The 465,709-nt window shown below is 42.4% G+C and overlaps 29 protein-coding genes and 2 long non-coding RNA genes across 45 annotated transcripts; 16 read left to right on the top strand and 15 right to left on the bottom strand.

Moving 5' to 3' along the window:
- Window positions 1-22,309: 22,309 nt before the first annotated feature.
- On the bottom strand, window positions 22,310-24,562 carry LOC131104823 (uncharacterized). The gene is made up of 3 exons (XR_009119830.2): window positions 24,497-24,562; window positions 23,641-23,753; window positions 22,310-23,401 (listed from the first exon to the last, which is right to left on the bottom strand). It is a non-coding gene; the product is annotated as an uncharacterized LOC131104823 (long non-coding RNA).
- A 1,327-nt stretch (window positions 24,563-25,889) lies between these two features.
- Window positions 25,890-29,690, top strand: igfbp6b (insulin-like growth factor binding protein 6b). The gene is made up of 4 exons (XM_078796718.1): window positions 25,890-26,802; window positions 27,399-27,433; window positions 27,953-28,072; window positions 28,314-29,690. The coding sequence occupies exons 1-4, from the start codon at window positions 26,466-26,468 to the stop codon at window positions 28,425-28,427; spliced, it is 606 nt and encodes a 201-aa protein (XP_078652844.1). The 5' UTR covers window positions 25,890-26,465; the 3' UTR covers window positions 28,428-29,690.
- A 1,621-nt stretch (window positions 29,691-31,311) lies between these two features.
- On the top strand, window positions 31,312-39,388 carry pip4k2ca (phosphatidylinositol-5-phosphate 4-kinase, type II, gamma a). Of its 2 annotated transcripts, XR_013629832.1 has the most exons (11): window positions 31,312-31,786; window positions 32,195-32,292; window positions 33,130-33,226; window positions 33,742-33,891; window positions 34,951-35,097; window positions 35,199-35,237; window positions 35,458-35,571; window positions 35,845-36,109; window positions 37,089-37,192; window positions 37,271-37,658; window positions 39,022-39,388. XR_013629832.1 is itself a non-coding variant. In XM_058051860.2 (10 exons), exons 1-10 carry the CDS (start codon window positions 31,628-31,630, stop codon window positions 37,349-37,351), a joined length of 1,254 nt encoding a protein of 417 aa, XP_057907843.2. In that variant the 5' UTR covers window positions 31,312-31,627; the 3' UTR covers window positions 37,352-37,954. The 2 variants fall into 2 exon arrangements, 1 of the variants encoding a protein (XP_057907843.2); XM_058051860.2 differs by lacking the exon at window positions 39,022-39,388 and having other exon boundaries at window positions 37,271-37,954.
- Window positions 39,389-40,144: 756 nt separating this feature from the next.
- On the top strand, window positions 40,145-43,436 carry ackr5 (atypical chemokine receptor 5). Its single transcript, XM_058051859.2, has 2 exons — window positions 40,145-41,317; window positions 41,384-43,436. The coding sequence occupies exons 1-2, from the start codon at window positions 41,057-41,059 to the stop codon at window positions 42,500-42,502; spliced, it is 1,380 nt and encodes a 459-aa protein (XP_057907842.2). The 5' UTR covers window positions 40,145-41,056; the 3' UTR covers window positions 42,503-43,436.
- Window positions 43,437-43,786: 350 nt separating this feature from the next.
- On the bottom strand, window positions 43,787-50,001 carry zbtb39 (zinc finger and BTB domain containing 39). The gene is made up of 6 exons (XM_078796773.1): window positions 49,898-50,001; window positions 48,377-49,264; window positions 48,211-48,310; window positions 46,905-47,002; window positions 46,474-46,830; window positions 43,787-45,063 (listed from the first exon to the last, which is right to left on the bottom strand). Exons 2-6 carry the CDS (start codon window positions 49,241-49,243, stop codon window positions 44,110-44,112), a joined length of 2,376 nt encoding a protein of 791 aa, XP_078652899.1. The 5' UTR covers window positions 49,244-49,264; window positions 49,898-50,001; the 3' UTR covers window positions 43,787-44,109.
- A 1,536-nt stretch (window positions 50,002-51,537) lies between these two features.
- Window positions 51,538-79,169, bottom strand: agap2 (ArfGAP with GTPase domain, ankyrin repeat and PH domain 2). 5 transcript variants are annotated; one of them, XM_058052088.2, is made up of 19 exons: window positions 78,958-79,169; window positions 66,536-66,594; window positions 63,698-63,785; window positions 63,506-63,591; window positions 63,270-63,405; window positions 61,956-62,090; window positions 61,764-61,882; window positions 61,439-61,585; window positions 61,247-61,321; window positions 58,896-59,000; window positions 58,600-58,774; window positions 58,341-58,466; window positions 57,851-57,985; window positions 56,300-56,359; window positions 55,886-56,037; window positions 55,065-55,155; window positions 54,749-54,971; window positions 53,271-53,538; window positions 51,538-52,195 (listed from the first exon to the last, which is right to left on the bottom strand). In XM_058052088.2, the coding sequence occupies exons 1-19, from the start codon at window positions 79,118-79,120 to the stop codon at window positions 51,992-51,994; spliced, it is 2,547 nt and encodes an 848-aa protein (XP_057908071.2). In that variant the 5' UTR covers window positions 79,121-79,169; the 3' UTR covers window positions 51,538-51,991. The 5 variants fall into 5 exon arrangements, with proteins under 5 accessions (XP_057908071.2, XP_057908066.2, XP_057908072.2 ...); XM_058052083.2 differs by lacking the exon at window positions 78,958-79,169 and adding an exon at window positions 72,459-74,497; XM_058052089.2 differs by lacking the exon at window positions 56,300-56,359.
- Window positions 79,170-80,660: 1,491 nt separating this feature from the next.
- On the top strand, window positions 80,661-86,564 carry tspan31 (tetraspanin 31). Of its 2 annotated transcripts, XM_078796697.1 has the most exons (7): window positions 80,666-80,815; window positions 82,195-82,299; window positions 83,206-83,373; window positions 83,447-83,527; window positions 83,682-83,795; window positions 84,961-85,071; window positions 85,166-86,564. In XM_078796697.1, exons 3-7 carry the CDS (start codon window positions 83,362-83,364, stop codon window positions 85,238-85,240), a joined length of 393 nt encoding a protein of 130 aa, XP_078652823.1. In that variant the 5' UTR covers window positions 80,666-80,815; window positions 82,195-82,299; window positions 83,206-83,361; the 3' UTR covers window positions 85,241-86,564. The 2 variants fall into 2 exon arrangements, with proteins under 2 accessions (XP_057907183.1, XP_078652823.1); XM_058051200.2 differs by lacking the exon at window positions 82,195-82,299 and having other exon boundaries at window positions 80,661-80,815.
- Window positions 86,565-92,485: 5,921 nt separating this feature from the next.
- On the top strand, window positions 92,486-111,074 carry marchf9 (membrane-associated ring finger (C3HC4) 9). Its single transcript, XM_058052203.2, has 4 exons — window positions 92,486-93,743; window positions 103,814-103,969; window positions 106,658-106,850; window positions 109,799-111,074. Exons 1-4 carry the CDS (start codon window positions 93,417-93,419, stop codon window positions 110,128-110,130), a joined length of 1,008 nt encoding a protein of 335 aa, XP_057908186.1. The 5' UTR covers window positions 92,486-93,416; the 3' UTR covers window positions 110,131-111,074.
- Window positions 111,075-116,783: 5,709 nt separating this feature from the next.
- ctdsp2 (CTD (carboxy-terminal domain, RNA polymerase II, polypeptide A) small phosphatase 2) lies at window positions 116,784-123,428 on the top strand. Its single transcript, XM_058050661.2, has 7 exons — window positions 116,784-117,438; window positions 119,104-119,267; window positions 120,120-120,221; window positions 120,481-120,537; window positions 121,062-121,154; window positions 121,382-121,567; window positions 121,889-123,428. The coding sequence occupies exons 1-7, from the start codon at window positions 117,378-117,380 to the stop codon at window positions 122,012-122,014; spliced, it is 789 nt and encodes a 262-aa protein (XP_057906644.2). The 5' UTR covers window positions 116,784-117,377; the 3' UTR covers window positions 122,015-123,428.
- A 726-nt stretch (window positions 123,429-124,154) lies between these two features.
- Window positions 124,155-130,438, top strand: tmbim6 (transmembrane BAX inhibitor motif containing 6). The gene is made up of 10 exons (XM_058050662.2): window positions 124,155-124,483; window positions 125,224-125,300; window positions 125,385-125,493; window positions 127,222-127,342; window positions 127,428-127,476; window positions 128,186-128,283; window positions 129,173-129,252; window positions 129,334-129,434; window positions 129,503-129,578; window positions 129,701-130,438. Exons 2-10 carry the CDS (start codon window positions 125,245-125,247, stop codon window positions 129,722-129,724), a joined length of 714 nt encoding a protein of 237 aa, XP_057906645.2. The 5' UTR covers window positions 124,155-124,483; window positions 125,224-125,244; the 3' UTR covers window positions 129,725-130,438.
- A 567-nt stretch (window positions 130,439-131,005) lies between these two features.
- nckap5l (NCK-associated protein 5-like) lies at window positions 131,006-161,133 on the bottom strand. 2 transcript variants are annotated; one of them, XM_078796771.1, is made up of 13 exons: window positions 160,880-161,133; window positions 147,188-147,273; window positions 141,529-141,669; window positions 140,263-140,331; window positions 140,156-140,194; window positions 139,959-140,078; window positions 138,534-138,626; window positions 135,606-138,370; window positions 135,394-135,523; window positions 135,227-135,299; window positions 132,488-132,760; window positions 132,183-132,334; window positions 131,006-131,989 (listed from the first exon to the last, which is right to left on the bottom strand). In XM_078796771.1, the coding sequence occupies exons 3-13, from the start codon at window positions 141,667-141,669 to the stop codon at window positions 131,729-131,731; spliced, it is 4,116 nt and encodes a 1,371-aa protein (XP_078652897.1). In that variant the 5' UTR covers window positions 147,188-147,273; window positions 160,880-161,133; the 3' UTR covers window positions 131,006-131,728. The 2 variants fall into 2 exon arrangements, with proteins under 2 accessions (XP_078652897.1, XP_078652898.1); XM_078796772.1 differs by lacking the exon at window positions 160,880-161,133 and adding an exon at window positions 148,823-148,953.
- A 238-nt stretch (window positions 161,134-161,371) lies between these two features.
- Window positions 161,372-169,448, bottom strand: kansl2 (KAT8 regulatory NSL complex subunit 2). The gene is made up of 10 exons (XM_058050660.2): window positions 169,336-169,448; window positions 167,564-167,824; window positions 167,181-167,353; window positions 164,745-164,859; window positions 163,304-163,467; window positions 163,056-163,219; window positions 162,815-162,911; window positions 161,969-162,222; window positions 161,684-161,890; window positions 161,372-161,608 (listed from the first exon to the last, which is right to left on the bottom strand). The coding sequence occupies exons 2-10, from the start codon at window positions 167,815-167,817 to the stop codon at window positions 161,549-161,551; spliced, it is 1,488 nt and encodes a 495-aa protein (XP_057906643.2). The 5' UTR covers window positions 167,818-167,824; window positions 169,336-169,448; the 3' UTR covers window positions 161,372-161,548.
- A 1,279-nt stretch (window positions 169,449-170,727) lies between these two features.
- Window positions 170,728-175,333, bottom strand: ccnt1 (cyclin T1). Of its 3 annotated transcripts, none has more exons than XM_058050659.2 (9): window positions 175,121-175,333; window positions 174,382-174,463; window positions 174,167-174,295; window positions 173,627-173,687; window positions 173,019-173,081; window positions 172,887-172,932; window positions 172,568-172,731; window positions 172,384-172,454; window positions 170,728-172,294 (listed from the first exon to the last, which is right to left on the bottom strand). In XM_058050659.2, the coding sequence occupies exons 1-9, from the start codon at window positions 175,291-175,293 to the stop codon at window positions 171,047-171,049; spliced, it is 2,037 nt and encodes a 678-aa protein (XP_057906642.2). In that variant the 5' UTR covers window positions 175,294-175,333; the 3' UTR covers window positions 170,728-171,046. The 3 variants fall into 3 exon arrangements, with proteins under 3 accessions (XP_057906642.2, XP_057906639.2, XP_057906641.2); XM_058050656.2 differs by having other exon boundaries at window positions 172,887-172,942; window positions 173,020-173,081; XM_058050658.2 differs by having other exon boundaries at window positions 172,887-172,939; window positions 173,020-173,081.
- A 753-nt stretch (window positions 175,334-176,086) lies between these two features.
- Window positions 176,087-181,263, bottom strand: sarnp (SAP domain containing ribonucleoprotein). The gene is made up of 11 exons (XM_058051464.2): window positions 181,128-181,263; window positions 179,869-179,968; window positions 179,637-179,680; window positions 179,474-179,544; window positions 179,115-179,166; window positions 178,407-178,480; window positions 177,910-177,947; window positions 177,805-177,830; window positions 177,072-177,140; window positions 176,913-176,999; window positions 176,087-176,833 (listed from the first exon to the last, which is right to left on the bottom strand). Exons 1-11 carry the CDS (start codon window positions 181,158-181,160, stop codon window positions 176,792-176,794), a joined length of 636 nt encoding a protein of 211 aa, XP_057907447.2. The 5' UTR covers window positions 181,161-181,263; the 3' UTR covers window positions 176,087-176,791.
- A 366-nt stretch (window positions 181,264-181,629) lies between these two features.
- Window positions 181,630-184,918, bottom strand: hsd17b10 (hydroxysteroid (17-beta) dehydrogenase 10). The gene is made up of 6 exons (XM_058051469.2): window positions 184,573-184,918; window positions 184,002-184,166; window positions 183,581-183,745; window positions 183,384-183,512; window positions 182,599-182,707; window positions 181,630-182,031 (listed from the first exon to the last, which is right to left on the bottom strand). The coding sequence occupies exons 1-6, from the start codon at window positions 184,594-184,596 to the stop codon at window positions 181,841-181,843; spliced, it is 783 nt and encodes a 260-aa protein (XP_057907452.2). The 5' UTR covers window positions 184,597-184,918; the 3' UTR covers window positions 181,630-181,840.
- A 748-nt stretch (window positions 184,919-185,666) lies between these two features.
- Window positions 185,667-187,537, bottom strand: LOC144901770 (uncharacterized). The gene is made up of 3 exons (XR_013629854.1): window positions 187,406-187,537; window positions 186,630-186,754; window positions 185,667-186,553 (listed from the first exon to the last, which is right to left on the bottom strand). It is a non-coding gene; the product is annotated as an uncharacterized LOC144901770 (long non-coding RNA).
- Window positions 187,538-191,051: 3,514 nt separating this feature from the next.
- On the bottom strand, window positions 191,052-206,002 carry fam120c (family with sequence similarity 120 member C). The gene is made up of 17 exons (XM_058051468.2): window positions 204,466-206,002; window positions 200,930-201,176; window positions 200,696-200,778; window positions 200,296-200,424; window positions 199,869-199,971; window positions 199,212-199,285; window positions 198,702-198,976; window positions 197,497-197,641; window positions 197,341-197,424; window positions 197,085-197,256; window positions 196,752-197,001; window positions 196,511-196,625; window positions 196,227-196,436; window positions 195,069-195,306; window positions 194,321-194,456; window positions 194,144-194,207; window positions 191,052-194,049 (listed from the first exon to the last, which is right to left on the bottom strand). Exons 1-17 carry the CDS (start codon window positions 204,979-204,981, stop codon window positions 193,798-193,800), a joined length of 3,093 nt encoding a protein of 1,030 aa, XP_057907451.1. The 5' UTR covers window positions 204,982-206,002; the 3' UTR covers window positions 191,052-193,797.
- Window positions 206,003-207,222: 1,220 nt separating this feature from the next.
- On the top strand, window positions 207,223-213,290 carry LOC131104834 (isocitrate dehydrogenase [NAD] subunit gamma, mitochondrial-like). The gene is made up of 12 exons (XM_058052391.2): window positions 207,223-207,364; window positions 208,790-208,837; window positions 209,030-209,044; window positions 209,133-209,230; window positions 209,649-209,764; window positions 210,452-210,512; window positions 210,686-210,818; window positions 210,889-211,022; window positions 211,091-211,193; window positions 211,259-211,405; window positions 212,612-212,767; window positions 212,859-213,290. Exons 1-12 carry the CDS (start codon window positions 207,296-207,298, stop codon window positions 212,958-212,960), a joined length of 1,182 nt encoding a protein of 393 aa, XP_057908374.2. The 5' UTR covers window positions 207,223-207,295; the 3' UTR covers window positions 212,961-213,290.
- Window positions 213,291-216,310: 3,020 nt separating this feature from the next.
- LOC131104168 (vasopressin V2 receptor) lies at window positions 216,311-220,217 on the top strand. Its single transcript, XM_078796460.1, is given in 7 exon segments — window positions 216,311-216,717; window positions 217,562-217,807; window positions 217,874-217,890; window positions 217,892-218,018; window positions 218,734-218,950; window positions 219,019-219,243; window positions 219,319-220,217. Coding segments are annotated over 7 exon segments (1,296 nt in total). The 5' UTR covers window positions 216,311-216,438; the 3' UTR covers window positions 219,504-220,217.
- Window positions 220,218-223,360: 3,143 nt separating this feature from the next.
- On the bottom strand, window positions 223,361-238,813 carry LOC131104169 (monocarboxylate transporter 1-like). Its single transcript, XM_058051057.2, has 5 exons — window positions 238,630-238,813; window positions 230,440-230,762; window positions 225,230-225,373; window positions 224,341-225,150; window positions 223,361-224,261 (listed from the first exon to the last, which is right to left on the bottom strand). Exons 2-5 carry the CDS (start codon window positions 230,654-230,656, stop codon window positions 223,987-223,989), a joined length of 1,446 nt encoding a protein of 481 aa, XP_057907040.2. The 5' UTR covers window positions 230,657-230,762; window positions 238,630-238,813; the 3' UTR covers window positions 223,361-223,986.
- Window positions 238,814-246,680: 7,867 nt separating this feature from the next.
- On the bottom strand, window positions 246,681-265,796 carry cables2b (Cdk5 and Abl enzyme substrate 2b). The gene is made up of 10 exons (XM_058052182.2): window positions 265,131-265,796; window positions 256,884-256,979; window positions 254,802-254,879; window positions 253,152-253,254; window positions 252,893-253,061; window positions 250,830-250,927; window positions 249,094-249,200; window positions 248,860-248,979; window positions 247,102-247,186; window positions 246,681-247,012 (listed from the first exon to the last, which is right to left on the bottom strand). The coding sequence occupies exons 1-10, from the start codon at window positions 265,781-265,783 to the stop codon at window positions 246,866-246,868; spliced, it is 1,656 nt and encodes a 551-aa protein (XP_057908165.2). The 5' UTR covers window positions 265,784-265,796; the 3' UTR covers window positions 246,681-246,865.
- A 2,261-nt stretch (window positions 265,797-268,057) lies between these two features.
- Window positions 268,058-277,445, bottom strand: ccm2l (CCM2 like scaffold protein). Of its 2 annotated transcripts, XM_078796723.1 has the most exons (12): window positions 277,225-277,445; window positions 276,192-276,359; window positions 276,014-276,097; window positions 274,088-274,271; window positions 273,474-274,024; window positions 273,276-273,405; window positions 271,565-271,628; window positions 270,867-271,023; window positions 270,606-270,744; window positions 270,324-270,471; window positions 268,837-268,972; window positions 268,058-268,763 (listed from the first exon to the last, which is right to left on the bottom strand). In XM_078796723.1, the coding sequence occupies exons 1-11, from the start codon at window positions 277,252-277,254 to the stop codon at window positions 268,837-268,839; spliced, it is 1,791 nt and encodes a 596-aa protein (XP_078652849.1). In that variant the 5' UTR covers window positions 277,255-277,445; the 3' UTR covers window positions 268,058-268,763. The 2 variants fall into 2 exon arrangements, with proteins under 2 accessions (XP_078652849.1, XP_057907261.2); XM_058051278.2 differs by having other exon boundaries at window positions 268,058-268,969.
- Window positions 277,446-289,474: 12,029 nt separating this feature from the next.
- Window positions 289,475-318,788, top strand: LOC131104556 (serine/threonine-protein kinase WNK2). Of its 2 annotated transcripts, XM_058051865.2 has the most exons (30): window positions 289,475-289,931; window positions 290,169-290,922; window positions 298,479-298,651; window positions 298,737-298,957; window positions 299,400-299,557; window positions 300,282-300,370; window positions 300,955-301,174; window positions 301,267-301,525; window positions 301,725-301,840; window positions 303,206-304,201; window positions 304,401-304,595; window positions 305,202-305,609; window positions 305,816-305,974; window positions 306,285-306,328; window positions 306,537-306,696; window positions 306,780-306,896; window positions 306,976-307,143; window positions 307,228-307,279; window positions 308,012-308,107; window positions 309,021-309,760; window positions 309,841-309,898; window positions 309,975-310,042; window positions 310,143-310,280; window positions 310,386-310,786; window positions 310,923-311,161; window positions 311,300-311,518; window positions 314,437-314,535; window positions 315,869-315,913; window positions 316,302-316,570; window positions 316,645-318,788. In XM_058051865.2, the coding sequence occupies exons 2-30, from the start codon at window positions 290,347-290,349 to the stop codon at window positions 316,918-316,920; spliced, it is 6,759 nt and encodes a 2,252-aa protein (XP_057907848.2). In that variant the 5' UTR covers window positions 289,475-289,931; window positions 290,169-290,346; the 3' UTR covers window positions 316,921-318,788. The 2 variants fall into 2 exon arrangements, with proteins under 2 accessions (XP_057907848.2, XP_057907846.2); XM_058051863.2 differs by having other exon boundaries at window positions 289,476-289,931; window positions 303,206-304,189; window positions 310,143-310,786.
- On the top strand, window positions 302,055-303,055 carry LOC144901745 (uncharacterized; the record flags this gene model as incomplete). Its single annotated transcript, XM_078796587.1, has 1 exon — window positions 302,055-303,055. A coding segment is annotated over one exon (804 nt), but the record flags the coding sequence as incomplete, so codon positions are not given.
- A 320-nt stretch (window positions 318,789-319,108) lies between the features above and the next one.
- Window positions 319,109-331,653, top strand: brpf1 (bromodomain and PHD finger containing, 1). 2 transcript variants are annotated; one of them, XM_058052010.2, is made up of 16 exons: window positions 319,109-319,347; window positions 320,348-321,132; window positions 321,307-321,496; window positions 322,685-322,972; window positions 323,420-323,937; window positions 324,030-324,219; window positions 324,312-324,443; window positions 324,526-324,654; window positions 325,482-325,845; window positions 325,969-326,259; window positions 326,380-326,625; window positions 327,650-327,797; window positions 328,017-328,150; window positions 328,244-328,359; window positions 328,435-328,589; window positions 330,528-331,653. In XM_058052010.2, exons 2-16 carry the CDS (start codon window positions 320,393-320,395, stop codon window positions 330,709-330,711), a joined length of 3,825 nt encoding a protein of 1,274 aa, XP_057907993.2. In that variant the 5' UTR covers window positions 319,109-319,347; window positions 320,348-320,392; the 3' UTR covers window positions 330,712-331,653. The 2 variants fall into 2 exon arrangements, with proteins under 2 accessions (XP_057907993.2, XP_057907989.2); XM_058052006.2 differs by having other exon boundaries at window positions 326,353-326,625.
- Window positions 331,654-331,937: 284 nt separating this feature from the next.
- On the top strand, window positions 331,938-341,235 carry LOC131104616 (interleukin-17 receptor C). Its single transcript, XM_078796963.1, has 17 exons — window positions 331,938-332,251; window positions 334,133-334,148; window positions 334,266-334,355; window positions 334,449-334,528; window positions 334,618-334,707; window positions 334,933-335,035; window positions 335,276-335,424; window positions 335,484-335,552; window positions 335,638-335,704; window positions 336,294-336,475; window positions 336,554-336,601; window positions 336,693-336,738; window positions 336,815-336,966; window positions 337,824-337,889; window positions 337,961-338,012; window positions 338,104-338,211; window positions 338,669-341,235. The coding sequence occupies exons 1-17, from the start codon at window positions 332,150-332,152 to the stop codon at window positions 339,544-339,546; spliced, it is 2,298 nt and encodes a 765-aa protein (XP_078653089.1). The 5' UTR covers window positions 331,938-332,149; the 3' UTR covers window positions 339,547-341,235.
- On the top strand, window positions 340,785-347,472 carry creld1b (CRELD disulfide isomerase 1b). 2 transcript variants are annotated; one of them, XR_009119807.2, is made up of 12 exons: window positions 340,785-340,930; window positions 341,686-341,817; window positions 342,681-342,763; window positions 342,937-343,047; window positions 343,237-343,328; window positions 343,982-344,161; window positions 344,248-344,343; window positions 344,424-344,507; window positions 344,598-344,693; window positions 345,473-345,613; window positions 345,697-346,929; window positions 347,006-347,471. XR_009119807.2 is itself a non-coding variant. In XM_058051979.2 (11 exons), the coding sequence occupies exons 2-11, from the start codon at window positions 341,698-341,700 to the stop codon at window positions 345,915-345,917; spliced, it is 1,224 nt and encodes a 407-aa protein (XP_057907962.2). In that variant the 5' UTR covers window positions 340,785-340,930; window positions 341,686-341,697; the 3' UTR covers window positions 345,918-347,472. The 2 variants fall into 2 exon arrangements, 1 of the variants encoding a protein (XP_057907962.2); XM_058051979.2 differs by having other exon boundaries at window positions 345,697-347,472.
- mbd4 (methyl-CpG binding domain protein 4) lies at window positions 345,059-351,172 on the bottom strand. Its single transcript, XM_078796959.1, has 13 exons — window positions 351,107-351,172; window positions 350,747-350,850; window positions 350,057-350,661; window positions 349,912-349,977; window positions 349,236-349,370; window positions 349,025-349,174; window positions 348,844-348,947; window positions 348,023-348,719; window positions 347,808-347,935; window positions 347,332-347,459; window positions 347,194-347,253; window positions 346,934-347,123; window positions 345,059-346,862 (listed from the first exon to the last, which is right to left on the bottom strand). Exons 2-8 carry the CDS (start codon window positions 350,845-350,847, stop codon window positions 348,645-348,647), a joined length of 1,236 nt encoding a protein of 411 aa, XP_078653085.1. The 5' UTR covers window positions 350,848-350,850; window positions 351,107-351,172; the 3' UTR covers window positions 345,059-346,862; window positions 346,934-347,123; window positions 347,194-347,253; window positions 347,332-347,459; window positions 347,808-347,935; window positions 348,023-348,644.
- Window positions 351,173-351,232: 60 nt separating this feature from the next.
- ift122 (intraflagellar transport 122 homolog (Chlamydomonas)) lies at window positions 351,233-373,221 on the top strand. 2 transcript variants are annotated; one of them, XM_078796956.1, is made up of 29 exons: window positions 351,233-351,597; window positions 352,107-352,173; window positions 352,248-352,332; window positions 352,416-352,494; window positions 352,585-352,661; window positions 352,755-352,821; window positions 352,910-353,056; window positions 354,930-355,005; window positions 355,766-355,957; window positions 356,268-356,406; window positions 358,284-358,486; window positions 359,150-359,287; window positions 359,392-359,556; window positions 359,660-359,857; window positions 360,807-360,947; window positions 361,106-361,159; window positions 361,406-361,567; window positions 362,094-362,260; window positions 363,647-363,818; window positions 365,222-365,324; window positions 367,165-367,305; window positions 367,410-367,507; window positions 368,959-369,062; window positions 370,157-370,322; window positions 370,484-370,598; window positions 370,669-370,794; window positions 372,268-372,344; window positions 372,476-372,637; window positions 372,739-373,221. In XM_078796956.1, the coding sequence occupies exons 1-29, from the start codon at window positions 351,554-351,556 to the stop codon at window positions 372,823-372,825; spliced, it is 3,552 nt and encodes a 1,183-aa protein (XP_078653082.1). In that variant the 5' UTR covers window positions 351,233-351,553; the 3' UTR covers window positions 372,826-373,221. The 2 variants fall into 2 exon arrangements, with proteins under 2 accessions (XP_078653082.1, XP_057908611.2); XM_058052628.2 differs by having other exon boundaries at window positions 351,235-351,597; window positions 372,473-372,637; window positions 372,739-373,219.
- Window positions 373,222-373,394: 173 nt separating this feature from the next.
- exorh (extra-ocular rhodopsin) lies at window positions 373,395-376,453 on the top strand. Its single transcript, XM_058052639.2, has 5 exons — window positions 373,395-374,038; window positions 374,122-374,290; window positions 375,239-375,404; window positions 375,826-376,065; window positions 376,139-376,453. Exons 1-5 carry the CDS (start codon window positions 373,678-373,680, stop codon window positions 376,268-376,270), a joined length of 1,068 nt encoding a protein of 355 aa, XP_057908622.2. The 5' UTR covers window positions 373,395-373,677; the 3' UTR covers window positions 376,271-376,453.
- A 2,682-nt stretch (window positions 376,454-379,135) lies between these two features.
- plxnd1 (plexin D1) lies at window positions 379,136-464,123 on the bottom strand. Its single transcript, XM_058052627.2, has 36 exons — window positions 462,668-464,123; window positions 458,045-458,221; window positions 451,754-451,885; window positions 451,082-451,182; window positions 443,154-443,283; window positions 441,273-441,450; window positions 439,598-439,706; window positions 431,932-432,031; window positions 429,705-429,803; window positions 427,727-427,816; window positions 427,450-427,549; window positions 425,453-425,610; window positions 419,819-419,964; window positions 414,764-414,869; window positions 412,114-412,253; window positions 410,989-411,168; window positions 410,750-410,834; window positions 410,389-410,658; window positions 405,013-405,159; window positions 400,827-400,941; window positions 399,480-399,587; window positions 396,773-396,885; window positions 395,123-395,227; window positions 394,158-394,288; window positions 392,628-392,826; window positions 392,416-392,562; window positions 390,875-391,031; window positions 390,403-390,506; window positions 388,843-388,906; window positions 386,348-386,382; window positions 385,773-385,877; window positions 385,513-385,676; window positions 385,281-385,428; window positions 382,164-382,304; window positions 382,021-382,095; window positions 379,136-380,454 (listed from the first exon to the last, which is right to left on the bottom strand). The coding sequence occupies exons 1-36, from the start codon at window positions 463,874-463,876 to the stop codon at window positions 380,338-380,340; spliced, it is 5,685 nt and encodes a 1,894-aa protein (XP_057908610.2). The 5' UTR covers window positions 463,877-464,123; the 3' UTR covers window positions 379,136-380,337.
- Window positions 464,124-465,709: the final 1,586 nt, after the last annotated feature.

The raw sequence follows: 465,709 nt of genomic DNA, 5'->3' as shown, positions 1-465,709 counted from the left end.
CCCTCGGCTATCTCTGTGTTCTCCCCGTGCATGCGTGGGTTTTCTCCGGGTACTCCGGTTTCCTCCCACATTCCAAAAACATGCTAGGTTAATTGGCGACTCCAAATTGTCCTATATGTGCCCTGTGATTGGCTGGCGACCAGTCCAGGGTGTATCCAAATGTGGCCCGCAGGACACTAGTTTGAGGCCCCCGCCTTGATATGAAAGTTTAACGTTAGTGCGGCCCCGCGCAAGTTTGATATGGATGCTGTATGGTATCATGTACCCAGAAAAAATGATTACGTTTGATTCATGTTCATGTTAAAGGTTAAATAACTGTTAATAGTTATCCTCCCTATCCGTGTGGAAGTGGTAAGTTTTTGGCTATTTAAGTTTAAAGAAAATAACTTGAAGGCTACCGTTTAGGTCGCTAGCTCTCTAGTTTGCGAGTTAGCATGTGTCTCAAGACCCTGCAGTTGCGCAATATGTTGTAAATAAAAAGAGTATAAATGTGACTATAGTCGTGTTTTGTCATGTCTACAGGGCTCTAATAATGCTTTGTTCATTTTAATCTGAAAAAAATTATTTGTCTACCCACCAACTATATGTGCTTTCTTAAGTTTTTATTATTTGTCGTTTTATTATTATATTTATTTTTTTTTTATTACTGATTGATTGATTTTCTTTATTCTTGATTTGTTTATTTATTTTTCATCTTATTTTGTGTAGAAAAATAAAAAGTAAGATATTTGAGAACAGTGGAATGTTTTATCAGAGCTTTTCTTGTAGAAAATCGGAACCAAAGCACTAAAAAAGTTTGTATTTTTTTCTGTTTTTAATAAATGCAGTTTTTTTTGGACAGTGTGGGAAAGGGAATTACCGACTAGAAGACATCACTTTGGGCATTATGATCTTATTGAATTATTAATACAATGAAGATCCAGAAATTACGACCTTCGGTAGAAAATGAGTGAATGAATGAATCTTGACCACTTTTATCTTCTTTATCTTCTTTTATAGAGCGAGATCACCACCCCTACATGTCAAAGATAAGCTTTTCTAAATCTATTAAGATGTTTTTCTGTGCTTTAAGTGTGAAAACGTTGGCGGTTGCTAAGGTAATTCCGTAACGCTGATGCTAACCTTCTCATTGCGATGACATGGAAGGTGAAAAAACAAAACATTGACCCCTCCGGGAATGAAGCCTCCAACCTCATTCTGTACAGGATGAGCGGCCTCAAGCCACTCGGCCCGCTTCTGTCAGCCACATCAGCACCGGCGGGACCCGCAATGTGCTTTCTGATCTGACCCGCTTCTACAAGACCTGCTTTGTGGATGAACTTCCCAATTCAGCAGTTATTCTGGTACGCGGTCTTACTCGTGCACCTTCAAATCTGCTTATCCATCACACAGGGTTAACTTTTATTTAGCTATGTGACTTTGACATGTATACTATAACTCACAATGTGTAGGAATAAAATCTAAAACCGGTCGTAGAAACTGTTGCACATTAACATTCCAATAATCATCACATTCCAGACGTTCTGTATGATGAAGTATGATGAGTGAAAACACTCATCAGGGAAGACAACCTCCAAATATCCAAAGTAATCCCACACTGTATTTGTATCTGACACAACAATGTAAATAAGCAGACAAAAAAAAAAACATTGCCGCAGACAAGTGCTTCTCAAGAAAGCGTGCGGCTTTTGCGAGTAAATATTTACGGAGTTGTCATGGGACCCGTCCCCGGCATAAAGTACTGTTTAAACAATCTCCGTGAGGAGGTAGACAGAGACACTGTATCATTGTGGCCCTCATGCGGGGCCCCTGTCACACCACAATATCTTCTAACAGAGGAACAGGCGCAGCACTGCTAAAAATAGTAGCGTAGTCACAATGTCTTTTAGTGGAGGTGAGCAGCGGTGGAAGTCAAGGTTTGTGCAAAGTTGGGAAGACCTTCTCATTTCTGGAACAACTGGGTATTGAAAAAAAAATCAGATCAATGATAGTGGGGCAAAATATTAATATTGCAACTCGAATTTCTATTATTGGGATTCAAATTTGACTGACATAATTATCTAAAGCTGCACGGTGTAACAGTGGTTAGCACACAGGCCTCACAGCTAGGAGACCCGAGTTCAATTCCTCAATTCTCTGTGTGGAGTTTGCATGTTCTCCCCGTGCATGCGTGGGTTTTCTCCGGGTACTCCGGTTTCCTCCCACATTCCAAAAACATGCTAGGTTAATTAGCGACTCCAAATTGTCCATAGGTATGAATGTGAGTGTGAATGGTTGTTTGTCTATATGTGCCCTGTGATTGGCTGGCCACCAGTCCAGGGTGTACCCCGCCTCTCGCCCGAAGACAGCTGGGATAGGCTCCAGCACCCCCTGCGACCCTTGTTAGGAAAAGTGGTAGAAAATGAATGAATGAATGTTATCATGGGCTGCACGGCGGTCGAGTGGTTAGCGCGCAGACATCACAGCTAGGAGGCCAGGATTCAATTCCACCCTCGGCCATCTCTGTGTGGAGTTTGCGTGTTGTCCCTGTGCATGCGTGGGTTTTCTCCGGGTACTCCGGTTTCCTCCCACATTCCAAAAACATGCTAGGTTAATCGGCGACTCCAAATTGTCCATAGGTATGAATGTGAGTGTGAATGGTTGTTTGTCTATATGTGCCCTGTGATTGGCTGGCCACCAGTCCAGGGTGTACCCTGCCTCTCGCACCCCTGCAACCCTCGTGAGGATGAGCGGTAGAAAATGAATGAATGAATGTTATCATGGGCTGCACGGCGATCAAGTGGTTAGCACGCAGGCCTCATAGCTAGGAGACCCGAGTTCAATTCCACCCTCGGCCATCTCTGTGTGGAGTTTTCGTGTTCTCCCCGTGCATGTGTGGGTTTTCTCCGGGTACTCCGGTTTCCTCCCACATTCCAAAAACATGCTAGGTTAATTGGCCACTCTAAATTGTCCATAGGTATGAATGTGAGTGTGAATGGTTGTTTGTCTATATGTGCCCTGTGATTGGCCGGCCACCAGTCCAGGGTGTACCCAGAATTTCCAGCTTTAGAAATGAGGCGTGAACACTGAAGCTCCCCATCCGTTTTGAATCCATTAAGTAAGAAAATGATTTCATCCCGTGACAACATGTTTCGATTAAATAAACGTTTTGGCAGAACCTGATCTGGAATCAGATTAGGCCCTGCCATCGGAGTAAATAACTGACCTTATTATCCTTGGTGAAGGATGGATTGTGGCGCTGGGGTACAACGTTCAGCTGCGGGTGTTGAGTCATCGCATGTGTGACTCGTTGTTGAGGGGATCGGAGAGGGCGACAGGGTTAACGTGGCTTGCTGAGGAGCACTCGGCTGGTCGGAGGGCTGCTTGTTTCTGATTGGGCCACGTGAGGAACACATGACCCACCGTAGAGCTAAACCAAGCCAACATGCACACTAGGCTGGTTCCCAATAAAAGTACTCATAGTAAGGCCAGGGGACTATAAAACTACAAACTTTACAAAACGGACTAGCCAGATGACTGGCAGGCAAGTCAATGATCTACATGACATGTGATCCGGGGCGACAGTGGATATGGCCTGCATGAAATGTGCTATTAATTAGACGGAACCAGAGCTAGAAAACTGATGAATATCACACTAGATTGCCAAGTATGAAAGTCCTAAAAGTCACTGGATCAGAAACCCAACATTTAAATATCATAGACTCCAGCAGTTGACTACACAAACTAACAGGATATGGTGACACAACTTAATATTAAAATATCATAGACTCCAGCAGTTGACTACACAAACTAACAGGATATGGTGACACAACCCAAAATTAAAATATCATAGACTCCAGCGGTTGACTACACAAACTAACAGGATATGGTGACACAACCCAAAATTAAAATATCATAGACTCCAGCAGTTGACTACACAAACTAACAGGATATGGTGACACAACCCAAAATTAAAATATCATAGACTCCAGCGGTTGACTACACAAACTAACAGGATATGGTGACACAACTTAATATTAAAATATCATAGACTCCAGCGGTTGACTACACAAACTAAGAGGATATGGTGACACAACCCAAAATTAAAATATCATAGACTCCAGCAGTTGACTACACAAACTAAGAGGATATGGTGACACAACCCAAAATTAAAATATCATAGACTCCAGCAGTTGACTACACAAACTAAGAGGATATGGTGACACAACTTAATATTAAAATATCATAGACTCCAGCAGTTGACTACACAAACTAACAGGATATGGTGACACTACTTAATATTAAAATATCATAGACTCCAGCGGTTGCCTACACAAACTAACAGCATATGGTGACACACCCCAGAATTTAAATATCATAGACTCCAGCGGTTGACTACACAAACTAACAGGATATGGTGAAAACGTGTGTTTCAACTGTTTAAAATAAGTAAAAACCCTGCCGATGAGGACTCGGATATATATATGTACAGTGGTATGAAAACGTTTGGGCACCTCTGATTCTGCATTATTTTTAAAAATGTATTATACAAGTATTGAATGGGGACTCAGTATCGGACGATACTCAAAATCAAATAAACAAATAAACCTGATCGGGACATCCGTAGAAGGAATGATTTAAATATCTGGACGAGAGCCTGCCCATTAACCCAATCATGACAAAGCCAATCTCACAAACCCAGAGTGTAAAAACCACATACACCATTTTAGTCTCTAACAAAGAAGATTAATGGGAGTTATGCCGGGGTGTGCACATTTTTGTGGTGTCCGGCACACGGCTGCCAAACCAGACAGACCGCAGCACCAGACCTCTGGGAAAAGGCTGGTGAGAACCGTCCATCACTCAGCAGCAGTCTCATCCACAGACCCTGGTGAGGCTCGCACCTCTGACTGTTTATAGTAATACTAATGTAGTAATGTAATACTAAGTCGAAGTGAGATCTGCAAAGGCGTAGTGGGACATTCCACCCTCGGCCATCTCTGTGTGGAGTTTGCATGTTCACGCATTTTCCATGCGTGGGTTTTCTCCCACATTCCGAAAACATGCTAGGTTAATTGCCGACAAGTTGTCCATAGGTATGAATGTGAGTGTGAATGGTTGTTTGTCTATATGTGCCCTATGATTGGCTGGCCACCAGTCCAGGGTGTAGTCCACCTCTTGCCCGAAAACAGCTGGGATAGGCTCCAGCACCCCTGCGGACATGAATGAATGAATAATTAAAAAATATATATTTCTGATTGTTTAAAGCAGGGGTCGCAAACTCAATTTACCTGGGGGCCACTGGAGCTAGGGTCTGGGCAAGGCTGGGCCGCATCAGGTTTTCAAAAAAAAAACAAACACATTTATTAAAAACAGAAAAGTATACAAACTTTTTCAGTGCTTTGGTTCCGATTTTCTACAATAAAAGCTCTGATAAAACATTCCACTGTTCTCAAATATCTTAATTTTTATTTTTCTACACAAAATAAGATGAAAAATAAATAAACAAATCAAGAATAAAGAAAATCAATCAATCAGTAATAAATAAATAAATATAATAATAATAATAAAAACTTAAGAAACCACATATAGTTAGTGGGTAGACAAATGATTTTTTTCAGATTAAAATGAACAAAGCATTATTAGAGCCCTGTAGACATGACAAAACACGACTATAGTCACATTTATACTCTTTTTATTTACAACATATTGCGCAACTGCAGGGTCTTGAGACACATGCTAACTCACAAACTAGAGAGCTAGCGACCTAAACGGTAGCCTTCAAGTTATTTCCTTTAAACTTAAATAGCCAAAAACGTACCACTTCCACACGGATAGGGAGGATAACTATTAACAGTTATTTAACCTTTAACATGAACATTAATCAAACGTAATATTTTTTTCTGGGTACATGATACCATACAGCATCCATATCAAACTTGCGCGGGCCGCACTAACATTAAACTTTCATATCAAGGCGGGGGCCTCAAACTAGTGTCCTGCGGGCCACATTTGGCCCGCGGGCCGCGAGTTTGAGACCACTGCTCTACAGCGTCTTCCTGTCATTGTCATATCTGGCCCAAAATCTTCTCTGAGCAGCTCCCACGTGGGGTTAACACAAACCTAATCACAGACGTCACTTGGCATTAAGAAGAGTCTCCAAAAGCACATTGAACATGCTGTCCATAAAAAAAATAAGTTTGGTGCACTTTGAGTGGGTGTGCTGCAAATCCCAGCAAATATTCACTGCTACAAGAGGAGAAATGATGGCAACTATAAACAATACTGACAAATGATCCTGTTTTCCAGTAATATGCACTGTAAAGTCCAAAAAAAGCAGTCACTTGACTATCCAGACACAGGATGAAACCCAATGTTACAGATGGCTCCTAAAAAGATACTGTGGCAGTGGATGACGTGGAAATAAGAGTGGGCGATGGTGTAATAACTACCTCCTCATTAGCTGCTGCTTCTGTTCTCACATCAGGCAGTAGTTGATAGCTTATCTCCTAGCGCTGATAATTCAGGCGCTGATGCCTACAATTGAAGGCTGTGGGAGTTTTGTAAATGAGCAGATAAAGTTGGCAGATCTGTCGTCACATTTTCTATCACAATGACGGCAGTTGTAGTTGCTAATTTTTATGTTAATATGCTCTTATAATAGCAAAGCATATATACAATAGCATAGCATAGCATAGTAAAATACAATTGCTGCAGCTTCTGCTTGGACATGAACATGGCAGCAGCTGTTGAACTCCAAGCGAGTGATGCTGGGAACACTGACAAAGGTTGGATTGCAAGGTTTATAGTGTGTGTATATATTTTTAAGTTTATAGTTTATAGTGCATTCCTGCGTCACACACTGCTACTTCAATATCCATCCATCCGTTTTCTATGCCGCTTATCGTCAACAGGGTCGGGGGTGTGCTGGAGCCTATCCCAGCTGCACCTACACCCTGGACTGGTGGCCAGCCAATCACAGGGCACATATAGACAAACAACCATTCACACTCACATTCATACCTATGGACAATTTGGAGTCGCCAATTAACCTAGCATGTTTTTGGAATGTGGGAGGAAACCGGAGTACTCGGAAAACCCATGCATGCACGAGGGAGAGCATGCAAACTCCAAACACAGATGCCAAGCAGAGAATCTAACCCAAGTCTTCCCGATTTCTTGACTGTGTGGCCTACGTGCGAACCACTCAGTATTTCAATATTAAGTGTTTTATCATTCACAGATTGATTGGTCTGGTTTGTGGCGACCCTGCTTGTCTTTAAATAAGAAATATTGTCATGTTTTGCTCTTGCAAGATCTTGTGACCCCCCCTAGTCTATTCCCTATGGAGCATCTTTGTGAGAAGTCCTTTGTCAGTTCTTACTGGCCAGCATTCAGAAAGCTACCATTACAAACAGCCATCCTTTCTCCTGGAGGGTGTACCATAGTTTGGGAATCCTTGACCCCTATAGAATAATCATGCGTCAATCACAGCATGATCAATAAGAAGCATTTCTGTGTGACCCGTGGACTTTTTGTGTGTTTTCCTCTCTGTTTTGGATATCCTGCTATTTGTCTCTCACTTAGTCTGTCACTTTGTCTCCAGGCGCCAACAGAAATAACGAGTGGCACAACTTTTAGACAAGATCACAGCATGACTCAGTGCTAATTGCCAGAGATTGTATCTGTCTTCAAGGCTGAACCTCCATTAGCGGAGAAGCACACAACAGAAAAAGATAGGAGGGATCCAATGATAGTGTCCTGCTGTACAACCCTCTGGATCAGGGGTCTCAAACTCAATTTACTTGGGGACCACTGGAGCTCGGGTCTGGGTGAGACTGGGCAGCATCAGGTTTTCAAAAAAAAAAAAAAAACGCATTTATTAAAAACAAAAATTTTTTTTAAACTTCGCTTTGGTTCCAATTTTCTACAAGAAAAGCTCTGATAAAACATTCCACTGTTCTCAAATATCTTACTTTCTACACAAAATAAGATGAAAAATAAATAAACAAATCAAGAATAAAGAAAATCAATCAATCAGTAATAAATAAATATAATAATAATAAAACGGCAAATAATAAAAACTTAAGAAAGCACATATAGTTGGTGGGTAGACAAATTATTTTTTCAGATTAAAATGAACAAAGCATTATTAGAGCCCTGTAGACATGACAAAACACGACTATAGTCACATTTATACTCTTTTTATTTACAACATATTGCGCAACTGCGGGGTCTCGAGACACATGCTAACTCGCAAACTAGAGAGCTAGCGACCTAAACGGTAGCCTTCAAGTTATTTCCTTTCAACTTAAATAGCCAAAAACTTACCCCTTCCACACGGATAGGGAGGATAACTATTAACAGTTATTTAACCTTTAACATGAACATTAATCAAACGTAATAATTTTTTCTGGGTACATGATACCATACAGCATCCATATCACATTTGGCCACATAGCCACATTTGGCCCGCGGGCCGCATGTTTGAGACCGCTGCTCTGGATGCTTTATTCCTCCCATTGCCTCTGATAATACACTCCTTTCATATACTTCTAAATTAATTTCAAAAAGAAAATGACCTTTAAATGACATTAAAAGCCCATACATTCTTGACGCAGAGATTTGAGTATAGAATTCCTCTAAAACAAAGTAAACCACATTAACCCAGCACCTATGTGGAGAAGTGTAATGAAAAATTGGGTCATTGCTTCCAGACAGCGTGCAACATTTGGGGCAAGAACATCAGGGAAACATTATCAGCTCCATTTCACGAGCCCACTGGGGAAAAGGAAATGGAGATGGATGGAGCGAAAGCAAGAGGCGGATAAGGACAGATTGAGACATCAGCAGAGGAAGACGTGGAGACATCCAAGAATGCAGCTACCGCTCCAAGCCTGAAACCTGTTGAGGCGCCAAATGTGCTTCTTTCTTTTCATCTGACCGCAAAGCCTGACCATTCATCAGACTGACTGACATCTGAGCTTCAAAAGGTGGGGGGGGGGGGGGGGGGGTTGTGTGCTGCCCAATTGATGACCCTCTTTTGCAGATGACATGCTACAGGCCATAATGTTCTGATTTGACCCGCACACTTACTTGTGATTAATGGATCTTACTACCAAACATCAGTTTCATAGATGTCTGCAAGAGCTCTAAACACTAAAAGGTCTCATCCGTGTGATTTATCGAATATAATATCTTCAGCTTAGTCATGGAACTGAATGAGAGAGTCGGTTGCTCAACAGCTTTGACATTAGATTAGACTTGACGCTACATCAAAAGATAAACGACAAAATGTGTTTTAGGCTTATTATCTTGTCCAGGAAAGTAGCTGGTGTGGAGTGAGTGATGGTAGTAATAGTTTTGGTGTGTATGCGGAACTGGTTGTCAAAGGAGTGGGACTGAAGTCTACCATGGCGGATGAAAAAAGGGGACCAATATATGCACCTTTGGGGGACCTCATGGTGATTTTGAGTTGTTGTGATAGATCAGCGTTTCAACAAGGTCATCGGCGGCGGTGTGTGCTGTCATTTGTTAGGCTTGAGACACCTCTGAAATTTTCCGTCACTTTTCCAGGTCTGGAGAAGGTAGAGCAAGTGGTATCTACACCGGATCGTCGCCTTCGGAAGTTTTCCTGGAAAACTCGACAAACTTTGTGGGACAAATTTTTCCATACTGCCACGCAGTTGGCAGTATCTTTCCAGTCTTTCTTGCAGTAAGTAAATCCATATTTTATTACAAAATCTATTATTGGAATCTTAGAATAATAGTATAGGGTTTCATTCCATGGCTTTTTTACCGCTTATCCTCACGAGGGAGCCTATCCCAGCTGTCTTCAGGCAAGAAGCGGGGTACACCGTGGACTGGTCGCCAGCCAATCACAGGGCACATATAGACAAACAACCATTCACACTCACATTTATAACTATGGACAATTTGGAGTTGCCAATTAACCTAGCATGTTTTTGGAATGTGGGAGGAAATTGGAGTACACGGGGAGAACATGCAAACTCCACACAGGGTGGAATTGAACTCGGGTCTACTGTACCATTCCATCTACTCTACTATACATAATTCATTCATTTATTTTCTACCGCTTTTTCCGCACGAGGGTCGCGGGGGTGCTGGAGCCCATACCAGCTGTCTTCGGGCGAGAGGCGGGGTACACCCTGGACTGGTGGCCAGCCAATCAGCCAATCATATAGACAAACAACCATTCACACTCACATTCATACCTATGGACAATTTGGAGTGGCCAATTAACCTAGCATGTTTTTGGAATGTGGGAGGAAACCGGAGTACCCGGAGAAAACCCACGCATGCAAACTCCACACAGAGATGGCCGAGGGTGGAATTGAACCCTGGTCTCCTAGCTGTGAGGTCTGCACGCTAACCACTTGACCGTCGTGCCGCCTAATAGTATAGTTGTTTCAAAACTTTTTCTGATGTCAAGACTGTGAAGGTTAACTGTAAAGGTTTGCTATCAATCAAATCATCCATAGAGTCTGCGTTGCCTTCATTAGGTTCTCAGAGCAGATGACAATCTCCCACTTTGAACAATGCAGTCATCTCCACACTTGCTGAAGTGCTTTCTGACCAGCTGTGCACTGAGACAGAAGCAGGCAAAAAAAAAACACACGCTCATTTGGCCATAAGTGTACGTCTTCTCTAAAGGCCTTAGTTTATGGAGCAAAGAATGACATCTCCCTGTCCAAAAAAAAAAAAAAAAATGTTGTCTTGCCAATTTGTTGAATGATGATTGGCTTGTCAAGTTGTTGTCTCTGGCAGTCGTCCTGTCATCTGAAACTGTTTCCCAAAATTGAAAACATGTTCTCATTTTGCAAAAGTCCCTGAAATCTGACTTGAACAGTCCATCTATATGAAGCGTACACACCCCCGATAATATGGAAATCTTTTCCACAAAGTAAATTACACGTTATACACACCTGACAAATCTTAAGACCAGTTGAAAAATACAGTAAAGTCTCGTTATATCGATATTCTCGGGAGTCGGAAAAAATACCGATATAACCGGACTATCCATATATCCGATCCTGCGCCGAACTGCATTAAAAGTGGGCGGATCTTTGATATGGCATGTAATTTTCTCCTTAAGTTCATGGATTGCGTATCTAGCATGCTTTTGTACTACAATAAATTTTGTACTACAGTAAATAAAAATAAACTTACGCTGTAGTGATTACCGGTTACCCGGAACTATCGATAGGGAAGGTGTTGCCACCCGGAGGGGTAGGCGCGAGGGACGGGTGTTTTCCACTGTGTGTGCTGCGCTCTGGTGGTGGAAGTGTGAAAAATAAAGACCAAATTGGCTGGCGGGAGATGAAAAGGGCATCCTAGTAACCGGATTATCATAATAACCGTGTATCGTACTAACGGAGCTAATTATATCATAAAAGACTAGAAATTTGCCGGGAAATGAAAAGAGTATCGTAATAAGTAGTAATTCGTTTTAACCGATATCGATATAACGAGACTTTACTGTAGCTCAAATTTGCCTTTTGCATATTTGGATTTTGGTCCAGTGGTTAGCGTGAAGACCTCACAGCTAGGAGACCCGAGTTCAATCACACCCTCGGCCATCTCTGTGTGGAGTTTGCGTGTTCTCCCCGTGCATGCGTGGGTTTTCTCCGGGTACTCCGGTTTCCTCCCACATTCCAAAAACATGCTAGGTTAATTGGTTTGGATTTGAATGAGCACCAAAAGTAGTTTTTGCACTATTGAACGTAAACAATAGTATGTTATAAAAGCCAATCAGGAAAGAATTGTTTTTTTTTTTTTTTTTTTTATATCTGGTTTCGTATGTTCATTTTGTACTTCCCACATTCCAAAAACATGCTAGGTTAATTGGCGACTCCAAATTGTCCATGGGTATGAATGTGAGTGGGAATGGTTGTTTGTCTATATGTGCCCTGTGATTGGCTGGCCACCAGTCGAGGGTGTACACCGCCTCTCGCCCGAAGACAGCTGGGATAGGCTCCAGCATACCTGCAACCTTATAATAATAATAATAATAATACATTTTATTTGTATAGCGCTTTTCAAAATACAGTTGAATAAAAGCAAGTAAACAGAGTAAAATATACATTAAAATACAACATTCATTCGTTAATACACATTTAAAACATGAGTAAAAGCGGGGTGGGGCACAGCATGTAAATCCTGAACACTAGTAAGGATAAGCGACATATAGAACATGGCTGGATGAATAAAGATAGTTATGCCAAAAAGGAAGGAATCATCAGTAATGTTATATTTGAGTCCTATTCTCATGATGGTAAAGAAGAGGTGTCACAGGAAAGTGGCACAGCCACTCTCTGGATGGTACTTGTATTTGTCTCTCTGGCAGCAGCCCAGCAAAACAAGACTTGCACACTATCATCACCATTCTCACCCTTGTGATTTATCGGAGCGAGGGAAGAGAGACTAGGATTTGTCAGCTGTCTCTGTGAGACATGGTTTGCTCAAGGCTATGTCTCCATCCGCTTGCATTACTCAGCAGCAAAAAAGGAAAAATAGGTGTGACTGCCCATCAAACTGTTCCCAACAGAGCACAGGCTGTCAATTTAGCTGGCATGAAGCCGTGGTTTATCATAGCGGTTCCAAATATTGTCTGGGTTTTAAATGAGCTACCTTGCTTTTTCTAGACATTATTTTTTTCTATAGTGAGATGCAGGAATTGTAGAACTTTTCTACCCAGATCGAACTTTGGAAATGTTGTCACTGAATAGTAAAATAGATTGTTTATATTATTTAATGTGGTTGAATTGTTTTTGTAATTGTGACATGTAACGTTGCATCAACTGTAACTGCAGAGGACTATAAGTTACATTTATTGTTAAATGATCAAGATCAGCTCCTCGCATGGAACCTATTGGCACATTGCATTTCTGATTTGTTTTCCATTTGTCACTAAGCAACACAGAATAACAGACTTGAAAATAATATCTTATTTGAGGCGCGTGTAATTTTTTTCTGGACTGATGGAAAAGTGGCTGGCTTGTGAAAGCTCGCACACCCAGGTGGGGTTACACACACACACACACACACACACTCGTGCGAGTGTGTGCAAACAAAAGTCACATTCAAGAGGTAATTTTGTCCACCCCCACACTGTCTTGTCATTTTGGACTTTCACACTGAGTTTGTATTGTTAATTATGATCTTACTTGCTCAATCACAGGCATGCAATCACACAACACAGAAATGTTCTCAGCTCTATGACTTGTGGTTGCTTAGCTGACTATGTATCCACCAATAGCATCTCAGTTTCATATGTTTTGATGATAAAGCTTAATGTAGATCTGAAAAGGATTACATAATCATTATCGTTGTGGTTGTTCATACTTGTAGGATATTCATTGAGCCACATAGGTATGAATGTGCCGAAGCCATCTTCACCACTTGGAGCAATGTTCCCAATAGCATCCTGGGAATACTCTCATCAAGCATGCCTAAACCAATTTTTGAAGTGGTTAACGAGAATATTGGTTGTGCTACTCATTACTGAGTCCTACTGAGGTTTTTCTTTTGTTCTGGATTGGAGATTTTGTTTGCAATTTTGATGCGATGGTGTTAAAGTTTTGATCAGCTGATGAACAGCCTATTTGTTTTTGGCTTTTGCATATTGTACCTCTACTTAAAACCTCATTAAGATCCAAATATTCAGTCATTTTCTACCGCTTACCACACCATGGACTAGTCGCCAGCCAATCACAGGGCACATATAGACAAACAACCATTCACACTCACATTCATACCTATGGACAATTTGGAGTCGCTAATTAACCTAGCATGTTTTTGGAATGTGGGAGGAAACCGGAGTACCCGGAGAAAACCCACGCATGCACAGGGAGAACATGCAAACTCCACACAGAGATGGCCGAGGGTGGAATTGAACCCTTGTCTCCTTGCTGTGAGATCTGCGCGCTAACCACTTGACAGCCTATTGGTTTTTGTCACACTCCCTATGGACTACCTATGGACAATTTGGAGTCGCTAATTATGGCCGAGGGTGTGATTGAACTCGGGTCTCCTAGCTGTGAGGTCTTCACGCTAACCACTTGACCAAAATCCAAATATGCAAAAGGTAAATTTGAGCTATTTGTCAACTGGTCTTAAGATTTGTCAGTCCCCGGAGAAAACCTACTCATGCACGGGGAGAACATGCAAACTCCACACGGAGATGCCATCGCCATGACAATACAGAAAAATCAGAGGATGAATTAGAGCATTACACCAGATTGATATGTCCCTCGGTACGCCTGACAGCCACATTGCCTGCACCTATAAATGTACTACGAGTCAACGCCATGCTGAATTTGATCTGCCAGCGATCAATTGTCACCTAGTGTGATAACATTTACACCTACCATTCATTTCACAATTCAATAAGCAGACGCTTTGCAGGCGTCATCAGTCAATCGTTGCTCTTAAGTTGCTTTTTTCGAGTCAAGAAAACGTTCTGCGTTTCACTGGCACCTCATCACTCACCGGACACATGTGGTTGTTCATCACCCTTTCAGTGTAGTTCATTATATCAGCATTAGCACTGCTGAGGAGACGATGCCCAAATCAACATTCACTTCTAAAGCCACCACCCACTGCCAGATGAAAACTAAACATGAATGATGAGCACGTTCTTCACTCCCTTAATTCACTTGAACATGGTCATTCGAAGTAACTAATGCCAACTTTTAAGTGTAGCCATTTTTCATTGTGTGCATGGTATTAAATAGTCGCCATAGCGTTGAGTCTGTGTAACCAGTATTACGCCCACAGAAGTTGACGACGACATAGGCGACATACACAGCTGGGTCTTTACTATACAAGCAACCTCATGAATTTGTATATCGTAAAAAATCACTATTTAGCTGCACAGTACCCGAGTGGTTAGCGTTCAGGCCACACAGTTAGGAGACCGGATTTTGATTTCGACTCCACCCTCGGCCATCTCTGTGTGGAGTTTGCATGTTCTCCCCGTGCATGCGTGGGTTTTCTCCGGGTACTCCGGTTTCCTCCCACATTCCAAAAACATGCTAGCCTGCAACCCTCGTGAGGATAAGTTGTAGAAAGTGAATGAATGAATGCCATTAATGGCGCCAGTGCCATTATGGTACACAGCTGTGGTGTGCATCCCTGCAGAGGGCAATTCAATTCCATAGAGATTGCAGATGGACAAAAATGAAGCATTTTACTATACCTTCTACCTGCCATCTTGTATGAGTTGCTGTAACGAAAAAGAATATTGCAATGTAGAAGAATCATTCATTCATTCATTTTCTACCGCTTTTTCCTCACGAGGGTCGCGGGGGTGCTGGAGCCTATCACAGCTGTCTTTGGGCGAAAGACAGACTGGTCGCCAGCCAATCACAGGGCACATATAGACAAACAACCATTCACACTCACATTCATACCTATGGACAATTTGGAGTCGCTAATTAACCTAGCATGTTTTTGGAATGTGGGAGGAAACCAGAGTACCCGGAGAAAACCCACGCATGCACGGGGAGAACATGCAAACTCCACACAGAGATGGCCGAGGGTGGAATTGAACCCTGGTCTCCTAGCTGTGAGATCTGCGCGCTAACCACTCGACCGCCGTGCCACCCCAAATTGAAAAGAAAAATGGGAAAGTTATAACGTCTGGTCCTTTGGTTGATATGTAATAATTAATGTCATTTTTTAAATCTCACTGACTTTCAAGCAGTCGTGGTTCAATGTCTGCAGACTGTGACATGAAAAATATACTTGGAGGATTAAATATGAAATTCCCAGTGCAGATAATAAATTCTGTACATAAATAAGACTCAGACTCATTCCCTTCAGTGTTTCGGCAATTTGTCTTATTACTAATCCTAATGTCAGCAGTACGAGAACATTCCCACACTGAACTGCAAAAAACACCGTAAATGTGACCCCAATCCAAAACCGGCAAGATCAGACACAGACATCATTTAAAGTGAAACGTCGAGCTATGCCCAGACTTTCGAGAGTATTAAGCACCGTTGTCAACAACGGCAAATTGGCAAAAGGAACGATAGTTGAAGTATTTTATTAAGTACAAAACAAACAGCGAGCTGGCAGAAACCATGAACAAGCCTCAAGAAGCCACATGGTGATCTCTCTCTGTCAAAAGACACAATGTATATACGGTGTGCAATGTGTAGTTGCTATGTTTTAAAAGGCATCGCTCCACTCAAGGAACACAAAAAAACTGCTGATGTTTATTTAAGTATATAGATTTACTGCTATGAAGGCTTGGGCTATATGGACCAAACACTCCTGATATATTTAGGTTGATATATGACAGCCCTACTTGTATGCGAGGCCATTATTTCAGACTCAGATCAAGGGATGACGTCTATCGTCTATCATCTACTGTTGCCTGCTTGTTAAACCCTTTGACGCTCTTTTGTGATTAAGGGCTATATACAGTGAAGAAAATAAGTATTTGAACACCCTGCTATTTTGCTATTTCTCCCACTTAGAAATCATGGAGGGGTCTGAAATTTTCATCGTAGGTGCATGTCCACTGTGAGAGAGATAAACTAAAAAGAAAAATCCAGAAATCACAATGCATGATTTTTTAACAATTTATTTGTGTGATACAGCTGCTAATAAGTATTTGAACACCTGAGAAAATGAATGTTAATATTTGGTACAGTAGCCTTTGTTTGCTATTACAGAGGTCAAACGTTTCCTGTAGTTTTTCACCAGGTTTGCACACACTGCAGGAGGGATCTTGGCCCACTCCTCCACACAGATCTTCTCTAGATCAGTCAGGTTTCTGGGCTGTCGCTGAGAAACACGGAGTTTGAGCTCCCTCCAAAGATTTTCGATTGGGTTCAGGTCTGGAGACTGGCTGGGCCATGCTAGAACCTTGATATGCTTCTTACGGAGCCACTCCTTGGTTTTCCTGGCTGTGTGCTTCGGGTCGTTGTCGTGTTGGAAGACCCAGCCACGACCCATCTTCAATGCTCTGACAGAGGGAAGGAGGTTGTTCCCCAAAATCTCACAATACACGGCCCCAGTCATCCTCTCTTTAATGCAGTGCACTCGTCCTGTCCCATGTGCAGAAAAACACCCCCAAAGCATGATGCTACCACCCCCATGCTTCACAGTAGGGATGGTGTTCTTCGGATTGTACTCTTCATTCTTCTTCCTCCAAACACGCTTATTGGAATTATGACCAAAAAGTTCTATTTTGGTCTCATCTGACCATAAAACTTTCTCCCATGACTCCTCTGTATCATCCAAATGGTCATATGCAAACTTAAGACGGGCCTTGACATGTGCTGGTTTAAGCAGGGGAACCTTTCGTGCCATGCATGATTTCACATCATGACGTCTTAGTGTATTACCTACAGTAACCTTGGAAACGGTGGTCCCAGCTCTTTTCAGGTCATTGACCAAGTCCTGTCGTGTAGTTCTGGGCTGATTCCTCACCTTTCTTAGAATCATTGAGACCCCACGAGGTGATATCTTGCATGGGGCTCCACTCCGATTGAGATTGACCGTCATGTTTAGCTTCTTCCATTTTCTAATGATAGCTCCAACAGTGGACCTTTTTTCACCAAGCTGCTTGGTAATTGCTCCGTAGCCCTTTCCAGCCTTGTGGAGGTGTACAATTTTGTCTCTGGTGTCTTTGGACAGCTCTTTGGTCTTCGCCATGTTACAAGTTAAAGTCTTACTGATTGTATGGGGTGGACAGGTGTCTTTATGCAGCTAACGACCTCAAACAGGTGCATCTGATTCAGGATGATACATGGAGTGCAGGTGGACTTCTAATGGGCAGACTAACAGGTCTTTCAGGGTCAGAATTCTAGATGATACACAGGTGTTCAAATACTTATTTGCAGCTGTATCACACAAATAAATTGTTAAAAAATCATGCATTGTGATTTCTGGATTTTTCTTTTTAGTTTATCTCTCTCACAGTGGACATGCACCTACGATGAAAATTTCAGACCCCTCCATGATTTCTAAGTGGGAGAAATAGCAAAATAGCAGGGTGTTCAAATACTTATTTTCTTCACTGTAAATAAACTTGACTTGACTTAACTTGACTTGACAGACTCACCTGTGCACAGTCAGCTATGAGATGAAATCAGTTAATAATACAAATACCGTATTATCCATGTTGAACACGGTTTAATATTTGCTTTGTTCCGAAAGCAGAAAAAAAACCAACATTGGATTGTTGCTTTAAAAATAATGCAGCAAAAGTCATTCGCCTGCGTCTTACCCTGACGTCATAAAGTCGACCCCAGTCGTCATCGTGGCTGTCCACCATCGTTATAGTGTCATCCTCCGCCTGCAAGCCCACTTTGACTTCTTCTCCCATGGAGTACATCCCTACCGCAGGGAAAGGCCCTTCTGCCATGAAAAGATTATCCATTGACTCCACCTGGGAAGGTAAAAGCACATTTAGCATTAGAAATAGAATATCCTACACCTACTTCTTTGTCATTTTTGGTGAAAAAGTCGCTTTTGAAACCTGCTTCAATAGTTTAGTGGTAAATTCCACAGCCAATGCGGTCACCACGGGTGGTAGGGTACACAGTATGGTAGCTAGCCCGGTTGTAGAATCATGCAGCCCGAGCCGGAAATTAATTTTTAACATCTAATTAATTAATGAATCTCTAAAGTAATTGGACGATTAATCAGATATGAAATTAATCACATTAGTTTCAGCCCTAATCTGATTCATAGTTCAACAGAGATGAGATGTATAGTGATAAAACTATCAAGAGGAAACGTGTTTTTAGTTAGGTCCTGTAGTTTTGCCATTTTCACATTATCATGGTCATAGTCACACTCTGTGAACTAGTCCCTTGTGGGGAAAAGTGTTTCTCCCTCTCTTGGAAGCAAATGAATATTTAGTTCAGAACAGCGGTGAGCAATACAGATCCAAAACTATCAAGTTATTTTGGCAGTTTCTTGTTATAACCGCTGCATATGGGGCAAAAATAGCACTGAACTCCAGCTGCCCCGAAGTTACTTATTTTAAAAAATCCTGAGACATAAGTCAATCCTAAAAAAATATTCACAGAGACCATTTTGCACATTAAAGAGTCAGTGAAACTCTAGTGTAGCCACAAGCCCCATGGCTGCATGTGGTCGCCTGGGCCTAACCCTTTCCATGGTGAGGAGAAACCCCTTCACAACACCCAACCCAAGTTAGAAACACTCCAGATAGGAGGTGTCTCACTGCACAAGTCTATCATCAAGAGCGAATACAAAGGGTTCACTGCATGGTACAAGCCACTCGTATGCCTCCAGAATAGAAACACCACATTTGATCTTGCTTTAAAAAATATCTAAAAATGCAAGCACAGTTCTGGATGAACATTCTTTGGACAGACAAAACCAAACCTCCATCGGAAAGAAGGCAAGAAAAAAGTATGGCGAAAGCGTGATCCAAAGCATACCATGTGTCGTGTAAAATATGACGGAGGTAGTGTGATGCTTGGCACTGAGTCACTGGAGTTTATTGATGATGTGACACGGGACACAACCAGGCAGATGAATTCTGAGGTCTTCAGAGGCAAACTGTCCCAAATTTCTTAACGGATTAGGCGGCGTTTCATGCTACAGATGGACAATGACCCTAAACATATTGTCAGAGCAACACAGTACTTTATGAAAAGAAAGAAGCGGAATATTCTTCAATGACCAAGTCAGTCACCTGATCTCTTCAATCTCTCCAATTGAGCATACATTTCACCTGTTAAAGACTAAGGCTGAATCCCAATTCTATCCCCTATCCCTTGTCTTGCCCCTCCTGTGGTGTTCCAATTCTCCTTACACCAGGGGTCTCAAACATGCGGCCCGCGGGCCAGATGTGGCCCGCAGGACACTAGTTTGAGGCCCCCGCCTTGATATGAAAGTTTAATGTTAGTGCGCAAGTTTGATATGGATGCTGTATGGTATCATGTACCCAGAAAAAATTATTACGTTTGATTAATGTTCATGTTAAAGGTTAAATAACTGTTAATAGTTATCCTCCCTATCCGTGTGGAAGTGGTAAGTTTTTGGCCATTTAAGTTTAAAGGAAATAACTTGAAAGCTACCGTTTAGGTCGCTAGCTCTCTAGTTTGCGAGTTAGCATGTGTCTCAAGACCCTGCAGTTGCGCAATATGTTGTAAATAAAAAGAGTATAAATGTGACTATAGTCGTGTTTTGTCATGTCTACAGGGCTCTAATAATGCTTTGTTCATTTTAATCTGAAAAAAATAATTTGTCTACCCACCAACTATATGTGGTTTCTTAAGTTTTTATTATTTGCCGTTTTATTATTATTATTATATTTATTTATTACTGATTGATTGATTTTCTTTATTCTTGATTTGTTTATTATTTTTCATCTTATTTTGTGTAGAAAAATAAAAAGTAAGATAGAGAACAGAGAACAGTGGAATGTTTTATCAGAGCTTTTCTTGTAGAAAATTGGAACCAAAGCGAAGTTTAAAAATCTTTTTTGTTTTTAATAAATGCGTTTTTTTTTTTTTTTAAACCTGATGCGGCCCAGTCTCACCCAGACCCGAGCTCCAGTGGCCCCCAAGTAAATTGAGTTTGAGACCCCTGCCTTTCACCAAGGGTTAAGGAGTGCTAAGGGCTAAACACCACTTCATAGCAAGTCTGCTCGGGGAACACCCTCGAAATGAAGGGGAAGGCGGAGCTACTACACTCGTAGACTACAATACGGAAGTGCGGAGGGGTTAGAATTGGGATTCAGCCTAAATTTCAGAAAGAAATGCCCACAAACCGACCGCTTCTGAGCAGACCTGGCAGACTATTCATTGAGACTTCATTGATAGCAAAAGGTTTACAACCAAGTATTAGAAATGGACAAAAACCAAAAAAAAATTTTAACCAATGGTTGCTCATGTTAGTTTTTTAATTCCTGATGGTTTTGATCGCCAGGCTTGAAAACTGAAGAATAAATACCGTACCTACTTTTTCTCTACAAGGACAGGAAAGTACCCAGTGAAGAGCCTTTAGTTAGAAGCATTGACATATGTTCTACTAAAAAAAATCATGTCAGATAAGTGGAATGCTGCAGATGTTTGAAGAAGACATCAGTACCGAGAAGAGCGAAACTGAGTCTATGTGAAAGCACAGCCAGGAGAAACACCAAGAAAGCAAAGATGCATACTTTGACAGCAGGGTGACCTTTAGCAGAAGAAAATCTCACAAATGTTTGAGATAACTGGACAAGCGTGTGCGTCACAGCTGGAGAATTTCATCGTGTAAAATGTAATGGTTGCATTGAAGTCTATTTCTTTAAATGTCAGAAGGACATATCGAGCTCGGAATCTGATGTCTCATTTAAATACAAACATTGTTATCTTGAAAACTTTCATGCGAGCGAGAGAAGATACCGGGGTCAGACGTTGCATTTTTAAATAAATGTCAAAAGTGACACAAGTCAGATGCGCCTTTTAGTCACAATCAATGAGGTCCAAGTCCTGAGTCAGCATGTCTATGTTACTAAAACCAAACTAAAAGGCCTCACAGTGTGTTATTTCCAATAACATTATATGAAAGTCTAATACTGACAGTTTTGAGGTACAGGGTTTTGTCGTAGTGAACACTTAATATGAAGCTTAGAAACGTGTCAGTAATGGGAATCCATTTGGTATTTGTATGATTCAGTTTTCAAAATGTTTTCTTCGTTCCCATAATCAAATGAGAATGTTACACATACGAGTCCTTTTATCCTGTACGGCAGTGGTCTCAAACACGCGGCCCGCGGGCCAAATGTGGCCCGCAGGACACTAGTTTGAGGCCCCCGCCTTGATATGAAAGTTTAATGTTAGTGCGGCCCGCGCAAATTTGATATGGATGCTGTATGGTATCATGTACCCAGAAAAAATGATTACGTTTGATTAATGTTCATGTTAAAGGTTAAATAACTGTTAATAGTTATCCTCCCTATCCGTGTGGAAGTGGTAAGTTTTTGGCTATTTAAGTTTAAAGGAAATAACTTGAAGGCTACCGTTTAGGTCGCTAGCTCTCTAGTTTGCGAGTTAGCATGTGTCTCAAGACCGTGCAATAATATGTCTACCCACCAACTATATGTGGTTTCTTAAGTTTTTATTATTTGCCGTTTTATTATTATTATTATATTTATTTATTACTGATTGATTGATTGATTTTCTTTTTTCTTGATTTGTTTATTTATTTTTCCTCTTGTTTTGTGTAGAAAAATAAAAAGTAAGATATTTGAGAACAGTGGAATGTTTTATCAGAGCTTTTCTTGTAGAAAATCGGAACCAAAGCAAAGTTTATTCATTTTTCTGTTTTTAATAAATGCGGGGGTTTTTTTTGTTTTTTTTTTGGAAAAACCTGATGTGGCCCAGTCTCACCCAGACCCTAGCTCCAGTAGCCTCCAGGTAAATTTAGTTTGAGACCCCTGGTGTAGATCTCATATCGGCCACTTGTGCCCGTCGTCTTGTCCTTTTGGTCACTACCCAAAGCTCATGACCATAGGTGAGGAGAGGAACGTGGATAACCTCACCTCCCTCTTCACCACCATGGACCGATGCAGAGTCCGCATCACTGTAGATGCCGCACCAATCTGCCTGTCGATCTTGTGTCCCATCATTCCCTCACTTGTGGACAAGACCTGGAGATACGATACTTAACTTCCTCCAATTGAGGCAGAATCTTATCCCCAACCCGGAGATGGCACTGCATCCTTTTCCGGGCGAGAACTATGAACTCAGACTTGGAGGTGCTGATTCTCATCCTCTCTGCTTCACACTCAGCAGCAAAACAACAAAGGAGATCCTGGAGAGTCAACAATGAAGGTAAAAGTTATGTTGAATATTATTTTGTCCATTATTCATTTATTCAATTATTTTGCGTTGTTTTCTGGATGTAAAAATAGAATTATTCTTTATTCTTTATTCAATATGTGTGAAATGGATTAATTGGATTTACATTATTTCCTATGGAACAAACTGCCCCGGATTTCGTAAGTTTCATTTTTTTTTCTTTTTCTTGTAAATTCAGCAGAAATGCCCCAAAACTGGCAGTATTGAGCTCTCTTCTCTGAAAATGGCTGGCATTGAAGTACAAAATGAGGTCAGTTTGGACTGACCTCGCCATTTAATCACGTACAAATGTGCACAATAAATGGTATATCTCACTGAATTACCACAATGCTGGACATTCACTTTCACCGAGCACTGTCACTGGAAGCGTCACCTCAAAGTAGCAATTTCCCTTTGATAAAGGGCGGCCATCCACATAGCAACCCACTTCTTCTGAGTTCCCTTGGTAACTACAGAGAGTAAACTGCAGGTTAACACTGAGGGTGTGTATGTGTGTGTGCAATCACAAACACACCTTTTGAAAGAACTGCCTCAACATCCTTGAGTCAAATAGTATCAACCTACATGGAAGTACACACACACAGATATTATTATTTATGAGGTATAGTTGGATAAAGTAATTTTATTATCTAATTCATTAATCATGATTAATCACGATGTGTCATTATGTCTGAAATATGCCCATTTTTATGGGGCATTATTATATGTATTGGCAGGATTATGTATATTTGTATGTATTAACAGCGCCAACATCTACATCAAATTAAGATAACCCACACACGTCTGAAAATGTACTTACCTAACACTGCTTTATTTAATTCCGGCCTGAAGTCAGCTGGGATAGGCTCCAGCATACCCCCACGAGCCCCACGTGAGGATACACAGCACAGAAGCTGGATGGATGGATGGTTCCTTTAATATCAGATTATTTGAATCAGACTTGAACTGTTTTATTGTGAGAAATGAGGAGATGATTTAAGATGAATTCACATGTTTTGAGTGCATTTTATGGGATTTCCCAGCATCATTAAATGCAGTAAAATGTACTGAGCATTATGGGTAATTTGCCTCATCTACCCTATTGCAATGCTTATAAAGCTAACAGTTAGCAAGACCTGATTTAGACCACACACCACGGGGGAGGAGAGCCTGCATAACGGGAATGAACAGTGAAAAAGACGGCATAAAGGTTGCTGCATAAAGACAGTATTAACTATGTTTATCATTTGTCATAATGGGGAACGTGAGATGGAAGAGCTAACGGTTAGACTACCTTGAGTGCAGCATGATTGTATTGAAGACTTTACATAATATTTAACTTTTTCTAGGCCTGGGCGATATATATAGGTTTTTACAATATCGATATTTAATTTAAGCACAATATCAAAACAACCATATCGTTGATATCGATATAGAGTGAATTTGCGTTGTATCTCCCTCATGCCTGCATGCAGGATGGACTAAGGGGAGGGAAGCTCCAAATAAATTCGTAGCCCAGGAACTATCGTTAGCATTAGCGGCTAATGGCGGTGCTAATGTGCTTGAATGTTCGTCGCGGAGGTCTTTAGAAAAGCGAAGTGGAAACGGTTGTTTGCGTGATTAAAGTAATGCAAGTAATTTAATACCAATCTCGAACTATAAATGGGAAAACTCACTTTTTTTCCATCAGCTAGCCATGACTCCACATCAAACTTTGGAAACGTCGGCGCTTTTTAGTGACGTCACCATAGACATGCGTATCTGATGAAGGACTATCACCGTCAAAACTTACTGTACATTCTGTACATTGTTGCGCTGGGCTACAGGATATCACGGTGAGTTATACATCTGCTGACTGGTGTAAAAAAAAGATTGTAGGGTTTGCTTTTAAGAAATGTACATTTTCGTCATCAAGCGGTCGATTTAGAATAGAGCTAGCATAGAGCTAGCAGCCAGTGCGCCTGCGCGGCGCTGTGTTGACACCGGTTCCCATGTTAACAGAGCCGCTGAGCCGAGCTGGAAGGGAGGATGAGTGGCGGTCAAAATGCCGGAGTACAAAAAAAAACAGTCCAATGAAATGTGGAAAATGAGAGCCCCACTTGGTCTGGCTCATGTCTTGGAATGTTCTCCAAATATGCCAGATATGTGGACTAATGCTGAAGTTTGCAAGCTGATGCGAACTTGTGGCAGCAGGTGATTTTAGCTGGCTTTGCCAAGATTAATAAGACCAGCAGGCTGCAGATAGCGGTGTCATTTTTGGCCTTGTGTTGCCCAGAATTCCAGGAGACCAGTGGGGATATCTGCTCTGCCATGCCTGTTCATTTACTGTGTGCATGAACATCATTCCCATTAGGCCAGTGGTGTCCAAAGTGCGGCCCAGGGGCCACTTTTGGCACACGGGTTGGCCTGCAACACGTGAACTAAAATTGTACACAAAAAAACCCAGTAAAAGTAGCAAAAAGGAAAAATGTAAATAGAGAAAGTTCAAATGTTGATACTAATAACTAATAATAGAATTAGTGTTAACAGGTTAAAGTATAATATCAAGTATCAGATGGAAAAATGTCACAATTTTACAACTCACTTACATTTAGTTCTATATTCAAACAGTGCATTTTTTAATTTTAAATATACATCACTCTTGTCCATGTGTGAGGAGGACAACACTTTAATTGTTAAACTTCCAGGTGGTTTAAATGATAATATAATAATGATGCCACTAGTACTATTAATAATGAGTAATGGATATATTTACTTGACAGCGTTATTATGTATGACCACAAATATCACATTGTGACATCATCCCAAAGCGTAATGAAGTGAGCAGCATTTTTGGTGCGTTGAGGAGAAAGCTGAAGATGTCAGTTATGTCCACTTATGACAAAAGCGGGGCAGTGGCTTTTGTTATTTTTAGACGCAAGATGGCCACGGAGCTTTCCTCTAGATGTGGGAACTGCCCCCCAAGAATTCAGATGATTACTCCTCAGGTTCAAATGCTAATGTGTATGCAAGTCTATTGAAAATGGAAGTATCAGCAGCAGCTGGTGGATTACACATTTACACAGCAAATGTCTCCCACGGAGAGCTGTGGTTTGATTACAAAAGGCATTGCAGTGGCAATGGTATTTATGGAGGTGTGTTTGTATTTGTTGCCATGACAAATATTCTAGAAAGGTGCCTGATGCTGTTAATGCTGGAATAGGACTTCTACTTAGCATGCAAGCAGAATGAGATGAATGGCGAATGTGCCGGTATTTTGATAATTTCTGAAAGGGGACAAAATCCACCCCCCACTTCCTCTGTCCCTCCCTGCCACCTCCTTCTCTTTCTCTCCCTCTCTTTCTCTCTCTCTCTTTCTGAGTCCCAGCCCCTGAAGGTGTCATAACTGTGCTTGCTCTCCCTCTCTCACTCACTCTCTATCACCGCCTTTCACATCTTTAAAAGCTGCTGCTTCTGCTGTGGCTTTCTCGATCTCCGTTTGTCTCCTCTGGCACTGCAGGGAACTCAACTGGCAAAGCACCAAGGAGAGCTACTGTATAGAAGCGGGTGGGAGAGAAAGAAGGAAAGAAAGAGAGAGAGAGAGATAACAGAAATAGCATCAACCACATTTACCTGTCAGTGTGTGAGTGTGGAGAATTTGGAGAAATGCATTTGCTTTGTAACTTAACTAGCGTTGTTTTATTGCTAATTGTTCACTGTGGATGGCGGACAGGGGCCAGTCGTTTGGGCCCCTACAAGGTTTGTCCCAGCTGCAGGGATCCACTCGGTGCTGGGAGGTCCCCCAGGGAGCACAATGTGGCAGGCAGCACAACGGTGTTGGCCCAGGGAGAGCCCTGTGGCGTGTACACCCTGAGCTGTGCCAAGGGGCTCCGCTGTGTTCCCCCGCCAAGGGAGCACAGCCCCCTTCAGGCTCTGTTGCAGGGCAGGGGCATTTGTGCCAAGCACAGCAGGACAAGTCCCACTGAGAGGCCCCACCCCACAGGTAAGATCATGTCAATGTAGATTGATTTCATTATTGGATCCCGTGCATGGGATCACATGTGCAAACATCCACACGTTTGTACATTTAATTTAATTGCATGTGACAAAAGGAAAGGTCAATTAGTGAATGCATTTAAAACCTGCATGCATTTCTTGCCCAGCGCTGCTCTGCAGTACCTCACCGCGGATAACAATGTCATTTGTCATTTTGAAGTAGAAATGTCGCTTCATTGCTGAAACATACGGTCACAACGTAGGAATAATGAATTGGCCTGCATTTGCATGACTTGCACTATGTCCAAACTGTTACTTACATCCTTATCAAAGTGCTTTTTATTGCAGTGGTCTCCATCTACTGTTTAAACGGAGACACTGCTATGTGGAAAAAAAAATGCATTGATGGAAATGATTTTTTTTTTTCACCACCGTTGACCACCAATATTTAATTGATATTATCTCAGAGACTATGAATTGTTTTGTGCAAACAGATGTAAAGATACACCAAGAATGTGGAACGCAGGCATCCTGCTGTTTGATGTTAATGAATCAGATCCTTTCATCACCATCTGATATGTTGGTGTGTCATTTCCTCTGCAGGTCCTCATCCTTCACACAGCGGTGACATTGAAAAAGTAAGTTGTGTCATTTTCTTGTAATCTGTGATAAGTGAAGGTGACTGGCGAGGCTGCATTGATAAATAGGTGATGGATGAGAATTATTACCCTGCTTTTCCATTTTGGGTGTTGCAGTGGCATGTACACACACGGCGATATGGTGCATGATGTGTGTGCTGCTATGCGGCAGAAGTAATTTAGCATGATGACAATCAGGAAACTTTCAAGCCGACGCACAATATGTACATTATTAGTGTGTAGTGTGCTGTATTATAGTTTATTGATGACTTAGTCTGATGCCACAGTGTTAAAGAACCCTTTTAATCTCTTCAGTGACCTGAAAAATGAAAGCATTGTATAATAAAGTGGTTATATAATGTTACACAATATGTGACATCTAAACATACATGGCTGCTCTCTTTGTGATTTACATTAACATGTGACTAAAGTGATGCCAGCACCATCACCTGAGGGAATGAAGCGGCTCTCTCTAGCTTTGCTTCAAATCACGTTTGGAGTCTGCCTTTCTGTTCTCAGGCACCGTGCCGCAAAATGCTCAACAGTGTCCTGAGAGGTTTGGAGCTGACAATCATCCAGTCTGACCGTGACATCTATATACCCAACTGTGACACCCGCGGGTTCTACAGAAAAAAGCAGGTACATGTTGGAACTTAGTTGTGCATTTGCTGCAGCATCTTTGCGCCACCGTTTGTGCGTCGTGGGATTTGTCAGCTGTGAATGAACTGACACGTTTCTCTCGGAGCTTCTGTGGGCTCAGACAAACCGGTACTGCGCTATGATGACATGCCATTTTCTGTTTCTCTCTCTCTCTCTTTCTCTCTCTCTCTCGCTTGCTTGCTTCCACTCAATCTCTGCTGTCCTCTTATCTTTTGCACAGTGCCGCTCCTCCAAAGGTATGCAGCGTGGCCACTGCTGGTGTGTGGATGAGCTCGGCACTCCAGTGCCCTCACGTGCCAGAGAAGATGGTGTTTTACCATGCGATGGAGAGTGAGAGATGAGCATGTGCTATTGTCAAAACGCCTGCAGGAAGAGGAAGAGGAGGTGGAGAAGGGAGCACAGGGAGAGGGGAAGCTTTATCATGGGCTAGACACTGCCTGGACAGGAGGTAGCAGCCACTCCCGCTGGGAAACACACACTTCATGTCCTCTTTTGAAGAATGACAATACAGCCACCTGAATGTCCAACTGTTACAGCAATGTTCTCTGCGTTGCCATCTCGATACACAGCATGATAACGGTCCATGAACTTCCTCAATGATCCAAGCCGTATTACTGCAAAGAATCTCCCTATTCCCTGCCTCTTGTTCCGGCTTTCTAGTTCGACTTCTAATTTCCTTTTTTTTTTCAATTTAGGATAGCTGACACTGCCTGTGTTTGTTCTGACCTCAGTGGGCTGAAATACTGTTACGCAGGTGATGTGACACCAACGTGTGTCAGCCTCGCCATCCTCTCTCCCTCTCTCCAAAGATACACTGATATCAATGTCTCTTAGAATAATTTATTTGGGGGGTCTGTTTTCCATTAATTACTGCTTTAAGCTTACAATACCTTATATATTTGTGTGTGTCGTGTCTGAAAAGAAAGTAAAATGAAAATTATACAGGATGCTTCTGTTGGTTTTATTTGTCAAATTGGTGTGGTGACTGCTTATCAGTTGATTGTTTGTACATTTGTTGGACTTTTGTGATTGACTGTGTGTTCTGAAGTAGCAAACAAAAAGCGTACGGCTGTTATCCTTTTCAAAAAAAAAAATGTAAGGCATATTTTTATACTCGTCAATATATTTTATATATGAATTATTGGTTTATTTAATGAACTACAGTATATTGCCATGTATTTTTATATTGCCAGCTATTTGTTATTTAAAGACAGAGATTATTTTGTTTCATGTAGGGGAAGTGCAGTGCTTTCAGGGCACCTTTATGGCTAAACTAATCAAAGATCAATTCAACTACTGTACAACATTTGGTTATATCTCATGGTTTTATTTCCTTATTTGTGTTTTTTTTTTTTCATTTTAAAACTGAGAATGTCTATTATACTATTGTGTTTACTCATACTACTTCTGATTTCAATATGTAACAAAAAAAAATGTTTCCCAAGTCTTGCCAAAGCCATGTCGATTGTGTGCTAAGTGTGATTAGAATTGATTCCATTTCTGACCAATCTTGTTGTGCCAATGTGTTAACCGTGATGGATTGTCTGCGCAAAAAGGACATTAAACATAACGATGATAAATACAGACACGAATAAATAAAGCATATATTAATACAAGTACAAGCATTTGAGCGAGTTCTTGCCTTTTCGTTCGTTTCACAGCCCGGCTATGCAACAGTGACACAAATTACACATTACAGCACATTAGCCCCGTGGTGTTTTTGAGCTAATACTCGGCACATGAAGGATCATTTGCTCCTGCTTCTCCACAGGGCCTTGAAACATGCCTGTTTCCAAGGTAACAGCAGGGAATATCCAATGTGTCCACGGATAATGGAATGAAGGCCCTGCAGATAATAAAGGAGGAAGCATGATCAGAATTAACTCCCACCACTGAATCTTTTCTCGGTTGCTTTCCTCTGCTGTTCTTGGCAATTCCTCTGCTCCCATCCAGCATAAGATTAAACAGAATCATATTTGCCAAGCGTGAAATATGAACCTATATTTTTGTATCATGATTCAATTTGACTTTTCTTACAAACTTACACATATCACAATCTATTTTTTTTACAATACCTGTGTTGTCAATTGAAAATGAAAACATTCTTGGTCATATGCCTGATCAATAAATTTGATATAATTTCAAAATCTATGCATATTAGAATCAAGTGCTGTATTTAAGCCAGGGATTTTCAAACATATTCGGTTCATTAGAAACCTTAGAGTCCATAGGTGTATATGAGAGTATGAATGGTTGGTTTTGTTTATGTGTCATGTGATTGACTGGCAACCACTTCTTGCCCAAAGTCAGCTTGAATAGGCTCCAGCTGACCCACCAACCTAATGGGGGACAAGTGGTAGGCCTGTTCAAAACATAATTCTAAGAATCATAGAACCAAGTGCTCTATTTAGGCCAAATGGTTAAACTAGAGCAGGGATTAAGGCAGGCATCCACTGGGAGGCGCCAAAAGACATTCGGGAACAGGGATGCCGTGTGGGTGGGAAAAGTTCGAACAATTCCAACAAGGACCCCCAAAAATAGAGATGTGGTGACTGTCCAAACGCCTGTCTAGAAACGATAAGTATTTTCGTTTGGAAAAAAAAGGTTACAGTGAGCAGAAAATTCCACAAAAGTCTGTTTTTCGGCTAGTTCCACAGGCCCCAACAGTATTATATCCTCTGAGGGGAAGCTCACCGTGCCACTTTAAACCCCTGAGCTAGCATATTTACAATGTGATACACAAAGAAGCATCTAGTGGCTTACTGCAAGTTTTTGACATCGTAGAATCGAATTTACATGCTTCTTAGTTAAAAGTTTTTTTTTTATAATATATAGTATGTATACATTTTAATATATTCAACCCACTGGAGTAAATCTATCAAGCGACTCACCACGTCCACAAAATGCACTTCCCTGTGATACGCTGTTGCTTTTCGACACACAAAAGACGCTATTTTATAATTTTAAACATAGCTTTTATACATTGTAAATTGTATACATTTGATTTGACAAAAATATTTTGCTATTATACGAGCTGTAATTTTTGCTAGAGTATTTTTTACTCGTCATATTGTTTTATTTTTTCCCCCATGACCCCTCCGGGGCACCGTAGTAATTCCTGTTCTCAACGACAGACAAACGTACAGTGTATCTATGGTTGCAGCTACCCCATTTGTTTCGCCCACTTTTGGATCGTTTTCTTTGGTCGCTGCTCTTGTCAATCAAAAAGTCACCACGTGGTTGATAATAACATCGCTGGGCTGGAGGGGGCGGTGATGGGCTGTCAACCATTATCATTTCGATGTCTTGAGAAGCACTGTTCAAGTTGACGAACGAGTTAGCCATGTAGTATAAATTGTGCTTTAAAATACATTGTAACACAATTTCGGAGGTCAAAGTGTGACCTTTGGTTGTATCGGGAAGATTAGCCCCGGTTAGCTGAGTAACAGTTAGCCTTCATTCAGGAAGACGTTGTTAGCAGCAGCAGCAGCAGCTCTCGCGACGCTGACGCAGACAAGCACGTCCGTGGTGGCCATGGCTTCGCTTGGTAACTCGGCGGCCACCTCTAGTCCTATGGTAGTCCTGGCGCCCAAAACGAAGACGAAAAAGAAACACTTCGTTCAGCAGAAGTTGAAAGTGCTTCGAGCCAGCGACCCTGTTCCTAGCGTCTTTATGTGGGGAGTTAATCACTCGGTGAGTCGGCGGAAGCTATCGTGCTAACGTTGTGTACTAGTGTTTTCTGCCATGCCATGACAGTTAGCATGATTAGCTGCACCGTTAGCAAGGTAGCCACACTAAGGTAGGTCAGGGTTTCGCCACATAGTCAAAGATGCCGGTTGCTAGTTTGTTTATCGTAAATATATGTACAACATGTTGATTAAAAAGCCCACTGTAAATAAGTGTGATGGCCTTCATTTTGAAAGCTGTAGGCGACAGTTGTTGAATTCACATACACTATTAGTATAAGCGACTTATCTTCAGGAAAAAAATGCTATTAGGGCGTTGAAGTTTAGTGTTGGCAAAAACACCAAACCTGCTCCAGTTTATTGTCATGTAACTGACCGGTTTGTCTAATAACAGAGGTGCCTTATCTTTCTACAGATTAACGACCTCAACCAGGTGCCAGTTCCTGTCATGTTGCTCCCTGATGACTTTAAGGCCAACACTAAGATCAAAGTTAACAACCACCTCTTTAACAAGTAAGTATTGGGTTGTCTAAAATTAAAATAAATTAAAAGTTATAATCGTCAGTTTACTGAAGGTGTAGTGGTTGACTTGCCTGACGTCCGTGCAGAAAGTGGGGTTCAGTGATAGTCCCCATTTAGTGACGTATGAATGGCTCTCTATTACCGCTTTTCCACTGCAGTGAACGTTGGTGCTGATGCAGATTTAGTTCAGAGCTGGAATTGAACCAGTGTTGGCCGTCAACAGGCTCTACACCAGATTCATTTTCTATTGTCCTGGGCAGCCAATCAGGAAATAACAAAAGGCACATCAGTGTGAGTAACACAATTTAAATGTTTATTTTGTCAGACGTCCAGATGAAAAGCAAGGAGTTGCTTAGTGCTTACTCGTTACTCATATTCCGTCAGAATTTGACACACTACTAGGCAATCACTAATTTAACAAATACTTCTAGTAAAGAATAACTTAGGACTACAGTATTCATTCTTGAACGTTGTCCCTTTAACTAGATTAAAGTCTGCTCTCGCGCACAAAAAAAAAATTAGACAATAAAGTTGAAACAGTCGGTAACAGTCTGGTGTTTGCTTGTGGTAACACCTCCACCATCAAGATTTTGAACTAAAAATACAGCACCAGTTCAGCACCCTAGTGGAACCACGATAGCGGTAAACCAAAGCCCCGAAAACCTACTCTGAACCAGCTCTGAACTCTGAAAAAGTGTTTATATGTGCTGCCTTTCGCCCAATGTCAAATGTTATCGACTCAAGCACCCCACCACCTCGATCAGAATAAGCAGTAGAAAATCAAAGGATGGTTGGACAGTTGTTTACTTTTTTTCTCCTTTTGTACAGAGAAAATCTTCCTGGACATTTTAAGTTCAAGGAATACTGTCCTCAGGTCTTCAGAAATCTAAGGGAGCGATTTGGTATTGAAGATCTGGACTATCAGGTATGTGATGGGCAAGATAATACTATTATCTGATGTGAAGTACGTGTTCAGTGAAAGTTACTTATTACACTGTTTTTTTTAAAAAGTCACAACTCTGCCGATTGTATGCTAATGGTTTAATTTATTTTGAACATGCATACAGGTTACATTGGAAAACATCACATCGTACAATAGTAGATTATATTATATTTGATAATATTATATATATATATATAATATTATATTATCCTCAACAAAAAATTGTCAAGGTGCACCCTGACACCCATCTGAGTAAGTCTGCACCGCTTTCAGGTCACAGGGGGGCCAGTGTTAGAAAGAACTCTCTGAAGGGGGTGGGTTTAAAACTTCATTAGCGTTGTCAAGTTGGCCAATTTGGAAATCTGTATTGTTATTGGTGACATCGTCCTTATTGTCAACTGTTCAAATGCAGACCAACACAAGAGAATTATCTGTTAAATGAATGTTATGTTTGAACACAAAGGGCAAACTCGTACTCTTTATTTCAAACCCCTCAGGTGTCATTGACTCGCAGCCCTCCGACAAGGACCATTGATGACCGAGGAGAGGGTCTGCTCCTTAACTCCTATGACCGCACGTTGATCATCAAGCAAATCTCCAGTGAGGATGTAGCAGATATGCACAGCATCCTGTCAGAGTATCACCAGGTGAGCTTTGGCCTCTCCTTCCGGTCTGAGTGCCCATCCTTCAAAGTAAGAGAATTCAAATCCGTGCAATTTCGTAAATGCATAAAATGATGTTCATGTGCAGGCTTCTTGTGCAGTATATTTTAAAAGGCAGACAATTCCCAGCTTTAATACAAAAACGATGTTTAAGGTGCTGCCTACTTTTTACGATACCTTTTTCTGAGTTTATAGTCCAAAGGGGAATAAGTAGGAGTACTCTGATCGATTGGCCACAGATCGGTATCGGCTGATATCAGTGGAAAAAGGACGGATGTTGTGGTAAAACAAGCATATTGGCTTTGTTTGGCTTAAACTAAGCTATGAAAATACGTAAATGTTGCAAAAGTCTCTTGGCTATTTTCATTTTGTAGAAGTAGCTCTCACAAGAAAAAACCTTGGTGACGCCTAAAATAGCCAGTAGTACATTCAAACATTTACACTGCATGTGTGTGGTCGTTATTGGTATCCGCAGCATAAAATCCTGGTTGGGATATCCCGAGATATACAAGACTGCTGAATAAAAATGTTATATTGTTTTATATCGTTGTATCTTGATACATCCAAAAAATATTGTGATACTATATGCTAAGGTCCATATCGCCCAACCCGGTGTGTGTATAATTTCAGTAAGGATGGAAATTGTCAAAAGACCAAAAGATTTTCCATCCCTCCATTTTATCCACATATAGACAAACAACCATTCACACTCACATTCATACCTATGGACAATTTGGAGTCACCAATTAACCTAGCATGTTTTTGGAATGGGGGACGAAACCAGAGAACCCATAGAAAACCCCCACACACATGAGGAGAACATGCAAACTTCACACAGAGATGTCCAAGCAGAGATCCGAACCCAGGGCTTCCCGATCTCCCAACTTGTGTGGCCAACATGCTAACCACTCGCCAAACGATTTTCTTACATTGAACTGTGAGGATGTTTCCAACAAGGGTTGTGAGGCTAACCATAACTTTAGGATATAAAGTGCCCCAAAATGGACAGCCAAAGTTATATCTTTTTGTTTCCATCTCTCACAGCACATAGTCAAGTGTCACGGGAGCACCCTGCTGCCTCAGTTCCTGGGAATGTACCGTGTCAGCGTAGAGAGTGAGGAGACCTACCTGATCGTGATGAGGAACATGTTCAGCCACAGACTGGTTGTACACAGGAAGTATGACCTGAAGGTGAGGGAAACTATCCTCATCACTTGCTATCACTTCTCTACGATGTGGTTATTAATTGTGGTATTTTTTGTTTGTTTGTTGTTTATTTTTTTGTTGTGCAGGGTTCTCTGGTGGATCGTGAAGCAAGCGACAAAGAACGCGTAAAAGACACTAGTGTCCCTCTAAACCCTCTATGTGGCACTTTACTTCATTATATCGCATTGCCACTTCCTGTATCTATTATTGCACATTTTAAACCAAAGCAGTTGGGAACAGCCTACTGTTTAAAAATGGCCGTCAGTTTTGGCAGATCATCACTGACCTTTTTACCACCAAAAACTGTATTTTGACTGCGCTTCAATTGTGGATTGCACAAAACAGGGTAAGGAACTTCCCACCTTCAAGGACATGGACTTCAGGAACAACATGCAGAAGGTGTACGTCACAGAGGAGCAGAAAGAAAAGTTCATGGAGAAACTAAACCGGGATGTGGAGGTTGGTCATGTGACTTGCCTTGCTGTTTTTTGCCTTGCTCACCTCCACCACACAGTGGCAGCTCACACGTTTGGTGTCTTACAAGTCTAGGAGAGGAAGTTTTTCCGTTAAAGCTTATCAAATATCTAAATAATATGTCCTATTAAAGAGGACAACGTCTTTGTGATGCGGAAAACGAGTATTTCATAGGAAATTTATCAAATATTTAATACTTAAACAAGTGTTCTTTTGAGTACATTTTCCAGAGCTCCTCTTTTTTTTGTTCCCGCGCAGTTCCTGGTGAAGCTGAAGATCATGGACTACAGCCTGCTGCTTGGTATCCACGATATAGGCCGAGCTGAGAGAGATGAGGAGGAAGGTGAGGAGGTTTCCAACGAGGAAGACCTGGAGGCAGAGAACGGCTTGGCACCAGGCCCAACTGTGGGATCTTACGGCACCTCTCCAGAGGGAATAGCTGGTTACATGTCGTCCTGCAAACCTCTTGGACCCGGGGAGTTTGACCCTTACGTGGACGTGTACGCTCTCAGCAGCTGCCCAGGTGATCATATTTGGATGAACCCTCGTGAAATCGTAAGGCCATGCTTTGGCCTTGGATTTAATGACTCGCTCCTGCTTGAGCGATGGAAAAGCTGACATGGTTGTCTGTAGAAACCCAAAGATGAAAAATATGAGGCTGTAAAAGCAACATCATCTGCCTCTCGTGGGAATATCACACTGTTACAATTAGAGGAGTGAAAAGATGAACTGTCAATGACAATAAGCTTTAATGGTTAATGGTAGTGGCTATTCCGGGTGTAACAATCTATTTTAATAATGATTGGATTTGTATCATGATCCATGGTTGCCGATACTATTCAAGGATGATAATGATTGATAGGATACCATCCAAAATGATTCAGTATCATTAAATCGATTCAGTATCTTTTTTGCCAAAAATTCAACCCGTGACCTGGGTTCCATTCTCCACTTAGGCATCTCTGTGTGGAGTTTGCATGTTGTCCCCTTGTGTGCGTGGGTTTTCTCTGGTTTCCTCCCACATTCCAAAAACATGCTAGGTTAATTGGTGACTCCAAATTGTCCATAGGTATGAATGTGAGTGTGAATGGTTGTTTGTCTATATGTGCCCTGTGATTGGCTGGCCACCAGTCCAGGGTGTACCCCGCCTCTTGCTCAAAGACAGCTGGGATAGGCTCTGGCATACCCGCGATTTTAATGATAAGCGGCATAGAAAATGGATGGATGTAAAATTTTGACATTTTCCATCCTAGATTCCCTTTGTAAAGGAATCGGGCAAATGTATTCATGTTTTAATTGAATTAAGTTTGAGTAAAGTGCAACTTCAGGTTGAAGGTGTAGGCGTACCCTGCCTCTCGCCCAAAGACAGCTGTGATAGGCTCCAGCATAGAAAATGGATGGATGGACATTCATGTAGTAGATGAATCGAAACACCCCATAACGTCTATTGATGTAAAATCTACATGAAAATGGCGTCCTGATTGTCTGCCTTTCTGTTCCAGGAGCCCCTCAGAGGGAGGTCTATTTCATGGGTCTGATTGATGTGTTGACTCAGTATGACACCAAAAAGAAAGCAGCTCACGCAGCCAAAACCGTCAAACACGGGGTGAGTAAGAAGACTAGTGTTGCATGGCTTATTTGCACGTATTGCTTGATGCCGACATTGTCTCTTTCTGTTCCACAGGCGGGGGCCGAAATCTCCACCGTACACCCAGAGCAATATGCCAAACGATTCCGTGACTTCATCTCGAACATTTTTGCATAAAATCCAACTGCAAACGCAACACTCGGAGCCTCTTACCATTGACCAAAAATAATGTGGAAATATTTTTAAAGTGTTGATATGAGGAAAGACTACTTCCAATGTGTAGATATATAGTCAACTTCATATTCATATGTTTATTTTTAAGATTTCGTATAGATATTAAGCACTCTTGAAAAGGTAAATCTTCAGCTATAAGTGACGTTGATCAGTGTTCAGTGTATTAGAACACATCACAACTGATTTTTCCCTTTGCTGTTCTGTTGATTTTTGGAATTTTTGGAATCAGAAAATGGCGGCATTTTCCAAGGTAAATTGATACTTTGTACCTATTTACCTATTTAATAAGAATGCACAAAAGGTTGCCCTTCTTTACTTTTCCATTTACAACACTAGAGGTCGCTTTTGCTTAATTTCATTCAAATTGGCATTGGCATTTGTCTCTAAATGACACTAACATAGGTGAACACCACCGGCTAACATGTGTTACCAATAGTGGTTTAAAAGAACACATTGAACAAATATGTCTAAATTTATCACTATTTGAAATTCAACATTTTTTTGCTCATGCAGAATAAAACTATTGGCGTTCATGGCTTCCGCTCACCACTGTCTGGCGTACACGTACACGTACATGTCCATGGCGCGTGCACATACGACGGACGATTGGGACTCACAAGTCTTAATTAAGAGTCTTGCAGCTCAATGATGAAGACATATCTTAGCTTGCATCGAAATGACCGTTTACAAACCAACCCATCCCAGGTAGCCATATCAAATGAAATGACACAGCAGACATGAAGGTATTCATATGTACTTTGTAACTGTCAACAAGAAAGTTAATATCACAGAAGTTAATTTCTCGTCTTAAAAGGGGGTAGGTATCAAATACAGTTCAGCGAGTGCCAAATGTGTGTGAATGAAAGCAGAATTGACACTTTGTGCAATTAATTAATGTGAGAATAGCGCAAAAGGAACCTACCCTTTGAAAGGATCACACTACAATTCAAGGGCATAGCGAAGCGTTGGGATTCATTGGACAAATTCAGTTCATATCAGTAGGTCTGTGAACACAGTCGCCAGCCTGCATGTCTTTTGCTGCTACAAGGCAAGCGAACCTATTAAGTCCTGCCTTCACAAATCATTTTGGCTCCGTGTGATGCAGAATTCCATATGAGAAGAAACGAGTCTACCGACTAACTTTTGACTCGTTGAAGATGGAATGCGTTGTAGGAAAAACATCTAGCAATAGAACTGTCGTCTGTGTATTGTAACTTTTCAGATTTGGTGACTGATGTGTCATTTCTCAGTGCGGTAGCTTCAATCGGTGGGCCTTAACACAATGCAGCATTCCAAAAAAAGTGTCATGGCGGTGTACATTATACATGCCGTGTGAGGCCTCGTTCTCAATGATTCATTGCACATGTTGTATTTTTGCAAATCAGCATTTTGACCAAAATATATTTTACAAAAAAAAAAATGCCTGCGAAGTCTTTATTATACTTTGTGCGTGGTATCCCTTTAAGAGCAGTAAAAGGTAACCATGCAGGACAGGTGTGCTGTAGGTGTTGTGTGAAGTTTGTGATCATACCGTGGAGGAGGTCAGGGACCATTATTTGTCTCACTTGTGTCAGAAGATAGAATTGTGCTGACTGCTTTCCTTCCTGTCATAGGAGAGAAGACAGAACATGCTGACTGGTAGAACTCTATCATCACCGGCCCACACAATAGGTTGGAGACAGGATGAGTGGCCTGGTTGAAGGGTCACTAAGTCGCAAAATGCTGACAATTTCGGAGAAGCAATAGGAGCAGTGTCCCTTAATCAGCGTGGGGTCTGGCCAACATAAATGTTTGTTTTTGCTTGGGAAGCCGTGACCTTTACTGTCGGCCAAGCTGGTAGGACCACGGTGAGGTATAGAACGTCAAATCCAGTCCTCTTTACAATGGAAACATTTTCTCCCAAAATGATGCATAAGTAAACTGGGGACAATGCTGGTTTGCACATCATTAGAGTAATAATTCAAGTTCCCTTTTATGACAGCAATTAGTCTCTCTGGGTATGAAGGAGTTTGCAGGGCATGTTGACTCTTTCATGTGTACACCCCCTTCTTCAGGTAACCATAGATTTTCAATGGTCTTGGCCATTCCAAAACGTCCTTTTTTTTTTTTTTAAACAGATGATTCAAAACCAACAGACATTGCGAATTCAGAAAATTCAGAAGTTAAGCTAACGGTTTGAAAAGGTGCGAAAATCGAAATTTTTTAATGAACACAGGAGTCGTTCGGAAGCTGAAGCTTGACTGAAATGCTGTGGAAATATGCTAAAATGTAGAATGGAAGTAAATCGAGTAAATCAGGAATCAAATCAACCATCGTTGGGTCTGGAACCAAGCACTCTACTAGCTGTGCTGTGCAACCTTTACAAATTTGCCCAAATTGGAGTAGCAGCAGAATATACCAAATAAGTCTAGTGCCGTTTCCCATCATGCTATGTGGCATTGCTCTTTAAATAGTTATTAATATTATGTGTTTATTGTTGTTTATTAGATTTTTTTTGTCATTCCGTGGTAATTTATTTAGTATATTTTGTCATTCTCTGTACATAAGTATATAGAATATAATAGCAACTCCAAATTGTCCATAGGTATGAATGTGAGTGTGAATGGTTGTTTGTCTATACGTGCCTTGCCGTTGGCAACGCCGCACCAATCAAAGCTTTTCAAAGCGCCACCCGGTGAGACAGTTTTAAGGCACGTTTTTTCAGGGTGCAGAACTTTTATCACTCACACGGCAGACATGCTTGTTCTGGATGCTGCAGTGGGGGCGGAGCCAAAGCAAGTATCAGCCGATGTCGTTACCGTCCTTCTTCACTGATATCGACCAATACCGATCGATTTGGAGCACTCCTAGCTTAAACATATTCTAATGAGGATAAGCGGCCTCGAAAATGGATGGTAATGGTTTTATTTCATTTGAACATGCATCAGATTACAATTGAATGCACCCCATAATCAGTTCCCAGTTCCACATGTCCAAAAGGAGTAGGAAGAAGCAAAGCTTATTAAATCCTACCCGTCCATCTGGTACTTTTACAATCAGTAACTGTTACATTTGTTCACTTCCTGCTTTCTAATACAGTTTAATTTTTTTTTTTTAATAATGTACCTCGTACCGAAGTACTGGGTGATATGAGCATCCAATGCCATAATGGGTACCATAGTGCGTGTCAATATAGTGATATATATAGCACATCATGACTGGTTCAAGACTCTTCATCCTTGTATTTAGCAAACATCAACTGCTTGTATTGTTTCTTGAATTGGCTCATCGTTGTGCATTGTTTGATTTCCTTACTCAATCCATTCCATAGTTTGATTCCACATACTGAAAAGCTATGGCTTTTTAACCTAGTCCTAGCATAGAAGTGTTTCAAATTTAGTTCTTCCCTGAGATAGGTGGGTGTACAATATTTGCACAAAACATAAATTTTTTGTTATTTTACATCAGGCCGCTAAGTCGCGTCTCGACACCTGGAAGTGTTTGTGAGCATCGACGTTAAAGATCCTCCTTCCTCTTCTCTCCACTTACTACCTTCCACTTCCATTTCCTGACATTGTTCCATTCAAGACAGAATGCCTGTTTGTATCTGTTCGAAATTCCTACTGCGGTGTAATTCGCACCCAAAAAACAACAAGCATTCCAAAACAGATGCTATTGAGAGCGCTAAGCCCTTTTAGTGTCCCACTAGTGTGCCACACCAACAGAGGATGTCCTGTTAAATGTGTGTGTGTGTGTGTGTGTGTCGGAATGGGAGGGAAGACGTTCCCAACAGCTCGACAGCTCAGTTATCCGCCAACGTCCGAGCACAAAAGGTGTCACCGAGTATCTGCAGACTCCCGGGTTCCGAAGACCACAAAATCAAGGAGGCATCAGGAGGGATTTGTCCTCCGTCATTCATCATTTGACGAGGTACCATGACATGTTTGGCGTGTGTTTAGCGTGTAGTGCTAATCAACGTTGATCTCCTAACTATAGATAATGGGTAGCGACGAGCTCAACCACTCGCTGTTTTCAAACGTCACGCCGTGGTTTGTCTACGAGTGCACCCTGGAGCTGGATGCAGAGTACCGCCGCGTCTGCCTCTTCCTGCTCTACCTCTTCATCTTCGTAGTGGGCCTGCTGGAGAACTTGCTGGTGGTCTGGGTCAACTGGCGCCGCCGCCACTCCGCCAACGGGGTCCTCTTTTGCATCCTCAACGTGAGCCTGTCGGACCTGATGGTGATCACGGTGCTGCCCTTCTTCATGATGGAGGTGACCGTCAACAGGGTTTGGCTGTGGGGCCGTTTGCTCTGCAAGCTCACCAACCTCATCTACGGGATCAATTTCTACAGCAGCTCCTTCTTTCTGGCCCTCATGACCTTGGAGCGCTACCTGTCGCTAACCAGGCCTTCGTTCCCAGCCTTGTTCCCGGTGGCGGGCCGGCGCCGCTGGGCCGTCTGCGGAGGCGTGTGGCTGCTCTCTTTGTTCCTGGCGCTGCTGGAAAACATCCACGTGGATCTCCTGGAGTGGGATGAGCCGGGCTGCTACATGCTCCCCGAGAACAACTACACCCAGTGGTTTGTCTCGGTGGCGTTCCTGTGCCTGATCTTCCAGTTCCTGTGCCCCGCCACGGTTATCATCACTTGTAACGTGCTGATCGCTCGCGCCATTCGAACGGCGCCGGACGTGCAAGGACGGCGAGACGTGTGGCTGGTGCACGTCTACTCTCTGGTGTTTGTCGTGTGCTGGCTGCCCTACCACTTGATCATGTCGCTCATGATCATCGATGACCTTCACCCCATCCTCTTCAGCTGCAACATGGTGGAGGTCATCTATTTCTCCTTCAGCGTGGTGCAAACCCTCTCGCTTTTTCACTGCGTGGCCAATCCCATCCTCTACAACTTTCTTAGCAAGAGTTTCCGTGACAACCTCATCAACACCGTGGTCAGCCACATACCCAGAGAGAGCCCGACAGACAAGGCGACGGCGACGGTGGCGGCGGCGGCGGCGGCGGCGGAGACACAACCAAACGCAGCAAACGGAGGAAGGGGCGATAAGGGGAAGCAGCGCAAATTAAGTAACGCCAGCACCAGTCAGTCTGATGTTGGGTCATGATCAATAAAAAAAAAAAAAACTGCATCAAAGGTGGCAAACGCAGGGTTCAAAGGTGCCTGAAACCTCTATTGACTGATGAGAGAAGTTATACTGCTATATTGATTTATCGTTTTCTTTTGTACAGCTCAAGGTTAATTTTGTCAATCAATGTTAATACGTAGAGACTTGCTGATATGACCGTGGTGATCAATAGCAATCAATCACAAACGTTGAAACGCCTGCTTCACACACAAACGAATTCTAAGTCTAATAGAGTCGCGCCCTAGCGGCCAATTTAAAGAATGCACTTCCGGCTTTAAAGTAAGCGTGAAACAATAATTAAATGATTTAAAAACTCTAAACTGAAAATTGGGCGTATTTTCAGAAAATATAAACACATAACATTGACAACCGTGATCATTTCGGTCACAAGAATTACGACATAAGACGGTATTGACACTACTTTTGTACAAGCTTCATGCTAAATCATGCTAATCATAATGCTAACCTGTTTTCAGTTAGAGCCAACCTTGCATCCGCTGTAGCTCCCGCCCTCTCTTCCAAATATGGTAGCGACCAACCAGGAGACCTCAAGTCACGTGACACACAACCACTCCCAAGTATATCTACCGCTCAAAAATTAAAGGGACCACGAAAACAACACATACCGGAAATACAGTTTGATGTCGTGTCCTCCATGTTTGATTTCACAGAAATATGACTGACTTGTATTGTTTAATTGTGCCCTGATCATTTTTAAATCTAATCGTATAAATTATGAAGTAAATCCAGTACCAAAAACAGTATTGTAAGCAAGCCTGTGTCCACTGCTCTCAATGCCTAAATAGTAACCTTATGTCTAACCAACTAAACATTCCATAGTCAGGTGACTGTTATTGATAATACTTATGTAGTCTGCTGTTGCAACTTTCTAAAATATTAAATAAAACTCCTGAAGTTGGAAAACCTGTGTAGGATGTTGTTTTCTAATGGAGGGGAAGGGGGGGGGGGGTCATATAGTATTTTATCAATGCTTGAGTTGTTCTTTGTTTACATCCAAACGTGGAATGTGCCACACTCGACAGTTTTCATGATTAGAAGGTGGAGGGAAAGGAAGCAGTGGTGCTCGTCCCCCCCGGATTGTACAATAGCAGGAAGAGACCGCAAGGCTTTAAAAGAGGTCAGAGGTCGTAGCCTGCTGGCAGCGGAGGCCCCGCCTTACTGGGGTAGAAATGTCATCACTGGCCTTTTATTGTGTGCAGCATCAGACAGGATCAATGACGGACTTCTTTGGTGCATCTGGTTCCTTGATGATTTTTTTTTTTTTTTAATAAAAGGCATTGCGGGACAGTGTTACAAAATGAGAGTGAAATGTATAAAGGCATTAAAAAAATCATAAATAAGTGTCACAGTACCATAAATATGAGGTCAGACAAATCTACAAAAGTCAATCAAGTTGTGTTACATTCTTCAAAAAGCATGCTTTTAATTGCTTCATGTGTGAAAATAGGAACTGTAGGAAAATAATCTTTATGCTCCGATGAAGACGTTTGAATCATTTTCACTTTCACATTCAAATCAATCCTCATTTGATGCTAAATGCTACTCTACCCTACCGGAGGTCGGAATCAGGTCTCCATGGAGGACAGCGGTTCTTTCGAGTGGTCATTGTACATGAAAGTCTGCTCAATGTTAAAGTGGGCCGGCAGTTGGTCCTTGTGGAGCTCCAGGTGAGACGACATCATCTTCAGCGTGGAGAAGAAGAGGCCGCACACGGTGCAGCGGTACATGAGTGCGCCGGCGTGGGTCTTGAGGTGGCAGATCATGGTCGAGCGCCCCCTGAAGAAGCGCAGGCACACCTTGCACTGGTAGGGCTTCTCTCCCGTGTGGATGCGCAGGTGATACGTGAACTCGCCTGAGTGTGCAAAACGTTTCCCGCAGTAGCGACACCGGTACCATTTCCCGCGGACGCCGACGGCACCAGTGGCGCCGTCCTGTGTCGGGCACCCATTGGTCAGGGACGCAGACGTCAAGCCGTGTAACGGCCCGTGATAATACTTCTCTGCTACGCCGAGGCTCCGGTTGCTCATCTTTACGAGACCGCCGCTCTCTCGTGGAGAGGAGGAGGAGCAAGACGACTGCGGACACTCGGGTGGCTGGTCAGCTTTACGCTTGCCGGACCAGCCGTGACCTGCGACGCGTCCTCCGCCGCTCCCTGGGATCTCAGGGGCGTGCTGGCTGAGGTGGCACAGGAAGGCGGATGAGGTAGGGAATGTCTGAGGGCACAGGAAGCAATTCAGCTCCTCCGCTCCCGAAACGCTTTCTCCCGCTCCGCCAACTGTTACGACTCTGTAGCCCTCCTGCTCCAGGGCGGCCGACTCTTCGGCGTGTGCGGTCAGATGTGCTTCCAGGACGGGGCGCTCCGCAAAGCAGCGGGCACAGTGCGGGCAGGTGAAGACGGGCACCGACAGGTGGGTGAGGGCGTGCCACAGCAGCGAGCACAGGGAGAGCTGGGGGAGCTGGCAAACGCCGCAGCTCAGGCTTTGGGGGCACACGTGGCTCAGGATGTGGTCTCTCACCGCCTGAGGAGAAAATCCATGAAACAAACAAGGGTACCAATCAGGAGATGTGGAATGGATTTCCATATCGGATAACATCGGAATTAGTTCATGTTCAGGGGCTTGATGTTATTTGTGGATGTGGCGTTATTAGATTACGTGTAGGAAGTCAAAATTCATACTTCCTGGGATAATGCCATCATGATAACTCATCAGAATTCCCCTTTTAAGTTGACGAAGAAACTACTGGCCAGCCAATCACAGGGCACATGTAGACAAACAACCATTCACACTCACATTCATACCTATGGACAATTTGGAGTCGCCAATTAACCTAGCATGTTTTTGGAATGTGGGAGGAAACCGGAGTACCCGGAGAGAACATGTAAACTCCACACAGACATGCCCCGAGGGTGGAATTGAACTCGGGTCTCCTAGCTGTGAGGTCTGTGCGCTAACCGCTCATCCACTGTGCAGCCCATGTTTGATATTCATTCATTCTCTACCGCTTTTCCTCACAAGGGTCGCGGAGGGGTGCTGGAGCCTATCCCAGCTGTCTTGCATGTATTAACTGCATTCAAGTATTAACAATATGTATATTTATGTGTTGGGTGCTGGAGCCTATCCCAGCACCATTCACACTCACATTCATACCTATGAATAATTTGGAGTCGCCAATTAACCTAGCATGTTTTTGGAATGTGGGAGGAAACCGGAGTACCCGGAGAAAACCCACGCATGCACGGGGAGAACATGCAAACCCCACACAGACATGGCCGAGGGTGGAATCGAACTCGGGTCTCCTAGCTGTGAGGTCTGTGCGCTAACCGCTCATCCACCGTGCAGCCCATGTTTGATATTTATTCATTCATTCATTCATTCATTCTCTACCACTTTTCCTCACCAGGGTCGCGGGGGTGCTGGAGCCTATCCCAGCTGTCTTGCATGTATTGGCTGCATTCAAGTATTAACAATATGTCTATTTATATGTGTTGGGTGCTGGAGCCTATCCCAGCTGTCTTGCATGTATTAACTGCATTCAAGTATTAACAATATGTATATTTATATGTGTTGGGTGCTGGAGCCTATCCCGGCACCATTCAACCATTCACACTCACATTCATACCTATGAACAATTTGGAGTCGCTAATTAACCTAGCATGTTTTTGGAATGTGGGAGGAAACCGGAGTACCCGGAGAAAACCCACGCATGCACGGGGAGAACATGCAAACCCCACACAGAGATGGCCGAGGGTGGAATCGAACTCGGGTGAGGCCCGCGTGCTGACCACTCGCCCTACTGAAATTTCAAGTCGATCCAATTTATAGAATCAAACTTGAAGATTGAACACCAGCGCCACCAAGTGGTGTATTTATGTTTATGTATTATATTTATGTGTGCAGCGGGTTGCCATTTTGTTTTCGTTCACCCACCTGGAAGTCCTTGCTGAGGTTTTTTGTGCACACGCCACACTGCACCTCCGAGCCCTGGCTGCCGGCGGTGGGGGCCTGTGGCGGCGGTATGGTGTAAGGGGCCGCACTCTGCCGCTGGTGACGCAACAGTTTGTTTTGGCTGCAGAACTCCAGGTGACACATGTCACAGGTGAAGAGCTGCACCCCGACATGAGTGAGGGAGTGGGACACCCCGGCTGCGTGGTCAGCAAATGACGCGTCACACAGCCGGCACTGGCCCGGCTCGGTCACGTGGGTCTCGGCGTGTCGTCTGATGGCGGCCGCGACCGCCGGGAGGGGGGCCGCACAGGCTTTACATGACAGTGTCTCCTCTGGGCCCTGCAATGGACAAATATGTCATGTTTAGTGACTTCATGCGTGTATAAAACACTCTTCATCAAGGTCGATAATACCTGGAGGCTTGACTTTGTCTCGCCATTTTCCAAACACACAAGGTCGTCTTCGTCATCCTCGATAAAGTTGTCATCATCGCTCAGTTCAATGATATCTCCTGCAAAAAGGAGCATGGACATGCCCCAAGGGTGGAATTGAACTCGGGTCTCCTAGCTGTGAGGCCTGTGCGCCAACCGCTCCTCCGCTGTTCAGCCCATGTTTGATATTCATTCATTCATTCATTCTCTACCGCTTTTCCTCACGAGGGTCGCGGGGGGTGCTGGAGCCTATCCCAGCTGTCTTGCATGTATTGGCTGCATTCAAGTATTAACAATATGTATATGTGTTGGGTGCTGGAACCTATCCCAGCTGTTTTCGGGCGATAGTTGTTTTTAGCCAGCCAATCACAGGGCACATACAGACAAACAACCATTCACACTCACATTCATACCTATGGACAATTTGGAGTCGCTAATTAACCTAGCATGTTTTTGGAATGTGGGAGGAAACCGGAGTACCCGGAGAAAACCCACGCATGCACGGGGAGAACATGCAAACTCCACACAGAGATGGCCGAGGGTGGGATTGAACTCGGGTCTCCAAGCTGTGGGGCAATACACTTTTTACACACAATTGAAAATTTCTAGGCTTGTGCTATTGTGCTATTTAGTATACTAAACCTTTACTATTTATTTACCATTTAGTATACTAAACCTTTACTATTTACCATTTAGTATACCAAACCTTTACTATTTACCATTTAGTATACTAAACCTTTACTATTTACCATTTAGTATACTAAACCTTTACTATTTACCATTTAGTATACTAAACCTTTACTATTTACCATTTAGTATACTAAACCTTTACTATTTACCATTTAGTATACTAAACCTTTACTATTTACCATTTAGTATACTAAACCTTTACTATTTACCATTTAGTATACTAAACCTTTACTATTTACCATTTAGTATACTAAACCTTTACTATTTACCATTTAGTATACTAAACCTTTACTATTTACCATTTAGTATACCAAACCTTTACTATTTACCATTTAGTATACTAAACCTTTACTATTTACCATTTAGTATACTAAACCTTTACTATTTACCATTTAGTATACTAAACCTTTACTATTTACCATTTAGTATACTAAACCTTTACTATTTACCATTTAGTATACTAAACCTTTACTATTTACCATTTAGTATACTAAACCTTTACTATTTACCATTTAGTATACTAAACCTTTACTATTTACCATTTAGTATACTAAACCTTTACTATTTACCATTTAGTATACCAAACCTTTACTATTACCTGCCAGTTGCCTCCACTGTTCCGCCTCCTCGGTTGTGCTGTTGCATTGAAGGGTCTGCGTCTCCTCGTTTCCTTCTTCGTACAACAACTGGCTGTCCCCCTCAGTGTCAGCCACGTCACTCCCCACCACCCCCACCACCCCCGCCTGCAGGCTGCCAACGGGCACCCCCGAGGAGGATGGTTGCACCAAAGAGTCTGGGAAAGAGCACAAAGCGGACGGCGCCATATTGCCACTTGTCACCGTGTCGCCTTCACTTTTCTCCACGTCCTCCAGTCTCTGCTCGCTCTTCAGCACGGACCCCAGAGGCAGCATGTCACTGCATCCGCTGGCTGAAGGACACTGTCCTGGTACCTCTGCAGACATTTGCCCGTATCCTATATGAGACTGGATGTCTTCTACCTTGAAGTCCAAAGACAGAGCCCCAGCGGTGGTTTCATGTCCCGCCCTTTCGATCTTAGCTTGAATGTGAGGCGAGGAGGCGGTGGCAGGAGTTTGGGCTGAAGGCGATGATATAGACGAGCAGGAGGCAGCAGAGGAACACACAGGGGAAGCGGAAACTGAAGCTGTACTGATGTTGGCCCCCGAGGAGCCTGCTACAACCACAGGAGCATCCGGGACCTCTCCTGGACTACTCGCTTTGGTATTTGAAGACACGGAGCCCCGCAGGTCTGGGAAGGTAGCGTGACATGCCCTCACCAGCTCGCTGACACCCAACCTTTCAGCCAGCTCATAAATAACCCCGACAGATATCAGATCTGTCAAGATCTCGCCAGTGTACACGAACGTCAGCAGTTTCTCAAAGTTGGCGGGGGAAATAAACTCCAACGAGATGGCGGCGGTGGACTTGGATGGAGAGCGGGTGAACAGGTTGTTGAAGTACGTCCCAGCGCAGGCCAGCACGGCGCGGTGTGCCGCAAAAGTGCGGTTGCCAACTTGTAGGAACACATCACAATAGCGGCGGGATTGGCGGCAACGGTTCAGCTCGGCGAGGAGGCCGGCAGCATGGCCCGGACCCTCGAGACGGATCCTCATCCCTGACGCTTTTCTACAGCCCTAATGAAGGAGGACATGCATCAGTCAAATTACCATTTACTCGGGATAATTCTACCATTTAATCATCTTGTTTGTGTTGCTTTTTTAAATGAGCCTATGTACAGTGTCATTGGGTTTCTTCAACGAATAAATAATAAAATGCATTACTAATATTATTATTAAAAACAGAAATAAGGAGTTGTAATATGTGCTGATAAATGTAACAGGTTCTCAAATACTTTAGGCCACCAATCCATCTGGAATTCTTGTATAGTATAACGACTATATACAGTAGGTCCCACAGGCCACTATGCTATTATGCTATTATGCTGTAGTAAAAAAATATCTATTGAACATTAAGTAACAGTATGAATTATTTGAGTAATGTCGTTTTAATACCATTAACAATACAAATACAACGACAGCATTCTTCCAGAAAAATGGTACAATAATGTCAAATTACATCGTTGTTTTGACGCCTCATGTTTCACGTTGAATGTGTGTCTAACACACCTATTGGTACTAGCTATGGTACGTTTGTGTAGTTAGATACAAATCCGTTAAGTTAAATAAGGACCAAATCGTTACAAAAATCATTTTAAGAAATCCAGTTCTTCATTTAAAGGCAATTTTTTTGCTATGATTCAACCTTACCCATTAAGTTGGTGGTGATTTTGAATGCTCCTTGGTGATGTTTACAGGGGTGTCAAGCGGCCGTTACGTAGAAAAAAACACTCGTCGTCGCAATATGTGTCGCGCGGTGATGACGTCAGGGAGTAAATCCAACATGGGTTTCGCGCCCTCCTGAGGAAGAACCAAGAATGCAGTTAAAAATGCTAATGGCAACATTTTACAAATGCTGATTAGAAATTCAATATGTAGCGTTAAAATGTGGACTCCTAAATAATTATGCATGTAATTTGTATTTTAATTTGTATTGTATTGTATTTTTAATTTTTAATCCAAATATCAGAACTATTAAACGTCATTGAGGATAGGAGGATTTAGCGCCCTCCTAAGGAAGAACCAAGAATGCAGTTAAAAATGCTAATGGCAACATTTTACAAACGCTGATTAGAAATTCAATATGTAGCGTTAAAATGTGGACTCCTAAATAATTATGCATGTAATTTGTATTTTAATTTGTATTGTATTTTTAATTTTTAATCCAAATATCAGAACTATTAAACGTCATTGAGGATAGGAGGATTTAGCGCCCTCCTAAGGAAGAACCAAGAATGCAGTTAAAAATGCTAATGGGAACATTTTACAAACGCTGATTAGAAATTCAATATGTAGCGTTAAAATGTGGACTCCTAGATAATTATACATGTAATTTGTATTTTAATTTGTATTGTATTTTTTATTTTTAATCCAAATATCAGAACTATTAAACGTTATTGAGGATAGGAGGATTTAGCGCCCTCCTAAGGAAGAACCAATAATGCAGTTACAAATGCTAATAGAAACATTTTACAAACGCTGATTAGAAATTCAATATGTGGCGTTAAAACGTGGACTCCTAAATAATTATACATGTAATTTGTATTTTAATTTGTATTGTATTTTTAATTTTTAATCCAAATATCAGAACTATTAAACGTCATTAATTGAGGATAAGAGGAAATGGTGGACCTCTATTACAAAAACACATGGTCACATTACCAGTGTGATTTAATTATCCAAAAATGATATATGACAAAAAGTGGTATATAGACAAAAAAAATCACCCAAACAGTGGTAATTAAAAAAAGTTTATTTAATACTGTTAACCATTTGTTGAAGCTCACAAGGGATCCGCACGACGCACAAAGTGTCCAAAATAACAATGCTTCATTCATCACAGTAAACTCATAGACCAGACCTTATACACAACAGTAATAGGATAGCAATCATGAAATCTTCAGTCATTTTTGGTTATCCCAAATGACACACTGCCACATTTTATGACATAACAGCATTTGCTCATTGGTGTATGTTGTCCTAACACATAGGAGAATAAGAAAATGATGAAAAGACAATAACAAAACTAATTAAAAAAAATGCCTTTTAAGAAGTTATTGACAAAAAGTTTTCAATGTGTTTTGTTCCGGGGTTGATCATTGTGAATGTCTTATCGGTTCACTTACAGTATATTAAAGCGCCATATCTTTGCCCGGAAACAAACATCAACAAACATTTCATGATCCTAACTTATGCCATCTTCTCGGCTTATGAGAACGACCTTCCCGGCTGACTCTTTGATTGAAAACATCTTCCAAAGCCCAAAGAGACTTTTATAGTGAGGCAACAGGCACACACACATGATGATTTATTGTAGCTTTACAGTATGTCTTATCCGTTAAGACAAAAAGACTATTTTGGTCCGATTTCAACCAACGCCAACAGAGGTGTCACCTTCTCATTTCATCGATTCGCACCATTTTATTGCACTTGTTGTGTAGAAAAGCCAAAACACAAGTAGATGAACGGCTACGAAGGTTCTACTTACGTCGTTGGGGAATGAGGTCGAGAACAACACGACGGTTCAGCAATATATCTGTCATCAACAAATGGAATGAATATTGCTTTAAGTGGCTTGATATGTTGCTCAGTCTTCTGAGACACATTTTATATTTCAATTTACTGTATACTGGATTTTCTCCGACAACCCCCACAACCGAGGTGTCTTGTTTTGGAAGGTTTCAGAATAACTTCCTGTGGTCATAATGACAAGGACGTAAATACAGTAAGCGTCCTTGTCCCACGCTATGACACATGTTTCCTGGAGCTGGTCCGGCCCAAGCTGGCGGTGCTGGAGCGACGGGAGAGCACCGGTGTGGCAGTGGCAGGAGAGGTCTCGGAGCAGCCGTGTTGGAGTAAAATATCAATGCAGCCTTTGCTGCCAGTTTTTCTTGCCATCATCATAGCCGTCTGGCCCTGGTTATCTCTCGCTTTCACGTCGATTCCGTACTGCAGGGTGACAAAGCGAGCAGTGATTAATACGGATGGAAACCGTCAAGGTTGCAGGTTATTAACAATCAATCAAAACTGAGCCTTGAAAGACGTTTGGGATGGCTCTGAACGCTCGATTTCAGACAGTTTTTTTCAACACTGGCTCTCTGTGACATCACAGAGTGTGGTTGTCCCTTATATGGGAATGCGCTACCAGCAAAAGCCTGACTGACTCACACTGGACTGTTTTGTAAACGCGGGCCAGTATGCAGCTGGACTAGCCGACAAACTTGCTTCCAACATTACTTGGTTGTGTCGAAGAGTCAGTGTCCGAACTGTGTTTACTCTGTGAAAGTAATGGAACAAAAACGGTTGCCTGTGTAGCATTATAGAGTGTGCATAAAGGAAATGGGTGCAAATTATAAGTCGGGAGTTGCTAATAGCCATTTCTCACCACAATTTGCGGGTCTGCCAGCGTTTTCAAAAACTCGGGTAGAACGTACAACAAAAAAAATGTCTAACGACCACATTACACGTTGAAGAAAACTTAAGGCTAAAATGCTAAAGCTAAAGCCACCATTGATAAATCACCATTTACTATCAACTATGCTTATCAACTTATGCTTACCAACTATCCTATACTGCTTATCAATTCCTATAAAGTTGGGTTCGGCAGCTATCCGTAAGTCCTCGTGAGCACTCGGGAGTGTGAGCAACCACAGCCTGGGGGTAGGCAGTGGTTGGAATAAATTAAAACAGACCGTTTTCAAGGGAAGCACAAAATCCAAAGACGTTCAGCTGGAATAGGTGCAGATTCTGGAAGATCTAGAAAGTTTTCTGTGCTGGTTATTGTGTGTGGCTGCTCTATAGGAGTTCATAACTCAATACAAAGAAACAAAAAATGAGCACTCAATGGCAGGGGACAGTATACTATCTACATTGCTATACGATTACTATTGTATATACTACTACATATATGTACTATATGGTATACAATTTATACACTGACTACTCTGTTATATCCCAGTTTTAATTCTAGTATAGTTTTCCATCAAAACACAGCCAAGTGGAGCAGTGAAACAAGGAAACCCACCCAGATGAGCAGTTGGGTCATGACGACATCGCCCAGCTGACAGGCTGAGTGCAGGGCTGTGCCAGATGTGCCCGACCGGGCGTTGATTAGCTCCTTGGTGCTGTGGGCCAGCAAGAGCAGGAGCCTGGGCAGGTCTCTCTCGGTCACAGCAGACAGCAGCCATGCGGGCATGCAGTCATCTGTTAGCGGGATCTCGGGGACCGACTGCAAGGCTGGCACAAACGCCCGCTGTTCATACTTGGCACGAATCCACGACTCTCTTTCCTCGCTGTTTTGAAACACACAAGAAGGAACATAAGAACCTCTGTAAGAAGGATGGACACGTTTTGTCATAGGCTCCTGCTGTGATTTTTATATTAGTGTTGTTGCATTTATGAGTTATAGGAAGACACAAACAGAAAAAAAATATTTATTCAAAATTATTCAAATGTATTTATTAAATTATTATTAATTTATTATTATTAATTATTAATTAAAATATTAATTATTAAAATTGATTTAAATTGTTTGTGCAATTTACTGTACATTGTTGTTCATATTTGATGTCATCTATTTATTCTCCACATTATTATTATTGTTTATTACTAAATTTTATTTTTTAAAATTATGAATTATTAATTATTATTAATAATTTATTATTAATATAATTTATTAAAAACATTTAAATTGTTTGTGCAATTTACTGTTTATGCTGTACATTGTTGTTCATATTTGATGTAATCTATTATCCACATTATTATTATTATTATTTATTATTAAAACGTATTTGTTAAATTATTAATTATTATTAATTAAAATATTAATTTATTAAATTTTTTTAAAATTGTTTGTGCAACTTACTGTTTACACTGTACATTGTTGTTCATATTTTATGTCATCTATTTATTCTCCACATTATTATTATTATTTATTATTAAAATGTATTATTTAATTATTAATTAAAATATTAATTTATTAAAATATTTAAATTGTTTGTGCAATTTACTGTTTACGCTGTACATTGTTGTTCATATTTGATGTCATCTATTTATCACCACATTATTATTATTATTTATTATTAAAATATATTATGTAATTATTAATTATTATTAATTATTAATTAAAATATTAATTTATTAAAAATATTTAAATTGTTGGTGCAATTTACTGTTTACGCTGTATTGTATTGTTGTTCATATTTGATGTCATCTATTTATTCTCCACATAATTATTATTATTATTTATTATTATTCGGGAGCCAGGCAAGGACATTTTGTTGGCAATTTCACTACTGTGTTATTGTGCAATGACAAAGGAATAAATATAAATAATATACAGGGATAAAGGAATCCATCCATCCATCCATCCATCCATCCATCCATCCATCCATCCATCCATCCATCCATATCTTCCAAGGGCACACTGTGGTAAAATTAGTGTTCCTTTTAAATGTCCTTAGCTGTTCTACAGAATCGATATCAGGTGATAAGATCACCCACCGTGAAGCTTTGGGTGTGGGCTTGGCTCGCCCCTGAGTGCGACCCTCCCAGATGCTATTGGCCATGTGGTTCCCGATGGCAGACAGGACTTGCGTGAGCTCTCCGGGCCAGTCGTCCAGGTCCAGGGAGCGTACCCGAGACAGGTGAGTGCCCAGGTTTCTGTGGATTCCCGAGCATTCGATACAGATCAGTGCGCCCAGGTTCAGGCTGGCCCAGGTGGGGTCTTCAGGGAGACGATAGAAGCACATTAGAGGACTAATGGACTGAGTGAGGTTGGAGTCATCCTTCACAATAAAAGCGGAGGGGAAGAACTCACTTGGTGCGTCGCAGTCCACGCACAGATTGTTGCCTTTGGTGTTACGGATTGCCTGCAGTGCCACAGCCTCGCTCTGGCTGCTCCGTCGGGCCTACATGGAGTACATATTATAGGTTAAAAAAACACATCATCCTAAATTGATTAATTAATTGATCGTTAGTGACCTTTACACTCGTAGCACCCAATATAGTAGGCAATAAATTACTATAAATAAGCAATTTAAAACATATATAAGACTTGTGCTCGTGTGTGTGGCCATAAATGTGTGTGGCGGACGGACAGGAAGTGGCTTCAGATTTGAGTTTTAGCTCACAGCAGAGGAATTATTGTGTCCGTTGTAAGAAACCTGCAATTGTGTGTTAATTGTGTGTTTCTCCGAACTTTACAGTAACATTACCGCCACCTAGTGGCTAGTGTAGAATACTACATAACATCTTTCAATGCGTCTTTTGTATTTGAGTTCATTTAGCTAACATTGTAGCGTTTTTTCTTGACAGCTGACATTGTTTTGAACACTGTTAGTCGTTTAAGTTAAGTATTTCTAAAGAATCAGAATCAGAAAAGGTTTCAGAATCAGAATCAGAAAAGGTTTATTGCCAGGTATGATCAACACATACTAGGAATTTGTTTTGGTGAGGTAGGTGCAGACACATGTATTAAAAAAAAGAATGAAAAATACAAAATATACAGAATACACAGTATAAATATATGTACACAGTCTGTTTTTTGTTTGTTAATCCGGAAGTGCAGTCTGATTGTTTTTCCTAAGAGTCCAAACTGGGCGTTAATGTAACGCATATAGTGAAAGTATACAAGCATACCTTGTTCCGGCCACTCTCACAGGACTGCAGGCTTGCCAAAATTTGACTCTCAATAGCCAACACCCAAGAGTCCCTTTCCTCCAGACTCTGAGCCTCAAAGTGCCATGTCTGCCCGGTAAACGACACAATGATAAAGTCTGCATTTTCTTCATCTGAAAGAAAAAAAAACAAAGACAATTATTGGTTCACGCTATTTATAGCCATTATAGACATTATAGGTCATAGTCATGCACTATAACACACACATCCAAATCTATCCAAATGAAGACAAGTAACCAAAATCATTGCAACACAAACACAAACAAAATGACGAAATCAGACTCTGGCATGAAACAAGATGTCAGTCAGTCATGAACGAGACAATGGCAGTGCTGAATGCAAAAACGAGACACTCCCTCACCCGACCAATGTTACCTGTCTTATTAATGTTTCTCAAGCTACCAAAGCTCTTTAACTTCCACATTTTGCGTTTGGCTGCAGAGCAAAAGATGAGCGCAGAGGAAAGAGAGAGAGCCAAACAAAGAAAGACAAGAGGAGGTGTTAAAAATAGACACTAGAGAAAACACAATCAGAGAAAGGTCTTTGCCGTATCGTATTGACAGAGAGTCACACAGGAGTTGAAAAAAAGGATATTTTTAGTACATTTCCATGTGAGGACAACGCATTAAAACCTTCATATTACAGTATTCATTCATTCATTCATTTTCTACCGCTTATCCTCACGAGGGTCGCATGGGATGCTGGAGCCTATCCCAGCTGTCTTCGGGCGATAGGGGCGACACCCTGGACTGGTGGCCAGCCAATCACAGGGCACATATAGACAAACAACCATTCACACTCACATTCATACCTATGGACAATTTGGAGTGGCCGATTAACCTAGCATGTTTTTGGAATGTGGGAGGAAACCGGAGTACCCGGAGTAAACCCACGCATGCACGGGGAGGAAAACCAAGGGTGGAATTGAACCCCCGATCTCCCCTGAGTCCCATGTGTAGCACATTGTTACATGACTTTATCATTTTCTTATGCATTTTACAGGAAACCAACAAAGACTACATTTGGAATACAGGAAGTGAACAAATGTTTTGCCATTGATGTGAAATGGCAAATATATTACTTGATGTTTTCCAATGTAACTTGTATACATGTTGAAGTAAATCACCCCCTTATAAAAAGGGGTAATACCTCTAAAATATATATTAAGGAGTGTCATCAGTGAAGCTTTTCAACATTAAAAAAATATAATATAAATAATATATATTATATATATATAATATTATATATATATATAATATTATATATATATACATATAATTTATATTTAGTGAAGCTTTTCAACATTAAAAAAATATAATATAAATAATATATATTATATATATAATATTATATATATAATATTATATATATAATATTATATATATATATACATATAATTTATATTTAGATTACATTTTTTTAATGTTGAAAAGCTTCACTGTCATCAGCTTTTCACAGTGAAGCTTTTCAACATAAAAAATATAATATAAATAATATATATATATAACTATATAATATATATATAATATTATATATATTTATATATAAAATATTATATATTATATAAATATATATAATTTTATTTTTATATATATATATATAATTTATATTTAGATTATATTTTTTTATGTTGAAATGCTTCACTGATGACACTCTATATTTTATATATTATAAAATTATATTTTATATTTAAAAATATAATCTAAATATAAATAATATATATATAATATAATATATATATAATTTATATTTAGATTATATTTTTATGTGGAAAAGCTTCACTGATATAATTATATAATATATATAATATAATATATATATATATATAATAAAAAATAAATAATAATAAATATATATATATATATTGAAATAAAGATTTAGTTAAATATATGTGCATTTATTGAGATATGCATCCATAAACGTTACCTTCAGCCTGGCCGACAGCCGCATCTCCTTTTTGATTCATGCTCTTCTTCCTCCTGTTCTTCTTGCGGTCCGTCATGGGAGAGGACTGGCCGACATCTTTTCCAGAAAATGGACTGGACGCCCCCTCGAGGGCATCTGACATTTTGGTTCAAAGATACATTATCTTTATGAGAGCCATGTAAAGCTTAGTAACCACATCGTGTAATGTGTATACTATATGCATATGAATGCCTGATATATGTATGTATTATTATTTATTTTTATTACTTTTTACCATGACCTATTTATCATGTATTTACTGTACTTGCAGGCTTTCTTCTCCCTCCAATTTTGGTATTTAATGACTGCAAGCGGTATATTGTGTATGTGTATTGTGTACATGCATTGATGCTCTGCACAAATGAAGTTTCTAACAAATAAATAAAGTAACTTCATGAGTATCATATACTTTGTTTTGCAGCCTCAGCGCGGCTTTGGTATCATTTCATACCGACACTTTGTGCTTTCGCGGACAAAGACGAGGAGCAACGCTGAAGGCTTCGGTCTCCTCCTTGCGGCGACAAACCACCAGAGCGGTCATCAATCACAGAGAGGGTGGATGGACACAACTGAGGGACTGCCAAAAAAATATGATATGGGTGAGACCCATTAAAGTACTTGACTTGAATTTTTTAGTAAACAGTACAATAAGTAACAGAACGCTGTACAATACAATCCATGTACTTATAACCCACAGCATGTATAAGTACCTGTACTGGAGTTCTCAGAAGCTGCTGGTTCCTTACTCAGCCCGTTGACTCCAGAGGCGGGGGGGACAGGTGAGGGACCGGCGGGTGCAACGGCTCTGGGAGGACGTTTACCAGGAACCTTCACTGTGACACGCAGCAGGTCAATTTCCTTCCCGTGGATGTTCTGCATATAGTCCTGAAAGACAAAAAACTGCAAATAATTGTGTCCAAAACTCTCCAAGGTCCTGATTGTGTGTGGATGCAACATTGTGTTGTATGTGGAGTACGAATCGATCAGTGCGGCGGTGTCTTCTTACACTGGAGCTAGAGTGGTAGGACAGTGTGCCATTTTTGGACAGGGTGACATATTTCTTCTTCCACTCTTTGTTCAGAGAGCTTCCACTTCTCTTCCAAAGGATGCTCTACGGAAACAACAGCCACCGTTACCACACACGAAACGAGGTAATGTCTCCATTGAGAGCGTCGTTCCACAGCAACAGTACACTATTAATAGAAAGCCACCATCAAACAGAAGATATTTTGCGCTGTTTCTGTTTGATGAGATAACATTGACGGCAGAGTTGTCGCTGAAGATGAAGGAATAAATGATGCTAAAGCATGTAGAGATACGCTTCTTTTTCTTTGCAGGGCTCTAAGCAGTTTTGTACGGTGATCAGCTTCATTATGAGCGGATGCTGCAAGTTCCACGTCCATATCCAGAGACCACAATTTGGCACCAACCTGTTTAGTTTAGAGTCTAGTTTAGAGTCTAGTTTAGAGTCTAGTTTAGAGTCTAGTTTAGAGTCTAGTTTAGAGTCTAGTTTAGAGTCTAGTTTAGAGTCTAGTTTAGAGTCTCGTCTCGTCTAGTTTAGAGTCTAGTTTAGAGTCTAGTTTAGAGTCTAGTTTAGAGTCTAGTTTAGAGTCTAGTTTAGAGTCTAGTTTAGAGTCTAGTTTAGAGCCTAGTTTAGAGTCTAGTTTAGAGTCTCGTCTCGTCTAGTTTAGAGTCTAGTTTAGAGTCTAGTTTACAGTCTACTTTAGAGTCTAGTTTAGAGTCTAGTTTAGAGTCTAGTTTAGAGTCTAGTTTAGAGTCTCGTCTCGTCTAGGTTAGAGTCTAGTTTAGAGTCTAGTTTAGAGTCTAGTTTAGAGTCTAGTTTAGAGTCTAATTTAGAGTCTAGTTTAGAGTCTCGTCTCGTCTAGTTTAGAGTCTAGTTTAGAGTCTAGTTTAGAGTCTAGTTTAGAATCTAGTTTAGAGTCTACTTTAGAGTCTAGTTTAGAGTCTAGTTTAGAGTCTCGTCTCGTCTAGTTTAGAGTCTAGTCTAGTCTCGCCTAGTTTAGAGTCTAGTCTCGTCTAGTTTAGAGTCTAGTCTCGTCTCGCCTAGTTTAGAGTCTCGTCTCGTCTCGCCTAGTTTAGAGTCTTGTTTCGTCTAGTTTAGAGTCTCATCTCGTCTCGCCTAGTTTAGAGTCTCGTCTCGCCTAGTTTAGAGTCTCATCTCGTCTCGCCTAGTTTAGAGTCTCGTCTCGCCTAGTTTAGAGTCTAGTCTCGTCTCGCCTAGTTTAGAGTCTCGTCTCGCCTAGTTTAGAGTCTCATCTCGTCTCGCCTAGTTTAGAGTCTCGTCTCGCCTAGTTTAGAGTCTAGTCTCGTCTCGCCTAGTTTAGAGTCTCGTCTCGCCTAGTTTAGAGTCTAGTCTCGTCTCGCCTAGTTTAGAGTCTCGTCTCGCCTAGTTTAGAGTCTCGTCTCGCCTAGTTTAGAGTCTCATCTCGTCTCGCCTAGTTTAGAGTCTCGTCTCGCCTAGTTTAGAGTCTAGTCTCGTCTCGCCTAGTTTAGAGTCTCGTCTCGCCTAGTTTAGAGTCTCGTCTCGCCTAGTTTAGAGTCTCGTCTCTTCTCGCCTAGTTTAGAGTCTCGTCTAGTTTAGAGTCTCGTCTCGTCTCGTCTCGCCTAGTTTAGAGTCTCGTCTCGCCTAGTTTAGAGTCTCGTCTCGTCTCGCCTAGTTTAGTCTAGTCTAGTCTAGTCTAGTCTAGTCTAGTCTAGTCTAGTATAGTCTAGTCTAGTCTAGTATAGTCTAGTCTAGTCTCGTTTCGTTTAATTTCGGTTTGTTTTATTTTATTTTCGTTTATTTTAGTTTATTTTAGGGTGTCCCGTCCAGCCATTGGGCCAGATAGTATTGTTGATCTAAATGCTAATGTTGATTACATGCTAAACACATTTGCTCTGTGTCAGGAAAGGTGTAAACTTCAACTTCCCTGTACTATGAAATTTTATTTGCCGTTATTCGGTAATGGTAATGGTAATGGTAATGGTAATGGTAATGGTAATGGTAATGGTAATGGTAATGGTTTTATTTCATTTGAACATGCATCAGATTACAATTGAATGCATCCCATAATCAGTTCCCAGTTCCACATGTCCAAAAGGAGTAGGAAGAAGCAAAGCTTATTAAATCCTACCCCTCCATCTGGTACTTTTACAATCAGTAACTGTTACATTTGTTCACTTCCTGCTTTCCATAATACAGTTTAAGGTTTGTAGTTTTTTTCCGTAGAGAGAGAGAGTGAGAGAGAGAGACAAAAACAGCAGCAACAACAATTCCCATAACAACAACAGTGCCAAACAGGACTGCATCAGTGTCATGTCAACAATGGAGACGATATCATCAAAAGGAAAACCAACCTGTTTGATTGGAATACCACGAGTGTTGCTTGAGTCTCCTTTGGGGTCGCCGCCTCTTTTATCCAAGTCTCGGTTCTGAAACAAACCCAACAGCTGAAGTAAGCACAAGAAGGACTCACGGAGTCCAAGTTGGGTGTTGATGTTGACAGAGATGAGACGGGTGACATGGCGGCGACTGACGTCATGACTGACCTTGAAGAGGGAAGGTCGTCGGGGGATGCTCTTCAGGGAACGTGAGCTGCCGCCCCCTTCCCCGTGAGCCACCCTCAGCTCTCTGTGACTGACCACGGGGGTAGAGGGGAGGGAGCAGGCATAGCCGCCGCTCAGACCATTACTGAACTGAGAGGCGGGGTCAGGAGGTCAGGATACAAGAGGAGATGAGAATGAAGGGAAAGGATGGAGATGGTGAGAATGGCTTGTAAAACGACATGACGACTGATGGATGAATGTAGCGGCAGCGTATGGCTCATGTTGTGTGCACCATGATCTGCCAAGTACTATAAGCACAAGGTCCTACCTGGCCAGGGAACGAGGCCGATCCGGGTGTGGAACCTCCAGAGTGACTAGGCGAGTTAGGAAGAGACTTGCATGCCTGCAGCGCCGCCTGCTTCTTTTGGTTGACGATCTTCTGGGCAGCTGGAAAACACAACCGTGGAACTAAATATTGCAGGCCGCCGCCGCCGCAGCGTATCGGTAGTATTCTTCTCACCTTCTGCAAACACCCTATCAACGTTGAAGCCGTAGGTGGCGCAGGTCTCGTAGAAGAGCGAGTGACGCACGTCAATACACAGCTGTCGTGCTCGTTGATCCTCAATCACACGTGGGTTGCTGCTGCTGATTTTATCTGAATGAGAAGATGTTGACGTTGGGAAAAACGTGTTTTTCATAGCAATGTAGCTAATAACGTAATGTTTCTTACATATAGGACTACTACGTTCATAAATGTGTGACATTTTTCCACCATTTGTATTGAGTTGTGGCCTCCTATAGAGCAGCTACACACAATAACCAAGAGAGAAAGTTAGAACTTCCAGAATCTGCACCTATTCAAGCTGTATTTCCTTGGATTTGAGCTTCCCGCCAAAACTGTCTGTTTTCATTTATTCCATCCACAGCCTGCCTCCGGGTTTTCTCCGGGGACTCCGGTTTCCTCCCACATTCCAAAAACATGCTAGGTTAATTAGCAACTCCAAATTGTCCATAGGTATGAATGTGAGTGTGAATGGTTGTTTGTTTATATGTGCCCTGTGATTGGCTGGCCACCAGTCCAGGGTGTACCCCGCCTCTCACCCGAAGACAGCTGGGATAGACTCCAGCATCCCTGCGACCCTCATGAAAATAAGCGGTACAAAATGAATGAATGAATGAATGATCCCCCAGGCTGCACGGCTGCCTAGTGGTTAGCATGCAGGCGTCACAGCTCGGAAACCTGAGTTCAATTCCACCCTCACCATCTCTGTGTGTAGTTTGCATGTTCTCCCCGTGCATGTGGAGGTTTTCTCCGGGTACTCCGGTTTCCTCCCACATTCCAAAAACATGCTAGGTTAATTAGCGACTCCAAATTGTCCATAGGTATGAATGTGAGTGTGAATGGTTGTTTGTCTATATGTGCCCTGTGATTGGCTGGCCACCAGTCCAGGGTGTACCCCGCCTCTCGCCCGAAGACAGCTGGGATAGACTCCAGCATCCCCTGTGCGGATAAGCGGTAGAAAAAGAATGAATCCTACAGAAAATTGTCATCCCGCATTAAAAAATGAGCCCTTGAGTGATCATGCTTACACACAGAAAAACCTGCTCCAGATGTAACAGCAGTGAAAAACCTCCATAGCGTCATATTGTCACATCCGTGGGATAATAAATCACCAGATCAGCAACAGTTCAAGGATTCACCGATCCGTCAGGAAACACCCATGAATAAAGATACCCTTCATGCTAAGGCGATCTAGCACCAATAGACTGAACACGATAACCATGTTAGACCGGTACGTGTAAATATTTTTACGACGAGAACTCATCCTCTGACCTTGAGTGCCAACGACGATGATAGGAACATCTGTGCGCTGCGAGTCGAGCTGGCTGTACAGCTGGTAGAGCTCCTGGAAGCTGCCTTCATTTTCCAGACTGAATACCAGAATGACCGCATCCACCCAGCTGCTGAACTACAGGAGGAAGAACAAGGAGGAGGCAGATCATCAATACAGGAGCTATCACGAGCCATGCATATCAGTGTGCATCCTTTTCACACACAAACACACACACCTGTGCATCAGGTGGCCCGGATTCCTCTCGGATCAGTAATAAATAACTCTGTCCGTCCACCAGCACTTCCTTTTTATACCTTCCACCTGACAAGAACAATGACAGACATGCTATTAATTAGCACGCTTTCCACGCTGCAATGATTCATTCGCTTTACACCGAGACGTTAAGACCACAAAATCTTTCTCTGACCTTCAGGCTTCTCAATGGAAACATAACTTCCTGTGATGTATTTGGTCACCAGGGCTGACTTGCCACTTTTAAGGCTTCCCAGAATGCCCTGCACAAAGAAGGAGACAATTCAACACAATCACAATCACTGACTGGAATTGTTTTGCTTTCAACATGCAAATACGGCACACGGTCACGTACTGTACATTCCAGATGGAGTTGTATTCCAATTCATGAACTTAAAGGCTTTTTAATCTTTTTTTGTGTGTGCAGATTTTGTCTTTTCTGTTGTTGGTCAAATCAGCCAATACGCTGATTGCATCCAACCCAACTACAGTGAAGAAAATAAGTATTTGAACACCCTGCTATTTTGCTATTTCTCCCACTTAGAAATCATGGAGGGGTCTGAAATTTTCATCGTAGGTGCATGTCCACTGTGAGAGAGATAAACTAAAAAGAAAAATCCAGAAATCACAATGCATGATTTTTTAACAATTTATTTGTGTGATACAGCTGCAAATAAGTATTTGAACACCTGTGTATCATCTAGAATTCTGACCCTGAAAGACCTGTTAGTCTGCCCATTAGAAGTCCACCTGCACTCCATGTATCATCCTGAATCAGATGCACCTGTTTGAGGTCGTTAGCTGCATAAAGACACCTGTCCACCCCATACAATCAGTAAGACTTTAACTTGTAACATGGCGAAGACCAAAGAGCTGTCCAAAGACACCAGAGACAAAATTGTACACCTCCACAAGGCTGGAAAGGGCTACGGAGCAATTACCAAGCAGCTTGGTGAAAAAAGGTCCACTGTTGGAGCTATCATTAGAAAATGGAAGAAGCTAAACATGACGGTCAATCTCAATCGGAGTGGAGCCCCATGCAAGATATCACCTCGTGGGGTCTCAATGATTCTAAGAAAGGTGAGGAATCAGCCCAGAACTACACGACAGGACTTGGTCAATGACCTGAAAAGAGCTGGGACCACCGTTTCCAAGGTTACTGTAGGTAATACACTAAGACGTCATGATGTGAAATCATGCATGGCACGAAAGGTTCCCCTGCTTAAACCAGCACATGTCAAGGCCCGTCTTAAGTTTGCATATGACCATTTGGATGATACAGAGGAGTCATGGGAGAAAGTTTTATGGTCAGATGAGACCAAAATAGAACTTTTTGGTCATAATTCCAATAAGCGTGTTTGGAGGAAGAAGAATGAAGAGTACAATCCGAAGAACACCATCCCTACTGTGAAGCATGGGGGTGGTAGCATCATGCTTTGGGGGTGTTTTTCTGCACATGGGACAGGACGAGTGCACTGCATTAAAGAGAGGATGACTGGGGCCGTGTATTGTGAGATTTTGGGGAACAACCTCCTTCCCTCTGTCAGAGCATTGAAGATGGGTCGTGGCTGGGTCTTCCAACACGACAACGACCCGAAGCACACAGCCAGGAAAACCAAGGAGTGGCTCCGTAAGAAGCATATCAAGGTTCTAGCATGGCCCAGCCAGTCTCCAGACCTGAACCCAATCGAAAATCTTTGGAGGGAGCTCAAACTCCGTGTTTCTCAGCGACAGCCCAGAAACCTGACTGATCTAGAGAAGATCTGTGTGGAGGAGTGGGCCAAGATCCCTCCTGCAGTGTGTGCAAACCTGGTGAAAAACTACAGGAAACGTTTGACCTCTGTAATAGCAAACAAAGGCTACTGTACCAAATATTAACATTCATTTTCTCAGGTGTTCAAATACTTATTAGCAGCTGTATCACACAAATAAATTGTTAAAAAATCATGCATTGTGATTTCTGGATTTTTCTTTTTAGTTTATCTCTCTCACAGTGGACATGCACCTACGATGAAAATTTCAGACCCCTCCATGATTTCTAAGTGGGAGAAATAGCAAAATAGCAGGGTGTTCAAATACTTATTTTCTTCACTGTATGAGTCCATTGTCTTGAATGTAATTTATAATAATAATAATCATCATTATTATTAATATATACAATTAATATAATAATTAAATAATAATTTTATTTAATTATTATTATTATTATATAAAATTATTATAATATTATATAATAATAGTGATAATAAATTATTATATATAATAATAATACATTATTATTATTATTATTTTAATTAGAATATTATAATTACAATAAAGTAATTAAATAATACATAATTCAATAAATAATAATAGAAATTATAATAAATTATAATTATAATAAAATAATAATTTTATTATTATTATTATACATTTTATTTGTGTAGTGCTTTTCAGAGTACTCAAAGACGCTTTACAGTGAAGACAAAAGAAATAAAAAATAGAGTTGAGTAAAAAAACAGAGTAAAATATGCATTAAAATCCAATATCCATACATTCATTCAGAGCTAAAAACAAGGCTAAAAGCAGGGCGGGGCACAGCAGTCAGGTATAAAAAATTAGACATTAAAAACTGATTTAAATATGTTTTTTTGAAGGTGGGAAGGTCGGGGCAAGCACGTATCATCTTGTTAGTTTCTATAGGCATTTGTTCTACGCTTGACCTGAATTTAAACCACACAGCAAGAAACTGTTAACTCACTTAACTGCTTTGCTTACTGTATTTTCTAGAATTGACATTGACTATTTAAAATATGTAACATAATTATTTATTGCCATGATTGTGAGGAAAAGAGTGCTTTGTGTTCTGTTACAAATTTTCACAAGGTTCATCAATGAAATTACAATGCATGATGATCTTTCTGCTAATTAATTAAATTCTTCTAACAATACATTTGTGTGAAACAAATTATGTTATAATTGTCAATATCTTGAATGCATGCAGGTTTGTGTTTCAGGTGGGCGGAAGTCTTACTAGTCTCAGCTCAGGGATGGATCTGCTCAGGCTCCACTCCTGACTGTTGGCAATGTTTACTGCGGAGAGAAAGACAGAGACAGTCAATGAGGCAGCGCCACGGGTGCTTCATTTGTTTTTTTAATGTGAACAAGTTAGTAAGCTGCACGGTGCCGGAGTGGTTAGGACGCAGGCCTCACAGCTAGGAGACCTGAGTTCAATTCCACCCTTGGCCATCTCTGTGTGGAGTTTGCATGTTCTCCCCGTTCATGCGTGGGTTTTCTCCGGGTACTCCGGATTCCAAAAACATGCTAGGTTAATTAACGACTCCAAATTGTCCATAGGTATGAATGTGAGTGTGAATGGTTGTTTGTCTATATGTGCCCTGTGATTGGCTGGCCACCAGTCCAGGGTGTTCCCCGCTTCTCGTCTCTTGCTCCAGCACCCCACATGACCCTTGTGAGGATAAGCAGTAGAAAATGAATGAATGTAAAGAATGGTTACATCAATGGCCTTCATGAAGCAAATTGGCTTATGAGCACTAAAAAAGCGCATGTCAACACCTCAGTTGGACTCACACAGTGTATTGTCTTTTACATTTGTATGTGTTTTCTGTATAAAAGGCCATTCCATGGCATTTACTGCACAGTTCTGGTTAGAGAGCACTGCTTATTGTTGAAGCTGAGAAACACAAATACAATTACAAAGCTCCACCGAGACTACTGAGTGCAATCCGAGTTCATTTTCGGTTTTCAGTCGCAGAGTGCAGTATGCGCTAGCTTTGATGCATTCACAAAATACAATTCCTCCCCGGGCTTAGTCTGTCGGCTCTTGCTGAAAGGCCACGCAGTCATTCACAGTATGAGTGAAGCAAAGTGGATTACAAACAGTGTGGCTGCAGCATGGTGGACCCCCTGTCGTGACATAAAGGTTATATTCATTAATGCAATAGGCCAAGTCATACGTGCTTATGACCACCGGTAAGGCAGTCGCTCTTCAGCTTCTTTATTTTTACTGTCGTATCAAAAGTGTTATTTTAAACCCATTCCATGTTTCATGTTTGGGAGGATAAGCGGTAGGAAATGGATGTACGGATAACACCATGGTGGCGATATCAGGTTAAAGAGACATGGAACAATTAAAATTCAGGAGTGACTCGGGATGTTCCCATCAGGATTTTATGCTGCCGATACCGATCCGGCTAATCCATGAGTGTAGTGCCGTGTAAATGTTTAAATTTCCATCCATTCCATCTATTTTCCTCCGCGGGGGCAGCAGTCTCAGTAGGGAAGCTCAGACTTCCCGGCCCCCGGCCACCTCCTCCAGCTCCACCTGGAGGACACCAAGGCGTTCCCAGGCCAGCTGTGAGACATTTAAATATACTACTGGCTGTATTAGGAGTCACCAAGGTTTGAAGCTCAGATGCAACCAACTCTCGTTGAACTGGACGCATCTGGACGCAGCCCCGCACACAACCAAAGTTCCTCCTGCACTAAAAGTGCTCCCAAATCCTTACTGAGGTGGTATGCAAAATTTTGCCCACATTTTAATCCTTTATTGCCGCTGCCTGACGGATGATCTCATCGCGAACCTCAAACTCACCACGTGGGGCCACCAAGTGTTGGGCCCCAAAATGCTAAAGCTTTTTGAGACAGTCCCGTACATGTTAGACATGCTTGTTCTGGATGCTGCAGCAGGGGGGTAGCTGATCTGTGAAGTGGATCAATGTCGATACCGTCCTTTTTCACTGATATCAGCCGATACCGATCCGTGGCCGATTGATCGGAGCACCCCAAATCTTCCTTGATTTGTATAATTTTTGAACTTTTAGTATCTACTATCTATAGAAAATATCATGAGACTGGAGATTTGACTGCTCCATTATTAAAAAAAAAAACACTTCCATGTACAAAAGTGATTATGAAACATGTTAGCATGGATAAGTTGTCCCTGCTGACATGAACACAGCCGGTTGCCACGCTAATAGCATGCAGAGAGTGTTTGCGCTACATGAGAATATGAAATTGCATCCTGAGGCGTGAACAAATGTAAGCTATAAAAACATATCATACTTCCGAAGAAGGAATGTTTTCAGTTGAGCCGGTTACGGAACTGGTTTCACATAGCAAAGGCTACCGGAGCGCTGCATATTTCCGACATGCGTCAAAGAGAATGTACCCAACAATGACCGAGAAAGTGTTGCCAAGGATGATACGTGATCTTTAGAAATATATAAGAAAAAATAGTCTAAAAAAATGTATGGTTGCATCTTTGACCAAAATAGGAATGAGATGCATGTGCTGACACGCCTTAAATCGATTTGATTAGGACTGTAGCTGACTTAGGTGAGAGGTGGGGTATAATCTGGACTGATCACCTGATCAAGCATGCAGATGGCTAAATTAAGTAAAATACAAATATAAGGTATTCAGAAGATGCATTCAAAAACGTGATGCCATACTCATTCATTTATTTTCTACGAGGGTAGCGAGGGGGTGCTGGAGCCTATCCCAGCTGTCTTCGGGCGAGAGGCGGGGTCCAGCCAATCACAGGACACATATAGACAAACAACCATTCACACTCACATTCATACCTATAGACAATTAATAGTCGCCAATTAACCTCCGTCCATCCATTTTCTACCGCTTATCCTCACAAGGGTCACGGGTATGCTGGAGCCTATCCCAGCTGTCTTCGGGCAAGAGGCGGGGTCCAGCCAATCACAGGGCACATATAGACAAACAACCATTCACACTCACATTTATATAGATGGACAATTCGTCCATCCATTTTCTACCGCTTATCTCACAAGGGTCACGGGTATGCTGGAGCCTATCCCAGCTGTCCCAAGCATGCAGATGGCTAAATTAAGTAAAACACAAATATAAGGCATTCAGAAGATGCATTCAAAAACGTGATGCTATGCCATACTCATTCATTTATTTTCTACGAGGGTAGCGAGGGGGTGCTGGAGCCTATCCCAGCTGTCTTCGGGCGAGAGGCGCGGTCCAGCCAATCACAGGGCACATATAGACAAACAACCATTCACACTCACATTTATACCTATGGACAATTTGGAGTGGCCAATTAACCTAGCATGTTTTTGGAATGTGGGAGGAAACCGGAGTACCCGGAGAAAACCCACGCATGCACGGGGAGAACATGCAAACTCCACACAGAGATGGCCGAGGGTGAGAACCGCCGTGCAGCAACACAGTATTCAATAAAGCTAATTATATACATGGAAGAAGAATACTTCAGTACATGAACAGAATATGCAACAACCGTTCCAAAAGCATAGAACTACTACATAGTACTATGCTGCCTTAAGTGTTCAAATAAAATGACAGATTTGTGTGTGTACTCCTCCCAGCTCTGCCGTATCGGCGGCCACAAGTAGACACAGTCCTACTGATAATGTGCTTCAGACGCCAGTAAACACATTCACGGACTTTCTTTGTCTCTCTTTCAGAGCCAAAACTGATCAGGCATTGTGAACCTTCAGCTGCTGCGCCACCCAGATTTCCACAGAAAGCCAATTATCCACGCTCTCGACTCCAAGCAGTCGCGTTGGATGCACTTAACACCCGCACGTATCTTCCAGTAGACTTTAAAAAACCATCAATCCCATCATTTCATTGTTTTTTTTTTTGTTTTTTTTTGGTGGGGAATTTAGTGTCAAAGCTGTCACACAGACCAACACGTTCTCCTCCTCCACCCTTCTGTTTCATCAGGCTCTGCCTCTGTAGCAGCAGCAGCAGTAGGCCTACCGGTTGCCAAGGCAACACTTCCTCCTGCCATGGGTGCGTATGCATGTGTGTGTGTAGTCGGCGGCGCTAGTCTGAGTGAAGTGAATCTACGATGTGCTTCAGTAACATGAATACACAATGAGTGAAACGAATAGATAAAACACACACACATAGTTCCAGCCAATTACAAAAATGTTCAATTCCACTGCAAAAAACACGTTTTAATTGATATATGCATATGGAACAGTGATATGTCGTGGGTGGAATTAGAAATGTTCTTTTGACGGGCATATTGCATCCTGCCCTTCCAAACATTTCAGCTTTACAAGCTAAAAATCGCCCCCCCGGCACCATGACCCATCTGTGCCACCAGCGTCCCCCCCCACACACACACACACGGATTCATTATACGATTTAAAGCCATGCTGGGAACGATGGCGATGTGTGTGTGAGCGAATGTGCAGATTATCCCTCCAGCGGCGTAAAATCAGCCTGAGCGCTGAAGGGAATTAGATTAAGACTGTCCAAGACTATTGTATATTATATATCGTACGGTCTCACATGAAAGAAGTTCATCTGTCATCGCTTTGAATTTGAACGTGTCTACAAGAGCATGTTTCGGGGACACCATTATAGGGTGATAAACCGATTCAGTGTAGGCTTCATCTGCATGCCTCAACCCCACCCTGGTAAAGGGTTGAATCTGCACAGAGGGAGGGTCTAGACCAGGGGTCTCAAATTTGCGGCCCGTGGGCCAAATGCGGCCCGTGAGACGCTAATTTGAGGCCCCCACCTTGATACCAAAGTTTCATGTTGAAATGACAGCTTAAAGCTGTGTGTACACCGGACACAATTAACATGATTTTGCCCCGCCCATACTGTTACCCTATTCCTGTTACCCCGCCCTGTTTTGCTTTGGATTAGCAATGAAGCTAAAGGCTTATGACGCTAGGTACAAATAAATGCAGGAAATGATTTGGAATAAAACGGAAAATACACGTCAAGATAAAGCATCTCATCAAACATGTTGTTAAAGTTACGACGCTGGGTACGATGCTAACTTGCTAATTGGGTCAAATTATTGTGTTTCATTAATGTTCATGTTAAAGGTTAAATAACTGTTAATATCGTACATTTGAATCTGAAAAAAATAATTTCTCTACCAACTGTTTGCGGTTTCTTAAGTTTTTCTTATTTGCTGTTTTATTGTTATTTTACTTATTTATTACTGATTGATTGATTTATTTTATTTTTTGTTCATCTTATTTTGTGTATAGAAAAATAAAAATTAAGATATTTGAGAACAGTGGAATGTTTTATCAGATATTTTGGTGTGGAAAACCGGAACCAAAGTACTGAAAAAGTGTAGGGCATCGGTCTCAAACATATTAAACAATGTGGCCCGCAGGAGACTAATTTGTGGCCCCCGCCTTGATATGAAAGTTTAATGTTAGTGCGGCCCGCGTAAGTTTGATATGGATGCTGTATGGTATCATGTACCCAGAAAAAATTATTACGTTTGATTAATGTTCATGTTAAAGGTTAAATAGTTATCCTCCTTATCCGTGTGGAAGTGGTACGTTTTTGGCTTTTTAAGTTTAAAGGAAATAACTTGAAGGCTACCGTTTAGGTCGCTAGCTCTCTAGTTTGCGAGTTAGCATGTGTCTCAAGACCCTGCAGTTGCGCAATATGTTGTAAATAAAAAGAGTATAAATGTGACTATAGTCGTGTTTTGTCATGTCTACAGGGCTCTAATAATGCTTTGTTCATTTTAATCTGAAAAAATGATTTGTCTACCCACCAACTATATGTGCTTTCTTAAGTTTTTATTATTATTATTATATTTATTTATTTATTACTGATTGATTGATTTTCTTTATTCTTGATTTTTTTATTTCTTTTTCATCTTATTTTGTGCAGAAAAATAAAAATTTGGATATTTGAGAACAGTGGAATGTTTTATCAGAGCTTTTCTTGTAGAAAATCGGAACCAAAGCAAAGTTTATTCATTTTTCTGTTTTTAATAAATGCGTTTTTTTTTTTTTTTTTTGGAAAACCTGATGCGGTCGAGCCTCGCCCAGACCTTAGCTCCAGTGGCCCCCAGGTAAATTGAGATTGAGACCCCTGGTCTAGACCCTCAACATGAAAGGTGGATTTGGAGTGATGTGGGAGTGTGTTTGGGTGTGACATCATACCTTCCTCCTCGCTGGAGTCTCTCTGTATAAAGATAGGAGCAGCTGACGACGACGTCGACCCGGCAACCCCTGAACTGCTCTTTGTGAAAATGCCACTGATGAATTTCAGCATTTTCCTGTCTTTGGAGGCGCCTCGTTGGCCCTGCTGGGCCTCCCTGGTCAGTGCAAGGTCTTCGGAGAGGCTGTTCAGGTCGCTATTATCCAGTGTACGGCTTTTCCCCTTGCGCGGTGGTTTGGTCACCTGTGTTGCTGGTGCAGGTAGCGAAGTCGAACCTGATTTAAATCTGTCCTTCCGAGGAATGTCTCTCAGCATTGCAGCCGTGCCACCTCCAATTTCCAGCTGTATTCCGGCTTGGACGTCGTCTCCAATGTCCCGCCATACTTCCGTCCTGCTTGTCTCAGCCCACGAGGCCCTGCAGGGCCCGGGCGAGCGTGTGGGCATTCGGCAGTCCTTACGGTCAAGACTCTGGGCGGAAGTCGGACTGCGCTCTCTACCTTCCCGAGAGTCCCGACCGCGGGTGGCAACGCTGCTGTGAGACTTGAGTAGACTCACAGGTCGCTGTCCGACAGGCCGAATAGGGAGACTGGTTCTGGTCGGAGTACGAACAGGTTCAAGCACCTCTGTTGGGGGCATAGACTTGGTTTGCTTCGCCTCAAGGGTACCAAGTGTTTTCTCTGCCTGAGTTAAGTCTTTCTCTGGGGACTTGGCTCGAACGTTTGCACTGGGGATCGAACGTTTGCACTGTGATTTCTCACCGCCATCAACAATGCAGGAGAGTTTATCTCTCAAGGGGCTACGGGGTCTTCTGCTTTCATCTTTGAGTTCAAAGGGTTCTCCCCCTTTCACAAAAACAGGACCCTCGGCCCCCAGTAGTTGGCCCCCAAACGCTCCACCTTCGGTCTCCGCCTTCACCCCGGCTTCTTCTCCCACGCTATCCCCCGACCGGTTCCCCAATCCCGCTGGGGTCTCCCTTTTCGGGATGCTGCTCTCCGTCTCCCCTCCATTCTCCTCCACTGCCTCTACCTTGACCAAGGTTAGGGAGATGAGGTAGGTGGTGCGTTGCTGCAGGGAGCCGCCTCCACTCATGGGGTCAGGCTTCAGTCGACACGCACGGTAGATGAATGAAAGCAGACACGGTGACGTGAACTACTGACACTTTGCCAGCGTGTCGGGATGTGGAAGAATCTGTCTGTGGAACTGAGACAAAAAAACTCACATGGCGGGAGATCGGGTTTCTCCTTGGAAGATACGTCAGCAGCAAGAGAGGGACTGTTGGATTCATCCATCCCCCAAATGTCCCTTTTTTTTTTTTTATGATTGTTGTTCTGCAAGTGACATTGCTTTAGAACACCGTCACTGCAGCCCGAGCGGCTCTTTTGTTCCTGGAAAACCCGCAATTAAAACCTCTCGGCCGCATACAGATACTGAGGTTAATAAATCTTCATTAATATGTGCAACGCCTTATTCCTGTTGTACCTCGATTGTCCTTATTTTGTAGTACCTTCCATATATGTTGCTTATCTTCTTGGCTTTTCTTCTTCTTTTGGTTTATAAAAACTGCCCAACGTCACCAAATATGTAAAGTCTTGAAATAGAAGAGTCACCTTAACGCAGCATGGTGCAGCCAGGGATCCGGATCATGAGCTCTCATTGGCATTCCTTAAGACTCACATGTGTGTTGACAGCAGCGTCTATTCAGAGAGCTCAGCGGCCGGAAAACCAACAGGAAGGACATTGACGAGTGCTGAGGTGGATGAGCAGTAGAAGCCGACAGAATTCCCGGTGGATATCTGGGGGGGGTTGTGTGAGATGGAGCCATCACGCCCTTCTCGCCGTCTTCCAGGTCGCCCGAGTCTTCAGAGCACATGAGGCGTTGAGCATGACAACACGTAGACGCTGCTCAAAGCGACAAAGACGGCGTCACACAGGTTGGACGAGTCCACGGTAGCTTGTCTCTCGAGCGCACTGCGAGGAATCTCCCCCGTGTCCCTCCCTCTGTATGCCCCTCCTTGTTGCAATCGGCAGTCCGTACAATCCTGCTCCCTCTGTGCTTCCTCTCTCATGCTCTCTGCTCTTTATTGCTCATCACTCACATTCCCTCCTCCCTTGCATCTTTATGCCGGCGTGCTACCGAAGCGGGGGTGGGGTGTCCATGGGGGGGTGCATAACGACTGGCGGTAAATGGGTGGAGACAGCGGAAAATATCAGTGTCGGTGTAGTGAAAGAAGGAGGATAAAAGGTGAAGGGATGGAGTTTTTTTTTTCCCTAGAAATCATTTTATCAGTTGTTGTATGTTTGTATGCATAAATGTGTGTATACAAATATGTGTGTGTGTGTGTGTGTGTGTGTGTGGGTGTGGACTCAAGCTAGCTCCTCCTCAATGGGAGGTTTGGCTTGTTTGTTGCTAAGGTGTTGCAATCTTCCCGGAGCTGGTGGCACAATCTTGTGTTCCAAAAAAAAAAACCTGTCTCCATACTAACTGTATCCATCTGTATCCGTGTGTGTGTGTGTGTGTTTTCCTTTGAGTGTATTGATCTGTAGCCTATGCCTCCTATGGTACGAGTTCATTAAACAGAAGTGGGAAAGCTCTGGTCTCAGCAGGAGGGTGAGAACATATTGGACATCAATAGCTAGGTCTGTGGCCAAACACTTACTTAGATTTTGTGTTTTTGTGTGTAAGTCATTGAAAAACAAAAGAGGGGTGTTTTCATTCATTTTTGAGTTACTTGTAAACAGGTTGTGGAATAATTATTCTTTTTAGGTTCCTTAATTAATCAAATACAATACTGTACACCAGGGGTACATCTGGGCCGAATCAGGTTTTCCAAAAAAAAAACAAAAAAAAACGCATTTATTAAAAACAAAAAAATTAAAAAAACTTCGCTTTGCTTCCAATTTTCTACAAGAAAAGCTCTGATAAAACATTCCACTGTTCTCAAATATCTTACTTTTTATTTTTCTACACAAAATAAGATGAAAAAGAAATAAACAAATCAAGAATAAAGAAAATCAATCAATCAGTAATAAATAAATAAATAAATAAATATAATAATAATAAAACGGCAAATAATAAAAACTTAAGAAACCACATATAGTTGGTGGGTAGACAAATTATTTTTTTCAATTTAAAATGAACAAAGCATTATTAGAGCTCTGTAGACATGACAAAACACGACTATAGTCACATTTATACTCTTTTTTATTTACAACATATTGCGCAACTGCAGGGTCTTGAGACACATGCTAACTAGAGAGCTAGCGACCTAAACGGTAGCCTTCAAGTTATTTCCTTTAAACTTAAATAGCCAAAAACTTACCACTTCCACACGGATAGGGAGGATAACTATTAACAGTTATTTAACCTTTAACATGAACATGAATCAAACGTAATAATTTTTTCTGGGTACATGATACCATACAGCATCCATATCAAACTTGCGCGGGCCGCACTAACATTAAACTTTCATATCAAGGCGGGGGCCTCAAACTAGTGTCATGCGGGCCACATTTGGCCCGCGGGCCACGTGTTTGAGACCCCTGCTGTACTCTATTGTGTGATGATTTTACAGCATAAGAAGATAAGAAGACTGAGACAAAAATAGAATTCTTTTTTTGTTGTTGTTGCTGGAAACGGTGGAAGGGTGTGGCATGCACTAAAAAAAGAATCAATTCCATTGTGGGGCAGATTAGTCTAAAATATCAGCATTTATCCTTTCTCCAAGTCATATACAACATTGAATAGTACTAGTACTAGTACTAGTACATCTTTAGCAATCACATCCGATGTTGAAATGTTGTCTCTGCACTAAATCAATGCAACAATGTAATGAGGTCTGTCTGTTTTTATAAACCAATACCTACAGTGCCGCAAATTACAAATGTGGTTAACCCAGAACTGCAGTGTTTTTTCTTCTAGACTTTGAAAATGAATGAGTAACAAAAATTTGATAATGAGCAAAGCAGCTGTTGCAATTACATTGTGTACAACAACAACAAGGAACACCATTAGACAGTCACTTCTCAGATTATCGCTGCACATTAATTCCGTGTTAATTACTCTCTGAGTAAAAATGATAATCTTGTGGCGTGAAATCAGAGGATACGTCTCCCCATAGTGCATCCTCCCACCGACATCCCATAATACACAATCAGACCGTCCACCTGCTCTTCCGAGATGCCCCTCCTTCCTGCAGTCTGTCCGACCAGTAACGACTCACATTGAATACAAAAGACCTGACAAATGCCTTTGACTCAAGGCGAGAGACGCGACATTTAAAGGATTGACAGAACAATGTTCTAATATTTGATTATAAACCATCATGTCTGGTCAGTGCAATATTAAATTGCAAACCTACCAAGCACAATATATAAGCATATATAATAATGCATAAGGCTAAAATAACCAATTAGCTAAAAATGTCAGTGCGATAACTGTGTTTATTTTGTGTAAGTCATGGAACAAAAGCAATTGCCTGCGGAGCATTATAGAGCGCGCATACAGGGAGCAGTGAACCCTAATTTTTTCCTTCAACTTTCTTGCATCTATTTTTCCATCTCACCTCCCTCTACCACCAGTCTCGTGCTCAATTAAATGCCTTCATTTCACTCTCTGGAGAAAACACATCTTCCAGTCCGTGTTCTTCAGCCAGAGCGGTGACTCTTTTTTTAGCGCCAGTGAACTCTAAACTCACACATTCAAGCCCCGCTGAGGATACGCAAGCTTTGATCCTCACTCCAGAGTCGACACCACAGCCTAATTATACAAAAATTAGCTTGAATGTTGTGATAGGTTGGGAGGATTTGTTAAGATGTGCCTAAAAGACCTCAAAGCTCAGTCAAACCCACAAGGAGGGTAATTGGCATTCCAACAAATACAAAAACGTCCTGTGGCGAATTAAAATCAGGGAGTCGTTTCTTCCTGATAATTATGGGCAATCAGAGGTAAATCCTTAAGACACCGACTGACTTGCATTTTTTCAAACAGCAACTGTACCTTTTTCTTCTCTTTTTTTGTCTTTGAATGAAATTCATGAGATGGCAGAAGTCGAGTATATACTCCGTATCGGATGCCGGGGCTGTTTGTGGTTTAATGTGAACTCATTGCTCTGACATCAGATGTGAAGGGACAATTAATATAGCTACAAAGTGTTATGCTTGTTCAGACAGTTACATTAAACACTGGTCACTGTGATTGTTTGTTACATTGAAATGTGCCTGATACTCTGAAAAAACCTGCCTGTGAGGGTTTTGGCGACGTGTCTAGAATAGACTAGGTCGGTGCCAGCAAGATTTCAGTGCAGACTGTTTGGTCACGAAATTGTCACTGGGCCAAGCTGAATCTGTGGACACCTCCCGCCGTGCGAAATTACCACTGCGCGGGGTGCGCCACCTTGCACTGCGCAATGAAATTAGAGCCCACGGTGTGAATGAATTATCAATAATATAGTAGATCTGGAGAAGGGGTAGGATCTGCTTCTACCGAACCCTTTTCGGATATGCTGAAATTTGCAAGTGTAAACATGTAATGTTCCTCAATGTAACTTGTTATGGCTGGGATGTCTGAAACAAATAAATCATGATGAACATGTCCATGGTTAGAAGGCAATGTTAGAAAATAAAATAAATAATTTCATATATGGGCGGCACGGCGTTCTAGTGGTTAGCATGCAGACAACACAGCTAGGAGACCAGGGTTCAATTCCACCCTCGGCCATCTCTGTGTGGAGTTTGCATGTTCTCCCTGGGTTTTCTCCGGGTACTCCGGTTTCCTCCCACATTCCAAAAACATGCTAGGTTAATTAGCCACTCCAAATTGTCCATAGGTATGAATGTGAGTGTGAATGGTTGTTGTTGTTGTTGAATATGTGCCCTGTGATTGGCTGGCGACCAGTCCAGGGTGTACCCCGCCTCTCGCCCAAAGATAGCTGGGATAGGCTCCAGCACCCCCCGCGACCCTTGTGAGGAAAAAGCGGTAGAAAATGAATGAATGAATTTCATATATACCGATAATTAGCTAGAATACTTTCATTTTTTTAAGATTAAATTTAGGGTGCTGAGGGGGTGCAGCCCTATGTATGGGCATCACCGAAGAAAATGCAAGAAGGGCCATAAACATATAAACATCGTTAGCAGAAGTGATGAGAAGTGAAGGAGGCGAGGAAATAAGGTACAACTAATCACATTCGAATGAAAAGGCCCTGTTTGTGTGAAAGGAAGTGGCTTTGAGAGCAGTTGCAAATTAGCAGACAGGAAGTAGGCCGCACAGCAGGTTTTCTTCCTGCTACTATGACAATGGCTGCTGTGGGATGTTCGAGTTGCCATGCCCGTTATACGTACCACTAGATATTACTACTGTTTAGTCAATTAAGGAAACATCAGGGTGGGAACTCCTTGAGAAGACACAGTGTTCCATACAAGAAATGCACTATTATTGAACATTGAAATGAGCCACCAGACAGACATGCATGTTAACTCCGAAGTGCAAAAAAGAGTTCTTACCTTCAATATTGCGGATATAAACTTTAAGGCCAGCGCGTAGCTGTGGATCTGTAACCCGTTCCAACTGCTTGGAAAGTCTGTTGATGCCGCTGTAGAGCGATTCGAATCTCTTGATCTCTGCTTTTATCGCCACTGAGTTTTGCGATTTGCTCTTGCTGCTCATGGTGTTCACGTGGTGCAAATGGAAGCAACGTACACGCCGGCTTCAGCCCATCTGAACACCTTTCTCCACATGAGCTCTAGTGACAGAGGCAGCAGGAAAAGAAGCAGCAGATCACAGTGTCTAGTTCTCTCTTCAGACCGCAAAAACCAGCTCATGACGGTGCTTGTCAAACGTTCCGGCAAATTTGGGCTGAAGTGAACTCACTTCCTTTTCTCAAACCTGCGGTCAAACTCTCAGAGGACACAATCTTGACTTACTTAACATGATGTTGTGTTGTAAACTTGACTAGGATTTTTTTTTTTACATTAAGCCCACTTTGTACCTATAATTCAGATGCCAGATAGGTCATTTACTGTTGTAATGTGTCATAGTAATGGTAATGGTAATGGTTTGATTCCATTTGAACATGCATCAGATTACAATTGAGTGCATCCCATAATCAGTTCCCAGTTCCACATGTCCAAAAGGAGTAGGAAGAAGCAAAGCTTATTAAATCCTACCCCTCCATCTGGTACTTTTACAATCAGTAACTGTTTGTTCACTTCCTGCTTTCCTAATATAGTTTAAGGTTTTTTTTTAATTCAAAAATGTTTGTGTATTTTTTGCCACGTATCGAAGTACGAGGTGATATGACCATACAATGACATAATGGGTACCATAGAAACTGTCAATATAGTGATATATATATAGCACATCATGACTCTTCATCCTTGTATTTAGCAAACATCAACTTTTTTATTTTATTTTTATTTGTCATTATTTTTTTATGTTTTATTTTTTATTTTTTATTTTTTTCAATTTTTAAATAAAAAAAAATTATGTTTAATTTTTTTAATAATTTTATCATATCATATCCTATTTTATTAAATCCTACCCCTCCATCTGGTACTCTTACAATCAGTAACTGTTACATTTGTTCACTTCCTGCTTTCCATAATACAGTATAAGGTTTTTTGTTTTTTTAATTTTTTGTCCCATACCGAAGCACGAGGTGATATGACCATACAATGACATAATGGGTACCATAATAACTGTCAATATAGTGATATATATAGCATATCATGACTGGTTCAAGACTCTTCATCCTTGTATTTAGCAAACTTCAACTGCTTGTATTGTTTCTTGAATTGGCTCATCGTGCATTGTTTGATTTCCTTACTCAATCCATTCCATAGTTTGACTCCACATACTGAAATGCTATGGTTTTTTAAAGTAGTCCTAGCATATAAGTGTTTCAAATGTAGTTCTTGTTTGTCTATCAAAAGGGAAAGTATCTATCATCAAAAGTCTAGTTAAGCAACAATGCATGGTATCATAAATATTACCGGTAGATGTTTGTTGAATCCAAAATTAGTATTAATGCTAATGTCGAATTATATCACGTGTGTCATTTTCAGTTAGCAACTACAGAAATATATACAAATTTTAAGCTTTTCCAGTACTAATTTGTGTAATGGTTCCTGGACCGGAAGAGGAAGCTGCATATGGCAACACGTTAAAGTCACGCGTGGTGCCTACGTCATCAGATACGCCCTCTGCGGGGACCAAAAACATTTGTCACCGAGACGTCAGTGAGTCAAGCTAACAGCATTCATTCGTAGCCTGCATTAGCTAATAAAGCCGCCAACGAATATGGTCTGCGGGGGGTTTACGTGTTCAAAAAATGCTCTGTGTTCTTTGAACGTGGTATATATGGTGAGTTTATTATTTTTTTTAATGAATCACGGTGTAGTTTTAGCTAGCCACATTAGCATTTAGCGTTAGCTTCTGAATGAAGTAGCCTAGCCTCGGCTACCAGTGTAACCACAGCGCAGAACAATTGCTTATGAATGTGCTTTTTGTTTTGACTTGACTCCATTTTTCAGGTCAACACGGGTATGTGCGTGATTCCGATAATGATAGTCTTAAATTAGAAATGTTTTTTTCTTGTTTGAAATATAGACAGTAGTTGATTGTAACCCTTTAGCCCTTGGCTTTGCTAACTATCGCCATTATACAGTGATTGTGTGGACACTACCCTAGCTATGGAGGCCACTTGAGCTCATGTAAAATAAACACACTCATAGTGACAGTCATGGTTGGTCATTTAAACATGATTTTAAGCAGCTCTGTGAAGTTTGAACTCTATATATTTAAAAATATATATATATTTTTTTATTTCAAACAATATTTTACCTTTTTGGAATTTTGCCCATCATCCATAATCCTGATACAAGACATGAACACACATCTTTCTCTTTTCTGTGCGTTCTAAAAATGGATTCACCTAGTTCAACTATGTCCCTCCTTTAAAAAAAAAAAAAATTAAGGTTTCATTTACAAGTTGTGACTTTGTAATAATTGGCATGTTCATGACAACATATATATATATTAAAAAAGCAATTGTTTAAGCTATTTTTGTGTCTTTATCATGTAGAACTAGTGGTAAGTGTCTCATTGACAACATAATAACATAACATGTGAGTGTCACTACGCCAGTAAAGCAGTGCTTCCGTGTTAGCTCCTACAATAATGTCATTGTAGCTTGGTTATTATACAGGTCATGTTATTTAAATGGAACGATGTTGGTGTTTTTTTTAGGGCTTTATAGTCTAAATAGGTGAATCCATCAGCGGTTTTTCTATCGTTAGAACACACAGAAAATGGAAAGATGTGTGTGTGTGCATATCTCACATAAAGGCAACGGATGATGGGCAAAATTAAAAAATAAATGTGCAGTTTTTCCTTTTAAAGGGGACCTATTATACTTTTTCCACTTTTCTGACCTATAAATGTAGTTAGAATGTTGTATTCTCATGTTAAACGATGCCAAACTTTCAGATAATGTGGTTTGCGCATTTGGAAGTGAGTGTTGAAAGACGGTTGGGATGGCTCACAATGCTCGCTTTCAAAAGTCATGCCCCTAAGATATAAAGTCTCTATCCTCCCCAATCGCCGCTCTGCTGTTTATTTGCTAGCAATGCCTCGAAGAGGGAACGTCACATTTGTTTACAATTCTTAAAGACTCCACCATCAGGCACAATTGGTTCCTGATTCCCTACCAGCAAAAGAAATGCACTTTAATCTGTCAACAGCATTGAACATGGGTCAGTATGCTGCTGGACTAGCCGACAAACTTGCTGAAGCCCTACACCTTTCCAACGTTACTTGGTCATGTGGAAGAGCCAGAAGGGCAAGCAGTAAGTAACGGTGTCAGTCATGGAGCAAAAGCGCTTGTCTGTGTAGCATTATAGCATAGAGGATAGCATAGAGGAAGCTAGGTTGCTAATAGACTTTTCCCACCTTAATTAGTGGCTCTACCCAAGTTTTTTTCTACACAATGGTAGTCCCGCAAAACACATTACACATAAAATGCTAAAGCTACTTACCATTGAGCGACGTCTTGAAGTAACCTATTTTCTTGAGAGACTTTGGACTGTCCGGACTTCCGGATCGGATTCAAGATCCATCACATATGGCTGTATGTTTAAAAGCGGACATCGGCGTTTATTATCAACTCAACTCAACTCCTATAAAGGTGGCGGCACAAACCGGAATTTTTTTTATGCACTCGGGAGTGTGACCAATCGCAGCAGAGTGGGCGAAATTGCCGTTTATTATCAACTCTTATATCGTTTTTCAACTCCTTACAGTTAGCAGCATAAACTCAAACACTTTTCATGCACACATCTGCAGTTGGTATGTTCCTCTTTTATTTGTGCGGTATTATCAATGCACAAATCAGGGTTCCCTGAGGTACCCTGGGATTCCCAGCCCAAGTACTCAGCAACTCCTATCCCGATCCTGATCCCGAAGATCAGATCAGGAAAGCTCTACTTGAAATACTTTAAAAAGTACTTTTTTCCCCACATATATTGGACGTTTTCTGCTCAAACGGGATTGACCTACAAAACAAACTTGACATTATTCAAAGCACAAGGAAATAATTATAAATTACAACCCATCCAGCAGTGTACCAACCTTTCATCCCAAATACTAGATCCTCTGTGCCCCTTCTTAGGTAAACACCTAATCACTGCGACCCATAAAGACCTAAATAATGTTTAGAAAGCTGTTGCTAACTTCCTGCCCCTCCTGATGCTCAGCTGGTCGGCCTGCTGCTGATCGGTGTGGCAGCATGGGGGAAAGGCTTTGGCCTGGTGTCGAGCATTCACATCATCGGCGGCGTGATTGCGGTGGGCGTCTTCCTCCTGCTCATCGCCATCGTGGGCCTCATCGGAGCGATACACCACCACCAAGTCATGCTCTTCTTTGTATCCTTTACCCACGTTGATCAGATTCAAACGATGAAATATTGCTGGGCTTTCTTTAACTTCTGTCTCACAGTACATGGTCATTCTTTTCATTGTCTTCCTCTTTCAATTTGGAGTCTCCTGTTCCTGTCTTGCGATGAACCGCGGTCAGCAGGTGGGTAAAAAACTTGAATTCCAGCCTTCAAGGGGACTGGTTTAGAACTTCCATCTGTATTTGGAAATGTTGAGTCATAGCTTCATTCTTAAGGCGGACTAAATATACATCCGATTGACAAAATTCCATTTTGTGCTTATTTTATCTTTTACAGGAGGTATTTCTGAACTCTGCGTGGGAAATTTTGGAAAATAAGACCAAAGCCGACTTGGAGAGTCAGCTGAACTGCTGCGGGCTGTTTGAGCAGGATCTACAAAACTGTCCCGCTGTAAGTATCAAATGTCTTACTTTTCATCAGGTGAAAAACTCAATTCTCCCACAACCCTACACAGGGCTCGACAATAACCATGTACCGATGGCCCGGGGCAAGTTAAAACAAAATTGGGGCAAGTAAATCCAATCAGTGATATTCCCGTCGGGAAAGTGTACTTTGGCACTTTTTAAAGCGGTTCTTGTTGGGTGTTGGTAAAACACAAACTGCGTAATTCCGGTGGTAATTTGCAAACCAATCCTTGCAAATCTTGAAATGGACCAATCAGAATTGTTTATTTCGACCGCAGTCCGCGTTTTACCCACACCCGTTCTTGTTCGCGATCAACCAATCAGCGATGGTTTGACTAGGAAAACATCTATCACGGCGTCCCTGCCAACATGGTCTAATTCTTCAACAACTTGTGAAGGAAAACAGCAAAAAGTGATGAACCAGTGCCTCCTAAACAAGTATTTTATTAGCGGCAGCAAATCAAATGATAGCACAGGTGAGTGAATCACATTGCTGTGACAATTTGAAGTGGTCAAGTGCTGATTTTGCACAAGCTACAAAATCTAGCACTTCCATTTCTGTGTATTTTTCTCACTTTTGCTTCACAAATTATTGTTTGACCATTGAGCATTTTTTTTTTCTGTATTCAAAACACTTTACTAGTACACAAATGTGTCTATTCAATAATGTTTCATTGTGGTGCACAACTTCTAAAAGTGCCTAGAATTCTCTTGACAATCCAGATTTCCATGCAACGTCATGATCTATGCATGGAAACAACCACAAGAAATGATAATCATTTCATCTTTATTTGAGATTCTCATGTGATGCCACAAAAATTAGATGATATCATTATGGCAGTCTTTTCATTTTACATGGGGCAAGTAGTTCTCACCTTAAGGATTCCTCAATGGGCAAGTCATTTTTGTTTTTAATGTAGAGCCCTGCTACAACCTCCATTTGTGAATGACTTTAGCTGATAATTATTCTTGTGCGCGGGATTGAAAAAAACAGTTGCATAACAAGAATATATTCAGGTGTTTAGTTACACAGTTTGTCCCAAAGGCTGTCGGAGACTAAGTAGGCCACGTTCTAGCTCAGCTGACAGCCGTGGATTCGCACTGCAGCAGACCATAGGTCTGAATTGCTATTTTTGTGTTTTTGACTACAGTCATGCAAGAACACTACTCCTTGTTTCACCTGCGGGGATATGATGCTCAATCACGCCAGTGAAGCTCTCAAGATCCTCGGAGGTGTTGGACTCTTCTTCAGCTTCACGGAGGTATGCTGCTGATATCTTGCTAATGGTATCAGAATCAAGTCTGTGTTCTATTTTGGTTCCTGGAAAATTCGGCTGACTTTCGATCCTCCTCCAGATTTTGGGTGTTTGGCTCGCAGTGCGCTACCGGAACCAGAAGGATCCACGAGCGAACCCAAGTGCTTTCCTATAGACTGTCCCCGCACGTAGGTGCCACAGTGGTGCACATGCCCTTACTGACACTGGTACACAACACAGAACGGACAAGCACACGCAGCACCTGACCTGACAGCGAGAACACACAACCTTCACTCGCGACTGAGCAGCTCCTGGATACTCATGCATGACAGGATGACTTGTAATACCAGTTGTAATACCAGTAAGGCTGACTTGCTGGTATTGTGACCCAACCTCGATTTGAGTGCCCAAATCCAACCGAGCACCCCTTGCACAGTCAAGCCGCGCCCGGCCCGGCGTCTGACATCTGAGGGGCATCTCACAACTTGGCCCATACGCACCTTCAAATGTTCTCGTGTACAAGAAACCGTGTGTAGATTCCACCTGCATAATGAGGGCAGAAGCAGATTCAGACTGGACATGTGCAGCAGTGTAGCTTTTTGACGTAAATGTCACACACAGCTCTCGGAATACATTTTAGACAATTAGTTCCTAGTCAATCAGGTTAAAGTATCTACGAACTGTACTGAGCCAGATGTCACAGACGCTCGAATGCCAACGGACTGCGCATCTCATGTTGTACATACTGTATGTTTCAATACCGTCGTCCATGTAGATCTTCCATTTCTAGTCTTGGTTTGTCTGCACATTTCACCTTTCTTCCTTTTGTGTTGCACAGTGATGTCCATTAGAACATCATGTCATGTCATATCCCCGCCTCCTGGTTATCTGGAAGAGATCACGATAATATATCAATATTTTTTATGTTTGGGTAAATCCGGCCAACTGTGCATCATGTAATCAACGTCGCTTTTTAATTGCTTGTTGTAAAATGCTTGTTCATTGTGGATCAGTCTTAGTTGTAAACCTTTTTTTTTTAATCTTGATACTTTGTTGGCTCAATTGTTAATAATTGCCATTACATTCATCAGTGTTAAACGCTTTGTAAAAAAAATGTGTTTAAATTTGTTTTTGAGATCTATTTCAAGTCACGCTTGATGCACAAGTTGTGTTGTAGATTTTGGTGTTTGATATTCCCTGCTCATTAATTATTTTAAGATGCTTCTGATTAGATTTAGCTTTTAACTTAAAGACCAGCGTAGCATTTATTTCCGTCTTACTTCAACTTGTTCACTGAGATGCTATGCACATTTGCTGCTACTGGTGAGACTTTTACTTAGCGTGTATAGATTTGTTGCTACCGCTTCTGTTTATTGATCTGCTCAGTATTTACCACACATATTTTAATTTGTGTGCACTTGCGGTTGAAATGTGTTTTTCCCTTTTGTTTTTAATTTGGGGATTTTAATTTTACAAATATTAAAATCTCAAACTGGAAAGTATTTGAGTCTTAATTGATTGCTATTAAAACTGTTATTGTTGATTTACTAGATGAGGCAATCTTACTACAGTAATCAATATAAATTGACAGCAACAGTTAAAGAGATACCTAGAGGGCACTGACCCTCAAATGGGATGCAGTATAGCAGGGGTCTGAAACATGCGACCCACAGGCCAAATGTGGCCCGCAGGACACTAGTTTGAGGCCCCGCCTTGATATGAAAGTTTAATGTTTGATATGGATGCTGTATGGTATCATGTACCCAGAAAAAATTATTACGTTTGATTAATGTTCATGTTAAAGGTTAAATAACTGTTAATAGTTATCCTCCCTATCCGTGTGGAAGTGGTAAGTTTTTGGCTATTTAAGTTGAAAGGAAATAACTTGAAGGCTACCGTTGAGGTCGCTAGCTCTCTAGTTTGCGAGTTAGCATATGTCTCAAGACCCTGCAGTTGCGTAATATGTTGTAAATAAAAAGAGTATAAATGTGACTATAGTCGTGTTTTGTCATGTCTACAGGGCTCTAATAATGCTTTGTTCATTTTAATCTGAAAAAAATCATTTGTCTACCCACCAACTATAAGTTCTTATGATTTGCTGTTTTATTATTATTATATTTATTTATTACTGATTGATTGATTTTCTTCATTCTTGATTTGTTTATTTATTTTTAATCTTATTTTGTGCAGAAAAATAAAAATTAAGATATTTGAGAACAGTGGAATGTTTTATCAGAGCTTTTATTGTCGAAAATCAGAACCAAAGCACTGAAAAAAATTGTATATTTTTCTGTTTTTAATAAATGCTTTTTTTGGGGGGGGGGAACCTGATGCGGCCCAGCCTTGCCCATACCCTAGCTCCAGTGGCCCCCAGGTAAATTGAGTTTGAGACCCCTGCAGTATAGCTTTTCATTGCTGTGTGAATTACTTCCACCTTCCACCACATGGGGGCAGTAAAGCGAGCACCGGTACTGGTGTTTATACAGCCTAACTAGAAGAGGAAAAAAACAAGGAAAATATTTAGCACACTATAGAAGTAGAGAAATCATGAGGATGGAGTTTAAAAAAAAAACACTGGATTCTTTTTTTGTTTTCCTTGATCCCCATATTCCTTCAGATGGATTTTAATCCTCTCACCTGGATGGGCTCCAGCCATGTGGGGGTAGCAGAAGGAGATCTTACACAATCTGATAGAGAAGCAGAGATTAAATTAAAAAAAGGTGGTCTTCATACTTCCACCAGCGTCGCTCTCAGTGAGGTTACTTCATCGTGGAAGTTGTGACCTAATCATTGGCCCTGAACACACCACCTGCAGGCTCAATTTCCTTAGAACTATATATATATATAAGAACATTTATGTAAGAACTACATGCACGCTAAGGTTTTTGGGTTCCAAAAGTATCCGGTAGCACTGCTTTGGTAAGCGTAGTCCCCCTATCCTGTCAGCGTGCTCTCTGAGGGCCCCATGCCAGTCCACACCCTGTGATGCGAGCCCATATGCCGAGTGTATTAGCTCGGAGAAGCTGTGGAGAATTGCACCAGTAGAGACTGCCATCTGTCCTCTCACGGATATAGAACTCGCTCTCCCTGCAAGCACACGGAGGGGAGGATTTTTAAAACATTTGGTCTGTCATGGCGCCGCAGTGGAGGACTCCAAACAACTAAGCACGAGAGGCGTGTGGCGGGGTCGCATCAGTGGGGCCGTCGTCACATGTTAATGGTTATAATGGTTATAGTCAAGCAGGTCAATTGCTGCTGATTCATGGAATATGTGCGTTTTCTACAATGTGGCTTACTGGAGCGTCATCAAATCGAGCGGCCACCCCCAGCCACCCCCAACCCACAAGTATGTGTGATACCTCGGCGGACCAACATCTTTGTACTGTCGTTCGACAGTCCTCTTCATCGTGTCTTCAACGTCATACCCGATATCCAACCATCGCTCCAACCATTCTCCCAGAAGAATCACCCACCAAGCCTGGGCACCACAGGAGCGTTGAAGCCCCCAGAAGCCCAGGGCGGGGCAGGCCTCCCGCCCATCCCAGAATTCCACCAACATGCCCAACATCACCACCCCTCATGTTATGTACCATATAAATCAGAGGTCTCAAACATGTGGCCCGTGGGCCAAATGTGGCCCGCAGGACACTAGTTTGAGGCCCCCGCCTTGATATGAAAATTTAATGTTAGTGCGCCCCGCGCAAGTTTGATATGGATGCTGTATGGTATCATGTACCCAGAAAAAATTTTTAAGTTTGATTAATGTTCATGTTAAAGGTTAAATAACTGGTAATAGTTATCCTCCCTATCCGTGTGGAAGTGGTAAGTTTTTGGCTATTTAAGTTTAAAAGGAAATAACTTGAAGGCTACCGTTTAGGTCGCTAGCTCTCTAGTTTGCGAGTTAGCATGTGTCTCAAGACCCTGCAGTTGTGCAATATGTTGAAAATAAAAAGAGTATAAATGTGACTATAGTCGTGTTTTGTCATGTCTACAGGGCTCTAATAATGCTTTGTTCATTTTAATCTGAAAAAAATAATTTGTCTACCCACCAACTATATGTGCTTTCTTAAGTTTTTATTATTATTATTATATTTATTTATTTATTACTGATTGATTGATTTTCTTTATTCTTAATTTGTTTATTTATTTTTCATCTTATTTTGTGTAGAAAAATAAAAATTAAGATATTTGAGAACAGTGGAATGTTTTATCAGAGCTTTTATTGTAGAAAATCGGAACCAAAGCGCTGAAAAAAAATATATTTTCATGAAATGTGTACTACTCTCATCTGACTTTATTACCACAAAACCAGAGGCTGAGTATTAATGTCATATGTGCAAACGACACAAGACGGGTGATGCAATCATGTTGCAGTACACCCGAGCATGGGGGGGGTTTGCATCACAGAGAATCAATGCAGTGTGCTTTTTTTTTTTTTTTTGGTTATAGAGCCAGATTCTTCTCACAGCAAAGCGAGGACAAACAGGAAGGCAAATCATTCTCTTCAGTGAGAAGAGACAAACAGGTCAATATAGCCTATCAATAATGAAACAGAGCAGGAATGCTGCTTGCACAGCAGAGAGACGGCACAAAGTAAATATATATATATATATATATTGTATTTAAATATATTCTCCCGAGTTCAATTCCACCCTCGGCCATCTCTGTGTGGAGTTTGCATGTTCTCCCCGTGCATGCGTGGGTTTTTTTCCGGGTACTCCGGTTTCCTCCCACATTCCAAAAACATGCTAGGTTAATTGGGCTGTCAAAAGATGTAAAAAAATTTTATCAGATTAATCACAGTTTTTAAATTAACTAATCATGATTAATCACCTTTGTGACTCCAAATTGTCCATAGGTATGAATGTGAGTGTGAATGGTTGTTTGTCTATATGTGTCCTGTGATTGGCTGGACCCCGCCTCTCGCCCGAAGACAGCTGGGATAGGCTCCAGCACCCCCCGCCACCCTGGCAGAAAATAAATGAATGAGTATGGCATCACATCACGTTTTTTAATGCATCTTCTGAATGCCTTATATTTGTATTTGACTTAATTTAGTCATCTGCATGCTTGAAAATGTTTAATTTGGGCAAAATAAATGTGTGAATATTAACATAAATATGCAAATTTTTGGACTAGAAATAGGCCGTATTCAACCACAAACCTGCATGATTTATTCATGAATATATTTCTTAAAAAACATTCATCCAGTTTGTTGTATATCGGTTGCAACTGCATTGTTCTGGTCTTCATCAGGTCATGCTTACTTACTAGGTAGGACAGCTCTCGTCTGACGGGTCCGTGCTGGAACCCGCCTCTTGCCCAAAGACAGCTGGGATAGGCTCCAGCATACCGACAACCCTTGTGAAATATATTGTATATGTTAATATCTGTGCGCGAATGTAAATATGATGTTCTTGAATGTAACATTTATCTTTGTGTCCTCACTGAAGCTACAGTATACCCGTGTCATCTGTCTCTGTCTACACTATAGCTTTATCTGCCTTCATGAAAAAAAATGCACGTGGCATTGAAAGGTTTTGTCCATATTTGCAACTAGCTGAGTGTGAAAAATCCATCATGATCAATGTGTAGGGTATTTTCAATGTTCAAGAGGCGGTGTGGCAGCCTCTTCTTTGTAAACTGCAGATTAAAGTGACCTCTGCACTCGTGCCTCTGATGATTTCCTAATTAACTTGTCTCGCCAGCCTGATAAATGACACGCCGACACTTTCTCCCCCTATTGCATGGAATTCACTGTAGCTGCACAATTCTTAGCGGAATGACGTCACTGTATCTTTGGAAGGTGCATAAATACAAAAGACAACAACAAACACACATGCCAATGATGATGCAGTATTACGCTTCACATTCAGTTGAATGAATTATTACTACCATTGGATGGTCATATGCATTATTAAAAAAAAAAAAAACCTTAAACTGTATTATGGAAAGCAGGAAGTGAACAAATGTAACAGTTAGTGATTGTAAAAGTACCAGATGGAGGGGTAGGATTTAATAAGCTTTGCTTCTTCCTACTCCTTTTGGACATGTGGAACTGGGAACTGATTATGGGATGCATTCAATTGTAATCTGATGCATGTTCAAATGAAATAAAACCATTACCATTACCATCACCATTACCATCACCATTACCATCACCATTACCATTACCATTACCATTTTTAGGATATACAGATGCATCTCAATACATTTGAATATCATGCAAAAGTTATTCAATTCAGACTAACAGACCAATTAACTACTGAGGAAGTTTGTTGCTCTTTTGACTGGTAGTTTACAATATTGAACTTTTTTGACAAAGTGTATAAGATACTCAATTGGGGGTCTGTAAGCCATAACCATGAAAAATGTTAAGAAATGAAGAAATACATTGTTTGAAATATTTCACACTGTATGTAGTGAATCTATGGCAAGGGGTGGGGAAACTACGACCCGGGGGCCACATGCGGCCCACCAAATGTTTGAATCCGGCCCACAAGTATTTCAAATTTTTAACATACAAGCTGGCAACATGACTTGCAAGTTTGATGTCTTATTTAGTAAAAAAAACCAAACTGTAAAATGAAGTGACATAGTTTGATGTGGTGAGTGGCACGGCGGTCTAGTGGTTAGGGCACAGACCTCACAGCGAGGAGACCAGGGTTCAATTCCACCTTCGGCCATCTCTGTGTGGAGTTTGCATGTTCTCCCCGTGCATGCGTGGGTTTTCTCCGGGTACTCCCATTTCCTCCCACATTCCAAAAACATGCTAGGTTAATTAGCGACTCCAAATTGTCCATAGGTATGAATGTGAGTGTGAATGGTTGTTTGTCTATATGTGCCCTGTGATTGGCTGGCCACCAGGGTGTACAGGGTGTACCCCGCCCCTCGCCCAAAGACAGCTGGGATAGGCTCCAGCACCCCCCCATGACCCTCGTGTGGAAAAGCGGTAGAAAATGAATGAGTTTGATGTGGTCTGATGTTTAAAGTGAAAAAAGAACATACAGCTGATAGTATAAAACAAAAATTAGACATATAATTCAAGAAAAAATATAAGCATAAAATAGTGTGTGTATCTGTGTGTGTGTTAAATATATGTTCTATTTTATTAACTCAACGCGGCCAATACAAGTCTAAATATTTGCCATCCGATCTAATACTTTGCTTTTATTTACAATAACAAAATATTTATAATAAAAAATATTTATAATAAAAAAAATATTGAAACACACTTGTGTATGGCACAGCTTCAAGGACCCTAAGAGCTGTGACCCACATCAGAGAAAAGAGGAAGGAAGCCAGGCCCTGTTTTGTAATTGGCGGGCATCCGGTTCCCTCATGCACGTCAGCCACGTCAGCAGAGGGGCGATCAGCACCGCGGACAGCGCATGGTCAACAAGCCAACGGCCCCCAGCTTCGTCCCGGATCAGTCGGCGAGGCTTTTCACCTCGGCACTCCACGGGAAAAAAATAAGCTTCTTTCTTACAGGATGGCAGCTCCGTTGTTCCGGAAGTAGCTGCACAAGCCGACCATTTCGAGGAGGGGGGGTTCCGAGCAAGAAGCAGCAGCAGCAGAAGATGATGAGGATCTACGTGGTCCGATAATCGATGCCATCGTTGGTGTTTTATTGCTGTCGGATGCAGAGACATATTTCCATTTTTATTTGGACTCTGACTTGAACAAAAAAAATCAAATCGCTGGGTGCCTTTTTTTTTTTTTATCCATTCTTCCGCCTTCCACCTTTTTGATGGCGGGGATGGCAGACTCGGAGTATTCGGTTGTTTTTGTGTCCCGCTTGGCTGCTGAAAAATGCAAATGATTGTTTTTGGCCAACGGCACTGGATTCTTTGGACGACATGGTCTGACGCTTAGACAAAGCCTTTCTAAACACACCTAAAGCAATCTTACACTTTGTTTTTTTTTGTATTTTTTTATGGATTATGATTGTTGCGAAGAGTCCCAGATGTGAGTGTGTGGATGGCATGTCAGCCCGTCTTGAGTCCCCCGCCTCGGCTTTGCTCTCTCGTCCCCTCGCGGTCTTCTGCTATGGGTAGCAAAACATGTAGGTTCTTCTTTCTTTTATGCTGCCAGCCAAACAATGCAAATGAAGAAAAGCTGTCTTTTTTAGCAGCAGCACGGCAGAATGGACCGAGCCGAACACGAATAATATTATCTATTGACTATTCGTTGGCTTGAGGAATGAATACAAGGAGGGGGGTCTTTCATCCGTATCGTTTTTGACACAAACAGTGGATGATTAGGTCCTATGTAATTAATAATTGGCCGTGTGGACATAAGAAGGAACACAAATATTCAATTAGTTCCCGTCTATATGTAGCCAACCAAACATGTTCAAGTATCGGATCCGCATGTTTTTCAACGAACTGAAAGTGCTGGTGTTTATGCGATCCGAATCGAGACAGTCCGACCCGGAGAGACGTTCCACAGCCATGCGAGGTTTAGGGATGGGCGGCTGCGGCTGGCCCCCTTTCGTGGACTGCCATTCCCGGGACGACGACGAGGAGTACTACGGCAGCGACCCGCGGCCCCGGAGCCTGGCCTTCGAGGACAAGGAGCCCAAGCTCCAAGTGGGCCTGGACGCAGTGTCCCTGGCCAGCACGGCCAGCAGCCTGCGAACCCCACAGTGCCGGATCTGCTTCCAGGGCCCTGAGCAGGTGCGGTGGAATCATCTCAACATATTGATTCACTTCATTTATGCAAAAGTGTGTGTGTGTGTGGGGGGGGGGGGTTGTTGTATTACTTTTATTGTTCCTGCGGTCACATGACTTACTACAGGCATCTACATTGAAGCCTCCTTTGTGTCAACACCTCATTGTTGTTTTCACTAGTTCCCACACATGTGAAATCCCGCCAGCATAGCAACAAAGAAAGTTAGCCAATAAGGTCTGAGGGATGACAAATAGACTGAAAGGGACTGGATATGCATGAGTCACAATCATTGAACAATCGGACCCAATCGGTCCACATGTGTCGCCGCTATTGACTGTCATCACAAAAACTGTGCTCATTGCTTTGTTTTGTTTTTTTAATCCAGACTCAAAACAAAAAAGTGTAAGAAGTACACATGTTTTGGCCTTTGTCCAACCAGATGTGCTAAAAAAAAACAACCTCTGCTGCCTCATGCTGAGCAGATCAAGGAAGCCCTGATCATTAGAAATGCTGTACATCCTGTAGGAGCACAGATGGACATTACCATTGAGTCACTTCTCCGAGACACGCGTTATTGCAGCCCATTTGCTAATTTATGACATCTGCCTCGGAGTTTCTATTGTGAGACGTAGTAAATGTCGTTTGGACGACACGTTTGGATAAGAGGCACCCACTCTTGCCCTCTCAATTGTCTTTAAAAAGTAAGGTGGGGGGGATATATTTTTGGCCAAGGTGAGTCATCGTGCAATGTGGCCCTGGGCTGCTTGCTTTTTAGCTACAGACAAAGACTATACCGCTATGCTAGTATCGCTCATACGCGGATATAAGCGTAATATCCCGGTGCGGCCCGGCAGCACATGTTTGCCATTTTATTCATTCATTCATTTTCTACTGCTTTTTCCTCACAAGGGTCGCGGGGGAGGGTGCTGGAGCCTATCCCAGCTGTCTTCAGGCGAGACAGTACACCCTGGACTGGTGGCCAGCCAATCACAGGGCACATATAGACAAACAACCATTCACACTCACATTCATACCTATGGACAATTTGTAGTCGCTAATTAACCTAGCATGTTTTTGGAATGTGGGAAGGAAACCGGAGTACCCGGAGAAAACCCACGCATGCACGGGGAGAACATGCAAACTCCACACAGAGATGGAATTGAACTCGGGTTTCTTAGCAGTGAGGCCTGCGTGCTAACCACTAGGTCATCGTGCAAACCTGGGGGATCATCCATTCATTCATTCATTTTCTACCGCTTATCTTCACGAGGGTCGCGGGGGGGGGGGGTGGAGCCTATCCCAGCTGTCTTCGGGCGAGAGGCGGGGTACACCCTGGACTGGTGGCCAGCCAATCACAGGGCACATATAGACAAACAACCATTCACACTCACATTCATACCTATGGACAATTTGGAGTCGCCAATTAACCTAGCATGTTTTTGGAATGTGGGAGGAAACCGGAGTACCCGCAGAAAACCCGGGAAGAACATGCAAACTCCACACAGAGATGGCCGAGGGTGGAATTGAACCCTGGTCTCTTAGCTGTGAGGTCTGCCCGCTAACCACTCTTATTGTCATTTCATAATTTAAGAGGTCACACCAGGGGGGCTCCAGTGTCAGTTACCTGCAGGCTCAATCCCTTCCCACTGTGGGCCGTGTCAACGTTCTCGCTGCCTGTCAAAAGTGTGCCGACGTCTCACGTTGGGACGCGTACTCATGGAAGAGAGATGGGGATGAGGCGCCCGCCTGCCCTTTTGGCCTGAAGTACCACTTCCCACAAGGAGGTCACGAGGACTCTTCAGATATGTAATAGAAGGTTACAATAATGATGTAACCTCGTGCTTTGACTGGATCCTACTGAGCTACGATGGATTTATAGTCAAGTCGTCACGGCGCAGGTCACAGTTTTATTTGTTCTCGTTTTGCATAATAGCACTTGAGCATAGCACCACAGGGGGGGGGTGTCAAAGGGTAGATAAAATCCTGTCCACTAGGTACTGGAATTACATTGGAACCTTGTAAGTCAAACATCTATTCCAGAAGAAAATTACTTTTCCTTATAATAAATTGTGGAAATAGCATAAAGAGCTTTTAGTATCCCTTTTAAATACTATAACATGTTTGTAATGATGAAATGGCATGTAAGTACTGTACAAAAATATGTTATACAAGGAAATGATATTAATAGTACAGTAGAACCTCGGTTTTCATCATGAATCCGATCCAAAAAAACAAGATAACTATGTCTCAACCATGTGTTTTGGTGTCATGAGGATTCCCTGGCCAGAATCTGTCTATAGTGCCCTGTGATTGGCTGGCGACCAGTCCAGGGTGTACCCCGCCTCTCGCCCAAAGACAGCTGGGATAGGCTCCAGCACCCCCTGCAACCCTCGTGAGGAAAAGCGATAGAAAATGAATGAATGAATGAATGAATGAATCTGTCTATAGTGTCCCAACTCTGGATTGAGTCACCAATGCTTTGTTTGGGCACTCAATTCTGCGGACTAGTTTGTTAGGTGAACTTTTGACGTATGATAAAAATAACAAAATGAAACCTTACATAAGCAATGCTTTTTTCCCTTTTGTTGTTTTCAGTCTATTTGCTTGGGCTGAGCTAAGGCTGAAGGTGAGTGGGGGGGTTAACAATCATCATCATGTACCATGTTTTTTTGGTGTCATGAGGATTCCATGGCCAGAATCTGTCTATAGTGTACCAACTCTAAAATAGGTATTAACCATTATTCACAGAGATTGAGTCACCAACATGCGGATGCTGTATTTGGGCACTAAATTCTGCTGACTAGTTTGTTAGGTGCACTTTTTTTGACATATGATAACTGAGACACTGTTGGAAAAGCAAGACGTATGAAAACCAAGGTTCCAATGTAAACATAAAGAAAATCTTACAAATGGAATGCTTTTGACACATTTTCCTCTTTATTATATATGTATATATACTTTTTTTTCCGATTTGAGACTACCACTACCATGTTTTTTTTGTGTCATGAGGATTCCATGGCCAGAATCTGTCTATAGTGTCCCAACTCTAAAATGGGTACTAACCATTATTCACAGAGATTGAATCACCAACATGCAAATGCTGTTCTCCTAACTAGTTTTTTAGGTGCACTTTTTGACGTATGATAACTGAGACGTATGAGCAAGACGTATGAAAACCAAGGTTCCAATGTAAACATAAAGAAAATCTTACATATGGAATGCTTTCGACACATTTTCTTTACTTTATAATACTGTATATATTTTTTTCCGATTTGAGACTACCACACCATGTTTTTTGGTGTCATGAGGAGTCCATGGCCAGAATCTGTCTATAGTGTCCCAACTCTAAAATGGGTACTAACCCATAATTCACAGAGATTGAATCACCAACATGCAAATGCTGTTCTACTAACTAGTTTTTAGGTGCACTTTTTGACGTATGATAACTAAGACACTGTTGGAAAAGCAAGACGTATGAAAACCATGGTTCCAATGTAAACATGAAGAAAATCTTACATATGGAATGCTTTCGGCACATTTTCCTCTTTATAATATATGTATATATACTTTTTTTTCCCGATTTGAGACTACCACTACCATGTTTTTTTGGTGTCATGAGGATTCCATGGCCAGAATCTGTCTATAGTGTCCCAACTCTTTTAGGTGCACTTTTTGACGTATGATAACTGAGACGTATGAGCAAGACGTATGAAAACCAAGGTTCCATCTTACAAATGGAATGCTTTCGGCACATTTTCCTCTTTATAATACTGTATATATATTTTTTTTTAATGTAACATACCAAGTAGCAGATGGCTGAAATCACATATAGATTTTTATCACAACACTGAATTTTTTCCCCAGCTGTTGTTTTCAGGCTATTTGCTCGGTCTGAGCTAAGGCTGAAGGTGGGTGGGAGGGTTAACAATCGCATCAGTCAACTCCCTTCCTTATTTCCCAGAGACCAATGAAAGTTATGACTCACTCTTGATACATTCAGAAAGGTCTTGTTAACCTAAAATAACGCCCCGGGGGCGTAGCCGGTCCAGGCGGCAAATGGGACTGACAGAACGTGGTGATAGTTATTATCTCTGTCACCAAAATGTGCAGGCGCGGAGCTCCGCTCTTTCTCCACAACTATGAAACATTTGGAGCCATGTTGGGGAACATGCTGCGTTGTTTGGATGACGGTGGTGTTTGGTGCGTAGCCGTCCATCCTGCACCTGCGTTGAGTTAATATTAATCCACAGCTTTTTACGCCTTTTGGAGTTGTGTTTGCTACATGCCCATCTGTTACAGCAAATTATTCTGCATTAAAAAAGAAGGCTTATTTTTATGAGCGTGAGGACAGACTTGACCTTTATATCGCAACCTTTCCTCTGCATATTGACTCCCAAATGAGCAAACGTGCAGAAGGAAGACTTTCAATGATTTTGTTTCTACAACGAAGATCAATGAAATCATATATACAGTATATATATACAGTATATACAGTATGCAGCATAAAGTCTTTTATTCCACTGTTTACTGTGTATCTTCTCAAGGGATAATACTACAGAAAGGAAACTTAGAGTAGTCAGTGTACAGCTTGTATAGCATGCTGATAAGGAACCCAAACACACGTCCAAGATCACACCTACAAGTTCCTTGCCGAGGAAGATGAAGGTGATGGAGTGGCCATGTGTGTCTTCTCCAAGCCTGAACCCAATTGATCACCAAACAGAAGGTAAAAGACCACAAGGTCTCCAACATGGATCATCTCCACCAGTGATTTCATCATGGAGGAGTGGAAGCATGATTCCAATAACAACCTGTACCAACGCTAGTGAATTCCACGCCCAAGAGGATTAAGGCAGCATAGGAAGTGTGGAGGGGTACTTGGGGGTGAACTCAGCAGGCACCGATTCCTTTGTTCATAATCAGATACTCATATTTTTGTTATTATCGGACCGATATCCAATGTAAATATTGGATCGAACGCCCCTCGTTTTACATGTGGAATTGTGAAATAATTATAAATGACAAATGAGTGGAATTTATTGTTGATGTGTATTTTCCAGTAATCCTTTGGCCCCGTGGTGGATTGTTTTGCAGTCAGACTGAATACAAATGCAAGGACAGTGAGTTAGCAATGTGTAGGGTGCTTTGTTTGGGCGCTTTGGGATTTCGTGACTTGCAATATTGTCCGAAAACTAGTTGACTTCGAGCGAGAGGCGGGATACACCCTGGACTGTTCTCCAGCCAATCACAGGCCACATATAGACAAACAACCATTCACACTCACATTCATACCTATGGACAATTTGGAGTCGCTAATTAACCTAGCATGTTTTTGGAATGTGGGAGGAAACCGGAGCACCCGGGGAAAACCCACGCATGCACGGGGAGAACATGTAAACTCTACACAGAGATAGAGAATCGAACCCGGGTTCGAACTGTGTGGCCAACATGCAAACCACTCATCCATCGTGTGGCCATTTTGGAAATGTTTACTTTCATTTTGTTTTTATTTAATCCTCGTGTTCCTCTGACCGTTTTTCTCTTCCTAATGTCAGCAGGCAAGTTATTTTTATGTTTATTAGTGCCATGCGGCTCGTCTACCGGCGCTTTTATACATCAGGACACTTGAGGCCTTTCATTATAAGTGGGAAGGTCAAACGAGCCAGATGGGTGTGACAATTACTGTATGAAGAAATGTGTGTGTGTCAGTGCGGCGTATTTTTAGGCGAATCAACACATTAGAGATTAAACTAAACATTAGACAAGTTTTACTTTTACTAACTTTCTATTGTTTCCATTATGTTGAGGTACTTGTTGAGTTGTTATTCTAAGATAACACAATCTCTCTAGATAGATTCAATTTCATGTTTTCAGTAATTTCCCAAGATGATATAAAAACTAGCAATTATTTTGTGTTAGAATCTCCGTGAGGTATTTGGTTATCTGTATATATCTGTATATATTTATAGTTGGTGTCATTATTTGTGAATTTTGGGTACATTGATTGACATGTAATTACTTTTTTTCACGCTTTGGCTGGTCCTACAACTTATACTCTGGAGCGACTTATGTAGTGTATGTTTTTCCCAATGACATCCACAGGAGGGCGCTCTAGGTCTATGTGACAGTATCAGCCAATCCTAGCACTCCTGCGCCACTGTTTTAATGTATTCCAAACACGGCCCGCCTCCAGACACGCCCACTGCGCTGTGGTTGGTCACACTCCCGCGTCCATACAAACACTTCCGGTTTCTGTCACTAAACGGTATAGGAGTTCATAATAAACAGCGATTTATCTTTTTAAAATGTCGGCTTTTAGCATGCAGCAATGTGTGTTGGATCCGGAATCGAATTCAAAAAGAGCTTACTTCAAGACGTCTCAAAATGGTAAGTAGCTTTAGCATTTTAGTGTTTAGGTTTTCTACAGCATCGTAACCGAATGTGGCCGCTAATTGTGGTGGGAAACGGCTATTAGCAACCCCGCTCCCTGTATGCTAGCACTTTTGCTCCATGACTTACACAAAATAAACACAGTTAGGACACTGATAAATTGTTACTTACTGCTTGCTCAGTCCACACAACAAAGTGACGTCTGCTAGTCCAGCTGCATACTGGCCCATGTTCACAAAATAGTCCAGTGTGAAATGCCCTTGACAGATTAAAATGCATTTCTTTTGCTGGTATTGAATCAGGAACTCCAACCACTTGTGCCTGATGGTGGCGTCTTTAGGAATTGTAAACAAAGTGGCTTTGCTAGCAAGTAAATAGAGGAGCAGAGCTTGGGGGGGAGGGCAGAGCGCGTATCTGCTTAAAGACATGCCCATATAAGGAAGTACACCCCTCTGTGACATCACAAAGGGGAACTTTTACCACGCCTTTTGAAACCCAGCGTTTTGAGCCATCCCAAACTTCTTTCAGGGCTCACTTCCAAATGTGCAAACCTCATTATCTGAAACTTAAGCATCGTTTCACTTAAGATTACAACATTCTAACTACATTCATAGGTCAGAAAAGTGGAAAAAGCATAAAAGGGCCCCATTAGCATATACCACCAGTTCATGTTACATTAACAGACTTTTATTTACTTTATTTTCTGTTAAGCACAATATCAAAACCAAGCATATAGTTCATATCTATAGACCGAAAGTCTCATGTTTCAAGATGGCGCCGGACAAGACTATTCCAACATGACTCAAACAGCAAAAAGAGAAAAAAAAATTTCTCCAACAAAAGTTTTTTTTAAAAATGTGTAGTTCAGTATTTGCTTTTATCTGTACTGACATGAAGTATTACATGAACAGAACTCACAACCATTTGACTTGTGGGGAGGAGGGAATGGATCTATCTTGACGTAAATGAAGACATGAGTGAAATTCCTCTGTGCCACCAATGATATTAAACACAGGAAGTGAACAAATTATTAGTAATTGCTGTGACACCAAGAAGGGTTTGGATTAAATCAGCTGTCATTGTGAGTTGTGTAAATGTAAACATGTCATATTTATCAACATAACCTGGTTATGCATGTTTGAAGTACACTAATCCATGACTAACAAATGATGATGAAAAACTATACGTCTTGCCTTTTGGGGCATTTGTGCACGGGTCAGGTAAAAAGATGAAAATTGGCGGCTGATGTGTTTTGTGTGAAGTGCCAGATCTCCTGACATGTAAGAGGCAGTGAGTGGAGTGTGCTGTCAAAGGAAAGATTCCATCTTAGGAGAAATGTAACACTCAGCATTCAGAGAGCCAGAGTTATTAACCTACAGCAGAGTGGTTCACTGCTGTGGTGCTGCAAACAAGCAGGTTGTTTGGCAATCATGTGTGACTATGCATACTATGTGAGAATATTCCTCTTCTATGTTTCTTTTCCTCACAGTCGGTGTAGATGCTTGAAATCTTATCTCCCTGGTTGCTTGATATCACCAAAGTTGTGTGGTTTCATTGTGGTTTCAACATGGTGATTACATCAAGATGCATGCAGTCATTGATCCTATTGATCTTGCACATTTTAGGGAAAGTGCGAAAAATGTCCTACATGTGATGCAAGACCCCTGGCCAGAATGCGAGCCAGAGAAGCTGACAAAAGAGATGTGTGATGTTGAAAAGGCCTGACAGACGGCCACCGGGCTTCAGGTTTTGCTGCAGCTCCATAGATTTGCTCTCAGGCACTCTGTGAAATTACTGAGGGAGGACATTTTTATTTTTGGTCAACTTATGATTTCTTTCAGATAGCATGGGGACTATTTTTACCTCGTAAGTTTTGTCACATATAAAATAAATCCCAATAGTGACAGAGCAAAAAAAAAAATGTGGCTTCCATGTGTACCCCCCTGCGGCGAAAATATACAATTATTTTATGTTAGTTTTAAATTATATATTTCTGAGTCATAAGGAGCTGAGCTGCTGTTGATTCCTGATTGCCGTACGCGGTTTATCTTTGATAAGCACAGCTTCAGTCATAAAATACAGTGGTTACTATTTCCTGTTAAATATTGTCACGTATAATACTTGCATGCAGTGTCACGCTGAGTATTTTGGTACTTGGGCCTTCAGTGGGGACTTCAGCAGCCTAATTCACCTCTTAATATCACCACTAGCTCAGCGATTATACAAACCATTAATAATCCACAAATACATAACATAACAATGCATGGCATGACAGAATTGTTAATGAATACCGTTATTAAGAAAGTGACACCCCAGTTAACCCTTCATCTTCAAATACATGTAATTAAGAATCAATATTCAGAATCACGTATGTGGCAAAAGCATGAATAATAATAAATAAATCAAGTGCTGCAGTTCATGTAATGATGCATTGAAGCGCACTGGTAACTTTGAGTGTTAGGAAGTAGGACTTTCAGACCAATCAGAGGATGGAAAAAAATGTTGACATCATTGTGGAAAGCTGCTCTGATTGGCCTCATTAGTTACTAGTGTATATGTGACATGGGCCAGCGCTACTGATTCTGAAGGCCCGAGGCAGATTGCATTGACATTGCAACCGATTAGGACCACAAAACAAAATACAACGAATGCGCTTCAATTTATTTAGATCAATTAATTTGAAAATAGTTTTTTCCTAAGTTGTTCTTAAATTACTTTTTTTCATGAATTAAACGCTTAAGTGTAATTAACGCATACGCATCATGGCGAGCCACACCTCTCTCTACGTCCCCATACACGTACGTACCTGAACACATCAACAGCAGTACAATTCCAACACCTTACATGTTTCCCTGACTCACAAACACTATAGTCTCTCTATAGCCGCGGATTGACACTTCCTCACTGTAAGTGTCAGTCGCGAGGTTCATTCCGTATTGCTCATAATAACGCAGGTTAACGTGTGATTCAGATGTTCTGATATGAGTAAAATAAACTGGTTTACGTGTTCAGATCATTTGGAGATATTAATGGATATAAATATGTATATAAACTGTAGTTGTGTCCTGTCATTTATCTTTCTTTTCATAAAAATATAATAAAAAATAGCATATTTCACAGAGCTGCCAGGGTGGTGATTAATCATGATTAATTAATCACCGAGCAAAATTAATTAATCACAATCGCACATCTTTTGTGTGATTAATATGATTAATTAATCACATGGTTGAATTAATCATGATTAATCACCCATTGCAACTGTGAAATATACTTATTTAAAACATTTTGATCAGTTGACATCCCTAATTCAACACTCATTTTCTACCGCTTATCCTCACAAGGGTAGTGGGGGGGTGCTGGAGCCTATCCCAGCTGTCTTCGGGCGAGAGGCGGGGTACACAGGGCACATATAGACAAACAACCATTCACACTCACATTCATACCTATGGACAATTTGGAGTCGCTAATTAACCTAGCATGTTTTTGGAATGTGGGAGGAAACCGGAGTACCCGGAGAAAACCCCACGCATGCACGGGGAGAACATGCAAACTCCACATTGATTGGGATTGAGCTTGGGTCTCCTAGCTGTGAGGTCTGCGCACTAACCACTCGCCCGCCGTGCAGCCATCCCTAATCATAATATTGTTTTTCCTGACTTCCTGTATTTGTGTTTTTATTCTGCAGGGCGAGCTGCTGAGTCCCTGTCGGTGTGATGGTTCTGTGCGCTGCACCCATCAGCCCTGCCTAATCCGTTGGATCAGCGAGAGGGGCTCCTGGAGCTGTGAGCTCTGCTACTTCAAGTACCAGGTTTTGGCCATCAGCACTAAAAACCCACTGCAGGTAAGTCTCCCTTACTCTCACAATGTCCATAAATGGCAAATCATTTTGAAATTACACTTTTGCTTGTTTGTGGCTCTTACTGCCTTTGCTTTTGTAAATAAGTAAACAACATTCTGGATTAGCTTGAATTTAGCTTCCTGACTTGGCCGATGAAGAATATTTCCATTTCTTTGCCTTCAAGTTGTGCTTCTACTCCCAGTAAGACAGCCAATGTGGATGATCAGATAATCCGCAACATCAAGAGACATCAAGAATACTCTGTAGAAGCTAAGCTTATCATTGTTTAAAGGGGAACTGCACTTTTGGGGGAATTTTGCCCATCATTCACAATCCTTATGTGAAACATGAACACATATTTATTTCCCTTTTCTGTGCATTCTAGCATGAGAAAATTAAAAAAAACAAATTTATATTAGTAAGTTAGCAATGGGCATCATGGGAAATATCGATTTTGACGATAAAGCCCTCACAAAAAAACACTAACAGTGTTCCGTTTACATAACTGACTTGTATATTAACCAAGCTATATTAGCAATATTATTATTGTAGCAGCTCACGTCATTTTTATCTCACGGACTAACAGCGGATTGCACTTTGTCATAAAATATCCTACATCCAAATTTTGACAACCAACGTTATATTAATCTTTGTTTTGCTGCGTCTTTGCTCATTTGCATACATTTGCCATCTGGGCTGTGAAAACACACGCAGGCCGGCCACCGAGATGAGAGATGAGTGGCGCTGTCATGTGTGTCAGTTTTAACTTCAAAAATGTCTATTTCGGGGGGACAAACCATTTATTTTGGGCGGCGTAGCCCTAGCGTAGAGCCGGTCACGATCTTTATTCTTAACATGATGTGAAAAAAATGGAGTACATGCAAGGAGGATGAGGAGGACATCCCGAGAATATGCTATCAAAGGTTCTCCTATTTGGTGATGACAGAGCAGGAATGCAAGTGGATCACAAGCATGATGCCTGGATTAGCCTGCTGCTGTGTTTAATGGGACTGTCGGGAACAGAAGTGGTGCGAATTTAAAAGGCAATGAGAGGCGTTCATTTGATTGGTTAAGATTACACTCGGCTGTGTTAAACCCTCTGAAGCCTTCTCTCCTCCCTCTTTGCCACTTGTGACGGTGGGAGGTACGGAGGCGTGGGTGCGCTGCGCTACACCTGGTCTATGAAAATGGAGCCCAATATATTCCTGTAATAAGCTGCTAAAGTGACATGTTTAGTTACTGTAGTTGTTTATTATTCGCTATATTAGTAGTAGCGCATTAATTTACCTGTTACATGCATGGACCACAGGTTTGTGACCCCTACTCTAGACTCATTCAGATAAATGATTAAAAAAAAACAGATGGCGCTTCACAGAGCAGAGGCATAATGACCTTAAGCATGGACTTTTCTAAGACAAACAAATGAAATATCCTCCAACGGCATGCTTTTCACTTACTGAAGATAAAAGCTGCATGACCCACAAACAAGCAGCAAGTGACTGTCCGGCAAAGCATCTCCGGCGAGGAAACTCAGAATTTGGTGGACTCCGGACTGTATGACTCTCCCAATTATTCTGGACCTAACCGTATCCCGGGCCAAACTCACAACATATGAGCAGAAAGTAAACAGAAAACATGACAGAAGACCTCAATAAGTCATCAAGCATTAGAATCCCTTTATAGTCTGCATGCGGAAAAGCTAGCAGGTGTACTGACAGCAAACCTAATCTTTTTCGGCGGCGTTGCTCAATTTTTATACACTTACACGTCTGCAACCATTTGCCATGCAAATTGGGTCGTAATAAAGGCCATAACTACTATAACCAATAAATACAAGTAGAAATTGTTAATATAATGAGCATTCATTTGAGTCTGCTTCCAAAGTAGGCAGCGGTGTAGATCAATAGATTTCCTTGTTTGTGTCACATGTTTGCATGGCCGCTTGTTGCTAGGCAGAAATTGTGCAGCACGGTCCTATGTACCATAGGTTGTTGAAATATTCTACCTATTTCTGTAAAAAAAAACTATGAGCAAAAATATGAAAAGAGGATGTATATATCTATCCTTTTAGAAATCTATCTAGTTATCCGTCTGTCAATCTGCCCATCGATCGATCGATCTATCTATCTATTCCAAGGGGAGCTAAGAAGAATCCACACGTCTGCTGTATATTAACCTTTAGTACAACCTTCAGTGGGAGAAAAACACGTCTGTTATTAAGGACAACGCTACCCACTATCAAGTGTGCATGTGTGTCACAGCAGCCTTTCTGATTGGTGGAGCTCACTGTTGCCATGGAAATATGTGCTCGTAAGAAACCAGGAACAAAGCACTGACCATGTCAATGAAACAACATATACTGTATAATAAAAATGTTGTTGTAAAAAAAAAATAATAATAGTGTGGGAAAATGCTTAATTTAAAATCAAATTTGTGACAATATACATTTTTATAAATATAACCGCTTTACATTAATACAACACATGGAGGTATAGCTTCATCAACAAACCTTTTGGTCACAAAGTCTGAAAGCGGACACCATATTAGTCGACTATTAGTCTAATCTATGTGCTGCTGTGCTGATGTACTGTGATGTTAATCGGAAAAAATGTTGAAGACACTTTGACTCGACTTACACTCACTGGAACTGAAAAGTCATTCCACTCCTGTCACTTTCCTCCCCCCATCCAGTGGCAGGCCATCTCTCTGACAGTGATAGAGAAGGTGCAGATAGCGGCCATTATCCTGGGCTCTCTGTTCCTCATTGCCAGCATCTCCTGGCTCATCTGGTCCTCGCTCAGCCCGTCGGCCAAGTGGCAACGTCAGGACCTGCTCTTCCAAATCTGCTATGGCATGTATGGCTTCATGGACATCGTCTGCATCGGTAAAGGACACTATGACACTACTATGCTATTTGCATTGAGAATGTACTGCCCGTACATCAGGGGTCTCAAGCTCAATTTACCTGGGGGCCACTGGAGCTAGGGTCTGGGCAAGGCTGGGCCGCATCAGGTTTTCCAAAAAAAAAAAAAAAAGGCATTTATTAAAAACAGAAAAATATACAAACTTTTTCAGTGCTTTGGTTCCGATTTTCGACAATAAAAGCTCTGATAAAACATTCCACTGTTCTCAAATATCTTAATTTTTATTTTTCTGCACAAAATAAGATGAAAAATAAATAAACAAATAAAGAATAAAGAAAATCAATCAATCAGTAATAAATAAATAAATATAATAATAATAATAAAACGGCAAATAATAAAAACTTAAGAAACCACACATAGTTGGTGGGTAGACAAATGATTTTTTTCAGATTAAAATGAACAAAGCATTATTAGAGCCCTGTAGACATGACAAAACACGACTATAGTCACATTTATACTCTTTTTATTTACAACATATTGCGCAACAGCAGGGTCTTGAGACACATGCTAACTCGCAAACGAGAGAGCTAGCGACCTAAACGGTAGCCTTCAAGTTATTCCCTTTAAACTTAAATAGCCCAAAAACTTACCACTTCCACACGGATAGGGAGGATAACTATTAACAGTTATTTAACCTTTAACATGAACATTAATCAAATGTAATATTTTTTTCTGGGTATATGATACCATACAGCATCCATATCAAACTTGCGCGGGCCGCACTAACATTAAACTTTCATATCAAGGCGGGGGCCTCAAACTAGTGTCCTGCGGGCCCCGCGTGTTTGAGACCCCTGCTGTACATAAATAACAACAGGCAGAGAGGATGTGTTTATTATTTTGGTTGTGGTTTGAAGTGGTGTAGCTGTACAGCATAATAATTTGACTTTCATGTAGATAAGTAAAAGTAAAATAGAAACAGTATGACCGGATTTTGATGCACCCCAGATTGTCCTGATGTACCTAATGAAGTGACAGGTTCTTCTAGCGGCTGTATTATGCAATACCGAGGGTAACACAAACACACAATTCACTCAGCACTAGCAGATATATTCATAAACATAGCTGGCTACGTGTATTCAGTTCACATTCTGGTGGCTGTTGAGGTCACACAACATTACACGGAAGCTGAATGGGAGAAGCAGATGGCGCACAGGTAGGAGATGACAACCAAAACTAAAAGACAGCAAAAGCTGATGACGTCACAGAGCATGCATATCTCCGAGCAATCTGGTTCTTGTGTGAGTTGGAAGCACTGAGAACAGATGGCGTCAGATATGTGCACCGTGACTGTCATATTCATATGAAAGACCCTGCCTGTGATCAATGCCGCTGACAAGAAACACTTAGATCGGCTACATCAGACATGGGCAACTGGTCCTTGGATCAATTTCCATATTTAAAAAAAAAAATCTAAAACAATAAAGATGAAAATGTGTTGTGTAATTTGTACCGTTTAAGCATCAGAGAATATGGTACATACAGTACATACATATACAGTATATGTATATACAGTATACAGTATATGTATATACAGTACAGTCATCCCGCACCAATTTGGGTTTGAATCTCACGTCTATTCATTCATTCATTTTCTACCGCTTTTCCTCACAAGGGTCGCAAGGGTGCCGGAGCCTATCCCAGCTGTCTTCAGTCGAGAGGCGGGGTACACCCTGGACTGGTGGCCAGCCAATCACAGGGCACATATAGACAAACAACCATTCACACTCACATTCATACCTATGGACAATTTGGAGTCACCAATTAACCTAGCATGTTTTTGGAATGTGGGAGGAAACCGGAGTACCTGGAGAAAACCCACGCATGCACGGGGAGAACATGCAAACGCCACACAAAGGGTGGAATTGAACCCTGGTCTCCTAGCTGTGAGGTCTGCGTGCTAACCACTCAACCGCCGTGCCGCCCTAGTCTATTACAGTTTTTCAAAAATTCATGAAAACATGTCACATTTTATGTATTTTTTGTTATTTGGCCAAGTGGTTAGCATGTCACACAGTCAGGAGATCAGGAAGTCCTGGGTTCAATTCTCCGCTTGGGCATGTGTGGAGTTTGCTGTTCTCATGCTTTTGTGGCTTTTCTCCAGGTACTCCGGTTTTCTCCCACATTCCTAAAACATGTATGTTAATTGTCCATAGGTATGAATGTGAGTGTGAATGGTTGTTTGTACCCTACCAGTCTAGGGTGGGCCCCGCCTTTCGCCAAAAAAGACCACTGGGATTCACATTCATACCTATAAACAATTTGGAGTTGCCAATTAACCTGAGAAGTGGAGAACATGCAAACTCCACACAGAGATGCCCAAGTGGAGAATCGAACCCGGGTGTCCTAGCTGCGTGCTAACCACTCCTCCACCATGCAGCTATACATCTATACCTATATCACCGATACACACACACACACACATATATATACTGTATAACTATTTCCCAAACAAGTCAGAGCTTACTCCGGTTTCCTCCCACATTCCAAAAACATGCTAGGTTAATTAGCGACTCCAAATTGTCCATAGGTATGAATGTGAGTGTGAATGGTTGTTTGTCTATATGTGCCCCTGTGATAGGCTGGCCACCAGTCCAGGGTGTACAGCTGGGATAGGCTCCAGCACCCCCTCGTGAGGAAAAGCGGTAGAAAACTAATGAATGAATGAAATCGGAGCTTTTCTTCCCGTCACTCACACACCTGGCAGTCATTGTCTCTGCAGGTCAATACAGAATAAATACAAGAAAGCTCGAGTAGAAGATTTCCTGCACCACAGTGTCATCTACTGAATCTCATCAGGCACCGCAACACTTGGCCATAAAAAAAAATTAAAAATAAAAAATCCTCACAGCCTGTGATGATTCAGATGTTAATACTGTCTTGTTGTTGTCTTCTTTTCTTCCTACAGGCCTCATCATTCACGAGGGATCGTCGGTGTATCGGATTTTTAAAAGATGGCAGGCTGTCAACCAGCAGTGGAAAGTTCTGAACTATGAGAAATCTAAAGACCTGGGTGACCCAGTGAGTTCGGGCGGCAAGGCAGGTTCTCGTGGCTCCCGCGGTACTCCCCACGGGCTAGCCGGCGGCAGCGCGGGCCGCCAGGGTAGGAGGCTGAGAACTATTCTGAACCACCACTGTGGATACACCATCTTACACATCCTGAGTCAACTCCGGCCCAATGACCCGCGGATCAGCGCCGCAGCCAACCGGGAGGTGGTGATGAGGGTCACCACCGTATGAGGCACAGTCTGGGTGCGCTGTGGGAGGAACCTCGCCTTTTAAATCCAGATGTAAATGAGTGGAGGGACCTGATATGAAGTATGAAAAATGAAATAGAAAAAAAGACTCACAGAGGAAGCAAAGCGATGCCCGGAGCATCAACAACACAACAAGACACTCGCCAGGAGTTCTCCTCTTGATTCTTACAACTAAAGCAAGCCAGATGCTCCTTTTCAATAATGAAGGAAACGATGGGAAAAAAAAGGACAAAACACATTTAAAAGACATCAAGGAAGGAAGGAAAGGAGGGAGGAGGCGTAAACAGGCTTTATAACCTAATCCAGGAAGATGAGAATTTTTTTCCAGTTCAACAACAGGATGCACAGAGACGATTCGATCTGTTGATCTTCTCATTTGATTTGCATCTCTACGAGTTTTCTTTTTTACTCCAACTTTGATTTTTGTACGGATGTATGATTTTACAAGAAATCATGTAACTCTTTACATGCCAATCATCTCCAGACACCTGTGTATAATTATTGATTTTAACAAATTTACCAATACTGGCAATAGACCGAAAACTGAAAGAAAACGAATAAGTCTAATGAAAGAAAACATTAAAAAAAAAAAAAAACATAATATATACGTCAATGAGATTTTAAAAAACACATACTTTTTCTGCAATAAATACATTATATGTACATTTCACAGGGAATTTTGCATGGGTATACAATTTTATTTATCACATACCATTAGCACATGACACATTTGCTGTTTCGAATGGTGCTTGCCAAAATAAACTCTTTAAAAACATTGGATTCCATAGCACCAACTTTTAGTCAGCGTGGCAAATGGCGGTGTTTTACAGCTATTTCAAGCTAACGTACAGATTGTTGCTACTGCTGCTGTGAGTCAGATTTGATAAGTAAACCATTGGATTAAAAGTGGGAATCAAAGATCTCTTACTTCTCCTGAGTCCGTCTGTCTCTCCTTTAAAAGGCACAGAATGCTTCCTAGATCTTCCAGAATCTGCACCTATTCCAGCTGTATTTCTTTGGCTTTCCAAAACGGGCTGTTTTCATTTATTCCAACCATGACCCACCTCCGGGCACGCCTACTCTGCTGTGATTGGTCCCACACAGCTCGTACCTGGGCACACCCATATAAAGAAGTCACAGGGACCCAGTGTTAGAAAAAACTCCCTAAAACGAAGCGTTCAGAGCCATCGACAACTTTTTCAGGACTCATTTCCAAATGCACAAAGCTCAAGTTCAGCTTCAGCAAATTGTCGGCGAGTCCAGCTGGCATACTGGCCCATATTCACAAAACAGTCCAGTGTGAAATGCAGATTTAAATATTTTTTGGGCTGGTAGGGAATCAGTAACTCCAACCACTTCTGCCTGATGTTTGCCTTTTTATGAATTTTAAACTAATTTAGCTTTCCCTTGACTTGAAGGTTCCCTTGACTCGAAGGTTCTGTCCTGGACTGTCGGCACTGTCCACGGGACTCCATATAGGAGATGGGTGAGAGGAGGATGCTAGTCAAGCTAGCATCCATCATGGACAAAACCTCTCACCACCTGCATGTCACTGTGGGGTCTCTGATGAGGTGCAGGAAGCCAAAGGAGGAGGTTTGGAGGTCATGAGCGATGTTCCATGGTGGTACCACATACGTACCTACGGCTGTCTTTCAGCTCCATCCTGATCATGATTACCTTTAGTATATTAAAACTATTATATTTGTTTATGGTGGAGGTCTTTTGTGTTGACATAATCCAGAAAGAGTATTTTCTTTGAAAAGCGTTGGTGACATGGCAGTGGAGATCATCCTTGCACACCGACTGGATGGATGATGATGACAGCGGAGACATGCACCAGTCCACATGATGTCCCGGTGACAGACACCAAACATCCGTGGCACGTTTCATCACAAAGATGTGAGTATTAAAACGTTTTAAAAGTAGTAATAAAACAATTAACTATTAAGGGTCACTTTATGTTCTTACCAATTACAGAAAAAGTGTTGAGATGATTGACTTGTTATGAAATAATCATTTTAAGTTCAGGAAATAGGAGAATTTTATCATATTCGCCCATGTCAGAAGATGATAAGTAATATTTAAAATAGTTTTGGGGGTTGTATAAACATGGGTATGTAACTAGCAACTACCTGAGAGATAAATGTATTATAATAAAAATATTCCTCTTAGTGAGGCAGTGTTTCATGTGATTTTGCCTTCTGCTCTAAAAGCAGGGTGTCAAGAGGACTTTCGAGTTCCTCCAGCAGAGGTGTTAGTGGCCAAGTATGTCCTCTGATGTAGCACATGGGTGCTGTACCAGACAGAGGTGCCAGGTTGCCAAGGACATCCAGCCAAAGATCTGCAGTAACACGGGATATTTGCTGACTTCTCAGCCAAATGAGATCTTGGCCATTGACGACACAGCGTTGGAACCCATTTATAGCATCTTTGGTAAATATACCTGTGACCAACGAGCATCTACGGTCACTCAGGTTTTGGTGGTGGGGTGGTGTTCAAAGTTGGTTGTTTAGTCAATTTTCAAACAACTTATGCATGAATCTAATAATAACCTATTACCAAAAAAAATGTCACACAATACTTTTCTCCAATATGAACCTTGGGTAATTATTTCCTTAAGGTGGCCTTGTCAGTTTCCTTTGTTATGAAGGACCTCCCATTCAGCAGAAGAAGAGCAGGCCGAGCGTGGATAAGCTCTTATTTAAAATCCAAACCAGAGAAGTTTTATTTTTGGTGGTTGCAAGCATTTAAGTCAACATGAAGCTACATATACTACAGTTCCAGGTTTCATACATCAGGATGTAAAATGTAAATAAAACAGAATACAATTTTCAATCGATCAAAAACATTTTAAATGTTTTACAACTAATTTTATATACCACCAAACATCACCAAAATCTATTTAAAAAAATAATAACTTTGCTTCTATAATGTAAATTTTGTTTGTTAGTCTTCACTTAACTCGCGATTGAAGGCATATGTCATTCTGTAAGGCAAACATGAGACCACGTGACACAACCAGGAAGTGTGAGGAAGGAACTACATTACGTAGAAAACTCATGAACTGTACGTTTTTGTCGTCGCGACTCCGCCATCTTGTGTAGCACAACCTTGTTCGTTTGCGAATTTCGACTTTTTACTGATGGTTTCTGACATTCTGGACGCGATAAGGCATTAAATTGCCCTACAATCCGAAGGTAAAAAAATTGTGAAGCTAACACTTAATGCTTGGGTGTGTGGGGAGCTGTCTAGAGCATTTTTATGGTTGTATTACTTTTATTTACCAACCGCTGGTCGTCTCTGACACTAACACATACATTAAAAAGAGCTGATATGATAAACGTTGCTCAAGTTGCTGTACACGTATTCTGTATTTTATATAAAATGCACTTCAGTTGCCTTTCGAACCGCTGAGGAGACGTGTATAGGAGAAACTTTGCTGAATTTGCTAAACACATTAACTTGTTGGTGTTGTGTACGGAGAAAATAAACGCCCCCTTCTGGCTGACAGGAGCCCTGCAGCTGTCGCCTCGTTATTCACTATCACAAAGAACTAAACGCAGAGTCTTTGTTTATAAACAAAGAACTCAACGTCTTTGTTTATAACACACATAATGGCGTTAATAAAATAGCTATTTCCAATATATAATGGGAACTACAGAATATCGTGTTTATGTGTAGACATTTGCTTTGATGGCCACTGTATCTTCCTGCAGTTTCTCTTGTGCCCACGGGGAGGCAGTGCAGGCTACCATAGACACTAAAGGGAAAATACTACATTATTGACAACACACCTTGGTGATATGATGGCTTACATCATGTTTGTCATTCTGCTACACCTGCTCAACAATATCCCTGCTTTAGATGTTTTATTAACTAAAATGAACTAACATTGTAAAAATGTTTAATATGGAAGGGGCTCGTATTTGTTATGTTTGTCGTTGTCAGCAGAAAACTATTGTGCAATCTGAATCAAGTGTTTTTGGTTTCAGTTTTGCCTGAGTCCTTAAGTGCTTGAGCAAGCTGAAGAATGGTGGACGGGCAGGTTTTTCTTTGCATCGTGTCTTTTTTTTTTTTCTGCCTGTCATCTGTCATGTAGGCAGAGTTATGTAAGAGGGGAGAGTCTTCCCACCTCCCCTCTCTGTTTTTGTTTTTCTCAATGAGCCAAATGCCTCCCTGCCTAGGCCTCACAGCCTGTCCACCAGGCCCCTTTCCTGGAAACTTCGAGCGGAGGCCACTCAGGGGCAAGCCTGCAGGATTGAGGGGAGGGGAAGGGAGGGGGGTTGTTGGTAGTGGGTGTTCTCTTCTAGCAAATCACATGACTGCAGACCCTACCATCCCGGGCCTGCATGAAAGTGAGCTGAGCAGATTTGAACTGTTATTGGCCGTGCTGCTTGAAGTGCTCTATGTGCCAGCATGCATGAGACTGGTGTGAAATGTACAACTGCACCGCTTGACCTCTTTTTGACACCACCCGTTTTTATTTAGCATACGTTTATGTTATTGAGTTATTATCTGAGCTCTTGTGTCGCTTTAGACTCGATCTTAGGCTAGCTACTGTATATGTTAAAATATGCATCCAACCATTTACGTTTATATCAGCAACTTAGATTTGATTTAGACAATTACATAACCATAACTGTGGATTACAATAATAGTTAAAAGTCGGTTGCTGTTGATGATGAGAATAATAATATAGCTATACACTGGTGGGCACATTTGTATGACAATTTTCAAATGAGATGATAGTTATTTGAAGAATAGCTGACTGGTTTAAAAAAAAGTTAAAACAGCCATACTACTAATAAAGAAATACGTGCAGGGATGAGATGGACTCCTCCAAACACGAGCCTGGTGTACAAAGATCTGAGTCAGTGGCCGCAGTGGCCGCAGTGGCCGCAACGGAAGACACAAAAAAGAACAGCCTGTTGTTTGCATTCCTGCAGCCGTGCATTTAAGGGAAGCACACATGGATTTGTGTGTTAAGAAAGTGCAAAAAAAAAATGGAGAACACAGCTGGAAAATGTCATGTGGTTTAAATACGGTGCCACTGTTTGCTAAACTAAGTTGAAATTCATTCAACGCGGTTGTGCTGTCCTTCCCGTGAAATGCTGCATGCCAAAAAGATGCCAAAAAGTAGTACTGCTGTTGAGGCCCTGCATTGACTGAGGGTGCTGCAGTCGTATCCTGCATTCTAAATGCTATTAAAAACATTTCTTTCTTATTCTGAAGAACAACAAGGAGTTCAAGCTGAGCTTAAGATAAGCGAAGAGATCAAAAAAGGTCAGCATATGCAATGATTGTGACCTTCGGTGCTGGAAATGCATTGTTTATTTTTTGTCTTCACAGTGGTTGTTTGCTACACAATAACAAATATTGTTATTAACCACAGTGATAAAAAAATGCAATCAATAACCTCTACAAATATTTAAAAAATAATAGTCAGCAAGTCTATCACCAGTCACCAACTAGCAGCAAACATGAAGATAAGAAGCACTTTGTTCTAATGTCTAAAGCAGGGGTCTCAAACTCAATTTACTTGGGGGCCACTGGAGCTCGGGTCTGGGTGAGACTGGGCCGGATCAGGTTTTCCCAAAAAAAAAAAAAAAAAAAACACATTTATTAAAAACAAAAAAATTAAAAAAACTTCGCTTTGGTTGCAATTTTCTACAAGAAAAGCTCTGATAAAACATTCCACTGTTCTCAAATATCTTACTTTTTATTTTTCTACACAAAATAAGATGAAAAATAAATAAACAAATGAAGAATAAAGAAAATCAATCAGTAATAAATAAATAAATATAATAATAATAAAACAGCAAATAATGAAAACTTAAGAAACCACATATAGTTGCTGGGCAGACATTATTTTTTTCAGATTAAAATGAACAAAGCATTATTAGAGCCCTGTAGACATGACAAAACACGACTATAGTCACATTTATGCTTTTTTATTTACAACATATTGCGCAACTGCAGGGTCTTGTGACACATGCTAACTCGCAAACTAGAGAGCTAGCGACCTAAACGGTAGCCTCCAAGTTATTTCCTTTTAAACTTAAAAAGCCAAAAACTTACCACTTCCGCACGGATAGGGAGGATAATAACATTAAACTTTCATATCAAGGCGGGGGCCTCAAACTAGTGTCCTGCCGGCTACATTTGGCCCGCGGGCCGCGTGTTTGAGACCCCTGCCTAAGATAAAGATAAAGATAAAGTATCATGACAGTATTTGCAGTAAGTAGAACAGCTACTGTATAAAACAAATCATACTGTATATAGCATGAACGAAAGGAATGTAATATGCATGGTGCATTTTGGTAGACACACAATCTTTATATTAGATAATGATCATTTGTGATGGATCACATGTGTGTATTGTATATTTCCAAGCCCAAGCGAAAATAGCACAGCACATTGACTAAGGCTTGAATTGCATGTGTTGGTGATGTTGTGTTTATTTATCTTTATCAAATAATAAACACAAACAAGCGCCATACAGCCAGAGCAGCGCCGGAATGTGGCGCGTGCAGGATGAGGAGGAATGCCTTGACCACGCCCCCTCGCCAAGGTCTCTCCAATCAGAAAAGATGGTCGGTTTCAGGGCACCCGCCGAGGCCCAACGGGAGAAAAACAACGCGTCGGATATTTTACAAAACGAATATTTTACACCAAACTTCGCTCCGTAGTCAACTTTTCCGGCGTGGGAAGTCGCGCCAACGCCGAGCTGCGGGCGTTTTTGTGGCTCTTTCCGACCGTCCCGCCGATGTTGTTTATGTGTAGTAAGGGGGAGCTTGAAACCGTCCTCCCTTGCCCCATTTCCTCGGTTGTTTTCCTCCTCGCGCCTGGATTCTCCATGTTGTTGCTGCGAAAGTGACGACTTGGCGGCGACGGGAGAAGGGGGCTGACCGCTCTTATCACCACCAAAATAACTGCGGAAAAAGACAGGTAGCGGACACCGACTGACTCCCGCGGACCCTCCGAAGAACCCATCCAAGTGCCTTTCCCTCCTTCTCGGTCGTCGGTCAGCGAGGGAAGAAGAGCGAGGAAAAACGGCGGGGAAAGAAAGAAAGCCAGGGCACCGTATCGACGCCACCACTCTCACCGAGGCGGGTGACAGGCGTGCTGGGTGACTAATTGGGTTGGTCCGAGAAGACAAAACCCAATGAGGGATGCCCATCAGCGCCCGGGGTCAGGTTTTGAGGATTTTGAGGGCTCTGTGATTGTCAGATGGAAAGTTCTGTTATCACCCAAGTGCAGAAAGAAGACGTCCAAGTGTCACCGAAAACAGGTGAGCCTATTGTAGTGTTCTTTTCTGCCTTATTTATCTCTTTTAACCTACCAAACATTCTAATGTGCGTTTGTTTGACTGTTAAGGTACATGCAGAATTAAGTCGATACGAGTATAAAATAAAACTGTCATGTGCTGAGGGATTGTCTCACCATTTGAATGCGAGCTTCACTATGAAGTTTTCCAGCCTCCATTATAATTCCATGTCACTTCCCAACATGTGTTGCTGTGATTATCGCCGCAACCGTAAGCGTTCCCAAAACCAAGCTGTTGAGTATTTATATGTCTCTCAGGTTGCAGCTTGTTTGGCACAAACCCATTTCCTACTACGAGAACAGTCAACATGATTGCGCCGCACTCAGCAGTGCCCCAGCGGGTCACATAATAAGACATCTTATCTGTGTCCACTGTGGGATTTCTTTTGCTTTAAGTCCAACAAACACCGTAAATTACCACGTTACTGTTTGAGAATGCGTATAGAAAAACCAGGTGCCGCGGTACTGACAGCGGAATGCACCCCCCCCCCACTGTACACGCCCATTATGACACCGTTCAAAGATTCTGTTGTTTGTGTGCTTTTTCTTGGCCTTGAAAGCGGCTCAGCTGCTTGATTCATGTTTTGCTTGTTAATGTCGCACACAATGCATGGTTGCACTCTGGATGCCTCAGTAACTAATCACAGTGTGTTCAGGAAAGGGTGCTTTTAACTGATAGAAGGGCTAGGATTTGTCTGTTGGGAATAATCTCCTTCCCGGGCATCCAGCAGCAAAGGAGATGTGATATACACTCTCACTGGTCTTCCCGTGGGAAATCAATAATCAGATCAGGTCACAAATCATGTGGATTGTATTGAAACTCTGTCTGTACGTGGTTTGAAAGGTTTTTGTATGCGTCTGTCAATCAACAAATGAGGTTGGAGTGCTCTTTGTCTCTTAAACACGGAGTTGTGTAACACTGCTGTGTTGTGCCTGCAGTGAGGGTTAGCGCAGATTACACATGGGGGAAATTCACAGCTGGATGAGCGTACTTTGGGAATGTTTATCAACAGTTCCTCTTTCTAGGAAGCTCGAGTATGCATTGCATGGAGTGGAGATGCAATTCAACCTGTTTCGCCCCACAGATCACATTGGAGGTCATACGGATGGCGATGACCAAAATCACAATAACTGATCAAAGCCAGACCCTTTTAGAGGTGTGACTGCTGGCCCGAGCAATCTCGAAAGGCCTTGGAATGCTGTCCGTGTGTGCTTTCTGTCGAAGGTAGCGCTGTAAAGTGTGTTTTCCCGCCCTCTGTGATTATATAACCTGTATAGGCCATTTCCAGCAGCAGCAGCAGCAGCAGAGGCCCGCCGCATTAAAACCGGATTTCACGTTGCAGGCTGTGTTATCCTACACACAGATGGACATCGTACGCTTATGTTTGCATGCTCGGACTCAAAAGTACACAATTTAATTCCTGTTGACTGGTTGTGACATGCAGTAACCGTTCTCATTGAATCGGTTGCAACTGTCTAGGTTGCTGTAGAACACGTTCCGCCTTCATTAGTTCCTGCTCGAAGACGAGACAGAGCTGCATTTGTGACCTCCAATGTATCTTTCCGTGCAAAAATAACCCCCACACTTTAAAATCCCAATCCTCTATATCTCTTCTCTGTGTCTGAACAGGCCAGGTGAGCCGCACGGCCCTGAAGCAGCCTCGGAGTTGTAACATCTTCAAAGCACTCTTCTGCTGCCTCCAAGCCCAGGATGGCCCCAAACCACACCCACCGCTGCCACCACCTTCCCAGCAGGCCTTGCCGGAGGCACAGGAAAATGGGGCAGTTGTCAAGGTAATGCAAATTTCATTCCATAAACAATTTGGAGTTGCTCACATCAGTCTGCATGAGACGTAAAGACTCCGGACAAATCATTAGACACATCTGCACAATCAGATCCAATAAGATCCAGCTCTATATTAAAAATTCTAGATCACTGCAAATTGAAACCACAATAATATTAACATAACATATTGTTGAATTAATACCCTTTAACAGTCTTCATCAAAACTATTCATCTGCATATCATTGTCTTTATGTCAGGATGTTTCACTAAACATGTGAGAACCAAATCTTATGCCAAAATGTACAGCCTACACAGAGCGGCCACAATTAGATTTTTAGTGCCATTTAAGGGACATATTCATAAGATCCCACAGCATCCACGCATCCCGCTAACCTGCTTGAGTTAAAGTTGCACCAAGCTCTTTGCCACTCAACAATATGCATGTTATCAAATCAATATCAGTCTGGCAGCAGACATTGAAAGCAAAGTTCAGAGTGATAAATACTTTGAATTGTAAATATTTGTATATGTCCCGTGTGTTATGGTTAGAAAATATACATTTGCTAAAAAAAAAAGGAAGACAACTGCAACCACAAATAAATCATCTGCAAGATTTCTGACATTCATTTGTACAAATATGGTGTTGTTTTCTAGTTTCCAGGCCTTTTCATGATATCCAATGATGTTTGGATGCTGCCTTAATAAATATCTTCACCATAAACAAGGCGGCTTTGATTTTCACATGAATTATAGAGTTTGTGAGTGTCTTGCTCTTTATTGGAAAACAAAGCACACACTGGCCAAATGACTGAGATGTGCTTATATGATAGTAGCACTCAAAAGTATTTGTGCGTCCCCAGTTGTGTGAACCTAGCCTCCTGCCTGAGGTGAAGGCCCAGGACCAAGGGAAGATCTGTGTGGTCATAGATCTGGATGAGACGCTTGTACACAGCTCTTTCAAGGTGGGAAAGAATGTTTACATGCGTTGTTGATTCACAATGCAATAACGAGTATCATTTAGTACTCAATTTTGAATGAATGTTTTTAAAATATTTGTGCAAAAACATGAAGTGCATTATGTTTGTGCGGTCTATGCCTTGTTATTTATGGCAGCAGTACGGCACCTAAGTGTTCAGCTGTTATGTAACGCCATGTGAGCGTACACACGGGGGTTCACGAGAATGCAACATGCTAACCGTCTCCCCTCTGTTTCCTTTCCAGCCGATTAGCAATGCAGACTTTATCGTGCCTGTTGAGATAGAGGGGACGACACACCAGGTAAAAAAAAAATTGCAAGTGTGTGGCTCATAGGGGCATTGGTATGGGGGTCGGGTTTGTGCTGATGTGTTTGCAGCAGTCACTCAGCTGAGAAGGAATGGGTCGCCTGACTGATGGCTGCTCTGCAGAGACCTCTAGTGGCCAGATGTTGAACAAGGAGTCACACCTGGAAGTGAACAGCAGCAACAGCAGGAAGAACCTCATCCTAGATAATCCCTGATGTTGTCTCCGTGTGCAGACCTTGTGCATTTTACTGCTGAAGCTAAGACCTATACAACATGTGAAAATGTCCTTGACTGGAATGTCGTGTACTGGTAAGGAATTCTGTGCGGGCCTCTGCCTGGTTCAAGTAATCCAGGATAGGCTGGTTACACTGGCACGGCCTATTCTTGATCACTTGTTTCAGGATGTGGCCATTAGCAGCTCATGGAGGGAAAGAATGCTTCTGATTGTAAATGAAATAACCTCTTTCCACATGAGACGTTCACTGACCATGAAATTAACGGACACTTCTGCGTTCACAGGTGTACGTCCTGAAGAGACCGTACGTTGACGAGTTCCTGCAGCGAATGGGGGAGCTGTTTGAGTGTGTGCTGTTCACTGCCAGTCTGGCCAAGGTAAGAGCTTCCCAGTTCAGTCCACTCACTCCACGTGTGTTTGTGTCAGCTGTGGTTTAATGTTGGATCCCATTTTGTGTCCCCTTGCGCAATCTCACACTGCTATAGCAGCTGCCTTAACAGGCTTTGTTTGTGTGTTCATACTGTAGTTGTGGGAAGTGTTAGCCAGCTTCCTCAGTAGCCCCCCCCCCCTCACCTTCTCCCAACTCTCCCCTGGCCTCCACCAGTACGCTGACCCAGTGACAGATCTGCTGGACCAGTGCGGTGTGTTCCGGACTCGGCTATTCCGGGAATCTTGTGTCTTCCATCAAGGCTGCTATGTCAAGGATCTGAGCCGCCTCGGCCGGGATCTCCACAAAACCCTAATCTTGGATAATTCTCCCGCTTCCTACATCTTTCACCCAAATAATGCTGTGAGTTGAAATCTGCTTTAAGTAATCCTGATGTTTAATGACAAGCAAGTACTTCATTTGGCAATTTGGCAGAATGAAACATTATGAGTAAAAGTGGCAATATCTTATTTGGATTATTATAACACTATATTGTTTTGTTATATTTTGTTGGTTGAAAAGTAGATAGTCTCATATTAAATATCTTTGGTCATTTGAATGCTTATAGTTCCATTAATTTTACAGCTTGAGACATATTTTAAACAGGATGTAGAATTAATTGAACCACATTTTTTTGGTCAAAATCAGTTTTGAGTGCTGAAAGCATCCGTGTGTCACCCTCAGGTCCCTGTGTTGTCGTGGTTTGATGACGTGGATGATGCTGAACTCCTCAACCTTCTGCCCGTGTTTGAAGAACTTAGCCAAGCGGAGAACGTTTACACCCAGTTGGACCAGTTTCGCGGACATTAAAACTGCTCAGTGAGCAGCCTTTTGTTGAGCTCCTTCGCCAGCTGCAGGGCAACTGCATATCATCACACTTTGTAACCCGAGCTGTTGGGATGTTGTTTATTCCCACCTCCATACAAAATCCTCTGTTTAGACAATGACATTAGCACAGGCTTAAGGAAAATTCCAAGCCTGTATAGCACAAAGTCTGTGCCTCAATTTCAAGAGTGCATTCAAATGCCTTTCATGTGCTTACAATAGTGCCAACCACTATTTGAAACGGAGAGGGCAAACAGCAACCAAAGCGCCACCATCCAAATCACTCTCGTTAGCGTCAATAGTGAAATGGTTCTTTTGCCAAAGCAGAAGCCTGCATGCTCTTACTTGACCTTTGAACGTCACGTTATTGAGTGTGCCTTTAAAGAGCGACTTACTTTTTTTTTTTTTACATTTTCACCAGATTTTATACATCATTTTTAATAGGAAAATCTATTTTTTAAATGGGTTTTTTATGCAAGCCAGTTCTGTCAATAATTCCATTCCAGTACTTCAACATCAGATAATCAAAACAAAGCTGAGTTTTATATGTACTGTTCTAGATACATGTTTTCTACATGACATTCTTTGATTGGATTTCATACGTATGTTTGGAAAAACAGGGCGAAAATGTCCCTGACACGACTGTACACAGCAGACACACTGGAATGTGTTGGCACATAGGATGACCACGAACGCCACAGTTTAAATCAAACTTTATACCTGTCTTTTTCTGACCAACTTTTACAAAACAGTACTCAGATCAGAAATTGTGCCTTTTTTTAAAAAATGAGACCAATAAAGGTGATCTGCCTGAAAGAGATTTGATGGCCTCAACACTTTTATGCGTCATGCTGGGCATGAGGAAACACTGTCGAAAGCAAGTGTGAAGCCACAAAGCTGTAGTACTTGCATTGTAACACTTGAAAAAAAAAAAATCCCAATTTTTTTATGTGAGTGTTTTTTCTATATTTATTGGCCAAAACCTGTATCGTCCAATAACTGCTCGACATTTTGTAACATATTCCATTTGCTAACTTAAAAGGCTGGCCTTGTGTTTTCAGGTTATATCTGTGCCTAAAGCTCAATAAGAAGTCCAACTTTCATCAGCAGTTCAATCAATACGTAGACGTTATTTCAGGTTTCAGTCATACAACATTTTGTTTTCATTTTAGAAAATGTAGTTATTTGGGGTATGTTTCCTGGGTTTTTTTCTGTGACACATAATTCCTAATGCAATTACTGTTTAACAAGTTAAAAAAAGACAATTGAAATGTACCAGTTGTGATAACCCAAAGTATTTGTCACAAATTGTCTGTGTTTTAACTTCCATATTTGACCAAAATTATAAAAAAAAGCAAGGTGCTACCAATTTAATAAAAATTGGTTCTATTTTCCTGTACTTTTGTGTTTTGTGGTTCTCAATTATTGGCCCGCCCCACTATTTCTTACACAGCCATTAGTAGTTCTAAAGCACTCATTTGGAAAAAAAACACACATAAATACTAATGTGGATATTCATTGCATGTATTAAGTAGGTCAAAAATTAACATCTATGAAGTTTACCAGCCTGCTCAGTGGTTCAGAAATATTGCAACATTCTCTGAAAGAAGGTCAAAGGTGAGCTCATCATAGGAAAAACAAGTCAGGAAATGCCAGAAATGGCTGGCATCCAATCAGATTGCTTTGATGTCATGACTATTTTGCTATTGTTGGCTTGTAAGGCTTTCAAACAGCTGCTTTGTTGCCTGTCAATTCTCGGTCTACAGTTGCGATGGATTGAATGGCCTGATTTTTTAATAGTCCTAGTTATGTAATGTATTATAAAAATGTAAAATAATATTTCGTAAGCGTCTATTTATAGGATCTGGGGGTATGGGTTTGAAGAAGTGATAAGTAAACTGCATAGTAGTTTGTGTGTAAACTAATGACAAAAGGATCAAGTCATAAATACGTGAAAATGATTCGTATTCTTCCAACATTTTAGCGGTGAAGCCCGAGTTTTAGAGTCCATCTTTAGTAACATAGCTTCTGAAGCAGTGTGGGTTAAAAAAAACTGTTTGCTTACAAGAGGTGGACGTTCTCTTCGGGTGTCGTACAGACTTGCCGTTGTTAAAGACTGTGGTAGTTTGCGTCGGCCATTTTAGGTGGACGGAGGCGAATCCTCGGCGACAAGCTGGGGAAGTGCTTTTCATTGTAACGTGTGATATTATCGCACATTCGCATTTATATACTTGCGAGTGACTCTGAAACAAAGTCGACATCCTTTTGGTTCTCAAATGACGCTATCGTTTATTGTGTCGTCTTTTAGCCGGAAATAGGTCTGCACTTTTCTGGGCGTTTCCATGGTGACATAAGCAGACCACTGTGTGACACGTCCTGTTTAGCTTCCACAAATCATCCTGAAACAGGGAAGACAACGCCACACAAACCAACACACCGGAGAGCTCAAAACAGGTGAAATGACTTCAGAAAACATTGGAGTATTGGATATTGTGTTTTGCTGTAATGCTTTTTGCTTAAATGTCGAGATAGTGTTTTCTGGCTACATGTCAACTAGCTAACGTTAGCTTAGCAGGGTACTGTTACGATAGAGCTTCTCGGCTAGCATCGTTAGCTATTAATAACATTTAGCTGCCGACAAACAAGCTGTTGCTCTGCTTATTTTTTCCTCATGTAAATACGTATGCGTTGTGTCATATGTTATGTTACGCATGTAAATACTTTGTGGTGTGTTACTTATGTCAGTTCTTTTGTTCGCTTATAATTGTAAAACCAACTGTGTTTTATGTATGCTACTTTAGCACACATTTGGTTGTACAACACACAGCGACATGAAGCCAAACACACATTTCTGTGCTGGGTGAATATCATCAACAGAAGACAGCTCAATTTGTTGCATTATCAACTTTTTGGATTAAATGATTACCCACGCAGAATGAAGGCGATAAACGAAAGTAACACTCGTGTTTCACAAGTGATAAGGCACCCGGAAAGCTCGGACCAACATAATTGTGGCGTTTTCACAAAGTTTGAAAATAGCAGAGGATATTATATATTATAATATTATATTCTTCTGCTGAAACTATTGCTAAAGTGAACTACGTGGGAGGTAACATTTGTTGTCATTGTTTCAAGCGAAGCCTCACTGTAACCATTCAATGAATGACCCCATGAACTATTTCCTTCTTTTTTAGTTCTCAGCTTCCTGTTCCATCATGAACGTGTTCGATCGCAACATCAATTTTGACGCTCTCTTCAAGTTCTCCCAAATGTAAGTTATGTGACACATGTCAAACATGCTCCTAATCTGCTCGTCACTCAAAAACCCTTGTTATCTCAACTTTTTGTCTTGCAGATCTCATTCCACCCAGGTTCACTTGAAGAATGTCTACTCCAGCTTGGCAGTGTGTATGTTTGTGGCTGCAGCTGGTTCCTATGTACATGTGGTCACGCGCCTCTTCCAGGTAATAAAATATACCTTTGGCCTGGCTTTCCTCCTTTTGCTTGTGCATCATCTAACTTAACATACATTGCCTCATATATCTGATGACAAAGACGTGTGGATGTATAAACAAGAGCACAATGTGTAGTGGCTATTTGTCCTTCAAAAATAAACTTAACTTTAACTATAATCAAAAGGCCACTGATGCACCACGGGTTGTGTTTTACGCAGGCAAAAGAGTCATTGTCCATACAACCTTGTTCCGTTTCTTCTTATTTCCTTTTATTACCAAGCAAACAAACAAAAAAGGAACAAAGGTGTTGTCTCCTGTTGCCTCTCTTGGTACAAAAACCATAGGCCCACCCCGGGGCATGCTGGTCCTGTGAGCACTGCCCACATAAATAGATTGCAGGTGCCCATGGTGTTACCCAATGAAATAAACTACTAATTAACCCCAACAAAATATAATAAATAAACAAATAACTAACAAGAAAATAAAGTATAAATTAAGGCTGCAGATATCGACTACTTTAGTAATTGAATATTCTACTCAAATTTCTGTCGAGTAATCGTACATTTATTTTTTGCTTGGTTAAAGAGCGATAATGAATTTACAAGAAAAAAATAACACATTTTCACTAAATAAGGAACCAATTGATAAGGACTGCCATTGTGGTATGGAAGTGCTGCATTCCAATACACGTCACGGGTATTTAGGCACATTTTCTGTTTTTAACTTTTTGTTTTCCTCCTCTTTCATTACCTTGTTGCTTTCTCTAGCTTCTTCAATCTCCCCATGTCTTAAAAAAACGCTTTCTTCTTCATCCTCTGCGCTGATGATATAAGCAATTCCTCGAAGCAGATAAAAAAAAAACATTGAATATTTTTTGTAATCATGGTACTCGAATTAGTCGAATAATCGTTCCAGCCCTAGTATAAATATGACCGATAGGATAGGAATTTTTGGTGCCGATGTTGTGGGCTGAAAAAAAACCCAAAATCTGATATATCAGCCGATAACTGGTAAGAATGGCCCATATATGAAGAAAGAGCATTGCTATAGAGAGATACATGCTGTACATGTATTCTTACAATAGCCAAAATACGATTAGTTGCGCACTGCAAATGTTGCATCTGACCTACCGCCTGTTGAGTCTTTTGTGGAGTGGCTCCATGTGTTACTCCCCCAGAATGAAAATATATACACTAGTGCATTTGGTAGTTGGCATAGAATTTGGTACTATTGTTGACCATTTGGCTGAAAGTGATGATACATAGGCTAATGTGAGGTGTTAAAGGGGGCCTATTGTGCTTTTTCTAATTGTCTGACCTATAAATGTATTTAGAATGTTGTATTCTCGTGTTAAACGATGCCAAAGTTTCAAATAATGAGGTTTGCAGATTTGGAAGTGAGCGCTGAAAGAAGTTTGGGATGGCTCAAAACGCTCTGTTACAGAAGGCGTGGTAAAACTGCCCCTTTGTGACGTCACAGAGGAGCGGACTTCCTTATATGGGCGTGGCTGTAAGCCAGATAAGCTCTCTGCCATCCCCCAAGGTCTGCTGCTCTGTTTACCAAACAAGCTCACGCAGAAGTTATTGTTTTTGGTGCTTCCCAGCAAGAGAAAAATATTTTCATTTGTCGATGGCATTTCACACGGGACATATGGTCGTGGGGGGGCACAACATTGGTGTTATACCCCGGTGTAATGAGCGTTGAGTCCTGCTCTCATATTGTCTGTGTTGTCGTCAGGGAGGAATGCTGTCTGCTCTGGGCTCTCTGGGAATGATGATCTGGCTCGCCATGACGCCACACAACTCTGAAACCGAGAAGAAAAGGCTGGCTATCCTCGCCGGATTCGCCTTCCTGACTGGTACCCTGGCACTTCATGTCATGAGGTGGCTATTTCACCTCTCACCTGACTTAACTTCGAACTTCTTCTGCTTGCTCCCTCCCAGGTCTTGGTCTTGGCCCCACTCTGGACTTTGTCATTGCAGTCAATCCGAGGTATGCCAACATTTATGTAATGTTTAACTTCTGCGTGCTAACAGATACACGTCTTCAGGCATTAAAGGGAAACAGCAAATTAAAATAAACTATCCACAATTATTGTCTAAAATGACCTCTCCTCCGTGCATTTTAAAGAGAGAGAAACTGCTAGAATGGGGGCTTTTCCACTATAAAGTCCTTAAAAAATGACTAACAATATTCTATTTACATAACTGACCTGTATATAAACCAAGCTAAGTTGATAGAAGTATGGGTGTGTTGGTTCCTATCAACAAGCTATGTGAAAATATCAAAATACTGCAGGTACTACATATCATGATTGTACCTGTTAGTGCATGGTCACAGCATGTACATATTAAAAATATATATATTATATAATATAATATTATATATAATATTTCTATATCATATTTGAAATCCGTGTCTCCCATGACTTGCATTGTTAGCTCCCTTATGCTAACTGGTTTTCTGTTTAGAACACACACAAAGGGGAAAGATGTGTGCTCATGTTTCACATCAGGATTGTGCATGATGGGCGAAATTTAAAAATACAAAAAGTGCAATTTTCCTTGCTAGTGCAGTGACTTATAAAGGAAAATCCTTAAAGTTATCAGCGGTGCCCAAACGTTTTCATACCACATATTCATATGTTGCTGTCTTGTCTTATATAAACCGATGTTTTCATCTTTTGTCTCCCCTTTTGCAGCATCATTGTGACTGCATTCATGGGAACCTCGGTTATTTTCATCTGCTTCACTCTCAGCGCCCTCTATGCCAAACGCAGGAGCTACCTGTTCCTCGGAGGTAAAGAACGCCATTATTGTTGTCAAAATGTACATCCGCATGCTTACACAGTATGGACAAAAGTACACAGTAATACTGATGTGCAGAACAATGGGAGGATAAGTGATGGAGAAGTTTCTGACAGAGGCAAGGAAAAAAGTGACGATAGCCACAAATACGTATTTGCTGGTTGGTTACCACTTTGAAGGTATATCAAGTTTTTCTGTCATGCCATGATTCCTCATTCCTAGATTCCACTTTTTTGTCACGGAATCGGGTATAAATTATTAATAATGCTGACATTATCATTTAGTGCTGGAGCCTATCCCAGCTGTATTCGCGCGAGAGGCGGGGTGCAGCCAATCACAGGGCACATATAGACAAACAACCATTCACACTCACATTCATACCTATGGACAATTTGGAGTCGCTAATTAACCTAGCATGTTTTTGGGAGGAAACCGGAGAAAATGCAAACTCCACACAGAGATGGCAGAGGGTGGGATTGAACTCGGAGCTCCTAGCTGTGAGTCCGCATGCTAACCACTCGACCACTGTGCAGCCCCGAATAGCACTCATCATAAACAAATGTCAAAACCTACACTTAAGTACCCGGAAAAAACCCACACATGCTAACTCCACACAGGGATGGCCGAGGGTGGAATCGAACTCGGGTCTCGTAGCTGTGTGGCCTGCACAGTAACCACTTGGCCCTAATTAATGTTACTATTTATTGAAAATGTTTGCTATAAATAAACGATAGTGGCATAGGAGGTTTTGCCACTTGGCAAGGCAGCTTCTCGGGACCCTAGCCCAGTTGCAGCTGGTGGGCCGCCCGACAGAAAGAACAAATGAGGTGTAGGCCAGATTCCAACCCTCGATGTGTCCTCACGCTTGTTGTTGTTGCCAGGCACCCTGATGTCCGGCCTGTCCGTCCTCATGCTAATGTCGCTAATGAACATGTTCTTTGGATCTATGATGCTCTTCAAGGTTGGTGCCTTATTTCCTACAACTGCTCATCCCACAGCCAAGCTCAAGCCAGGTTAGCATGTGTGATCTTCTCCCACGTAGGTTCACATGTACCTGGGCCTGCTCGTCATGTGCGGATTTGTCCTGTTTGACACCCAGCTCATCATCGAGAAGGCAGAGAACGGAGACAAGGACTACGTCTGGTGAGGATGGCTAACTTGTTAGCGTGTGGAAGCCAATGATGTATTTCTACATTGGTGGTCTCCTACAGGCACTGCGTGGACTTGTTCCTCGACTTCATCACCATCTTCAGGAAACTGATGGTCATCCTGGCGATGAACGACAAGGTAGTTTGCCAGGAAGTCTGTTCTCTTTGCACGCCATTGTTTGCCAATGCCCGTTACCAGCAAAGTGTCCATTTTGTCCGTGTCATCCTTCCTTCCTTCCTTCCTTCCTTCCTTCCTTCCAGGACAAGAAGAAGGAGAAGAAGTAGACCCGTGACGCACGTCAAACAAGGAACAGTTTGAAACACACTTGATACTTTTCTCTTCCTTTCTTCAATTAACTCCTGTGGTCTTATCTGATTTGGAAAATAATGACTTTTTCTTTACTTGTTCACCTTCCAAGGGTTTTGAATGTACGTCCATGTAAACTCATGCTAGTATGGCGGGGAGGGGGAGGGGGAGGATTAGGCCTAATGCTGCAGTGAATATGTTTGGCCTGTAGAGGGGAGCGTTGCACTGTCAAGTGGAGCTTTTGCGTGAAGATCTTTATCCTTCTTCTTGTTTTTAGTGCCATGACTAGACTCCTTTTTTAGCGAGTCACATAAGCTTCAGACCGAGTGTCGTTTAAGTTGAACCTGCTCTAATTTTGCTTTATTTTTGAGTTTCAGCCGATTGTCATCAGATTTCCTTCGCAAACAAGTCATACTCTGAATTACTTGGACCAGGACAGAGCGTATTCGATAAGATATTTTACACGAGTTACTCAGCAAAATCTTTTCAACTCGTACAAAAAAAAAAACGACAGGCAAGCTTTTCTTCGCTCCTCTAAATTCCAGAAAAATCTGTTTGCCAAATAAAGTGAAGTTAACCTAACCTTTTTGAGTGTATACTGTGAAGAATTTATTTTCTTGATGTAAAATGTAAACTAATAATTTGATACATTTGCTCAAATAAATGTGTTGGATGCAAAAATTGCAATTCAATTTCATATCGTCATGATGCATTCTGTTAGGATGTTATATACTTGGCTAGTATGTAATGGTTTGTTCTAACATGCTGAGCTAATAGCGATGCTAATAACGCGGTATACTTGGCTAGTATGTAATGGTTTGTTCTAACATGCTGAGCTAATAGCTAATAGTGATGCTAATAACGCGGTATACTTAGCTAGTATGTAATGTTATGTTCTAACATGCTGAGCTAATAGCTAATAGCGATGCTAATAACACGGTATACTTAGCTAGTATGTAATGTTATGTTCTAACATGCTGAGCTAATAGCTAATAGTGATGCTAATAACACGGTATACTTGGCTAGCATGTAATGTTTTGTTCTAACATGCTGAGCTAACAGCTAATAGTGATGCTAATAACACGGTATACTTAGCTAGTATGTAATGTTATGTTCTAACATGCTGAGCTAATAGCTAATAGTGATGCTAATAACACGGTATACTTGGCTAGCATGTAATGTTTTGTTCTAACATGCTGAGCTAACAGCTAATAGCGATGCTAATAACACGGTAAATGTACCTGAAAGTTGAGGCGCAGTTTTAAATGAAAACATTTTAATTATAAATTTGAAAAAACGGCAGTACGTACAGCGGATCATCTACGTATCATCTAGGCGGCGAACAACAACACATGTTGAAATTGAACAGAACCTAAAGCGAGGAGACTTCCATTTCACAGAAAGCTTACAAAAAAATGATGAGAATGATATACATTTGAAATAAATAAATAGAAATACATATTCATTGAATAGTGTAGCCATTTCTCTTAACTATGTTATTATTGCTGGTATATATTACCTTTTAAATGCATTATGATTTCAAACAGACATTTTTCTGACAACCTTCCGTGGTCGCAAAACAATACAACATGACCAAAATTTGTACACTAAAAATGTGACCGTTTTAAACAATAAAAAAATTAACATTCTTTTTTTCCTTTTTCGGAGTGCCACATCAAAAAAAAAACATGTGAACAGGAAGAGACCAGGATGAGAGAAAACAGACATGTTGCTCACTATCTAGCAGGATGCCACTTGTGCTATTTGCTAGCTTGGCCATGCGTTGGCGGTCCTGTACACATGAATCCAATTTGCACAGAGGTCAGCGACCTTCATTGGTGGTTTTGGCTTCACTTTGTAGGGAAATCCTGAGGAGAAGTCACATTGATCCTTGTTACTGAGAAACGGGCCACAAGGCGGCGTCATACAAGATAACTCCCAAGTTCCTGGATCAGGATTTAGAACGGGACCGGGTGTTTGCATCATCCTTGGCTGCCGCACGACGACAGACTGTCGTACAGAGAGTCGCTGAGAGACTCGGGCGTTTCCAGAACCTGTGGGCGGCTCGGGGAAAGCGCTTCCTCCGGCCGCTCTCTGAGCAGTTCCAGCCCGGATTCCCGGCTCATTTCAGGAACGCTGGGAGTGCGAGTCTTGCCCCTGCGGCTCATTCCCGACTGGGCCGGGACGGGCAAGCTGCCCGGGTCTCCCATGCGGCTGGAGGACGGACCACCAGCTTTCAAGCTCTTGACGAGGAGACAAGAAAGTATTTTGTGAGAAATGTATGAAATTAATATACTGCTGATTAATTATTTCACAGGGAGAGAGTACTCCTGTGTTCAATATTACATAATATGCGAGTGTGGGTTTAAATATGTAACTCCAGGAGGTATTTTTAGTACACGAGTGACGGATTAGTGCACATGAAAACGGACATACCGCTCTGAACGGCGTGCTGTAGGATACCACCTCCTCCTGCTCCTCCTCCACGGCCAGGTACACCTCTGCTGGTCCTGCTGGAGTCTTCAAATTGGGGAAGGTCCAAGTCTTGGAACGGGGAGAAAACATGTTGGCTCCATGAGCGTCTTTGTCTGCAGGGAGAGATATTAAACATGAAAAGTTGAATATTTAGCAGTAAAGTCGTCCTGTAATGTGGTTTCAAAAAATCCAAAAAATAAACAGGACAATAAATCATAATTAATGTCAGTAATTCCAATAATATCCAAAGAAATATTCCTGTGTACCTTCACGGACGAGGCCGGCTGGGCTTCTTCCGTCCATCTTGGATCCGTGCTGCACGGTAGGAATCGGCTGTTTGTGCGGCGTGTAGAACTCCTCCTGAGGCGTGGGCTCCCTGTCCAAAGTGCGGGCCCGTCGCCCGGCCCTCCCGGGGGAAGCCGAGGGGTGGTGCTCGGCTCTCGTCTTGGACAGGCCTCGCCCTGCCGCGCCGCTGCTGCAGTCGGGTAAAGGGAAGGTGCCGATGCCGCTGTCCAGCGTGTAGGTGGAAGCACCAGATCCTGCCAAAAAACCAGGAAGGGATAAATGGATTGTGTACTACAAAAATCCGAGTCCGGGAGGCCTCCCACAACCAAAAGTTATCCTTTCATTTGTTGCATCGGAATGGATTACTAATGTGGGCGATTCCACTCAAACGACATCCAACTCCATTGTAGCATTTTGGGAGTGAAACTTCATGTCTGGGCACGCCTCTACTTCAGAGTAGTACTACCGACCCTTCAGACGAGAGCTGTCCTACCTAGTAAGTAAGCATGACCTGATGAAGACCAGAACAATCCAGTTTCAAGTTCAAGATATACAACAAACTGGATGACTGTTTTTTAAGAAATATATTCATGAATAAATCATACAGGTTTGTGGTTGAATACGGCCTATTGCTAGTCCAAAAATGACAATATTTATGTTAATATTCACACATTTATTTTGCCCAAATGAAACATTTTCAAGCATGCAGATGGCTAAATTAAGTCATTTTCATTTATATATACATACATATGTATACACATACATACATATGTATACACATACATACATATGTATACACATACATACATACATATGTATACACATACATACATACATATGTATACACATACATACATACATACATACATACGTATACACATACATACATACATACATACATACATATGTATACACATACATACATACATACATACATATGTATACACATACATACATACATACATATGTATACACACACATACATACATACATACATACATATGTATACACATACATACATACATACATACATACATACATACATATGTATACACATACATACATACATACATACATACATACATACGTATACACACATATGTATACACATACATACATACATACATATGTATACACACACACACATACATACATATGTATACACACACATACATACATATGTATACACATACATACATACATACATACATATGTATACACATACATACATACATACATATGTATACACATACATACATACATACATATGTATACACATACATACATACATACATACATACATACATACATATGTATACACATACATACATACATACATACATATGTATACACATACATACATACATACGTATACACATACATACATACATACGTATACACATACATACGTATACACATACATACATACATACATACATATGTATACACATACATACATACATACATACATACATATGTATACACATACATACATACATACATACATACATACATACATACATATGTATACACATACATACATACATACATACATACATACATACATACATACATATGTATACACATACATACATACATACATACATACATACATACATACATACATACATATGTATACACATACATACATACATACATACATACATATGTATACACATACATACATACATACATACATACATACATATGTATACACATACATACATACATACATATGTATACACATACATACATACATACATATGTATACACATACATACATACATACATACATATGTATACACATACATACATACATACATACATACATACATATGTATACACATACATACATACATATGTATACACATACATACATACATACATATGTATACACATACATACATACATACATATGTATACACATACATACATACATACATACATATGTATACACATACATACATACATACATATGTATACACATACATACATACATATGTATACACATACATACATACATATATACACATACATACATACATATATACACATACATATATAAACATACATACATACATATACACACATACATATATTTCCATACATATGTATACACATACATACATACATACATATATATGTATACACATACATACATACATACATACATATATATGTATACACATACATACATACATACATACATACATACATACATGTATACACACACATACATACATACATATACATGTATAAACATACATACATACACATATATACACATACATATATTTCCATACATATGTATATACATACATATATATATATATACATACATACAAATATATATAAAATAATAAATACATGAGTATGGCATAGCATCATGTTTTTGAATGCATCTTCCGAATGCCTAACTATATTTGTATTTTACTTAATTTAGCCATCTGCATGCTTTAAAATGTTTAATATATATAATATTTATTATATATTATATATTTATTTCATACTCATTCATTTATTTTCTACGAGGGTCGCGGGGGGTGCTGGAGCCTATCCCAGCTGTCTTCGGGCGAGAGGCAGGGTGCTTAATGTGTGTATATATATGTAAGTATAGAAATAGATATTGCAAGTGTATATGTGAGATACATTAATGTAACATAGTATGCATGTCTGAAATAAATGAAGAAGAAGAATATGAATATGACTTTTTGTGTTACCTGCAAAATGTTGGGAGTGAACGGAATCGGTCAGGTTCTCGTCTGATGTGATCTTGCCGAGTCGATCGGATTGCTGCATGAGACATAACATATCATCATATAACATAATGATAACAATATTTTGTTAATAGTTTCCCATATTTTCATTTTCAGGTTTCAAAAAAAACCTTTTCTATGTCGTCCCCGCCGCCGGTGTGAGCGATGATGTCGCCGTGCTGACCGAAGAGCGGCCTGGAGGTCTTACAGTCGAAGGAGAGCCTCCTCTGGGGGATGCTGACGGGGTCTTTGCCATCCACTCTGCAGTCGGGAATGCCAAACATTTGGAATTAGGAACAAAACCAGAACATTCCAGAAGGTTCCAGCCTAACGAGGTCTTCACCTGTTCAGCAGCTGTTGCATGAAGTTGTCCGAGCGTCCGCCCCTGTACATGACGGCCAGCTGCCCCTGGGCCTGGTCCATCACCACCTCGCACGAGTGACCCCTCCCCGACCTCTCCACGTACGCCCGCTCTTCCTCCAACGCCCTCCTCAGTCCCTCCGCCTTCTCCATCAGCGTGGAGATGTTCAGACCTTCCACGCCTTCCTTACACCTGCTGGCCATTTTGACAGAGTCCTTGCCCACCGAGGGGATGTTGATCTTCCACTCCCTTTTCTCGTCTTTCGCTTTGGGGGCGTCGGCTTTGCGACTCAGCGCGGGCAGCTTGCTCTTCTTGCGTCCGAACCAGCTGGCGATGCCGTTGGACGCCTTCTGCTTTACCTCGCCGCCCTGGCTGAGACCTCGGTCCTGCTCTTGGAGCTTCAGCATGTTCTCCTCGATGCCCTTCATCACTTTCTGCTCGATGGCTGACTGCGGGCTGGGAACCGGTGGCGGTTGCGGCGGCGGCGGCTTTTCCAACTCCGATGCGGGAGGTCTTGGAGGAGGCGGCGGGAGGCTATCTCCGTACATGGGATTCTTTTTCCCTTTGCCGCCGATCTTGGTTCGCTCCTCCGACTTGGAGGAGTAACGAGGGGCGTCTGGAGGTTTCCCTGCTCTGTGGACCGACGGACCCTGGCAAGGTTTGGACGGGGACTTGGGGGGGATTTTGTTGGGGCTGTTGCCGCTTTTGGGATTATAGGCGAGATTCAGCGATCCGGGACACTTTATGTTATTGCGCAATACCTGCGGAGCGTCGGCGTTGGGCGACGCTACGCCTATTCTGCTCTTGGAACATTCCGTTTTACCGACACAAACACCAGACGACGGAGATTTGACACCTTGCTCCTGAAGCTGAGAGGAACCCGGGTACTTCAAGCCCCCGCCGGGACCTCTGGGTTTCCCATCCAAAGAGTCGGTGTACTTGGAATGTCTCTGCTCCTCTTTGTGGAGCTCCACAGGCCTCTCGGAGGTCTTACTTTTCTCCTCGGCGGCCTCGTTGCTAGCATCTACAGGTTTGAACCCCGCTTGCAAGTCCTCGGAGCTCCTCAGCTTTCCCAGTGCAGCCAGTCTGTCCTTGAAGGCGTGGTGACTGGAATCGGCCTGAGACCTTGTCGGGCCGGGCGCAGGCCTCTTGGGAATGGAAGATGAGTCACTTCTTCTGGTTGGCGGCGGTGGCGGCGGCGTTTTGGCAACCTCACAGTTCTCTACGGCGACCTCCTCTCGGGTTTGTGAGGAGCTGAGCTTAGCGTTAGCGAGCGGCAAAGAGTCGGGGAGGCCGTGATGGTTCACCCACACCAGACTGTCTTCGTCGTCTTCATCGTCTGACGTCAACTCGAACGAAGACGACGATGACTGCTTTCGCTGAGGGAATGTCGTGAGGACGCTCTCCGGAAGCGATTTCACCAGCTTCCTTTCGCCGACGTTTGTTTTTGGTTGCGATGGAAGAGTGGTTCGTTTCTCCTGAGCGTGAGTGGACTCCTGCTCTCGGGAGCTCGTGGACAAATCGCCGATGTTTTCGTAGTGTGGAATACTCTGGGAAGCTTTGGGAGAAGATACGGATGAGGGCGCGGCCATCTTGGAGGGAGCGCCAGGTTTGGGTGCGGAGAAGCTGCTGTAGGTGTCGTCGACTTTAGCAGGCGGGGTGGAGGAGGCGTCTTGGGACTGCGGCGGCGACGTCGGCGCAGAGTGCGTGGCAGGGTAAGATTCCGACCTGGTGGGCGGGGGCGGCGGCTGCCTGCACCGCTCGGTGGTCGTGGCTCTACGGGTGGGAACGGGGGAGTGGTACACCTCGTAGTTGTTGGTGCGACACGGGATCCTGGAGCTGCGGGTGAGTTGGGGGCTGAGACGGACGGCGGGGCTCGAACCCTGACACTTCTCCCCTATGGACGGGATCTTCAAGAGCTTGAGAAGTTTGGACGGCGAGTTGATGGCGGCGGCTTTTACGTCGCTGAGGCAGGAGGGGCTCGGGCTGACCGAGGCACCGGCTCTCACATCGGGGGCCTCCGGATCTGCTTCTTCCTTCTCGGGGACGGCGTCCTTGCCGCCCGTGGAGGACAGAGGGACTTCACTTGACTCCCGGTCGGGGACGGGGACGGGGGCGGCTTCTGAACTAGACACATGTGGGACGGGAAAGAAATCGGTGAGTTCTTCACTGGTCTGCTTCTGCTCCACTTCCTCCCGATTGGGGTTGCCATCGGCGACGGCCTGTGACTGCTGGGTGTCGTTCTTCGACGGTACGACGGCGATCGATTCCGCTGTTCGTCTCTTACTGTGACATTCGTTCATAGCGGCCCCGGGAGCACCGTGGCTCTGGGCGGCGCCCGGGGGAGCGCAGGGGTGGGCGCATGGCTTCGGAGTTGCGTCTGGGCTCCTTTTGCAGTGTAAACAGCAGCCGTTGCCGCCCTCGCACTTCGCCGCCGCGTCGCCGTTGACATGTTGGAGTGCGTCGGCGTCAGACTGGGAGCAGTGGCAGTGCGTGCGGTGGGATTTGGACTGCAGCGGGTCCGTTGAGGCGAGAACGGCCTCCGTGGACATGAGCACCTGGCTGTAGTCGCAGAAAGACAAGCTCGAAGTGGCCGGGTGGAACTTGAGAGGGTCCGTCTCCTCCATCTTACGCAGGACCTCGAGGATGTGTGCTTTCTTTTTAAAGAACGGAGAAAGCGCCTCCATGGAGGAGGCGGCGGGGCCCCGGGGGCCCGGGGAGGAGTGTTGAGTGGGGTAGCCGTTTCCCTTTGAACAGAAGGAGAATTCTATCAGCATCGATAACGCTCCTTTAACTGCACGCATACGGGAAAGATTAGCGACACGGGCTATTTTTAGAAACAATACTGGAGCAAATGTCAGACTTCCGGTTGTTATGTCGTCACGTTTCGGTCTGCCAATCAATCATCACCTTGGCTTGTGCTTCAGTCTGAGCAGCCTCCAAATGCTTGGCAGGGTCATTGTGCAGCTGTGCATTGTAGTCTGGGAGGGGTCCCGCTTGGACCTGCAACCACAGACTCATGAGGCAGGCATTGTATATACGCTACAAACGATTGTATACACAACTTAAACAACCACCGCAGAAAAGGAGATGATAGTAATGGTAATGGTAATGGTAATGGTTTTATTTCATTTCAACATGCATCAGATTACAATTGAATGCATCCCATAATCAGTTCCCAGTTCCACATGTCCAAAAGGAGTAGGAAGAAGCAAAGCTTATTAAATCCTACCCCTCCATCTGGTACTTTTACAATCAGTAACTGTTACATTTGTTCACTTCCTGCTTTCCTAATATAGTTTTAAGTTTTTTTTGTCACGTACCGAAGTATGAGGTGATATAACCATACAATGACATAAAAGTTAATTTTTTTATTTAAAAAAAATTTCATTTTTGTCACGTACCAAAGCACAACGTGATATGACCATACAATGACATAAAAGTAAAAAAACTTTTTTTTTTGTCACGTACCAAGTATATAAATTTATAAATTTATAAAAAATTTTTTTCATTTTTGTCACATACCGAAGTACAAGGTGATATGACCATCCAATGACATAAAAGTTAATTTTTTTATTAAAAAAAAATTTCATTTTTGTCACGTACCAAAGCACAACGTGATATGACCATACAATGACAAAAGTAAAAAAACTTTTTTTTTTTGTCACGTACCAAGTACAAGGTAATATGACCATACAATCACATAAAAGTTAAAAAAAAAAAATTAAAAAAAACATTTTTTTTCATTTTTGTCACGTACCAAAGTACATGGTAATATGACCATACAATGACATAAAAGTTAAAAAAAAAATTTAAAAAAAACATTTTTTTTCATTTTCGTCACGTACCAAAGTACATGGTAATATGACCATACAATGACATAAAAGTTTTTTGTTTTTTTTTATAAAAAAATTTTTTTTTCCCATTTTTGTCACGTACCAAAGTACTCGGTGATATGAGCATCCAATGCCATAATGGGTACCATAGTAAGTGTCAATATAGTGATATATATAGCACATCATGACTGGTTCAAGACTCTTCATCCTTGTATTTAGCAAACATCAACTGCTTGTATTGTTTCTTGAATTGGCTCATCGTTGTGCATTGTTTGATTTCCTTACTCAATCCATTCCATAGTTTGATTCCACATACTGAAATGCTATGGCTAGCATAACGTAGTCCTAGCATAGAAGTGTTTCAAATGTACTTCTTCCCTGAGATCATATTTCTCCTCTCTTGTAGAGAAGTATTGGATGACATTTTTAGCTAATTGGATATTTTTAGCCTTATGCATTATTTTACAAGATGGTTTATGGCGGCGATTAGAAGAGTCACCTGGTAGTGAGCCGTGGAATGATTGGGCAGCTTCTGTTGAAAAAGTTCACAAAGTGCTCGGTTCTGTCGCTCCAGGTCAAACACCAACATCTTCAACTTGATGCACTCTTCCCTCAGATCCTGTTCATTAAAATAAAAACACACAGAACCGTCACACACTTTGATGCTAATGCTAATGTTACTGTACTGTTTATTACCTTCTGATTTAGCAGAGCTTGAACCACGTGGTTTGCCACCTGAAAACAAAAACATAATTTTTGTACTTTTGCTGATTGACTGTTACATTTCTTTGTCAGGAACTCACCTCATCCAAGCATCTCTCGTAAGCTTCTCTCTGACTCTCATTGGCCAGCATCAGGGCTGAATTTTCCGCCTGTGTGGGAGAGAAATCATCCAACTTTGAATAATCATCATCTATCAGACGTGATTGTGTACAATTTAAAATTAAAATATGATGTCATATGCAAAAAAAAACACGCAAGATCTTAAAGTGGACCCATTGTGCTCATTTTTCAAGCCTTTGTATTGAGTTGTGGACTCCTATAGAGCAGCTACACACAATAGCTTTTTAGATTTTGTAGAATCTGCACCTATTCCAGCCGTATTTCCTTGGATTTGTGCTTCCTTCATTTATTCAGCCTTTGTATTGAGTTGTGGACTCCTATAGAGCAGCTACACACAATAACTTTTTAGATTTTGGAGAATCTGCACCTATTCCAGTTGTACTTCCTTGGATTTGTGCTTCCCTAATTTATTCCGCCTTTGTATCAAGTTGTGGACTCCTATAGAGCAGCTACACACAATAGCTTTTTACCTTTTGGAGAATCTGCACCTATTCCAGTTGTACTTCCTTGGATTTGTGCTTCCTTAAATTTATTCCGCCTCCCAGCATGCCCACTCTGCTGTGATTGTCTACACGCCCAGAGTGCTTGCTAACTATAAACCATATAAGGAAGTCCGTCCCTCTGTGACATCACAAAGGCTCGGTTTTACCACGCCTTCTGAAACAGAGCGTTTTGAGCCATCCCAAAACTTTTTCCAGGGCTCACTTCCAAATTCCTAAACCTCATTATTTTAAACTTTGGTATCATTTAATACAACATTCTAAATACATTTATAGGTCAGAAAAGTGGAAAAAGCATAATAGGTCCTTTTTAACAATATTGAAAATTGAAATAAAATACCCTTCCTGTTACTTTTTCTCACAATTTTCATAGAAATATAGCCGAGAGGGCCCCAACATCAGAATATGCTGCAAGCATTACATCCCGTCCGCTTCCCTTCCCGCTTTGAGTATGTAAATACGTCCCTCATGACATACAGCTGTGAGCGACAGCCATGATGGGCGGTTCCTTTATTCAGGCCGAACAAAAACGTATGAAAATCTTTATTCGGTTTAACTTGTAATTGTGAAAAATGTATCCTCTGAAATATGTGTTCGTTTAAATCCACTATCGATTACATGTCGAAAACATGGAACCTTGAGCCCGCTGCTTAGAATCCCGACCATAGCAGGAACTTCATAGCAGGAAATGTTCAAATAACTTATTGGACTGCGCCTTTTCTTCACCTCCAGCTCTTTCAGCCGGTCCATGAGCTCGCTGCTGTTGTCCTCCAGGTACGACTCCACGTCGGCCTCCTCCCCCTCCTCGTCGGAGCCAAAGTCCTCATCACACATTCTCTGCTGCGTCTCATCAGACATCGTTCTCATCTGGAACACACATATGGGAATTATATGTTCAATTAAATACAGTATACAAAAATAAAAATGTCAATTGAAAGCTAACACTCAGTCCTTTGTTCTGTAAGAAGGTCAACAAAAAGGCTGAGCGTGGCCTGTTTCACATCAGACGGCGTGACATTGTTATCAGCGTCATCAACTAACTGACACCAGCATCACTCAATCGCTTTTTGGGTGTCTACACGCAAGCAAAGTCTGGCGCTTTTTTTTTTTTTAAATGGCCTCCACATGACCGCCTTAAATAGTCCCGCAGTGTGTGACACGCTCACTGGATTGCATTGATAAGCCTCGTCTTCCTCTCTTTTAGCAGATTCAAACTCTTTTCTGAGCCTCCATGTCTGCAGGGCGTCCCAACCAGCAGGCTGGCATAAGACAGGCCGCAGGAAGTAGGTGAGTCCGTGTGTACACAGATCCAACGTCACACCTCGAGGAGTCATTAGAGCGGATGAGGAGAGTCTTGATACCGCGGGCGGGGGCCGGGGGCCGGGGGCCAATCAGGGAGTGGCACAGTTTCTAGTCGGGTTAAACCTGACTTGGACAGCTGACACACAAACCAACTGGTCTAAATAAAAGACCGCCAGAAGGAAGTCATACAGTGTCTATATTTGCTCTTTTTGGAAGAAAATGGAATGTCAATATTGGGGATGGGTGTTTGGCTAAATATCCGCAAATAACCGTGGGGAATATGACAAAGCAATCAAATTATTTTCATTTTTTTTAGTTGGAAAAATATCTCACTGAATGTTTTGAAATGACATATCGATGTAACTAGACCATAGAAAATATGTTTTTAATATTAGAGCCCTGTAGAAATGAAATAACACCCCTATAGTCAACTTTAAACACATCCATTTTGGCTGTTTGGACAGCGCTAACCACTCCACCACCATATTATGAAATAGTAAATATATAATCAGAGAAAATAAGCCATTTAAGACATAAATATGATTGTGTGTGTTACAATAAATGTCTTCCAGACATGCAGACAGGAAGTGACATCAGGGATTCTGAGCCCGTGTTATTATTATGATTATTATTTTCATTTTTTTGTTGGAAAAATATCTCACTGAATGTTTTGAAATGACATATCATTGTAACTAGACCATGGAAAAGATGTTTTTAATATTAGAGCCCTGTAGAAATGACATAACACCCCTATAGTCAACTTTAAACATCCATTTTGGATGCAGCTTTTTCTCATTAGCGTCGTGCAGGTTATGCTGGAGTCTATCACAGCTGATTTCGGGCAAGAGGCGGGGGGGTCGCCAGCCGGCCAATCACAGAGCACATATAGACAAATAACTATTCACACTCACATTCATACCTATGGACAATTTAGAATCGGAATACCCGGAGAAAAGCCATGCACAAGCGGAGAATCGAACCCAGGTCTTGGCTGTGTGGGCCAGCGCTAACCACTCGCACACCGTGCGGCCCCTTTCACTCATATTATAAAATAGTAAATATATAATCAGAGAAAATAAGCCATTTAAGACATAAATATGATTGTGTGTGTTACAATAAATGTCTTCCAGACATGCAGACAGGAAGTGACATCAGGGATTCTGAGCCCATGTTATTATTATGATTATTATTCTCATTGTTACTATGTTATTATTGTGCCTGTTGTGAGATAATTCAAATTTTCCCTTGAGGACATGACTTAATAAAGTGAATTTATGATCAGAATTGTAGTCATTTTGGGTTAAGTTCTTATATAAATTATAACGCTGAGTCATTTTCCCTCAACCACTCTTTCACCATGGAGCCCCATAAATCCTGGCATTGTCACTTTGCAATTTATCCAAGCCATTAGGGAAGAAAAAATGCATTGATGGAAAAACACGATCCATTGAGTATGTTCCGGTCATTATCTGACTTCATTTCCAAAACATTTGTAAAACCTAAACTTGAGCAAATAAAACAAGCTAGGTCAATCTGGACTCATCAGACCACATGACCGTATTCCGTCGCTGTGTAGTCCAATCTTCTAGCTGTAATCTCTCTGGTCTTTTCCTCTTAAGTCTGTTAAGACCCACTCTTGAGGGTTTTATTCACAGTGAAATCAAAAAGAATGCACTTCATTTTGCATCAAAGCTGCGAGGACTAGCGTTGATGTTTCCAACAATATTTTTCCCCAAGTTCAATTTGACATTCCCATCCCTGCAAATGTATTCATCCATCCATCTTCTATGGGTTGTGGGTATGCTGGAGCCTATGCCAGCTGTCTTCAGGCGAGACGCGGGGTACACCCTGGACTGGTGGCCAACCAATCACAGGGCACATATAGACAAACAACCATTCACACTCACATTCATGTTTTTGGAATGTGGGAGGAAACCGGAGTACCCGGAGAAAACCCACACATGCACAGGGAGAACATGCAAACTCCACACAGAGATGGCCGAGGATGAGGATGGGATTGAACTCGGGTCTCCTAGCTGTGAGGACTGCGTGCTAACCACTCGACGGCCATGGACAATTTGGAGTTGCCAATTAACATAGCATGTTTTTGGAATGTGGGAGGAAACCGGAGTACCCGGAGAAAACATCCAAACTCCACACAAGCCGAGAATCGAACCCAGGTCTTCCCGATCTCACTAGTCACTACGTATTCATATAAACTCTAAAAATGGAGTCTCACAATGCCATACAAGCCCAGAGTGCTTGCTAACTATAAACCATACAAGGAAGTCTGTCCCTCTGTGACATCACAAAGGCTTGGTTTTACCACGCCTTCTGAAACAGAGCGTTTTGAGCTATCCCAACTTTCTTTCTTTCATTTCATTCCAAATGCCTAAACCTCATTATCTGAAAGTTTGGCATCGTTTATCACAAGAATACAACATTCTAACTACATTTATAGGTCAGAAAAGTTGAAAAAGCATAGTAGGTCCCCTTTAAGAATATTGAAAATTGAGATAAAATACCCTTTTTTCCTCACAATTTTCATAGAAATATAGCTGCAGAGAGAACCCCCAACATCAGAATATGCTGCAAACATTACAACCCGCCCTCGCTTTGAGTACGTAAATCCGCCCCTCATAACATACAGCAGGTCTTCCCGATCTCACCAGTCCCTGCGTATTCATATCAACTCTAAAAAATGGGGTCTCGATCTACCCACAACAACACAATGCCATGCTAAAGTAAGCCTGACACACTCAAATCAACACGTCTCAGTTATGATTAGGAACCCCAAAAGCTGATGTTGTCACCAGCTGTAGAGTCTGGCTTCTTTGTCGTGAATAACTATTTTATTGCCTCGTTAACAAGTAGCGAGGCGTTACATGCTGGAGTTCAACTCCTGTGGAGAGGATAATTGTTCTACTGTATACTTAAACACACAGAGAAGGTAGTGTGTATGCTTACATTGTACATGATTATCCCTTGACTGCCATAAACGGCGAACAGTACCAAATCTGTCTGTAATCATTCCCAACCAACAAATGCATTATTAATTCCATTTCAATAACATTCAATAAAAGCGTAGATAAAGAGCCTCTGTAGACGTATAGCAGCCATACAGTAGACGCATGCACGAGTCCAAGACCGGCTTCACGAAGGGTTCAAACTCTTTCACCGTGTAACCAGAGATGTTTGAAGGGTCTTTCCAGGAAGATTATTGAATACGGGCTGCATAACCCCCACCGACCAACCTGACTGCTAACCAGAGGGTCAATTTTGCATTGAGTGCAATCCCAACAAACACGGCCAGGAAACCTAAAAGAAGGACCGGTTATGGCGGACGGGTGGTTAATTGTGCTGAAGGAAGGTACGGTAGAACTGGACTGGTGTGACAGGACCATCGGTGCCGCAGAGAACCCTCTACTATGCTGCGATGATTGATGATTGGCGACCATGGCGACTTACTTTGGACTCTTAAGAAAAACAATCAGACTGCACTTCCGGAATAACAAACAAAAAAAGACCGTGTAAATATATTTATACTGTTTATTCTGTATATGTTGTATTTTCATTTTTTAATAGATGTGTCTGCACCTACTTCACCAAAACAAATTCCTAGTATTGTTTTCTTAATTTATTTCAGACATGCATACTATGTTACATTATTCTTTCTCACATATACACTTACAATATCTATTTATATATATATATATACACACATATACATACACACATATATATATATATACACACATACAACACCTCATGTCTGAAAAGGAGCAGGAAGAAGCAAAGCTTATTAAATCCTACCCCTTCTCCACGATTTTTTCCACACATATAATCACAGAATCATACATAAGACAAAACAACAAAAGAAGAGTGGGAACATCGGACACCCCAGCAAAACCCCAGGACATTGGTGAAGCACACCACCAACCCACCTGACCCCGACCCCCCCCTAGCCCCTGAGCGCACCCACCGAGTGCCCCAGCCCCCCAGAAGTCCCCGAACACCCCACTGCCCTCCAATAAGATGCCATTTTGGCTGGACTCACAATTATGTGTGATTATCTGGCAATAAACAATTTCTGAAACCATTTCTGGTAAAAAAAAAAAGACCAAATCAGATGTGGCCAAAAGTAAACAAAGAGCGACGAGGCATCACGTTCGCAGCTTCACCTTGCAAATCGCTTAAACAAAGCGGATCAGATCATGTGTTTGCCTCTCAGCCAAGTCAGCATGTGTTGCCTTTGTTGGCCCTAAAATGACTCTAATGGATACCTGAACATGAAGAACGCGAGCGGCCGGGACGCTGATGTGCATTCATCTTCAGACAAACAAAGTGCAACTCGACACCAGAGGAAGACGTGTACCGTAAAAGCATCAGCGGAGAGTCCTTTAAAAACCAGTTAGCCGGCAGCAACAGACCACAAAGGGCGGTTTAACTTTTCGTGGGTGTGTGTGTCACTGACACAGAACCAGAGTTTTTTTGTTTTTTTTTTAATTCTCTGATGATGAGCACCGGATGACAAGTCACGTGTTGTCATCTCTGGCTCATTTTTTTTTGGGAAAAAACTTCAGTATTATGGACATTCAAATACATTCATTTTCTACCGCTTATCCTCACGAGGGTCGCCGGGGTGCTGGAGCCTATCCCAGCTGTCTTTGGGCGAGAGGCGGGGTACACCCTGGACTGGTGGCCAGCCAATCACAGGACACATATAGACAAACAACCATTCACACTCACATTAATACCTATGGACAATTTGGAGTGGCCAAATCAATTAACCGAGCATGTTTTTGGAATGTTTTTGGAATGTGGGAGGAAACCGGAGTACCCGCATGCACGGGGAGAACATGCAAACTCCACACAGAGATGGCCGAGGGTGGAATCGAACCCTGGTCTCCTAGCTGTGAGGTCTGCGTGCTAACCACTGGACCGCCGTGAATCACTATTACATTCTAACATGGACTGGCTTCTCCCAATTCAATCAATAACCAATCAATGGATAAAAAAAATGCCCTTCGGTCATGTCATGTGACCGTTTCAATCAGGACATTTCTTCAACAGACGTACTAACCTGTGGTTTCACCTCTCGTTTTGACCTGTGATGAGGATTCACGCTCCCGTCAGGCACCTCGATTCTCCAAAGACAAAACCAAGGAACTGAGAAGGAAAATAAAAAACCATTGTTATTTCAGGCATGTGACATAACGACATCTCCGTTATTACGTTATAGGTCACTCCGAGCTTGACCTTGGTAGGCCGTGCTCCACCAGTGAGAAGGACACTTCCTCTCCTCAAATGAATAATTCAGTAAGTAATTCAATAAGATAAGATCTCCTTTTTTTAGGGTTGAATGTGACATTTTTCCACGTATGCGAGATGTTCATCGCCCTGTTATACGTAGTCCTTAAATGGGACATGGCGTCTGCTGCTGCATTTCAGTCTCATCAGCCCTGATTTGTTTGGGCAGCAAGCTAGCGCCTTAACTCCTCCTTTTCCAATAGCTGTCTGCTTGGAAGCGGTGCTTGATCCTTGGAGATCATGTCCAAACTGAAATGGGATTAGAGGTGTGAAGCATCTGCCCTCCCGGTCTGAGTCTTTATATTGCACGAGCGGATATACGTATCTGGGCTGGTTTCTCGCTACCAAAAAGAAGACGCCGATTTATGATCCGTGTCAAGGGGGGGACTCCATCACAAAGGCGCCGACCCCCCCACTCCAAAAACCAAAAGAGAGACCTCATTGACTGCAACACTGATTATGAATCAAAATGAAATATTGAGGAAGAGTTGGCAGACTGGGATGAGCAGCTGAGTTTCACGGAATGAGGGCAAGCCCGAGGGAAAAAAAAAATAAAAAGTGGGAAGAAATACACAAAAGCTTCTTAAATCATGTCGGTCGCACTTGGGGATTTGGTGCAGGCTGGCGAGGGGGTTAAGATACTGGAAGTCAAATGCCATGGTTTCAGTGAACGCATCTTCTAAGTGTATGTCAACAATGCAACACAAATATGAACCTCCAAACTAAATTAGGAAAAAAAATAAAAATGTAGGCCAAAGTCAGTCGCTTTACTTCCCCAACCATTGTCTGCGTGCTGAAGTTTACCATGAACATCAAAGAGCTGTGGAAATATGGGGGGGGGGGGGACAGAATCAGGCTGCTGGGGGTCCCTCTGCAGTGCTTCCTGTCTGATGTTTGGCTGCATGAACCGAGACGAATCGTACACAAGCAATATTTGGGGTAGTGAAGAGGGGGGGTGGGGAGGAAGGGAGCTCCTTTTCCCAAAAGGGTCTGAAAAGGTTGGATGTTGGCCATGTACGACTGGGAATGGGAATCTTACATCTCAGACTATCTCCATCATACTCACGGTGGGGGGAAGAGCATCACAGACACCGCCAGGTATCACGCCATCTCTGGTGATACCTTTTGTTTTTGTTTACACACACACACACACACATATACACACATATATACACTCTTCAAAGGAGACGCCTCCGCTGCCTGTCAGATTTCCAATGCTTTGTTCACATATACTCCAACCAAAACCAGTCCAGGCCAAAAACACAACATGGTTGCTGCTACAGCGCCGAAAAGCTACAAGCGTGCAGCCATCAAAGCAACTCAGCTCTGTTCAGACGTTTCTTTGATTGTATTTCAAAGTGAAGACATTCGTAAAACGTGGTCATGCGGCTCCAAATGTGCATCTCACCTTGGCGCTGGTTTGTTCTCTGTCATCTAGTCAGCAGGGGTCTCCTCCCAGCAGCATGGTATTATAAGGCACCAAAAGAGAGAGAGTGCTGGATACAGCCTTACATTTCTGTGATTCAATTATTTTTTCTCCCCCCCCCTCCCTCAGTCCGTCCCCCTCAATAGCTGCAGCAAGGAAGCCGTTTTTTTTTTTTATCTACGCCGCGGCTAGGACGGCGTCGTCCTTGGGCACGAGCGGCGTGCATGCGTCTGCAGAGACTGCCATGTCTCCCATTGTTCCCGGACAAGCGAGGGAAGCTTCCTCGTCCAGCAGACCCTGCCTACTACAACAGCTGTGGACCAGCCCCCCACCTCCTTGGCTCGGCCCCTTGCGACTCCTGCCTCTGCCTGTGCTGCTAAACATTAACCCTGCAACTGCTGGTTCGGGCCAACCAAGAGCAGAAGGGGGTTGTGTCGCTTGGCTGAGACCCCTCCATTGCAGAGCACAAAGGAACATTAGAGAGGGAATGGAGAAAAGATACCAGACGAGCAGTACAGCACAGAATGAGTGAAGGGGGGGGTGTAGCTCTGTGCTAAGAGGATTGTCTCTCTTGATCACTTTTTGATCGATGTCGATCCGTGCAGAAAGTCAACGTTAAAGAAAGGTTGCTAACTGACCTGCTGCTTTGTTCAAATGCTCCAAATAGTTTCCAAATAGGCGGCTAACTGTTCTAAAGGCTCATCATTTTTATATTATGGTTTCTTCTTAAGCTAGTGGAGGCTTGGTCATTAATAACGCCGCATCACATGACAGGCTGAACCGTGTCTACCGCCACCGCAACAAGAAGAAAGCACCGTTTTCACCAGACAACATAACCGTATGAAGTACTTTGGTTCATTCATTCATTCGTTTTCTACCGCTTTTTCCTCACCAGGGTCGAGGGGGTGCTGGAGCCTATCCCAGCTGTCTTCGGGCGAGAGGCGAGGTACACCCTGGACTGGACAAACAACCATTCACACTCACATTCATACCTATGGACAATTTGGAGTGGCCAATTAACCTAGCATGTTTTTGGAATGTGGGAGGAAACCGGAGTACTTGGAGAAAAACATGCAAAACTGCAAAACTCCACACAGAAATGGCCGAGGGTGGGATTGAACTCGGGTCTCCTAGCTGTGAGGACTGCGTGCTAACCACTCGACCGCCGTGCAGCCCATAACCAGCACAATCATTCCTAATAAAAAAAAAAAACACATCACTTCCTGTCCGCCTGCACTCCGTTCCCCTTGGGAGCACATTAATAGCAACATGTATGTCTTTAATGGCTTATTTACTCTTTTTATGGCGATTATATTGGGCAATGTAAGTGTAAAGGTGACTATAGGGGTGTTAGTTCATGTCTACAGAGCTCTAATAAAGTTTTTCTATGCTTTAACTACTAAAATATTCCATATATATAAAAAAAAGAATCCTGTACTTTTTTATTTTTAATTAATTGGTTTGGAACCAATTAATTGTGAGAACCCCCCCCCCACGATTTCTGTTTACATTGTGCCTTTTTGCTGTATTTTTAGTTTAATTTTATTTCTACAACATGCAGCAGGCCAATAAGAAACGAGTCTCAGGGTATATTAATGGCCCCCAAGCTACACTTTGGACACCCCTGCACTTGATGAACACAAATGTTGGACAATTGTGTGCTTCCAACTATAAAGGAAGACGTGAGTTTGGTTCTCCCAAATGGAGAACCGTGGATGCTGTCATTTGGACACCAACTCGCCAATTAACCTAGCATGTTTTTGGAATGTGGGAGGAAACCGGAGTACCCGGAGAAAACCCACGCATGCACGGGGAGAACATGCAAATGCCACACAGAGATGGCCGAGGGTGGAATTGAACCCTGGTCTCCTAACTGTGAGGTCCACTCGACCGCCGTGCCGCCCCTACTTTGGTCCAATTGGCCCTAATTAAGCAGACATGAGTCATGACCTGACATTACATTGACATTACACCAAAGCAGACTTCCCATAGTCTAAATCAGACACCCTCGGGCACATCACATGATCATGTCGCTTGTTTCATGCCATTGTCATTCAGACCGCACCAAAACAGTCAACGCAGTCTGGCCAGTAGAGAAAGCGTCCCAGATTCAATGAGTGGGTTTCAACAATGTCCACGCAGATTTAGCCCATGTGGCTAGGTCAAAATATTGAAAGCCTAACAAGACCAGTGACCTGACCAGTATGCCTGGGTCAAACAACGCTTAACGACTACAGAATTGCCAGATGTTAGTACTATCCTCTAACGACCAACACAGTTTTACTATAGAAATAAGTACTGTGGGATAATACTATAGAAATGTAACTTTCCAGCTTTTATGGAAAATACTGGATGGAGATTTACTGAAAATGATTCATCCTGGCTGTCCGGTTACCTGTGTCTGTGAACAGACACATACTGTATGATGTCCAAATACTTTTGAGCCCCTGGATCTGCCCAAAGTGTCGATAATTCCTAACTGGTAAATGTCATATTTTCATGAAACCTCCTGAAATTAAGCTAACCACACATCTGGTCAACTATTGGGCTTGTTAGCCTACTTTATAGCATGGTCCGTCCATCCAACCGTCCATCCATGTCGCTTATCCTCACTAGGGTCGCATGGGGGTACAGTATGCTGGAGTCTATCCCAGCTATCTTCAGGCGAGAGGCGGGGTCCACCCTGGACTGGTGGCCAAAACAACCATTCACACTCCTATAACCTATAGACAATTCGGAGTAGTCAATTAACCTAGCATGTTTTTGGAATGTGGGAGGAAACCGGAGTACCCGGAGAAAACCCACAAACGGGGAGAACATGCAAACTCCACACAGAGATGGCCGAGGGTGGGATTGAATTCGGGATGAAACCGGAGTACCCGGTGAAAACCTCTGAACGAGTCGTATACAGACAGAAAATAATGTTCTACAATCCGACCAATCAGTGCAAGGATTTTTATGAATGTGAGTGTGAATGGTTGTTTGTCTATATCAAATACCGTCCTGAGGATAAGCGGTATAGAAAAATGGATGGATGGACTACTCCCATCAGAGAAAGATGTTGTTTATCTCCATTTGCAAGATGCTGTGCTGTAAATAAATGAATTATGACTCTTGGATTACAGTTTCAGAGCATATAAGACAAAGCCCTTCGTCATCGGATTCTGGGAAGAATGAACATATATTGGTCCGTCTTTTAAATGTTTGGTTTTCTCCATCAACTTTTTGAGCAAGCCATGGTTCTATTCGAAGAGTAGCGGCATCGGAAATGGATGGATGGTTGGTTCCTGGCAAGTAAACATACAACCATTCATTGGCTTGGTTTTTAACCGTAAAAACAGGAGTAAAGAATTGGTCACGGATCTGTAAGGGGCCATCACTGGGTCCGGTCCGAGATCAGTCATTTGGTGATGGCTGCTCTAATGTTTTTATGAGCGAAGTAAACATACAATTTCATTGGCTTGGTTTTTAACCGTAAAAACAGGAGTAAAGAATTGGTCACAGGTTGGTAAAGGACCATCACTGGGTCCGGTCCGAGATCCGTCATTTGGTGATGGCTGCTCTAATGTTTTTACGAGCGATTCGTTCATATATTCTACATCTGTGAATGGCTTCCTCTTGCTTACGAGGACTTGCAATGAGTCCTTACCATACTGTTAAATGACAGGTTATGGTTGTCTTATTTAGTGTGCTGAAGATGACTGCAATGATAACATATGATGTATGCAAGGTTGCAAGGTCATAGCACAGTAATACCGATAAAAAAGCACCACCTTATTAAGTTGTGTAAATGTACTGATCACAAACGTAAAGCCTTGCCAAGCAAGTATGCAACACAGCAGCCCTGCAATAACTTGAAAGGAGTGAATGAGGGATTGTTAAGACGCTAATGCATAGCGACATGCTTATGGGATGAATGGGACAGCCAGGGACTCCCTTGCCTTCTAAGAGGGTCTGCAGCTGAACAGGCCCGGCTTGACCTGAATGAGAGACAGTCACATGGTTCCCCCGAAGCGAACACAAGCCAGAGAGGATGAATGCGGAGAGATAAAAAGGCCTATTGTCACGCGCTCTGCCATCCCCTTTTTTTTTTTTTCCTGGCCAAGGATGCACGCTGACTGCTTGACAAACTCAATGTAATGTTGGACGTCACTGAGAGCCATACATGAGGAAGTCAGCGGGCGGCAGAATAAAGCGCCTCCGCGGAAGAAAAGGGTCTGTGGACAACTTCTCCCAAAGGAAGTGACACGAGAGAAGTCATGCGAAACACAACAACACACACACACTCAAATCTTGAAATGTGGCTGTCATATTCCATTTAACCATAACGTGATCAAACTAAGACAGAAAGGTAGCATGGATTGCAGCTTGATATGACGTATGATTAAGTTGAACACATTTATTAATAATATGCTATAATCACAGTTCGGTATGTACCTCGGTTTAAGGTGACGCTTCGTTTCATTTAACAGTTTAAACAATGTGTCTTTTTCCACAGAAAAATCCAAGTATGAATAAAACTATCGTTACAACCCCGACTAAATGATGCAACAATTAACTTCAAAAATAACTGCAAGGGTTAATCAATAACAACAAAAGAATCAATATCTGCAGCCCCCGGCCCGCATTGAACAAAAGCAACGGTTCATCAGCAGATGGTTCATTTGAATGGTTTCTGGGGGCGCATAATGTGAGACACCATCTTTGAATTAAAGCCGTAAATCAGACTTAGGCTACAAATGCTAATTGAGGGGTTGGACACTTTAATGGGCTGTAATGTGGCACGGCACCGTGTGGGGATGGAGGGTGCGTGGGGGGGGGGTTGCCCAACCGGTCTACATGTGCTTTGGGGACTTTCGACGGGATGGGTGGCGCACTACTATGTGCCGTTTTGGTCCTTGTACAACCGGAGCAGGAGCGGTCCAGTCTGAAGTCAGCTGGGATAGGCTCCAGCATAACTCTGTGACGCTAATTAGGAAACACGACATAGCACAGTGCAGTATACGGTATGTTTTCCACAGCACAACAGCCCAACCTCACAAAGACAGATGAATCTATTTTTAGCGGTTTTCATACCTTTAGAACGCGCAGAAAAGAGCGTTAACACTCACCGTTAATGTAAGCGTGACGTCACACCTCGAGAGTTTCATTTTTACCAGATGACATTTAATCAATGATACAAAGACGTCAAAAAGGTTAACGGAGATGTGTTGCTAGGAGACGGAGTTTCAGGAAACTGCAATGACTAACGGCGACGCTCAACTCACGATACTCGACGACACATGCGATTATAACAAACTTTTTTTTTGTTTAACTGAGTACATTTTAAAAGGTTGTCACAAATTGAAACAAAAATAGTTGTGACTATTAATCACTAAGTAAAATAGATCGCACAGCGCAGTTTTATGTTTACGCTAAAAGAACTACATGATGCTTAGAGCGCCGAAACAGGAAGCAGTGAATTAGCTCATAAGCTAGTACCGCATTTGTTTGATTTTTGGGGGGTTTTCCTGATTACGGAATCGCCACAGCTGATCTTTTTCTTCCGGATGCCCTTCCTGATGAATACCGATAATGTTTACTAGCGAAGATTCGAACATGGGGGGTTGGATCCAAAGTCCAGAACGCTAACCGCTACATCACGCTAAGCTAGTATCGCGTGTTTTGCTAAAAGTCATATGCAGAGATCGTGTTTTGAGCTGACAAATCTAAAATGTTTGTGACACAAGTACTTGTATTTACGTTTTGGTACGCTTATATTTAACTATTAATATTCGGTCTGTTAGCATGGACTAGAAACCATTGGCAGTTGGACCGAGACCCATCTCTCGGCGGTCAAGGACAGGTTCTCCACATTCGTTCTCACGTTGTGTAACATCCTCTCAAACATGGAGGAGCTATCTACGATATGGAAATCCAAGACAATATGGAGATGCTTGTCCAAGGCACACTGATGTTTTGGATGGAGCCGATGAAGTTTAGAAGCAAGGGAGCCTGTAAAGTGCTCCCTAAACACCTAGTGGGAGAGGCTTTAAGGATGGTGGGGGTGAATAAAAGCCGCTCGGTAACAACCATTTTCCAGGCAAATGAAAATAAAGTGCAGGGGAGCACAAAGGAAGACTGTTTGGAGAAAGCAGTGCGGCCTCATTATGGACTGTATGGTTTTCCAAACTAGCACATGAACTCATCAAGCAGGTCAGAGAAAATACGGCTCGGACCCTCACGTCAATCCCATCAGACTGGGGATGGTCCTAAACGTGATCATGTGAACACTGACTTACAGTTTTTCCTCCATTGATGTAGCGGTCTACTCCATCAATCCATTATCCAATTCATCAACAACTATGTTGGTATTCAATTCATTGTTTTTGAATGAATGAATATTTTTTAAATTTCCCAATTCATCCATGAAAGCTTTGTGGCAAAACAAGATACTTACACACGTCAATATTTCCCATAACTGCGATTGGCTGGCGACCAGTCCAGGGCCGCCAAGAACGTTGACACGTTGAACGTTTTACAATTAGAGTTCCACGTGCAGGAAACCAAATGTATTTAAATACAGTATATGTTTGGGCCATATATTTATATACCAGTATAGAGTCTTCCAATGATAAAAAAATGACTTATACTGACTTATAAAATGATATATATACGTAAACAAGCCGAGTTGCTACATACGATGAATGAAATGCTGTCATCGTGAGAAGGAACGTTTGTGTAGGGGAAGTATTTAATCGGCGGACCACTCTCACTATAAACACTACATACTTTACTCCTGTCGAACTAAACAGGTTGAAATGGCGATAAACACCGGCGGAAGCTAGCAGGGTTAGCTTAGATTAGCATGCTAGTGTTGTTAAGAGCGCGACTCGGGCTGTCTAACTGTGTAAATAAGAGTCATTGGAAAAGTTTGTTAGCAATAAATAAACGTGCGTGAACATTTGAGACAAGTGTATTTCATTATATGGTTAGCTTTTTATACAAGACTCGTGTTATTTTGACTAAACACGGCGATAAACACCGGCGGAAGCTAGCGGGGTTAGCTTAGATTAGCATGCTAGTGTTGTTGCGAGCGCGACTCGGGCTGTCTAACTGTGTAAATAAGAGTCATAAAATATATATTCCATATGTAGTTGGGTGACTACATCCTCCTTAATCACAATGCAGACATTAGTTTGTTAAAGATTTAGTAGCAATGTGTGCCGAGGATGACATCCCATTGGAAAAAGTTAGCCAGTTTGTTAGCAATAAATAAACGTGCGTGACCATTTGAGACAAGTGTATTTCATTACATGGCTTAAGGTTAGCTTTTTATACAAGACTTGTGTTATTTTGACTAAACATGGTGATAAACACCGGCGGAAGCTAGCGGAGTTAGGTTAGATTAGCATGCTAGCGTTGTTACGAGCGCGACTCGGGCTGTCTAAAAAGAGAAAATAAGAGTCATAAAATATATATTCCATATGTAGTTGGGTGACTACATCCTCCTTAATCACAATGCAGACATTAGTTTGTTAAAGATTTAGTAGCAATGTGTGCCGAGGCTGACATCCCATTGGAAAAGTTAGCCAGTTTGTTAGCAATAAACAAACGTGCTTGACCATTTGAGACAAGTGTATTTCATTACATGGCTTAAGGTTAGCTTTTTATATGAGACTCGTGTTATTTTGACTAAACATGGCGATAAACACCGGCGGAAGCTAGCGGGGTTAGCTTAGATTAGCATGCTAGCGTTGTTACGAGCGCGACTCGGGCTGTCTAACTGTGTTATTTACACAGTTTAAAAAAAAGTGCTTGACTATTTAAGACAAGTGAATTTCATTATATGGCTCATTATAGGACTCATGTTATTTTGACAAAACATGTCGATAAACACCGGTGGGAGCTAGCGGGGTTAGCTTAGATTAGCATGCTAGTCATTTTGCCATTTTTGCTGTGCAAAAAAAATTAGAAAGGGTGAAGGAAGTGACGTCACCACAAGAAAGGAAAGTTTTCATTAGGTTGTGGCACATTTTTGGTTGATTTTCTCTGCTTGTTATATACTTTTTATTTTTTATTTTTTACACCATACCGACGTAAAGGCAGGAAATCCACACGGAAATCACTTTAGTGTTTTATTTCTTCAACTCAGTAATGTTTCTCACCTTCGTTTTGGTGCCAAGAAAACGAGTACTTAATGGCGGAACAACTAATTAAACCCCGTTGGCAAAACTAGTATAAACAGCAGCCTGTTTGTCAGTGTCAAAACAACACGGCACTGAATGTGTTTTTGACAAAAAATAAATAATGCGGGAGTAATCTTGATTCGTTGTGGACAATCATATGATTAACTTAATGAGGGGGCAAAGAGGAAGTGGGCAGCTGAGTGGAAAACAGCTGTGTGGAAGAATGTACAAAAAAAAAAAAAAACAGTAACACACTTTCACGCATCGTGATGATGTCTTGCACCTCGTCTCACCTCCCGCTGGGAACTCCTCTTTCATAGCGCGCCACCTCCGTGGGGGTAACACGGGAATATTTTGAGATGGTAATGCAAGGCGATGCAAGCTGCTTTGGTGTATCACCATGGTAACACCGGAACCCGCATGCCTCAGAGATCAAACTGATAAAGGCCTGATAAGGAGCCTATCTTCAAGGCACAGGAGAGATAGTAGACTACGATGGGTTCTGACCTGTCTGGACCCCCCGTCCCCCCTCTCTGTGTTGTCCCGTGGCACCAAACTATGAGCGCATACAAACAAATATATAAAAGTGATCTCAGGATGATGAAATCACCAAAAAGCTTGCTTTGTACACTTTAAACAGGAGCCATCACTCAACTAAGACAATATGGCGACTGTCTCATTGATTTAGTGTCCTCTCCTTGAGGACTGATGAGGACTACACTGATCCTAACGAAGGGACTGATTAAGCCAGGAAACGCATGACAGCCCTTTAGCTTGCTAGCATTTCAAATCAATAAAGCTCTCGTGCTATTATACAATAACACTGCCTCCAAGTTTGAACATGACTTCATAACTCGGATTGGTCACGTTGACCTTTGACCTAAGATAACTCAGCCATCTTGCGTCAATGCGTGAAGCAAGTGGCTGTGCAGCAGACAATGATACCGGGTCACAATGAGTGTATTCAACATGGACGCCCATTGTGACATCTAGTAAACATGCAGAGAGAAAAAAAAAAAAAGGCCAGCCACTCCACGCCGTGTTTTCCCTCCATCGTGGAAAGCCTAGCGCCCTATATGTGGCGTCTGGAGAACCCGCCGGTAACATGATGTGGGACACAAAGGCGTGTAGCACATCTGGTAACAATTAAAGGCGAACACACGCAGCCCCAAACTTCTTACTGCCTATTATACTCCAATATAGTCACTTATAGTCACATGATGTCATGCTGCACTGCTGGGATGTCCAAGTGGATTGGCCCGTAAGGACAATCAAACATGTTCAATGTAAACCAGGGGTCTCAAACACACGGCCCGTGTAAGTTTGATATGGATGCTGTATGGAATCATGTACCCAGAAAAAATTATTACGTTTGATTAATGTTCATGTTAAAGGTTAAATAACTGTTAATAGTTATCCTCCCTATCCGTGTGGAAGTGGTAACTTTTTGGCTATTTAATTTTAAAGGAAATAACTTGAAGGCTACTGTTTAGGTCGCTAGCTCTCAGTTGCGCTATATGTTGTAAATAAAAAGAGTATAAATGTGACTATAGTCGTGTTTTGTCATGTCTACAGGGCTCTAATAATGCTTTGTTCATTTTAATCTGAAAAAAATAATTTGTTTAATTTTATTTCTACAACATGCAGCAGGCCAATAAGAAACAAGTCTCAGGGTACATTAATGGCCCCCAAGCTACACTTTGGACACCCCTGCACTTGATGAACACAAATGTTGGACAATTGTATGCTTCCAACTATAAAGGAAGTGAGTTTGGTTCTCCCAAATGGAGAACCGTGGATGCTGCAATTTGGACACCAACTCTTGTTTTCTTTCATCATTGTCAGTGTCCATATACTTAAGCCAACATAGAGTACGGTAAAATTGTATTAAAAAGAGCAGCAGCACGCAGCTCTGTGCCTTTTCAAGTCAAAAATGAAAGAAAATGCAGTCTCCAAACACTGAAAGATTCATCGAGACTCACTTCAGCCATGTTGAGTGAAACTTAAATATTTTACAGCCCTTCTTTCTCTCCGAGTCTGCAAGCGTTCAAATTCCCCAGCCTTAATTCCTCTGACCTCAGACTTGGTCTTTGTTCAGAAGATGATGAGTACATTTTGGCGCATCATCCACAGGCACAGATCATTAAGTTGAACAAAGGCCCGCGTGGGTAATTCAACGGAGATGTTGATTTGAGGTATTCCAGAGTTCAAGTTTACGCGATGTAAACATAAACAAAACAAGAAACACTCCCTTTGTGAGACAAATGACATTCGGAAAATGCGATGGGGTCATCAAATTTGCAGCAAATGAAGTCTTGTGTGGATGTAATAACGCTCCAATGAGATGACACTTTCACAGATGGACAAAACACCATCTCAACATATTCCAACTTTATGCCTAATCAGCCTGTAGGCACGTAAACATTCATTCATTCATTCATTCATTCATTCATTTTCTACCGCTTTTTCCTAACGAGGGCCGCGGGGGTGCTGGAGCCTATCCCAGCTGTCTTTGGGCGAGAGGCGGGGTACACCGTGGACTGGTCGCCAGCCAATCACAGGGGACATATAGACAACAACCATTCACACTCACATTCATACCTATGGACAATTTGGAGTCGCCAATTAACCTAGCATGTTTTTGGAATGTGGGAGGAAACCGGAGTACCGGGAGAAAACCCACACATGCACAGGGAGAACATGCAAACTCCACACAGAGACGGCCGAGGGTGGGGAAAGACAAAATAAGAAACCAAAAAGTTACCACTTCCACACAAAATAGGAGGAGAACTCATTCATTCATTCATTTTCTACGGCTTATCCTCACGAGGGTCGCGGGGGTGCTGGAGCCTATCCCAGCTGTCTTCGGGCAAAAAGACTTCGGCTGGGGTACACCCTGGACTGGTGGCCAGCCAATCACAGGGCACATATAGACAAACAACCATTCACACTAACATTCATACCTATGGACAATTTGGAGTCACCAATTAGCCTAGCATGTTTTTGGAATGTGGGAGTACCCGGAGAAAACCCACGGGGAGAACATGCAAACTCCACACAGGGTGGAATTGAACCCTGGTCTCCTAGCTGTGAGGTCTGCACGCTAACCACTAGACCACCGTGCCGCCCGACACATAAACAATTCTAATCTGTTCTGGATTATACCACGAAGACAGTTTTAGTTATTTTCAGGCAAAACTTTAAGCTTTTCTTTCAATGACACACCACAACTGCAGACTTCCTCTTATTTTTCTGCTTCCGTTGCACTTCCTGTGTGATGACTGCAAATAAAGTCAGTCCATTGTAATACATTGGAGCTTTTCTACCATTTAAACCAGTACGTATGGGACATAGGTTATGAACTGCAACATTATACAATGAATGCTGGGTGTACTGCTAAGCTAAACTGTGATTAGTTGCTATTAATTCATGATTCAGCAGAATTTAAAATGACAATAGAATAAACTTTCCAACGTGACACATGCGGTGATGTTTGATGCTGAGACACTAGCGACTACACTTTCCTCCTCCTCCTCCTCCTCTACGGGCCTTTCTGCTCCCCATGAACAATCAATCAGCTGACGTGTGCCAGCTGCCATCACCTGACGCAGTTATCCGTCCAAAAAGTGGAGTTTTAAGCCCACCAATGTGCGCCGTGCTCCATAGTTTCTAGGCCCTCACAACCAACAACCAACCCAGTCGACCGACCGGTGGCGGTCGTTCCGCCCTACGCCTGCTAAGGTGGGACTGGCGAAGCCTCCACGCCGCCAATACACCCTTTTATTCGTCCTGGCTCGGCGGCGAGAAAAAGACACATTTTGTCCGACGGTGAAGTCGAAGGAAATGTCTTGATAGCGGCGACCAGACTTACCTCATTGTCTTGGAGATGCGCGACGTAGGGGCACCATCTTTGCGACAAGACGCCGGTTTTGGTGAAATCATGAATATGCTGGGCTCATTTCTCCGCGGTATCCTCCTCCTTCTCCTCCTCCTCCTCCTCTTTCTGCTCCTGCTGCTGCAGCCTGAGCTCCCTCTGTGTTTAGGTTGAGGAAAAGTGATGTCATTGATACTTTTACCCGCCCACTTTTTTTTTTTTCAGGGGCTGTCCTTTTGCTGCCAAACACAACTTGAGCACATACTTGGCCATGTCTTCAGTTTTTTGGTTTTTTTTAACCCTGAACATAGTTTTATTGCACTCCTCACTGTGACCAACGACATCTAGTTCCAACTCTTGGATTCATGACATCACAATAATTTGAGACCAACAATGAAGCGACCATTTTTAGTTCACTTGGACTGAGCCGATTGTGCCAGATTGTCTCTTACAGCAAGAAGAGATGAAACCGACCAGACTACGTGTATCTTGTACAACAGTGGACCGCATTTTAATGCAACTAGACAGGCCAAACCGTATGGACACAGACCCAGGTTTTACAGCTTCGAACAAGCCAGCTCTCACTTTGTAGAACAAACATGACAAGTTCATCCAAGAGCTCAACGGTAAGCAGATTGAAATTCCGTGTTTATTCGATGACTTTATTCATCTTGGTGCGTCCACTGCAGCGGCTTCGTCTTCCCCTCCTACCACCTGTGACGCCACCTGGGGAGAAAACAACAAAGTCATTACAAAAACGAGTAGAGTAGAGTAAGTTCATCTAAAGTGACTGAAGTGAACCTGGTTGTCCACAATGTCGCTGACGTCTCTTTCTGAAAGCTCCTGCCCTGAAGTGTCCAGGTCCACCTGATCGGGCTCATCTGCCGTCAGGATGTCCATCGGATCCTCAGCTATAGCTCGAATAGTTTGGTCCTCCAAAGCCAGGGCTGTGTCAAACTGGAGGGGCGATGGAGGACCCTGCATACCATCTCCTTCGACGTCCAGGTCCTGGGGAGCAGATGTGATCGCCTGTTAAAACGGAACCTTTAACGAGCTGTGCCGGAGATGGGACCCGATTCCACGCACATCACTGAACTCCAGAGGCAGGTTCTCGGTGGGCTGGAGCTCAGCGGCACTCAGGTACATGTCTCTGCTTGTCGGGGTCAGCTGCTCCTGCGGGGGCGGCTGCTGCTCTGGCTGGTACATGGGAGGAGGCAGGGTGAGGTGAAGAGGGCAGCGGGGTTCATCAGACTGGCCCATGTGTACCGTGCGGTCACATGGGACGTCCTTCATGCCTGGACAGGTTTTGAAAAGCACCTGGGTGCTGTCCTGGAAGATGTCTGGATGCGTGACTGTCAAGGACGGTAGGGTGTTCAACCAGTGGTTCAGTTATAGATGACAATTGAGCAGAGCAAATATAACATAGGAAGAGTCTGCAATGTAGACCGGCGTGGCATGATGAGCCCCCCCCTCAAAAGAACATAACAGTGGGGCGATTATTGTATTGACACCCTAGGGAGACACAAGGCAATGTGGTAAAAATCACAGAAAAAAAAGAATTCAAACCCACCAAGTTTCCACTGTGAGTTATACAACTCCACATAAAATATTCCATTATGAAGTTCGAATGTCTGACATGACTGCGAGCCAATAAATACGAGTATGGAAAACCAGAAACATCTCAAGTGAAATGCTGTCACGTGACTGCAGAAACCCGAAATGCGGACGATTTGTCCCTTCCAACTGAATCGATTATCCCTTTTTGCGAGTGGAGGGAAATCAACGGACCACAGGAAGGGGTTCATGTCGGCGCCCTTTAAAACCAGCAGCTACTGCAAACAACTGGTCTTGATTGGGGCCAAAGAAAACCAGAGAATCAGGAAAAAACACATTTAAACCACAACGTGTATAGTTTTCTTCTGCTTAGGATACGCGAGACACAGTGGTGGGTCATGGGAAGGCAGGAATTGGTGCACCGAGTTCCATCCACAAAGGAAATACATTTCTCCTGCGCCGTTCTTGCATGCGGCTATCAAACATAAAACAAGTGTTAGATCAAGGCGCCAGGAGCAGCCCAAGATAAAATAAAAGCTACTTAATAAAGCTACTATAATGAGCAGAAGGAACAACATACAGTTCTGTGTGCTTTTTTTTTTGTGCGTGCAGGTCTTACATGAGGCGCTCCTTCTGTAACAGCCTGTCTGCGTTCTCTCAGCTGCCGATGCAGCAGAGCTTCCACTCCATAGCGACGGCGGTATCGACGTAGAGCTTTGAGCTTTTTCAGGTTGTCCCTCTCCTTCAGTGACAGGCCTTCGGGCCCGGTCAGAAGACTGCCTCCTGGTTGCAGCACAACAGGCAAACAGTGTTTGGCACTGGGACACATGTGACACTGTCAATAGCTTTTTTTTAAAAAAAGTTTACCAATAGTTTCATGCTCGACTTTGCGGTTCTGTAGATATCTGCGCTTCTTCTCCTTCAGCAGATGTTGCAGACGTTTGAACTGGTCGATGTAGAGGGACTGGAGCTTAATGAGTTTCTCTCGAGTGAAGAGCGCCACCTCCTCTGCGGTGTACACTCCGGCATGTCTGCAGGAAGCGGAATTGTTATTACTTCCTTTACTTTTTGGGAAATCCTGATATGCAACATGAACACTTTTGCTTTTCTGTGCATTATAACACAAGAAAAGCAGTTAATTTGAGCCAGCCAACAATGCATGTCATTGGGACACACCAATTTCAACTATGAAGCCCTCTAAAAACGTTGAATGGTTTGATGTATACATGCTGTGATCATGCATTAACACGTACACTGATCATAACATGTAAAAGTTGCAGTATCTTGCCGTATTTTGGATGATTTACAACAGTACCAAAACTACTTTCCAAGGGCGCATCGATACACATACTTGTGCTCATTGCGTCAGCAACAGCAACATAGATGCAGCGACAACACTTACGATGTCCGCTCTCATTGGGATGGCTGTGTGTTCAGTGACCTACTAGACCCTGTCTGGACAAAATGACGCCTTAAAAAGGCAGAAAACAGTCAAAAGTGATCACTTTAACTACATGCGGGGAAATGGCAAGGCAAGGCCTGCTTATTTATAGAGCACTATTTGTACACAAGGCAATTTTCATAGTGCTTTATAGAAAAATGTAAAATTGCTTCATCCATAAAAACATACAATGATTAAAAACATGTTGCCCATTCCACAGATGCAAACACTTCCAGGTTGGACATCTCACAGACTGTGACGTTTTTGTCCATCCATCCATTTTCTAAACCGCTTATCCGCACTAGGGGTTGCAGGGGTATGCTGGAGCCTATTCCGGCTAATGTCAGGCGAGAGGCCTGAACCCTGGACTGGTCGCCAGCCAATCACAGGGCACATATAGACAAACAACCATTCACACTCGCATTCATACCTATGGACAATTTGGAGTCGCCAATTAACCTAGCATGTTTTTGGAAACTGGAGTACACAGATTTTACACGGAGAAAACCCGGAGAAAACCCACGCACACATGGCAAGAACATGCAAACTCCACACAAAAAAATGTCCAAGTTGGTGAGGGGGTAATGTTCAGTTCAGCCCACAACCTAAAGTAGGCTTTGAGTTTGACACCCCTGTCCTAAACCATGATGTTGAACAATATTTGCTTTCAGGTCATTTGACGGTTGTTTTGAGGCTACCATGGTGGTACTTTGCAGAGAAGATGCAACTTGCAATTTACCACCTTAAATACCTTAAATTCCCATGATTGGCGTCATTTGTGTGTGTGTGTATATATATATATATATATATATATGTATTACAGTCCACTGAGAAACACTGAAAGCCAGTTGGCGTAAAGATTCTCACTTTAGAGGATCCTCGTGGTCACTGTCAATGCTGTCTGCCTCACTTTCAGGGTCTCCTCTCCACGTCTGGTCCAGTACAAGGGGACCCTGCTCCTCTTCACTCAGACTGTCGTCATCTGAATTTTAAAAAATAAATAAAATTAACCCACAGAACTTTCATTCATTTATTTCAAGACTGCACACACATGAAACATAAACATTTGACCTATTGTTGCAGTCTGATGAAACCGTCATTCTCACTTTATGACCACTTTGACAATGAGATTGCAGCTACATGATGAGTGTAGTTAAACCTCTGATGAAAACCTCCTAAGGTGTTTTTAGCCAACACCTCCTCCACAAGACAAAAGCCAATCATGTTTACTTTGATTTCACAAACCAAAGTGCTCGTAAAATGAACCTCAACAAATTAGCTATTAGCTTGTGAGACAATAAACTATGCATAGATTTTTGCTTTTTGCTTTGGGTTTTGCCCTAATTTCAGGTGTATCCGCGTCTACTTTTTTCTCATCCTTTGAATCATGCAGTGATGTGATGGGGGAAAGAAAGGGAAAGCTAGACATACAGAGACAAAGTGTGTGACGAAGGAATTGTGATGCTCGTCAAGATGACATGAGTGCTTTCAGTTCCAAGGAGGAGGAAGGCGATGAATGAATTTTCTGGTAGGATACTGTATCTTAACCCGAATCCACACCAGACGTGTAACATCGTGCAGGCGTAGCAGCATGTCATATGCTTTTAAATCGCGTCTATTAACTAATTGACGGCCAGATATTTTCAGAGAAGAGAGTTTTGGGGCACTTTTTGCTGAACTTTCAAGCCCCACAGTATATTAAGTTTTAGAGCAGAAACATTAAAACTAGGTAAAGAAATTTTAGACACTCTTCTGTCATCGCACGTTTGTTTCTTGCCTTTTGGGTCTTTATAACTCAGCAGTAGAACATAGGTTGGTTTCAGCGAAAACACATGATTTTGAAGAACGACAGAAAATTAGTTTTTTCAAGCAAAACGATGACTGACGTCCATATTTTTTGCTTTAGGGACACCTCAAACATCTTAAGAGGCTGTTTACTTCTATGAAACAACACAGGGAATAAAGATTTAGATTAAAAAATAACTACATTTGTTCACAGATTTGGAACATAACACAAAATAATCATCTATTTACAGATGTCTGCATGTGTGTGTAAACTATAGATGTGTGTATGTGTGTGTGTGCGCGCAAACTGTTTATAGACGAACAACAGCAACGGCGCCACCTACGTCTTCCCCTATCCTTTGCAATCGCGTCAGATCCACGGCCAGACAAACTCTGTGCCAGTGAAAGCTGCCTGTACTTTTGTCTCTGCTGGATTTCCTCATATACGTCGCCATATTACCTTCTCAGTGTGGAACACACCAACTTCTGTCCTCCTCTTGTGTAAAACGCTACATGGACGTACGTGATACGCGTCTGGTGTGAATTCAAGGTTACATAAACTGGGGCGTGCTGGAGTCTATCCCAGCTGAGTTTGGCCGAGAGGCGGGGTACACCCTGGACTGATCGCTAGCCAATCGCAGATTTATTTCAAAGTTAAAAACAAACTGTGCACAGTACTAAATGTGTGATTGGACTATCGGTCTCGCTGTCTAATCATATAAAAATGTCATGTGATCAAGACTGTACTATTCCGACTACACGGGGATAACCACAGCTGCAGCTGAGCAAACATTTTACCATAGAATGCCTTTGTTTTTGTTATAAATAGCTTATTTTGATACAAATTAAGCCTCATGTCTGTTATTAAAGAATTGAAAATGACATGTCAGATCTATCCTTATGCACACAGAAGCCCAGCGTCTCTTCCAGATTTTCATTTTTGTAGTTATTTTGTTCATATTAGGTCTGGTTTACACGTTACACAGGACAGGAGTTTTTGGAGATTGCATTTCACAGCACCAATATTTTTTAATCAACAATCTCTGATTTGTCTCCGAGTGCTCCAGAGTAGGGGATACTACACGCACCATCGAGCCAAGCGGAAGTGCTTGCAAGCACATAAACTGAGGCAAGAAAGGCACAGAGGTTATACGAGCTAACACACAGCACAGACTCCCTTTAGCGAGCTTTTTTTTTTTGCTCATGTGCAGTTTTTACTAAATATAATTGATTTACGATTCCACATCACCCACAGTACGAGACCTTTGGAATGCAATGTCATAATTTTCACCAAGACGTGACACTAGCATTGTCCACCCGCCAGCCATGCAAAAAAAGACGAGAGATAAAGGACTATCCATCTATGTGAACTGTTGGTGTCACTCAATAGAAAGGTACCGTTCTTGCACACCTACCGTGTTAAATTGTTTATCCGGGTGTTTTGGCCTTTTTCTTTGAGGTGGAAAAAGCCTGTCTGACAGCGACAGTATTCCACATTAGACACATACATTTATTTACCTAGAGTACGACTTGCTTCAGAGCGACCTCCATCGAGGCTGCGTGTCTCTGCGCGGCTGTACCCGCTAAGCTGAGACAGCAGCATCTCTGGTGACGGACCAGACGATACCTTTCTCATCTGAGCACGAAGCGCCATGGCATTCCTGCGAGCATGCTCGGCACAGAATGTCACTCTACAAAATAGAAAACATAAAAACATTGGACGAACAAGTGAGAAAGCTGCTTGCACTGTATATGTGTAATTTGGATGTCTCTTGGGTGAACACTATAATTACGGCAGGCATGGGTGCTAAAGCGATGCCATGCAACATCAACCGTTACACAAATTGTACATACTTCACTGTATAACTTGCACCTGTAAGAGCTTTCCCCCCAACACGTACCCATCTTTCCTCTCGACCTTTGGTGCAGCGTTAGGGCAGCGTTTGCCATTCTTGGTGGAGACATAACTGCACTGCTTGAACGGGGCATTTTTATCCTCCAGGATGTGTTTGATGCAAAAATCCAGCCCTTCCAGGCGAGGCTGGGTGCACGGCCGCTGTGTGAAAGCGCAGGTCTGAGCTTCCTGAGAACGAGGCGCCTGCTGTGTTAGCCTGTTCCGACTGGTTGGCAGAACGTGGATTCGTATTCTGTTCATTGCAAATCTGTAAACAGTGTAATGACAATGTGTTAACAAAATGATGTAGCACACTAATGTATTATTTCTGTACTTTTGTTGGTTATGACGATGGATGACGTCATGTAAAGGCGACGTTAACAAGGGTTACAGTATGGTTGGTTGGGGCCGACGCGTCCTCTCCAAAGCGTTTTTGACTCGAGATGACTTACACATCGGAAGCCACACTCAATTCAGTCTGCCTGTGATGTCATGGCCACACTTCATACTGAATTTATACTTCCATACTTTACATTTATTATTTGTGTTGGACCACATCAAGTCACATCAAAAGTTAACTCCAACTTTAAGCCTTTCTAGCTCATGGATCGTAGCTTTCGGAAAGCATAAAAGGTGTAGTATATAAATTCACTTTAATATTTACCTGCAGATGAAAATTTGTTCAAATCTGATGGTGCTAAATATGTTAATGTTGTCCAAGAATTATTGTATAAATGCAATTAATAGTGTAGCGTTTGGAGTGAGGCCTACATGAAATGACACTTGAATTTCTTCTCTATAGTGTTGGTGATCAAAAATGTTTTAATGGCTACTCTTTGGCTTGTAAAAAAATGTCACAACCAAAGTTATGATATATTTTGTTATATGGTTGTACTTACTAAGGTCTGTGGGTCGATCACAGCTTTGTCTTGATTCGATGTTAAAGCAATGGGAACCAAAGGCACTATTTTCCGCTCTGGAATTTGCTTTAACTTTTTTAATACTTAGGGTACAGAAATGAATGAGGTATCAAATTTCATGTCATGTACATCAGATATTAATCACATACTTTATTTAATTCAACCTGATCATTCATTCATTGATAATTCACACTGAAGTGATAGTTGCACTGATATAAAATGTGAATGCATTTGCCATTAATTGTTGTTTTCTTGTTTGTTTTATAGCCATAATTAATTTATACATAATTCCCTCCCAAAAACAGGTATATACAGGTATTGATTTCACGGTCAGACAGCTTAAATTTTTGGCAAAAAAACCCTTGACACACCTAAACTCTAGAAGACATACAAACACATACTTTACAATAAGTTTTATTAATTTAACGCTGCCTTGATTGTTTCCATTGGGGTGACGTTGTTGCAGGTTGCTTATCAAACAGCACATTTTCTGTATGCTGATATTGTATTGAAGACTAGAGGGCATCGTAGAGGAAATGTCAACAGTTTCAGTATAATCTAACTAACAACGGAAAGTTTTATTTTTTTTTGACGTGTTGGTATCGTCCAACCGACGCAACGGACCACCACGCCGAGCTTTAGCCCGCCTCTAATGCCTGCGTCACTCTTTGATGGAGTCGCCATCTTTGTTTGGGAGTTGCTAACCGTAGCTATCGCGTATTATCTACAACTTGTAGCAAAGCCGGGCATTTTGTTGTCCGGTGAAGCGCAGTCGATTTTGTAGAGAAATGTAATGATTGTGCGATAAAGGACGAGTCTACCTCCATTAGCACATCGAGTAACAACGTACCGTACCTACCTTTAGCTAGCCCGCCCCAACCAAGCAGCCGGAGTACAATGCGCCGATTTTCCTGTCGCCACCTCCAAGTCGCCAGTCTACGAGAGCCCACCCCCTTTGAGCTCTGATTGGTCCAATACCCGACTTTGTCATTTGTCGAAAATATTGACAATCAAGAAGGCCCGCCGATTATCTAACTGCAGCATTAACATTAAATACAATTTAACATTAACATAAAAAATGAGGCGAAATTATTTTCAGTCTCTCCATAAAGTCTGCAACTTTAATTGGAAAAAAAATCTCATTTAAAAACAAGTATTCACATAGAACATTGTTAAATGGAAAACAAAATCCCACTGAGATTTCATTAAATGCCAGTCTACTGAGTTACAAAACCCACAATTTTCAGAAACACCTCAGGTAAAACGTAAATGAAGTGATTTGCATTGCTGAGTTGCATGGCAGTTTATATTTTTTAGTTTATGATCTAACAATAAGATTTATCAGTCAATTCTATATTTGCAGTTGTACTGTACGTAAACCATTCTGGTCAATAGTCAGTGCATTTACTCTTTCTACAGAATTAAAAATATTTCTGTAGAAGCACAGGTTACTCACATATTTAGAGGATATGGCTGATTTGCTTGAAAGCTCCAAACAACAAAATAAATCCTAATGTAGGATTTGCCCCGCCAAAAAAAGCAAGCATTGTTGATAATGTGGAGGGATAACATATACGTAATATTGAACAGGTTTGTTAAAATGTACAATGTAAATGGAACAAGACAACTTTAATGATTGTATCAAACCAGCATCAACTCACAAGTGTACACTGGGACTTATACCTGAAGAAATAAAACACCCCCCGAAAAAGGACATGTCTAAATAAATGACAAAGTATTATTTTTATCCTTTACTGAGCTATGATAGACATGGTTCCCACAATGTAACCACCATCAAATAAATGTACACCATTGCAGGAGAAACGAACAAATGACAATTCCAAATAAAGAACGTACATTTCTTTTTTCCTACTCCATCGGTCTGATCATATTATTATTCATTATTGGAATCCCTTTACCAATAAACCTGTATCAAATATCCTCTGTCTCTTTTCAATAAGTATGACCTCTTTAAAACTGACAATTTTACAACCATTTAAAACAATGACTGCAACACTAAAAAAAAAAAAATTACATGATTTTTTGCATTTGTTTCCTTAAAATGTAAAAATATTTTGTGTACTGGTTTAAACATTTTACAATCTTTGCATACATTTATCCAATATAAACACAGGACACCAAAAGAGCAGGGAAAGCCCATTTTCTTTAGGTTATGGCTGCTCGAAGAAAGAAAAAAAAATGTTTTGGAGATGGACTCTCAAAGCCGTCTAAACAGTTAATTGTTGGGAAAAAAAACAATTAAATTTTTGTGAACAAAAATCAATAAATAACACTATAAAAGTGCCAACTAAAAATGTGTCAAACACAGTCAAAGGGAAACATGTTGCGTAATCTAAATTAATTTCATTGCAGCCAAAATGGAATCCAGACCTTTATGTGAACGTTCGTTTCCCCTCACGTGTTCAAGCTTCAGCTTTTCAAGCCTCGAGTGATCAGTAAAAATAAAATCCTTTAAAAGTTGCATCAGCTCTTAACGCCTATAAAATATCTAAAATCATACAATACTTTATGTAACAGACAGCGACAGACATTAAAAAAAAAAAAAAAAGTCATTTGGGTAATGGCGGAAGAGGTGGAGGGGGGTCTGAAGGCAGGGGTGGGGGTCTGGCATTGCCCCCTCTGGATCCGCCAGAGTACCTGTAGTCCCCGTACTGGGATCTGTAGTCAAACATGGACGGCTGGGATGGCTGGACCCCCTGCGCGCTCAGAAGAGAGTTTAACATTTCAAAAGTGTCCTGGTACTCGTTGGACTGGGAGCCCCCCGTCGCCCCGTGTCCGTTGGTGTCCGTCTTTTCACCTTTGGGGTGTGAATAGCTCCCTTGGTGGTGGGGGAGGCCGAGGGCAGGGAGGATGTCAGACGTCAGTGTTTGGCCAGAGGAGGAAGACAGGGACGGTAGCTGGTAGGGATTGCGAGAAGACTTGCTGACTTTAGAGGCGGGGTGAGATCCCGCAGAGGGGTCTTGGGGGTGTATCCTCTTGCGAGACGCAGAGGAAGATGAGGAGCTTGTTCGAGACGAGTCATTTGGGACTTTTTTGCCGCTTCCTAATGCACCACCGGAACTTGAGTGTTTGTGTGAGGAGGAAAGCGACGCGCTCCTCGAGGAGGAGGAGGAGTGGTGGTGATGATTTGACCTCTCCCTGTGCTTGTCCCTGCTCTTGCCCTCCTCGCCCGAACCCCCCCTTTGCTTCTCGGGCATACGAATACGCACTTTGATGTCCTGGTCCTGTCCTCTGCCACCGTGCCCACTGCTGCCTCCGCCGGCAAGAGGGAACTTCATTTTCAAAGAACTTCTATCGTGTCTCTCCTTCTCCAGGGGGATTTTCAGAATAATGGGTGACGGGTTGGACAGGTCGGAGGAAGACGAACTGGACTGCTGATGATGATGCTGCTGTTTCTCCTTCCTCTGCTGCTGACCAATGAGAGCCTGTGCGGCGTTGGCGTACTCCCTCTTCACGCTGGCCTCCATGTTCTCCAGCTTCCTCTTCTGTGCGGCCAGCACATCCGCATTCTTGGCACGGTACTCGCTTAAGGACACCTTAGCGGGGGTGTGGACTTCATGGTTGGCCTGCTGCTCAGGCCCCGCCTGGCTCTTACCACTCCAGGTCTGAGCGCTGCCAGGCGTCCTCTCCTTGTCAGCCGTTGAAGACGAAGACGACGTGGAGGGCGGCGCCGAGAGGCTGAGCAGGCCTGCCACGGTGCTCTCTGAAGAGGCCATGGAGATCATGTTCATCATGGTGTCCCTCTGGTCGCCCTCCTCCTGGACTTTTGGCTTGGTTTTTGGTGTCTGACCTCCAGCCTGAGAACCAATAAGTGAGTCAACAAAAATAATATGCTCATTAAAGACCGATTCACTTGTGCTCAAGTCACAGTGGAAACAAACTGTACCTTCCAGTTGCGGATGCGTTTTAATCGGCTGGGTGTTTTCTCCAGGATCTGCAGGAACTCGTGTGTAAGCTCTGAATTCATTGATTGCAGGAATGTGAACAACAACAACAACGTCAGCGGTGTGCGACATTTGACCAACCCTTTCCTCACTCGACTCGGCTACGAGGCGCTTCGGAGTACATACCGTCCAGAAGCTTGAGTGTAACTGTGGGGTCAACATATTCCCACCAGTGTTTGCCATCCGTAGAAACGGGAATCTCCCAGTTGGACCACTTGCAGGCAAGATGGATGCACACACAAGCCACGACCGGCGGACTGTACTGCAGGCAGAATGTGGTCAAGTGGAGACTATGTGGCAGCGTACATCCCGGGAAGAACACCAAAATAGAAACGGGGGCGAGAGAAGAAGGAAAAAAAAAAACAGCAGACATTCAGTATATTGAGTTTCAAGTATTTGCAGAAAATGTGCGGAATAATACACAGCAAGTAAAGTGAGCATATACCTGTTGGTTGCCATGAAGTAAGATGTCTGAGCAAGATCCTTACTTGCTGAAACAACAAGAGAATGGAGAAGCACACTTAAAATCTGAGACACTTTTAACACCGCCGAGACTTTGATGCCTTTTCATGCTCACCTCTAACCAGCTGGGTGCACTTGACCACGTGGGTATGCGGATGGTCGATGGTGATTTCGAACGCTGCAAAGACAAAAAATAATAATAATAATAATTAATGATAAGCAGCAGTTAAAAGTTGATATAAAGGCGCGCTCCAATTCGACGGTAATGGTATGCGTCCTGTGTCATCCCAAACAAGAGAGTTCATTTTACTTCACGGGGGGGTCTGCCGGTAAAAAATTATTTCCTAAATGAAAAGATTGAAAGTTTGTTGTGAAGAACATAAAATGGTGTGTCAAGACTCAGTTTAACATTAATTTTGGTTTCCGTTCGACACATTTCCGCGGATTGAACACTTGGAGGAGGGGCTTATGCAGACATAAGAAAAAAATGCAGAGATTCATCGCGTCCTCAAACAGATTTCCTCAAATGACAACACGAACGGAGAGCAGAGATTGTGAGGCCTCGGCGGCCACAGAGCTGAAAGTGACACACGAGTGTGACTGTGCAGCGTTATAAGCTGCATGCAAAAGTTTCTGTTGAACAAAAGTAAACACAGGTTACTTCGTCAGAATCACAGGGAGGGGAAATCAAGGGCCCCCCCACGTCTTTCCTCCCCAACTTACCCAAGGTCTGGAGTATTATGCTCTCAAGAATGACCAGGTCTTGGGCTTGTTGCAGGTAGGCCTGAGGTTGAGAGGACAGGCACATTACTCACTGAGAGGCCTGTATCCGTTGCTAAACAACACCACTGGTTCATGCAGTTTTGATTCTGGTCATGTGCAACAGGATTTCTTGAGTTCGTCTCGACTTCCTTCCGTCCGGCTTTCAGTCTTGTGCTGACAAACGCTCCCAAATAGGGAATTAATGCTGAGAACTCTAAAAAATAGCTCTCATGTTATATCTTATCTTAACCCCAGATGACCAAACACCTTCATTTAAGTCCACTTTAGCCTCAAAATAAATTTGAGGTACGCACAAAATTGCTCAAAAAGGGGAACTGATGCAAGAGCAACAGAACAGCAGAATGCTGCCGTTGCATCATTTTTGACATTTGCTGCTTGTGAATAAAATAGCCGATGACAATGTAAAACCTCGGTTTTACCCCATTGAGTAAACAGAGGAGCTAACGGCAATCAAAAGGAACCCAAAGCCATAATACTTACATCACTGCGGACGTCAGGTGAGGGTTCCTGTGGGTTGAGACAGGCATGGGCCACCTTAATAACATGTTCCAGCTTTCGGGGCTGCTCCTCCACCTTTGCGGCAAGGAAAAGAGCTGCTGGAGCAATGACCTGAGAGTAAAAAAATAATAATAATAATAACTCAGTTCAAATGGGGTTACGTTTTGAATCCACACAGTAAGTAAAGAAGTACTCACATTTCTGTGAAATCTGGTGAAGGACTGGACCATGTAGAAACGATGCATGTACACAATGGCCGTGTTAATTGTAAGCTGGGACCTAATGGAGGAGTTGTTCAGGCAAATGACAAGACTTGAGCTATGAAATATAATACTTAATACAAAAATGCATTCACAATTTGATCTTAAATTAAGCTTACCTGTAAAGGTTATACAATGGTACAGTTTAGGTTCCTCCTGAAATACTCCTAACCTCTAGTTAATAGTATATAAACACTGAACAAGTTTGTATGAAATCAGCTTTATGTTATGTTACATTCCTGCATTGCGACGAGTGCGATCACGTTACTAGTCGTCGAGTTAGCTGGAAACTGCAATTTAAGGTAGGCTAAATACTCTGAATAATATGCTCAACGTACAATACTACTTGCAACAGGGAGATATACACGTTTTTATTTAGCGCTGAAGCTAATGCTAACGTCCCGAAGGCCTGCCACAATACAGGCCCGCACGGCTTTGGTTTATCCAAATACGCCGCTCTCGGATATCCACGCCAAGCCCCGGAAAACACTAAAACAACCAAAATGTGTTTTGAACATGGCAACATTTAACGAGGGTATTTCAATTAAACTACCCATCAACGAGTAACGGCTGCCCCGGACAAGAATAAGCTTAACTTTGGTCGCCAACAAGCAAATACGGCTAACGTAGCTAACACGGCTAGCAGAGCCGCTAGCTGGGCCACGACAAAAGATACACATTGAGCCGCTGTCCCATGTCCTGCAGCAGGTTGGCCGCCTGTTGTCTGTACGAAAGCTCCTTGTCCGGATCGAGTCCAGCTCGCCGAGATGGGTTGTTGTCGATCTGTTGCCGAGTGTAGTACCATTTGTTATTACAGCTTGCAGGGAGAGTGCGAAGCGAAGCCGCCATCACTGAGGAGGAGGATAGTTTAAAATTTCAGCGCGTCACAGGAAATGACGACACACCAAGGAAGTAGGGGATACTTTTCTTACTCACCAGTAGGTGTCACTAAAACGTCCTAACATAAGCTACCGTGATAATGTGTGTTGTTCAATGTTTATTTTTTGTTGTGTGTTGTTCAATGTTTATGGGAAAATTGGATCGTGTGTATACAGTAAGGGATTTTATCCACCTCTGCTCACAGCCACAATATCTTTTAAATTAAACAAGGTACATTTCCGATTTAGATAACAACCGTTCTATAGAAATACAGCAGTTTTTTCCAGGGAATATTTTTTTCAGGTTTGGCTAGCAATACTTTGCAATCTATAACTGCCAGCAGGCTGAGTTAATGGACATGACCAAATTCTGAGTTTCCTTTGTTGAAATCCTTTTGCCAGACCTTCATGCACATGTTATTGGTTTGACTAATGACTTGGGTCTTTACTTTCATTGACTGGAAATGATCCGAATAGTCTGAAAGTGCTATAGATAACAAGTACTGGCATTTTCTTTCTCACTTCAAATGACACTTTTTATACTGTTTTAATTACCAGGCAAAAAAAAAAATATGCGATGAGAATTGATGGACACATTAAATTGTGTAACAACTAAAAAAATGCCCACAAATACCCCTGATATGGAATTGAAACAGAGTCGATATCACAAAATTGGAAAGTTCTTATTTATAAACAACTGAAGCGGTGACCCAAACAGTTACAGGCATCAAAAGTACAATTCAATACAATCAATCAAAACATAAGCAAGCTATATCCTTTTAATGGGTTATCTGGAAACATTTACCCTTCAATCAGCTGATAATATTTCAGGAAACAAAATGAAAACTTCTTGTTTAGATGCTTCGGTCTGTAATATACAGTATTACACAGTTTCAACTTCCCCGGCCAAGATTTTCCTCAGGTGATATTGACTATAATGCACAATGGGAGGGGTTTTTTTTCCGGCATAATTAAGTAATACATTTCCAACGTTATACTCCAAGTGCATTTGACACAAAGCCTAAATACGCAAATTTGATCAGCCAAAAAAGTAGTCAATTGGTAGAGACGTAACGACCAATGTAAAGAATTAGCATCTCACTTGGACATATGTTTAGATTTGTGCAAGATATATCATGAATGTGTGTGTGGAAAAATAGACCAATCGCAAAAGACGTTTAAAAATGACCAAACATGTCTAACAATTGTGAAATATGAAGATAAAAAGCAGTGAACATGCTTGAAGAAAAAAATGATGACATAAGCAGACAGGAAACTAAATCACTTCAAATAAATTTTTCAATATTTCCTATGAATATAGACTAACTCAACCAAACATTTGTATTTAACTGTACCTTTGATTACCAAGGTCACCTCCAGTGACAGTTGCAAGCATTTAGAATCTCGGTGAAAGAACTAGTTAAAAAAAAAAAAATGTAGCCCAAAAACAACAAAAACCTACACACAGGTCACGCTATTCCAAATCGTGCAGCACGCTTCACTTTCTTTGCCTGTGGAGAAAAAAAATTAAATTCAATCAGATACAAACAACCACAATTGTGAGCGAGTCCAAAAGAGAATAAAATCTACCTCTACGTCTGCTGAGCCAGCTGTCCCGCCGCCTGTCAAGATCCCAAACCGCTCCTTCCTTTTTTTCAGCTTCTCGTCCTCTTCCATCTGGCAAACAGGAAACATCACTTTAGTAAAAAAAGAAATATTCCAACTTCGCCAAACATGGCACACAGTCACCTTTTGCGAAACGGATGAGACGTTCATGCCAAATCGTTCCGCCCTCTTCTTCAGCTGATCAACATTTAACTGCGGAAAAAAACCACAAGAATCTTCAAGTCCACGTCAATTCCAATTAAGTACATGAAGTGTCCTTATTTTTTTCCACACAATTGTTTGTTTATGTAAGCTAACGCCTCTACAAATGCCAAAGTTTGACCCCTATTAGTTGTACTGACTTGCAAGTTTTCACATTGCTCAATGTGCTTTCCAAAACACCCACTGTTAGCCTTAGGATGTTTAGCTAAATCATTTGTGGACATTTGATCAGCTGACAAGCACATTCTGTAAAATTGAAACAAGATTGGCCACCAATCTTGAAAAAAAAAAAAAAAAAAAGTCCAATACAGAAATCTGCAACCCGTGGCTCTACGGATTGGGAATTACATCAAGAAGCGCTAGCCTGCGAGGTAAAAGGAACAGGCAGTCAATTCCCTGTGCTCAATTCACGTGCACACTGCACTTGTTTGTTGTATTCTGCCGTAACTGGTAACCTTGTGAAAGAATAAATCTTGCTATGTTATGTTTTCCGGCTCCACGCTATTTTTATTTAGTGGAAGTGGGTGCAAAGTTGCTCTTTTGTAGGGGGTGTCGTTGAAACATGACGATATCTGTCGTTTGCCTTTAACTATCGAGTCCGACCTGTGTCCCACACAAGCCTGGTCGGATGACAAGCATAAGTGGGTGTGCTTACCGGAGCTTTGCTGGTCGCAGTGGTGCCTGTGCAGGAGAAACAACAAATATTAAATTGTTGTGTATTTTTACGACATAACAAAATAGCAACTACAGTTATACAGACCTGTGGATGGACTTGAGACATTGTTGGGTAAGCCAAACCTGAAATTACAAAACAAACAATCGGGGTTTCACCTAGAATTTTATTTTGAAGCCGTGGTGGTGGGCTGCATGGGAGGCGAACTGCTGTGGTAGGATTTTTTTTTTTTTAAATATATATTTAATTTGACTGTAATATTGTCAACATTAGGGCCGATAAAAAAAAAATTACCAAAAGTATAGTGAATTTAATCTCGGTGAATATGTAAATAATAGGCTACACATCTCTCACACTTGTTCAGCCTGTGGGCGACTGAGGTTTGATCTACCTCCCACTATAAACATACAATATATACAGTGGTATGAAAACGTTTGGGCACCCCTGATCATTTTCAATATTTTTTTTCTTTATCAATCAGTTTGTTCGTCTGCTATATGATATATTTAACTGAAATGGCTGATCCCAACAACCAGTGATAAATAAAAGGAAAATGCCAATAACTTCACTATGACAAGTCTCACCTTGCCGCCCGCTGGGCCTTTTTGTCATCAGTCGATGTAGGCAAGTTGAAACGTTCAGCTCTTTTCTGCAGTCTCTGCTCAAAAGAAAAAGGATTATCATAATAATCTGACTTTTTGGCAGAAATCTATGGCTGCGCATGATACAGTATGTATAATATATTTGAGAACAAATCAAGCTGCAACCGGTAGAGGCAATACCGATTAAATCAACAACTTTACGACATAAAAAAATAAAATGTCAGCAATTGTTGCCTCCTAAAAAATTACTTTTTGAACGCATATTGTTTTGAGAAGCCAAATTATTTACTTCAGTGGCCCCACCAACTAACCGGAACGACATTCTACATCACCGATATAGGATGTTATACAATTTCATGTCTAAAAAAAATCCAAACTATCCACTTTCATTCTTTCATACTAAAATTTCACTCAATCTCTATGCTTTTTCTTCCCCCTTTACTCTGTCTTCCTGTCTCACGCCTGAGTTCGATTCAAGATTTCCTCCCTAAACTTAAAACTAAAACTAGTATTACCATGCCTCTCTGGCCAAGCGCTTGCTCGGTTCAATTGGTTCTCCTTAATATACGAGGATCTTGCTTCTAAACGCGCTCCACGTGAAAAATCCCTAGAGATAAATTCTGTTGTGAACTGACGCTATACACGTACAACTGAAATGAATTGAACTGCTGGTCTAAGCGTTACACATACTTCATTGGCAGTCGCTGGAGGAGTTATTTTCACAATCTTCTTTTCAGCGGGCCTGAAAGACAAACATTGCAAAAAAAAAAAAAAACTGTCAAATTGAACTGTTCTTTTCAGCGTAGATGACAAGAAACTTATGCTGATAATTCTACACACAGTTTAAAAATATGGATACAGTTTCATTAATTGTATTAGTACTCTAGATAAGATAAGATATGCCTTTATTCGTCCCTCAGTGGGGAAATTTGCATTGCACAGCAACAAGAGTACAGAATCGGTTAAGCAGTACAAAATACACAATATAGAAAAATAAACAATCATGAGGAAAGATAGACATTTAAAAAAATAAATTAGAGCAAACTCACAGCTCCGCCACAGGAGATTCTGATTCCTTGACAGCTTTGCCATTGTCTACAATCTCGCTCTTAGCAAAGTCCTGAAATTACAATGGAAACACCAACGGTAAAAAAATAAAAATAAAAAAAACCCAGTTTACTGGCTTAACATGTGAACAGATGACCACATTACCACTGTATCGTCTGCCAGCACATCATCCACGTCCACATCTTCATCTGAGAGTTGCACGATGGAATAGCCGCCACCGGAAAGGAGAGAAAATGCAAGTCACATGAAATAACGTAATAAATACCTCTGAAAGCAGTGTCATTCTAGACAAAATTAACAAATTCAGATGTTTTTGGAGTACACGTACACAAAAATAATGCAACGTTTTCAACTATGCACAAAAATGGAGTCTCACCCTGCTCCTCAAGGTAAGTCTGCAGTCGTGCGATGAGCTCGCCCTTGTTTCCCTTGGTCTCAAGCCCTCTGGCTTCACACTCTTGCCTCAACTCAGCAAGCTGAAACACATACAAGCAATGTTACAAAACCTGGAATATTTTAGCGATTAAAAAAAACGGACACTGAGCACGCATACTGTAAGAAGAGTCCATGTGGACATCTTTAATATGCTATTTTTTCCATATACATCAGGTGTATTTTCATTCATAAACATTTTTATTAGGTAGATTACAACTTCATCTTCAATTTATAGTGTTGGACCACATCAAGTCCAATTAGTGCTTGGAAAATTAAGCACAGCTTTAAGCAGAGCTAAGCAACAAAATATATGGTATACTAATTTACTTTAATATCTATCTGCAGATGAAATGTCATTAAAATTGAATTGTCCAAATTTAGTTGGGGTTTTTTTTTTGCCAGGAAATACTACATGTGGTGTTTTTATTGTGGTTAGTGTGGGTAGAAAACGAATGGCACTTTGCTTTCTTCCGTGGACTTTTAATTATAAAAAAAAACATGTTTTGGGATAGGCTCCAGCACCCCTCGAGAGGATAAGCGGTAGAAAATGAATGAATGCTTTTGTCTTGACTCAATGTTAAAGCAATGGTGACGAAAAGCACTATTTTCCGCTGTAATATCTGCTCTAACTTCTTTTATATTTGGGGTAGATAAGTGAGTGGGTTAAGTCACGCAGAATTAACACATTTCAAAATTTGTAACATTACTACACATAGTTAATGGGAGGTTTATGGGAGAACATAGCAATTTACATAGTATTTGTACTTACGGTTATACTGAAAAGTAAACTATTTAGCTATTCAGCACTTGAATAGGAACGTGTAACATTTTCCAGATACAATGTCAAAATGGTGGCTCCGGGTGTAAAAATCGAAGTTCGTCAAACACACTGCCGTCACCTGCGTTTCAAACGTCAGTTTATAATTTTTAATTGTGTCGTTTGTAGTTGTTGGTATAGGTTTTCTCAGTGAATGTAAACTTAGACGCGATAGCTGTAGCGAGCGAGCGAAGAGCGGTATACCGTGACAACGTGAACACACGCTAATTGTTAGCCTTAGCAGCCGGCGGCCACGCTTGTACTCTTCAACCGGTCGCAACTCTGCTAATGGATATTTAAGCTAACAATCGTTGAAATAAAACAGTCATTGCGAAAGCCGGTAATTGGGAGTGAAATAATCGATTTCAAGTAAGACTACCAACCTTGAGTTTCTGCAGCTCTATGACTTCAGCCATCTTTCTTTGTTGATGAATGACTTCCTCCAATCAAACACGCGCTGCTCTTTCTCAGCGCTGAAACTCTTACTCACTTTGTCACAGCGGCACCGTGTGGACGGATAGACTAACTGCACCTGTTACACGTCTCCAATTATAGCTCCCAGGCTGATTTATTTCAAGGCAATCGTTAAACGGGAGTTAATTGTAGCATTTATTAGTTTGACTTTATAACTGTATTCATGGCATTAAATATTTATTTGCATCTGTCTCAATTTTTTCCACCATCTCTAAAGAAAACAAGTTGTGCAAGTCTTATATTCAAAACTATGACCTTTTTATGCATTTTTTGAAATGTTGGACCAACAAGTACACCACAGTTATGAATGAGAAAAAATGTTAAAAATTGAAAAACAATGCTTATTATTATACATTTGTGTGTGTGTGGTTTTTTGATACTTTCAAGACAAAAACTTTTGAAAACTCAAAATGCAGGTATTACAGGTTTATTTAAATGTGCATTTGTTTACAAAACTGGATAGTAAAAAGTACTGCTACAGTATGTACTGAATGCTGCACAACATTTTTACACATCTATTCCCATTCAGAGACGATATGGTGGCCTTTATTCAACCTTGCGGCTTTTTTTTACAATGTAATTACATTTGTACGCACACACACACACACAAACACACAGACACTCAGGGTTGCATGCGAATGGCTCCGTCAAGTCTAATGACCTCTCCATTTATCATGGGGTTCTCTGCTAGTGACGTCACAAGGTGGGCAAACTCAGCTGGGTCACCCAAACGGGAAGGGAAGGGCACTTGGCGGGCAAGAAAGGAGCGCACCTTCTCTGGAAGCCCGGCCAGAAGGGGAGTGGAGAACAGACCTGGAAGGATTAAAAGTAATGTAGCAGATGGATTGTGTGTTTTTTTTCCTTCAGCATTCATGCTTATCAATACATGATGGAACTTTCACTATAAGTACCACCAATGAGTATGAAAAGGAGGGTTGGGTGATATATATATTTTTTATATATATGGGTATAAGAGCACCGTTTGCCCCATGTCTGCGAAAAGAAAATAAGAGTGTCATAAAAATATCTTCCATATGCAGTTGGAATTACATGGGTGACTACATCTTCCTTAATGACAATCACAGGCATTACTAAATTAATTTGTTGAAGATGTAGTAGCAATGTATGCAGAGGCTGATATCCCATTAGAAAAGTTAGCCACTTTCTTACCAATAAATAAATGCGCTACACAATTTAAGTGTATATATATATATATATATATTGTATATATAATACAAGTGTATTTCATTATATGGCTTCATGTTTGTGGCTTTTATACAAGACTCCACTGAATTTAAATTTTCTAATCTAAAAAATACTGTGATATATGCTAAGATCCATATCGCCCAACCCTAATGAAAAGGGTGACATGCAACTTACCAGGTGCTATGGTGATCACCCTGATCCCCATCGGGGCCAGATCTCTTGCAATGGGAAGGGTCATTCCAACAATGCCACCTTTCGAAGCTGAATATGCTGCTTGTCCAACCTGCAGCCAATCCGCACATGCGTTATTGGAAGCCGACATATACATGTATAGGACATACATATCTATCTACACGCAGTGGTATAAAAAAAGGTTTGGGCACCCCTGTTAATTTTCAAGATTCCCCTTTATAAATGACTATATTTCAGTTCAATATATCAGACAAACACAGTGATAGGATTTACAGAAAGTGTGCAATAATTATTGAAACAAAAGTAGGCAGGTGCCTACATTTGGGCACCCTTATTGTTTTATTGATTTGAATACCTTTAACACTAATTACTGGAACACAAAAAAACACAAAAGCTAGCTTCATTTTGGAATAAGGTGCTGTGGACTGATGAAAGTAAAATGGAGTTATTTGGACATAACAAGGTATGCGGTATGCATGGCGGATGAAGAACACAGCATTCCAAGACAAACACTTGCTACCCACAGTAACATTTGGTGGTGGTTCCATCATGCTGTGGGGCTGTGGGGCCACTGCAGGTACTGGACGTCTTGTTCAAGTTGATTTCCAGTCAGTATCGGCAGATTCTTCTTCAAAAGGAGGATCAACTAAATATTGATGTCATTTTTATGTTGGGGTGCCCAAATTTATGCACCTGCCTACTTTTAAATAATAATTGCACACTTTCTGTAAATCCTATAAGGACCTTGTGTGTTTACTTTGAATTACCTGTCCATCAAAGGCTGCCACGCTGGCGGTGTTGATGATGCATCCTCTGTGCCCATCAGCATCGGCCTCGTTTTTGCCCATTGCTCCCACAGCCAGGCGAATGACATTGAAGGTTCCTGCGATATTCACCTGCACGACGCAGTCAAAAGTCATAGTAACATCTTCTCCATGTACCCCCACTCGTCTGTCCGTCTTACATTGATGACGCGCTGAAAGTCCTCCAAGCTGTGAGGGACATCCTTCTTAAAGTTGTAGGTTTTGACCGCGACGGCAATACCGGCACAGTTCACCGCCAGGTCCAATCTGCCGAACTTCTCTGTCGCCAAGTTGACAGCTGACTGAACGTCGGCCTCTGATGTCACCTGGAGGAGAACACAGCTTGCTAAAGTACAACTATGTGGACAAGTGGAGCGACGTCTGAAGTGGTCTTATCGCGCCATGAACTCCATTGCAGAAATGTGTTTTTTTACATTTACTTGTTTGCTAACTTATTATTACGTGACTAAATGACTAGTGGTGTCATTGTATTACATTTTTATTGTGTTACCTTGATTTCGGCTGGTAATTTTTTTCAATAATTGTCTCTTTACTGGTTGCTAAGCAAGGCACTGTACTTACATCCGCTGGAGCAAAGGCACATCGGTCCCCCATACTGGCCGCCAGACTTTGTCCATCAGAGGAGGGCAGGTCCAGAATCACAGCAGATGCCCCACTCTGCACCAGACGCTCCACTGTGGCCCGTCCCAGACCTGAAGCCCCACCTGTCACCAGACCAACCATACCCTATAACACAGAGACGGACACCATGGGGGAGGGCGTTAGCACACGATTAAAAAAACTATTAATCTAATGGTAGGACAGGCACAGTCCAGATTTGTGTTCATATTGACCACTGCTAAACTTACGATCTAAGTAAGTTTAATAAATAATGCCACTGTGATAAGATAAAGAAGGGTACACCTTCATTAGTTTGCTAGGACGGAGGAGAGGTTGTGTCAACATAACGTGAAGATGGCCAGCACACTAGCAACTCGCACAACGAACATCAGTTCGTGGCTACACAACTTGTAACATACAAGAACAGACAACTATCTGTGGGAAACATATTACACAATAATTTTTAAGTAAATTTTCTATGATTACGTGCACAGCAATGCATTACAAAGGTTTATTGTTTTCCTTTCCTCACCTTGACACACCGAATGTTCGCCATGTTGGACTCGAGGCAGAAGTGACGTCACGGTCAACCAAAGATCCTGTATTTGACAGACGCATCACCAAACGTAAATCCCTACGTCCTCTGAACTGGAGGGAGCGTCTGTTCAAGTTCAAATAGGATTGTAAAAGTAAAATTATTTATTTATTTATTCCCTTTTTAATGTAGGTTTGTATGACTTGTTTGCAACCATTTTTAAAATGCCTTATTTTTTTATAAAAGTTTGAAAATTATGGAATGTTTATGGAAACATTCAGGTTAGCATTTTAAAAGAAATTTAAGTTCAATATTGAACCTTTTTCTTCTGAGAGCTAATTGTACACATTTTCATAACCTGGCCACCCCCCCAAGCTCCTGACCCAGTGAGTGTTCACTCCCAACCGATATCTCCGTTCCCCTTAAGTAGTCTCAGACGATCCAAGATGTCTCCAGCATCCTGTGATGACAGTTGTATGTCAACAACCACAGGTGACATCTCGTTCCTTCTGCTGATGAGATGTTTGTTTCTACGCACATAGCATATCTTGTCCCCAAGGCCCGACCTTGCATGTGTCCTTTGCATCTGGTTGGCGGCGCCTGCTTGTCTTTGCTGAAATGGACTTACTGTACTATTGCATGACCTTTGACTCACTTAAACATTTGGTCCTTTTTAGTCAATTGCTGATTAATACTGCAGTATTTCCTATGGGCTACTTGTAATGACTCACTTGATAGATTACTTGGTCAGTCATTTCTGTACTGTACTTACTTTGAGGCACTTGTAAAATGTAAACATGTAAAATGACAGCTGTGTTAAATGAAGTTATACTAAACTCTATGAGTGTCCCTCTGCTGTCAAATATATGACTGCGTTATGCTAACTCACTTGTTTCATGAAACATTAGTAAAAGCATTATATTTCCCTAAATTTATAAAAATTAATAATCATGCACAAATTGTTAGACAATGAGGACCATGAGGTTGGAATCTCTGCTTGAGCATCTGTGTGTGGACTTTGTATGTCCATGTTAGGTTGACTGGTGTTTCGAATCGGTATGTGTGTGAATGTTTGTCTATATGTGCTCTGTGATTGGCTGGCAACCAGTCCAGGGTATACCCTGCCTCTCACCCAAAGACACCTGGAATAGGCTTCAGCATACCCGCAACCCGAGTGAGGATAGGCAGCATAGAAAATGGATGAATCGATGTTACATAATACTCACTCACGTCCGTCATAGGCAAGGTGGACTGGTAGTTTCCCCACTCTACACTTAGAAGGACAATCTGTTGTGGAATTCCACATGGCCTGAGTATGCGCCACAGACCTTCTAATGGATGCTGTCCAAAGCCTACGGTTTGAACAACACTGGCATTTCACAATTGTATAGGAAGAAAAATATTTAAGTGTAAGTGGATATTGTGTTACGTTATTTTGATAATAAAATGTTGAATTTCGGCCTCTCCTAATATTAAGCACTTTCCCTCCTTTTAAAACATGTACTTGTGTACTCCAATAACAAATAGCTAAGCTTATGTTTTCATTTTTGGACATTTATTTGTGCCAGTATAAAAATATTAATCTTTAAACAACTGAAAGTGTTGCATGTAAAGTAGGTTATAACACATAACATTATTTACACAGCATTTTTCTAAGAAAAATTGAAAGCTGCTGCAGCAGCGGGCATCAAGCTGCGACATTGTAGAAGGCAGTGAGCTGTATAGTTGCATCTCCAAAAAGGGGGATGGAATATCCCACATCCCAACAACAACACAACTTACTACCTCACGACAGCACAGCTACATCAATGCATCAAAAGTCATCTCGGTACATGACATTGACAGCTTCACAAGAGACGTCTCAGTAGCTGAAGGAATTAGTAATCATTGCTGCCATGTCAGCATCAAAGTCTGCAGCCAGTCTCCATGGCAACCCAACACAGGATGCTGGCCTCTTGTCATGTGGAGGATGGTTTGGCTGCCGTGAGAAAGACAGTAGGCTGTATAGTTATCTCCCAGATCCGGTATGATCCTAAAACTATACAAACTACTACCTCATCCCACAGCACCATTGTCATTTTATGGGAAGGAGAGTGGCAGCCATCTTGTCACAAACAATGCAGACATCCTCTGGGTGCTTTCATTTGCTTCATGAGTGACACCAGAAGCAAACAAGTCCCTTGGGAATAAGAAAACAACTGATGAGTATTAATATTTGAACAAGAGAGAGAAAATGCCACATAATAAGGCAATAGCCATCACTTCTAATGATAGCTGTCAAGTATCAGGGTTGCCATGTGTACTTGTTAGCAAGAGAATGCATTTACAATTAGAATTAAATTGTAAAATTGTTGTAAATGTTGTCAAAATGTCGCGTTAGTTTCCTTTTACTCGATATAACGTAGCTCGACGAGCAGAATCATGTTTATACTTACAACCGCAAGCATCCACGTTCATGCTAACGTCTCCTTCCTTTTAACTCAGGTGAGGCTAAAGCCTAACCTGATTACCATCTGAGCCTTGTATGGCTAAGTTAGCCGCTGTAATAACATACATGACAAAAATAACAAAGACCCTACCAATACTGGCTCATTCTCATGCTAAGCGACCAACTAGCTTTTAAACAGAAAGTCCACAAACAGGCACGACAAATCATTTAGCCAGTACAGTAATGACTAGCTAGCAGGAATTGGCGGTTCTCGACCTCTCAGTCCGACCGCCTCTACATCCGCCGTCCACGAGAAGCATACGGAGACGCGGTTGTCTTTACCTTTTAATGGCCGTGCTTCGCTCATTTTTCCCCGTGGTGACAAAACTATTCGGAATTTACCTAGTCCGTCTGGTTCCGATTCTCCTCTTCTTCGTCGTCTTTCTCGTAGAAAGATTTTTGAGGTTACTGCAGGCTGAGCGGTTGCTGACATGAGGAAATCTCACGAGATCTTAAGGGGACGAGAACGAGACTTGAAGCGTCTACCGGAATCAACATACAGCATTAACCGTTCTTGATTTGGGACCGTACTGTGCAGTTGGTAGTATATTTCAGTGAAATATAAGAGCACAATATAATTGAAATACATAAATAAAAGTGAAATTATTCTAACATAAAATAGAATAAATGTACTTTGACGTGCGGTGAGGCAGACTCTAAAAAGTCAAATTTTAACTGGAAAACATTAGCTTACCTTTTCAGACACTACCTTTTATCTGTATATTGAGTGCATGCAGCCTTTCTTTCCCCATGAAAAAGGTTTAATGATGAATTTCGGTGAATAATCCTCCATTCATGTATTCAGCAGAGCATAAAAATATTAATGCATTTGACTTTCTGCTATGTTGACTTTTCCATGCATGTTCTCTCCGTGCATGTATGGGTTCTCTCCGGGTACTCCGGTTTCCTCCCACATTCCAAAAACATGCTAGGTTAATTGGAGATTCCAAATTGTCCATAGGTATGAATGTGAGTGTGAATGGTTGTTTGTCTATATGTGCCCTGTGATTGGCTGGCCACCAGTCCAGGGTGTACCCCGCCTCTCGCCCCGAAGACAGCTGGGATAGGCTCCAGCACCCCCGTGACCCTTGTGAGGATAAGCAGTAGAAAAAGAATGAATGAATAAATAGACTATAGTACTACATGCAGTATATTTACCATTATCTATATGGAGTAATATCATTGCTATTAAGTTTGGTCATTGCCGATACATCCTGGCATTATACAAAAATAATGTAGGTATGGACATTTAAAAAAAAAAATGCAGATATTGTTTATGAAAGTGATATTTTTGCAGAGTTGTTGCTCTGTCTGTATAATTTAAAAACTTGCATGACTAAAACATTGTATCCTAGTATTACAAATATGGAAATATTGTCTCTTTCATAAGACTCAAGTGTTACTATTAAAACATTTCAAATACATGATGTAGCACCGATATCTTAGCTTCCCAATATTAATACATTGAAAAACACTACATCCAGGGGCTATTTTTTTTTTTACTAAAAGAATAAATTTTATTTCAGCACTGTAAGTCATTTCCCAACCAGTACAAACATGACTGCCATCTTTGTCTCTTTCTGAACCATCCCTCCCCTCCCTCTGTGAGATCAGACCACCATCAGCCAGACAAAAAAAATGTCACTTTTTTTTCTTCTTCATCTTTCCACAAACAGTCTGGTGCTTCCATAATGCTAACAATGATGACAAATTATACCGACCATAATTATAACAGCAATAATGATGATGATAATATCTCTATAACAATAATATTATGGATATACTGGAACCCTTTTTGCTGCACAGGTAGTTTTTTTTTTTAGGTGGTTCTGGGTACTGAACGTGTTGCTGAAGGCATGTTTGAACAAAGTGGCAAGGAGATGGCCAACATTGATCAAATGGAGCACCTTGGCAAAGGGGAGGGGCTTAATATGATGGAGTTAGGAGGGCGGTTGGGGGGGGGAGTGGCAGTGTAGAGACAGACAGATGGGGACCTTGATTCAATCTGGATAAAATGCTGTGAGAATCCTGCAGATAGGTCAGAACAGGTACAAGACGAGGCTCAACTTTCCCCCCCGTTCAAACATTATAATACTGTTTACCACCTACACTGCACAGCACGTTTTTTGCCCCGGGATTTGTCTAAACGTTGTCAGGCTCTTTTGAGACTCCCACTATAGCTGGGCAATGACAAGGGTGGGCTTTTAACCAAACAGGAGTGCAAGTTTTCCTTGCAAAACATCAGCTTAAAGAGTCAAATCTACTCCATGATTGGTTACTTTTAATGACGTTTGAGGTCTCAAAAAAAAAAAAAACACTATAAAGCAGACATAATAATTTCCATCCATCTCTAAGCTGTGTTTCAAGGAAAGCTGGCCTACTGGCCCCCAGTCGAGGGAGTTAAGGCAAGTTTGAGAAAGCACAACGTTAGGAAAAAAAAAAAAAGGGGGGGGAAAGGGAAGGGCACTAAAAAAAAAAAAAAAATCAGTCGGCGACTGACATGCGAATTTGTCATGCGTTACCGGATCTGATGTGTGTGCAGTGGTTCACACAGCCTAAAAAAAATTCAGTCGATGCAGAACTGCTGAATCTGCGCGAACGATACGAGAGCGAGATGCAATCTGGTGCTCTATCGACTACTTCTCGCTCGTCGCACTTCTTTCCTGCTTCCCCGTCTGTTTGCGTCTCCACGACAACCACAGTGTACATCCACCGTTACCTCACAGTCTTAAAAATACATGTGCTGCAATGTCATTATACATATATATATATAATTATACTCATCTATAAACTCGGCAAGCTGTCAATATTTGTAGGAGGCAGGGATAAGACTATGGGAACTTTGGGTGGGGGGGGGCAGGAAAAAGGTGGGGGACTCTAGGTAGATACTTTGGTTCTTAGGGGAGATGTTCCGCTGCTTTGTGCAAGGGCGCAGAGTTCAGCTTAGATTGGTAGAGTCGACCACAAAATTATCATTAGGGATATTATGAAAATCAACAGTGCAGACAATGATTCTCATCAGTAACGGGCAATATTTACTTAAGTACATTAACGGTGAAGTGATCTAAAGATGCCATACAAAAAGGTAAGGAAAATCGCAATCGTTACAGTTAAAAATCTCTAGGTTGGCTAAGCGTATTTCAGTACTAACTGAAGCAATGGTAGAAGGATTAGATTAGATGTAATAACATTAAAATAGTAAGAAAACACAATTTGCACAACTGAATTGAAGTTTTTTTTTTCGGAATTTTTTTTCAAACTGGCTAGATACATACAGAAACGGATTATTAACGTTAAGAGAACCTTTACTGTTAGTTGGGTTGATTAAAAAGGGGGCGGGGCAGCTTAGAAAGAAAAGAGAAAGGCGGCCAATGCAAATGATCCTAGGGCTACGGGGACAAGCGTGGAGGCGGTGGAGTTAAAGGAAGAACTTAAGGAAAGTTTATCCGATTGTGACTGTGTGTGTGTGTGTGTGTGTGTGTTCACTCGGAAACTGAAGTGACGGTGTGTGTGTGGTCCCCGATGAGGAAATCTCTGGAGTAGCAGTAAGGCCAACCAGTTGAAGGTTGGAACACTTTGGGGGCATGTATCATTAAAATACTCCAATTTGAAGATCACATATAGAAATTGACTTTTGGAATCTTTGGTTAAGGTCAATAAAATTTGTGTAGACGTCCTGATTGTAATTTTTGTATGTTTCAAATTAAACTGTTGTGACCTAGAAAAATATCTCTAGCGGTGATGGCCTTGTGCCGAATCCAAAGTTCTTGCTTTGTGGGGACCGAAGTGAGCGGGATTTGTGTGTACGTGCTGAAAAAGGAAGAGCATTTAAAAGAAAAACGGCGTAGGGATAGCGGGTACAACATGTCAAAAAAGCAGGGAAAGGGGGATGTTGGTTTAAAAAGCATTAAAAAAAAATCACTAATGAAATCCCTATTGAACTAAAACCAGACAAAAGAGGGACACTAAATCATGTATTGTGTTGCTGTTTTTATCCATACTAGCTATTGTGAAACTCAGGGTTTAACATCTATGTATGTGCATGTGTTGCGTGGCTATGTGCATGTATCAGCGTGGTACTCGACTACCTTGAAAGCTGTATCATGTATTTTTTTTTTTTTTTAAATCATGTCCATGCAAACACGAGTGTAAGGGATTCAGAGTCAGTCAAATGTGTTAAATGATCTCCAATGAACTGACAAGCACTCCACTGGCAACTGAAACTGCACAAATATATCACTTCAGTACGAAAGCAGAGAGAATGAAAGTGTGTGTGTGTGTGTATACTGTGTTTGCGTATATGAGTACTATTTTTGTGTGTGTTCGTGAGTGGCGAGCAAATCCGTAGAGGGCATTATATACCTGATCACATTGGCTCGCCACAGAAAAGCCATCCTCTAACAATGTACTTTGAAATACATGTCCTAATGTCAAAACAGTTGAACGCAGTTAAGTACGCGACTCCTACAAAGTCTAGAGTTGGTATTTCAGCCGGTGGAGCCATATTCTCTAGCCTAGTCTTCATGTCTTAAGTGTTTTTGAGTCCAGACGCCAAAAACGCAGCACCCAGTGGTGTAGGTTTACTTCTGACCAATAAACTCTTTTCCTGTCGTTAGGTGTTAGGAGACGACGGCGCATCCCAGCCATGTGACGAGTGCAAGCCTGCGCCTGTCACTGGGTCAGATATCGGCATCTCACTATTAATGGTTGTGTTCATAACATGGGGGATGTCTGACGAGACTACATTAACGCTTACATATAGTCACGGTCTTTTCCTTTAAAACGGCGTTCCCATGTCAATTTTGTGGCACGCAAAAGAGCACAAGTCATCAACGTAGTATGAAAATAAGGTGCTTTCTTGTTGACTTTTGCCTTTTATGTTGTACAGAGCGTATTTCCACGCTCGTGGCCAGCGTCTCTCGGGTGTGTCTACTGCTTTGCAACATGCAGTTGTTCGGTATATAGAACTGATAAGTACATATGTTTATTTCCATTGTCTGTTGGGGGGGACATTTTGTTCAATACAAACATAAGTGCTTTCACAAAACAATTCACTATCCTATTGAGTGGGACACTAGGGGGCACTGTGAGGGGTCCCTCTCTTCGTGACGCGTGTTCTGACCCGTAAAGTTGCCACCTTGCTGGCAGTTACCTCACGGCAGAGAAGAGCATTCTGTTGGTTTAAAGTGACACACTAGAGCTCGGCGGCGCACATACGTAGCTCGCCGCATGTGGCTATTGTCAAGACAACGGCTCGTCATTCGCCACCAAAAGGACATGGAGGGATCTTTGAGGCCAAAGCTGGCACACCCATATATGACATCGGTGACCGCGTGTCAGCCGGATGCGTTAAAATTCACTTTGGACGTTACTTTTCTGAAAGTGACTCCCAGGAAACATGGAGAATCAGGTGTCCTTAAGAAAGTTCTTAAGTGAATGACGTCGCGTTGCAGAGTCTGCATGGGACCTTCTGTGTTTATCTGCCGGGCAGCAGTCTTTTTCTTTTTGGCCTTTAACTCTAGAAAGGTGCCTCAGAGTGTTTTCGCTTCTCTATCACCTGGCAGAGGACCTTCCAGTGTGGTTTAAACATCTTAAAAAAAAACAAAGTGCGTCTTTGTCTGGCACCACTCTGTACACATTCTGACGTCTTTCAAATAGATCTCTAACTTTAAATGTCGTTCTACATGTCATTATCGTTAATTAGGCGCACACCCCCCACACACAAGTCAATCTGTATCAGGGGCCTATTTAAAAATGTCTTACATTTAAATACAACATCAAGTGCTTCTGTTGGAATAGTACAATCAAAACTTTGGGAAAAAGGGGCAGGAGGGTGGGGAATTAATAGTTTTTTTTAAGGAGCAGGGTAAAACCTTGCATACTTTAGGGATTAAGATGCATAAATTCCTGGGGTCTATTAGCACAGCTAAGCTCTGGGCTATGCTACATACTGTAGGTCAAAGTCAAATAGCATCCTAATATGGTGGTGCAGACATGCTAGTCCAGTGCTAGATAACCAACTCAACTATCAAGAGGGGTATGGCTAGCAAAAATGCTAACTTCTTTTTTTAGCAGGTTATCTTGCACAGTCGGGGGGGCGAGGAGGGCGGGGGGACACTGTGCAGACAAAAGTGACTTTTGAATATTTTCTACTCATTCAGAGGTAGCCTCTGAATGTCTCTTTGAGCTCCATCAATCAAAGCTTACATGACATGACAATCACAAATCGCATCGACACACAGACCATGGCGACGAGGCCGAGATGTTGTAACCATGGAAACCACATCCAATCTGTCACCGGGAACCGCAATGTGTGCGCAGTTTCTCAAACAATGGGACCGTTAAAACGACATAGAAAACTCAAACTTTACGGATGACCGTACTTGGAAGGGGGGCTGGTTTAAGCGGCGGGTGGTAATAGGGGTGGAACTTGAAGCTTACTTTACTTTGTGTGCGGCAAGGAGGCTATTTTTTGAGGGGTGGGGCGTTTACAAACAGAGAAAATCTCCTTATAAAAACATAAAAGCACATGAGAAAACTAAAAATGGGGTTTAACTGCTTTGACGACCAACTGTTTGGATGCATCGCATGGACCAGAACGGAATATCAGACAGATATTCTAAAGGCTTCCTGCTCCATGGGATAACATGCACAGTTAGCAATCAGTGCTACAAAGACAGGGAAAGGCAGTCAAACACATAACTCTTTCCGAGCAGCGCATCCTAAAGACGTCGTCACTCTTCCTTCTGTAGCGCTCCATCTGACGGGCAGTCGTCAAGGCAACAGGGGGCCTCCACTTCAACCCCCTGTGATTGGTTGTCTCTGCTGGCTAAGGCACACTGGATTGGCTGGGCCAGGGGGACCAGCTCCAAGGGCTGCCCGATGGCTGCTGAGCTGCCATTCAGCTGCTGAGTCGCAACCTCTGGCGTTGAGCCCACCTCTTCTGGGGGCTTTGGGGGACTGTTGGATGGAGGGGGTGACGATGTCTGGAGGAATGGAGAAGTTTGGAGGAATTGCCCATTTCAGATTTGTTCTTTGGTGGTTCTATTAATTCAGGAAATGTGTTTTCTACTGGTCTACCTGTGTTCTGCTGGGAGTTGCCTTTTTCCCTCCCCGCAGCTTTGCTGGAATATCTTTACCCCTCCTGTTGTAAGCAAACAAAGAATTTGTTATATTGAAGAGTTCCTGTACACAACGGTGGACTACAATCATGTATTTCTGTTTAGTGTCTCGCAAACAAAGACAAATACCACGTACCCTTTCCCTGTTCCCACTGAAACCACTTGCATGTTGAACCCTCCTCTGCCGCGTATTGGCTTGTTCCCAGCCCACTGGCCGACAACCATGCCTGCAATCTCCAGTTTTCCTCCCTGAGGAGGTATGGACTGGATGCCTGGGAGAAAAAAAAAACAGTTGATTTTTTAGATATACTGCTTCATTCGCACCAGTTAGATTCCCTCCCTAGAACTTTCTTCTGTGTTAGGTCAAATTGTATATAGTGTATATATAGCCCTAAAAATAACAACCAGTTACACTACACAGGATGTCAATTCAAGAAATACAATGATTGATTATCTAAAATACTAACAATATTGGCTTTGTTTGGCTTGAAATAAGCTATGAAAATAAATGTGTCGCTCTTGGCCCTTTTCATTTTGTAAAAGTCAGTCTCACAAGGAAAAAACCTTGGTGACTCCTAATATAGTCAAGAGTACATTTCAATATTCACGTTACATCTATGTGATCGGTATTGGTATCGGACGTTTCCGACTCGTTTCTTGCTGCTGAGAGAAGCTACATGAAGGCTAGCTAACTGAAACATGGCTAATGCCTTTCCTGATGTTCCAGATCCTCTACAACTGGAAACAGGCAACAATGAGCACACAACGCTTACCAATAAAAGACCACATTCAACCACCAAACAGTCTTATTCATCTTTTACGTCTTTTTTTGAAAACAGCTCAAAAGTTCAAGAGTGGATTAAGCAAAGACTTCATCTGTGTACCTGGGAAGGCTCTGGGTCTGTGCTGGGCAGGGTGGTGTGGATGATGCGGGTGATGAGGAGGCATGCCACCCATGGGCCGCGGTGGATAGAGAGGGGGCATAGGGTAAAAAGGGGGCACCATGGCAGGTGGTAAAAAGGCAGGGGGTGGAAGCGGGGGAGGTGGTGGAGGAGGACGAGACAGATTGATCCCCTCAAGTATCGCCTGACGCATCTTCTCCACTTTGGACACCAGCTCCTCCTGCCAAGGAGAAAGAAACATTGCATCGAATCCTTCTGCAGTATGTATGCTCATGACCAGGGGTGTCAAACACGTGGCCCGCAGAACACTAGTTTGAGGCCCCCGCCTTGATATGAAAGTTTAACGTTAGTGCGCCCCGCGCAAGTTTGATATGGAGACTGTATGGTATCATGTACCCAGAAAAAATTATTACGTTTGATTCATGTTCATGTTAAAGGTTAAATAACTGTTAATAGTTATCCTCCCTATCCGTGTGGAAGTGGTAAGTTTTTGGCTATTAAGTTGAAAGGAAATAACTTGAAGGCTACCGTTTAGGTCGCTAGCTCTCTAGTTTGCGAGTTAGCATGTGTCTCAAGACCCTGCAGTTGCGCAATATGTTGTAAATAAAAAGAGTATAAATGTGACTATAGTCGTGTTTTGTCATGTCTACAGGGCTCTAAAAATGCTTTGTTCATTTTAATCTGGAAAAAATAATTTGTCTACCCACCAACTATATGTGCTTTCTTAAGTTTTTATTATTTGCCGTTTTATTATTATTATATTTATTTATTACTGATTGATTGATTTTCTTTATTCTTGATTTGTTTATTTATTTTGCATCTTATTTTGTGTAGAAAAATAAAAAGTAAGATATTTGAGAACAGTGGAATGTTTTATCAGAGCTTTTCTTGTAGAAAATTGGAACCAAAGCAAACTTTAAAAAAAATTTTTGTTTTTAATAAATGCGTTTTTTTTTTTTTTAATCTGATGTGGCCCAGTCTCATCCAGACCCGAGCTCCAGTGGCCCCCAAGTAAATTGAGTTTGAGACCCCTGCTCATGACAGTCGAGGGACCTCATCAAATTGGTGTCTCGTTCCACTTCTAGAATGTCAAAATCCTAAACCCCTGTGGAAATGCTCTGGAGTCGCGTTCTTTCATACCTGGCCTTCACACATATCTAGCAGGGCAGCACGATCACGGGCGGCGCGGGCCAGTTTGCTCTGGAACAGTTTGCCATCAAAGAAGCCCCAGGGACAGCAGTGTTCCCATGGCAATGGCTGGCCGCATACATCGTTGATGAAAAGTGCTGTGTCAACACCGGCCATAAAGAGAGCAGCCAGCTGCACGCCGCGGGCATCCACCTTCTCGACCTGACAGCCACGCAGATGAACATCAGTCAAAAGTAGGAAACTGGAGAAAATGCAGCGGGATTCAACCACGTTACCTTGAGCTCCTGTAGCTGGTCTGGTTCGTAGAGCTGATTGGAAACAGCCTGGGCCAAGAAGGCATCCAGCTCATGTCTCTGGAGGATCCTCCCCCCAGGCCACTGCATCATATACCTGAGAAACATGGCATTCTTTAAAGCAGGAAGACTTACCTGCAGCTTTTCTATGGCTAAGGCTTACAGAGAAAGCACTCAATAACTTCATCTGGACTCTTAGAACCAGCGCTGGTGATTATCCTACCTGAGCACGCAGCACATGAGCAGCAGATGCTGTGGGACCTGTGCTGGGTTGAGGAGGGCTGGACAGTCAGAGCGTAGACAGGCCAAGAAGGCCCTGGTTCTCCTGGAGCGGTCCTCACTGGCACGGCCCAACCACAGGCGACGCAAGTTTGGGCAGGTCCACTCCCGGAAACACAGAGCCGGAACCAGTTCGGGAGTCAGAGCTGACTTGGCTTTCCCACTGCTCCACTCTTTGACAATCACTGGAGGAACTGAGAGTGGGTGCGACTGTTAAATCTTCCAGTAGGGTCTCTTTCTTTCATATTGACGACTACTTTAAAGTCCCAGCCTCTACCTTCCAGCGGAGCTCTCTTGCGGAGGGCGAGTCTTTCCAGGCGGCGGTGTGTCTCAGCCAGACTGAAGAGGACGCCATAGGCATATTGTCTGGCAGCACGGAACAGCAGAGAGGCAGGGGGCAGCTCAGAGTTACACTCATCCTCTATACATACTGGCATTTTCATCTCTCCCTGTTGGCAAGGAAAGGCCCGCAAGAGATATTACAAATGTGGCATATTTGGATATTAAAAATGACAAAATGCAGTCAAACCAACCTTGGTCAAAATGTGGTAAATCTGCGGGTACATCAACCCTCTTCTGTGTCTATGTTCTGCTACACGAAGAACCTCAGCACTGACCTAAAATCAGGTTACATTCTCAATCAACACCATTATACATACATACAAAACTTTTTCACCACAATGACAAACCTGAGGCAATGGGGGTGTGGTTATGTCCATGTGACTCCTCGTCGCCATAGACAGCAGTGACGGAATGTTTGATCCGCTCCCGTTGCCTTGGGAACCGTCTCCAGAGACCGGGCCCTCCCAGCGTGAGGGCTTGTCCGTCAAATGGCTGTGAGAACGGGCGAGAGTGAAACCATGCGCACGTTACTACACTACAGTCATGATAAATACTGCAACATTTTTAGAACCGATTATGGCAGTTGTCAAAACATACGGCGAGCCAAAACCCCTAAATCCGGAAGCATATCCTCTGTAGATGATCAGCCCGTACTTCCAACCTTCTCCCTGGGAGCTGAAAAGCCTTTAATCTAAAGCTACACAACTGTACAAATGACGCTTGCTGACAAGAAGCCAATCAGACAGCCGCTGTCTGCAAGGTGTTTCTCAAAGGCATCATGGATTTGGAAAAACGACTTTCCACATGAGGATACAAGAACAATTTGCGCCTTCATATTCCTGTTAATTCCTTTTAATTTCCATCAAAAACACACAATTTGTCCAATTGAAAAATTCCTAAATAAATTCCCATACGTTTCCTGAAAGTTTAGAGAAATTGCCTGCTGCTTTGCAACAAAGCACGTCACATTTAAAAGGATAATTGGATTTTTTCCCACAGTTGCTGTAGTGCAAAGCTGACAACTTAATGTCAAAAAATCCAAACTCTCTCTTTAACCATCCATCCATCTTCTATGTCGCTTATCCTCACTAGGGTTGCGTGTATGCTGGAGCCTATCCCAGCTGTCTTTGGGCGAGAGGCGGCGTACACCCTGGACTGGTGGCCAGCCAATCACGGGGCACATATAGACAAACAACCATTCACACTCACGTCCCTTTAACCACTATAGTAATATCAAACCTACCAAGTTATTAATGCAACTGCGGCTTTGTTTGGCTTGAAATAAGCTATGAAAAGAAATGTTTCAAAAATGTGTAGCACTTTGTGTAACACCATTTTCACTACGTAAAAGTAGCTCTCACAAGAAAACTTTGAAAACAAGAAAACCTTGGTGACGCCTATTATAGCCAGTAGTACATTCAAATATTTATACTTCACCTATTTGCTCGCTATTGGTATCGGTCGATTTCACTCATGGATGATCGGTATTGTATCAGCAGCATAAAATAGGAACATCCCCATTCCAAACCACTCCACTTGGTTTGTGACTTACTTTGCATTGCTGTCATTGGGTTCATCACCATCTGATGATGAGGAAGGTGACGGAGAAGGACCAGACTGAGTGCCTGCGTGGTGATTTGGCAAACGGCCTCCGCCCTGAGTGGAATCGTATGGCGCTGACCAGTCAGAGAAGCCCATCTTTCCTGTTGGTGAATCATTGCAGTCTTGGGATGGAGGCGGTGGGTCCTGAAACAGGGGGGTGGACCCAGGTCCAAATGGAGCATTTGGAAAAGGTGGTTTTAAGCCAGGCATCTGAGGAGGAGGGAACTGATGGGGAAAGAGACAGAACAGAGGACTTTAGGACTACTACTAATGTTCAATCGCTTCTTCTACCTAATTACATTTCATGGGAGGGTTCAAGTGGGCAAAAAACTCCTCCCTTTGTCATTAGCATATCTGCTACAAACCACATCTGCTATACATGGATCTCTCCAGAATTGAAAACAGATGCACAAAAGTTGCAACGCAAACAGGATGCCATCACGAAACAAAAGGCGTCTACCTGATTTTTTCCAAGATGCATCGGTCCCATGTGGCCAGGTGGTCCTCCAAAAGGAGTGGGCCCAAACCCAGGTACTGAGCAAGAAAAGGCAAAATATATGCATGAATTTATTATTTTTAGAAACATATCGCAACTGAAGCATATTGACAGAATCACTATTTGGGCGTCTCTGTGTGGAGTTTGCATTTTTTTCCTGTGTGTGCATAAATTTTTCCCGGGTCCACAAATATGCATGTTAGGTTAATTGGACACTAAATTGTCCATAGGTATGAATGTGAGTGTGAATGGTTGTTTGTCTACATGTGCCCTATGACTGACTGGCGACCAGTCCAGGGCCTACCCTGCCTCTTATCCAGTCAGTTGGGATGGGCTCCAAGAACCCCCATAACCCTAGTGAGAGTAGTTTAAACAAAAACAAAACAAAGCCGTTCCTGTTGAAGAAATTGAGTCTGAGATGTCCACTTAAACTTATTACCTTAAACATATTCGACTCAGTTATCCTACAATTTCTAAAAGCAGCCCTTTCAGACAGTCACTAGTTGGGCCAAAATTAAAATCTATAACTGGTTGGTGAGCTAATGAGATCCATTATGGTGTCAAGTGATGATTTCCGAACACAAAAAGTTGGTGTTTGCTGTTGCCCGAATAGTTACTCACAAATGAAAGACGGGGGTCCCATGTTAGGCGATCGTGATTTGGAGGCAGCTGAGAAATAATCCACAGCTTTCTTGAATCGATCCACCTTGTCCTCCATGCGAGACTGAAAGAAGACAAATCAGGGAGATCAACGAGAGCACACCATTAAGCCACGGCTGGTGTCTATTCGTTGTTTGTTACACTAGCAAGTAAAGAGATGTGTTAAAATGTAATCTGGTTATATCCTTACATGTCCGTGACATGCGTTTCTAATTTTATAGAGCACATTCAAAATGTTACATTTGCTGCCTTCTGAACTGCACTTCTCACCGCCTGCGGCATGGCACTATTGGAGAGAAAGCTTCAAACTAGAATATTTCATTTCATTTTGACTAGTTGGTTTCTTAGAGATGTTCCCCAATCAACATTGTTAGTGAACATAGCCCACCTGTGACTGTTTGAAGACATCGCTAGCGATTGCATCCAGGTTTCCAAGGTCTTTGATGGAGGAGACGTACTCTGACACGGCCTTGATCACCACTTCACAGGGTGGCAGCACCAATTGATGGGCTCGCACCTAAGAGGCAAGACGATATGCATTGCAGTTGGATAAAGTGTTCTTTTAAGTCTAGCAAGAAATGTAACTTATTGCAACAATACCAAGTGGTACGAGCGTCTCAGTCCTGGCAGCTCTCTTGTATATTAAGTGTATTATTTGTAACACAAAGGTTTTAAATAATTTTAAAGAAATGTTATATAATATATACTATTACCATCACAGACAATATTTTGTTAGGTAAAGCTACATTCCATAACTACTGTACTTTAGATTTACGGGGATACGGCACCTTGAGAGATGCTAGTGGGTGTTCTGGTCCCAGCAGACTCCAGTGGAAGGCAGCCAGGTCTTCATCAGGCAGAATATGATTTCCTTCAAAAAGATACTCTTTCAAATGTTTGCTCTGTCAATGAAAACAACTCTGGAGCAGGCATGTGTGCTTGGGTAAGATCATGTCAAAGAGCACGATGTGTGCTTTTTTGATATGGCGTAATAAGCTCAACTATGTTTGTGTGGGCCTTACCCAGCAGAGCAGCGAAGCAGGGCAGGTGCTGAGTCTTGAGCCCGAGCTGCCTGGCAGCTTCAGACAGCAGATACTGGTGTGTGGTCAGGTTTTTGCCATTCCAGCTCAGTTTGAGTGCATGTGAGGAGAAATAGGCAGGTACGTTGCAGAGTGCAAACTCAGAATCCTGAGCTATCAGGCCAGCAAATCCAAAGTCCCTGTAGAGAGACAGCACTTCCTGGTGATGATCTTCCAAAGTCTGTACAACCTGTAGACGGAGCAGACATAATGATCAGAACAGCTTTGATGGAGTAGCCACTGTGACTGAGAGGTTTTATTCCTCAATATCAGTAAGCAGTAGTTCAATGAGGTGCATTTGGTCCATCATTAATATCAGTAAGCTGTACAGACCAAACAACATGGCTGGTCTCACCACTGTTTTGTATATGTTTCCTTTCATTTGAAATGAAACTCACACATCACGCCTGACACTTTTCTCACCCGTTCCATTCTGCTTGCACACGCTTCTTCACCTCCTTTTCACAATCTCCGTTGTTCTGAATTCTTGACCCCAAGTATTGAACTCTCTCTTCCACCTGTAACCTCACTCTTCCACTTGGGTCCCTCTCATTCACACACACACACACTCCACCTTGCTGTGGCTAAACCTTCTGCAAACATCATAGTCCATGGAGATTCTTGTCTAACCTCCTCTGTCAGCCTGTCCATCATCATAGCAAACAAGAAGGGGCTCAGAATCGATCCCTGATGCAGGGAACATCTCAACAGAACATCTTACCACTGTCTTACAGTCCTCATACATGTCCTGCACCACTTGATCATACTTCTGTCACTCCAGACTTCCTCATACAATACCACAGTTCCTCTCCAGGCACCCTGTCATAGGCTTTCTCCACATCTACAATGACACAATGCAGCTCAACTACTGTTTTAAAGACAAGCCATAAGTATTATGATAACAACGCGAGATTGTTAAGTGACACTTTAAGAAAAAGTAACCTAGCATAAACATAGCCACTTGTAGCTCAGCTGTGGGACAAAAACAAGCAAGACGGACAAAATGTGTAAACAAAGATGGCAGAAAGTCAAATGAGATTGAAACGTGAGCGATCACACAAGTTGTGGAATTGACCAACTGCCAAATGTTTCTGCAGAGACAGACAGTAGTCAACTTAACGCAATTTAGAGCAGGGATGCCCTAGACTTTTGAACTGCTTAAGAAGAGACTTAAGCCTGACATGGTGCAGCCAGTTAATCTATTTATATTGTTTAGCAGAGATGCAGAACAACATTAATGTACTATATCTGTATAAAAAGGTCAACACCCCACAAATTGGGTTAGAATTAACAGAAAATGGAAAAAAATGTGTTCATGTTTCACAAAAGGATGGGCAAACAGGAGGATGTTTTTTTGGGTTTGTTTTAAATTGTAAAGCTTCATTCAAGATGCACATAAAAAAATCTAATCTACAAATAGCTTAAACTGAGCCTGTAGGCTTCCTGCTACATCTTCCTTAAAGGGGAACTGCACTTTGGGGGGGATTTTGCCCATTATACGCAATTTAATTTAATTTCGGCTATCTTATAGTACTGTCACAGAATGCACAGAAAAGGGAAGTAAACACAGTATGTCTTCATGTTTCAAATAAAGCTTGTGAATGATGGGCAAAATAAAAAAAAAATGCAGTTCCTCTCTAACACAGAATTTTGGGACATGGACAGTTGTGCAAATGAAACAATGAGATGCACCCCAGTCCCAAACCCACCACCAAAATTATACAGCTGACCTGTGGGAAAACATACTGTATGTAAACACATGAAGTTGAATTATTTTCAAAGAGTTCAAAAGTGAATTTTCATGTTGGCATACAAGGGGATGCTGGTTGCTAAGGGGGGGCAACATTCTCTATCACTGGTTTGAGTGCATTCATAACAGGCTTTAAACAGTTCTAGGTTTCATTTCCTGCTTCCTGTGAAATGCTATTGTGTAGAGTAGAAGTCTTCTACAGTCTTTGTAGCTGCATGACGATATTTGAGAATAATCTTTATAGCAAATGGCAAACAACTACAATTCTCTGTGTAACTGGTAATGGTATTATTTCATTTGAACCTGTATCAGATTACAATTGAGTGCATCCCATAATCAGTTCCCAGTTCCACATGTCCAAAAGGAGTAGGAAGAAGCAAAGCTTATTAAATCCGACCCCTCCATCTGGCACTTTTACAATCAGTAACTGTTACATTTGTTCACTTCCTGCTTTCCTAATATAATTTATGTTTTGTTTTTTTAATTAAAAATACTGATTGCAATTTAAACTGAAATGCAAAATAAAAATTGTCAATCCCCCCACAATCTTAACATCATAATAGATGTTGTGAATACAAAGCACTTAAAGGGGAACTGCACTTTTTGGGGAATTTTGCCCATCATTTACAATCCTTATGTGAAACATGAACACGTATTTATTTCCCTTTTCTGTGCATCATAACACAAGAATACGAGTTAATTTCAGCTTCCATTTACATAACCAACTTGTATATTAACCAAGCTACAGCGATATTATTATTGTAGCAGCCAACATCAAAAATTATTTTTATGTCGTCGCTATTCGCTAGTCTCGGCATCATTCACAGACGGAAGAGTGGATATCTAGCGCTCCATTTGGATACAAGAATTCAACAAGATGCTCGTCTTGCCATTTGACAGGCTAGCATGTAGTATGTGTATCAATCCGCCTTGAGAAGAAGTTTCACTAGTGTTTTAAATAATCCCAATACGGCAAGATACTGCAATGTTATCATCAGTGTACTTGTTAATGCATGATCACAGCATGTACATCAAACAACGTTGTTAGAGGTTTTTTTTAGAGGGCTTCATAGTCGAAATAGGTGTGTCCCAATGACAGTATTGTAAGATAGCTCAAATTAACTTGTTTTCGCTGCATATAAAAGGGAAAGAAATGGGTTCATATTTCACATAAGTATTGTGAATGATGGGCAGAATTACCAAAAAAGTGCAGTTCCCATTTATAGAATAAATGAAATGTAACTAAAATAATACTAGTAAAGGACTGTAAAGCCTGATTAATTTCACTCATCTCCAAACATATGAAATGGTCAAATAAGTCCATAAAAATACATGAGTGTCCTGCACTACAGATCTATAAATACGTCTCCTTAACCACTCAGCAATTCTTCAAAAATACAAGGTTCACAGAGTTCATATGTTATGTAATTCATGTGCTACCCTAAGGCTAGCTCTAACCCCTCTTAAATTGTGTTTAAATTAGGAAAACACAAGACTGAATGCATTTTCCTTACGGGTGATACTGTACATTTACCCGGAATAGATTGCAATAGATTGTTGCAATGATTTCAAACGTTTCAAATTGAGTGTGGAAACGCTTTCTTCCAAGCTAGAAGCACTAAGTGGGCGTTCCACGAGAGGGGGCACGACATGGCTGTGGATCTCAAATGACCATGATAAATTAAAAAATACAAAAAAAAAACGTAACAGCGATTATGAAATTGCTCACCCGCACTCGGAAGCGGAACATGGCGAGGCGGACGCAGTGGCTGAGGCAGGCCGGGGGCAGGAACCATGCCCGGGGAGGCGGGGTAGCCTTGCTGCCGACGTGGTTGACTATCAGTTGAGCAGTCTGTCGCTGGCCCTGAACCCGCCGCGCCCACTCCGGCCAGCGCTCCTTCCCAAGTGTGCCGTTGAAAACCACTACCAGCTCCAGGCCACCCTGGAACAGGCAGGCCTGGGACAGCGCGGCCAGGTAGCCTAGCATGGCGTTCCACTGGCCACCGCAAACCCAATCTGTCTGGTAGCCACCGTAGAGGCGTTGCAGGCCGGAGTCGGCGTCGATGAGGATCCTCGCAGGTGGAGGCGGGGGAGGCATGGGCCCGGGATGGTGTGGGTGGTGGTGTGGGTGATGGTGGTGAGGGGGCTGCCGGGCCGCGGTTCGCGCGAGCTTAAGCAGGTCCACGGGGACAGCGGCCCCGGGACAACGCTTCTCCAGATACTCTTGAAAGCCTTGCACTCCCATGACGGTGTTATTGAGCCTGTGTGTCTGGCCGGGAGTGGGCTCTGAATACGTTCTGTACGCCGTGTTTGTAAAGTGATGTGGAGCGAGACAAGCTAGCTAACAGCGAGCTAACTGTCTCCCAAGTAGTGATTGACAAGTGTGTTAGTTAACCCTTCGAAGTAGCTGACACCCTGATAATCAACCGGTCATTCATATACGGTCGTGTGATTTGGGCCTGCTGTAGTTACTCTCCCCCGAAATATTCCAATTGATCAGATTTAGACGTGGCTGCGGAGTTGAGTGTCCATTGCTGTGGATTTCGATGAGGCCAACAAGGCCAGTGTGGCTACAACTAGTTGTCAATTTGCGCTGCAGCCATAATTTGACTAGCACATAACCGTACTCCAAAATATACAGTTATGGGTGTAAAACTGCAATCCCTCTGCGTGCTAAATGTTAACAATCCCTCCAGAAATGGCCCGCTCGCTCACATGAAATAGATCAAATACTGCGCACTAGTTAGCAAACCGCAGACTGGACGGCCAGTTCGCGGACATGTTAACCCGAGCAGCTAGCAAAATTGTTCCAAATGACAGTGCTGGTGTTTCGACGTATTTTAAACTGAGGAGCGGGTTAAATTTGAGCATGTGTCTAGCAGTGATCGGTTGTGTCGCCAGGGTTAAAACGCTAACAGCGATAAACGAACAAACGCTGCGGCTGTCTGTCTGGCTAGCTGTACTTCTATTTGCTAACTGTGTGGCTAGCTGCTGGCAGGGTCCCCGGCGTGATTTGACGCGTCAACTCCCGAAGACAAGTCCGGGGCGGATACGACGCGGAATGAGATGACTGTTTGACGGAATAAAAGAAAATAAACTAAAAGAAAATGAAAAATAAAAGCCCGATTATGCCTCCCTCGCTCGTCTTCCACACTCACGGCGTCATGTTGCAAAGGGGGAACATTACTTCCAAGCGACATCAGCCATCTTGCGACTTCCTCGCGGCCCAGTGGAGTGGGAGAGAAGGCGGGGGGCGGAAAGCGGAGAGAGGAGGCGCGGCCGCGAGAGGAGCTGGGAAATGTAGTGGCAATACGATATAGTATCCATTTTGAAATGGAGGAGGAACCTTGGCGTGGAACTACAAATACCAACAATCTGGTAGTTACGGTTTGGGTGAAGCTAGTGGTTATCGCTACAAAAGTGAATGAATGTACAAAAGCCATTATTTGTCCATTCAAAGTATAGTTCCACAAGTGTCTTTCTCAGCATGTGGATGTGAAATAAAAACAACATTAACAATGTTAAATGCACGTGCCGTTTCTCACATAAAATAAACTAGTAGTGCTGAACATCAGTTCGTTCATGGTCAATAGAGGAACAGGTACAGTGTTACCAGATAGGAAATCAAAAATATGATAGTAAGAGAACTCTAAAATGATTGTACATACCGATGCACCATCTGCTACAGCAAAATATTAACACATATCGTGTATAGGATATCTTATAATGTGGTTTCACATTAAATAAATTAACATTGGCATAGTTGTTAAAAAAAGATTCTATCGGCAGAACAGCGCCCCGTCTGGCTGTAAAGAGGGGTGGCCACAATTTGCCACATACTGTAAACTGGGATGTTTTCAGCTTCCAGGAATCGTGTACAGATCCTTGCAACATTGGTCGTATCATGCTCCAGCATGAGTTGATGGTCTGAGGCGACGCCATTCTTCGGCCACCCCACTGGCCATCTAGACATTTCCGGTGTCGGGAAGCACAAATCCAAGCAAATACAGCTTGAATAGGTGCAGATTCTGGAAAATCTAAAAAGTTTTCTGTACTGGTTATTGTGTCTAGCTGCTCTATAGGACTCCACAATGCAATAATTCTTGGTTCTGTTCAAGGTTACTTCCCCAGAGGGAGTTTTTCCTTACCTCTGTGGCAAAATGCTTGATCATGTGGGGTGCAGTTGGTTTCTCTGAAAACTGTCTAAGTGAAAAGTATTGGCATTGGCGATTCATAATCTCATGGGTATGCTCACATTTGTAGAATCCCACCACTAGTTCCACTTGCATATGGGAATCTTTGTGTCTGTCGCCCCCCTGTGGTCACAAAAGCAACTGTCTACCACAATGCAGGAAAAGTGAACAATAATCATCTTGAAGTCTCTTCAAACTTCTACGCGGAGACGTGAAGCCACCGAAAGCTATGTCGTGATGTACGTATCTACCCGGAAGTAAATCTCTCTCTTTATAGAGATTAAGCGCGAACGCGCAGCACGCCCCCGTGTTGCGCTCCAACACGCACGCCCACACGCATCCCATCCACCTGAGCTCAGAGAGAACATGACGGTCCTGTTAACGAGAACACTGTTCACGGCGCTGAAGGGTCGGTTTGGCAACCTTTTGTCCAGGGTAGGCATTCAAATAAATGTACAGATACCTGTGAAATAAGCAAAGCTTACATTTTTAGCACTTGTAGCCGTCCATTTAACGACGAGTTACGACGGTAACTAAAGTGGATTAACGGTTAGTGGGCTCACCAAGCTAGCCTCTTTGATGTTGCTCACCTGTTGTTGAACTTTATATTATTTCGGGTTAAAGTCAACGTTTAGAATTTTGACTGCCTCTTGTGCCAGAAACGAGTTGTTGTTGTAAATGTATCCTCACCAAAGTTCTCAATTATTCAAAGCATCTGCAATGTAGCTTTGGACGTCACTCAAAAGCTACTCAGAAAAGGAAAAAGCTAATCGAATACATTTTTAAAACTCGATATCAAAATTAACATTGCACACAAAATACATATGCCATTTGTCGGTTATATTGAAACACAAAGTACTGTAATTGGTTTAGTGTAATCCAAGAAATAACCTATAGCACTGTAAGCTAGTAATAGTAAACATATACATATGTAATGGTAATGGTAATGGTTTAATTTCATTTCAACATGCATCAGATTACCAGATTACAATTGAATGCATCCCATAATCAGTTCCCAGTTCCACATGTCCAAAAGGAGTAGGAAGAAGCAAAGCTTATTAAATCCTACCCCTCCATCTGGTACTTTTACAATCAGTAACTGTTACATTTGTTCACTTCCTGCTTTCCTAATATAGTTTAAGTTTAGTTTATTACTTTTTATGTATTTATTTTATTTTTGTCACGTACCAAAGTACAAGGTGATATGACCAAACAGTGACATAATGGGTACCATAGCAACTGTCAATATAGTGATATATATAGCACATCATGACTGGTTCAAGACTCTTCATCCTTGTATTTAGCAAACATCAACTGCTATAGTAGAGTAGTTAGCAAAGGAGCCTATCCTATCTTCCTATGGGAAAATAAATAAGCCTTGATATAACGTAGAGTAGTCAGTGCACAGCTTGCAAAGCACAAAAAATGCAGAATGAAACCTTTTTATATATACTGTAACTTTGATTCAATCATCTTATTGAGAGATGGTGGAGGCCTGTGGAGTTAGGGCTACAGCTATTGATTATTTTATTAGATAACAAATAAAAACCTTGTTTCTCTGTAAATACACAGAATGCTTTCTGGTAATATGTGTGCTGAAGCCAAGTGGCAGCAGACAAAACAGTCTTTCATATACTTTAAAGGGGGCCTATTATATTAATTTTTCGGCCCTTTGTATTGAGTTGTGGACTCCTATAGAGCAGCTACACACAATAACCAGCACAGAAAGGATTCTAGTTCTTCCAGAATATGCACCTATTCGGCATATGTCTATATGTGCCCTGCCTGGGCGACCAGTCCAGGGTGTACCCCCTCCTCTTCATTTTACAATTTTTTTTCAGAGCCTCTCTCTTTCTGTAGGTGTGTGGATCAGCTCTATATCACCAGAGACTCAACTCCACTTACCCTGTGAGAAACGCACACACAAGACAGTTTTAAGTTGACCGACCTGATTTTCACAATTTTGCACATCTCCAGTGAAGCATAAACATCACCCCCCCACCAGCACGTCTTTGTTTTGTCTCATTAGTGTGTTCGAAAGTTGTGATGTTGTCTTCTTTGTTTTGTCCTCCATCATAAATCCATTATTTCTCCATCCAGACACGCCAGATGATTGTGAGTATGTCTAATGAGTGTGTATTATTATATATAGTACAAGTTATACATTCTAGTCAGACAGTGTGGGTCCGTGTGTGTATTCCAGCCCCCACCTGCACGATACGGAGGCAGGCACACTGTGACATTGATTCCTGGGGACGGCATCGGGCCAGAGTTGGCTAACCACGTGCAGGAGGTTTTTCGGTGAGATCATCTAAAATTCATTCATTCATTCATTTTCTACCGCTTATCCTCACATGGGTCGCCAAGGTTGCTGGAGCCTATCCCAGCTGTCTTCGGGCGAGAGGCGGGGTACACCCTGGACTGGTGGCCAGGGCACATATAGACAAACAACCATTCACACTCATTCATACCTATGGACAATTTGGAGTACCTGGAGAAAACCCACACATGCACGGGGAGAACATGCAAACTCCACACAGAGATGGCCGAAGGTGGAATTGAACTCGGGTCTCCTAGCTGTGAGGCCTGCACGCTAACCACTCGACCACTGTGCAGCCCCTAATCTGAATTAATCAATATAATAATGCTTGCTCAAAAATCCATATCCTCTACTAATGTGATATGTTTTATTTACAAATCTGCACTTTATTCATAACAGGTTCTGTTGTGTTCCGGTGGACTTTGAAGTTGTTCATGTGGACTCGTCTATGGCCTCGGAGGATGACATCAACAACGCCATAATGGCAATCAGGCGCAATGGAGTGGCGCTAAAAGGTAAAGGATTTTATTTGAGTGGTATCACATTGAAAAATAATGGGCTTAGACATTATTTATAAGCTTTAAAACAAAGATGACAGGAGTGTGGCAGCCATCTTATTTACGTACATGTGCAACAGTGTAGGAGCGGTTAGCGCGCAGGTGTCACAGCTAGGAGACCCGAGTTCAATTCCACCCTCGGCCATCTCTGTGTGGAGTTTGCATGTTGTCCCCATGCATGCGTGGGTTTTCTCTGGGTACTCCGGTTTCCTCCCACATTCCAAAAAAACATGCTAGGTTAATTGGCGACTCCAAATTGTCCATAGGTATGAATGTGAGTGTGAATGGTTGTTTGTCTATATGTGCCCTGTGATTGGCTGGCCACCAGTCCAGGGTGTACCACGCCTCCCGCCCAAAGACAGCTGGCATAGGCTCCAGCAAATGTATTACTTATTTGAACGTATCATGTTTTGAAAAGCCAAACTTACCTAAGTGGCCCCAGGAACAAACCGGAACTATGTTCCCCATCACCAAAATCTGACCAGAACTAGGCTCATGCGAGGAAGTGGGGCAAGTCACTAATGATGAACTACACCACCGATGGGGATGTCATACATCTTCATGTCAAACAATCAGAACTATCCCTTTAAGTGTTCCGACTAGAAATGACCCAGTTGTGTAATTGGATGTGAATTTTTTTTCCAGGTAATCTTGAGACCAACCACAACTTACCACCTTCCTACATATCCAGGAACAACCTGCTCCGGTGAGTCTGAATATACTTAGAACAAAACACAGACTTCATACTGTATCTTGAATGAAATGATCCCAAATAAACGGTCTTTTTGTTGATGTTTTAGGCTACAAATGTCATCGTGACTATAAGTAGGCTCTGTCTGTTTAAACACTGCTTTGGTCTGTATATCACACTTGTTGCAGAACCACTTTAGATCTATATGCCAATGTGATGCACTGTCAAACTCTGACGGGGGTGCCAACACGACATCACAACGTGGACATACTGATCATCAGGGAGAACACAGAAGGAGAGTATAGCAGCCTTGAGCATGAGGTACGCCGCTATTTGTCGTTTTCTCCAATCTGTCCAATCAACGTCTACACTTTTGTCCTTATTCATGCAGAATGTCCCCGGAGTGGTAGAATGTCTCAAGATCATCACCAGGAGCAAATCTTTGCGCATTGCCGACTACGCCTTCAGAACGGCTCGTGAGAAAGGGCGGAGACGAGTGACCGCTGTGCACAAAGCCAACATCATGTCAGTGTTCGTGTGCACGCCTTTAAGAATCTCGTATGTTTGAATTTATCACTTTGTGTTTGGAGCAGGAAGTTGGGTGATGGCCTCTTCCTGGAGTGCTGTCAGGAGGTGGCCGGCGGATACCCTGAAATAACATTTGACAGCATGATTGTGGACAACACTACCATGCAGGTAAATGTGAGGTGAAAACCCAAACCACATCTTCAAATTGGAATGCGTGTTTGTGTTCGCCGTAGCTTGTTTCCAGGCCCCAGCAATTCGATGTCATGGTCATGCCCAATCTGTATGGGAACGTGGTGAGCAACATATGCGCCGGACTGGTCGGCGGACCAGGTCTCGTGCCTGGAGCCAACTATGGTGAGGACTATGCCGTGTTTGAGTCGGTGAGTCAATCAGAACCTCAGTTTTAACATTGTACCCCTCCATCCTGTTGAACGGAACAGTGAAGTAGGAGTCTATCCCAGCTGACGATCACTGCTACTGTCAGGAAAGGCGCTTAATACAAAGTGTAAAAAAAAAAAAAGTTGACAAAAAGAAAAGCACAACAACAAAAAACACCAGTAACAGTACTACGAAATAATAATACTAATACTAAACACAAAACACTGCCAGCATGAAGATAACAACAAACATTGAAGTGAGCTGCATCGTCATAAGTCTTACAGCAAAGCCTGCTACTTAGCGCCCTCTTCTTCAACTGCCTTGAATAGGATGGTCAAACACCGTCATTATTTCTGACAAAAAGATAAAAAAGGAAGTGTGAGCATCCGGGAGAGACTTGCTATGGCCTCGGTCGGCTAAGGGACTGTAGAACATTGTCAGCCAATCTCTTCTGTTTCATCTTGGGCAGTATCGAATGCGTTAAGTTTGACAAATTTACATAAATGTCGAGCAGTGTGAAACTGCAGGATTTATCCCCGACCCCACCATTAAACTTGCAGACAGATACATAATGGAAAGGAGCAGGACCAGAGACAGCTGGTAAAGACATAATGAAAGAGGAGCATAGCAGACGAGACCATATGTAAACAGTATCTCAATGAGCGCAAACAGAGGAGGAACAGGAACAGAAAACATGATGTCAAATAAACCTCACAAGCTACAGCGTACAGTATGTAAACACACAAAGTCCCATCCATTACATCATTTCTATAAATATATATTGATGTTAATGAGAAAATGCAGTAATTCCAGTCCATCGTGTCAACGGTGAAATATGGTGGTGGTAGTGTGATGGTCTGGGGCTGTTTTTGTATTTAAAGACTTGCTGTCGTAAATAAAACCAGGAATTCTGTTGTCTACGAAAAATAAAATCTTGAAGGAGAATGTGCGACCATCTTTTCCTGACCTCAAGCCGAAACCAACTTGGGATCTGCAGCAGGACAATGATCCAAACCATGATCCACCTCTGAATGGCTTGAGAAAAACCAAATGAAGACTTTGGAGTGGCCGAATGACAGTCCTGATCCTGAGTCTTATTGAGATGTTGACCTTTTTCTGCAGCCCTTTTCTATCTGAATGGCGGAATATCAGCACTTTCCATCAACCGTAATATTTACCTGTATTTTCCTGACCTTTCCTATTTGCAGGGCACCAGGAACACTGGGAAGAGCATCGCCCACTGCAACATAGCCAACCCAACGGCCATGCTGCTGGCCTCTTGTTTGCTGCTGGATCACCTGGAGCTCCACTCATATGCCAGCATGATCCGCAAAGCCATCCTCTCCACCTTGACCGAGATTCGGGTATGGCCTCACACACACACACACACACACACACACACACATCAAATATTAAAAGAACGTGCCATACAGTTGGGATGTTTTATCGTCCTAGCTTCACACGAAGGACCTGGGAGGCCAAGGCTCCACCTCTGAAGTGGTCCAGTTCATCATGAATACCATTCAGAGCTCTGGACCGCTCACAGTGAGCATGTAGAACACGGCCAAAGATAAAAACTTCCTCTGCTCCCTCCCTTACTTTGGCCATAAATTTGGGCACCCTTGTTTTTTTTATTGATTTGAATATCTTTAATACTAATTATTGGAACACAAAAGGAGGATCTACTAAATATTGATGTTATTTTATTGTTGGGGTGCCCAAATTTAGGCATCTGACTACTTTAGTTAAGATAATTATTGCACACTTTCTGTAAATCCTGTAAACTTAATTTCACTTCTCATCTATCCCTGTATTGGTCTGCTGTATGATATATTTAACTGGAATGGCTGATCCCGACAACCAGTCATTTATAAAGGAAAATTCTGAAAATTATCATGGGTGCCCAATTTTTCATACTACAGTATATACACATTCACACACACTCACTGTAATTTGCAATGCTGCTTCTGTCCACCAGAGGGAGACAAATCACTGCACCCATTCATTAATTCATTCATTTTCTACCGCTTATCCTCACGAGGGTCGCGGGGGGTGCTGGAGCCTATCCCAGCTGATTCAGAGGAGAGGCAGGGTACACCCTTGACTGGTGGCCAGCCAATCACAGGGCACATATAGACAAACAACCATTCACACTCACATTCATACCTATGGACAATTTGGAGTCACCAATTAACCTAGCATGTTTTTGGAATGTGGGAGGAAACCGGAGTACCCGGAGAAAACCCACGCATGCACGGGGAGAACATGCAAACGCCACACAGAGATGGCCGAGGGTGGAATTGAACTCAGGTCTTCTTTTTTTTTTTAATTATTTTAAACTCCTATGGTATTTTTATATTCATTAACTCCCTTTGGAACGTTAAGTTGCAGAGTGATGATTTTAGCATGCTTTGTAAGATGACCCTATGAGTCAGACTATTATGTTGAATAATGACCTCCTGTGAGTTCCAATGGGTTGACAAGCTCATCATGACTTTTTTCATAGCTTGTGATTGACTCCTGTCAAAGAAAGACCAACGTAAAGAACGTGTCATTTGCTGGGAATTCCTGTGTAGAACATTGGTGTTGGTTATTTTGTCTTGCCTTGTTTAAAATATGTCATAGACCAGGGGTTCTTAACCTTTTTTGACGTTGAGGCCTGATTTTTTTTTATTAAATAGAAACATTGTAAAGATTTAATGTTCTGCTCAGTTTGGAGAGACAAAGAATCAGAGATTTTGTAATCTGGTCGTTTTGAAGCAACGGTCCCGTGGCCTGGACCTGAACCCCCGGGGGTTCAGTTGGACATGACAAATGTTCACGTGTCCCAAAGTGTAACACAAGCGCTTGTACTGTTTAGCAGCGTCGTGTGTGAATGTGTGTTTTTGTGTGCATGTTTATGGTTGCTCTGCAGGCCCCTCGCTAATTAGAGAGGTTTCTCCAAATGAGACGGGCGCAAATTGAGAGGAAGCCAAGAGATTAACCGTCAAGGGAAAGAGAAAAGTTCCAAAAGGCGGAATGGATGGAGGCAAGGTAGATTAGGTAGATTAGGACGGCATGAGTGAAAAGGGTGTGATTTACCGTCTAAGAAGAAGGGGACGGAGTGGAAAGAGAGTGGACGATGGGGCGTCAGGAGGGAACAGCATGGGCTGGCCGAGGTCACCATCAGTCATAATGAAGAACAACACACACACACACACACACACACACACAGCATGGTGCAGCCGGTGTGTGTATCAGATCAGGTTGTCCCGGCTCCCTTACGCTTGCTTCCCAGGACGCTGGTGAGTCTTTCTTGCTTACTTTTAAAAATGAATATTAAGATTGAGAGGCACGTATTCCTACTTTAGCACATTTTTTAAAAGCACAATCACGTTTAGAGACAAAGCTGTATTGATTATTTCAATGGGCGGAACCAATTTAAGGAATTAGCAGTCGAGACGTGCATCGTTACTCAGAAATCCATATACATACCAGCTGGGTGAACACTGCGTGTTTTATATGTTGTCCCAGTCATTGTGACACCAATCAAATAGGAAAATATAGTGTGCTCTAAAACCAATGTTTACAGTCCACAACACACATAATCGCAGAGGCATGCGGAGAGGGCCCCTCATGTGGGACGATCTAAATGGACACGTCCCAAAAATAAGGTCACGGCTGTTTGAATCGTCTCTCAACATTACACCCTAACTGGAAGATAATCAAAGTACACAGAATGCGAGTTCAGGAATTCTTAGTATTTACTGACAAAAGGTCCTCTGTTTCACATTGGTGGAAGTCTTACTGGGGGGGGGGGGCATCATGTGTGGGAATAAACCAACAGGAATATATTGGAATCGATCCAAATCCACAATGTCTGTCAGTGCAGTGTATGTTACCAAAAGAGGCTGCTAGAGGGCGCTATAATTCAAATGTTTGACCCGCCCCCCTCTTCCTGCTTTATGTATGTAAACTACTGATGTGACACGTGGTGAATTGTAGCTGCTAATGTTAGCTATCAACGGATGCAGTGGTGCACAGTCTGGGCCAGCAAAGTCTTCTCTGCTGGCCTAAACACTATCAGAAACACTGACCAAAATTTTTTCAACTGAATTCTGTTTTTTTTTTTATCATAATTTGTATTAATTATTGTTATTCCCAACGGTATTATTATCTCCATATCTCCAGCTTCTAGTCGTCTTCTTCTTTCTCTTTGGGCTTTTCCCTTCAGGGGTCGCCACAGCAACTCAATCTCCTCCATCCATCCATCTTCTGGAACTGTCTCCCTCACACCAACTAACCTCACGTCCTCCACTACCTTCACTACATCCATAAACCTCCTCTTTGGTCTACCTAAACGCAGCATCCTTCTACCAATATATTCACTATCTCTCCTCTGGACATGTCCCAACCATCTCAGTCTTTATCTCCAAGGCCTCTAACATGTAATGTCCCTCTGATGTACTCATTCCTGATCCTATCCATCCTGGTCACTCCCAGTGAGAACCTCAGCATCCTCATCGTTCATTCATTTTCTACCGCTTTTCCTCATGAGGGTTGCGGGGGTGCTGGAGCCTATCCCAGCTGTCTTCGGGCGAGAGGCGGGGTACACCCTGGACTGGCCGCCAGCCAATCACAGGGCACATATAGACAAACAACCATTCACACTCACATTCATACCTATGGACAATTTGGAGTGGCTAATTAACCTAGCATGTTTTTGGAATGTGGGAGGAAACCGGAGTACCCGGAGAAAACCCACACATGCACGGGGAGAACATGCAAACTCCACACAGAGATGGCCGAGGGTGGAATCGAACCCTGGTCATCCTCGCTGTGAGGTCTGCGCGCTAACCACTCAACCGGGCTGTTTTCAGATTCACCTCCCAAAGCCAGCCAGCAGGCCCACAAGTAATCCAAGCATTTTTTCGTCCTCTGGTTGATGTCTGAAAGCCTATTGCTTCTCCAAAGTTCCCAATGCCCTTGAACGCATCATCATGTAACAATGTCATTGTCAAAATGTTAGCTTGATACCTCCTCCCTCCCAGTCAGCATGTTAGTCTCCACGGCAACAGACTCCTCACCGTCCTACGAGCGCTCAGTGGTCTACGTGACCCCCCCGGCGAGCGGCACCGCCAACGACACTCAGTGGCAACGTGATACCCTGCTGGCAGCGGCTGAGGTGATGGTGCTGGCCGTCATCCTGGTTCTAGCGTTACTTGGCAACGGCCTGGTGCTGGTGGTGCTGCTGAGGAGGAGACATCATCACAACCCGCTCCATCAGTTCATGCTCAACCTCTGCCTGGCTGACCTGGTGGTGGCGCTGTTCCAGGTGACCAAAATGTCTGCTTTCGCTTTCATATCCTTTTCATTCATTTTATACCGCTGTTTCCTCGCGGGGGTCACGGGGGGTGCTGGAGCCTATCCCAGCTGTCTTCGGGCGAGAGGCGGGGTACACCCTGGACTGGTGGCCAGCCAATCACAGGGCACATATAGACAAACAACCATTCACACTCACATTCATACCTATGGACAATTTGGAGTCACAAAGGTGATTAATCATGATTAGTTAATTTAAAAACTGATTAATCTGATAAAATTTAACATCTTTTGACAGCCCTAGTTTTTTCTTCCATAATACCATTCATTCATTCATTCATTCATTTTCTTATCCCGCGGGGGTGCTGGAGCCTATCCCAGCTGTCTTCGGGCGAGAGGCGGGGTACACCCTGGACTGGTGGCCAGCCAATCACAGGGCACATATAGACAAACAACCATTCACACTCACATTCATACCTATGGACAATTTGGAGTTAGCTAATTAACCTAGCATGTTTTTGGAATGTGGGAGGAAACCGGAGTACCCGGAGAAAACCCACGCATGCACGGGGAGAACATGCAAACTCCACACAGAGGGTGGAATTGAACCCTGGTCTCCTAGCTGTGAGGTCTGCGCACTAACCACTAGACCCCCGTGCCGCCTGCTTTCATATCCTAACAGATGGATTTGGCAGTGCCTTTAATGATCTACTAGAGCAATTAATAGCTGAGTCGCGTTTGGGGTGGCCAAGGGTGGCCATGGCCACGTCTGGCCACCCACCGCAAAGCTCTGCACCAAACACGAACCAAACCAATACATGATCTCAATCTCCATTTCCCTTCCTTCCACACTGGAGGTGTTGCCCCAGCTCGTTTGGGACGTCAGGGGCCGCTTTCCTGGCCCAGACGTCTTGTGTCGCCTGGTCAAATACCTTCAAGTCCTGGGAATGTTCGCCTCCTCCTACATGATCGTTGCCATGACAATGGATCGCCATTATGCCATCTGCTGCCCCTTGCTGGCGCATCGCAGCTGGGCGACCCATCGATGGAACACCTTCATCCTGCTAGCATGGGGGCTGGCACTGCTTCTCAGTCTGCCACAGGTAGGAATCGATCAGTCATGACTTGACAGCTGGGGTGACGTACCTGTCCTCCATCTTTGTGTCCAGGTTTTCATCTTCTCGCTCAGAAGTGGCACCCGGGGTCTACGAATGCTGGGGCACCTTTGCTGAATCCTGGGGCCTCAAGGCCTACGTGACGTGGATGACCCTGGCGGTCTTCATCATCCCTGTCCTCATCATCACTGTGTGTCAGGTATACAGATAACGCGTTTGACGTGTGTCGTAACCGGTTAGCATGTGCTAGCATGAATTAACATGAGCTACATTGGCACTCAATAAGATCATCAATCGGCATTCCCACATAGCATCAGCATTTGAGAGCAAATATGACATAAGAGGAAAATACAGTATAGTAGTCTTTCTATGCAGAGTGGGAAAAAGTTATATGGTGCATTCAGGGACCATCAATCAAAGGACAAGATACACATGCAAAAACTAGACTTTTATTATTACAATTGAAATCACCAATTTCCTGGTGGTTGGGGGTCGGCTGTTTTTAAGTATCGACTGCAAAAATTCCATAGAGAATTCCATAGAGAACCTCCATGCAGGGTCTTGAGACACATGCTCACTAGCAAACTAGAGAGCTAGCGACCTAAACGGTAGCCTTCAAGTTATTTCCTTTAAACTTAAATAGCCAAAAACTTACCACTTCCACACGGATAGGGAGGATAACTATTAACAGTTATTTAACCTTTAACATGAACATTAATCAAACGTAATCGTTTTTTCTGGGTACATGATACCATACAGCATCCATATCAAACATTAAACTTTCATATCAAGGCGGGGGCCTCAAACTAGTGTCCTGCGGGCCACATTTGGCCCGCGGGCCGCGTATTTGAGACCCCTGGTATATACTATATATCCTACTGTAGATACTATAACTTATACCTTGTAATACACAGGTGCGAATCTTCATGGAGATCCATAACAATCTTTACCTGAAGTCGGAGCATCGCCTGTCCCCTTCTTCGTCCGCACCTCCATCCAGAAGAGACAGCCAGAGGGGAGGAGTCGGAAGACGGACATCCTGTCTCTCTCCACCAATCATATTGAACAACAGCCATCCCGCCAGCATCACTTCCCATTGTGGCGTCCATACTGAGATGGATGTGCACACGGGTAACATGTGGACACAAGGATTGTTTTGATTTTGTTCCTCCACCTTTTATTGTTTCTTCATGTTGCAGCCGAGCTTCAACTTGATGTTCTACCTGAGCCTGCGACGCTCCCCACCGTCTCTGCTTCTCCCAAGGTCAAATCATCCTCCCAGAAAGGAGGAGGCGAGGCGACAGCCGCCATGTCCAAGACCGTGAAGATGACTTTGGTCATAGTGGTCATCTACTCGCTCTGCTGGGCCCCCTTCTTCAGTGTTCAGCTGTGGGCAGCGTGGGACCCCGATCCACCTCAAAGTGGTGCCTCAAAGTATTTTCATCATCTTTTTATGAGTCATGTGACAGCTTCATTGAGGGCGTGACCCGTGTGTGCAGGCGCAGCGTTCACCTTGCTCATGCTGCTGGCCAGCCTCAACTCGTGCACCAATCCCTGGATCTACTCGGCCTTCTCCAGCAGCATCTCTCCAGAGCTCCGTCTTCTGCTGCTGTGTCGCACGGACACACAACGCAGAGGCTCCCTGCCAAACGACTCAACGGCCACACACACGTCCAACTACTGACGAGTGCACACAAACGCATCGCACAGAGACATGCACTATATATACATATATGTACGTATATATAGGTATATATGTGTATACGTGTATATTACCATACCATACAGACAGAAGAGAAGAAAAGTACACCTTGTTTGGAAAACCTTTAATTCTTTCCGTCACTCATCATGAAATCTCCCACATTGGCTTACAGTCAGTGTGACATAGCGTGAAATATCGGTCATTTTGATGGAAAAAAACGCAAGCAAACTATCAACCCTCCTGTATCATATCCCAAAATATATGATGCTCAAAATAGGACGTAATGCACATTTGAATGGTTAATACTGCATTGCTGTAGAATAATAATAATAATAGAGGGTTTAGTATGTGCTTTAGAGAAGAGAAAACACTTTGCTAGTTTTGGTATTTGACACTTTTATTGTAATGCAGTCGTCCCTCATTTATAGCGGCTAATTATTTCCTGACGCCACCACAATAAATGATTTCTGTCATGTTAATAAATTGAATATTTTCATAAAAAACCTGTTTATGACTTTCTAAATATTATTTTTTTTAACATTACTAGAGCCCTGTAGAGATGGAATAGAACACTTCTAATTACTATTTCATCCCTGTTTGCGACACAGTGCACAGCGGGACGGCAAGCTAGCACAGGGGTCAGCTACCTTTAGCATCAGAGCCATTTTGCCTCTTCTATTAAGAAAAGAAAAATAATTTTTAAAAGTCTGGAGCTGCAAAACAAACAAAAAAAGTTACCTGATATAAGAAAATTCTAGGTCATTTGTTTAAAATGGAAAAAAACATTTTTAATTGGGAGAATAGATGCTCTGATATTTTCATGAACGGTTTGTTTCATGTAAGAAAGACAAAGTAATGTACCACTTCCACACGCAATAGGAGGATAACTTTTTTTTCCCCACTGGCTGGCTGTAGTGTAATGTGACATTACCAATAATACACAGTAAACCTCGGATATATCGGAAATTCGCTCACAACGGACAGATAAAAAAGAACCAATTTTTCTGTAATGCATTTCCAATAAAAATTCATTGCATATATCGGATTTTTTTATAACGGATTTCGCCTATTTCGGACAAAATCTCCAGTCCCGTTCCAATGCATTTCCATTAAATTTCCGTCGCATATAATCGGATGGCCGCATCGTGGCGCTCCGATTCGCCGAATCGTGACAGGCCGCTATACGACGTCGTTTGCAGCGTTGCCTGCGCGTCCAGGTACATTGGAAACATAGTCAAGGAAGTGCCTTTTTATAACGGAGAAAATCCGATTTACGCATATACCGGATATAAATCCGATATATGCGTAAAACGGATATTTTCCGGTATACGCATATAACGGATTATTTCGCTTATATCGGACAAAACCAGCGGGAACAATTGAATCCGATATATATCCGAGGTTTACTGTACCATAGTCTACCACAAAAAAAAAATATAAATTTCTGCAACAAAACCTTATAGAGCGATGGAACGATAATCAAACCGCGATATTTTGAGGGACGACTGTAAAACAGCCGGGCTATGTGTCATTAAAAAAAAAAAAGATCTTAAAAGGAAAAGGCTTGCGTTTAGGTTAATAAAAAAAAACAGACAAAATGACTGCTGGTAAAACGCTCCTCCAAAAGTTTCGTGCTTCATATATGAACAACAACTGTAATGGATGGAAATGTTAAAACAACACACACACACACACACACACACACACACTTTGATCACACATTTACAGCCGATTGTCAGCATACAATGAGCTAATACACTTTGTAACTCATCACACTTTTAAAAATGTCTAACATCTAACAACTGTGGAAAAACGTATCTGTGATAGTGGGTCCTATTTTGGCAGCACAGCTGGTTGGGTACAAACACACACACACACACACACACACACACACACACACACACACACACAGTAATGTCACCATTGCCACAAACAGACAATACGGTGTCATTTAATACTGAGTGGTCTCATCCTTCTTTGTACTTTGATTGGCAATACTACACAGTGTACACACATTTTTCCACAAGTACACGATACGGCGGCTTTAATGCTGCGATGACCTACACTGACCTTCATTTTCCGAGCCTTCAAAATGATTCTTAGCGATCATACATCATACATCATACAGTACTGTGTATCGTCATTCTATTAGTTACGGTCAGTGCATCCTTCTTTTGTTCTTGTGCATAAAGTGTAAAAAGCAGCACGTTATTGACGACATACGCTAACATGAACGTGTGTTTTTATTTTAGCTGCTGCCCAGGACTCAAGGAGTACAGAGTAATAAATAGGGATGCTCCCATCAGGGTTTTTTATGCTGCCGATTCCCATACGGATCATCCAAGACTGAAATAGTCACATGATGAATTAGAAGTTTTTGTGGTACATGTTGGCAGTTAAGTTCCATGTGACTACACGACATGAAACGATGGCTGTGGGCCACAGGAGATCGGCTTTTGGGATCGGCGTTGAAAGGCATTTATCGGCATTTGCCGAAAAAAAAAAAAATGTAAATCCTCCCATGGATTGGAGCATGCCTGGTAATCATGTGTGTGGTGCATTATGGCAACTGGAGACCCTGAGAGTAACGTCCTCACGAGCCACGTTTACATGAGTTTTTCTCTTTCCCAAAGCAATGGTATCCATGGAAAGGAATATTCCAATCGGGTGTCGACATGCGCAACTATAATCAACCGGAATAGTCAACGGGGAATACGCAGTAAAGCGTAAACATCAACATCACGTGATACCGACTTCCTGGAGTTTTTCTTTGACTTTTTTGGAATACCTCCATATTGACACTTTTTCCTTCGTTCAGTCTTGGAATTTAGTTCGGATCAAAAACAAACTTTCCTTAGCAGTCCAGTGCCGATTGCTCGCTTCCGTCTGGACCTGCGTGTTACGTCATATCTCAGCATTCGCTGAAAGAACGCACCCGGGAACAGGAAACGATAAAGTTCGTTCATTCATTCATTTTCTACCGCTTATCCTCACGAGGGTCGTGGAGGGTGCTGGAGCCTATCCCAGCTGTCTTCCACCCTGGATTGGTGGCCAGCCAATCACAGGGCACATATAGACAAACAACCATTCACACTCACATTCATACCTATGGACAATTTGGAGTCGATAATTAACCTAGCATGTTTTTGGAATGTGGGAGGAAACCGGAGTACCCGGAGAAAACCCACGCATGCACGGGGAGAACATGCAAACTCCACACAGAGATGGCCGAGGGTGGGATTGAACCCTGGTCTCCTAGCTGTGAGGTCTGCGTGCTAACCACACGACCGCCGTGCAACCCAAGATAAAGTTGAATCTTGATAATTTTTGATAATTGATTAAGCTGGGCACATGTTTTATATAGATATGTATTTTCGTATAGAAGGGTTTAGATCAGGGGCCTCAAACTAGTGTCCTGTGGGCCACATTTGGCCCGCGGGTCTCAAACTCAATTTACCTGGGGGCCCCCGTGACCCTCGTGAGGATAAGCGGTAGAAAATGAATGAATGAATGGTCTAAAGCAGGGGTCTCAAACACGCAGCCCGTGGGCCAAATGTGGCCCGCAGGGCACTAGTTTGAGGCCCCCGCCTTGATATGAAAGTTTAATGTTAGTGCGGCCCGCGCAAGTTTGATATGGATGCTGTATGGTATCATGTACCCAGAAAAAATTATTACGTTTGATTAATGTTCATGTTAAAGGTTAAATAACTGTTAATAGTTATCCTCCCTATCCTTGTGGAAGTGGTAAGTTTTTGGCTATTTAAGTTGAAAGGAAATAACTTGAAGGCTACCGTTTAGGTAGTTTCAAGTTTAGCTCTCTAGTTTGCGAGTTAGCATGTGTCTCAAGACCCTGCAGTTGCGCAATATGTTGTAAATAAAAAGAGTATAAATGTGACTATAGTCGTGTTTTGTCATGTCTACAGGGCTCTAATAATGCTTTGTTCATTTTAATCTCACCCAGACCCTAGCTCCAGTGGCCCCCCAAGTAAATTGAGTTTGAGACCCCTGGTTTAGATTCTGTTCCACAGATGGCGCTAATGCACACCAAAGCTGCTTGCCAACCGCCAATAAACCACAGAAGAAGAAAAACACCAGGAAGAAGAACGCAGTCGTTTGAGCGGGTCCCAGATACCTCAGTCGGATTGGGGAAAGGAATATTCCACCCTTGGGAATCTGAATATCTATATATTCATTTTCTTTGGGAATGAGGCGTATACAAAAGGTTCGATTCTTTCCGTTTGAGCAAATAACCCGAATGGAATAGGAACATTTGTGTCCATGTATACGTGGCTAATGATGACTTGGATTTGAACCCTCCTGTCAGCGTCGTGTGTTGGCAGGCGGGGGTGCGCCCCCCCCCCCCCACAGGCACATCATTTTAAAAACGACATAAAAAGATGTGAGCGCGGCGCTCCATGAAGTAATTGAGTACTAGTATGTGTTTCTTGTGTGTTCTGTTGTGGTACTACACCGTGTTCTCGGCCATCTTGGAATCCTCCTCCGGCTTGACGGCGTCCGCCGCGTCGTTGCCATCCGTGTGGGACTTTGACGGCGAGGCGGGTGCTAGCATGGCAGCGCGCTCCTCCTTGGGCTCTTTACTGTCTTCCCGCTGTTTCTCCTGGTCCAACAGTCTGTAGTTTATTCCCATTCCCACAAAGAGGAAAATACTGGCGATGATGAGGGTGACGCCAGAGGAGATGTAGGTGTAGTCGTAGTGGTGGAAGTAGTTGTAGAAGCTTCCTGCATGATGGACACGGTACAAAAAAAAAGCACATAAGACGCCACGAAAATCAGCTTCAGCGCGGATTCAAAGTCCTACCCGTTAGCGGCGGGCCCAGCAGCACCGGCGCACACTCCACGATGGTGACAAGACCCACGGCCGAGGAGAACCTCTGCGCCCCCACCAGATCCATCAGGGTCTCGAACAACACAGAACTCAGCCAGCCAAATGCAAAGCCAAAGAAGATGGCGTACACCACGAATCCGGTGTAGTTGGTGGAAAGCGGCGCCAAGACATGACACACGCCGTTGTAGAGGACGGCGCCGGCGAAGAAGTACTGCACTCTGGGTCGGACCCACTTGGTGTTGGCCAGGAGGCCCATGGAGGGCCTGGCAAACATATCCACAAACGCCAGCACTGATAAAAGGAACGCCGCCTTTTCCTTGCTGATGTCTTTACTCTTGGCAAAGTTGGACAGGAAGACGAGCGGAGCGAAGAGCCCGAGGAACATGATGACGTTGCCCATCAGGTAGAGCAGGAAGCCGCGATGCTTGAACAGCGTCAGGTCGATGAAGGAGTTGATGGTCTGCAGGACCGTCTTCTTGGGCGGCGCCTGCGCCGAATCCCCTGCCTCACCGACCTCTGCGTCCGGCTTGGCGGGCTGGGCTTTGGGTCCGATGGGCCGCATGAGCGAGCCGGCCACGCAACAGTTGAGCAGAAGCCCCCCCAGGATGAGGAAGCTGCCCCTCCAGCCAAACTCGTCGTAGAGCCAGGAGTTGAGAGGCGCCAGAGTGGACAGGAAGACGGGGCTGCCGGCCATGGCGATGCCGTTGGCGATGGGCCGGCGCTTGTAGAAGTACTTCCCGATCATGGTGAGGGCTGGATTCAAGTTGAACGCCAATCCTAAGCCTGAAGAAGTTCCAAAGTCAGGAATAAGAACTAAGAAGTACAACATTGACATTCCCAGCTCTTCAATCCGACTGCTGACCTCCGACAACTCCGATGAAGAAGTAGAGCTGCTCCACGGTGTTGCAAAAGGAGGCGGCGACCAATCCCGACCCTGCCAGACAGCCACCAAGGAAGATGATTGGCCGACTGCCGAATCTGTTTACCAGGATGCTGCTGATTGGACCTGAATAAAAGGAAGAGTAGGACGCCATCAGAGGAATTTACTCATTTTTGCTATCATCAGTTTTCGTGCAGTCACGTTTTACAGCGTCAATACCGGAGCTATCATTTCATGGATGCAACCAACACCCCGACTGGTTTACTCTGGGACTTGGTCACACGGACGCACACCCGGTCGATCCCAGATCACTCGCATTAACATTCCGGGATTGCCATCTCAGTCCTCAGACTTAAATACTATTGAAAATCTGTGTTGTGGGCGGCATGGCGGTCGAGTGGTTAGCGCACAGACATCACAGCTAGGAGACCAGGGTTCAATTCCACCCTCGGCCATCTCTGTGTGGAGTTCGCATGTTCTCCCCGGTACTCCGGTTTCCTCCCACATTCCAAAAACATGCTAGGTTAATTAGCCACTCCAAATTGTCCATAGGTATGAATGTGAGTGTGAATGGTTGTTTGTCTATATGTGCCCTGTGATTGGCTGGCCGCCAGTCCAGGGTGTACCGAAGACAGCTGTTATAGGCTCCAGCACCATGCTTGGAAACCATCGAACCCGACTCAACTGGAGATGTTTTGGTAAGAGGAATGATCAGAAATACCTTCAACCGGAATCCATTCATTCATTCATTTTCTACCGCTTATCCTCACAAGGGTCGCGGGGGTGCTGGAGCCTATCCCAGCTGTCTTCGGGTACACCCTGTCCAGCCAATCACAGGGCACATATAGACAAACAACCATTCACACTCACATTCATACCTATGGACAATTTGGAGTCCTAGCATGTTTTTGGAATGTGGGAGGAAACCGGAGTACCCGGAGAACATGCAAACTCCACACAGGAGGGATTGAACTCGGGTCTCCTAGCTGTGAGGTCTGCGTGCTAACCACTCTAGTGCTAGTCTAGCACTGTCCCTAAGTCAAAGCTGATCTTGTGTTGCCAAAAAAAATCCCATTTGAGAGGCTGTAATCACATTAAATTGACATTAACAAAAAAAAAACAATCCATTAAATACTAAAATAGTTGTGGATTAATTGGATAATCGATTAATCATTAATTAATTGTTGCAGCGCTAGTGATAAATAAATCAGACAGCAGCAAAGACAATTAAAGAGCTGTCCATTTGTCACCAACAGGTGGTGCTACAGTCTAAGAAGAGAATCTGCTTGTGTAACCACTGCTTGGCTGGCTAGATGATGGACAGAGAGGAAGAAGGGAGGGATGAACAAAAAGAGTGAGGCAACGTGGAGAGCTCGGCCTGAAACAAACACTTCATAGATTCTATTGGCAATGAAAGTACTCAGCGCAGACAGCAGCTCCACATCGAACAGATGACGCGACGGTTGAAGAGAAAGAGCACAGCAGAGGAAGGACAACGGCAGAGGAAGAGAAGGAGAGAGAAATCATCCTTCGTGCCTCCCTTGCGTGCCAAGCTCCCTATGAATGGACTCTCACATGGATCCAGGCTAAGCATCTCTGCAGGGTGTGAATACAAAGTAAAAGACCACCGAGTGATGAGGACGTTTCAAGCTAAGCTTTGTCAGGATGTACAATATTTTCACTATGATATGCTAATGCTAATGCTAATGGTTTTATTTCATTTGAACATGCATCAGATTACAATTGAATGCATCCCATAATCAGTTCCCAGTTCCACATGTCCAAAAGGAGTAGGAAGAAGCAAAGCTTATTAAATCCTACCCCTCCATCTGGTACTTTTACAATCAGTAACTGTTACATTTGTTCACTTCCTGCTTTCCATAATACAGTATAATGTTTTTTTAAAGGAACATTGGTGTTTATACTTTTATGCCACTCATGCCCCAGAGCTCGCCATGACCGAAGACAAGAATGGTTGTAAATAGTACCGGACATGCTCTTCAGCGAGGACGTATCGGCTCCAACCAGCTCCCACTGTAACCCTTGGCAACCACAACAGTCGTCTTTGCATGACATCATCATTGATTATTCATCACCAGGCATGAATAATCAACTTACGCCAAATGAAACTGTTACACAAGCTTAAATCCAATGCTTTATTTCCCAGCAGTCCAGTCAATCGATTGTTTACCTTTTATAAACAATGTTAAACTGATATAGCTCATCCTGAGTGGAAACTTTGGTGGACGCAGATCCATGTAGTTGGATCATAGGAATATAAATCAATGCATGGATGTATTGATGAATTGCTACACCCTGAATTTCTTTGGATCTGGGAATGGTGTCTAGTTTTTGAGGATCTTTTGGTCGACTTCACTTTGCCAGGCAGGTCCTTTTTCATTTAGTGAGTTCTTGATTGAGAACACGTGTGGCAGTAATAGGTGATGTGATAAACCACAGTTACGTTAGATCCCGTAGACTGACAAAAAGATAATAAAAGTGTAAAGGTCAACATGCATCGGCTCCCTCAAAACAGTTGCAGTCCAAATTTGATCTACTCTCAATAAAACTAACTCAGAAGCAGTTATTCCTGGCTAAATGTTAGAGACCTCAATTTGTCTTTTACACAAGTGTGGCAAAGTTCCGCTTCTGTGTGGTAGCTATCGACCGATCTCACGGTTAAATGTTGATTCAAAAATTATTTTGAAGATTCCTGCCCAACGATTACAAAGGGTTTTACTCAGTATAATATCTCCCTATTTTATTGGGGATTGTTGTTTGTGCAACTTGTTATACTTCCAATAAAGAAAGCCCCCTCACTAAAAAAAAACAGTGTAAAGGTAGCTATAGGGGTGCTACTTCATGTCGACAGGGCTCTAATAATAGTAAAAAAATCACATTAAGAAAGTCATAAGCAGGTTTTCTATGCTAAAATATTAAATGTATTAATACTGAATCCTACTTTGGGGTTGTGGTTGGAGCCAGTAGATAGACAAAAGTGTCAGTTTGACTGCTTAACTAATCAATAATAGATTAAAACTTTTCAAATCCTGAATATCAACACTAAAGCTCTGTTTATACTAAAGCTGCAAAGTACAGGATGTGTGCAAATGTTGGGTGGGGTTGGCCACTCTGGATGCACCATTGGGAAAAAAATAATCCACCTGGCAAATACTATACCAAATATTACAATCTTTCAGAGCAAGGTTTATTTGTGTGTTCACGGGAGAAATGCAAGAAACTGTAGACTTCGACATTGTTTCCAGTTATGTATAAAGGTTATAAAATGGGAAACTATTGATTATATTGCACATTGTGTTTACACCGTGTGCAAATACTTGAAGCCATTGTATTCCAACGTCACATGAGAAAAGGACGCAGCTGGATTTACTAAACGTGTCAGCAGATGGTGGTGAAACTTGTTGAGAGAACAAAAGAGACACCATAAAATTCTAGTAATACAATATCCTTGCAGGCCAATACTGAAACCAAAACAGGATTTTGACTTGTTTGATATATAAAAGGTGGCAAGGCTCTCAAATGTAACAAATCCACCATAAAGACACGCAAGCTGAGACTCTTGGTTCAGAAACAGATTGACATTCACGCACACGGCAACGAATGGCCAGTGACGGTCTTTGTTGCTATTTGGCAAAATACAAAGAGGGCAGTGAGGAGGGTTCTCAGAGGTATTATATAAACCATGCGTTCTCCCTCCCTCCATCATGTGGCTGCGTTCTCTCTGGCTTCTCGCAGTTTAACAGTCAGCGAGCCACCAGAGAGTGAAACCAGATGTACAGAGAAATATCGTTATATGATATATATATCACAATATTTTTTTTCCCACAAAGGGTGAGTTTAAACTAAATCAAAACCAAATGTGCATATTGGAGTTTGTGCCAAGTTTTGAGGTGGTCAAAATTATTTTTTTGATGCTCTGGATTCTAACTACTGAGTTGCTGTTGTTAGCCTGTTAGCTTCAACAGCAGACTCCGTGTTCGATCTGTGTTCAGATCTGTGTTCGGAAAGTTGCCATTCTGGATGACAAATTTATCATTGTTTAAAAGGTACTTAATCGATTGCATCGATACTCGGAAATAAAGCACAGAGGCTTTTTAAAATGATTTTAATGTCCACGTATTTATTTCACGATCACACTTGTTTAGTTTTTGGCTAAAAGGTTACTGAATCATTTCAGATCGTATCATTCTAAATGAACTAATATCGTCCTTGAATGGTATCGGCAACCAGAAATACCGATACAAAAAATCCTGACATCCCTACGGTATGACATCAAGATGTGTATGTTTTGTTTAGAAAGCTTATCATATATTGACCTACCCATTGGGGGTTGGTTTGCCCCCCCACCGTACAATTTAGTGGAAAGACTTTGGACATCCCTGATGTAAGCAGTCAAGATCCGGTACAACCCAGCCAAGAAAAAGGCTGATAAGAAGACAAGTATGCACATTCCGTATTTACTCTGGCTTGGTTTCTTTCACATCCCACACACTAAAGCATTGGATTTCCCACAGTCCACAAGAAGTGAAATACAAGTCAACGGTCGGCACTCCCACTCAACTGCTCAAGGCTCTCACCATAGACAAACAGGCTTTTGTCTACTAACGTGATCCTGAAATTTCAGTGGCTAAAAACTGAGGAACACGACTCTAATGCTCAAGTAACAAATACCAAGTTTATATCAGTGCAAGCAGGCATCATCTGTCGGCTACACAACCCGACGTGGACCTGGCAATACGGATGAATTGTGAAATCAGGAAGGGGAGGGAAAGTGAAAACAAAGTGAGAAGGAAGGGAAAAAAAATAACTGGTTCAACATCTGTCTCCTGTAATGCGTTTTACTTCTTGTATTCCTTCAACAGTGGTCCCTGAAGCTTTAATGTCCTGAATAAAAAAAATCTAACGGGATTCCAAAGAGAACATACATTTGAGCAACACAAATGATATCATGCAGCTTTGTGTTGAATATCTTGAAAGGGAAAAAATTAGGATTTGGGGCAAAAAGTTGATCTAATCCAGTGCAACTTCATTGTCGTGCATAATCCTGCCTTCCCGTAAAAACAGCCTGCTTCTGTATCTGCAGCGGCTCAAAAAAAGCAAGATTGTTATGATAACCGAAGCGTGCTTGGTAGCGACATGACATATTTCACATATGACATAAAAGCACTCACCTCCTGCGTACATGACAGCCAACATGATGGACGAAATCCATGACACCTGGCTGGGCGTGGCTTCGAAGATCACCTCAATGTCTTTGAAGAAGACAGTTATAGATTTTGGGAAAGCGTAGGAGAAGCCAATGGAAATAAAGGCCCCCACTACCACCGCCCAACCCCAGCCCCCCTCGGGAGGGGTGTATCCTGCAGGGCCACCTGCTGGTGGAGGCATGTCTGGTCAAGGAGAAGACGTTGGAAGAACGAATCCTGCCGTAGGTGAACCCAAGATGATCTCTGAAGGACTTGGGGGGGCTCAAATCTGCGCTTAAAAGCAAGACCTGTGAAGAAACAATGCAGGGATTTAGTTAGTCAACAGGGATGATTCGGGAAGGTCAAAGAGATAACGAAGACACCATGTTCCCTGCTTTCCTAATTCCAAGTGCTTTATCTCATATGTGGTCCGCTGGGAAGAAAAACATGCAAGGGGAAGGTGGTTCACGAATAAATAAATCAATTAGGAAAAAATGTTGGTAAGAGTTATAGAACCTTGAAGGCGGCTGATTTTGACATGGAAATGTCTTTTTTGGAGAAGAACTGCATGTTCTGCAGAGAGTCCGGACCATTTACAGTTAATGCAAAACAGCTGTGAGTGAGATTTCACTATATATTCATTGGGACAAGCCACTGAGATGCATGCAAGGAGCCTTAAGTTGGGGCTTAATGATTTTTTCTGGTAATAAATTCATGAAGTTATCAAGTACAAATGCATAACTAGATTCAACAAAAATATAAATGCAACACTTTTATTGTTGCTTCATGAACTGAACTGAAAGATCTAAAAGTTTTTGTATGTGCACAAAAGGCCTGATTGTATTGCATGGATGCGTCTTAGACTGGCCACAATAAAAGGTCACCCCAACATTGCAACCACAATAAAAGAGCTCATGTTTAGTGTTTTGTTTAAATTCAGAGTCTGTAAAACGCTACAAACTTTAGTCCTTATAATTGAATACACTTTTCTCAAAGCTCATTTGCCACCGCCCAACCCCAGCCCCCCTTCAGGAGGGTTTTATCCTGCAGGGCCACCTGCTGGAGGCAAGCCACTGAGATGCATCATCTTATTCTCTCAGGGATTCTCTGTCTCCCGGTAGAGGAACGCCCTCATATCGGTGGTCAACACGGTCCAAACTACCCACTCAAGATATTCAAGTGTACTCTCTTGTAAGTAATGGTTTGGTCAAGAACCGGGCTTCACTCCTAAGACTGTAGATGTCACTTTCTGTGCAGACAGGATTGTGTCATTTTAGAGTAGTCAGCTTTTATTTTATATTTCTATTTAACTTCCAAACTACCTGTACAGTGGCGTTCCTTCAGTGACGACACCCAGTCATCTTTTCTGATACCCATTATGTCATTGTATGGTCATATCACCTTGTACTTCAGTACGAGGTGCATTAATAAAAAAAAAACCTAAACTGCATTATGGAAAGCAGGAAGTGAACAAATGTAACAGTTACTGATTGTAAAAGTACCAGATGGAGGGGTAGGATTTAATAAGCTTTGCTTCTTCCTACTCCTTTTGGACATGTGGAACTGGGAACTGATTATGGGATGCACTCAATTGTAATCTGATGCATATTCAAATGAAATAAAACCATTATTGTTACCATAATTTACATTTCGGGACAAACAAGAACATCATACTAAACATGTATAAAGAAACTACTATTTATTAAGTTTGGGAAATATTCAGCCTTGCTTGTGGTAACTAATTAACAAGCAATGCTGGTGCTCTCCTACAGGCATTTAGTTGTCAATAACCAGACTTGAGCAATCATTACACCGGCAGCCTGTTGTCCTCTGTGGTCAGTTCATATTCTTAAAGCAAAAGTATAGTTGCTATGTAGAATTCTCGTAGACGCAGTAATACACATGCTATGGACCAATGAAATTAGTGGTGGCATCAGTGTTGCAAATACGCCCAGTTCCTGCGTAAAATTTTGGAGTCAACTTCCTATGGTGGAAAAGGAGCTATTGTCCCTTGGACCAGCTCACTTGATTGTTTCCTGTGTCATTACCACAATAAGCTGCCGCTACTAGAGTCATTTAACTTGGCAGCTCAGAGCTTTACTTTCCCCCTTCCCCAACAAGCATAACATCCGGCTGTTTTGCACCATTTGAACAATGTCAATGTTGATGTAGTACTTTTCTTCAGACAGCTCTACATCATTCCAGGAGATTTGGTAAAACCAATGACCAACTTAATGACCTGCAGTAGGTCATACACTATCTTCTCCATAAACAAGGAAGGTTGAGAGCAGAGTCAACACTCAGGGTCACCAACCCTTGAAATGAACAGAAACACGTTAGCGCTGCGAGAAGTCTGCATTTGTGTCACTTCTTCACTCTTTAGAAAGTTCATTATCAGATAATAATAAACCGTCTAGGGTTGACTATCCAAGATCCAATCAAGTTATGCGATATATCTGTTTTTTTTAGATTAATGAGTTTGAATAAGGACGGTACGGCGGTCGAGTGGTTAGCGCGCAGACCTCACAGCTAGGAGACCAGGGTTCAATTCCACCCTCGGCCATCTCTGTGTGGAGTTTGCATGTTCTCCCTGTGCATGCGTGGGTTTTCTCCGGGTACTCCGGTTTCCTCCCACATTCCAAAAACATGCTAGGTTAATTAGCGACTCCAAATTGTCCATAGGTATGAATGTGAGTGTGAATGGTTGTGAAATGTCTATATGTGCCCTGTGATTGGCTGGCGACCAGTCCGGGGTGTACCCAGCCTCACCCCGGACCCAGCCTCATCCCCAAAGGCAGCTGGGATAGGCTCCTCTCTCTTAACTCTTAACCAACAATGCTCAAACAATACTGGGCCTTCATTGGATCGGTTTGGTAATTACATGTTGTATGATGACATCTAAATGTAAGACTGGCATACCTAACCGGTTTGTTATGAAGGCCCGAGGGAGAATAAACATCAAAGTATTCCAAATCACTGTTGGAAAACTACGTGTGAGGACGTTACAGCCCGTGGCATCAATTTGGGCACATGTCAAAATATCTTAAAACAAAATCCCTTTGCCCCTCCCCCCACAGGACCTCACCAACACAGCCATGCATACTCTCACACACTTGTGCAAACATTAGTTTTGGTCACTGAAGCTCTGCTCCGCTACCACCGTTGACCTGTTCCACCACAGCACAGCCACGAATGAATGTCAAAAACCAGGCAAACCCATTAAAACGCTGCCACGTCAGATCAAAGTCAAGCAGGGAATACGGAGACCATCAGGTCTGGAGCTCAGACTCGGCTTGCTCTTCCTGTTCTCAAAATGGAATGTGATGACACTGCTTTAGTTATACCAGCAATCTCTCAGAGGCCTCCACGGCACAGAAAGCGTTGACGATACATAAAGTACATTGGGATACTGGTCTTTGGACACCAAGATTCTTGGCCCTCAAAAGAACTTAGGAATGTATAATTATATGTACACTCAAGAAAAGGTTCTGAGATATATTGCATGACAGAATACAATTATATCCAGCAACAAAGCTTAATGTAGTAGAAGGTTTTAGAACTTTAGATTGACTTGAACCAATCAAAACAAATTCCTCTTCTAAAATGTGCTTCCATGCACTCTGGTTTTGAGTCCAAACAAGCACCCTGGTCTGAAACTAACTGCGAGGAAGTGAGTTCCACATGAACTGCAAACACTAAGGTGTTTAAAATTAGACACCCACAATCTGGTCCTGGAAATGACTATTTAATGATAGGCGGGGTGTCAAAGTCACCAGACACCTGCAACCGGTTTCTGAAGCTTCCCCGGGTCAGGTTTCAAACATGCCCAGGTTAATTAAGACATACAGAAGTGTCGGGAAGTTCTTCTTATACAAGAGGGATCAGAGATTTTTTGGTTGAAGCAAAAATATGTGAAAACTCAGATGGAACGTCTTGTTTGATGGAATGAGCACTAAATATGGGATTCTCAATTTGGGGTCCAAGGAGCCATAAGTTGGGGCTTAATGGTTTTTTAGTGTAGACCCAGTATGTGCAACGGCGGTCATCTCTGCAGACTAGCTCTGCACATGTTGGGCTCGAACCCACGACCACATACAGTAAGTCCACTGACTGAGTGATCTAAAAAAAAAAAACACATTTCTTAAGGTCAGCTAATGAGGTCTAACCAAAGTACTATCACAACTCCAACGGTTGGCATCCGGACTTGTGTTTTCTTCTGCTTCACCACAAGCCCTCTACTTCCCATGCTTGGTTACCCTTTCACGCCACCATGTACTCTTCTGATGCCTGAAATTTCTTGTTTCACTTATTAGGCCGCTGAAACCGCTCTCTCTCTCTTACACACACAACTCTTAAATGGGAAGCATGCTTTACAAATGAGACTGTCACAAGATCCCTATGCTGCTCAGGAGCTCCATTAGATGTGTATGTGTCTCTTTGTGTGAGCGGGCACCAGTAAAGCAGGGCAACTCCTGAAGGAATTATCAATGAGGCCATTCATTTGGCTGCAAAAGCATGCAGATGTGAAGAAGTGATGGAAAATGACAAGGAGGTTATTCGTTTGGGCACTGGGGGGGGGGTCGTATGTCATCCTGACTATTCAAGAGTTAAAGAGGATACGCTGCCCTTATAATTACCTTGAAAGACTTAGCAAGCCCGCTTATAGAGAATAACAAAGAACATTAGCGGATATTTCACTCATTCAATCAGCTGCAGTTGGATTAATAGCTCAAAGAGGACCTCTGATACCCCTTAAGTCCACTTAACGGCTAAAAGGCTGCGTAACGCTAACCAGCTTAACATAACTGACCTCTTGAACATTTGTGTTGGTGGAGCGCCATTTATGCCAAGAGTGCACACACACACACACACGTGTAATCCTCAGTACACTCCAGATGTCATATTTAGTTCCCTACTGGGAACGGTCCAGGTGAGTCGTTGGGTGACCACACACTCAGGGCACAAACTGGTGCTCTTTCGACTGGGGGACAAAAACAATGGCGACATGTGTGCCCAGAAACCTTTTAAACAAGACTTGTTTGGCAGTGAAATTTTCCATGATGTGTATTTATGATAGTAAATTAAAAATTAAGCTACTAATATATAAAGATGGGGCGGCACGGCGGTCGAGTGGTTAGCGCGCAGACCCCACAGCTAGGAGACCAGGGTTCAATTCCACCCTCGGCCATCTCTGTGTGTAGTGGTGGCCAGCCAATCACAGTGCACATGTAGACAAACAACCATTCACACTCACATTCATACCTATGGACAATTTGGAGTGGCCAATTAACCTAGCATGTTTTTGGAATGTGGGAGGAAACCGGAGTACCTGGAGAACATGCAAACTCCACACAGAGATGTGGAAGAGGGTGGAATTGAACCCTGGTCTCCTAGCTGTGAGGTCTGCGCGCTAACCACTTGACCGCCGTGCTTAATTGGTGACTCCAAATTGTCCATAGGTATGAATGTGAGTGTGAATGGTTGTTTGTCTATATGTGCCCTGTGATTGGCTGGCCACCAGTCCAGGGTGTACTCTGCCTCTCGCCCGAAGACAGTTGGGATAGGCTCCAGCAACCCCCCGCGACCCTTGTGAGGAAAAAGCGGTAGAAAATGAATGAATGAATATATAAAGATGCAAATGCAAACTTTGTTCCATTAAATGAAACCATTACCATTACTATATCTCTGGGATATCTGACACAGTAATATTATTTTCTTCCCATGTTTACCTGCGAGAACTTAGCATCCTGTGCGCTCATTGGTCAGTCAATAAAACTCCCACTGATATGTCCTTGTCGGGTCGACGGCCATGAAAACTTGCATCGAGATTCGCAAGGCAGCGTATGCACGATAACATGCCCAAGGTTAACCTAAACAGGTTGAGTTGAATATAAACGGTGAATGGACGAGAACTCAGCTCAGAACTTTTTGAAAATTTGTATTTGTATTTGTACGTTTTTGGACAAACATTATGTATTATACATAACATTTTATATTTGCATCCTAATGATGATTTTAGGCTCAGTGTGCTCGCAAACTATGTCAAATAACTGTACAGTAACTAGGGGGGGCGCGGCTATGCAAACAATCAATTCCAGACTTTGTCCCAGTACATCAATCCAACAGGGGCTGGATAGAGCCCACATTATTACAACAGCGTGTGCTAACATCTTAAGCAAGGAGTAGGAGTGATGTCGGCCGTGCGTATTTTACATTGCTAATAAAACTATACCTCAGGTACATAATAAAATAAATAGGTCAGTTTTTCTCATACCTATTAGGGTTTATTTCGGGTGGTTTGGCTCGTGGTATAAAGTCAGTTGGAAAACCGATTGTAGTACTGAACGCGGCGCTTTGGAGAAAAATAAAATCAGCGAGGCTGACGTATTATTGTTATGTTTATTGCCATGTTTGCAACTTCACACGGCTCATAATATATATATATGAAGTAATTATAGTATATATGGTAATGGTTTTATTTCATTTGAACATGCATCAGATTACAATTGAATGCATCCCATAATCAGTTCCCAGTTCCACATGTCCAAAAGGAGTAGGAAGAAGCAAAGCTTATTAAATCCTACCCCTCCATCTGGTACTTTTACAATCAGTAACTGTTACATTTGTTCACTTCCTGCTTTCCTAATATGGGTTAAGGTTTTTTTGTTTGTTTTTTTTGTCACACACCGAAGTACGAGGTGATTTGACCATACAATGACATAATGGGTACCATAATAACTGCCAATATAGTGATATATATGTGCCCCGCCCCGCTTCTACTCATGTTTTAATTGTGTATTAACGAATGAATTTTGTATTTTGGTGTGTTTCTACTCTGTTTACTTGCTTTATTCAACTCCATTCTTCTGTAAAGTGTCTTTGAGTATTTTGAAAAGCGCTATATGAATAAAATGTATTATTATTATTATTATTATTATATATAGCACATCATGACTGGTTCGAGACTCTTCATCCTTGTATTTAGCAAACATCAACTGCTTGTATTGTTTCTTGAATTGGCTCATCGTTGTGCATTGTTTATAAATATATATATATATATATATATATAAATAGTTAAAGTCTCAAGGATCATGTACACACATACACATATAGCTGAATAATAAACAATACATATAGCAACAATCAATCCAAGTCAATTTCAGATAAAAAAATTAATGTGCAGATTTGAACTCAGGTTTAAGCCGTGCCCATTCCAAATTAAACCACACCCGCTCCTGGTTTATACCACGCCCACTATGTGTAAGGATACAAACAAATACAGATAGTGGCGTACCAGCTCATCGCTATTTAGCACTTGAATTTTAAGTTATCTGTTCTATATCTATCTATCTATCCATCTATCTATCTATCCATCTTCACCCCCCAATGGTAGCTGGTTTGGTTGAACAAATTCCAATCACACCTTTTGCAAAATTTGCACTAACAACCTGACAGAAGTCAGGAAAAGCAACAAGTCAGAATCCAAACACACATTACATATTGAAATTGCCAGTTTACGACTGGTTTGGACTCTGTGAACATGACACGAGTGTGTAGTGTTGCACAATGATGGGAGCATCCAAGAGGAACATTTTGTGACACAACACTACCTAACTCACACAGGCCAGTAAACACAAAGTTCAAGAGGCTCACTGAGAATGTTTAGGAACTTGAATGCAACTATTCAGTTTTACATGCTGACCTAAGATGGTCATTTAACACACCACCCCACAGTAAGCCCCACTGTAACAACAGCCATGATGCAATACTTTTGGGTTGTACACGACACAATCAAATGCACATCAAGTCCCCTTCCACGCCATGTGGACCAAGTCTGGCTCGGCGCCGACCCCACTGGTTGAGCCACAAGGTCGGCCACACGCCGACTGCTCAGATGCGCCCAAAGGGGGTGGCGTGGGGTGGTGTGGTGTGGTGTGGGGGGGGGTGACTGAAGCACCAGCATCACGCCATGAAAACCCTCCTCGGTTATACAGTACCTACTTTGGGTGGAAGCTAGCCGCCTTAGTTGACTTAGTTCACCAAACAGCAACAATTTGTATTTTAAACAGAGCAAGCGAATGTTGCTGTAACCCAAATTAGCTTACAGTTCAACAGTCGCTTTATTCCGCCACCGCGGCTTTGTCTCGGAAGCCTCTTTTTTGTCTCTATTCTCACCTTGCTGTGGTTCCGCCGGCGTCTTGCTGGTACAACCCGGGGGCGACAGTATGTTAGCTAAATACACAACCAGCCTGTCGGGATGCCCTTGCGCGTTAGTCCTTCTGGAGCTAGCGGGACCAGACTGGACGATTTTGAGCGCCCAACCAGATGATGGTGTGACGACGCCACAGTCAGCGCGCATGCGTACAAAAGCTCAGCAGCACTGGAGGAATCTGATTGCACGTGCGTTTCGACAAGCGCGTGGTGGCAAGCAAAACACCGAATGCCAAATATGGATGGTAATGACGTCACAGGTTACGTTCTTGCTCGCGTTATTGTCGCTTTATTGCTGTCTGTTCACTCAGATAGGCTTTTTTTTTTTTTTTTACCGTAACCGTTCATTAAAGCTGAACTCGTATTTCTAGTTATGCGTGCCTGCTTTATTTTGTAAGGGCAAAATGCAGCAGGTAGCTTTCTATCTACAGAACTATCGTGCTGTCCACGATAAAGCAACAGAAGTGAGTTTTAGTTCAACTTTCATTTCATTAGCTATACGTTTTAAGTCAAGTAAATTATATACAGTATACACCAATACAGCATCCATTTAAAGATGTTTTTTATATGTAATACTACACACTGGTCACTAGATGTCAGTAATGTTACATAACCACCAGGAAGTATTGTCCAGAACAGGAAGTAAACAAGGAACTCTCCCAATGCTAATGTATTTTATCAAACATGTCTAATATGTCCTATTTTCTCTAATATGTTTACTATATACAGGTTATTTCATCTCTAGAAAGCTCTAATCATGTTAAAAATCGTATTTAGAAGGTTGTAAACGGTGCTCGAACTATGGAACTATTCAATTTATAAATGAGGAATCCAACTTTGTGGAAATTCACTTATTGCAGGCATGTCTGGAACTTATTAACTGTGATAAATGAGGGATTATTTATATATACAGTTCTGCATATGTACATTATTCATACCTTTTCTGAGTAATTTAGGGATTTTGTCAAGTTTGGTAATTACTTCATTCATTCATTTTCTACCGCTTATCCTCACCAGGGTCGCAAGGGGGTGCTGGAGCCTATCCCAGCTGTCTTCTGGCGAGAGGCGGGGTACACCCTGGACCGGTGGCCAGCCAATCACAGGGCACATATAGACAAACAACCATTCACACTCACATTCATACCTATGGACAATTTGGAGTTGCCAATTAACCTAGCATGTTTTTGGAACGTGGGAGGAAACCGGAGTACCCGGAGAAAACATTGAAACCGGAGAACATGCAAACGCCACACAGAGATGCCCGAGAGTGGAATCAAACTCGGGTCTCCTAGCTGTGTGGCCGCCGTGAAGCCTCTATTTTGCTATGACTGTGAAAATGTTTGATACCTTTGCTAGCTTAGATAAGAACCGTTAGCTTTCCTCTCTGTATGGAATGAATATAGACATAAACAGTCACATGGAATAGTCCATTGCGGCCCAGATAATTATAATAAATTACACATTTTGATTTCAGTTTTAAAACCATGACTTAAGACTAAAATAATAATATGTACTTTAAATTGAAGGGGGAAAAAATATTTTTTTATGAGATGTTTGGGGACTAAAGACCATTGTCCAAGTCCGTTCCTGGTTTAGATGAATCACAGATACACACAAAGCAGAATAAGGTCAGCTGGCCTTCCCCATTCAGTTGGTCCATGTAAACATGGTCATAAAAGAGTTTGGCAGTGACTCCCAAAGACAAAGAGCATACTGTTTTAGAACGGGAGGTGTCTTGTTAGTTCCTGTTACTTTAACTCGGTCAAGTGTGTGACGACTCATCGGTTTTATGTCCATCATTAACATTAACATGAACACGCACGATTAAAATGGCTGATATCCTTTCTTGTATGCGGAGAAGTTTTAAGCAAACACGTTGTCAGTCAGCCCGTGTCCACATCCCGGCTGAAACTAAATCTGGTTCTAATTAACTGCAGAAGCTTCCTTCTTGGTCTTGAGATGTCCCGAGATGGAGCGTTGAAGCAGCAAAACAAAACGTGGATCTCCCTCCGAACTGTTTATTGATTTTAGGGAGGCCTGTGAGCAGACTCCAATAACTCCAAGAACCGTAAGACAAACAGGCTATGGGGTCAAATAAACACGGAGATGCCTATGGAGTCCAGCGAGGCTCCGGGAATCATGGAGGTCTGAATGGATCAACAGGAGCGTAGGCATCGGTACTCGGATACTTTATGGCGATATTTACCCTTTTGATCCTCGTCCTTATTAGTAGGAGAATTGGAAACCTTCCAAAGAGTCGCACAACGAGGCCTCACTTGTCATCTGGAAATATTTAACTGAAGATGCTGACGTGTGAGGAGTGGAGCTAAGTTGGAATTCTTACTTCTAAAAGAAAGCGACTTGTTCTGGTGGACGTTCCTGCAGTCATCACGCCAATAGTATGTTCCCGAAACACTGCTGGAATCTGTGGCATTGTCATTAGGTTAATTAGGTTTAGTTAGTTTAGTTTATTCATAGGCCGCACAGGAGACCTGAGTTTGATTCCACCCTCGGCCATCTCTGTGTGGAGTTTGCATGTTCTTCTCGTGCATGCGTGGGTTTTCTCCGGGTACTCCGGTTTCCTCCCCCATTCCAAAAACATGCTAGGTTAATTAGCGACTCCAAATTGTCCATAGGTATGAATGTGAGTGTGAATGGTTGTTTGTCTATATGTGCCCTGTGCCCTCCAGCATGGCCGCGACCCTCGTGAGGAAAAAGCGGTATAAAATGAATGAATTAATTTTCTACCAGGGGTGCTGGAGCCTATCCCAGCTGTCTTTGGACGAGAGGCGGGGTACACCTTGGACTGGTGGCCAGCCAATCACAGGGCACATATAGACAAACAACCATTCACACTCACATTCATACCTATGGACAATTTGGAGTGGCCAATTAACCTAGCATGTTTTTGGAATGTGTTAGTGTTCTTACAAAGAACACTAAACTCATCACACACCAACTTAACACTCAAAAGGTATAATTATGAAACCAGCTCAACCGAATCATTCATTCATTCATTTTCTACCGCTTATTCTCACGAGGGTCGCGGGGGGTGCTGGAGCCTATCCCAGCTGTCTTCGGGCGAGAGGCGGGATACACCCTGGACTGGTGGCCAGCCAATCACAGGGCACATATAGACAAACAACCATTCACACTCACATTCATACCTATGGACAATTTGGAGTGGCCAATTAACCTAGCATGTTTTTGGAATGTGGGAGGAAACCGGAGTACCCGGAGAACATGCAAACTCCACACAGAGATGGCCGAGGGTGGAATCGAACCCCGGTCTCGTAGCTGTGAGGTTTGCGCGCTAACCACTCGACCGCCGTGCTTAATTGGCGACTCCAAATTGTCCATAGGTATGAATGTGAGTGTGAATGGTTGTTTGTCTATATGTGCCCTGTGATTGGCTGGCCACCAGTCCAGGGTGTACCCCACCTCTTGCCTGAAGACAGCTGGGATAGGCTCCAGCATCCCTTGCGACCCTCGTGAGGATAAGCGGTAGAAAATGAATGAATGGTTAGCTTTTCTTTGCTCTAACAAAAATATGAAATATTCTATTTATTAACATCATTAACATTGAATCTTATATTATTAACCGCTATAAACGACAGATGAGCGTATTTTCAGAATTCAGAGGAATGAATGAGGATCTTTTCGGCCCTCAGATCAAAAGATGAGTAGTTATGTTTTTAGGTCACCTTATGCATACAATATGTCAAAAGGTGCAAACTGGTTAAAGAGTCAATATTGATCTTTTTATCATGCCCACTATGTCATTGAACTCTTTGTCTCCTCACATGTGTCCTTGACTACTGTGACAGACGCTCTTACCTTTGTCCTACTCGCTCTTTACTCGTACAATTTGTTGTGTTTATGTATGTTACATTAATATAGTTTTACAATACAAATATGGAGATGACTTATTAAACATTTTGCATAGGGTTTGGAAAACATGCACTATATGGGCTGAGGTATTGATACCAGATTTTTCAGCTCTTTAAGTTCCATATGGATGAGATCATTACTTGCACAAGCGCTTGTTTAAATTCTTTGACCATCTGGGGGGCCACAAGAATTCTTTGCAGGCTCTCTGAAGGATGAAGGATGTCCGCGTCCAGATTGGACCGTTTAGGAAAAGACTGGATAAACATGACTGACGTATGACTGACCGTATGTATAACCACTGTCGGCTTGTTGGTATGTGACTCGTTTCACAACAGTGTCAGGAATTGGACCATCACCAGTTTAAAGTCGAAACTGTGTGTGTTTTGAAGTTAGACATTTTGGGGGTGGGGGGAGGGGTTGTTTGGCTCAAAGTCATTTTACACTTTTATGACCAGGGTCAGAGAGGCTACCGAGGTCATGAGGTTTTTATTTGGGCTCAGGGGTTGTTGTTTTTTTAACTTAAGCACATGGAAAGATGTATGCATTGTGCGTTTATGTGTGCTTGTTATTCTAGTTTTCTTTTTATTTTTTTTCACTTTCATTTTCCGGCTACAAACACATTCATAGAAATTATATTATTTTAATATATTATGATATGTAAATATATATTTTACAGCTTTAGAGTTGCATCTAAACACGTCCTAGTGGTTTAATATTACAAACTAGCATTGGAGTGTTTTTAGAAACCACAAAAGTAGCATTTGGAACTAGGAAAATGCTTTTTTTGTTCAACTCGGGGGCCAGTGTTTGACATTGACTTGACATTGACTTGACTTTTGGGCTTTTTAAATAGAAATGCAAACAGCTAGCATGCTAGCAACCTGCATCAATACACTATGCCAACTTGCTTCAACAGATGGCTAATATGCAAAATAGCTTAAAAAAAAAAAATAAGTACACTCGTCACTAGTTCAAATGTCACACATTCACTATCATGAGTTTTCAAAATTCAATTTCTACTTTTCTGACACTCAATGAAAAAACTGAACATTAATATTGTACTAATCGTGGAACGTGAATGTCGAGTCTATTTGGATTTTTCTGCCATCTAGTGGAAAAGCAATGACATTGCAACGGGCGCTTTGAGTCCAGCTGTATTTTCTTTTCAAATTATGCAGCCATGTACATTATGCATATTAATGTAAAGCAGTGCTTGTCAAATAGTGGGGTGAGGGACACTGTCGGGGGTGGTGGGGGGGCGCTTTAATTTAATTATTAATTTATTAACATGCAATTTGACTCTTGAACATCCTTGTATGCTCTCCATTTTGTTGGTTTCAGTCTGTACTGTACAGATAAATGAATACATATTGTTTTCTCTAGTATTTCAAATCGGGGGGGGGGGGTCGTGAATGCCAAATGTTCAGTTCATTATTCATCTTGTTGTGTGATTGAAAGTGTCTCGTAGCTTCCAAAGTCCCTGGTGGCTTCATCTATACTCTGATAGATGCGCTCTTCTGTTCCGGGATTTGGTGGACTGTTTTCATAGCTGGCAACCTGCTAAAAAAACAAACAAACAAACAACAACAACCCATGAGCAAGTACGGTCCAATTCCGGTGGCTATATGCTCTTCTGTTTTTTCCTGTGGAAGAGACGTAACAGCAAAAGCGATTTTCAGCCCTTTGTATTGAGTTGTAGACTTCTATAGAGCAGGTAGACACAATAACCCGCACAGAAAGCTTTGTACGTAGATCTTCATCTAGAAATGACTTCATTTTCCACGGAACGCCTCCTTCACTGTCTACCATGTTTTTGCTGGATCCTTAACTATACTATACTATACTTCTGAGACAATACTTCATAGCACACAATAGTACCCTCGAGGCGGGGTACACCCTGGACCGGTCGTCAGCCAATCACAGGGCACATATAGACAAACAACCATTCACACTCACATTCATATCTATGGACAATTTGGAATGTTTTTGGAATGTGGGAGGAAACCGGAGTACCTGGAGGAGTACGGGGAGAACATGCAAACTCCACAGAGATGGCCAAGGGTGGAATTGAATCCTGGTCTCTGTGAGGTCTGCGCGCTAACCACTCGACTGCCGTGCCACCGAGACAATACTTGTCTTTGTCATTCATTCATTCATTTTCTACCGCTTTTTCCTCACGAGGGTCGCGGGGCGTGCTGGAGCCTATCCCAGCTGTCTTCGGGCGAGAGGCGGGGCACACCCTGGACTGGTGGCCAGCCAATCACAGGGCACATATAGACAAACAACCATTCACACTCACATTCATACCTATGGACAATTTGGAGTCGCCAATTAACCTAGCATGTTTTTGGAATGTGGGAGGAAACCGGAGTACCCGGAGAAAACCCACGCATGCACGGGGAGAACATGCAAACTCCACACAGAGATGGCCGAGGGTGGAATTGAACCCTAGTCTCCTAGCTGTGAGGTTTGCGCGCTAACCACTCGGCCACCGTGCCACCGAGACAGTACTTGTTTTTGTCAATTATTTCCCATTTTGAAATCCCAACAATTCAAGGGTTTGAACATATATTTTCATATGTTATATATATGTATATATTTCATAAATTGTTTACTAGAGTGATCACAACAGCAAACATGAAAAGGATGTAACCTCTGACCTGTTAATCAAGCCAAGATATGTTGGATGATATTCATAAATCCAAACTGTTTAAGAGGAATAATCTCATGAGTTTATCTGAATGCGTCTTTTCTCTCAGTCGTGGCAACAACTGCTTCCATGGAGGTCAAGAAAAAGTCAAAAGGAAGTGAAAGCGGAATGTCCGGATGTGAGACGTCTCACTGACATTAAAAAGTGGCGTCACAGTTTTACGGGATCATTTCTCATCTGCTAAACGGATGTCAAAAGACAGCAAGTCACATTTTTAATTAAAAAAATAAACATTGGCAGTCGTCTTAAACGCAGGGGTTTTCATTTTCTAAAGTCCTACACATAATTATATGTCATACTGCGTTATCATATTGTGTTCCAGGCATACAGTTTGTGTGTTTAGAGTGTCTGTGCTCGCTAATAAAGTTGGAAAACTATACTATACTATACTATACTATACTATACTATACTATACTATACTATAGCTATACACATTGTCAGTTAAAAAACAAAACAATAGAAATGTAGCCTAGAATTAACTTAAATGTCACAATAGTCATAAATAAACGGAAGACAACGTCAATAACAATAAGTGTGCAATGGCGGCCGACATCAAACACGGGGTCTTAAAGGGGACCTGTTATGTTTTCCCCCACTTTACCGACCCGTAAATGTTACAATGTATTTGGAACTGAGCTCTGAAAGAAGTCTCTGACAGCTCGTTTTTTTTTTTTTTTTTAAACAGCGGCTCTCTGTGACATCACAGTGAACCGGACTTCCTTATATGGGCGTGGTACAAGCTGTAGGCCTGCCCTTCTACACACTCTGCTGTACTGTTTGCTCTTGGGGGTGTGACCAATCACAGTGGAGTGGGCGTGCCTGAGGTGGGGAAAAAGTGAAATGGAAATCTCAGGGAGTCGAACTCAAAAGCATAATAGGTCCCCTTTAAATAAAACAGGGGAAGGCTGCATAGTATCAAGTCTCTAATGTAGAGAAGAAAACTAGACATTTGGAACTAGAAACGTCATCTGCAAGTTTGACATTTCCTCGGGTGAATAAATAATAAACCTTATCGAGTGTACAAAACTACATTATAGAAAAATATCATCGCTCTTCTTTTTGCGATTTAAAACTCAGGATAACGAGGCAAAGTGCAGAAAGAGTAGAGACTGCTGGTCAACACTATTTCAATTCAACTGTTTCCATAGAGACACCTTTGGTGGGGGGTGGGGGGGGCGGTTTTAGGGTAGCAGACCAATGTCAACAATAAATGGAGGGTTTGGTATCTGCTGTCCCCTGCTGGCTTGGAGTGCAAAATATAAAGAACCGGTTTAGATGAATGTGGCACAGTGTCCCTTTTAGAGTCAAGATTCAAAAACTGGTTCTGTCTGGAATCCTTCTGGACGTACGCGGCGGACCTCACCAACACTCGTTTTGAAGGAAAGCGGCGACCGTGTAGAAAGTCCCCCTCAGTAGGAGAACTTACAACAAACACTGAACGTTTCACAGGAATCCTCTGGAATCTCTGGAGGCTTTTGTATTGCTGGCTTCAGGATCAGGACCTCACACAGTTGACGTTTCCGCAGGGACGTGAAGATTACGTCCCCGCTTGGTTATCACCCTCCAGCCGCCTGAGAACTTGTAGATGCGCCCAGGAAGCTACAACTGTTGCTGCTGCACCAGCCGTCTGTAATGTGGCATGACTTTGCTCTCCGGGAGATAGAGCGCCATCTCCAGGGCGACCAGGATGGTGAACTCGAACGTTATCAGCTCCCGCCTACTGATCCTGAAGCGTTCCTCCAGCTTCTGCACACAGCGCGTGAGGAAACATGATTAGGACGGTGCGGTACACGTGGAGTACTCTGATCGATGTAGACGGTGATATAGAGGCTTACATCAATCAGGTGTTTCACTTCCTGTTTCTTAAAATCGCTGCTGATCTTAGCAGCCAATAGGATGCAGGCTGCAGAGACCAGCTTCCTGTTCAAAAAGAACAAAAAAACAAAAGCAAAATGTTTATTTCATTAGAACGAAGGTACAAATTAATCAGTAAATCGGTTTGAGCCAGGGATTGCAAACATGCGGCCCGCGGGCCAAATGTGGCCCGCAGGACACTAGTTTGAGGCCCTCGCCTCCGACTTCAGGTAAAGATTGTTATGGATCTCCATGAAGATTCGCACCTGTGAATTACAAGTTATAAGTTATAGTATCTACAGTAGGATATATAGAATATACTAGGGGTCTCAAACACGCGGCCCGCGGGCCAAATGTGGCCCGCAGGACACTAGTTTGAGGCCCTCGCCTCCGACTTCAGGTAAAGCTTGTTATGGATCTCCATGAAGATTCGCACCTGTGAATTACAAGTTATAAGTTATAGTATCTACAGTAGGATATATAGAATATACAAGGGGTCTCAAATGTGGCCCGCAGGACACTAGTTTGAGGCCCCCGCCTTGATATGAAAGTTTAATGTTAGTGCGCAAGTTTGATATGGATGCTGTATGGTATCATGTACCCAGAAAAAATTATTACGTTTGATTAATGTTCATGTTAAAGGTTAAATAACTGTTAATAGTTATCCTCCCTATCCGTGTGGAAGTGGTAAGTTTTTGGCTATTTAAGTTTAAAGGAAATAACTTGAAGGCTACCGTTTAGGTCGCTAGCTCTCTAGTTTGCGAGTTAGCATGTGTCTCAAGACCCTGCAGTTGCGCAATATGTTGTAAATAAAAAGAGTATAAATGTGACTATTGTCGTGTTTTGTCATGTCTACAGGGCTCTAATAATGCTTTGTTCATTTTAATCTGAAAAAAATAATTTGTCTACCCACCAACTATATGTGCTTTCTTAAGTTTTTATTATTATTATTATTATATTTATTTATTTATTACTGATTGATTGATTTTTTTATTCTTGATTTGTTTATTTATTTTTCATCTTATTTTGTGCAGAAAAATAAAAATTATGATATTTGAGAACAGTGGAATGTTTTATCAGAGCTTTTCTTGTAGAAAATCAGAACCAAAGCACTGAAAAAGTTTGTATATTTTTATGTTTTTAATAAATGTGTTTTTTTTTGGGAAAACCTGATGCGTCCCAGCCTTGCCCAGACCCTAGCTCCAGTGGCTCCCCAGGTAAATTGAGTTTGAGACCCCTGGTTTAAGCACTAGAATCACATTTTCTTTAGCAGTTTCCACACAGATATCATCTTTAATCAATGTTCTGAATACTGGAGGGAAGCTTTTATTACTGCATGCCACCACTAGAGGGCGGCAACGATTCACCGTGATGAATGTACTGTTGACTTTGCAGAGATAAAAAAAAAAGACAAAAAAAAACTAACTTGGGCATCTCTGAGTGGAGTTTGCATGTTCTCTCTGTGCGTGGGCTTCCTCCCACATTCCAAAAACATGCTAGGTTAATTGGCGACTCCAAATTGTCCATAGGTATGAATGTGAGTGTGAATGGTTGTTTGTCTATATGTGCCCTGTGATTGGCTGGCGACCCAAAATCTCATAGGGTGTCCTGTTATGGTCTTCCTGAGTGTCTACAGCAAACACATTCATCTATATACTAAACAAATCATATCTTATTATTTAATATTCGGATTAAATGTTCTTCCATTCTAAAAAAAAAAAAAAAAAGCTTTTGAGTACCTGTTTTGTTTATTGAGTCGCCCCTGCAGCACCAGCTTCTCAAAGTAGACAAACGCCATTGCGATGGTGGCGGGCTGCAAACAACAGTCCTCGCCAACTGATTGCATCTCTCTCTTCAGACTGACACACAGAGAAGCATAAGGGTCACGAATGAATGAATGAACGAACGAACGAATCGCCTTCACCAGACGGATGAGACCATGCGTGAGATGTGAGTGTGATCATTTTGGATACCTGCGAATCTTACTGAGGGTGAGTTTGATGTGAGGAAACTTCTCCTTGAACGTCTCGTTCATGTCTTTCTTCAGGTCTGAAGGCTTCACGTATTCTATGACGGTAGTCTGAGAGATTACAGAGGAGAGCTTATGAAAAGGAGCAGCGTGACAAAAGCACGCTCCGTGCGGTGCGTGAAGGTTTTAAGGCATCATTTCACAGCCAATTGAACACCACATGGAGGTAGAGAGCGAGCCATTAAACGCATCTGTCCACATATTGGAGTGCCTTCACTTCTGTTTATTGACTATTTAGCATTCAGGAGTTGAACTCTGTGTCACAAATTTTGAATTTTGAACATTTTCAGAGATTTGGGAGACAGAAAATGTGCGGCCCTGTGAATATTTCACACATGAGAACAGGCACAACAAAGTGGCCATCAGTGGCAACAGAACCCACTTTAGTAAAAATCCTCCGTGATGGATTTGTGTGTCTTCGTACATTTGAATTTATTCCACTTGAGGGATTATCTCACACTAAGCTGCAGCCTGTAGGGCGCTTAAAGGAAAACTGCACTTTTTGCCCATCCTCCACAGTCCTTATGTGGGACATGAATACAGGTCTTTCTCTTTTCTGTGCGTTCTAAAGATACAAAAACAGATAAAAAGAGACAGCTCATTACTGCATGTTATGGGACACACCTATGAACGTTATTAAAACAGCTCCAAAAACCTGCAACGAGGCTTTAAGCTTTTATATACATGCTGTAACCATGTATTAACAGGTACATGTAATATTTACAGTATTTTTCGTATCTTGGTGCTTTTAGGCATTACCAACGGCAACACAGAGGGTTCTAATTTCGTGGCGCACCTGCGCATCGGTAATTTAATTTGTGGTGCGCCGCCTGTTTGGTAATCTGGCAGACTTGGCTGCACTGAGATGAGCGTAATGTCACGTCAAAACAGTGCGCTTAAGGTGCAGTGAAAGCTTGCCAGCTCCGACCTGGTCTAGTCTCGGTGCAGGTGAAGCGCGCCCGGTGCAGTGTTAATTCACTTGGCATGCGCGCGGTGCGCACACACGTCACCGAAAACCTCACAGGCAGGTTACTCAGCGTGTCAGGCACATTCCAATGCAATAAACAATCACAGTAAATATTTCATGTAACCGTCTGGACCAGTGTCTACATTTGTATCTATATTAATTAACCCGATCCAAGACGTTTATCATGCATAATGGGAACCTAACAGCAGCAAGTATGATGCCAACTAATGAGTTCACATCTCTCAGCCAACCACAAACAGCCACGGCATCTGATACGGAGCATACATTTGGCTTCTCTCATGAATCTCATTCAAAGAGAAAAAGAAAAAAGAAAGAGACGCATGTTGAATAAATGTAAGTCAATCGGTGTCTATCTGTGTTTCTCTATTTGAATCTTATATAACGTGATCTGAAAAGATGGAGTACATTATTGCAAGAAAGATGAGGAGCAGATACCGGGAGGGACTATACCATCAAAGGTTCTTCTGTATGGCGATGACAGAGCAGGAATGTAGGTGGCTCACAAGCATGATGCCTGGATTAGCCTGCTGCTGTGTTTAATGTAATTTTCACTTCATTCGCGTACTCCTATTCATGACACAGGAAGAGTTGACATGAACCAGTAAAATTTGTAACTGCATAACTGTATAAGTGAGCTCCGGTGGATGAGCCTGCATTCTAGTAGCAGCATATTGGAATACACATGGTCTTACCATGTAGGAGGCGAAGATCAGCACCCGCTTGTGTTTCCCACACGGCCACTGGGGGTCACTGAGAATATTAGGGTCATAGTCAGTCACATCCTCCAGTCCTGGAAGACAAACACACGAACACAGACACATGCACACATAATATTAATATTACTATGCTATACTATGTTTGTCTTCTATTTTGAGCGCAATATTGGAAAACTGATTATTTAGTTCAATGTATGTGACAAGGTCAACAATATAGCAAAGTACAGCGTGCATCACGTAGTAATTGCTACACTTATCGGACACAAATGTACATTATCAATACAGTTAAAAAAAATTCTCATGGCAAATTTTTGATAAGCACTAATAAGCAACCCAGCCATTAAAAGTCAAGAAAGAAATATTGTTGGAGATTTCCTAGCCCTGTAAAACAGCAGAATCCTGTCAGAAAATACTAGGCTTGATTTCTGTGTTTTCATCCATTTGTATATTTTGTCAGATATATTGATGATGTGCTGAATTTCTGTAAAATTATACTATTATTAAGTGGTTTGCAGTCAGAGCCAGCAAGGCCTTCTCTGCTGGCCTAAACACTACAAGATTCACTGACCTAAATTTACATTAATTTATATTCATTTATTCCCAACAGTCTTCACTTACGTACCGGATTTGAAATTAAAAGCCGACATTTTAAACAGATAAATCGCTGTTTTATCAACTTATCAAATTATAAAGTTGGCGAGACAAACCGGAAGTCAGTGTGACCAACCACAGCAGAGTGGGTGTGCCTGGAACACATTAAAACCGACCGTTTTCACAGGAAGCACGAAATCCAAACAAATACAGGTGAATAGGTGCAGATTCTGGAAGAACTAGAACGCTTTCCGTGCTGGTTATTGTGTGTAGCTGCTCTATAGGAGTCCACAACTCACTACAAAGGGACGTAAAATGAGCACAAGAGCTCCCCATTAAGTAAAGGTAGCTACAGTTAGCATAGCTAACCTATGTTTAGCACAATTTTCCAATCAGATCTTGTGGATCTAAACCGATCTAAGGGTTGTTCTCTCCAAAACACGTCAGAACTTACTTTTGCAAATAAGCAAAATAGTGCTAAAGGTAATGTCTGTTTCACGAAATGAGCCAAACCAATACAAAAAAAATAATGTATAAAAAAATGTATACTGAAATGGTTACAGTGACATAATACTGTAAGTTAATATCTGAATGTAACGAGTTATCAAAATAGCAGACATGTAATGGAAGCAACGGCGTGACAGTGAGGACATACACGAGATTAGACTAAAGCAAGACTAATATAAGGCTGTGTCACTGCGGTGTGTTTGCATGTACCAAATGAGACGTGTGGCGTATTTACGCCCCAGCACAGCTGCAGCACTACTTTCTATTCATCCCTCCATTCTGTTTGTTTTCGCTCTTACCATCCTTCCTGTGTTTTCACACAGCGATCACACGGTGCTTTTGGTGGAATTAAAAAAAAAAAACAACTTCAACAATTTGCATTTGCTTAAATGTCAAATTTTGGTCTGACTCAGGAAAGTATTGTAAAAATACACTCGGGGGGGAAAAAGTATTTGGCCATGTGATCAATGCACCTACAGGAAGAAAAAAATGGAAGAATGGGGTAGAATTCTTAAGTTCTTATGGGTAGAATTTCTGATTAAGATGTTGGAGAGTGTCTATGGCAGGGGTCTCAAACATGCGGCCCGCGGGCCAAATGTGGCCCGCAGGACTCTAGTTTGAGGCCCCCGCCTTATGAAATATGAAAGTTTAATGTTGTACCCAGAAAAAATTATTACGTTTGATTAATGTTCATGTTAAAGGTTAAATAACTGTTAATAGTTATCCTCCCTATCCGTGTGGAAGTGGTAAGTTTTTGGCTATTTAAGTTGAAAGGAAATAACTTGAAGACTACCGTTTAGGTCACTAGCTCTCTAGTTTGCGAGTTAGCATGTGACATCCGACACTCGATGCGGCCCACCCTCACCAAGACTCTACCTCCATCGGCCCCCCAGTGGAAATGAGTTTGAGGCCCCTGATGGAGACTTTGTGTTTCTTTTTACCTAGGTCCAATCCCACGGTGCTGTTCAGCCTACTCGGAGGACAGCTCCTGCCGGGCATGCTATGAGCACTCCTGGATAGGGTGATTTGTAGCGTCAGGTCGCTGGTGGAAGACGGCTTCTGCCTCACCAGGGCGTTAGTGGGGTACAGGAACTGGGCGTATGACACAGACTGAGGCACAAAAAGAGAGAGAGAGAGTGGTCAACCGGTTAGTCTGATGCAGTATCAGCAGCCATGTTTTTGTGTTGGGTGTTGATGTACCCTGCCGTAAGTATCCAAGTGGAAACCCTCCAGTCCCATCTCCAAGGAGGTGGAAATATTCCCAGATGAATGTCTCCTCCGGGGGTGGTTCAACATCGGGTCGCTAGAGACAGAAAGCAAACAAAAACATTCAGTCATTTTTTTAGAGCCTGCCTTTAAAAAGTGACTTAGACTTTCACAAAACATCCACATCCTGTCACATGATAGCACTTTCTACACTCGGAGGTGTGAAGCTGTCCTGGATGACTGTACTTTGATGTAAACAAGATGATGATCCTCAAGGGCAAATTCTCCAACTAACTGTGAATATTATTTTTTTCCACACAATTAGCATTTTCCTGACATGTTGTTTGAATATTAGTTCACTTTCAATGTAATGAACCTCATTGTTATCATAATAACAATATAATAACAATATATAATATATAAGACTGTAATGATAACCTTGTCCTTTCTCAAAATGTCTGACACTCTTTCAACATAATCGTCTGCCTGCACATTCAGCAATGCTAAAAAAAAAGGACAATTCGGTGATTCAGACTGTGATAAATCATATCTTGAAGTCTTGAGTCAATGTAACAACCTCGGCAGTTTCCACCTGCTCTGTGGGGGTGCTTGCACTTTGGAAGGCACCAAGGTCAAATGAGCCTCATTTGTCCTGCTTGCATGACGGCCGTGGCGCTTGTGTGGAGATGATACATAAACTCCAGATGTGTGTCCAGATGCTTACTTTTACCCTAAAATGTATCCTTAATATATTTCATTACATTAACCTGATGAATTATGTGTTTCATAACACCAAAATATGTGCGTACCAGGTAGTTAGACATAGACATAGACTTTCTTTATTGTCATTGCACAATAACACAAATAATAAATAATAAATAATAAATAATAAATAATAAATAATAAATAATAAATAATAAATAATAAATAATAAATAATAAATAATAAATAATAAATAATAAATAATAAATAATAAATAATAAATAATAAATACATTCATTTTCTACCGCTTTGGTCGCAGGGGGTGCTGGAGCCTATCCCAGCTGTCTTCGGGCGTGAGGCGGGGTACACCCTGGACTGGTCGCCAGCCAATCACAGGGCACATATAGACAAACAACCATTCACACTCACATTCATACCTAATAATAAATAATAAATAATAAATAATAAATAATAAATAATAAATAATAAATAATAAATAATAAATAATAAATAATAAATAATAAATAATAAATAATAAATAATAAATAATAAATAATAAATAATAAATAATAAATAATAAATAATAAATATGAACAATGTACAGCGTAAACAGTAATTTGTACAAATAATTTCGAATAAATAACAATAATTTAAAGTTTTGGTTGTGCGTGTGGACAGGTAAGAGGGGCTTATTTGGCATTGAGCAGTCTGATAGCCAGGGGAAAGTAGCTGTCTCTAAACCTGGTTGTTCTACAGCGGATGCTGCAGAGCCTTCTCCCCGACGCCAGGCGAGAAACCTGTCCATGCTGGGGGTGTGTGTGGGGTCAGAGTAGATCCGACGGGCTCTTGATACGCAGCGGGTATTTATATCATACAGTTTGGACAGGATTCCTTTTAGCCTTACATCTGAGAGTGTGTGTGTGCATGTGTGTGTTTGACTACCTGAGGTAAAAACTCTCTCCGTACGGCAGGACGGAGAAGGCGGCACAGAGGGACCTTTTAGCACATATCAGCACAATCCTGCAATAAACAAAACGAACATTAGCGGTTCCTTTACCTTGCTTCGTGGTGTCAATACCACAACACGCTGTCCTGAAAGTCAATTACATAACATGCACATGTGTGTTTTAACGAAAAGTTTACAGTCATTATGTTCACGCTCATAATCGAAATAGTGTGTGAAAACATCCACAGTGGATGATGTTCATGATGGGTAACCTTTCACTCCAATTCATTCCTCCATAGTCCAAATTTATAGAGGTTCTTTGGGCGGGTGAGAACCGCAAAAGAAAATGTCTGATCATGAGCAATACCTGCGTGGGTGTGGAAACACGCACACACACACGGTCGCACACACAGAAGCACTTAGTTCCCATGATGCATGGGAAAGTCAAGAGGAGGCGGTCTCTGGGGAGTTGATGGGCACGCCGTCCATCCACACGGTCATTTTAGTCCAAGTCGTGATGTGACACTGGGGACATTTTAAGCTATGAAGAATAACAATCTAACCCTAGGAACTACACAACACACATATGCACACATTCATAGAAAACTCTGAGTACTGAGTACTGAGTTTGAGTAACTTTTCTGGGGTAATTTTACATAACCATGTTAACTACGTCCATAACAATTTGGAGTCGCCAATTAACCTAGCATGTTTTTTGGAATGTGGGAGGAAACCGGAGTACCTGGAGAAAACCCACGCATGCACGGGGAGAACATGCAAACTCCACACAGAGATGGCAGAGGGTGGAATTGAACCCTGGTCTCCTAGCTGTGAGGTCTGCGCGCTAACCACTCGACTGCCGTGCAGCCGAGACAATACTTGTCTTCGTCAATTATTTCCCATTTTGAAATCCTACTCGACCCCTGTGCAGCCCCACGCCGTAAATTAATTAATTAATTTATTTTATTATTTTTTGGACTTTCCTAACCCTAACCCTGACCCCTAACCCTAACAGTATTTATTGGAAAATTAATTACCTGCCAGCCAACTGCAATTGCATTTTCATGCTTCAATGTAAAAACCCTTAAACACAAAATCTAAGCAGTTTTAAGTTTTGCATTTTGTTCCCTGACTGAAAATGAACTAAACCATGACCTGAGGTACGTACGTATTGAACGGCGAGGGTCGTTACCTACCTACATTCCCCCCCGAGGCTGGTACTTTATAGTTTTCACAAGTCTGTTCCACTTTCAGTGTCTTTTGTGTGCATTATCATCCCCGCTTTGTGACGATGTAATGACAACTGATTCACAGCAGCGCCACTGCTCGTTGCCGGATCTATTTTAGAACAATCGGCCCTTAGTCTATTATTATCGAACGAGTAATTCCTGTTACTCTGACCCAGACGTCTGATTTGTTCTCTCTGCAAGGAAGGACAATAATAGAATATACTGGATAAAGAGTTCAGCTGAACATAATGGAAATAGACAAAGCAACGGGCTCAGATCTTCAAACAAGCGTAATACAGGATTGATGTGATAATGGTAATGGTAATGGTAATGGTAATGGTAATGGTTTTATTTCATTTGAACATGCATCAGATTACAATTGAGTTCATCCCATAATCAGTTCCCAGTTCCACATGTCCAAAAGGAGTAGGAAGAAGCAAAGCTTATTAAATCCTACCCCTCCATCTGGTACTTTTACAATCAGTAACTGTTACATTTGTTCACTTCCTGCTTTCCATAATACAGTTTAAGGGTTTTTTTTGTTTTTTTTTTAATAATGTACCTTGTACCAAAGTAGGAGGTGATATGAGCATCCAATGCCATAATGGGTACCATAGTATATAGTGTAATATAATGTATATAATATTTATATGACAACATATTCTGTACTACAGTAGGACCGGCGACTTTCTTGTTGAATGCCGTTTTTTTTTTGTCTATTTCAAATCAACAACATACTCCCATGCACCGACACACTTGGAGCAGATGGACAATGCGACATTAAACGCACCATTGTCTTGATAGTGTGAGACGGTTTGGGATCTTTGAGACGGTGTTTGTGCGTCTCACCTGCTGCCCCTCGTGTCGTACTGCTTCATGTTTTTAATGAAGTGGATCTTCTTGGCGTGCCGTGGTCTGGGAGACCCGCCTGACAGGTTACGAGTCCTGAAGGAAAAGAACGAATGAATGAATGAATGAATGAACCATTTTCAAAACCCAGACCAGGCAACAGAAAAGTCCCAAATAACTGGCATAAATGACCACGACCCCGGAACAACGTGGCCAAGGTGAATGGGTCTTGGCGGCCGTGTGGTGATTTTCGCAACAAAGTGGACTTGGTCCGTGGTTACCACCAGGTTCCTTTGCACACTGACGATGTTCCTAAGACTGCAGTAATTACCCCGTTTGTACCTTTTGGCCTTAGACGACATATTGGCGGGCTGTCCTTCAAGCTGAGGAACACTTGGTGTATCTTGCACAGATTTTTGGCCATCTCGATGAAGACGGCTTCATTGTTAACACACGCCAAATGCCAGTTTGGCTGCCGGTGATAGATTTTTTGGGGTCACCGTATTTCATCACAGGGTGCGATTCCATTGTCTTCCAAGGTACAGGCGATTTCCCCCGCCGGGCTTCAGTTAAAGGGGACCTATTATGGTCATTTTTCAGCCCATATGGTAGCGAGGGAGTCAAGCTGAAGCTTGGGGCCATGGTTTGTATTCCAGGTTTTGGGCGTGTAACTGTGATGTTCCACCTTTGTCATGTAGTCGTTCTGAGCAGACTCAATGAAAGTCAATGAAACAATGCAAAAGCTTTATTGCTGTGTCGGCATCATTCTCATCTCCAACTAAAAGTGACCGTCTGCTGAAGGTCGCGCTCGGAGCCACGTTTGATCACAGTGCTGAACTCGTGGATTAAAACAGAACTTGACACAAAATCAGGCCAAGGAAATCGGCTCAATGACATCACGGCTGTTATATAACGTTCCTGACATCAGCACAACATACACAGACGCACACAAACAAACAGCACCTGCATTCAATCAAACCGCGTGGCGTACACGTTATACTGCATAATAATATTCAAAACATTTCAGCATCACGCTTGCATGTTTGTTTCACATTTTATTTATTTTCACAGTAGCAGTAGATAGCTAAAATTGGTAATACAATCTGCACTCCACTAATGGTATCAGCTACTTTTGGAGTGACCTTTTCACGACAAGTACTATCATTTTTAGAATACCTTAATACATATTTCTGCACATTTTCTGCAAACACGAAAAAAAAAAAATATCAGACAATCAAAGAGCCCAGAGACACCAGAGGGAAGTGCATGACCTTCTGCTAGAACTGTTACACAACTAAGTGTGATCACTTATACGCATGCGCGCACGTGCACACACACACACACACACACACAAGCAAGCAGACACACAAACGTCATCTGTCGCTGTTTTCTGTAGCTGACCCAGAGATTGTGCACCACATGTTTTTTTAAGTTATGTTATAACGGCTGCTTAGCGTCTTAGCAGTCACCTCTCTCCCTTTAAGAGACCCAAAACATAGTTTTGGGTCTCTACGTCGTCTACGTTGTGAGGATTCTATCTTTGCCGTTTCCCGTAACCTTGTCACATGCCAAAATTTTCTCACACATTATATTTCCACGGGAATCAATCATCATTCCACAGGAGGCTCAGGAATGTTCCACTTAAGTTACTACAAATATTTTGCATTTTTATTAGAACACACATATCAGCCTGGACGTGACTTTTTCCAACATTTTTCCAGGATGTATTATAGTTAGTTTATTTGTTTTGAGCAAAAAAAACAAACAACAAAACATTACTGTGTGTACGAGGCGCTAACACTAACTACGCAAATACACAAATAACGATAAATTATAATAAAATAAATAAAATTACTGTGAAGTATTGAAATCCAGTATGACAACAAGTGTTTCAAGAAAGCAGTCAAGCGGCACGGCGGTGGAGTGGTTAGCACGCACACCTCACAGCTGGGAGACCAGGGTTCAATTCCACACTCGGCCATCTCCCGTGCATGCGTGAGTTTTCTCCGGGTACTCCGTTAGGAAAGTTAGGAAAGCTAGGTTAATTGGCGACTCCAAATTGTCCATAGGTATGAATGTGAGTGTGAATGGTTGTTTGTACAGGGTACACCCTGGACTGGTGGCCAGCCAATCACATGGCACATATAGACAAACAACCATTCACACTCACATTCATAACTATGGACAATTTGGAGTCGCCAATTAAGCACGGCGGTCGAGTGGTTAGTGCGCAGACCTCTCAGCTAAGAGACCAGGGTTCAATTCCACCCTCGGCCATCTCTGTGTGGAGTTTGCATGTTCTCCCATGCGTGCGTGGGTTTTCTCCGGGTACTCCGGTTTCCTCCCACATTCCAAAAACATGCTAGGTTAATTGGCAACTCCAAATTGTCCATAGGTATGAATGTGAGTGTGAATGGTTGTTTGTCTATATGTGCCCTGTGATTGGTTGGCAACCGGTCCAGGGTGTACCCCGCCTCTTGCCCGAAGACAGCTGGGATAGGCTCCAGCACAGAGTGTGTGACCTTTCGACATGTTACTAGACCTCTGGTACTGTACATAGAGTACAGTATATAGTATATGGAGGCTCCTTCCTTCAGTCAATGATGTGAGTTTCTACAACAGTGTCCGTGTTCCACTGAGAACCATTGTTTTTGTAGAGAAGTCTACCATCACAGATCAACAGTCACGCTGCACTCCGCATTACTTCGGTTTGGCTACGGGGGGGTCATACATTACAAGAAGCGTCAGAGCGTGTGATAGCTTCTGTCTAAATCTGTCCCAGTATCTGATCAGCAGATCCGTAGCCACATTCTAATCAGCATAACCGGCAGCGGACCTCTTTCATGAGAACCAACCGCCTACATTTCTCCAGGATGTTGTGGAAAGTTCCGTGAGAATGGAAAAATCTCTGCGGCTGTTGTTTTGATAACGACGCAAACTGGCAACATGGACACAAATATCCCAAAGGATCCTGGGAGCTTGGATGCTGCATTCAGGCGCAAACTGGTGAGCTACAACATACAATCATCGACGGGTGAAATCTGGCGATACCGATCACGTAGATTAAGTGTAGGTTTTGACATTTATTTATGATGAGTGCTATTCGGGGCTGCACGGTGATTGAGCGGTTAGCGCGCGGACTCACAACTAGGAGGCCCAAGTTCAATCCCACCCTCTGCTATCTCTGTGTGGAGTTTGCTTTTTTCTCCAGTTTCCTCCCACATTCCAAAAACATGCTAGGTTAATTAGCGACTCCAAATTGTCCATAGGTATGAATGTGAGTGTGAATGGTTGTTTGTCTATATGTGCCCTGTGATTGGCTGGCCACCAGTCCAGGGTGTACCCCGCCTCTCGCCCAAAGACAGCTGGGATAGGCTCCAGCACCCCCCGCGACCCTCGTGAGGAAAAGCGGCAGAAAATGAATGAATGAATAATAATAATACATTTTATTTGTATAGCGCTTTTCGAAATACTCAAAGACACTTTACAGAAGAATGGAGTTGAATAAAAGGATACATTAAAATACAACATTCAGTCGTTAATACACGGCTAAAACAAGAGTAAAAGCGGGGCACAGCAGTCAGATATAAAAAGTTAGATATTAAAAACAGATTTAAAGAGGTGGGTTTTGAGTTGTTTTTTGAAACTGGGAAGGTCAGGGCAAGCACGGAGTGAACGGGGCAAAGAGTTCCAGAGGGTGGGGGCAGCGATGGAGAAGGCTCTGTCACCCCAGGTTGGATACTAGATAGTAGATAGTACTGTTAAGTGTATTTTGCTCAACTATATTAAGGAAATACTCCTTCAATGGAGAATAATGTAGCAGTGTGTACGAGTGTGTGTTTGTGTTGAGTGTGTATTAAGGGCGTGGAGGGGAATTCGGTTGTGTTTTCACTGGAGGAGGGGTATGCGTGTTTAGACACACCAAGACATACAGATGATGTCAGACAGATTCCATCCTCTCCAAGTTGCTTGTCATTGTTACATGTGTAAAAAAAAAAGTGTGTTGTTGTCAGGAGCGTGTCTTTAACCCAATCAGATTTTCTGATCTAGGCAACATAGTTATTAATTCTACTCACATAGACGATGTACATACACATATGCAGACCTGTCTATCTGCTCCACCTTTCCTCTAACCACTGACAGTTTCCGTGATATTGAATAAGGCTGTCCTCATCCCAATTAATCAGCATTAAAAACATGTATTGTATTATTTTGGCCTGCATCTAAAATCTCAGATACTCTGATACAAGCAGTCCATTGCTGTCTCTGCAATTCTCAGCAATTCTATCCAGTAGTGCCCAGATCGAGCCCACGGGATCACAACAACAGCATGTTGTGATCATGCTAACAAAGTAGCAATGTGTGTGACGGTCAGAAAAATATGTTTTCCTGTGGTGGTACAGAACGGGGGAAGTTTAACACAACCAACCACGTTGATCAAGATCGCCGTTCTGCAGATGTGAAATATGGGGCAGATGTGGAACTCCGCTGCAACAATAGCAGCATCATTTGGGCCGGCGAATCGATGCCAATTGTGCCGTTTCCAACTCAAGACAAAAACCAGATGTTCTTCGGTTTATAGCCAGTGTGAAAGTGAAATGAGAGATTTAGAGACAAGATGTATACCAATTGACTTACAGTAAAGTCTTGTTATATCGATATTCTCGGGAGTCGGAAAAAATACCGATATAACCGGACTATCCATATATCCAATCCTGCGGCGAACTGCATTAAAAGTGGGCGGATCTTTGATATGGCATGTAATTTTCTCCTTGAGTTCATGGATTGCGTATCTAGCATGCTTTTGTACTACAATAAATTTTGTACTACAGTAAATAAAAATAAACTTACGCTGTAGTGATTACCGGTTACCGGGACATAATTCACCCCGGAACTATCGATAGGGAAGGTGTTGCCACCCGGAGGGGTAGGCGCGAGGGACGGGTGTTTTCCGCTGTATGTGCTGCGCTCTCGTGGTGGAAGTGTGAAAAATAAAGTTGACTGGAAGCAGCCGTTCGCCGTGTTCTTTTTTGGTATTGAAATCCTTAAGCAAAGATTGATTTAAGCTGCTTTTGTATCGATATAAGCAGACCAAATTGGCTGGCGGGAGATGAAAAGGGCATCCTAGTAACCGGATGATCATAATAACCGTGTATCGTACTAACGGAGCTAATTATATCATAAAAGACTAGAAATTTGCCGGGAAATGAAAATAGTATCGTAATAAGTAGTAATTCGTTTTAACCGATATCGATATAACGAGACTTTACTGTATTTCAAAAAGATGCTTTGTTCCTGCGTTGAATGGGAGGCCTTTTACAAACAGAGCATGACTGATGATCGTATCTGCCGACAGCCAACTTGTGTCAAACCAGGAAGTGCGGAGGTGAGGAAAGACGTCTGTTTTTATATTCAGCCAGCTGGCGCAGGAAACTCAACAGCCCATTTCCAATTCTTTATTACTACTATTACTTTATTACTACTCTGTGGTTGCAGCACCCAGAGAAAGTCATATATTATTTATTACTTACCCAAAATGATGGTGAGTCTTTCAGTTGTGGTGAAAAGCTTGAAAATATTTGCATAGTGAAGTTATGACTTTGACCCTATATCGTGCATTGTACACGTTTACAAGCATGCATGACAACGTAATTAGCAACAGCGACGCAAGCGAGAAAAATAGATGCCAGCTGGTGGAACATTTAGCCATTTGACTGATGAGCTGTTATGCAAAGCTAATTTTCAGAGCCTCGTGTTATGCATAAGTAGGTTAAGCGGTGTTTAGAGCCGTAGGGTTGATACCCAGCCAAAATGGTGACAAAACTGATCCATCGGCTCTCGCACCGGGACAGCACGTCTGAGCCACACATGTACTCGCATACTTCCTTTTATGGTGAACAGATTCACTAGGTTTATACTCATATTCTCATGTCTAGTTCTTACCGCCGTATGTTTACATTTGCACTATTTCAGTTAGCAAAGGAAAGACAAATATTTTGCACCTGTGTGCCACAAAACATGGTCTGACTTTATGTTGCGTCTGTGCGGTTTTTGACCGCCCCCCCAGGTTCACTTCCTGGCTACAAAGCTGTCATTTTATAGATTGTGTGTTATTCATCGACACCCTTCACTGCTGTCAACAAAAAACTGGCTAGTGTTATCATAAATCTCTTAAAGGGGACCCATTATGCTCATTTTTATGCCCTTTGTATTGAGTTGCGGACTCCTACAGAGCACCACAAACATAACCGGCAAAGAAAGCTTTCTAGTTCTTCCAGAATCTGCACCTATCCCAGTTGTATTTCTTTGGTTTTCGTGCTTCCCGCGAAAACAATTTGTTTGTTTTAATGTATTCCACCCAGATCCCGCCTCCAGGCAGGCCTACTCAGTTGTGGTCGGTCACACTCTCAGGTGCTTCGAAGGACTTCCGGTGTTGTGCCGCTAGCGGCAAACCCAACTTTATAGGAGTTGTTAATAGACAATAGATAATTTATCTTTTAAAAATGTCGACTTTTAACATACAGCCGTATGTGTTGGATCCCGAATGCGATCCGAAGTAGACACTGGACAGTGCGAAGTTTATCAAGAAAAGAGGTTATTTCAAAACACCTCTCAATGGTAAGTAGCATTTAGCATTTTAGCGTTTTGTACAACATCGGTAACATATAATGTCGTGGGGACTACCAGTGTTTAAAAAAACTTGGGTAGAACCATTAATTGTTGTGGGAATTGGCTATTAGCAACTCCCTCCCTGTATGCACATTATATAATGCTACACAGACAAGCGCTTTTGTTCCATGACTTACACAAAATAAACAGTTAGGACACTGATAAATTGTTGCTTACGGCTTGCTCTTCTGACTCTTCCACACGACCCAGTAACGTTGGAAAGGCGTCAGGCTTCAGCAAGATTGTCGGCTACTTCGGCTGCATACTGGCCCATGTTTGTTAAAAGCCGCCATTTTAAAAAGGGTTATTGGGTTCGCAGATAGAGGCACAAACCGGAAGTCCTTTGAAGTACAGTAAACCTCGGATATATCGGATTCAATTGTTCCCACTGGTTTTGTCCGATATAAGCGAAATCCGTTATATGCGTATACCGGAAAATGTCCGCCACATTCATTACACGGACGCGCAATGCCATGGGGGAACTTTCACAGCCAAAGCTAAAGATTAGAACATCTTTGTATGAATTACAGACATGTACATGAGCATATACAACGAAAAAAAAAATCTCAAATCTGTAGAAATGCCTTCTTGTTGCTATTAGCGAGGTTTAGAAACCAAACGATAAACGTAAACGCAAACGATAATGACGTCACAGGATATTGACAAGTCGGCAAGTTCCCATACATTTCAATAGCATGTGACGTCATTATCGTTTGCACTTACGTTTATCGTTTGGTTTCTAAACCTCGCTAACAAGAAGGCATTTCTACAGATTTAAGAATTTTTTTTTTTTCGTTGTACATGCTCATGTAAATGTCTGTAATTCATACAAAGATGTTCTAATCTTCAGCTTTGGCTGTGAACATGGATCAAAGATGGATCAAAGGCCACGATGCGGCCATCCGAAATTGGAACGGGACTGGAGATTTTGTCCGAAATAGGCGAAATCCGATACATGCAATGAATTTTTATTGGAAATTACAGAAAAATTGGTTCTTTTTTATCTGTCCGTTGTGAGCGAATTTCCGATATATCCGAGTCCGATATATCCGAGGTTTACTGTACTCGGAAGTGTGACCAACCACGGCGGAGTAGGTGTGCCTGGAGGCCGACCGTGGGTGGAATATATCAAAACACACCGTTTTCACGGGAAGCACGGATAAAAACACCTGAATTGGTGCAGATTTGGCTACAAATGTGTCTTAATCAAAACAAAGCCCTCTAAACCGGTGATTCAATGTTGAGACGAATGAGATAGCTGAGGTCAAATGTCAAACCAGTGACTGACTAGTACTGGACTGCAGTTATTTCTACCATCTTGTCTGGCCTCATAGACTCACAAGTCTGGGAATCCTGGTTTGAACTGGTGTAGAAAGATGTGAATGTGAGTGTGAATGGTCATTTGTGACCAGTGCAAGGTGATTTTCTCATGAGGATAAGCAGTATAAAGAATGAATGGTTGTTTGTTCCGTCAGGGAAACACCAGGAAGAGCTCTAGTACACTACAAACTTTAAGATCCAATTTGAAAATATTTTATATAACGCACATTAAAGACAAAAATACGTGTTCCCACTCACCTTTGCCTCAGCTCGGAGGACACAGAGTTACAGCTCGCTACCGACAACAACGTGGAAGACTTCCGCGGTCCCACTGGCGACGGCAGAAGGCTGCTGTTGGACGCTGAAGGCGAGAGAAGGTTGCTGTTGGCGGCCAAAGAGACCGAGTCTCTGCGGTGGCCGAGCAGCAGCTCCGCGCTCCCCGTGTCGGAGGGCAGGACCAGGATAGGCGGCACAGCGAGGAGCCCCGCGCCCGCACGCTGCGTCGTGGATGTTTTCACGTCCAAGCAAGTGACGGAAGCCGACAAACCAGAGAACGTCCCGGAGCTGTCATTGTTGTTACAAGTCTCCGTGAAGAGTCCCGCAGCAGCGGAACCGAGTCCGCCTCCCTCCCGGTCGGTCTCTTTGTGCTGGCGGTTCCCTCCATTCTCGGGTGAGCTGCTCTGAATCTGAACCGGCCGCCCGTCCAAGGAGATGTTACTCAGGAACAAAAGAGCAGCCTGTCTCCGGTTTGAATTCTCGCGGTTCCTCCGTATTTGCTCCCCGGTTTGTGTTTTCTTCGAGGCCGATATCACGGTGCTGTGCTGGCTGCAGGCGGAAGCAGCAGCAGCAGCCGCGGCCGCCGCCATGGTGCGTGTCCCACCGAGGAAGACAAGCGGGGAAGCAGTTAACATTCACAACTGTCAAATCCCTTTTACCCGGCGCGAGACGGCTTTAAGCCCTTCTGTGCTCCCATTGGTTAAAATATGGTGACGTCATGACGTCGCGACACGGAGTATTCCGGGAGGACATGACGCCACCTTTTGGCTATACTATACTGTATACTCACAGATAAACAATATCGTGAAGTTTACTTTATAAAGTTGTGTTTTATGGTTGTTAAACATACAAAACAAGGGAATGTCTCTAAGATTATTATTGTCCTATGCAAAAAATATTTAAACTTATGGCGCCAAAAATAATAAATAATAAATAATAAATAATAAATAATAAATAATAAATAATAAATAATAAATAATAAATAATAAATAATAAATAATAAATAATAAATAATAAATAATAAATAATAAATAATAAATAATAAACTTATGGCGCATTTACTTTTATTTAATACAAACAAATATCTAAAAAGAGTATAATAACAATAACAATGCATTTTTTGTTATATCACAAAATTATTACAACAACTTAACAACTACACAATATACATAATATTGTGGGGTTGGATTATACAACCCCCATTGTAAATTACATTTATTATTTTTCAGTACCAACATTGCAAAAAAGTTTATAAACTTTGAAAATGAATAGAATTTTCAGTATATATATATATATATGTATATATATATATATACATATATCCATGTGCAATCCATCCTTATAGGTAAAAAGGCAGGTCCCACTTGTATTATACACTTTGAATACACCTACAGTAGAGAAAACACCAAAACACCAAATATGACATGCAAAGGGAACATTATTTATGTATGTATTTTAATACGGAACATTATTTCTGACCGGTAAAACTGTATTTATTTATTTACTTTCAAAAAGCTCGATATTGTTTTCATCAGTCCCCTGCTGCACATCTATGGATCAGTCTGCCAAGAGCATTAACACCGCCATTGCACCTCTGCCTGACAGCACCATTGATTGGCTGTTGGCACTTTGTTATGAAACCTCACCGGATTTTCTCGCCACTGATCCCTCCAGTGACACCATCCCTGAGCCTGGTGCGCCATGCAATGTAGAATGACTTGCAAGCTGCTAAATATAGCCCGAGGGAGAACGGTCCACCCTGTAATCCTCTGTATGATGGGAGCTTATCACACACATGCTCTCTGATCGCACATATCTGAAGCATGACAAATGAACTCAACTCCAACTATGATACACACAATGGGTGTGTATTTTTCCGGGTTACTTCTTTGTTTTTTTTTGTTTTTTTGTCAATATTCAGATAATGAAGAAAGTGACAATGAGTTAAATATTGTGATTAGTTGGGGGTTTTATTTAAAGGGGACCTATTATGATAATTTTTCGACCCTTTGTATTAAGTTGTGGACTCCTATAGAGCAGCTACACACAATAACACGCACAAAAAACTTTTCAGATTTTCCAGAATCTGCACCTATCCCGGCTGTATTTCCTTGGATTTGTGCTTCCTGCCAAAACTTATTAATTTTGTATTAATTTATTAATTGTAAATAAAGTGTATTTGTAAAAAATAATTTGTAAAAATTTCACCCATGGCCCACCTGCGGGTACACCCACGCCAATGTGATTGGCCACAAATCCAACTATGAACCATATAAGGAAGTCCGCCCCTCTGTGACATCACAAAGGGGCAGTTTAACCACGCCTTTTGAAACAGGGCGTGTTGAGCCATCCCAAACTTCTTTCAGGGCTCACTTCCAAATGTGCAAACCTCATTATCTGAAACTTTGGCGTTGTTTAATACGAGAATACAACATTTTAACTACATTTATAGGTCAGAAAAGTAGAAAAGGCGACTGAGAGACTGAGCACTTTATTTTCATTCATTCATTCATTCATTCATTTTCAACCGCTTATCCTCACAAGGGTTACGGGGGGTGCTGGAGCCTATCCCAGCTGTCTTGGGGCGACAGGCAGGGTACACCCTGGACTGGTGGCCAGCCAATCCCAGGGCACATATAGACAAACAACCATTCACACTCACATTCATACCTATGGACAATTTGGAGTCGCCAATTAACCTAGCATGTTTTTGGAATGTGGGAGGAAACCGGAGTACCCGGAGAAAACCCACGCATGCACGGGGAGAACATGGAAAATCCACACAGAGATGGCCGAGGGTGGAATCGAAGTCCGGTCTCCTAGTTGTGTGGTCTGCGCGCTAACCACTCGACCACTGTGCAGCCTCACCATATATTATTCATGAAAGAAATGGTTACAACAAAATAATGTTGACAAGAAAATTGTTTATTGACACTCCAGTAAAGTGTGTTATTGTGAGAGGCATATTTGTGTGATATCATATTGATATATAATATCAATAGTCCTTGGCCTGTGTGTTGCCTCCAGTCATCTTATATTGATGGCTTTAGGACAACAAATGTATAAAATGCAGGCATTATTCACATAATAATGGTAATGGTAATTTGACTACTAATGACTACTAATGGTATGGAATGTGAACAAACATAGAAGACAACAGTCCGAATCTGAAACTGAAACAAATCATTGAATATTCAAATGTTTTATCTGCACACGCAGATTTTAGCCCATGTGGATAATACATGAAAATAATACATAATACAGGAGGAAACAATGTGAGCTAGCCTGGGATTTGTTTATATGTCAGTAGGCCGATGGTACGATGCTACAGTAAATCCTACCACATGGATCATTACAAAGATTATTAGAGCGCTCTGATCCGCTGATGAGCATTACATCCGTCAGCTCCCACAAAGGCACATTAAGCACCACTGTTACCTCGTGTTCAATGCCGCTGTTGACAAAGTGTGAATGACACCAAACACATGAACTGTTCATCTGTAATCGCTGATACGTGAGAAGACTCTGGATCTTGCTGATGTTCAGTGAGGCTGGCAGAGGAAAAGGCCAGCGGCAGGGAAGCAGTGCATCATGGGAAGGTCATGGAACTATGGCCTGGATAATGGGTCAAAAAAAAAGGCACTCGGCTGCTTAAGCTTGATTTTTGTGTTCTTTTCATCTGGATTACTTAAAGGTAGTAGTCCTCCTCCTCGATGTCCTCATGTGTGTCCTCGAAGCCAAGTGCCTGGATGTCATGTGTGATGTCGCTGATGCGGCGGTTGAACTCCTGAGATCCTGAGGCTGAAGAGCAGCTGTTGTACCTGCTGGGAAAATAAACAGTTCATCGAAACACAGTCGGTGCAGTCATCTCAGGTAAGTCTCGGAGGTCCCATCATAAGGTGTTGGAAGTATGGAGCCTTGATGATGGAATTTAGGCCTGCTTTTAAAAAGCCCCAAATAATGACACAGCGTTTTGTGTGTCAGCTTTAATGCTAATCAGTCTCTCTCTACCGGGAGAGAGAGACTGAAAGGACCCAATTTTAACCCTAACCCCTAACCCCTAACCCCTAACCCCTAACCCCTAACCCCTAACCCCTAACCCCTAACCCCTAACCCCTAACCCGTAACCCGTAACCCGTAACCCGTAACCCGTAACCCGTAACCCGTAACCCGTAACCCTAAGCCCTAACCCTAACCCTAAGCCTAACCCTAACCCCTAACCCTAACCCTAACCCTAACCCTAACCCTAACCCTAACCCTAACCCTAACCCTAACCCTAACCCTAACCCCTAACCCCTAACCCCTAACCCTAACCCTAACCCTAACCCTAACCCTAACCCTAACCCCTAACCCCTAACCCCTAACCCTAACCCTAACCCCTAACCCCTAACCCCTAACCCCTAACCCCAAACCCCTAACCCGTAACCCGTAACCCGTAACCGTAACCCGTAACCCGTAACCCGTAACCCGTAACCCGTAACCCGTAACCCGTAACCCGTAACCCGTAACCCGTAACCCGTAACCCGTAACCCTAAGCCCTAACCCTGACCCCTAACCCCTAACCCCTAACCCCTAACCCCTAACCCCTAACCCCTAACCCCTAACCCCTAACCCCTAACCCTAACCCTAACCCCTAACCCTAACCCCAATCCCTAACCCTAACCCTTAACACCTAACCCCTAACCCCTAACCCCTAACCCCTAACCCCTAACCCCTAACCCCTAACCCCTAACCCTTAACCCTAACCCTAACCCTAACCCTAACCCCTAACCCCTAACCCTAACCCCTAACCCCTAACCCGTAAGCCGTAACCCTAACCCCTAACCCTAACCCCTAACCCTAACCCCTAACCCTAACCCTAACCCCTGACCCCTGACCCCTAACCCCTATCCCCTAATCCTAACTATGCATTTTATCCACTTTTTACATACACACTGTAACACAGGAGGCTGCACGGTGGTTGAGTGGTTAGCGGCAGGCCACACAGCTAGGAGACCCAAGTTCAATTCCACCCTCCGCCATCTCTGTGTGGGTTTTCTCCGGGTACTCCGGTTTCCTCCCACATTCCAAAAACATGCTAGGTTAATTGGCCACTCCAAATTGTCCATAGGTATGAATGTGAGTGTGAATGGTTGTTTGTCTATATGTGCCCCACCCATTTATAGACAACCGTACCCTCTCATGGCGGTGGCGGATGTGCTGCTCATGCTGCGTTTGATGCGTCCAAAGCTGTCGGTTAAAATCCCACCCTCGCGGATTCCAATACTTTCCAGGAAGCTTTCAAACACTCCGACATCCTTGTCTGGGATAAACGGGCGCATTCCTGGAATAAGAGCAGGTTTTGGTTCCTTGCAGATACGGTATAAGCAGTCGCAGGAACTGACTTTTGCATATTGTTGCTGAACCTTTCACACAAATATGAACGTGCAAAATAATATTTGGGTCTGCCTTTCTCACCCAGCAGCAGAAACTTGCGGTTGTCTCCGTACAACTGCAGCAGCTTGGAGCAGAAATGTTCTATGTTGGACCCCAGCCTGTATTCTCTCAGCAGGACGGCAAAGTGCTGCAACTCCACAGCGTTCAGTTTGTTCCTCAGCTGCAGGAAAACACATGAAAACACGCTCACTATTAAACCTATGGAATACCACATGGAACCACACAAACGGATTCTCAGGAAAGACGTTTTCTCATCAAGTGACAAAGGAGTGTAACACACACAGTGATCATGTACTCCTGCATGAGCTGCAGGGTGGGGTTGCTCTCCCCCACGTCGTTGGCCGACGCCAGGCTGTGGTGGGATTCCTGCAGAGACAGGGATGAACTCTCGCTATAAGTCTCACTGTAGTAGAGCTCAAACGCGTCCTGGGATCCATCACTAAAAGAGACAAAGACGTGGTAAAAACAATAAAAAGACAACACACAAATGACCGGAACCCTTTAAAGGACCCTATTGTGCTTATTTTTACGCTTGCAAACCTCCTTATCTGCGATTTTGGCAACGTTTAACACGAGAATACAACATTTTAACCACATTTACAGGTCTTTGACTAGGCCACTTTCACACTGCATTGGCATTGGCTGCTGAGCAAGCAGAGCCGAGCTAATACGCAATGGCTGAGATCGAGTGAAAAAAACGTTCTCCTCTTATTCTGTGTGGAAGTGGTAGATTGCTGGCTTTTTTTGTACTTCTTAACCACTCCATTTGAAACACTGAAGTTTAGAATAAGTGAAATGAATGAATGAATGAATTGGAGAGGGGGCTGCACGGCGGACGAGTGGTTAGCGAGCAGATCTCACAGCTAGGAGACCAGGGTTCAATTCCACTCTCGCTTTAATAATGCTAAAACTCGTATTTAGAAGAAAAAAATCTGTTCGTTAAGATTGAATCTTTCTTATCACGGTGGAATATGACTTACTATAAACTGCTGCAACTGCACTCTGGATCATAACTGTAGGATGTGTCCGTCAGGCAGCTGTCACCTACATAAATACAAACAACAATTCAGCAGAGGTGTGGACTCCAATCGCAATTTTCATGACTTTGGACTCGATTTGACAAAACCATGAAAGATATGGAACTCGACTTGGACATTGACATCAATTACTCAAGATATAATGCTCATTTTGCAAAATAGAAGAGGAATCAATAAGGCACTTACTCTACAAATGTCCCATTTCTCAAGCATTCCGGACCCATGTTTCTATTTTACTTTTTATGTCTTTCAATACACTCATTGACATCGAAATGGAAATGGTTTTATTTCTACAATGGAACCTTCATAAAGATTTGCAGAATGCTGTGAAATTTCTGTGTTTGTTAGGAAAATTCCATATTCACAAATCCGGATTGATGTTATGCAAGCCAAATATTCACTAGTTTTCTTCTGAACTGAAAATATTATATGAATCACTGAAGCTGGTATTCAAAAACAGAAAAGCAGTAAAAACCTTTCATACGTTGGAGAATGTGACATATGAGTGTCATGTTTTCTATCGTTTTTATTTTGTTGTTCTTATTTTCAAGCAATATCCCTCGCACATTCCTTTCTCTGTTATTTACTTTTTCTTATTTATGTTGATATTGTTCTGTAGAATTGCACTTTTATGTTCCTGTAATTCTGCTTGTATTGTTTTGTACAATTGAAGTTTGTAATAAAATGGTTAACAAAAACAAAAACAAAAACAAAAACAAAAACAAAAACAAAAACAAAAACAAAAACAAAAACAAAAACAAAAACAAAAACAAAAACAAAAACAAAAACAAAAACAAAAACAAAAACAAAAACAAAAACAAAAACAAAAAAAATCAATTCCTCAATATGTTCCGCCTTTTTAGTTCCGTTTCTGTCGGAACATTTTGAGTGACGGACATGTCAGACAAACTGCAGCATGTGAGACCTTTATCATCAAACGTGGTCAGATCTTTGTCTGTGAGTAAATACATAAACGTTCTGTATTGTATTTACATATTAAGTTATGTATTTTATTATTCGTGACCATCAATCTATTTTGTATGTTGCCGTGTTGTTCTAATGAAGCTATTCCCGTGGTAAAGCTTGGTGGCAAAGTGAAATGTTCAATTCGTCCAGCAGAGGTCGACAGAGCTACTCCTTACCTACTCTCTTCAGTCACATTCATGTATGGTAAATTATGCTAAGAATGTTGATTTTTGCATGTGAAGCTGTAGTTTTAATGCAGAGGAGACCCGAGTTCGAGTCCACCGTCGGCCATCTCTGTGTGGCGTTTGCATGTTCACCCCGTGCATGCGTGTTTTTTTCCCGGGTACTCCGGTTTCCTCCCACATTCCAAAAACATGCTAGGTTAATTGGTGACTCCAAATTGTCCATAGGTATGAATGTGAGTGTGAATGGTTGTTTGTCTATATGTGACCTGTGATTGGCTGGCCTATATCTTGTTCATTTTTTCTGAAGGAGCATGAGGTGGAGATACAGAGAATACAGAGATACTGAGTTTTATTTAGTGATGTAGAGCATGCTGGGTTAGCCTGCTGCTGTGTTTAATGTAACTGTAGATTTGATTCATTGTAGAAGTGTCTAAATAAAATAAACGCATGACTGTGTCCCTCCGTGAAGGATAGGAATTAGATTAGATTTAAAGATAACTCACTCCTCTGCAGCCAGTAGCGGTCTGGCATGGCGTGATGGAACCCAGCTCTGTCAACACACTCAATGGTCTGATGGCCGTAAATGATTTGGAACATCTGGCAGATGAGGGAGCAGTACTCCTCGGCAGCGTCCTACACACAGTACACACATACACAGATCAAAATGATTCCATAATCCGTGTTGGAGTAAAGTGTCCCACCCGGTTCTCCACAGCCAGGATGACCAGGTTGCAGTACGCATCAGGGCAGGGCGTCGGTTCCAGTGGGTTGTGATTCCGTCTTTCCCAGCTGCCGTAACTCTTCCCCCTCTCCCAGCTCCCTGTACAAGCCTGCCGTCGTTCCCAGCTTCCTCCGGGACCTGCCCCGTGTCGCCTCTCCCAGCTTCCGCCCCCTCCGGGCCCCACACCGTTCACGGGCCTCGCCCGGCGGCTCTCCCAGCTTCCACCCGTCTTGCGTGTCGGTTGTCTCCTCTCCCAGCTCCCTCCTGCTCGCTTCCTTTCTAAACTCCCCCCTCCTCCGCCCCCTCTGTCGCACCCACTTCCTCTGTCCAAATTCTGGTTCTTGTCATGGGTACCCCTGGACAGAGAGGGCCTCCAGTCGACTCCGCAAATGGTGTGCCGTCGTTCCATCGTCCCCCCCGAAGGTCGCGGGTCAACATTGCAGCTCATGGTTTGACGTCGTCCATCGGCGCCCGTCGGCTTCTTTCGATCCAGACTGTTGTCCCCGGCAACCACAGTGTCCACATTTAAACCTGAGAGAGAAGCATTTCCTGTATCATGAACTCCCGAGCTGGCCCAGGCTGATCGGTCCTCACCCGTCTTGAGGACCAGGAGGTGCAGCTCGTCATCTCTCAGATAGGACGCGGCGGCAATCTCATGCGTGGGGATTCTCATCAACAGCTTCTCGTTGTCTCGCCACGTCAGCAGCAGGCAACGAGCGGACAGACTCAGGATGCAGTCCTGATCCGTGCTGGTCTTTAAAGGCAGCACCCTCAACTGCTGCTGAACAACAGGACTCAATTGAACTGAGAAATTAAACTAAATTAAATTTCCATGACAACGCAGTTCACATTTAATGCACCACAGACGTAAACACACATTATTGAATATTGGTTATCAACCACAATAATGATTATTAAGCCTATAAATCTTGTTCAGTTGTCATTTTCTATACCGTCCATCCTGATCAGGGTCACAGGGAGCGTTAATGGGCAGAGTTAATGGGGCATTGATCCGGAATTCACTCCAGACTTCCCTGGCATTACCGACATTGATTGTCAATAGATCGATTTTGTGTTTAACCCAACCAGGGACTTGAACTGGGTATCATTTTTTGGTGATCGGGCTTCATTCATTCATTCATTCATTCGTTTTCTACCGCTTATCCTCATGAGGGTCGTCGTAATGGTAATGGTAATGGTAATGGTAATGGTAATGGTAATGGTAATGGTAATGGTAATGGTAATATTAATGGTAATGGTAATGGTAATGGTAATATTAATGGTAATGGTAATGATAATGGTAATGGTAATGGTAATGGTAATGGTAATGGTAATGGTAATGGTAATGGTAATGGTAATGGTAATGGTAATGGTAATGATAATGATAATGGTAATGGTAATATTAATGGTAATGGTAATGGTAATATTAATGGTAATGGTAATGGTAATGGTAATGGTAATGGTAATGGTAATGGTAATGGTAATATTAATGGTAATGGTAATGGTAATGGTAATATTAATGGTAATGGTAATGATAATGGTAATGGTAATGGTAATGGTAATGGTAATGGTAATGGTAATGGTAATGGTAATGGTAATGATAATGATAATGGTAATGGTAATATTAATGGTAATGGTAATGGTAATATTAATGGTAATGGTAATGGTAATGGTAATATTAATGGTAATGGTAATGGTAATGGTAATGGTAATGGTAATGGTAATGGTAATATTAATGGTAATGGTAATGGTAATGGTAATATTAATATTAATGGTAATGGTAATGGTAATGGTAATGGTAATGGTAATGGTAATATTAATGGTAATGGTAATGGTAATGCTAATGGTAATATTAATGGTAATGGTAATGGTAATGGTAATGGTAATGGTAATGGTAATGGTTTTATTTCATTTGAACATGCATCAGATTACAATTGAATGCATCCCATAATCAGTTCCCAGTTCCACATGTCCAAAAGGAGTAGGAAGAAGCAAAGCTTATTAAATCCTACCCCTCCATCTGGTACTTTTACAATCAGTAACTGTTGCATTTGTTCACTTCCTGCTTTCCTAATATTCATTAATTCATTAATTCATTAATTCATTCATTTTCTAACCCTTGTCCTCACGTGGGTTGTGGGGGGTGCTGGAGCCTATCCCAGCTGTCTTCAGGCGAGAGGCAGGGTACACCCTGGACTGGTGGCCAGCCAATCACAGGGCACATATAGACAAACAACCATTCACACTCACATTCATACCTATGGACAATTTGGAGTGGCTAATTAACCTAGCATGTTTTTGGAATGTGGGAGGAAACCGGAGTACCCGGAGAAAACCCACGCATGCACGGGGAGCACATGCAAACTCCACATAGAAGACGACCGAGGGTGGAATCGAACTCTGGTCTCTTAGCTGTGTGTCCTGCACACTAACCACTGATGCGGGCTAAACCAAGTCAAAGGTGGTTTTACATCATAACAAATCAATGCTGATTATCGATATAAGAGTCAGACTACGAACCCGAGCCGTGTCAAGGAGTTGCAGCAGTTCATCTCGACTGGACGGGTTCAGAGAAACGGACACCCAGGTCAGGTGACCAAGGAACTAATCGGAAAGGATAAGCAACTGGTGATCAGAAATGTGCCGTAATATATTTCATTTCACTCTCTTTTATTGGATTTTGTACTTTTTTTTCTACCTTAACCTCCTTTTCCAGGTAGTCGAAGATGAGTCTCTCAGGGTGGATGAGGAAGTCAGGGGCGTATAGGGGGACCGTGTGCAATGGACGCCGGTAAACACTGCCTCGGTCCACAGGCCTGCGACTGGCTTTGGACCAGACCAGACGCTTAATAGGAGAGACAAAACCCTTTGGAGACAAATAACGTCATGTAGAACAAACAATCAGGTTCTACTGAAAGGAAAATGAAAATAAATATTAGGGGTGTCGTAGTTACGTGAGAGATTATTAACATTATTTAAGAGAAGTATAATTGGACCAATAATGTGATGCTGCTTGGTGTAGTCGAGTTGAGCCTTTCTGGAAGAACACGATATTTTTAATCTGTTTTTAAAACATTTCACAGCAGAGAATTAGTACTTCTAAGAGTTTTTAATCATGTATTTTTAGCTACAGACTGTGTTGTACTTTTAGACTTAACTGCATCTTTTTATACAGAGGACCACCAGATCTTGTTCTCCATTTTCTATGCCGCTTATCCTCACTAGGGGACGCTATGCTGGAGCCTATCCCAGCTGTCTTTAGGCAGGGTACAGGCAATCTCAGGGCACATATAGACAAACAACCATTCACACTCACATTCATAACTACGGACAATTTGGAGTCATTAATTAAGAGTTCATTCATTCGTTTTCTACCGCTTTTCCTCACGAGGATCGCGGTGGGGGGGGGGTGCTGGAGCCTATCCCAGCTGTCTTTGGGCAAGAGGCAGGGTACACACTGGAGGGTACACTGGTCGCCAGCCAATCACAGGGCACATATAGACAAACAACCATTCACACTCACATTCATACCTATGGACAATTTGGAGTCATTAATTAAGAGTTCATTCATGCTGGGGGTGCTGGAGCCTATCCCAGTTTTTACAAGTACAAATAATGTTGGCTTGGATATACATATGTTTTTCTGAAATAAATCATCATTTAAAAACATTTAAATCTCACTGGAAAAATCATTTTAATGTCTAAATAATCAGAATGAAATACGGAATTACCTTTCTGGACTTCTTAGGTTCATAATCCATTGTGATCTCACCGCGTGCTCTTCTGGTCCTGAGTCATCTAAGTGGTATCATCGTATTATCAACCACTTGGATCATTTCTTCAAGTTTGTAGTAAAAGTCAATATTTCATATTTAAATATTTCATATTTAGCTTTACTTCAGCATCGGAATTCTCCTTCTTTGCCTCTCGACACTGATTGTTTTGTGCTCTATGGGGGTTGGGGGTGGTGGTGGTGGGGGGGGGGGGGCACAAACACACACAAGGAGGAGCGGACAGGAACAAAAGGAAGTCCACTTCCTGTCCAAAAGGAAACTCCACCAGAAGCTGATAAGGCCAGTTTTACTGTTGAACTGACACACATACACACACACACACACACACACACACACACTCACACTAAATAACCCACTAGTGGATTGTGTGGCTTGTTTGAATAGTATGTTGGATTGCTATGATATGCTGTGATGTTGCATGTTCTCCCCGTGCATGCGTGGGTTTTCTCCAGGTACTCCGGTTTCCTCCCACATTCCAAAAACATGCTAGGTTAATTAGCGACTCCAAATTGTCCATAGGTATGAATGTGAGTGTGAATGGTTGTTTGTCTATATGTGCCCTGTGATTGGCTGGCCACCAGTCCAGGGTGTACCCCCGCCTCTCGACCGAAGACAACTGGGATAGGCTCCAGCATGCCCCGCGACCCTAGTGAGGATAAATGGAAATGGGAAAAATGTGATCCATATCCTCTCAACTGTCAAGCTCTGCAATTCTGTAATCATCAAATAGAACAGCAGAGGTCGCTGTCGTCCTAAAAACAACATTGCATGCAAAGTACTGCAATTGCTTTGCTCATATTACAAACTTGCTTCATCTGCAAGTGACTTTCCAGTTTCAATTCATTCATTCATTTTCTATCGCTTATCCTCACAAGGGTCGCGGGGGTGCTGGAGCCTATCCCAGCTGTTGTCGGATGAGAGGCGGGGTACACCCTGGACTGGTGGCCAGCCAATCACAGGGCACATATAGACAAACAACCATTCACACTCACATTCATATCTATGGACAATTTGGAGTCGCCAATTAACCTAGCATGTTTTTGGAATGTGGGAGGAAACCGGAGTACCCGGAGAAAACCCACACATGCACGGGGAGAACATGCAAACTCCACACAGAGATGGCCGAGGGGGGAATTGAACTCCTGTCTCCTAGCGCTAACCACGTGCTAATTAACCACTAGTCCGCCATGCAGCCCTCCAGTTGAAATGATTATGATGAGTGAAAGTTGAGTTTTGACTGAAAATAGAGTGTATGTTGTGTCTCTCCCCAACAGTGGTAGTGGACAGTAACTAACTATATCAGAGGTCTCAAACACGTGGCCCGCGGGCCAAATGTGGCCCGCAGGACTCTAGTTTGAGGCCCCCGCCTTGATATGAAAGTTTAATGTTAGTTTGATATGGATGCTGTATGGTATCATGTACCCAGAAAAAATGATTACGTTTGATTAATGTTCATGTTAAAGGTTAAATAACTGTTAATAGTTATCCTCCCTATCCGTGTGGAAGTGGTAAGTTTTTGGCTATTTAAGTTGAAAGGAAATAACTTGAAGGCTACCGTTTAGGTCGCTAGCTCTCTAGTTTGCGAGTTAGCATGTGTCTCGAGACCCTGCAGTTGCGCAATATGTTGTAAATATAAAGAGTATAAATGTGACTATAGTCGTGTTTTGTCATGTCTACAGGGCTCTAATAATGCTTTGTTCATTTTAATATGAAAAAAATCATTTGTCTACCCACAACTATATGTGCTTTCTTAAGTTTTTATTATTATATTTATTTATTTATTACTGATTGATTGATTTTTTTATTCTTGATTTGTTTATTTATTTTTCATCTTATTTTGTGTAGAAAAATAAAAAGTAAGATATTTGAGAACAGTGGAATGTTTTATCAGAGCTTTTATTGTAGAAAATTGGAACCAAAGTGAAGTTTTTAAACATTTTTTGTTTTTAATAAATGCGTTTTTTTTTTTTTTTGGAAAACCTGATGCGGCCCAGTCTCACCCAGACCCTAGCTCCAGTGGCCCCCAAGTAAATTGAGTTTGAGACCCCTGAACTATATGAATCAATGATGCCGGTCAGCAAGTGGAGGACCCACAGGTGTTTATGACACATCTTTATTTATACATCCGTCTATAAAGATCTACCCTGAATGGAGCTGTGTGTCATCAATGTAGTTCTTTGCTTGTCTGGTCATCGCTATGGTTACCAGTGATAGTTGTGGAGGAGGACACGGCTACAATGTGGGTTTTGTATCGGAAAAGGTTATTCAGAAAACGATGCTGAAGAAGCGAGATAGGGTTGTGCAGGCGCTACTGTTGCAAATAGAATTATACAATTTTTAAATTGGCTTTTGTCCTCGTGGGCTAGAAGCCACTTATGTGGAGAAAATAAGCGTTTATTTTCTTGGGCACTCATTAGGCTTCTGTTAGGCTTCCACCAGTGATGCTTGTGGAAGTAATTATAGCTTAAGTTTGTTGTAACATGCTGTTGTGTGCAGCTGGATCTTTGCTGTGTGGGCTCTGACTCACTTGCTTGTGGACCACACAAAAATCATAGTAGAAGGAACCATTGTAGAACAAAAATATAACTTAACGGCCTTGCACCTTCGTATTTATCTGCTTTTACCATATCAACCCCTGCGGACCCTGCGGTCCTCCGGTACTGGCCTTTTAACAATACCAAAACCCGGGACCAAAACCCACGGTGAGGCACCACTATGACCCCCACGTGTGGAACAGCCTGCCGGAGATCCTCAAGACTGCGGAGACTGTTGATATTTTTAAAAAAAGATTAAAGTCACACCTTTTTAATCAGGCTTTTAACTCATATTTTTAAACTTTTCTTATGTTTTTATCTTTTTAGTCCTATTTTATGCTCTTTTAACTCCAGTGTTTCCTCAGGGGGGGGTCCTCCACACTTGGGGCTGTGTCGGGTCTGCCATCCTTGGGTCCCTTCGACCCGGGCCGGCTGGGGGTTCCTGCCTTTAATGTGGGGGTTGTTTTTCCTTTTCATTCATTCATTCATTTTCTACCGCTTTTTCCTCACGAGTGTCGCGGGGGGTGCTGGAGCCTATCCCAGCTGTCTTCGGGCGAGAGGCGGGGTACACCCTGGACTGGTGGCCAGCCAATCACAGGGCACATATAGACAAACAACCATTCACACTCACATTCATACCTATGGACAATTTGGAGTGGCTAATTAACCTAGCATGTTTTTGGAATGTGGGAGGAAACCGGAGTACCCGGAGAAAACCCACGCATGCACGGGGAGAACATGCAAACTCCACACAGAGATGCCCGAGGGTGGAATCGAACTCGAGTCTCCATAGCTGTGAGGCCTGCGCACTAACCACTCAACCGCCGTGCAGCCTCAAACATGACTAAGTATTGTAGATCAAGCAAGAATAAACATTGTGTGTAGAATATTAATTAAAGTCTAAATACTTTTGCAAGTTTTTATGCAAAAGTAAGTTAGTCAACTAGCATGTTTTCGGAATGTGGGAAGAAACCGGAGAAAACCCACGCATGCACGGGGAGAACATGCAAACTCCACACAGAGATGGCAGAGGGTGGAATTGAACCCCGGTCTCCTAGCTGTGAGGTCTGCGCACTAACCACTAGACCGCCTGTTTTTTCCTTTTAATTGTAGTCATTGTTTTTAATTCTGTAAAGCACCTTGTGTTGCACGTCTATAAGAGCTATACAAATAAAGTTGATTTGATTTGATTGTTAGGCTGGGTACACAATATGAGAGCCATCAGTTCAAGCAGTGTGGAAAAAAAACGTGATATCCGCGTAATTAAAAATTGAAACCAAACTGGTGTGTGTGTGTGTGTGTGTGTTAGAGAGAGACACTGTGGTCCAGCAGTCTACGCCAGTGTGGGTCACTGGAGCAACGCAGGTCACGTGTGCCCGACTGTTGTCTCCACATTCCTGTTTGTCCATTGGGAACAAATATGGTGTTGTTTATGCATCAGACCTTTTTTTTGTCATGGGCTCGCTCATCACCCTTGTTTTTTTTCTCCCGATGCCTGCAACACTGCAGGACAATAACGTTTGAGTAAATAAGCCGCAATTGTTTTGTTTTCGTGTGTGAGACTTGTTTTCCGGTGGAACCTTCTGTGAGAGGCTGGAGTGGTCAGTGTGCTTGTAGGTCAGGTAGGGGATTGCAAAGGTCACATCAGGGCACGGCCAAAAACATGCTGACTGCGTGGGCGTCTACTGTGGAGCGGGAGAGAAAATACCTGTTTATATTGAGTGAATTGAAAAAAAGGCGTACACAAATTTCCCATAATCATCATTAGTGTGAATGAGAGGGACCCAAGTGGAAGAGTGAGGTTACAGGGAGAAGAGATACAGAAGGTGGAGAATTTTAAGTACTGGGGGTCAACAGTTCAGTACAATGGAGATTGTGAAAAGGAAGTGAAGAAGTGTTTGCTTGCATAATTCACCGAGCGAAAAAAAAATGTCAGATGTGATGATGGATAGAAGAGTTTCAGCTAAAATGAAAGTAAAGGAATACAAAACTGTGGTGAGATCAGCCATGTTGTTTGGTCTAGAGACAATACCACTAAAGAAAAGACAGGGAAGAAGAACTGGAGGTAGCAGAGATGAGGATGCTGAGGTTCTCATTGGGAGTGACCAGGATGGATAGGATCAGGAACATTCATTCATTCATTCATTTTCGACCGCTTTTTCCTCACGAGGGTCGCGGGGGTGCTGGAGCCTATCCCAGCTGTCTTTGGGCGACAGGCGGGGTACACCCTGGACTGGTCGCCAGCCAATCACAGGGCACATATAGACAAACAACCATTCACACTCACATTCATACCTATAGATAATTTGGAGTCGCTAATTAACCTAGCATGTTTTTGGAATGTGGGAGGAAACCAGAGTACCCGGAGAAAACCCCGGGGAGAACATGCAAACTCCACACAGAGATGGCTGAGGGTGGAATTGAACCCTGGTCTCCTGGATCAGGAACAAGTACATATAATGGTTTTATTTCATTTGAACATGCATCAGATTACAATTGAATGCATCCCATAATCAGTTCCCAGTTCCACATGTCCAAAAGGAGTAGGAATAAGCAAAGCTTATTAAATCCTACCCCTCCATCTGGTACTTTTACAATCACTAACTGTTACATTTGTTCACTTCCTGCTTTCCAAAATACAGTTTACGTTTTTTTTTTTTTCGGCACCTCGTACCGAAGTTGGAGGTGATATGAGCATCCAATGCCATAATGGGTACCATAGTAAGTGTCAATATAGTGATATATATAGCACATCATGACTGGTTCAAGACTCTTCATTCTTGTATTTAGCAAATTTATTTTATTTATTAATTTATTTAATTAAGTTTTATTAATTTTTTTTAGTTTTTAAACATTTTTTAAAATTTTTTATTTTTTGTCCCGTACCAAAGTAGGAGGTGATATGAGCATCCAATGCCATAATGGGTACCATAGTAAGTGTCAATATAGTGATATATATAGCACATCATGACTGGTTCAAGACTCTTCTGCTTACCAACAAGCAAGCAAGCGTTTTAAAACTGATTCTCATCAAAGGAAGATTGTGTGCGTTTGTGTGCGTGCATGATTAACAAAGGTTAAACGGTATTCGGACCCTGCCTGGATGTGTTTGTGTCTGATCTGCCCTCGCCAAGCGAGCTCGGGAGGGGTTTGTGTATGTAGGCCAGCGGGATCACGCACCACTGGCTCCATTTGACTCAGATGGATCCACAGAACAGAAAGGGGGTGACAGGCTATGGGATGGAGCAATGGGGTTCAAAATAACCAATGGAAGTGAGAGTGGAAGAATGCTGCCTGTGTTTGATATATCGGTGGAGATGAGGGGGACCGCTGGGGGCTAGGAGCAGGGAGGGGTTTGGGGGGGGTCAGGTGGAATCAAAAGGTCCAGGCATTTAATGACTCTCACATGCTGACTGATCTCACATGCTGACTGACCTCTTTTCTGACACGTGGTCCTTTGAAATGCAAAGCACAAGAGGCCCACCATGATGGATGACTAACAAGCAATTACAACTTGTGTATGATCATTGCAGGACAATTAAATTCACTCCTGTTTTTTTTGGTTTGAGAAAAGCGAAATGCAACCAAAATGAAATTTCTTTTGACTACAAAAGCCATCTTCACTCACTAAATGTACTGCAAAAAAGGCCAGTCAGGATAATTCATAATGCTGCCTACAGAGAACATACTAACTCCTCATTTCTAAAATCACAAATACTTCAACTTGCTGATATAGTTCATCTTCATAAAGCAAAAAATAACCAATTACCTAAAAATATCATAAAATACTTCTCTACAAGAGAGGAGAAATATGATCTCAGGGAAGAAGTACATTTGAAACACTTCTATGCTAGGACTACGTTATGCTAGCCATAGCATTTCAGTATGTGGAATCAAACTATGGAATGGATTGAGTAAGGAAATCAAACAATGCACAACGATGAGCCAATTCAAGAAACAATACAAGCAGTTGATGTTTGCTAAATACAAGGATGAAGAGTCTTGAACCAGTCATGATGTGCTATATATATCACTATATTGACACTTACTATGGTACCCATTATGGCATTGGATGCTCATATCAATTCATACTTCAGTACCTGGTACATTATTAAAAAAATAAAACAAAAAAAACCTTAAACTGTATTATGGAAAGCAGGAAGTGAACAAATGTAACAGTTACTGATTGTAAAAGTACCAGATGGAGGGGTAGGATTTAATAAGCTTTGCTTCTTCCTACTCCTTTTGGACATGTGGAACTGGGAACTGATTATGGGATGCATTCAATTGTAATCTGATGCATGTTCAAATGAAATAAAACCATTACCATTAACCATTACCAAATCCTACCCTGGGATACGTTTTTTTTGCACAGTATATTTATGTCACGCCATGCACAGGACACTCCCACGAGAGCTGACAACAGCACTAAAACCGAGTGAACTCTGACCTGGTGTCAGACCAGGTTCTCATGGTAACAGATGCATCCTTGGTAATGGGTTGTTTGACAGGAGTCGATGGAGTTGACATCGCTGAGGAAGGGGGATTGGTGGTGGGTAACAGTTTCTAACTCGCTGCAGGCCTGGATTCTAAGGATAAAACACAGAGGACTGAGTGGCGGTCACCTAAGGAGTAGATACCACCAGATGCTGGTACCACCAGGTACCGGCTCCTGCACTACTAGAGAAAACCTCATTAGCTAAACTCTTTTTGTCGGCACAGCGATGGATGGAAAGCCTGGTGGACAGAGACTATGGAGAGAGAGAGAGAAGTATCTGGAGCAGACATTATGCAATAAAATGACATATATTGCATTTTGTTTGCATTTGCATCGATACAGTAGTGAGGAGCCCGTTAACATCTGGTTAGCATTCTGAGGCAATTAGCGCAGCAAACAGCCCATTATACAGAAATGACCTTTGAAAACAGATCCATCAGGGCAGCAAAGGGAAGACGGACAGTAAAACATTTCAACAATCCACTATGCTAAGGGTCTAAGGATGCACATGGAGTCAAATATTCACAGCAGGATATCTCGATCTGGACACAATTCCATCTGATTAGTGTGCATCACTTTTTTTGACCCAAAAAATCAGACGCAGATACGTCTTGTTTCAACCACACCTAATGGTTTCTATAGAACAGGGGTCTCAAACTCAATTTTCCTGGGGGCCACTGGAGCTAGGGTCTGGGAGAGGCTGGGCTGCATCAGGTAAAAAAAATACAATAAAATAAAATAAAAAAATATATATATATTAAAAACAGAAAAAATATAAATAAAATATAATAAAAATAAATGTAATAAATATGAATTATATTAAATATTAATAAATATATATATAATATAATAGTCTTCAATGCTTCTGCTATACCCTCCACTTTTTCAGTGCTTTGGTTCTTTGGAAAAGCTCTGATAAAACATTAAATTATTATAAATTATTATAAATTAATTTTTATTTATTATTAAATTATTAAATACATGTTTAATGTTAATTTTTATTTTTTGACACAAAATAAGATGGATAAAATAAATAAGTGAATCAAAAAACAAATGAAACAAATTATTTTTTTAATTATTAAATTATTAAATAAATGTTTAATGTTATTTTTTATTTTTCGACACAAAATAAGTGTAAAACACAGACGCACGAGTCAAATGGCAACTTCAAGTGACACGTAAAACACAATGGTTGTAATAGATGTATCTGCACCTACTTCACCAAAACAAATTCCTAGTATGTGTTTGATCATACCTGGCAATAAAACTGTTTCTGATTCTGATTCTGATTCTGATTCTGATTCTGATTCTGAAGTGGAATTTGCTCTGCAAAGAGACAAATGTGCGCAGTAGAATGTTTTTCCCTTTTTTCTCGACAAAGGTTTTGCCAGTCAAATCTTGCTCTGTTTTGTTCTGTCTCTTTGAATGACAACATTGACGGTTTGAAGGCCAAAATCTTCTGTGAACACAAAACAACCAGAAATCTCTCCCTCACTGCTGGAGCGTCCCTTTTTGTTTTTCTCACAACACACACCTGCAGCTGTGGATCAGCCAAAAGCAGTGAGGTGATCTGAACTGTGTTTCTTCTCTTTCATGGGATAGCAAGAATGAGAAAGAAAACACAGTCAAATGGCCGTGTTTTTAAAGGAGTCACATGTTTGGGATCCGTTTCTGCTAGTTTAGTGATTGCTGTTCCAAGATGATGTACACGGTCTTGTGGTAAATCCTTAAAACGTTCAAAAAACACAGACCTGCCAATCTAGAATTTTTGTATCTTTATGGTTCAGTCAACACAACGCATTGAAGTAATGCTGGTTGCTGACAAATTGACAGACCCTGTCAGTCAGCGCAGTGGCATCTTAAACAATCGTTCAATTGCTCTGTACAAGGTTTTGGTGTTATTTTTATGATGAATAATTCACACTCCATTCCTCATCTGAAACAGACACAAGGGGATGCTGAGCAGAGAGAAATCGGAGGATGTCGATGCGAGGGAAGACAACGGCAACACAGTGGAAGAGTGGATAGATTCTAACAATATTAACTAACCTAATGCTGTCTGCAGAATCTTATCAGCTGCCACTTAAACCGTAGGGAGAAGTAGAGATTTCTCTTTGGCAAACAGTAACAATAACAAAAGAATAGAATATAATTATCTGGAAGTCGGTACATCGGATAAAAACTCCTTGAATGATGTTTCATGAATCAAGTGACACGTACCAATAGAATTAGCATAATGCAGTTATGGATTTGACAGAAGAGGGGCACTAAAAAAAAAAGATTTTAGCACAACTTATGAGTGTGTGATTTAAAGGGGAACTGTACTTTTTGTGGAATTTTGCCCATCATCAACATATATCAAATGTGGCCCGCAGGACACTAGTTTGAGGCCCCCGCCTTGATATGAAAGTTTAATGTTAGTGCGGCCCGCGCAAGTTTGATATGGATGCTGTATGGTATCATGTACCCAGAAAAAATTATTACGTTTGATTCATGTTCATGTTAAAGGTTAAATAACTGTTAATAGTTATCCTCCCTATCCGTGTGGAAGTGGTAAGTTTTTGGCTATTTAAGTTTAAAGGAAATAACATGAAGGCTACCGTTTAGGTCGCTAGCTCTCTAGTGTGCGAGTTAGCATGTGTCTCAAGACCCTGCAGTTGCGCAATATGTTGTAAATAAAAAGAGTATAAATGTGACTATAGTCGTGTTTTGTCATGTCTACAGGGCTCTAATAATGCTTTGTTCATTTTAATCTGAAAAAAATAATTTGTCTACCCACCAACTATATGTGCTTTCTTAAGTTTTTATTATTTGCCGTTTTATTATTATTATTATATTTATTTATTACTGATTAATTTTCTTTATTCTTGATTTGTTTATTTATTTTTCATCTTATTTTGTGTAGAAAAATGAAAATTAAGATATTTGAGAACAGTGGAATGTTTTATCAGAGCTTTTATTGTAGAAAATCGGAACCAAAGCAAAGTTTATTGATTTTTCTGTTTTTAATAAATGCGTTTTTTTTTTTTTTTGAAAACCTGATGCGGCCCAGCCTCGCCCAGACCCGAGCTCCAGTGGTAAATTGAGTTTGAGACCCCTGGTGTAAATGATTCCAAATCATCAGAAACCTACGTCTGTGGTGTACATTACTCTGATGGTACATTCCCACTTGACATGAACGATATCTGTATGATGAGTGTCTGACATGTGAAAAGCACTTTGCAGGACACCACTTAAGTCATGGTGGGAGGAGGCATTTATTATTTAGCTAGTTAAACTTGCTGTCTCTTAACTTGATTGAAAAGTGAATTTCCTCACACTGTCTCATAATGGGGGTCGGAATTCTTTTTATTCTGTACTTTTTTTCCTGAAAACGTCAGCACTATGCTTTCTATCCATCATGTCCGATGAGAAGTCAACTCTCACTCACCTCAACTGCTGGCCCTGTTCCAGATACGGATCGACCCGAGTGTAAATCTAATTTCCATGATTGTCAGCAGGGCTTTTACTTTACAACCTTACAACAGAGCAAAGCAAACACGCTCGCTCTATCCTACTACGGCTCTTGCGAAAATGAAACAGAAGATATACTGTACATGAGACCATTTGCTCATTTTATTGCGCGTAAGAGATTCACATTTTGCATCTGTTGGCTGAGTTGTGACCGTTGTTACAATGAATAAAGACTACTGGAGCATCTCCGTCTCCTCCCTTCTAACTCCAGCGCAGCCATTGGAAATTAAAATGTGCTTTTAATGTGATGTCTATTGCTACGGCCCATTTCCCATCCCTGTAAAACACCGACGCACGAGTCAAATGGCAACTTCAAGTGACACGTAAAACACAACGGTTGTTATTCAAAGTGTGCATTTTACCCAGCCAAGTGAAAACTAAGTAGACAATCTATTATTTAAAACGTCACTCAGGTGTCAACGATTACTTTACTGCTCAGCTGAACCAGACTGTAATCCGAGCCGGTCTGATTAGTTCTCAATGCCTCTATCATTGACTTGTTCTTATGTGGGCATTAGGAAAACAGGGTAATATACTGTCAAAACTAACATTAAACATTTGTAAACAAATCAATACTTAGTGCTGTATTTAGTTATTGTAGCTAAATGTGTTCTTACAAATTAACTGATATCATTGAATATAGTTTTTTTCCTGTCAGTTACAGTAAACAACAATTCCCGGGGTGCTCATTTTTGTAATGGATTATATGGCAACAGGATCAAATACTTATTTTCCACACTGTATATACAGTATCTGTATATAGGTACCCTCTGCAATGCTTTGAAGTACTCCCTGGCCAGGGGTCCTGTACCATGTTTTGAGGACAATGTGTAGTAATGAAGTGTTGTGTATGTATGTATGTGTGTATATATATATATATATATAGTATGTATATATGTGTATGTATGCTGCATATATATATATATATGTGTGTGTGTATATATATGTAAGTATATAAATAGATATTGTAAGTGTATTGTAGCTGCACGGCGGTCGTGTGGTTAGCGTGCAGACCTCACAGCTAGGAGACCAGGGTTCAATTCCACCCTCGGCCATCTCTGTGTGGAGTTTGCATGTTCTCCCCGTGCATGCGTGGGTTTTCTCCGGGTACTCCGGTTTTTCCTCCCACATTCCACATTCCAAAAACATGCTAGGCTATGCTAGTGGCCATGCTAATTGGCCACTCTAAATTGTCCATAGGTATGAATGTGAGTGTGAATGGTTGTTTGTCTATATGTGCCCTGTGATTGGCTGGCCACCAGTCCAGGGTGTACCCTGCCTCTCGCCCAGAGACAGCTGGGATAGGCTCCAGCAGCCCCCCGGTTGAAAATGAATGAATGAATGAAGTGTATTGTATTTTAAGTGTATATGTGAGAAACATTATAGAGGTTACAGCACTAAAACACATCTTTTGCAGCTCTCAAAATGGGTTCCACAATATGAAGCATCCGGTAGAATTTGACTTAGAAAGAATTGGGCTAAGGGTGGACTAAAATAAACTAAAGTCAATACCAGTCACCTTGAATAACTGGAAGTATTTGTATACATTTGCGGTGGATTCAAACGTACTGTATATCCAGTCCATCTCCGGTTCAGTGTGATTGGACCGCTCATCTGTCAGTCATCAGGGGCGTGGTGCAAAGCGAGCGGAATAGAGGGGCGGGCATTTGTGTGCCACGCCGGTGCTGCCGAACCTCAACGTAGACAGAGGATGGGAACACTAGTCCGTATAGTGTATCTGTCGTGGGGACTATTATTGTCCTCCGCGGTCTAAAGCGGCACGACTCCAAGTGACGCTGTATGTGTGTGTGGGGGGGGGGGAATGCGACGAAAGGGAAATCGGATACATACGAGCACTATTACTATTTCTTTTCAGTCGGTATGTTTTTGGGCTCAGTTCCCAAAAAACGGGGTTCAAACATACTTCACCAGGAAACGTCGAGTAACCGTTGAGGAAATGAGAACGATATGCAGATAATCCATATTTCGTCGCGGAATAATGGCTAATTTATCTTGAGCCATCTTTGATGAAGCCGCCCATCGTTAGCATCACTTAAAAGCAGGATATTGGAGCGGTCTTGTATGCTTTTCTTACCAAGGTAAGTCGTACCTATATCATTTAATACGAATATACTATGTCCAAATGATAATTGTGGCGTAATTTAAAAACTAGCGCTATTGCTAATTCGTGCTTCAGCCTGCACATGATGGCTCCTGTCGAGGTGCGTTTAATTTAATCACCTGCGTTACACTTACTGAGTTGTGTGAAGTTTGTGGCTGAATGAAAGTAATACCAACTGTTTTTTTTTCACTCTTTGGGATTATTTCTTTTGCAGCTCTTCATAGTGGATACATCTCGCATGTATCACCCATGAAAGTGTTGTTGAAGGTGTCTGTTGAGCAACTGCGTCACCGAGTGGAAGCTGTAGGTATTCATCTTTAAGGTGCATATTGGGAAACATACCCATGACACCTACGACATGCAAGCCAAAGGGACATAAGTCTTGAATCACCATGGAACCGGAAGCTACTTCAAACTCACAGGACCACCCAGGATTGTCCGAAGCCATGGATGGTGGAAGCCATGTGGACTCCATGGTGAGAGGCGGCAGCGAGCCTTTGTTCAGTTATCAGAAGATTGTGCATCAGAGGTTCATCAGGAGGAGTCTGTGGTTCTCGGACACAGATGAGCAGTCCTTTGAGGTCCCTGAATGTGATCACAGGCTCCTGAATATAAACCTGCGAACAATTGTAGGCAGGACTCGAGGGGCTGGTGGGATACAGGAGGACTCCAGCACTGAGAGTCAAGGTGGGCACAAAGGCAGCGCTACAGAAAGTGCCAGTGCTGAGGAAGAACAGGGGAGAAGTGAGAGAGATGTACCCAATGCCACATGTGGTGATGTGGGCAAAACCGCTATCAAGGCAGCCAAGGAGGAGACCGAGGAAGAGGCAGAGATGAAGGCTGTTTCCACATCTCCAGGAGGACGTTTCCTCAAATTCGACATCGAGCTTGGGAGAGGGTCCTTTAAGACTGTCTACAAGGGCCTGGACACTGAAACCTGGGTGGAGGTTGCTTGGTGTGAGTTGCAGGTAAAGTAGACAACATTTTATTCAGTAATTCATTCATTTTCTATGTGGGTCCTGGGGGTGCTTGTGCCTATCCCAGCTGTCTTCGGGCGAGCCAATCACAGGGCACATATAGACAAACAACCATTCACACTCACATTCATACCTATGGACAATTTGGAGTCACCAATTAACCTAGCATGTTTTTGGAATGTGGGAGGAAACCAGAGTACTCGGAGAAAACATGCAAACTCCACACAGAGATGGCCGAGGGTGGAATCGAACGCCGGTCTCCTAGCTGTGTGACCTGCACGCTAACCACTCATCTGCAGAGCAGTCCTAGACCACATTTATTTAACCTTTATTTATCCAAAACATACTAGTAACTCCCAGCTGTCTTTGGACCATAAGCGGGGTACATCCTGGACTGGTGGCCAGCCAATCACAGAGCACATATAGACAAACAACCATTCACACTCACATTCACACCTATGGACAATTTGGAGTCGCTAATTAACCTAGCATGTTTTAGGAATGTGGGAGGAAACCGGAGTACCTGGAGAAAACATGCAAACTCCACACAGAGATGGCCGAGGGTGGAATCAAACATCGGTCTCCTCGCTATCTGGCCTGCACGCTAACCACTCATCCACCGTGCAGTCCTAGACCACATTTATTTAACCTTTATTTATCCAAAACTTACCAGTAACTCAACCTGGGTAAAGTAAGGAACAGCCAACAAAAAAAAAACATCTGTTATGTGACAAAGTTGACACAAATCTCTCAAAATATTCGCATGCATTTCAAGCGGCTCTACTCTGTCATAATATGTAATTATCCCTCACTCAATACTTTGGCAGGCATACTTGCAAGTGATGAAATGTAAACTTGTATTCACAGCAAAGGATTTCAACAATAACCATTAGCAACACTCAATACAGGATATAGGAAACTGCGTTCTGTTGCATTGGTCAGACAGCAAAATCACCTCATCAGCATATTAAGTAATGAGAATTGTTTAAGTCCTCTGGGGCTCCCGCTGGCGACCATTGGGATTTTGCTTGGTTTCTCTTTCTCAGGAGGTTTAGGGCAAGGCATGACCGGTCCTTTCAAAGACGGAAAACGTGCAGTAAATGTTATTCTTTCAGCATTCTTGTATCAGTGTCCATGCTCGAGCACAATCTTCTTCATTCTTTACAGACATTTAAAGCATTTTCCCCAAAATTTTCATTCAGCAGTCTTGTATAAAAATCTACAAAACAGTACATCATATAATAAGAGTTCCTACTCCACTTCACATCAGTTACAATTCATTTGTTCACCTCCTGTTTCCCAGATACAGTTTTTGCTAGGTGTGAATGCATCGGAAAATGACATTATAGTGCGTGATAGTAAATTCCACGATTACTACAATACCTTGTATGACAGTCTTAGTAGTAAAAACCAGTGCATAATAAGTTTTAAGAACACATTCTAATATACCAAGCGTATGATACTAGTGGATGCTAACTGATGCTAACTTAATAGATAACGGCAACAATGTGATGATGAGTAAGTTCAGACGATTTACACACCAGGATGGAGAATTAATGGTCAATGGGAGAGTAATTAGACTATTAGCATCATTTCTATACCATTCTTTTTTCCCCATAAGAGTGATAGGCATAATATTGTATTTTAAATATTGTGTATCTATCTTCCTCATACCTTTTTTAAACATCCTCTGCTTTTACTGTTTCTTAAAATCACTAATTTTTGTACATTGTTTGAGTTCCTTGCTCAATCTGTTACATAATTTGATTCCACTTACTGAAAAGCTGAAAGCTCTCAGCCTTGTCTGTGCAAATAAGTGTAATTTTTTTTGCATAATTTTAGCTATTTGAACATTTACCAAGTCATCAAATTATATTTTCCTTTGAAAACACAAACGTGCCACAAAAACCTCCAGAAAATAAAGTCAGTGTAAGAATAGTTAATATTATAAATGACTCCCCCATCCATACTCCTCAGCAATTGCGCTAATACTATAACTAACTGACAAAATCATGTGGGATGGCAAAGAACACATTCTTACATTCTCCCAGGCCTCATTAAGATTCTTTAGTTTCATCCTCCAAGTCTCCTCCTACACATAACCCAAAATATGCTCAGTGATGTTCATGTCTGGTGACTGGCCGGCCAATCCTGGAGCATCTTGACCTTCTTCACCATCAAAGATTTTAATGTGGAGGCTGATGCGTGAGAAGGAGTGCCACTCTGCTGAAGAATTTGCCCACTCTTGTAATTTGGTGATGAACCGTTCATTAAACTGCATCCCAAATCACAAGTGAGGGCACTCCTTCACATACTTGAACGTTCTAGATATTGATGAAGGTCAAGATGCTCCATGATTGACCAGCTTAGTCACTAGACATGAACATTGCGGAGACGTATGGGTGAGTTAGGGCTGGGCGATATACAGCATCAATATTTATAAAATATTGATATTTCTTTTAAGGACGATATCAAAAACAAGCATATGGTTCATATCAATGTAGACTGGATTTGCCGAGGTGTGCATGTTGCTGGTTTTAATAATAGTAATAATAATAATACATTTTATTTGTACAGCGCTTTTCAAAATACTCCAAGACACTTTACAGAAGAATGGAGTTGAATAAAAGCAAGTAAACAGAGTAGAAGACACACCAAAATACAACATTCATTGGTTAATACACAGTTAAAACATGAGGAAAAAGCGGGGCGGGGCACAGCAGTCAGATATAAAAAGTTAAAAACAGATTTAAAGAGGTGGGTTTTTAGTTGTTTTTTGAAACTGGGAAGGTCAGGGCAAGCACGGGGTGAATGGGGGGGGGTTTATAGCAAAGCCGTCAATTGAAGAAGAAGCGCGGCTATTGAATCAAATAATCATGGCTAATGTCAATGTTTACACATTGCTGCGCTAACATTACCAGCTAACTAGCCAGTTAGTAGCTGATTGAGACGACGCAGTTGTGCTGCCTCGGAAGGCAAGGTCTGTCTTACGGATAATGCATTGCTTACTTTTCTCCCACACTTTTTGAGCACCGATTCCGCTGGGTAGCCATGACACCAGAGCCTGTCTGGTATAACTTCCGGGTTTTCAGAGAAAAACAAAGACTAGTGGAAAAAAAAAAATGACTAGTCCACTATTAAATTAGACATAATCGTGACCGCCCTACTTTACTGTATAATAGTCTTAGATAATGGCGGAAATGTGGATGAACAGCATCTATCTTTTCTACTCTCTGAAACTCTCTTCTGAAAGCGGCCGGCAGTGAATGAGTTAATGATGGTCGCCGCATTCCAGTAGTTTGGACTGGGCATACAGCCAATTTCGATTCCTCCAATTAGCATCTTACGATGTCTAATTTGACATTCACTTTTACACGCCGCCGCCACTGTCGTGTCTGCGTCGCTGTCTCGGGAGTCATAATGGAGAGTTAATTTAAATAGTTAAATAAAATGACAACAAAATTGACGACATTCTTTCATTTGGTCAGATTGCGCAATAAGCAATTAGGAGTAGGCTACTAGGAATTCCTTTGTGTATTAAGTCATTCCTGTAATCGTATTTAAGCAATGCTATTTTCCTATGGGGTCTTCCTGCTTAAGCTGTGTTATGAAATAATGGTTGACGACCTTGTCACTAAGCTATTTATGTAACAAGAGGAAAACAAACAACAACAACAGGTTCATGTTTATGTTAATCAACACTTACCTGTGTTTTCGAGTTACTGTACCTGTGAAAAACAGTCCCCCGGTTCACATCACTAACCTGCACAACTCCATGTCGGCTGTTTTACACTCGGAGCATCTTTGGAGACAAAATTGGTGTCATCATCGAAGCAGATGGTTAAAATGACCACCCTCTGTATCACAGCACCACAGCTATTCATTGCTAATTATATAGTTTTGTGTGTGCGTTAGTGCGTTAATGACATCACCGCCAGCTGTCATTCCTTAGGTTCTGCTGGTTACAGGAATTCCGCTTTGAATTGCTGCTTAGTAATGAAAATGACTATTCTGCATAGATGGTCTGCACAAATCTGCTACTATCATCCTCTCATATTGAGACATAATGCGATTCGTCAGTGAAAAAAGGAGATGAAGTTAATTACTGATTTGCTTTCCTTTATTTCCATGACAAATACTTAATGTGTATTAGTGTAGTCTTTGAAAGGCCTTTATATGAAGATATCAGGTTAAAATGCTAATACAGCAGAACCTCTTTTTCATTGGGTTCGGTTTTCAACAGAAATTAGCGTGCACAAACAAAGCATCCCAGCATTGGTTACTCAATCTCTGTGACGAATGCATCGTGGTTCTTGGGACACGACAGAGAAATTCCTGCCAGGGAATCTTTTAATCATTGTTATAGTGTGTATGTTGGTGGTTTATTTGTACTTATAGAATGCACACAGAATGATGTATACATGATGCCACGTGTACGTAGTATGTGTCCCCGTCAAGCACTGAGCCGTGCGCCGATGAGGCATTCAAGCGCACCGCATATTTCTGAGTGTTAGAGAAATATGTGCTTTTAAAAAAAAAAAAAAAAAAATCTATGAAGTAGGGCTTTAAGCACGATATCAAAACCATCCATATGGTTGATATTGATATATGGATTTGAGCTGTATCTCTCTGATGCCTACACGAATGAGGAAGAAGGGGCGGATTGAAGCTAACAGGAAATAAAGCTAACATGAAAATAAAGAAAACTCAAACGAGAAGGTGTGTCCAAGCTTTTGGCCTGTACTATTTGTTAAGGGACAAATCGTTGTATGTATTATGTAACTCATATACTGTATGTGCATTGCTGCTGTCTGAGGTACACGTTATTGCTAACAAGCAATCATATCCTCATCCTGCTGTTAAGGCCATTGCATACTGTATCAGTATTAGTAACTGAGGTAGCAAGTATGCACCGTACTGATAATTAGAAATGTTTGGGTCAAATATAAGTATTTGTACGGGGGTGCACGGCGGTCGTGTGGTTAGTACGCAGACCTCACAGCTAGGAGACCATCGTTCAATTCCACCCTTGGCCATCTCTGTGTGGAGTTTGCATGTTCTCCCCGTGCATGCGTGGGTTTTCTCCGGGTACTCCGGTTTCCTCCCACATTCCAAAAACATGCTAGGTTAATTGGCCACTCCAAATTGTCCATAGGTATGAATGTGAGTGTGAATGGTTGTTTGTCTATATGTGCCCTGTGATTTGCTGGCGACCAGTCCGGGGTGTAGCCCGCTTCTCCCCCGAAGACAGCTGGGATAGGCTCCAGCACGCCAAGTGGAGTTTGCTCTGCAAAGAGACAAATATGTGCAGTAGAATGTTTTCACTTTTTTCTTGACAAAGGTTTTTTTCAGTCAAATCTTGTTCTGTCCAAAGACAGCTGGGATAGGCTCCAGCACGCCAAGTGGAATTTGCTTTGCAAAAAGACAAGTGTGCAGTAGAATGTTTTCACTTTTTTCTTGACAAAGATTTTTTCCAGTCAAATCTTGTTCTGTCCAAAGACAGCTGGGATAGGCTCCAGCACGGCAAGTGGAGTTTGCTCTGCAAAGAGACAAATATGTGCAGTAGAATGTTTTCACTTTTTTCTTGACAAAGGTTTTTTTCAGTCAAATCTTGTTCTGTCCAAAGACAGCTGGGATAGGCTCCAGCACGCCAAGTGGAATTTGCTGTGCAAAAAGACAAGTGTGCAGTAGAATGTTTTCACTTTTTTCTTGACAAAGATTTTTTCCAGTCAAATCTTGTTCTGTCCAAAGACAGCTGGGATAGGCTCCAGCACGGCAAGTGGAGTTTGCTCTGCAAAGAGCCAAATGTGTGCGGTAGAATGTTTTCACTTTTTTCTTGACAAAGGTTTTGCCAGTCAAATCTTGTTCTGTCCAAAGACAGCTGGGATAGGCTCCAGCACCCCCGCGATCCTTGTGAGGAAAAGCGGTAGAAAATGAATGAATGAATGAATGAAGTATTTGTACGCATTAGCATTTATTTGACAGATAAGGGGTTTTAATGTGCTTCCTGCCAAAACGGTCTGTTTTAATCTATTCCACCCACGGCGTGCCTCCGGTCATACCCACGGCGTGCTGTGATTGGTCACACGTCCGTAAGGGGGCCATGACTAGGTCTGGATCCGGACCGAGGGTCGCCATTTTTTGATGGATGCTTTATACATTATTTCCATATTTCCATACTTCCCTTCTGCTTAGTCACTTTTGCATTTGTGCCTAAATGTAATTTCAGCCAGATTTTGAATTTTAACATGACAATGAATGAATGAATGAGAAAGTGTTTAGTATGGATGCTCCTTTGTCTAGTGTGCATGCACATGGGTGTGAGAGCACATATGCATGCCTATGCGACATTTGCACTGGCTCAGTGTCTCACCCTGCTGGATACAACACTTCAGTGCCCGCATGTGGTGTCTGAATTATGTAAAAGCACCACTGCCTGCTGTGCTACAAAACAAATGGAGATGTGTGTCGTGTGTCGTGCATTTGGGAGGCCAGAAGAAATATTTCCGTAACGGAGATAATGAAAGGTAGACTCCTCCTTAGGTATGTGCTAAGGAGGAACAGGAAAACTGCAGTTCTTGCTTGATTTTGTTTATTTTGCTTAATGCGGGTCATCCCTGAGCCTCTTTTAAAAAGGCGTGTGGTCCAACTGTGCAGTTCTTTTTGGGGATAACCCGGGCCAACTTGGGCAGACCCAGCCCTCCGCTGCTCAGCTTGCCTCAGTAGAAAAAGGGTTTCTGCAGAGGTGAATTATTCATGATTCTTCAGAAGAGTGCAGTGAAAATCCCCATCCTGTATTTCCACACACAAAACCTGATATGCACACTAAGGTTCACACTTCACACTCATCATTTCACACAGCGATAGAGCACATGATGATTCATTTTGAAATATATATATTTTTTTACATCAGTGCAGCCTTGTGCTGTTTTATCTTGCTGGAGTTTATTGTGGGTAAATAATTGAATGTCTTATAGCTTTCAAATTTGTCGTCCGTCTCTGCGAGGGTGGGGTTGTGCATTATGTAAGTCACTGCTGCTATGAGGTGGGGGGAAAAAAAAAATCAACATGCAGTAAAGCAACATTTGGCACTCCCGAGAGCAATTTGCTCCTTGCAGCATCCTTGCAGGGGATGGAACATAGTGCTGCTTCCACAAGATGGGCTTCTGCTCTTTGTGTGCAGGGCATTGTTGCTGATCTAGAAGGGAGTGGTTGGTTTGAGGGGTGTCGAGCGGCAGACAGGTTGCAGCTTGTGGGGGAAGGGTGGACGCTTTAAGGTGGTGGATGAGATGGCAAGATATTGAAGAAAATGGGAAAAGATGGAAGAGATCGATGACACCGGTCCTCTCGCTGCAGTGTAGAGAGGATGTGACCACTGTGATGAATGAGATCCTGAACATACATACGCCACCCTTCTATGAATTTATTTATTGCAGATACAAATGTTTAGTTAAAAGAATAAATGAATGTTATATGTCACTCATAGAGATTTTGCTGACACAATCGCATTAATTTTTTTCCTAATAGAAACTGTCCTTTTTCCTCAGGATCGTAAGCTGTCAAAAGTGGAACGTCAGCGCTTCAAGGAAGAGGCTGAGATGTTGAAAGGTCTTCAACATCCAAACATTGTCCGCTTTTATGACTTTTGGGAGTCTCCGCTCAAAGGGAAGAAGTGCATTGTTTTAGTAACAGAACTCATGACATCGGGGACGCTAAAAACGTAAGTACTGAAGAAAGTTAACAATATCTTATTTACAAACAAGTGTCTGAAAACTGCTCTCTCTCTCTCTCTCTCACTTCTGCAGCTACCTGAAGCGGTTTAAAGTAATGAAGCCCAAGGTTCTGAGAAGCTGGTGCAGACAGATCCTGAAAGGCCTTCACTTTCTCCACACCAGAACTCCTCCAATTATTCATAGGGATCTGAAATGTGATAACATATTCATCACTGGACCTACAGGGTCTGTCAAGATCGGCGATTTAGGACTGGCAACACTGAAAGCAGCCTCTTTTGCAAAAAGTGTCATAGGTAAGGCACAGCGGTTCTTTGCTGGATTTACTGTATTTTCTGGACTATAAGTCGCTCCGGAGTATAAGTCGCACAAGGCCAAAAATGCATAATTAGGTAGAAAGAAAAAACATCGCATTTTTTGTGCATAATTTATTTTCCAAACTACTTGACCAAAACCGACATTACATCCTCTTGGAGGCAACTTCTAACAATAAAAGAATAGAGAACAGGCTGAATAGGTGTAAGATATGCTAACACAATGCTTCTTCAGCTACACAAAAAATAAACATGAACAGAAAAGGTGTCCAGTGTTTATGTAACATAAACAGTTTTTTCATTTATAAGTCGCAGGAACAGCCAACCTATGAAAAAAAGTGCGACTATTCCGGAAAATACGGTAAATATGTTGATCACAACAAAGAGGCAAATGACATGTATATAACTCAAACTCTCTTTTCAGGCACTCCAGAGTTCATGGCTCCAGAGATGTATGAAGAACACTATGATGAAGCTGTAGATGTCTACGCCTTCGGCATGTGTATGCTAGAAATGGCCACCTCGGAATACCCCTATTCGGAATGTCAGAATGCTGCACAGATTTACCGTAAAGTCACAAGTGTAAGTCTGATTTGTGTATACCAGTTGTGTTTACCGGATTATAAGGTGCAGTCTCGATTCCGGTGTCTACTTCTGTACTTAATCCATACATAAAGTGCACCGGATTATAAAGTGCATGCTAAAACACGTGTTCTACAAAAAAAGGCAACAGAAGCAAAACAGTGAGTTTAAGTGAACTTGATGGGGGTATGCTGGAGCCTATCCCAGAGACATCAAAGACATGATGTGGCAGCCTTGTTTTGTTTTTTTTTTTAATTCAATAATGTTTCTCACCTCAAGTCACACTACTGATTTCAATAAATAACTCATAGTAAAAACATGCAGGTGGTGACTAGGCAGTTTCAAGGTATACCACGCTATGGAAAAAGTCATGTGTTCAAAACTGTGAAATTGTCCGTCATACTAGCAGCCACTACGTGCAAATACTTTGTTCCATCCTGTTATACCTCGCAGTTGGAACTGGGCTTCAATGTTGCTGAAACAATGGTCAAAAAGAAGTCAAAAGTCGGGAAACTTAGCATAGATACATGGCACCGACGTTAGCAGCCTCGTGAATATCAATCGTCACAACAACTCATTCGCTGTGTTGTATGCTAACCGGAAAGTGTATGCAAACCGAGGTTTGGTATAAATTTTTTATGTTAACTGAAAAACAAAGTTCTTTTTCGGTCTTTGTTGGTTTGTGACACGTCAATATTTCACGTTTATATTTATCTTCCTTTAGGGAGTCAAACCAGCCAGTTACAACAAGGTCATGGATCCAGAAATCAAGGAGATTATTGGGGAGTGCATCTGCCAAACGAGAGAGGAGAGGTACGTTACCGTAAACGGAACAAACACGGCTCATAACACGTTTTGGTACAAAAGTGTTGAGCAATGTAGTAGTCGAATTTTGTAACAATGATACTGATTTTACATCTCGTAACAGACAACATGCTCTACTGCAGGGGTGGGCAAACTACGGCCCGGGGGCCGCATGCGGCCCACCAAGCGTTTGAATCCGGCCCGCCAGTTGCTTTCTAAGTATTTCAACTTTTAACATACTTGTCGGATTAAAAAAAAAAAAAGTAAAATTCAATTTCGTAATTTGATGTGGTCTGATGTTTAAAGTGCTCCTGAAAAAAGGGACACGAGAACATACAGCTGATAGTATGACACTTTTACAAATAAATTAGACAACTAATTCAATGCAGAATGTTAGAATAGAATTATAAGCGTAAAATATTGTGTGTGTTAAATATATTTTCCGGGCGCCCCGGACAATTTTGTTAACTCAACGCGGCCCACGAGTTAAAAAGTTTGCCCACCCCTGCTCTACTGGGACAGAATCACTTCATTGGAGGACCTCTGGTCAACAGATTTCCACAGACTTGATACCTGATTGTACATTCCAACAGGTATACCATCAAAGACCTACTGAACCACGCCTTCTTTGCTGAGGACACAGGAGTGAGGGTGGAGCTCGCTGAGGAGGATGATGGGAAAAAAACCTCAATAGCCCTGAAATTATGGGTGGAAGACCATAAGAAATTGAAAGGAAAGTATAAGGAAGGCGGAGCCATAGAGTTCATGTTTGACCTGGAAAAAGAAGTCCCAGAAGTGGTGGCGCAAGAGATGGTATGTGAAAATGAAATATGGTTAGATTTCACTTTTACATAGCCTGGGAGTCTTACTCTTCTTCTTTTTTTTTTTTTTTCCTCCCAAATCAGGTGGAGTCTGGATTCTTTCATGAAAGTGACGCTAAGACTGTTGGGAAATCTATTAGGGACCGCGTGGCACTGATCAAATGGAGAAGAGAGAGAACCGTATCAACTGCTAATCAAATGGATGGAAGAAATGGGCTCCAAGCGGCACCTTCTCAAGGCGTTTCTTCCAGAGATGCACATGCAAGGCTGGAACCAGAGCCAGCAGACTCTGAGCAGCTCAACCGACAGCAAACCCAACCAGCCAGTGTCACCTCAGTCACGTGTAAGCCATTAAAATACAGCATGTTTTGGGGGGGGGGGGTAATTTATTGACACTTTATTGTTGAGTGCGAACACTACGTACACGCACTTGAGGGTTGTCAGACAGAATCACCCCGAATACAGCAGTACAGTGGACTTCTGTTAAAACGAGGTAAAACCTGACCTTTGACTTTATGATTGCCTCATTTGTGCCTCTGTAGCAGACAGCACTTTTGACAGCGGCAAAGGCTCCACTGTGTACTCGGATTCCCACAGCAGCCAGCAGAGTGTCCTCTATCAGTCCCTACTGGAGCCGGTCACTATGGCAACACAACAGGTTTGTATTCGGAGCATTCAGCATTCAGACCCATGTTGACCCTGTACGTTCAGATTTGTAAGAATATACAAATGTGTTGACGCAATATGTGAGAATATGTGCCATCGTGTTGTATTAAGAAGTCCAAATTGTATTGTATTGTTTTTATTTTATTTCATTCATAGATTTTGTTGTGACCTGCTAATTATGAACGTGTGTTTTGCCTTTTGGGTTGCTTCTCAATCAGTGCCACCGAAGTATACCTTTTCAGACAGATCGACCTCACTCCTGTGAAACAGGTGAAGTATGGGGGGGGGTGCTAAGCCCAGAGCTTAGTACTCGTTTCGGAGCTGCGGCCCGCAGAGGAAGTGCTCCTGTCATTGATACTCACCATGCAGAACGCATTGCTCAAGTGAAACAGTCCTGGAGATCAGTTAGCCCCACCCCCGTAGTGATGGAAAACCAATGGGAACATCACTCAGAATCTGAGGACACCAGCGGGAATATGACGCCACCTGTGACAAGCGGCCGTAGACACTCTGACACCGGCAATCTAACCTGCCATTTTGTAAAGCAAAGAGGTCATTTGTGGCAGGCCTCGCTCTCCCTCCTTCATCTGGGGTCACAGGCAGTGATCCAACGCCATCCATCCTTGGATTCAAAATACTCCTTGACGGGAACATTGCCAAGCACGGGTTTGGGAAACCTTAAAGGTTCAAACGATTGTTCAGATTTCCTACTGCTGCAGAGGTCCCTCTTCAATATCATCAATCAAAAAGGAACAGTGTGTCGTACCGCATCAACTTCGTCAGCTTCCCACAGAATACCCTGTGCCGCTCAAGTTTGCAACCTGAAGAATCGGCTCCCGAGTGGCGGTTTATTTGGGGACAAAGAGCCTCCGCATGTCCGCGAGGATAGATTCTTTGCAAGAGAGCAGCAAATTGCCGGTGCTGTAGGAGTGGTAGGTCGAAACCGTAGACTAGCTGATGTCTGCCTGCCTTCACAATGCCCAGCGTTATTCTGTCTGGAGGGGACCTGATCTCCTATCCACTTGCTGAGTCTTGTTTGCCTGTGTAGGCTCCCAAAGCTGACCACAGTCTTCGCAATCGGCACAAGAATTTCTTGTTGATTGTCTAACAGTTAGTATCTCCCGGCTGATTAACCTGTCACTGCTTTTCTCTTCAATGAACGCATTTTCTTTAGCGGTCCAATGCAACACCTGCATTTTAACTCTTGTGCAGATTACCTTTTCCTGAAGTTGTTTTTGCCTTATGTCTAGATTTTAGCTTGCTTACATCTGTCTTTTGTCAAATCACATTAAAAACTAGTTTACAGTTTTTAAACTCCTAATAATGTATGTAAATATCCCTTCTTTTATGCCTTTAGGCCAGCTCTGTGGGTCACCAGAATCAATCAGCAGAGCTCGCATCTCATCAGTACCTCCATCCCGGACAAAGTTACCCCTCTGCTCTACATGCTTGCCAACCGGGTGCTGCAACACCAAGTCAAGCTAGCTCATGCTCAGTCGGTCTCCATCACGTAACCAGTGGCTGCGGCTGTGCGCAACAGCAGTCAACATTAAGTATTTCAGCGTCAGCCGGGCCGCAGCATGTGACACAATGTCACCAAGCGACTTTGAACTGTCCCACCTCAGTTCATCAACAAACTGCAGCTGCTACGACGTCTCTACCAGCACAGCAGTCGGAACAGAGTTGCCTTCTTACATGCGCGTCCTCGACTGTGGCACCGATGGCGCAGTGTCATTTGGCAAAAGCTCCCAGTGCATTGCAGCAGGTTCAAACTCTGTTTAAACTGCCAAATCAGCAGATTGGCCTGAGCTCCTCTGCAACAGCACTTTATGGCCAACAGATACCCATTCAAGACTATCCACAGTCTTTAATGCTAAATGCTCAATGCAGTATGCAGCAAACCCAAAATGGTACGCAGACTTGCATTCAGCCACAACTTCACGGTATACAACAAATGCATACAATACAGCAAATGACACAGCCTCTTCGCCATCCTCAAAATCTTCAATCGTCTGCTCAACAAGAAGTACACACCCCAGCCCTTCAGCAACAAAACCAGAACTCAATTCCGATAGCAGTACCACGATCAAGCCAGGATAATGTCCAACCAGACCAGGCTGCAGCCACAAACCAGCACTATTCTACCGCCAGTTTACCTGATGTGGGCTCTCAAGGCTATGCACATTCCGCCCTCGGTGCCGTGCAGCAACAGGGGCTTCCTGCTCAGAATCAGTACCTAGCTGCACAGTCATCTGGTACACCGCAGGTTTATGGAGGAGTTCCCCAGGTGCTGACTCGTCAGAGCCTCCCGGCCTCCTCACAACACAGCCAAGCTGCTCAGGTGAATAAGAATGCGAGTTTCTTTTACTTTTCAGTCTATCCAGTTTTAGACAGTACCATTGAAACCACTAAAATAAATTCCTGCATCCACACTATACCTCCTACGTAGGTATGTTATATATGTTTATGTATTTACTGTAACTGTAAACCGCACATTTCACAGAATTTCTTCTGACCGTCTTCTCTTTGCTGGTTTTATTAATTTCCTGTAGGACATGTCTGGCGGTCAGAGCATTACATTGGTTGAGCAAGATGAATTGAACCATGGGCAAAATCTCCCCCACTCAGCGTGCAGTTTCACATCCCAGACAATGTCTGATCAGCAGCCGCTAGCTGAAACAGCCGCCCATCAGCAACTGCAAACACTGCAGATTTCATCACCACCAGAACCAGCACACACATGCCAGGTACTGTCAATCTGCCGTGCTACAATTATGTTGTAGTTTTTGCCCCATTTACTTTAAAGGGGACCTACTATGCTCATTTTTCGACCCTTTTGTATTGAGTTGTGGACTCCTATAGAGCAGCTACGCACAATAACATTTTAGATTTTCGAGAATCTGCACCTATTCCAGCTGTATTTCCTTTTATTTGTGCTTCCTGCCAAAGCGGTCTGTTTTAATTAATTCCGCCCACTCCGCTGTGATTGGTCACATGCCCAAACTGCTTCCTAACTATGAGCCATATAAGGAAGTCTTCCCCTCTGTGCCATCAAAATAGAACGGTTTTACCACGCCTTTTCAAACGGAGCGTTTTGAGCCATCCCAAACTTCTTTTAGGACTCACTTCCAAATGTGTAAACCTCATTATTTGAAAGCTTGGCATTGTTTAACATGATAATACAACAACAATAACATTTATAGGTCAGAAAAGTGGAAAAAGCATAGGTCCCCTTTAATCTTTAGTTCATTCATGCTTTGTAATTGCTTTGTAATACAGTATTTTTGGACTTAATTATAAGTCATCTTTGTTTACACTATGATTTTCTTCCATTTCTTTCTTTCCCCCTTCAGTTTACTTCACAGCATCCCACTGTCCGGGTGATGGCAGCTGTTCCTGACTGTCAAGCCTCCAACTATCATTCACCCACTGCCCCTCACTCTTCAGCATCTTCCCCCAACCCTACCTTCCTTTCCCCCGGTTATACTTTCCCCATAACTCCCGCTGTCTCCCCACTTTCCCCTATTCACAATGATAATGTCTTAGTTCCGCCCATGCCAATGTCGCTGAAACCTCAACCTTCACCTGTGCTGGGTAAAATGCCAACACCCGCTTCTCCAAATGATCAGGGCACAGCTGCTCTGCAGCACGATGTCTATTACTCAGAACCTTCATTCGTAACAGCCCTAAGCACACATCCCATAAACACCGGCACATCTCTGAGCACACACCCACCCACAAACGACAGCGCTCTTACACAGGTAAATATGATGCCCGGAACTCAGTGTCATTTCACAATGCAGCTGTGACCTGAGAAACGTTTTGGATGTATGAATGTTTGGTTTTAGTTAGCAATTTTTTTATTTAAAAAAAAATTCTTGTCTTTGTCTTTGGAATGGCCGAACATCCCACCCTTGTCCAGCCAACCCCTCTTACACAGCCTACTGTCTTCTTCACACCTGCACAGAATGCGTCAGACAAGGGCCCGCCTGCTTCCCATGGTCATTTGGAAAAGCAAAACCAAAGTCAAGTTCAGAACCAGGTCCCTCCTCTTCATTCCTCCGGGTCTGCAGTTTCCAGCCTGACACAGCAACAGCTCAACGGTCCGACTGACGCCAACGGAGAGGTGAATATTGACATTTTTCACGTGGAGGTGTCCCTATGTTTGCCAATACAACAACTGGCTGTATGCTGAACTTGAGCTTTACGTTGTCAGTTTCTCACTTGCATGTGGACATATCTTCTGCAAACACTTGGCATGTGTCCAACGTTAAGACGTGCACTGAATTTCGATCCCCAAGATGTGGATATGCCTCATTCAACAGCAGATAATGTCCTTTACGCTGTCAATCCTAATTCACTGTCAGAAATATTTGATGCTGATACATTTAGCCATCATTCAATTGAACGTGAATTTAAAAATGTTTTTTTTGCAGGATCATGCTGCAGAAAAACACACTGGTGGACAAAGCTATGACAGGTACTAATTAAGGCTTTATTTTTAGGCTATATTTGCAGGTGATCATATCATTTTACCAAACTCATTTTCATTGTCTGCACTATTACATATCTTATTTATTTTAAAAACAGCAATAACCCACCTAAAATTAAAACTGGCTATTTGTAGTTGATTTATAATGAATACAATAATACTGACTTGTCGATTTTCTTTTTCTCCTTATAAACAGTGTCAACTCTGATGCCACATCAGGGAAGGAGATGAGTGATGGCTATGACGGGGCACAAAGCGGTAAAGGGGAGGTGAAAGTCCGCAAGCACCACCGCAGATCAACACGAACTCGGTCTCGCCAGGAGAAGTTTAGCAGGCCAAAGCTCAGCATGTTAAACGTGTGTTGACCTATGGATCTTCCAGAAGTGAAATATCCTGCCCACCGTTTCAACAACATGAGCAGTGGGTTATCTGATTGCAGGTATGTAACACGGGGGACAAGATGGTGGAGTGCCAACTGGAAACTCACAATCATAAAATGGTGACGTTTAAATTTGACCTGGATGGTGATGCACCTGAAGAGATTGCTACATATATGGTATGTAGGAAAAAAATGCAATTATTTTTAGTTACCTTATGTGGAATTCATTATTTTATATAAAAAATGTTCTCTTAAGGTGGAGAACGATTTTATACTCCCCTTAGAGAAAGAAGTGTTCATTGAACAGCTGAAGGATATCGTAGATAAGGCTGAGGACCTGTTGAGCGAAGACACTGAGGGTGAGAGGAACTCGGACCAGGCTAGCAGTCCCGCGAGTGACGGAGCCGGCACATTGCCAACGGAGGTGAGCGAGGATTCATTTTTCACATAATTCTTTAGAGAGTGCACAACCTGTTTCTAGTAACCCTGTCTATTGTTTTTTTTTTAGGGAATTAAGTCTTGTGTCCCAAGAACCCCACAGCAGGTCTACCAACAAAATGGTATGGCAGTACTCTTAGAACATACTGTATGTGTTTTCTCCAAAATAATTTACTGAGGTTTACATGAATTTACACTGTCATGAGTCCTGTGCTGTGTATATACGTATATATATTACCATATGCTCACTGCTGTGGTATGGTATAGCATTGGAACTAGGCCTGTCACGATAATGGATATATCAAAATTATCAAATGATAACAAAAAACAGTTCTTATTATGAGCCGTCGATAAATCCACTTTGTAATACACAAGAGACAGTGATGCACAGTGTAGTTTTTATTAAAAAAAGGCTGGCAAGCACATGGTTAGAGCTCACATAGTAGTTTGTTAATACCTATTCTGCATTATACGTTGGTAGTGTATTGTCTGTTTTTATACACGTATTGTGTTGCTGTGTGTGTAGTTCTTGTCTTTTGTAGTAAGAATTGTGTGTGACGTGGTGATGCTCTGGATTCATGGCTTATATGGTATGTCTCACACAGGTACACTACACTTGAGTACCATCTAGTGGCTCAAACGTGACATGACACAAGGATGACATGACGCTTTGATTTTTTTTTCTTAAAATAAATGTTGAAATTATTGAATATCGGTCAATAAGTAATAGTACTATTGTCGTCCAGCAAAGTTTGGTATTGTGACAGGCCTAATATTTAGAAATTTGATGTGGGTGAGTCCCTTTTGCTTGTGCTGAATCTTAATATTAAACTATTCCATTCTGTCCTTGGAAGTCCTTCACACAGGCAAGCGTTGGTTTATCATCTGCCCAGTTGCTGAAATGCCAATCCAAGACCAGAAGAAAACTCCTCTCAACTCGGCAGACAATGGTACGTTGAGCACACTGAAGACTCGGTAATAGTCCTTCTCTCTTAGATGCTCATATGATGTAGATTAAAGGGGACCCGTTCTATTGAGTTGTGGACCCCTATAGAGCAGCTACACACAATAAGCAGCATATAAAGCTTTCTAGTTCTTCCAGAATCAGCACCTACTCAGCTGCATTTTGGGGGATTTGATTCTTCCCGCAAAAACGGTGTCCAGTCAAAACCAGTGGCCAAAACCAGTCCAGTGAGAAATGCCGTTGACGAATTAAAATGCGTTTCTGTTGCTAGTAGGGAATCAGGATTTATTGGATTATTTTATATCATCTGTTAGCGGTGTGATGAAACGCCACAGTTTTCTTAAAACACACAGTTTTAAGAAAAGTGCAATGACAAATATGACTGGACAAAGAGACTTTTTTAATTTTATTTAACCAAGTCATTAAACAAGGCAGGTGTGTTTTTAGAAATGATTATTGTCCCACAAATTGACGCTAAAAGATTCAATATTAGCCAAGATTTTTGGAGAGCAAATAAACTACATCCATTTTCTGTACCGCTTATCCTCATTTGGGTTGTACATATACATTGTACATATAGGCAAACAACCATTCACACTCACATTGGAATCGCAAATTAACCTAGCATGGAAACCGGAGTACCCGGAGAAAATCCAAGAAGATGCAATATACAAGATACAGCAATGTTGTTTCTTCTGGGGAGGTCAGTTATATAATAGAGGTCCACTGCAGTGGTCCATGACAGCAAAGAAGACAAGACTTTAGCTGACAGAGCGTTGTGGGCGAAGATGTAACGCTATTGGGCACAAAGGACCGGGTTCCACTTTTCTATGGCCTAAACTGCCCCTAACCCCAATCCTGTCAGCTCTTGATTAACTCTTGGCTTTTACATTTTACAGAATCTGGAACGTCTGCCAGCAACAGCAACACACCTCCATGTTCTACTGCTCACACGTCTTTAACTTCACAAGGCCCTCTGGCCACATCAGTGCAACTTCAAAACCAAAACATTGGCCTCGCCCAAGTCCTTCCGCCAGAGTCCTCAGTCATTAAAACAAAGCCCAGTGCTCTGGCTGTTAGCCAAAGCGGTGACACCCCCCCTGTTGAGGAACCTTGCATCTCTGCTGTGTCTTTAGTATCTGATATCCCATGTTGTGCTTTTGTGCCACCGGTCTCCCTGGATGTGAACGCAATCGATAAAGTAGCCGTTTTGGCCACACAAACCGGCCACGGCAATCACCCCAGTCCTACCGGGGACCCCCCCTTACAGCTGACCACTCATCAGTCCGTGGTCCTGCAGCAACCCTATCCCACAACCATAGCGCCGTCGTCTGTCACTTCCCAACCCCAGAGTCCAGCGCATCAGACCTCCGTCTCATTAGGTCATCCGCAGTCGGCAGGCGGGGGGCCTGGAGAGTCGGACGGCGAGGGGCCACGCCGGGTGGAGTTTGTCGATCGCACCATTAAGACCTTGGATGAGAAGCTGAGGAATCTATTGTACCAGGAACATGGTCACTCCCAGCCTTGCGGTGCCGTGTCGGACCCTCACACCTCCAACGCAGACGTTGTCAGCTCAACATCTGTGTCAGATGGCAAGAGCAGTGAGGGGCCACTTACCAAGAAACCGGGGGAGCCATTGGTAAATACTCCAATCGTGTGTGTGTGTGTGTGTGTGTGCCACTTTTTGGGGGTTTACATTCACATCTGTGTTTCTCTTAGCCTCAGATTCCTGAAAGCCCAGACTGTGGAGGTGCACAGGGTGTGTCCGTCTTGGCAGGTAGGTAATGAATGTTTAGTGTAATATCTTTGTCTCAATATTACTATAATTCATTGTTTTCTCTCTACTTGTGTAGCTTCTAATTCAAACAGAAGAGATGTGACTGTGAGTTCCGGTTCATGTAACTACACAAGCTGCTTGGAAGTAAGAATTGATTCATCTCAAATCTCTTGCTTCTCATTTGTAATGCAGTTTGGATGATGTTAGTGTTGTCTTAAGGCTGAAGATCATGTCTTTCTTCCAGGTGAGACCCACATCACCAAATGAAATATGCCAAGTGGAAAAAAACAAGACTAGCAGCAGCACCTGCTTCTCCCCGATGCACTCTAGCGGTTCTCAGTGGTCCCACAACCGCGGACCAGATAGAAATAACAAAGACTATGTTAGTGCCGGAAGATCCTCTTTGACAGCTGCAGCTGATAAAAGTACTGGTGCTTCTAGACCCCAAATTAGTAACCGCTTCTCTGCCCCGCCAAACCTCTTCCAGGCTACACCGGTGTCCAGCGCCGATGTCACACCGCAACATATACCGCGGGCCATGACCATAGGCACTCCAAGCCATCGCCACTACCGCCACTCTGATTCTGCGGATGAGGACAGCAGCAGCAGCAAAGCCCCGCCTCCGGCTCATGTTCAAACCCCGGCTCACGCTTTATCCGAGCACGGTGGAAGTGACCTGATGAAGAGGGCAGTCGCCTTCCTGAAACGATCTGCTCGGAGCAAAAGCGAACTGAGCACGGAATCACCAAGCCGGCAGCCATTGGAAATGAACGGTCACTCTCCTTCGCCTCCTGCAGGACACGCCCACTCATCCTACATCAGTAGCGACAATGACTCAGAGTTTGAAGATGCCGACGTGAGGAAAGAACTACATAAGCTGAGAGAAAAGTAAAGTACTCACAACAACACCAATGTACTCATAATACAGAACCGATAAGCTAATTATTTGGGTGTTAAACAGATCGTTTATTAATCTCTGAAAGAAAGATGGCAAATTAATATCAAACTGCTTTCTACGTTTTAGACACATGAAAGAGATCTCGGAACTGCAAGCGTTTCAGAGGAGTGAAATTGAACGTCTGTACAAAGAGCTGGGAAAGTCTGTGCCCCACAATGTTGGCCTACTTCACGCTGCTCCACCCAGCGGACGAAGACGAAGGGCCAGTAAACACAAACTCAAGCCTGGAAAATTGCTCAATCCAATGGTGCAGCAGCTCAAAAGCAATATCAGCAACACCAGCGCCGCCGCAGCAGAGAGAAAAGGTGTGCGGGTTAAGCAGTGATGATACGTGGGTCCGTTTGATGATTCATGTGCATGGAAGTGGATGACGTCATCATGTTACTCAGTCATTTTCTACAATGTGTCATCAGTTTCTTCTTTTTTTTTTTTTTTGCATGAAGGTGAAAGTACCGGCAGTTCATCCGGATCCCCTGCTAAAAGTTCCATTCTGTCTGACGGTTCTGCCCACTCCGGTGGCAGCTCCAGCTCTGGCAATCAGTGCAGCAAAGTCCCAGAGCAGGTCTACACCCAGCAACCCTGTTCTTTGAAAGGCTCTTTCTCCTCGGACAACATCTACACCGGGCAACACGTTGACGGGATGACAAACTTAGCAAGTCAAGGTACACACATTATAGGAGCAGACATAATGTCACTTATTTGTCACAAATATGCCACATCTGCAAAACACTGGGCAATGTTGAAGAGATGTAGCCTGTTATGATGTTATGAGGAGGACATGACTCAGAGCTGGCCTTCATCCAACATGGCGCCCAGGCGAGATTTTTACTGTTGTATTTAATTTATAACATAACGTGTCACCCAATTTTAATACTTATGAAATCACAAATTAATAAATTCAGTGCAACAATCCACATCAAACAATTTAAATAACCACAGCTTGCACAAAATAACCTGAACACTTAAGCTACAGTACGTTTGCACAATGCAATAATTGTATACAAACACTAAATACTAATAAACGGAGTAAATATTGAAAGGGTGAATAAAATTCAATATGTAGGGATCATAATAGATAGAAAAAATAAGCTGGAAATCTTTATAAAAAAAACATACATCATCATGTGTTGAAGAGCACTTCAATATTGAATCAAGCTAAATTTGTTCTTGATCAAAAATAATTTTGTTTTTTGTTTTTTCCGTATATAACCTATTATATGGCGATATGGCGTAATAGCTATAAATGCAATGAATTATGTGATGTATGCATGTTCAAATAAATGACAAATATTACCATAAATAACATACTGTACCTACGTTATATACTACATTTAGATTAAATACAGCACCTGTACACAAGTATGTATTCTAAGTTGTAGTAATATTCATTGGCAATTTCTTATTTTAAGAGTTAGTAGTAATAACTATAACTACTTTTAATATACACTAATTACTGTAGTATACTGAAGGTTCCTTTTTACTTGCTAATTGCCTAATGAGCCAGCCAGCTCTGACTTGACTTAAAGCAATGCTTCTCAAATAGTGGGGCGGGCCCCCTGGGGGGGGTCACAAGAAGCTTTGATTTCAATGCACACCTACCAACATGTACAAATTTATAGTACTCAACATGAAATTTCGCTCTTGAATATGGTTTTGAGTGCATCCCATAATAAGATTTTTACACACTGGCTAACGTCAACATCTTTCACAAAGCGTTTTGAATATGTGTTCCTTGGAAAAGCAGGCTTTTGAGTATCATGTATGTACAGTGAAGAAAATAAGTATTTGAACACCCTGCTATTTTGCTATTTCTCCCACTTAGAAATCATGGAGGGGTCTGAAATTTTCATCGTAGGTGCATGTCCACTGTGAGAGAGATAAACTAAAAAGAAAAATCCAGAAATCACAATGCATGATTTTTTAACAATTTATTTGTGTGATACAGCTGCAAATAAGTATTTGAACACCTGAGAAAATGAATGTTAATATTTGGTACAGTAGCCTTTGTTTGCTATTACAGAGGTCAAACGTTTCCTGTAGTTTTTCACCAGGTTTGCACACACTGCAGGAGGGATCTTGGCCCACTCCTCCACACAGATCTTCTCTAGATCAGTCAGGTTTCTGGGCTGTCGCTGAGAAACACGGAGTTTGAGCTCCCTCCAAAGATTTTCAATTGGGTTCAGGTCTGGAGACTGGCTGGGCCATGCTAGAACCTTGATATGCTTCTTACGGAGCCACTCCTTGGTTTTCCTGGCTGTGTGCTTCGGGTCGTTGTCGTGTTGGAAGACCCAGCCACGACCCATGTTCAATGCTCTGACAGAGGGAAGGAGGTTGTTCCCCAAAATCTCACAATACACGGCCCCAGTCATCCTCTCTTTAATGCAGTGCACTCGTCCTGTCCCATGTGCAGAAAAACACCCCCAAAGCATGATGCTACCACCCCCATGCTTCACAGTAGGGATGGTGTTCTTCGGATTGTACTCTTCATTCTTCTTCCTCCAAACACGCTTATTGGAATTATGACCAAAAAGTTCTATTTTGGTCTCATCTGACCATAAAACTTTCTCCCATGACTCCTCTGTATCATCCAAATGGTCATATGCAAACTTAAGACGGGCCTTGACATGTGCTGGTTTAAGCAGGGGAACCTTTCGTGCCATGCATGATTTCACATCATGACGTCTTAGTGTATTACCTACAGTAACCTTGGAAACGGTGGTCCCAGCTCTTTTCAGGTCATTGACCAAGTCCTGTCGTGTAGTTCTGGGCTGATTCCTCACCTTTCTTAGAATCATTGAGACCCCACGAGGTGATATCTTGCATGGGGCTCCACTCCGATTGAGATTGACCGTCATGTTTAGCTTCTTCCATTTTCTAATGATAGCTCCAACAGTGGACCTTTTTTCACCAAGCTGCTTGGTAATTGCTCCGTAGCCCTTTCCAGCCTTGTGGAGGTGTACAATTTTGTCTCTGGTGTCTTTGGACAGCTCTTTGGTCTTCGCCATGTTACAAGTTAAAGTCTTACTGATTGTATGGGGTGGACAGGTGTCTTTATGCAGCTAACGACCTCAAACAGGTGCATCTGATTCAGGATGATACATGGAGTGCAGGTGGACTTCTAATGGGCAGACTAACAGGTCTTTCAGGGTCAGAATTCTAGATGATACACAGGTGTTCAAATACTTATTTGCAGCTGTATCACACAAATAAATTGTTAAAAAATCATGCATTGTGATTTCTGGATTTTTCTTTTTAGTTTATCTCTCTCACAGTGGACATGCACCTACGATGAAAATTTCAGACCCCTCCATGATTTCTAAGTGGGAGAAATAGCAAAATAGCAGGGTGTTCAAATACTTATTTTCTTCACTGTACAGTAGTAGTGTACCATAAAAGACATCACTCAGGTTAGCAGGTGTCGTTGCCATTCATCAATATTGTTTACTCCTCGTCTGCATCATTTGCAAGTGCTTTTTAATTGTGGGGGTGTCTCATTTCTTATATCTCTGTACCCTTTTTTCAAAGTATCTCTCTTGTTTGTTCTCTTCTCTTTTCTTCCCTCTTATATTCATTTTTACAGGCTGGACGGTTTACCACCAAACATCAGAGAGAGTCACCTATAAATCCAGTAGCAAACCACGCACTAGATTCCTCAGTGGACCTGTGTCTCTGTCCATCTGTTTGTATTTGTTCCTTTCTATTTTCCCACCCCCTCATTCTCATTATATTTATTTAACATGACTCACTGTCAGCCAAGTTGACATGGTTACATTAGCTCGATCGGACTTACATTTGAATTACATTCATTTTTAGATTCTTTACACTAGAAGATATGTATGAGAATGTTACTGAAAAGGGACAATTGCTGTTTAAGGTTAAAGTTAAGTTTTAATATCGTACTGTTGTCGAGTTTTAATATCCCATATCATAACAATCACTATATGACAATTGGAACAAAATGATAGAATTTCAAGACAAATAATAATAAGTCACTTGCTTATTTTTTTGGCATTATTCATAGGCCCAATTAACTCAGCTATTAATGATAGCGTAATAAAATGTTCCTTGAATTCACGAAACAATAGTCTAGTATTAACGTTGACATTATTGTTAGCTATTTTTTAAAAAATCATTTCCAATCATTCACTTTTCACAGAACCACATCCATGACCATACTTGTTCTGAGTATAGCATCCACCCTCACCTAAGGATGCTTCATGCAGTGCTTCTGGCTTTAAAAAAAAAAGCAACCCCACAAACACAGTGCAGCTCAATCTCTCCAAACATGGGGCTTTTATTAGTGACACTATTAGTGACACTGTGTGTGTGTGTGCGTGTGTGTGTGCAAAATAGACACAACCTTTATCGTTATTTTTATTTGTTATGGACTTTCTTTCACTGTAATTATATAACATCCCCCAGTTCAGTCATCATGTGAACACCAGCCCTCCCCTTTTTGCTAGCGAGAAGAGAGCCAGCCCCCTCTCTCTGTCCCTCATGTTTGGATGGAGAAGACGTGCATGATGCAGGCGCCAATCAGGGCACTGTGGTAGACTTGCACCCGCCAAATGAAGGGCTGTATCATCAGTATTGCTTTTTTTTTTCTCTTTTAATTTACCTGCATTTTTTTTTTACTTTGAGTTGAAAGTAGCTACGTGTGCTCTTTCATATTGAAATTTGATTTGATTGAAGAGGCATTGTCACACTCACCAAGGCTCCAGTCTTCCTTTCTGAGAACACCGATATATCTTCCACCACGCCCCTCTTACTTTGGGAAATACAGATAATGGAGAACACATTTTAATAAAATACCAAAATAAAGCTAATGCAAATATATCATCTTTTAAAACACACTTCCGCCCAAATTTAAAACCTTCCTTTGCTCTTTCTCTTTCTCCCACCGATTGTTTTCATAGCTGAATGTGCCGTTGAAGCAGTTTGTCCACATCCATGCCCTGTGCGCTGTCTTTGGCCTAACTGTTTGTGTCTTGTGTTGTTTTACCTCTTCATAGGGTCCACTCTGAAACGACTATGTCTAGGCAAAGAACGCAGTAGTAGTAACTATCTCATTTACTTTCTTGTAGTCTTTCCGTCTCGTCTTATTTTGTTGCACTTGTGTTTTTTCTTCTCTATTTTGTCAGCACTTGGAAATGTGATTTAGTAGTTGGTGCAGATTATTCATTTGACAGATGTTATTTGTTTTGCATGACAGATTTTCTAATTATTATTTGTCATTGCTTGCATATGAAACATTTTATAGTAACTTGTCGCAGTCGTACTGTATGTAATCCTTTGGCTGATACGTTGGTAAAATGTATCACTGTAAATTGGCCATATTCCATAATTAAATTTCCTCAAATTGTGCCATAAATCAGCCAGATGATTGATTTTTTAGCTTTTCAAACGAGCAAATTTATGATTTTTTTTTATTTTTTGTCTTTTCAGGGTCCTCGTTCAGTGCTGCCACAGCTCCAACGCAGCCGCCACTCGCCTCGGCCACATCACCACCGTCCCCTCGCTCAATGGGTCAGCTTGCTCAGGTCCAGACTAACAACAGCAACAATAAGAGATGCACCTTTACAGACGACCTGCACAAATTGGTCGATGACTGGGCAAAGGAGACTATCGCGGCGAGCCATCAGTCATCCCCGTCGTTGAACCAGATCAAACAGCAGAAGCGCTTACTGGACCTGAAAGGCGCAGCTACGTTTAAGGTACTTTGGAATCGAGGTGTATCATTCAATACAATGTTTTAGTCACCGGTTCATGTTGAACAATTCGTTTCCAGATGAAATCCCATCCCGGCCGCGCCGAGTTGCCTCCCGACTTCCCCCTGACGACAAGACAAGGTCTCAAATCCCCTCAAGTGTTGCCCCCTGGCTACTTGTTGCCCACGTGTTCCTATGATGGCGTGGTCCCTGGTCCCGGTTACACTCAGCAATGGCCTGGCGCCGTTTCAGCGAGCCACTTTTCCACCGCGGCAAAACCTGCAATCCAAGCCTCCTGTGCGGAGATGTGCAACACTGAGAACGGCCTCTGTCCAAAATCTACCAGGACTACCTAAAACCTGCAGTTGTTGTGAAATTGCATAGGCGACTTGTATTTTTGCTGAGTCACCACAACTGCACAAGCACTTAATTATAAGTTTGTAGGTAAGGAAAGGAAGTTTGATACTCTGATATCCCTTACCGATTTGGTTTAGGATCATGCGTGTGTGTTATGTATGAAGACTTAATGCTCACCAATGGAAATCTGGTCATTTTCATATACATTACTGCACTTTTATTTGTTTAGACCAAACACAAATGTACACTTTGGGGCCCCCCAACTAATAATTTCTCCAAGCAACAGTATTATCATTGATGGAATGTAGTGCCTTGAACATTTTCCCGTCTGCATACACGTCCTTTTCACTTGAGTGCAGTCTTTTCTTTATATGCCTTACAGACACCTTTTTGGTTTACTTATGAATGACATTGTAGCACTGCACTTTTAACACAATATTTGCTCATATTCTCATTAAAAATTAACTTTTAATCCTTTTTTTTTTTACTTTCCACCCCGTGACTACTGTATGCCATAGGGGTAAAATGCACTGTTGCCTTGTGAAGGAAAAATGGTGCATGTTTTACTAATGACAGAAGAAAGACGAATTACGCCAGCAGGTGAAACCCCCCCTCTTTCAGGTCAAATGGTTCTGTCGGATGCAACACAAGGTTAGACAGTGTCGTAGCCCCGTGGTGTGGGGGAAAGGCAGCGTCCAGAGCCATAAATGATGTACATAGTTCTTTCTACAGGTACTGCCTCTGGGTTCAGTTGTGGTCAGAATGTAGCAAATTGAACATGTGAAGGCTTGAGGCTTTAAAGTGCAATTGAATACTTTGACAAAAGCTTTGATTGTGGTGTTGCCACAAGCCTTATATCCGATGTGTCGTAAGCGAAATGTTGGAACAAAACATGAAACTCTCAATTCCCTACTGCTAAATGTACTTATTATCGAGCATCAAGTGTAGTGTGCAATCACCAGTTAACTGGACGTTTTTTTTTTTTTTTAAGTTATTTGATTTTCGATGCTGCTACCGTGTGAGGGGTTCCGCTGAACACTGAATGAAGCCTTTTATTGCTGTTAGATGGTACCAAAAAAAAAGTCCTTCAATTGAGATGGCAAGGGACAAACGACATTGCCTTCAAAATGTTGTTAGCTGGTTTCAGTTGCGGAAACGGTCAATTTGAAATAATAGCTAATAAGGGAGATTTGCACTACATATATATTGAGTCCCATAATTGTATTTTATGTTGTAATTCCTTGTGTATGCAGTGGCTTTGACTGGCTGTCATGGTTCTCAAAAATCACCAAAGTGTGGTCAACATTTGATTTTTCACACAACGGAGAGCAAGAAGTTAATTTACGGTTTCCATATTTCCACAACACATGAAAGGTTTCAGGACCATGGTCCTCCTAAGCTGTGAATTGTACAGGTTTGTGTTACTGTAAGCGGTATTTTGTGTATGCATTGTGGAGAGGTTGGTATGATGTATAGTATACCATCAATTCAGTTTGAATTGGACTTTTATAGTACTTTATGCAGAATCCTCTGCTTTGGGGAAATTAATTCCAGTTGTAAGAGATTTCTGTTCTCTGGCATTTGTATCTGGTGTTTTGTTGTTTTGAGCAGAGTAAGGGTACTTATCGTTGACCAATTCATTTGGTGGCAGAGATCAAAAGGCTCAAGTGCCAGTTATGACTTTTTTTTTCCCTCTTCCTGCATGTCTCTGACCAACATTCCCTTGCAGTATATACTCAGACTGTGGAGAAACTTGTATTGAAAGTGAGTGGGATTGCTTTCTGCCTGCCACCTTTCCTACTGCATCACTCACCCTGCTGCACTGTATGACTATGTGAGAGATAAATAAATATTATTTTCAGTCCTATCTTCACGTTTCATTCTCTTCAATTCAAATCTCTCCAACGAACATATTTACAATCGGTTGACATTTATTTATTTATTTTTACAAAAAAAGCACGGCTACATTAAAAACAGGCGCATTTCAACAATACGTCAAATTGTGGAAACACATCGACAGATTCGCGTAGAATTAAAAAAAGAACGTATTAATAAATAATTTATCTCTCTATAAAACTCGTAAAGGCAAAAGACTGTGTATCTACGAAACAGGTTTCAAGAGAACACCAAGAACGTATTTTAGTAACAAAGCCGCAAGCTCTGGAAGCTCCTTTTGTGTGTCGAATGTGCCAACCCGCGTTCAAGGCGTAGCTTTAGAGCAATGGCAGCGCCTTTTGTTCAACCGAATGCCCGAATCAGTCCACAATGAAATAATCGGTGGATTATATCGTTTAATAAAACAATTCACTGTCTCATCTCTTCACATGGCTTCATCTGGGACTATCTTAACCACTTAATGTCGATTTGCGATCCTTCCGATTCGATGTGAGGCTTCCGAAGCGGCCAATCTTGAGGAACGTGGAGTAGTAAGTGTTTATTAGTCCAGAAATGTGATGTTTGACGGCTGATTTCGTGGGAGATTGGCTCAAGTTAGCAAGCAAAGTTGTATGGGAATTATGTTTATTGTAGTCCACTTTTTTTCCTATACATTCCAACGTAAAGTAGGAACGTTCGTGTTCAACCTCCATAACAAGACAAGAGTGTAGCAGTTCTCGTCCTTTGGATGCATCCCCCCCACACACACAAGACCACAGATTTGATCTTATTTGATTAGAGGCCTTTATTAGTCAAGTAAGTTATGTTGTTGTCATTTTCATGCTAAGTGACAAGATTCAGAGTGTGGGGTCGTTGTGGAGGGAAACACTAGCGTCGGGTTCAATGGCCAGTTGAACGAACGTCAACTTCCAGTGAGTCTCCAAGCAAACGTAGATTAGAATAATACTTCTTATTGTTCATCCGATGTAGTAACATGCAACGTTACAGCGATAGCGCCCTTCTTTCGCTAACTTAAAAGTATCGCCAATGCAGCTAGCTTGTAGCTTTCGCTTTTTGCTACACGCAGAGAGCCACCCACAAGACGAGCAAATAAAGTAAGTTGTGTAGTTAACTCGCTATTTTGTCCCCTCTACTGTTGCGTTTCGGAGGAGTGGTTCGCATTTTTGTACCGTGTGTGCTAGCACCACTGTGAGTAGAAATAGCAGCGCGATGCTAAGCTAACGTTAGCTCCATTATAATGCTTTCAGATGGGGAAAGTCCTAGCATGTATATTTTGTAGTGTTACGCTATTTACGCTGTATGAAGCTGAGCCTTAACTAGTTACATTAATGGTCTATAAATGTTATAACACTGGTATTAAATTAAGAGGCATCAGTACAGTATAGAACCTTTTGTTTTGTTTGGGGGAATGTTAGTCACGTGACTGCACTGTAGCAGGTGCACTGTGTGCAAACAGATGTTGTCACATAGAAACTTCAAATCTCCAGGATGGATCTCTGTATGTTTATTATTCCTGTCACCTTGTTTCAGATGTAAACGTCAACGTCATCTGACCCAGCCGCGGCTGTTGGCAATATGGGCCTGGACTTTGACGTAAAGACCTTCTGTCACAACTTGCGGGCCACCAAGCCGCCTTATGAGTGTCCTGTGGAGAGCTGTCGCAAGGTGTACAAGAGCTACAGCGGCATTGAGTACCACCTTTACCACTATGACCACGACAACCCGCCTCCTGCACAGGCTATGCCCCAGAAGAAACGCAAGGGACGGCCTCCTCGTGCGTCACTAGTTGGGTCAATGGATATGGATGATGGCGGCGGTAGTGGAGGAGGGCAGGGGCATGGTGGAAATACACCTTGTAGCCCCAATCGGTCTGAGCTGTCACATTCCCCCAGCAGGGACACAATGACCTATGCCCAAGCGCAGCGAATGGTAGAACTGGAGATTCAAGGACGTATTCACCGTATCAGCATCTTCGAGAACATTGATGTCGTCTCAGAGGAGGACAGCGATGCAGAGAATGGCCCGCCTTCTGTCACAGGTGGAAGCGCCGGAGGGGTGTGTAACGGTAGCGACGGCGGAGCTGGAGGTAGCGAAGTAGGAGGCACTGGCAAGGACAGGCCTGATATGTCGTCATCTAATGGGGGCAAAGCCACACCAAAGTCTGGGAAACATAAAAGTAAGGAAAAGAAGAAGGATGGCTTTTCTCATCAACACAGCACTCAGTCGGGACCTGCCGTCAAACTGCCCGAGGCAGTGTTTCGAGAACTGGACCAAGAGAGACCCGATGCCCCTGTTCGGCCTTCGTCTTATTACAGGTGAGACCAAGAACGGTATTTGTGCTGTGCTTATTGACCTAGTCTGGAATTCTAGCCTGTATCTCCATCCCCCCAAAATACTCATGCTTCCCTAAGACATCAAGTCATAAAAAAAAATCATTCACTGCTCGTGCAAATGCGACAATTCCTCACTTGTAATGTCCTCCTGTCCAGGTACATCGACAAGTCTGTAGAGGAGCTGGATGAGGAAGTGGAGTACGACATCGACGAGGAGGACTACATCTGGCTCGACATCATGAACGACAAACGTCGGCTTGACGGTGTGACGCCCATCCCTCAGGAGGTCTTTGAGTACCTCATGGACCGTCTAGAAAAAGAATCATATTTTGAGAGCCATAACAAGGTACTTCATGTTAAAAGCATTGTGACAGGAGTGCATGTTAGCACTAGAAAATGTTACATATTGTTCCCAGCGTGCTTTGCGGTGCTGACGATGTGGATGGTTCGTCCGTTTTGTAGTTTGAGCTGCATATCTGCGTCCTCGTTCTGTCCAACCAGTGGGAGCGCTTTTGTTTGTGTTGTTATACGATGTTGTCGTAACACCATGACTTAGTTGCTATGCATAGCTTTTAAAAGCAAGCTTTTCTCTCTCACTCCAATCCACTTTATTTATATAGCACATTTTAGAAACAGAGTTTCCAAAGTGAGGCGGCACGGCGGTCTAGTGGTTAGCACGCAGACCTCACAGCTAGGAGACCAGGGTTCAATTCCACCCTCGGCCATCTCTGTGTGGAGTTTGCATGTTCTCCCCGTGCATGCGTGGGTTTTCTCCGGGTACTCCAGTTTCCTCCCACATTCCAAAAACATGCTAGGTTAATTAGCCACTCCAAATTGTCCATAGGTATGAATGTGAGTGTGAATGGTTGTTTGTCTATATGTGCCCTGTGATTGGCTGGCCACCAGTCCAGGGTGTACCCCGCCTCACGCCCCAAGACAGCTGGGATAGGCTCCAGCAACCCCCGCGACCCTCGTGAGGAAAAGCGGTAGAAAATGAATGAATGAATGAGTTTCCAAAGTGCTGCACAGACGAGTAAAATAAAAGTAATAATCCAAAACTAAAAGATCATTTAAGAAACAAAATAGTAAAATAGATCTTAAAATATTAAAAACAAGAAGCAAAGCAATAAAAGTATAAAAAAATGAAAAGAAAGAACTAAAAGACACAGAACCATACGACTCACTCCGAGTTAAAAGCCAGAGAATAAAAGTGGGTTTTAAGACGAGACTTAAAGCTTTCGATGTTGGGGGCCTTTTTTACTTAGAAGGGGAGAGAGTTCCATAGCTTGGGGCCAACCACAGAAAAGGCTCGGTCTCCCCTGGTCTTAAATCTCGTCTTGGGCACCACAAGTTGGAGCTGGCCCTCGGACCTCAGTGACCGCGCTGGAGAGTAAATTTGAATGAGGTCCGAGTTGGATTTGGGGGGGCCAGCGCATTCAACGGCAATAAAAATTTGTTCTCACTCTCAATAAAAAGTTGTTCTCTGCAAAGCGTCACAATAAGAATAAAATACCCCACGATCCTCCTTTTACAGGCAGACCCCAGCACCCTTATTGATGAGGATGCTGTATGCTGCATCTGTAACGATGGCGAGTGTCAGAACAGCAACGTGATCCTCTTCTGTGACATGTGCAACCTGGCGGTGCACCAAGAGTGCTATGGAGTGCCGTACATCCCAGAGGGCCAGTGGCTGTGTCGACGCTGCCTGCAGTCGCCAAGTCGAGCGGTGGACTGCGCTCTCTGCCCCAACAAGGGAGGAGCGTTCAAACAGACGGACGACGCGCGCTGGGCTCACGTCGTGTGCGCCCTTTGGATTCCAGAGGTGAGGGCATACTGTTCCCATCTGTGGTTCTGTTGTGGGCTCTGTTGTGTTTTTCGTTGTTGAAACTGCATGATGTTGTGATGCATCTCCCAGCGCATTGACTTGATGCTTGCATAGTAACCATATTGAATTTGTAGATTGCAGTTAAAGGGATATCGCATTTTTCAGTTGTTCGATGCTCCTGCTTTACTGATCGCAAAATCGTGTTTGCAAAATCGCCCACTTTTTAAGACCTTTTTTTTCCCCCCGACTTGATCTCTGTTGAAACTCATCCCTCCATGTCACTGGTGCAGTGAATGCCAGGAAGAAAAGCTAACAGAGTGAATGAGTTGTTTTTGTATTCTGTTCCCACTGATGCATTCAATGTGTTGTGCTTTTTGTACTTTCCTGCGTTACCCCGCAGTTTATCGCTGTCTTCTAATAAAAGTGAACTTTGCTGCTCCTCAGGTCTGCTTTGCTAACACGGTCTTTCTGGAGCCGATAGACAGCATTGAGCACATCCCCCCTGCGCGCTGGAAGCTAACCTGCTACATCTGCAAGCAGCGGGGCTCGGGCGCCTGCATTCAGTGTCACAAAGCCAACTGTTACACCGCCTTCCACGTCACGTGCGCCCAGCAAGCAGGCCTCTACATGAAAATGGAGCCCGTCAGAGAGACCGGAGCGAATGGAACCTCGTTCAGCGTCCGTAAGACGGCCTATTGCGATATCCACACTCCGCCGGGATCAGCCCGACCTTTGGGAGGAGTCGGCGGCGCGAGCATGGCGTCGTCTCAAAGTGAAGGAGAACTAGAGGAGGACGACGAGCCCAGCATCGGCCATGATGAGGACTCCAGGGGCTGGAGCTCGGAGCGTGCCAAGAGGGCCAAGGCCAAGTCCAGGCTGAAGATGAAGAGAGCGAGGAAGATCTTGGCTGAGAGGAGAGCTGCTGCTCCAGTAGTGTCTGTGCCCTGTATACCCCCCCATAGGTAAATGTTGTAATACACAGACCTACACCCCACATTTAATGATACATTCATGCGTCCAATACTTACTTATGTTTTTTTTTTTTTTCATATAGGCTAAGCAAAATCACCAGTAACTTAACAGTACCCAGAAAGAGCCAGTTTATGCAGCGACTTCACAGCTACTGGACACTAAAGAGGCAAAGCCGCAATGGTGTGCCTCTGCTGCGACGCCTGCAAACCCACCTGCAATCGCAACGACATGTTGACCCCCTCCCACCGCAGCCTTCAGCCCAAGTTCCTGTGGTATGTTATGTTTCAAGTATTTTCATAACTCACCGCAGTCTTTCATGTCCTCACGATGCCTCGTATGTTTGCACCTGATTGTGATGCTACAGAGGGACAGCGAAGAGAAACAAAGTGCTTTGAAGGAGCAACTGAAGGCATGGCAGAGACTAAGACACGACTTGGAGAGAGCCAGGCTGCTCGTGGAACTCATCCGGAAGAGGGAAAAACTCAAGAGGGAAACGGTGAGACGCACACGTTTGGGACCACATCAACGCAACCCGCTTTTGTGTGATTGTATGAAAATGGCAGCATTTCTGTGTTTAGATCAAAATGCAGCAGATGGCGCTGGAGATCCAGCTGACGCCCCTCCTGGTGCTTCTGAGGAGCACACTGGAGCAGTTACAGGAAAGAGACACTAGCAACTTCTTCACTGAGCCTGTGCCCCTTGCAGAGGTACACTCAACTCTAAACTCGCGCTCGGAAAATGAAACCGCTAAATACATTTACAGTAGATGTGCGGCCATTAGAATTTTCCTGCAGTTGAACAATCTTTAACCCTTAGATGCATAAGTGGCTCAAAAATGACCCGGTCAGGTTGTTGAATGAAAAATTTTCATCATTTCATATTCCAGGTATTCCTCAAAAAACATGTTTTTAATATCATGCCATTCACATTTTTAACTTACCTTTTATAAATGTTAAGAAATTTTAGTTTTCGTGTTACTACCCCAACCTTCCAAGTGAGTCAAAAAAGACCCGGTCAGGTTGTTTTCTTGAAATATCTCCGTAATGAAAAATTTTCATAATTTCATATTCCAGGTATTCTTAAAAAAAAAACATGTTTTTAATATCATGCCATTCACATTTTTAACTTGCCTTTTATAAATTTTAAGAAATTTTAGTTTTTGTGTTACTACCCCAACCTTCCATAAGTGGGGCAAAAATGACACCCGGTCAGGTGGTTTCCTCCCACATTCCAAAAACATGCTAGGTTAATTGGCCACTCCAAATTGTCCATAGGTATGAATGTGAGTGTGAATGGTTGTTTGTCTATATGTGCCCTGTGATTGGCTGGCCACCGGTCCAGGGTGTACCCCGCCTCTCGCCCGAAGACAGCTGGGTTAGGCTCCAGCATGTCCCCGGTATAGAAAATGGATGAATAATAATATTACACACAATGAATAATAATATTACACAATATTATACAAATCTGAATTGCCTGCAGTTTCTTTATGCTAACTTGTCATTTGCTTTGTGACTTTCATCCATTGGGGCTGCAGGTTCCAGACTACCTGGACCACATTGACACTCCCATGGACTTCCAGACTATGTGGAACCTTCTCGAGTCCCACCGATACCTCACTTTTGAGGCGTTTGAGGCAGACTTTGGCCTCATAGTCAACAACTGCCTGAAATACAACGCTAAGGATACGGTTTTCTACCGCGCTGCCCTGCGGCTCAGAGAAATGGGGGGACCGGTCATCAGGACTGCCAGACGGCAAGCGGAGCGGATCGGCTTTGACTACGAAACTGGCATGCACCTTCCTCGAGAGCCAAGCCCAGACACTCGGCGGGAACAAGACAGGGAACGGGAGCGAAACAGAGAAAGAGAGACTGACTGGCAATTGTCTTCAAATGAAGATGGTGAGAGGATCTCTCTCACTTTTTGTTTGGCAAAGAAAAACATGGTATCTTCCAAAATGACACATTAGAAGATATTTGTACTTCATAAACTGTGCTTTGTCTCTGCCCCTGTGACTCCCGCAGAACTCCTCCTGCCAGAAAACAGGCGTCGCCTACCTTTGGAGGAGCAGCTACATTACGTGCAGGCGCGTCTGGAGGAGGTCATCTCGGGGAAGCACAGCATCGGCCAGTCTCGCAGAGCCAAAGCTCTGAGGAAGGAGCTCAGCGTCATCAAGAGGAAGCTGGCCCACCAGCGAGAGGGTCTGGGGTCCAGGGAATCAGTAGGAGGAGATCGGGGTTCCCACTCCCATCACACATCTGCAGGACACCACGATGAAGGAGAAGAAAGCAGCAGTCAGGAGCTTGGTGGAAAAGGTCAGTTTATGGTGTTTATGGATTGTTTGTTGTGCCCGTGTGTCTGTTCACTATATACTTTTTTTGTTTTTTGTTTTTTTAAACCCCTTTAAGATCTGAGTATGTCCTCATCTGCCTTAGCTCCAGAAGTGGGTCGACGGACATCTGTTCTCTTCTCCAAAAAGAACCCAAAAATGGCCGGACCTCCAAAAAGGCCGGGGCGCCCTCCAAAAAACCGAGACACGGGCTATGCCACGACGGGAGTAACCCCCAGCCCGATCGGGCCTCCTCAGTTACCCATGCTGTCACCAAGCAGACAGAGGAAGCGTCCCCGTAGCCCCCACACTAGCTCCAGCTCTGACAGCGACAGCGACGACCTGCTGCCAGGTACTTGTACACACGCTGATTCCTGATTTTAAGACCAGTGCAATATTTTACATTTTACACTGTTGGATCTTCACAAGGTTCTAAGTACAGCTTAAAATGCAAAAAGAAGAAACGTGACGAATGTTTGAGTAAGCAATATATTGCAAAGATCCATTCATGTAAAAAAGGCTGTTCATCATATAGTCATGATGATCTTCATTCATTCATTCATTTTCTACCGCTTTTCCTCACGAGGGTCGCGGGGGTGCTGGAGCCTATCCCAGCTGTCTTCGGGCGAGAGGCGGGGTGCACCCTGGACTGATGGCCAGCCAATCACAGGGCACATATAGACAAACAACCATTCACACTCACATTCATACCTATGGACAATTTGGAGTCGCCAATTAACCTAGCATGTTTTTGGAATGTGGGAGGAAACCGGAGTACCCGGAGAAAACCCACGCATGCACGGGGAGAACATGCAAACTCCACACAGAGATGGCAGAGGGTGGAATTGAACCCTGGCCTCCTAAAATGGGAGAAACTAACTTTTTTCTAATGAAAGATGAGAATATAATCTTTCTTTTGGTATGTACCATGTCTATATAGCCAAGAACACATGTGTGTGGGGGGGCGTTATAGCGGCATTTTTTCATTATTATTTCATCAAGTGGTTATCACGCAGGCCTCACAGCTAGGGGACCCGTGTTCAATTCCACCCTCAACCATCTCTGTGTGGAGTTCGCATGTTCTCCCTGTGCATGTGAGTTTTCCCCAACAGAAAAATGACTCCAAATTGTCCATAGGTATGAATGTGAGTGTGAATGGTTGTTTGTCTATATGTGCCCTGTGATTGGCTGGCCACCGGCCCAGGGTGTCGGTCCACCACCCTCGTGTGGATAAGCTCGCATTTTGTCTTTTTGCATTTTGAAGCTCTACTTAGAATCTTAAAATAAAACTTCTTGCAATTTTTCAACCCGAATGTACAATAGGCAACTAATATCACGTCTTCCTTCACGCTGCTATGTGTGTGTTATCTACACAGGTTTGCCAAGCAACGGTTTTGACGGGCGCAACCAGCCCGTTACCGAAAGCTTTCGTGTATATAGAAATGACACCCGTCTTCCACGTTCCAGCTCGGACTCGGAGTCCACCACCAGTAGCAGCAGCAGTGCTGCCTCTGACCGTACCAGGTGATGTGTCCCATCTCTCTCGTCAATGACATTACACATGATGACTAACATGTTGCTGGGTTCGGTAAATATGACTGTAGACACGTCATACAGCAGTGGCTCACATAATGACAAGTATGTACAATCATGGGTTTCTTGATTTTTCCCCAAATCACTTATATTTTTGTCGTCCAACTGTACCTTTTAAAATGAAAACACTCATATTTTCTTCCCTTACAGTACAACTCCCTCAAAGCAAGGCAGAGGAAAGGCCTCATTCTCTCGCTCCGCCTTCCAAGAGGACAGCAGCGAGGAGACGTCGGGCACTGAAAATGAGTCCTACTCAGTCGGAGGGTCACGGGGAGTTTCACACTGTGAGTTAGACCAACTTGGTTCAGAGAACTTAGCCATTGTTAAAGACAAACCTGGTGGTGACTGAGCTGTTGCGTCCCCTTCCGATCGATCAGTGGTTCGCAGCCGAGCCAGGTCAGGATGCTGGATGACCTCGGATGATTACTCTTCTTTGGAGGCTCTGGACTTGGTGTGGGCCAAGTGCAGAGGTTACCCTTCGTATCCTGCTCTGGTGAGTCCAAAGTCAAAAAGAGCATTTGACACTTAGTGGTCTTAGTGGGTTAAACAGTGTGATGTTTGTGTGCAGATCATTGACCCGAAAATGCCCAGAGAGGGGGTGTTCCATCGGGGTGTCCCCATCCCGGTCCCCCCATTGGATGTTCTTAAACTTGGTGAGCAAATGACCCAGGAAGCCAGGGAGCACTTATTCCTGGTCCTCTTCTTTGACAATAAGAGAACCTGGTGAGTGGTTTCTTTTTGATTATTCTCTCTCAGTATACTGTATTGATGGCGACATAAGTCCCACCTGACACTCCATATGTTCCCACGTTACATAAGCTCTAAAATCTGAGAGTCCCTATGAGCATTTCTTAAAGATTAAATATTTGCTTTCACAGAAACTATATGACCTAAAATGAATAGCACACTAAATTAGGCAGTTTTACCTCTAATGATAAATGTACAGCCCCATATATATTTGCCATCTGAAAATAATGGCAGATGCAATTTGGTATTAAATTAATATGCAGACTGAAATTCAAATTCAACTGAGGATGTGCCGTAGGATTGGCCGCTCGGCTGGTATCGCCCCGTTCAACCCGGCATGATTTATCACTCCCTTACCGGACCTATTGCGGTTCCGACTATTCCTGCATCTTTGTTTACATGCTTTGTTTAGCCATCACTGGCTGCACTTATCATCAAAGGCAGCCAGCTAGAGTCAAACTAGCAATCTTGGAACTTACTCTTAACACCTGAGCCACACTGCCCTCATAAAGTGCTTTTCAGTTGGCGTTGTGATTTTCCTGAGTCGGCACACTTGTCTCAGTTTGTGGCCTGTGGTTCAGCGGAAGCTGAGTCAATAATGAAAGAACAGTTCACAGAAATAGGCCAAACGTGTTTGTCAGAACTGAAGAGGGGGGGGGGGAACCACCGACCTGTCGTAACAACCGATCGATGGAAACCTCATTCGTCCGGAAACCATTTTTATGACACTACACACAGTGTCTATATCTATAGCTATATCACAGTACTGTGAAATGATATACTTTAGAGCAGAGATTCCGAACTAATGGGTCTGGGTGATCCCTACAGGGCTGCTAAAAATAACTGTTTTGAACGTGGGCTGCAAGGACTGTGTGACATTGAGTTGCAGACCTGCAAACATGTACATTTTTTTTATGCTCGCATACATGTTTTGACCATTAACTACACGTGTTTGTTTCTAGGCCAGGGCTTCTTAACCTTTCTTAACGTTTTTAACAAGCCTAAGCCTTGTAAGTTCATCTTCAATACAAGCAAGATCTGGTCCTAGCAAAAGTCCTTCATCAACACCGGCCACTTTTCCTCCTCTGAACTACAGTAAAGTCTTGTTATATCGATATCGGTTATATTGAAGTACTGCTTATTACGATACTATTTTCATTTCCCGGCAAATTTCTAGTCTTTTATGATATAATTATTTCCGTTAGTACGATACCCGGTTATTATGATAATCCGGTTACTACGATGCCCTTTTCATCTCCCGCCAGCCAATTTGGTCTGCTTATATCGATACAAAAGCAGCTTAAATCAATCTTTGCTTAAGGATTTCAATACCAAAAAAGAACACGGGCGAACGGCTGCTTCCAGTCAACTTTATTTTTCACACTTCCACCACCAGAGCGCAGCACACACACCGATTCCCGCACTTCCTGGTTCACAGGTCATGCTCAACCCGCCCCACATAGCTGGCCAAACACATGCCTGCAACAGAAGAACCAACTGACATAGCATACACACCTATTCCAACGAAGACACAAGCGTACAAATACATGTATTTAATTGTGTTGTATTCAGATATCTTTTTATCGCTTGCAATAATCACTGTTTTTCATATGTACATGCTGGCGTTCGTTGGTTCTTCTGTTGCAGGCATGTGTTTGGCCAGCTATGTGGGGCGGGTTTGGCCAGCTATGTTCTATAGTATAGAACAATGTCGAGCAGCTTAAATCATTGCCCACTTTTAATGCAGTTCGGCGCAGGATCGGATATATCGACAGTCCGGTTATATCGATATTTTTTCCGACTCCTGACAATATCGATATGACGAGACTTTACTTTGATATCCCTAAATTTGGTGTCTCTAAAGGGATACTTAAAATACTTTTCTAATACATGTGTGTGTGTGTGTGCATGCAGGCAGTGGCTACCACGCTCCAAGTTGGTACCACTCGGAGTGGACCAAGAGCTGGATAAGGAGAAGATGCTAGAGGGCAGGAAATCAAACATCCGCAAGTCCGTGCAGGTTGCCTACCACCGGGCCATGCAGCACCGCAGCAAAGTACAAGGAGACCCAAGCAGCGAGACCAGCGACAGTGACTAAAACTACACAAACACACACAATGAATATGATCGGTACCGTGGACTGCGTTGTGTCACTAGAATTCCCCACTTCATCATGGAAGCCATGATAGCTGTGATTCACCTTGACGTGTGAAATAAATAAATGTATTTAAGAGAATAACTAATAATAATCATGGAAAAATTATAACGTGCAGTCATGAATGACAGGAACGCATGAATATGGGTCTAAATGTTTATTTTTAAAAAAAAAGATTAGGTCATGGTTTACAGAAAATACAACTAAAAAGGTTAACAAGGAAATGCATTGAGTGTACAAGAAGTGCACACATCGGAATAGCTGCCATCACCCATCACATGTTCACATTCATCACCATCCTATCCCACAAACAGGCCTGGTGCTAAACGTCCAGTCCCTTACACACAACTAAGAGACTATTGCAGCCTAAACTGTGGGTGAATTTCATGTTATTTATTGTGTACTGCTCCTTTTACAAGATCTCCCCCCTCTCTCCCAAGCTGGCTTCAACACTTTACTGTTTTTTTGTTTTATTATTTTGTCCGTCACTTGTAATCATGGATGTCACTTGTAATCACAATCACACTCCTGTTTTTAGGATTTTGTAATGTGGCACAGGTCAGTGACCAAACTGAGATGCTCCGTCTCCTCGTCCTGGGCTGATCGCTTTAAAACTTTTATATGAATACAGATTGCTTAAGCATAGAAGTTTAATAATAAAAAAATGAATACATGCTTTTTTAAAACTTGTGGTCTGCTTTGTGTGTATGTCAACCTTTTTCAGTGTTCTTCCTTGTTCTTCCCAACAGGTAACAACATACTGTACTCCGCTCACTGTAAAGTATTTTTAGGAGAATAAACTCACCCTGCACACTGGTTTTACAAGTTGGTCGACTGTCACCAGAGCAATTGTGTTTACTACCTGATAATACTAGTACCTGTTTGGAAACGTTTTCATTGGTTTGAATACACATATACAGATGTATTAAATATATTTATTTTTCACTCCAAAACATACCTGCAGCCTGGTGAGGCTTGTTTCCTGCACTAAAACAGTCAACACAGGAAATTACCTAATGGCCTGTTTGGGCTTTCTAGTCACATGTACAGCCACTTATGTATGCTTATAAGAAAAATATTACATGAAATATACCGTTCGTAAGATCGGTGGGTTTATAAATGTACATATAATCAAACTAGCACATTGTAAAATAAAAGGTGTGTATACCTTTAAATCTGTATTATTGTGAGCGCGGTGGTTCCCAAATCAGATCAAAGAGCGCGTGCATGATGGCGTGATAGGCGGCACCTGCTTTACTTGGCAAAGGGTTCCTTCCTCCCCCATTACGATTACAATCTCCAGTTCCATACACCAACAGTCAAGCAAAATGGACCAAGCGACGTCGTCGTCGTCTTAGTTAGATTTATTTGAAAGTTTACAATGCAAAGTTTCAGGTCCACGTTGTGGCTAGGGGTTATCGCCATGGCGGTGATGGCGGTGGCGTCACAGCTTCGTCTGGACAGAAGGAGATTCTCATGCCGGGTAAGTGTCACATAAGAGTGGATGTTGACATGCTTTCACCTGGCTGGACCAAGCCGGGCTGCCACTAAACTTCATTTAGGAAGCGTCAACAAATGACCTGCTTTATTTCCATGCCTTCGTTCATGTTGTATGTCAGTGTGCGCGTGCGTTTGTATAGCCGACATTATCCGGTCCGATAATCAAAATCTCAACCGACCAAAAGTCACGTGGTCCGACTAGATTGTATACACGGGAAGGAGCTCCTCAATGAAATCACCTGCTGGAGAAACTGATTGGAAAGAAAACCTGCAGTGCTTCACATGTGTTATACAGCGTCATTTCTGTACTGCATGTAGGAAGGACCCCGGATTCAAACACAGCCTCTGTCACTATTCCTGTGTGTCTCTCTGTGCTGTTCCCTGCTGAGTACCTGGTTCCTCCCCTGCAGACACAATCACACACAGCTCTTCCTGTCTCACTCCACTCACTCACTCATTCACAGTGCAACCAGAAATAACAAGTACAAGTACTCACTCACTCACCCGAAATAACAAGTACAACAAGTACTCACTCACTCACTCACGGTGCAACCAGAAATAACAAGTACTCACTCACTCACTCACTCACTCACAGTGCAACCAGAAATAACAACAAGGACTCACTCACTCACTCACTCACTCACTCACTCACTCACAGTGCAACCAGAAATAACAAGTACTCACTCACTCACTCACTCACTCACTCACGATGCAACCATAAATAACAACAAGTACAACAAGTACTCACTCACGGTGCAACCAGAAATAACAAGTACTCACTCACTCACGGTGCAACCAGAAATAACAAGTACTCACTCACTCACTCACTCACGGTGCAACCGGAAATAACAAGTACAACAAGTACTCACTCACTCACGGTGCAACCAGAAATAACAAGTACTCACTCACGGTGCAACCAGAAATAACAACAAGTACTCACTCACTCACTCACTCACTCACGGTGCAACCAGAAATAACAAGTACAACAAGTACTCACTCATTCACTCATGGTGCAACCAGAAATAACAAGTACTCACTCACTCACTCACGGTGCAACCAGAAATAACAACAAGTACTCACTCACTCACTCACTCACGGTGCAACCAGAAATAACAAGTACAACAAGTACTCACTCATTCACTCATGGTGCAACCAGAAATAACAAGTACTCACTCACTCACTCACGGTGCAACCAGAAATAACAAGTACTCACTCACTCACTCACTCACTCACTCACTCACTCATGGTGCAGCCAGAAATAACAACAAGTACAACAAGTACTCACTCACTCACGATGCAACCAGAAATAACAAGTACAACAAGTACTCACTCACTCACGGTGCAACCAGAAATAACAAGTACTCACTCACTCGCTCGCGGTGCACCCAGAAATAACAAGTACAAGTACTCACTCACTCACTCACTCACTCACTCACTCAATGAATTTCCTGGTAGATCTATTTTCCTATGGTTTTCCTATGGTCATGAGCTTTGGGTCGTGACTGGAATGAGTTTCCCTTGTGGTGTAGATGGACTTACCCTAAGAGAGAGAGTGATGAACTCAGAGTAGAGCCACTTCTCCTTCACATTGAGAGGAGCCAACTGAGGTGGCTTGGGCATCTACTCCGGACGCCTCCCTGGTGAGGTGTTCTGGGCATGCCCAGCCAGGAGAAGGCCCCCATCCAGTACATCTGGTCAATCTGGTCATTATACTACACAACAGGAAGTCGTTAACACTTAATTAGCACTTAATTAGCACTTAATTAACACTATAATGTGGATATTTCTATCTGCATGATCAGTCAAAATAATGTAGCACTTTTGCTAACCTCTTTTTATTTGTTTTTCTCCAACTCCACTTTAGAGGGCAGCCCAAAATGGTGAGTCTTTATAAGCTAACTCAAGTTGTGTGCAAATTCTACTACTGCATGATGTAGTAATAGTAGATGTAGTAATAATGATGATCTTTTCATACTTGACTTTCTCTGTGTGCTCAGCTTACGGTAGGGACCTCTGCCCTGTGAAGACTACCCGTCGGGACTCTAACACCAACTGTGTCATCGTCCACGCTGGGATAAAAGATGAAGGTTTCCTTTATTTATTCGTTGATTTAAAGAGGGAACAGCACATATTAATGAATATTTGTGTTGCTTGTCTGATCAAAGTTACCATTCTTGCAGTGTTTAGTCAGGCCCCAACCATTGAAGTCCGTTCATTGGGAAAAGAGATCATCCGGCCTGTCCTGAAATACAAAGAAAAGGTTTGTGCTGGGTGTTTTTCCACTCGCTTTTTCACACTTTTTGTTTTTTTTTTAACAATGGGATGATCTGTGTTTTCTCTTTGTCGTGGCATGTTGAAAAGAATCCAGATGAAATCCAAGTCCGGTGTAATGACGTCACCCAAAACCATCTGCCACACAGTAACAATTCTTTAACCTTGGTAAGATCTCTATGTTGGCTGAGACCAGTGCTTCTCAAATAGTGGGGCACCCCCCCCCCTTCCCCTCTTGCTGCTTTGTCTCAATTACACTTTCTGTATGACACACAAGGACATTTAGATCTACAATACTATTTGCCCAAAAAGAACCGTAACCATGGTCATATCAATTAAATGTAATGTAATGATTGTTCATGAATGTTAAAAAAGATGTTTGCTTTGTTCCAGTGGGAGCTTGTTTATGACTGTGTGACTGCTGAGGTGCAACATCCTGTCACTGTTTCCTACAGCACGACGTCAATGAACTGCAGCGTCACTTACACCATACCAGGTATTACTTATAATACTGAACGGGCCAGTCATTGAACACCACTGTGTGCCACAACCAGAAAATAAGGTGGTCCGTAAGAGACAATTTGGCAATAATAGCTTTATTTATAAAAGTCAGACTAGTTATTTAGTTAATGAGTTGCCAGTCATAGAATAATGTCTTCCAGCACTACAATTGTCTGCAGTCAGCAGTGAGTATATTTTCAAATAACCCAAATCTTCTGTGTGATTTTTTTTCTAGATCCCGTGCCAAAGTTTAATTTGTCTGTGGACAATGCATCTAAATCCTTTGCTATAACGGTCGAGTCTGAGCATAAAGTCCATGCAAGGTGGTGCTATAAGCAGAGTGCCGACTACTGTGTCCAAGGATCACATTCCAACCTAACTACCGTAAGAGTCTGCGGCACAATTACAATTGTATACAATATATACTGTTTTTTTTTCTTCAGATTGATCCAGCTCAATCGCACTCTGCTCTTGTAAGATTCCCATACCTGCTTCCATGTCTCTGTGTACAAGTATGTCACACGATACATATTTGGTAATGTAATGGTATATGAGTCTGTTCTTCATGCCTCTGAATGTCTTGTCTTGTGTTGGCAGGTATATTACACACACCCGGATGCACTGCGAAAAACAGTGTGCCCTCTTCATACTGATACTGTGGCAGGTGACTAAGATAGAGGCTCAATGAGATAGCTCCAATTTTTTTTAAATGTAATTTTAAAAAGGCCGAACAGCCTTGTTGACAACCATTCACACTCACCTATGACAACAATACCTATGGACAATTTGGAGTAGCCAATTAACCTAGCATGTTTTTTTGGAATGTGGGAGGAAACCGGAGTACCCGGAGGAGCACGGGGAGAACATGCAAACTCCACACAGAGATGGCAGAGGGTGGAATTGAACCCTGGTCTCCTTAGCTGTGAGGTCTGCGAGCTAACCACTCGACCGCCGTGCCGCCAATTAACCTAGCATATTGTTCGAATGTGAAGCGTAGTATCGAACGACTGTGTGGCCAACATCCCAACCACTCCCCCACTGTGCGGCTCCAAATTTGCTTAAACATGCATATTTCTTTTACTAATAATATAGTTAACTACTAAACCGTGATAATGTCTTCATGAATTTAATCAGACACAGTCACATGTCACAGACGTGCATATCATGTTTCACTTGCTGCACATGCATTCTATCAATGTTAGGCACATGAAGATCCATGTAAAATGATCTTGCTATTATGTCTCCATCCACAGATGTACAAGATGTTTGGCTCTCCTCTGAGGTGCACTTGTTAGAGTCCAGTATCACTTGGAGCTCTCTGTGTCCGGCCAGAGACCTGAAGCTCTTTGCCTCCCTCTGCTGGAGGCATCACAAACATCTCTGCTCCCCTTTACGCAACTCCACACTGGAAGGGAATGAAGATGGGCTGAACCTGGTACTTTTACAGAGTTCATTTGGGGACATATGTTTTAGTGATGTAATAAATAAATAACCTGATTTTGTGTCATTACAGATATTTGACACGTCGTCTGTGGACAGACACCCTCAAATGTGTGTGAAGGTAAGGATCCAACATAAGAAAATGCTCATTCCGAGTCCCCACTAAAGGTCCAATTCCCGCCCATAAATTGAACTAACTTTTATCCATGTAGTTTTCTCTAAAAGGCAGCCACAACATCTCCTGCCCTTTCCAGGCCGGTGAGTTAAAAACAACGGCCGCTGATGTAGACGCAAGCTGGGCCATGATGAGTTTGAACATCTTCCTGTGTTGCAGATATGTCCTCCTGGCAGGCTTCCATCCGACCACACCGCTTCACCCTGTTTGTGCATCTCAATTCTACCTTCCCGGCCACGTTCTCAGCTCAGCTCTGTGTCCTGACCGAGACGGAATGTGCACCCAGAGGCCGCGTGGGCTCAGTGATTGCGGTAATTGCTGACCAGACCAGCAACTTGGTGCATTAAGGGGCTATCAACACGCTAATATTTTCAGGTCAAAACGGCATTAGAGGGAGAGGGACCCAAGTGGAAGAGTGAGGTTACAGGGAGAAGAGATACAGAAGGTGGATAATTTTAAGTACTTGGGGTCAACAATCCAGAACAATGGAGATTGAGTGAAAAGGAAGTGAAGAAGCTTGTGCAGGCAGGATGGAACGAGTGGAGAAAAGTGTCGGCCATGATAGAGTTTCAGCTAAAATGAAAGGAATACAAAACTGTGGTGAGATCAGCCATGTTGTTTGGTCTAGAGACAGTGCCACTGAGGAAGAATACAGGAAGCAGAACTGGAGGTAGCAGAGATGAGGATGCTGAGGTTCTCATTGGGAGTGACCAGGATGGATAGGATCAGGAAGGAGTACATCAGAGGGACATTACATGTTAGAGGAGGTTTAAAGAGGAGGTTTATGGATGTAGTGAAGGAGGACATGAGGTGTAATCAGATGCAGAAGACAGGGTTGGATGGAGGAGATTGATTTGCTGTGGCGACCCCTGAAGGGTCCAAAACCCCAAAGAGAAAGAAGAGATCATGTTTTGTCTTTGGGGGATTTGTGGCACAACCCCAGGACTAAAGTAATAGGAAATTAAAGTATGGAAACCAGAATTGAAGAACCGTCACACGTGCAAACTCATGGACTCATGGACCATGACATCCTCAAACTCCAAAATGGTCTTCTCACATCACCGCATTGTTTACATCCAGTGATCTGTTCCCATTTGGATGCAAATATTGACTAATCACAGTGTATGCACATCTTTTACACGAGAACTACTTCTGTTTTAACACTCAGGAAGCAGCTTTGGAAACCAAAATAAGTGTTCCTCTTCACTTGATTACGGAGAGACCATGTGTGCAGGTAGCTTTCATCAAGTCTCCCTGCTGTGCACAGATCCTTTCTTGATAATGACATTCATTAAACATACATAGGTGTGGCAGTCCCATCCTGCCCTCAATGGACGCAGGATTCTTTGTCCACACTGTGAGTACGCTGAAGATTCTAATTCTCATCTCAACCCATGCAGGACCTACACAAATAAATGCAAGCACTCTTTTTCTTTTTAATCACGCAGATGAACGCATCCGATGGGGCGTGCAAGCTGCGGCGGCGTTGATTCTTCTTGGCATCGTCGCCTTTTTGAGATGTTTCATCCACTTTCTCACCAAGACGGGAGCTACAGGTTAGTCAGATCATTCACACGCTGAAGACGCTTTTATTGGATTGAATTGCTGCTGACTAACCCAAACTTCATTCATTCATTCATTTTGGAGCCTATCCCAGCTGTCTTGGGGCGTGAGGCGGGGGAACAACCTGGACTCACAGTGCACATATAGACAAACAACCATTCACACTCACATTCATACCTATGGACAATTTGGAGTGGCCAATTAACCTAGCATGTTTTTGGAATGTGGGAGGAAACCGGAGTACCCGGAGAAAACCCACGCATGCACGGGGAGAACATGCAAACTCCACACAGAGATGGCCGAGGGTGGAATTGAACCCTGGTCTCCTAGCTGTGAGGTCTGCGCGCTAACCACTAGCCGCCTAACCCAAACTTAGCCGTAATTACTTTTACTTTTGACTTGTTTGTTTTCTAGTTGTGTATGATCCCACCCTCTTTTTAACGTTTGCAGATTGGCTGTACGTCCAGAAGCCAGTTTTGCTGGTGTGTTCGTCTGAGCAGTCGGCGCACATATCTGCTGTGTGCGCCCTGGCTTCTCTGCTTCGGGAGGATCTGAGTGCCACGGTCCACATGGCCCTGTGTGCCCAAAGCTCACAAAGGCACGCAGACGTCGGGACCACTGTGGCGGATCTGGGCCCGCTTCCTTGGCTGTACGGGCAATGGGAGACTGTGTGCGAGGCACAGGGAAAAGTGTTAATCATCTGGAGTACAGAAGCCCAGAGGACGTATCAGAAGTGGTGGAAGAATACAAGACATTGTAAAGACGAGGTGAGACGTGAGAACGTTGAAGATGATTCCAAACACGATGCAAGACTACTGGAAAAACTGAATGAGGAGGATTGTGTGAGACCATGCAAAGACATAGACTGGGGAATGCGGTACAAACCTTCTGCCGTGATAGAACCGGTGTTCACAGCCGCTCTTGCCTGCCTGGAGGGGGCGCTACGTGAGCGCAAAGGTCAAGAAGTTGCATTTGTTTACTTCCAGGGATTCAGCCACAGCAGGGACATCCCAAAGATCTTCCGAGATGTTCCTCGCTACTGCATACCTCAGGACTTCAGCGATCTAATTCAGGAGCTGGGAAGCATGAGAAGGACGAGTAGTAGATTATGGTGGCACTGTTGGCACAGGCTCGTGTCAAAAGGGATGTCGGTGTGGCTGGCGCGGCAGTTGACACTCAAGCTGCAGACACAGCTGCCTCAAACTCAGAGGATGAAAGGTCAAAGGTTAGGGGTTACATCATCTAGAAAAATGACATCTATACGGAATATACAAGGAACAAAGCAAGAGCATGAGGCTTGCTTGAAATGGACAGCAGAGAAGCTTTAGACCAGGGGTCTCAAACTCAATTTACTTGGGGGCCACTGGAGCTCGGGTCTGGGTGAGACTGGGCCGCATCAGGTTTTCCAAAAAAAAACAAAAAATGCATTTATTAAAAACAAAAAAAATTTAAAAAACTGCTTTGGTTCCAATTTTCTACAAGAAAAGCTCTGGTAAAACATTCCACTGTTCTCAAATATTTTTATGACTTTTTATTTTTGTACACAAAATAAGATGAAAAATAAATAAACAAATCAAGAATAAAGAAAATCAATCAATCAGTAATAAATAAATATAATAATAATAATAATAATAAAACGGCAAATAATAAAAACTTAAGAAAGCACATATAGTTGGTGGGTAGACAAATTATTTTTTTCAGATTAAAATGAACAAAGCATTATTAGAGCCCTGTAGACATGACAAAACACGACTATAGTCACATTTATACTCTTTTTATTTACAACATATTGCGCAACTGCAGGGTCTTGAGACACATGCTAACTCTCAAACTAGAGAGCTAGCGACCTAAACGGTAGCCTTCAAGTTATTCCCTTTAAACTTAAATAGCCAAAAACTTACCACTTCCACACGGATAGCGAGGATAACGATTAACAGTTATTAAACCTTTAACATGAACATGAATCAAACGTAATAATTTTTTCTGGGTACATGATACCATACAGCATCCATATCAAACTTGCGCGGGCCGCACTAACATTAAACTTTCATATCAAGGCGGGGGCCTCAAACTAGTGTCCGGCGGGCCACATTTGGCCCACGGGCCGCGTGTTTGAGACCCCTGCTTTAGACCATTCATTCATTCATTTTCTACCGCTTATCCTCACGAGGGTCGCGGGGGCCCCCAGGTAAATTGAGTATGAGACCCCTGCTATAGCCTAAATCATCAATTCAACAGTACAGTTGTACAGTCCCACACAATGTACACTTTGTGAGTCTTAGCTTATTATTCTGTTTATTTACAACTACCAGTGTTATGAATTGACACATACCTGATTTTGTTTTGGGTTGAACTTAAAAATTAATAATTCTGATGATTAGATTAATTAATGGCTGAGCTGTGTCCGAAAACAGGCCAAACCCAAGCAGGGCGTACTACGGAAGTGGTGTAGCTCAGCAGTCCTCTATAACTGTATTGTCCTTGCTCAGAACCAACTCGAAGCTCACATTCATTCAGAATTTCATTTGTTCAATCGCGGAATCCAACGTCACTGTGTGTCAACGTAGCTTTACACAGCGATACCCGCCAATCAAAATGGCAAACTAAACGCATTTAATTTGGTTTCTCAAAAATATGAAGCTGTGCTTGTGCGTGGAGCAAGAAGGGACATCTTCGGTGGTGCAGCGGACCAAGAGGCTCTCTTGACTTGAGGTAACAGCCCGACAACCAAAGCAGTTTGGCTAACTGTTAGCTAATTCGACACTCGCCATTTTAATAAGCGACAACAGTGGTGTTTTTTTTATAGTAAAACGACGACGTTCATTGCAGAATGTACTTTAAAAAGTACACATGACGATGGAGCTAAATCATGTTAGCCAAGGCTACAAGCTAACTCCTGACCTTAGCTGCTACTTATGCTAACTTAGCGTTGGTGCTGATGCTGAGCTGGCTAAATCTGGGTCGGGGTGGTGTGTTCATGTTCATGAATTCAAGTATTAAACAGCCTTAAACGGCGACATTGCTGTGTGCGTTCTGCTTTTCAGTACAGTAACAACTACATTAAATCATTGATATTAATCTCAACATTTCCTGACCCCACCTAAATGTTTTATACACCAGACTACAGTGCTGTACACTAGTGGTGGGCAGATCGATCCAAATGTCGATCCTAACGTCGATATCTACATTGAGCGATACCAATGTAAAAAGAGGGGGGCTTCGGGATGTGATGTAAGTGTATGTCATGTTGGTTTGCTCTTGGAAGCTTACAGGTGAGCTGCCAGAGATAGAAAATAGAGATAGGCAAATTGTCATTCGCCCCAAACAAAATGATTGGTCACACACAAATGCAGTCATCAACAGTTTTCAGTCATCCTCGAGAAGATATGACGATATGTGTGATATACATTGTGGTTATCTATGGTGCATCTCTAGGTTGTTATTTTTTCCTGTGTGTGTGTGTACAGTCTCTTCAAAGCATGATGTGGAGGGCTTGGCCATTCCTGCCTGCTCTGATGCTTCTGTCAGAACTCTCCGTCGTGACAGTTCAGACGGCACCGTGCCAGACCTGCCAGAAACTCGCTGACAGTTTTGTGAAGGTACTTCAGTTAAATGCCTTTACTTTGTACTAATTGTTTAGGGCAGGGGTCTCAAACTCAATTTACCTGGGGGCCACTGGAGCTAGGGTCTGGGCCAGGCTGGGCCGCATCAGGTTTTCAAAAAAAAACAACCAAAAAACGCATTTATTAAAAACATAAAAATATTCTACAATAAAAGCTCTTTGTTTTTCTGCACAAAATAAAATGAAAAATAAATAAACAAATCAAGAATAAAGAAAATTAATCAATCAGTAATAAATAAATATAATAATAATAATAAAACGGCAAATAATAAAAACCACATATAGTTGGTGGGTAGACAAATGATTTTTTTCAGATTAAAATGAACAAAGCATTATTAGAGCCCTGTAGACATGACAAAACACGACTATAGTCACATTTATACTTTTTTTATTTACAACATATTGCACACCTGCTAACACATGCTAACTCGCAAACTAGAGAGCTAGCGACCTAAACGGTAGCCTTCAAGTTATTTCCTTTAAACTTAAATAGGCAAAAACGTACCACTTCCACACAGATAGGGAGGATAACTATTAACAGTTATTTAACCTTTAACATGAACATGAATCAAACGTAATAATTTTTTCTGGGTACATGATACCATACAGCATCCATATCAACTAACTACATAACTGCACTAACATTAAACTTTCATATCAAGGCGGGGGCCTCAAACTAGTGTCCTGTGGGCCACATTTGGCCCACGGGCCGCGTGTTTGAGACCCCTGGTTTAGGGCGTAATGCAAAACTCTTTACTCTGTGTACACCAGTCATTATTTGCACTAAGAAACTTGACGAGCTCTCCAATCTTGTATAATTTCCATTCCATTCCTTTGCAGGGCTTGGAGAGAACGGCTAACAAGAACTTTGGGGGAGGTAACACCGCGTGGGAGGAAGAGAAGTTGGCAAAGTATGCACGCAGGTAAGAAGATATACAGACTAAAACAGAAAAGGTCACACTTAAGTACACCTTCATACAGCATAACGAGAACCTTGCAGACTAAGCAGACTTTGTGATGCGGCTCTTGTACAGGATGTCAGCTGCATCCAGTGTGTGCATCGACTGCGTTTATCGATTTAAACTTCTTCTTGCAGCGAGACTCGTCTCCTTGAGATAGTGGAGAGCGCATGTGAGAAAACAGACTTTGAATGCAACCAACTGCTGGAGCAGATAGAGGACCAGGTGGAGACATGGTGGTTCCACAGGTAACGTACCACGACATGTGCATAATGTGTCACGGTATAGAACATATTGTGATGATCCACAGGAGTGGTTCTTCAATGAAAATCGGTGATACAATTAGTGGAATTTTTTAATGAATCAACTGTGACTTTGTACTTTGTTTCCATGACGGTATGATCCCCACTACATGTCTGTGACAATGTGACCCATAGGCAGCAAGAGTCTCCAGACCTTTGGGAGTGGCTGTGCATAGAGGAGCTGAGACTCTGCTGTCCACCCGGACACTTTGGACCTGACTGCAAAGGTGGGACAACCTATCTGTCAACATTTATGCAGAATTATTCAGTTCTTCAAAGCAGTTCTTTAGTTTCAAAACATTTGAAGATGTGCACATTCATTTTAATATACATTACTATCATATAGTTGCTGATGTAGTTAATTTTCAAACAGCTAAAATAATGCATAAGGCTAAAAACAACCAACTAGCTAAAAATGTCATCCAATAAAAAAACTTAAACTACATTAGGAAAGCAGGAAGTGATCAAATGTAAAATGTACAAAAAATAAAATAAAAATACAAAAAATCAAAAATACAAAAAATTTATACAATAAAGTACAAAAAAATACTTGCAGGAAGTGAACAAATGTAAAATGTACCAAAAATGTACAAAAAAATAAAAATACAAAAAAATAAAATAAAAATACAAAAAAATAAAAAATACAAAAAATAAAATAAAGTACAAAAATACTTACATTATATTAGGAAAGCAGGAAGTGAACAAATGTAACAGTTACTGATTGTAAAAGTACCAGATGGAGGGGTAGGATTTAATAAGCTTTGCTTCTTCCTACTCCTTTTGGACATGTGGAACTGGGAACTGATTATGGGATGCATTCAATTGTAATCTGATGCATGTTCAAATGAAATAAAACCATTACCATTACTATCATATACAGAGTGTCCATTAGGCCCCGGTGGTGTGTGTGGAGGTTTGGGCCGCTGTGAAGGCGAGGGGACCCGCATTGGAGATGGAGAATGTGTCTGCAATCCTGGATATTCCGGCCCCCTGTGCCAGAACTGCGCTGACGGCTACTACAGAGAGAAAAGCGTTAATGGCAGCACTGGAGCCTGTGCAGGTGCTTCATATTGAGACCTTTTCATCCAACTATTGTTTTCATTTATGTTTGACCCCAGTCTGCGTTCCCTCCCGCAAACGTCACAGCTTGCTTCCACTCATGTAAGAAATGCGCCGGGCCGCAGGACTACAAATGTCTTGACTGCAAACCTGGTTGGATGCTTCACGACAACAAGTGCGTGGGTGAGTGTGACGTTTGAGGGCATGCGATGCATTCGTCGCCATCCCGGGACATCATTTGACTAATCTCTGCGTCCCGTTAGACATTGACGAGTGTGGTACGGAGCTGTCTCGTTGTCCTTCTAACACATACTGTCACAATACGGACGGATCCCATGAGTGCAGAGGTATGCTCTCCCGCTCAGTGATCACATTTTCTGCTTTTTTGTTTTTGACTTGAAAACATTGAGCGTTCTTCCTGTTCTCTAATGATTTAGGATGTGACCAGGCATGTGTGGGCTGCATGGGTAGCGGTCCTGCCCGCTGTAAGAAATGTGCACGCGGCTACAAATTGAAAGGAGCCAAGTGTCTCGGTAAGGATTTGTCTTGAAATAAACCACTAATGTTATGAAAATATATAAAATATATATTAGGGTCCATCAAAAAACACAATTATTGAATTTTGATATGGCTGGGTACTAAAAGTGTTCCAATATATGTAGAAACTACGTATACAAAATATTTTTCAAATACATGATTATTTAGGGGTGCCACCATACATCTGTTTTTGTGGAATAAAGTGGTTCAATGGTCGCCATGGAGATTTGAGGTCAGCAAAGACTGCAGGTCAAGAACTCTGAGGTGATTTTTATGTTTTTGTTTTGTTTGTTTTCTGAGCAAGCATAACATCAACAACAGTAATATAGAGTAAACAGTATTGCTGATGCCTCATATTTATTGAGAGTAGTACTGTAGTCCTACATAATCTGATGTACACTTGTCCATGTATTATTTTAGGCACTGTGCAGCACAACCCACCAGCTCTCCTAAGATGCTGGTTCCTTTCAGACTAGCAGTCGCAGCTTGGTCTTTGGTCTGGGCCCCCTTTGATAAGCCTATAGAAAATGATGCTGTATAGAAGTTCATTGTACTCAACATTTCCAGGTCAACTTTTTGGCAATTAGACTAGAAATTGCACATTTTCCGAAATTTTACAAAAGTTTATGTGTGAGGTGGCAACCCTAAATCTCTCATTTTTATGTTCATTAGAAAAAAATAAGAATGCCAGCCAAATTGATATATATTATGAATTTAAAATTTCCCATTCAAATTTGATGCACCCTAATATATATGTATATGCTTCCTCTGACAGATGTAGATGAATGCAGCGAACGTGCAATAGCATGCCCAGGTCTCAACGAGGCCTGCATCAATGAGGTAGGCTCCTTCCACTGCGACTGTGCTGATGGCTTCATCCGAAGAGACAGCATCTGTGTTGAGAATAAACCTCCCGGTAAGCAGCCGTGATAAGCAACGTTATGCAAACGCTCACTAAATTTTGACGTTTTCAACTTTTTCCTTTTTTTTTTTTTTTAGCCGGTCCGGAGAAGGGACTCTTTGACGACATGACCGACGACGAGGTTCTTGTTCTGCAACAGATGTTCTTCGGCGTCGTGATCTGCGCACTGGCGACACTGGCTGCAAAAGGCGACATGGTTTTTACCGCCATTTTTATCGGCGGCGTTGCCGCTATGGCAGGCTACTGGCTGACTGAGAAGGGGGACTACATGTTAGACGGATTCCTGAAGGGGAGGTAGGCTGCTTGGAGGTTTGGGTTCCGAGCCTGGAGTTGCTGCATGTAAGTGTGAACCAATGACAACTCAGCTGACGCCGGATGGTACGAGTCCTAGTGGGATTCAAGTGTGTGGGATTCACTGGAAAGGTCTTTTAGAACATTTCTATTCACCGGATGGATAACGTCTGAACCGTAATAGCCGTGGCACCGACGAATGAAGCTACATTGCACTGACTTTTAAAGGAACATACAACAAATTCAGTACCTCAACATTTGTTGGGCGCAAGGGCGAAGACCACTACAGATTGTTCACATAATCTACTATATAACCGATTTTTTTTTTTTTTCCTCCTCCGTCCACACTACCATGCCTATTGTTTTATGCTGTGAATGCTTGTATTGTATGGCGTATGTTTGACCTCAAAATTACCTTATTACCTCATTACATTATTTTTAGTAACAATGCATGACACTGAAACGAAAGGAAGTACATATTTATTTTCCTGGGCATGGATGACATACAGAATGACGCCACGAGGTAAATACTAGCTCCAATTATGGTGATGCAATTAATTTATTTGTAAAGCGACACTTATTTTTCTTTTCTGTCCACATATCCTCCGTGTATACTGTTGTTATAATTATTTATAATAGTCATTTCATGGCATACTGTAGCATCAGTGAAAAAAAAATGTCACCTGTTTGACTTTTCACTACGATTTTTATTTGTACTCTATTGTTGGCCATCCTTTTATCATTACATAATAGAAGATAGTGTGGAATTTTTTTTAGTGATGGGTTGTTCTGAATGAATTTTTTTTTGTCAGAAATTGTTCTGTGAATGCTGACTTCCAACCTATTTTAGCGTTCCACTCCAGTTGATGGGGTTGAGGCGTAGCATCTCCCTCTCGATCACGACCTCCTGGGAGTGTCTTAGTGCTCTGTCCCTCCACGTCTTCTCCATTAGCTACAGAAATAAGATCACGGATGAGACCTCACCTGAGTGGCCGGTGTTTTATCCCCATTTTGTGAAGGTACCCGCTTGTTCTCATCTCTATAGTATGACATCGCTTTCCTGTGTTGGAGTGTTTGCTCTCTTTCTGCCAACAGGGCCAGGCGGTCCACCTCACGTAGATACTGTGCCTCTTTCACCCTGCTGGCCAGCTGGAGCTTCCGTGGGACGCTTTTCTCCTCGATCTGTCTCTTGAGCTGCTCACGCAAGTCCCTCCTACGACATTTGATGGAATCATCCTCGGTCAGGGTCAGAAGATGCGAAGCAAAGACTCATTTTTTGGTACCTGTACTCCTCTTTCTCCGTACTGGTTCCATAAAAGGGTTTTTGCCATACTTGATGGTACCTGTCACGTCAACAAAGAAGCCCCCGATTTAGCAGTTAGCATACAAATTAAACAGTCATTGGTTAGAAGGGTGCCAACCTGTTGTACTCTCTCTTCTGCATGATCAGTGTCCTTTGTTGGTTGTGGTGGTGAGCGACCGGCGTCTCCAGACTGACGGTGCGTTTGCTGACAAGCGGGGGGCACAGAGGGTTCAGCCTTGGAATAACCTATGGAAATTATTATGTTTTTAGTCGGGTGGCACGGCGGTCGAGTGGTTAGCGCGCAGGCCTCACAGCAAGGAGGACCAGGGTTAGATTCCAAAAACATGCAAGGTTAATTGGCGACTCCAAATTGTCCATAGGTATGAATGTGAGTGTGAATGGTTGTTTGTCTATATGTGCCCTGTGATTGGCTGGCCACCAGGGTGTACCCCGCCTCTTGCCCAAAGACAGCTGGGATAGGCTCCAGCACCCCCCGCGACCCTCGTGAGGAAAAAGCGGTAGAAAATGAATGAATGAATGTTTTTAGTCTTTAAACTATAAAAGCACACAAATCAGTCAGCGTGGCCTGCTCACCTGATGTCCAGAGGCCCCAGAGATGAGAGGAAATGTGGTGGGGGGGTTGACAACCTGACTGCAGCTCTGCTGGGTGGAGCACGTATGGGAAGGATGGCGTACCGCTGTGGCGGCTATGTAAATAGCAGCTGGAACCGAAAGTGAGCAGATTTGTATTTGAGATCTTCACTTTAGAAACAATAGAAGAAAATGATTTGAAAAAGCTGTTTTCTTACGGAGTTTCATTGTGTCCCTCTGGTTTCCTGCTGAAAAGTCCAATCTTTGTAGGAAGAAACTCAACAAAACAAAACAAAACAAAACGCAAAGGCAATTCAACTTAATCTACATTAGAAATAAATCTTATTTCTACTGTAAATATAGACAAATCAGTGGGTTCTAGTTACACATTAAACCGGCATGCCTCTTCTCAAGGAATCTTTTACAATGGCAACTGTAACCATGGAAACCAGATTCAACAATGCAAGTGTGTTAAGCCATCGCCGCTAACCCTGACAAAGTTGTCAAAATATACTGGAATGTTTCCGCTTCTAGTCATGACATTGTGGGGAAATATACTTATTGATATATTCTATATTGGTGCGCTGGACCAAATTACCACTAGTGGGCTGTGCCATGCCCTGCCACGAAATTAGAGCCTAATGTGTTTATGTGTTTGTGTGTTAATTTGTGTCCTTCATGGGCACCGGTCTGTAGGAGCCAGAATGCTTGCCCAAAGTTCAAACATAATGAAGCTACTATAAAAATTACTTTTATTACATTTTACATTTATTACATTATGTTAAAGTAATGCTAAAACTTCAGTGTGTATACATAATGAGCAGCTTGTAGAGAACATCTTCAAATTCCAAGTGTCTCGTGGTTTTCCCAAAGCCAGGCATGATATTTGTTCAACTTGTGATCTTCAGGCATCACCTTTCACAAAAGACAGCAATAACAAAGTTCAAATGTTTCTAATCTATCCATTAAAAACCCACAGATTAGCCCCCGTCCCCACATGGAACTCATTTTAAGTAAAAGTGAAAAACTTCAAACTAACCTGTCTCCATTCTTCCACACAGAAGATCCTGTAGGAATCATTTCCGTACTTCCCAATTCCATGCAACTCAATGGGATATCGCCATTGTTTGGTTAGATATTCATCTGCAAGTGAGGCAGATGATACGTTGAAGTTGTGTTGAGTTATTGTCACTCAGCATAACGCAATCGACGTCACTCACCTGAGAACCTGATGATTATTTTGGCCCGCACCTCAAACAGACCAAGCGGCTTCAGGAGTTCCGACATGGCCTTCAAGTCTGCCTGGCGGGCCACCTCTGCAGATGGGTAACACTCAAAGAATTGCCAAAGGAGTGGAATGGCCATTTTACCTGGAGTATTTCACAGAAAATAATGACACTCTGTGTATTGTGTGTGTGTGTTGAACCTTACCTTTGGTTTTGTTCAGAAAAATGGTGGCCACCAGTAGCTTCCAGGCATCATGGAAGAGGGTTTCCTGTACAAGGTTAAAAGGGGAACGAGGAGGTGTCCACTTCTTGAAGGCCTTCCTGCGAGGAGGACTGAGACCTGCACACATATACCGGTGCTCCTCATCAAAATTATAATAACACTTGCAAAAATTACAAAAATTGACACATTGCACTGTTGCATTGTAAGGATCGATTCTAATGCAAACATTATAAATTTGTTTTGCGTGACCAATATGAGAGTGGTTAGCACGCAGGCTAACAGCTAGGAGATCTGAGTTCGATTCCATGCTAATTACAGGTGTTTTTAATAATGTGGGGGTAATTGAACACTGCTAAAAAGATGGTTATTGGACTGCAATCGGCACCAGTAACAACCTTCATTTGGGTTGAGGTTCTTACCGTGTTGACGGACAGCCAATCGGCTCCTCCCTCTCAAGGCCGGTGACATTTTCTCAATCCGACCATGTTCATTGAAAGAAAGCTTGTTTTGATTTTGCCATTTCATTTTCATGCTTGTTTGTAAAAAAAAAAAAATGGCTTACTGAACTTTTTTCCCCATGTTTGTCCATTTTGAAGCTCCGCTTAGGACCTTCTTAAGATCCAACAGTGCAAAGTGTAAATTCCATTCATAACTTTACCATCTGCAAAAGGTCTCCTGCTGAAATAAGGACTTGTTTTCCGTTTGTCTGATGAACTTTTGGACTCTGGACAGATAAGAGAAAAAAGCAACATATTATAAAAAGCAGCACAGAACAATTGTACTTAATAATTCTGTGAACATACTATTTTTGGAATTTTGCACTTGCGTGCAGTTTTCATCAGACAATGACAACTTCTCCTCCACCTCTTCACAGTTGTCAGCCTCCAGTTCAGGATGTACTCTGTTATCAACTGTGCCAATCTGCACTTCATCTTCACCTGCCTCATTTCCATCTGCAGGGGGAGGTTCCAAAAACAGAGATGGCGTATATGTCTCTACTTCCTGTGGTACCCCCAGAGGATCCAGTCTGAGAAGCTTCGCTCTCAGCAGCCCCACCCTCAAAGGTCTCTTCTCAAGTGTGGCATCATCATGCACCGCAGCAGGTTCAGGTTGCAGACTCTCATCACTTGCTTCTGGAGGATCTTCCTTCACATCATCAACAAGCTCTGCACCGACGCTTCTGTATGAGGTTGCTCTTTTTAATGTATCTGGAAGTGGACCCAGTATGTGTGTTGTTTCCTTCTGTTTTTTCTGTCTCCTCCGTTCCTCCCGAAAGGGAAGAAAATGCAGAGAGGTGACATCACTTTTGGTTGCGGTGAAATCAAAGACATTGATGTCGATGTCTTCACCATTTTTCTTAAGAAATGCTTTCAGGGAAGCTCTTGATCGGAATACTTGGCCTTGAGGGCTTTAAAAACAAACATTTAGGCGCTGATTAGTTTAATTAGTTTGCAAAGTTATGAGAAAAATTCTGGGTGGTTCGAAATGATTACCTCATGACATGGACAACCAACTTGCCTGTTTGTCGCTGCCTGACCTCTCTGATCCAACCAGGAGGTATTTTGGAGAAGCTGCAGGACTCACTTGCATCCATCTACTGTATGTTTTAAGTAGCGTTAATCAGAATACCATGATTGGTGCGTTAACCCTATAAAGCAGCTACTGAAACGTGATTACGCTTGTCCAGGGTTCGATGCTCGGATATGGATCTACTGGCCTCTCATGTTTACATCATAACAGCTTTCAAACACTTCTTTGTCTAAATGGTATATAAATCCAAACAATGTATGCGGTCGCAGCAGTGTTTACAGCCATATCGTTGGTAATAATTTCACATAATGTTTAGAAAGTACCTCCACACTTGATGTGAAATGATGACGTCTCTTGCGTGTGCGATATTGTGTTGGTTTCATAAACCGGAAATTGCAGTGCCGTCTACGCATGCGCAATCCTAAACAGGAAATGGTGCTCAACTGTTATACGACGGTATCAACGCATGGGGGCGGGAAGTCTACAGTAAAATGCCGCAAATTCATTTGACAAACATTACTTTGCAAAAAAAATGCAACGCAAGGCAGCGACACATTCCACTTAAATAACCAATTGAAGCATTAAATCATTTGTACGATAATCTATTTGTCGGCTTAACATCTCACTGCTAGCAAAGTTAGCTTTAACGTCGCAAGCAGGAAGTCCAATCCGAGTCTGCGCGGTCAGAGCGAGCAATGACAACAAGCACCAAGATGAGAACCTGATCAGGCAAAACAACCTGTTGATTAAAAAAATATACCTGTCAAGAAATGAGAGCCGTTCTGGTATGGAAAGAAACAACACGTCAACATTGGTAAGCATGTATACGTTTGCGTTTATACTAGCGGTAGGCGGTGTAGTGGGATGCTAGGATACGTGATTAGCAACTGGTTGCTATGTCAACCAGTGTTAGCAAGCTAGCTCACATTTGCACCACACCATACACAACTGGCGATTTTGCTTAAAAATGACACAGACAATGAAACGCCATAGTCGTTTCTAGACCATCTTACATAACTACACAATACTTGTTCCCAACATTATGTTATGTTTGTAACACAACAAGACGTCCAAGCAATGCTAAATTCATAAGCTAACAGGGTTCCAGGATACAGTGAATGAACTCATTTAAATTAGTATCAATTTGGCTGCAATAAACATGATAGATTTTAATTGAAGACTAACATCCCCCTGCCTCTGATTTCTTAAGTTTGTAAAGTAACTATTGAAATTCTATTTCTGCTTGACTCTTGGGTGTTGGGGCCCAAATCACCCCAATTATTTATTTTGGACTGAAGTTGTGATTCCGTGTATTTTTTGCAGTGTTTATGACCTTGCATTCAAACCAGATGGCAGCCAGCTAATTGTTGCAGCAGGCCTACATGTCTTGGTAAGACTTGCTTTACTTATTTAAGGAATGCATTTCAATATTTCTTTCTTACGCCCAAATCATGTTTTTTGTAGGTCTACGATACCTCAGATGGCACTATTATTCAACCTTTAAAAGGACATAAAGATGTAGTCTACTGTGTAGCCTATGCCAAGGATGGTAATAAAAACATTTCCTTTTTTGTATAGTTTTTTTCTCTGTTTAGCCACTGCTATTGTATTTCTAACTACATTTTTTTACAGGTAAAAGATTTGCCTCTGGCTCTGCAGACAAAAGCATTATCATTTGGACATCTAAATTGGAGGGTATTTTAAAGTACACGTAAGTATGAAGTCTGAAGTTACACAGTAGCCACTCATGCACTGTAGAGGTGTTTATAATGTGTATATTAATTGTTTTTGTTATTTATAGACACTATGACTCTATCCAATGTGTTGCCTACAACCCAGTCACTCACCAACTTGCATCGTGTTCCTCTGGTGACTTTGGTAAGTACCTTGAGTGTACCAATGCACTGAGCTTTTTAATTATTATTACATATTATGGATCTGAGAGCATCAGAATACTTGTTCATGTTGTAGGTCTGTGGTCACCAGAGCAAAAGTCAGTGAATAAGCACAAAGTGAGCAGCAAAATAACATGTTGTGGGTGAGTCAACTCTGCCTCAGTTCTTTAATTATTAAATGAAACACAATTTACATTAAAGGGTTTCGCAATTTCATGTTAAAAAAAACAGGTGGACGAATGATGGGCAGTACCTTGCCCTTGGTATGATGAATGGAGTGGTGAGCATTCGGAACAAGAATGGCGAGGAGAAGGTTAAGATTGACCGTTCAGGAAACTCCTCCAGTCCAATCTGGTCCATAGCTTGGAACCCCTCCAAGTTAGTATCACGTTTTGTTGGATTTGATGAAAACATGGTTAGACCCATGTCACTGTAAGTTTGGATTTTTTGTTTTTTCTCACGGTATGCCGATGTCCTCGCACATCCCAAAAAAGTGATGATATGCAAATAATCTCTTGTAAGACTTGACAGAGGAACACAGTTTCACTCTTCTGTAACTTTATTGCTGACCTTAATACGCCAACGTTTCAACACAGTAGCAAGGTTCATAGCATCAACACATCAACTTCATTATTATCAACCAATCACGGTCACAGTAATCGAGGTGCCCTCACAGGAGGCTCAGGAGGTAGAGCAGGTCGTCCAGAAAGGTTGGTAGTTTGATCCTTGCTCCCTCAACCCAGACACTTTAACCACCTTACCTCCAATGCTGCTTGTGCCGGTTGGAGAAGCCGTAGGCCGTAGCTGCCACATTGCCGTCAGTAAAATGTAAATTAGCGCCACCGGCGTGTGACTGAGTAATGAATAATGGGTTTACTTCACTGTGAAGTGCTTTGGGCACCTTGAAAAGTTCTACATAAAATCACAATTGTATTTATAATATTGAAGTATTTCAATTCCTATTCTGTGCAACTTGCATGACACAATATTCCGTAAAAGTAACAATACATGGATTTTGGTCAAAATTGACATTTTTCTTTTTTTTTTATTTTTTAAAAGGAACCAGTTCGTGCACCGGCACTGTTTCACTGGTATCATATCAAATGAATCATACCCATCCATAGTTAGGATGCTCAAAATTGTCCATAGGTGTCTATGTGTGTCCTGGAATTGACTAGTCATCAGTTGAGGGTGTACGGCCTTTCTTGGCCAGTAGGGGGCAGCTGCTAACCATAGGACACTCACTATATTACACTCATCAAAAATCTAAACATAAGTGAGCTGAAGTCATATATCTGAGTTTATGTGTTCACAAAGGGCCTATCTCTGTCCAATAATGTTTATAAATCTGTCTAAATTTGTGTAAGCAAGCCTTTGTCATTCATGATTTATAAGCTAGCCACCTCACAGGTGTTGCATGTCAGGATGCTGATGAGACAGCATGATCACTGCACAGGTGTGTCTGATGTTGGTCGCAATAAAATACAATATACTAATATGCATATTCAAGCAAATTGTACATACTATTTTTTGGCCAAATTAAAAATTTTCATGCCTAAAAATTGATAAATGCTGTAAAATACAAATGCAGTATGCTAGTACAGTACAGCTAAAAAAAAATAGAATATCATGAAAAAGTCACTCTTTGTTGTCACTCATTTCAGAATGGGAAACCCATGGAATTTAAAGTCAGACTTATTAATAAAAAATCTAAATTATTAAGATTCATAAAAAGGTTATAAAAAAACTGTCAGGATTGGGATAGGCTCCAGCACACCCTCGCGATGATAAGCGGTAAACATTCATTCATTTTCTACCACTTTTTCCTCACGAGGGTGGTGGGGGTGCTGGAGCCTATCCCAGCTGTCTTCGGGCGAGTACACCCTAGATTGGTCGCCAGCCAATCACAGGGCACATATAGACAAACAACCATTCACACTCACATTCATACCTATGGACAATTTGAAGTCGCCAATTAGCCTAGCATGTTTTTGGAATGTGGGAGGAAACCGGAGTACCCGGGGAGTGCACGGGGAGAACATGCAAACTCCGAGGGTGGAATTGAACCTTGGTCTCCTAGCTGTGAGGTCTGCGCACTAACCACTAGACCGCCGTGCCGCCCAAGCGGTAAACAATGAATGTCTGCACAATCAGCACCCTTCTCAGTGAATGTAGTATACTACAATATGTACTCACTATAGTATTTCTAGTATAATAAAGCCTGAATAATTTTTGTCTTGTATTTTTCAAGGGATGAGCAACATGACATTCTGGCCGTTGCCGACTGGGGTCAGAAGCTTTCCTTCTATCAACTCAGTGGAAAGCAGGTGATCATCCCAAGTAACTTTTACATCCACATTTACATATTGATACAGTACTGTACAGTACCATGTTATGGAAGAAAATGACTAAAATGATATGGTCTCATTGGTTTGAATGGAAACAGACTGACTGGGATTAATGGTGTTTTAGATAACCACAAGCCTCCTGAATGAATGTGCTGTGACATGCTTTACGTCATGTTGTCCAAAATACACACATGCTTATTTTTTGTCTTAAATCAAATGGTCTGGATTTTATTATTTAGTATTACAGCCCCTACATTGTATTGGCTACGACCCCGCTATGATTTAACGGCCCCTTGCTGTTTCTCCTTCCTCTTAAACGCCCCGTGGACAGCTCCATTATTGTGCACAAATATGCACTGTTCATTACTCTCCCTTTATGCCACAGGCCGATATATACTGTCATTGGCCTACTTATTTATTTTTTTCCACTGAACATTCAGCTTTGATTACAAAGCCAGGAATTGTGTACAAAGAATGAGAATCATCTGTGTGTCGTCAGGCTGTTTTTTTTTCCACAGAGAGAAGAAACAGATGTGTCAAGGTGTGTAATTAACATGAAGTTGTGCACATGGACTATGAATACTATGACAGGAGCAACCTTCAAACACAGCACAACACAACTTCTTTTTTTTGCCAACTCATAAAATCAGTGGGAAATGTTGGCCGGGGGTGGGGGGGGGCAATAAATAAGAAGGATGCATTTTCAAATCTCATTCTTGTCTCTTTTTGTGTCTCTTAGATTGGAAAGGACAGGAGTCTCAGTTACGACCCGTGTTGTGTCAGTTACTTCTCGAAGGGCGAGTACATCGTCATGGGCGGCGCCGACAAACAGGCCTCCCTCTACACCAAAGATGGTGTGCGACTGGGGGTCATCGGAGAGCAGAATTCCAGGGTGTGCACGTGCCGGGTCAAGCCTGACTCCAACTTTGTGGTGCGTTTGCTGCTTACACGTCTATTTCCATGCCTGCATTCAAATGTGTAGTAATCATTTATTTGAGAAATATTCTGACACCTCTTAAATACACTCATTTTATTTTAAGTCATTTTATTTCTTACTAACACCTTTACAGCTTTCCTTCCACTATATTTAACCGTAAGTGATGAGGCAAGAGAAAATGGGTTGCTAAAGGTTTCACTTCTTCTTTGTGGATGTTCCAGCCACAGGAACATTTTCCCACTCTCGCAGTCTTTTCTTAGAGGTGTTAATAAGATGCACTGCTACATTGTTTTCTCTTCTATAGGTGATTGGCTGCCAAGATGGGACAATTGCCTGCTACCAGCTTAACTTCAGTACAGTTCACGGCCTCTACAAGGATCGCTATGCCTACAGAGACAACATGACTGATGTCATTGTCCAGCACCTCATCACCGAAGGAAAAGGTGTGCTTTTGTTGTAGCCACCAAGTATTATATGACTGAACAGTTCATGTATAGAGGCTGTAAATGTTTTGTTAACAAAACTATAAAACAGGGGTCTCAAACTCAATTTACTTGGGGGGCCACTGGAGACTGGGCTGCTTCAGGTTCCCCCCCCCAAAAAAACCCATTTATTAAAAACAAAAAATGTAAAAAACTTTGCTTTGGTTCCAATTTTCTACAAGAAAAGCTCTGATAAAACATTCCACTGTTCTCAAATATCTTACTTTTTATTTTTCCACACAAAATAAGATGAAAAATAAATAAATAAATCAATCGGTAATAAATAAATATAATAATAATAATAAAACGGCAAATAATAAAAACTTAAGAAAGCACATATAGTTGGTGGGTAGACAAATTATTTTTTCAGATTAAAATGAACAAAGCATTATTAGAGCCCTGTAGTCATGACAAAACATGACTATAGTCACATTTATACTCTTTTTTTTTTTATTTTCAACATATTGCGAAACTGCAGGGTCTTGAGACACATGCTAACTCGCAAACTAGAGAGCTAGCAACCTAAACGGTAGCCTTCAAGTTATTTCCTTTAAACTTAAATAGCCAAAAACTTACCACTTCCACACGGATAGGGAGGATAACTATTAACAGTTATTTAACCTTTAACATGAACATTAATCAAACGTAATCATTTTTTCTGGGTACATGATACCATACAGCATCCATATCAAACTTGCGCGGGCCGCACTAACATTAAACTTTCATATCAAGGCGGGGGCCTCAAACTATTGTCCTGCGGGCCACATTTGGCCGGCGAGCTGCGTGTTTGAGACCCCTGCTATAAAAATGTGTGCCATTTTAAAACATGTGAACCTGCATATCTAATACTAGTACACAGGGCTGGGCGATATGGACCAAAACTAATATCCCGACATATTTCGGTGTATTCTTTTCAATTAACTGAATTTCGACAAAAGTCAAAGCCAAATATGTATGCAAAGTTTTATTAAAATGTAAACAATATTAGAGCCACCAAAATAGCCACTGAGATATCTTTTCAGAATAAATATAGAAAAATTTAAATATATTGTTCAATCTAATAAGATAAGATAAGAAATGCCTTTATTCGTCCCTCAGTGGGGAAATTTGCATTGCACAGCAGCAAGAGTACAGAATCAGTTAAGCAGTACAAAATACACAATATAGAAAAATAAACAATATAAACAACCCAAGTATTAAAAAATCAACAGTTTTTCCCAGAGTTATATACAAATACAGTATGCAGATAATATGAAACGAGATGAGATATATGACCAGTCTATACACTGAGATCTTGCTAGTGAGTTAATATGAGGCATTATGGAAATACTTAGTATATTGCATTTAGAGCCTTAATATTGCACATGGACGTTTATCAGATATTGCATAGTGAGTGAATGGAGTCTGGAGTAACTGTACTGAATGTAAAAAAACAAAGTATTGCACAGATATACATAAGGGGTTGGTATGGCACAAAACAATAAGGAAGTAAAAAATAAAGCATTATTAAACACTAAAAACCGCTGCAGTAGACAAGGAGCTGTCGTAACTAGCTTGCACTCGGGCGGCGCCATCTTGAAACTTCCGTATCAAATCCAGTCTATATTGATATGAACGATATGCATGTTTTTGATATCGTGCTTAACAGAAATGTCGATATGTGTCGCCCAGCTCTACTAGTACAGTATACAGTATATTTTTTTGTAAAAGATCCATTGCAGTAGTGCATGTAATATTTCCCTCTGTGAAAAGTAGCATGACACCGTTGGATTTACTCAACAGTGTAAAAACCTGACCTCCAAATATCCACTCTCTCCCTCTGTTGTGTTCCCCTTCAGTGAGGATTAGGTGTGGCGAGCTGGTGAAGAAAATCGCCATCTACAAAAACCGCCTTGCCATCCAGCTGCCAGAGAAGATTATTATCTACGAGCTGTTCTCAGAAGATTCCTCAGACATGCGCTACCGCATCAAAGAGAAGATTTGCAAGAAATTTGATTGCAACTTGCTAGTGGTCTGCTCCAATCACATTGTCCTGTGCCAGGTTAGGAAGACCTTTTTCATCATAGAAAACTTACATACACCTTCATTCTCAACACATCTTCAGGCTTCTTGAGACTTTGGTAGACGCTGGATGTAGGATGCAGAGTGGGAGTCAGTGTTCAATCATTCAGTATGAGCCCAGAGAGAGAGAAAAAAAAAACATGGACTTGTATGTTTCTTAAATGTTCTACAGACCATGTCGCTCTACTACTCTCAATTCTCTTAAACTCGATAAAGTAAGTCATTTGACTGAAAGAAAAGGGCCATATGGTGGTGATCCGGTGCACGCCTCTGTTTCTTGTCCCCCTGTTTGACAGACACTGATAGGGAGGAGGAGCTGCCATAACACACAGGTTATTTCCTTTTAAATCTGCCTGCGTGTGACAGAGATCTTTCAGATCTTCCTCAAATAGGCATGCTCATGTTTCATCCTTCAGACAGCTTTTACACAGTCACAATGGAGTGTGTCCATATGGGATGTGGGCCTCTCTGTCAAAGAAAATCTTTGTTCATGTTTGCAGCATCCTGTTTGTACTACTTGCTGTAAAAAAGAACAGTCTTAAGATTTGTTAAGTGTTGCTCAATGCCATGAAAAATGACGCATAAAGGAAATAAAGCAGTTTTTTTAAGCAATTGAAGCACTTCAAACTGTTCTGTTTTGCAGGAGAAGAGACTGCAGTGTCTGTCCTTTTCCAGTGTTAAAGAGAAAGAATGGGTGATGGAGTCTCTCATTCGCTACATCAAAGTGATCGGTGGTCCGCCGGGCAGAGAAGGCCTCCTGGTTGGGTTAAAAAACGGAGCGGTGAGTAGTCCGAGATAATGAAACAGATCATTTCCCACAATACCGATTGAGCACGCAATGATGCACCGGATACGCTGTTTAAACTACATTGTGTTCTTCTGTAGATCTTAAAGATTTTTGTAGACAATCCATTTCCCATTACGCTGCTGAAGTTGTCAACATCTGTGAGATGCCTGGATATGAGTGCCTCGAGAAAAAAACTGGCTGTGGTCGACGAGCACAATACTCTCCTGGTCTACGACATTAACACCAAAGAACTGCTTTTTCAGGTCACTAAGCAGAGATTTTGTCAAGGCAGCGGTTCTCCATTATTGGAGAATCCACACATTTTCCACAGCTGTGTTGCTAATTTATTTTTTGCTTTTCCCCCAGGAGCCTAATGCTAACAGCGTAGCCTGGAATACTCAGTGTGAGGTCATGCTGTGCTTCTCCGGCAACGGCTACCTTAACATCAAGGCTAGTAACTTCCCTGTACACCAGCAGAAGATGCAAGGTTTCATGGTTGGCTTCAATGGCTCCAAAATCTTCTGTCTCCACGTCTATTCCATGTCTGCTGTGGAGGTACCTCAGGTGGGTATGTCAGCGTGGTAGCAATTAGTCGATACAGCAAACATATGCTAAAGCTAAAGGACAATTTGTGATATAAATTTGAGAAAAACAAGAATAACACTATCAGAACAATATTAAGCAGGGGTCTCAAACATGCGGTCCGCGGGCCAAATGTGACCCGCAGGACACTAGTTTGAGGCCCCCGCCTTGATATGAAAGTTTAATGTTAGTGCGGCCCGCGCAAGTTTGATATGGATGCTGTATGGTATCATGTACCCAGAAAAAATTATTACGTTTGAGTAATGTTCATGTTAAAGGTTAAATAACTGTTAATAGTTATCCTCCCTATCCATGTGGAAGTGGTAGGTTTTTGGCTATTTAAGTTTAAAGGAAATAACTTGAAGGCTACCGTTTAGGTCGCTAGCTCTCTAGTTTGCGAGTTAGCATGTGTCTCAAGACCCTGCAGTTGCGCAATATGTTGTAAATAAGAAGAGTATAAATGTGACTATAGTCGTGTTTTGTCATGTCTACAGGGCTCTAATAATGCTTTGTTCATTTTAATCTGAAAAAAATAATTTGTCTACCCACCAACTATATGTGCTTTCTTAAGTTTTTATTATTTGCCGTTTTATTATTATTATATTTATTTATTTATTACTAATTGATTGATTTTCTTTATTCTTGGTTCATTTATTTTTAATCTTATTTTGTGTGGAAAAATAAAACGTAAGATATTTGAGAATAGTGGAATGTTTTATCAGAGCTTTTCTTGTAGAAAATTGGAACCAAAGCAAAGTTTTTTTTTTTGTTTTTAATAAATGCGTTGTTTTTTTTTTTTGAAAACCTGATGCAGCCCAGTCTCACCCAGACCCGAGCTCCAGTGGCCCCCAAGTAAATTGAGTTTGAGACCCCTGACATTAAGTGTATGGTGCTGACCCCTTCTTGTTATTATCTTTCTAAATGTTTCCAGTCAGCACCCATGTACCAGTATCTGGAGAGGAAGATGTTTAAGGAGGCCCACCAGATCGCCTGTTTAGGTGTGACAGACAGCGATTGGAGGGATTTGGCTACAGAAGCTCTAGAGGGTCTTGATTTTGACATTGCTAAGAAGGCAAGTAACACACACACACACACACGTTTCATGCTGTATGTGACTGACGCAAGGATTAACCTGCAGTTCAATATTTGAGTCATATTTTTCTTCATGTACTGTAATAGCAGTTTCCCTGGGGGCTTTCCTAAATCAGCTCTCATCTTTCTCCCATACAGGCCTTTATTAGAATACAAGACCTACGCTACCTGGAGCTCATTAATAGTATTGAGGTAAAAGTCACTTTTATATTCTGTAAGGTCATTTCCTAGCCAAAATTGACATCATTACATTACACAATTTTTATTTGGATGTGAGCTAATTGTACGGAGATTCAAATTGTGTGCGTTTAAAGGAAGTCCAACATTGGAGTCACTTGTATCTTTGCAGTGTATTTCTATATAGGTCATGAATGCATGTCAGCGTGGACGTACGTATCTCTGCACTAGCGCTTGGATGTGTGTTGTCTGATTTTGTAGGCCAGGAAGAAACGGGGAGAAAACGACAACGACTTGTTCCTGGCAGACATCTACGCCTACCAAGGGAAATTCCACGAGGCGGCCAAGCTCTACAAGCGTACCGGTCAGGAACCCAAAGCCTTGAGCATGTACACTGACCTGCGCATGTTCGAGTATGCAAAGGTGATTGTCAGTGATTGATCCTAAAGACAGACAATGTGCACAAATGATGACTTTGCCAGAAGAGTTTTAGTTGTACGGAAGGTATTTCATTGTAATTATTTTCAGGTGCAGTTATGTCATGCTAAAAGCTTCAATTTTGCCTGTAGTCTCTTCATACATCACTGAAATCTCCACATAAATCTTATTTTTTGTGTTTTTAATTCACCCAAAGACTTTGATCTTCACCAGCTCATTTGTATTGCCTAAGCAGGTGACATAGACATGTATTTTTTTGTGTATTTTTTTGACCGTGTATCCGATTGTACGTATATTTGATGTGGCTGGGCGCCCATCTGCTCCGAGAGGTTATATATTTTAAGTAGGATGCACACCGGAACCGTAGGATCCCCAGATGCCTACTATTCCTGTCTCGGATTTGACCTTCATGTGTCTTGTCAAAACGGGACAAAGCATTCCAATTTCCACTTTAACCATGACACACGTTCAGCCATCTTCTATATTACAGTATTTCTTTTCCATTTTACAGGACTATGTCGGTGCAGCAGACCCTAAGACCTCTCGAATACTGATGGCCAAGCAGGCAGACTGGGCCAAGTGCAGCAAGGAACCTCAGGTGGCAGCCGAGATGTACATCTCAGCCGGGGAGAATCTCAAAGCCATTGATGTTTTAGGAGAGCACGGCTGGGGAGACATGTAGGTGCCGGCCTTTTTAGTTTTGGGACTGCACACAACACATTGATACCTACAGTACAAACAGAAAAAAACACTGTCAATGTTTTGTTTCTGCTATACCGTACACTTTTTCAGTGCTTTGCTTTCAGTTTTCCACAAGAAAAGCTCTGATAAAACATTCCGCTGTTCTCAAATATCTTCATTTTTATTTAATTCATGAAATAAGAAACACATATATAAACTAATAAAAATAAAGAAAATAGATCAATCAATCAATAATAAATAAATAAAATAATAGCAAATAAAAAAGAAACCACATATCGTTGGTGGGTTTTTCACATTCAAATTAACACTATTAACATTTATTTAACCTTTTAACATGAACATTAATGAAAATTAACCATTTTACACAATTAGCAGGTTAGCATCGTTACATCTAGGAAACTGGTGTGCACACAACTTTAAGCTGTCATTTCTGGGTACATGATACCATACGGCACCCATGTCAAACTCGCACATTAAACTTTCATATCAAGGTGGGGGCCTCAAACTAGCATCCCGGGGGCCGCATTTGGCCCGCGGGCTGCGAGTTTGAGACCCCTGGTCTAAAGGATGTACAAATGATGCATGACTGAGGATCATCTGATTCGATTTTTGGTTGTCAAAGGTCGAGCTCACTGGGAGGGCTGCAATCGATTTTTGGGCCAGAATGGCAAAATGTTCACAAGAATAATCAAGTGATGACATTTTATATAAAAATATAGCCAGGCTATTGACAGTGCGGCATCATAATATTCTACAAAAAAACACTTTAGTACCAGCTCACTCTGTAATGTGATGAAGTTCTATTGCAGTGAATAATAAATGAGCATACTTACATACAATCATACAATAATATTACATTTTGAAATGTTAGCCAGAAAGGACTCTGTACCTTTCCATTACAGCTTGAACAGAAGTAGCTGTTATTGACAAATAACAACGGGTCATATCTAAATATAGCTGTTGATCTCCAGCTTTCCTCTTTTTTTTAGCCAAAAAACTACACTATATTGCATATATTTTTACTACTTTCTGCAATTTCTACTAGCTTTCACTCGTACATGCAGAGCATTGAAAAAGCCAAATGTGAGCAATTTGAATAGCCATTGTATGTGGGCTCCCATAAGATCGCCCCGCCCACTCATTGTGCTGCATGGACTTGTGAGTTTCCACCAGTGGGTCAGCATAACAAACGCAGTTTGTTTTATTGTAATTAAAACAACAAACCGACCCACAACCACATTACAATCAGCCAGTGATCACAATCATTTTGTCATCATGAATATACAGTACTTCCGACCACAAAATCATGGTTTATCTGTCTAATCCCCCTATCCCCCCGCCCCCTCCTCTACTTTTATCCAGGCTGATAGACTTGGCTCGTAAGCTGGACAAGGCTGAACGAGAACCACTGGCGAAATGCGCTTTCTATTTTAAGAAGCTGAAGCACCACGGCTATGCCTCTGAGACTTATTCCAAGATGGGGGACTTGCAGGCCTTGGTGCAGCTGCACGTGGAAACCCAGCACTGGGAGGAGGTCTGACACATTTTTTTTTTCTCACAGGAGGCATACAGTAGTACCTGCTGAGCTCATCATTGCGTATGCAGCCTTTAGCCATTCATATGTTGTCAGGCACATGTACACAACAAGAAATAATATATGGTCATGTTTCTTGAAAAGGAAGCTGAATTTTAACATAAGACAAATTCACCTTTTATGCTGCTGACAGGCACAGTGGTCGAGTGGTTAGCGCGCAGACCTCACAGCTTCAGGTTCAATTCCACCCTCGGCCATCTCTGTGTGGAGTTTGCATGTTCCCCCGTGCATGCGTGGGTTTTCTCCGGGGACTCCGGTTTCCTCCCACATTCCAAAAACATGCTAGGTTAATTAGCCACTCCAAATTGTCCATAGGTATGAATGTGAGTGTGAATGGTTGTTTGTCTATATGTGCCCTGTGATTGGCTGGTGACCAGTCCAGGGTGTACCCCGCCTCTCGCCCGAAGACAGCTGGGATAGGCTCCAGCACAAAAAGCGGTAGAAAATGAATGAATGAATGAATGCTGCTGACAAATTGAGACCATGCTCACACTCCAGATTTAGTCATTCAGCTTGGAGTTTTATGAATCCACACCCACATGATGATTTGAAAAGCATACCGCAACATTGTAGTACACAGTCTAAGTATCATCATCTTGTTCTGTTCTGCTTCTAATCACATTTCGCCATCAGAGCAGATGCTGCTTTAATGGAAATACTTCATCTTTTGTCATTAATGGTGAGACACATAGTTGATTTGCATGCTGAAACAGATCAGCCAAGAACAGCGTCAAACTGTTCTGCAAGGGTCCTACTATTTGATCCTCAATGACAAAAAGTAAGGAATTTACTATTTATTAGAGGACTGTTTTATATCTTTCACTGTGGGAGGTGGAGCCAGACAGGACAAAGCACAGAGGGAGTTTCAGCATGGCCCATATGGAAGATATTGACTCTTTGCTAAAACGAGGAATTTCTTCAGACAACCTTGGGCTTACAACTTTGGAACACCCGCTCTCCCCTTTTATTATATGGATAAACTGATTTGTGTTTTTTGGCTGTGGTTTTTCCCTACGAGATATTTAGACTCATTAGTCGCTGTCAGACCACAAACATATCCTTCGTACCGCGTCATCCAACAGCACAGGAGGTGTAATTGCACTTCTAATTAAGCGTGAAATCCACTGAGCTTACATTCTTTATTTTCAGCTAATTAATAATTGCTGCAGCCATATTTTGACTGGGGATATTCTGTAATCTTTCAGTCCCTAAATGGCCACAAGTACCCTGGTCGTAACATCTTACACTAAATGTTTGAATTTTCAGGACCGCCAGTAAGTACTGTCAGAGTTTCAAATTATCATAACTAAAATCTGCGCTCCTGTTTTTTATTTGTTATTCAGGCCTTCTCATTGGCAGAGAAGCATCCCCAGTTTAAAAACGATGTCTTCGTGCCTTATGCTCAGTGGTTGGCCGAGAATGACCGCTTTGAGGAGGCGCAAAAAGGTGAGTTTGCTCTTTCTGGTGTCCCGTGTAAACGTGAAAGTGAAGCAACCAATGTTTACACATGAGGCAATCACAAAGCCCGAATGGACTGTTTTCATTGGTTTTACAAAATGGTGTGCATCCACTGCAATACAGAGTGGTAGCTGTGTAGCTGTGTATTGCTTCACCTGGTAGCTGAATGGCATGCATACATGGTTCTAATCACAGGGCCTCTGAAGCTGCTCTGACGATGATTACCAACTGTACCTATCTTTATAATCAGCTCATAGATTTATAATTATGATCTCAGCAGGCATATTTCCTCTTGTACATAATCTTCCTTCACCCATCTCTTGGAATACATGACTGAGCTGGTGTGATTGTTGTGGAGCCTGCCGACAGTCCCGCATGTTGCATTTTGCTGATTTTGTGTACTTTACAGAGGAAGTGATGCCGTTTTTGAGTCACGACTGATTGTAATTAAGTTTGAGTCTCTGGTCTTTCACCTCACCGCAGTTCGCATAGTTAGGGACCTCACATGCAAATCAATGTTTACATTTATTTAAAAAAACATGCATTCACCGACCAAAGGTAATCATTCATGTTTTTACATGCATGGAATGTAGCTTTTATTTCCACACTCTGTGGCTTTTACGGTCTTGTATGGTGGAACTGTTGCCTTAAATCAGGGGTCTCAAACTCAATTTACTTGGGGGGCCACTGGAGCTCGGGTGTGGGCGAGACTGGGCCGCATCAGGTTTTCCAAAAAAAAAAAAAAAAAAAAAAAAAAATGCATTCATTAAAAACAGAAAAATGAATAAACTTTGCTTTGGTTTCGATTTTCTACAAGAAAAGCTCGGATAAAACATTCCACTGTTCTCAAATATCTTAATTTTAATTTTTCTGCACAAAATAAGATGAAAAATAAACAAATCAAGAAATATAAAAAAATATATAATAAAAATAATAAAACTGCAAATAATAAAAACTTAAGAAAGCACATATAGTTGGTGGGTAGACAAATTATTTTTTTCAGATTAAAATGAACAAAGCATTATTAGAGCCCTGTAGACATGACAAAACACGACTATAGTCACATTTATACTCTTTTTATTTACAACATATTGCGCAACTGCAGGGTCTTGAGACACATGCTAACTCGCAAACTAGAGCGCTAGCGACCTAAACGGTAGCCTTCAAGTTATTTCCTTTAAACTTAAATAGCTAAAAACTTACCACTTCCACACGGATAGGGAGGATAACTATTAACAGTTATTTAACCTTCAACATGAACATTACGATTGCATATACGTCGGATGGATGGAGTTGTATGCTACGATTTAGGCATCATAAATACACAATACCTCCACCTCTGTTTTGGATTAATCTGACTCATCAGACCACATGACATTTTTCCATTGCTCCATAGTACCATCCTATGAAAATACATATATCTGTAATCTATCTTTAGTGCTTTTCTGGTGTTGTTTTTACCCAGGTCGTTGGACTGCTAAATAACTGACATTACTCAAGCTGGACCCCCTGCTGTAGTTTTCCAGGCAGACTTGCTGGTGGGCTGTAGCCTTTAAAGCTGCTTCAAATTACCCTCTGATCGGAACACGAAGAATAGAACACATGTTTATTAAGGCTTTAAAGTCTGTTTTCCCCGCTGCCAAATGCCTTTGTGCTGATATATTAGAGTATGTTGGCACTTGTAGTACAACACTACTCGAATGACTCCTTGCACAAACAACCTCAACCCATAAGTAATGAAACGCATTGACGTGCATTCAGTTTGCTACTTTTAAATACGGTAATACTAAATAACAGTCAATACAGTCTTATGTCATTTTGAATGCAGCGTTTCACAAGGCCGGGCGACAGAATGAAGCTGTCAGAGTCTTGGAGCAGCTTACCCAGAACGCAGTGGTGGAGAGGAGGTTCAATGACGCAGGATATTATTACTGGATGCTGTCGATGCAGTGTCTCGACATTGCCAGAGGTGAGGCCTTTACTGTCCTCTTTGACCTTGTAGACAGGAAAGAAAACAAAACCAAAAACTAGTTCTTCACGCATATTTCTGTTTTTTTTTTTTTGGTGAAATAGAAAATGAAGATCAGCGAGACGAAATGCTGAAAAAGTTTGAACATTTTCAAAATCTTGCAGAGCTCTACCACGTCTATCACCCTATTCAGCGCTACACGGTAAGAACATACCAGTACTTTGTACAACATTGTCATGCCTGCCGTTTTAAATTCCATCAGATTAAAGGGACAATCTTATTGAATAGCTGCTTTGTCCTCAGGTTTCTGTTCAGATCTAAACACATCAATGTATGAGAGGAGAGTTCAAATAAACTTTCTGTTTTCTGTGTGGGCTGGGCAAGGTTCCTAGGGTTTCCACAAGGGGTGTCACGAGATCTGGTGAGATTAAAACATGACAAGATTTTTCGTTTGGTGAAAAAAGACAGCTGGAACCCAATCAGACTGTGAACTATGGCTTTACTACTATGAATAATAATACAGTATAACATGGAAGTGCCATGTTGCGCGAGGCAGGATTAGAACGGCATTATGCACCCTTAAGGTCAAGGTCAAATGTATTTATATAGCACTTTTCCAACACACAACTAATAATAAATTGTACAGCTGAAGGTAAAAACGGTGCACAAAGTAATGACACTAATAAAAACAAAAGAAACAATAAATAAAAACAATGCCGTGGTTAACCTGTGTATAAATCTTGCAATTCAAACTACCAGGTGTTGTCAGCATCAGTGAGTGACGTGCGACTGCTGTTGCAATGTTGGATTAAATCTACATTTGATCAAATTTACTTAATATATATTTGTAGAGGTTTGGACTTTTCTGCACCTTTATGATTAATCACCATATAAATTAATAGTTACTGTGGTGACCATAACAAAGTCAACAAAGATGAAGTATTCGCCTGGCAGGCAAGCAGGAGCGAAATGCCGCCTCTGTACTGCCGTGCAATGGAATCTATTTCTGAAAACTGCATAAACCCCTCCACAGTGCAACCCAACCGACGAGCGACAGAACCAAGACGCAATCCTCTGTAGTTTTTATGTCACGTGGTTATGCCTGTCTATTTATAGTGCCACATGGATCATTGAATAGAATGCCAAAATAGTTGTCGATTAGTTCGATATTGGAATAATTCAAAGTCAAATCTGTAGGAACCTTGACCGGAGGAGAGGGAGCGTATCAGATAAACTGAGCGGAAAAAGGAGTGTTCTAAATAAAGACGAATCACAGAGCACTAACATCATTATACTTTTCCAAATGTGCTTCCTGCAAACTTCATGAACTTACATGACAGGCGATTACATGGATAACTATGATTTTGTGAAGAGGTCATTTTCTGAAACTGTCCTGACTGCCATCGCCATGGCTACCAGCTGTGTGATTGATCATAATGACAAAGCTTCCCTCTCTCCTTGAGCACTTTATGGGTGGCCTGGCGTGTGTCACCGTCCACAGTTTGTTGTTACAGCTTTCTGCTTGGCTGTGATCACCCCTCCATTATTGCTGTGATTTGAGCCAGAAACCTCATGCTTCTTTGCAACCTTAGTGATAAAGTGTAGGCTTGTCTTTACTCTATCTTTCATCTATGTCATTGTTTTGGTCTTTAGGATGAGCCATTCAGTTCCCTCATGCCAGAGACGCTGTTCAACATCTGTAGGTTCCTCTTGAGCAACCTCCCCAAGGACAATCCACCACCAGGCATTTTTAAAATGTATCCTTCCCTTTGACAAAGTGGTTCTATTTATATCATCCATACCAGTGTACTTGAGTTAGCCAGATTATAAAGTGTTCTGTTCAGAGAAAGATGGTGATGAAGAGGGGGGGTGGGGGGGTGGCAAGCAGTGGCCCAGGTTGTCTCAACATCAGACTTGATTGCTTAACTTAAATGTGTATTTTCATATCTAAACAATAGACCAGGGGCCACTGGAGCTCGGGTCTGGGTGAGACTGGGCCGCATCAGGTTTTCCAAAAAAAAAAATGCATTTATTTAAAAAAATTATTTTTTTAGAAACTTCGCTTTGGTTCCAATTTTCTACTAGAAAAGCTCTGATAAAACATTCCACTTACTTTTTCCTTTTCTATACAAAATAAGATGAAAAATAAATAAACAAATCAAGAATAAAGAAAATCAATCGATCAGTAATTAATAAATAAATACAATACAATAATAATAATAAAACGGCAAATAATAAAAACTTAAGAAAGCACATATAATTGGTGGGTAGACAAATGATTTTTTTCAGATTAAAATGAACAAAGCATTATTAGAGCCCTGTAGACATGACAAAACACGACTATAGTCACATTTATACTCTTTTTATTTACAACATATTGCGCAACTGCAGGGTCTTGAGACACATGCTAACTCGCAAACTAGAGAGCTAGCGACCTAAACGGTAGCCTTCAAGTTATTTCCTTTAAACTTAAATAGCCAAAAACTTACCACTTCCACACGGATAGGGAGGATAACTATTAACAGTTATTTAGCCTTTAACATGAACATTAATCAAACGTAATAATTTTTTCTGGGTACATGATACCATACAGCATCCATATCAAACTTGTGCGGGCCGCACTAACATTAAACTTTCATATCAAGGCGGGGGCCTCAAACTAGTGTCCTGCGGGCCACATTTGGCCCGCGGGCCGCGTGTTTGAGACCCCTGCTGTAGAGAATGAATTAATGAATGAGTGAATGAATGAGTGTACCTCGACTTCAAATGTTGGCCTTTTTTTAAATCAGGTTTTAATCAGCAGGTTCATCTACACAACCGTCCGCCTTAGTTTCCTTCACCCGACCACAAGCAACACCTTGTACGCTCTGGCGAAGCAAAGTCGAAAACTCGGTGCATATAAGCTGGCCAGGCTTTGCTACGAGAAGCTCCAGAAGTTGTACATTCCCTCTCGCTTCCAGGAGTCCATAGAACTGGACAGCCTCACTATCCGGGCCAAACCATTCCACGACAGCGAGGTGCGTTAAAGACACATTGGTGAACCGCAGCATCACACATCCTCTATTCAAATGCGTTACAGATGTCTTGAATGTGGTTTGAATTCATTTGAAAACATTTCATAGTTTATTATCCCTACAAATGACAGTTTGTTTTGTTTCCCCTTGTATTTATGTTGTAGGAACTGACTGAAGCCTTGATGTGTTACCGCTGCTCCAACAAGCCCCTGCTGAACAACCAGGGCACCGAGTGCCTCAACTGCAAGCAGCCTTTCATTTATTCAGCCTCATCTTATGGTGCGTGGAGTGTAAACACATGTTCACCGTCAGTTTGTGTGTTTAACTTAACAAATGTTTTTGTGTGCAGAGGTGTTGCCGCTAGTGCAGTTCTACTTGGAGGAAGGCATCAGCGACGAGGAGGCTGTGTCTCTTATTGACCTGGAAGTTCCTCACACGGAGCTAACGGATGACCGCTGGCAGCATATGGACAATGGTACACGTTAGCTGTTCATATTCTTGACACTCCATTTTGGGGAGCTTCTATTTCTGCCTTGACACACTCAGACCAATCGCGATTCTTGTGACACTTCTCTTCTAAGAGGCGGGCGGCATAGTCGGCTGTGGCCTCGATTCTGCGTCGGTAGTTAAGCTGTCGTCGCTAAGTCATCTTAGCGCTGGAGCTAATAGGGTTAGCCAGGCTCTCCTGTCTCATCTTAATGACACTAACCCTCTGAGAGCTACAGCCACAGGCCTAGTGGCGGGATTAACCTGCATTAGCCGGCAGACACTCAAGGGCACTAAGGCACTCTGTTGTTGCAGAGGGGCATTGCCAATGACAGAAACAACTGATGTTGCAATTTCAACACATAAGCTCTTTAAAGGCGAGGATTTTACAGTGTACGCTTAATTACAGCAAAATATGACAGAAATATGATAGACAGGGACTATGTTTAACATACAGTCACGTCCACAAGTATTTGGATAATAATAGCAAACTATGTATAATTTATCTGTATACACAACCACAACTGACTTGGGGGGAAGAAAAATCAAGATTTACTTGAAAAATTGCATTTTTCCAGTTAAAAATTATTTTCACTCAAGGGCTCAAATGTATGCGATTCACACCCTAATTCATAAATAATTGAAATGGTTTGTGGGGCCTGTTTCCGTCACTTTTGTCTCATGGCATGAACTCATAATTTATTTGCCTTCAAAAAAAATACAATTATTAAACTATATTTATATTTAGCCATTGGTTTGAAAATTAATTTAATAATAATACATTTTATTTGTATAGCGCTTTTCAAAATACTCAAAGACACTTTACAGAAAATGGAGTTAAATAGCTGGAGCTAGGGCCTGGGCAAGGCTGGGTCGCATCAGGTTTTCCAAAAAAAAAACGACGCATTTATTAAAAACAGAAAAATATACAAACTTTTTCAGTGCTTTGGTTCAGATTTTCTACAATAAAAGCTCTGATAAAACATTCCACTGTTCTCAAATATCTTAATTTTTATTTTTCTACACAAAATATCAAGAATAAAGAAAATCAATCAATCAGTAATAATAAAATAATAAATAATAAAAACTTGTTGCGCAACTGCAGGGTCTTGAGACACATGCTAACTCGCAAACTAGAGAGCTAGCGACCTAAACGGTAGCCTTCAAGTTATTTCCTTTAAACTTAAATAGCCAAAAACTTACCACTTCCACATGGATAGGGAGGATAACTATTAACAGTTATTTAACCTTTAACATGAACATTAATCAAACGTAATAATTTAGTTTTTCTGGGTACATGATACCATACAGCATCCGTATCAAACTTGCGGGGGCCGCACTAACATTAAACTTTCATATCAAGGCGGGGGCCTCAAACTAGTGTCCTGCGGGCCACGTGTTTGAGACCCCTAGTTTACAGTATAACAATATTGCTAATTGTGTTTGACCCGAAACCAATCAGATATACAAGTTTTAAAGATGGATGACGGTTTGGAGGATCCAGTGGAAGACCCCTTCACGCCCAAAATGATCTTTGAGGTAAGTAAGAAGAGAACGTGGACATAAGGCGTTACATATTGCACCAGCTGGTGAGGTTAAAGGATGAGGCTCACAATCGGACATGGATGTGTCGGTGTGTGTGTGTGTGTGTGTGTGTATCCAAACAGCAGGGTGGCTCGCACTTTGTCCCCGTCAAGGTGAATCGTTCTGTGCTGCGTTTCATGAGCAGAAGGGACGTCCTGATCAAACGCTGGCCTGCGCCGCTCCAATGGGAATACTTCCGCTCCCTGCTTCCTGACGTGAGCATCACCATGTGTCCCACCTGCTTCAAGGTACGCCGCTTATAAGACACAACTTAGGCTTCCTTACTTCAGGCTTTCGTTTTATCTCGAAGCATACATACGTCACACTTCCGTTGTCTGATTCTTACCAGATGTTCCACAGCGAAGACTACGAACTGCTTGTGCTTCAGCACAACTGCTGTCCCTTCTGTCGGAGACCCATAGATGAACCAAACTGATCAGTTGGTCTTCAGTCACTGCATTGTCTGCAGATTTGTATTTATTGTCTCAGTATGGTAAATATTATTCCTTCCTATTTCCGAAGGATCACCACTGTAGATTGTACACAATTAGCCAGTTATATTATATCATCAAATGAATTCCATCACTTTAAAGGGAATGTAAATGGATGTCACATTTTTTGTAAGACAAGAACACTATTTTTGATCTATCGTCATACTTTTATTGTACTTGTGTGTTTTTAATCATCGCATTTATCGGTAGAAAACCTGCATTCCTCAGGTGTGTATTCTAGAGCTGTAGCATATGTTTCATAATAGTTTGTTATTTAGTCATGAGAACATATTTTTATATTATTTATATTGTTATCAATAAACAATTTGGAAAGATTTGGCTGATTTTCATGTCATCAACTTGGACATGAATATTTTTAGAGTAAATAATGGAAGCTGGAATCCAAGTGACTTTGATTGAACTTTATTGTAACGTGAGTATTATGTAGTATTCTGGGATGTCCTGGATGTTAATACATTGATACATACAGTGCACGCTAATGAGAGCTTGGCATGAAACGTGCATTTTAATAGAGCTTTTCCAATGTTTTAAGTGTATGCGAGAGTAATGATTGTGATTGTGACCTCTGACCTTGAAAAGGTCACGTTCTCTCCCGTAGAGTTGAGAGGCCAGGCTTGAGAGTGTCTTAATTCCACCTCTGATAACACTATCCCTAATCCGTCTGGCCAGTTAAAAGGTGCACGTCAGGGGGCTGCAAAGCGCATCTTCAACTCCCCTCGAAGGACAAGCAAAGAGGCACTCCTGTTCCGATTCACTCCTGAGTGCTCCAAGCAGCCATGAACGGCACCGAAGGACCCAACTTTTACATCCCCATGTCCAACAAGACTGGGGTGGTCCGGAGTCCCTTCGAATACCCTCAGTACTACCTGGCAGAGCCTTGGAAGTTCTCTCTGGTGGCCGCCTACATGTTCTTCCTGATCGTCACTGCCTTCCCCATCAACTTCCTCACACTCTACGTCACCGTCCATCACAAAAAGCTGAGGAACCCTTTGAACTATGTCCTGCTCAATCTGGCAGTGGCTGACCTCTTCATGGTGGTCGGAGGCTTCACCGTCACGCTCTACACGGCCCTGCACGGATATTTCAGCTTGGGTGTGACCGGCTGCAACATCGAGGGTTTCTTTGCTACTTTAGGAGGTAAGCGGTGGAGACGGGAATGTGTTGCTGTTTTTTTTTTTTTTTTTTTCATGAAACCGGTTTGAACTATTTGCTGTTTATAGGAGAGATTGCACTCTGGTCTCTGGTGGTTTTGGCAATTGAGCGCTACGTCGTGGTGTGTAAGCCAATGTCCAACTTCCGCTTTGGAGAAAAACATGCCATCGCCGGGCTGGGATTGACATGGATCATGGCTCTGACCTGTGCTGCACCACCCCTCCTTGGATGGTCACGGTAACCGGAAAAACTTTACGATACCGTTCCCCCCCTTAGGGTGCTGTGATTAGTTTAAATCTTGATTAAGACTTGAAGATGAAACATGAAAGGAGGTCCAATTCAAAAGGTCCCGTAAATTAAAGCTGCTGTACGTGGACACTAATCTTCAACGTACACTACATTACATTACTACAATGTTGCCAGCTCATTATGATAGTACTATATCATACATGTTAAACTCCTGGACCTTACTCCTGGAATATCGAGTTTAACAGTGGAAACAATACTGTGTATAGCAGGAAATTCACAACAAGTGTGCCAGATTCAGACCAAAAGTCAAGATAATTTGACGACACATGACAAAAAAATGTTTTAAAACGTTTTAAATATTACACCCTGTCTGTATATAATAACACTTCATTTTAACGACAGAAAAGCATGCTGCAAAATGCATAAGCCGCCCATTTCCCCACCTGCACTCTCTTCCGGGTTACACATTTCATTCAAGAATTGCAATGTTTTTGTATTGATATAAAATAGTGTTGTTGATCAATAATCACTTTATTGAAACAAACAACCATAGTCGGAGAGCTGCAGATATCTGATGGGAAAGTAGAAATTTCAAGCAGGAAAAAAACGGACATTAAAAAATTTGCCCCACTTTGATGTAAAGTTTTAAAAAAAACATTCACCAGCTGTCATGTGCATTTTGGTTAAAAGGTAATGATGCAACCTAAAGTAGAATTTGAGTTTGACACCCCTGCGCTGTGCGAATACCACTTATTTCCTATTTTCATGGGATTTAACTCATAATTGTGAAAAATATAGCAATTTTTCTTTTCAACCGCTATTTGTAATATATGCTAGCCGGTGGAGGTGTGTTGTATTTTTTGGTTGGGAAAAAAAAAAGTAATTTATTTCATTTATTTCCTGAATGATTGTTAACTGTACACTGTGTACTTTCAGGTACATCCCAGAGGGAATGCAGTGTTCCTGCGGCATTGACTACTACACACCCAAACCTGAGTTCAACAACACCTCGTTTGTCATCTATATGTTTGTCCTGCATTTCTGCATCCCTCTCGTTGTCATTTTCTTCTGCTACGGTCGCCTGCTCTGCACCGTGCGAGCGGTACGATTCCCCCCGCCCCTTCTCTGCTGTATGCAACATTCATAATGTGACACCTTCCCTATCGATGGAGGGGATTTTTTTTTTTCCTTATCGGTCCACACCCTTAGTAAGGGAGGCGAGGAGCATCACATCACATCACAGTGCACAGCCACTGGAGATGAGAAGGATTTAATGGCTCAAGGACACTTCAGGAGAGCAAATCATTGCCAGCAAGGCAGCTCAGAGCCAAGTTGTCCACTACCTCACCGCGTCATCCTGATGAATAATAACCAGGAGCATTAATAATTCATTTAGTCACCGTCAATGACTTATGTTCCACATGAAAAGCAGGATGAAGCACATCTTCATATTCCAGCTCCGTGCTTTGTTCTTACATGTGAATCACACATTTGTTTCTTGACTGTTGCGTATGTGTGGGCAGGCTGCAGCTCAACAGCAGGAGTCTGAAACCACCCAGCGAGCCGAGAGAGAGGTGACTCGCATGGTCATCGTCATGGTGATCTCCTTCCTGGTGTGCTGGGTGCCGTACGCCAGCGTCGCTTGGTACATCTTCGCCAACCAGGGAGTCGCCTTTGGACCGGTGTTCATGACAGCCCCGGCGTTCTTCGCTAAGAGTTCCGCCCTTTACAACCCGGTCATCTACATCCTGTTTAATAAGCAGGTGTGTGGGGGGGAAAGAAGTGGATGTCTTGTATACAAACATTATTTCATAAGATTATTTATTCATATTTCAGTTCCGAAACTGCATGATCACCACTGTGTGCTGCGGTAAGAACCCGTTTGCAGATGACGACGCCGCCGCCACCAGCGTGGTTTCCAAAACCCAGACTTCATCCATGGCCTCCAGTCAGGTGGCCCCCGCCTAACCCTTTCTCACCCCCTCCTTTCTTTTCCCCACACAATCCCCCCCCCCCTCTCCTCGCTGTCCCATCTGTTCCACTTTGGGAGCCACCAACACCTAGCAGCAAACATCATGGTTTTCTTCTTCTTTGGCCAACCTTCTCCACTTACCTCTGCATGTGTCGGCCGCCCCCCCCACTCCACCCCACCCACCCACTCACCCTGCAGCCAACCCTGCAGGTGTGCACATTCAAGCCTTCTCAAGTGTCTCAAATCTATCAAGCGCCACAAAGCTGCATGCCATTAGCCGTCATGTATCAAGAGTTGAGAACGGTAACTGATGGATGATGATTACCTTTCCTCGGAGAAGAAAACAGCATTCAGTACTAGTGCAACATCAGTAGTATCCAACAGTAGATACTATTACTACTCTACTGTATTCACACCTTTATATCAGTTGAAGGTGTGTTTCGGACTTCTCAGGGGAATTCTTCTTGTTAAAGCATCAACTCAAAGATGAACCAGAATTCATTGATATCAATCAACTACGCTAAACTTCCCGCCCGTCCATTTTCTATACCACTTGTCCTAAGTTAAGTCCAAAAGTATATGTACATACAACAGTCACATTATGAACTACAGCGCTTTTTAAATGACACAAGGAAGTGGCAAACGATTAAGATGTTGGGCTCTAATTTAGAGGCGGAGCATGGCGCAGCCCACGCAGTGGTCATTTAGTTCATTTGCACGCAGACCTCACAGCTAGGAGACTATGGTTCAATTCCACCCTCGGCCATCTCTGTGTGGAGTTTGCATGTTCTCCCCGTGCATGCGTGGGTTTTCTCCGGGTACTCCGGTTTCCTCCCACATTCCAAAAACATGCTAGGTTAATTAGCGACTCCAAATTGTCCATAGGTATGAATGTGAGTGTGAATGGTTGATTGTCTATATGTGCTCTGTCTCGCCTGAAGACAGCTGGGATAGGCTCCAGCACAACCCCCCCACCCTCGTGAGGAAAAGCGGTAGAAAATGAATGAATGAATTTCTTGCCGCACTATGGACACCCCTGAAGTTAACGTTCCTGTAAGAGAAATCTGGGAGGCAGACATTGTGGATACCAGAATGCTGAATGCTGAAAGGGCAGTTTCACAGCATGCATTGGAGGAAATGACAGGTTACCTTTTTAAAAGCCAGTGCATTGCAAAATATCATCATTACGTTACTCCCCAAATGTTCACTTTTGCTATGGCAACGAAATCAACATGCATGTACACTACCGTTCAAAAGTTTGGGGTCACTTAGAAATTTCCTTATTTTTTTAAGAAAAGCACTGTTTTTTTCAACGAAGATAACTTTAAACTAATCAGAAATACACTCTATACATTGTTAATGTGGTAAATGACTATTCTAGCTGCAAATGTCTGGTTTTTAGTGTAATAGCTACATAGGTGTATAGAGGCCTATTTCCAGCAACTATCACTCCAGTGTTCTAATGGTACAATGTGTTTGCTCATTGCGTCAAAAGGCTAATGGATGATTAGAAAACCCTTGTGCAATCATGTTGGCATAGCTGAAAACAGTTTAGCTGGTTAGAGACTCTATGAAACTGACCTTCCTTTGAGCAGGTTGAGTATCTGGAGCATCACGTTTGTGGGGTCGATTAAACGCTCAAAATGACCAGAAAAAGAGAACTTTCATGTGAAACTCGACAGTCTATTCTTGTTCTTAGAAATGAAGGCTATTCCATGCAAGAAATTGCCAAGAAACTGAAGATTTCCTACAACGGTGTGTACTACTCCCTTCAGAGAACAGCACAAACAGGCTCTAACCAGAGTAGAAAGAGAAGTGGGAGGCCCCGCTGCACATCTAAGCAAGAAGATAAGTACATTAGAGTCTCTAGTTTGAGAAATAGACGCCTCACAGGTCCTCAACTGGCAGCTTCATTAAATAGTACCCGCAAAACGCCAGTGTCAACATCTACAGTGAAGAGGCGACTCCGGGATGCTGGCCTTCAGGGCAGAGTGGCAAAGAAAAAACCATATCTGAGACTGGCCAATAAAAGAAAAAGATTAATATGGGCAAAAGAACACAGACATTGGACAGAGGAAGATTGGAAAAAAGTGTTATGGACGGACGAATCAAAGTTTGAGGTGTTTGGATCACACAGAAGAACATTTGTGAGACGCAGAACAACTGAAAAGATGCTGGAAGAGTGCCTGACACCATCTGTCAAGCAAGGTGGGGGTAACGTGATGGTCTGGGGTTGCTTTGGTGCTGGTAAGGTGGGAGATTTGTTCAAGGTAAAAGGGATTTTGAATAAGGAAGGCTATCACTCCATTTTGCAACGCCATGCCATACCCTGTGGACAGCGCTTGATTGGAGCCAATTTCATCCTACAACAGGACAATGACCCAAAGCACACCTCCAAATTGTGCAAGAACTATTTAGAGAAGAAGCAGGCAGCTGGTATTCTATCTGTAATGGAGTGGCCAGCGCAGTCACCAGATCTAAACCCCATTGAGCTGTTGTGGGAGCAGCTTGACCGTATGGTACGCAAGAAGTGCCCATCCAGCCAATCCAACTTGTGGGAGGTGCTTCTAGAAGTGTGGGGTGAAATTTCTCCAGATTACCTCAACAAATTAACAGCTAGAATGCCAAAGGTCTGCAATGCTGTCATTGCTGCAAATGGAGGATTCTTTGACGAAAGCAAAGTTTGAAGGAAAAAATTATTATTTCAAATACAAATCATTATTTCTAACCTTATCAATGTCTTGACTATATTTTCTATTCATTTTAAAACTCATGTGGTAAATAAAAGTGTGACTTTTCATGGAAAACACAAAATTGTCTGGGTGACCCCAAACTTTTGAACGGTAGTGTATGTCCAAATTAAACCTTCAATTTTAGCTTCCACTAAGCATTTCTTCTGTTAAGACGCTCAACAAATTATAGAGCTCTTGTTTAGTTCCTCTTGTCTTACTGGGGGGTGAAGGTGAGGCGTATACTGACTGGGAGGTGAACATAACATAAGCAGATGGACCTGAATTCATCTCGGTAAGGGCGAGGGGGGGGGGTATCTGGATGCTGATCAAAGAAATATGGACATACTTTGGTGCACTGGGGAACGGTTCAACACCTTGCAGACTTTGTTCAATGTCTTGCAAATAATAATAAAAAAAAAAAAAATCTCAACTCAATGTCTGTCTAGCCTTCCTTTTACTCGACTTTTTCATTTTACGAGGCAATCTAAAAACGTTCCAGATGCCGACTGGCTTTTTTAGTCGAGCCAAGCGTTGATGGTTATCAAATGTTGCGACATTTCACCAGAAGATATTTAGTCGAATAAACTACGTCATGGTCAAGTACGCAATAAACTCCTAAATACTGTTATTTATTTCACCAGGACCGACAAATCATTTGGCATCACAATACAGTCATAGGAGACACTTGTCATAATATTGAGATCAACATGTGATATTTCCCTCTAGTTTGGTCGGAATGATTGATCTACCGGCGCCTGGATCACTTCGATACTGTCGTGGCAGCTCTTCCCAGTGAGCCGCTTGACTTTCAGGCGTATCCGCTCATCAAGCCCTCATCCGCCCGCCGCAAAGCACATTGGGACCGAATGTTCAAAGCACCGACGGTGGTGAGTGACACCTGAGAAGGCTTTAGGGAGACAAAGGAGGATGTTGTCACCATCCTTTTCCTCCAGACGGACAGGCCACTCAAAAGCATTACAACACCTCTATAAATATTGCTATGGACATTATTATACAATACAGTGCATCATTGGCTCGTTCCCTTGAGGACAGGGTTCAGTGCGTTAAGACGGACAACCACCAGGGCTTTAGGTCCAACTAACTGTACAGACATCCGGAAAAAAAAAAAAGCCTCGTCTCCGCACTTCCCTTTAAAGCATCGCTGAGCCAGATTGAAATGACCCTGCATTTCCACCTCACAAATGCAATCCACATATGTTTCACGCTTGGGGGGGGTTTAAAGGCTAATTCCGTGGTGTCTGACTTCCATGGGCAGGAATGAGCAAGGCAGCAGGAGAAAAGAGGTGACGGAGACTCAGAGGAGAGAGGACTCAGGCTTCGCTGCAGCATTCGTAGATGTTGTCCTCCACCAGGGCGATGACTTGCTCGAACTTGTGGTGCAGCTGCGTGCGACGTGCGGTGGGGTTGGACTCCAGGGCGTTCACCACCTGGACAACGCAGAGAGGGTAACAAAAGCGGACTTTTGAGTGGCTGCGATGCATTCGTTGTACTCAAGAGGAGAGAGTGAGGTACTTCAGCCGCCTCTCCTGCCTTCACGCATTGCCTCCGCACAACAAAGAGCCCTTCACATATTTACAAAACCAACATCTGCTGAGTTTGTCACGCCTGGTGGTCTCCATAGTCGCTGGGATGTCTAGAGCTCTTAGCATCAGCGTGCGAAGCGAACTGAACTGGGGCGAGAGAATAGGCAATCAGAGGCCATTCACTAAGTGCTGTGTGACTTGCAGGCTCAGCCCTTAGCTCGAGTCTGTAGCGCAGAGCGAGCGGCTAAATGTCATTGTCACGAGGTGAGGTCCTTGAAGGCGCAGTCGGCGATGACTTGCATGAATCGACGCAACAAGATATTGAATGCGGGGCACCTTACAGGGTCACGATAACATGTGAAGGTATTTGTCCAATTTTGCTAGCTAAAGATGAAGGCTAAAACAAACACGTAGTCTCACAAAAAAAACTTAAAAAAAACGTATACACGCATCCACACAAAAAAAGGACTAACGTTACAACTGACGAGTACGCATACATTGCAACAAAGGAAAAACAGAATGTTCTTGATGCCCCTGCGAACAAACGAAAGCAGAAACACCATGAAAGAAGCAGTCCAAGCAAGGACGGTGGCGAAAGCTGATTGGTCCAGGACTCCAGCCTATTACACAATCTTGAATGTATAAATGGCCGGGCAGAAAAGGTGCAGGAAGGGTGCTTTTTTTGCAGCTGCGTTGTAATAAGACACGCTTACTTGTAGGCATACAGGGACTGCAGATAAGCCCGGCCGTTTGTATTAGGTATTGTTGTCAGGAATAAACAATCTGGTTCTCAAAGACCCGCTTACTTGTAGGCATACAGGGGCTGCAGATAAGCCCAGACGTTATTATTAGGTATTGTTGTCAGGAATAAACAATCTGGTTCTCAAAGACCCGCTTACTTGTAGGCATACAGGGGCTGCAGATAAGCCCAGACGTTATTATTAGGTATTGTTGTCAGGAATAAACAATCTGGTTTTCAAAGACATGCTTACTTGTAGGCATACAGGGGCTGCAGATAAGCCCAGACGTTATTATTAGGTATTGTTGTCAGGAATAAACAATCTGGTTTTCAAAGACATGCTTACTTGTAGGCATACAGGGACTGCAGATAAGCCCGGATGTTTGTATTAGGTATTGTTGTCAGGAATAAACAATCTGGTTCTCATTCGATGATTTGGTTCTTTAAGAAACCCACTTCGAGTCCTCAGGGGGAGGATTTCTACACATGGAGGAAAACGACATGGTGGAGGCGGTTGAGGAGTCTAGGTATCTGGCCGCGATATTTGATGACCTTCTGAGGTCTGATGCCTCAAGAGGTGACAGTCATCAGAGACAGTACCTGTTGAGGAAGCTGAGTTCATTTGGAGTGATCTCATTTTTTCCGAGTGTCTATTTACATCTTCAATCTGATATCGCCGTGTTTACGTTCCGATCACATTAAAAGAAACTCATCGAGAAACTGATCGGTACCTGGTTTCTGTATCTCTTGGCGTATTTGTAGATCTCCGTCAAGGCCAGGTTGGTGTTGAATTCATTCCTGTATTTCTGCAAAATATGTTTTTTTTCCATCAGATCAAAGTCCACAACGAAAACATCTACTTTGTGTTACTCACTCGAGATTCCTCGGCGAGGTGAGCGTTCATCTCCTGTTCGCTGAGAGGTGCCATGTCCTGAATCTGCTGGTAGTAGCACTGTACCCTTTTCTTGTACTCCGGGATCTCCTTAGCATACAGCAGCTTATTGGTTGGAGAATCCTGCACAATAAATCATCACAACGCAACTTTATTAGTCCGATAACATGGAGTCTCATCAACCTTCCGACCAAATGAGCGGAGACAATGGAGGGCGGGAACGCTTTTTTTCTTTTCCGAGCTCACATCCCAGAGTGAGCAATCCTCCTTCATGCCACTCTCTCCACTTCCTGCCTCGCTCTCACCCTGGTGCTCACTTAAGCAGAAATAAGAGTCGCCGGGCTGAGCGGTTGCGGCCACATTCAGGTTTTATAATGGCGACTACAGTTGTGTTAGTGTGAGTGTGCATGCCCACGAAAAGGAGTATAGGAAAAAAGTAGGACAAAGTAGAGGGTGGGGGGGGGGGGGTGCAGCCACAGCAAATGTGCTTACAACACAACTTGTGTGTCATGACTTATTTGTGTCACATAATTGCGTGGTGTCTAAATGTCCAAAGTCGCTCCTCCGGATAGGAAAGACTCGCTTCCTGTTTGCAAGGTCACTTCCTGCCGTTTGCCCATCTGCTTGGCAACCCCCTTATGACCCCTCACCTCTGTGTGTGTGTGCATCTTGCCAGATAAGAGGGTCTCTGTGGAAACAGGGGGGGGGGGGGGGGTTGCTTCATTTGATGCCCCTCTCTTCCTCACCTGCAATGCGGCTGCTAATCCTGACCCTTTGCCCTTTTTTCTTATATGCGGTACATCAGAGGTCTCAAACACGCGGCCCGCTGGCCGAATGTGGCCCGCAGGACACTAGTTTGAGGCCCCCACCTTGATATGAAAGTTTAATGTTAGTGCGGCCCGCGCAAGTTTGATATGGATGCTGTATGGTATCATGTACCCAGAAAAAATTATTACGTTTGATTCATGTTCATGTTAAAGGTTAAATAACTGTTAATAGTTATCCTCCCTATCCGTGTGGAAGTGGTAAGTTTTTGGCTATTTAAGTTTAAAGGAAATAACTTGAAGGCTACCATTTAGGTCGCTAGCTCTCTAGTTTGCGAGTTAGCATGTGTCTCAAGACCCTGCAGTTGCGCAATATGTTGTAAATAAAAAGAGTATAAATGTGACTATAGTCGTGTTTTGTCATGTCTACAGGGCTCTAATAATGCTTTGTTCATTTTAATCTGAAAAAAATCATTTGTCTACCCACCAACTATATGTGCTTTCTTAAGTTTTTATTATTATTATTATATTTATTTATTTATTACTGATTGATTGTCTTTATTGTTGATTTGTTTATTTTTCATCTTATTTTATGCAGAAAAATAAAAATCAAAATATTTGAGAACAGTGGAATGTTTTATCAGAGCTTTTATTGTAGAAAATCAGAAACAAAGCACTGAAAAAGTTTGTATATTTTTCTGTTTTTAATAAATGCGTTTTTGTTTTTTTTGGAAAACCTGACGCGGCCCAGCCTCGCCCAGACCCTAGCTCCAGTGGCCCCCAGGTAAATTGAGTTTGAGACCCCTTCGGTACATAAACACTTGAGGAAAATGTGTCATTATTTTTTTCCTTGAATAAACTCTTTCACCTGCAGGAGAAGATGTAATCACATCCTCGACCGTTACGACGTAGCCTTATGCAGATGAGACAGCAGATGCACGTTTCTGCTTCGTGCACACGTGAACTTGGCTTCCGTATTTAGAAACGAAGCCAAGTGTATAAATCAGTGAAAGAGTAACAGTCCTTGAGTCCCTCCAGGGAAGGAAGCTGGTCAGAAACAGACAGGAAGCGGAGCGTGTTCACGGGGTCGCGGTGTTTGAGGGATGAGACAGATTTGTGAACAGTGAAGACGGTGACATTTGAGCTAGCAGACAGACGTACTGTATGCATGCCTGAACACACACAACACACTAGTGCACATCCACAAGCGACATCCCCGGAGCTTATGACCTTGGATCAGTCGACATGTCGGAAATAAGACGGGGGGAGGTAGATGGAGCTGACAGTCTGATGGCTTGGGGTTTCACACACAGGGATTCTGGAGGTCAGCGTGGGTGGACTTTTTTTTATAATCCATGAGAAGCACCATCTTTTTTACTGTTTATGTTGGAGTCTGACAGTTTTGGGGGGACTAAAGCGCCAAACCTTCACAGCAGGTTAGTCTATTTAAGGTTTTAAACCTCAACAAGGGTTGGATTACATGCCGACAAAGAATATATCAAATAGATCAACATAGTGGCCTCTGATGTGCAGTCCAGTGGGCCCTGCGCATTTAAAGGCAATGAGAGGCGCTTATTTAACGCTTTAACAATTTCTCTCCTCCCTTTTTTGCCACTTACGGCGGTGGGAGGCATGGAGGCGTGGGTGCGCCGCGCTGCGCCAGACTGTGCCGCTCACAAAAATTGCAAAGTGCACCTACCCTACAAAAATAGAGCCCTATGTGTGTATATGCTGTACAGCAGTGATTCCCAAAGTGTGGGCTGCGGCCCCCTGCTGGGCCGTGGTGGTACTGCAGGTGGGCCATGAGAGGTCATTAAAAATATATATTTTTTGAAATTATGAAATATGAATTTTTTTGAAATTATGATAAATTTTGCAAATATTATTTTTTAAATTGTAAAATATTTATTGCATGATTTAAAAAATACTTATAGGCCTAAGTAATAGCCTTTCAAGAGTCTTGAATATAGTTATGAAAAGTATGAGAATTAATTAGATTAAAAGTTTGGGCTTCTTTTTTTTTATCTCCCTGCTTTCATTTCAATCCTGAATCTTTATAGTAATAATTATATCATAATTATATGCTACACTTGATTCGGTCATTGCCACGCTTTATACTGGATTTATACGAATATACCGTATTTTCCGGACTATAAGTCACATAGTTTCATAGGTTGGCTGCTCCTGCGACTTATACTCCAGAGCGACTTGTAAATGAAAAAAACACACATATATATATATATATATATAATTTCACAAACAGCCACAAGAGGGCACTCTGGACTTTCACACCGATATCTCCTACTCGTTAACAATTCAATGGATATGTACTGACCTTGCCCAGCTGCAGATCGGAAATAGAGCAGGCGTCTATGAAGGCCTGGGCGATGACCGACAGACAGGCGTCCATGTGGTCCGTCTTGTCGATATCGAAAACAAACTGCGGATTTTTCAGGATGTTGACCCAAAAGCGCAACGGTAAACTACGCACAAGGAAACAACTTTTTACAATCTTGTACTTCCACAACTTCAATCTACTGTAAAAGTAAAGTACTTTGGTTGTGTACCTGTTGGTTTTCCAGATATGTAGCGTATCCGGGTCCGTGATGCCTCGTTTGTCCGCTTGCTCCTCCAGAAAGTCGAAAAAGTATTTGATAGCGAGTGGGGGTTGCTCTGGGGGGATGCTGAGGATGGCCTGGAAGAGGTCGTCTAAGAACTTCTGGAGGGTTCCCTTTGGTACCAACGACAAAAAAGCTCCATAAATACATACAGTTTAAGCACCGAAAACTGCAACCTTGTAGTCAAGGACTTCAGAACGGGGTCTTACCTTGGTGGACAGGAGGCGTGTCAGGTAGATTTCAGGCAGCACCTTCTTGCGATGGCTTTGCCTGTGCGACTTCTTGGTCTCCATCAGTTCGTCGTGAGGAAGAACCTGAAAAAAACCAGACCCTCAAAGTCAACATTCATTCAGCATATAAGACGATCACGAGGAGGCTAAATGAATACCCTTCTGTGTTTGCGTGGAACGGGGAGGAATTTCTCTGTTTCATGCATTAGTCACATGATCCCCCCCGACCGCATAATAAAGAAGCGAGTAAAGGCCATACTGAAGATCATACTGTAAACACACGCCTTCATGTAAATTTACAGCCGAGTGTCAAAAAAAAAAAAACCTACCAATCTGTCTCAAAAATGGACTATTCACCCGGCAAATTACGTTCAGAGGAACTCATTATTGTAAAGTCAAAGGTCCCGTATCTTGGCAGACGCTTATAAAAGAGCTTAAGCTGCATTAGCGCCGCTCCCGTCCTTCGTAGCGGCTTTCCTTTTCCCCTCCATTCTCTCCATCTCCACGGAGAGAGAGAGAGAGAGCACTTATGGAATGCATAAGAAGTTACTCACCAAGTGGACGTACTTCTCCGTGTCCAGATCTTTGACTGGAAGGGACACAGAAAGAAACAATGTTCGATCAAGAACTGAGAGAATGGGACCAGACGGGCGGATGCACGGAGGGAGGATGTGACAGGAAGGGAGGGAGGAAAAAGACAAATAGACTAAAAAGAGAGGAAGGTAGATGGAGTCCATGCAAGTGATTAAGGTGGACGGCGGGCCGGAAGGGGAGGGGGGGGGGGGGCTGTCAGATGGAATGAAAGAGAAAGATTAGCGGTGAAAACGGTCTTTCTCCTTTTGTGACAATTACACATTCATACACACGAGCACACTTATATGAATATTCATTCATTCATTTTCTACCGCTTTTCGTCACGGAGGGTGCTGGAGCCTATCCCAGCTGTCTTCGGGCAAGAGGCGGGGTACACCCTGGACTGGTGGCCAGCCAATCACAGGGCACATATAGACAAACAACCATTCACACTCACATTCATACCTATGGACAATTTGGAGTCGCTAATTAACCTAGCATGTTTTTGGAATGTGGGAGGAAACCGGAGTACCGGGAAAAAACCCACACATGCACGGGGAGAACATGCAAACTCCACACAGAGTTTATAAATAATAAAAAAAAAAAATTGTTTTTTTTTATTATTTAATTTTACAGACAGGCGGCACGGCGGTCTAGTGGTTAGCGCGCAGACCTCACAGCTAGGAGACCAGGGTTCAATTCCACCCTCGGCCATCTCTGTGTGGAGTTTGCATGTTCTCCCCGTGCATGCGTGGGTTTTCTCCGGGTACTCCGGTTTCCTCCCACATTCCAAAAACATGCTAGGTTAATTAGCCACTCCAAATTGTCCATAGGTATGAATGTGCCTCTCGCCCGAAGACAGCTGGGATAGGCTCCAGCACCCCCGCGACCCTCGTGAGGAAAAGCGGCAGAAAATGAATGAATGAATGTAAAAAACAAAAAACAGTGAAAACGGGAGAAATGAGCAGGAAATCGGGAGAGACAGACCTCCCGAGTCTGTGATTAGCATGACATGCTAATACCGTTTTATATTGAGATGCCCTGATATGAACAAATGTGATGTGAGCACATGTGGATGCCAACAAACACAAACATAAGACGCTGGTTTATTGTCATGGTGAGCGAGTACCACCCAGCCAGGTGGTGCCGCTGCCCGGCGGGCCTCCATCCAGACCCTCAACACCGATCCCGGTGTTTTTATATTAGCCAGGGGAGCTCGGCAGGCTCGTAACACCCCATTGATGCTTTGAAGTCACAGCCAGCTTTTGTTCACATAAGCTTTTTTTTTTTTTTTTTTGGCTCGGTATGAATGCGAAGAGACGCTGTGATGGACGGAGCCTGAACACAACACAGCTCTGGTCTGGTCCTGATTGTGTACGGTACGACTCAGACAATGAAACAAATGACAAGCATTTAAACCAGGGGTCTCAAACACGTGACCCGTGGGCCAAATGTGGCCCGCAGGACGCTAGTTTGAGGCCCCCGCCTTGATATGAAAGTTTAATGTTAGTGCGGCCCGCGCAAGTTTGATATGGATGCTGTATGGTATCATGTACCCAGAAAAAATGATTACGTTTGATTAATGTTCATGTTAAAGGTTAAATAACTGTTAATAGTTATCCTCCCTATCCGTGTGGAAGTGGTAAGTTTTTGGCGATTTAAGTTGAAAGGAAATAACTTGAAGGCTACCGTTTAGGTCGCTAGCTCTCTAGTTTGCGAGTTAGCATGTGTCTCAAGACCCTGCAGTTGCGCAATATGTTGTAAATAAAAAGAGTATAAATGTGACTATAGTCGTGTTTTGTCATGTCTACAGGGCTCTAATAATGCTTTGTTCATTTTAATCTGAAAAAAATCATTTGTCTACCCACCAACTATATGTGCTTTCTTAAGTTTTTATTATTATTATTATTATATTTATTTATTACTGGTTGATTTTCTTTATTCTTGATTTGTTTATTTTTATTTTTCATCTTATTTTGTGTAGAAAAATAAAAATTAAGATACTTGAGAACAGTGGAATGTTTTATCAGAGCTTTTATTGTAGAAAATTGGAACCAAAGCAATTAAAAATTTTTCTGTTTTTAATAAATAAGTTTTTTTTTTTTTGGAAAACCTGATGCGGCCCAGCCTTGCCCAGACCCTAGCTCCAGTGGCCCCCAGGTAAATTGAGTTTGAGACCCCTGATTTAAACGCATCTTCAGTACCGCCCAAGGGGTGGTTTTCCGTTCCAAGCCGTACTAATGGAGGGTTTCGGACATGAATGAAGTGTTGGGATGACTTCTGTGCATGATGAGATTTATGAGGTGCAAGCGGTTTTAGATCTTTAAGGTCTTGTGAGGACGGCGAGTTGTGTGTGTTTACACGAGAGTATCGTGTTCGTGTGATTTACACGTTTTTTTTTCCCGTGCTGGAGTGAGCAGACGTATTTACGCGAGTGAGTGTTGGTGTGACAGGATTGTGTTTGAAGGTGACGTACTTCTCCCCAGGGTGTTCTCTTTCTTGTCTTGCAGGCTCATGGCTAGCGATGCCCCTTCTGGGATCTGGAGGAGAGTAAGAGTAAGAGAGAGAGAGAGAGAGAGAGAGAGAGAGAGAGAGAGAGAGGAGTTCACAAGGTCAGAGGTCATCGCCGGTGCACCATAGAAGTGTCATTACTAGGCGGTCCCCTGAGGAGTGTGTATGGTTTTGAGGAGCGCACGTTTATGTGTTGCTGCATCTATCGTGTTGGTTAAGTCTACCCTGAAAGGGATTGTGGGACTTTTGGCCGCTGGACCAGCACCGCAGCTCCACACTTTCACCGCTGCGTCTCGGCAGCTCAGCAAAACTAAACAGAGCACTTAACCAGTACAGGTAAAAGGTCAAAGGTCGAGGGTCGCCCCGTGTCTGTTTACTCCCACACAAATGAGTGCAGACATAAGCAAACATGCAAGACATTCCGGTACGCTTTTTCTTTAGCTGTTTTCATCTGCTGATCGATAACAGGTGTTGGTTATGTTTGTGTTCAAATGGAAGGACAAAACAAATGTCTGCTAAATGTCAAAACAATCTTACTAAATAAAGAAATGGATTACTTGAGTAGGTTTTTTTTAATTTTATTTGGGCAAATTACAGTGCATTTCTTACATCAATCAAAATATAATTTTCTGTTATTTACCTTTGTAAATTTGTACATTTGTAAACTTTTTGCAAGATATAATCATGTTCATGCCACAGTCTTGTTTTCCCCTGTTATTATTATCATTGTAATATTATAATATTAATTAATTAATTATTCATTCATTCATTCATTTTCTAGAACATGCAAACTCCACACAGAGATGGCCGAGGGTGGAATTGAACCCTGGTCTCCTAGCTGTGAGGTCTGCGCGCTAACCACTTGACCACCGTGCAGCCCTATTAATTAATTAAATTATAATTATTATTGTTATTATCATTATCATTATTGTTATAATCTTTATCATCATCACCATTATTATAATACAATTTTCATCATTATAGTTGTACATTCATTCATTCATTCATTTTCTACCGCTTTTCCTCACAAGGGTTGCGGGGGTGCTGGAGCCTATCCCAGCTGTCTATGAGCAAGAGGCCAGCCAATCACAGGGCACATATAGACAAACAACCATTCACATTCATACCTATGGACAATTTGGAGGGGCTAATTAACCTAGCATGTTTTTGGAATGTGGGAGGAAACCGGAAACCGTAGTGTCAAAAGAACGACACACACAACAACACAATAGGTGGATAAAAACAGACAATACACTACCAACGTATAATGCAGAATATTAACCAACTACTATATGAGCTCTAAACATGTGCTTTTTTGTTGTTGTTTTTTTTATTTTTTTTTGGTTGATTATAGCGGCGCATGTAGACAAGAGATTGGAATATTCCTTTCCATGGATACCATTGTTTTTGGAAAAGTCATTCGGAAAGATTCCATTCGGAAAGAGGAAAAACTCCTCATGCTAACGTGGCTATTGATGCTGAGAGACACACACACACACACACACACATGCACAGCAACACACACCTTGTAATGGAAGACAGTGTTGAGTTTCTTTCGCCCGTCCTCCATCACCGAGGAGTTATCCAAGTCCTGCAGAACTTTGCTGTTGCTTCCGGAGTCAAACCACTCTGAGCGGGCAGAAGATGAGACCAGTGAAGTCGGGGGTCAGGAGAAAGAAATGAGAGAATCTTTGTCCAATATAAAAAAAAAAAGACGACATCCGTGTTGTGACTACGGATGTCGCGGCCCGTAGAAATACTCCTGGGCCATTAATCAAATCGGCACCGCAGGCTGCACAGCCTTTTTTGGAAGCAATAATTCTTGTCATTATTACTGTACAATGTCCTCAATGCATCCTGCCACTTATTTAATTGCAGCCCCAGGTTAGTGGAGCTTCATGAGAGGGATTGACCTTTTGTAAAGGTGACTGTCAAATCTCTGACGGCCGTGGAAGAGAAAAGAATGAAAACAATAATTAGCGAGACGACGATCTTACCGAGGTCTACATCCTCTGCTCGTGGCCACTGGGAGAACGGAAGGTTCTTATAAAAGGCTTCTATGATTTTCTCCTTCACTTGGCAGATGGTGTCCGTATTCATGACCCTGACAGGTAGCGAGTCCATACCGCAACCCTGAAAGGACACGTTGATGTTCTACAAAAAGAAATACAGAACAATACGTCAGGGATTTTCAACCTTTTTTTGAGCCACGGCACGTTTTTTTACATTGGAAAAATCTTGTGGCACACCGCTAACCAAAAATGTTACAAAATGTCACCACGACCTCACACGTGCATCAATAAGTCTATGGGAGGAACAAGGTAGGTGTTGCCACACGGACCAATATTACATTGCTATGCCGGTCAGTAGCCATGTTTTTACATCACCACTTTTTCTCTTTCCGAATGACCTTTCGGGAAACAATGGTATCCATAGAAAGGAATATTCCAATCTCTTGTCAACATGCGTCGTGAAAATCAACCAGAATAGTCAATAGGGCATGCCCAGTAAAACGTATCAACATCACGTGATACCGGCTTCCCCGAGTTATTCTTTCACTTGTTGGAATAACTCCGTGTTGACAGTTTTTCCGTCTGTCCAGTCTTGGAATTTAGTTTGAATCAAAAACAAAGTGCCGATTGCTGGCCTCCATTTTTAAAAGTGAAGAACGTCTGGATCTGCGTGTTGCGTCATATCTGAGCATGCGCTGAAAGAAAGCACCCGGGATCAATTTAAAACAGGAAAAGATCAAATTCAATCTTGCTAATATTTTATAATTAAACTCAGGACATGTTTTATATAGATATATATTTTCTTTTTTAATAAAACTGGACTTGTGAATAAAGTATAGAAGGGTTTAGATTCTGTTCCACAGATGGCGCTAATGCATACGAAAGATGCTTGCCAACCGCCAATAAACAACAGAAGAAGAAGAACGCACCCTGACAACTTTCCGTTTGAGCGGGTACAAGATACCTCAATCGGATTGGGGAAAGGAATATTCCATCCCTGTTCAATTCTTTCCGTTTGAGCAAATAAACCAAAGTGAATTGGAATATTTGGGTCCATGTATACTATTGACATTCATTCATTCATTCATTTTCTAGCGCTTTTTCCTCACGAGGGTCGCGGGGGGTGCTGGAGCTGTCTTCGGGCGAGAGGCGGGGTACACCCTGGACTGGTCGCCAGCCAATCACAGGGCACATATAGACAAACAACCATTCACACTCACATTCATGCCTATGGACAATTTGGAGTGGCCAATTAACCTAGCATGTTTTTGGAATGTGGGAGGAAACCGGAGTACCCGGAGAAAACCCACGCATGCACAGGGAGAACATGCAAACCCCACACAGAGATGGCCGAGGGTGGAATTGAACCCTGGTCTCCTAGCTGTGAGGTCTGCGCGCTAACCACTAGCCCACCGTGCCGCCCGGCTATTGACATAATATTTGCAAATGATGATTAATAAATGTTAATTATAAAAAGTGATAGTGGATAGTGGATAGTGGCGTGTGTTACTGAGAGGGTAGCCAACCTGTGGCTTCGCTTCGATATTCTCCCGAAGCAGCCACTCTTCATTGAGGGTGTAGCGTGCTTTCCCTGTGATGGCATCAATGGATCCCTTGTTGATCTGCTGCTTGATTGCACACAGCAGAAGGAAAAAGGGCTCGCCCACTGTTTCCTGAAGAAGAAGAAGAAGAATAAGAAGAGTAATTATGAGAGATGTTTACAGAACAACGCCCTCACCTTGAGGTAGCTATACATGCAGATGGACATCCAGTTGGTGAGCATCTTCTCCACGACAGACTCGGTGCGACGCAGCATCAACTTGGGGTTCTTGGAGGCCGAAGCGTCGATGAGGTCCACCAGCAGATCTTTCATAATACTCGTGTAGTACTCCAGCTTGCCGTGGAGGGCGATGGTGAGCAGGGATGCCAGACTGCATCTACGCGGTGAGACAACACAGGAGGACTAGTGATGAGTTAAACCTCGCAAACATGGCCCCCGTGTGCGGTCCGGGGGGAATTGAACACAGCTGCATTAGTGTAACAATAACAAAGCTGTCTGTCATCCCCGCCTCAATCTGTGGTTGAAGAAGAGGTGCCTTAAGGACCCGCTCTAATGCAGGGAGTGTACGGATGACTAAACCACCAGTGGGGGGTTCCTTCAGAAAGAGCTAGCAGAAATAAGCTACATCATTAAGGAAATGACCATACTCTAGTCTTGCTTATGGAAGTTCTTCATGGAGGTTCTTCATGAAGATGCACAATGTTTGCTTTTAGGATACGCCGGCTGCAGCACCCTCATGTCCTCCTTCACTACATCCATGAACCTCCTCTTTGGTCTTCCTCTACGCCTCCTACCTAAACGCAGCATCCTTCTACATCCTTCATTCATCTCTTCTCTGGACATGTCCCAACCATCTCAGTCTGGCCGATAACTGACTTTATCTCCAAGGCCTCTAACATGTAATGTCCCTCTGATGTACTCCTTCCTGATCCTATCTATCCCGGTCACTCCCAATGAGCACAAGTACCAGTTATTGCCACATTTAGTTGGAACTTGTGAGTTAAGGTACACACACAATTTATAATCATTCCTGATCCTATCCATCCTGGTCACTCCCAATGAGCACAAGTACCAGTTATTGCCACATTTAGTTGGAACTTGTGAGTTAAGGTACACACACAATTTATAATCATTCCTGATCCTATCCATCCCGGTCACTCCCAATGAGCACCAGTACCAGTTATCGCCACATTTAGTTGGAACTTGTGAGTTAAGGTACACACACAATTTATAATCATTCCTGATCCTATCCATCCCGGTCACTCCCAATGAGCACCAGTACCAGTTATCGCCACATTTAGTTGGAACTCGTGAATTAAGGTACACACACAATTTATAATCATTCCTGATCCTATCCATTCCGGTCACTCCCAATGAGCACAAGTACCAGTTATTGCCACATTTAGTTGGAACTTGTGAGTTAAGGTACACACACAATTTATAATCATCACCGATCCTATCCATCCTAGTCATGGGGGTGCTGGAGCCTATCCCAGCTGTCTTCGGGCGAGTACACCCTGGACTGGTCGCCAGCCAATCACAGGGCCAAACAAGGCTGGTATTTCCATAATTATATTACATAATCAGCTTTCAGTATAATGTAGTGCACCCCCCCCAGTGCAAACAACATACCACAGTGATAAACATATTCCCCCCCTCTGTGACAGTGTCTGAATGGCATACACTAAAAGTAACAAAGATGGTTACCTGTCTCGTACAGCAAAGTCTTTCTGCTGCTCCAGGGCATGGACAAAGGTAACCAGGAAGTGCTTGTTATTGAGAAGGGTGGCGAACAAAGTGATGCCTTCCTCGACATTCGGTCTGGTCGGGTTGGTGGCCTGGTGGCAAAAGGGCGGAAAATAATTATTTCACTACATGACCTGCTGATCTTTCTTCATCGACTTCATTCTCTTTATCAGGTCCCGAGTGTGCACTGACTCAGGTGCTTCCTCCTCCATCATCGCTTTTCCGAGCTCACACTCCGGTCCCGAAATGTGCAGAGTTGACTTAATGAGTCTGGTCTATCAATGGACGCGACTATGCAGCGGGGTGACAAAGTCTTCCCTCCAGACTGCAACCATATGGTGCAGTTTGCACGCTGACAGAAGGGGAACAGAGTTGTCCATTAAGATAAATGCTCGCCTGTGAGATTTATTTGCTGCTACCTGGAAACACTTCCTGGGAAGACCATGCGGATCCAGGGCACTTCATCACAGTTAGACAGACTCCCCCCCTCCGGCTCCCGACCCCAAAACTAGCTTGGGATTCTTGCTTTCTCCGCTAATGTGCACACACACATACGTACGTGCATGCAGAGGGAAAATGTGAAAGTGCGTACCCCCCCACTCACCCCGCCCCACCTTCTTTAAAAGGTTTCCCCTCCATCGCATGCGTTCACAGAACAAGAAGAATTTCCACGAGAACCCAAGTATCCAAAATCTAAGTAGGAGTGTAGGCAGAACATGCATTAAGCATTAACTACACACACGAACAAAACGCACAATATGCTTTTTTTTTTTTTTTTTTTACTTCTCATCAACAACCCCACAGTAGAGCCTTAATAAGCTTCTGTGTGACCCAGTTGAAAAAAGCGGGGAATGAATAAGGACCCGAATCAAGGCACTCTGACAGAAGAGTACGCAAGCAAACTTCCTAATGGCTTAACCCCTCACCTGCCACTCCTGCAGCAGCGGGTGGGTCTCCGGCAGAGCTCGAGGGCCCATTGAATCGTACTCATAGGCGGGCTGGACCAGGCTTCGCTCGTAATCAGAGCACATCTGAAAAACACACAGAGAGAGCTGGAATCGTAATTACGGGACTATGAGAAGATCCGCAGAGAAAGAGGAATCTTCTGGTAAATGAAAACCGGATCCAAAGGGCAGAATTACGTAGTTCGCAGTCCTTGAATGGACTCTGAATGAGGAAACACGACACCCTGACGCCAAACATCCCCAGACTTAATGGTTTCGGGAGCAAACCGACGTCGGCCTGTCATTTTACGACACATTTGGATTGTAAGCCGGATTGTGTTAAAAATGTAGACCAGAGTGTCCGGCGGGCCACATTTGGCCCGCGGGCCACGTGTTTGAGGCCCCCGCCTTGATATGAAAGTTTAATGTTAGTGCGGCCCGCGCAAGTTTGATATGGATGCTGTATGGTATCATGTACCCAGAAAAAATTATTACGTTTGATTCATGTTCATGTTAAAGGTTAAATAACTGTTAATAGTTATCCTCCCTATCCGTGTGGAAGTGGTGAGTTTTGGGCTATTTAAGTTGACAGGAAATAACTTGAAGGCTACCGTTTAGGTCGCTAGCTCTCTAGTTTGTGAGTTAGCATGTGTCTCAAGACCCTGCAGTTGCGCAATATGTTGTAAATAAAAAAGAGTATAAATGTGACTATAGTCGTGTTTTGTCATGTCTACAGGGCTCTAATAATGCTTTGTTCATTTTAATCTGAAAAAAATAATTTGTCTACCCACCAACTATATGTGCTTTCTTAAGTTTTTATTATTATTATTATATTTATTAATTTATTACTGATTGATTGATTTTCTTTATTCTTGATTTGTTTATTTATTTTTCATCTTATTTTGTGTAGAAAAATAAAAAGTAAGATATTTGAGAACAGTGGAATGTTTTATCAGAGCTTTTCTTGGAGAAAATTTGAACCAAAGCGAAGTTTTAAAAAAATTTTTGTTTTTAATAAATGCATTTTTTTGGTTTTTTTTGGAAAACCTGAGTCTCACCCAGACCCGAGCTCCAGTGGCCCCCAAGTAAATTGAGTTTGAGACCCCTGATGTAGACAACAGTCACTGTTTTTCCTTGGAGTCACACCAGCGTCCAATGTCCAACATGGCCGCCATCGGCTGCACACTGGGAGAGGAACGTGGGCATGTGAGGTGACTACGATTTGACAAATCAGAGGGAAAAGTTCCCTTGTCTCAGTGCCCGCCATTGTTCTGTCTCCTTGAAAGTCCATGCCTGTGGTTGCAAGATAAAGCCTGCTGAGTTGTGCGCTTGTGTATTTGTGGAAAAAAATACCCACGCACTGATGGACCCCTTCAGGGCGGATCACACGTCAGAAAAATGCTTACCTATAGCGAACGCATTAACTCTCCGCCAGGGTGCCAATTTATGCGACATTTGGCTACACCTACTGTGTATTTAAAGCCCCATGGTGAATTTTCCTGCATATTCTAAAAGGCAGGGAGTATGAAATGGGACATGCAGGGAGGACAGATTAGCTCAGCAGCAGCAGCTGCAGACAAAAATGATCATGTCTCCAGAAATCAGATGGAGAAGATAAAGTGAGATTCTCACCTTTGGGAAGAACGTGCGCGTGACAAACTGTTTATATTCCAGGAATGGAATGCCCTGGCTGCGATTGAGTTCCTTGGTCAAATCCGTCATGTCTGTCTGCAACTCTGCAAAGCCTGAAAGGACAAATGGAATAAAGCAAGATTTGCATGGTGGACACATGAAATGTTTTATTTATCATCGTGAAGAGCCAAAAATACACAAATTATACCTGTCCTATAAATACATAAGAGGCATACAGAAGAGGCTCATTGGTTTGCCAACACTGAGAACCTTAGTATCTAAGAATCTACCATCAGCGGGCGACTGCGCTCCACTGAGTGCTCTTGTCCGTGACTACTGTCATTCATCCGAGTCACTGTATTATCAGGGCACTTTTAAGCTTGTCTTAGATGCTAGGTTTAATTAGTCCGTGCTTACAATTAGACAGGATAACTGTCGAGCTCCATAAGATCCGTATATCCATCCATGCATTTTCTATACCGCTTATCCTCACGAGGGTCATGGTCATGCTGGAGCCTATCCCAGCTGTCTTCAGGCGAGAGGCGGGGTACACCCTGGACTGGTGGCCAGCCAATCACAGGGCACATATAGACAAACAACCATTCACACTCACATTCTCATATTCTTATTGGGAGTGACCAGGATGGATAGGATCAGGAAGGAGTATATCAGAGGGACATTACATGTTAGAGGCCTTGGAGATAAAGTCAGAGAGGCCATACTGAGATGGTTGGAATATATATATATATATATATACACACGCTAGAAGGATGCTGCGTTTAGAGCTCTGAAGGGAAAAGCCAAACCAGAAAGAAGAAGAACCGGTACTTGTGCAATCATGAACGGGGACAAAAATGTGTGATGCTTGCACAAATGCTAAGCCGCACCCCCCCCCCCCCCACCCCCCCAATTGAATTGTTAAGACACAGGTGCACAGAGGAAACGTGCAGATGTGAAAAATTTGGAGTCGCCAATTAATAATAATAATAATACATTGAATTTGTGTAGCGCTTATCAAAATACTCAAAGACGCTTTAGAGTAAAGAAAAGTAGAGTTGAGTAAAAAAACAGAGTAAAAGATGCATTAAATACAACATTAATATGATGCATTAAAATACAACATTAATATGTTCATTCAGAGTTAAAACAAGACTACAAATAGGGCACAGCAGTCAGGTATAAAAAGTTATACATTAAAAACAGATTTAAACAGGTGGGTTTTTAGTTGTTTTTGTTTGTTTTTTTTTATTTTTTATTAATTTTTTAATTAAAAAAAATTTTTTTTTTTTTTTGGAAGGTGGGAAAGTCGGGGCAAGCACAGAGTGAATGGGGCAAAGAATTCCAGAAGGGGGGGTCAGCGACGGAGAAGGCTCTGTCTCCCCAGGTTCGGAGCTTGGTCTTGGATGTTGGGATGGAGAAGGTATGGTGGGGTCAGATCGAGAAAGGACTTTAAAATAAATACGTTGGGGGACAGGAAGCCAGTGGAGGTTTTTAAGGACGGGGTAAAATTAACCTAACATGCACGGGGAGAACATGCAAACTCCACACAGAGATGCCTGAGCGGGGAATCGAACACAGGTTTCCTGTGTTGTCTGCGTACTAACCACTCCTCCACCGTGCAGCCCAGATCCGTAAATAAAAAAAGACCTAATCTTAGCAGAGTAGATTTTAACTTCCAACAGGATTGGCAAAAGTGAACCACAGCACTGAAATGTTCTCATAAGCGTGTTGAGGCTCAAGGTGACCTCCAGTGGAAATGTCATGTTCCAGCATGTAGTAATGATAGTGTGTTATAAGAGAAGATAATGTCCTGTTCTAATCAGACTTGCTGATCTCTACACTACAGCGCCCTTCCTGCCTGCACCGCGTCAGATATATTTGGGTTTTTTTTAAAAACGCTGCTTTCTTCATGCCGTGTTTGCCTGGAAAGACAGGAAAACAAGACCTGCGGGATTTAGGAAAAGAATTCTCCTGAGTTATCTCTTCTGCCGCTCACTAATGTGCTCTTAAGCACGAGTCAGCTCACACCCTCGACTCCTGATTAGCCCCAGAAGGCCCAAATAGCAAAGCTCCCCTTCCTGTAAGCTGGAACGTGTTCATTCGCCATCTTCTTTTACTTCCTGTTCTTTTGTTTCCTCTTTAGTCTCGGCAGACGTTCGTCTCTCCCCACTCAATCTCAAATAGGTCACAAATCAATCTGTGTCCAGCGACCGAGCAACTCCTCCTTCCTCCTCCTTCTTTGAAACTTCTGCTTTTCCTCGCACATTTCTCTCTATCACCCCCCCCCCTCCATCTTTAAGCCATAAATCTGGCTGCTCATACATGAAGTGGCATTTCACAAAGCTTTACTGGCATGCCCCAGAAACACAAACCCCAACGCTACCGTTAGAGGCCATGTCACCCAATCACTGCGACCACATATGACTGACCGCTTGTCAGGCGCTGGGTTTTTTACGAGTCACGTTTATTAGGCACAAATCCGTCAAAAGATGTATCATCGAGACATCGCCAACAGGAAAGGGACGTCTAATAAACACCAGCGGAAGTACACAAAACAACACCAACAAAGGTGGTCGATATTTCTGTCTACCCTCCATGATCCTTTTTCTTGGAAACTGACACAAAACATCATCGGGGATCCGAACACGGATCGAATAGAAGTGTGTGTGTGTGAGTGTGTGTGTGTAAGTGTGTACATTAAACACACCTTTACGGATCTCCTCTCTGATCTGGGACTCCATCTCTTCCATTTGGAGTAAAGTTTTCTGCCAGTAGCGTTCTGCCCTTCGACTCTTTGTGCAGTAAACGACAAGGGCTGGAACGGACAGAAAGAGAACAGTTTAGATAGGTTTCAATCTGCAGAAAGTAGTACAATAAATAAAGGGCCGTTGTGAAAAGTATCTTGGTCTGGCAACTTTTACTACCTTTTTATTTTAAAGCCAAAAAACATAACAGCACCACAGTTGGTTAGCATGTGGAAAACTTTTGTGCAGCCAGAATAAAATAAGAATACACACACAAACACAAAAAAGTAGTCTCAGACAGGCTAATCGCAATTTTCAGTCATGTCGTTCATACAATAGGTCAGGGGTCGGCAACCTTTACTATCAAGAGTAATTTTACCCCCACGCTCACTAAAGGAAAATAGACTGGGGTCACAAAACATAATTAATTTATTAATTTAATAATCAATTTTATTTATTAATTTAATTATTTAATTTATTCATGCTGGAGCCTATCCCAGCTGTGTTCAGGCGAGAGGCGGGGCACACCCTGGACTGGTGGCCAGCCAATCACAGGGCACATATAGACAAACAACCATTCACACTCACATTCATACCTATGGACAATTTGGAGTCGCTAATTAACCTAGCATGTTTTTGGAATGTGCACGGGAGAACATGCAAACTCCACACAGACATGGCCGAGGGTGGAATCGAACTCGGGTCTCCTCGCTAACCACTCAGCCTTACATACATGTAAGCCAAAGAAGCAGAGAAGACGACAATGCTCCTTTTGTGGGACCCCCGCTACCCCTCCATTTCTCCAGCTCGTCCAATCACAAGCCAGAACTCAGCCAGGATACATTCAGGGTCTCACAGAAAGTCAGAATTTTTTAAAAACACATTACAAAAATTCATGAGAATTACAAAGGGAGCCACAACAAGTAGGCTGAAGACTCACATGTAGCTCTGGAGCCGTAGATTGCTGACCCCTGCTATAGGTTATACATTCAATGCTAATTTGAGTCGCTAAACTTAGTCAAACTGCTATCTGAATCTGCTGCAGGTATGTTAGGAGTTGTCACAGTGTTTATTTTATGTTAATATTGATCTATATAGAGTACATAAATGTTACTTATCATATTTAAACGAGTGACATATTTGGTCAGCGACCTTCGAAAACCATGTGGTAACAAACAATGATGTCTTTGTGCTGCGGGCCCTGAAGACGACTCAAGCAAGCAAGCAAGCAAGCGCAGGAAACTGAAATCCATAAAGTATGTTTGTGTGCTCCACATCTGGATTATCTATCACCGCCGACAGCGACCTACCCACGGTGCAGAGAAGCAGCAGGACGCAGCACACCACGATGGACACCACGATGGCCAGCTCGCTGCCGCCAAGCTGAACTTTGGCGATGGTGTGCCGATAGTTGCCCACTTGTACCTGGAAATGGCGAGAAAAAGAGTGCAAATGCGTGAAGATGAGTGCTCGTCTGCAGGATTACAACCCAAGCAACAAAGCCAACCGGCTAAACGTCAAATTGTTGATGGGATTTAAGAAGATTTGTATTGGAGGAACAACATATCGGAGTCAACCACAGACAACATTCAGCTTGTGTAATATTTGGAATGTCAGGCCCGCAGATTCATGTCGAAAAGAACAGAGCCTATCAAAAGTGTCCACGAGCCTTGTCCCTCTTTCAATGATACGCCTAACTCATTTTGGATTTTACACTTGATATTTAAACAGCTGAGGGGGTTTGATCATCGCTTGGTTTAAAGTCTCATTGCGGTTCACAGAGAATTTTTTTTTTTTTATTACTGACAATATGACAAAGTGTCACATTGAATTAAGGGGCAGATGTAACACGTTTTCCCTCTTGCCTTTGCTAATCAGTCCGTTGACAGTATTACAGCACAATGGCGGCTTATGACATGGATTTACATATACGTCCCTGTGGGGAAACATTTGTTAAAAAAAAAAAAAAACAAACAAGCATGCCCCTAATCAAACATAAAAAACAAAAATTGACAATGTCAAAAACGACAAAATGCTTGTTTTCAAAAACAAGCTTCAAATAAAAACAAGACATGTTTTGACAGCATTGTGAAGACCACAATTTCATCAAGAATACATTTAGACAATGATTATAAATTGTGTGTGTACCTTAACTCACAAGTTCCAACTAAATGTGGCAATAACTGGTACTTGTGCTCACTGGGAGTGACCAGGATGGATAGGATCAGGAATGATTATAAATTTTGTGTGTACCTTAACTCACAACTTCCAACTAAATGTGTCAATAACTGGTACTTGTGCTCATTGGGAGTGACCAGGATGGATAGGATCAGGAACAAGTACATTACACTAACATTATATGTTAGAGGCCTTGGAGATAAAGTCAGAGAGGCCAGGCTGAGATGGTTGGGGCATGTCACCACCATAGTCACCATGCCACCATAGTCAATAATAAAGAAGCATAGAAATACAGAGTTGGCTTCAGGGTGGGAGTGGAGAGCAGGCTAATAGACATGTTTAGTAACAAAAACAATTTACATATACAAAACTGTGGTGAGACCAGCCATGTTGTTTGGCCTAGAGACAGTACCACTGAGGATGCTGAAGTTCTCATTGGGAGTGACCACGATGGATAGGATCAGGAACGAATACATCAGAGGCACATTACATGTTAGAGGCCTTGGAGATAAAGTCAGAGAGGCCAGACTGAGATGGTTAGGACATATCTAGAGGAGAGATAGTAAATTCTCACCTTCTTTATCAAAGTGATGACACTTGCAACGTTCTTTAGTCGTCTATTTTGCCACCATAGTCGATAATAAAGTAGCATAGAAATACAGAGTTGACTTCAGGGTGGGAGTGGAGAGCAGGCTAATGACAGTGCCACTGAGGAAAAGACAGGTAGCAGAACTGGAGGTAGCAGAGATGAGGATGCTGAGGTTCTCATTGGGAGTGACCAGGATGGATAGGATGAGGAACGATTATAAATTGTGCGTGTACCTTAACTCACAAGTTCCAACTAAATGTGGCAATAACTGGTACTTGTGCTCATTGGGAGTGACCAGGATGGATAGGATCAGGAAGTAGGAAGTAGGGAGTACATCAAAGGGACATTACATGTTAGGGGCCTTGGAGATAACGTCAGAGAGGCCAGACTGAGATGGTTGGGACATGGGAGAGATAGTGAATATATTGGTAGAAGGATGCTGAGTTTAGAGCGACCAGGTACGAGACGATTTTCTGTGGCGAACTGGTACTTGTGCAATCATAAACGAGGACAAAAATGTGTGATGCTAAGCACAAATGCTAAGCCTGTGTTAAGACACAGGTGCAGAGAGGAAACGTGCAGATGTGAAAAATGGCCCCGGCGACATGGAGCAGGAGTCACATGGCTCAGCCTAACCCAGATGTGACAAGAAAAGACTTTCACTTCTGCCTTCTGAGGAGTCAGCAGGATCTCTGTTGACCTTCCTCGCATCCTTCCCTCTCCCCAGCCGGTCTGAACATTCACAAAAAGAGATAAAAAAGCCTCCAATCCTCATTCCAAATCCCTTTTACACTGCTTTCCCTCAGTCTGGGCTGGGCTTCCCCCATCTTTGCAGTGCGGGCATTTATTTGCACTATTAGAAAGAGCCGGCGCCTTCTTGCAGAGCAACCAGATCGGGTGTAATGGAGGGTAAAATGCCATTGTTCCGTGTTCCTGTTTCGCTCAGGGTACGAGGCAAACGTATCCCCTTGTCTCCTTCACAGCCAAACTAAACACAGGCTTGTAAAAATAGACCTAGCGCTAACTGGAAAGTGAGCGAAGAAACACAAAAAGGCCACAAGCGACGCACCGAGAAAACTTGTATACATTTATTCAAATAGTTCAAATAACACGCACCCGGTGATTATCTTCATGTCCAATGTCATCTTCACTTTGAAGAGGCCACCACGTAATATGGTATGGTTTTTGCTTTTAACCAATGACCTTGCTTTGTGTCAGTGTTTATTCTCAGATAATGGTGGAGGACACGGTAGTGGTGGCGCAGCAGCAAACATGCACAAAACAAATATATAAAGAAAGCTTTTCCTTCTATTTCTGTGTGGGAAAAAAGGCAAATGGGTTTTGCAGCAGCTCTCTAGCGACAGACTGACATATGTTCCAGAGCATTTTCAGCAAACCACTCACATTCAGGCTCTTATTTAAATATTGATGAATACTTTCCCCCCGTAGAAACAGAGCAGGGGTGGAGGAAAGCAAACAGCAGGGACGGACGGGAATGTCTGCTTTTATCAGGACAGCAAAGGACTTGGCTACATCTTGATTAAGACTACCGTAATTGTACCCGCAGACAACCGGGAGACAAAACAAACACATGAGTGAGGAGTGGGGACATTGAACAACACGACCTGCGTGCCGCCATAAGCCCATTGTATCTTATTGACAAATTGTCATGCTAAAAATGGCGCATTGATAAGGGATTAAAGAGATACAAGGGAACTGATTAAAGCTGCTGGAATGATTATCTGGGTGCTCATGTGGGGGGGGTTCATGGGGGGGTGCAACTGAGGTAAAGTCTCCAGATCACAGTGAACAGACGCACATTTTTGTCTATGTATCATCCATAAGCCCCTTAAAGAACCATATTTGATGGTTAATAGCTCATGGTAAGTAAACATATGTGATTGACACCTGCCAATCAGCAATAACATAATGATAAAACTGTTTAAAAGCTATAATGAATATAATGACATAATTTCTACTCATGAGGGTGGCGGGGGTGCTGGAGCCTATGCCAGCTGTCTTCGGGCGAGAGGCGGGCTACACCCTACACCAATCACAGGGCACACATAGACAAACAACCATTCACACTCACATTCATACCTATGGACAATTTGGAGTCGCTAATTAACCTAGCATGTTTTTAGAATGTGGAAGGAAACCGGAGTACCCGGAAAAAAACCCATGCATGCATGGGGGAGAACATGCAAACTCCACACAGAGATGGCGGAGGGTGGAATCGAACACGAATCTCCTAGCTGTGTGGCCTGCGTGCTAACCACTCAGCTAATTACTTATATTACAGGGATTATGTTGCATTTCACTGATTGGCCATTGCTCAATGTTAAAGAGCTTAACCACTGCAACTTGAGCTAGATATTGGGTAAAAATGTACTTTGATTATTCCTGTCATGACATGGAAAAATAATCCCTATGCGGTTTTTTTAACATGTTTGACATGATTCAAAATAAATATGAAACTTGCTTCCATATAGGAAATAATCCCTGGAGGCGGAAGAAGAGGATTTGGCTCAAAACTTCAAAAAGATACTTCCATCTGTTGTAGTCCCACAGCCTTGAGAGGACTACAATTCCCAAAATATGCACAGGATGTTTTTAGACATCTGAAGAAATAATAAATATTGCACCAAGCATACATAATCTATATTACTGTGTCTTCTCATCTACGTTATGGGATGTACAATATGATGTTTGCATGCTGGCATACTCACAGTGACGGGCATCTCTCTCTCCCGGGGTAGTAATCCGCTGATGGTGCAGTGGAAGAGCTGGTCATTATGGAAGCTGATGTTACATGGGTATGGGCCAATCATCACGGAGTATTCGTCTGGCATCAGCTTCAGATCGCTGGGCCCTTTCTGCGACAGGAAGGAACACAAACAGCTGTCACTCCATGAGTGTTAAGAGACGCTAGGGGGTCTCGAACAGGGTGAGATAACACATTGGTTCATGCACTCCTAAGTGAACCGTGGCAGGCTTGTCACACAGCTGTCATGCAGAGGAAGCCCGCAGACGTCCATCTCGTCGGGATGGAAGTTCTTCTTAAAGAAGCAAACAAAGCCGCTGACTCTCTTACTTGGATGGCCTAGTCCAGGGGTGCTCACACTTTTTCAGCATGCGAGCTACTTTTAAAATGACCGAGTCAAAATGATCTACCCACTACAAAAATGCAAAACATCTGTTTATTTTCAAATGTATTGAGGATTATTTGTACGTACATTGTATGTTGATGTACCTTACATAACCAAATGAGCCAATATTGCAAAACACACATAATTAACTATTAACATTTTTTGTAATTACCTGAGTTTACTTTGATGACTTGCACTGAATTGAATCAGCCAGGGATGCATAGTCCGGACAGTAGCTGCTGCTAGCCAGGTTAGCCAGGTTAGCCAGGTTAGCCAGGTTAGCCAGGTTAGCCAGGTTAGCCAGGTTAGCCAGGTTAGCCAGGTTAGCCAGGTTAGCCAGGCAAACGCACTTCGAAAAAGACATTGTGAAAAAAAAAGTCCACCTCCCATTCCGTATGGAAGTGATATGTTTTTGCCTTTTTACTTGGTCCAGCTACTTCACTCATTTTAGTAACCATAAACTTTAGCGAGGGCTTAAAATCTGACGCAATTCGCCGACTAGCTTAGCACTTTGCATCGTTGTTTACGCATGAGCGGTGACCTAAAGGTCAAAATTCAGTTGTCATCTGATTGGTTGTCCTGTATGTCAATCAAGTAACGGGGATGGATGATAGGCTGACATCGTAAGTTCTGCGGCACTTAGAGACGTTGTTTGATTTGATTGGTCACCCGAAGGGCAACATTCAGTTGTCATCTGAATGGCTGCCTTGTATATCAATCAAGTGACGGCATTGATGCTAGGATGATATTTTTTTAATCGATCGACCAGTACCACCTCCGCGATCGACCGGTAGATCGCGATCGACTTCATGAGCACCCCTGGCCTAGTCTATACAAACAAATCTGCCGACAAGGACTCCACCCCCCCCACCCCCGCCACCCAAAATAATGTTCTCAGAGCCCTTACCGGAGTTGGTTGGAAAACCAACGACCTAGCCAGTCCACGTCCCGCGTCTATCAGCAATACATTTAAATGTTTCACACAAAGTCACCATCATTGATAACAAACTAAGAATAAAGCAACAGATGCTATTGCATGACTAAAATGAAAACATTAAATTATCACGCAGGTTTGACTATTTTTAATTTAACCGTGTACTCAGTAGATGCTTTCCAAGTGAATCCTTCATGAATACTACAAATGTCCAATATTGGCTTTTTTGCCGATAACTACTAAGGAAAAGACAGGAAGCAGAACTGGAGGTAGCAGAGATGAGGATGCTGAGGTTCTCATTGGGAGTGACCAGGATGGATAGGATCAGGAAGGAGTACATCAGAGGGACATTACATGTTAGAGGCCTTGGAGATAAAGTCAGAGAGGCCAGACTGAGATGGTTGGGACATGTCCAGAGGAGAGATAGTAAATTCTCACCTTCTTTATCAAAGTGATGGCAGTTGAAACGTTCTTTAGCCATCTATTTTGTCAATAATAAAGATGCTGAGGTTCTCACTGGGAGTGACCAGGATGGATAGGATCATGAATGATTATAAGTTGTGTGTGTACCTTAACTCACAAGTTCCAACTAAATGTGGCAATAACTGGTAATTGTGCTCATTGGGAGTGACCAGGATGGATAGGATCAGTCTCACCTTCTTTATCAAAGTGATGGCAGTTGAAACGTTCTTTAGCCATCTATTTTGCCACCATAGTCAATAATAAAGATGCTGAGGTTCTCACTGGGAGTGACCAGGATGGATAGGATCAGGAATGATTATAAGTTGTGTGTGTACCTTAACTCACAAGTTCCAACTAAATGTGGCAATAACTGCTAATTGTGCTCATTGGGAGTGACCAGGATGGATAGGATCAGGAAGGAGTACATCAGAGGAACATTACATGTTAGAGGCCTTGGAGATAAAGTCAGTTATCGGCCAGACTGAGAAGGTTGGGACATGTCCAGAGGAGAGATAGTGAATATATCGGTAGAAGGATTCTGCATCCAAAGAGGAGGTTTATGGAAGTCGTGAAGGAGAACAACGAGGGTCGTTGGTGTGAGAGAGAATTGTTGAAAAGTTACAGATACAAAGGATGAGGACTTGTGGATTTGTGGGAGAAGATGGTTTGGCTTCCGTTGCCTTTATTTGTAGTCCGTATGTTTTAGCATGCACCTACTAATACGGTAGTTGGAGGACATCTACTAAAAGTTCTGAACATTTTCTGGGAAAGCGTATATAATAAAGTACATAATCCACCAGCGGGAGCTTCAAGTTTTTGTGTAATCCTCATCTGAATTTCTTTAACACAGACTCTCACAGGGTGGATTTATTTGGGAATAAAGTTGCAAATGCAGACGTAGTTTTGCTGCAGTCGTCAAAATTATTAGTGCTTTCGGATAACAGCGGTTAAAATTCCAGGATGCGTTTGAAATAGTCATAATATCTAACGACTAACAGAAATATCTCTGTTAATTTCAGCTTTAAGTCTAGTTTATAGGGGATGAATGAGATCTGGGCAAAAAAGCATCACTCCAGCGATGGTGCAGAATGAGAAACACATACACACAGGGTCGAAAGCACAATATTGGCAGTCAAAGTACACAGCCACAGTATAATTATGTTTTTTTTTTGTGCATCCCATTTTTGTGCATCGTTCCATAGGATTGCATAAACAAATTGCTTTTTTGTTTCTCTCTCGCTTAGCATTCCATTCCAACAAACCTCAGTATAAAATGTAAAATGAAGCCTTCCAGACACTTCAAGTCATAGATGTTTGTGTCTTTTGTTAAATTATCTGATAAGGAAGTGAAAAATACAATTTCATTGTGATTTCTCCGCAGTCAAGTGGCTAACGTGAGGCGTTTACTGTGTTACTGTTTGTGTTTCTATGCACTTCCTTTTCTCAGCAATTAACTTGGCGACTAAAACGATGGGATTACCAACAGGGAAGAAAGCCAAAATAACAAAAGTGAGAGCCAATTTGGATGGAATTGTAATATCCCTTATTTAATTTATTTTATTTTTCTAAAGGCATGACAACTGAGGAAGTGTGTGCGTGTGCATGTGTGTGTTTATCCCGACTGTGCTTCCTTGCTTTGATTACACCCTTAGGACTCTGTCCTGTCTCCAGAGCAGGATGCCACCTCCCAGGTCTCTGTCAACAAATACTTCCGAACGCGCACAAAAATGCTGACACAAAGAGCATCTCACACTGTGATACAAAATTGTCAAATATGTACGACAACGTTTAACAAACACGCTCTCTTTGTGGCGACTTTGTGGCCACAGATGTGCCACAAGGCTACGATACGAGAGTCGCCCATGCAGACGGTTAGATTCCCGCTAAGGCCCCCCGTCCTGACACATGCACTAACATGCAAACAGAAGGCAGCGCTGCCATCCTAAGATGCTGCCCTTAGCATGTGCATGTCAGCCCTCTGGGTCGATGGATCCGTGCAGACAGGTGCCTGGATGAGCCACAACAACACAGGAACGTGTTGTTGGAACCCTACAGCCCCCCCCCCCCCCCACACACACATGCCACAAGGAGCCCTGTCAGGTTTCCAGCTGAGCTTCCTTTGCAGACAAATAATAAACAAACGTCTCTTTCACCCGCTTGAGTGTATGTTTATGTTTATTATCACTAGCTTTGGTTAGCAGATCCTGCTTTATTTCAGCTACAACTACACATGGATATCTTTTTATATTATTACTTTATTCATCTATTACAAATAGAAATAAATTCAACTTCTAGCAAACCGCAGACTACAGAAAGTACCATTTAGAATACTACCAATATCCAGCAAAGATAAAGTTAGATAAGAGTATAATAGAGCAGAGGTGTACAGTTATTTTCTGTAACGCCCCCCCCACCCCCCAATATAAAATACCATTGACATATTGATTATATCTTTTCTTTATCTCTACTGTACAAATTGAACCCAAAGCCGAAACCGGGAAAACGCAACAAAATAGACGGTGAAATACAACTTGCCTGACGTGATTCATCAACTTTGCTTGAATATGTTATTTATGGTTTGTTACATAATGTTTTCTAAACACTATTCCATGATAGCGACAAGGCTGCAAAGCATTATACATATTATATAAACGATATATTTTAGGGATATGTTTATGGGGGGAATGGCGGCGGCCACATATACAATCCAATTTATTTTCTATATTGCTTATCCTCATTAGGGTCATGGGCATGCTGGAGCCTATCCCAGCTGTCTTCGGGCGAGAGGCGGGGTACACCCTGGACTGGTGGCCAGCCAATCACAGGGCACATATAGACAAACAACCATTCACACTCACATTCATACCTATGGACAATTTGGAGTCGCTAATTAACCTAGCATGTTTTTGGAATGTGGGAGGAAACCGGAGTACCCGGAGAACAAACAACCATGCAGTCTGCTTTCAAAACTCAAACAATGTATAATATATTTAAGCAAAGGTGATTAATCGTGGGGCTGCATGGAGGTTTAGTGGTTAGCGCGCAAACCTCACAGCTAGGAGACCAGGGTTCAATTCCACCCTCGGCCATCTCTGTGTGGAGTTTACTCCGTTTTTTTTCCACATTCCAAAAACTCCAAATTGCATGCATACCAATAGTAGTGGATATACCATAATAAACAATAAACATGCAAGCAACGCAGCTGCTTTTTTCTTATTAAGTCAATGATGGGTGCTGCACGGTGGACAAGTGCAGGCCACACAGCCAGGAGACCGGAGTTCGATTCCACCGTCGGGCATCTCTGTATGTTCTCCCCGTGCATGAATGAATGTGAGTGTGAATGGTTGTTTGTCTATATGTGCCCTGTTATTGGCTGGCAGCTGGGATAGGCTCCAGCATCCCCCGTGACCCTCGTGAGGATGATTAATCGTGTAAGGGAACCTTTAAGAGTTGAGTTGATTGCAGTGCCATGGAAACAAATATATCCAAACAACATATGTATACGATGTAAAGAAGATTAATTAAAGAGGGGTAATTAGTGAAGCGCTAATCTGACTCACATTGATGATGAGTGTCAGTTGCTCTCCCGGGTGATGTTTAATCAGCTTCTCCTTGTTGGCGGTGAAAAACTGAGGGTCCTCCACATATTCCAACAAGAAGTGACCTTTATGTAGCTCGCCCTCCTCCTCCTCTGCCTCACTGTCAGAGGACGAGAGGTGGTCTCCGATGTAGAGAACTCCATTCAGGTAGAACTGGACTGAGGTCTGCTTGGACTGGCTGGACGGTGGGGACGGACATGTAATCATGGAGGGTGAAAGAACGGCACATAGCTGAAAAGAAACACATCATGAACACCAAATAAGTCTAACGGTCAAGTTGAAATCTCGTTTTTTTTTTTAAATGATGTCGCTGATGACTCACAGTTTGTCCGATTCCCAGCACCTTCATGGTGACTCTCTGCACCAGGTCAAAGCCCTGACCTGTAACTGTGATGGTCCTGCCACCACTGCAACACACACAGCACAGCAACACGGTACTGTAAATACTAAGAAATACTAAAGAAATAAATATACTGTACACCACTGCTCTGACACATACTATGACAGTGAGTGGGAAGAGAGGAGAACCGGTACTCGACCGGGCTGAGATGTTTCACCAACCTGAGAAAGCTCTTATCTGGCTTGATGAAGCTGATAGTAGGGTTCTTGTCGTACATGTACGTGGTGCTCAGCTCTTCACTGTGACAGGGGACGTTCTCAAACTCCACACACACTACCACTAACTCACTGCTTGCTTGCAGAGCCGGAGGCATGGTGCACTCCATCTTGTCATCGGTTTGTCTAAAAGAACGAGGGAGACCATTTTTAATAAATTGGATTCATCAGGATTGAAAATGTGTCCTTTCAGAACATTCATTCATTTTCTATCGCTTATCCTCATGAGGGTTACGGGGGTGCTGGAGCCTATCCCAGCTGTCTTTTGGGCGAGAGGCGGGGTACACCCCGGACTGGTGGCTAGCCAATCACAGGGCACATATAGACAAACAACCATTCACACTCACATTCATACCTATGGACAATTTGGAGTCACCAATTAACCTAGCATGTTTTTGGAATGTGGGAGGAAACCGGAGTACCCGGAGAAAACCCATGCATGCACAGGGAGAACATGCAAACTCCACACAGAGATGGCCCAGGGTGGAATTGAACCCTGGTCTCCTATGTGAGGTCTGCGCGCTAACCACTTTTTCCACCGCGCCGCCCCATTCAATTTAAATTATTATATATTAATAGTTTATCTTTAGAGTCAAACTGTCAAACTTATCGATTGATTAAAACTGATAATGATGGAAATGTATGATAAATAGGATTACATATGAGATAACATATCAATACAGTAAATATAGCATAACAATGACAGATTTTGGAAATAAAACAATACTTTAGCACAGTGGAACTTTGTTTAGCATCATGAATTCATTCTAGAAGGCTGGACTCTAACCAAAATGGATGTTAACTGAGTCAATAATCCATTCCAGAAAGCCAAAAATGTTAACACGAACCATATTTTTATTCAAAACACATACAAATACAGTAGAGGTACACTAAAAGAATACAGATAGACTCACACCGTAATATTAATATCATGACAACATGCTACCCAGGGAGTGAATGCAAACCAAGGCAAAATTGTGACACGCTAACCAAGGTTCCACTGTATTCAAAAAAGTGTCATTTCAAAGGTTTGAGAGTACAAATTGTGACTCGTGTAAAACCAGTACTCACTCCGTGATGCTGCATTCCTGCGTGTTGTTGACTGTCACTCGAACCTGAGAACCAATACCCAGGTGCTCCCCGGTTATGGTCACTCTGGTTCCCCCGGCACGAGAGCCTTTTTCCGGGTGCATGGAGAGCATCTTTGGGACCTGAATAGAAGGAAAAAAACTAATTATATACACGGTGATTGAAAAGTAACTCCCCGTTTTAAAATACTTCCTTCCATCCCACAAGAGTTCCTTGTGAAATCAGTTGGAGAAACTGCTGCCAAAAGTACTTAAAAATACTTTTCCGCTTACTCACACATATATGAATATACACACCAACACATGGGTGCTTCTCTACACAAAACAGGAAAACATGGGTGCTTCTCTCTCTGTTTCTTCTTGTTCCGGTATGAGGAAGAGGCTGCATGGCGGTTGAGTGGTTAGCGCACAGACCTCACAGTTAGGAAACCAGGGTTCAATTCCACCCTCAGCCATCTCTGTGTGGAGTTTGCACAGCCGCCCTTGTTGGAGTCCCTAGAGGGAGTACTGGGGAGTGCTACCTCGGGGGGATTCCCTTGGTCGTCCCGGGTGACTTCAACGCTCATGTTGACAGTGCGACTTGGAGAGATATGATTGGGAGGAATGCCCCCCACCGATCTGTACCCGAGTTGCTGGACTTCTGTGCCTGTCACAGATCGTTGATAACTAAAACCATGTTCAAGGGTATTCAGGTTCAAGACCCTGAGTTCAATGATTGACTTTGTGGTCATATCAATCGGACTTGTGGTGATATATTCCTTCCGATAGTGAGGCAGGACGCCGGTCAGACCCTATTGTGAGGGTCTGCTGGGGAAGGACTGACAAGTCCCCTTTAAGAAGGAGTTTCAACTCCCACCTCACAGCTAAAGAAGCCAACTGCGTTCATTCCACGAGGGACACAAGTTGCAGGGTAAAGATGAATACTCAGCTCTGCGTCATCATTTCCGCTGAGTCCGAACCCTGTACCCCCTTCATGAACCTCGCCTCCGGGGGAAACCTCTCATCCTCACTGACAGGATTCACTTCCTCAGCGTACTCATTGAGGAGACCTATTATGTGTTTGGGCGCCTGAGCGGGTGTAAGGAGGCAGATGTTTCCGTCCGAAGCTTTGAGGAAGGAGATAGAGGCAAATATCCTGTCGAACAAACTATTTTCCCTTCCTTCTACTCTCTTCCACTCAACCCTGCAGTCAAAAGCTTTAAAAACCTGATGATGTCCCTCATCGTTATGGATCAAGTAAAGCCTCTAGATCAGAAAAATGCATTTATTAAAAACAGAAAAATGAATAAACTTTGCTTTGGTTCCAATTTTCTACAATAAAAGCTCTGATAAAACATTCCACTGTTCTCAAATATTTTACTTTTTATTTTTCTACACAAAATAAGATGAAAAATAAATAAACAAATCAAGAATAAAGAAAATCAATCAGTAATAAATAAATATAATAATAATAATAATAATAATAAAACGGCAAATAATAAAAACTTAAGAAAGCACATATAGTTGGTGGGTAGACAAATAGTTTTTTTCAGATTAAAATGAACAAAGCATTATTAGAGCCCTGTAGACATGACAAAACACGACTATAGTCACATTTATACTCTTTTTATTTACAACATATTACGCAACTGCAGGGTCTTGAGACACATGCTAACTCGCAAACTAGAGAGCTAGCGACCTAAACGGTAGCCTTCAAGTTATTTCCTTTCAACTTAAATAGCCAAAAACTTACCACTTCCACACGGATAGGGAGGATAACTATTAACAGTTATTTAACCTTTAACATGAACATTAATCAAACGTAATAATTTTTTTTGGGTACATGATACCATACAGCATCCATATCAAACTTGCGCGGGCCGCACTAACATTAAACTTTCATACCAAAAGTTCAATTTAATAGTTCAATTTAATCCAAACATATTAGTTAAAAGTACTCACAATGAAACAACATGTTAAATAAACTCGACATAATTAAGTTATTAGAACTTTTTTAAGAACTTTGAGTGTGCATAACTTCATTTATTTAAGTACTTTGAACATTCAGGTTTACAATGCATGCAAGCATTATTTAATCCTAATGTTCACGTCATGCTAAAAGAATGAAGAATGTGTTCTAAATATAGAACTAGAGGAGGAGGAGTAAATACCGTCAAAAGCATTTAAAAATGATTACATATACGTATACATAATTCATTCATTAATGGATTCTGGAATAAATAATATCAGTAAACAAATGCAGTATGCGCTATTATGCGCTAGTATTTAAGTACTATTTAAGTAAGATTCGGGTTTACAGTGTGGGTATTTCCTGAGAAACCAGCGTGGGTCGAGGTCAATTAGCACAATGCTGGCGAGCTGACTTTGACTGCCGAGGCCAGCCTGCGGACATTATTTGTTTTTTCTGGCATCCTGGTCACAATGACAATGGCGCTTAGTTGCTGCTCAGATAAATGTTTGAAGATTCCCACACCCTCCCGTTCTCCGCAGCCGTGAACCGCATCTGTTAACATTCAACTGACTGACTGAATTCAGCTGGGGACGTTTCTCCCGGTGGGGAGTAGGAAACAAGAGAGAAGAGAAGAATGCGGAGGGGAGAGAAGAGAACAAAGATCAGACCAGGGAATACTTACCAAGTATGAGAAGCCTTCCTTTGACATCCCGGTCCCACTCTGATCCACTTCCACTTGTACGATATCCGTCCTTTCATGTGTAGATCTCCCAGTGACACACACCAGCCTGCACAATAACAACAATATGAAATCATATTCTAACAAACTTAATAAAAAGATACAACACAAGAACACAAACAAAGACACATGACAAATGTGGGACGCCGGCGCTTATGAAGTCATTCATCAAACCATATTGCATTTACATGTGAAATCCAATAATCCCTGCGATATTAAGAGATGTAAAGTTCACAGGATCTCGGACCAGATGTGTGGAGCCACACAGGAGGCTTGTTGGCTTGCCTTCTGGCTGTGATTAAGCCTTGTGTCATCAGTGTGCACTCGTCTAATATTAATGACAACGTGCTGCACCCAGGAACGGCAACCAACAGTGCGGGGGCGACCCCACTGCTCTACTGGGGTGAGTGAAAAAAGCAAAAAAAACAAAAAAAAAAAACAGTACTTCCTTACTGAATCCAGTCTCTATTTGACACTTTGTAGGCTTATTTAGTCAGGTGCCTGGATCGGATGATTGACAGAAGAATTGTGGGGGATTTACATATGTGGCGGAGCTGGGGCTCATGTGGGAGGGGCAGAAAGACACGCGGGTGAGCGTCGAATGGGGTTTGGCTGAGGTTGAGCTGTCGAGGCTAAGAGCGGCACTGTTCAGGAGGAGTATTTTTAGACCTCTGACGAGCTGAGCTCACAGTTAGACTATGGGAGCACTGTTTTTGCCATTACTGGGCACCCGTGGTCCCGGTTTTGGCACAAAGAAATGACCTTATTTTTATATTTATGGCTCTTTATTTCTTCTTCATCCGTGGTTATTCCGGAGCAGGAAACGAAAATGGATGAAAATATGCACTTTGTTGTCCGCTATCCAGAATAACATTCATGAGGTCAGACAAAGGGTTCATCATCTCTGTTTGATAAGGTCACATTCTTCCACAGCAAACTCATCCAATCATGTCTTTATGGACTTTTGCTTTGTATACTGCTATATAGTCACGCGGGACCAACCATTTCAAAATTCTTATTATTAACCACAAGTCTACCACTATTTGGCATTTCTTTCCGCCTTGGCTGATATTGGCTCATTTTCTTGCTGTGTGTTGTAGTTTCGTCTCAGACGCCGTTGACGTTTGTGGTCAATCTCTCTCTAATGTTAAAGCCTTAAGCTGCTTCAACTAAAATAACAAAGATGGAACATGTGTTTCTAATTGCATCCAAACCAGAACCTCAGCAGCATAAAACAAACCACATACATAAATAATACAAGAAATAAATCGATAAAAATCATCTTTGCCAACTTGCACTGACAGTCTTCAGATATGTGAGCTGGAAACCTCGTATTACAAACGGTCAGAAAATATTTCAATATTGAACAAAGCAAAATTTCTTCTCAATCAGAAATCACTCCACACTCTTTATTGCTCTCTGGTTCTATCATATCTTACTTATTGTGTGGGAAATATTGGGTAATAACTATAAAAGCAATCTTCACTCGCTAAATGTACTGCAAAAAAGGTCAGTAAGGATAATTCATAATGCCGCCTACAGAGAACATACTAACTCCTCATTTCTAAAATCACAAATAATAAAAAAATACTAAAATCATGATGTGCTATATATATCACTATATTGACACTTACTATGGTACCCATTATGGCATTGGATGCTCATATCACCTCCTAGTTCGGTACATGACAAAAAATAAAAAAAAAAATTTAAATGACATTTTTTAAAAAAAAATTTAGAAATTTTAAAAACCTTAAATTATATTCTTCCTACTCCTTTTGGACATGTGGAACTGTGAACTGATTATGTGATGCATTCAATTGTAATCTGACGCATGTTCAAATGAAATAAAACCATTACCATATGTACTTATTAATTACAAAAGCCTCATTCCACTTAATAGCACATATAGGCAAACAACCATTCACACTCACATTCATACCTATGGACAATTTAGAGTCGCCAATTAACCTAGCATGTGTTTGGAATGTGGGAGGAAACCGGAGTACCCGGAGAAAACCCACAGGGAGAACATGCAAACTCCACAAGGGGCTGCATCATTTCAATACTTGATACCATATGTATTCCAATATGTATTCCCATATGTATTCCCATATGTATTCCCATATGTATTCCCATATGTATTCCCATATGTATTCCCATATGTATTCCCATATGTATTACCATCTGTATTAAATATATCCAAGCAGGTGGATGCTACACATACACGAATGTAATGAAACACATAGAAGCTATGGTGAAATCTTTAGTTAATAAACTGTGTGTGCCGAGCGTGATGATAATGCCCCAGAAGCCAAGAGAAAGGACAGGCACACTCCAAATAGAAGCAGACAGGACCATGACTGACCCCTGAGCCACATTCCTATACCCCCCCACCCATCCCCACCCACCGTCCCCACTGCTGAGATGTTACTGACTTCAGAGGGCGATGTTTTGGCTAGTTTTGAAGTTGTCTCTGATCATTTCCCTGGAGTGGATGATGAGGATCATCAACAATCCGGTCCGTGTGTATCTGGCCGATGCCGTGTTGTGTGACTCTCACTAAATGGCCGGGGTACCTCGATGAGGACGATAATGAGAGCAATCTGCGGTGAATATCCAGAGGAGCACTTCAAGAAATGAGGTACATCTCGACTTGACTGCGCCATTAATTACAATGTTGACACCTCACAAGTGTGCGTTTCCCTTTTTGGTTCCCATTGGTGAACCTCTCCGCATCGGTCACGTCTCTGCAGGCCTCCACAGCCCCCGCCGGATGAGGTCACATATTAGGTTGATCTTTAAAGTTTGACTGTTAAAGCCGAGGCTTGAAAATAATGTGATGACAGACAATCCCATCCAATTACATCAAGCCGTCAGCATCCATGCTAGCTTTGCTGACAGTGTTGCATTCGCTGACATGTTGGGATTTGCTGAGGATACGCTTTGCTGTCATAACAGGTAGCCAATGATAAATCATCACACAAGATGAGATCATCCCAGGAGTGAAATGTGATTCGCCGTGTATTCTGAAAGAATGTTTTCGCCGGTTGGATTGACAGTTTGGACCTGCGGGTCACACCCACGCTGGTTTTAACACAATGATTGGCTTCACTGGAGCGCGACCAGATAAACAGTTCCATTTGAGCTCTTCATAGCGAGGAGAAGTTTGCACGTGTCTGTAGAGTTACTGACTTCTACCCGGCTCTGTTATGACGGCTGGCTCTGCTGTCTCCATGGTAACGCTGTGATAGTCCCTGAGCTATGGAGTCATTTAAAGGGAGAGGTGTGCTGCATACCAATAGTAGCGGATATACCATAATAAACAATAAACATGCACAGCAGCTTTTTTCTTATTAAGTCAATGATGGCGGCCCAGTGCAGGCCACGCAGCCAGGAGACCCGAGTTCGATTCCACCCTGTATGTTCTCCTCATGCATGCGTTGGTTTTCTCCGGGTACTCCGGTTTCCTCCCACATTCCAAAAACATGCTAGGTTAATCGGCCACTCCAAATTGTCCATAGGTATGAATGTGAGTGTGAATGGTTGTTTGTCTATATGTGCTCTGTGATTGGCTAGCGACCAGTCCAGGGTGTACCCCGCCTCTCGCCTGAAGACAGCTGGGATAGGCTCCAGCACCCCCGCGACAGTTGGTACACCTGTAGTTTATAAATGTATAAATTTTTTTTTTGTACTGTAGATTTCGTAGAACCAAACAAAACTCAGAGCATTTTTTAAATCTTTTAAACTTTTTTAAACGCGTCATGATGTGCTATACATATCACTATATTGACAGTTACTATGGTACCCATTATGGCATTGGTTGCTCATATCACGTCGTACTTTGGTACGTGACAAAAAAAAACTATATTAGGAAAGCAGGAAGTGAACAAATGTAACAGTTAGTGATTGTAAAAGTACCAGACGGAGGGGTAGGATTTAATAAGCTTTGCTTCTTCCTACTCCTTTTGCACATGTGGAACTGGGAACTGATTATGGGATGCATTCAATTGTAATCTGATGCATGTTCAAATGAAACAAATCCATTACCATTACCAAATGTGGCAATAACTGGTACTTGTGCTCATTGGGAGTGACCAGGATGGATAGGATCAAGAACGATTACAAATTGTTTACCTTAACTCACAAGTCCCAACTAAATGTGGCAATAACTGGCATGTACTTGCGCTCATTGGGAGTGACCAGGATAGACAGGATCATGAACGAGAACTGATTATGTGATGCATTCAATTGTAATCTGATACATGGTCAACTGAAATAAAACCATTACCATTAAAAAGGAAAGTGCAACTGCAAAATAATCCACCATGGGGCCCAAAAAAAATTGTGATTACAAGCAACTTTATAAAAAAGATAAGAAACACTATAGACTTGAGAGAGTGCATGATGTGATATTAAGAGGTGTTCCTATTGGTGGGCCACTATCATGTATCTACAAAAGGTAACTAAAATAGGTGTCCTTCACCAGTATCTTGTCTAGGCAATAACAAACTGATAAGCGTCTTTATCTCATGTGACCTGTTTTGCATTATTTTAATCAAGCAGACAGTGTCATTGCTCAGCTGAATGTAACCTCTAGTAGAATTGTGTAGCTGTTTTATCACTATTGCTTCACCCAGTCAATAAGTGCGGCTCACAGTGTGGCTGATGAAATTAATGAAGTAGGTCAAACTCAGACCTGAGTTTTCTTTTCTTTTCTATTTTCTTTTTCAGATAACATGCCTTGCACGTGACTGAAAGACTCACTACTCACAATGCCCTTAATGCCCCTGAGCACTTACCTGCCAGACATCAGGGTGGGTTTCCACGCTTGGTGACCCTTAATATAACCAGGAGTACATTTAGTACTGGTATTGGCAGTACAAAACCCTTATGGGAACATCTATTATGTCTATACATACATGTCTATACTATTTCAACACTTGGAGATGGCACATGCTAATATATGCATCACTGTGGAATTGTTTTTATTCTTACTCAGTAGAGATGGTGTAAAGCTCAGACAGGAGAGTGCAGGGTACTTCTCCGATGGAGACTTGAACTGCTTCTGCCCTGCGGCCCAGGTTCTTGCCTTGCACTGTTAAGCGGGTGCCTCCGTCCACTGGACCCCTCATGGGGAAGATCTGAAAAAGACAGAGTGGAGCCGTGAACAAGGAGATAGATGAGTCCGGTTCACAAGTCCAGTTATCAACCTCAGGTGAAAACCGGACTACAACTATAAATTATAAGCAGAGATTGAAGGCCAAGTGTTTAATGCAGGGATCGTTGCCATTGTAATGGTAATGGTAATGGTAATGGATATGGTAATGGTAATGGTAATGGTAATGGTTTTATTTCATTTGAACATGCATCGGATTACCAGATTACAATTGAATGCATCACATAATCAGTTCCCAGTTCCACATGTCCAAAAGGAGTAGGAAGAAGCAAAGCTTATTAAATCCTACCCCTCCATCTGGTACTTTTACAATCAGTAACTGTTACATTTGTTCACTTCCTGCTTTCATAATATGGTTTAAGGTTTTTTTTTGTTTTTTTTGTCCCGTACCAAAGTAGGAGGTGATATGAGCATCCAATGCCATAATGGGTACCATAGTAAGTGTCAATATAGTGATATATATAGCACATCATGACTGGTTCAAGACTCTTCATTCTTGTATTTAGCAAATTTATTTTATTTATTAATTTATTTTATTAATTTTTATTAATTTTTTGGGTGTTTTTAAACATTTTTTAATTTTTTTTATTTTTTGTCCCGTACCAAAAGTACTCGGTGATATGAGCATCCAATGCCATAATGGGTACCATAGTAAGTGTCAATATAGTGATATATATAGCACATCATGACTGGTTCAAGACTCTTCATCCTTGTATTTAGCAAACATCAACTGCTTGTTGTTGTTGCTATTCGATGTGAAATGAATTTATCCATTCAGAATTAAACTGTTTTTTCTATAATTTTGTTTTTAGTAACCTATTAATAGTTATAGGCTGCATGGCGGCCTAGTGGTTAGCGCGCAGACCTCTCAGCGAGGAGACCAGGGTTCAATTCCACCTTCGGCTATCTCTGTGTGGAGTTTGCATGTTCTCCCCGTGCATGCGTGGGTTTTCTCCGGGTACTCCGGTTTCCTCCCACATTCCAAAAACATGCTAGGTTAATTAATTGGTGACTCCAAATTGTCCATAGGTATGAATGTGAGTGTGAATGGTTGTTTGTCTATATGTGCCCTGTGATTGGCTGGCCACCCGTCCAGGGTGTACCCCGCCTCTCGCACCCCCGCGACCCTAGTGAGGATAAGCGGTAGAAAATGAATGAATGAATGAATGAATAGTTATGGATAGCTTCCCACAGAGGTAGCACACTGTCAAGACCGACGGGTCTTTTTCGTGTCTCACTGACTGAACAAACTGACCACTTCCCCCTTCCTCATCCAATCAGCAGTCAGAACGCAGTGTAGATGTATTCACGGACTCACGGTGAGTCGGATATTTCCAACTCTATTTCCTTTACTTCCAATTACAGAGCTCGCCGTGTGAGGCTTGTGGCTTCACGAGGCTCCGAAGCCGTGGGTTGCTGACCACTGGTTTAATGTAAGTGCTTACCTACTCAACACCGAGAGCCAGTTGAAAGGACCCACAATCTCAGTATACACACACATACACGCACACAAAGCCGACTCTTTAACTGTCTGAGCTTTTTCAGCCTTGACTCCTCTAAAGCGCATGCAAATAAAGAGCGGCTTAAGAGCCCCCTTCGCATCCCACAAGAGACGGCAGAATGAGGGAGGCGCGCTGGAGAGCCCAGCAGATAGGTGCACGAGTGTGAAGCCAATTTGGGGAACAGAGAAGCACACTGAATGCTGATGGTGCTACAGGAGAGAGAGTGCGGTGCCTCGACGGGAGAATGAATGCAAAGAGTTACTCCCTGTCGTGTTTTCATATATGCGACATATTCCTCGCCCGGCTATTTCTGCTGTTGTTCCCGCTCTCGCACGTCATTGAGCCCTTGTCTTTAAATCGCCATATTCACAGCCTCCGAGAGGAAGGACAGGACATCTCGGTTAAAGATAGCATCTCAGAAATCCATGATCTTGCCAATAGAGCTATTTTTTTTAATGACCCCCGGCCGAGCTGCGGTCGCTGTGACACCTCTGTGTTATTAGCTTGGCTCCAGCCCTGTTAGAAGCTGCACCGAAGAATGAAAACAGCATTTTTGTTTGGTCAAGGTGAGAAAGGAAGGTAAGTCCCTGCATACTGATAATCTGATGCCTCCAAAAGTGACAATGTGGAGCTGGGTAAAATATTCAGCTGGTTCAGTGAGTAAAGCTTTTTTTATTGTGGATGGAAAACAAAACCACACGTTTTCTTTGACTACAACACAGGAAATGGTGGTAATGTTTCTGTGGTTACATTACACCAGCCTGGGAGGCCACCAGGCTGTTACCTCCACCACATACACGTTGTTCCCATTCATAAACACAAATCCACATTCCTGCTTCCACATGTGACACCCACACTTTAATTTTAAATGCATACAATATAGCATGCTGGTGCGTTGGCCTCTCTACAGAGCTCAGCAGAAAATAAGACTATTTATTATCATCACAATGTACGTCTCTGTGGTGTTGTGGAGCGCTGACATCAACATCAGCTGGCGCGCTGTTCATTTGCACCTCTTACAAGTCGGTGAGGTTTGATTTACAGCTCAGCCTCCGCCGGGCCTCCACGGAGATCACAGGGTGGAAATGTGTCTACACAGACTTCAGCTCAGAATGATGACTGCATTGTTTCCTTGCATTCGGATGTCGCTACAACCTTGATCAAATGTTGTTTTTATAGATTGCTTGAGCTTTCATGTGCGGTCCCTGCATGCAAAATAAAGACAAGCTGAGGACAAATACAGGAAAAGCATTCCGATGACACTGGATGTTTCTCCACGCTCTGTCTGAGCAACCTTTCCCCCTAGCCTTGTAACGCCTCCTCCCATTTTCATGTTATAGATAAGCTATGTTTAGCACTTCCTGTTTTGGATGCCCAGACAAACAGTTCTCAACACTGTTGTTTTAAGAATCGGACACACCCACAGTTAGCACTACAAAAAAAAAAAAAACGTAAATCTTGTGTTAGGGGCAAGTTGGGAAGTGCCCCACAAGCTCCATCAGATAAAACTGTCGTTGATTTGATTTTAATTTCACCACAACCTTCAGTATGAAGGTAGCAGGCAGGTAGCATGAAATGGAATAGGAATAGGTGCAGATTCTGGATGATCTAGAAAGCTTTCTGTGCTGGTTATTGTGTGTGGCTGCTCTATAGGAGTCCACAACTCAATACAAATGGCTGGAAAAGGAGCATAATAGGCCATAATGCATGTGACTTCATTGAAATGACTGACAGGAGATCGTAGGTTTGTATCTCCATTGGAACATTTGTGTAGGTTCATTCACTGTACTCCATACAATCCTCCCATATTTTTAAAGTACTAGGATACTAGGTTAATTGGAGACTCTAAATCAGGGGTGGGCAAATATTTTGAGTTAACAAAATTGTCCGGGGGGGTGGCAGAACACATATTTAACAAACACATACACACACTATTTTATGCTTATAATTTTCCTTGAATTATTTGTGTAATTTTATCTGTAAAAGTGTTATACTATCAGCTCTATGTTCTCATGTCCTTTTTTTGGGAGCACTTTAAACATCAGACCACATCAAACTTTGTCATTTAGTTTTGTCATCAGTTTTTTGGGTTTTTTTTTTTTTTTTACTAAATAAGACATCCGACTTGCAAGTCATGTTGCCAGTTTGTGTGTTAAAAGTTAAAATACCTAGAAAGCAACTGGCGGGCCAGATTGAAACACTTGGTGGGCCGCATTTGGCCCCCGGGCCGTAGTTTGTCCACCCCTGCTCTAAATGGTCCACAGGTATGAATGTGAGTGTGAATGGTTGATTGTCTATATGTGCCCTAACAGCTGGGATAGGCTCCATCTTATCCTTGTAACCATAGTAAGGAAAAATGGTATATAAAATGGATTGATGGATCAAATGACTTCCAGTATGTCTGAGGTGTCAACAAGCTAAAATATCCCTCTCTTAGGAAATGCGTTCAGGAAAAGCTAATCCGTTCCTTGGTAATGCAAGGAGCCAAAGCTCTAACCTTGTTGAATTGTCTGGGAAAACATGGCTGCCAACACATTGCATCACACACCCTACAGAGCCGACGGAGCCGACGGAGCCGACAGCGCCGACAGAGCCAGAGCGGTGCTATCCTTCCAGCAGCCCGCCCCTCTCCAGAGGCAGCCAGTTATAGTTAGTGTTTGCATATGTGTGTGCGAGGGAGGGAGTCTTGCAACAATGGTCTACCCACGCCGGAGGAATCTAACTTCAGTCACACAAGAGTTACTGTGCCAGTATCCTTTTAGTCACACTATGCTGACAGCTACAAAGGACGACAGATAATCAGGAATTCTTCCGTAAGGGTCGCTTGTATGACAGATTGTGTACCTGCATGTGTGTGTGTGTGTGTGTGTGTGTGTGTCCACGTGCTTTGTTCGACATGCTAATTCTCCGGAGCCGTGGAGAGTTTTTATCTACAGGAAGTTCAGCCCGATTGGGTCTCATGTGAGGCGTGATTCCCTTGATCCTACTGAGGCAGCACGATAGAGTGTACGGCAACAATTTAGCTACGTCTTAACATCATTCATTCATATTCTACCGCTTATCCTCACCAGGGTCACGGGGAGTGCTGGAGCCTATCCCAACTGTCTTCGGGCCAGAGGCGTGGTACAGCCTGGACTGGTGGCCAGCCAATCACAGGGCACATATAGACAAACAACCATTCACACTCACGGACAATTTGGAGTCGGCAATTAACCTGTGGGAGGAAACCGGAGTACCCGGAGAACACCCACACATGCACGGGGAGAACATGCAAATTCCACACAGAGATGGCCGAGGGTGGAATCGAACTCGGGTCTCCTGGCTGTGTGGCCTGCACTCAGCCGCCATGCAGCTCACATCAATGAGAAAAAAGCAGCTGCACTGCTTGCATGTTTATTGTTTATTATGGTATATCCACTACTATAGGTTTGCAGGTATGGGCCCCATGGTGGATTATTATGTGTGTGTGTGTGTGTGTATATACTATATATGTGTATATATATGTGTATGTATATGTATGAATATTTGTTTGTATGCTGCATATATATATATATATATGTATATATGATGTATTTTTCTGCCGCATGATTTACAAACAGGCATCCGCCGGGCAGCTTTGTGTTGCGCAACAGTGGTGAATCACAACAAGGGTATGTGTTCAACTTTTAATTAGCCTCTAACAGTTAAACTTTATTTATAACTTTAATTATATTTCTTATATTATATTACTTATATTTCCACCTGCTTTGAAATAGGAAACATGCAATATACGTATTTGTTATCATTGTCATTTTTTCATGTAAATTGAGGCAGCAAAAGCAGTATCGGCCACAAATATCAGCCCAAGCATAATCGGCCATCGGTAAGGATGATGGAAAAAAATCGGTATCGGCATCGGTCCGAAAAATACCATATCGGTCGATCCCTACTTGTAATCCACTGTGCTCTTACCTTCTGGATCTCCGGAGCCGGACACTGATCTTTGATTGGCTGACAGTCATCCCTCAGTCTGCAGCTGTTTTCACACCAGCCACAAAGATGCCCCTGATCCTCACGGCCCCAGCATTGAGAACAATCACTGCTACCCACGCCGCAGTTGTACACCTCCACTAGCGGGACATACAGAGAAGATTAATCAACTTTTTTTGATTACATGTTTCTTTATTCTTTATGCTCGTGCATACATGGCTGCAAAAAGGCTGTGTCGCTGTTTGTGCATCTGCATATCAGACTGTGTATGTCTCCCATTAAGTCTGTTTTGTTTTTCTTTTCCATTTGTGATGACTCAGCTTGTTATGAAGCAATCGTCATGTCCGTTAACCACGCCAAATTTGGCGCTGGCCTCGGCTGTGCGTTCACACGGCCTGTGAGGCTCACATCTGGGCCTGGGAGAGGGAGGCCCTGGCTTGTAACTTTAGCGCTAACAGCACGCCAAGTTCAACAGCACTTCATATCATGTCTCTGTTGTCATGGCGATCTGAGTGTTTGAGCCACTGGACACTTTAAAGTGCATCTACATCCGACGGTCATTACGTGTAATTAGGTGCAGACTGAATATAAAATTACGGTAAATTAACAATTGTTGTCAAATTATATGCTGGGATTCCCAAAGTATGATTATTACGAGAGATTGACAGCCTAATAGTGTTTGTCTTTCAATCTGTATCTGTCTCCTGCTTTAATTAAACGCAACAATCTCAGCAGACATTGTTTTTAACACAGGTGAAATGCATTCTGGGAGCAGAGGTGGCAGTTATTCTTGAAAGTCTATAATTATACAGTGAACGCAGCATAGAACCTCAGTGAAGAATACAATACAATCAAAGCTCGGATTTTCAAAGTTTCATGATTCGGTTGTCAACAAAAATGTTAACCAAAACGTTTTTGTCTCGGTTATCATACAAAAATTGTATGTAAAAAGTGCTGTTTTACAGTATATCCTTTGGTAAGGATATTTTGCTGTCATTGATCACACGCCCAACACCAAATCGCACAATACTTAGTTTATGCAATACTACCATAGCCTGTATTTTTAATGACTCAGTTTTGCTGAGTCATTACTGCGTAAGTCCAACTGTGCTTGGAAAGTGTCTTTGTTACTTCTTCTTCTTTCTCTTTCGGCTTTTCTTTTCAGGGGTCATCACCGCAAATCAATCTCCGCCATCCAACCCTGTCTTCTGCATCTGTCTCTCTCACACCAACTAACCTCATGTCCTCCTTCATTACATCCACTTTAAACGCAGCATCCTTCTACCAATATATTCACTATCTCGATGCTATGTCCCAACCATCTCAGTCTGGTCTCTGTGACTTTATCTCCAAGGCTTCTAACATGTAATGTCCCTCTGATGTACTCCTTCCTGATCCTATCTATCCTGGTCACTCCCAGTGAGAACCTCAGCATCTTTATTATTGACTATGGTTGCAAAATAGACCACCAACGTTGGAAGTGCCATCTCGTTGATAAAGAAGGTGACATGTTCTCTCCTCTGAACATGTCCCAACCATCTCAGTCTGGCCTCTCTGACATGTAATATCCCTCTGATGTACTCCTTCCTGATCCTATCCATCCTGGTCACTCCCAGTGAGAACCTCAGCATCCTCATCTCTGCTACCTCCAGTTCTTTTTTCTGTCTTTTCCTCAGTGGTACTGTCTCTAGACCAAACAACATGGCTGGTCTCACCACAGTTTTGTGTACGTAAAGTGTTTTTGTTACTAACCATGTCTATTAGCCTGCTCTCCACTCCCACCCTGAAGTCAACTCTGTATTTCTATGCTTCTTTATTATCGACTGTGGTTGCAAAATAGACAGCTCAAGAACGTTGCAAGTGCCACCACTTTGATAAAGAAGGTGAGAATATTAAATTATTTTTTTGTTGGAGCCTTTGGAAGGTGAAAAGCGAGGCACCACAGTACTTAGAAGTGTTACATAACGATCACCACTTACCTTGCATGGGCTGAGGGCTGTCCACAAAAATGCCCTCGCTAAGGAATCCTGTCCTCCTCAGGTTGAGGTGGTAAATGTGACTCCTCTGATTGGTGGACAGCTACATGGAGACAAGGGCAGTCAGGAGCAGTATGACATTTTTGTATTGTACTTATGATTAAGCTTCAATTTGGTAACAATGAAAGCACAGCTACTGGAACGCAGCGTGCGCTAAAGTGCTATTGTTGTTTTAAATTGACTTACTGGCTATTTGTGGTAGGTAATTGTCGGCACTTACTGTCACACCACTGCACTTGACAGTAGAGCTGTTCAGCCATACGGCTTTGTAGCGCTGCTCCGTCCCCAAGTCACACATCAGCTCCTCCCCCTGTAATCATTTTTACGACTTATAAACTGGAGTTTTGGTCTCATCGGTGAGAATGTTTATCACAGTTTATTTAAATATTATCTAAGAACCGTGTGAGAACCCAATCCAATTTCACTCCCCCAAACTCCACGAGCATCTGTGAGTTGGTGACGCCTTCACCACAGAGACCAAGCGTGAGTGACACAAATTCACTGCGATGCCGATTGGATGTCAGTATGGATGAACTTCCATAATGAAACCTACAAGTCGTGTGAACATTCAGTTCCATTCCAGCTGTCCTGAGTGTGTGTTGTGTACACCAAAGTGTGTGGAACCCAAAGTCTGTCACCATAACAACACCCGGGAACAGGGCCTGGAGGGCCAGCGAGGTTAGACAAGGGACTGCCTGGCAACTTGTCTTCAGATAATCCGCAATGGTTGAATTGAGGAACGGGACTCTTTTTGTTTGCTGAAGATGTTTCACCTTCATCAGTTAAATCATTTGAAGTGTGGAATTTTCGTTTTTTTTGTCCCATGGTCGCAATAGAGTTGTTGTTGTGGTTGTTGCAAGGCGTGGCTGATGAACAACGGTCCTGCAAAACAGTAGCTTGTTTGCCAAATGTGGCCCGCAGGACACTAGTTTGAGGCCCCCGCCTTGATATGAAAGTTTAATGTTAGTTTGATATGGATGCTGTATGGTATCATGTACCCAGAAAAAATTATTACGTTTGATTCATGTTCATGTTAAAGGTTAAATAACTGTTAATAGTTATCCTCGCTATCTGTGTGGAAGTGGTACGTTTTTGGCTATTTAAGTTGAAAGGAAATAACTTGAAGGCTACCGTTTAGGTCGCTAGCTCTCTAGTTTGCGAGTTAGCATGTGTCTCAAGACCCTGCAGTTGCGCAATATGTTGTAAATAAAAAGAGTATAAATGTGACTATAGTCGTGTTTTGTCATGTCTACAGGGCTCTAATAATGCTTTGTTCATTTTAATCTGAAAAAAATAATTTGTCTACCCACCAACTATATGTGCTTTCTTAAGTTTTTATTATTATTATTATATTTATTTATTTATTACTGATTGATTGATTTTCTTTATTCTTGATTTGTTTATTTATTTTTCATCTTATTTTGTGTAGAAAAATAACAAGTAAGATATTTGAGAACAGTGGAATGTTTTATCAGAGCTTTTCTTGTAGAAAATTGGAACCAAAGCGAAGTTTTTAAAAAAAATTTTGTTTTTAATAAATGCGTTTTTTTGTTTTTTTTTGAAAACTTGATGCGGTTCAGTCTCACCCAGACCAGACCTCCAATGGCCCCCAAGTAAATTGAGTTTGAGACCCCTGGCGTACACCAACTACAAAAGTGGCATAGCAGTGCGCATATTCTCAGGTCAAGGAAAACGCCGTAAGCAAATTTTCGGCCATATTTTGTGCGTACACAAGAGCCCTCCCGGCCTCGATTCAACCTTTGTGGATTACCATGAACTGGATGATTTAGAATCTACACATCTTGTCTGGGAAACATTTTTTTTAAATGTCCTTATCAGCGACCATGCCTACATTCAGATTAGGATTAAGGATGAGAATATGAGTTTTGAAATGTAATGTGTTGTTCTGCCCGGTTGCCCTGTCTGCTGACGGAGACATAACTTAGTGGACAGTGAGCAACATAAACAACAAAAAAATATCCTTGCTTGTTGTTCATTCTCACCACGTACACATCAGCCAGCCTCGGCGTTTGCTCATTTACAGACCAAAAATCACAGCACACAAACTTCCATCTGTGCCTCCCTCAGCTTGAAGCAAACACACCATATGCTTCTGTTTTATTCCACTTATTTTCACAACATGTATGTTGGCCCGAGTCCAACTTCAGAGGTAGACCATGTGTGTGTCTGTGTGCTACCTCCTGGAGGTTGTTCAGGGATATGGTGAAGTCTTGGGCCGCCCCCGATGGCGATGGAGGAACCTCTGCGGCCACCAAGCTGGGACAGGAAGCTGCATTCTGAGGGGTTTATGCAGGAAGTGACATTGAGCAGTTAGAAAAAGACAATAGCTTTGCAGCATACATCCGCAAACTAAAATAAGTTTCCTGTTTATCTGGAGGAGGTAGGAGGAAATGAGAGGGTGAAGTCTCACTTGGAGGAAAAACAACAATGGCTTCAAATAGAAAGACGATGAGGGATTAGAATAACAGACCCACTGGACAGCTGAACAGAAAACACCCGGCACCTCCTCCTTCGTCATGTTAAGACATTTATGGGCTTTGGGACTTTAAAAGGTAAACAGGAATGTGCTCCCAAATATCCAATGATCCATATCAAACATCCATTACTTAACTAATTGAAGTGTATTTTTTCAAAGGGTCTTGTGATGCAAAACCAAAGAGTGGACATCCACCGTAAGAAAGCTTCTAATTCTTAACACAATGAGCAGTTTGACTATCATCATCATGTGATCAGAGCACCGTGAGTCACAATGTTTCCTGTTTACTGGGAAGAAGTGTGACTGGACATTACCACCAAACTCCTGACCTCCTCAGCCAGACTGGAGGCAATATGAATGCTAGCATATTAGCTGAATTAAATCTGGTAGACATACTCTATGAAAGAGTTGAGTCATAGGTCACTGGAATTGGGCCTGAAAGTGAGCTTGCTGTTTTTAAAGATGTTTGATGTTTTTTTTCATTAGAAATAAGCATCTTTAGTCCTTTCTAGTACTTTTCAGTCATTCATTCATTCATTCATTTTCTACCGCTTATCCTCACGAGGGTCGTGGGGGGTGCTGGAGCCTATCCCAGCTGTCTGTGGTGGCCAGCCAATCACAGGGCACATATAGACAAACAACCATTCACACTCACATTCATACCTATGGACAATTTGGAGTCGCTAATTAACCTAGCATGTTTTTGGAATGTGGGAGGAAACCGGAGTACCCGGAGAAAACCCACGCATGCACGGGGAGAACATGCAAACTCCACACAGAGATGGCCGAGGGTGGAATCGAACCTGTGTCTCCTGGCTGTGTGGCCTGCACTCATATACCATGCAGCCCCCATCAATGACTTAATAAGAAAAAAGCAGCTGCACTGCTTGCATGTTTATTGTTTATTATGGTATAGCCACTGCTATTGGTATGCAGGTATGGGCCCCATGGTGGATTATTTTGCAGTTGCACTAAAAATCTTAAAAAAAATATATACATTTATAAACTACAGGTGTACTGACTGTCGTAGGGGGTGCTGGAGCCTATCCCAGCTGTCTTCAGGCGAGAGGTGGGGTACATCCTGGACTGGTGGCCAGCCAATCACAGGGCACATATAGACAAACAACCATTCACACTCACATTCATACCTATGGACAATTTGGAGTCGCTAATTAACCTAGCATGTTTTTGGAATGTGGGAGGAAACCGGAGTACCCGTAAAAAACCCACACATGCACGCAAACATGCAAACTCCACACAGAGGGTGGAATTGAACTCGGGTCTACGAGCCTGCACGCTAACCACTCATCCACTGTGCAGCCCTAAATCCAAAACAATACAATATATTTCAATATCAGTGAAATAACAACTGGTACGTTTGAGGTCTTTTTTCATTCATTTTCGTCCAATTTCATAGTTTGCTTTTTTAATGTCTCACTCGAATGTGTCAAGGATAGGAAAAAAAATCTCTGACTCTCTTGGAGGGGAGGTCGTTTGGCGGCTCTTGTTGATTTGCATGAATAAATATCTCGACACTGAACACTGTACAATAGCGGAGAAAAAGCACAGTCTCATATTCAGGTAGCGTTGTACTCGACGTCAGCGTAAGCACCCGTTTTATTTAGTAAAGGATGTCATTATAATGGATTGCTAATCCACATGCTGACATATCAAAAGAAAAAAAAGATAATAGCAGAACCTTCCGGTAGATTTTATGGCTGTCTTTCTCATTTCAATAAAAAATGCATTCATAATCCTCATAACCTTACCCTGAAACTCGACATGCTTGTTCTTGTCAGGCACCGACTGAGCCAGATCATGGCAGCATACATTCAAATATCGGACATGAGAAGGTCTGGCTTCTATCTCAGGCTGTGGGCGGCGGACTTGTGATAATACCAGATCCTCAGAGTGTCTGTGTAACTCACCTCCAGCAGGTTATGCTTTGACTCCTCTTTGCTGGAGACACACCGGTGGTTCTCCTGGTCCCAGTAGCATTTCCACCTTGTGCTCAGGCAGCTAATACACCTGATGGACGCCAAAAGGCAAAGGTCAGATCATGTGGATGCACAATGACCTATCACCTCATTTGTTGCACAAACTGAACCGGGTAAAGTGACTGCAAAGCCCAAAGCTGAGCTACAGAAAAAGGATGTGATGATGTGATGATAGTCATAGAGCACATGGAACCAAACAGTCAATGATGATATTCAAGCCTATAGAGGAGGAGGCACCTTACTTCTTCTTAATGTATTTCACATCTGAGAGATGATCATGTACTGTATTGTGTGCATTTCCTCACATACTTTGTATGACAATATGATACATAACCCTTTCATAACGCCAAACAGGTCCCCCCCTTCCCGGTGAAGGGACTTTGGAATGAGGTTGCCAAAATAGCGGCACGTACAAAACGACAAGATTAGCTGAGTTGATGCTAATCTACTTTTTAATTGTTGGTGGTGACACATTGTTCTCTGCGGGGGTCCACATGTGTTCAGGTTTTCTGTTCATTTTGAATGAAGTGATGAGGTTATGACTTCAGCGATAGTGTAGTGGTTCACTTGGCTGAGTGGTTGGCTGTTTAAATCTGCCCTGTGATTGACAGGTGAACGATCAGTCACTTTATTTACTATATTTTGAATTAAATTCCCTGTGATTGGCTGGCCACCAGTCCAGGGTGTACCCTAACTCTCGCCCGAAGACAGCTGGGATAGGCTCCAGCACCCCTGCGACCCTCGTGAGGATAAGCGGTAGAAAATGAATGAATGACTTTAATTCAAAATCAGTAGAATAAATAAAATATGTAACACACAATGCACAGCATGTTTACATTTAAAAGATCCCAGTATCCATGGTTTTTATGTACTAAAGTCCTGGGGGGTGGGGGGGGGTATTTCTATGGTTATAATAATATTAAATACTAAACATCACCAAGGTACATCATGGACTGTCAAATGACAAAAAATTGTAATCAAATTAATCACAGGTTTGAAGTTAATTAATCCTGATTAATCACAACATGGCTGCACTGCAGACCAAGTGGTTAGCGTGCAGACCTCACAGCTAGGAGACCAGGGTTCAATTCCACCCCCGTTCCAAAAGAAAAACAAAAAAAGTTAGAAAACACTTTACATGCATGTGGTAGGTGCTGCTGTTTTGGTTAGCAACAGAGTTCAAATGGGCTTAGCGGTTCGCTGTTTAATGTCATTTTTTCCCCCAAAGAGGACAGTTTAATGGAGATTATCTTCTGTACAATAAATACATTCTGTTTCCTGAAGAAAAAAAAATCCTGTGCATATTTTCTGTCATCACCTTCAATGGAAGAAAACGTCCACTGTTTTGTGTTATGCTGATTCTGAGGTGTGTGTCTTACGACCCGCTGTGGGACACCCCCACTATACAATATGTGTGAGGAAACAGAGTGTGTGTGACTGTTTTGCCTCCAGGAAGAGACAGATGTCCCACACCAGGAATGATAGCGCCTCCAGTAATACCAACACTCTCATAAGGTTTTAGATTGGGGGGACTGAGGTGTGTGTGCCCGTGTGTGTTGGGGGTTGACTGACAAAATGTAATGGAAAAATGTCTGCATGTGTGTGTGTTTGTGTGTGTGTGTGTGCGTGTGAACTGATTAGAAGCAGACGGCCTCCTCAAGGCTCTTATCAGCTGCAGCTTTTGTGTTTTCACTGAATCCCTTTGCGTCATACTATAACCCCCCCCAGTATACCAAACACACATAGTAATAGCAGCCAAAGGTTTGGACACCCCTCCACATTAGAGAGCGTGGGCTCTATTTTTGTAGACCAGGCGCAGGCGGACTTGGCAATTTTCATGAGCAGCGCAGTCAGGCGCAGCGTGGCGCACCCACGCACCCGTCCCTGCGCAGGATTGGAGTGCGCATCAGAGGCCACCATGCGCATCATGCACCACATACGTACATACGCCACCTCGTGGGACACGTCATCTGTTGCTGACAGGTACATTGAACACAGCATCAGGCTAATCCAGGCATCTTGCTTGTTTTCCACCAGCATTCCTGCTCTACACCACCAAATGGGAGAACCATTGATCCTCCTCATCTTCCTTGAGAAAAAATTAACAGTAAAGAAATATATCCTATAACCAGATTTTAACAACCAACTTTATATTAATCCTTGTTTTTAGTTGTTGTTAATTATTAGCTGTCTAATGACTCACTTGCTCATTTGCATACTAACAGTGATTGGATGGTTACTGATGGGAGGTTAGGGAGGTGCGATCTGGGCTATGAAATGATGGGTGCATCTGTCTCGTTCTTGGAGAAGCCATTTATTTAGGGGAGTGCTAACCACCCCCACCCCTTGGCTGCGCTTCACCTGCGCCAAAAATAGACCAGGTCGGAGCTGGCGAGCTTTTGTCACAAAATTGTCAATGCACTAAGCTTAAAATGTGGACACCTCCCCCTGGTGCGCCCCCAGTGTAACAAATTAGCTGGCTGCTCACGGTGGTGCGCTGGACCAAATTACCACTACGTGGGGTGCGCCACTTTGCACTGCGCCATGAAATTAGAGCCCCATGACAGAAGATGTCGAACGTTTTGACTGTTACTTTACATGACATACGGTCCAAATACAGATTTTTACTTTTTGTCTAACTCTGGTAACCAAAGGGTGGTTGCGGGTCCCCTGCTGTCATAATGACCACACACACACACACACACACACTAAATACACAAGCAGGTCTGCACTCTCGGGGCCTCTCAGTGGACACTGCGGTTAAACACACATCTTCAATCACGTCTGTCAGAGCGAAATATAATATAATATAAGTTCAGTTTCACGAGGACAAAGTGAGGCTGAGACGGGTGAGCAAGACAAAAAAAAAAGGGGAAAAAAATAAAGAGGTGCCAAAACCTGAGACACAGACCCAGAAGCAAAACAAGGAAGACGTTTGTTTAAGAGTGTGTGAAATATAAAGAGAGTGGGAGGCAAGTTAGGTGATTGTCCTACTGGGCTGATTGGTGTGAGTGGAATGCAGGGGTCTGGTTACCATTAAGACTTTGCCTAGAGACCACTTTGAACACTCTGAGAGAAAACTCTTTGAACATACACATTTACGCTTTCGTTCACACAGAATGATACACACGAGGAGTTTCATGATTGGAGTCATCTTGACAGTGTAAATGTTGAAACATTAATGTCTTTTATGACTACATCTGTTTTACAAGTGGCTCATAATGTAATGTCCGCCACACACACACAAACACACACAGTAATGATGGAATTACTACTTCTTAAAGGTAATTTCATACCAAACCTTTGCAGTATGGAAAATAATTCATATTTTTGATTCACAATAAATGTGTTATGACGTTTCAAATAAGTAATTCAATAGATCACACACAAATAATCAAAGTGATTTCTCTTTTAAAGGGGATCTATTATGCTCATTTTACGACCCTCTGTATTGAGTTGTTGACTCCTATAGAGCAGTTACACACAATAACCCGTACGGAAACTTTTTTTTAGATTTTCCAGAATCTGCACCTATTCCGGCTGTATTTCCTTGGATTTGTGCTTCTGGACAAAACGGTCAGTTTTAATTGATTGGTCACATGCCCAAAGTGCTTCCTAACTATAAACAAACCCCACTTTCTAATATAAATTATGATGATAAATTGATAAAGTCTTTGGAGAACTAATTGAAAGGTGTTGGCAGCTCATGATCTACTGGTTGGAGACCCCTGATTTTCTGTGTATGAACTCGGAGTCGTAGCGTAGCACCGCTGGTGCGGTGGAGCTCAGAAGAAGCCGAATGTGTGGCAACCTTGCCTGCCCGAGGAAGAATACTCATTGTCCTACACACTTTGTCAGAGGCGCTGTTGGTTGCAAAGCGTGTCCAAAATTCATGCGCCTTTCCCAGCGAGAGTGCACTGCTTCTGGCTCCAGCAAAAGTTTGACGGATATTTCACGTTCAGGACAATATTTTTCTCTTGCTGGGAATCACCAACTACAATAACTTCTGCTTGAGCTTGTTTCGTAAACAGAGCAGCAGAGCTCCGGGGAGGAAAAAGAGCTTACAGCCATGCCCATATAAGGAATGCCGCTCCTCTGTGACATCACAAAGGGGCAGTTTTGCCACGCCTTTTGAAATCGAGTGTTTTGAGCCATCCCAAACTTCTTCCAGGGCTCACTTCCAAATGCGGAAACCTCATTATCTGAAACTTTGACATCGTTTAACACGGGAATACAACATTCTAACTACATTTATAGGTCAGAAAAGTGGAAAAAGCATAATAGGTCCCCTTTAAAATGAGGTTCTGAAGATCAGTTTGAGCAACTACTCTTTTGTCTTGTTTTTTTTTTAAAGGCTGTCCTCAGAGACACAAAGGTCATTACTGAAGGCTGCGGCTTTGTGGTTAAGATTGCCTTTTCAGATTGACTTGTTTTGTTTGGCACTCGCCAGTTTAATTGTATTGCAATTTAAATGTGATATAAGTAAATAAAACACGGTAAAGAGTTCATTAAGCTTCGATGATTCGCTGGTGCTCATTTAATGAAATCACAAAGTCAAGTCGGAAGATGGAATTTGCACTGTAATAATACAATCGCCGGTGCTGTGATACTTCCTGTGCGGCAGATTTGCATTAATATTATTTGCATTAATGCGGAATTTAAAACAAGAACATTTATTAAAAGCAGAGTGATGGTCACACGAAGAAAGCGCACATTCAGGCCTCATTGAGTAGAAGTGGGTCATGAGATTCTCTTTAGGGATTATTAAAAAAACAGCTTGAAGTGATTAAAATCAGATCGAATACAGCAGCTCGGCACTTTGCAACCCAATGCTCATCCTGTGAGAGTGGCACTTGGCTCATTATCACCTTCGGCAAACCCGTCATCTAATTTCACACTCCCCGGCCTCACTGTGCACGGAGGCTCGTGCGCACAAATTGGGTGAAGTCTCGCTCACATCCACCTGTGACTGCTGCGTTCACACCTTCACACCATTCACACAAAAGCAAAGAGAAGCCACGCGCCCAAGCGGTTCCAATCTGACGGCTTCAGTCAAAGACACACACGCCGATGCCCCTCTGAGCCTCGAATCTGCCCATCAGATAAAGTGGATCCTCTGACATGGTCCAACATGCGAGCGGAAGCCAGCTGGATTGCCTCCAGATATGAGAAAACCCTCTTTGTGACCGAGCCCTACGAGGTTCAGTCCTTCACAAAAACAAACATCAGTATGACCGGCCAGACATACATATCCAATTTCCTTTGGCTTAGCGTTACAGCATATTAATCGCACGTTTGATCCTGCGCCGGGAAAACCTAGAGCGGGCCAAATATAAAATAAGCCCTGCGAGGGAACGCGACAGTACTGTTTACCCGCCGAGGCTGAAATAGTAAGCAGAGGAAAGAGAAGGACGCTGGGGACAAAGTGGAAAGGCCTTTAAGGCAAACAGAAGCGCTACCGTTGAGTCGTGCGCCGCAATGCCGGCATGACATTTATGTGAGGCTGCAAGTCGACAGCCTACATTAGCGGATGATGCTAATCTTAGCTTATTGGTATTCAAGATCCATTTAGGAGGGTTTATTTTCGCAAATCGAGTCGCCGACTGGATGCATGATCTTTAAATGTAAAGTTCAGTGCTGCGAGAGCGTCTGGCTTTTGGAACATGATGTCATTTCAAGACAAAGCATCGTGGGATAACATTTGATTTGAAGCTTTCAAATAGAGAGAGACGGAACATTTATTCATATCCATATCCGCTCCGCTACGGGTAATCTGGAGCTGTCACAAATATGCCCTAAATGTGGATAAACTCTCCCTGTGCTGGCTTGTAATCACTGTATTTTCACACAAAAAATATGTGTCACAACAACGGGTGCAATTCCACCCTCGGCCATCTCTGTGTGGAGTTTGCATGTTCTCCCCGTGCATAAGTGGGTGTTCTCCGGTTTTCTTCCCACATTCCAAAAACATGCTAGGTTAATCGGACACTCCAAATTGTCCATAGGTATGAATGTGAGTGTGAATGGTTGTTTGTCTATATGTGCCCTGGGATTGGCTCGTGAGGATAAGCGGTAGAAAATGAATGAATGAATGAACAAGTTTGGCCAACAAGTTGGCTCTTTGCCTCTAAACCAGGGGTCTCAAACTCAATTTACTTGGGGGACACTGGAGCTCGGGTCTGGGTGAGACTGGGCCGCATCAGGTTTTCCCCCCCAAAAAAACAAAAAAATAATTTATTAAAAACCATAAAATTTAAAAAACTTCGCTTTGGTTCCAATTTTCTACGAGAAAAGCTCTGATAAAACATTCCACTGTTCTTAAATATCTTACTTTGTATTTTTCTACACAAAATAAGATGAAAAATAAATAAACAAATCAAGAATAAAGAAAATCAAACAATCAGTAATAAATAAATAAATAAATACAATAATAATAATAAAACGGCAAATAATAAAAACTTAAGAAAGCACATATAGTTGGTGGGTAGACAAATTATTTTTTTCAGATTAAAATGAACAAAGCATTATTAGAGCCCTGTAGACATGACAAAACACGACTATAGTCACATTTATACTCTTTTTATTTACAACATATTGCGCAACTGCAGGGTCTTGAGACACATGCTAACTCGCAAACTAGAGAGCTAGCGACCTAAACGGTAGCCTTCAAGTTATTTCCTTTAAACTTAAATAGCCAAAAACTTACCACTTCCACACGGATAGGGAGGATAACTATTAACAGTTATTTAACCTTTAACATGAACATTAATCAAACGTAATAATTTTTTCTGGGTACATGATACCATACAGCATCCATATCAAACTTGCGCGGGCCGCACTAACATTAAACTTTCATATCAAGGCGGGGGCCTCAAACTAGTGTCCTGCGGGCCACATTTGGCCCGCGGGCCGTGTGTTTGAGACCTCTGCTCTAAACTGTATTGCAGTTTTACTAGCTTAAATTGAATACATGAAACTAGTTGTATACATTTAAATATGTACCCAGCAGATCGATTATTTTTTTTAATCAAAATATAAAATAATGTCGCTGTATTGACTGGTGGCCAGCCAATCACAGGGCACATATAGACAAACAACCATTCACACTCACATTCATACCTATGGACAATTTGGAGTCGCTAATTAACCCAGCATGTTTTTGGAATCATGGGAGGAAACCGGAGTACTCACGGAACATGCAAACTCCACACAGATATGCCCGAGCGGAGAATCAAACCTAGGTCTCTTTGCTGTGTGGCCTGCCTGCTAACCACTTGTTCACAGTGCAGCCGAAGAAAGGACCAAAATAAATGTATTGTATTTGGATGAAACTGAAACTTAGGAAATTGTATCCGGATGTTATAAATCTTAAAGTGAGCTATGTGTTTTCCATCCAAGATGAAATCACTACTAAGCCTGCTGTTAGCCAAGTCAGACACAAAGTCACCTCACGTATTAGACCGCTGCTGCTCATTCTATATTTGTGGACCTTCCTTGTGATATGACTTGTAGTGGGTGAGAGATGGTGAGACATGGTGATATTCTCATGTAGGAAGCAGTTTCACAGTACAGAGGAGACAGCAGAGGTGTGACTCACGAGGTTTTGGGGTTTATTGCTCCAGTCCTCTCACAGTCATAAATGATGAAGCTCCCAGACACCACTGATGTACCGTTCACTTTTATTGCCACAGAAACAGCCAGATGATCTGCCAAAATAAAGCCAGAATGCAGCATGTTTGAAACCCAAACTGTAGAATCAGGACACAAATTAGACAATCTAAGCCAGGATTAGAGTGGTTAGAGTGGTTAATGCTTAGTTAGAGTGGTTTGACTGCAAGCCCATCAGAACAGTGAGGGGAAAGAGTCAAAAAAAGGACTTTTTTTTTAGTGTTTATTTTTTTCGCCAGTGAAAAAAAGTGTACAAAAATCTGAAAAAATGCCAAAAAAATGTAAGTATTTACAAAGAATATTTAGAGTGATGAAACAAATTTATTTTACTTTATTTACTGTGTTTCAGACTCAACTACCTTGTTGTATGTAGTATAATGATTCAATGCCGTTCCAATTTACTCTACCCTAATTAAATGTCCACCCTGAATATCTGGAAAAGGCCTTCTTGGTTTTTTTTTTTTTTTGCAAGAAAAAAAACCACAAAACCACTCCAAGAACCTGGGACGAATGTCAATATTAGTGCAGACCTGCCAACATGTCTGAATTTGTCGTACTTAGCATACAATTTGAATACGCTTGTATGCTTTACTTATAAATAAAATCTCATAAATAAGTAGATATTACCAGTTTCTCAATAGTGTTTCAAATTGGGGGATTCGGAAATATTTCTGACCCCCAGTGGGGGCATGACAGATAATAATTAACAACCACTGCCCTACAATACAAGACTTATTTTGGCACCTAAATTACATTTAAAAGAAAACACGACCGAATTTCACATAATTAATAAAAGTTTTGACTGTACAAACCTTGGGTGCGCCATGCTGCGCCATGGTGCGCCTGACTGCGCTGCTCAGGAAAATTGCGATTTTATTTTTAAATAAAACTGCACCAGTTTCTCTGAAAAAAAATATGAACTAATAATTGTGTCTATGAGAAAAAAACACAACTCTCCCGTCAGTGAAAGATTGTTTTGCTCCAATATTCGTACAATCCTTAGTAAAGCGTCATTTATACACAGCGCTTTGGCACTGGATTCTGAAATAATAAAATTGTTTTGGTTCATTCTTTTGCTTTTTATTCAGCTTTTTTCTGCTCAGTTTCTCAATCGACGTCTTCCTTTTGAGGAAGCTATGGTTCTATTTGAAGATCAGCGGTTTGCTGTCACATTAACCGTAAATACACCTGCACACCGCCGCTGCCATCATCCCGCGAGCATAATTATACGTTATTATATTCCCCATTCACATTCATTGGTCACGGGTCCGTAAAGGTCCGTCGCCGGAACAAAAATGCATGGACAGTGAGTCAGCAACACATCAGGTGCTTTGTTTGAGCGCTAGATTGTGCAGAACGGTACAGATTCAACAGTCAATGTATATGCTATTGAAATATCCTTAAGTTAAAAGCCACACTTAAAAGTCACATTTACAATAATTGCTAGAATAGAAACATTTTACAGATTATTTCCAATACGTGTGCTAATGTGTGTTTAGCTTAGCACACCTTCAACAAACAGGTAGTCGTATAGTGTAACTGTATTGAGGACAGTAAAAGGCTGGAAGCGCTGGAACCCACACAAACGCACACGTCTTCCTCACCTGTGCCTGGGAGGATCGGCTGGTAGTTTTCCCGAGAAAGGAGCGGACAGGTCTGGATCTGAGCAGGACCATGGTCCAGGTGCAAGGTAGCATCAGTCGACAAACCCGGGCCATATTCACACTGGACCCGGGAGCCGACCAGATCGGGAACGCTGCCGTTTATTAGAATACCGACATCCTGTGACAGAAAGAGAAAGTGTTATGGGTTTTAGTACTAAGAGTTTATCAGAAGAACCAGAAGACAGTGAGCTAGATTCCTGTCTAAATGTGATGAAATATGAAAAAAAAAATTGGGACACCGGGAGGAAGTGCGAGACAAAATATTTCACGGTTGAACAGATATGAATAGAAGTGGCCGCAAACGTGCTAACGTGTCTTAAAAATCTATTCTATTGTTCAGTGGCATTGATCATTTCCTGCAGGCTGAGGCCCTGACTTCCTGCCTGCTGCTTCCTGTTTCGGGGAGGAAGGAGGGTGGGGGCTGGGGGGGTGGCAACCTTGAGCTGGACTTCCTCTAGATCCAAAGGGCTTACTTCGTGTCAGACTCCTGGTAGCATAGTCAAGACCGCCTCAACTGACCCACATAGCGAGCTAATCCACATGTAATGAACCAATTAACGACCCGTCAACTTTCGGGCTCGTCTAATTATGGGCTGTAATTAAAGGCCACCGGTCCAAAGTCTCACTGAACTAATTGTCACATTGTTATTATGCTGCAGGTACACTGCTGCATTAGGAATCAGACACAACTGGCGCACATCCACGCCGGCTTTATCAATATGTCGCGTTGCATTAAAGTCAAACATTTGCATTTGTTCACATCTTCTTCTTCTTCTTCTACTTCTTCTAGTCTACACAACAAAAGAAGGAGCGTATGAAGGATATGTCCCAGAACATGGAAAACAATATCACAGATACCAAGTGTTACCATTAACAAGTGTGTCAATGTTACAGTACTAAAAATACCTAATAAAAATACATGCTCGGCTGCACGGTGGTCGTGTGGTTAGCGCTCAGACCACACAGAGTTCAATCCCACCCTCGGCCATCTCTGTGTGGAGTTTGCATGTTCTCCCCGTGCACGCGTGGGTTTTCTCCGGGTACTCCGGTTTCCTCCCACATTCCAAAAACATGCTAGGTTAATTAGCGAATCCAAATTGTCCATAGCTATGAATGTGAGTGTGAATGGTTGTTTGTCTATATGTGCTCTGTGATTGGCTGGCGACCAGTGTAGGCGGGCGTACCCCGCCTCTCGCCTGAAGACAGCTGGGATAGGCTCCAGCACCCCCACGACCCTTGTGAGGATAACCCACTGCGTCACTTCCTGTCCGCCCGTCACTCCATTCCCCTAGGTAAGACATTTTTATCCTGGCATACAGGAAGTTCTTATTCTAAGAACAACTTATTCTAGAACAATAGTCGTATTTGCCTGCAGATTTCTGTGTCCATCCAAAATTAGCCTCTCGTCGTCCATTGTTGAATATGTCATGTGATCACCTGTCGCAGGAAGTTTCATCCTCAAGCTATTTGACTCACAATATTCCCTGTGGCGTCCGGAAAAAAAAAAGATAGACCCCAAAATGGATTTTTCCGTTGTGCCGTACGGCCACCGTAGATTGTGTGAACCCACAACAGGGATTTCAATCTTATGGAATGATCCCGGCAGCCACATCGGAGCCACAATACGCTCAGCGTGACATGATTATGAATATAGACTATGAGTATTTGAGTATTGAGTATTTGACTTCAGCAAAGTCAGGTGTTAGACTGTGAAGGTGTCCCCCACAGCGTCTGAAATAGCCCGTTCCCATTACGATCATAACTTGATCAGCAACAATAGTCATAGATCTATTTGTGGGATATGAAGTCCACGACATGTACCTTGATGTCTGCAGAAATGCTGATCTCAGAGGGTGTTAGTGTCATGGAGGGACACTGCTGGGGGCCTTCGCCCATCGTGATCCAGGAGCGTGCCAACAGCCCGTGGGAACACTCCTTCTGGATGGTACACCTGGACATAACAGGGAAAATGATCCGTTCATATCCGGGTTCAGTCTAAATCAGCGGTCTCAAACATGTGGCCCGCGGGCCAAATGTGGCACACTAGTTTGAGGCCCCCGCCTTGATATGAAAGTTAGTGCGGCCCGCGTAAGTTTGATATGGATGCTGTATGGTATCATGTACCCAGAAAAAATTATTACGTTTGATTAATGTTCATGTTAAAGGTTAAATAACTGTTAATAGTTATCCTCCCTATCCGTGTGGAAGTGGTAAGTTTTTGGCTATTTAAGTTTAAAGGAAATAACTTGAAAGCTACCGTTTAGGTCGCTAGCTCTCTAGTTTGCGAGTTAGCATGTGTCTCAAGACCCTGCTGTTGCGCAATATGTTGTAAATAAAAAGAGTATTGTGCCCTGTGATTGGCTGGCTCGCCAGCTGGGATAGGCTCCAGCGTGCACGCGACCCTGGTGAGGATAAGCGGTAGAAAATGAATGAATGAATGCCTGTCTTAAATTTCTAAGGTGCTCCTTACCTGACAGCTCGTGTGGTGCACCACAACAGCCTTGACACCAGGTCACATGTATCGCTATGGTAACCCATCCCAGGGGCGCTTCCATCATAGACTGCTTGATAGCATTGAAGCACTAGACAACTACACACTTTTAAAGCATATGTGGGCATCTATGGTTGTGTGTGTGTGTGTGTGTGTGTGTGTGTGTGTGTGCATTAATGAATCCCTTGGACAGAAGAGACGAGACATTCACTAAGCAAGACAGGCCAATACTTTGACTTGTGCTTCACTAATGAACTTCAGTGGCTGCTGGCATCGAGCTCAGTTCATCTGCAGAGCACGACTGCAGGACAAAGTGACCTCAGACGGAGGAGACCAAAGAGGCCCCCATTTAAGCTGCATCCTAACACACCACATAATGAGAGTGGCACATCCCACTTTCCCCCCCCCCTCCCTCCTCACTTTCATAGTTGTTTTAAAATGTGTGTGAAGAAAATGAATGTCAAGATTCTTGGTCCCATTGGGACTAAGGGGCTGAGAATGGCCATGAGGTCAGCGTCTGTGCTAAAAATAGAACTAAGTGGCTCTGAAAGCCACAAAAAAAAAATCCCCATGAATATTCTCATAACTTCTGAGTGCAGTTTTCGCAAACAATCCCCCTCCAACAGTCGATTACAATGTAACCTTATTCAACTGCAGCCGCCTCATGACTGCCTCCGTCATCGTCATTCAGTATGTGGAATCAAACTATGGAATGGATTGAGTAAGGAAATCAAACAATGCACAACGATGAGCCAATTCAAGAAACAATACAAGCAGTTGATGTTTGCTAAATACAAGGATGAAGAGTCTTGAACCAGTCATGATGTGCTATATATATCACTATATTGACACGCACTATGGTACCCATTATGGCATTGGATGCTCATATCAACTCCTACTTTGGTACGGGACAAAAAATAAAAAATTTAAAAAAATGTTTAAAAACTAAAAAAAAATTAATAAAAATTAATAAAATAAATTAATAAATAAAATAAATTTGCTAAATACAAGGATGAAGAGTCTTGAACCAGTCATGATGTGCTATATATATCACTATATTGATACTTACTATGGTACCCATTATGGCATTGGATGCTCATATCACCTCCTACTTTGGTACGGGACAAAAAATATATATATATTTTTTTAAATAAAAAAAAACAAACTTCAACTATATTAGGAAAGCAGGAAGTGAACAAATCTAACAGTTACTGATTGTAAAAGTACCAGATGGAGGGGTAGGATTTAATAAGCTTTGCTTCTTCCTACTCCTTTTGGACATGTGGAACTGGGAACTGATTATGGGATGCATTCAATTGTAATCTGATGCATGTTCAAATGAAATAAAACCATTACCATTACCATTACCATTAACATTACCATTACCATTACCATTACCATTACCATTACCATTACCATTACCATTACCGTTACCATTAACATTACCATTACCATTACCATTACCATTACCATTACCATTACCATTACCATTACCATATCAGCAGCATCTATTTCCTTAACTTGGGTTGAGTATTTCCCCCGTTTTCAAGTTGTATCAGAGTTTAAAAGTATGTATCCACAGCAGGTCTGATTTTTATTAAGAGACCGCACACATTTTGAGATTGATCTTCTTTTTATGTTGAAATCCGGGAGGAAAAACAACTTCCACTGGAGGGTGAAGGGCAAACATTGCCTCCCCTGTTTTCATTTGAGAACACGTGATGAAGTAAACAGTCTGCTTTATCGCAAAGAATGCACGACTGAACAAAACATTCAGCGACAGCAGGCAGAACGTGCACAAATATGGAGACTTGTGAACCTGCAACATGATTAGAATTTCTTCAAGGTTCAGTTCCGAAATAGAGAATCAAAATATGAGGAGCACCAGGCAGACACAAACATTGTGATGTTTGCATTTCAAACATTCATTCATTCATTTTGTACCGCTTATCCTCACCAGGGTCGCGGTGGTGCTGGAGCCTATATATGCTGGAGCTGGAGCACATATAGACAAACAACCATTCACACTCACAACTCCATTAAACCGTGGGTACTTTGTCAATGTAAAGAATGTATAGATACTGTCCTCTTTGGGGGAGGGGGAAATGACATAATTGCTAAGCCCATTTGAACTCTGTTGCTAACCAAAACAGCAGCACCTACCACATGCATGTAAAGTGTTTTTTAACTTTTTTGTTTTTCTTCTCTTTCATTGCCTTGTCGCATTCGACTGAAACAAATAGTTCATCAGACATCTATGACATATTTTAGCTTTGGTTATATTTTCATTTGACATTATTCATACATGCAAATGTATATGGAATTGTGTCCTGTCTTATCTTTTTCATCATTTATCTTTTTGTTCATAAAATATAGTAAAAATTAACACATGTCACCCATAGTTGAAAGTTGTTATTATTCATTCATTCATTCATTTTCTACCGCTTAGTGCTGGAGCCTATCCCAACTGTGTGGTACACCCTGGACTGGTGGCCAGCCAATCACAGGGCACATATAGACAAACAACCATTCACACTCACATTCATACCTATGGACAATTTGGAGTCGCTAATTAACCTAGCATGTTTTTGGAATGTGGAATTAAACCGGAGTACCCGGAGAAAACCCACACATGCACGGGGAGAACATGCAAACTCCTAACAGAGATGGCCGATGGTGGAATCGAACCTCGGTCTCCTAACTGTGTGGCCTGCGTGCTAACCACTCCAACGCCGTGTAACCACATTTCAAATATTCATTCATTTTCTACCGCTTTTCCTCACAAGGGTCGCGGGGGTTGCTGGAGCCTATCCCAGCTGTCTTTTAGGCGAGAGGGTGGGTACACCCTGGACTGGTGGCCAGCCAATCACAGGACACAAATAGACAAACAACCATTCACACTCACATTCATACCTATGGACAATTTGGAGTTGCTAATTAACCTAGCATGTTTTTGGAATGTGGGAGGAAACCGGAGTACCCGGAGAAAACCCACGCATGCACGGGGAGAACATGCAAACTCCACACAGAGATGGCCGAGCGTGGAATCGAACCTCGGTCTCCAAACTGTGTGGCCTGCGCGCTAACCACTCCAACATTGTGCAGCCGCATTTCAAACAGCGTCTTAAAATAAACAGAGTTAACATATGGAGCTAAAATATGACCTGACAAAACCGGCGTGTGTGTCGGACAAGGTGGGAAGTGACTGAGACTGCTAAACAGCACGAGAACATATGAGCTCCTACACACACACACACACACACACGCACACACACACACGCACACACATGCGGAGCCAGGGATAAGGATGATAATTTATGAATAGCAAAGACTGCACATCACGCATGATTTGATTCAAATGTATTTAAGTGCTTTCTTGTGACACACGGCAGATTAAAAGCGCTACAGCATGAAACGTGATCAAGGACTGAGCTTTATCTTTGGCAGGGGGGGGGGGTACGGGGGGGGGGGTACTAGCTCCCTTCCCAGACAACAATACCAACCCCGGCAAACAGACAGACGTGTTCTTGTGCTCGCACTGCGTGGCGACATGCTGCGAGACGTCAGAGCTATGCATAACATCTAATAGACCTCCACAGAGACAGTGGCAGCTTCCAATAGTTGGGGGGGGGGGGTGTTGCTCAATGCTCCTCGGTGTTTGCGGGAAAAAAAGACAGTAAGGTGACTGAGTAGGGGTGTAAGAAAATATCGTTTTGGCGATATATCGCAATACTTCATTCCACGCTACTTCATCGGTATTAAAAAGTATGATATGGATATTTTTAGGCATTTATCATAGACTGTATATACGTATGTATATGTATATATATATTCGGGAAACACGACAAATCTGCGAGTCCACTTAGCGAGACACCATGAGGACCTGCCGCTAGCAAGCAATGCCAAGGTCCTTTTGTATACTACAAAAGTAGTACTGTGATATTGCAGGTACAGTAAACCTCGGATATATCGGACTCGGATATATCGGAAATGAGCTCACAACGGACAGATAAAAAAGAACCAATTTTTCTGTAATGCATTTCCAATAAAAATTCATTGCATATATCGGATTTTTTATAACAGATTTCGCCTATTTCGGACAAAATCTCCAGTCCCGTTCCAATACATTTCCATTAAACTTCCCTCGCATATATCGGATGGCGCTCCGATTCGCCGAATCGTGACAGGCCGCTATACGACATCATTTGCAGCGTTTGCAGCGTTGCCTGCGCGTCCAGGTACATTGGAAACATAGTCAAGGAAGTGCCTTTTTATAACGGAGAAAATCCGATTTACGCATATACCGGATATACATCCGATATATGCGTAAAACTGACATTTTCCGGTATACGCATATAACGGATTTCGCTTATATCGCACAAAACCAGCGGGAACAATTGAATCCGATATATCCGAGGTTTACTGTATTTTGTTTTTCAAATTGATATCACTATTTAGAGGCGGCACGGTGATCGAGTGGTTAGCGCGCAGACCTCACAGCTAGGAGGACCATGGTTCGATTCCTCCCACATTCCAAAAACATGCTAGTTTAATTAGCGACTACAAATTTCTCCATAGGTATGAATGTGAGTGTGAATGGTTGTTTGTCTATATGTGCCCTGTGATTGGCTGGCCACCAGCCCAGGGTGTACCCCGCCTCTCGCCTGAAGACAGCTGGGATAGGCTCCAGCATACGCCCACCCTTATGAGGAAAAGCGGTAGAAAATGAATGAATTTTTTTATGTTTTTTTTGTAAATTTAAAGCTGGATGTTAAAGCTTTATTTATACATTTATTTACATTTTAAGTTTTTACAGAGGAAAGTCTGTGATACAGCGTAACATCCTGTTCTGATCGAATAAAAATGTGTTTAGTAAGTGCATATTGCAGGTGTAATTCAGTTTTTCCAGGAAATAATCCTTAACTACAAGAAAAACAAAGAAAAATATCGCCTTGTTAACAGTATCGTCATATATCGTATTATGAGTCTAGTATCGTGATACGTATCGTATCGCCAGATTCTTGCCCTACGACTGAGTGAGTCCCCGTCACTACAAAAGCCACCCCAGAGGCCAACATGACTGGCCGCACGGTACATCAAAAGACACACTCATGACATCAGCGCCCAGACACCCACACACACTCCCACTGACGGAGACACACAGGCTTACACACTTTGACATTTCCTTGTCAAAAGAGCCAGTGTGTCCTCTCCCTCCCCTCCCACCACCATCGGCACAATCAACACTCCTTTGTAGAGGGAGAGAGAGGAGGACAAGGGCACAGGGGGAGGAGCAGACGAGGTCTACGGGGACAGAGATGGCGGCGGAGTGAGGGATAACGAAATTCTTCTAGCTAGTGGAAAATATGAAAGCCGAAAAAAGACAAGAAAGAGAATCACATGGGTGAAAAAACAATGCCATGAAGCAAGAAGAGGGGATGGGATGAAGAAGGGACAGATAGATAAATACGATGAGGAGACATGGAGATGACAGCGAGACTGTCTGGCCACACACACACACACACACACACACACAGCTCTTCATCAGTTCCACTCCTGCAGCTCTGAAAGGCCCATAGCAGATCCACAGCATCTAAGAGCTGCTGCACAACTCATCACAAAATACTCTATCTCATCTGATTCCGCTTTAATCACCACTAACTCTCTTGGTATCCCGAGCGCTCTCTCTCTCCTCCTCACACACACACACACACACACACACACACTCAGCCAAACAATATTCTTCCCGAGAGCCAGAGAACATGGAGCCAGAGAGCTCGTCCTTACAGAGCCGTGTTAATCACAGCACACATCTCGCTCAGCCCCAGTAAACAGCCTCCCGGCTTGTCGCTTTGCAGCCAAACTAGCAAAGAACCGAGGGAGTGTTCCAAACAGTGACCCCCCCCTACCCCCTCACCATCACTCCGCACCCCCAGTCTGGTTATTCTCCAACCCCCATCTAGCAAGCCATCAATTTGACCTTTTATTTCATCAAAACAAACTTCAACTTTATTATGGTAATGGTAATGGTAATGCTAATGGTAATGCTAATGCTAATGCTAATGCTAATGCTAATGCTAATGCTAATGCTAATGCTAATGCTAATGCTAATAGTTTTATTTCATTTGAACATGCATCAGATTCCAATTGAATGCATCCCATAATCAGTTCCCAGTTCCACATGTCCAAAAGGAGTAGGAAGAAGCAAAGCTTATTAAATCCTACCCCTCCATCTGGTACTTTTACAATCACTAACTGTTACATTTGTTCACTTCCTGCTTTCCTAATATTGTTTAAGTTTTTTGTTTGTTTTTTTGTCACGTACCGAAGTACGAGGTGATATGACCATACAATGACATAAAAGTACAAAAAAAATTTTTTTCATTTTTGTCATGTCCCGAAATATGAGGTGATATGACCATACAATGACATAAAAGTAAAAAAAAATTTTTTAGTTTTTTAATTTTTTTTCATTTTTGTCACGTACCGAAGTACGAGCTGATATGACCATACAATGACATAATTTGTTCACTTCCTGCTTTCCATAGGAAATGAATTGAATTGGCTCATCATTGTGCATTGTTTGATTTCCTTACTCAATCCATTCCATAGTTTGATTCCACATACTGAAATGCTATGGCTAGCATAACGTAGTCCTAGCATAGAAGTGTTTCAAATGTACTTCTTCCCTGAGATCATATTTCTCCTCTCTTGTAGAGAAGTATTGGATGACATTTTTAGCTAATTGGTTATTTTTAGCCTTGTGCGTTATTTTAGCTGTTTGAAGATGAACTATATCAGCAAGTTGAAGTATTTGTGATTTTAGAAATAAGGAGTTAGTATGTTCTCTGTAGGCGGCATAATGAATTATCCTTACTGGCCTTTTTTTGCAGTACATTTAGCGAGTGAAGATTGCTTTTATAGTTATTAGCCCATATTTCCACACAATAAGTAAGATATGGTAGAACCAGAGAGCAATAAAGAGTGTGGAGTGATTTCCGATTGAGAACAAATTTTGCTTTGTTCAATACTGAAATATTTCTGGACACCTTATGTTGTATATTTGTAATATGAGGTTTCCAGCTCATATTTTCATCTATTTTCATCTATTGTGACCCAGAAATTTATTTATTTTAGTATGTTCTCTGTAGGCGGCATTATGAATTATCCTTACTGGCCTTTCTATTAGGACTGACTGTAAAACATGACAGCATTTCCACAGGTGTCATGGCGTGTGTGTGTGTGTGTCGTCCCTTACCTGTTCTCCAGGGTACACCATCCACAGTGGGCGTCCCCCGCTCCCAAACAGTCCTCGCAGCTCGTCCACTGGTCACATTCGGCCACTTTCACCCTCAGCATCTGCTCAAGCATAAAACCCTGGTATCAAACTTCAAAGCAGTCAAGAGTTGTCCTTGCAGCAGCTACGAGAAGTTTAAAGGCAATTACTGTATGAAATATGGTTACTAATTTCATCTTTTGTTGAGCGATATCTGACTTTTCCTCTTTTTCTTTTGTTTACACATAAATTAAAATGTGTTTTCTTGGGCTCTGGGGAAATTGCGAGGAAGAAAATGCATCATTTGCATTCTGGGGTTCTGTTAGATGATAAAATAAGAACAAGACGAACATCTGAAAAGACAATTATGTTACCACAAAGTTCATTTGCATACAGGAGAAGATCACTTCTGTCTCTCAGGATACAATTTAATGAACCAAACCTATATTAGACCTGAAGAGATTAGCTCTTCATATCCTTTTAAAGGGCATAAAAGCACCATCTATTCAATTAAAGCACCGCTGACTTTGGCCTGGTCGACTGTCAATCACAGGTACGGGTATTGATATTGAGATATTGTCACAATGACGTAATATCCGTGATTTGATTCATGTTCAAAACAGAGAGAACAAACAAGCTAAAATGTCGTCTTACATGGTGCGATGTCATGAGATAAAGGAAGGTCCTGTCGTTGGGGTCAAAGGTCATGATGTGATGGACAGCTTCACCGGCCGGCAGCTTCAGCGTGGACTGATTAGCCAAAGTCATGTTTGGCGTGAGGGTCAGCTGTGGAAAAGGGAAGATGTATAAGATAAATGCAGTTTGAGAGCTGACGCTGATGTTTTCGGGAGGGGGGAGGGGGGGAGGGGTAATATCCTGATATATTAGTGCCGCCTGACCAGCAGCATTTAAATTTAAGCCCACTATGGTGCTTGCCGAAAGATTCCATTCCACATCCTAATCACACATTTAGAAAAGTAAATATTTTACCAGGAAGTCCCTGTGAGCCTTTGCTCAAACACACCATACGCCTGTCTTTATTGTTATCATGCCACCCCCCCCCAACCCCCCCCCACCCCCCACATCACCACCACCCCGTAGTATCTATGAATACCACTACAAAAACTGTCAGATCTGTTTTGCAATTAATATTCCTATTATCGACTTGGGAATATTTCAGCGCCTGTACACGGAATTTCTACACAATGATTGCGGCGTCCATAATCGTGTTCCAGAAAAATGATTTATCCCAGCACAGGCTTCCCTGCAGCTCAGGAAAATAAAATGGGTGACATGTTCATGTAGCCAAGTTAAAAAAAAAAAAACAAAAAAAAAACACAGAGGGGCCACAGAGGAAAACAAACTATGCTGAGCGAGGCTTCCTGTCGCACTGAAAGCGAAAGCTCTCATCCCCGCCATTTGTAGGGTCTTCCTTGGAGAAGTCCTGATGGACCAACACACTCGGTGACAATCATTGTTGTGTCGTTTTCCCATCCGCCAGCACACAAACACACAACCAAAAAGACACCCAAAAACCTTACCACCCACGAAGACATGATGGGTAATGTTAAATCCAAGCTTAAAGGCTTTATCTCATCTTCCAAATGTTACTGTTTTTCCAGCTCTGTTTACACACACACACACACACACAGCTCTACCGCCTAGCGAGCTACCCTGTCTTCACCAAACATTCCCGGAAGTAAATAGACTTAGGGTGACACTGTGAGTAAACAGCAGCCCACACCTGAACAAAAAAGGCAGGAAGCAAGAGAAAAAGAAGAAGAAGTGATGAGCAGAGATGCGGCACCGGGGGGGGGGGGGGGTCACGCAACAAAACACCTGCTGGTCTGGCAGGTCGCTCCAACTCCATTCCGTGTCGATGTGCCCCATGGATGAAAGAGCTCATTCAACTCAGTGACTCGTCAGCTGCTCCGTGTTGAGTGTGTGTTGCGTAAGGGAGATATAATAAAAGCAGGTGAAGGTGGGACAAGTGGGCTTGTTTGCAAAAATGGTGGGGGCTGGGGTGGGGTGGGTATGATGAGGTGAAGTGAAGTGACATGCTAGCGACACATCGATGGCACGAGGAAGAGGTGTTGAACAACAGAACAAAGAATCCATCCAAATGTAGGCCCCCCAATCCAACCGCCGTCCAATTGGAAGGGAGCAGGGGTGCTGGGCACCAGGTGGGTGCACTCAGGGGCTAAGGGGGTCGGGGCCAGGTGGGTTTGGCTGGCGGGGTTGGTGGTGTGCTACGGCAATGTTGGTTTTGCTGGGGTGTCCGATGTTCCCACTCTTCTTTTGTTGTAAGATTCCGTGATAGGCTGCACGGCGGTCGAGTGGTTAGCGCGCAGGCTTCACAGCTAGGAGACACCGAGTTCAATTTCTACCGCTTATCCTTACGAGGGTCGCGGGGGTTAGGGGGGTTTGCTGGAGCCTATCCCAGCTGTCTTCAGGCAAGAAGAGGGGTACACACTGGACCGGTTGCCAGCCAATCACAGGGCACATATAGACAAACAACCATTCACACTCACATTCATGAGTGTGAATAGCATGTTTTTGGAATGTGGGAGGAAACCGGAGTACCCGGAGAAAACCCACACATGCACGGGAAGAAAACATGCACATATATATATATGTGTATGTATATTTATGAATATGTGTATTTATGCTGTATTTATATATTTATATGTGTGTATATATATGTAAGCATACAAATAGATATTGTGTATTGTAAATGTACATGTGAGATACATTAATGTAACATAGTATGCATAATAAATTAAGAAGTGTGTGTTTGTGTGTGAGAAAAAAGCAGACAGAAATGGAATCCAGCTATGATGATGAGAGGGGAGGACTTCATTAATTCATAAAAAAAAAAATAAAAATCCTATAATTACAAATGACTTCAGCGAGGGCTCTCTCCAACACAGTCAAAGAGCCATAACTTAATCTCAGCCACTGTTCCCCTGTGTTTAGTCTGAACCAAACTCACCGTCAGAATCACATTACATACGCTAACAGCACCATTAACCTCAGCAACAGCCCCCGTCCTCCGGGGCACGCGAGATACACGCATATGTTCACTCGGAAACAAAACAGACTAACGTGACATCGACAAAAGCGGCAAGACTTCTTAGTCAATAAGGGCATAGAGAACAATTTCATACTTGCAACTGTCCCGAAATACTTTTGTGAAGGGGTTTGATTAATTCGATGAACCGGGTCCAGGTCGCGAATCCGGGGAAGCAGTCTCAGTAGGGAAGCCCAAACCACCTCCTCCAGCACCAAGGCGTTCGTTCCCAGGCCAGCTATCCGACATAATCCCCCCAGGGTGTCCTAGGTCTGCCCCAGGGCCTTTTCTCAACTGGGCATGCCCAGAACACCTCACCAGAGGAGCGTCCGGAAAGCACCCGGACTAGATCCCTGAGTCACCTCAACTCTTTTCTCTTCTCCAATATCCCGGTGAGAGACTCTGCCGGAGGTGAGAGTTGAAGAATGGGAGATTCTGCCAGACATTCCCAGCACATCCTCCCTTTACGTTTGGGTCTACAAGGTCCGTCTGGCGTCCTCCCCCGCCATCTAATCCAATTCATCACCAGGTGGCGAACGCTTGACGGATCAGCCCTTCTCAGATCAGTTTGTCACGTTCGCACAAACGGCAGTCAGGACCCTTTCCCCAACCCGAAGGCGTCGGGAAATGACCGTCTGGTTCATCGGGGATGACTCCAACACAGAGACACCAAGCCGGGGGGTTATTAATGAGCCCACACCAGTTCGCTGCTTCTCCCCTGCGGCAACTCCAGAGTAGAACAAGGTCCAGCACCTCTCGAGGGGTTTGGTTCCAGAACCCAAACTCAATTATATCTAATCGGAAGACCTCAACATCTCGTACTAGTTCAGACTCTCTCAGAGAAGTGACATTCCCTGTCCCAAGAACCAGCTTTGGCCATCGAATCACCGAGACGCCCGCCCTCAAAGACCACCCAAAATAAAATTCCCTTATCCTTTTTATCCATACAATCTTGGGTCTACAAGAGTAAGATCCTGTGTGGCTGGGCCGGGCCCCACGAGTAAAGACCCGACCACTAAGCGTTCGCCTGCAAGTCCATTCCCGGGCCTGGCTCCAGGGTGAGGCCCCGGTATCCCATGTCCGGGAGAGCATCACATAACTAGAAACTATCATCCCTGTTCTATCATGATTGTTCCTTAGTCCACAAAACAAGATCCGTAAAGGATTAGTTTAGTGTGGAAGAGCCTGGGAGACCTTTGGGATGACAAAGATGACTTATGGATGAATGGACAACAATTTCCACAGTGGAAATTGAAAAGTGTGGTTGTCTGGTGTCTTGTAACTTTTGTCTATATCGTGTATAAAGCGCTAAACGCATTGTTCAAGGTCACACACAATGACCAGGGTAGTCCCACAGATAGCCGATAGATAGAGAACACTAGCACATAATGACCGGGTCCACAGTCCGTGGGGTAAACATGTGAAATCAAACTGCTTCCATTGTCCAAGAGACAAAATCCGACACCTAAAGACAAAACTACAATCGAGCAAACATACAAAAGTACAAAAACGTACCGAGTGGCTTGAACCCTCCACATCCTCTACTGTGCATCGTGCATCCAAAAAGTAATTATTGTATACCCAAGCGTGGCTAAAGCAGTGTTGTCATCCCAGAAAGGAAACAAGCTGCTCTTTTAACAGAACCCCAGCAAAATACCCCGCAGCTGGATTGTTTGGTTTTTTTTAGCATTGCAAAAGTTGTGAGTCGTTTTAATGCAAAAGGTCAGGAAGCATTTAGAGTGCACTCATGTTTGGTTCCACCCCCCCCAACCCCCCCAACCCCCAGCCTGCCTGCGAGGTGCCGCAAAACAGCCCAGTCAGGGGTGACTAGGAATGCGTTTGAGACAGAATTAAGGAATGCTGGGATTTGATTTTTTTTTTTTTTTTTTTACAGCTCAGACCCGCTGCAGATGTCTGAGTAGGTGAGTCGAAATCCACAACAAAGCAGAACGTGATTCATACGTGGTGAAGACGCATGGTTAACAACTTTTCTTGCTGGTGTGTCAGACATTATATAGCCCCGTTATTAGGGACCGCATCGTGGGCCAGGATGGGTCACGGGTGAGCAGAGCAGAGAGGGGTCGGGTGGCGCTGGTGGCAGTGGCACTGGGAAGCTCCGAGGAAAGAAAGCAGACATTCCTGCGTGTTGCTATGCAGTTTAAAGTTTCATTTGACGCCGTTGTTTGGTTTATTAGGCCACTCAGCTGCACCAAGTAAATCTGCTGTTGTTTGAACGTTAACACAAACTCAAGTGGAGGACGGGCTGCATGGCGGTCGAGTGGTTAGACCCTTTGTATTGAGTTGTAGACTCCTATAGAGCAGCTACACACAATAACCAGAGAGAACACGTTCTAGTTCTTCCAGAATCTAAACTTGAGATCCATCTATAAGACAATGTGGCCATAACGAATATCCCCATTCAAACGGCGGTCGAGTCGTTAGCGCGCAGACCCTTTGTATTGAGTTGTAGACTCCTATAGAGCAGCTACACACAATAACCAGAGAGAACACGTTCTAGTTCTTCCAGAACTTGAGATCCATCTATAAGACAATGTGGCCATAACGAATACCCCCATTCAAACGGCGGTCGAGTCGTTAGCGCGCAGACCCTTTGTATTGAGTTGTAGACTCCTATAGAGCAGCTACACACAATAACCAGAGAGAACACGTTCTAGTTCTTCCAGAACTTGAGATCCATCTATAAGACAATGTGGCCATAACGAATACCCCCATTCAAACGGCGGTCGAGTGGTTAGCGCGCAGACCCTTTGTATTGAGTTGTAGACTCCTATAGAGCAGCTACACACAATAACCAGAGAGAACACGTTCTAGTTCTTCCAGAATCTAAACATGTTTGAGATCCATCTATAAGACAATGTGGCCATAACGAATATCCCACATTCAAACGGCGGTCGAGTCGTTAGCGCACAGACCCTTTGTATTGAGTTGTAGACTCCTATAGAGCAGCTACACACAATAACCAGGACAGAACACATTCTAATTCTTCCAGAATCTAAACATGTTTGAGATCCATCTATAAGACAATATGGCCATAACGAATATCCCCATTCAAACGACGGTCGAGTGGTTAGCGTGCAGACCCTTTGTATTGAGTTGTAGACTCCTATAGAGCAGCTACACACAATAACCAGAGAGAACACGTTCTAGTTCTTCCAGAATCTAAACTTGAGATCCATCTATAAGACAATGTGGCCATAACGAATATCCCACATTCAAACGGCGGTCGAGTGGTTAGCGCGCAGACCCTTTGTATTGAGTTGTAGACTCCTATAGAGCAGCTACACACAATAACCAGAGAGAACACGTTCTAGTTCTTCCAGAATCTAAACTTGAGATCCATCTATAAGACAATGTGGCCATAATGAATATCCCCATTCAAACGGCGGTTGAGTGGTTAGCACGCACACCTCACAACTAGGAGACCAGGGTTCAATTCCACCCTCGGCCATCTCTGTGTGGAGTTTGCATGTTCTCCCCGTGCATGCGTGGGTTTTCTCCGGGTACTCCGGGTTCCTCCCACATTCCAAAAACATGCTAGGTTAATTAGCGACTCCAAATTGTCCATAGGTATGAATGTGAGTGTGAATGGTTGTTTGTCTATATGTGCCCTGTGATTGGCTGGCCACCAGTCCAGGGTGTACCCCGCCTCTCAGATGAAGACAGCTGGGATAGGCTCCAGCACCTCCCGCGATCCTCGTGAGGAAAAGTGGTAGAAAATGAATGAACAATGAAGGAATGAATTAATGAATGAATGAATGAATGAATGAATGAATGAATGAATGAATGAATGAATGAACGAACGAACGAACGAATGAAGTTGAAGGACATAAACTGAACTGTGTTCTGTGTCATACCTTTCGGAGTCGTCCATTACTTGTTCCCAGAAAAACAACAGTGTGGTTGAGAACGTTGTCCACAGAAACGGAGCTGAGGCCCGTGTACTCGAACAAAGGAAGGGCCCTCAGGGGCTTCCGTAGGGCCAGAGGATGCTGCAGGTGGGCCGCACCGCAGTCCAGCTGCTCCGGCTGCAGCTAGAACACACACACACACACACATAAAATGAATGACATCAGTCCAAGTCAGAGCCTCCATGAATAGAACAAGGAGGCTAGGGATGGAAGTCCAACGTAAAACAACTGTGATAACAATGTTACTGCTCGTGCTTCAGAACCACTCAATAGTTAAAAAGGTCTTAAAAGGGTCTTCAACGCTCATCAAACTCTGCTTTTGTCAAATGCTAAGCAGGCAGTGATAAACCATCAGTGCCATGCTAGAATGAGCACTGGGATCTTTTGGGAATTTTCTGAATATTTTACAACACAAAGTAAAAAAAAAAAAGGGAATTAAGCAGGGTGGATATTTGCAGAATTGTTTCCCACCGGCCCTTATACTGGCAGCCGCATTTCTCTTATCACAAATTGTGTTGTCGCTCCCTCGATGCTGGCTTTCAGACTGCAGACAACAAAAAAAGATCACACGTCTGTCGCAACCGTATTTGAAATCATAGGTTAACTTTATTCTGTAAAACCAGTACTACACACAGGAAATACAAATAAAGCATTTTCAGCAGCGTAACGGGACATGGTGGCTGACTTTGTGACCCGATACACAATAGTCAAGGGATGGCCCCTCTTCACCTCTCATCTGTCAGTCAAATGTACAATGAAACACTGGAATTGGGCCACATTCCGCTATGGGACACACTTTTCTCTCCGTGCCAAGGGACATCCGTACGAAGACAAGGCTAGCAAACATAACGCACCATGAACGTCCTAAAGGGCAAATGTTTATATATTAGCTATGCATGAGGAATTGATGTTAAAGCCAAACCAATGGAAGTCACTTGACTTTCCCATGCCTGACTGTACCAGAACTGGTGACATAAAGACTCCTTTATACATAGCGTTATTACTAATAATTATATTATGATGTGTTAGAGACCGGTTTGCACAATAATATCTGACTTTTGTTGAAATTAGCAAGTAGCGCCACAACAATAAATCATTTCCCATAGATGAGTTTTACGCTAAAACAGGCAAAATGAGCAAATTTGTAAAATTCCCCCAAAAACTGCAGTACCCCTTTAAGTGTTATGTTCATTTTTCGGCTTTGTATCAAGTTATTTACTCCTATAGAGAAGCTGCACACAATAACCTGCACAGAAAGCTTTCTAGTTCTTCCAGAATCTGCACCTATTCAGCTGTATTTCTTTGGATTTTGTGTTTTCGTGTTTTCCTGTTAGAACGGTTTGTTTTGATTTATTCCCCAAATGGCCCTGCCTCCACGCACGCCTACTCCGTTGTGGTTGGTCACATTCCTATTGCTTAGGAGGACTTTCAGTGTTGCGCTGCTAGCAGTCGAACCCAACGGTACAGGAGTTGATAATAAACAACAAAGCCGCTGAAAACAAATGCAGATCCAGCATAATTTTAGCGGTGGCATTCCACCCTCCTATGTAGCCAACCACCAGGGCTTCAAAAAAATCCTCGAGGGGAACCCTGCAAACACTCTCAAATATCACATCAGGCAAAAATCCAGCATCTGTTGCAAGTTCCAGGCACAACTTGCAACGGGGAGCTGAGAAGATGGCTATTCCGCAACGCCGTCTACAGGGGCAGGCTGACTGGAGGCAAGCTTCACTTAGTTGGACAATGCTCAATGACGAGCTCTGTCTGCATGGTTCTCGTGTGCAAACATCAGAGAGGCTCCAGTATATTTATACTGTGTGCATAATCACTAAGCAAATCACATTCGTCAGGTTTAATTTACTGTTGAGCAATAACAAAAGCGCTCAGAACATCCATATGAGCTCTGTAGCTCATGTGGCTACGTGAGCGTTGCTAACTTAAACTGCTTTCTTAAATAAATGATTGCTATTTCATTGTTGAAACGTCCCTGCAACCATTTGCTAAGTAGCTTATTGTCCTTAGGGTTGCAGGAGAATGCTGGAGCCTATCCCAGCTGTCTTCGGGCGAGAGGCGGGGTACACCTTGGACTGGTGGCCAGCCAATCACAGGGCACATATAGACAAACAACCATTCACACTCACATTCATACCTATGGACAATTTGGAGTGGCTAATTAGCCGAAATGTGAGTCATTTAGACAAAAAAATGCTTCTGTTATTAATAAACAAACAATTTAGTAGAATGACAGGATTCTTGGTGTTGGAGTTGCCAATTATCCTAGCATGTGCATCCATCTGGAGGCTTTTTTAAACGGGACTTGTTATGCTCATTTTTTTGACTATTTGTATTGAGTTGTGGACTCCTATAGAGCCGCTACACACAATAACCAGGACAGAACACGTTCTAGTTCTTCCAGAATCTGAATTTGTTTGAGATCCATTCATCTATTAGACAATGTGGCCATAGTGAATATCCCCATTCAAACTAGACCTCACAGCTAGGAGACCCGAGTTCAATTCCACATTCGGCCATCTTTGTGTGGAGTTTGCATGTTCTCTCCGTCCAGGTACTCCAGTTTCCTCCCATATTCCAAAAACATGCTAGGTTAATTGGCGACTCCAAATTGTCCATAGGTATGAATGTGAGTGTGAATGGTTGTTTGACTATATGTGCCCTGTGATTGGCTGGCCACCAGTCCAGGGTGTAGAAGACACCCGCTACCCTCGTGAGGCTAAGCGGTACAATATTAATAAATGAATGAAACTAGCTGTCCAACTTTAAAAGCCGTTTCTTCATGCAATAATTTAGCTAGCTAAAAGTGTTTTGTTTTGTTTTGCACTTCAACTAACAAACCAGCAGCAGAGCTCATTTTGTTGCCATGTATTTTCCGTTTGTGCTCTCAACCATGTGACCAGCGTCTCAAGTCACACACACAAAAAAAAAACAAATCAACTCAATGCTGCGTACTTAGAACTATGAGATCATATCTGACAATGTATGTGCGACAAAGCAACTCTTTCTTCTCCACCATATTTGTGGTCGGGGAACACTCAAGCCACCGATTCAGGAAAATAAAAATACAACAGAAAAATCTGCCCTCGTATTTGTTTACTGAGTGCGCTGAAGGATGAGTCCATAACCTCCGAGGCTGGCCATGGAGCATCTTCACTTTGTGACGAGGGAGATTCCTGCTTTACGCACGAGGAGACTCATGATCATAAATACAGTATTTGTGTTGTCAGAGGAAGACAGCAGTCACGGGTGCATTTATCTTTTTGTAAGACACACCGGCCCTCATACTTTCATTCATGGAATGAAGTCCAATGAATATGAATATTATGGTAATGGTAATGGTAATGGTAATGGTAATGGTAATGGTAATGGATATGGTAATGGTAATGGTAATGGTAATGGTAATGGATATGGTAATGGTAATGGTAATGGTAATGGTAATGGTAATGGATATGGTAATGGTAATGGTAATGGTAATGGTAATGGATATGGTAATGGTAATGGTAATGGTAATGGTAATGGTAATGGTAATGGATATGGTAATGGTAATGGTAATGGTAATGGTAATGGTAATGGTTTTATTACATTTGAACATGCATCAGATTACAATTGAATGCATCCCATAATCAGTTCCCAGTTCCACATGTCCAAAAGGAGTAGGAAGAAGCAAAGCTTATTAAATCCTACCCCTCCATCTGGTACTTTTACAATCAGTAACTGTTACATTTGTTCACTTCCTGCTTTCCTAAAGTTTTTTGGGTTTTTTTTTTGTCACGTACCGAAGTACGAGGTGATATGACCATACAATGACATTAAAGTAAAAAAACTTGTTTTGTTTTGGGGTTTTTTTTATTTTAAAAAATATATTTTTTTCATTTTTGTCAGGTACCGAAGTACAAGGTGATATGACCATACAATGACAAAAAAGTAAAAAAAAATGTTTTTCATTTTTGTCAGAGAAGTATTGGATGAGTATTAAGTATTAAGTAAGATTTTAGGTAATTGGTTATTTTTAGCCTTATGCATTATTTTAGCTGTTTGAAGATGAACCATATCAGCAAGTTTAATTATTTGTGATTTTAGAATATAAAATATACATTTAGTCAATTCACCTAGTATGTGAGATGACCTATGGAATGCAGGAAGTGAACAAATTATGTCATTGTATGGTCATATCACCTCATACTTCGGTACGTGACAAAATAAAAAAAAGTTTAATTATACTAGGAAAGCAGGAAGTGAACAAATGTAACAGTTAGTGATTGTAAAAGTACCAGATGGAGGGGTAGGATTTAATAAGCTTTGCTTCTTCCTACTCCTTTTGGACATGTGGAACTGGGAACTGATTATGGGATGCATTCAATTGTAATCTGATGCATGTTCAAATGAAATAAAACCATTAGCATTACCATCACCATTACCATTACCATTACCATTACCATTACCATTACCATTACCATTACCATTACCATTACCATTACCATTACCATTACCATTACCATCACCATTACATAATATGAGCTTTAAAATGACAAAGGATGGAGTCTGACGGCTTACCACAAGGTTCCATTTCTGGATGCAGGCTGCCCCCGAGCCCTGGATGACGCTGTCCAGCACCTGGACATCCCTGCTGGGGTAGTTGGAGCAGCTCCTGCGGCCTTGCCGGATCTCCTCCTCGATGTCTCCGAACTTGAAGGCACACAGTGCGGACTTCCTGTCCCCCTTGGAGAACACCCCAAAGAGATAGGGCTCCGAGCCTGGAGCCTCCTGGGTGTGGACGTCGGCCATGTAGACGGACAAGAGGCGGTTATAAATGTCCCCGTTGTATCCGCACTGGAGGGGCATCTGGATGTAGGACTCGGTCAGCTTCCTGCTCTCCGGCCCGGTGGGCTTTCGGCCGTTGGTGTCCAAACAGATCCTGGCCAGGAGGCTGTTGGGTTGGCTCTCCTTGTGGCCCATTTTGGCGTCATTGTTGAAGGCGATGTAGGAGTAGGTCTTGTGGATGAAAGCCTGCACAAAGTTGAGCTTGTTTTTGGTTTTTGCTTCCTGTTTAATCTTGAAGACGTTATCCTCAGAGGGGTTGATGTCGTAGGTGAAAAGTCTGGATAAATCCTGGATGTTCAAGGATCGGATGGCGATTTCCGGTGTGTTCTCAAAACGCAGGTCTTCCTTGCTGTGATTTTTGGGGAAAAACTGCGTCCCGGCTCCTGTGTATGTGGCCCCCACAAGGAGCCGGGTGCTCCCACCGTGGCCCCTCAAAATGAGCCCCACTGTGGAGGCGTTGGGGTGATTGGCTGCGATGTTGAGCATACTGGGGAAGACCGTCTTCTCCCCATGGGGTGGGAACTCCACGGCTATCTCGGAGATATTCCCCATCCTCCTGAGCTCACAGAAGCCCTGGTACACGGAGCCGCACACCACCACCACCTTCTGTTCGTGGTCGAGCTCCAGGAGCTTGTTGTGGTTGTCGGTGAGAGACTTGGGATGCTCGCACGGAGCCTGTGGAAGCTGTGGCGCATGGCACAACAGGTTGTCCTCCACCGGACCGGTCCTCTTCTCCGCCTCAACGCTCAGCGTCCCGTTCAGCTGGTAGATACTGTTGACGGTAGCCAGGTAGATCTTCCTGGACGCCGGGTCCACCACGAAATTATTGGTGTGGTTCGGAGACCAGAAGATATGCTGGATGCGTAGCGCGCTGGCGCTCAGGCGCGCCTCCAAAGCGAGCACGCCGAGGAGCAGAAGAGCTATCTCCATCCGAGGAGGCATTTTTCCTTCTGGCTGGCTTGCGCGTCTTCTGGGCCGAGGGTTGCATTGAGTAAAGACAAAATTGCGTGTTTGTTCCAAGGGCGACAATCCGGGAGGAAAGGCTGCTTCCTGCTTCACGCCTAAACCCAGAGTGACGCGATAAGGCGAGTCGTGCTTCCTTTTTTTTTTTTTTTCCTTTTTTTTTGCAGGCTGCCTGGTCTGTCCCTCTCTCTGCCCTCTGTGCGCCTCTGCACAACCTCGAAGCGCAGCAAGAACCTTTACGAGCGGCTGTTACGTTACAAAAAAACTTTTTTGACAAGCGCAAGCAACTTTGAATTACCGCTGATGCTGTAAATCAGAGGTCTCAAACACGCGGCCCGCGGGCCAAATGTGGTCCGCAGGACACTAGTTTGAGGCCCCCGCCTTGATATGAAAGTTTAATGTTAAAGTTTGATATGGATGCTGTATGGTATCATGTACCCAGAAAAAATTATTACGTTTGATTCATGTTCATGTTAAAGGTTAAATAACTGTTAATAGTTATCCTCGCTATCTGTGTGGAAGTGGTATGTTTTTGGCTATTTAAGTTGAAAGGAAATAACTTGAAGGCTAGCGTTTAGGCCGCTAGCTCTCTAGTTTGCGAGTTAGCATGTGTCTCAAGACCCTGCAGTTGCGCAATATGTTGTAAATAAAAAGAGTATAAATGTGACTATAGTCGTGTTTTGTCATGTCTACAGGGCTCTAATAATGCTTTGTTCATTTTAATCTGAAAAAAATCATTTGTCTACCCACCAACTAGTTTTTATTATTATTATTATATTTATTTATTACTGATTGATTTTCTTTATTCTTGATTTGTTTATTTATTTTTCATCTTATTTTGTGTAGAAAAATAAAAATGAAGATATTTGAGAACAGTGGAATGTTTTATCAGAGCTTTTCTGGAAGTTTTTTTAAACATTTTTTTTAATAAATGCATTTTTTTGGTTTTTTTTTTAAACCTGACCCACCCAGACCCTAGCTCCAGTGTCCCCCAAGTAAATTGAGTTTGAGTCCCCTGCTGTAAATAAAAACGACACGGTGTTAGATAATCCACAACAAGCATATAATCCCACCTATTCTCCTAAATCAGATACCTTGGATGATTTAATCTGCTTTGTGAAGTTGCGATGACATCTAAAGTGACTTTGAAGAACATAAATCGTACTTGGTTTCGCTCATCTGAAGGTTAATGACAGGTCAGCATCCCAAGATCTTCAGTCCTTCTGCTCTCAGATTAGTTCTGCAGATCCGGTGCGGTCCTTCCTGGGCACAGTAAGAAGCGTAAAAGTGCAACCAGATGGGCGCACTAGCACACCTTTCCAGTTTTTTTTGGTTTTTTTTACCCCACTCATTCATTCGCCTGACGTTTCTATCTTTTTGTGTACCTTCATAAATATTCAAGAACAACACATGCGCTCCCACTCAACAATGTGAGGATATGGTGGTGTGTGTGTGTGTGTGTGTGTTTTATTTTTTTGTCTCTGGATGGCTGCTCGCACATTAGAATGGAAATTAATGTTAAGAAGACTCATCCTGGAATAAATGCAATACTTAAAGTTGATGCAAATTGTTCCTGTTGAGCCCCCCCCCCCCTCTCTCTCTCTTTACGCACACAGAGCAGATACGCTCTCCATTTGGGTAATTGCGCATCAAATGTGGCAGTTTGGAGAAGCACCGTGATAAAGTGCAACATAATGAGCGTCAAGTGCTCAGCCCGGCTGATAGCTGCGTTGTGTGACGTGGAGGAGGTCGCGCGGGGGAATGTGGGTCAGAGCTGTCAGCTGATATCACCCGGATGCTGCTCAATATATC

The sequence above is a fragment of the Doryrhamphus excisus genome, linkage group LG15 (genome assembly GCF_037039965.1).
Source record: "Doryrhamphus excisus strain RoL-2023G ecotype Guam linkage group LG15, RoL_Dexc_Guam_v1.1, whole genome shotgun sequence".
Classification (NCBI taxonomy): Eukaryota; Metazoa; Chordata; class Actinopteri; order Syngnathiformes; family Syngnathidae; genus Doryrhamphus; species Doryrhamphus excisus.
Note: the sequence above shows the minus strand (reverse complement) of the source record. Positions and strands in the feature narration are given on the sequence as shown.

Excerpts from the sequence above, each read along its gene's own strand:
- igfbp6b (XM_078796718.1), top strand. The coding sequence starts at position 26,466 with ATGCATTTGCTTTGTAACTTAACTAGCGTTGTTTTATTGCTAATTGTT. Across the intron at positions 26,803-27,398 it reads TGAGAGGCCCCACCCCACAG|GTCCTCATCCTTCACACAGC; the intron begins GTAAGATCATGT and ends TTTCCTCTGCAG. Across the intron at positions 27,434-27,952 it reads ACAGCGGTGACATTGAAAAA|GCACCGTGCCGCAAAATGCT; the intron begins GTAAGTTGTGTC and ends TTCTGTTCTCAG.
- pip4k2ca (XM_058051860.2), top strand. The coding sequence starts at position 31,628 with ATGGCTTCGCTTGGTAACTCGGCGGCCACCTCTAGTCCTATGGTAGTC. Across the intron at positions 32,293-33,129 it reads AACAACCACCTCTTTAACAA|AGAAAATCTTCCTGGACATT; the intron begins GTAAGTATTGGG and ends CCTTTTGTACAG. Across the intron at positions 35,238-35,457 it reads AAGCAAGCGACAAAGAACGC|GGTAAGGAACTTCCCACCTT; the intron begins GTAAAAGACACT and ends TGCACAAAACAG.
- ackr5 (XM_058051859.2), top strand. The coding sequence starts at position 41,057 with ATGCTATTGAGAGCGCTAAGCCCTTTTAGTGTCCCACTAGTGTGCCAC. Across the intron at positions 41,318-41,383 it reads GTCATTCATCATTTGACGAG|ATAATGGGTAGCGACGAGCT; the intron begins GTACCATGACAT and ends TCCTAACTATAG.
- zbtb39 (XM_078796773.1), bottom strand. The coding sequence starts at position 49,243 with ATGAGGATCCGTCTCGAGGGTCCGGGCCATGCTGCCGGCCTCCTCGCC. Across the intron at positions 48,311-48,376 it reads TGCAACCATCCTCCTCGGGG|GGGGACAGCCAGTTGTTGTA; the intron begins GTGCCCGTTGGC and ends GCTGACACTGAG. Across the intron at positions 45,064-46,473 it reads ACCTCAGCAAGGACTTCCAG|GCGGTGAGAGACCACATCCT; the intron begins GTGGGTGAACGA and ends TTTTCTCCTCAG.
- agap2 (XM_058052083.2), bottom strand. The coding sequence starts at position 73,545 with ATGAGTGGAGGCGGCTCCCTGCAGCAACGCACCACCTACCTCATCTCC. Across the intron at positions 63,786-66,535 it reads CCATCCCTGAGCTGAGACTA|GGCATTCTGGGAAGCCTTAA; the intron begins GTAAGACTTCCG and ends TTCTTTGTGCAG. Across the intron at positions 56,038-56,299 it reads GAGAAACATTAATAAGACAG|ATGAAGAAAATGCAGACTTT; the intron begins GTAACATTGGTC and ends TTTTTCTTTCAG.
- tspan31 (XM_058051200.2), top strand. The coding sequence starts at position 80,753 with ATGGTCTGCGGGGGGTTTACGTGTTCAAAAAATGCTCTGTGTTCTTTG. Across the intron at positions 80,816-83,205 it reads CTTTGAACGTGGTATATATG|CTGGTCGGCCTGCTGCTGAT; the intron begins GTGAGTTTATTA and ends CCTGATGCTCAG. Across the intron at positions 85,072-85,165 it reads TCTTCTTCAGCTTCACGGAG|ATTTTGGGTGTTTGGCTCGC; the intron begins GTATGCTGCTGA and ends ATCCTCCTCCAG.
- marchf9 (XM_058052203.2), top strand. The coding sequence starts at position 93,417 with ATGTTCAAGTATCGGATCCGCATGTTTTTCAACGAACTGAAAGTGCTG. Across the intron at positions 93,744-103,813 it reads GCTTCCAGGGCCCTGAGCAG|GGCGAGCTGCTGAGTCCCTG; the intron begins GTGCGGTGGAAT and ends TTTATTCTGCAG. Across the intron at positions 103,970-106,657 it reads GCACTAAAAACCCACTGCAG|TGGCAGGCCATCTCTCTGAC; the intron begins GTAAGTCTCCCT and ends CCCCCCATCCAG.
- ctdsp2 (XM_058050661.2), top strand. The coding sequence starts at position 117,378 with ATGGAAAGTTCTGTTATCACCCAAGTGCAGAAAGAAGACGTCCAAGTG. Across the intron at positions 119,268-120,119 it reads AAAATGGGGCAGTTGTCAAG|TTGTGTGAACCTAGCCTCCT; the intron begins GTAATGCAAATT and ends GTGCGTCCCCAG. Across the intron at positions 120,538-121,061 it reads TAGAGGGGACGACACACCAG|GTGTACGTCCTGAAGAGACC; the intron begins GTAAAAAAAAAA and ends CTGCGTTCACAG.
- tmbim6 (XM_058050662.2), top strand. The coding sequence starts at position 125,245 with ATGAACGTGTTCGATCGCAACATCAATTTTGACGCTCTCTTCAAGTTC. Across the intron at positions 125,301-125,384 it reads CTCTTCAAGTTCTCCCAAAT|ATCTCATTCCACCCAGGTTC; the intron begins GTAAGTTATGTG and ends TTTGTCTTGCAG. Across the intron at positions 127,343-127,427 it reads CGGATTCGCCTTCCTGACTG|GTCTTGGTCTTGGCCCCACT; the intron begins GTACCCTGGCAC and ends GCTCCCTCCCAG.
- nckap5l (XM_078796771.1), bottom strand. The coding sequence starts at position 141,669 with ATGAGAACGATGTCTGATGAGACGCAGCAGAGAATGTGTGATGAGGAC. Across the intron at positions 140,079-140,155 it reads AAGCTCTGCTAAATCAGAAG|GATCTGAGGGAAGAGTGCAT; the intron begins GTAATAAACAGT and ends TTTAATGAACAG. Across the intron at positions 131,990-132,182 it reads ACAGCACGCCGTTCAGAGCG|AGCTTGAAAGCTGGTGGTCC; the intron begins GTATGTCCGTTT and ends CTCCTCGTCAAG.
- kansl2 (XM_058050660.2), bottom strand. The coding sequence starts at position 167,817 with ATGAACAGAATACGAATCCACGTTCTGCCAACCAGTCGGAACAGGCTA. Across the intron at positions 167,354-167,563 it reads AAGGTCGAGAGGAAAGATGG|AGTGACATTCTGTGCCGAGC; the intron begins GTACGTGTTGGG and ends TCTATTTTGTAG. Across the intron at positions 163,468-164,744 it reads GACCACGAGGATCCTCTAAA|ACATGCCGGAGTGTACACCG; the intron begins GTGAGAATCTTT and ends CGCTTCCTGCAG.
- ccnt1 (XM_058050656.2), bottom strand. The coding sequence starts at position 175,293 with ATGGCGGCTTCGCTTCGCACTCTCCCTGCAAGCTGTAATAACAAATGG. Across the intron at positions 172,732-172,886 it reads TACTTCATGGCAACCAACAG|TCTCCACTTGACCACATTCT; the intron begins GTATATGCTCAC and ends GCTGCCACATAG. Across the intron at positions 172,455-172,567 it reads TACACTCAAGCTTCTGGACG|AGCTTACACACGAGTTCCTG; the intron begins GTATGTACTCCG and ends CAATGAATTCAG.
- sarnp (XM_058051464.2), bottom strand. The coding sequence starts at position 181,160 with ATGGCTGAAGTCATAGAGCTGCAGAAACTCAAG. Across the intron at positions 177,948-178,406 it reads AAGGCCCAGCGGGCGGCAAG|GTTTGGCTTACCCAACAATG; the intron begins GTGAGACTTGTC and ends TTGTAATTTCAG. Across the intron at positions 177,141-177,804 it reads CTGCGACCAGCAAAGCTCCG|TTAAATGTTGATCAGCTGAA; the intron begins GTAAGCACACCC and ends TTTTTTCCGCAG.
- hsd17b10 (XM_058051469.2), bottom strand. The coding sequence starts at position 184,596 with ATGGCGAACATTCGGTGTGTCAAG. Across the intron at positions 182,708-183,383 it reads TGGCAGCCTTTGATGGACAG|GTTGGACAAGCAGCATATTC; the intron begins GTAATTCAAAGT and ends GATTGGCTGCAG. Across the intron at positions 182,032-182,598 it reads GGTGATCACCATAGCACCTG|GTCTGTTCTCCACTCCCCTT; the intron begins GTAAGTTGCATG and ends TAATCCTTCCAG.
- fam120c (XM_058051468.2), bottom strand. The coding sequence starts at position 204,981 with ATGGGAGTGCAAGGCTTTCAAGAGTATCTGGAGAAGCGTTGTCCCGGG. Across the intron at positions 196,626-196,751 it reads CTCATGTGCTGCGTGCTCAG|GTATATGATGCAGTGGCCTG; the intron begins GTAGGATAATCA and ends CATGTTTCTCAG. Across the intron at positions 196,437-196,510 it reads ACCAGCTACAGGAGCTCAAG|GTCGAGAAGGTGGATGCCCG; the intron begins GTAACGTGGTTG and ends CGTGGCTGTCAG.
- LOC131104834 (XM_058052391.2), top strand. The coding sequence starts at position 207,296 with ATGACGGTCCTGTTAACGAGAACACTGTTCACGGCGCTGAAGGGTCGG. Across the intron at positions 210,513-210,685 it reads TCCAGGAACAACCTGCTCCG|AACCACTTTAGATCTATATG; the intron begins GTGAGTCTGAAT and ends CACTTGTTGCAG. Across the intron at positions 212,768-212,858 it reads CCACCTTGACCGAGATTCGG|CTTCACACGAAGGACCTGGG; the intron begins GTATGGCCTCAC and ends TTATCGTCCTAG.
- LOC131104169 (XM_058051057.2), bottom strand. The coding sequence starts at position 230,656 with ATGCCTCCACCAGCAGGTGGCCCTGCAGGATACACCCCTCCCGAGGGG. Across the intron at positions 225,151-225,229 it reads CTTCATCGGAGTTGTCGGAG|GCTTAGGATTGGCGTTCAAC; the intron begins GTCAGCAGTCGG and ends GAACTTCTTCAG. Across the intron at positions 224,262-224,340 it reads GCTGGGCCCGCCGCTAACGG|GAAGCTTCTACAACTACTTC; the intron begins GTAGGACTTTGA and ends TCCATCATGCAG.
- cables2b (XM_058052182.2), bottom strand. The coding sequence starts at position 265,783 with ATGTTAACTGCTTCCCCGCTTGTCTTCCTCGGTGGGACACGCACCATG. Across the intron at positions 253,255-254,801 it reads GGAGAGAGTTTTTACCTCAG|CGACCCGATGTTGAACCACC; the intron begins GTAGTCAAACAC and ends TTCTGTCTCTAG. Across the intron at positions 249,201-250,829 it reads TGATCTTCGCCTCCTACATG|ACTACCGTCATAGAATACGT; the intron begins GTAAGACCATGT and ends GTAATCTCTCAG.
- ccm2l (XM_078796723.1), bottom strand. The coding sequence starts at position 277,254 with ATGGATTATGAACCTAAGAAGTCCAGAAAG. Across the intron at positions 276,098-276,191 it reads ACCTGGAAAAGGAGGTTAAG|TTCCTTGGTCACCTGACCTG; the intron begins GTAGAAAAAAAA and ends CTTTCCGATTAG. Across the intron at positions 271,629-273,275 it reads CCGCTACTGGCTGCAGAGGA|GTGACAGCTGCCTGACGGAC; the intron begins GTGAGTTATCTT and ends GTATTTATGTAG.
- LOC131104556 (XM_058051863.2), top strand. The coding sequence starts at position 290,347 with ATGGAACCGGAAGCTACTTCAAACTCACAGGACCACCCAGGATTGTCC. Across the intron at positions 290,923-298,478 it reads TTGCTTGGTGTGAGTTGCAG|GATCGTAAGCTGTCAAAAGT; the intron begins GTAAAGTAGACA and ends CTTTTTCCTCAG. Across the intron at positions 300,371-300,954 it reads TGCCAAACGAGAGAGGAGAG|GTATACCATCAAAGACCTAC; the intron begins GTACGTTACCGT and ends ACATTCCAACAG.
- brpf1 (XM_058052006.2), top strand. The coding sequence starts at position 320,393 with ATGGGCCTGGACTTTGACGTAAAGACCTTCTGTCACAACTTGCGGGCC. Across the intron at positions 324,444-324,525 it reads AAAAACTCAAGAGGGAAACG|ATCAAAATGCAGCAGATGGC; the intron begins GTGAGACGCACA and ends TTCTGTGTTTAG. Across the intron at positions 328,590-330,527 it reads TTTGACAATAAGAGAACCTG|GCAGTGGCTACCACGCTCCA; the intron begins GTGAGTGGTTTC and ends GTGTGCATGCAG.
- LOC131104616 (XM_078796963.1), top strand. The coding sequence starts at position 332,150 with ATGCAAAGTTTCAGGTCCACGTTGTGGCTAGGGGTTATCGCCATGGCG. Across the intron at positions 335,036-335,275 it reads CGTCACTTACACCATACCAG|ATCCCGTGCCAAAGTTTAAT; the intron begins GTATTACTTATA and ends TTTTTTTTCTAG. Across the intron at positions 337,890-337,960 it reads CGGAGAGACCATGTGTGCAG|GTGTGGCAGTCCCATCCTGC; the intron begins GTAGCTTTCATC and ends AAACATACATAG.
- creld1b (XM_058051979.2), top strand. The coding sequence starts at position 341,698 with ATGATGTGGAGGGCTTGGCCATTCCTGCCTGCTCTGATGCTTCTGTCA. Across the intron at positions 344,162-344,247 it reads CAGCACTGGAGCCTGTGCAG|CTTGCTTCCACTCATGTAAG; the intron begins GTGCTTCATATT and ends CAAACGTCACAG. Across the intron at positions 344,344-344,423 it reads TCACGACAACAAGTGCGTGG|ACATTGACGAGTGTGGTACG; the intron begins GTGAGTGTGACG and ends GCGTCCCGTTAG.
- mbd4 (XM_078796959.1), bottom strand. The coding sequence starts at position 350,847 with ATGGATGCAAGTGAGTCCTGCAGCTTCTCCAAAATACCTCCTGGTTGG. Across the intron at positions 350,662-350,746 it reads TTGGTTGTCCATGTCATGAG|CCCTCAAGGCCAAGTATTCC; the intron begins GTAATCATTTCG and ends TTGTTTTTAAAG. Across the intron at positions 349,978-350,056 it reads AGTGCAAAATTCCAAAAATA|AGTCCAAAAGTTCATCAGAC; the intron begins GTATGTTCACAG and ends TTATCTGTCCAG.
- ift122 (XM_058052628.2), top strand. The coding sequence starts at position 351,554 with ATGAGAGCCGTTCTGGTATGGAAAGAAACAACACGTCAACATTG. Across the intron at positions 351,598-352,106 it reads GAAACAACACGTCAACATTG|TGTTTATGACCTTGCATTCA; the intron begins GTAAGCATGTAT and ends TATTTTTTGCAG. Across the intron at positions 352,333-352,415 it reads TGTAGCCTATGCCAAGGATG|GTAAAAGATTTGCCTCTGGC; the intron begins GTAATAAAAACA and ends ATTTTTTTACAG.
- exorh (XM_058052639.2), top strand. The coding sequence starts at position 373,678 with ATGAACGGCACCGAAGGACCCAACTTTTACATCCCCATGTCCAACAAG. Across the intron at positions 375,405-375,825 it reads TGCTCTGCACCGTGCGAGCG|GCTGCAGCTCAACAGCAGGA; the intron begins GTACGATTCCCC and ends ATGTGTGGGCAG. Across the intron at positions 376,066-376,138 it reads ACATCCTGTTTAATAAGCAG|TTCCGAAACTGCATGATCAC; the intron begins GTGTGTGGGGGG and ends TTCATATTTCAG.
- plxnd1 (XM_058052627.2), bottom strand. The coding sequence starts at position 463,876 with ATGCCTCCTCGGATGGAGATAGCTCTTCTGCTCCTCGGCGTGCTCGCT. Across the intron at positions 432,032-439,597 it reads GCAATAAACCCCAAAACCTC|GTGTATTAGCTGCCTGAGCA; the intron begins GTGAGTCACACC and ends GGCGTCCATCAG. Across the intron at positions 400,942-405,012 it reads AGAGAGAGATGCCCGTCACT|GTACAAGTGGGCAACTATCG; the intron begins GTGAGTATGCCA and ends CGCCATTTCCAG.